Below are 507,620 nucleotides of genomic sequence, written 5' to 3'. Positions count from 1 at the left end.
TCAGGAAGCAAGTGAACATTTTGTCCTCAAAGTTGATGTGTTAGAAGCAGGAAAAATGGGCAAGCGTGAGGATTTGAGCGAGTTTGATAAGGACCAAATTGTGATGGCTAGACGACTGGGTCAGAGCATCTCCAAAACTGCAGCTCTTGTTGGTGGTCTGCAGTGGTCAGTATCTATCAAAAGTGCTCCAAGGAAGGAACAGTGGTGAACCGGCGACAGGGTCATGGGCAGCCGAGGCTCATTAAAGGCTGGCCCGTGTGGTCCGATCCAACAGACGAGCTCCTGTAGCTCAAATTGCTCAAGAAGTTAATGCTGGTTCTGATAGAAAGGTGTCAGAATACACAGTGCATCACAGTTTGTTGTGTATGGAGCTGCATAGCTGCAGACCAGTCAGGGTGCCAATGCTGACCCCTGTCCACCGCCGAAAGAGCCAACAGTGACACGTGAGCATCAGAACTGGACCACGGAGCAATGGAAGAAGGTGGTCTGGTCTGATGAATCACGTTTTCTTTTACATCACGTGGATGGCCGGGTGCGTGTGCGTCTCTTACCTGGGGAACACATGGCACCAGGATGCACTATGGGAAGAAGGCAAGCCGACGGAGACAGTGTGATGCTTTGGGCAATGTTCTGCTGGGAAACCTTGGGTCCTGCCATCCATGTGGATGTTACTTTGACACGTACCACCTACCTAAGCATTGTTGCAGACCATGTACAGCCTTTCATGGAAACGGTATTCCCTGGTGGCTGTGGCCTCTTTCAGCAGGATAATGCTCCTGACCACAAAGCAGAAAATGGTTCAGGAATGGTTTGAGGAGCACAACAACGAGTTTGAGGTGTTGACTTGGCCTCCAAATTCCCCAGATCTCAATCCAATCACGCATCTGTGGGATGTGCTGAACAAACAAGTCCGATCCATGGAGGATCCACCTCACATCTTACAGGACTTAAAGTATCTTCTGCTAACATCTTGGTGCAGATACCACAGCACACCTTCAGGGGTCTAGAGGAGTCCATGCCTCGACGGGTCAGGGCTGTTTTGGCAGCAAAAGGGGGAAGAACACAATATTAGGAAGGTGCTCATAATGTTATGCCTGATCGGTGTATGAATACTTCCATTGCAAAAGCCTCTAAAAGCCACCTCAGTCAAAAATTACATAACGATACAGAGTGAATGCTCTCCACACATAGTATACATTCAGAATTACAGGTAATTAGGTAGAAACCTATACATAGGAGCCTGATAAAAATGCTAATTATAAAGAAAAACATCAGACAGACTTAGAGGCTTTTGCATCTGAAGTCTTCATATATAAGATGCTTCAGTCCAATAAAAGTTAATCATGAAACATTAGCAATATAAAGTTTTCATATTTACTGTTTAACAGTCAGTAAAGTTTTCACAGCAAAAAGACCTAAAGGGGCATTTTTACAATTTGCTAAAAAACCTTTTTCTTGCTAAAAAGTATAAGGTATTTATCACAGGGCAGAAGCCATGCAGTAGATTGGTAACAACAGCTTTTCTGCCATGTTTTGATCATGTAAATAGTTTAGAGGCCTTACAAATTTGCATATATCAAATATGATACAGTATAGGCTTTATAGGGTTAATATGATCAAGAAATGTGGTGATCCTAACAAATGCTACATTGTGTAAAAAAAAAAAAAAAAAAAAAAGCCACAACATTAAAGATATATTAAGTATATTTAGTATATTTAACCATGGGCATGGGGCACTTTTTATCCATGTGTGCACCACACCCATCTGGTGGGTTTGCTGCCAAAAAGCTCTTTTTTTAGTTTCATCTGACCACAGAAGCTGGTCCTGTTTGAAGGTCCAGTCTTGACTGACAACTGAATATGCTGGAGATTGTTTGATGAGAGCAGAGGATTTTTCTTGAAACCCTCCTGAACATCTTGTGGGGATGTAGGTGCTGTTTGATCATTTTATAGGCTTTCTGAGACTCAAGACTCAACTAATCTCTGCAATTCTCCAGCTGTGATCCTTGGAGAGTCTTTGTCCACTCAAACTTTCCTCCTCACCGCGCATTAGGATGATTTAGACACTCGTCCTCTTCCAGGCAGATTTGTAACATCTTTAGTTGATTGGAACTTCTTAATTATTGCCCTGATGGTGGAAATGGGGATTTTCAATGTTTTAGCTATTTTCTTTCTATTTTGTGAAGCTCAACAATCATTTGCTGCACATCAGAACTATATTTTTTGGTTTTTCTCATTGTGATGAATGATTAAGGGAATTTGGCCTTTGTGTTTCCTCATGTTTATACTCCTGTGGAACAGGAAGTCATGGCTGGACAATTTCATGTTCATGATCACCCTGGTGTGCTAAAAAATGTAAATATGAATGGGAATATACTTCAGAGATATTTTACTCATAAAAAATTCTAGGGGTGTCAATAATTGTAGCCAACATGTATTGGAGAAAAACATTTATTTCATAATGTGATTTTCCCCCCATTTTTCAGTTATTTTCCTTCAAATAAAGGTTAGATTTTTGTGAATTTTTTTAATGAAAGATCAAAATGATAAACAATGCAGATTTATTTTCACAGCTGCCTTTGCTCATATTTACCAATAATTCTGGAGTTGACTGTATTTTAGAGTCAAAACATTTCATTTTGCTTAAAAATAACTAGAAATCCATTAAGACAAGACTATTGTAGACACTTACTCTTACAGTGCTATGCTGGTGGCAGTTTTAGCAGAGAACAGTAGCAAAGCATCAACAGCTGATGTTATTGAGGTCAAGGGAAAGCTCAATACACTTTTAATTGAAGATAAACACTCTCAGCTCAAGCCCATATAAGCTCATTCACTCCAAGCTTCTCAAGGCCTACTGAATCCTTCTCATTGCTAATGAACTCTTCATTCATTTATCTTGTACCTTCTGATAAATGCCTCAGCTGCTTTCTCCTCCAGATAATTGCTTTTGATTTGTGTTACAGTCAGTTTGGCAGTTGGCAGTATGAGAATAGCAGGGATCTATTAATGACCCGTGATGCCATTTTGAGGCATGTCCCATTTAGAGTGTGAAGCCCAGGGGAGAATGCTCGAGGAAAGAAGGAAGAGAATCCATGTAGACACACATGACCTACGTTCATTAAAGCTCTCAAGACACAGATTTCATTCATCATCAGGGTTTATTAATCATCAGATTGAAACAGCATAGTGGCTTCTATAAAATGCTTTTAATGAAATGCATTTAATAAGACATTTAAAATTAACTTGGAACAGTATTCACAAGACATTTTACTTCCAAAATAGGATACATTTGCTGTTTCTCATTCCTCTAAATTTGTTTAGTAGTAAAAAAAAAAAAATGTTTTTTATTTATTTGTTTTGGTTTGTATTGTTTAATTTTGTTCACAGCCACTATTTAGATGTATTGCTATTTGCTATCTATTTGTTATTACCCTACAATTGTGTAAATGTAAAGATTGTATTTTTGTTTGTTTGTTTGTTTGTTTGTTTGTTTGTTTTAGTTTGCATTGTTTAATTTTGTTCACAACGAATATTTAGATGTTTTGGTATTTGCTATCATTACTTTACATTCGTTCAGATGTAAATAATACTTTTCTGTTTGTTTGCTTGCTTGTTTGTTTGTTTTAGTTTGTATTGTTTCTCTTTGTTCACAATGAATGTTTAGATGCTTTGGTATTTGCTATCATTACTTTATATTCGTTCAAATGTAAATAATGTTTTTTTTTGTTTGTTTGTTTTGGTTTGTATTGTTTAATTTTGTTCACAGCCACTATTTAGATGTATTGCTATTTGCTATCTATTTGTTATTACCCTACAATTGTGTAAATGTAAAGATTGTATTTTTGTTTGTTTGTTTGTTTGTTTGTTTGTTTGTTTTAGTTTGCATTGTTTAATTTTGTTCACAACGAATATTTAGATGTTTTGGTATTTGCTATCATTACTTTACATTCGTTCAGATGTAAATAATACTTTTCTGTTTGTTTGCTTGCTTGTTTGTTTGTTTTAGTTTGTATTGTTTCTCTTTGTTCACAATGAATGTTTTAGATGCTTTGGTATTTGCTATCATTACTTTATATTCGTTCAAATGTAAATAATGTTTTTTTTGTTGTTGTTGTTGTTGTTTTAGTTTGTATTGTTTAATTTTGTTCACAGCCACTATTTAGATGTATTGCTATTTGCTATCTATTTGTTATTACCCTACAATTGTGTAAATGTAAAGATTGTATTTTGTTTGTTTGTTTGTTTGTTTGTTTGTTTGTTTGTTTAGTTTGCATTGTTTAATTTTGTTCACAACGAATATTTAGATGTTTTGGTATTTGCTATCATTACTTTACATTCGTTCAGATGTAAATAATACTTTTCTGTTTGTTTGCTTGCTTGTTTGTTTGTTTTAGTTTGTATTGTTTCTCTTTGTTCACAATGAATGTTTAGATGCTTTGGTATTTGCTATCATTACTTTATATTCGTTCAAATGTAAATAATGTTTTTTTTGTTGTTGTTGTTGTTGTTTTAGTTTGTATTGTTTAATTTTGTTCACAGCCACTATTTAGATGTATTGCTATTTGCTATCTATTTGTTATTACCCTACAATTGTGTAAATGTAAAGATTGTATTTTGTTTGTTTGTTTGTTTGTTTGTTTGTTTGTTTGTTTTTTGTTTGTTTGTTTGTTTGTTTGTTTGTTTTAGTTTGCATTGTTTAATTTTGTTCACACGAATATTTAGATGTTTTGGTATTTGCTATCATTACTTTACATTCGTTCAGATGTAAATAATACTTTTCTGTTTGTTTGCTTGCTTGTTTGTTTGTTTTAGTTTGTATTGTTTCTCTTTGTTCACAATGAATGTTTAGATGCTTTGGTATTTGCTATCATTACTTTATATTCGTTCAAATGTAAATAATGTTTTTTTTTGTTGTTGTTGTTGTTTTAGTTTGTATTGTTTAATTTTGTTCACAGCCACTATTTAGATGTATTGCTATTTGCTATCTATTTGTTATTACCCTACAATTGTGTAAATGTAAAGATTGTATTTTTGTTTGTTTGTTTGTTTGTTTGTTTGTTTTAGTTTGCATTGTTTAATTTTGTTCACAACGAATATTTAGATGTTTTGGTATTTGCTATCATTACTTTACATTCGTTCAGATGTAAATAATACTTTTCTGTTTGTTTGCTTGCTTGTTTGTTTGTTTTAGTTTGTATTGTTTCTCTTTGTTCACAATGAATGTTTAGATGCTTTGGTATTTGCTATCATTACTTTATATTCGTTCAAATGTAAATAATGTTTTTTGTTTGTTTGTTTGTTTTGGTTTGTATTGTTTAATTTTGTTCACAGCCACTATTTAGATGTATTGCTATTGCTATCAGTTATTCCTCTACAATTGTGTAAATGTAAAGGTTACCATTTTGTTTGACTGTATTGTTTCATTTTGTTCACAATGAATATTTAGATGCTTTGGTATTTGCTCTCTCATTACTTTACATTTAATCAAATGTAAATAATGTTTTTTTTGTTGTTGTTGTTGTTTTAGTTTGTATTGTTTAATTTTGTTCACAGCCACTATTTAGATGTATGCTATTTGCTATCTATTTGTTATTACTCTACAATTGTGTAAATGTAAAGATTGTATTTTTGTTTGTTTGTTTGTTTGTTTGTTTGTTTGTTTGTTTTAGTTTGCATTGTTTAATTTTGTTCACAACGAATATTTAGATGTATTGCTATTTGCTATCTATTTGTTATTACCCTACAATTGTGTAAATGTAAAGATTGTATTTTTGTTTGTTTGTTTGTTTGTTTGTTTGTTTGTTTGTTTGTTTTAGTTTGCATTGTTTAATTTTGTTCACAACGAATATTTAGATGTTTTGGTATTTGCTATCATTACTTTACATTCGTTCAGATGTAAATAATACTTTTCTGTTTGTTTGCTTGCTTGCTTGCTTGTTTTAGTTTGTATTGTTTCTCTTTGTTCACAATGAATGTTTAGATGCTTTGGTATTTGCTATCATTACTTTATATTCGTTCAAATGTAAATAATGGTTTTTTTTGTTTGTTTGTTTTGGTTTGTATTGTTTAATTTTGTTCACAGCCACTATTTAGATGTATTGCTATTGCTATCAGTTATTCCTCTACAATTGTGTAAATGTAAAGGTTACCATTTTGTTTGACTGTATTGTTTCATTTTGTTCACAATGAATATTTAGATGCTTTGGTATTTGCTCTCTCATTACTTTACATTTAATCAAATGTAAATAATGGTTTTTTTTTTGTTGTTGTTGTTTTAGTTTGTATTGTTTAATTTTGTTCACAGCCACTATTTAGATGTATTGCTATTTGCTATCTATTTGTTATTACTCTACAATTGTGTAAATGTAAAGATTGTATTTTTGTTTGTTTGTTTGTTTGTTTGTTTTAGTTTGTATTGTTTAATTTTGTTCACAACGAATATTTAGATGTTTTGGTATTTGCTATCATTACATACATTCGTTCAGATGTAAATAATACTTTTCTGTTTGTTTGTTTGTTTGTTTGTTCGCTTGCTGGTTTGCTTGCTTGCTTGCTTGCTTTTTTGTCTGTTTTAGTTTGTATTGTTTCTCTTTGTTCACAATTAATATTTAGATGCTTTGGTATTTGCTCTCTCATTACTTTACATTCGTTCAGATGTAAATAATGCTTTTCTGTTTGTTTGTTTGTTTGTTTGTTTGTTTGTTTGTTTGTTTGTTTGCTTGCTTGTTTGTTTTAGTTTGTATTGTTTCTCTTTGTTCACAATTAATATTTACATGCTTTGGTATTTGCTATCATTACTTTACATTCGTTCAGATGTAAATAATGCTTTTCTATTTGTTTGTTTGTTTGTTTGTTTGCTTGCTTGCTTGCTTGCTTGCTTGTTTGTTTTAGTTTGTATTGTTTCTCTTTGTTCACAATTAATATTTACATGCTTTGGTATTTGCTATCATTACTTTACATTCGTTCAGATGTAAATAATGGTTTTCTATTTGTTTGTTTGCTTGCTTGCTTGCTTGCTTGTTTGTTTGTTTTAGTTTGTATTGTTTCATTTTGTTCACAACGAATATTTACATGCTTTGGTATTCGCTATCATTACTTTACATTCGTTCAGATGTAAATAATGCTTTTCTGTTTTTGTTTGTTTGCTTGCTTGCTTGCTTGCTTGTTTGTTTGTTTTAGTTTGTATTGTTTAATTTTGTTCACAACGAATATTTACATGCTTTGGTATTTGCTATCATTACTTTACATTCGTTCAGATGTAAATAATGCTTTTCTGTTTTTGTTTGTTTGCTTGCTTGCTTGCTTGCTTGTTTGTTTGTTTTAGTTTGTATTGTTTCTCCTTGTTCACAATTAATATTTACATGTTTTGGTATTTGCTTTCATTACTTTACATTCGTTCAGATGTAAATAATGCTTTTCTGTTTGTTTGTTTGTTTGTTTGTTTGTTTGTTTGTTTGCTTGCTTGCTTGCTTGTTTGATTTAGTTTGTATTGTTTCTCTTTGTTCACAATTAATATTTACATGCTTTGGTATTTGCTATCACTACGTTCATTCAAATGTAAATGATGCTTTTCTGTTTTTGTTTGTTTGCTTGCTTGCTTGCTTGCTTGCTTGCTTGTTTGTTTGTTTTAGTTTGTATTGTTTCATTTTGTTCACAACGAATATTTACATGCTTTGGTATTTGCTATCATTACTTTACATTAATTCAGATGTAAATAATGCTTTTCTGTTTGTTTGTTTGTTTGTTTGTTTGTTTGTTTGTTTGCTTGCTTGCTTGCTTGCTTGCTTGCTTGTTTGTTTGTTTGTTTTAGTTTGTATTGTTTCTCTTTGTTCACAATTAATATTTACATGCTTTGGTATTTGCTATCATTACATTCGTTCAGATGTAAATAATGCTTTTCGTTTGTTTGTTTGTTTGTTTGTTTGTTTGTTTGTTTGTTTGTTTGTTTGTTTGTTTGCTTGCTTGTTTGTTTTAGTTTGTATTGTTTCTCTTTGTTCACAATTAATGTTTACATGCTATGGTATTTGCTATCATTACATTCGTTCAGATGTAAATAATGCTTTTCTATTTGTTTGTTTGTTTGTTTGTTTGTTTTAGTTTGTATTGTTTCATTTTGTTCAGTTTGTTACTTTACATTCGTTCAGATGTAAATAATGCTTTTCTGTTTGTTTGTTTGTTTGTTTGTTTGTTTGTTTGCTTGCTTGCTTGCTTGCTTGCTTGCTTGCTTGCTTGTTTGTTTTAGTTTGTATTGTTTCTCTTTGTTCACAATTAATGTTTACATGCTATGGTATTTGCTATCATTACATTCGTTCAGATGTAAAATAATGCTTTTCTATTTGTTGTTTGTTTGTTTGTTTGTTTTAGTTTGTATTGTTTCATTTTGTTCAGTTTGTTACTTTACATTCGTTCAGATGTAAATAATGCTTTTCTGTTTGTTTGTTTGTTTGTTTGTTTGTTTGTTTGTTTGCTTGCTTGTTTGTTTGCTTGTTTTAGTTTGTATTGTTTCTCTTTGTTCACAATTAATATTTACATGCTTTGGTATTTGCTATCATTACTTTACATTCGTTCAGATGTAAATAATGCTTTTCTGTTTGTTTGTTTGTTTGTTTGTTTGTTTGTTTGTTTGCTTGCTTGCTTGCTTGCTTGCTTGCTTGTTTGTTTTAGTTTGTATTGTTTCTCTTTGTTCACAATTAATGTTTACATGCTTTGGTATTTGCTATCATTACTTTACATTCGTTCAGATGTAAATAATGCTTTTCTGTTTGTTTGTTTGTTTGTTTGTTTGCTTGCTTGCTTGCTTGCTTGCTTGCTTGTTTGTTTGTTTTAGTTTGTATTGTTTCTCTTTGTTCACAATTAATGTTTACATGCTTTGGTATTTGCTATCATTACTTTACATTCGTTCAGATGTAAATAATGCTTTTCTGTTTGTTTGTTTGTTTGCTTGTTTGTTTGTTTGCTTGCTTGCTTGCTTGTTTGTTTGTTTTAGTTTGTATTGTTTCTCTTTGTTCACAATTAATATTTGCATGCTTTGGTATTTGCTTTCATTACTTTACATTCGTTCAAATGTAAATAATGTTTTTTTTTTGTTTGTTTGTTTGTTTTGGTTTGTATTGTTTCATTTTGTTCACAGCCACTATTTAGATGTATTGCTATTTGCTATCTATCTGTTCTTACTCTACAATTGTGCAAATGTAAAGATTGTATTTTTGTTTGATTGTTTGTTTGTTTTAGTTTGTATTGTTTCATTTTGTTCAAAACAAATATATAGAAGCTTTGGTATTTGCCATCTCTCATTACTTTACATTCGTTCAAATATAAATAATGTACTTTTTTGTTTGTTTGTTTGTTTGTTTGTTTTGGTGTGTATTGCTTAATTTTGTTTACAACTAATATTTAGATGCATTGCTACTTGCTGTCTCTCATTCCTCATTCCTAATTGTTCCACCTGGCTCATATTAACCGTAGACAGCTACCGTCTCTCTCTCTCTCTCTCTGTGTTCTCCAGCTGACTGGTGGGTATTTTCAGCCCTTAATGCAAGACAATGCACAGAAACCACAGCAACTTGTGCTCCAAACTGCTCCAATGGGATCTGGCTGCAGACATGCCCGTGTTTTTGTGTCTTTTTATAGAGGGGGTGATGTCATGTGTGAGTATAATATTTTTTACATTCCTTTCCAAATACGGCATAATATTTACGGCTCTAAATGTGTTACAAACACTTTCATTTTGAATTATTGCTACTATACAGTCACAGTGTAATGTAATGCTATTGTTTGAAATGATGTTTCTTGTGGCATTGTGCAGCTCACTTAAGTTGGATGATCCATGAGCAGTTCCTTGTTAATGTAATTTAGTCTGTGTGTTTTTGCTGCTTCAGTGTTTTCTGCAGTGTCTAAAAGTTTGTTTTGCTTATGCTTTAGTTAAATGAGTAACACAGACACCTGTCTCCTCAGAATATCTCTCAACTCTGAGAGAGAGAGAGAGAGAGAGAGAGAGAGAGAGAGAGGTGTAGAAAGAGAGAGGGTTTTGGAGAGTTTAGAGGAAATCCCCCCATTCAAAAACCAGAGGAGCATCTATAAGCAGCTTCAGACCTCTGATGAAATCATGCAAACAAACACAACCGATACGATCTGCACCAAATCGTGAGTACTCAGCATGCTTCTGGATATATTTTAGTGAAAAAACATTCACAAAAATATGAGCTCCTACTTTTGGGTTGTTGTTTTTGGGTCAGAGTTTCAGTCTGTGGCCTGTGGTAGCCATATAGTAAATCTCATCCAATTCTTCTATTTAAAAAAAAAAAAAATAACAAAGTTTAATGAGAGAGTTTGACTGCAGTTTATGAGTGTGAACCCTGGTCTTCAGGACATGGATACTGTACTGGCCAAGTGGTGCTGGCAGAAATGAATCCTTATATAACGAAAATGTCTGCTTTATATTTAGATGAGAGTTATGTAGTTTTATATAGTATGTGCTTTATATTAGCTGAGAGTTTCATATGATAGTTTCAATGTTATTTGGTCTATAGCAGTGGTTCTCAGACTGCAGATCATGTACTTTGATCATTTGAGAACATCAATCCTAATTGACTCTATTTTGAGTGATTTAAGCACTTGACATAATGACACATTTAGATTAATAACAAGATTTCTGAAGTTGAGGTAAATTATGCTACTTTCCCCTTCCACTGATTAAACCCATACATCACAATAATTAGGTTGCAAGCATCGAGGGTGCGAAGGCACCTATTGTATCCGTTGGCGTTCTTAATATTATTCTTCCGTTTCCACTCTGGATGTCTATGGCAGCCCATAGAACCGCTTGTGGGAAAGTTATGAAATTTGGCACACAGTTAGAGGACAGTCTAAACTGTCACTATAGCAAATTTGGAGTCTCTAACTCAATCCCTCTAGTGCCACCACCTGTCCAAATTTTCACTCACGTTTATGCTATTAACATTTGAACTGTAAGGGCTAGAAACAAAACCTACAAAAATGAAAAACCTACTTTTTTGAGCTCCTCCTAGGCCGTTACTCCAATTTTCATGAAAATTGAACCAGATCATCTTCTGTCAAAAAGTTATGGAATTCAAGACGATTTCTTGAAATGTTTTCAAAAATGCATGAACAAATTTTACCTTGTGTTTTTACCTTACACTTGTGAAAATAGACATAAGGCTGTATCTCCACAATACTTTATCATATTCAGACCAAACTTGGTACATGTCATCACATGCATGACCTGAGGTTATATGCAGCATTTCGACACAGTGCCACCTACTGGTCCGGAGATACAAAAAATGGCTATTTTTGCTTATTTTATATTTTTTGTCCAAAAATCATAAATGTAGTCTCGTTAGATTTGGGGCATCATACCGAGACAAATGATATCCAATTTTGGCCAAATGGCCAACGGCCATTTTGAATTTTGTACAAAAATGCTGTATCTTTATGAATGCATTAGCGTGTCATTACAAAACTTGGTTTGGGTCATCAGCACAATACCCTGAAGGAGTCTGAGAAGTTTCAGGACCAGCGCCACCTAGTGGAGAAAAAAATTATTTATATGCTTATAACTTTGGATGTGATTGACTTATTTTCACAGGAGTCTTATGCTGCGTCCCAATTCGCCTACTTATACTACGCCCTAAAAGTATGTACTCTTTCTGTGAACAAAAAGTACTTACTTTTGAGTGTGTAGCAAAAGAGTAGACAAGCTTTGGGACATACTAACACGTCATACAATCGCGTCTTTTCTCTCTGTCGCATCCTGTCACCGTAAACTGGCCTGTCAATCATCTTACATCCTCCACATTTCATTTACTTAATTTCCTACCGTATCGGAGAGAAATGCAGCATGTTGATATGCAGTTGCGAGTCTTTCATGTGGAGAACTCTCCTCATATTAATGCATAATGATGCATTTAAAAGTTAATGGCCATTCGGATCTTTATAAAAGTCCACATTGGTATTTGCAGATGAAAAATAACACGGATAACATGTATAACAACAATATATATTTTCTATCAGGTTAAACTGATTATTAGTCACTCAAATCTCTCAGCGTCGATCGCGCGTATCCGCCATGTTTTGTAGTTTTTTAACACTTTTCACTCGTGTTTGTAGTTCTGAACTGAATCCTCGTCCAACGCGCAATGGGTTGTGGGCAATATTAGCCTTTATAGTGTGCACGGATCCACACTTCGAAAATCTACCGGAAATAGTAGACCATCCGGGGACTTTTGGCATACTCTTTTCAACATACTATGCTTTGGGACACACTTATTTTAAACTCACATACTATTTAGGATGGATAGTATGGACATTGGAACGCAGGGATATTGTTAGACTCCTGAATCCTTGCCTACTCCAACGATACCAAAGTTGCAAGGTTTCGCCTTATGGTTTGTGCAACATGGTGATTTAGCGCTTAAAAAACTTTTGCGAATATATTCGAAACTGTTAGTCCGATCGAGACGAAACCGAAATTTACGAAAAATTAATTAAAATTAATTCAAAATTTAAGACCCAAATATCAAAATTTTGATAGGAAATTGTAAAGAAATCAAAACAAAGTCATCCATGGGTCATTTTTATGATCTCATACATATAAATGTCTATAACTCCAAAACAAAATAAGATATTTTCACTAAATTTGACACACATGTATGGGGTCACTCTGAGGACACATAAACAAATTGGTGGGATTGTGCCTCTTGGTGGCGCTATAATGGAACAAAACACGAAATTGCAATTAACTCCAATACAGGATTATGATAAAAATGCTATATTTTATAAATGCATTGGTGTACCATTGTCGAAAGTAATAAACCAGTAAATATTTATTATTGACTGTATTTATGATTTTTCAGCTATTTTGCCTAAAATGATCTTAATAGGTCTTTAATTCCTCCCCGTTGCAGTTGTACTGATGGTCAGAGCCATGTTGGCATGACTTGTGTGCCTTCTTTGTGCTTGGCCCCATAATTGCTGCTTGCAGCTATATTTATATTTAAATGAATGAATGAATGAATGAAAGTTGTTGTATGTGTTATATGCATATTTTGTAAATATTTTGTATTTTTGTAAACAACATATGTCATAAAAATAAATATATATTAAATTATATTATAAAAATGAGTACATATTGTCATTTGGAAAAGTGCTGTGTAGACTTAAATTATTTTTTCCGCTATCAGGCTGGTTGCATTATCTGTCCTGCTTAAAATCAGAAATTATAAATAAAATATGGAACAAATAAAAACATCAATTTAATAAAATGTTTATATTTTTATTAGTCTACACTTGAGGGAACTATCTGTTGTACAACTTGTAAAAGATTTTTAATGGGAAAAAAGTACTGAAGGTATTACCATGAGAACCATATTCATGCAGTGATATTACCAGGTTACTCCTTTGCATGTGTCGGTGAAGTTTCTTTCACTATCAGTCAAGCTAAAATTGAACCGTTTGTTTGACTGTGGGAATGTGTCCCTCACATTGCCCTCCATAATCTTGTGTGACATGAGTGACAGACAGAAAGTGGCATGATGTATTTTCAGGTCAGGGTTCAGATCCTGCTGTAAACTCCCACAGCAGCGGGTGTTGAGATCTAAATGCGGTGCTGGCTTATCTGACCCTTGGAGAGCCAAATGTGTCAGGATACTGGACATTTATGGTTATCTAAGAATACACCACAGGTTTAGTCTTTTGTATATGCTCCATTACATCATCAACCACTAAATTATTTAGACTCACAGGAAACTCAATATGTTTTCAAACACATTTGCCAAGATTTATGGCTCTCACTACTTTTGGCATCATATATTTGTGATTATGCATGTATGAATAGTCAGATGTCACTTTAAGATGATAATATATGTGTGTTGGGTTGTAATGCAGGTCTCAAGTTGTTATGGACTATAATCTGAAAACTCTAAGAAATTACGAACATCTTGAACCGAATTACATGGAGGAACATGAAGATCCAAGAGATTACTGCTACGGTGAGCCTCTTTAATTCCATAATAAAATGTCATTATTATTAGACAAGTTATGCAAGTACACATGTGAAATGAGATTAATCCATAACACCATGAACACTATTATGTGTTAGATGATTGACAGTAATGATAAGTCATCTCTCTATAGGTGGGTATCACCCAGTTGAGGTGGGAGTTGTGTTTAATAAGAGATACAAGGTTCTGTCAAAGCTGGGTTGGGGTTATTTCTCTACTGTATGGCTCTGCATTGACCTCAGGTACTGAAACGTTGTGTTCGCACCACAGTATCTATGTGTTTCAGTGTACTGAAGCATATGTCCATGTGTTTCTTAAGTGTTCATGTTCGTGGTTTTGCAGGTCAGGCAGGCATGTGGCAGTGAAGGTGTTAAAGAGCGGAGCGGGATTCACTCAGGCTGGCCAAGATGAACTGACATTACTGCGATGTGTGAGTGTCTCTCGCTCTTTCTCTCTCTGGTTGTCTTTTTTTCTTTCACTGTGTGTGTGTACACCTCTTCCCTCTCTCCAGGCCAGTGGTCCCACAGCCCGTAACCCTCTTAAAAGACGTATAGTGCAATTACTGGATGAGTTTAAAATAGCTGGTGTGAACGGGATCCGTATCCTTTCTTAAAATGATGTATGTGAAATGAAGCATCACCCCATCTAACTTAAAATGTTCTAAGAACGTTTCGCTAATGTTCTCATTAAGTTTCTGAATATTCTCTTAATGAAGTTATAGCCATTCAAATTCTGGCTCTATTCTGACTCAAAAAACAAAACGATTAAGTAAAAAAACACAGATTGAGTCTGATTTCCACCCCTCTGAGGTCAAACTCTGGTTATTTATAGGTCTCGAGGAGCCTGTCCAAACGTGACCGACCCCAACCCTATCGACTCGGGCCTATTTTGATTCGAAAGAGCCCCTCAAGATTTAATATTGACCTGAGTTTGAAGGTCCTAGTTCAGAAAAGTTCCTAGCTGTGTTAAAATATATATACAGTATATATTTTTTTGTTTTGTTTTGTTATGCAAACTTGAATGGAACATTCCAGCTTGCTGATTTTGTAAACATTATGGGAATGAAACTACATTTGAATGTCCTCGGAATGTCTAAAAATAAATACCGGACATTAAACACTATTCATCACATAATTTCTCCTTTTCCTACATTTTAGACACAATTTTGCCACTTTGTCTATTTCCGCTCTGAGTAAACCACTGGGTGTGTCAGAGGAACACGCAGTGTTGTTTCGTTCCTAAATGAATCAGTATGTTTGAACAAATCAGTTGAGTAAGTAAATGATTTGAATGAATCATTAAAGTGTTAATTCACCCCAAAATGAAAATTATTCCATGATTTAGTCACCCTCAAGCCATCCTCAGAGTATATGACTACAAATGCTTGTAGTTACACTATATTGCCAAAAGTTTTGGGACGCCTGCCTTTACGTGCACGTCAACTTTAATGACATCCCATTCTTAATCCGTAGGGTTTAATATGGAGTTGGCCCACCCTTTGCAGCCTATAACAGCCTCAATTCTTCTGGGAAGGCTTTCCACAAGGTTTAGGAGTGTGTTTATGGGAATTTTTGACCATTCTTCTAGAAGCGCATTTGTGAGGTCAGGCAGTGATGTTGGCGAGAAGGTCTGGCTCACAGTCTCCGCTCTAATTCATCCCAAAGGTGTTCTGTCGGGTTGAGGTCAGGACTCTGTGCAGGCCAGTCAAGTTCCTCCACACCAAACTCACTCATCCGTGTCTTTATGGACCTTGCTTTGTGCACTGGTGCGCAGTCATGTTTGAACAGGAAGGAGCCATCCCCAAACTGTTCCCACAAAGTTGGGAGCATGAAATTGTCCAAAATGTCTTGGTATGCTGAAACATTAAGAGTTCCTTTCACTGGAACTAAGGGTTCAAGCCCAACCCCTGAAAAACAACCCCACACCATAATCCCCCTCCACCAAACTTGGCACAATGCAGTCAGGCAAGTACCGTTCTCCTGGCAACCACCAAACCCAGACTCGTCCATCGGATTCCCAGACAGAGAAGCGTGATTGGTCACTCCAGAAAACACGTCTCCACTGCGTCTCCACTGCTCTAGAGTCCAGTGACGGCGTGCTTTACTTCACTGCATCCGACGCTTTGCATTGCACTTGGTGATGTAAGGCTTGGATGCAGCTCCTCGGCCATGGAAACCCATTCCATGAAGCTCTCTACGCACTGTTCTTCAGATAATCTGAAGGCCACACCAAGTTTGGAGGTCTGTAACTATTGACTCTGCAGAAAGTTGGAGACTTCTGCGCACTGTGTGCCTGACCCCGCTCTGTGATTTTCATGGCCTACCACTTCATGCCTAAGTTGCTGTTTTTCCAAATTACTTCCACTTTGTTATGATACCACTAAATTTCCTTAGTAGTGAGGAAATTTCACAAATTGACATATTGCACAGGTGGCAACCTATCACAGTACCACTCTTGAATTCACTGAGCTCCTGAGAGCGACCCATTCTTGTAGGGTTGTATAAATTTAGTTTTGTGGGAAAGTTGGGTATACTTCATCTTTATATAATACAGCAATACATAACGAGCGTTATTAGTTGATTCTTGACCACTATGTAGATATTTGTTTGGTGTTGGAGCTGCTGGGGCCGGACTTGCGCTGTTGGCAGGTGTGTTTTGGTAGTCCAGGTCTCTCTCTCACCTGTGTTAAACACGTCATCACTCAGGTGAGACAGTTATGTGTAGAATTTAATTCTATATAAAGACCATAAATAAATCAGCATAAGACCTGAAAACTGTATCTGTCGCAGGTGCTTGAAGGTCTGGAATATCTTCACCACCACTGTAAGATCATTCACACAGACATCAAGCCTGAGAACATACTGCTGTGTCTCACGCCGCAGTCCCCGCCTCATCCTCAAGGGGGCGCACTACAAATGCACACTTCAGCAATACTTAAAACCACAATACTCCAGGATCCTGGTAAAGAATCATTAAACATATATGTAAAGTAAATCCATCACTGTAATGAATGTAACATGTAGTTAGTTTAGTGAGAAGGCTGACATCCTCTTCTTCTTTCATGTAGGAGCAGCTGGAAAACCTGGAAACATGGATAATATAACGGTGAAGATTGCAGACCTCGGCAGCTCATGTTGGGTGGTGCGACACATTCAGTGAATTCATATAATGCTTTTCTAAAGCTATGCAGACTGAATCTTGTGAAAGGATATTCTTGATGCACTGAATCAATTAATTAGAGCAAATAACTTGATACTGATTACCTGATTAGATTACCTAACCTCTTTTGTTGTTATTTTAGTACAAACACTTCTGTCAAGAGATCCAGACCAGACAGTATCGCTCTCTGGAGGTTCTTCTAGGCTCTGAATATGGTCCTCCAGCTGACATCTGGAGCGTGGCCTGCTTGGTGAGTCTAGCTGGAGACAGAAATTTCTAGAAGAAAATTCCTTCTTGAAGAAAATCTGGCTATGTTCAAACTGCAAGACTCTGATTTAATGCTCAGATCCAAATTGTTTTGTTGTTTGTTTGCATGTTCCCATTATTTTTTTAAATGTTGATTTCACATGATATCGGAATCAGAATAAATCTGCCTTCATGTGCTATCGGAATAATCGTAAATATGAGTTTCCTAATTAAAGATCGGACATGAGCGCCCTTTTCAAGTCATGTTTACCACTGGGAGGCTCGGGGATCATTTTGATACTTAAGTTCCCGAGATGGACGGGCCAACATGGTGGAAGGGAGAGCGATTGCTGTTGTCACTGCTATTCTTTATTAGCTTTTTCTACAACGGCTACATCACCTTGTCTTGCCGTTAAAGCAGAGTATATTTATATACACGATCAGGCATAACATTATGAGCACTGACAGGTGACACTGATTATCTCTTCATCACGGCACCTGTTAGTGGGTGAGCTATATTAGATAATTTTGTCCTCAAAGTTTATGTGTTAGAAGTAGAAAAATGGGCAAGCGTAAGGATTTGAGCGAGTTTGAAAAGGACCAAATTGTGATGGCTAGACGACTGGGTCAGAGCATCTCCAAAACTGCAGCTCTTGTGGGGTGTTCCCGGTCTGCAGTGGTCAGTATCTATCAAAAGTGCTCCAAGGAAGGAACAGTGGTGAACCGGCGACAGGGTCATGGGCGACCAAGGTGGGGAGCGAAGGCTGGCCCGTGTGGTCCGATCCAACAGATGAGCTACTGTAGCTCATATTGCTCAAGAAGTTAATGCTGGTTCTGATAGAAAGGTGTCAGAATACACAGTGCATCACAGTTTGTTGCGTATGGAGCTGCATAGCTGCAGACCAGTCAGGGTGCCCATGCTGACCCCTGTCCACCGCCGAAAGAGCCAACAGTGACACGTGAGCATCAGAACTGGACCACGGAGCAATGGAAAAAGGTGGCCTGGTCTGATGAATCATGTTTTCTTTTACATCACATGGATGGCCGGGTCCGTGTGCATCTCTTACCTGGGGAACACATGGCACCAGGATGCACTATGGGAAGAAGGCAAGCCGGCGGAGGCAGTGTGATGCTTTGGGCAATGTTCTGCTGGGAAACCTTGGGTCCTGCCATCCATGTGGATGTTACTTTGACACGTACCTAAGCATTGTTGCAGACCATGTACACCCTTTCATGGAAACGGTATTCCCGGGGGGCTGTGGCCTCTTTCAGCAGGATAATGCTCCTGACACAAAGCAAAAATGGTTCAGGAGTGGTTTGAGGAGCACAACAACGAGTTTGAGGTGTTGACTTGGCCTCCAAATTCCCCAGATCTCAATCTAATCGAGCATCTGTGGGATGTGCTGAACAAACAAGTCCAATCCATGGAGGATCCACCTCACAACTTACAGGACTTAAAGGATCTTCTGCTAACATCTTGGTGCAGATACCACAGCACACCTTCAGGGGTCTAGAGGAGTCCATGCCTCGACGGGTCAGGGCTGTTTTGGCAGAAAAAGGGGGAAACAACACAATATTAGGAAGGTGCTCATAATGTTATGCCTGATCGGTGTATAAGAATAATCATTTGAAGCATATTGTATGTTTTATACACAGTGAAAATAGTCTGTATTTGACTGAAATTCCATAATTGGCAGCAAGCTGAATCTATATAGTGGGGTGAATGTTAATGTGGTTGTCAATGAATGGGACGCTAAATATCATTTTGACTTTCGGCATGAATAAACCTGGTGGCCTCAATGATTCCCGTCCTTTCCGACAACAAATGCAACAAGCTCATAATCATGACTTCAAAAGTGGGACGTAGGAAATATTCTGATAACACGTGAAGGTGGCATAACTTTGCTGCGACTGCCATATTCACTCAGTGACCAAACAACTATCGGTATTGAACTAACCCTTTAAAAATCTTTGGAATGACTCTCATTAGCACAAAATAGTGAGAAAAGTTGATCTACAGTGAGGTAAAAGTCGCATGAATTCTGATATGACAGTGGGTGACTGAGGTCGCATAGCAAAACACCTGACCACACATATGGAAGTGGCCCAAATCACAATCGAAAGGGTCAGGGCCTCATTTATCAAACGTGCTTATGCTGAGATTTGATAGAGTACGCGTATGCTAAAATCTACATCAACGTTCATATTTACAAAAAATGGACTTTGATGTGGAAAAGTGCGTATCACTTTAAACATTGCTAAATATCATCCAAAAGCTGTCATCATGTATTGATCATGTTTATTATTAATATTATTGTCTTTTGTAGTTTTATGCCATATTTAATGAAAATTGTGTTGATTACATTAAAAAAAGTGCTGCAGTTTTGCTGCATTAGAATGATAAAATATAAAAAATACTATATTTTAAATTTTAATATTATAACTCTATGATTAATCACTTATTTTGTATTTATTAATATTATTTTGCACCAGGCATTTGAGCTTGCCACCGGTGATTCCTTATTTGAACCCAAAGCAGGGCAGAATTTCTCCTTAGAGGAAGGTAAGCCATTTAAACGCCACCCTCAATATTTTTATTAGAAGAGTGTAGATTTTTGGTGTTGATCGTTTCTATTGTTTGTAGACCACCTGGCTCATATTATTGAGCTCCTGGGAAAGATCCCAGTGTCAGTGGCTCTGTCTGGGAAATATTCCTATGAGTATTTCAACCGCAAGGGTGAGTAGAACACTAGATTAGTCTTTCCCAAGTTATCTTAGTGGGATTTGTCAAATTCATCAGTTTAATGCAAGAGTGATTTGTATGTTTATTACCGAACTGTTCACTTGTGTTCGTTATTGCACAGGTGACCTGCTGCGAATTGCTGTCCTCCGTCCATGGGGGCTGTATGAAGTGCTGGTGGAGAAATACCACTTTCTCCTCAGAGAGGCGTCACTTTTCTCTGATTTCCTTTTGCAAATGTTGAACTTCCTGCCAGAGCGGAGGGCCACCGCAGCTCAGTGCCTCAAACATCCCTGGCTAAAACTCTGAGCCTTTCTGGCTTCTTATACTTGACACTCTATTGTGCACTAGGTCACCATAAGATTTTCTGTCCATGTTCATGCATGTTTTCTGTATGCCGAATGAAAAGGTCATGCTTTCATTTTTCCAAATGGGGCTTAAATGAATATTTCACGCAAAAATTACAATTCGGTCATCATTTATTCATTCTTATGCTGTTCCAAACCTGTATGACGTTCTTTCATACATAAATAAATGATGAAAGAATGTCATTTTTGTGTGTGTGTATTGTCTCTTTAAATAAGGATGGCTAGGTGTGTAACATATGTGACCCTGGACCACAAAACCAGTCACAGGGGGCAATTTTTTGAATAAATAGGCTTTCCATTGATGTGTGGTTTGTTAGGATAGGGCAATATTTGGCCGAGATACAACTATTTGAGAATCTGAGAGTGCAAAAATATAAAAATATTAAAGTTGTCCAAATGAAGTCCTTAGCAACGCATATCCACTCACAAAAATAACATTTTTGATATATTTACAGCAGGAAATTTACAAAATATCTTCATGGAACATGATCTTTACTTAATATCCTAATGACTTTGGCATGAAAGAAAATTTTGACCCATAAAATGTATTTTTGGCTATTGCTGCAAATATACCGTGCAACTTATGACTGGTTTTGTGGTCCAGGGTCACATATGTGAACAGCACAGCTTGCATAGCAGATGCATTTAAATCTGTGAAATATGTTTAAATGTCTGGTACATACATTCCACTCTTAAATAAGCGCTGTAGTGCTTCTGTATCGGAGACTAAAAAACTATGATGACCATGACTGATCAGTTCAGTTTCTTGAGTAATACTGGTGCTAGATGTTAGTGTGTTCTGAGTAGAGATGCTAAACAAGCCATTTGTTTTGGTAATCAACATGTAAAAAATTAACTGTGCTATGTGTTTGTGATGCCATATACTGTAGATAAATAAATGTTTTCATTTCTTGGGACATTTCACTATATAAATTTGTCAAGGTGAATGTCAGTTATAATAATGTACACTCATCATCTGTTTGTCCATCTGCATATTTTCAGACCAAAATTAAGGTCTTGAGTTTCATTGTTGTTATTGTTAAAGGGTTAGTTCACCCAAAAAATGACACTTCTGTCATTAATTACTCACCCGTAAGACTTTCGTTCATCTTCAAACACAAATTAAGATATTTTTGATGAAATCCGAGAGGTTTTTTATCCCCCATAGAAAGCTATGTAATTACCACATTCAAGGTCCAGAAAGCTACTAAAAACATATTAAAAATAGTTCATGTGACTACAGTGGTTCAACCTTAACATTATGAAGCGACGAGAATACTTTTTGCATGCAAAAACAAAACAAAAATAACAAAACGTATTCTCTTCGTGAGTAATTAATGGCAGAAATTTCATTTTTGGGTGAACTAACCCTTTAAAAATGTAAAGTATAAAAAAATATTTTTGATGAAAAATGTAAAATGTTGCCTTAGCAACTAACTGAAATAAAGTTAAAATACTAAAATTACTAAAACCAAACTTTTTCAACAAAAAAAAAAAAAAAAAAAATGAAATATTTAAAAAAAATGAAACAAAAAGCACACAAAAGATTTAAACTAAAATTAAGATGAAAACAAAATATAAATTAAAAGTTAATTAAAAATTAACTATATATTATTAATTTATCTATAAATTAACTATATATTAATAATACTATCTAGATAATATTAAAATAACACAATACAGTATATGAGCAGACACAGGTTTAGGCACAGCCCTACCTGTTTTATAATTTATTGATGTAATAATATAGAAAGAAAACTTTAAAAATAAAACAAAAGATCATAAATTACAAAAACATTAACAAAAACTTGTTTATAATAATGCAACTTTGAGAAATGCTTGATCCTGTGTGGTTGATAGCGACATTAGATAGATAGATAGATAGATAGATAGATAGATAGATAGATAGATAGATAGATAGATAGATAGTAGGGGTGTAACAATATATTGCAATACAAAAATGCAACATGTATTATATTTAGCTCACCCAAAATGAAAATTATGAGTGAGAAAAAATCCAAGTTTACAGAGTTTTAGTATCAGTACTACATTGAACTACTGTATATAATGTTGAATAAAATGTAAAATAATGCAATGGAGGAAATATTTGTGGGTCCTGATAATGCCAAATGTCTTGTGATACCAGTAAATAGTCAGTGACAGAGTGCAAACATATTCATCTAAAGCATTTCAGCGTTAGAATCATTATTATTTTTATTCTGGTGTCACCGTCATCCTCTGCATTGGGTTACCAGCACCAAGTCCAAGCCTATTCATTTTCACTCCCAATGTAATACCAAATTTAGTATTTTAATCAACAGTACATTTTTTGTTATCCTTTTACCATATGTCTTGGAGTATCGCAATAACATTGCATTGTGAGTTGTATCGAATGATATGTATCGAATCGTGACATGAGGGTATCGTTACACCCCTAATAGATATATAGATAGATAGAGAGACAGACAAGCAGGTTAGAGTTTCATTCTAACAAAAGTATTCAGGGCTCTTAGCAGGTTGAGTCCGCGGTTTTCTCCTCTGTGCTGAGTTTGACCTCTTCCTCATCGTCTTTGGCCTCCTCCATGGCAGCAAGCTCTTTGGCTGAGCCAATCTGTAGCTCTTCTACCTTTCTCTGTTTCTTTTCCTTTTCCAACCATCTGTAGTTGTAATAGTTCATGATGAGGAGGAAGATACCTCCAGCCAGCATCATCACACCACAAGCAAAGTACATGTATTTATAGTCCATGAAGATGTCAACCAGTAAACCTGAGGAAGAAACCTGTTAATATATAATATAACATGGAGAGATATAATAGTGAACACTTACCAGAGAGGGGTGGTCCCAACAGGACAGGCCCACACTCGATAATGGTAGCGAGCCCAACCGCACTGGAGAACCGTTGAGCTCCCACCAGATCCATGAGTACCTCGAAAAGAAGAGCACACACCATCCCAAAAGCCAGGCCAAAAAACACAGCGTACACCACCAGGCCTATGTAACCTGGTAAGAGCGGACACATCAGATGGCACAGGCCATTATATATCACAGCGAAGCTGAAGAAATACTGGATCTTGGGCCTGATCCATCTGGTGTTGGCTACCAGACCCGTTCCTGGACGTGCGAACATGTCCACTAGAGCAAATATGGAGAGCAGGAATGCTGCGGAGTACTCGTCTATCCCCTGATGCTTGGCATATGGAGCCAGGAAGACCACTGGGGCAAAAAATCCAAAAAACATGAGCACATTTCCCACCAGATAGATCAGGAAGCCTCTGTGCTTGAAGAGGGATACATCAATGAACTGGTTGACCTTTGCGGCACAGCCTGACTGCATGGACTTGTCTTGTCCAGCTATCTGAGGGTTGACGTCCAGCTCCGCTGTGTCTTTGTCATCAGTGGTTTGGCTCACTGGCGGTTTTATTTTTATCTTGATGGGTCGCATAAGTGCTCCAGCTACGCAGCAGTTGAGCAGCACTCCTCCGAGGATGAGGAAGCTTCCTCGCCATCCAAAATGATCAAAGAGAAATTGGTTGAGGGGTGCCAGGGTGGAAAGGAAGACTGGACTCCCCGCCATTGCCAAGCCATTTGCTATTGGCCTTTTCACAAGGAAGTATTTGCCGATTATCGTAAGAGCTGGTTGAAGGTTAAAAGCTAAGCCAAAGCCTGTAAAACAAAAGCTTTTTTTATGTGCATTGTCAATGAGTTAACATTTAACAAAGTATATAACCTGAAGACATATTACTCCAATAAAAGTAATCTACTTGAGTAGAAGTACTTACTTCTGTTAAGTATTTACTTAAGTATCATGCACTGAAAGGATTTGACATATTCCATAATGCTCTGAATGTGTAGTTTTATTCAGAAAGGCGGCATTAAATTGATTGAAAGTGACAGTAAAGACATTTATAATGTTATATAAGATTTCTGTTCCAAATAAATGAAATATCACGGTTTGCACAAAAATATTAAGCAGCACAATTGTTTTCAACATTGATGATAATAAGAAATGTTTCTTGAGCAGCAAATCATCATATTAGATCGATTTCTGAAGGATCATGTGACACTGAAGACTGGAGTAATGATGCTGAAAATATTTCACAATATTACTTAATTCTTTACTGTATTTTTTATTAAATAAATGCAGCCTTAGTGAGCATAAGAAACATTTTAAAAAATCATCACAACCCCAAACCTTTGAATGGTAGATATGATACTAAATAGTTAAGTGTCCAATCTAACATTATTATGAATTATTATTAGGAGTCAGCACACTGGAGCTTTGAGAATCATATTACTGCTAGTTTTTGGCTCATTTTGAGTCAGACAAGACAGATACAGTATCTCACAGAAGTGAGTACACCCTCACATTTTTGTAACTAATTTATTATATCTTTTCATGTGACAACACTGAAGAAATGACACTTTGCTACAATGTAAAGTAGTGAGTGTGCAGCTTGTATAACAGTGTAAATTTGCTGCCCCCTCAAAATAACTCAACACACAGTTATTAATGTCTAAATCGCTGGCCACAAAAGTGAGTACAGCCCTAAGTGTAAATGTCCAAATTGGGCCCAAAATGTGTCAATATTTTGTGTGGCCTGCATTATTTTCCAGCACTGCCTTAACCCTCTTGGGCATGGAGTTCACCAGAGCTTCACAGGTTGCCACTGGAGTCCTCTTCCACTCCTCCATGAGGACATCACGGAGCTGGTGGATGTTAGAGACCTTGCGCTCTTCCACCTTCAGTTTGAGGATGCCCCACAGATGCTCAATAGGGTTTAGGTCTGGAGACATGCTTGGCCAGTCCATCACCTTCACCCTCAGCTTCTTTAGCAAGGCAGTGGTCGTCCTGGAGATGTGTTTGGGGTCGTTATCATGTTGGAATCCAATATGTTGGATCATGCTCTGCTTCAGTATGTCACAGTACATGTTGGCATTCATGGCTCCTCAATGAACTGTAGCTCCCCAGTGCCGGCAGCACTCATGCAGCCCCAGACCATGACACTGCCACCACCATACTTGACTTATCTTTGTACTCCTCACCTGGTTGCCACCACACATACTTGACACCATCTGAACCAAATAAGTTTATCTTGGTCTCATCAGACCACAGGACATGGTTCCAGTAATCCATGCTCTTAGTCTGCTTGTCTTCAGGAAACTGTTTGCGGGCTTTCTTGAGCATCATCTTTAGAAGAGGCTTCCTTCTGGGATGACAGCAATGCAGATCAATTTGATGCAGTGTGCGGCATATGGTCTGAGCACTGACAGGCTGACCCCTTTAACCTGTTCAGCAATGCTGGCAGCACTCATACGTCTACTTCCCAAACACAACCTCTGGATATGATGCTGAGCACGTGCACTCAACTTCTTTGGTCGACCATGGCAAGGCCTGTTCTGAGTGGAACCTGTCCTGTTAAACCGCTGTATGGTCTTGGCCACCGTGCTGCAGCTCAGTTTCAGGCTCTTGGCAATCTTCTTATAGCCTACGCCATCTTTATGTAGAGCAACAACTCTCTTTTTCAGATCCTCAGAGGGTTCTTTGCCATGAGGTGCCATGTTGAACTTCCAGTGACCAGTATACAAGAGTGAGAGCGATAACACCAAATTTAACACACCTGCTCCCGATTCACACCTGAGACCTTGTAACACTAACGAGTCACATGACACCGGGGAGAGAAAATGGCTAATTGCGCCCAATTTGGACATTTACACTTAGGGGTGTACTCACTTTTGTGGCCAGCGGTTTAGACATTAATGGCTGTATGTTGAGTTATTTTGAAGGGACAGCAAATTTACACTGTTATACAAGCTGCACACTCACTACTTTACATTTTAGCAAAGTGTCATTTATTCAGTGTTGTCACATGAAAAGATATAATAAAATATTTACAAAAATGTGAGGGGTGTACTCACTCCTGTGAGATACTGTACACTGATTCGTTAAAGGGTTAGTTCATTCCCAAAAAATTAAATTTCTCTCATTAATTACTCACCCTCATGTCGTTCCACACCCGTAAGACCTTCATTCATCTTCAGAACACAGATTAAGATATTTTTGATGAAATCCGAGAGCTTTCTGACCCCTCATAGACGGCAATTTAATTATCACTTTCAAGGCCCAGAAATTTGATATTTTATTCAACAATTTATTTCTCCGACGCTGTTCACGTGAGCACCACGACACATGCGTGATGCTGACGAAGGAGCTGGTCAATACTGAGTCGTCATTCTGACGTCGAACCCGGAAGCGCTGCACTGTGTTTACAATGTGAACAGCATTGGAAACTGACATGGAAGAGAAGAAACTGATGAATAAAGTCTTCATAACATTAAGGTTGAACCACTGTAGTCACATGAACTGTTTTAACAATGTCTTTAGTACTTTTCTGGGTCTAGAAAATGGTAATTAAATTGCTGTCTATGGGACATCAGAAAGCTCTCAGATTTCATCAAAATATCTTAATTTGTGTCCTGAAGATGAACGAAGGTCTTACAAGTTTGGAACGACATGAAGGTGAGTAATTAATTTTAATTAATTACAGAATTTTCATTTTTTAACTAACCCTTTAAGACTCAATTTGAATGCATCATTGGATCAGTAAGTTTTTAACTGCTGCAATTGGAATGGTCAAATTCACTAATGAATTACAGAATGTGATCTGTTAAACAGTTGAATACGTTTCATTGAAAATAATCAATTCATTAGAATGATTCGCTCACAAATCGTACATTGCTATTGGGTCTCAGATCAGGTTTCAGTATCTCCACTTCAAAATAACAAGGAATGACATGTTTTTTCTGAATTGTAGTGAAGTAAAAAAGTCAGAGCTTCCATATAGAGATTGAATTTAAACCGCAATATTCATTTAAACATAGAGACCGAACAGAAAGCTTTGACCTTGATTTTTTAATCTTTGATCACACACATTCACATGCAGGGGAGGAACCCTACTGCACTGACACTGACCAATCAGAATGAAGCATGTTTTTACTAGCAGAAGAACAATGTCACAAGAAGGGGAGTGAATTATAATCCATCTGAATTACAATCTATATACTATGTCTATATGCATTATGGCCTAATTTCTAAGGATTTGGCTATTGCTGTGATAATCTTTAAAATACGTACCTCCAATAACTCCCACGCATAAATACAAATGCAAAATGGTAGTGCCAAAAGAAGCCGTTACCATAGCAAGCCCAACCATTAGCCCACCAGCAATCACCACTGGGCGGCTACCATAGCGATTGACCAAAATGCTGCTCACAGGTCCTGCAAGGTGAGAAAAAAAGATGATGCAATACTCATATTAGGTGTCATGAACTCAAAAGTAGTACTAAAACCTTGACCTCTAAATATAACCTACACAAAATAAGGCTAAAAATAGCTCTGGCTTATTGTGCAACCATGGGGACAAAGTAATCTTTGATTTGGGTGCCTCCTGTTATTTGGTTAGTTCTAGCACACATTGAACTGCTATGCCCATTTGTGGAAGTACATTAAATGCCAAGCAATGTCATCGTTTCCAAAAGTGATACACGTACATATCATGTGCTATCAAATCAATATGCAAATTTGAGTAATATGCTTTCTAACCTCCTGCATACATGGTAGCCAGCATGATGGAGGAGACCCAGGCTATCTCACTGTAGGAGATGGAGAAATACTCCTGGATTTCTTTGAAGTAGATGGTGAGAGACTTGGGAAAGGCATAAGAGAAGCCGATGGAGATGAAAGATCCGAACACCACGGCCCACCCCCAGCCTCCATCGGGAGGGGTGTAGCCCAGGTTTGTGCTAGCTGATGGGGGCATGATTTGCTTTTAATTCCTCTCTACAAGAAAAAAAAACATATGGTTTCATTAATACTCTTCATTGAAAGAACAGAACATGTCTCTTCATTCACTACAGAAATCATTTAGAAACTTTTCAGAAATTTTTGCACACATTTAATTCCCAATGCACTTGATTTAGCTACATTTCCACTAAATAAAAAGTTTCTCGGAAAAGGATATAAATGTCTGTGAAGTAAAAGACAAAAAAATTAATGACCTTACCTCTCTCCATGAGTACAATGAGCTTCCAGATGGCGATGTTCAACATGTCCTGCTTTCTATTTTTCTTATCAGGTCTCTTTCTTGTGGTTCTCCATATCACGTGAAATGCCTTGCCCCTTTTTTAAAGAGAGAGAGAGAGACTGAAAGTGTGATTATATTTCTGAAATCTGGCCAAACAGCAGCTCATAATTCCTGTTTGCATTATAGTTTACACACAGATATGTACAAACAGTTAAAAGTAAAACTAAATTTAAAAACAAAAAAATAAACAATTATGAATTATCAGATTAGTAGGACTTGCATAACTGTATTGTTTTAGCATTATTTCTATACTATTATATTAGGCTATTTACTAATATTTTGAATAAGTTTTTATTTTTAAATTTGAGTAATTTTGTAATGTGCTTTTGTAATTTTTTCTATTAGTGTTACAGTTTAGACACTAAAAGTGGCCCACTCATTGAAACCATTCACTCTTATATCTAATCTTCAGACAGACGGTGCGTCCGAAATCATGTACACAGCAAAATCCCCAGAGTTAAATTAACTCTGCTCAGATTACATATGGTCCCTCTCTATATAGTGTTAAAGTAACACTGAAGCAGAGTTTAAGTTAATGAGATAATTAGTGATTAAGTGATTTAAGTTATGATTGAACATTAGTGATGAACACCTGCTGTTAACAAGCAGAATCACTGAAGAGAAATACAATAACTACAAATGACTTCCAGCCACAGCCTTAGATGAAATCAACTGAAGATAAAAGACATTAAATCTCTCAAAATCTGATTAAACAACTCCACAAACAGCACATTATGTCATTAACTTTAACTCTGCTTCAGTGTTATTTTAACTTTATGTAGAGAGGGACCATATGTTCTCTGAGCAGAGTTAATTTAACTCTGGAGATTTTGCTGTGTACTGTCTGAGTAGGTGCTGCATTTGAATTTACTTTGTGACCATTAAAAAGTATGTTGAATATAGTATGAATATGGGTAGTATTAATGAAATTCAGACGTAAATGTATAACGGTCACATGGCCTACGTGGCATTGCTTCACTGCCATTCATAAATCCTCTCTTGTGGCCTCATGGGATAGTAAAGTCTCCACTGAATGCGCACTTCAGAATCTCGGCACAAATAGTAAGTCATCCGAGAACTTTTCACCTACAGTTTTTCAATCCTATGTTGTCATTAGTCAGTTTAGTTTCATTATCATGGACTTTTAGTTTGTTTTCATTCACATAATTTGCTCCTTTGTTCAGTTTTCCCGCTCATTTGTCTTCATGTGTCAGCTGTGTTTGATTAATCATCCTCGTTTGTGCTTTCTATTTAAGTTGTACCCTCACATTCATTCTCTGTCACGTTTATGTAAAGAGCGTATGTTGCTATCTATTCACCTATCATTTGGTTTATATTCATTAAACCTTCCTGTTGGAACTATAATCTTCGTCTGCCTCCCTGCACCCCACCATGACATATGACCGGACCACAAGGGTGGCACAAGAAAGCAGCGATTTTCTCACCTTCACTAATGGGTTTTTACGTCTCGCCGTCCACTGCCTGCTCAACAATGAGACCCTTAAGACCCTGTTCTGGATTGGGGTTAATTATCACAACCCCGTAACCCTCCCAGACACCACCAGACTGAACTGGAGAGAGGACGTGCTGATGTGTTTGGAGAGCATGTGGCCCTGATCCAGAACCCAGCCAGACCCTGAGCCTAGGTTTCCACCTCCGACCGTGGAAAATGCACAAGAGCCCCCCACAGAAGTTGAGGGACCATCCACTGCGACAACTGAGGACCAAAGGACAGAGTTCACCGAAGAGCCCCCGAGTGAGTCTGACCAGGGGTGTGAGCCCGTGACATCAGCGGACGAGGGATCGGGAACCGAGGACTGGCTGCTGGACGTCAGTGAGGAAGGAACGCCTCCCACCCAAACCCACCCAGTATTTGAACCTTCATCGCTGTTTAAAGACCGCAAAATGAGCAAAATGGACTGTGATGTGCTCGCTTCTGTGATGTGTGTGTAAATTACCCTACTCACCATCATTATGTCCAGTCTACTGTCCCCTCCATCATCCCAGAGCTCAGCCAGTCCTCCAGCCCCACCGCTGCTTGAAGTTTGCATGCCCTGCCAGGACATTGAGCCACAGATCAAGCAACCATCAGCAGTTTCTTTAATCGAGGTTCCTGCAGCTCTGCCTCCAGCCTCGAACGCACTAGTTCCATCTCGGCGCATCAACCTGTCGGTTCTGCCCTGGCTCTTCCCACCTTCGGCAACCCTTGTCCAAGTGACTCCACCGGGATCCCTCGCCCCACAGGCTCCGCCTTGGTGTCGCTCTGCCTACGCCATGGACATCCAGGTCGTCCGCAGTGCTCTGTCCCTTCTCCCCTACGGCTGCAGCAGTCTCCTTCCTCCCTTCTGGGTCGCCTCTGTCCTCGGTCTCACCAGCGTTGCCTCTATCCTCAGATTCTCTGGCTCCGCCTGTGATGCTCGTCGTCGAGACTTCACCTGGGTCTCCTTCACCAAAAATGTCTCTTGGCTCCTGCGGTCCACCAGGGGGGCGTTCTGTCACTAGTCTGTTCTGTTTAGTTTCATTATCATGAAACTAAACAGAACTGTTTAATTAATCATCCTCATTTCTTTCTATTTAAGTTGTACCCTCACATTCATTCTCTGTCACGTTTATGTAAAGAGTGTATGTTGCTATCTATTCACCTATCATTTGGTTTATATTCATTAAACTTTCGTGTTGGACCTATAATCTTCATCTGCCTCCCTGCAACGCACTGTGACACATGTATTCGGACATACTACACTTTTGGCATACTGTGTTTCGCATACAATAGGAAAATATTTGATTTTGGATGCAGCATTAGTGTTTCAAAAAGGATTACAAAATCTTTACCATTGTTTCTTTCTTGTAATTTCTAATAACTCGAATTTGACCGGTTTAGTCATCATTTTGGAGCATCCCTACTTGTCAGTGTAGTGAGGCCAATATGGCATCTGACCTTTGGTTCTATATATTATATATATACTATAGTATGGATCACATTTTCCAAACTGGCATATGTACCAAAATGCCTGACTTCCACAACAATCTATAACTTTCTTCATCTCTACCATCACCCTCACTGTTTCTATCCTCCTTGATCCTCAACTTCTTCCTTTCTTACTACGACCTCATTTCCTGATGCACTGCCATCACTATCAGCAACACTTTCTGGAAAAGTTACAGCTTTTCCTCTCTGTCTTCTATTAAGACTTACTAACATCAGTCTAAAACTATTATATATATACCGCTTGCCAGTAATGAACAATAGTGCCAGCTACACAGAAAATAAGTATCCCCTAAAAAGGACTTTGTTATGCATGACGCACAGATTTTTTGGTCTCTGAGGTATTGTGCATTAATGACCAAAATCTTAAGAAAGTACATTTGGATGTACATGGAATTTATATATATTTTCTAGTGTAAGTGACATCTAATAATGTATCCTTCACTTCCTTGTTGCCAAAAACGTCAATGGCAAATACATTTTAATATTATTGGCTGAAGGGGATATCATATGATATTATTATTATTATTTAACGTTATTATTGTATTTCAAAAGTATTTTTCTTGTCCCATAGAGGGTTAAAGAATGGCCACACCCCCACCTGGATCTGGGAGTGTTTAAAACACGGCAACAGTTCAGAAAGTAAACAGGTATCCACCGGGTCTCAGTTAAAATCAGAAAATACAAATTTTGTGATGCAATAAAATCATGAAGTATAAACGTTTTATGTCCCACTGACCTCACATTCAGAAGTGCAGGATGAGGTCAAAGAACTGAGTTTCAGTTCTGTCCGTTCACTCCTTCTCTGTGATTTTAACAACAGGCTGATCAGGATACACCTGCGAGAAACACCTCTGTAGAAGCGAATAGTAGTTTCTCCGGTCCTCGTGTGCATTCCTCTCATTCTTTGTCCTTTGTAGCACTTCTTTTTAAAAGGGGCAGAGTGACAATATAACTCCAGCAGTATACGGAAATCATCAGGTGTTTGGAAAGGGTGAAACTATGGCCACCGGGGATGTTTTGGCGATCCACAAAGTTAAATGAATGACCAAAAGTGTTGAACGATCATACCTCAACACAGATTGACCATCACAAGCACATTATCTGCTTTACTGTGATTTTGCAAAATGCTAAACACAGTTCAATACATCAGGCAATGATCATTTGAGAAACCCTTTAAATGCCTATATACCTACAGCCAGACAATGATCACGTGTGAAACACTTAGGCTCAAAACTCAATGTTTTGAGGAACAAATACAATTTTCACCTTTGCATTTCTGTTTTATTTGTATTTTTTCTGTTATAGTGCTTACTGTCTCAGATCAGCTTCACAAAATTCAGATTTTGCTGTAAGCAGCTCTAGCAGTGTCATTATACAGCTGAAGTCAGGTCAGTGTTGATTCAGTTCAGAGCTGTACAGTTCATCAGTTGTACATACATACATAGACAGTGTATTTGTGCACATATGTGTGAGAACTATGACAAACTCTACTGTGCACTGAACAAGAAAAAGACACAAGATCGTAGTGTTTTATATTTGTCACATCCGTGTGTAGTTTGGTGTGTATATGACAAATAATTTGATGGTTTGTGTCAACAGTTACTATTTAAAAACTAATTTTTTAGAAGTGTCAAAATAGTTTTAAATTAAGTGTTTGTATGGTGTTTTGCATGTTTTGTGTTTTTGTGTGGAGAGTTTAGAGAAAAGGAGCCAGTTTGAGAAATTGTGTGGATGCCATTTTAGAAAACTGCAATAGCATTTTTATATAGTGATTTTAGTACGCTCCGAAGCTTCATGAAGCAGTGTTTTGAAATCGGCCATCACTATATAAGTCGTTATTTTGTTTTTTTGGCGCACCAAAAATATTCTCGTCGCTTTATAATATTAATATTGAACCACTGTACTCACATGACCTGATTTAGATATGTTTTAGTACATTAATGGATCTTGAGAGAGGAAATGTCATTGCTGGCTATGCAGTATTGTTCTAGTATTGTTCATTTGGGGGTCACACTTGTGTTGTTCGTGGTCAAAAGTGACTGAACACCTGAAATGTACCTTTTTTTTAAATTTTCAGTAAAACCAATGTAATATATTTTTGTTCAATAATTTTTTTTCTTTTGTATTTTGAGAGAATTTCATGATACTATTTATGATCCAGTTTTTTTCCCATTGAAAATAATACATTTAAAAAAATAATAAAAATGTTATTACTTTTCTATGGAGCCCCGCACATGACATGCAGGAAAAAAATAGTAGGCTACGATTTACTAATTCGTTTCCTCGATTTACTAAAACGTGCACATGATTTAGTAAATTGAGGGAACGAATTAGTAAATCATGTGCACGATTTAATTTTTTTTTTCTTGCATGTCATGTGCGGGGCTCTTCAATTAAAGCAGTATTTCTTGTTAAAATAGACACAGTGCCTTTAAAATCCAGTTTTTGAAGGCAGATCAGTGTTATCTGCTGTGAGTAAAAGAAAATGATCTGTAATGCCATGGTGTAACCACTAGATTCCTGTATAGATCTATATAAAAGGCTTATAAATTCTTGAGTTGTTTTTAGACATAAATACTTATTTTTATAACGTTGTGGATTTGGATATATATTTAGACATTCTCAAAGACTTTTTTGTCAAGTTTAAGTTTTTTTTTTTTTTAAATGTTGGTTTGAAGTGTCAGTTTTTGCATTAATTTTACTACAGTCAAACCTGAACACAGACATTTTGTTACACATAACATCAAAATTCAACAAAAATGAACAGGAATGCTTTATCAGAGATTAATCAACCTGAGTTCAACCTCTAATTTGAGTCTTCTGGCTCAATTTTGCCATATTGTTAAAGCCACACCACACTAGTCATTTTTGTGTGTCTGTTTTGAACTCTCGATGTGTAAGACCTTCTTGGTGTCTGTGTTTTTACTGCATTGTGGCTGAATTATTGATTTGATTTTGGCATTGGCAAAACTTGCTTTATGTTACAGTCACCAATTGTGTTTTTGCGTATTTCCCATTCATTTCCAATGGCTAGCATTTCTGACCGCAAACAATACAAGTGAGACTATTTTTTACGACCATTGCTTTTTCGAAATCAAGCTAAGATTTTTTTTTTTTTTTTTTGTGGTCATTAACTGCCGTAAAAGTCTTCGAGTTTCGTACTAGTGATGTTCGGTTCTGGAACGAATCGTTCTTTTGAGCCGGTTCACTAATCGACCTGAATCGAACTTTAGTTCCGGGTTGATGACGCAAGACGCACAAGCCGAAGTAGCACGTCCGAGCCGGTTCAACCAACTGTCGAAGTTTGCCGAGGATTACCGAGGAGTCTGATGAGTGAGTTGACGATGGAAATATGCTTATTTTGATTATTTTATTAAAACCTGCAAAAAAACTTTTTGTCGAGAGATGTAAATAAATGTTACTATGGTTTATTACACATGCAGATTATAAGTTGAAAGTGAAATCAATAGTTTAAACTTTAGACATGTAGAACATATCTGCGTTTGTGCATAAATATGTGTTGTAGTAGTTGCGAATCTTTCCAAGATGTCCGACATAAAGGATCCGCGATCCAATGAAACTGTGACCACAAACCATTTTTATTTGAATGTTTCCATATGCGTTGACACAAATGAATTTATTTAAACTTTTTATTGATATAACATGACATTGAGTTGTTAGAAAAGAAATGCATAGCATGATGAACTTTCTGAATCGGCTTTCTGAATCGGTTCATTGAGCCGAACTGTCCGAAAAGAACCGGTTCGCGGAAATAAATTGGACCTCGCATCACTATTTCGTACCATTCTGAAGAAGTAGCGATTTTTAAAATTTTAAAACTTTTTTTTCTTGCTAAAATGATCAAACAACACCAGATCAAAACTTAAATGAAAACGGCGGCAAGCTTCGGCTCCTCCCCGTCTTTTAGTCAGTCAGAGCCGTTGGAAACACATATTTAACGGCTCCGGTCAGAGTATTCAGTCCAGAGAGACTCCGCAGCGCAGCGTCAGGACAAGGTGTGTGCATTTATCGATAGATTGTTATGACATCTGCTTCTGCAGTTCATTGTCATAAATGCAGTTTACATAATGTGATGCGGGAGCAACAGAAGTCGGTTTCCATCCACTGTAAGGTTTCGCTGCGTTCATTACACTACAGCTGTTTTCCTCCAGCGAAAACGGAACGTGAAGACATACTTAAAAAAAAATAATTTGATTTATTTATTTTTTTTTTTTTTTTTGCGTGGAAAAAAAAAAACGTAGGCTGTTGTTGTGGATGTGGCTAATAACATCAAGCACATAAATTATTAAAGACACAATCACGCTGTAGAAATGGTTTGTTAATTTAAAGGGTTAGTTCACTCTAAAATTAAATTCTGTCATTAATTACTCACCCTCATGTCGTTCCACACCCGTAAGACCTTAATTCATCTTCAGAACACAAATTAAGATATTTTTGATGAAATCTGAGAGCTTTCTGACCCCCCAGTTAGTACTTTCAAGGCCCAGAAAGGTAGTAAAGACATCGTTAAAATAGTCCACGTGACTACAGTGGTTCAACCTTAAAGTCTCCATGAAATCAAAATTGACAGTTCTTATTTTTTTTTTTATAGAATATTATAGTTTATTGCCTTTAATCAAAAACATTAATCTCCCCTCCTCCTCAAAACGACTCATCGTCTCTTCCTGTCACATGCTATGACTCGAGGCCGATCCAGTGACGTAAGGAAGCTGGTGCTTCACTTTATAGATTTTATTATAGATTTTTAAATCCCCGTATCCGCTTACAAATATATATATATAATCTATTTTTAATCTCTATAATAAAAATGTATAATTCAGATTTTGATCTCCATATCCATTTACATATATTATATATATCTTCCAAGGGGTTTTTTCCCTCCTAGGACTTTTTTCCCACGCTGGGTTTTCTCCTAGGGGGTTTTTTCCACCCCTGGGAGTCAGCCGACATTGGCTTAATGTAGCACCATCTTGTATATGTTACATATTACCACGCTTGTTTGTACAGCTTATTTTTAACCACTTCCCTTTTTTTCTGTGCTTCTAATATGTAAAGCTGCTTTGAAACAATTGCCAATTGTAAAAGCGCTATATAAATAAATTTGACTTGACTTGACTATAGAAATCAATGCATTAACCACAGCTGTTGCCAGTCTTCGGGGTGTACAGTACCCTTTTGAAAGGATATCACAAAAACATTACTCTGGAGATGGCAAACAATTTTTTTTCATGAATGATGTAACCTGATGGAGGACACGCGGGCTGCGTGTCCACTGGAGCGGAGCAGAGCAAGCGACACAAGCGTTTTTAAATTTATTCTTAAGGAAGTTGAGTGTCATGCTTAACTTGCGCCAGTTTTAAATATTGTATGTTAGCTGTTGCTTTGTTGTATTGTGTCTCGATTTGTTTTATGACTATTATTTTACTGTACGGTGTCCTTGAGTGTTTTGAAAGGCGCCTTTAAATAAAATGTATTATTATTATTATTATTATTATTATGCGTAAGTGTAAAGGTCTTTGCACACTGAGTCCGAAAATTCCGTATGCGTTTTTTCATATTCGTGATCCTAAAAATTTGTCACGCATAGAGACCTTGTACACTGAGTCTGATGCGTATTAATGAATCCGTTGCGAAAAAACTCGCAAAACAATACAAAATGGAGTCTTCAAGCAGTGAGGATGATTTAGTTGTCCACTCTTCTTAAAAAGAGGAAATATTGGAGAGAACACCCCCACAGCTGACTGCAAACGATCATTCAGATTGTCCTCCATTTTGTTAGCAATGCCCAACTTCCTACAATCCAATCAATTCCCAAAGGACAAAATCAAGTCCCACCCTCTCATTTCAGATGCTGTTTCTCTCGGATAGACGTCACAGTAGAGAACAAAAGACATGCTGACTTTAATGCTATGAAGCGATTTGAAACAGTTTCTTCTCTTCCCTGTCATTCTCCTATGCTGCTGACGTAGTGAATTAAGTGCAGTGCTTCCGTGTTCTACGTAGGAACGCCGGCTCATTATTGGCCGGCTCCTGCATCAGCTTCACATGCATACGTCGTGTTGCTCATGTGAACAGCGTCGGTCAATACTGAGCCGCCGTTCTGACACAGAACCTGGAAGCTGTCTACAGCGTAAACAGTGTAGGAGACTGACAGGGAAGAGAAGTAATTGTTGAATAAAGTCGTTATTTTTGTTTTGTTTTTGCGTACAAAAAGTATTCTCATCGCTTCATAACATTAAGGTTGAACCACTGTAGTCACATGAACTATTTTGATGATGTTTTTACTACCTTTTTAGACCTTGAAAGTGGTAATAACATTGCAGTCAATCAGAGGCCAAAAAGCTTACAGATTTCATCAAAAATATCTTAATTTGTGTTCAGAAGAGGAGGTTTTACGGGTGTGGAACGACATGAGGGTGAGTATTTAATGACAGAAATGTAATTTTTTGGGTGAACTAACCCTTTAAAGTAAGCAGCTTACTGGTTGCCTTAAGATTTTGAGTTTATTTAAACTAAAAATTTGAGTTGATACAAAGAAAGAGATGTATAAACTCAAAATACTGTTATCTGAACAACATTTGTGAAGCTGATTTGATAAAAGATTTGTGAAAAGTTTAGAAAACAAATCATGAAAATTTTTACAGTGCAGTGGCACAAGTCAATGCAATCATTTTAAAGGTTAGTTCACCCAAAAATGAAAATTCTGTCATTAATTACTCTCCCTCATGTCGTTCCACACCTGTAAGTCCTTCGTTAATCTTCAGAACACAAATTAAGATATTTTTGATGAAATCCGATGGCTCAGTGAGGCCTACATAGCCAGCAATGACATTTCCTTTCTCAAGATCCATTAATGTACTAAAAACATATTTAAATCAGTTCATGTGAGTACAGTGGTTCAATATTAATATTATAAAGCGGCGAGAATATTTTTGGTGCGCCAAAAAAAAACCCAAAATAACGACTTATATAGTGATGGCCGATTTCAAAACACTGCTTCAGGAAGCTTCGGAGCGTTATGAATCAGTGTATCGAATCAGCTGTTCGGCGTGCCAAAGTCACGTGATTTCAGCAGTTTGACACGCGATCCGAATCATGATTCGACACAAAAGATTCATAACGCTCCGAAACTTCATGAATCAGTGTTTTGAAATCGGCCATCAACAGAGTTATTTTGTTTTTTTGTTTGGCGCACCAAAAATATTCTTGTCGCTTTATAATATTAATATTGAACCACTGTACTCACATGAACTGATTTAAATATGTTTTTAGTACATTAATGGATCTTGAGAGAGGAAATGTCATTGCTCCCTATGGAGGCCTCACTGAGCCGTTTGATTTAATCAAAAATATCTTAATTTGTGTTCCAAAGATTAATGAAGGTCTTACGAGTATGAAACGACATGAGGGTGAGTAATGAATGACATTATTTTCATTTTTGGGTGAACTAACCCTTTAAACTGCTTAGACTAGAGTGAATGACAGAGAAACATCATGTTATTTCATCCTACTAAATAATGAGCAACTGATTGTGACATTTATAGCCTTAGAGTAAAGGGATTTGTGGTTTTTGATGTCACTTTGAAGTATAGAAAGTGGCAAATAGGTAGATTCATGTGCTATTTTTGTAAATAGAAAATAAAAAAGGAATGGGGCAGATTAAACATTCTGCCAATCTAGACAATTACAGTAATTTAAAGCTTGTCTATATTCTAAATGAATATTAATGAATATGGTTAGTTAAAATAATTTTAAATAAAATCAATATTCAGGGGTTGACTGTATAGAACCTACTCTATATATTGTTTCTACCTATACCCTAGTATTCAAACAATTTTTTTAATCATACCCCCTAATATTATCGATCATTGTTGTGTCATTTCAGTCCTGATGGGAGTCAGTTCCCTGTCTCTCCAGTGGATGTCAGTGTCGTGTAAGTATCGGAGAGCAGGCGGCGCTGTTGTTTGCGGCCTAGTGGAAGATTTTGCAGTGAGGGCCTAAACACATTCCTACTAATTCATCAAATATAGTCATCTTAAAATGCACCAGTGTCTTAATGCAGTACCGATTCAGAGAATTTAGTTTTAACACTCAGAATATTGAGGTGAATCTAAGTCATTTAGCTAGCTCCTCTGCTTTTGTGAATGTAAAAATATATTATTCTTTTTTTTTTTTTTTTTGCAAACTAGTTTCATTGAATGTAATTAAGTGCTTCAGGTTTTAGTTAATCTAATCTGATTTGTTACATGACTCATTATTTAACATCCAAGAGTATTGCATTTGTTTTTGCACTGATTATTACTTTGCATTTCTCATTTTAGAGTGCATATTATATCTGCTTTACATATCTGCTCATGAATCGTCTGCAGTTCAAGCACAGGAAGTTATGGTGGCTGCACTATTTTTTGCTGAGGGCTCATTTTCACTAAAGGAGTGTCTCCTGTTTCTCAACCGGCTCCGGTGGGGGGAGGGATTAAACAAAGGCCTACGGCTCCACACAGACCCGAGACAAACAAAAGAGCTTTAATGCGAAATCCCACAAAATTTGCTCCACGTCCACAGCTGACGGATATTTAGCTGCCGTTTCGCAGTGGGTCTGCGCAAACAAGCGTGTTTTTGGAGTGAGTGAGGCCTAGTTCTCTCTCTCCCTCTCCTCTGTGCTCTTTCCCGCACTCACTGCTGATCCTGCCAGTGCCGAACAAAGATAATTACTCAGGAAGCGCTTCGGCCAATCAGACGAGGCCTTACATCCTGCTAGTGGGAGGGCAGCCAGTCACGGCCCTGCTCTGATCAGACAGGCCTGAGCTCTGAGTGTGGAGAGGAGAGCCCTCCCTTGTCTAAAGGCTGAGGCTGTCCTCCATGTTTTATAAGTATTGACATTACACTGTTTCAGCCATGCATCCACAGAGGTAAGCCTGAGGTTTTATTACGTCTGTCCTTTCTTGTCATTGTACTGTTTTCATCCACTGCTAACACTGTGAATTGCAGATTTGATTCTCCAGTGACTGGGGAGGCCTAGCAAAGGCCTGAGTCTCAGAAAAACAGGGCAGAGGAGGAAGGAGGTGGGGGAGAGGGCCAGAAAAGGGGGGTCAGGCGTTCTCCCTCTCCCTCTGCTGAGCTTTGGCCTGTGTGCTGCTCGGTCACATGGTTACATGGCAAACGAAGTCAGCTATCACTCATTGCTGAACTGGCAAACAGCTCAGTGACAGTCATTTCTGTATATGCTGATCTGCCCCATGTAGGGGGTGGAGGATCAGGGGGGTGGGGTGCTTGGGGTGATGTACTTTTGTAAGCTGATTGCCTGTCCCATTGTCTGTTTGTGTCACAAGCCACGCCACAGAAAATGGAGGCATCTGTTAGGGCCCTACTAGAGAGCTGAGAGCCCCAGCTGTGGTCATTTTACACAGGGGCAGGATGGGTAATTCAGGACGTGATCTACCAATGAGGGCATCTCGCATTCGTGTTTGTTTTATATTTTTAGTTTCGGTCCCATGTCGTTTTGACTGCTCACAGCTATTTTCTGTGCTGTTTTTGAACACGTCCTTAAGAAAATAATAGGTCAGTGTCGACATTTGCATGATTTTTGCTGTCATTGTTTACTGTCAGTCCCATTGTGAGCGCTAGAATGAGTTTAAAAAGAGACACCATTTTGTCATGAGATTTTTCAAGCATTGATTATTCATGCAAAAGGAATTCATCAGCGTCATGCAAATCATGCAAAAAAAAGCCATTTTGTTCCTTAGGCCATTGATTAAAATGCATGTTTTTTGTGCAGGCAGACACAATGGCAAAAAAATCAGAATTATATTCTGCTTCTTTTTTGAGCAGACGTTTTTTTTGCATTGCTCTATTGCAAATGCACTATCATTACATTATGACAATTTGAATTTTTAAAGTTAAATTGTGTAAAAACGAAACTGATTCTTGTCACAGAGAAGGTTGTGACGCAAAACAGCACTTTTAAGAAGATCGTTTAGATGATATTTGCATATTATTCATCTCCTTTGAGTTTCTTTAGAGATTTATGGTGAAGTTAACAATAAAATAGCACCACCTCATACACACACAGCTGCTGCCAAAGACAAAACAAGCGAGTGCAAACCACACGGGACTAAAAGCCTCCTGCCGCATTCCCAACGGATCCTTGGCCTTTCTAATGATATTTATGGCTGCGTTTCAAAACCCCCACCTTCCAATACATATCATATTTCACCTGTTTATAAAACAACAAATGGTTCATGAGCTAGTTGTTGTAATTATAAGCAATTAATTTAATTGCATTCACCTATATTGTTATCCTAGCTTCTCTTTATGGTAAAACGGCTGGAGTGTTTTACAAACTCAAGTTTTGTGCGTTCCCAGGGAGATTATGCTACTGCAATTGGGATTCTTGTCAAGGAAAAGGATTTTGGTGCCGTTCGGAGGAAGTGGGTATTTTGCCTGTGCTATATCAGCAAAAGGCAACAGAAAAAGTCAAATCGTATCAACATCGACATCTGTGACAGGAAACAACTGTGCTCTTGTAAAGTCACTGCTTGCCCTTGAAATGATTTGCAAAGCAGCCATGAACCACAAAGTAGCGGCTCAAGAGCACAATCTGGGAGGAAGGTTTGCCTTGTCTGAAACGTTTGTTTGCATGTTGATACTCAGGTGCATTGCCGCTTGACTTGTTTTTCTCAGCTGTGGCTCTTGAGACTGACCTATATGCTGGGGTTTCTCTCGTTCTCCCTGTTTACTGTAAGCTCCCGTGCCATGGACGTGCCAGAGCCCGCGTCTCTGGCCTAGAGGGAGGGGGGAAGGGGAGCTCGAGCAGAGCGGTGGGGGAAGGGAGGCACTCTCATTTCCTGCGAAGAGAGAAAAAAAGACCTCGGCTCACTCTCTGACCAGTTATCTCCACATTCACAGCTGCCTTTCTCTTTATTTGGTCTGTTTGCGAGGACCTCTGATTGTGTCTCTGCTCAGATCGTTCAGGAAGATCCAGTTTTGGAGGCCGGTTTGGTTGCAGTGCGGTGGTTTTCTTTCTCTTCGTTCGATCAGGACTTCCTGTTTCTTTGATTTCAGTGTAGAGATCTGGATTTTCAGCCACAAAGTTGGCTTGACCTTTCTGAAGCGAGCAGGAAAAGAGAGGCCTGGTGGATGGGAGTTTCTGACGTGACGTGGCCCTAATGTGAAATAACAACATCCATGCGGCTCCTCACATTAAAGTCACAAATGGAGAGCCTTCAGGCCTATAGCTAAATGCTTAGACATTTCCCTTTTTAGACATCTCATGTCTAATTCAGGTTCGCTGAAACGGATGTTCGTTCTCCAGACTAATGTCATTACTCTTGCTTCTGACATACTTATGATTTTTCCACACAACCTGGAATATTTTCTTGTGAGAAAGGTGAGTTTTATTCATCACTATGGAAGATTATTTTCCACTTTGGATTTATTTGATGAATTTCCCTTTTTATTGTCCTGATGATGGAAATCTCTGAATATCTCATGGATTTATTTTCCCCGTCAGTGAGAATTAGTGAAAGACTAAGGCCTCATCGTGGCCTGATGATCAATCCTCTCATTCGTGCTCGTTCTCAACATTGATCCTAATCCTGACCTCATGTAATGGAGAACCGTTGCCAGCTTCTAATCTTTTCTGGTCTTTTCTTCTGCACAAAGACCAGGATCAAGGCCTCGTCGTTGTAGGATTGTGTTTGTGCCGTTGGCCTTGGTCCGCCTCTTCTCTTTCACCTGTCATTTGCATGGATCTGTTTGGTACCCGTCATTTCCATCCTTCCCTTGTGGTTGAGGAGGGTTTTTGATTGATTGACTTTCGTGGGTTTCCCCTTGAATAAGGCCTCATTGTGGTCAAGACACGTGTGCTTGAGTGTTAAGTGAAGTATTCACCTCTTTTTGTTATTGCTGTTGTTTATTTCTTAAGCTTCTCAGTTTATTTTCATTAACTGTTGTTAATTGTTAGATGTGTCTGAACAGATTGCATTATCGCTGGATGTATAACTTCCATTTGTTACCTCAGTTTGTTCTTATATGTTACATTTTGGTCATATAATATAAATGAGTATTGCATGATCAAATTTTAAGTTCAGTACAATAGATCTTTATTTACAAGTATTGGGCCATATTTAAGAAACTTGAGCAGAATGATTTATGCAAATATTTTTTTCACATTGATTTTGTAGGAGACACAACCTTCTGAATTGTCAGTGAAGCCAAAAATCCCTTGAAATTCATGAAATTGTTTGCTGTATTAAGGCAGGAACACACCAAGCTGAAGTTGGTCCGCGTCGGCTTTTTTCGGCCGATTCGATATGTTGAATCGGCATCAGAGCTCGTCGGGCCATCTGATCATTCTGATTGGCTGTTCAGCTACTGCCACCTGCTGGTTCGGAAAGGCATTTCATCTCACGCAGGCGCAGAACTGACGTGCTACTTGGCCGTTGGCTGTTTAGTGTCGGTTTGGTGTGTCAGGGCAACTTTGGACACAGACGCTGCCGACATGAGCCAAGTCTGCTTTCGTCGCCACTAGTTCGTCGGCGTCGGCTTGGTGTGTTCTGGCCATTAAACGTTAATTAAGTTGCTGCTACTAAAGGCCTTCACATGCCATGAGCAACGCAACATCGCAATGTGAAACACAAATTTTCCTCTTTCTGATGAGATTTTATTGTGGGCGGGGACCCAGGTGACCAACAAAGGCTATGTTCATACTGTCAGTCTGTCTGTCATATCCGATTGAAATCCGATCAGATTTAGCAAGTGTGACCTAATGCAAATGCAATTTACAAATCCGTTTCAAGCTACATGTGTGGTTTTAAATTCTATTCAAATTGCATTTCTGGAAATCCGTTTCAGTCTGACCGCTCTAAATGGATTTTGCATGACTTTCTCACGTCACATAAAGCCCGGAACACACCAAGCCGACGGCGACGAACTAGTGGCGTCAAAAGCAGACTGCGGGGTTGACTCACGTCGGCAGCGTTTGTGTCCAAAGTTGCCCTGACACACCAAACTAAAGCTCGACACCCGACGGCCAAGTTGCACGTCCGTTCTGCGCCTGCAGAAGATGAAATGCCTTTCCGTACCAGCAGGTGGCAGTAGCTGAACAGCCAATTAGAATGATCAGATGGCCCGACTGACTGACAAGCTCCAATGCTAATTCAACATGTCGAATCGGCCGAAAAAAAGCTGACGAGGACCAACTTCTGAGAAAACTAAGTCAGCCGTCGAACAAAAACTGCCTGACAGCCGACCATCAGCTTGGTGTGTTCAGGGCTTAAAACGTAAACGTCAGACTGTAAATAAGACAACATCTCTATTGCAAACCCGTCCATGTTGCAGTTGCTGTTGTTGTTTTTTGCCGTATACCTACCAACGCAATGCCACTGTCATAGAAACCAATGCAGATATTCCGGAAAACGAAACACCAGCATGGACACACAATTTGGATCTTAACAGTTGCGATACACCATGTGGACAGTCAAAAATCGGATTTGGACTGACAGTGTGAATGTAGCAAAAAATGTGCTGTTGCTCGTTGTAGTCATTTACACTGACTGCGATTAAATCGCTGGAGTTTTTTGAGTCTCTGAGCTTTGGTTTCTAGTAGACGTTCCAACTCTGCAGAAGTATTCAACAGTATCACGTGGCAAATTGCTTTCTGTGCTTCTGTTAGAAGTCGCTGCATTGCTGCACTGGTTATCTACGAGACGGACATTTTGACAATTTTGTGTGCATGTGTTCGTTCAAGCATAAAAAGATGTGAAAGACAGTGCTTCCCACAGGTTTGAAATATACTTGCGTTGGTAGCCGGGCGAAAAATCCTCCTATTACCCACGGCACAAAAATTGTCTACTACATGTGACAAACAAACAATGTGTGATTTTTAACAGTATTTTTATTTATTGAAATTAATTTTAATTAAATAAAATATTACATTTAATTACATACTAATATTATGCATTATTATGCATTGTAAATTATGCAAAATTACAGCATTTAAATGGTTCACATTTTCCTATGTTCTCCTTGCTGTCATATAGTGTCTCTCTCAGTGAATGGGACACAGATTTTACTAGTAAAATTTATAAAATGAATACTATATGTGTCAAATAATGTTCTTAGTGTTTTCTTCCTGTGGGGGAGACTACAATAATTTACTATGAATTAAATGGAAATCAAATTAAATACAATTTATAGTGTAACCAAAATACCAATAATGCCCAAAAGAAAAAGAAAAAACTTAGCGTGTGACCTTTAATTATAAACAAGCCCGAAATACACCGGGACTCTTATTTTGAAATGTATGTACTATTGCAGGCTGATCCTTCAGATTCTTACAATCGTCTAAAACATTTTATATAAAGGCCATAAAGTAGACATTGTAATAATTCATCAACTTGAGTTCATTAGCAATCGCTTGGCATAAATCTGCACTTTTCATTGATTGAGAATCACTTTGAAGCAGACTGAAGCGCTGTTGCGCGAGCTTGTAGAAGGCACAACAGCGCCCCCTTATGACTTTGCAAAATGCAGCGCCCGTTTGAATGTTAGCGGGAGTAAACAGTTCTGACGCACACGTAACGAGCAGGTATGAAACGACTAGTTAATCGATCGCGGATGGTTTCATTATCTTGCGTGGATATAAAAGTATAAGAGGATAAAAATAATAAAAGCAAAAACGTGTCTCCGAATATACTTGGGCGGCCGTTATTATATGTGGGCGGCCCGCCCAAGTAAAGTCTATGTGTGGGAAGCACTGAGAACTGAATTCAATGTTCGCATGCTGTCTGCACGGCACGAATTGAGTTCTCTTTCACGTTGCATGCTTTAAACTCACTTGAATGTTTAAACTGTCAGGACTTAATGATAAACATTCACTCTATGATGGTTAAACATTTTAAATTAATCTTCAAATCACATGTGATTTGACATCGCACGTCCTGCGACGTGACTATGCTCACATTGCGATGCCGATGCTGAAGCAATATATAGTACAGCCTTACCAGAACTTGAAAATAAAGCGAGAAAAGTCAGTTTTTTTTATTGCATCTCTTTAACCATTTACGATGCCCAGTCATTTTGTAACCTTTTATTGCATGCCACTTTATTGCTTAGTGATTGATAAGGGCAGGCTGTGTCAGTTTTGAGACCTACATCTATTTTTTTTTTTTCTAAAAAAACACCAAATATTAAAAAATATGTGAAAATATGTTTAGCAATGTTTCTTTTTAGCATCTTGTTGTTAATATAAGCCTTATTAGTTGTATAATTTAATTCGTTTTTGCTTAATTTTATGATGCAAACATACTGCCAAGAAATTAATGTCAGCTTGACAGCCAGTTTACATTTTATACAACGTCTGAACATGATGTAAATACTGATGCATTATTGGGCACATTTTAATTTTACCAAGTCAGTAGCTGATGGTATTTTAGTACCGATTATGCCTGAACTTGGACGAGGCCAAATCCTCTCAGACTACCAAGTCTGAATTAAAGACATTCTCCGGTGCTCAGCAGACGTCGCCGCCGTATTCCCCAGTGAGTGGACCTATTCACGGCGGTATTCCCCATGAACATGTTTGGTTCATCTGAGGGAGGTGCTGGTCTATTACTAGATACGGAGAGAGAGTTTATGCCTCGCACCGTCTCGATCAGACGTAAGGTTAATATCCTGTTGTAAATTCACTCTGCAGGCCGATAATAGGTTACAGCACAGTTCAGACAAAGCAATACTCATGCAAGGGTCTCCTTGCCCAAGTAAAAGTGGTTCAGATGTGGAATGGAGGACGATTGCTATGAACAACAACAACATAACTCTGGAGATTAGATTACATCATCCAAGTCTTTTATCTCAGGGGTAGACCACATGAGGTTTCAGTGTCTTATTCCAGCATTTTCTTTTGCTCTCCCTCTCTTTACTTCATTTAGTTTGGCTGTGGAGGAAATAAAGACGGAGTCCGATGCTGTTGATGGGATGGAGGTGTCCGTGCCACCCAAAGGTATTTTTTTTTTATATTCAAATTTTTAGATTACTTTGTTGTATAAATTGATTTAGTGCTTTAATCTTACATAATATACCCCAAATATAGATTTTGAGAGAATCTTGAATAAAAAGCAAGCAAGCACACTTTTAATCTGAACCACATCAAACATGACATGCAACCTAATTTCCTCTTTCATAATGGCTAAGTCGGATGTTTAATGCAACATCTTTTGTTTTAATCTTGAAGATGTGCAAGTCTCTTTGTGCATGAAGGTCGATGGCGGTTTGTGTCGTTGATGCTTTGAAAGGTCACAATCACAGGCCCAGCTGGGTGAGGTGTTGTATTATCAGTGTGGGCTTTGCATAATGAATCAGCTGTGGTTCTCTTGCCAGCTGTCCCTGATCTAGGATCAGCAGAGCAGGCGCTGACTGCGCAGAAGAGGAAAGCACCCAGTCCTCCACATTCCTCAAACGGACACTCTCCCTCTGACACGTCACCCAGTCCCACAAAGAAGAAGAAGAAACCAGGATTAATCAACAACAATAAAGACCAAGTATGTTCCCTCACTAGCTTCCCTTTCATCCTGACGTCCTTTTGTCTGATTTTAATTGGGTTGAGCAGATCATTTTTGTTCAAATGCTTAATTTTAAAAAAACATTTGTAAGATGTACTTTTACATTTTTTTTCTATTTGAATGGCCAAATGAATTAATCAGGATTGATTGTGGCTTGTAAATCTGTGTGACTGATTTTAATTTCATTCACTGTGCAGTTTTTAATGATAAAACGCTGGCCATTTGAAAGGGGCCGAATGCTTTAACTGATTTGCATGAACAAAGTCGACCCCTTGTGGGGATTTCCGTCCTGTAAGCCATAGGGTGGCCTCAAAAAGCATTTGGACACTACAGGCATATACTTAAAGGGATAGTTCACCCAAAAATGAAAATACTGTCATTTACTTATCCTCATGTGGTTCCAAATATTACCTTCTTTCTTTGGAACACAAAAGATGATATTTTGAAGAATGTTTCAGCTGCCTATACAGTGAAAGTCAAACATCATTGCACAAAATATGGACAAAAAACCCTTTTGCAAAATATATTCTTTTGTGTTGCACAGAAGAAAGAAAGTCATAGGGGTTTTGGAATGACATAAGGGTGAATAAATAATGATTTTCATTTTTTGTTGAATAATTCCTTTGATGGATTTATCATTGCATTAGACAGAGAATAAAATATCAAACCAATTTGGGCTCAATTAAAGAACATCCTGTTTTAAATGATAAAATAATAAATATACGGTTTATTATGAAGGCAAAATTTATTGATGCTTTCTGGTTATCACACTACTATTCAAAAAAAAAAAGTTTTATGTTTTTGAAAGTCTCTTATGCTCAGCAAGCGTTAATTTGATCAAAAATACAGTACAACAGTAGCATTGTGAAATAATATTATAATTTAATATAATATTATAATTTAAAATAGCTAATAGTTTTTTTTATATTTTAAAATGTAATTTATTTCTGTGATGTCAAAGCTGAATTTTCAGCATCATTACTCCAGACTTCAGTGTCACATGATCCTTCAGAAATCATTCTTAGATGCTGATTTAATGCTTAAAAAACATTTCTGATTATTATCAATGTTAAAAACAGTTTTACTGCTTAAAGGGTTAGTTCACCCAAAAATGAAATTTCTGTCATTAATTACTCACCCTCATGTCGTTCATGACCTTCGTTCATCTTCAGAACACAAATTAAGATATTTTTGATAAAATCTGAGAGGTTTTTTTTTTTAGCCCCCATAGAAAACAGGGCAATTACCGTCATTCAAGGTCCAGAAAAGTAGTAAAGACATCATTAAAATAGTCAAAGTGACTACAGTGGTTCAAACTTAATGTTATGAAGCGACGAGAATATTTTTTGTCTGCAAAAACAAAACAAAAATAACGACTTAATTTAACAATTTCTTCTCTTCCCTGTCAGACTTGTACGCAGTTGACGCAGTGAACGCAGCTCAGCGCTTCCTGGTTCTGACTCATTATTGGCCGGCTCCTGCGTCAGCATCACACGCATACATCGTGCAGCTCACGTGACCAGCGTCGGCCAATAATGACAGGGTACCCGCGGGGTCTTAAAAGCATTGAAAAAGTCTTAAATTTGATAATCTAAAATTAAGGCCTTAATAGCCTTGAATTTGGTATACAAAGTCTTGGATTTCGTTACAAAGGTCTTATTTTTATTTTTTTTATTTTTTAACTTTTCCTAGGATTAAGTTCATACCGTAACAAAATGAACTGTTACTAGTGTAGGCTAATTAAAAATTCATGCAGCGTAATGTTGAGTACACCTCGCGCTCCACGTCATAGCAGTAAGCGCGAAAGCTCGCGCACCCGTTACTATGGTTACTAGGCAAGTGAGGTAAATTACTAGAGATGAGCCGGATACTCGGCTGAAACGAGTATCCGGTACGGATAAAGCACTTCTGCCGAGTACGAGTATTATACGAGTAATACGAGTCAATATCTGTGCTCGGATTGAATGAAAATCATCATTGGGTAGCTGATTGTGTCAGCGTTCTGTGATAGTCTAGTCCAGTGGTCTCAAACTGCCGGCCCGCGGGCCATTTACGGCCCGCAACTGATCTCAAAAATAAAACATAATCCGGCCCGCTAAATTATTATTATTATTATAATTATTATTCTCTAGTACGCGTCACATACGCGGCCGCGCCGGCATTCTCCTTCTTTTCAATGCGCTTTCGCTCCCGTGGCGTCTGTCGTTGCTATGCAACCATGAGCCGCGCTCTCAACCGCGTCGCTTCTATTATGAGCGCGCTTGCCTAAATTACAGTAAAAGCACTCGACTTTAAGTCACGAGCGTCGTTTTAAATCACCGAAACGCGTCCGATGCTACCATGTCAAGAAACAGAAGAGTGTACAAATGTATTCAAGGGTTGTATTTGTTCTGTACAGTGTTGTTCAGTGCAAGATTTTAATTTTATTTAAGCTAGCATGAAGTAAAGGAAAACAGCCTACTTCCACTAAATGTTAAAAACTAATAACAATGAGAGATTTTTATTTTTTGGCAAAATAAAGTTGATATATATAGCTTCAGTTTTTTGTTTATTTCTGACCCCTCCATGGCATCTATGAGTGTTGCTGGTTTTGTTCCTAAATTACTAATTTTTTTATTCCATGCACCTTGTTGGATGTGAGAAGTTGCACCAGACTATTGCAATTAATAGTATTATATTAGTAGTATTATATTAGTATATTAGTAGTATTACATCAATTACATTAGTAGTATTACATCAATTACATCATAGTATTAGCCTATATAATTATATTACACTCTGTAACAATGAGAGAGACACTGCTGTTTACATTTAGTAGGCCTATGGTAAATAAAATATTTATAGTAGGTATAAAAATATATGCCGAATTAATTATTTTCTAGGGTTCAAAATTTATACAGATTTGACATTTTCCCCTCATACTTCTGTCAGAATGGGTATGAAGTTGGCATTGAATTTCATTTAAAATGGTATTAAAAAGGTCTTAAAAAGCCTTGAATTTCATTTGGAGGATCCTGGGGGTACCCTGAATGAGCCATCGTTCTGACGTAGAACCTGGAAGCGCTGCACTGAAAACAGCATAGGAGAATGACGGGAGAGACAAATTTGTTGAATAAAGTCGTTATTTTCGTACAAAAACTATTCTTGTTGCTTCATAACATTAAGTTTGAACCACTGTAGTCACTTTGACTATTTTAATGATGTCTTTACTACCTTTATGGACCTTGAATGAGTAATTATGTTGCTTTCTATGACGAATAAGAAAAACTTGTATTTCATCAAAAATATCTTAATTTGTGTTCTGAAGATGAACGAAGGTCTTATGGGTGTGGAACTATATGAGGTTGAGTAATAAATGACTGAGTTTTCATTTTTGGGTGAACTAACCATTTAATATTTTTGTTGAAAAGTGATAGTTTTTTTTCAGGATTATTTGATTAATAATCTTAATTTCCTTTTAAAAAAATCTTACTGAACCCAAACTAGTAGTGTACATGGTTAATGTGATGAACCGCACCTGTGGTTACCAGCTGGTTAAATGTCATTGCAAAAATAGCTCAAAGGGACGTTAGTTCTCAGAATAGCTTTCATTACCACTCATTTGTTTGCATACGACACTTTATTTTTTTTTTTAAATATTACATAAGTGTCCGAATGCTTCTTTTTGGGTGCGCGTTCACTTTATTACAGCTAATAATCAAGTGCTCTGATTTTATTGAATGCTGTGGTGTCTTTGTGGTGGAGTGTTGCCGTTCATACGAACAAAGAAAGATGCCAAATGTGGATTTGCTTATTGGCTTTATGTGAAAATATCAAGCAAATTTAAATTAATTAGTAACTTACAGGTATTGAACACTAATAATTAGCTGTCATTTATTATGATGTTACCACATGAATCAAAACTTTAAAGTCTAAAGTATCTGTCCCTTGATCCTGCTAATCTGTATTTGGCATCTGATGGTAATTTAGGATTTCATTCCAATCCTGGTGAAACACACTTGATCTCAGACACCACATGGTTCTCAGATCACTTATGAAAAATGTAGTCATGTAGTGTGTTTATGGAAATGTGAATTGAAATCCTACATAGTGTCTTCCCAATGTGCCGCTTTTGACCCAGTGGTCATGTGACTGCTTACCTGTCCATGCTTGATTTATTGCAATGCCTTGCTAAGTTTCCCCTGCGAGTGTTGTGGCTTGTGATTTGACCCCTTTGCCCTGTCTCTCTTGCCTGCATTTCAGTGTGAGCTTAGACATGGTCCCTTTTACTATGTCAAGCAGCCCGCACTCACCACAGACCCTGTTGATGTTGTACCGCAGGACGGGCGGAATGACTTCTACTGCTGGGTGTGTCACCGCGAGGGCCAGGTGCTCTGCTGTGAGCTCTGCCCGCGCGTCTACCACGCCAAGTGCCTCAAACTGGCCGCAGAGCCTGAGGGCGACTGGTTCTGTCCAGAATGCGAGGTACTGATGACTGTACTGTGTCTGGATTAGTTTCCACATTCAAATATGTTCAGAACATGAAAAGCTGCTTGTAAAGCGATAAATCATGTCCATAACCGGTCATATGGAAACCTGAGATCTGTTCCAAGACCTAGTGAGCTGTCTGCTTATTTTGAGGCGCAGGCACTTTTTGAAGGTTGTTTCACAACATTGGATAGTTCACCCAAAAATGAACGTTCTGTCATCGTTTACTCACCCTAATGTCGTAAAAGTGTTATTGTTAGCTAAAACTATTAAAAATCATTTTTGTTAATTGAAATTAAATATAAATATTAGATAATTTTTTTTTTTTTACTTTCCACTTATTTTATTTCAGTTTGTTGCCAAGGCAAAAAAATACTATCACGATTTTTTGATGAATATTGCGATTTCAATTTTCAATCAGCTTTGAAACAATATTTCCCTGTATAATATTTTGGAAGCTGGCTTTATTAATGATATTTACGGGTACCATATCTTTGCATAAATGATACAGTACAGTCCAAAAGTTTGGAACCACTAAGATTTTTAATGTTTTTAAAAGAAGTTTCGTCTGCTCACCAAGGCTACATTTATTTAATTAAAAATACAGTAAAAAACAGTAATATTGTGAAATATTATTACAATTTAAAATAACTGTGTACTATTTAAATATATTTGACAAAGTAATTTATTCCTGTGATGCAAAGCTGAATTTTCAGCATCGTTACTCCAGTCTTCAGTGTCACATGATCCTTCAGAAATCATTCTAATATGCTGATTTGCTGCTCAATAAACATTTATGATTATTTTCAATGTTGAAAACAGTTGTGTACTTTTTTTTTCAGGATTCCTTGATGAATAGAAAGTTCAAAAGAACAGCATTTATCTGAAATACAAAGCTTCTGTAGCATTATACACTACCGTTCAAAAGTTTGGGGTCAGTAAGAATTTTTATTTTTATTTTTTTGAAAAGAAATTAAAGAAATGAATACTTTTATTCAGCAAGGATGCATTAAATCAATCAAAAGTGGCAGTAAAGACATTTATAATGTTACAAAAGATTAGATTTCAGATAAACACTGTTCTTTTGAACTTTCTATTCATCAAATAATCCTGAAAAAAAATATTGTACACAAATATTTTGTACAATTGTACACATTAAATGTTTCTTGAGCAGCAGATCAGCATATTAGAATGATTTCTGAAGGATCATGTGACACTGAAGACTGGAGTAATGATAGTGAAAATTCAGCTTTGCATCACAGGAATAAATTACTTTGTCAAATATATTCAAATAAAAAACAGTTATTTTAAATTGTAATAATATTTCACAATATTACTGTTTTTTACTGTATTTTTAATTAAATAAATGTAGCCTTGGTGAGCAGACGAAACTTCTTTTAAAAACATTAAAAATCTTAGTGGTTCCAAACTTTTGGACTGTACTGTATGTAATGGCGTCGGTTATTTCTTTATGCTTTTTTGAACTCTTTTTGTATGTTGGTTTGCAAATGCCTGTATTATTATTTTTGTTCACCTGGTTCGGAATATGCCATTGTTTTTCTATGTAAACACATGCTAGACGGATGTCTTTAACTGTTGCTCTCGCATCTTTTGCATGTATCCATGACATGCCGTTTGTACACATCGTTCAAGGTAAAAGTTCAACTTTTAAAGGGGCTCTATGTAAGATTTTTACTTTAATAAAGCATAAAAATACCCTAATATGTTTGCAGATATTTCGGAAACATGCTAAGTTCACCTACTTGTTTCTCAGAAAAACAATGCTACAGCCAGATATTCCACTTTGAAAATGTGCGTTCCGTGTCGGAATGTCTGTTTTGTTTTGGTCTGTGCGAAACCATGTGCTGCAGTTTATCCAATAGTATTTCGACATCACAGGTTGCCAGTTGGCGGAAAACACCGCGTATTGTAGCCATGGAAACTAACAAACAAACTGGGTCAGAGAATCAGGCAATAACGTCAGCTGCGTGTTTTCGCTCTCTTCTCTGTCACGGTGAAGTGACACACACCCGCGCGGGCGCCTCCTCTCTCTCTCTCTCTCTCTCTCTCTGTCTCATTCGCTCCGGTTAAGTAGTGTTAGTATTGCACATAATTTTAGTCATTTCCGCAGGTTTCGCGCTCACACCGAAAGCGCGCGCACTACTGATCTATATAAGTGAAGCGTACAAGCCACGCTCAGTCTCAAACAGACTCACAAGTACCAAAATAAGCACCTTCCTGTGCTTAAACTGTCAAATACATACAAAAGTATGTCAAAACCAGCGGCGCAGGCAATCTTGGCGAGTACACAGATGAACACAGTCAGTTTTGAATCGTTAAATAGCTAAGAAAGTGAACCCATGTTGTGTGTAGCAGTATTGGTCCGTTGAACACCGTTAATAGACTCTTAAAGGGACAGCAGGCAAATATTCCTGCTGCTGTCTGTCATGTTAATCAAAGAACAAAAGACAAAGAAAATCACTTTCTGCTCTTGACTGACGTTTCATAACTTTAATGGTAAGAATTATTTGCAATAAAGACTACAGAAATTAAGGTAACCAATGCAAAATAACACTGAATGTTCTTACCTGAATAAAAACCCAGTTAACCCGAAAAACTTAGTCTGTGTCCGAAAACCTAGGTAGCTGTCTTGCTGCCTCGCTGTCTTATAAGAGAATGACTTGTACGGCAGCGTTTGTGCATGAAGGCACCTCACGAAACTGATTTCGGACAGACTTCTGAGGCAGCGTAACAGTTTAATGATCTACAGCAATATAGTGCAAGCTTTGGTGAGAACTAAACAAATATTTAATTACTACAGTAGTAATTTCTCGATAGAAATGATATCAAAATTGAAATATGTTGGTCAAAATCGTACATTTATACACAAACTGAGCAGCAAACGCAACTTTCGGACGCCATCTTTATTTTTCTAGCTCAACTGTCACAGAATGGAAAGCACAGGATTGTGGGATATCAAAGGCAACTAAGGATACATCCATGCTTCCTTCAAAAATCGATCTGAGGAAGGTATCTCATGAGACAGGAAGTGAAGCTAACATTGGATTCGGACATGCCTTGATGACTTACTACCTTGAAATGTGTCCTCAGAAGGCAGCATTTTCCAGTTTTCGGACGCAGCCTTAGTTTCATAGCTCTCTTTATTCTATTGCATTTATTTGAGTTGTTTATATTTTATTACTTTTACTTGTTTTTTTTTATGAAAATAAAACTCTGCATTGAAGAAAAGTAGATTTTTTTTGTATATGTTGTCAATTATAGTTCTTAGAAAGAAAATCGGAATCGGCAAAAATCGGTATCGGCCGATCACACTAACAAAAATCGGAAATCGGAATCGACCAAGAAAACTGCAATTGGTGCATCTCTACTAAAAAGCCTCTGAATCTATCTAAATATCTCTATGAACGACAGCATATCAAAACAGATAAATCAACTCATCAGCTCACAGTGTTTAAGTCTCCTCAGCTTTCATTGTCAATTGCGCTTCCTATTGTTGCTGGCAACCATATGCTGTAAAAGCTGGCAACCCGCGACTTTGAACGAGGGGGCGGGCCAAACAATATTTTGAATTTGGACTGCAGTACCTATTTTGAACACTGGGTGTCATCCCTACATAGAGCTCCTTTAAATAACATGTCTATAGACTTGCATCTTGGTTTTCAACCGCAGAAACACATTCTGTGTGAATGTTTTGCCGCAACGAGAGTTTAACAGTTCTTGCAAATTACCTGGCACTATGATATACCGTCTCTCCTGTGTCCAAAATACTCCAAAGCCACGGATGTTCATCTTCCCTGTTTTAGTGCTTTCTTCCAAACCCGCTCTGTTCTCGTGCTAGATGTAGGCGCACTGCATTCACATTGCATACTGATTAATCGCACAGCCAAAAGCCAAATCGCACAAAAATGACTAAAGCACATAAACTAAAAAAAAATAAAAATATTAAATATTCTATTTATATATTTATATTATGTTTTTTTTGTCCATACAATGCAAGTCATTGGGCTGGAATGTTGTCTTCTTGACATGACACACCTGTGAGGTGGATGGATTATCTCAGCAAAGGAGAAGTGCTCACTAACACAGATTTAGACAGATTTGTGAACAATATTTGAGAGAAATAGGCCTTTTGTGTACATAGCTCATGCAAAATGGGGGCAAAAGTGTCGCGTTTATAATTTTGTTCAGTGTATATAAAAATGTCAATACAATGTAAAGCAGTGGGGAAAAAAACGCTTATTCCAATATTCCCAACAACAATCCTTTTCGAACATTCTTCAAAATATCTTCTTTTGTGTTCCAAAGGGTAAACTATCCCTTTAAAAAAAAAAAAAACACATTTTGGCTGAAATCCAAGGCAACATTGCAGTATTCTTTTGCGGAGAATGTTTATATCCAAAATAGCGGATGAGTCACAATAATTGTTTATCATAAATAAACATATGTCAGTCAGTACTGAAAAGTGTTAAAAATTGTTCTGCAGTATAATTACATTTTTAAAGGGATAGTTCACACAAAAATGAAAATTCTGTCATTTACTCACACTCAAGTTCTTCCAAACCTGTATAAATGTATTTGTTCAGATCTCGTCCCCCATTGACTAACATTTTAGGAAAAATACATACTATATTAATCAATGGGGGGCGAGATCTGTTTGGTTACTGACGTTCTTCCAAATATCTTCCTTTGTGTTCAGCAGAACAAAGACATTTATACAGGTTTGGAGTAAATGACAGAATTTTCATTTTTGTGTGAACTATCCCTTTAAATGTGTGCTATGTATTATGCAGTATCAGTATCAGTCAATTATGAGGTTCCTTAATAGAGTGCATTAGATCCCGCCCACTTTTTCAGTGCCGTTGGTTCCACAAGTATTTAGTAAGACAGACTTGATTACAGGTGGAGCTAATAAGATCTTTTGGAGTGTTTTGCATGTTTCGGCTCTGGTTGGTGGAATTTTCTATACAGCATCATGGGTAATGTAGTTTTTCACCACAAATTATGCTGTTAAACATGATTATTTTAAAACTAAGCTGAAATAATGCGAGCTGACAGCTTCCACAGAAGCAAATACTATCGATTAACAACCTCGTAGCTCACAGATAAGATATCGTTAAAAATCAGTTTCCCTATATAGAAATTGAATGGAATTTTTACTTCCAGAACCCGACTGTTGCGGATGCTACGCTCCCTATGTAGACAGCAAGCTCACTAGGTTTTGGAACACTATATATGATGGACTCTTCTCCTTTCCTGAGTGTTCTATACTTTTTCTTGGACTAGGATGAACTAGACCATTCATAAAATAGTGAAACGAGTTGAAATTGTTTTGTAGAGGTGTAGATATTTCCTCTGACGACAATTTATTTGCTTGCAATTTTTTTTCATGCATCACGAAATCTGAAATTTGGTCACAAATCAATTTATTCTGGTATAATTTGTATGTTTACAACTTGAAATAGCTTCAAGTACTTTCTTACACTCCTAATTCGGAGCAGATGGCATTTAATAACATCAGGCTAAATGGACAGTAACTATGAATCGACAGATATTAACTTCTGCCTTTTGAAACTGGAAGTGTGAGAACGCTTGAGTGCATATGAATGATTATCAAATGTTGGTGAGTGATGTATGTATATAGTACAGTCATTTCACTCTCTGCTTCAGAAAATAACGGTGGCTGAATGCATAGAGACTCAGAGTAAAGCGATGACCATGCTGAACCTGGAGCAGCTGTCGTACCTGCTGAAGTTCGCGCTGCAGAAGATGAAACAGCCAGGGGTGAGTCAATTACAATTTATTTAATCACTCCGTATTTTCATTATGATGCTATTGGTTTTCATGTGACTGGGGTACATTAATTCAACCATTGCGGCATATCTTTATGAATGATTTATCTTGCAGACGGAGCCGTTTCAGAAGCCGGTGTCCCTGGAGCAGCACCCCGATTATGCCGAATATATATTTCACCCAATGGACCTGTGTACTCTAGAAAAGGTACATCAGGTTTTCTGTGTTACAAGTGTTCAGATATTGTTTTTGTCTTCATTTTGAAGAGTATATCTATTGTTTTATCATGTAAAACCTAATTAATTGCTTTTTAGGCACTATATGTGGTAAAAACAAATGCTGTAACTGAGAAATATATGTGTCTGTAGAATATCAAGAAGAAAATGTATGGTTGCACAGAAGCATTTTTGGCTGACGTGAAGTGGATTCTGCACAACTGTATCATTTATAATGGAGGTTAGTGCTGGATTGTGAAATCAGTGCGCTTGTTTCTTTACTCACATCTGTACATTCATGACGTCTAAACGGCTCTATTTCAGGGAACCACAAGCTAACAGCAACTGCTAAAGTTATTGTCAAGATCTGTGAACATGAAGTGAGTGGTCTAATATAATTTCAATACATGTTAATAAAAAGCTTTTGAAAGGAAGTGTATGTGTAATTGTACGTATTGTGTGGTCTTGGGAAGTATTACAGTATCTATTAATCATCCACAGATGAATGAAATTGAGGTTTGTCCAGAGTGCTACCTGTCCGCCTGTCAGAAGAGGGACAACTGGTTCTGTGAACCTTGTGTAAGAGGATGATTTTTTTAAGATATAATAGTACTGTTCATATGTGAACGCTGGCTGCTTCGTGGTTTGTAGTTAACCCTGTGAATTATGTCATGTATTTTTAAAAACCAGTCTGTCAATGATGTCTGGGCTGTATTTCAAATGCTCATGTTTATGTTTTCTTGTAGTCTCAGCCTCACCCTCTGGTGTGGGCCAAACTGAAAGGTTTTCCCTTCTGGCCCGCTAAAGCCCTGAGAGACAAGGACGGTCAGGTGGACGCACGGTTCTTTGGCCAGCATGACCGGTGAGCCTATTACTCTTGTATTTACTTAGGCATTCACTTATATTGAATATATTAAATATTTATGGTAACACTTTACAATAAGGTTCATTTGTTAACATTAGTTGATGTATTAACTAACATGAACTAACCTTGAGCAATACTGTATTTGTTAATCTTTGTTAATGTTAGTTAATAAAAATACAGCAGTTCATTGTTTGTTCATGTTACTTCACAGTGCATTAACTAACAAATACAACTCTTGATTTTAATAATGTATTAGTAAATGTTGAAATTAACATTAAAGGTGCCCTAGAATTAAAAATTGAATTTATCTTGGCATAGTTAAATAACAGGAGTTCAGTACATGGAAATGACATACAGTGAGTCTCAAACTCCATTGTTTCCTCCTTCTTATATAAATCTCATTTGTTTAAAAGACCTCAGAAGAACAGGCGAATCTCAACATAACATTGACTGTTACGTAACAGTCGGGATCATTAATATGTACGACCCCAATATTTGCATATGCCAGCCCATGTTCAAGGCATTAGACAAGGGCAGCCAGTATTAACGTCTGGATCTGTGCACAGCTGAATCATCAGACTAGGTAAGCAAGCAAGAACAACAGCGAAAAATGGCAGATGGAGCAATAATAACTGACATGATTCATGATATCATGATATTTTTAGTGATATTTGTAAATTGTCTTTCTAAATGTTTCGTTAGCATGTTGCTAATGTACTGTTAAATGTGGTTAAAGTTACCATCGTTTCTTACTGTATTCACGGAGACAAGAGCCGTCGCTATTTTCATTTTTAAACACTTGCAGTCTGTATAATTCATAAACACAACTTCATTCTTTATAAATCTCTCCAACAGTGTAGCATTAGCTGTTAGCCGCGGAGCACTATCAAACTCATTCAGAATCAAATGTAAACATCCAAATAAATACTATACTTACGCGATTAGACATGCTGCATGACGAAACACTTTGTAAAGATCCATTTTGAGGGTTATATTAGCTGTGTGAACTGTGTTTATGCTGTTAAAGGTAAGCGCGAGCTCCGGGGGCAGGGAGCGTGAGGAATTAAAGGGGCCGCAGCCTTAAATCGGCTCATATTTAATGATGCCCCAAAATATGCAGTTAAAAAAAAATCTATGGGGTATTTTGAGCTGAAACTTCACAGACACATTCAGGGGACACCTTAAACTTATATTACATCTTTTTTAAAAGACGTTCTACGGCACCTTTTAATAAACCTTATTGTAAAGTGTTACCAGTTTTACAATATTATTGCAATGATTTTGCTACCGATATAAAAAATTAAGCAACATCACTTAAATCAAAGCTTGAACATAATATTTGGCCCATTCCTAAAGACCATTACTAAAGTTTTGTGACCTGAGGGTGTTAAAACATATTTCAATAGCATTTCTGATTTAATCTTAACCTCTGATTTTAACTAGCAAATACATTTAGGAAATTTGATTCATTTCTGTGAATCAATTTTTTCCAACTATAACAATTTGGCAACCAATTCACTACAGTGTTTATAGAAGCTTGCATAATTTTATTTTTTTTATTTTATTTCTGATTTGCTGCTCAAAAAACATTTCTTATTATTATGAATGCTGAAAACAGTTGTGCTGCGAATATTTTTTTGTGGAAACCGTGATATGCTACCAATCAAAAGTTTGGGGTCAGTAAGATTTAAAGGGGTGGTTGATTATGATTTGACTTTTTTAACTTTAGTTAGTGTGTAATGTTGCTGTTTGAGCATAAACAACATCTGCAAAGTTACGACACTCAGAGTTCAATGCAAAGGGAGATATTTTCTTTTACAGAAATCACTGTTTAAGGACTACAACAAACGGCTGGTAGGGACTACAACTTGCTTCTTCCCGGGTTGGTGACATCACTAACCCTAAAATTTACATAAACCCGCCCCCGGGAACACACAACAAAAGTCTCTCCATCAGTGTCGACTCCGGTTTGAACAATGTAAGGCTGAACACCGTTACTGACAATCCTCATTTTGGCTGCGTGCGATTCTCCAGCTTTGTTGTTGTTGAGCTGTTAAAGCTCCGCCCTCTTCTGGAAAGGGGGGCGGGAGCAGCACCTCATTTGCATTTAAAGGGATGTTACAAAATGTTTCTATTTCAAGTAAATGCTGATAAATGCAAATAAATGTATCATGGTTTCCTCAAACGTATTAGGCATAAAAACGTATAACAAACATAATTAAACAAACAAATAATTCTTATTAAACATTTATAATAATCATAAATGTTTCTTGAGCATCAAATCATCATATTAGAATGATTTCTGAAGGATCATGTGACACTGAAGACTGGAGGAATGATGCTGATACGTTATTACTGTTTTTACTGTATTTTCGATCAAATAAATGCAGCCTTGGTGAGCATTTTGACAAGGTGACTTCTTTCAAAACATTAAAGGTCCCGTTTTTCGTGGTTTTTTGAAGCTTTGATTTTATTTATAACTTTTCATGTTTCGCGTGTAAAAAAACACAGTATTTTTCACATAATTTACTTATCTGTATACCGTGTTTCCACTGTCATAAAAAACGTACTTCCTTGTTCTATGAAGTCCCTCCTTCAAAATACAAGGTTCTGATTGTGCCAGCGGTTCCTGTGTTGTGACAGTGGATCTTGCCCAGAAAGGTCACGCCTACCATACTGGAGATGCCGCGCTCATATTGTAAACACATTTTACCCTATTTGAGCCGGAATAGACCCGGTTACTGCGGTAAATAACAGCGCTGACGACATGGCGACAAACACGCTTACAAACGCAACTCTTGTGTACCTTGGGCGGAGGTCAAAAAACTGAGCCTGGGTGAGGGATGTAGTCCCTGGCCGTTCGATAGGCGACTTCTGTTAAATAAAATATCTCGCTTGGCAACTGAGCTTAAAATTTTACAGATTTTATTTATACTCTAACAACAACATTACACACTAACTAAAGTTTGAAACATGGGATCATGAAGAACGGAACCTTTAAAACATTTTATTTATAACTTTTGAGCGGTAATGTACATCAACAAGGATCTTACAGTGGAGTTATACTGCCATACACATTTTTATTTGTATTAAAATATGTACTTTACCTTTCAGAGCCTGGGTGCCCATAAACAACTGTTACCTCATGTCTAAGGAGATCCCCTTCTCTGTGAAGAAGACCAAAAGCATCTTCAACAGCGCCATGCAAGAAATGGAGGTCTACGTGGAAAACGTGCGCAAGAAGTACGGTGTGTTCAACTACGCTCCGTTCCGGACGCCTTACACACCCAACAACCAGTTCCAAATGCTGCAGGACCCTAGTAACCCTAAAAAAGGCATGGTGAAGCCTGAGAAACAGGACAAGGTCAAGTTCAACTTCGATATGACCGCATCCCCCAAGATGCTCCTGGGGAAGACGGTGATGTCAGGAGGGGCGGGACGGCGGATCTCTGTGACGGACATGCCCAGATCGCCAATGAGCACCAACTCCTCAGTCCACACGGGGTCAGACCTGGAGCAGGACGAGCGAGGGGCGAGAGTGTCGTCGAGTCACTATAGTGCCGGTGAAGACTCAATGGATTATACAGGTGATTACCTAGACTTCAAATGGCCAATATTTTGTTTAACAAAAAATAGTGGGTGATTAAAGTTTAAAATCTGGCCCCCAGCATCCCCTGGGTCTCTGAAGACAAGCGGCAGCCCCAAGCCTCTCGTACCCACGCCGGTTAAACAGGAAAGGAGCTCGGCCACAGGAGGCATTCTCAACCTCAATCTTGGTGAGTTATCAAATCAAGCCGCTGTCCACTACACCATTTATCTCTGTGTTTATTGAATATTTGTGTTGGATGTGTTCCCTCAGATCGCATTAAAGCTGAAATGGACCTGAAGGAGTTGAGTGAGACTGTACAACAGCAGCAGCAGCAGCAGCAGCAAGGGACGTCAGTTCTCCTCACCTCTCCCAAAAAACCTACTAGGAGTTTGGATAAAACTATAGAGAGCTGCAAAGCCCAGCTGGGTAATGAACACACAGACACACTGAGATGATGACAGACCTCAACTATGACAAAACACTTTTTCAGCAACCTTGGTTTCGAAAATGTATTCACATTTATTTCCTCCATATGAATATCAGAACGTTCTTGAATCAGACCAACCTGCTTTGAGATCAATCACAACATTACAATATTTGATTTCAAGCAGCAAAAATAAAAATATTGTATTTAATACAGGGTTACAGAATTGAATTGAGAATGTCTTTTCAATTCCAATTCAAATGCCCAATTTGAATTGATGTAGCAAAAAGGAGCCAGAATTAAAAGTAATTTTTAACAAGAAGGGAAATTAAGAAAGGAAAATTTGTCAAGGCAGTTTTTGAGTGTTGTTTGAAAGTAAAAAAAAAAAAACATTTTTAAAAATCTAAACGTTTTTACAGGCCTTACAGATTTATAGAGCAATGTAAAAGAAATCTTCATTCATACCATTACTGACAAATTTCTTCCAAATATCCATTACTTAAATGTCTTTGAATTGCAATTCAGTCATATTTCTCTTCCTGCCATTCTTTTTCATATTCCAATTCAGCTTCCTGTTGTGACCAGTTCAGTTCAAATTCCAAGATACAAATTGAAAAGGAGCCCATTCTAAATTTTGCTTAACCTTAACATCTTTTTATGAGGCAATAAACTCCACTTACAACTCCCTTAAAGTATTGTAAATGATAATCTAATCAGTGTGGGGTTTTGTGTAGTTTCATTGTCTTATCAGAATCCAGCACTACTGTTTCTATGCTCAACCCGACAGTATTCTGTGTTCATTTAAAGGTGCGGTGTGTAAATTTTAGCGGCATCTAGAGGTGAGGTTGCAACCAAAAGCAGCTCACCCCTCCCTTTCAAAGCAAAAGCTACGGTGGCCATCTGGCCGACACAAGTGAAAGATGTCATCATCTGAGACAGCAGAGAGTACATTAGCCAGTCAAGCAATGAGGTTTCTTCTTTCTTCTAACAAAGAACGGTCTCTGCTTCTAATAAACCAGACGACTACTACTGCTTCTGCTGCTACCTCTTCATGCGTATTCAATGTAGTGATGATGCGAGCTGCCTCTAAAAACATGAACAAACATAGTGACTAAACGCGCTCTGTAGAGTGTTTGTCCGTTTAGGGCTGCTGTAGAAACATGACATGTAAGGGGACCTGCGGTGTATGTAGATAGAAATGGCTCATTCTAAGGTAATAAAAACATAATGGTTCATTATTCAGGTCTTTATGCACCACTGAAAACATAGTTATGTATCATATATTGCATTTCTGTCAATAGATCCTCCCAAATTTTACTTATTGCACCTTTAACATTTTGTTGGTAGATAGCAATTTAACTAGCCTATATATATAATACATACAGTTTGCATTAAAAAGTATGTGAACCACTTGCAGAATCTGTGAAAATGTGAATAATTTTAACAAAATAAGAGAGATCATACAAAATGCATGTTATTTTTTGTTTAGTACTGTCCTGAGTATTTTACATAAAAGATGTTTATATGTAATCCACAAGACAAAAAAATATATATACAGTACAGTCCAAAAGTTTGGAACCACTAAGATTTTTAATGTTTTTAAAAGAAGTTTCGTCTGCTCACCAAGGCTACATTTATTTAATTAAAAATACAGTAAAAAACAGTAATATTGTGAAATATTATTACAATTTAAAATAACTGTGTACTATTTAAATATATTTGACAAAGTAATTTATTCCTGTGATGCAAAGCTGAATTTTCAGCATCGTTACTCCAGTCTTCAGTGTCACATGATCCTTCAGAAATCATTCTAATATGCTGATTTGCTGCTCAATAAACATTTATGATTATTTTCAATGTTGAAAACAGTTGTGTACTTTTTTTTTCAGGATTCCTTGATGAATAGAAAGTTCAAAAGAACAGCATTTATCTGAAATACAAAGCTTCTGTAGCATTATACACTACCGTTCAAAAGTTTGGGGTCAGTAAGAATTTTTATTTTTATTTTTTTGAAAAGAAATTAAAGAAATGAATACTTTTATTCAGCAAGGATGCATTAAATCAATCAAAAGTGGCAGTAAAGACATTTATAATGTTACAAAAGATTAGATTTCAGATAAACACTGTTCTTTTGAACTTTCTATTCATCAAATAATCCTGAAAAAAAAATATTGTACACAAATATTTTGTACAATTGTACACATTAAATGTTTCTTGAGCAGCAGATCAGCATATTAGAATGATTTCTGAAGGATCATGTGACATTGAAGACTGGAGTAACGATGCTGAAAATTCAGCTTTGCATCACAGGAATAAATTACTTTGTGAAATATAGAAAAATAGAAAACAGTTATTTTAAATTGTAATAATATTTCACAATATTACTGTTTTTTACTGTATTTTTAATTAAATAAATGTAGCCTTGGTGAGCAGACGAAACTTCTTTTAAAAACATTAAAAATCTTAGTGGATCCAAACTTTTGGACTGTACTGTATGTGTGTATATATATATATATATATATATATATATATATATATATATATATATATATATATATATATATATATATATATGCCTCTGTAAAATGGTGCATTCAATTAATCAAAAATGACAGTACAAACATTACGAACATTTATTATAAACATTTATAATCTAAATTAATCAGTTTGTACTGATTAATTTATAATCAGTACAAACATTTATAATCTTAATTATAAATGCTGTTCTTTTGAAGTTTTTATTCAAAGAATCCTGGGGGAAAAAAATCATGGTTTTCACAAAAATAAAGCAGCACAACTGTTTTCAACATTGATAATAAATGTTTCTTGAGCAGCAAATCATCATATCAGAATGATTTCTGAAGGATCATGTGACACTGAAGACTGGAGTAATGATGCTGAAAATTTCTGATAAAATAATTGAAGCCTTGGTGAACATTAGAGACTTCTTTCAAAAACATTAAAAAAATCTACATCTAAACATGTACATCTAAAGCCCTACTTTTGAGCTCCATTATGTTCCCAGATATGCAGTCTGTAAAAATTATAACAGAAAAAAATGTCTCTCTGTCCACAGGAATCGATGAGATCTCAGATGATGTGTACCGTGGTGTTGAGCACAGTGATTCGGACGACTCGGACAAATCTGACTCCAGTGACAGCGAATACATGTCTGACGACGAACAGAAGCCCAAGAACACTAACCACAACAACAGTGTCCATAAAGACTCCAAAAAGAGACCCAGACCGCCATCTGCTCAAGGGCAAGACCCAGACGCTGCCCCATCAACCGCTGGAGCAACTACAGGTGGGGACAAGAAATCCTCAGATCCCCAGACCAAAGAGAAGATAAGTGGTGGCGTGGAGAAAGACTCTCAGGAGAACAACAAACCCCTTGCGCCGACCCAGAAGGAGCGGTCGCAGCCTGGGCAGGACGTTCGGCCCGCTGGACCAGAGCTGGATGTGGACTCGGACTCTGAACGGGAGCTGGTTATAGACCTCGGTGAAGAACCGGGTGGAAGGGAAAAGAAGAAAGCCAAGCGAGAGACTCCATCAGCCCCCGTCTCTACACCTAAAGATCAGGCGGGCATTAAAACAGATGGTAGATACCTAACATTTCAGATTTTGTTTCTCTAAAAAACATTTTTAATCTGAATCTAATCTAATTCTTCCCTCTGTTTAGGTAAAGCTCCCGCATCTACCAGCATATCAGCTTCTCCATCCACAGAAAACGCTTCATCTTCTTCCAATCCTGGTCCAAAAGATGCAGCTTCATCAGCCATCAAGCCTCCAGCTACCGTCACATCTGCATCTACCACTCAAGCCACCTCCACCTCGGCCATTCACCCCGTGTCTACCGTCCCTGCCGCATCCAATGTGGTGAAAAAACAGCGCCCTCTGCTGCCCAAGGAGAGCACACAGCCGGCCCAAAGGCCTGCGACGTGGAACCAGGCTGGTGGTAAATTCCAGACCTCGTCTCAGAAGTGGCACATGCAGAAGGTGCAGAGACAACAACAACAAGGAGAGATGGTTCCTCAAACAGCGGCACAGAGCCAAGCGCAGCCCCAGACCTCAGCCAACAACTCCAACACGCGCTACCAAACCAGACAGTCCGTCAAAGGTAATTACATCGATTCCCAGTGACTCCAGCACACGCTACCAAACCAGTCAGTGTGTCAAAGGTAAATACATTCCCAGTGCAGAAGTTTTATTACCATATATATATATATATATATATATATATATATATATATATATATATATATATATATATATTTTAGAATTTATTTTAGATTTTTTTTTTTTTTTTTTTTCTGACCTAGGGAAATAATCCATTCATAATGAATAATAATAATAATAATAATATATACACGCATATATAATTTAAAAATACATTTTAGATTTTTTTGTAATTTTATTTATTTTTTCTGACCTAGATGATTTAGAAAGAATTTAGAAGAATAATTTTATATAATATATATATATATATATATATATATATATAATTTTTTTCTGACTTAGATGAATAATAATTATTATTAATAATAATAATAATAATAATTATATATATATATAGTCATTTAAAAATAAATTTAATTTACTTTTTTACCTAGATGAGTAATTAATTATATATCCAGCATATATATATATATATATATATATATATATATATATATATATATATATATTTTAATAATAATATTTTTATTTAATTAACTAGAATTTGTGAGATAAACACAAAAAAATAAACACTGAAATAATCTGTTTAAATCTATTTTTAAATGTGCAATAATATGTTTAAAAAATATGTAAATGTATAATCTATTTTTATTTAATGACTAGAATTTGCATAAGATCTTTTATTATACCCATTTATTCCCATTTCAATGTATTTTTAGATTTAAAAACAGATTTAAATATAAAAAATCTGTATTAAAAAAATAGATTTTTGCTTTGACATAAATAATTAGCACACCATATAAAATAAATCATATAACTTTATTTGGACATCATGATTCATCAACTGGCCATTCTTGTGAGGCTAATGACGTTTTTTTAGAGGTCAAATAATCATCTTTCATGGAAAAAGAAAAGTGATTTCACAAATAAGCATGAGCTTCACATTTATCCAAAAAATATTTTTGCATTTAAAACAACAACAACTAAAGGATGAGGCAAAAAAAAAAAAAAATTCTGTGGTGATCAACCTTATGCAACTTAATTTGTTTTGAAGCCAGAACATTGGTTTAATTCGGCATTAATCCTTTCTCTTGTTTCACCAGCTGTTCAGCAGAAAGACACTTCACCTGTTAACACAGGGTCAGGTACGTCCACTTCCAGTCTGGCTGGAGACTTCCTCACCCCTCCTGCCTCTGCTGATGTCGCCGCTGACATCGCCAAGTACACCACTAAGGTGAGTCATATATTCACTTCAGAAATAAAAACTGCCAAACTGTTCACTTAAACAGCACATTAGTACAATAAACACCTTCAAAAAGCAATGCAACAATTCTTATTGGACATCTTTATATAGTATGTTTTCAAGCACAAATCTTTGATTGCAGGCCACAGCTAATTCAAGTGTGTTGTTATTCAGAAACCTTCAAAACCTTTTAATAAAAAAGAATAAATAAATGAAGAGTTTGGTTCCAAAACGCGATAAACGCCATTTTCAAAAAATTGAGTTTCCGCCAAATCAGTATTGTATCTGGTCGGTATTGAAAAGTCATTTATTAATTTTGCGCAAAATGCGATATCCGTCGTGTTATTCTGTCATGTTTTCTCCATTTCTTCCCAAAACGCGACAAACGCCAGTCTCCTTTTTCTGCAGAACGCGATATATCCGCTCTCCACCAGTCACAGCGCACCATTCCACACACTGTAAACATTAAAGGCTTTTTTAAAAGCCGTTTTTAATACCAATGTACTCGGCAAATGTGTTTATTTAACCGTGCGGTGGCGCCAGATACTCTTTAATCGGTAATGACAAATAATTCATAACATTAACAAGATGACCATTGGAGCGACGGCTGAATGTATTTTTAGTAAATTGGCTGAATATAAGATAAATATTGGCAAAGTTTAGACTCTGTCATACATGTGAATCAACTTACTTTGTTGTGTATTTTCAATTTGAAAAATAACTTTTATATTGATGGATTAATTGCATTTTGAAAAAAAAAGTGTCATGGATTTATTGCATTTTGGGGAAAAAATAATACGTTTTTATAATAAACTTTTTAAAATCAAAATGTAGATTTGAATTTTTTTATGTTTTTATATCCAAAAGATGCTATGTGAAAGTTTGAAACAGAAAATAGTGGTTTTCATCTTGCCAATGTTTTGGTAAAGAAAACACCTTTTTACTCAAAATAATCAAAATGGAGTTATTGCGTTTTGGAACCAAACTCTTCAAATATTATTCCAGTATGTACTTTCATTATATGAAATTAATTCTGATGCTTTTTGGATAATTAGTTTGAAATATATAATTGATCCATCTGTTGAACTACTATTATTCAAATGTGTCTAAATAATGTTCAAGTCGATGGTGAATGTGACTGTGGTCTTGTCTGTGTTATCTATCATAATGGCAGATGATGGACGTGATCAAGGGAACAATGACAGAGATATACAATGATCTCTCTAAGAGCACGACGGGGAACACCATTGCAGAGGTTTGTACTTTTTCTTTTTTCTTTTTTTCTTCATTCCATCATCCACACTCTTTGTCAATGTGCATTTTATGAAAAGTTAAGACACAAATAGGGTGTTGACAGACTGAATTCATATTATGCCAATATATTGATATGGTTCTCATGTGACATTCTCACACCATGAACAAACTTCATGAAATCAAGGAAGATGTTTTTATCTTTTTTTTTTTTAAAATCAATGGAACAAGATCTCAAATCTGTCATCATAGAAGAGAAGAGATGTCACTGCGAGATTTTGATTAGGTTACATGAATTAAAAAAATGATGATAAATCCTTTATAATAAATACTGCAATATTCTATAAAAGTAAAAATGGTCCATTTTGATTTCAAAAACAAACAAATTTGTGACTTTCTCTGTGGATTTTGTTGCAGATCCGGCGGTTGCGGATCGAGATCGAGAAACTCCAGTGGCTGCATCAGCAGGAGCTGTCAGAGATGAAACATAATCTGGGTAACTCTCCTTGATGACTTACAGTCGCACTGCAAACTGTGTTTCGGGATGCTATAGCAAATACTTTTGTTATCCAGTGCAATTTAGAGAGCATTGACTAAAGGCGCACTAAACTCCTACAAGATCTAGATGACCAAGCCAGAGCTTCAGTCACTGATATTTCACCATTGTGTGTTTGCGTGTAGAGCTGACCATGGCTGAGATGCGGCAGAGTCTGGAGCAGGAGAGGGAGCGGCTGGTGTCAGAGGTCAAGAAACAGATGGAGGTGGAGAAACAGCAGGCGGTGGACGAGACCAAGAAGAAGCAGTGGTGCGCCAACTGCAAGAAAGAGGCCATTTTCTACTGCTGCTGGAACACAAGTTACTGTGATTACCCATGCCAGCAGGCACACTGGCCCGAACACATGAAATCCTGCACACAGTCAGGTAACCATTTCTCTACCTTTTTCATTTTTCATGTTTTACCACTTTTACCAAAACTGTTGGGAATGGGAATGGGATTGGAAAATTTTGCAGGTCAGATTCGAACTTTTAGCACCCAAATGAGCACCAAAGCTCAGTTTAAATGCTAAGCCACTGCTCTGAATGGCTGTTCAGAATAACATACTACTTAAAGTGTATTAGTTCACCCAAAAATGAAGATCTGTGTATGTTCGCTGGTCAATGTTTATATGTGAATAAAAGCCGAGATCAAATCTGTTCATCAGATAAAGTGATGGAGTCTCTTCAGAAGACTCGAATCATATGGCTTACTTTTAAGATCTCTTTATGAACTTTTTGAAGAGTTTTGGGTGAATAGACCTTCAATAGAGGGACAGAAATCTTTCATATTTCATAAAAAAAAAAATCTTGAAGATTAACGAAAGTATTACAGGTTTGGAATGACATGAGAATAAATAATTGATAACAGAATTTTCTTTTTGGCTATTATACAGTACAGTCCAAAAGTTTGGAACCACTAAGATTTTTAATGTTTTTAAAAGAAGTTTCGTCTGCTCACCAAGGCTACATTTATTTAATTAAAAATACAGTAAAAAACAGTAATATTGTGAAATATTATTACAATTTAAAATAACTGTGTACTATTTAAATATATTTGACAAAGTAATTTATTCCTGTGATGCAAAGCTGAATTTTCAGCATCGTTACTCCAGTCTTCAGTGTCACATGATCCTTCAGTAAATCATTCTAATATGCTGATTTGCTGCTCAATAAACATTTATGATTATTTTCAATGTTGAAAACAGTTGTGTACTTTTTTTTTCAGGATTCCTTGATGAATAGAAAGTTCAAAAGAACAGCATTTATCTGAAATACAAAGCTTCTGTAGCATTATACACTACCGTTCAAAAGTTTGGGGTCAGTAAGAATTTTATTTTTATTTTTTTTTAAAAGAAATTAAAGAAATGAATACTTTTATTCAGCAAGGATGCATTAAATCAATCAAAAGTGGCAGTAAAGACATTTATAATGTTACAAAAGATTAGATTTCAGATAAACACTGTTCTTTTGAACTTTTTATTCATCAAATAATCCTGAAAAAAAATATTGTACACAAATATTTTGTACAATTGTACACATTAAATGTTTCTTGAGCAGCAGATCAGCATATTAGAATGATTTCTGAAGGATCATGTGACACTGAAGACTGGAGTAATGATGCTGAAAATACAGCTTTGCATCACAGGAATAAATTACTTTGTGAAATATATTCAAATAGAAAACAGTTATTTTAAATTGTAATAATATTTCACAATATTACTGTTTTTTACTGTATTTTTAATTAAATAAATGTAGTCTTGGTGAGCAGACGAAACTTCTTTTAAAAACATTAAAAATCTTAGTGGTTCCAAACTTTTGGACTGTACTGTATATTCTACCTACTGCAATTGACAAAAAGTGCCATATATAACAGAGCACACCGCACAGAATACTATGTCCCATAATGCAATGCACACAGCATGAATATTCATTTTCAGTGTAATGCAAAATTTGTCTATTTTCTTTTTCTTTTACTTTTACGGTGACCGGGAGGGGACATGTTCGGTTCACTTAGTTTTGTCGTGGCCACGAGATCGTTTTGTCGAGGTAATGACATCCTTATGTCGTGGCCACGCGATGTAAAGTCGTGGCCTCGAGATCATATATTGAGGGAACGACATCTATTTCTCATGGCCACGAGTTACATGTGTAAACAACGCTCGCTACCATAGCAACCTGGAATTAAGAATGATAAAATAAGGGTGGAATGTCTATATAGTCAACATCGCGCTCAATGTAATAAGCTATAAATAGCCTATTGCGCGCGATGTTGCCACTATAGCATTCAAATGAAGTTTGCTATTATTAATTTGATAACAAACTTCATTTAATGATAATGAACATTTATCCATCCCATCTCACAGCCTTTTAATCTGATCGTGTCATTATTATTATTAATATGCCTATTAAACCTAAATAAAATGAATAAAATGATGAACTTCATTCAAATGCTGTTACGGGCACGAGGGTCTACAAATGATAACAGACGCTCATTTATCCTATCTTCACGGCTACAATACAGTCATAAAGTCACATTTTATTGGCATGATCTGGCATTTAAAGTATTTACACAATAAGGATACACGAAATGAAGGGGAAAATAAAGCAAATAGGGCTACATAACAATGAATAAAAAACATTTAACCAATAATGAAAGCCTAATAATAATAATTAATAATGTAAAAATATGAAATAAAAAATTAACAGTCAGTGAACGGATTTAAAAGACTGTTGGATGTGATAAAAATATACACGGCATATTCTAATATTTATTGATAAACTTCATTCGAATGCTGCTGTAGGCATCGCACACAACACAATAGGCAACATGTTAATAATCACTTCTTAATTCCGCGCTTTTTCTTAATTAAAAATAAATATTATTATAATCTTATCTATTTCTGATAGTTCCAGGTTGTTACGTGTTGTTTACATGTAACTCGTGGCCATGAGAAATAATGTCGTTCCCTCAACATAATGAAGTCGTGGCCACAAGAAAAATATCTTGTTCCCTCACCATATGAACTCGAGGCCACGACTTTACATCGCGTGGCCACGAGTTCATTTTGTCGAGGTAACAACATCCTTATGTTCATATGGTGAGGGAACGACTTATTATCACGTTCCCATGAATTAATATCTTGGGGCCACAACATATTATTACGTTCCCACGAGTTTATATGTCGTGGCCACGACAAAACTAAGTGAACCGAACATGTCCCCTCCCGGTCACCGTAACTTTTTATAGTCGGATCAAATAATGTGATGTTAAGACAATAATGATAATAAAAAAAAAACCCTATTTTAATGCCAAGACAATAACAGAATGACACTCGCATAGTAGAATGTATACTATTTTTTTATTCATTATTTACTATAGACCCTTTTCACATTTCTGGGGTTCTCAGAAGCGTCAGTCATCATAGTTGTGTGAATTACAACAAATGTTATTTATGAGTTCCTACTTTGCTCCTTAGCAAAAGAAAAAATCCACAATAGTGTTTCTATGATTTTCCAAAAGAGGAAAAAAATATCGAGAGATTAATTACGTTGACCAGAAGAGAGAGAGAGAGATGTCAAATTTGCTTTTACTCCCTCATCCAGTTGCCTGTAATTTAATGCCGAAGTAATAAAACAAAAGTATACTCTAAAAAAAAAAGTTCTTTAAAGGGTTAGTTCACCCAAAAAATGAAAATTCAGTCATTAATTACTCACCCTCATGTCGTTCCACACCCGTAAGACCTTCGTTCATCTTCAGAACACAAATTAAGATATTTTTGATGAAATTCGATGGCTACTAAAGACACTTCATGTGACTACAGTGGTTCAACCTATGAAGCGACGAGAATACTTTTTATGTGCCAAAAAAACAAAATAACTTTATTCAACAATATCTAATGATGGGTGATTTCAAAACACTGCTTCATGAAGCTTTACGAATCTTTTGTTTCGAATCAGTGGTTCAGAGCGTGCATCAAGTCACATGATTTCAGTAAACGAGGCTTTGTCACGTCATAAGTGTTTCGCAATTTCACCACTGGGGGGCATGACTTTGGCAGTTTGATCTGAGGCCTCACTGAGCCATCGGATTTTATCAAAAATATCTTAATTTGTGTTCTGAAGATGAACGAAGGTCTTACAGGTGTAGAACGACTTGAGGTTGAGTAATAAACAACATTTTTGTGTGAACTAACCCTTTAAGGCCCGTTCACACCAAGGACGATAACTATAATGATAAAGATGTAGTTCTAAAAATTGTTAAGAAACCACAACTATAACGATAACGGCACAGAGAAATGATACCGTTGGAATCCCTTCCCGCTGATGAACGATAAAAACCCTGACAGCCAATCAGAATCCATTCTGCTGTAATAAGCTTGAGCATTTAAAGCAGCAGACAACAAAACAGAACGATATCGCCCGCTGGTGTGGATGCTAATATACTTCTCTTTTATAGTTATTGTTCTGAACAGGCCTTTACACATTAGTAACAGTTCTATTTAGAACCCTTTATATGCTGAAATGGTTCTTTGTGTCAGAGTTTAGGGTTCTTTATTCCCGCCTTTTTGTTCTTCAAATCTGTAACTCTCAAAGCCACATCATTACTGATTTTCTGGAGCTCAGCCATTCAATTACAGACTGTCATCACAATCTCAACAGGTAAATGATTTCTTTCTTAACATGATTATGATTTTTAACTTTCAGTTTGCAACTTGTTTCTTACCAATCATGTCTTTTTCCATTTTTTTTTTCCTCTGAGTTACACTGTAACTCAATTGTGTATTTCAGATGCTGTCCCCATCTGCAGAGAGAAACTGCCAATCAAAATACACACATAATGATGGACATAAATATTACATAGAGAATTGTGAAGATATTATCTGTATCACGTTCAATGCCCATTGATATTTATTAATGCATTCAGATAATAACTGTTATTCCTGCTATAATAATATATGTCAATACAAAATAAAAGTACCTTACTGACACATGCTGTTTTTGTTGTTGTTGTTGTTTATGTTATGTATAGAAGCTACATGATATTATAAGACCAGTCAGATAGAGGGGTAAAAAAAGATATTAATTAATAATATATTAATATTAATGAAAATATACTATATAAAAAGGTTATTTATAACACCATTAAGGTCTTCTATAGCACTTTCAAAGCATAAAAAAATGGTTCTGCTTCAAAAAATATTGCTGTATTTTCAAAAAAGGGTCTGTTTTTTCCTTGACTAGTAAACAGTACTGTGCAGTATGTGGTAAGCTGCATTCCCTTCAGATCTTAACCACTCTCTTTTTGCATATGGATTTATTATTCAAAAGCATATGTCTCAATTAATAATTCTCTCGTTTTTTAAATCTCCATAGCCACAGCATCTCAGCAGGAAACTGAAGCAGAAGCCAGTTCGGACGCAGCCGGAAAACCTGTAGGACAGTCCCCTAAAACCCAACCTTCATCTACAGGAGAAAGAACATCTCCGGCAAACCACGGACCCTCCCCTTCCACAGACAACACTAAAGGCAGCTCCTCCGTTGCCGTCTCATAACCCGAGGGCAAGACTTGTTTCATCATCAGAGCGGTGCCATTCAAAGAGAGTCAGACATTAACAACAAAAGACCTTGACTCGTTTCAAACAGACTGTTTATTGTTCAGTGTGGTCAGCACACTTCCTGTTCACTACATCAAACTCGACATTAGGATAACTCCTATAGAAGTTTGATTCATTTCTACTTACATTTCGTATTTGAATTTGTGACTTGTTTAGTACGAAGACAGAAACACCCTTTGATATAAAATATGCAACTGTAAAACTGTTGTGCTTTTTTTTTTTTTTTTTTTTTTTTTTTTTTACATATCAACTTTTGTAAACTTCAACAATTGTGTTTGATCGATATCATTTTTTTCTGTCAATGTGAAAGATGCACTTAGAAGTGCCTCTGGAAGAGTAAGTTCACTTTATACAGCGGTAAACGTAAACGAAGAGCGTGTTTGTACAGGTCAAAAACGTCCGGAATATGATTGTTAGTACTAATGGATTGTCACTACGTTTCTTGGAAAGATTCAGAGATTTATATCCGTCGCCCATGAAAGGCTTCTTGATAAATAAACAACAAAAAAGAGCAAAAATCTAGAGGAGCAAAGGAAAAGATTATACTTATTGAGGGCATGTTTCTTTTTTTCTCTTGTCTTGTGGACTCTCTTGTTTACATACTGTAAATACAAAAGAATAAGCAGAGATGATATCTGTAAAAATAAAGTCTTCATGAGACACACAACTCTGGTGTTATGCATTTGTACCAAGATTATCTATCGTTCTATATGTCTGTCAATCTATCTATCGTTCTATCTAATATTTCCTATCTATTGTTCTATCTATCTATCTGTCTATCTCTCTGTCAATCTATCTGTTGATCTATATCTATCTGTCATTCTATTTATCTATCTATCGCTCTATCATTCTATCTAATATTTCCTATCTATCTATCGTTCTATCTGTCGTTCAAATATTTCCTATCGTTCTATCTATCTATCTATCTATCTATCTATCTAATATTTCCTATCTATCTATCTATCTATCTAATCTATCTATCTATCTATCTATCTATCTATCTATCTATCTAATTTTCCTATCTATCTATCGTATCTATCTGTCGTTCTAATATTTCCTATCTATTGTTCTATCTATCTATCTATCTATCTAATATTTTCTATCTATCTATCTATCTATCTATCTATCTATCTATATTTCCTATCTGTCTGTCTATCTATCTATCTATCTATCTATCTATCTATCTATCTATATGTCTGTCATTTCCTATCTATATCGTTCTATCTAATATTTCCTATCTATCTATCTATCTGTGTAATATTTCCTATCTGTCTGCCTATCTGTCTGTCTATCTAATATTTCCTATCTATCTATCTATCTATCTATCTAATTTTCCTATCTGTCGTTCAAATATTTCCTATCTATTGTTCTATCTATCTGTCTATCTATCTATCTATCTATATCTATTTATCTATCTAATATTTCCTATCTATATCGTTCTATCTAATATTTCCTATCTATCTATCTATCTATCTATCTATCTAATATTTCCTATCTGTCTGTCTATCTATCTGTCTATCTATCTAATATTTCCTATCTATCTATTTATCTATCTAATACATCAACAATTTATTATTACAAAAAGTTAATATTTAGCTTACATCAATAAAATCGTATTTTTACTAACATAATTGCTTAAATTTACTAAAAAAAATAATAATAAAAGCAGCGAGACAGAAAGACTCTTATTTTGTCAAGCACAATATTTCCCTACGTATGTGTACGTAATGACGTAACACGCCCAAAGAACAAACCGACGCATGATCTGAGAGAAAGAGGCGCCGGCGAACAAGAGGTAAAACTCGGCTGAGACAGCTCAAATACCGTTAGATATTATTTCTTTTCTTTTATTTCATAAAATAAACACGCTGAGATATCGGTTATGTCGTGACAGCGCAGTTAAAGCGTTTATGCCCAATGGAGATTGTTTATATTTAACGAGTGCGCTGAAATGAGCGCCTAGCCCGGTCGCTAACGGAAGCTGATGCTGCTGTTTCTGATGTTTCATGGGACAAAGAATGTGCTGGGCTTGTCTTATATTTCGTCGCTCCTGAGGTCTATGAGGCCGTATTTGTTGTCTGACCAAATACTAGTGTTCATTTGCGCCTACTCGCTGTGATACGTGTCGGTAAATCCGCCTGTTTGGGGGTTATAGAGGGGAAGGCGAGGCCTGGATGAGATGAGCAGCTGAGGCGGTGTGTGAGTCAGGGCTGTGTCTCAAACCTCGCGAGCTGCCTATCGAGAAAACATTTGGGGCGTCAAAGGGACATGTATATCAAACGTGCTTATTATAGCCATAAATGACCTCGAACAAAATGCTATATAGGCAGGGTTTAGTAGGTTTTGAGAATGACTGACATTACTGCTCTGTCTTCTCAGCATCTGCTGGCTTTTTGCCATTACAATGTATTACAGCCAGATTACACTGTCTAGGTTTAGACACATTAGTATCTTCAGTATTAGTAGTGCTCATTCTGTTATCAATGCATTAGTTGACTAAAAAGAGTTAATTTCTGTGTGTTTGGTTGATGGATGAATCCTTTATTAAACATTCATGGTACACTCCCTGAGTCACCCATGTGATAAAATACATTCACTGCAGTGCTTGTGCTTCTTTATAGTCCATTAAGGAGGTTAATGCATGATATTTGAGCATCCTTAATAGTAAAATTGAGATTTTGACTGAATAAGGCTGTAATATCATGATATGTTAATTGATAATAACTAATATTATATGCTCTCATCATTTATCTGTAGGAAATGGCTGTGAACGTATATTCCACCTCGGTGACTAGCGACAATCTGAGTCGTCATGACATGCTCGCATGGATCAATGAGTCTCTACAGATGAACTTCACTAAGATCGAGCTTTTATGTTCAGGTGAGTGTTAAGGCCTGTTTTGTAGTACGATAACGGTTATGATTTGGGGTAATGGACGTGTTATGATTTTCCCTACAGGTGCAGCCTACTGCCAGTTCATGGACATGCTGTTCCCAGGCTGCATACCTCTGAAGAAAGTTAAATTTGGTGCAAAGTTAGAGCATGAATACATACACAATTTTAAGATATTACAGGCTGCTTTCAAGAGGATGGGAGTTGACAAAGTGAGTTGCTTAATTTCTTTTTCTCAGGCTTGTCTGTACAAGCAGTTTTTGTCAGCAAAACAGAAGTTTTTACTAGGAATGCTCCGATCGATCGGCATAGACTGATAATCACACTCAATTGGGATTCACTAAAATAGGATGTTTAATTACAGGCTCTTTAATAAGCCAGAGTATCCAAATATGGATAGTCTTTTGCATAAGCCCTGTTTTTAAAGGCCTGTTGATAGTTTTCACGTGACGTCACACCCTGAGGGGAACAAAACAATGCTTTCCTCCATTGGCCGCCAGTCATTTTTAACAGGTTTGTGGTAAGATGTAATGTAATAAGACAGTGATATTAAAAGACCAATTTCAGTTTACACCTTATTGACTATGCATACTTTGTACAGGCAAACAAATGAACACAGAATATTAATGCAACGCGAGGTTTCTTAAGCGTTTTTTTTCCTATTGAAAACCATTATAAAGAAAACGCGTTGCGTTCATATTCTGGGTTCATCTACTCGCCTGTATATAGTATGCATCATCAAAAAGGGTTAACCTGAATTTGATCTTTTAATATCACTGTTTTAGTACATTAAGGCACTTTAAGGGTGCGTTGCAGTAAGGATTCTTTAGCCTGGCATCGGTTCACCCTCCACTTATGCTGCTTGATCAGCCCTTTAATCAATTTTAACAGTCTTTCTACGTTAGCTAATGTGTGTTTAAAATTAAGTGGTGCAACACAATGCGATTTAAAATAAAATCCTTGATTAGTGTTAAACTTTGCTTAATTTAATCCTTATTGGTGCAATACACACCCTAGTGTTTTACACGTTAGCTTTTTTTAAAAATCGTCCTGCTGTTTTTAGTGATTGAAATCACTGCAGGTGCTGTATATGGATCATAAATGCCCAAAACTTGCATTTTGTTTACATATTTTTGCATTGAAGATGGAAAATTGACAGGATTGTGCTGCAGTTACATGGCTGTTTTGCCCGCCAGGGCTCCGCGACAATCACGTGACTGAAAACTGTGAATTAAAATGTTTTGTAAAAACTAATATTTGTTGTGAATTCTCAATTAAAATATCATTACTGTAAATAACATCTGTGGTATTACTTATATGCAGCAGAGCTTAATTATTACTTGTATAAAGCTTGAATAATCGGTGTCGGAAATCCTGATCGGAGCATCCCAAGTTTTAACAGATTTTTTTAGATTTAGCAACAAGCAACTAATGTTATAAAATTTCATCACAAGAATCATATTCACTAGACTCAGGAATTATTATCGGAGATGGGAGGCAATTAAATCTTGTTGACGAGTCTCAAACATTACAGCCATGCTGTGCTAAAGGATTTTGATTTGTGTCTGGCAGGGGCTGGTGTTGATTCAGCTAGTTTTACAATATTGGCCTACATCATTCGTTCAGTCATTTGGAATATAGGCATTAGGTGTGATTTCTGCCAACAGTGCTAAACATGCAGACGGCTTGTGACTTAATGGCATTCGTGGTTTCCATATGTTTTGAACAGTCCTGATTTTGCAGTTCTGTTTGGTGTTTTTAGTGGCGTAACTTCCTCAAATGTAGTTGTGTTTTTCATGTGCTTTTAATTTTTTTTGCTCACTTTCACCACTAAAACATCCCTGATAAATCTATGAAATAATATCCGGATGTGTTTTTCCCCCATCAGATTATCCCGGTTGACAAATTGGTGAAGGGCAAATTTCAAGACAATTTTGAATTTGTTCAGTGGTTTAAGAAGTTTTTTGATGCCAACTACGATGGAAAAGAGTATGACCCAGTGGAGGCTCGACAGGGTCAGGACACCATGCCTGCACCCAACCCCTCCATGCCTGCCCTCAGCAAGCCCAAGAAGATCATGAATGCAGGTTGGTCACCGATTGTTTGGGATTTTAGAATTAGAAATAATTATGCATATTGCATACATCTGCCCAAATACGCCAAATGTTCAGTGTAAAGGTGTTTGCGCACTGAGTCCGAAATTTTCGTATGCATTTTATCGTATTCGTCAACCTAATAATTCGTCACGCACAGAAACCTTGCACACTGAGTATGATGTGTATTAATTAAAAAAAATTGCTAAACAGTACAAAATGGTCTTCAAGCAGTGAGGATGATTTTGTTGTCCTCTCTCTTCTTAAAAAGAGAAAAGGAAAGAGGAAATATTGGGTCCATCCAATCCTGAGATTGCATAGAGAGGAAGGAGAGTTCTACTTCCTTATCAAGGAGCTGCGGGATTATACCGAAATAATCACTGTAGCTGTAGGACGGTAGTTTCCAAACTGAGGTGACAGAGGGGGTACGTGAACAAAATGCCAAATTTTTTCTTCCCCACCTTAAAATAACATTAAAACCAAGTAGGGCTGCAACGATTAATCGCGATTAATCATTTGCAAAATAAAAGTCTGTGTTTACGTAATATATATATGTGTGTGTTCTGTGTATAATAATTATGTATATATAAATACATACACATTCATGTATACATTTAAGAAAAATGTTATATTTATTTATAAAATATTTGTTTATATGTAATATAAAATATATATATATTTATAATAAATGCATATATTTCTAAACTTTATACCTGTATGTGTGTGTATTTATATATACATAATTATTATACACAGAACACACACATATATATTACGTAAACACAGACTTTTATTTTGCAAACGATTAATCGCGATTAATCGTTGCAGCCATAAAACCAAGCATGTATTTTCAAACCGGCACAATGCCGTAACAACATGACATCCAATCAAAATACCACATCTTTTGCGGTCAAATCTGACAGCGTCCATTTCCACATAAGCAGCGTTCATATTAGAGCCCGACCGATATGGATTTTTGGGGGCCGATGCCGATATTAACTCGAAAAGAGCCGATTTATAAGCCGATATTTTGATTTTGAAAATAAACTGGATATTAGACCCATTTCCTATAAACTACACTTACACAACATTCAATAGCAAAATATCTGCCTGTTCTATGTATGTGGGCTGTATAAACCATTTTCCAGAAGGGATTATGTTAAAAAAAGCCTTAGATTACAGTCTCAATGACTAAACAATTGCACATCAAAAGTATATATTTTTTAATGATCAAAAAACAGTCTGGTTTTAAACATTTAACAGTTTTACTTACTTCCAGTTGAAGCTGGTTTTAACAGTCTGTGTGTGTACTGTAAATAAATTATAATACTAAAGTTAAAGTAAAAGAGCTATACCAAACAAATTCAATATTCCACAAAACCATGTCAATGAATTGAAAATAAAATTAAAATAAGTTAAATGGGAAACACTGCAGATATATTTAGAATAAGTTAAACGCTAACGTTATAGTTTGACCTCTTATTAACGTTCGCGCTCTTCCACTGATAAACATGGTATTAGCTTTGTGGCTAATCTAATATAGCAATGCATTAGCGGCTGTAAGTGATGTTACAGAATATTTAGAAGTGATAATGATAGGACCGTTAGCTAGAACTACCACACTGTTTTTATATACAGTGTATGAACTAAATCTACAATCATTTCACATGACGAACGACAGACTCACCGTCAAAAGAGTACAACAATACTTTCTTCTGTAGTGGATTTCTGGCGCTGTTGTCAACTGGGGAGTTGCAGAGCTCCCTCTGGTGGGCAAACTATGCAACACTCATAACATGAGTGAAGCATGAGACTCTGTTTCTCATGTTTCATCGGCCGTTATAAACGCCGATGCCGATTTAAATGCAATTAGCTCATATCGGCCGATAATATCGGCCGGCCGATATATCGGTCGGGCTCTAGTTCATATGGGAGCATATATGTTGCATGAAGAACAAATAGCCTGGCACAGAAGGTGCATAAAGATCAATTTAAGATTCAAACTCTTGATACAAAACATACCTTTTGTGAGTTCTTGTTTTTATTGTTGATGATATTTTACGAGCAAGAGTGCAAATCCAAATATCCACATGATTGCAAATGTCACATTGATTGTATACAACAGTTGAAAAAACAAAAGGGTAATATTGTGTTTTTCACAGTATTGTCAGTATTTGCTCTATTGTGCAATGAAAGCCACAGCAGAATTACAACACTAGTTAATTAGTGAACGAATCGTCAGCTTTGAACGAATCGTTCATGAAAGTCATTGATTCAATGATTCATTCATAAATACAGCCACAAATGACTCGACTCACGCATTAAGACAGTGACTTACCGCCATCTACTGGCAGTTTTAGTATTTAAAATAATCACTTTTCATTTTTTTATCATTGCATAAGTCTCTATTGAACATTTTTTTTTAATTTAAAACATTATTAATGTTGTAAAGGTATTTATAAAGATAAAAAATGCACTGGAAAGTCTAAGCGGAAGAGAGGGGGTACGCAGAAGGATGGTAAACGCACTCTGAAAAAGTTTGAGAACCACTGCTGTAGGAAATACTGAAAATAAAAACCTTTTATGTTCCATCTCTTTGTATTCTGCACTTTGTTTGTCATGCAGTGCTTTGTGCTGCGAGACGAAGTGGATCAACTTGTCAGACGCCATTCTGGATTTTGGTGTTCACTTGTACAGTGGCTCTGAAATGCTTGCTATGGATGTGAAAAATGCAGAAAATTGAGCTGAATTTTTTTTTTTTTTTTTTGAAAAAAGAAAGTTTCGGAGGCAGTGTGTAAACGTGACTGACACAAAGTGAGGTCGTATTTATTTTTTAATGTGCAAAAATTTTGAACTCGGTGTGCAAAGACCTTAAGAACTACACTGTGATTCACATGTTTGGCTTTTTTTGGGTGGGAGAAATGAATACATTCTTTGGCATGGATGCATTAAATTGATCAAAAGTTACAGTTCAAGACTGGAGTAATGTTTCTGAAAATTCAGAAATAAAATATATATCAAAATATATTCAAATAGAAAATTGTTATTTTAAATTGCAATAATATTTCACAATGTTACTGTTTTTACTGTATTTTTAATTAAAATAAATGTAGCCTTGGTGAGCACGAGAGCAAAAACCAACCAACACTTTTAGTGTATGTTAGCATCATTTTATTAATATCCTGCAGTCCTTGTGTTGTGTTCATGCTCATTTACATGAATTCCTCAATAAGATATACATTTGGAGACCTGGGGTCTCATTTATAAAGCGTGCGTACGCACAAAACGGGGCTGGAAACGTGCGCACGCCAGTTCCCACGCAAAGGTTGTGATCTATAAAAATAAACTTGACGGGAGAATGCGCGCACCTTCAAGCAAACTTTGAGCCGTGCGTACGAACATTTTGGAGACAGCAGTTTGGCGACACCGATGGTGAGCTGAGGGACTGACGGCAGATGAAGGAAAACCACTTTAAATCCTCATTCTGAGTCATAATCATAAATACAGTTCATGCTCACAATAACAGTTTAAATAAATAAAAGAATTATTTAAACTCGCGTGGAAACACGTTTTCATTTGATAAACATTTACATTAATATTACACTTCACTATTGCCGATAAGCACTGAAATTACATTACGCAGAAGTTAAACAAAAGTGATATGAATTCAGATAGTAGATGTGCTACTTTCGATCACTTTTCCTGTGACACGCTGCTTTAATGACCGCGAGGAGCGCTGGGAGCACAATAATTCCTCTTTAAACTAAACTGCAGATGGTATGACAAAATATTTTAGCGAGATCAATGCACACTTAACTTCGATATTATGGAAGACACTGCTGGTCAAACGGTCCGTTGTCCAGTTTGAATAGGTCCAATAATAAGGTGTTAATGTCGTGTGAAGGATCTTCAAACAATTACCATTTGAAGGATATAATATGAGGAAAACGGTAAGATTTGCATGTTTTCTTTTTAAAATACTTTGTCAGTGACGCGCCGAGATCAGACGACTGCAATAAATAAGTAGGCCGATCTGTTTCCACTAAAAATAGCCTATAAACTTCCTAAAAGATGTGTTCACCTTATCAGCAAAACTGCATACATTTGATTTGAATTGTTTAAAACTATTAAAATACTATTTGGCCAGTGGAAATGAATGAATCAGCTCTATTCTAAAACCTTTATCTTAAGTATTTTATATAATTTTGTTTTTATCGATATTTTGATATATTTATTCTAAAACATAAAGAGGATATTGGATGATCTTTATCAATATAATGTGTGGCACAAATGGCATTTATAATCCATATCTAATATTTTACATTGTCTTGTACCTTTGATGGCGTGGTGTCACGTGGATGGGAATATGTATGGAAATTATGAGGTTATGCATAGTAAAACTAGGGCGTCGTAAGCTCCATATATGGTGATTTCGGGGAGGAGACAGGGTGGAGATGCACGTACGCACAATCTTCCGCTGACTGGGATTTATAAAAGGATTTGTGCGCAGGTTCTGGCGTACGCATGGTTTTATAAATCTGATTTTTTTTGTGCGTACGCAAAATCTAGCTTTTGCGCGTACGTACACTTTTAGGATGAAATCTACGCAAAGTTTTATAAATGAAACCCCTGCTCATTTTGTTCTTGCCATTGCTTTGACTCGCTAAAACATCTCTGTTCACTGCAGTGCATCAGTCTACTCCTGTTAAGACAGCCAAAGCAGCTGCTGTAATCGGTATGAAGCTGCGTCATTGGGCTTTTAAACATCTTCAGTGTCTGTAGGGGATAGTTTCTACACTTCTAGTTTCTTTATGGAACAGTTTCAGTCTAGTCCTGCTTCTGCTGAAACACCTCAGTCTCTACTGACTAGTGTCCAGACCTGCCTCTGGAGGGACTGTCCAGCAGAAACGCAAACTTCCCTCAACACACCTGCCTGGGAGTATGTCTAGTAAGACCTTGATTAGTTGGTTCAGGTGTGTTGCATTAAGGTTGAGGGCTTTGAGCTAAACTCTGCAGGACAGTGGCCTTCAGGAGCAGGATTGGACACTCCTGATAATGACAATGATTAAGTAAGAATTACACCTGTAATATGATGGCTGTTGCTGGAGAAGTTGTTGCAGCAGTTAAATTTCATGTAAATTGAATGTTTAAATTTTTTTTTTTTTTTTTAAGCCAAAACATGAAATCATTTTTAGTGTCAACTAACCCACCCACATGGAAACTGTTAGACTGAAACTTTTCCGAGAAGGGAATATGTGATGAGTCTGATGTGATTTTAGACTGTAAGTCATTTTAATATGCTCATGGACAGGCATAAAGTTAGCATGAAACAGTATTCACAACACACTTTAAGTAATCAAACATGTTTCAGAATTAAACTAGATATTTAAGAAGAAACAAATCAAAGACTTCAGGGCCTGTTTTGATTTCATGTTGACTTTATCACCAGCTTTCAACTTTCCCTTCATTCATTGCAATGAAATACTTTATTGTTACGGTCGTCTGTGTTTCAAACTCATTTGTCAGACTCTTACTACTTTTTGTGATTGCTTGTTCCCCACAGCACCACAGAGAGCAGCCGTTGCCAAGGTAACACCCAAGATGGCACCTAGCTCTGCGCGGAGAACCGGTGCTGGTGGCGATGAAGAAAGGGCAGAGCTTATTCAGGAGGTTTGTTGTACCCGGTACTCTCTCACATCATTGTGTTAGTCTGTCATAACACCCTCCATGACTGAAATGTTTGCTTACTTTCAGTTAAACATCTTGAAGTCTACAATCCAGGACATGGAGAAGGAGCGGGACTTTTACTTTGGCAAACTGAGGAACATTGAGCTGATCTGTCAAGAGAAGGAGGGTGAGGGAGACCCCACCCTGCAGAGGATTGTGGATATTCTCTATGCCACAGACGTGAGTACAACACAACTGCAATCTCACTAAAAACATGATTCTCAGACTTTTGTCTCTAATAAGACGCTTAATAGGGAAAAGTGATGTCATCGTGCTTATTGTCATCTCATGATACAATATAATCTCATGATATGGCTTTTGTAGGAATGTGCATTTAGTCGTCAGCCATGATTCATTTATTTCATGAAGGATTGTCCATTATCATGGGGTCACTGAGTTGCAGCAGAGGCGTTTCATCACAGTACCATCTGACCTTGATTCTTTAAAGGGTTAGTTCACCAAAAATGTCAGTTTCTCACCCTCATGTCGATCCAAACCCGTAAGTCATTCTTTCAACTTGGAAACACAAATGAAGATATTTTAATAAAAATCTGAGCGGTTTCTGTTCCTCTATTGACATTGCATGCAGCTACCACTTCAAAACGTCCATAAAGAGATTACAAAACTAATTCATATGAATTTTCTGAAGAGACACAATTGCTTTCTGATGAACAGATTTAATTTAGACTTTTATTCACACTTAAACAGCAAAATTAAACAGAAGCTCAACCATAAATGCTTGATGCGCGAGAGCAAACCATTGGCTCTTGCTGAAGATCAAACGTGCTGCGTAACACACGAGAATGAACCTCATTGGCACATCAAACAAACATGCTTGAGCTTCTGTTTACCATAACAGTTGTGTGAGTTGATGAATGTTTATATGTGAATAAAAGCCTAAATTAAATCTGTTCATCAAATAAAGCGATCGAGTCTCTTCAGAAAATTTTGACTGAACCGCTCAATTCATATAAATTAGTTTTGGGATCTCTTTTAGCAGTGTTAATTTTGACAGCAAATTTTGATTTAGTTTTATATATATGTATATATATATATATATATATATATATATATATATATATATATGTGTCATATTTTAGTCATCGGAAATTGTTTTAGTTTTAGTCTAGTTTTAGTTGACTAAATATCAAAAGATTTTAGTCGACTAAATCAACAGTAGATTTAGTCGACTAAAATCTAATTTAGTTAAATTGTAATGCATTAAGTAAGCATTTCTCTAACAATACACAGATCCAATACACTGATATACATCTGATATTCTCCAAACTGTTTCTGTTCACTTAAGACAACCAACTGTACTTTACTCGACATAGCAAGTTTAGTTAAAAGTTTGTCATTTTTGGTGTTTGTTTTTTAGTTTTTGCTTTTAAATGTCTATATAGTTTTTTTTGTTGTTGTTTTTTTTGTTATTTTTATTTTTGTTAGTTTAATACATGAGGTTAAGCTAAAGCTTGGGAAAATAAGTTTATATTTTTATATATATAGGCCATATTTTTTTATTTCAGTTAACGTTTATTTCAAGTAATGAAGATTTTTTTATGGTTTTAGTTAACTATAATAACCAGTATACTTTGAAAATATATTGAATAATGTTCTTAGTCTTTCCTTCCTATGACAGAAGATACAGTAGTTTACTATGAATTAAATAGAAATTAATTAAATACAGTTTATTATGAAAACAAAATAATAATGACCAGGAAAAAAAATAATTATAACCATACTGAAATACACCGTGACTTATTCTGAAATGTCTGCAGTCTGCCCTGAATCAGTCTGCTCATGAGGGAGATAAAATATGCATTCTTACCGTCTAAAAATACTATAATATAAACATTGTTTAGTAAACATTGTCATAATTCATCAACATTAGCTTATAAGCAATCGCTTGGCATAAACGTGCACTGTTCATTAATTGCGCAGCAGTCAGATGTGCTGCTGCGCGAGCCTGTAGAGGGTGCAACAGTGCCGCTTTTCCCGCGGTTAGATCAGCACGTTACAATTCAAATGTGCGCATCTTCCACACATCAGACCTGACTGGATATCTTCCCAAATCGTCCCTCTTTATCATTTTCGTCTAGTTTTTGTCTGTTGACGAAAATTAGAGTAGATTTTAGTCATAGTTTTAGTCATTCAAAATGCATTTTTATTTAGTCATCGTCTCGTTTTCGTCCGTGAAAAAATGTCGTTGACGAAAATTATGACACAAATTATTCGTCAACGAAATTAACACTGCTCTTTATGAACTTTTTGAAGCTCCAAAGTGGTAGTTGTGTGGACTGTCAGTGGAGGGAAACAAATCTATCAGATTTCATCAAAAATATCTTAATTTGTGTTCTGAAGATGAACGAAAGTCTTACGGTTGTGGAACGTGAGGGTGAGTAAATGATGACAAAATTTTCATTTTTGGGTGAACTAACCCCAATGATTTACTCACCCTCAAGCCATCCTAGGCGGATATGACCATCTTCTTTCAGACAAACACAATCTGAGATATATTTAAAAAAAATACTTAGTCCTGCAAGGTTTATAATGGTTGTGAATGGTAGGCCAAATTCTGAAGACAAAAAAAAAAAAAATGCATCCATCCATAAAAAAAAAAAAATGAATCCATGTGACTCAGGAGGGTTAATAAAGGCGAAGTGAAGGGTGAAGGGATGCGTTTTTGTAAGAAAAATATCCATATTTAAAACTTTATAAATTCAAATAACGAGCTTCCGGCGGACGACCTTACACGTACTGCGCACGTCAATTTGGGCGGAAGAGAAACCTTTGACCTGACGCAATGACGCACGCGGAGGCACAGAGGAGAGAGCAAAACAAAACACCGGTCTCGAATTAGAAGCTTAAAATGAGAAATTTTAAAGAGAAATGTATATAAGAGAAGAGGAGCTTGAGTTTGTTGCCCAGCCTTATTTGTTTGAACTGCGAGAGGCGTCTAATCTGCATCCTGCGTCATACATCGCGTCAGAGGATTACTCATTTGGCGCAAGTCGTCTTTCGACCGGTCTTTCGCCGGAAGCTCGTTATTTGAATTAAAAAAAAATTTAAATATTCATATTTTTCTTACAAAAACGCAACCCTCGGGAGTCGTATGGATTCATTTTTTTATGGATGGATGCATTTTTTCTGTCTTCAGAATTTGGCCTACCATTCACAACCATTATAAACCTTGCAGGACTAAGGATATTTTTAAATATATCTCTGATTGTGTTCGTCTGAAAGAAGATATTCATATACACCTAGGACGGCCTGAGGGTGAGTAAATCATGGGATCATTTTTTATTTTTGGGTGAACCATCCCTTTAAGCCAGCGATACCTCAAAACAGTCCTGCTGAGATCAGCTCCAACCCTGATGATAACTCAACTGCCTGTAGCTTTCTAGCAACCCTTCAGGCCTTGATTAGCTTGTTCAGGTGTTTGATTAGAGTTGGAGCTGAACTCTGCGGGACCGACGTTAGCCACGCCTGCACTACTATACGATTACAATTTGATCAGTTTCACGGACCTACAATCGATATTATACGTGCCTATTTTACACAATCGGTTTTATTTACTCACAAATGCAGCCAAAATATAACATGAATATTTAACTAAACTCTGAAAATTGCAAATACTGTATCCAGGGTTCCTACGCGGTTTGGAAAAGTATGGAATTTGATTTGAGTAATTTCCAGGTCTGGAAAAGTATGGAAAAAAGAAATCAGAGTATGGAAAAATATTTGTGTTTCCAGACTATTGTCTCTATTCAGTTTTCTAATTTATTATACCTGCAAACTAGACACTTTACAGCGAAATTAGCTCTTTTGAATCAAAATACATAATTTAAGTGAATCGTGTAGATCCGAAGAGGTTTTTTTCAGGGCGAGTGCGTGTCTCAGGATTCTCACAAGAATCGAAAATGGGCTACTTTCCCATAGACTGGAGTGAGTCGTGATCTTTCTTGGTGCTCTGTGGCATGATAGATCGCTGTAGCTCTCGTGAACCAACCATCTCTTCCGCTTTACTAGTTACAGCACAAAATAAACATGATTGAACATCCGAAGGTATGTTGAAAGATAAAGTACAACTTACTGAAATCTGTATCACATGCAATCGATCAATCATTGTTTCAACTGCAGAAAGGCATCAATAAAACAGCATGTAAAACTATCACATTTAGCCTACCTCAGAAAAGCCGTTCAATGGCCAAAAACTCATTCAGCTACAAAATTTTGCTAAATATATGCACTATAGGCTATTGCATATTCATTGTATTTGTACTTAACATGTGCTTCGATATTAAATGTAGTATAAATCTGTTTCATGACAGCCACCATTTAAGTGTTTAGGCCTAAAAAAAAAAAAGAGTAGAAAAATAATTGTCATTAAAAATTTATATAAACTTCCTTATGTGTAATTTAGCCTATATGAAAGTAGCTTGCAAATCAGTTTTAATCTAATATTATAATGATGTACCAGCTGTGGTTCCTTGTATAATTTACAGCATTAGTTGAGAGAATTTTTTTTTTTTCTTTGAGGAAATTTGCCATTTACCTGATAGGCCCCAAATGAATCAATATTGAATTGAAGGTAATCAAATCAAAATCAAATTTTCAAAATCAAATTTTTCAAAATCAAGCAAGCTTCTGAATCAAAATCGCATTCAATTGTGAAATTTGTGTCAATTCTCAGCCCTACTGTCAATAATTTATTTTTTTTATTATTTTTTTTACTTGAAGCAAATGTTGGTTTTCCCATTTATTTTCTTGTCAGAGTGCACCAGAATGCGTCATTTACATGTTAAAATCACAAAAATCTTCTCCTGGCGGAGGATGCCCCCAGACCCCCCTACACATCACCTTTTACACCTCTTTTTACTTTGCAGATGTTTATAAACGTATGAATTTCTAAAATATTACGGAAACTGATACTGCGCTTGCGTAGGCTACTCGTACTCGTAGGCTACTCTATAGAAATGTTTTGATAACAACAAATACTGACAACAGAACAGAATGGATAAATCAGAGAAGGATGTCTATGAAGTAAATGTGTCGAATTATTAGAATGTTAAACAAATTAAATATTTACGCCTATGTAGCGAGTTGTATGGTCAGAAAGGGAAACAAAGCCCACTACCCTTTTAAACAGGGAATATATTAGTACTTGTAGATTAATCCCCAACAGAAGTCACACAGGAACGTAGTTTTAAGAAGAGAAGGGCCTAGACATGAATACTAAATACAAAACTTTATTTCAGTAATCAAACACTGATTTAAAAATCACTAAAAGACTGTAAGACCCCTACTACAAACATGAAGCAGAGAAAACATAGAAAAGGAGACCGAGGCTTACCAATGGCAGAAAATCGTTTGGAAAGAAGTCTGGAAAAGTATGGAATTTTGAAATGGAAAATGTGTAGGAACCCTGTGTATCCTATACTCTTAAAAAAATAAATAAATAAAGGTTCCATAGAAGAACCATTTTGGGTTCCCCAAAGAACCTTTCCTCTATAAAGAATCCTTTGTGCAACATGGAACATCCACAACAAAAAAAAATAGACTTGATGAACGAATAATTTTTTTAGTACACGTTGCATCAACACACATCGTCATTTGATTGATGCATCGATCCATATTGATGTGTCATCTTCACATCTTCACCATACAACCGTTTTACCCCTAAAATGAGGAAAAACACATTCTTGGAACAGTCTTTAAATGGCTATACTTTTCTTATCAGATGACTCTCTCTCTCTGCCTCTTTCCTCCTTTCTTTCTCTCTCTCTCTCTCTCTCTCTCTCTCAGGAGGGATTTGTCATACCAGACGCTGAGTCAGAGGACCAGGAGGAGTTCTAATGCTCGTGACTTGTTGCAGTTTCACCCTCCTCTCACTCTCTCCATTCCCGTCCTCTCCACACAGTCACTCACCTCCCCCTGCCATCCACACATCCCGTTATGCATTTGGACTTTTACCGAACTAACTCCATATTGAATCCCATTGCATCTGCTAAAGCATGTTGAAAGAACTGTTTTAATGCCCTCAGACCTCTGGTTGCCACGATACTCCCGTTTCGCTCCGAGGAAGAGTGCGTTTCCTGTCTGTAAAATACAATCTAATATTGTTTTCCTCTTTCAGCAACTTCAGACACCTGCAAATGTATTTATCTCGTTTTAAATGTCTCTCAAACGTCTTGGACACATGGTCTGTAGTGTTTTATAGGTGACGTCTCCCCCTCACTGCTGTGATACATATCTGTGAACATGTCTTATTCAGAACCGTACCTTACTGACGCAAAACCAAGGGACGGAATGACAAAACGTGCGGTAGTTCATTGCAAAAACCCTCTCTCTTCCTAGTTTCCGCTCATGGTTTTGGTGCTTGCTTTAGCGTAAGGCAGATAGCAGTCACCAGCGCTCCAGTCTATCCTCAGTGACTGTGCCTTATACAGACTGTCTGGAGGGAGTGGACCCAGTCTGATGTTCGTCTTTTCTTTGTTTTATGGATGTAGTGAGGCGTCATTTTCGAGTTGACGTATGTACTAACACTCAGTCGTGCTCTTTGGTGTACAGGATGCTGCTGAACTGTAGCGCCACAGTTGCATAAGTAAAAATATTTTATTATAATTTTATTGCGTTCGTTTTAAAGAATTATCCTAGCCACTACATCGGTGGACTCGAGGCCAAAATTTGAGTTGACAAAACAAACACTGCCCGTTTTCTACCTGTTTTTACTGCCTTATATTTAATGCTTTTTTCTATCCTTTCATTCGCGCTCTCTCTCTTGGCAAATGTTTGTAATTCAAGTTTTCTTTTAATTGTTATTTGTAGGAATAGCAGCAGCAGCAGCAGCAGAATTTTAGACCCAAAACTTTAAAGTACAAAAGATTAAATCCTTTTGAGTTATTTTAAAAGATTGCACTCTTTCATTCCCTAAATAACTCTGTCAAGCTGATACAAACACTAAAAATATCAACTAAAGGAGCTTTTTAGATGAAAGCTTTCCGTTCATTTTCTAAAAACCAGCGATCTGAATTTGATCTGTATGAGTTTTTGGAGATTCATGACGATTATGACTTTGGATCACTGTGCCAACTGACTTTTTCTGATGTGTAGTTTCATTGTTTTCATGTGCACTGGTCATTCTCAATCGATATGAATTTTTCTCTGTGTGTAGTTCTCAATGTTGCATTTTACGTCAATAGCACACGCAAAGCCGGCAATCAGAGTTTTTATTGGTGCTATGAAATACCTTGACCCTTAAGAACTTGCCTGTTTGTGCTAGAAGAGCCTCTTTGCTGGTTGATTTGGTTTATTGGATTAGAAATGTTTGCTGCAGTTGGGTGGATGCAACAGCGCTGGATCTGTTCTAAATAGGAGACGATAGGAAAATAAGCGACACTCATTTTTGACAAATATCTCATTCAAATTTCACGTAATCCGAACTGTTAAATATTGGTGGATCCAAGTAAAAATGTGGAAGGAAGTTGTTTGGAAGCAGGTAATGTCTGTGAAACGCAGTGATTCACCCTTTCCCTCCTTTCTTTCAATGCTCTGTGGCCTTTAAGAACAATCTGTAGCGAAGGTACTCAGTACATTGTGGGGTCCGCACCACGACCAAGCTGTCTCTCTCCCTGTTTTTGTACTTGCAGGCTGTTAAGAGTTCCACATTTTTAACTGAAGTCCATTTCTTACAATAAAACAGTATTTACATGCTTTTCTGTTGTTGTCTTCATTTCTGGTGTATTTGTGTGGCATCTTGTTTTTGAGATTCAGACTTGTCTTTGTTCTTTATTTTTATGATTTTCCTTTTTTTGTACAATAGAAATTCATCCAACCTGTGAAATAAATGTGTCATGTAATGACCAAAAGTAATGACAAATCTCAGATTTTACCACTTTGTCTAGATTTTAGCTCCAAATACTGGATTTTCTCTCAACCACCAGTGAGGTGCATCCTGGGAAATCACATGTAGGACCCAATGTACTGTTATTAAACAGTTAGTTTACCCAAAAAATGAAAATTCTGTTATTTATTACTCATCTTCATGTCGTTTCACACCCGTAAGACCTTCATTCGTCTTCAGAACACAAATTAAGATATTTTTGATGAAATCTGATGGTTCAGTGAGGCCTGCATTGACTGTAAGATCATTAACACTTTCAATGCCCAAAAAGATACTAAAGACATATTTAAAACAGATCATGTGACTACAGTCAACCTTAATGTTATGAAGTGATGATAATACTTTTTGTGCACCAAAAAAACAAAATAACGACTTTATTCAACAAAATCTAGTGATGGGCGATTTCAAAACACTGCTTCATGAAGCTTCACAAATCTTTTGTTTTGAATCAGGGATTTGGAGCGCCAAAGTCACGTGATTTCAGTAAACTGATTCGAAACAAAAGATTCGTGAAGCTTCATGAAGCAGTGTTTTGAAATCGCCCATCACTAGATATTGAATAAAGTCATTATTTTGTTTTTTTGGCACACAAAAAGTATTCTCGTCGCTTCATAACATTAAAGGAACACTCTACTTTTTTTGAAAATAGGCTCATTTTCCAACTCCCCTAGAGTTAAACAGTTGAGTTTAGCATAGTTCATTGAATCTGATTAGACCGTTAGCATCTCGCTCAAAAATGACCAAAGAGTTTTGATATTTTTCCTATTTAAAACTTGACTATTTAAACCTGTGTAATATCATTGCGCCTGCTGCACTCATGGTACGCCAGCAAAGTTCCTTGATTATTACGCCGGAATGAGAGTATAGTTCCTAGCCATATCAGCCTAGAAAATCACAACTTTTAATTTTCCGTCGGTCTTAGTACATGATGTAACTACAGAAGAGTCGAGTTTTAAATAGGAAAAATATCGAAACTCTTTAGACCGTTAGCATCTTGCTAAAAAATAACCAATCGGATTCAATAAACTATGCTAAGCTATGCTAAAAGTTGTACTGCCAGACCCGAAGATCGGCTGAATGGATTCGAAAACGGTAAAACTCAACTGTTTAACTCTAGGGGAGTTGGAACATGAGCCTATTTTCAAAAAAAGTGGAGTGTTCCTGTAATGTTGAACCACTGTAGTCACATGAACTGTTTTATGTCTTTAGTAGCTTTCTGGGCGTTTGAAAGTCTAAATGATATTGCTGTCAATGCAGGCCTCACTGAGCCATCGGATTTCATCAAAAATATCTTAATTTGTGTTCTGAAGATGAACGAAGGTCTTACAGGTTTGGAACGACATGAGGGTGAGTAATTAATGACAGAATTTTCATTTTTGGGTGAACTAACCCTTTAAGGAGGTTTCTGTTTATTTTTTAGTTGTTTCATGGATATGTCTGTAAACTTAAAGGATAATGTCTTGGAAGAAAATTATCAGTACCTTTTCCATTTTTCTACTGATTTATGTTACATTGTAAATATTATTAGGTTGTGTATGGCTCTTAGTTGTTTTGATATTGGAATCATTGATTCACACACTCACTGGTGACTTAGGTACGCCTGTTCAACTGCCTGTTTACATATCAGCCAATCACATGGCAGCAACTCAATGCGTTTATACATGTAGATATGAAGACGATCTGCTGAAGGTCAAACTGAGCATCAGAATGGGGAAGAAAGGTGATTTAAAGGGTTAGTTCACCCAAAAATGAAAATTATGTCATTAATGACTCACCCTCATGTCGTTCCAACCCGTAAGACCTTCGTTCATCTTCAGAACACAGTTTAAGATACTTTAGATTTAGTCCGAGAGCTTTCTGTCCCTCCATTGAAAATGTTTGTACGGTATACTGTCCATGTCCAGAAAGGTAATAAAAACATCATCAAAGTAGTGCATGTGACATCAGTGGGTTAGTTAGAATTTGTTGAAGCATCGAAAATACATTTTGGACCAAAAAAACGAAAACTACGACTTTATTCAGCATTGTCTTCTCTTCCGGAATCCTTTCCATTGAATTGATTCCATTGAATCCTTTCCTCTGTCGGCGTTGGTAAGGCACTTTTATGTCGTTGTTTTTGGCGACATCTGCGACATGCACACTTACGCACCATTTTAAAAAATAAAGCAATACCAAAATACAAACAATGTAGAATAGCTTGAATACAGCGTGCGTCTCCCTCAGACTGTAAACGAAGCTCGGCCGCACTGGATAACACGTCAGCAGCGTCACTGCGGAGTCGTGAACCACACTCCGGAGCAGAAGGGGGCAGTAATGCACCAATAAGCTGGATGCCAACCGCCATAAAACAGGAAAGAAGAAGAAGAAGCGGAGTCGTGAACGCGGATTGACAACAGACCCAGAAGAGAAGACAATGCTGAATAAAGTCGTAGTTTTTGTTATTTTTGGACCAAAATGTATTTTCGATGCTTCAAAAACTTCTAACTAACCCTCTGATGTCACATGGACTACTTTGATGATGTTTTTATTACCTTTCTGGACATGGACAGTATACCGTACATACATTTTCAATGGAGGGACAGAAAGCTCTTGACTAAATCTAAAATATCTTAAACTGTGTTCTGAAGATGAACGGAGGTCTTACGGGTGTGGAACGACATGAGGGTGAGTCATTAATGACATTTTCATTTTTGGGTGAACTAACCCTTTAAGCAACTTTGATTGTGGCATGGTTGTTGGTACCAGAAAAACTGGTCTGAGTATTTCAGAAACCACACAAGGTGCCACTCCTGTCAGCTAAGAACAGAAAACTGAGGCTATAATTCACGCAGCTCACCAAAATTGGACAATAGAGGATTGAAAAAACTGATGAGTCTTGATTTCTGCTGCGACTTCTTTTAGATGGTAGGGTCAGAATTTGGTGTAAAGATGAAAGCATGGATCCATCCTGCCTTGTATCAGTGGTTCAGGCCGCTGGTGTAACGGTGTGGAGGATTTTTCTTATCACACTTTAGGCCATTAGTATAAAATGAGCATCGTTTAAATGCCACAGCCAAACTGAGTATTGCTGCTGACCATGTCCATCTCTTTATGAACAGTGAACCATCTTCTGATGGATACTTCAGCAGGAAACACACCATGTCACAAAGCTCAAATCATCTCACACTGGTTTCTTGAACATGAAAATGAGTTCACTAAACTCAACTGGTGAGTGTGTTTCTGTGCACTCCACAGTCAGAAGACATCACCACTAGATGGCGGTAAGGATCAACTAATCAACTGTTGGGCTGTAGGACTGAAAATCCTCAGAAATGAACATGCTTGTGCCTTTCAGAGGGTGTTTTCACTCGCTGTCTCTAGTTTTTCTACTGTGAGTATATGGTTGCTTTAAAGCAGTCATTACATGAGGAGTACGGCTCTCTGAGAGGAGAGTCCATTATTAAGGAGTGTGTGGGAGATTGCAGCTCTTCCTCTCTCAGTGTGGAACTGAATAACAGAGTAATAACTGAGTAGGACCAAACAGGTGTGCTGTGTTTCTCTGTCATCAGGCCTGGTGTCTGAGAACACGTTTGTGTGGGTGGAATGATGAAACTTAGCTGCTATGTTACAATACAATCCTGTCATAGAGGATAACGGTCATGGAAATACTTTTTACTTTTACTATTTATTACTTTTAGCTGCGGACAGTCTGTTGTTAATCAGAAAGAAAGTTATTTTCAAACACTCTGGGATTTTTACGTCACAAAATGCCTAGTACAGACGTCACAAAATGCCTGTGGCCTTTCCTCAAGAAGACAGAAAGATCTTAAACTTGCAATGATTTTCATAACTATTTATGGAGATACACAACATCCTGGTATGCAGTGAAGACACTGACAACTGGTCATTACATACTTTTTACATTTCTTTATCCACCTTATTCCTGACGAGCCTACTGTGTTTTGAATTATGGGTGGCACTTCCGGTTTGGGGAACTTCCATTCAAAAAGACTGAAACGAATCGTTTCAAATCATAAGGTTGCCCTACAAATAAAGCTGGTTTCTCAAAGACCCTTTCAGCAAACAATTCTTAAAAGAACCCTTCTTCTTTTTCTTTTCTTAGTGTGAAGAACATTTTAAAACATCTAAAGAAGATTTTTCCACTCTGAAGGAACTTTTGTGCAATGGAAAGGTCCATAGATGTTAAAGGTTCTTCATGGAACCAGATGGCAATGAAGAACCTTAAAGAAATTATATGCCTACAAACTACATAAGGTGTCCAGATATTTCATTGTTTGCACATGTGTGGTACAGATCATCAATGACTCCACTGCTGAAGGAGTGAACCCAACTAACAAAAAATATGTTCTGAGAACGTTTTGCTAATGTTTTCATTAAAGGTGCAATATATAAGATATTCTGTCCACTAGAGGCCTATTCAAAACAAAGGCGTAGCTTGATGACGGCAAGTTTGATGCGGAATCTTGGGACATGTGGTCTTCACCTCAACGGCGGTGGAAAATAATTGGGATTAGACTCGGGAAGAAATCATGTTCATGGATGCGATTATTAACGTTACTGTAGTATGAAGCAGAGCAGGAGCGAGTGTTGTGGAGCTGAACGAGGAGCTGGAGCGATTGATCAACACACGCCTCACGAGCAGCGGGACTTTTATTATGACACAGTCGCCGCTTCCGCTTTTCCGGTCATGAGTATGAGGTAACGCAGCTCTGTTTATCATATTAGATACATTTGAGAGTGTTGAAAATGATGTTATAACGTTACTCTGTGCGTTCGCTCTGCGGCTGCTGTGAGACACTGTTACACACTGCAGTAAGATAGATCGATTTTACAATATCATATTAAATGCTGGATGGGTTGTGTTGATAAATGGCATGCTATTCATTTTAAAGCGTATTGTATGATGGAGAAAATGATGTATTACTGTTAGTAAAAATAAAGCTGCATCTGATTATGCTATGTTAGCTACTTCACAAAATAGTGTTTTTCTCTGAGGCATGGTAAAGCATGGTACTCGCAAAAAATCAAGAAAATTAGATTTAAAGCAGAACTAAGTAACTTTTTTTACCTTCATAAATAGTTTTCTAAGTCCTTACGATGGTTAATTGACTTGTAGTGGTGTGTTTGAGGTGAGCACTAACCCCCTCTGGCACATCTATGCCAAAAAACAGCACTTGCAAGTTGAAACACAATCTCACCTCATGTTCACGTTCACGCGAGAGTGACACAATGCTTTACGGTAATTCAAAAACAATGTATATATTATGACTTTATAAGACAATTTCGAAAATTACCCACCTCCATCGAGATTTCTTGTACTGTATTTACAAAACTACTGCGCTGGTGAGTGTTGTAGTCGTTGTAGTCCAGAGCTGCGCTTGGAGTATTTACGACAGTGTGATTCACTGAAGGAACCTGTAGGGGGAGCTTCGCAAATCTTACTGAGTTCCGCTTTAAACAATAAGACTAAACGGGTTGAGCTATATAACAATAATTCGTTTTCTGTCTATAAATATATCAAAACAGTTGTTCCCTTGTCTATTAAAACATGTAAATATTAAAGCGTCTTTGGTGTTTCCATGGTTTCTACAAAATAAAACCGGAAACCGATGGGTAACGCGGGTATGACGCCATTGACAGGCGACTCCTCACACGTCCCGGGGCCTTGGGTAAAATTGCAATTTTCTCACGATTTACAAATAGTTGGAAACATTTGGGATATTGTAAGTACTCAAGTGAACAACATATATAACACTGACCTAGTGGCTTTTGGATATTTTACTGCAAAATTCATACATATTGAACCTTTAAGTAAACGCTATTTCTAAATGTTCACAGAACATTCAAAATGTTTTTGTTTTATTTTTTGTCTTGGTTATGTGAACGTTAGAAAAACATTTGAGGAAATGTTCGATATTATTATTTTGCAAACATTATGGGAAAGCAAAGACTATAGAATAACAGAAGATGTCACTCGTATTGTTTTGAATGGGAAAAAGTGTAACGTGCAATATGGCGGAATAAGTCCCGCCTTCAAAATAAGAGCCAATCGCCGACTGGTAAAAGCATCGCGTCACTGCAGCGGCCTTTAGAAGCACTGGTTTCTATAGAAACAGTCAGACGCGCGCCTCCGAAATGAGGCACAAGAGACGCGCATTTAGGTCTGCGCATGCGCATTAGCTTGATCCAGCCTAAAAAATACCGTTTTTTTTGTCATGATTCGAGCGTTTGGGAAAAAAAATATGAGACAGTTGTTGTCAGATTTCATTGGTGATTTCAAATATGAAATTTAATCGAAAGCTTGGCAAACAGCTTTGGAGAATTTGATGTTTCCCCATTCAAAGAGATTGCATGATGCCCAGGATGCCCGAGAGGCGTTTCAAAGATGGCCGCCGAGTGAAATGAGTTGTCTTAAAGGGACTTTGGGGAAAGTTACTTTTGAATGTTCTCTAAGCTATCCGTAACAAGTAGTAAGTATTTTAAAAAACATTAGAAGAATGCCCAACTAAACTTTGAACGAACATTCTATTAACATTACTGGAAGAACGTTTGTTCATAACTTCATAACCTTGCTAGAACGTTCTGAGAACATTCCCTGTTAGCTGGGAAATGTGTTAGTGTTTTCCCCCCAATTAATTGTTGTGTTATAACCCTGACAAAAGACTCTCATTTCTTCCTCCCAGACACCAAAGAGCCGCAACCGTTGTAGCCATAAAAATAGAGACCCTTCAACATTATAATTCATTATTATATTCTGTCTGAAAACAGCGATGCTAATCATGCTAATCTTTGTTTGGTGCGCTCATGCTGGTGAAAATGCACGTCTCGATCACATGTCTACTGCATGTCTGTTTGCATGTTCTTTGTGAGAGATATACTCTCATTTTAAAGGCTAGAGTGTATTCTGTCTGTCTGAAATGCTTCACCGCTCACTTAGCGAGACCTCCGGCCTTTTGTTCCTTATCCACAGTTAGCGCCCTGATTATCTCTTTTCATGCAGACTGAACTTCAAAGCATGTGAACTCAACAAAACTGAGGGAAGAGCAAGAGGAAGCAGTGTTTTGTTAAATAGGATGTTTAAGGGGGTGCGAAAAATGCTACAAACTTGTAGGTACTTGCCATCCAGTCAGACGTGGCGCTCACATGCTAACACAATCGCTGGGCATGATGCCAGTCCAATAAAACTAGATAAGAACTATGCCTGTAGGCTATATATACCTTTGATGATATTTGTTTGATTATGAACATCATTGGTGCCAGCTATTCGCTCTTTGCTAAAAATACGTATTTGTGGAATGGCTTAGGCTGCTGGAGAGACTTATCCAGTACCCATCATGCCTGTTTGACTCAGGGATTAGGACTTAAACACCATGTGTTTCAACTGGAACTAAGTTTGTTGTTGAAACTTTAATGCCGCACTCCTCACTCGTGTCTTTGCTAGGGGCAAAATAATCAGAGGTCCTGTCTTTCGCTATTTCCTTTAATAGGAGTTTGGTTTATGATAGGATTTTCTGCTTTTTATTGTTTGTGCAATGCAGGATGCTGGTGAATGTTTAGCGTGGGTTATCTGTCTTTTTCTCTGTGTTAATGCAGAATTAGAGGTGTTGAGCTGTAATTATTAATGTGTAGATTGAGGGGTCTGACACATAGAGCAGGTGTGTTTGTGTAGGGGGAGGGCAAATGCTGAGTTTGCTTTAGTCTCTTTCTCATGAACGTGCTCCTCACGATCTCAGTAATCTTTATTGGTGGTGTTTGTCTGAAAACACCTTTAAAAAATCTCATAGGTTTACTAAAAACAAGCAAAGCGTATGAACCAGGGTTGCCAGGTTGTCACAACAAAACCCGCCCAATAGCTGTTTTTGGCGGGGATCCCCTGGTAAAATTTGCATTCCAGGGGATAAATATCATGTTATTTGTATTTGCTTCAAGCTGCAGACATGAAAAGTATCCCAATTCCGCAGAAAACTGCAAACTTGGCAACACTGATATGACCTAGCTGTGGGCTTTTTTTTTTTTTTTTTTTTTTTAATAGAAGCCTGTTTACACCTTTGAGTAAAAAGAATAAAAATTATAGTTATAAATATATAATTGTTGTATTTATTATTTTAGTCATTGTTATAATTATAGTCAATTTTTATATTCATTGTTATAAATATAATTTGAATAAAATAGTATAAAAATACCATAATTAATAATATAACAAAATATAATGTACTAATACAATCTCACAATTATTGTGACTATTTCTCATATTTAAAGGTTCACTATGTAACTTTTGTCCCTCTAGTGGTTAAAGAACAAAAATGCATGTATTTTGCGGAAGAACATAATTTTGGCTGTGCTTCAGCTGTGTGAATGAAGATAAACCTTCAAAATAGATAATGCTGACAATGAACTCTGTTAGAGAGCTACATATGGCAATGTTTCTGTTCAATAAAATACTTTACTCACCTGCTGATTGATAAAAACACTGTCTCCATGTCATTTTTACAACATTTTAAATCCCTCAGTTCCAGAATCCCAGAAATGCCAATCCAATGTTGATTCTTGTTTTATTACGAGCTCTGTTGCATTCTCTTTTTGACAGCGGACTCTCCTCTGTTCACCATTTATTTTAAAACGGGTGATTCCCTGTGATCCCTGTCAACGTTTCTCAACTAACCCATGCCACTCCCACACCATACATGTGTCAAAGTAACCGGAGCAACTTTTCTCTATTTATGCATATGATGAGGGGAGAGAGGAGGAAAATAAAAAATCTTGGTCCAGTTCTCAAAACGCACTGCCATCTGGTCCTCCACCAGCTGGTTGAACTCCTCCGTGATGCCTGGCGGTGGCGCTGGATATCCATTAGTGGATGGCGCTCTAGCTCCTTCGACTCCTGGTGGACAGCAATGGATCCTCCATGTTCAGGCAGTCGGCAGCGAGTCCTCCATTCCCTGCTCTTCCCCATTATGGTGATTTCATCATGATTTCACTTTTTTAACTTTAGTTAGTGTATAATGTTGCGCATAAACAACATCTGCAAAGTTACGACACTCAAAGTTCAATGCAAAGGGAGATATTTTCTTTTACAGAAATCACTTGTTAAGGACTACAACAAACGGCTGGTAGGGACTACAACCAGCTTCTTCATGGCATGGTGACATCACAAACTCCAAAATTTAAGAACACACAACAAAGGGGGTGGGGCCGTGTTGGGCTGCTTTAGAGAAGAGGAAGAGTTGTAGTAGAGTGTTGTTGTCATGCCGTCATTTTACGCCGGACTGCTTCACAAACGAGGGTCAATTCAACACTAGATTTGCACAAAAGATGAACATGACGGCACATGCTAGTGGATGAGTTGAATCAACTCCACAGCAACTACATCAATTTATCCACTAACCATTCAGAAACATCCAGGTTCATTCTAAAAGTTGTAACTTCTTCCTGAGTCTCTCCATCAGTGTCGACTCCGGTTTGAACAATGTAAGGCTGAACACCGTTACTGACAATCCTCATTTTGGCTGCGTGAGATTCTCCAGCTTTGTTGTTGTTGAGCTGTTAAAGCTCCGCCCTCTTCTGGAAAGGGGGCGGGAGCAGCAGCTCATTTGCATTTAAAGGGACACACACAAAAACAGTGTCCCCCAAATAGGGGCAAATTTGACAAGCTATAATAAATGATCTCTGGGGTATTTTGAGCTGAAACTTCACAAACATCAGAAACTTATATTACATCTTGTGAAAGGGGCATTATAGATCCTCTTTAAGACTTTATATCTCACAATTGTGACTGTTTCTCATATTTAAGACGTCATATCTTAATTACTTTATTTTTCACAGTTGTGACTATTTCTCATAATTTTCATATCTCACAATTTTGTTTTCATATCTCATAATTGCAACTTTATGTCACATAATATTGACTCGTGACTTAATATTGAACAGTGCAACCACTCAACAATAAAGAGTTTTGCATGGGCATCACTCACGTTTTCTTGAGAAAATGTACAAATTTAGTTTTATTTTCACCCTCTCTCTCATGTGCACACAAACATTCAGTTTATCCTGAACAGTCCAGCCTGGACAGGGGAAAAGTGCTAAGAGCCGCATCACAGTTAAGATCAGGCCTGTCTGGTCACGTCTGTGCCACATCAAAACTGTGTTTGTGACAAGACAGTTTCCTCTGAACTTTATCAAACAATCTCTCAGAAGCTCAACAGATTGTCTCAATGGAAAAATATGACTGGAGCATATGCATCTTGTAAAAAATGTTAAGAACAGCCCTAGTTTAGTCGCTGACCTGTGCTGAGTCTCTAAGGGTGTAACGGGGCGTTTCCACATCGCTCTCACTCTTTAAAAGAAATCCCTGGCAACCAGGAGGTCACTACGGCCTCAATCAAGAGGCCTAGAGACTAATACACTGACTTAGCCACTTCAGACAAAAAGAAGCGAACCCCCCTTTCTTTCATCTCTTGTATTCTGAGTTGACTCTCTTGTCCATAAAGGAAGTATGTGACAGCTGGATGGCATCTTCTTCATCCTTCAGTTGTGAGATTTGTCTCTCTCTTCTTTCGTTTTTGTCTGCTGTGTGGAATGTGTTCTTGTTTGGAAGTGAATGAGAGTTCAGTTGCATTAGCAGGAGGACTCGAGACTTCCAAAGTCAAACAGCGATCTGACCCCTGCAGTTTTTGCGATACTCCTTTGAGAGCAAAGTTCAGAGGTCGACATGTGTAGGACAGATGAAAATATTAGTGTGTCAGCTTCATTCATTAAAAATGACACGAGTCAGCAGGGGAGTTAAAGTGATAGTTCATCCAAAAATGAAACCTCTCATAATTTAATCACCCTAATGTCATTCAAAAATTTCTTTCTTCTGTGGAACATGAAAAAGATTATTTGAAGAATATTGGACATCAAAACGTTTCGGTTGCCATTGACTTCCATTATATTTTTCGTCTGTACAATGGAAGTCAATGGGAACTAAAACTCTTTGATTATCATAAATTATCAAAATAATATTCATCTCCTCCTAGAGCTTTCAAGCTACAACCACCAAACTCGGGTCAGACCTTCAGACTGTTCTGCTATATCTTTTCTAACTGATCCCACTTATGATTTTTGATAAACATACAAACAAAATTGTGAAAAAGTCTCAGACTTTCAATGATGGTGTCAAATAATAACACAATGAGACTTGTAGAGTCTATCACTATAGCAAAGCTTTATGAATATCCTATCATATGTAAAACATTCTAGCAACATGCTAATTCATGCTAGCAATGTGGTAATAATGTTAACAACATGCTGAAACATGTTAGCAACCCTGCTGAAAAATCCAGCTAAAACCAGCCTAAGCTGGTTGGCTGGTCTTAGCTGGTTTAAGCTGGAAGTAGCTGGTTTTAGCTGGTCTCCAACTATGACCAGGCTGGGAGACCAGCTAAAACCAGTTTGACAGCTTAGGCTGGTTTTAGCTGTATTTTTCAGCAGGGAATGTGCTAAAACTTACTAACAACATGTGAAATCATGATAGAAACATACTAGTTATGTTAAAATGCTAACAATATGTTAAGTCATGCAGGAAACATGCTAGTAACATGTTAACAATGTGCTAATTCATGCTAGCATTGTGTTAAACATGATAACAACATGCAAATTCATGTTAGCAATGTGATAAAAATATGATAACATGTTAATTTATGTTAGTGACAATAATTCATGCTACCAATGAGTTAAAACATGTTAGCAAAATGCTAATTAATGCTAACAACATGTAAAAATGCTAGCAGCATGGTAAATAATGCTAACGACATGTTAAAACATGCTAGCAAACATGCTAAATCATGCTAGCAATGTGATAAAACATGATAACAATATGCAAATTCATGTTACCAATGTGTTGAAACATGCTAACAACATGCTAAAAATGCTAGCAATGTGTTAAAATGTTAATTCATGTTAACAACATGCTAAATCATGCTAGCAATGTGTTAAAACATTATAACAAAATGTTAATTCATGTTAGTGACATGCTAATTTATGCTACCAATGAGTTAAAACATGTTAGCAACATGCTAATTCATGCTAACAACATGTAAAAATGCTAGCAGCAGCGCTAATCATGCTAACAAAATGCTAAAACATGCTAGCAAAATGCTAATTCATGTTAGCAATGTGCTAAAACATGATAACAAAATGTTAATTCATGTTAGTGACATGTTAATTCATGCTACCAATGAGTCAAACATGCTAGCAAAATGCTAAATAATGCTAACAACATGTAAAAATGCTAGCGGCATGCTAAATCATACTAGTGACATGCTAAAACATGTTAGCAACACGGTAATTCTAGTAATGTGTTAAAATAGGTTAGGAATCATGCCATGTTAAAATGTTAAATCATGCTATCAATATGTTAATGCTAACAACATGGTAAAAGATGCTAGCAACATGTTAAATCATGCTAACAACATGTTAAGTCATGTTAGTAATGTGTTAAAACATGCTAGCAAAATGATCATTAATTTTAGGAAAATGTTAATTCATGCTAGCAATGTCTTTATTTCTTTTTCCACTTCACTAAATTGAAAGCTTATAAAACTTTCAAACTTTCATACGGCTTTGCCAAGCCAACATCAAAGTTTTTCCCAACGAACTTTACTCATATAATATTCTTATTCTGTTCTTCAAATGATCTTTATTTAAAGCAAATAAGTCATACAGGTTTGGAATGGCATCCTTTAGAGCATGTTTGTCTGTTTTTGTCAATGGAGAGACACCAAATGTCTTCTTCACACATCTGGCTGCCATCTTATCTTGACTGTTTGACAGCCACTAGTTTCATTCACTTTCATTGTACGGAAAAGGTCAGCGGGGACATCCTGCCTATCATCTCCTTTTATGTTCTACAGATAATAAAGAAAGATGAGTTCGAAACAACGTGAGGGTGAGTGAATGAATTTTCATTTTGACCAAAACATGACTCCAGACTTTTGACCTCAGCAGCTTATTATTCTGCAGCAAATAATGGACTGAATATGTGTGTGTGTGTGTGTGTGTGTGTGTGTGTGTGTGTGTTTTATGACAAGCAGTCAGAGGGGCGCCTCTTTGCTGGCTGCGTTTCAGGTGGTCAAAATGATGGGCGACGAAAACACCTGCTCCTCTCCTCCCTCTGTCCCCTCTCTCTCTCACTTTGTTCTCTGGAGCGCTGCCATTTAATTAAACCTCAGGTTCTGCAGACTGGAAAATGAAAGCCTGAGACGCTGTATGAGGTGTGGAGGAATGTGAACGAGCTCTGGTGGGAAATCTCACAGTGTTGGATAGTATAAAGTCTTGCTGCTTGCTATTACAAATCTCACATTTTCAGACAAGTTACTTGTCTGTTGTGAAAACATTTAATTTTTACTGCATTGATTTTTAAACTTTGCACCTCTTATTAAGTAGCCTATGATGTATTGTGTTGCAATAAAATATCGTTTTTAAAATAACAGAGGCTCTGAGATGTTTTTTAAAGCATAGAAATTGTTTAAGCCCAATAGGGTTTCACCTAGTACAACATGATCTTAAGTCCATGTCATGCCTTTAAGAACCCTCCAAAAACTTCAAATAATAGGCCTAATAATAATAATAATAATGAAAATAAATATAGCTGCGAGGAGCAATTATTGGGGTTCAAGCGCTTCAAGGCCTTTAAGCAAATGTGTGCAAAGGTATGTTTTAATTAGCAAGCCTGTAACCATCTCGATCATAGATGGAAAAGAGCAAATATACAGCAAATATAGGCAATTTATCAAAGGAAATATATAGTTTTTAAAGCTTTTTAACAGTTATCAAGGTTGTGCCAAAAACCTAGGACTAGTTTGTTTTTGAAATAATCTCCAATATTTACCGAACGATTCGATGGACAGTGGCGGTCTTAGTTTGACCCAGTTTCCCCATTCTGTTTTATTAGTCATTGCTTTCACCTGTGTCTAGTTACCTTGTTAAAGGTGCCCTAGATTATGTTTTTAAAAGATGTAATATAAGTCTAAGGTGTCTCCTGAATGTGTCTTTGAAGTTTCAGCTCAAAATAGCCCATAGATTTTTTTTAATTAATTTTTTTAACTGCCTATTTTGGGGCATCATTATAAACGCGCCGATTTTATGCTGCGGCCCCTTTAAATCCCACGCTCTCCGCCCACAGAGCTCGCGCTTGCCTTTAACAGTGCCTTAACAAAGTTTACACAGCTAATATAACCCTCAGAATGGGTCTTTACAAAGTGTTCGTCATGCATGCGGCATGCATGCGTCGGATTATGTGAGTATTGTATACTGTTATATTGTTTACTTCTGATTTTGAATGAGTTTGATAGTGCTCCGTGGCTAACGGCTAATGCTACACTGTTGGAGAGATTTATAAAGAATGAAGTTGTGTTTATGAATTATACAGACTGCAAGTATTTAAAAATGAAAATAGCGACGGCTCTCTTGTCTCCGTGAATACAGTAATAACCAATGGTAACTTTAACCACATTTAACAGTACATTAGCAACATGCTAACGAAACATTTAGAAAGACAGTTTACAAATATCACTAAAAATATCATGATATCATGGATCATGTAAGTTATTATTGCTCCATCTGCCATTTTTCGCTATTGTTCTTGCTTGCTTACCTAGTCTGATGATTCAGCTGTGCACATCTAGACGTTAATACTGGCTGCCCTTGTCTAATGCCTTTTATAATGTTGGGAACATGGGCTGGCATATGCAAATATTGGGGGCGTACACCCCGACTGTTGCGTAACAGTCGGTGTTATGTTGAGATTCGCCTGTTCTTCAGAGGTCTTTTAAACAAATGAGATTTATATAAGAAGGAGGAAACAATGGAGTTTGAGACTCACTGTATGTCATTTCCATGTACTGAACTCTTGTTATTTAACTATGCCAAGATAAATTCAATTTTTCATTCGAGGGCACCTTTAAGTTCCCTTTGTTTGTCACATGCATATATACCCTGTGTTTTCCTCCACTCCTGGTCCATTCTCGTTCATGTTGATGTGCTTCGTGTTATCCTATTTCATTAGAGTATTTTCATTTTTGGGTGAACTAACCCTTTAATCTTCTAACTCCTGACTGCTTTGTCGGACAAAACAGCGGATTCGGCGATATGATTGGTTAGATTCGCTTGTCAATCAAACTCCCGGCAAAGGGTTATTTGCGTCGCAGCACTTCATTATCAAACATTTGTAGAAACAATCTTAGTATTGAAGTGTCTGCTAAAATGTTTTAATTTTTGTTTATTAATTTTGGAGCAACTAATATCAAATATTTTTATTTTCCCTTTCAGAAAAGTACTCTAGACACAAAGATTCATAACGCTCCGAAGCTTCCTGAAGCAGTGTTTTGAAATCGACCATCACTAAATAAGTCATTATTTTGTTTTTTTGGAGAACCAAAAATATTCTCGTCGCTTTATAATATTAATATTGAACCACTGTACTCACATGAACAGATTTAAATATGTTTTTAGTACATTAATGGATCTTGAGAGAGGAAGTGTCATTGTTCCCTATGGAGGCCTCCATGTCTTACGGGTGTGGAACGGCATGAGGGTGAGTAATAAATGACTGAATTTTCATTTTTGGGTGAACTAACCCAAAAAGAGTCATTCACGAATCGGACATCACCTCTCATGAACGAGAGCGAGGAGGACGTATTTTCTTTAAACAAAGTTATCTAATATCTAAAAGAATTATATAACAAGCGCACGAGCTACTTTTATAATACTTTTATGGTGTTATTGCGTCAATCTTTCATTGCATGGAAAAGACATTGTTAAAAGCCATGCGCAACAAAATGAAGGGTGAGTATGACAGATTTTTCATATATCCTTTTATATTCACCATGTGAATGATAACACAAAAAACATGCGATTCAGGAATAGGGTCTCCAGCAATCACACACAGCCTGTCATCTATTCATTGGGTGTCTCAGAGTGAGTGAGAGAGAGAGACAGGACTGCACGCGCACCGCACTGACCTCAACTCAGACGCGCGCGCACACAGTGCACTGCCCTCTCAGAGCTGAACTCACAGAGGCAGAGCCCGAGAGAGAAGGTGCCCACCGAGCCGCTCTTCTGCCTGTTAGTATTGTCTATTACACACAGAAAGAACCCGCAACGACTTTCCGTATACTCTGTCTCTCCAAATGTCCGTGATTAACACCACAGGAAGCTCTCAGTGGACATTTTGACCAGTTTCTACAGTGTTGAGCGTGCGGCACAGGTGAAGATGGCGAGGGGAGCGTCGCGCGCACCGGTGTTTGTGTTTCTGTCGCTGCTGCTCCTCATTGAAGATTTAACGGCGCAGGAATTGCCCACCGGCGGCGTGAACGGATTCAGTTTGCACCCACCTTATTTTAATCTAGCGGAGGGAACGAAAATCACGGCCACGGCAACCTGCGGAGTGGACGAGAACGAGCAGCCGATTCAAGACCTGTACTGCAAACTGGTCGGGGGGCCCGTGTCAGGGGACCCGAGTCAGACTATTCAGGTAAAGATGTGCAAAATACTCACTTTTCTAAGGTTTGCATTACTTAAACATGGATAAAAGCACATTTTTGATGTTAGTTGTCACTATAGCTGGAGTAAATTTGACTTTGTGAAATGCACTTTTAATCGTTTTTGTATTTAAATATGTTAGATAGTACTATGGTTCTGAATAATTCCTATTTTCAAAGATGGAACTGACATGGTACATGTTACCATATTAGATTTATTACCATAGTACCCCGTCATCATTGTAATATTTTAGTTTTATTTATTTTTTGTTAATTTATATAATCAAGTCAGGACAGTGATTTTGGACTTGAGGATCCTTCCAAATCTTGATTTTTTGTTTTTTCTGAGAGCACCTGTTCAAGGTGAAAATAGACCCCTATAAAGTGCTATACCGGCTCATAGAGACCCCCGCTGAGGCTTCATTAGCAGGAGGCACGACTCAGCTTGTTGGCGGGTGCATGAAATGTTTAAACATTGTAAAGAGTAAAACGCAACCCCCGTGTAGCAGTGCTACTGGGATTTTCCCAGAGGAATGTGTGGCATTCCTGCAGGAGACCTTGAGGGAGACACACACACACACATAGATTTGCACCACACTTCAAAGACTATGTTAATAAAATGTTGCAACTTCATCGATTGCTGCAGGGACCTCCTGTCACAACATCACACATTTACACTAATTCAGACACTTTTAGCCAAAGCGACTTACAAATGGTGAATACAAATAAACTATTCATTCTTAAAGAGGCAATAAACACAAGGAGTGATAGCAATACAAACTTTCAAATATGACCACAAAACCAGTCATTAGGGTAATTTTTGTGAAATTGAGATTTATACTTCACCTGAAAGCTGAATAAATAAGCTTTCCATTGATGGATGGTTTGTTAGGACAGGACAATATTTGAAAATCTGGAATCTGAGGGTGCAAAAAAATTTAAATATTGAGAAAATCACCTTTAAAGTTGTCCAAATGAAGTCCTTAGCAATGCATATCCACTCACAAAAATAGATTTTTGATATATTTATGGTAGGAAATTTACAAAATATCTTCATAAAACATGATCTTTACTTAATATCCTAATGATTTTTGGCATAAAAGAAAAATCAATGATTTTGACCCATACAAAATTGGCTATTGCTACAAATATACCCGTGCGACTTAGGACTGGTTTTGTGCTCCAGGGTCACACATTATTCAGAAAAGTAGGCCTACCATAATGATTTAATTTTACAGCAACTATAGTAACTGGTATTTTGGGAGAAACTATAGTTGCTGTGGTTGAACCTTCTTATTACTAGTCAAAGGAAACTTATCTAATCAATCTCAGAAACCTTCATACATGGGTGGTCTCAACATAATTTGTGAATTTCTGATTGAGTCTGCTCATGTTAGTTCATTTATTCTGTTATAAATGAATTTATTTTCCTAGCCTAGTACACAAATAGCTCTAAATATTAAAAGAGGTTTGGGATGATGAAGGGAATGAATTCCTTGGTTTCTTCCAGTGTTTTCAGTGAAAATCCTGCACACTAAACCCCTACAAATCCTTAATGTTCACAAGCAACAAGTGTCTAAAACTATTTGCTGATCACAGCATTTCTGCATGTTATTTATTTATCAAAATTGAGTTTTACTTTGCCTAGTCTGTGCATCTTTTGTACAACTCAGCTTATCATGGAAAATTAATGTTGTCCTCCAGTCTATATTATCAGAACTAAACAGGTAAAAGGTGAAGAAAACAAAGGGAAAATGTTCCAAGAAGTAATTGCATTTGCTATTAGAGTTGTTTGCATGAACTTATGAATTATGCAAATCAGGTGGTGGAAAAACTCCCCAAAAAATTGGTGCTGAATTTCAGTTTGCACGCCACAATTCCTTTGCAGGTCACTTTGCATCTGAATCGGCTCTTTAAATGTCCAGTTATAACTCTTATTTTCATCAACATTTGATGAATTATTGCTGCCATTGATATAAAATTAACACCGCTCTTAAAGGGATAGTTCACCCGAAAATGAAAATTCTGTCATCATTTACTCACCCTCAAGTTGTTCTGTTGAACACAAAGGAAGATATTTTGAAGAATGTGTTAAACTGAACAGTTTTGGGGCACCATTGACTTCCACAGTAGTTTTTTTTTCCTACTATGGAAGTCAATGGTGCCCCAAAGTGGCCTGGTTACAAACTTTTTCAAAATATCTTCCTTTGAAGAAAATTATACAGATTTGGAACAACTTGAGGGTGAGTAAATGATGATAGAATTTTCATTTTTGGGTGAACTATCCCTTTAATTATGACAGGAAATTAATTTTTAATGCATTTAGCATCACAGCCACAGTTAGAGCACACTATAACATCTGGATAAACTGGATTGTGGATGGTTAGTGAAAAGTTTCTGTGCTGTAATACCGCTCACAGTAAGTGTGTAGTGAATTCACCCTGACAGACAGTGTGAATATTTAAACTTTTTGACCTTAGAGGGGTTAATTTGCTCTTTCAACTAGTCTGTTAGAAACCTAAGACTTCCTTTAGCAGAGTTTTATCTTGTGGCCGAAGCGTCTCAAGGCCAGGATTAAAGGAGAAGAGTAAAGCTTACAGGTCAACTTGAATGTTTTACAGATAAGTCATTGCCTGATCATGTGACATACTAAAGCATTTTGCATTCAAAGCTTCAAATCATTATTTATGTGACAGATTGATACATTAAACTGCTCAATCAACAGTTTTGTTTTGCAAAGTACTTAAGGTTTCACCCAAAAATTAAATTTCTGTCATTAATTATTCACCCTCAAGACTTTTGTTTGTCCTCAGAACACAAATTAAGATATTTTTGATGAAATCCAAGGGTATCTGATCCACACATAAGCAGCAATGATACTGCAACAAAACAAAATAACGACTTTTTCAACAATATCTAGTGATGGGCGATTTCAAAACACTGCTTCATGAAGCTTCAGAGCGAATCTTTTGTTTCGATTCAGTAGTTCGGAGCGCCAAAGTCACGTGATTTCAGTAAACGAGGCTTCGTTACATCATAAGTCTTTTGAAATTTCAGTGGTTCACGTGACTTTGGCAGTTTGATTCACGCTCTGAACCACTGATTCGAAACAAAAGATTCATTAAGCTTCATGAAGCAGTGTTTTGAAATCGCCCATCACTAGATATTTTTGAAAAAGTCGTTATTTTGTTTTGTTTTTGTGCACAAAAAGCCGGGGTTCGGATGTAAACATGCACTGTCTACAGTGTAAACAGCGTAGGAGACTGACGAAACTGTTGAATATAGTCGTTATTTTTGTTTGGTTTTTGTGCACAAAAAGTATTCACGTGGCTTCATAACATTAAGGTTGGACTATTTAAACGATGACTTTACTACCTTTCTGGCCATTGAAATGCATAATTAATGACATAATTTTCATTTTTGCGTGAACTAACCCTTTAAACAGAAACCTAAAAGCTAAACTTTGTGTCTTCCTGTATTAACAGGGCCAGTACTGTGACATCTGCACCTCAGAAGACACTAACAGAGCGCATCCCATCAGCAATGCCATAGATGGTACTGAAAGATGGTGGCAAAGCCCTCCTCTCTCCCGAAGTGTGAAATACAACGAGGTCAACGTCACTCTGGACCTGGGACAGGTATGTTGCCGGTGCATTCCTTACAATTTGTCTAACTCTCTATCACACCCGCACGCACATATCGTGTTCAGATTACTCAGCGTACAGTAGAGTCATCTGATACTCGGCTACAGCAGGCGCTTTTGTGGATGGCACATGAGTGTTGAATTTCAAGGGTGGATCCTAAGTCGAATATCATCCATTCATACTCAAGTCTGGAGTATCTGGAGGTGTTTTTTGTTGTTGCTCTGAACACTTCACGTATTGGTCCTGTGCATCGAGGGTTGTTATTTGTGAATGGCTGAACAGCCAGGGGCATTTACTTTTTAAACTGTAATTGTAAATAAACATTACATACACTCTCCCACACTTATTCTCCGCCTAACGTCCTCCGGCATTCCCAGTGGATTCTACATAAACAGTCTGCACTGCTTCATGTAGCTTCATGCTGCTCAAATTAGAAAGGGAGGAAGGGAAGTGAATTACTGTCAACAAAAGATTCACATTGACCTCCATTGAGTTTCAGACTCTTCTAGCCACTCAAAAGTTGACTGTCATGACTTAATGGGAGGCAATCAGTGATCAAGCTACAGGGCTTTAAGCTCGAGTCACATCTTGTTTTATGACTGTATTTAAAAAGACATTTTTGTAAGTGGTTTATTAGCAGGCTCACACAGAATCTGCACTCTGCAAAAAACAAATAAACAAACAGAAAGGACGTCATTCACACGGTTCTGCACGTTCCCTATTTGATATTTATTTATTAAACATTGTGCTAATTCTTTCAGCTACCAATGAATATGTACTCTCAGCTGTTTTTAACATTTTTTACCATGTTCACAGAAAATAAGCAATAATGAAGCATTCCAGAGAGATGTTTATTATTAACACATTAATTATTAAATTACGTTTTTGCAAGAAGTCTCTTCCGCTCATCAAGCCTGCATTTATTTGATCAAAAATACAGTAAAAACAGAAATATTGTGAAATATTTTTACCATTTAAAATAACGGTTTTCTATTTTAAAATATTTTAAAATATAATTTATTCCTGTGATCAAAGCTGAATTTTCAGCATCATTACTCCAGTCTTCAGTGTCACATGATCCTTCAGTAATCATTCTAATATGATGATTTGATGCTCAAGGAACATTTCTGATTATTATCAATGTTAAAAACAGTTGTGCTGCTTCATATTTTTTTGATAAATATAATGTTCAAAACAACAGCATTTATTTTAAAATCTTTACCATCACTTTTGATCAATTAAATGTGTCCTTTCTGAATAAAAGTGTTTGTTTCTTTAAAAAAAATCTTACTGACCCCAAACTTTTGAACAGTAGTGTATATTAATATATTACATATGTTCAATCTGTCTATTTTATATCACTCAGAGCTCTAATGCTGTATATTTGTGCAACGTGGCTGTCTAGTTTTGGTCTAATTCAGCTGAACACGGCTGTAATATGTGACAGCCTAAGCCCTGTACAACCTACTTTCCTTTCTTTTTCAATCTCTCCCTCCCTCCCCCTCTCTCTGTCTGAATGGAGGCAGAGAGAAGTGACTTGCTTTGTATTGAGTTCCTTTATGTGGCTGGCGTTTTTTCAGTGCCACTTAAACCAGCTTGTTAAAAAGCTATCAGAGAGAAATGTGCTATATATATTAATACCATTACATTTTTACATTTACATTTGTACAGAATTTGCCACCACAGTGGTGTTTTGAGTGGTTGCCAATGCATTGCTATATGGTTGCCAGTGTTCTCTGAATGGTTTTTAGCATGTTGCTGTGTGGTATATAAACAAGTGGTTGATAGGTGGTCCAATGCCCAAATCATTTTTTCACCCATTATAGTCTGTCATAACTTTAAAGGGGTGGTTCATTGCAATTTCACTTTTTTAACTTTAGTTAGTGTGTAATGTTGCTGTTTGATCATAAACAACATCTGCAAAGTTACGACGCTCAAAGTTCAATGCAAAGAGAGATATTTTCTTTTACAGAATTTTCTGTTTAAGGACTACAATAAACGGCAGGTAGGGACTACAACAAGCTTCTTCCTGGGTTGGTGACATCACTAACCCTAAAATTTACATAAACCCCGCCCCTGAGAACACAACAAAGGGTTTGAGGCCATGTTATTGCATTACAGTCCATAACTCAAAAGCAATAGCATGTCTTAAAAGCAAGATGACAATATGACAAGTTATAACCGTAATTAAACTAATCTACTGTTCTGTCTTCATGCAGCATATATCAGGCTCTGTAGGATCTTACAACCGTTCCAATGACTTTAAGTCTATAACTTTAAGATAGTTAACTCCACATCAGCTACATAAATTCATCAACTAACCATTCAGAAACGTCCTGTTGCCTTCTACATGTTGTCACTTCCTCTTGAGTCTCTCCATCATTGTCCAACTCTGGTTTGAACATAAAAGGCTGAACAGTTTCTGACATTTTCAGTGAGTCTGTGTGAGGTAATCGGCGCTGCTAACATGAGCTCCTGAAACTCCGCCCTCTTCTTGGGAGCAGCAGCTCATTTGCATTTAAAGGGACACACACAAAAACTGAGCATTTTTTCTCACCCTCAAAAAGTGACAAATTTAACATGCCATAAAAATGATCTGTGGGGTATTTTGAGCTCAAACTTCACATACACAGTCTGGGGACATCAGAGACTTATTTTACATCTTGTAAAAGTGGCATTAAATCAGTATTTCGATCTCTTAGAAGAGTACACCTCACCTCATCAATATGCGTGGTTTGAGGTTTTATTCATGTCAATAGCGCAATCAGTGCGGGATGAGTAACACACCAAAAGTTTAAAGACCCCCTGTGGTTAAAATCAAGTTTTTAATGTTGTTTATATGTCTATGTGGCGTTTTTAAGACAAACCATGTGCAAATTCATCAGTCAACACCATTGCCAAGTGTTTTCTCCTCAAAACGGCAGTGTATAAAAGAGTCTCTCCTACTGTCTCAAACTTGTAACAAATCCCATCAACGTTTTCTATCATTATGTCTAAGGATGCTGATTTTTAGAAGTCAGCTGTCTGACTCTGAAACGGCGAATGGGAACATGGTTAGTGTAACATTAGCAACACGTTATTAACTGTTTGATAATGTAGTCAAGTCAAAGGCTAATCATGTAAATTATCATTATGTGTCGACTTTTATCCAAATTCTGAATGGATTATATGTAGTCTAGAAAGCATGCAAAGACATTTAAAATCACTAATAAGCTGTCACTCATCTTAGTTTGCAATCTCACAAAGTTCTGTTATAATCAATAAAGTTGTCCACACTACACAATGAATCTCTTATTCACATTGTGTCTACACTTTGTTAATGAGAGGATACGCAAGCATATGCAAGCAACAAAAACACTGGTGAGTGGATTTTGACTAAATTGAACACCCCTGATTGGCTACTGCCTTCAAGAGATCAACAAACCAATCTGTGATTGGCTGCATTGCTCACCACTGATGTTCTCCAGAACACAAATGCAAATACGCACTGGATCGTTTACCAAATCTGTTTCATCAATATGATATATTATACATTATCAACCTAGGGCGTTCAGTTCTTCTGAATCAGTCTCTGGTTCAAACTAATATGATTGAGTTAAGCAAATATTTCCACTTGCCATTGTGTAGCATTTACTACAGTTGACTGAGTGGATCAGGTAGTCCGAGGTGTGATTGAGTGGAGGCGGGGACCAATTTGCATATTCATGGCTCCATGTATAAATGAAGCAAGATTAAAAAGTGTTTAAATATGTCATTGTGATTATCAAAGATGAGTTTAAAGGGATAAAATTATTAGTGACTGCAGGGGTACTTACACCATGACACCATGTACCCAGAGAGTTTTTGTCCTAACCACCATGACTGTCATACACTATAAGTGACAGAGGATTATATTTACATACAAAGTAAAAAATGGTGTATTTGATTATGTACTTGCTTATCCAATTGGTTATAAGTGTGAGTGCTCACACTTTTTGATTGATTTTGTCACATCTCGTAGTCGTGTTGGCCTGGTGTAGACAGACAAACATTGCTTGTTACTGGAATTTTATTGTATTGCATCTGGTTAGGTTTGTTCAGAGCCCTAACCATAGGAATGAGGAGCAATAATAGTGATGCAGGTATAAGGCATATTCTGACCCCTCAGAGCAAATGAATTGGATTGGAATGTTAGTTACTCAATATCTGCCTCAACCTGTTCAGGAACAAAATGACTCTCCCTGTCAAAGGTCATGTCTCTCTCCTCTCACTCACTCTCTTTCTCTAAATACATTAAAGGTGCCATCGAATGTTTTTTTACAAGATGTAATATAAGTCTAAGGTGTCCCCTGAATGTGTCTGTGAAGTTTCAGCTCAAAATACCCCATAGATTTGATTCAGCTGTGCACAGATCCAGATGTTAATACTGGCTGCCCTTGTGTAATGCCTTTCATAATGTTGGGAACATGGGCTGGCATATGCAAATATTGGGGCGTACACCCCGACTGTTACGTAACAGTCGGTGTTATGTTGAGATTCGCCTGTTCTTCAGAGGTCTTTTAAACAAATGAGATTTACATAAGAAGGAGGAAACAATGGAGTTTGAGACTCACTGTATGTCATTTCCATGTACTGAACTCTTGTTATTCAACTATGTCAAGGTAAATTTGGTAAAAAGGTATTTCTTTTCAAATCATCTGTCATTCTAGCAAGTTTACTTTAAAGGCACTAGTAATTCCCAAACAGTGGTGCAGTGGGTTTGGTGTCAATTAATCAAATGATTTGAACAAATACTTTTTTTCTCATAATGAGCTGTCATTTAGTGTATGATGCCCAGTTTTTCTCTGTAACCATTTTCAAAGTCAGCAAGTGTATGATGCCTAGTGTTTTAAAGGGGACCTATACCCCTTTTACGGGATGCAATATAAGTCTCTGGTGTCTGTGAAGTTTCAGCTCAAAATCCCCCACAGATCATTTATTATAGCTTGTCAAACACGCCGTTTTTGTGTGTGTCCCTTTAAATGCAAATGAGCTGCTGCTCCCCGCCCCCTTTCCAGAAGAGGGCGGAGCTTTAACAGCTCAACAAAAACAAAGCTGGAGAATCTCACGCAGCCAAAATGAGGATTGTCAGTAACGGTGTTCAGCCTTACATTGTTCAAACCGGAGTCGACACTGATGGAGAGACTCAGGAAGAAGTTACAACTTTTAGACGTTTCTGAATGGTTAGTGGATAAATTGATGTAGTTGCTGTGGAGTTGATTCAACTCATCCACTAGCATGTGCCGTCATGTTCATCTTTTGTGTTGAATTGACCCTCGTTTGTGAAGCAGTTCGGTGTAAAATGACGGCATGACAACAACACTCTACTACAACAACTCTTCCTCTTCTCTAAAGCAGCCCAACATGGCCCCGCCCCCTTTGTTATGTGTTCTCAGGGGCGGGTTTATGTAAATTTTAGGGTTTGTGATGTCACCAACCCGGGAAGAAGCTCGTTGTAGTCCCTACCAGCCGTTTGTTGTAGTCCTTAAAAAGTGATTTCTGTAAAAGAAAATATCTCCTTTGCATTGAACTTTGAGTGTCGTAACTTTGCAGATGTTGTTTATGCTCAAACAGCAACATTACACACTAACTACAGTTAAAAAAGTCAAATCATAATCAACCACTCCTTTAAAAGTTGTGTAGTGTACTTTCCAGCCTTTAAATGCAGATTATATTTAGGCTGTAAATGACTGAAAATGTAGTCATTGCTGCAACAAACTGAACTGACACAATTAATAATCGATAAACAGAGATTTGTGCTACATTTGGCTTTATTGGAACATTGGAGTCCCAGGATGTCAAGGACATAATGATGTAAAAGAATAGTTTGTTTTTAACCAGTATATTCTACTGAACTGTTCAAAAGAATAAAGTTTGTTCTTGAGTCAGACTTTAGTCATTACTAAGGCTCTGTATACAAGAAAGCTGCTTGCTCTTTTTTTCTGAAAACTTGGCCACTGAGTAAATTCTCTCTGCCTTTTGCGTATTCAGGTTTGCTAACATAGGTTTGGAGAAAAGGTGTGTGGTTGAATGCATGGCGGCAGTCTAAATCAGTCTAATGAAAAAAAAAAGCAAAAACTAAGCTAAAAACACTTACAGCACCTTTTAAGCTGAAAATTGTTTTCCATTTTACTGTCTGAGCTCTCCTAGCCAAATGCTGACTGTTAATATAACCTCATTTGTGTGTGTAATCCCTGGGGCACATTAATTTAATATCACTGAGAGTTTAGCTTTAGAGACAAATAAAAACTTGTCTTGCTGCTAACAGCACTTATGCACTTATCTAAGCTTATACTAAATGATTCATTACTAAAGCTCTTTTCTAAAGAATTCAGTCATCAACCTCTAATCTTTTGACGAAGATCATGGATGGATTTCATTCCATCAGGAAACAGATCTAAATTATACTCCACTGTTTCAAAACAATAATCAAGTCTGTCAGGGAGACTTTCATCACTCTGTTAAAGATTCAGGGTTGTTTATTTCTTATTTCTCCCTCTAATTCATTACTAATGTACAAGTTTGCACTTGCTAAAGTATATCACAAGTTTTCAATACCTAAAAATACTCTTCTTCCAACCCTTAGCAGAAATCCTGTGCCCTTTTCTGGGACTCTTTTGTTGCATATGAAACAATAGTTAAAAATAGACGATGTCTAATTCAGAGTTGCACCATACTTCGTGTGAGCGTGTTCGAGTGTATTTTGGGGGGGTGGAGTTGAGTGGGACTCAGTGGGGACTAAAGTGCCCCATTGTGTGCCATGCGCAGAGATGGGCATGATGCCAATCGTGAGAGCCGCACAGAACTGCAGTTTCCTCTCATTTAATAAGGACTGAGTTTATTCAATGTCAAGGCAGTCAAACTGGATGTATTGATCTCTCACTCATTTTTTCTTAAAGTCCCCCTGTAGTCAATAATTGTATCCTTTTAAACTTATCTTTGATTACCAAAATGACATTTAAATGTTTTTTTTCCTTGAAATAAATTCTTCATGCCTTAAAATAGCTTGAATATAACTCCACACCCTTGCCTCATTTAGTATACGTGGTTCAATTAATATGCTAATTAGCCCCGCCTCTACTCACTCACACCAGTTCAGAGATCCACTCGTTGATGATCACATGTTGGGGAAATGTTGGGAAATTTTTTAAATGTGAATAAAATGAAAACTAAAAGACTTTCAAATCACATGAGCCAATATTTTATTCACAATAGAACATAGATTAGGTAACAAATGTTTAAATTGAGAAATTTTAAAATTTTATGCACAAAATTAGCTAATTTCAAATTTGATGCCTGCTACAGGTCTCAAAATAGTTCGGACGGGGGCATGTTCACCATGGTGTAGCATCTCCTCTTCTTTTTTTTAAAAACAGTTTGAAGATGTCTGGGCATCGAAGTTATGAGTTTCTGGAGTTTTGGTGTTGGAATTTGGTCCCATTCTTGCCTGATATAGGTTTCCAGCTGCTGAAGAGTTCGTGGTCGTCTTTTGCTTAATGATGCGCGAAATGTTCTCTATAGGTGAAAGATCTGGACTGCAGGCAGGCTAATTCAGCACTCGGACTCTTCTACGACGAAGCCATGATGTTGTAATATCTGCAGTATGTAGTTTTGCATTGTCCTGCTGAAATACGCAAGGCATTCATTGCGTATGTTGGAAGCATATGTTGCTCTAAAACCTTTATATACCTTTCAGCATTCATAGTGCCTTCCAAAACATGTAAGCTGCCCATACCATATGCACTTATGCACCCCCATACCATCAGAGATGCTGGCTTTTGAACTGAATAAAACGCTGGAAGGTCTCCCTCCTCTTTAGCCCGGAGGACACGGCGTCCGTGATTTCCAACAAGAATGTCAAATTTGGACTCGTCTGACCATAGAACACTCACTTTGAAACAGTCCATTTTAAATGAGCCTTGGCCCACAGGACACGACGGCGCTTCTGGACCATGCTCACATATGGCTTCTTTTTTGCGTGATAGAGCTTTAGTTGGCATCTGCAGATGGCACGGCGGATTGTGTTTACCGACAGTGGTTTAGTTGGCATCTGCAGATGGCACGGCGGATTGTTTACCGACAGTGGTTTAGTTGGCATCTGCAGATGGCACGGCGGATTGTGTTTACTGACAGTGGTTTAGTTGGCATCTGCAGATGGCACGGCGGATTGTTTACCGACAGTGGTTTAGTTGGCATCTGCAGATGGCACGGCGGATTGTTTACCAACAGTGGTTTCTGGAAGTATTCCTCGGCGACATTTAGTGATGTCATTGACACAATCATGCGATGAGTGATGCAGTGTCGTCTGAGGGCCCGAAGACCACGGGCATCCAATAAAGGTCTTCAGGCCTTGTCCCTTACACACAGAGATTTCTCCAGTTTCTCTGAATCTTTTGATGATGTTATGCACTGTAGATTATGAGATTTGCAAAGCCTTTGCAATTTGACGTTGAGGAACATTGTTTTTAAAGTATTCAACAATCTTTTTACGCACTCTTTCACAGTTCTGCCCATCTTTTCTTCTGAGAGACTCTACCTCTCTAAGACATCCCTTTATAGCTAATCATAGTGGTGACTTTGTTTCTTCAGTAGAACACAAATAATGATTTTTAACTCCCAACCGTTGCGGTCCATCAGTCGTATAATGCGTGTCAATGGGAATTCCATCTATAAGAGTCAAAAAAACATGCACAGACAAATCCAAATTAAACCCTGCTGCTCATGACAACACATTGATGTCCTAAGACACGAAACGATTGGTTTGTGCGAAAAACCGAGCAGTATTTATATTATTTTTTACTTCTAATACACCATGTCCAACTGCCTTGAGCATCCGGTTGGTGAGGTCTGAAAACACGCTCTGATGTCGGAAATGATCTCTCGCGTGTACATGTCAATGAGTGTGAGCGATCACTTCTGGAATCAGAGTGCATTCAGACCTCACACACCTGCATCTTGGATCCCCTGGGGGTAATCAGATAAACATCAAATTTTCATTTTTGGGTGAACTATCCCTTTAAAAACTTGATTTTCACCACAGGAGGACTTTAAAACAGTCAATTGCGCTTCTTATCCTTGCATGATATTAGTTTTCCTGCCATTATGTAGAGATCATGTGATCAGAAGCAACCGTTCACCAAAAAATAACTCGCCCTCATTCTAAAACTGTATGACTGACTTTCTTCTGCAGAACACAAATGAAGATATATTGAAGGATGTTTCAAATGTTTGTTTTTTGTCCATATAATGGAAGTCAATGGGGTCCAAAACCGATTGTATGTATGGACAAAAACACTGAGACATCTTTTCAAAATATCTTCTTCTGTGCTTTTGTTCCTCTCTTGGGTGTCGCTTTGGTTAAAGGTGCCTGCGAGATGCATAGATGAAAATGTAAATGTTCAAAGAAGAAAGAAAATCATACAAGTTTGGAATGACATTTTTTTTTTACATACAATGACTGTAGTTTTCACTGAGAGTGTGCCATGCCTCAGGTACAAGATCTGCCATGTCAAAATATGTGCATGCGTTTTCCATATTCTCAGGTATGGGACGTCCCAGTGTGTGTGGCCTGCATACCTTGGCAAACAAAGTTCCCATTGTGCAGTTCTCATCATCTTCCTTTGCTTTTGCCTCACTTTTTCCATCGGAAAGGATGACACGCTTTCTATCTGTCAGACCTGTTGATCTATATTCAGAATGAGCTGATATGTTGAGTGATATGTTGAGCCTCTTCTACGATACTCTTGCTCTGTAAGCACGTCTCAACAATAAGGACTGCGCAATGGCCCAGGGCCAACATGAAAGATGCTCAGGACAGATGTCACAAAAGTCTTCCAATATGAACAATATGTCAATAATGTATTATTATTATAATATCCATGCATTAGACTTAAAGGCCACGTATACACTGTGAAGTTTCTGGAGTTACAACCGCATTTAAGTGTGGGAGTGAGTCTCCTAAATTATCCCAAAATTGCGATGATTGACCATGGTAACCATAGCAACGTTTTGGCGTCTCTTGTGTTTGGTAACCGCTATTCTGAACAGAGTAATATTACAGTGACAAAAGACTTGTTGTGTTCAGCAGTTTTAACTAGAGCACAACACAGTCAACGGAGACGTTGTGTTTTGTTTAAAGGCTGCTTGACAGAGCGTGCTCTTGCAGTGTTGCCATGTCCACTTATTCTAAGCATTTTGGGGTTGTTGTTTAAGCTTGGCTCATACAGTAAGTTTATGGAGTTATTAAAGTGAGCAGGTTGTGATATTTTGCCCTGATTTTCAGCATAAAGCGTTTCCATTTATTTAGTTTTTTTATGGGCTCGTTGATGTTCGCTGATTTGCTTGCACGAGTCAGGCTTGTACTGCTTTCCCTGTGATTACTTGCACCGCACATACAGACGTTAAAATACATATTTTAATATGCATCAGAGATGTATCTCTCATCTCTCATTTCTCTCATCGAACGTCATTAACAACTAGTTGTTCAGTTCGGTTTCGTACACACTGCGTAGAATTTTTGTAAATGCTGTTTGTCACTACCTGCAATTTCAAAAACTTGACTGAATAACTTTTGTAGCTTTAATAAGGATTAATCGATACTTAATTTATACAGTGAAGACTGCTAGTATTTTATTTTACATTATAAAACGGTTAGTTCCTGTCCTTGATTCTGTTTGGTCAATAGCTGTGTTTTATTCACGATAAAACACGACCGCTTCACCCAACGGCTCCATTCAACCACTCTTAGCAACGTAAACTGTTTGTTCTCATTTGATATTGTTCACTGAAGCTTCCTGTATTATGTAGAAGAGTATTGAGTATTGAGATCGAGTTTATTACTTGCATTCAGATTTAGCATTTTCCTTCAGGTCAGTCCTATGTTCATAATAAAAAATCTGTTGCGATGTATTATCTTGTCCTTTTAACAGTTAAGGGGTTTTCCCATGACTGACAGCGCTAGTCAAAGCATTTGTCAGTTGCGTCTTGTTCTGTGTTCACAACAATTCAGTCTTTTCAATGTAAAAGTCTTCGCTACTGACTGACACACTCATAAAGACACTCTTTGCTGCCATCTAATGGTGTAATAATGTAACTTCTGTTGCTGTTCACGGTCAGGGACTATTTTTTTCCGGCGGAAGGAAGGCTTTTAGTGAAACTTTACTTCATGAAAGTTGCATTGATACATATTTTTGGCTTTAATATTTGTATTGTGTGGTAACCGGTTTATAAAAGCAATAAGGTACTCGAGGCTAGTGCTGTATCGTGAATAAGTCATTCGCGTCGTGCCTAACAACGCCCTTCAGCCGTGACTTGTTCGCGATACAGCACAGCCTCTCGTACCTTATTGCTTACTTTGATTATTCAATTTCTGTAGTATTTCTTACCTGAATACTACTGTTAGACCTACCATCTTAAAGATCTATTGAATTTATTGCTTGTAATTTGTTTATTATTTCTTATTTTTTGACTGACTGTTTATTTGTCTTTAATAATGTTTGAACTTTATATTAGTTAGACTACTAGTTTTTGCTATGGAATCAAAATTGGAATTGAGAAATGTAAAATATCCCTGGTATCTAAAATGTTGGTGTCAAAAGAACCTTTTTTAAAGTTACATGGGTCAAAAACAATGAAAACAATAACGTTTTTATTGGCAGAGCCACTGAAAAAAATTTGGCAGGGCAAGTAAAACGCTGAAACACCAAGACCAGTAGAAAAAATCCTTAGCACTGAGCCCTGCTTCTGTCTCTTTCACTCTGTTTTATGTTTAAACTGAAGTTGTCTAATTCATATCAGTCCAGTAATACACACACACACTTTTTTTAATGGTGTTTACCGAGCATGGAAATGGGCCTGTTAATGGTAGAGAGAAGAACATACCCAATCTGAACATAATAGGAGGGAACCATGGAGACACTTTATATAATCCAATCTTTCCTGCATGGTAGAGCCTGAGATTAATATGAGCAGGATTGTACATAATGGACATCCATGAGAGTGTCTCGTGCATGTGTGTGAACCATCCTTCCTACTTGAGACGGCTGTTAATGGGGTAATTCAGAAACAGCAGGGATCTGAACTCCTGGCCTAAATTCTTCAGAGTCCTTTACCTCAACTTGAGCCATCGATCATGACAGAGGTTTTGTCTGCGGCTTTTCTGCAGCCCCATTCCCCCAGCATCCCTGTTGGCAACTGCCCCGTTTAAACCCCAGATGCATATATCTTCCCTGACACCGAACACTGCTGACCTCTGCTCACCTCCTATTATTTATTAAAGGGGGCCATATTCTACACTTTCGTAACATTTTATTTTTCCTCAAAAGTCCAAGTGCAATTTAGTGTTGTCAAAAATATAGATTTTTTGATACATATCCATACTGAAATATCTTAAACGCTTCCAATACTCATTTTCAGCAGAATAGATACACGATTCCAGCTGATCTTTCTCACTCTCTCATCTCTCTCCGACAGAGAGTCGACACACAAACCCTCCTCCCCTCACTCACATGTTTCATTTGCTCCTGATGAATATTGTTGCTGTTACAGGGCTTGAATTTCGGCATGGGATTGCGCAAAATTTTACTCATTCCCGCAGATTTTGTGTTCGCACCCAAAGTACGCACACATAAAGCAGCCTCTCAGTACTAAATTGAGTTCTTTTTCACTGCTTATTGCACTTAAATAGTCAAATACACACAAAATAATGTCAAAATGCTGGTTTTGACGAGTATTCACGTAAACAGTCAGTTATGTTTTAAGTGAACGTAAACAGTTGAGAAAGAAAATGCATGTGTAACAGTATAATGGATCCGTGCGTCAGGTCTTAAAGTGACAGCAGCCTAATATACCTGCTGCCAAATTATGAGATCATATTAAAAATATCTAAATGGACGTTTTTCCCCATGTTATCGATGTCAAAATTGTGACCAGTGAAAATGCTGAGTGGCTAGTGTCTTTGGATCACAGTGGCTGGTGAGCAAAAATGTTAATGTCAAGCCCTGGGGGTAAATCTGTAAACCATATGTCATATGTTAATGTGCATATGGTTGTGAAGTCATGGATTTCACTGGCCCCAAAAATTAATAAATAAATAAATGTTAGGTTTTCTTTACAAATAAACACTTAGCTGACAGGTTTAAACAGATCATCTGAACATCTTGGAGAACTTTGCACATCTCCCTGTGTGGCAGACGTATTTGATTTTGAGCCTGTGTTCACTTCATTTCTCCTGGATAAAGGTTCTCTGTAAAGTTGATCAACAAGATCTACAGATTAGACACTTCCAGACTGACTGTTGTTTACGTATCCTCTAGGCCTAATCTCCATTGCATTGGGAGGTGAGCATGTGTGCAAGTGTGTGTGTGTGTGTGTGTGTGTGCAGAGTCTTATAGAGTTTAGATGCCGTTTTACTGCCTGTTAGCATTTGCAACTGAGATCACAAATGATCTAGTATCAACTTCAGTATCCTTCCTTTAAAATCCAAAAAATGGCTGGTTTTGCTCTTCTTGGGATGGATGTTGTTTGCAAAGACTTTTGGGAGATCTGGAGGAGACTGCTGTAAGGATCAGCTGATATAAACTCCATATACATTCCTGCTTTGAACATTGTGGGTTTCTTATTGACATGTTCCGGTCATTCCTTTAGTTCAGTTCACTTTCTTCAGTCACGTGTTCTGGTTTGGCTCGTTATGTTTTAAGTGATCTACAGGTCACTACGGTCCACAGCCTTCATCTCACCATGCAACATGCATCTAGCAGCTTTGATTTTCCTTTTTTCTTTTTCTATCTCTGTCATTCCTGTTTTAAACAGGCTGGTCTTCTCTCATTATTGGCTGTAAGCCTCACAGGGCAGTTTCGTGCTTCCTCCACTCCCCTGTCAAATATTAGCCAAGCATTTCAACAGCATTTTTGAGACATTGAGGGTAAAAAGTGAGGATAAGGAATAGATAGTAATGAAGCAGTGAACTCTGAGGAGTTCAAGGAGAGGATTTTGATAAATAATTAGGTTAATGTGACAACAGTCAGGAATGGTGAAACCGAAAATAAGATTGGCTGATTTTTGTTTGAATTTCAGGGTTTGAAAATTTTTCACAGGGTTATAAATTGTGTGCATGATTTACTAATTTGTTCCCTCAATTTGCTAAATCGTGCATATGATTTAGCAAATAGAGGGAATGAAATAGTAAATCGTGCGCACAAATGATCAAATCGAGGGAACGAAATAGTAAATTGTGCGCACAAATAATCAAATCGAGGGAACGAAATAGTAAATTGTGCGCACAAATGATCAAATCGAGGGAACGAAATAGTAAATCGTGCACACGATTTATCAAATTAAGGGAACGAAATAGTAAATCGTGTGCACCATTTATCAAATCAAGGGAACGAAATAGTAAATCGTGCACATGATTTATCAAATTAAGGGAACGAAATAGTAAATCGTGTGCACCATTTATCAAATCAAGGGAACGAAATAGTAAATCGTGCACATGATTTATCAAATCGAGGGAACGAAATAGTAAATCGTGTGCACAAATGATCAAATCAGGGGAACGAAATAGTAAATCGTGCACATGATTTATCAAATCAAGGGAACGAAATAGTAAATCGTGTGCACAAATGATCAAATCGAGGGAATGAAATAGTAAATTGTGCACATGATTTATCAAATCGAGGGAACGAAATGGTAAATCGTGCGTATGATTTAGAAATAGATGGAACGAAATAGTAAATCGTGCACATGATTTATCAAATCGAGGGAATGAAATAGTAAATTGTGCACACGATTTATCAAATTAAGGGAACGAAATAGTAAATCGTGCACATGATTTATCAAATTAAGGGAACGAAATAGTAAATCATTTATCAAATCAAGGGAACGAAATAGTAAATCGTGCACATGATTTATCAAATTAAGGGAACGAAATAGTAAATCGTGTGCACAAATGATCAAATCGAGGTAAATCGACAAATGATCAAATCGAGGGAATGAAATAGTAAATTGTGCACATGATTTATCAAATCGAGGGAACGAAATGGTAAATCGTGCGTATGATTTAGAAATAGATGGAACGAAATAGTAAATCGTGCACATGATTTATCAAATCGAGGGAATGAAATAGTAAATTGTGCACACGATTTATCAAATTAAGGGAACGAAATAGTAAATCGTGTGCACAAATGATCAAATCGAGGGAATGAAATAGTAAATTGTGCACATGATTTAATCGAGGGAACGAAATAAATCGTGCACATGATTTAGAAATAGATGGAACGAAATAGTAAATCGAGCACATGATTTATCAAATCGAGGGAACAAATAGTAAATTGTGCAAATTTATCAAATTAAGGGAACGAAATAGTAATTGCACATGTTTATCAAATTAAGCACAAATGTGTGCAATTTATCAAATCGAGGGAACGAAATGGTAAATCGTGCGCATGATTTATCAAATCAAGGGAACGAAATAGTAAATCGTGTGCAAATGATCAAATCAGGGAACGAAATGTAAATCGTGCACATGATTTATCAAATCAAGGGAACGAAATAGTAAATCGTGTGCACAAATGATCAAATCGAGGGAATGAAATAGTAAATTGTGCACATGATTTATCAAACCGAGGGAACGAAATGGTAAATCGTGCGTATGATTTAGAAATAGATGGAACGAAATAGTAAATCGTGCACATGATTTATCAAATCGAGGGAACAAAATAGTAAATTGTGTGCACAAATGATCAAATCGAGGGAATGAAATAGTAAATTGTGTGCACAAATGATCAAATCGAGGGAACGAAATAGTAAATCGTGGACACGATTTATCAAATCGAGGGAACGAAATAGTAAATCGTGCACATGATTTATCAAATTGAGGGAACTAAATAGTAAATCGTGTGCACAAATGATCAAATCGAGGGAACGAAATAGTAAATCGTGCACATGATTTAGAAATAGATGGAACAAAATAGTAAATCGAGCACATGATTTATCAAATTAAGGGAACGAAATAGTAAATCGTGTGCACAAATGATCAAATCGAGGGAACGAAATAGTAAATCGTGGACACGATTTATCAAATCGAGGGAACGAAATAGTAAATCGTGGACACGATTTATCAAATCGAGGAACGAAATAGTAAATCGTGCACATGATTTAGAAATAGATGGAACAAAATAGTAAATCGAGCACATGATTTATCAAATTGAGGGAACGAAATAGTAAATCGTGTGCACAAATGATCAAATCGAGGGAACGAAATAGTAAATCGTGGACACGATTTATCAAATCGAGGGAACGAAATAGTAAATCGTGCACATGATTTAGAAATAGATGGAACAAAATAGTAAATCGTGCACATGATTTAGAAATAGATGGAACAAAATAGTAAATTGTGCACATGATTTATCAAATCGAGGGAACAAAATAGTAAATTGTGCACATGATTTAGAAATAGATGGAACAAAATAGTAAATTGTGCACATGATTTATCAAATCGAGGGAACAAAATAGTAAATTGTGTGCACAAATGATCAAATCGAGGGAATGAAATAGTAAATTGTGTGCACAAATGATCAAATCGAGGGAACGAAATAGTAAATCGTGGACACGATTTATCAAATCGAGGGAACGAAATAGTAAATCGTGCACATGATTTAGAAATAGATGGAACAAAATAGTAAATCGAGCACATGATTTATCAAATTGAGGGAACGAAATAGTAAATCGTGTGCACAAATGATCAAATCGAGGGAACGAAATAGTAAATCGTGCACATGATTTAGAAATAGATGGAACAAAATAGTAAATCGAGCACATGATTTATCAAATTAAGGGAACGAAATAGTAAATCGTGTGCACAAATGATCAAATCGAGGGAACGAAATAGTAAATCGTGGACACGATTTATCAAATCGAGGGAACGAAATAGTAAATCGTGGACACGATTTATCAAATCGAGGGAACGAAATAGTAAATCGTGCACATGATTTAGAAATAGATGGAACAAAATAGTAAATCGAGCACATGATTTATCAAATTGAGGGAACGAAATAGTAAATCGTGTGCACAAATGATCAAATCGAGGGAACGAAATAGTAAATCGTGGACACGATTTATCAAATCGAGGGAACGAAATAGTAAATCGTGGACACGATTTATCAAATTGAGGGAACGAAATAGTAAATCGTGGACACGATTTATCAAATCGAGGGAACGAAATAGTAAATCGTGGACACGATTTATCAAATCGAGGGAACGAAATAGTAAATCGTGCACACAATTTACTTTTATTTTCTTGCATGTCATGTGCGGGACTGTGTACAAGGTGCATGATTCATTTTGATCATTTATTTTAATCTCATTATTTTTAGTATTTAATCATATTAAATTAACAAGTTAATTTTACAGCCATTCCCAATACAATTCTTTAATAATTGTTGGTCATCGACTTAAAAGCATGCTTGTAAATCTGTTGGACATGAAAGCTGTTGAGCTACGTCACATAAGAATGAATGAGAACAATTCACACCTCCTCAGGGATCCTCACGTTCCCCAACCTTCTGGCAAGGAGGCAGACTTCAAGAAAAAATGTGAAATCCAAATGAACAATTGACCCCCAAAATGAGGCGGGAGAATTTGAGATGGCATGTGGGGGTTGTCGCAGTGGTTTTTAAACAAAAATGTGGCAGAGTTCAGCAACGCCCCCGATTCCTGTCGAAACTTGTTCCGTTATACATTAAAGTAAGAAACCCACCTCCATGTCTCCAAGGCCTCTCTCACGGCTGAGTCTGGGAGCTGAAACAAAAGGGTGAACCTGCAGCCTTTCAGTGGATAGGTACACGACCCTGCAGTGTGACTTTGCTTATCTGATAGATAGCTGTCTTTCACAGGCGACATGTCTACAGATTAGCCTTTAAGACCTGTCTGCTGATTAACTATCAGTGACAAACCAAAGTTGGCTGAAGGATCTGAACGGTCAACCAAGGGTGAAATAATATGTTAATCTAAAATGTGCCTTGGCTTCTTTGGTTTCCTAGAACCGCAGTTCAAGCTCATGAACATTATTTTTAATCAAATGATCTCATGGTCATTTTTTTGTGGATGCATGAAGTTATTTTCCTTCAGGTTCACACAGATGTCCCAGCAGAATAACCACTGGTGTAGTTCATTATTAATATATGAACATGTTCCACAAAGTCTGACATCCAGAAAGTGTCCAATACATTTTGTTTCATATTTTGAAGCCTAACACGCCTCAATTTGTGAAATGTTTTTATTGAAAAGTGTGCGGAAAACGACACAGAGGAATGTTATTGGTGGAATCATTTTCATAAAAAATTTTTTTCCAGCTGATGAATGATAAAAATATTGACAGCCAATCAGAATCCACCCAACTCGTTATAGTTATATTGTTAGTTATCAATATCTTTATAGTTATGTTTCTTGGTGTGTTACTGACCAACTTCAACCAATTAAAAACCATGTAAAACCACACCATGGTTTTATTTTCCAGTAGATTAAGTTGTTTTTTGTTTGTTTTTTGTGGTAAAACTGGATGACCAGGGGTGTAAACAAAAATCTTTCCCTTTTAGACTTTATATAGTGAGATTACAAGCATTTGATCCAGAATTTTATAAAAAATTTCCATATTTCATTTCTCAGCAGCTCTTAGTCATTTGAATGAACTGACATTATAAAATCAGGCTATTAATAGTCTAATGCTAATGTGATCGGTCAACGCACAAAAGTTTCTTTCTACATTTTGGGCACATTGGCATAAAGTTCAGACTGTGGTTTAGGCCCCGATGTCTCATATTCTTTCCTCTAACATGCTCTGATGAATAGATGCGAATTCACACTCGGCTGAACTGGCAGATTTACCCGGTAACAAGTTTGCAGTGATTCATTACATAGAAATAGAATTATTCCAGAATCGCCTGAATGCACTAAATTCACTCTTTCCCTTTCATCTCTCTCTCTCATTCTTTCCCTTTTGTTCTTTAAACCTCCCTCTCCACACTGATAGATGATTTTGTTTTTTTGGGGAGTTTAAAGTACATACTACTAAAAAGATGGGAAGGGATGGAGTGAATGCAAGGCCTTGTTAATGAGAGAGTAAATGTTTGTTTTTGCCGGGTCAACAAGAGCTGTTGTTGGAGTCTTTCATCCATTCAATGGCTCATTGGTTGGGTTGGGCCTGAGAGGGGAGGGGAAGTGTGTTTGTAGTGGAGAGGGGGTCACTTTGGTTAAGGGGGCAAATAAAGGGATATAAATACCTTTCCCCCTCCCTTTGCCCCGAAGGGGGCTGTTTTCACTGGCCATTCCTCTCCTTTAGGCCCCACTTTTAATCAAGACACTGGGCATCCAAGAAAATAGAAAAGGTTGCACTTACTATGTGACTATATTCTGTGTGTAGTCTGTACAGTATACAGCAGTTCTGATATACACTTGTAGGCTGTCTTTTAAAGAGATTTCTAAACTCTGCCCCCAAGCATGAGAACCCATGAGAGGAATGACAAAAAGAGTGATAAATCCATCCCTCCTCTCCATCTGAGATAAACACAGCAGATAAACAAGCCTAAAAAGACCTCCATTTGAAGGGCCATAAAAGGATGAATGAGAGAGGAGGGCTCCAAATACAGATGACGTGAAGCGACTATTCCTGAATTTGACTTGGGGGTACATGCTTGTAAAAACACATCACTCCTCAAACACTGTATTTTTACTTTAGTTTACACTGAAAGCACTGAGCTACATGTACTGAATGGACCATGAGTGCACGAGTATGCGTTTTTAACCATTCCTTGCCTGATAAGGTGGCAATTGCAAAGCAGTCTTATACAGGGAACGAAAAGAGAAATGTTTTTTTTTTCCCCCTGTATTTTAATCTAAAATATTGTGGCTGGGTCTCGAGATTATACCTCTCTAGGCCACCTTTTTAGCATGAAGTATATAAAAAATAACACCTTGCTAACTTTTAGTTTAGCATTCTTTAGGCTTATCAATTTCAGTCCATTACCAGGCTTATGGTAAGCTATACAAAAGAGTATGAACATGAATAAAACAAGACATGAGTTTGAGGTATACAGATAAAGAGAGAATATATTTTTGCTTTGGTGGTGGTAGCATAGTAGCTAAGAGCAGAATAAGGTTCCCAATACCAAAATTTCCTTAGTTGCTGCCATTGTAACAAAAGTTCTCTTTTAATGATTTTAAACCATTGCTATTTGCTCTCTTTTTCTGTACGCTCACAGTCACATCCGAAGCGCACAGACATAAAGCTTCCTCGCAAACAGCTTGTGAGTACCAAACTGACTTCTTTTTCGAGGCTTATAGCACTTAAACTGCCAAATACACACAAAAATTATGTCAAAATGCCCGTCTTAGTGAGTGTTCTCGTAAAGACAGTCGGTTATGTCTTAAGTGAACATAAAAAGTTGAGAAAGAAACATATAATGTATCAGTATATTGGATCCATGCATTCGGTCTTAAAGTGACAGCAGCTTAAAAAAACCTGCTGCTGTCTCTGTCATTAATGTTAAACAACAAAAGGACAAAGACAAAATCTCTCACTGTTCTTGATCAAATAACTTTTATTTTAAGGATTAAAGGGTTAGTTCACCCAAAAATGAAAATTCTGTCATTAATTACTCACCCTCATGTCGTTTCACACCCGTAAGACCTTCATTCATCTTCAGAACACAAATTAAGATATTTTTGATGAAATTCGATGGCTCAGTGAGGCCTGCATTGACAGCAAGATAATTTATACTTTCAGATGCCCAGCTACTAAAGACATATTTAAAACAGTTCATGTGACTACAGTGGTTCAACCTTAATATTATAAAGTGACAAGAATACTTTTTGTGCACCAAAAAAGAACAAAATAGTCACTTTATTCCCCAATATCTAGTGATGGGCGACTTCAAAACGATGCTTCATGAAGCCTTACGAACATTTGTTTCGAATCAGTGGTTCAGAGCACCAAAATCCCATGATTTCAGTAAACAAGGCTTTGTTACATCATAAGTGTTTTGAAACTTCAGTAGTTCATGTGGCAGTTTGATACATGCTCCAAATCACTGATTCGAAACAAAAGATTCGTAAAGCTTCAAAGCTTCATGAAGCAGTGTTTTGAAATCGCCCATCACTAGATATTGTTGAATAAAGCCACTATTTTGTTATTTTTGGTGCACAAAAAGTATTCTAGTTGAACCACTGTAGTCACATGAACTGTTTTAAATATGTTTTAGTAGCTTTCTGGGCATTGAAAAAGGGAGTGTCATTGCTGGCGATGCAGGCCTCACTGAGCCATCGGATTTCATCAAAAATATCTTAATTTGTGTTCTGAAGATGAACGAAGGTCTTACGGGTGTGGAACGACATGAGGGTGAGTAATTAATGACAGAAATTTCATTTTTGGGTGAACTAACCCTTTAGTCGGATTTTAATTTACAGTGAATTTACTGGTTTTAATTTACAGTAAAGACTATCCAGTGTTATTTCCCATTTGATTACTTTATTCAATTTCTGTACCTGAATACTACTGTTAGACCTACCTGAAATAACTTGTCACAAGATGCAACCCTAAAAAGGACAGAATGCTCAAGCATACCTTTTTTTTTGTCTCGTCATAGTCGTGATGTTACCCATCACAGTTCGGTACAAGCATCAGAACCACGTATCCTTGCAGTAGATTAGATAATATATTTAAACACAAATTGCTTGTCAACATACACAAATGAATTAGGTCATGAGGCCAAACACACACATTACCTTAAGCCGCGTGCACACTTAACGATTGTAAGGCCGATTATGAATGTAAATTGATACTTATGACTGATCGCGCTCAAACGCATCCAGTCATAGTCAGTTGCGTTCAGTCTGCGATTACAGTCGGTGTTCAAATTCCATGTGTAAGTATTTAAATCGGCTTCAGTCGCAGGAAACAATAGGCCTTTTTCACAAGAATCGGAAATCACGTGACGCAGGGTAAAGTTAGTTCCGCTATGCGTCTACGGCTATTAGATTGATATGCTCTTTTCTCAAATATCGCTTCTTACCTTTTCTGTTTTGTCTGTTTTCCAAGTCGCTTTTGTATAATCTACAAAGAAATTATTTTCTACTGGTTTGTAGCTTGTACGGCCGCTCAGACCGTTGCTCGAATTTACCGGCAGGTGGATTTATATTACCAGCTGTCATACAGTAAAGGCTACGCAGCTCATTCAGCAATTTCCCCGATCGTATTACATACGACGAACATTATTTATATAATTTATTCATAAAAAAATAAAAAATAAAAAAAACTCCCAATAGGCTATATACTTTAATGGGGATATAAAATCGAGATACATAATATTGTCGTGAGTTTAATATGTTTTAAAATATATAGCATGTTAATCTCATATGGCATCACATCCCACATTCAAGCATATGTTATAACTAATCCTGATCGATTAAAATGATTAAACTAAGACATAATTAATTTCCAACACCACACTGTACAACTATCAGTCTTTGCATTAATGTTGCAACAGCACAATAATACTGCGCATAATACACACTTTAAGATGATGACGACAGGAAAATGAGTGAGAGTGAAGTGTTTATATCCAGAAATATCAGGGTGCGAGCGGTCCTGTTTCATGAATCAGAGGATCTTGCATGATAAGGGAGCTTCCAGCTGATCATTTCCCCAGCACGTCGCTAAAAGCACTCTATATATCCCAATGTGCATACTATCCACCCTAAATAGCACTGAATATTACACATAGACTACTATTTAGGATGGATAGTATGCACGTTGAGATGCAGGCACTGTCTTTACAGCACATAGAGCGCGATAATGCACAGCCGCGCCAAACAGGCACGAAGAATATAACCAGTTTAACCGCCATCACTTCAAATTATTTATTAAATTTAGCTCTTAATGAGAGCTCTGTAGTCTCACCAATAATTCACCAAGAACGTTCAAACATTTTCATGACATTTAATTCGTAAAACAACTTTGATTCCCGAGCTGGTTCTGATCGAGGCTATCTATCACTGTAACCGGAAAAACTTTTACACTGCGTGGATCGTTCCGGAAGCCAAAAACCCGGAAGTGTGAAATTGGCCTATCGCGTGTATGTTGAGCACAGTCTTAGAATGTTTCAGCTAGTCGTTAAATGTGTGCCCGGCTTTACTGGATGACCCATTTGATTAATTAGAACATTCACAGCTGTACGGAATTTGTTGTTTTTTAAACCGTGTTCCACTGATGACATCACAGCAGCATTCTGAGCAGAAGCTATATATAGAACAGATGCTCCTCAGAGCCTCAGAGCAGCAGGAGTTGAGAAAGGATATCTGTATTCACTGACACCTACTGATGAAATTAGTAGATTAGTGTCCAGTTCAGATGGATCAAGGTGAACCTTTTGATGTCAACATCCCTGAAGATGAAATTCAGCTTGACGATTTCAATGAGTTAGTTATTTTTGAAATGTGGCCACAATATGTGATTAACGTAACAATTATAGATGAGAATATCCAGAGGACTCTTCCAGAAATACGCATACCGCGTCGTTTCACTGTTTTCCACCCAGGTTTTTATATTGATTTGGTTCGAAGATCTCTCAGTGAACTTACTCGGTATTCCCTGACTCCTGGTCCTGAACACAATCCATTGCTCTCCATGTTGGCCTGGAATGCAGATTACTGGTCCATCACTTTTAATGCATCGGGTGAGTTCTTGGAAATTGCGTTTTATCCAGTGTATTTTAATGGCCCATCTGCAGAACGTGTGGAGACATCTACGAGTGAGTCCAGCTCAGATGATGAACAGCCTGGACCATCTCACCAGGTCAACAACAGATCTGAAATCAGAACTGGAGGATCATCTATGAATAGGTCCAGCACTGATGATGAACAGCCTGGACCTTCTCACCGGGTCAACAACAGATCTGAGATCGGATCCAAAACACCTGCTGACCAATCCTCAGGCAGTCAAACTGAGATAACAGAGGGTGTTAAAAGAAAAAGAAAGACTTCTGGAAGGTCAAAGAGCAGAGAACAGAAAAATAATAGATCAAACCACCACTCTGATTCTGATTCTTCAAGTGATTCCCTCAGTGCAATGTTTTCTCCTCCATCTCTTGGAGAAACATCCAGAGATGATGACCAGCCTGGACCTTCTCACAGAGACAACAGTGAGGCCAGAGCATCTGCTGACCAGAGCAGCCGAGATGAGTTGAGAAGGGGAGGGAAAAGAAAGACATCTGAGCACCCAGACGCTCAGAGCAAAAGGAGGAGATCTGATCACTAGTCTGATTCAAGTGATTCCCTCATCTCTGGCTTTTATTCTGCGGCACTTGCAAAGAGACCTTTGATTGATCATCTGTTGACCAGAGCAACCAAGATGAGTTGACATGGAGGAAAAAGAAAAAGAACAATAAAGGGCTTTTCACACTTATATTAATTAACACTGGGTCATTCTAAGTGAAAAATGAAATTGCTCATAATTTACCTGGGGTTAAAAATTAATCCTGGGTATAAACTGATGTTGTACATTCCTAATCCCTGGGTTATCATCCTTATTTGCATATTTGCGGTGTCAGTGTCATCACTGATTGGACGAACACAGCATGCAACCTGTTAACATAAAGACTCTAGTAGTGTGCATCCTCATATTATATACTGCCGACTGTACTATCCAATTTATATTGAATGGACTTTTCTGACTTTTTCACTCCAGTTGTTGCAGTTTCTGTCACCATTTGAAAATTTCCCCCTCAAACGCTGGAACATAGCATGCTTTTTAAACAAACCGCTTTGTTTCTGTGACTACAAAGCATGTGAATATGAGGCTGTAACATTCTAGCGCTCCGTTTCACACTGTCCACGGTTGGCACTGCAATGCAGGGTTAACACGGCAAAAACAGGCAAAACCCTGGAGCAGGGTTTCATAACCCCAGGAAAAATGCAGTGCATAACGCCACTTCTAAAGTGTGAAACACTCCTCTACCTGGGGTTAAAAACAGGGTTTAGAACGACACTAACCTGGTGTGAAAAGCCATAAAGACTTTCAAGCACCCAGATGATCAAAGCAAAAGAAGGACATCAGACCACAATCTGACTGATTCTTTAAGAGTTTACAAAATAATAACTTGAATTCTAAAAATAAACAGATTTATTGGTTCTGTCTGTAATTATAGTATTTTTCACAAATGAAGAAATAGTTGTATTTGGGTTATTACATTTTTTTGTTACAACATTAAAAAAAAATCCTTTTCGATAACTCACCTCTGATTGGCAATTGCATTCATATGCTCAACAGGCATGTCTGTGATTGGCTAGAATACTCAACGCTTCGAAAACACATTGTAAATAGAAACCTCTGATGCTCTTCACAAAACATGCACACAAATACACACCCGAGCGCTTGAAAGCAGCGCCGGTCAGCCAGTACCGAACTGACCTGACCACTCTTATATATGATATACCATACATATATATATGATAAAAATAAAAAGTTTTATGAAATACTCTGAAATGAGGTTGTAATATCATATACTTATCTTCATGTCATTCCAAACCTGTTTGACTTGGAGCACAAGATAGTGTGAGGAATGTTTTTTTTTCGTCCATACAATGGAAGTATGTGCGCCCCCATGTTGCTTTGCTCTTAACATTCTGCAAAATATCTTGTATTTTTCCGCAGAAGAAAGAAAGTAAAATTTGGAACATAAGCGTGAGAAAATGATGACAGAAATTACATTGGTGTGTGTGGGCTATATCTTTAACCAGAGGACACAGGTTATCAGCATATGTCAGACAAACCCACAACAATCCAAAAACGATAACATCTCGTTACTCAATTTGAGATCTTGTCCTTGTATCAGTGGCCACAATTTAAAACTGGTCGCAGTTGAGAGCGAACCATGTCTAATGTAGCACTAGTGGTGATTCATGGTGCTGAATGAGAGGGCACCTGCCTTCACCACATCTAACCTCTCAGCGAGTTCCCAGAGGAGCACAAAAGGCTTTCCGACTGTGCTGGGCAGGAGGGCGCTGGCTCTTGTTTCCTGCTTCCTCTTTCAGGACTTTTCAATGGCAGAGGAGGTGGGGGTTTACCAATGATTCAAGACTCTTAATGCTTGATCAAGGCTATACACAGAGCCCATACATTCACTTTTATTTAAACACTTCACTGAACAGGGCAGAGAGGGAGACCTGAGATACGTTCATCAATCTCAGCTTGTCGTCTTTCTGTGTGCAAGTATGTTGCACTTAAGTATGACAGGCTCTTCATGGAGACTCACAATTCTGACTTTATAACTCGCATTTCTGACTTTACATCATGCAATTCTGACTATAACTCGCAATTCTGACTTTATAACTTGCAATTCTGACTTTACATCATGCAATTCTGACTTAACTCGCATTCTGACTTTATAACTCAATTCACTTTATTCTGACTTTATTCTGACTTTACTCGCAATTCTGACTTTATAACTTGTATCTGATTTACATCATGCAATTCTGACTATAACTCACAATTCTGACTTTATAACTTGCAATTCTGACTTTATAACTCACAATTCTGACTTTACATCATGCAATTCTGACTATAACTCGCAATTCTGACTTTATAACTTGCAATTCTGACTTTATAACTCGCAATTCTGACTTTATATCTCGCAATTCTGACTTTACACCATGCAATTCTTACTTTATAACTCACAATTCTGACTATAACTCACAATTCTGACTTTATAACTCGCAATTCTGACTTTATAACTCACAATTCTGACTATAACTCACAATTCTGACTTTATAACTCACAATTCTGACTTTATAACTCACAATTCTGACTTTACATCATGCAATTCTGACTATAACTCACAATTCTGACTATAACTCGCAATTCTGACTATAACTCGCAATTCTGACTTTATAACTCACAATTCTGACTATAACTCGCAATTCTGACTATAACTCACAATTCTGACTATAACTCGCAATTCTGACTTTATAACTCGCAATTCTGACTATAACTCGCAATTCTGACTATAACTCGCAATTCTGACTTTATAACTCACAATTCTGACTTTACATCATGCAATTCTGACTATAACTCACAATTCTGACTATAACTGAATTCACAATTCTGACTTTATATCTCACTCGCAATTCTGACTTAACTCACAATTCTGACTTTATAACTCAATTCTGACTTTATTCTCACAATTCTGACTTTATATCTCACTCACAATTCTGACTTTATAATTCTTACTTTATAGCTCACAATTCTGACTTTATAACTGAATTCACAATTCTGACTGACTTATATCATCATTTATATCATGCAATTCTGACTATAACTCACAATTCTGACTTTATAACTCGCAATTCTGACTATAACTCGCAATTCTGACTTTATAACTCACAATTCTGACTATAACTCGCAATTCTGACTATAACTCACAATTCTGACTATAACTCGCAATTCTGACTTTATAACTCGCAATTCTGACTATAACTCGCAATTCTGACTATAACTCGCAATTCTGACTTTATAACTCACAATTCTGACTATAACTCGCAATTCTGACTTTATAACTCGCAATTCTGACTTTATAACTCACAATTCTGACTTTACATCATGCAATTCTGACTTTTTATCACGCAATTCTGACTTTATAATTCAATTCTGACTTTACATCATGCAATTCTGACTATAACTCGCAATTCTGACTTTATAACTTGCAATTCTGACTATAACTCGCAATTCTGACTTTATAACTCGCAATTCTGACTTTATAACTCACAATTCTGACTTTACATCATGCAATTCTGACTTTACATCATGCATCACGCAATTCTGACTTTATAATTCAATTCTGACTTTACATCATGCAATTCTGACTATAACTCACAATTCTGACTTTATAACTGAATTCTGACATTATATCATGCAATTCTGACTTTATATCTCACAATTCTGACTTTATATCATGCAATTCTGACTATAACTCACAATTCTGACTTTATAACTCGCAATTCTGACTTTATATCTCACAATTCTGACTTTATATCTCACAATTCTGACTTTATATCATGCAATTCTGACTATAACTCGCAATTCTTACTTTATAACTGAATTCTGACATTATATCATGCAATTCTGACTTTATATCATGCAATTCTGACTTTATATCACACAATTCTGACTTTATATCATGCAATTCTGACTATAACTCACAATTCTGACTTTATAATTCAATTCTGACTTTACATCATGCAATTCTGACTATAACTCACAATTCTGACTTTATAACTGAATTCTGACATTATATCATGCAATTCTGACTTTATATCTCACAATTCTGACTTTATATCATGCAATTCTGACTATAACTCACAATTCTGACTTTATAACTCGCAATTCTGACTTTATATCTCACAATTCTGACTTTATATCATGCAATTCTGACTATAACTCGCAATTCTTACTTTATAGCTCACAATTCTGACTTTATAACTGAATTCTGACCTTATATCATGCAATTCTGACTTTATATCATGCAATTCTGACTTTATATCTCACAATTCTGACTTTATATCATGCAATTCTGACTTTGTAACTCGTAATTCTGATTTTATATCACGCAATTCTAACTTTATAACTTGCAATTATGAGAAAAAAATGTCAGAATTGTGAGATAAAAAGTCGCAGTTACCTTTTTTATTGTAATACGGAAACAAGCTTCCATAGCTTAGTGTACTGCAGAGAAGATCATTTTAAATTATGTTTTGAACAGTTTTGGTGTGTTATGTTTTTATACAAAAGTTAGTTCCAGTCCTTGGATTTGATTGGCTGATTGTCATCATAAGAGCGTTGATGCACAGTCCAACAGCACTGGAGTTTGTATTGCCTGTCTGTGTTTGTGCGTTCCAGAAGACTGTCAGTCTGTGTATTAGTCGAATTAGGGGATTTTTTTTTAATTCTGTAGGTTTCATCAATATGCCAGTAGGCTACATGGGCCTTTATAAATGAGTCATTGAATCATTAATTCTACTGATTTGTTCAAAAACAGATTAATTCTGGTAAGAAACAAGTGACTATCTTTGAGTGAGTCATTGAATGATTCACTCTAGTGATTTGTTCAAAAACACTGATCCATTCAGAAACAAAACACCACTACTTTTTGTTGCTTCAAGACACAACAGTCTCTCAGAATGTACAGCACTCCATGTCCCTCTTTCCTTTGTGATCTTCAAATATTAAACCTACTGTAAGTGAAAACACATGGAAGTACCTAAAAAACTGAAGTATGTTTCACTTTGTTTCATTTGTTCTGGAGAGCCATGAGAAATCCCTTTAAGTCCAGTGTGTGTGTGTTTTAGAGCAGATGGGAGAAACACAGATAAGACACTCTGGCTATACTCTGGGATATCTAATTAGAGTCTGGACAGCATCTGGGACACAGAAAACACCCTCCGCTCTTTCCCAGAGACTAGCAGGACCAGCCAAGAGCAGAACCAGCAGGTTGAACACTGAACTGCCAACAATTAGCCACTTGACCTCCCAGCTTAGGAAAGAAAAGCACAGATAGCCCACTCCCTCTGATCTTCCCATGTCATTCCAAAGGGGCTATAATTATAAAAATGCCTGGTCAGGAAAACATAGAGGATAATGATGCTGATGATGGAAGCTAGATAATAACTGAAGTAGGACAGAGCAAAAGCTTTCAGTGTTAAGTTAAATAGACACATGACGAGAAAGTCACGTTCTACCCTCCCTTACACCCTGCAGCAAGCATTCCCAAATCCAGTCATGGTCCTCAGAGGAAAACATAAGCAATATTCCTGCAATGCTCAAATTATCCCAAACTGATAGTAGTGCTTTTGCAGGAGGGGAGGATGGGATTGAGGCATGCAGAGCAGGTGTGAACAGATGACCACCCTTCAAACTCATCTAACCCCCTCTCTCGTATGCCTTAGGGCTGATCACACACACACACACACACACTGCCCATCCTGCATTCCCAGGAAATGAAGTGTGATTATACATGTCATCGGTGACATCCCTCTGTCTAGAAGCTGGGAAGTGATGAACAGCATGTCTTTCTCCATACGTTACTAAAGTCTACAGGAATGAAGTAAGCTCACATGAGTCCAAGAGCTCTCTTGTCCGTGAGGGCTTATGGCAGTATAGATGCCTTTCAGTGGCGTCGTGCTTTCCCGCACTGGGTCGATGAAGCACACCTGTTTGTGAATGTTGGTATTTTTTATGGGATGTTGGCACCTCTGGACACTTTTATAGCATGTGGTTTAACAGTTTAAATGCAGTATTTAGGAGCAGACTGTTACATTTGACTAAGTGTGCTTGTGGGCCAATTCAGTCACGGGTATGTATAGATACTCATGGATTAAAGCAGGATTTCAAACTTTAGGCTATACACAGAGCCCATACATTCACTTTTATTTAAACACTTCACTGAACAGGGCAGAGAGGGAGACCTGAGATACGTTCATCAATCTCAGCTTGTCGTCTTTCTGTGTGTAAGTATGTTGCACTTAAGTATGACAGGCTCTTCATGGAGACAATTCTGACATTTTTTCCACATAATTAGACATTATAACATGCAATTGCGAAGTTTATATCTCACAATTCTGACTTTATAACTCGCAATTCTGACTTTACATCATGCAATTCTGACTATAACTCGCAATTCTGACTTTATAACTCACAATTCTGACTTTATAACTCACAATTCTGACTTAACATCATGCAATTCTGACTATAACTTGCAATTCTGACTTTATAACTTGCAATTCTGACTTTATAACTTGCAATTCTGACTTTATAACTCACAATTCTGACTTTACATCATGCAATTCTGACTTTATAACTCACATTTCTGACTTTATAACTCGCAATTCTGACTTTATATCACACAATTCTGACTTTATATCTCACAATTCTGACTTTATAACTCGCAATTCTGACTTTACATCATGCAATTCTGACTATAACTCGCAATTCTGACTTTATAACTTGCAATTCTGACTTTATATCTCACAATTCTGACTTTATAACTCACAATTCTGACTTTACATCATGCAATTCTGACTTTATAACTCACAATTCTGACTTTATAACTCACAATTCTGACTTTACATCATGCAATTCTGACTATAACTTGCAATTCTGACTTTATATCTCGTAATTCTCACAATTCTGACTTTACATCATGCAATTCTGACTATAACTCGCAATTCTGGCTTTATAACTCACAATTCTGACTTTATAACTCGCAATTCTGACTTTACATCATGCAATTCTGACTTTATAACTCACAATTCTGACTTTATAACTCACAATTCTGACTATAACTTGCAATTCTGACTTTATAACTCGCAATTCTGACTATAACTTGCAATTCTGACTTTACATCATGCAATTCTGACTTTACATCATGCAATTCTGACTTTATAACTCACAATTCTGACTTTATAACTCACAATTCTGACTATAACTTGCAATTCTGACTTTATATCTCACAATTCTGACTTTATAACTCACAATTCTGACTTTACATCATGCAATTCTGACTTTATAACTCACAATTCTGACTTTATAACTTGCAATTCTGACTTTACATCATGCAATTCTGACTTTATAACTCACAATTCTGACTTTATAACTCACAATTCTGACTATAACTCGCAATTCTGACTTTACATCATGCAATTCTGACTTTATAACTCACAATTCTGACTTTATAACTCGCAATTCTGACTTTACATCATGCAATTCTGACTTTATAACTCACAATTCTGGCTTTATAACTCACAATTCTGACTTTATATCATGCAATTCTGACTATAACTTGCAATTCTGACTTTACATCATGCAATTCTGACTTTATAACTCGCAATTCTGACTTTACATCATGCAATTCTGACTTTATAACTCACAATTCTGGCTTTATAACTCACAATTCTGACTTTATATCATGCAATTCTGACTATAACTTGCAATTCTGACTTTACATCATGCAATTCTGACTTTATAACTCGCAATTCTGACTTTACATCATGCAATTCTGACTTTATAACTCACAATTCTGGCTTTATAACTCACAATTCTGACTTTATATCATGCAATTCTGACTATAACTTGCAATTCTGGCTTTACATCATGCAATTCTGACTTTATATCTCACAATTCTGACTTTATATCATGCAATTCTGACTATAACTTGCAATTCTGACTTTACATCATGCAATTCTGACTTTATAACTCGCAATTCTGACTTTACATCATGCAATTCTGACTTTATAACTCACAATTCTGGCTTTATAACTCACAATTCTGACTTTATATCATGCAATTCTGACTATAACTTGCAATTCTGGCTTTACATCATGCAATTCTGACTTTACATCATGCAATTCTGACTTTACATCATGCAATTCTGACTTTACATCATGCAATTCTGACTTTATAACTCACAATTCTGACTTTATAACTCGCAATTCTGACTTTACATCATGCAATTCTGACTTTATAACTCACAATTCTGGCTTTATAACTCACAATTCTGACTTTATATCATGCAATTCTGACTATAACTTGCAATTCTGGCTTTACATCATGCAATTCTGACTTTACATCATGCAATTCTGACTTTACATCATGCAATTCTGACTTTTTATCACGCAATTCTGACTATAACTCGCAATTCTTACTTTATAACTCAATTCTGACTTTATATCATGCAATTCTGACTTTATAACTCGCAATTCTGACTTTACATCATGCAATTCTGACTTTATAACTCACAATTCTGGCTTTATAACTCACAATTCTGACTTTATATCATGCAATTCTGACTATAACTTGCAATTCTGACTTTACATCATGCAATTCTGACTTTATAACTCGCAATTCTGACTTTACATCATGCAATTCTGACTTTATAACTCACAATTCTGGCTTTATAACTCACAATTCTGACTTTATATCATGCAATTCTGACTATAACTTGCAATTCTGGCTTTACATCATGCAATTCTGACTTTACATCATGCAATTCTGACTTTACATCATGCAATTCTGACTTTACATCATGCAATTCTGACTTTACATCATGCAATTCTGACTTTTTATCACGCAATTCTGACTTTACATCATGCAATTCTGACTTTACATCATGCAATTCTGACTTTACATCATGCAATTCTGACTTTACATCATGCAATTCTGACTTTTTATCACGCAATTCTGACTATAACTCGCAATTCTTACTTTATAACTCAATTCTGACTTTATAACTCAATTCTGACATTATATCTGACAATTCTGACTTTATATCTCACAATTCTGACTTTGTATCACGCAATTCTGCTTATGGGCCAATTCAGTCACGGGTATGTATAGATACTCATGGATTAAAGCAGGATTTCAAACTTTTAAATGGCACAGACCTCTTAAAATATAAAAGTGGCAGTATATTTTCATGTATAAAGAGCCATTTACACTACAGCATTTATTTGAAATAGAAATCTGTTGAAACAATATAAAAGTCTTTACTTTTCTTTGATCAAATTTTTGAAAGCTAGTGTATACTGTGTGCAGTAGTAAATGTGATATTATGAATACATGTTGTTTTCAATATGCTTTTTGGTCATGAATATAATATTGGAATATTGTGTGGAAAATATTTTCTTTGCATCAAGTGTATCTTCTTTCTGCCCAATGTTAGGTACCAGTTTAAAAACCTTTGGCCTACAGGAATAGTTCATCTTAAAATAAAATAAAGAGTTTTAACAACATAAAGGCTAATATAAAAAGACATAATTACATTTTTTGGGTTGAACTATTCCTTTAAACTCATTGAGCTGCAGTTATAAAACATTTGGGGTAACACTGTCCTCTTTTTTGGGCTGTCTGCAGAGTTTCAGCATGGCGGGAAGCTATGCAGGCCTTTTCTTCAGTGCTGTATGTTTTGTCATGGTGTGGTATTTGGAGTGCAGATTACCAGTGTCTGCTCATGTTCACACTTGCTCAGACGCTTACAGTAGCCAAAGTTCAGCTATGAATTAGAGTGTTCAACAGCAAAGTGTGTCAGGACACACATTAATGCTCTGTGCACATTAATCTTCAATAACCTGGCTTAGACACATATTTAGCTTTTGTTATTCTCTCTCTCTATTGCCTCGGTCTGCTCTGCATTTCTTGTCCTTTCAGTCTCTTATCTTAACTTACTATTGTGTCTTCTCTTACTGGCATCATTGCCTTGAGGAGCCAAAAAAGTGGTTTAAAAACCTTGTTGTTTTGTTGGGGTCTTCCATAGATAGATATATGATGTATGTTCACATATGAAGATATTTTTCCTGTGCATAATTAGTGGCTAAGGCCCCATTTACACTAGTTCGTTTTCGTTTTAAAACAGCATTTTCAGAAACGATCTTTCTTTACACTATACTACCGAAAACACGTCACATGACCGTTCATGCACACTGGGTATGCGTGTACAAGTGTAAACAGTTGCCTCTTCCGCATTTAGGCACCCCGTTTACACTAGTGCATTTTCGTTTTAAAACGCATACGTTTTGCTACAGTTACGCCTGTCGTTTAAACTACTTTAACTCAAAAGTCTGTTTTCTAAAACGCATTTTAGTTTAAAAACGCTGGGGTTGTGTTTCAGTGTAAATGGACCAAAGCATTTGAAAACGATGGCGTGGCTGCCCACATTCGCTCTGTGTATCCTTGACGACCATGTAAACAATAATGAGACTGAACTGCAATCTTTGCTGGCTTTCTTGTCATTTTTAACATGCGCAAGATGCAACTGTTTACACTTGTAGAGTGTATGTCCAGTGTGCATGAATGTTCATGTGACATGCGTTTTCGGTTATGTAGTGTAGACGGAGATGTTTCTGAATGTAGCCAGTGTAGACGAGGATCGTTTTAATTTTAAAACGGCGTTTTAAAACGAAAACGCACTAGTGTAAACGGGGCCTCAGTTTTGGTACGTTTATACTGAAACGCAACCCCGGTGTTTTCAAACTAAAACGGGCTCTGCAAAACGTAACCGTAGCAAAAGTTATGCATTTTAAAACGAAAACGCTCTAGTGTAAACGGGGCCTAAGTATCATTATTACAATTGCTCATACTTGGGGTTAGGAATTTTAAGAAAGTAAGATCAGATTTGCAATGTTTGTCTATGTTGGACTTCCAGAAAAAAATTCCCATAGATGTCCGTATCTACAGACTGGAATATTTTAGTATGAATATTAGGCTGTAGGTACTATAATATTCTATAATATATAATATAATGCTATAATATAATGTAAGGTACTATAATATACTATAATACTGTATGATAGTACCTTAAGCTGCAACAGCTAATCGATAAAATCGATTATTATCGATAATGACAAAAATTGACAACGATTTTGATTATCGTTTAGTCACGTCTGCGCGCTATGCCTGGGAAACTGAATAACCCATTTCTATGGACAAAACCATAGAGTGTAAAAAAAAAAAAATATATGGACATAGTGTCCATGATGTCACCTGTAGGTTTCTGAAGAGCATTTTGATTCCTAAAGCCAGCCGTTGCCATTTTGGCAGCGCGTCACGCCCGGATAACAGAAAATGGGCAAAGAGGTGGGACGCGGGCGGAGCTGAGGTGAGGTGGTGACAGCAGCGGCAATCCACCTGTCACTCAAGTAACCTCGCCCTTAATTATGCAGAACTTTAAGGCTTAATATAATTTAAACGGATGAGTTATAAAAAAATTCACCCACCTCACAGTTGTCATGACGGGCAAAATTAGCTATACAGACCAAAACCACAATTTGTACCAGCTGTAAACACGTTTTTTTCTGCTGTAAAGTTGGGCATTTTAACATGGGGCTCAATGAGATTCTGCTCTCTGTTGGAGCCTGTCCCTAGTGGCCAGTCGATGCATTGCAGTTTAAGTCACTTCCGTATTGGCTTCAAGAGAAACGGTGGGAGGTTGCCGCTTGGACAAAACACATACAAAAAATATTGGAGGACACAGAGGGAGCTGCTCCGGGAAAGGTACATGATCCAAGTTGTCCGACACATGAGAATGCTTTATATTTTTAAGTGCTTCAAACAAAAGCATAAGCGTTTACCTCTCGTGCTTTGACAGATGAGTTTGCTGTTTAATGCCTTTGACACGTTTTCCTGGACACATTTTACGGTTATATCCTTATCTGTAAATGTTAGAAAGTCCCGCAAGTATTTCCATTTTGCATATTCTGACAACAAGCGTCTTGTTAAACTTTCAGACGTAAATAAACGAGCCCTGGTGGGCGCTTGTGCGTCAAACAGTAGAATAGGAACTCGATAATTCTGACTAAGATACACATTTTGCTAAAATATTTTGTTGTTAGAAATTAAATGTAGGTTTAAAAATATACATAATAGCCTATTAATGTAATATAATCATGTTCAGACGAGTGAATGTGTGTTATTTATACCACTTGCAAGTTAACATTTTGTGCTTTTGTTTTTGTTTATTATCATTTTTAATTTATTTGTTTTAATTTCTGCTTTAAAATAGTAATCTATCAGTTGTTTTTAGGTTTAGTATATAATGTTTGTATTTTAACCTTTTTTTGCTTATAATGTACAGCATAGCCTACATTCACTATTTTTGTTTTCATAGGCTTTACATCGTCTGGAGGACAGCATTGGGCAATAATATTGTTTAAAATAATGGACTGAAATTAATTTTTAATTAAAAATACAATTTTTTAAAAAAAATTTCCATCGATTAATCGAAAAATAATGGACAGATTAATTGATTTTCGAAATAATCGTTAGTTGCAGCCCTAGACTTGAGCCAGTAAGCATCTCACCCTGGCAACAACTCAGAATACCTTAGCAACAAGAAATGCTCTTGTGGTTCATTTTTGTGTTTGGAAAGAGAGAAAGTATCCAGTGACACACAGTCCTGAGGTTACATGTACCGGTGTTGTAGTGTGTATATGCTTTGAGAGGTGATAGACAGTCTGCTGCTTTTTGTTTCTCTGTAGCTGTGAATGGATGGCAGTAAACGCAGCTCTCTCAGGCATGTCTGGAATGGACTGTAAGGGTGGGATCCGTTTGCCCCGATCAGATTCTGTCTCTGGGGGACAACAGCTGTGTTTGATCTTCGAACTCTGGAGTGACCCATCACAGTTTCATTTTACCAAACCATGTACATACCAGCTAACGATGTAACAGGATTTACGACATGTGCCGGGACTCCAGGTGTGAATGCACGCGTGCAGCTGTTACGGCATCCCCCGTTGCCATGGTAATCCCTCCTCCTCCTCCTGCTCTCCTCATAAGCAGGCCATTATTCTCAAGCCTGTCTGGCGTTTCTGAGTCGGACTGCTGAGGTTGTGAAACGTTCCACTCCTGCAGAGCAACACCGGTGTCTTACACAGACATCATGACAGGATGTGGTATAAAGATAAAAAATGTGATGGAAGGAAGAAGAGGATATGAAGAGGAAAGGGAGAGAGGGAACAAGTGAAGCCTATAGGGATCGAGTGGGTGTATAGTACTATAACAGGCTCTGTTAGGCTCATTCACACCAAGTCTGAGTTTCATGCATAAAAAAACATGGATAAAGTTCTATGAACTGTAAACTGATGATTGATTGGATCACACTTTATATCAGGTGTCTTTAACTGCTATGTAGTTACATCAAAAAATATGCACAATGTATTTATTGTGTTCATGATGTATTGCAAAACAGTTGTGCTGCTATTTCCATTTTTTTAGTTTAAATGTTTCAGGATTTTATATTTTATAGTTAAATATAAAAAACTATAATATTTTATAGTTTCCCCACCGATACTGATATCCGAATATTCAGAACGATATTTGCTGATACCGATAGTTTGGGGTTTCTGCCTTTTTTGCAGAACTGCTTCTTTTGAGTTAATGATAATTTCATCATTATAATTAATCATTATATTTTTCATTATTATATTTTGAAAGAAATGCAAACAAAAACTTTATTCTCTCCATTTCATCAGCTTGTTTCAGAATAAATGAATATTTCTTAACTTTCTGAATTTTATTAATTCATATAATTACTATTAATATTGAACATCAAACTAGTTTTTTAGCATTTTCTTTACACAAAGCACAAATTCAGTGCATTTTCCTGCTCTCTTTTGGTTGACACAAATATCGGCCCTGACTATCGGCTGTTTTTTAACTATCCGCAGATAGTGTAAAAAATTTGATTTTATCAGCCAATACTGATTACTGGCTGATATATATTGGTGAATCTCTAAAAATTATAATTCAGTTTTCATAAAAAAAAAAATTAGATCATTAAAAAGAGTTGATAAATTCATAAAACTTACTGCAACACCTATGTATATGTATATGTATTTTATTTTATTTTTTTTAAACATTGCTCTCATTCTCTTCTCGTCTGCATTTAATTTCTGCTCTAGCTTGTATACTAATCTTGTTTATACTTTAATCTTGGCATTGTGTACTATGAACATTGTTGGATCCTATGATAAATTGCTTGTGTTGCTTCTCACGTGTAAGTCCCTTTGTTTCTGCATATTATGCTAGGATATGAGAAAATAAATTACCAATTAACACTTTACTTAAAGCCTTTATATATAGCACGATCACTACACAACACCCTTAGCAACCACTTTAGCAACGTAAACTGTTTGTTCTCAGCTGATATTGTTCATTGAAGCTTACTGTATTATGTAGAAGAGTATTGTGAGAAAGAGATCGAGTGAGCGAGTTTATTACCTGCATTCAGATTTAGCATTTTCCTTCAGGTCAGTCCTATGTTCATAATAAAAATCTGTTGCGATGTATTATCTTGTCCTTTTAACAGTTAAGGGGTTTTCCCGTGACTGACAGCGCTAGTCAAAGCATTTGTCAGTTGCGTCTTGTTCCGTGTTCACAACAATTCAGTCTTTTCAATATAAAAGTCTTCACTACTGACTGACACACTCATAAAGACAGTCTTTGCTGCCATCTAATGGCATAATAATGTAACTTCTGTTGCTGTTCACGGTCAGGGACTATTTTTTCCGGCGGAAGGAAGGCTTTTACTTTACTTCATGAAAGTCATATTGATACATATTTTTGGCTTTAATATTTGTATTGTGTGGCAACCGTTTTATAAAAGCAATAAGGTACTCGAGGCTAGTGCTGTATCGTGAATAAGTCACGGCTGAAGGGGTTACTCGGCTTCGTGTTTTGCCTAACAACGCCCTTCAGCCGTGACTTATTCACGATACAGCACTAACCTTGAGTACCTTATTGCTTACTTATAATGCATTGTATGGTCTCATGAATAATTATAACCACAGTTATAATATCTATTTATTGAACACACCTTTGGAAAGTATAATGCATTAAAACACTTGACAAACATCCAATTTCAGATGCACAAGAAATCTACAAATATTATAAGGCATTTTAACTTTAGTTGCAAGTATTTATGAAGAGATATAATGCATTATACATAAAGGCTTTAAGTAAAGTGTTACCGAAAAAAATATATAGGTGAAGGAATGGAAAAGTGTACAGATGAGGGTGAGGGGGATGGAGTGAACATCTTCTGTCACTTTGAAGCATGCTCAGACATGCACAGATCGCCTCGCTGATGCTGTTCACTTATTCCTGCAACAGCCTTCTGGAGAGTGTTTAGAGAGAGTCAAAAAGAGTTACAATAAATGTTACTCAATATACCCCACATAACCTATTATAACAACTTATTCCAGAATGAAACAACTTAGACAACTGAATCAGCCATTTGGAAATATTAACCCAAGTTTAGTTTTTGTCTTTTGTTTAGCAACATTTCCATGACTTTTGCCCTGTTGACCAAGGTGTGGTGCCGGTTTCTCAGGTGCTTAATGATTGGCCAAGCATTCACAATCCCCATACCTGTGTTTCCACACTTATCACTGTGGCAACAAAGAAGGAATTTGTGCAATCATTAAGCCCAAGGGAGTCTGGACACAAGCAGACTTTTATTGAACATTTCATACACACTTACCTCACGCTGCAGCAAACCCAACCCAACCCAACCCAACCAAATAAAAGGCTTTCACAGCAAAAAATACCTTTTTCCAGTGAGTAACCACCTAGAAACTACTAGCAACTCCATAGAAACCATCCAGAAGACACTAGCACCAAATAGCAAGAACTAACAACCACTCAGAGCACCATAGAAGCATGTTGCATCTCTCATCATGGCCCTGGTAAATGTGAAATGCAGACACACAAAGTCTGAAGTTCAGGTTCATTCACACCCCTGTGACCAGCCGTCCGTCTGGCAGATGGAAGAAAGAGCATCTGATCCTCATTTCAAAGAGCCCACCTTTCCACCTCGCTACTCCCTTCAGATATTTCCACAGATGTGTTTTTGTTCTGCGTATCTGTGAAGAGGCTTGCGTTGACAAAAGCCCCTGATGTGGCTGAAGTGCTTCTTTGTAGCAGAGGGGCTTTGGGGTTGCGTTGCTTTGCATTGAGGGGTTGTGGAAGTTAGTATAGATGGTGGGGGATGGTTTTGTGTGTGTGTGTTGAAGGGGATACTGTGTTGTCAGAGCTGAGGGGCTTAGAGAGGAAGTAGATGCATGTTTAAGCATTAAGCCTTTGGCTTTCCTTAGGAAGACACATTTCCAGTAAGATTAGATGAAGAATGGCTAATATTTATAATAATGGATTACTCTTATAGTTTAATCCCATGGTTTCACTGGCAAAGCTTCAGCCTAGTCCCAGACTAAAATGCACGTTTGAGCTGTTTTAACTGAAAGCAACTTGCACTGATATATCTTATAAATATGTCACAGTCCCATCGTTTTGTCTCAAGATACATGACAGCAATGTTTTTTTTTCTAAGGTACGCTTATAAAAGCTACTTAAATACCCTAATTGAACTAAGGCCTAATCCTGGCTTAATCTAAGCCCTGTTTGTGAAATTTGTATTAAACTTATACTGTAGTTTAATAACAGATCAGCTGTCCCCGTGAGAATGTGGCATGGTGTTTTAAGAGTGGTAGAGATAGCAAAGAGAGCACAAATGAATGTCAGGTGGTTATCGCACAAGACTAAAATGGACCAAGGAGATTAGAGTTGATCAGTTGAGTTTTGGCTTCCATCAGAAATGAGTTATCTAACCCTTAAATGCATGACTGTTTCGCCAATCATTCTTACATATTCGGGTCTTTATCGACCCGGATCAATATCTAACACGGAAGGATCTCTACCTGTCGCGATAATATAAAACTCCTCTGATATTAGAGTAATAATTACAGAAGAATAAAATAAAGCATATTTTGTTACCTTTTGGAGCTTGAAAGGGCTCAGTTTGAGCAGATGTTTTATGCCATCATCACTGTCCTCATCAGAGCTCATTTCCCAGTAAATTCAGCAAATAATGGGCTAGTTTTATGTTTGAGGTCACGAATATGAGCCCATTCGTGATCTCAAATGTATTCTCAAAACTATAATTTTCAACATCTTCAAAATCAATATTTTGATCGCTAACAGCTTCACCAGCTTCATCTATCCAGTAACAGTTACAGTCATATTTGATTGCGTTCAGTACTTGCTCTGCAGTAAATCGCTGAGCCATTTCATGCTTTTCTTATTCTTTTGTTTTCTGTCTGAATGAGTCGTCACTTCAGCATTGTGTATCAGACATTGCCACCTTGTGGAATAAAGGTGAATTCCACTTATTTCGTCATCTAAGATTTAATTATTGTTGTGCAGAAAAAAGTATATGTACACTCATACACACCCTATACAATTTTTACAAAAAATGAATACAAAAATAGGCATTCTTTAATAATTTTATGATTTTTTTCCTTGTTATATTCTTTATAATGAATTGATTGAGGAATACCAAGAAGGTTGATGTCTAACTTTAAAAAATGAACGAGGAGGAGGGTAGTGAATGACGTCCCGGGTCACTAAAGACCCGAGGTATGCATTTAAGGGTTAACTGTTGAAAGAAATATTTCTATGATCCATGTTGTCCATGATGTTCTTCAGACAAGAATGATAAAGTTCTTATACATGTATTATGTGTCTGGTAATGTGTTCAGAAAGTACACCTTTTTTTGTCATTTCTGAATTAAAATGTTTGTGGGCCATACATCTTGGTGATGTAATTGTCTTTTTTTGTCTAAATTTTATAAACTAGTTTGACACAAAATTGTGTTATTATATACTTTAATTTTAGTTTTGTTATATTATTGATTTTTTTCAAACACCTTTAATCTGACAAATGTAAGTCAGTGTGGTAAAACCAACAAGCACAAAATAATTTTGCTGTTATGAGATAACCATAAAACAGGAAACTATTTCACAGACCGTGACTATATGCCCAGATTAGTATGTAAAAAATAAATAAATAACCAATTTAACTTCATTTGAAACTTCATTTTTTATGTTATACAAGATTCAACTAGGCAAGACTGAAAAATGAGTTAAAATGACTTACAGCCAACTGACCCTTTGCTGGGGGTTTGATTGACAGGTGATCTAACCAATCATAACGCAGAGTCTGCCATTTTGTCCGACAAAGCAGTCAGGGGAGTTAGCAGACTCGTCGGTGGACTTAACTTGAAAAATGGCGTGTACCGATATCTTCGGCAGTTGAAACAAAATTCCTTATGATGTTCATTAATGTTTATTTGATGCTATAAAGCAGTGGTTCTCAAACTTTTTAGCGTGGAGTACCCCCTGAAGGGATTCAATATTTGCCCCCTAAATTGATTTTCCAGTGCATATTTTTACATTTATGAATAACTTTATAAAATAAATAATGTTTTAAATAAAAAATGTTTAATATAGAACTATGCAATGATGGTAAAACGAAGTGATACTTTTAAATATTAAACTAAAACTGCCAGTAGGTGGCAGCAAGTCACTGTTTTTATGAGTGAATCATCGAGTCATTCATTCAGTAACGAAGCAAGTGGCTGTGAATGAATCATTGAATCACTGACTCTCACGATTCGTTCAAAGCCGCATTTGTGTGTTGTAGTTCTTTCATTAGAAATATTTTTTCGTTGCAAAATAGAGTAAATACTGACAGTACTGTGTTTAAAATGTACATTTTGTTTTTTGACCTGTTGTATAGGCTAATAATGCACGTTTGCAGTCATGTGGATATTTGGGTACAATTGCATTCTCCCTCGTTATCAACATTAAATACAAGAACTCACACAAGGTATGATTTTGAAGAAAGTTTGAGTCTTAAATTGATATAAATCCACTATCTGTGTCTATATTTGTTCTTCATGCAAGTTTTAAATCCCCACTTTTACAAAGGTGCATTGTCGAGAACGACAGTAATTAGCGCGATTTAAGGCAGCAGACGGCACGCAATCTATCATATGCATGCTGCTTGTGTGGATGCAGTCATTTTAGACTGCAAAACATGAGGTAATTTGATTAAATGTAATGGATTTACGGCATTTTGCCAGTTAGAAATACATGCTCGGTTTTAATATTATTTTAAGGTAAGGTAGAGTTAAATTAACTACTCACCATTTTGTTCGTGTACCCCCTTTTGTCACCTCACGTACCCCAGTTTGAGAAACACTGCTATAAACGAACTAGTATAGAGATGATCGGTTCATGAGCCGCTTGATCTGAGGCGCTACAGCGATCTGTCACGACACATTAAAGAGCCACAATACAGTATTTATTGTTTGAATTTCTTAAAAAATCACACAATTTGAAATTTGAGACTTTGTTTCATATCAAAAGTAACCTGCTCTGTCTTGTCTGTCGACGCATTGTCAGTGTCCTCTTTGCTCCGCGGTGTATTTTTCATGATGTGCGATGGCTTGTCTGACATAGCAACAGTAACTAAAGGGGGCTGTCAATTTGATTATACTTCCAAATGTAGTATTTGGTGTAAACTTACAGACTGTATTAATCTCAACATTAATTTAGCATTACATCATTTAATAGTCATGATGTCATTACTTCCACCTTTCGTTCTCTCTCTCTGGGGCAGAATGTCTGTGTGTTGATTGAGTGAGTTTAGGGAAAACAGTCCAGATATGTCCATGCCTTTGATTAAGTCACTGTGGGAGAACATCTGTGAACCTCAAAGTCAATCTATCAGTCATGTAAAAATGACATTACTCGACATTATATGAACTCACAGCCATAACTGCCTTAATTATATAGGGCCTCTCCCAACAGAAAGCCTGGGAGACAGGACTGATATTCACATGTGATGAATTTATGTGAAAAGGAAGTTTAAGATGGCGGTGATGTCATCGGCTCCACTGGATGCATGTATAACCAAGGTTAAGGTTAAACTAAAGTATTGTGCAGTGTAGGGTTGATTCATTGTCTTTAAAGGGATAGTTCACCCAAAAATGAAAATTTGATGTTTATCTGCTTACCCCCCAGCGCATCCAAGATGTAGGTGACTTTGTTTCTTCAGTAGAACACAAATGATGATTTTTAACGGCAAGACTTGATTTTTAAATGATGAACTTCATCTATAAGAGTAAATAAAACTTGCTTAGACAAATCCAAATTAAACCATGCGGCTCGTGACGACACATTAATGTCCTAAGACACGAAACGATCGGTTTGTGTGAGAAACTGAACAGTATTTATATCATTTTTTACCTCTAATACACCACTATGTCCAACTCCGTTCATGACTCCTTTAGTGATGTCTGATCGCGCTCTGACAACGGAAGTGATGTCTCGCGCATATACTTCAATGAGTGTCAGACATCACTAAAGGAGTCATGAACGGAGTTGGACATAGTGGTGTATTAGAGGTAAAAAATGATATAAATACTGTTCAGTTTCTCACACAAACCGATCGTTTCGTGTCTTAGGACATTAATGTGTCGTCACGAGCCGCATGGTTTAATTTGGATTTGTCTAAGCAAGTTTTATTTACTCTTATAGATGAAGTTCATCATTTAAAAATCAAGTCTTGCCGTTAAAAATCATCATTTGTGTTCTACTGAAGAAACAAAGTCACCTACATCTTGGATGCGCTGGGGGTAAGCAGATAAACATCAAATTTTCATTTTTGGGTGAACTATCCCTTTAAGGTGGGTAGGTTGTCACCAATATGGGTTTTTTATTGCCCATTCTTGATATACTGATGACTGATATACAGTAATGCATATATAAATGATACAGTTTAATGCAAATAAGACATTATTCAAATTGTGAACTTATATTGAAATTCTTTTTTATTCTTCCCAGCTTTTCCACGTTGCATACGTGCTCATCAAGTTTGCCAACTCGCCCCGGCCGGACCTGTGGGTTCTGGAGCGCTCCATTGACTTTGGGAAAACATACCAGCCATGGAAGTTCTTCGCCTGTGAGTAACTGAAATTAGCTTCTTATCACTGTCAAGCTTTATCCAGCTTCATGAACATTGTGTGGCCTTCCATAATTGAGAGGAATGCATTATGGGAATGAAAGTGTGGGAAATTGAGAAAGGTCAGTTCTTTCTGTTCTCTGGCTCTGTGGTTTGCAAACACCAATATTGTGTTGTCTTGTTTGTCACTGAAGGCCGTCAGTAGTGTAGGTGTAGGCCACAAGTCTGGCAACAGTAACTACACGCCTTGGTTGGCATTTGGAGGTTTGACATTATCAACAGAATGAAATGTAATTTTCAGTTGTTTTGCTAAACTCACAATCCATCAGCCCACAACTGCCTCCATGACTTCGTACTAAACAAAGACAGAACGCTGGAGAAAGATGGAGAAAAGAGAGAACATTTTGAGACAGATTGCTGTGTGTTGAATACTTTATAAATAGCATATTTTATATACTTTAATATTCAGTCTAGAGTCAGCTTTGCATTCAGAAGAACAAGAGCATGATAATAATTGTTTATTTTGTTAGGAAAAAATGGACATATGACTTCATATGATGTGCTATATTATGAGTAATATCCAGATTGAAATATAATATTGGTGTAACAAAAAAAAACAAAAAAAGCTGATGATGATTAGAGACTAACAATCAACAGCTATAGATTGAGAGCATTTTAACCAGTACTTCTAGTTAAGTTCAGATTTAAGAATGTTACAAATAATGTTATGAATGATTGGTTATATATAACTAATTATATTATGTTTAAATTAATTTACTAATTTATATTAAAGGTGCCCTAGAATTAAAAATTGAATTTATCTCGGCATAGTTGAATAACAAGAGTTCAGTACATGGAAATGACATACAGTGAGTCTCAAACTCCATTGCTTCCTCCTTCTTATGTAAATCTCATTTGTTTAAAAGACCTCTGAAGAACAGGCGAATCTCAACATAACACCGACTGTTACGTAACAGTCGGGATCATTAATATGTACAAGACTGACGTTATTTTAATTTTTTAAACACTTGCAGTCTGTATAATTCATAAACACAACTTCATTCTTTATAAATCTCTCCAACAGTGTGTAATGTTAGCTTTAGCCACGGAGCACTATCAAACTCATTCAGAATCAAATGTAAACATCCAAATAAATACTATACTTACGCGATTAGACATGCTGCATGACGAACACTTTGTAAAGAACAATTTTGAGGGTTATATTAGCTGTGTGAACTTTGTTTATGCTGTTAAAGGCAAGCGCGAGCTCCGGGGGCGGGGAGCAGGAGGAATTAAAGGGGCCGCAGCCTAAATCGGCTCATATTTAATGATGCCCCAAAATAAGCAGTTAAAAAAATTTATTAAAAAAAATCTATGGGGTATTTTGAGCTGAAACTTCACAGACACATTCAGGGGACACCTTAGACTTATATTACATCTTGTAAAAAAACGTTCTACGGCACCTTTAATTTTAATTATATTTATACCTAAATATTTATTTTTTGAAGTATATTTATATTATGTTTTGATATTGAAATAATTATTTTCTTTAGATAACAAGTTAAAATATTTTTTATCAATATTTTTTAAAATATTTTTTATGTTACTGTTTAAGTATGAGTATCATAATATTAAAGGGGTGGTTGATTATGATTTCACTTTTTTAACTTTAGTTAGTGTGTAATGTTGCTGTTTGATCATTTAACATCTGCAAAGTTACAACACTTAAAGTTCAATGCAAAGGGAGATATTTTATTTTACAGAAATCACTTGTTAAGGACTACAACAAACAGCTGGTAGGGACTACAACGAGCTTCTTCCTGGGTTGGTGACATCACTAACCCTAAAATTTGCATAAACAACAGCCATGTCGTGCTGCTTTAGAGAAGAGGAAGAGTTGTTGTAGTAGAGTGTTGTTGTCATGCCATCATTTTACGCCGGACTGCTTCACAAACGAGGGTCAATTCAACACAAAAGATGAACATGACGGCACATGCTAGTGGATGAGTTGAATCAACTCCACAGCAACTACATCAATTTATCCACTAACCATTCAGAAACGTCTAAAAGTTGTAACTTCTTCCTGAGTCTCTCCATCAGTGTCGACTCCGGTTTGAACAATGTAAGGCAGAACACCGTTACTGACAATCCTCATTTTGGCTGTGTGAGATTCTCCAGCTTTGTGGTTGTTGAGCTGTTAAAGCTCCGCCCTCTTCTGGAAAGGGGGCGGGAGCAGCAGCTCATTTGCATTTAAAGGGACACACACAAAAACGGCGTGTTTTTGCTCACACCCAAATAGGGGCAAATTTGACAAGTTATAATAAATGATCTGTGGGGGATTTTGAACTGAAACTTCACAGACACATTCTGGAGACACCAGAGACTTATATTACATCTTGTGAAAGGAGCATAATAGGTCCCCTTTAACAAAAACAATAATTGTCAGTTTTGATTTCATGGTGACTTTAAATAGATTGTCCTGACCAGTGTTCTTACGCTTTATTCATTGTCATTGTTTTTGCTCCAGCCTCTAAAAGAGACTGTATCGAGCGGTTTGGCCAGAGGTCTATCGAGCGGATCAACCATGATGACGATATCATCTGCACAACAGAGTACTCAAGGATTGTCCCTTTGGAGAATGGAGAGGTACGGACACGGACAAACTCTATCCCAACACTGGCTCTTGCCCACTGACTCTTTTATTCACTTATATACTTTCAGTACTTTTATAGACACTTTAAGTACCACTGTGAAGTCTGACTTTAAATCACTCTCACACACGTTCAGATTGTGGTGTCTCTGGTGAACGGACGACCGGGCGCCATGAACTTCTCCTACTCTCCTGTTCTGAGGGAGTTCACCAAGGCCACCAACATCCGCCTGCGCTTCCTCCGCACCAACACACTGCTGGGTCACCTGATGGGCAAAGCCCTGAGAGACCCCACGGTCACACGAAGAGTAAGATATATTGTTTTGAATGGGCAGCAATTACAAACACAGCTTTGTTACAAAATCATAAATTATTCCAACTATATCATATTCTCTGCATTTATTCTTCAGTATTACTACAGTATTAAAGACATCAGTATTGGAGGAAGATGTGTGTGTAATGGCCACGCCGAGGCCTGTAATGCTCAAGACCCCAATGACCCGTACAAGTAAGTGACCTTTAAGAATATTTTAATTTGTGTTATTTATAGGATTTAAATGTCACAAGTCAGATTCAAACTGTTTTCAACATGAATAATAATAAGAAATGTTTTTTGAGCACCAAATCAGCATATTAGAATGTTTTCTGAAGGATCATGTGACTCGTGTGCTGAAAATTCAGCTTTGATCACAGGAATAAATATACTTTAAAATATATGAAAATAGAAAACAATAAAAAGTGTAATAGTATTTCGTAATATTACTGTTTTACCCTATTTGATCAAATAAATGCAGTCTTGGTGAGCATAAGAGACTGCTTTCAAAAAATCTTACTGACTCTAAAGTTTTGAATTGTAGTGTAGTCAATCAGATTTATTTTGTCCTGTTTTTGCCAGCTCTATTGTGAATGTATTTTCCTGCCTTATCCATTAATTTATTTGACATTAACACCCGTTAACCCGCCAAATGCGGGTGGATTTCAGCAGAGGCGTGTAACGCAGTCACTCCAAATAGCCACCTTGGCGGGTTGAATTTTATATAGAAAATATATACATTTTTCAATTGTAGTCTTTTAAAAAGGCATCTGAAATAATAAAGTGCAATGTAGTGTTGTCAAAAATATCGAATTTTTCGATACATATCCATACTGAAACATCTTAAACGCTTCCAATACTCATTTTCCGCAGAATAGATACACGATACCAGCTGATCTTTCTCTCTCTCATCTCTCCGACACACAAACTCCCCTCACTCACTCGTTTCAATTTCTCCAGATGAATATTGTTGGTGTTTCAGGGCTTGAATTTCAGTTTAGGATTGCGCATAATTTTACTAATTCCCGCAGAATTTCTGCACGCACCCAAAGTATGTGCATATAAAGCCACTTCTCAGTACGAAAATGAGTTCCTTTTTGCTGCTTATTGCACTTAAACAGTCAAATACACACAAAATAATGTCAAAATGCCGGTCTTGAAGAGTATTCACGTAAACACATTCAAGTAAACAAACAAATGAGAAAGAAAACGCATGTGTAACAGTATAATGGATCCGTGCATCGGGTCTTAAAGTGACAGCAGCCTAATATACCTGCTGCCAAATTATGAGATCATATTAAAAATATCTATAAGGAAGTTTTTCCCATGGTATCGATGTCAAAATTGTGACCAGTGAAAATGCTGAGTGGATAGTAACTTTGGATCACAGTGGCTGGTGAGCAAAAAGTTCATGTCAAGCCCTGCATGCATTCCAATGATGTAATTTAAACAAACAAAAAAAAAAATTGGTAAGATGCAATTATACTGTCACCAACATGCAAATGTTGTTGCAACACTGTTGCAAATATGCAAATTTTCCACTGATTTGTCCATACACCTTCATATTTTCATGTCTATGAGCCGGGGGCCATTTCTTTTTATAAGTGTGTCATAGAAGGAGGCTTAAATCATACTTGTTCATAATCTGTTCTTTCCTGTTCCTGGAGGGGATAAATTTGCAGTGCACCTGCACTGCAGACCACTAGCACAGGCACATACATGCTGCCCTGACGCTTCGCTCTGAGAAGCCTTCACTTGCCTGATTCGAAACTTTCTGCACATATTTTCACCTCAGAATATTATTTATCCTCAAGCACAATGCTTTAGGTCTATTATGCAATCCAGAGTTTTAGAAAACAACCACAGGGCCATTAAAATCACAAAACACCAATGCTGGATCTGCTTTTTTTTTGTTAGAAGACTCAAAGTCAGAGCAGCTCGTCTCCTCTAAGGCTCGTGTCTCAGGACAGTGAGTGATGGTGGCTGGGGAGGGACATTCTTCAGTTCTGAGGCCCTGTAAGCGTCTGGATTTACTAGCTTGTCAGAAGATCTCTCTGGTCTTAACCTGATAATTGACCAATGCCTTGAAACGGATCGGTTCAGCATTGGCTCACTTGCAGTGGGATAAATGTCTAGGAAGAATTTCATTCACTCAGGTCATTGTAGAAATTTTTGTCGAACGTATGCATTTGTTTTATTACTTTAATCGTGTTCCAGAAGTTAAAAAGTAATGAAATCGCACAAACGTTTAAGCGACATCCTCAAAAATCTGTGTTGTATATGGTCCTTTAGTGTAGAAGACCGTTGGACATAAAGCAGATCACGCTGTTTATCCGACAAAGGTTTGTGTAATATTTCAGGAATCTTGAGAGATTTTCCTGGCTCTTTGTATGTCGCAATCGAGACATATCCGCCGGTCATAGTTTTGTCCCTGCTGATAAATTGTCTGTTATTGTATGCATTCATTCCACAGGTTCCTGCAGCGTTCAGTGCAGTCAAACAGGAATATGAACCACCTGGAAGGTGTCATATATATCAGAAAAAAACACTCTCCTGTGTGGAGGTTATCAAAACCCCAGAGGGTTAATTCAGATCATAGCAACAAGAAACATATGCTAACATTGCGTTTGGAGAGGAGGGAGAGTTTAACCATAACCTTCATGGATCTCTGTTAAATCTGCTGTTCTTTGTGATTTCCTCTTCATAGGAGATTTGTTTGGTTTTGTTTTTGTTTTTTTGGTGCATATGTAACTGATATTGCGGAGATCTGCTGATATACATGCAATGTGGATGTAGGAAACCAGATGTTTTCCTCTGAGACTGTCACACCTTTATATTTCAATATGCACCATGCATCTTTTCTAGGTGTGGATGATTTAATTGTGTCTTTCTGTGGTGATGTTTGATTATGGAAAGGGCAGAGTTAAAGAGCTGCTCATTAGTGGTTTGAAATTGAATACTAGCCTACAGCATATTACTGATTTTTAAAAAAAAAATAGTATGTGAAACGGTACACATTGCGCAATGGTAAACTTAGAGCTTTTAATGTGAATAGCAACGTTTGCGTTCAGTTAGAAAGACAAAAAAGCTACATTGTCAATCTCATACTTAAAATCAGATTTAGTTATTATCTCAGACTTAAAAACAATTGCATTTTGTGTAAAAATAAATAAATACATAATTCTTAAAGGGATAGTTCACCCAAAAATATAAATTCTGTCATCATTTTCATTTTTGAAAATTGTGGGTGTATTTTTTCTTGATTGTCCAGGCGTCAAGACAAACAATGTTACTTTCTGTTTTTCACCACACTAGCAATGGAAGTTCAAGTTGAGTGAAATGCATTATGGGATACAGTAGACTATACAGTATACACTGTTGTATAATGCATATTTTTAGCAAATTTACTGGATCATTTGAGTAACGTACATGTGCACTACTGTTCAAAACTTTGGGGTCAGTAAGATTTATTTATTTAAATGAATACATTTATTCAGCAAGGATGCATTGAATTGATCAGTTTAAGTGCTTGTCTTTTAAACTTTCTATTCATCAAAGAATATCTGAAAAAATGTATCACGGTTTCCACAAAAATATGAAGCAGCACAACTGTTTTCAACATTAATAATAATAATAATAATAATAATAAATGTTTCTTAAGCAGCAAATCATCATATTAGAATGATTTCTGAAGGATCATGTGACACTGAAGACTGGAGGAATGATGCTGAAAATTCTATTTTGATCACAGGAATTAATTACATTTGAACATACAGTATATTAAAATAGAAAAGTTATTTTACATTGTAATAATATTTCACAAGATTACTGTATTTTTTTGATCAAATAAATGCAGCCCTGGTGAGCACAAGACAATCTTACCGAACCCAAACTTTTCAATGAAAGTGTGTGTTCATATGCAGAAATAGAATTATGGTAAAATGTTATTCTGAATGAATACAGACAGTTAGTGAAGGGTGGAGGGTTTTGATTGACAGAGCTAAATGAGGATGACCCATGCAGAGAATGAAGGTCACAGGTCAATCGCTAAAGCGTGCTCCATCTATAAGCTTCCCAGATCCACCTGTTTGCCCCACAGGTATAAGGAGTTAAACAGATGTCAGTGTGCAGTTGATTCATGGGGAAATTTGGGTAGAGAGGTAACTTCTTCCATGCTGTAAGCTGAACCCGAAGCGTTAGACATTCAGGCATGTGTGTTAAAGTCTCAGAGGAGATCTGGAGGGCAGCTGAGGGTTAATAGACTCTGGATGGGGTGGGTTAGTATGGTTGGCTGTAGCTCATTTGAAGTAAGGCTCTGGAACACTTGCTCTGACTGCGGGTGGATGCTAATGAAGGATTAAACTGCTGCTCAAGCTGAACCTTCCAAACAGATTCAGGGAAAATAAAGTGCACACTTGAGTGCAAGTGTGCATCCGTCCATATGTGAGCACTCAGGAGCACTCAGATGAATGAAACTGAAAAGTCTGAGTGTTGGATGTGCATATGTGTCGAATCCCAATCTGTCTACTTATATACTATGCGCTAAAAGTATGTACTGTTTTTGTGAAGAGTGTGTAGCAGAAGAGTAGGCAAGCTTTGGTCGCTCTGTTGTTGTACATGTGTCCTTTCACCATTTAAACCGCCCTGTCAGTCGTCTTGTCACAGTTAAAATCCTCCACATTCAATTTAATTTAATTTCCTACCGTATCAGAGGGAAATGTAGTATAGCATACTGCCAGTCTGCCAGTTGTGGGTCTTTCATGTGGAGAACTCTCCTCATGTGTTTGAATAATGACACATTTAAAAGTTCAAGGTATCTTTACAATAGTTCACAATGTTGTTGCAGATGTACAGTACAGTCCAAAAGTTTGGAACCACTAAGATTTTTAATGTTTTTAAAAGAAGTTTCGTCTGCTCACCAAGGCTACATTTATTTAATTAAAAATACAGTAAAAAACAGTAATATTGTGAAATATTATTACAATTTAAAATAACTGTGTACTATTTAAATATATTTGACAAAGTAATTTATTCCTGTGATGCAAAGCTGAATTTTCAGCATCGTTACTCCAGTCTTCAGTGTCACATGATCCTTCAGAAATCATTCTAATATGCTGATCTGCTGCTCAATAAACATTTATGATTATTATCAATGTTGAAAACAGTTGTGAGCTTTTTTTTTCAGGATTCCTTGATGAATAGAAAGTTCAAAAGAACAGCATTTATCTGAAATACAAAGCTTCTGTAGCATTATACACTACCGTTCAAAAGTTTGGGGTCAGTAAGAATTTTTATTTTTATTTTTTTGAAAAGAAATTAAAGAAATTAATACTTTTATTCAGCAAGGATGCATTAAATCAATCAAAAGTGGCAGTAAAGACATTTATAATGTTACAAAAGATTAGATTTCAGATAAACACTGTTCTTTTGAACTTTCTATTCATCAAATAATCCTGAAAAAAAATATTTTACACAAATATTTTGTACAATTGTACACATTAAATGTTTCTTGAGCAGCAAATCAGCATATTAGAATGATTTCTGAAGGATCATGTGACACTGAAGACTGGAGTAATGATGCTGAAAATTCAGCTTTGCCATCACAGGAATAAATTACTTTGTGAAATATATTCAAATAGAAAACAGTTATTTTAAATTGTAATAATATTTCACAATATTACTGTTTTTTACTGTATTTTTAATTAAATAAATGTAGCCTTGGTGAGCAGACGAAACTTCTTTTAAAAACATTAAAAATCTTAGTGGTTCCAAACTTTTGGACTGTACTGTATGTGGATAACATTGATAACATTGTGGGAAATATTAGCTGCGTGGATCTGCACTTTGGATTCTAACCAGAAAAGGAAGGCAATCTGGGTATCTTTGGAATACTTATTTCGACATACTTTGATTTGGGACACTACAATTCTAATTCCGAGTACTATTTAGGATGCATAGTAAGGATGGATAGTATGCGAATGTAAAGTGTGATACATTTTCAAGACTTTTGATGGATGTTAAAGTCCATTAAAGAGTGTTCACACTAAGACAAATGTTTGGTGTGAAAATCCAGTGTGATAAAACTTTTAATTTGAATGAATGACTGTGAATGAGTCTGGTTAGACTGACACGAATATCTACGGACCATCATTTTTTTTTTACTGGGGTGTTCTAATCTAAGGTGTTATACTTTTTTTGTTACTGTTTGGAGGTCATTATTAATGTTTACCACATAAATAATGTATGAATAGGTGTGTAGCAGTTCCTTACTGTCAGCTGTGTAGCTTTATAATGATACGTGTGTAAATGCAGCCACCCGTGAGCAAAACTCTGAGTCTCAGTTAATTCGATCAGCTTTTCAGATGTCGTTGGAAAATTAAGCAAGCGTGAAGAATTTAACCCTTTCAGACTGTCAGGTTTTAAAGACTCTCTCGCTTTCCCTCTGTCTCCCTAATTCACTCTTTTTATGTATGCAGCAAGGTCAGCGAGAAGTTTAGACACTTGAATAAAAACACTGTAAGCTCTTATGTGGCTCATTGGATGCCAATCGACACAAAGTGCTTTAGTATTTGCATAAACTGGCCCCTCAAGATTGAGATAGAAAGAGAACAAGAGAGATTCTCATGAGAATAACCTTCAAACATGGCTGTGAGGATTTCTATAAAAAATCATTATGAAATTCTATGTCACAATGACACAGTTCTATATATATATATTTGTGTTATTTTTAAATAATTTTACTGTTAATTTTGCACCATAATATGTACTGATTCAAAATGCAGATATTTAAAGGTGCCATCGAACGTTTTTTTACAAGATGTAATATAAGTCTAAGGTGTCCCCTGAATGTGTCTGTGAAGTTTCAGCTCAAAATACCCCATATACTTTTTTTAATAAATTTTTTTAACTGCCTATTTTGGGGCATAATTAGAAATGTGCCGATTCATGTTGCGGCCCCTTTAAATCGCACGCTCCCTGCCCACGGAGCTCGCACTTGCCTTAAACAGTGCATAAACAAAGTTTACACAGTTAATATAACACTCAAATGGATCTTTACAAAGTGTTTGTCATGCATACTGCATGCATGCGTCAGATTATGTGAGTATTGTATTTATTTGGATGTTTACATTTGATTCTGAATGAGTTTGAGGCTATGCTCCGCGGCTAACGGCTAATGCTACACTGTTGGAGAGATTTATAAAGAATGAAGTTGTGTTTATGAATTATACAGATTGCAAGTGTTGAAAATGAAAATAACGACGGCTCTTGTCTCCATGAATACAGTAAGAAACTATTGTAACTTTAACCACATTTAACAGTACATTAGCAACATGCTAACGAAACATTTAGAAAGACAATTTACAAATATCACTAAAAATATCATGATATCATGGATCATGTCAGTTATTATTGCTCCATCTGCTATTTTTCGCTATTGTTCTTGCTTGCTTACCTAGTCTGATGATTCAGCTGTGCACAGATCCAGACGTTAATACTGGCTGCCCTTGTGTAATGCCTTGAACATGGGCTGGCATATGCAAATATTGGGGGCGTACATATTAATGATCCCGACTGTTACGTAACAGTCGGTGTTATGTTGAGATTCGCCTGTTTTTTGGAGGTCTTTTAAACAAATGAGATTTACATAAGAAGGAGGAAACAATGGAGTTTGAGACTCACTGTATGTAATTTCCATGTACTGAACTCTTGTTATTCAACTATGCCGAGGTAAATTCAGTTTATAGGAGTTTATACGTAAATAAATAATCTGTAAAATTATGGCATCTTTTTTACTTATAATTTTTTATGTTATTCTCGCAAAGCACCTAAAGCACAAGTAAAGAAATCAGTTTTTCATGAATGGATGAAACAGCTTTTGTTGTTTTAAGTTTTAAGGGATAACCTATGCTTTGTCTTTTATGTCTGTGTACCCCAGGCTTCAGTGTGACTGCCAGCACAACACTTGCGGCCCGTCATGTGATCGCTGTTGCCCCGGCTTCAACCAGTTTCCATGGAAACCAGCCACGACTTACAGTGCCAATGAATGTGAACGTGAGTTCTCCTCTCTCTGCGTCCAGCGAGGCAACAAAACAAAGATTTAGTACCTGTCGCCGCCTCCTTGACACATTGTTCACAAAACGTGATTTCTTTTTTTTGGGAGATTTTTTCTTCTTTACTTTCTTGATAGCGGAACAGCATTTCCTTTATTCTTCCCAACAGTACTCTTCTTTATGTATAAATGGACATGACATCTAAAGTATGAGTGTGACTTTTCAGGAATGTCCAAAGCTTAATATCTTCACTCAGAGAATCTTGAATGATTTCTGTCTGGTTTTGTGATTGATTTCTCTTTCTTCACTCATTCAAGTTTCTCTTCCTACATGCTACATGCATTTTTAACAAATGTAAAAGACTATAGAGGCTTTCGCACCGGGTAGTTATGGGAACTTAGTTATAGGAACGAGCCACCAGGGCAGTTCCCGGGAACTAAATGTTCCCCTAGAGCCATTTTCCTGGTTGCGTTCGCACCGCCAGTAGGAACTCTGAAGTGACAAAAGCCATGCTTGTTGTTGTGACGTTTCGAGTGTTTTCGGCCAATTAACATAAACTTACATCACTGGTAGTTCCTATTGTGCTGGGTTAGACCCTACTCTGAAGTAGGAGCTAATTTAATGGCGTTTCTTTCACCAATAGTTCTAGGAACTATAAAAAAGGTTCCTCTGGTGTGAAAGCCCCTTATGTGTCCATCAGCATGACCATACTCCACAATTTTGTGGTGTTATATATTTTTCCTGAAGTCCTAGTAAACTGTAATGAACTCTATTGGCAAATGGATGAAGAAAAGCCTTTTGCAAAAGGACAGATTAAAACAATTTAAAATTGGCTTTCAAAAATGATTAATTATTTTATTGTGTTATGTTCCTACATTTTAAACATATGTCTGTATTTCGTCAATTAAAAAAAATATTCATTTATTAGTTTACTGTTATTTAACTATGTTTTAAGACACAATTTAGTGTTAATTGAGTGATTTCTTATACATTTTTGTTTGAATTATTTGATAATTTACGCCTTTTTTTAAGTGGCACTCCTAGACCTCCAAGTAAAAATGGCTACCTGATACCTCTATAAATGTGAATACACATTAGCCTTTTTAGATCAAGGATCAGTTTTGTTATGAGAGGATTTTTAAAGGTTCGCTTTAGGATCAGCGTAGTCTCTGCTTTAGTAAGACATCAGAGACAGTGTGAATAAGAGCGGCTGGCAGTCTATGTGAACAGCCCCAGCCTGCTGTGAGCTCATACACACGCTAATCCAGTCTGGCTTCTCTCACACACTGTAAAAATAGTCCCACAATGCTTTTAAGAGGATCTCAGTCTCACTCTTTGGGTGTCTATCTGTGTATTGGGAGCCGTTTCAGTCTGGAAAACGTTTCCGCTGAGTATGTTGTTGGATATCCGCCGTTTCTCACCTAATCTAATCTCTGAATTCCCTAATATATAACCGCCCCTTTGTGTGGAGAGAGACCACACAATATAGCACATCTGTGAGCAGAGCTGGCTTGAGAGACGGTCCCATCTGACAGAACTGTTTCATCTCACGCCGGGTCACCCTGTCCTCACCCTGCCGTCAGTGGACTGGACCCTTAACAAAACACAGCCATTCCACACCGCATGTCCTGTCAAAGACTCCACTGTGCGACAGGAAAAACACACATTCAGTAGTTTTGAAAGCTTTTTAATGCCTGTTGGTGCATATTTTAAATAGTGAATTTGTCCTAACAGTGTTAGATTTTGCTAATCACAGCTGTTTTAATTTTCATTAATGAAAATTACTGATGCAATTCTTAGCTGCAGCCACAAATTCTGAACTCACTGGGCTGAAAGTCTATACTGAAATACTCATTTTAAATTAGCCTTAAAATGTGATCACAGTTACCACTGTTTTTTCATGGGCAAAATCCAGTCATTTCAGTAGGAATCCATGTAATCGTTTTTTTAAGAAAAATATCCATATTAACAAGTTATAAAGTAAAATAACTAGCTTCTGCCAGACTGCCTTCTGTAACGCCTCTCGCAGTTCAAAACGCTAACGCTACGTCCTACGCCTTCCGTATTCAACTTACGAAGAAAGTGTAACTCCTCTCACAGTTCAAAATGCTAATGCTACGTCCTACGCCTTCCGTATTCAACTTACGAAGAAAGTGTAACGCCTCTCGCAGTTCAAAACGCTAACGCTACGTCCTACGCCGTCCGTATTCAACTTACGAAGAAAGTGTAACTCCTCTCGCAGTTCAAAACGCTAACGCTACGTCCTACGCCTTCCGTATTCAACTTACGAAGAAAGTGTAACGCCTCTCGCAGTTCAAAATGCTAACGCTACGTCCTACGCCTTCCGTATTCAACTTACGAAGAAAGTGTAACGCCTCTCGCAGTTCAAAACGCTAACGCTACGTCCTACGCCTTCCGTATTCAACTTACGAAGAAAGTGTAACGCCTCTCGCAGTTCAAAACGCTAACGCTATGTCCTACGCCTTCCGTATTCAACTTACGAAGAAAGTGTAACGCCTCTTGCTGTTCAAAATGCTAACGCTACGTCCTACGCCGTCCGTATTCAACTTACGAAGAAAGTGTAACTCCTCTCGCAGTTCAAAACGCTAACGCTACGTCCTACGCCTTCCGTATTCAACTTACGAAGAAAGTGTAACGCCTCTCGCAGTTCAAAACGCTAACGCTATGTCCTACGCCTTCCGTATTCAACTTACGAAGAAAGTGTAACGCCTCTTGCTGTTCAAAATGCTAACGCTATGTCCTACGCCTTCCGTATTCAACTTACGAAGAAAGTGTAACGCTTCTCGCAGTTCAAAATGCTAACGCTATGTCCTACGCCTTCCGTATTCAACTTACGAAGAAAGTGTAACGCCTCTTGCAGTTCAAAATGCTAACGCTATGTCCTACGCCTTCCGTATTCAACTTACGAAGAAAGTGTAATGCTTCTCGCAGTTCAAAATGCTAACGCTATGTCCTACGCCTTCCCTATTCAACTTACGAAGAAAGTGTAATGCTTCTCGCAGTTCAAAATGCTAACGCTATGTCCTACGCCTTCCGTATTCAACTTACGAAGAAAGTGTAATGCTTCTCGCAGTTCAAAATGCTAACGCTATGTCCTACGCCTTCCGTATTCAACTTACGAAAAAAGTGTAACGCCTCTCGCAGTTCAAAACGCTAACGCTATGTCCTACGCCTTCCGTATTCAACTTACGAAGAAAGTGTAACGCCTCTTGCTGTTCAAAATGCTAACGCTATGTCCTACGCCTTCCGTATTCAACTTACGAAGAAAGTGTAACGCTTCTCGCAGTTCAAAATGCTAACGCTATGTCCTACGCCTTCCGTATTCAACTTACGAAGAAAGTGTAACGCCTCTCGCAGTTCAAAATGCTAACGCTATGTCCTACGCCTTCCGTATTCAACTTACGAAGAAAGTGTAATGCTTCTCGCAGTTCAAAATGCTAACGCTATGTCCTACGCCTTCCGTATTCAACTTACGAAGAAAGTGTAATGCTTCTCGCAGTTCAAAATGCTAACGCTATGTCCTACGCCTTCCGTATTCAACTTACGAAGAAAGTGTAACGCCTCTCGCAGTTCAAAACGCTAACGCTACGTCCTACGCCTGCTGTATTCAACTTACGAAGAAAGTGTAATGCTTCTCGCAGTTCAAAATGCTAACGCTATGTCCTACGCCTTCCGTATTCAACTTACGAAGAAAGTGTAATGCCTCTTGCTGTTCAAAATGCTAACGCTATGTCCTACGCCTTCCGTATTCAACTTACGAAGAAAGTGTAACGCTTCTCGCAGTTCAAAATGCTAACGCTATGTCCTACGCCTGCTGTATTCAACTTACGAAGAAAGTGTAACGCCTCTCGCAGTTCAAAACGCTAACGCTATGTCCTACGCCTGCTGTATTCAACTTACGAAGAAAGTATAACGCCTCTCGCAGTTCAAAACGCTAACGCTATGTCCTACGCCTTCCGTATTCAACTTACGAAGAAAGTATAACGCCTCTCGCAGTTCAAAGCACTTACGCTACGTCCTACACCTTCCGTATTCAACTTACGAAGAAAGTGTTACGCCTCTCGCTGTTCAAAATGCTAACGCTACGTCCTACGCCTTCCGTATTCAACTTACGAAGAAAGTGTTACGCCTCTCGCTGTTCAAAACGCTAACGCTACGTCCTACGCCTTCCGTATTCAACTTACGAAGAAAGTGTAACGCCTCTCGCAGTTCAAAACGCTAACGCTATGTCCTACGCCTTCCGTATTCAACTTACGAAGAAAGTGTAACGCCTCTCGCAGTTCAAAACGCTAACGCTATGTCCTACGCCTTCCGTATTCAACTTACGAAGAAAGTGTAACGCCTCTTGCTGTTCAAAATGCTAACGCTACGTCCTACGCCGTCCGTATTCAACTTACGAAGAAAGTGTAACTCCTCTCGCAGTTCAAAACGCTAACGCTACGTCCTACGCCTTCCGTATTCAACTTACGAAGAAAGTGTAACGCCTCTCGCAGTTCAAAACGCTAACGCTATGTCCTACGCCTTCCGTATTCAACTTACGAAGAAAGTATAACGCCTCTCGCAGTTCAAAGCACTTACGCTACGTCCTACACCTTCCGTATTCAACTTACGAAGAAAGTGTTACGCCTCTCGCTGTTCAAAATGCTAACGCTACGTCCTACACCTTCCGTATTCAACTTACGAAGAAAGTGTTACGCCTCTCGCTGTTCAAAATGCTAACGCTATGTCCTACGCCTTCCGTATTCAACTTACGAAGAAAGTGTAACTGACGTATGGGTTTCTCTGCGAGAGTTTGTCATGTGCTACATCTATTTAATCTAAAGTTACCAGTTTTTGTAAGGGTACACGCAGTTATTGAATTTTTTTTGTCAATATGTTTTAACTTGTTTTTCCAGCTAAAATCTGAAGATTCATTTATAATTTTCTCTCGTTTTTCTCCTTGCTAATGGCTGTTTCTTTTCTTTTCTCTTTCTTCTTCCCTTCTCTGCTGTCATTCATCTTTGGATGGTTCAGGTGGACATTGATGTGTGTGTCTGAGTATTTTATTCATGTCCTGCCCTGTTTGTATCTGTCCTGCTTGTATAGTGTTCTCTCTGCACTGGCAGATGAGTTATTAACCTCAGTGTGTTTCATCTTCAGGCTGATTATATGGTGATGTAACTGTGTTGTGTGTGTGTTTTCAGCATGTAACTGCCACAGACACTCATCAGAGTGCTACTATGATCCAGAGATCGACCAGCGGAGAGCCAGTCTCAACATGCAGGGAGAATACAGGGGCGGTGGAGTGTGTATCGAATGCCAGGTGGGCTCAGGTGTACAAACACACAATTATAAATCAAACTTAGTACAGCGGCATTGGCTGCAGCTCAAAACTTACCTAGACATTTATGGCATTTATGGTCAGTAGGTGCATACATCATTTTTTTGGCATCAAATACATGCTCACTACGTGTGGAAACACAGCTTTTGATGTTTTTGCAAATACATCCTATGATTTTTATTCTCTCACAGCATCACACCACAGGCAACAACTGTGAACGCTGCATTTCTGGCTACTATAGATCACCTGACCATCCTCTGGAGTCCACATCCGCCTGTTCAAGTGAGTCTCCAGTCATACACAGTGTTATTTTAGTATTAATTATATAATATTTATTAATATCTTTAATTAACTTTTATATTTTCAGTTTTCAAAATGTCTAATATTTATATTTTATTTTGTTTCAGCTTTATTTCAATTAATACATTATTTTAATAGTTTTAGTTTAATTAGCGATAACAACACTGGCCATACATGCATTTACATGAATATAAAACTGTAGATATAGTTAAAGCTTGTTCTGTTCTTTTGCTTGTTTTCTCTGATTCTCTCATGTGTTTTTCAGAGTGTCAGTGTGAGTCTGAGTTCACTGACGGCAATTGTGAGGACCTGACCGGACGCTGCTACTGTAAACCCAACTACACCGGCGAGAACTGTGACGCATGTGCAGAGGGATACGAACGCTTTCCTGACTGCTACCGTAAGTCTCTGTGTGTTTGTGTGTTTGTCTTTGAAGCTTTTATGAAGGTTTTAGGAATTATTAGGGGCCAAGCACCGAAGGTGCCTCAGCATCTATTGTATCCATTGGCGTTCTTCTTTTTCTTCTTCTTCACTCTGGAAGTCTATGGCAGAGGGAAAGTTATGAATTTTGGCACACAGATAGAGGCCAGTCTGATCTGTCACCATAGCAAATTTGAAGTCTCTAACTCAATCCCTCTAGCGCCACCAACTGTCCAAAATTGCACTTATATTTATGTTAATAACTTTTGAACCGTAATGGCTAGAAACCATTTCTTTCCTCTGATTCCAGAAAAACCTACTTGTTCAAACTCCTCCTAGGCTGTTGCTCAGATTTTCATGAAATTGAACCAGATCATCTTCAGACCAAGCCAACAAAAATTGTGGAATTCAAGTTGATTTATTAAACGATTTATTAATTTATCGTATTCAGACCAAACTTGGTCCATGTCATCACAAGCATGACCTGAGGTTACATGCTGCGTTTCGGCGCAGAGCCACCTTATGGTCCGGAGATACAAAAAATGGCTCTTTTTGCTTATAACTTCTTAATTTTCCCATATTAGCCATTTTGGGCGTCGGCCATATTGAATTTTGTAGTAAAATGCTGTATTTTATGAACGTATCATTACGAAATTCGGTATGGGTCATTGGCATGATGCCTTGAACGAGTCTGAGAACTATCAGACAAGCGCCACCTAGTGGTGAAAATATATTTACATGCTTATAACTTGTGGAAGGATGTGGTTGACTAATTTTCAGTGAATCCTTGATCCAAACATCAAACATGCAAGGTTTCGGCTTATGGTTAGTGCAACGTTGTGATTTAGCGTTTAAAAAACATTTGCAAATATCTTAGAAACTGTTAGTCCGATCGAGAGGAAACCACCATAGGAAAATCGAAAACAACTATACACTAATGGCCAAATGTCAAAATTTTGATAGTGAGTGGCAAAAAAATTTAATCAAATTCAGGTGTGGGTTTATGTTTTTTATATGTTAATACATATAAATGTCTATAATTCCTAAATGAAATTAGATATTTTCACCAAATTTGGCATGCTTATGTATAGGGGCACTCTGAGGATACACACGAAAAAGCGGTGGGACTACGCCACTTATTGGTGCTATAATTGAACAAAACATGAAATTGGCTCTAACTACAGTACTGTTGGTCCGATTGACTTCAATATTGGCATGCAGTGTCTTTGTCTCAGTTGCTATCATAATCCATCATGACATTGTTGGTCTGCTGCTAGCTTTCTTGTTTGCTTCACCCTGAATTGCTGCTTGCAGATATATTTTTTCAGTTAAATTTATCCAGTGCAGATGATCTCTAAACAATCATCAAACAAACATATGTAGGGGCTGGGCGATACAGCTAAAAAAATATATCACAATATAATGTTTCATATTGCTCAGTATCGATAATTTATTTATTTATTTTTAAAAAGGACAGTAGAAAAAAAAAGTTTGAATTTAACCAATGCATTTTTAATTAAGGCAAACAACAAATAATTTTAAATAATAAATAAAATGTAAACAAATCTTTCTTATAATTTATATGAAGATTAAATAAATCAGCGTTAAATGAACTTAGAGCTGCACAATTCAGGATAAATTGAGAAACTTTTTTGTTTGTCAAACTAAGATCACGATTCTGAATGACAACTTAACTAAATAACGTAATTTATTACTAGAGGTTCTGACGAAATATTAATTGCTGCAGTTTATTTTAAAATTTTTGTTTTATTTGAATTAATTATTTTTTTAAAAATCTGTTTAGATGTATGATTCAATGACACACTCTTGTTTCATTACTGGATGAATCAGTGTATTTGAAAGAATCTGTTGAATGAATGATTCAATGTCAAATGCATTTTTTAAGTCACTTGTCGCCACCTGGTGGTGAAACAGTGTAATCGAGAAATGCGTCGCTTTCAGCTACAAGTTTCTTTCAGAAGCTTATTTGCTCACTTTTGATCGATAACATAAACATAAGTGTTTATATCTGAACTATAAACTTTTATCTCAGTATTTATGTGATAATTTGAATATTTGTAACACAGAAATAAAGATACCGCGTGGTTGAAAACACTGTTTGTGCAGCTGTTAATATCTGCTCTCTCAAGACGAACTTTGAAGTAGATCAACTGTAAGACGTAAGGAAACCTAATTGTTTATTATAAAATTTGTTTCCTTGTGTTTATTCTTGTCAGAGGTTTACATCAGTGGAGAGGCCAGACCTGCAGGAGAAATCATCAGTAAGACACTGATTTGATTCAGTTTGACTAATTTTGATTTGATTCAATTCTTATTCACTGATTTCTCACCCGTTTTATTACATCCTTGTGTTTTCAGACTGTGAGTGCAGTGCTGCAGGCACGGAAGGGAACTCCTGTAGGCCGGACCCTCGCACCAATACATGTGTTTGTAAACCTGAATTCACTGGAGAGCACTGCGACACCTGTGCTCATGGACACTTCGGCCTCAACTGCCAACGTAAGGACGCACACACTCTGACCCTTTCATATGCTGTGTGGTGACATCACATGATTAGAAATGCTTTAAAATAAATAAACAAATTAAATAAACAGGTGCATGTGAGGTTTAGTTTTAAAGTTTACTTTACAGTCGTTAACAAACATAATAGACAGCTGAACAGATCAGTAGTTCAAATATTTAATATATTTACGTATATGAATCTAACATTTTCATAACATTTTGAACTTTATCTGAATGTACATTCAAAATTATTAAATTAAATGCTATGTGTGAGTTTTATAATTGTCACTGAGTTAATCACAGTGATATTTTAATGTAAGTACAGTACAGTCCAAAAGTTTGGAACCACTGAGATTTTTAATGTTTTTAAAAGAAGTTTCGTCTGCTCACCAAGGCTACATTTATTTAATTAAAAATACAGTAAAAAACAGTAATATTGTGAAATATTATTACAATTTAAAATAACTGTGTACTATTTAAATATATTTGACAAAGTAATTTATTCCTGTGATCAAAGCTGAATTTTCAGCATCATTACTCCAGTCTTCAGTGTCACATGATCCTTCAGAAATCATTCTAATATGCTGATCTGCTGCTCAAGAAACATTTAATGTGTACAATTGTACAAAATATTTGTGTACAATATTTTTTTTCAGGATTATTTGATGAATAGAAAGTTCAAAAGAACAGTGTTTATCTGAAATCTAATCTTTTGTAACATTATAAATGTCTTTACTGCCACTTTTGATTGATTTAATGCATCCTTGCTGAATAAAAGTATTAATTTCTTTAATTTCTTTTCAAAAAAATAAAAATAAAAATTCTTACTGACCCCAAACTTTTGAACGGTAGTGTATAATGCTACAGAAGCTTTGTATTTCAGATAAATGCTGTTCTTTTGAACTTTCTATTCATCAAGGAATCCTGAAAAAAAAAGTACACAACTGTTTTCAACATTGAAAATAATCATAAATGTTTATTGAGCAGCAAATCAGCATATTAGAATGATTTCTGAAGGATCATGTGACACTGAAGACTGGAGTAACGATGCTGAAAATTCAGCTTTGCATCACAGGAATAAATTACTTTGTCAAATATATTTAAATAGTACACAGTTATTTTAAATTGTAATAATATTTCACAATATTACTGTTTTTTACTGTATTTTTAATTAAATAAATGTAGCCTTGATGAGCAGACGAAACTTCTTTTAAAAACATTAAAAATCTTAGTGGTTCCAAACTTTTGGACTGTACTGTATATAACTTGTCAAGTCCCAGATCAAATCAGCTGTCCATTTTTGTCTTTTCTCTGTAAGCTGCAGCAGCAGGTGACATCTGAGCAAACACATGCAGATTGTCGCATCAGTGTCTGCTGAACTGCTGTTGATCTTGTGCATAGTTGGAGTGTTTGCGAGCACAGTATACCACCCAAACACAAAAGCAATGCAAACATGCACATATTCTCGCTCTCTTCCCCCCAGGCTGTCAGTGTTCAGGCCAGGGTTGCCTGGATGGGTCCTGTGATGCAGTAACGGGCCAGTGTGTTTGTCGGAGCGGGTTTCAGGGGTATTCATGCGAGCAGTGTGCGCCCGGCTACTTCAACTACCCATTATGCCAATGTGAGTGCTTGCCAACTCTAATCTCACTGAGCTCCAAAATCCCCTATGAGTACTGCCAAACCATGAACTTCACAATACAGCCACAAATAAACTGTTTCCTGTGAATTCTTTTACTGCTTAATTTGGCAAATATCACTTTTTTAAAAAGACCAAGCTTCTGCGCACATACACACTCAAACATGCAAAACTAAACACGTAAATGAATGGCAAGAATGCATTAAAGGTATTCGGGTTTCAGTAGGAAAGGTGTCATTTAAGCGGCCCCTAAAGTAATAATAAACAATTTTTACAACGGAAGCGATTCATTCAAAAACCTACTTTAGCTCGATAAGAATTTTCCTGTTGTCACTGTGAAGCTGCTTTGAGACAATATATATTGTGAAATGAGCTATATAATTGAAGATGACTTGACTTGACTAAAATTTGACCCTGTTTACATACTCAACACTCATTCTTGGTCTTATTGTGCATGATTCATCAGTGCACATTTTAAAATGTGAGCTAACTTTCTCCACCTTTCCTTTTTGGCTTTTGGTTTTTGGCTGATATTACTCATTTGATTGACTGAGTGCTGAAATAGCATTCCTGTAGCAATGGGACTTTTCACTGTTTATATCACACTGCTTGTCTAAATTTGCACATTCACAGACTGTTAGCTTGTTACTCTGTGTATTAGTGGTGGTTTTTCAGTGATTCTTCTGCAGTTTAAATCATTATTCCAGTCTTTTGAATCTTTCACTTAGCCAATTAATTCGAAACACTGATTCATTCTGAAACAAAACAAGTGACTGCCTTTATAAATGAGTCATTTGGATCATTCTTTCAACCAAGTAGATTAGTTCAAAAACATGGATTCATTCAAGAATGAAACAACTGACTGTCTTTATGAGTCACTTTACTCAACTGACTCTTTCAAAAACAGAATCATTCAGCAACAAAACAAGTGACTAGTTGTGTCCCAAATGACGCACTATACTCTGTGCATTTATACACTATTTAAAGGGTTAGTCCAAAAATGACTATTCACACTATTTATACAAAATAGCATTGAAATAGTGTGTAAGTACACAAATTGAGCCGTATATACTGTATTTAGTCACTGATTCTTTTGCTCAACTAATTTGTTCAAAGACACTGATTCATTCCGGAATAAAAGAAGAGTCTGTTTTAATAAGCGAGTCACTTGAATCATTCTCTCAACCAAATAGGTTTGTTCAAAGACATTAATTCATTCAGGAACAAAACAAGTGACTGTTTTATTAGTCATTTATTCTTGTACTCAACTGACTTGTTCAAAAACACTAAACCATTTAGGAACAAAACAAGTGACTATCTTGATAAGTGAGCCATTGAATCATTCACTCAACCAGGGGTGTGTTTCCCGTACAATGACGTAACTCGCTGCTTCACTGCCATAGTATGATGCATCGTTAATAGATCAACTAGCTAGTCATGACTCATTCTTACATTCTAGTGCACGTTTCAAAAATAGTGCTTTAAATCTCTTGACAAACTAAAATATGTAAATGACATTTGTATATATTCGAAATTAAAGATATACATTGTACTTAATGTCAGCTTGCTTATTTTGCTCAAGATAACGATTTATTAAGTCCACATGTCATAAAATCAGGAAACTATGGGCCCTATAATACACCCGGCGCAATGCGACGCAAGGCGCAGCGCAAGTGTGTTTGCTAGTTTGCGTCCGGCGCCGTTCGCGTTTTCCCGTTCAGCGCCACGTCCTTAAATTAGTAAATGCATTTGCGCCAGTTAGTGCACCCATGGGCGTGCTGGTCTAAAAAAGAGGTGTGTTCAGGCGCATTGCCGGCGCATTGCTATTTTAAGGAGCTGAAAATAGACTGCGCTATAGACCAACTCAAACCTGGTCTAAAGTCAGTGGCGCAATATTTTTTTGTTAGAGCCCGTTGGTAGAAACTGCGCCTCTGGGCGCGTCCACAGTGCGCGTTGACTTTGCTTATTACACACAGGGATGCGCATCACACAAACATGCCAAATATTAAAAACAAAAGGATTACAGTGTAAAAGAATATTATTGTGTAGGCTACATAAATATAAAAATGTAATGATGAATAGTCATTGCGTGTATTAGAATTAGGCTACCTATTTTCAATTCAGCCTATTACTACTTATAATGATGAACGAAATTGGCTAATTAATTGAACAATCGTGCCAATACACACACATACAGTACAGTCCAAAAGTTTGGAACCACAAAGATTTTTAATGTTTTTAAAAGAAGTTTCGTCTGCTCACCAAGGCTACATTTATTTAATTAAAAATACAGTAAAAAAACAGTAATATTGTGAAATATTATTACAATTTAAAATAACTGTGTACTATTTAAATATATTTGACAAAGTAATTTATTCCTGTGATGCAAAGCTGAATTTTCAGCATCGTTACTCCAGTCTTCAGTGTCACATGATCCTTCAGAAATCATTCTAATATGCTGATTTGCTGCTCAATAAACATTTATGATTATTTCAATGTTGAAAACAGTTGTGTACTTTTTTTTTCAGGATTCCTTGATGAATAGAAAGTTCAAAAGAACAGCATTTATCTGAAATACAAAGCTTCTGTAGCATTATACACTACCGTTCAAAAGTTTGGGGTCAGTAAGAATTTTTATTTTTATTTTTTTGAAAAGAAATTAAAGAAATGAATACTTTTATTCAGCAAGGATGCATTAAATCAATCAAAAGTGGCAGTAAAGACATTTATAATGTTACAAAAGATTAGATTTCAGATAAACACTGTTCTTTTGAACTTTCTATTCATCAAATAATCCTGAAAAAAAATATTGTACACAAATATTTTGTACAATTGTACACATTAAATGTTTCTTGAGCAGCAAATCAGCATATTAGAATGATTTCTGAAGGATCATGTGACACTGAAGACTGGAGTAACGATGCTGAAAATTCAGCTTTGCATCACAGGAATAAATTACTTTGTCAAATATATTCAAATAGAAAACAGTTATTTTAAATTGTAATAATATTTCACAATATTACTGTTTTTTACTGTATTTTTAATTAAATAAATGTAGCCATGTAAATAGCAATCCGCCATGGCGCGAGCGCATCCATAGATGACACTCTGATTGGTTTATTGAACGTTACGCCCATTACTCATTAAGAGAATAGGGACAACCCATTTCAAAAATGCGCCCCGGCGCACGGACCGTTTTTCCGTCGTTAAAATAGCAAAAGTGGATTTGGACACGCCCTGAGTGCACCTGCGCGTTTAGATCGTTAAAATAGGGTCCTATGATTCTAAGCACAGCTCGAGAGCTGTCGTTCCAACCACACAAGTTTGCGATGCAGTTTGCGAATGTTTGTTTGAAATATGGTTTCGGGAAACACCAAATCATTGAACTATGTAAGCAACGACGGAACTTGCGATGTTAGTTGGCTATCGATGCTTTTGGGAAACGCACCCCAGATCGTTTTCTTCACAAACATTGATTCACTTAGGTATGAGATTAGTGAGTCATTGAATCATTTACTCAACTGATTTGTTCAAAAACACTGAATCATTCAGGCAAAATTGTGTAAGTTAATCAGTCTTGACTATTAACTCAGTAGTAACTCCACTGTTGTCTGCAAACTCACACTCAGTTCTTGCTCCATTCTTGTATGGAATGCCCACTCACGAACCAGTCAAGTCACTTCCTACATTTGATCTCATTGAATATACTTTTCCACTCTGATAAATTTCACATATGTAAGATGGATTGCGAATGCATTTCATGTTGACTTAAAAATAAAGTTTGAATTTAATTTAATTTCTCTCTCTGTCTGTTTGTAGATTGTGGTTGCAGTGTTGTGGGCTCTTTGCCTGAGATGTGTGACGCGGTCGGTCAGTGTTTGTGCAGGCCGGAGTTCACTGGTCCTCGCTGTGAGGAGTGTCGCTCAGGGTTCCACTCGTATCCAAACTGCCAGGGTGAGACACACACAGTGAATATACATCAAGAATGGCTCTGTTTGTTTTATCTCAATTGTAACTTTATCCTTTTTCTCAGTGTGCACTTGTGACACTCGCACATCTTTGGACTCCAGCTGTAGTGTGTCAGGGTCAGTGTAACTGCAGACCCAACTACAGTGGCCCCAAATGTGACCAGTGTGCCCCCGGATACTACTCTTATCCCAGCTGCACACGTAAGTCACATGTCTCTTATCATGGTGGAAACAAGGGAAGGATTGTCTGCTGTAACAGGTGATTTTCTCTGTTTCAGCATGTCATTGTTCAGTGGAGGGCTCTCGCTTCAGTTCCTGTGATCCAGTGTCTGGACAGTGTGTGTGTCTGCCAAACATTGAGGGTCAGAGGTGTGATAGCTGCAGTTCTGGGTCATATGGCTTTCCCCTCTGCCAAGGTGATCTTGCATAGATGTTTGCTCAAACAAAATCCTGTTTATTAAATTCATTTACAATAGTTCTGATGTTGTTCTTTGTCTTTTTATGCTCTAGTCGGGACGTGTAACCCAGCAGGCTCTGTTCATAATGATGTCCTGCCCACTGTGGTGAGCTTTATTGATCTTTTTCAATATTAATTATAGCTACATCCAGAATGGATTACTAGGATACTGAATATATGCATACTGCATGCTGTTTTATATATCAAGTACAGTGGGTACGGAAAGTATTCAGACCCCCTTAAATTTTTCACTCTTTGTTATATTGCAGCCATTTGCTAAAATAATTTAAGTTCATTTTTTTTCCTCATTAATGTACACACAGCACCCCATATTGACAGAAAAACACAGAATTGTTGACATTTTTCCATATTTATTAAAAAAAAAAAAAAAAAAAAAAAACTGAAATATCACATGGTCCTAAGTATTCAGACCCTTTGCTCAGTATTTAGTAGAAGCACCCTTTTGATCTAATACAGCCATGAGTCTTTTTGGGAAAGATGCAACAAGTTTTTCACACCTGGATTTGGGGATCCTCTGCCATTCCTCCTTGCAGATCCTCTCCAGTTCTGTCAGTTGGATGGTAAACGTTGGTGGACAGCCATTTTTAGGTCTCTCCAGAGATGCTCAATTGGGTTTAAGTCAGGGCTCTGGCTGGGCCATTCAAGAACAGTCACGGAGTTGTTGTGAAGCCACTCCTTCGTTATTTTAGCTGTGTGCTTAGGGTCATTGTCTTGTTGGAAGGTAAACCTTCGGCCCAGTCTGAGGTCCTGAGCACTCTGGAGAAGGTTTTCGTCCAGGATATCCCTGTACTTGGCCGCATTCATCTTTCCCTCGATTGCAACCAGTCGTCCTGTCCCTGCAGCTGAAAAACACCCCCACAGCATGATGCTGCCACCACCATGCTTCACTGTTGGGACTGTATTGGACAGGTGATGAGCAGTGCCTGGTTTTCTCCACACGTACCGCTTAGAATTAAGGCCAAAAAGTTCTATCTTGGTCTCATCAGACCAGAGAATCTTATTTCTCACCATCTTGGCAAACTCCATGCGGGCTTTCATGTGTCTTGCACTGAGGAGAGGCTTCTGTCGGGCCACTCTGCCATAAAGCCCCGACTGGTGGAGGGCTGCAGTGATGGTTGACTTTCTACAACTTTCTCCCATCTCCCGACTGCATCTCTGGAGCTCAGCCACAGTGATCTTTGGGTTCTTCTTTACCTCTCTCACCAAGGCTCTTCTCCCCCAATAGCTCAGTTTGGCCGGACGGCCAGCTCTAGGAAGGGTTCTGGTCATCCCAAACATCTTCCATTTAAGGATTATGGAGGCCACTGTGCTCTTAGGAACCTTAAGTGCAGCAGAAATTTTTTTGTAACCTTGGTCAGATCTGTGCCTTGCCACAATTCTGTCTCTGAGCTCTTCAGGCAGTTCCTTTGACCTCATGATTCTCATTTGCTCTGACATGCACTGTGAGCTGTAAGGTCTTATATAGACAGGTGTGTGGCTTTCCTAATCAAGTCCAATCAGTATAATCAAACACAGCTGGACTCAAATGAAGGTGTAGAACCATCTCAAGGATGATCAGAAGAAATGGACAGCACCTGAGTTAAATATATGAGTGTCACAGCAAAGGGTCTGAATACTTAGGACCATGTGATATTTCAGTTTTTCTTTTTTAATAAATCTGCAAAAATGTCAACAATTCTGTGTTTGTCTGTCAATATGGGGTACAGCCATTTGCTAAATCTTAATCTTAAATGATCTTAAATGATTTTAGCAAATGGCTGCAATATAACAAAGAGTGAAAAATTTAAGGGGGTCTGAATACTTTCTGTACCCACTGTATATGTTATAAAATATTTTGTGAAGTATGCAGCAAAATTTCAGTAGTGGTATGGCACATTATCACGTGTGGTGTCCCATTTGTGTTGTATTTTTTAAAAAAAGAAATACTGTATTCAGTAAGGGCGCATTAAACTGTTAAAAATTTGCATAATGTTGCAGGAGATTTTTACAAAATAAATGCTGTTCTTTAAAACTTTCTATTCATCAAATAATCCTAAATAAAAGTATTGTGTTTTCCACAAAAATATCAAACAGCACTGTTTTCAACATTGATAATATAAGAAATGTTTCATCATATTAGAATGATTTCTGAAGGATCATGTGACACTGAAGACTGGAGTAATGATGCTGAAAATTCAGCTTTGATCACTGGATATAAATTACATTTTAAAATATATTCAAATAGAAAACTATTATTGTAAATTGTAATATTATTTCTCTATTTTTGATCTAAAAAAATCATATCTTTTACATAGTTACTTTTTAATTAATGCTGTTTTTGAGGATCTTGGCCTTTTACAAACATTTTTTCTTAGTCCCGACTCTCAATGCTTGTTTTTTTATACTTCAGGGCTCCTGCGAGTGTCTGCCGAATGTAGAAGGGGTGGCGTGTGATCGCTGTAAGCCTCTCTACTGGAATCTTTCTCCTGATACAGTCTATGGATGCTCAAGTAAGAGAAAAGTTTGGACACACAGCACAAAATGCTGTTTTAAGTGATTGGGGCTACATGCAGACAAACAACTGCCATTTTGTTAGCTATTCTGACCAATCAGACTCAGTATTTTTTTGAATCTGTAGCTTGTTAGTAAACTGCATATACAGTCAAACTAAAATTTATTCAAACACCTTGAACATTTCATTCATTATTACAGTTTTTTCACTATAGTTTAAAAAGTAGTAATAAAATATGACAAGATCTCAGAGTTAAACTGTCAGAAAAAAAAAAAACTTAATTATGTCAGATAACACTTTAGCAAAACATGGTCAGGTCAAAGTGTCTGAATAATTTTTGGTTCCAAATTTTTAGCAATTTTACTGTATGAAGAATTTTTGGGTATAATATGTCACAGTTTACTTTATTTTGCTATCCTCACTTACATAAATGAACTATAGTGTCCTGCACCCACTAGTAAACATGTATAAAATACGTCTGAATAATTTTTAGTTTTACTGTATAATAATAATAATAATAATGGATTATATATTTATGCTAATGTATATTCTGATTGATTCTGCAGCCTGTGACTGTAACACAGCAGGAACACTGAGCGAGGTTGCAGAGTGCACTCAGGTATGGAAATATTTCCAGTGATAGCTCCATCTTACAAATGCAATTCCAAGAGCAAAGTTAACAAACACCCATCTGTGTGTGAATCAGAGCACCGGCCAGTGTTTCTGTAAACCCAATGTGTGCAGTGGCACATGTAGCGTGTGCAAGGATGGATACTTCAGCCTTCAAAGTAACAACTACTTTGGGTGCCAAGGTACAAACTCAATCCCAAGCAGACATTATCAACACTTCAATGAAGAGATGGGTTAAACTCTCGTCCCTGTGTGCATGCAGGCTGTCAGTGTGACATTGGAGGCTCAGTTGGGCAGGCATGTGATCAGAGACAGGGGCGGTGTCGATGCAGACCCAATGTGGAGGGACCCAAATGCAATCAGTAAGTGATGAGGAAAAGCACACACAGATGTAGAAGTGTGCACTAATCACTTTTATGTGTGGGCGGCTGTCATCACTCTCATGTGCTTGTTTAGACCACGGCCGGATCATTACTTCCCAGACCTGCACCATATGAAGTTTGAGGTGGAGGACGGAACCACAATGGATGGACGTCCGGTGAGGTTTGGTTACAATCCTCTAGAGTTTGAGAGCTTCAGCTGGAGGGGGTACGCACAGATGTCCCTCATACAGGTGAGACACACACACTTATGAGACTTAATGTTTGGAAGCTTGAAATCATGTTTTTTTATTATTATTATAAATGGTAAATAGTAATATAATATAATATAATATAATATAATATAATATAATATAATATAATATAATATAATATAATATAATATAATATAATATAATATAATATAATATAATAATTGTTATTATTATTAATCTTTACTAATAATTGTATACATTAAAAAAAATTATAACAACATTACTGAATGGTAAATAATAATAGCAAATTGCTGTAATATTAATAAAATATATACTATTAATAAAACAAAATTACAATAGCATCAATAATAATAATATTACAATCTATTAGGGGTGTTACGGTACATGTATTCGCCCCGAACCGTCATGGTTTAGTGCATCCAGTCAGATGATGAATACAGTCAGTCTCACTCCAATCCAGAAGGGGGCGCACGGTAATGCAACGCTGTTTGCTAACCGCCACAACAGGAAAAAGTGCAGAAGAACAAGAACAGACAATCTATGCAAAGATATTTTATGTGTAATCTTTCAACCAGTGTTTCAACCGCGAAAAAAAATAAATAAAACAGCTTGAGAATAATATCCCATGTAGCATTACATTTACCTCAGGCAAGTCATTTAGTGTCCACAGCATGTTGGACATTTTTTTTTATCCTTAAGAAAATGCTAATTATAATTGAATTTATTTAAAGAGAAAGACACAATTTGTTTAATAAAGCACTGTTTAATAAAAAAAAGAAGCAATTTTATGTTTAGTTGTCTCCCCCTGCTGGACCGAACCATGACTTCAATACCGAGGTACGTACTGAACAGTCATGTTTGTGTACCGTTACACCCCTACAATCTGTTATTATTCCATATTGTGTATTATAGCGATTTGTGTAATTTTACTTTTTTGTAAAGCACATAAAGTCGACATTAAATCAAAATTTAATCATGAAACATTTGTAAATGTCTTTGTAATCTAAATGTAATCATCAAAATGTAACAACATTGCTGATGTCACCAAGCCCACTCATTTCAGTCCGTTCCCAACTTTTTAATTTGTACAATGGACAATTTTATTTTGTACAACATCAAATCCTAGTCTAGATTTTTTTTTCTTGTTGGGTATCTAGGAAGTATGTCACATTACAGAAGTAAAATATGTTACGAATGCTTAGATACTGTGATAATATTAAATATAATGTGAATAAATATGACTTATTTTAAATTTAAAATTAATTTAAAGCTGCAGTCTGTAACTTTTTTTCATTAAAAATGATCCAAAATCAATTTTTGAGCAAGTACATAACTAGCCAGTGTTCAAAACTATCTCCTTACCTTAGCCCGATTCACAACGGTAAGCTTGTAATAATAATTTAAAATAGAAAATCGGTACTGGTGGGTTTCCGCGGGAAATTCCAGCATGCAGCCGTTTGTCTTTGCGTCATTACATCACATCTGTAAACAGAAAGGAAGGAGTCCCAGCTCGGTTAGTATTGCCCTGCTAGGCTTTATGGCATGTGACGGATCATTTATAGCCTTTTCTACAGCAGCTGCAATAATTAAACTTCATTTTGATGGTGGATTGTAATCCAGAAAGATCCAAATGACAATCATCAGTGGCAACTGGAGATTCACCCGTAGCCAAAAGCAAAAGACTTCGGAAATTGAAATCTACAGCTAACGCTAATACACACTAAATACACAGTCACACAATGCTGATGTTGTTAACATTAACAATTTGAAAACAAAGTATAACAATAATAATAATTTATTAGTAATTATAAATTAACTAATTATATAATAAATATAATTAGTTTGACGTGATCCGAGCGATCATTAGATTAATCACCATTGACAGCTCGATTGTAATGCTTTTTTCTCAGTTAGTCAGAACAAAAGTGGCAGAAATGTTACTTACTTGTTCATTTTCCATTGAAAATTCCTACTTTGGTCATACTTCAAGACTACAATCTGTGATTCTGAAGTACAGTATCCACACCGGTGCGGTGACTGACAGCAAACATTAGATTCATCCGCTGAGGAGTCGAGCCGATGCACAACCCACGTAAAAAGAATAATTCTGCAAATTACTGCAATTTCAGGTTTCAAACAGAGGTGGCGACAAAGAGGCAAAACTTACGGACTGCAGCTTTAATACAAAGTGTTATTATTATTTTGTAAAGATGAAGATGTTCAAGTTCATGCATGTTTGTAAATTTGTGTAAAGTTTGTGCAAAATGTGACTGTGATGTGTCATTGAAATGTGCCGCGTCTTTGGCTTGGCTGAGGGCTTTGATCGAGGCTTTTGATTGGTGCTGCTTGCATACATTGGCTGCTGTGTTGGGCTGTAGTGCTGGTTGGTGGTGGTTTAAAGGAACAGCTTTGCAATTGTCTCTCTGTTGTGGGCCGTTCTTTCTCGCTCTCTAGCCTCGTGTTCTGGTTGAGGTGGTGGTTGGCTCTCCAGACCTGTTTCATGTGGTCTTGCACTATGTCAACCGCGGGGGCGTGGACGTGAGGGGGCGGGTCTCTGTGATTGAGGATGGCAGACACTTCCTCTGTGGGAACTGTAAGTCTTTGAGCACTCCTCTGTTTTAATTCTCCATCTTTCTAACTTCCTCACTTCTTTGCTCTCTGAGCTGGTGACTTTCTGTCCTCCTTCATCCTCTCTTTACAAACCCTCCTTCTCCCCATGTTCAAGACACACTCACAGCGCAGCCTGCATCTCAGGTCTATCACATGATCACACACAGAAAGCCACAGTTCAGGTCTTTAACACAGGCCTTATGTGCTGTACACCCTCCCCTCCTCTTTCCCTCTCTCTCCTCTTCTTGTCTTCCTTGTCCTCCATCTCAGAATACGGTTAAAATGATGGTACACGTGCGTGAAGCAGATGTGTATCTCACGCGCTTCATCCTCAGATATGTAAACACGCGGTCGGCCGTGTCGAACGGTAAAATCACAGCCTTTCAGAACAGCAGAAGAGGTACGTCTGACGGTTCAATGTGCCAGTCCTAGTTCTGAACTGTCATTGCTTTCTTTCTGTTAATTGAGGTTTGAACCTTTGACTATATTATTATTATTATTAATAATTACTCTGCTTTATCTATTTTAATCAAGTATTAAGGTTCACCCAAAAATGATTCTGTAATCATGCAAAACTGCACAACTTTCTTCTATTGAACCCAAAAGGAGAGTTTTAACAGCATGTCAAAGCTGCTCTTTTCCATACTATGAAAACTCTAAATATGACAAAAAGGCATTATAACATTACTATAAAAGTGGTCTATATGAAGCATCATGCCAGGTCATCAGTGATGTCAAATGCCATTGGTTCTTCAACATGAAAAATTAAGCTTAAAAAAATGAACCTAAGAAATCTAACCAACAAACAATCAATATGAATATTAAAATACACAAAAATATAAAAAAGCCTAAATAAACTATTAATGGTCACAAAATTGATTCTGTTTATTTATTTATTTATTTATTCTGTTTGTCTTTTATATTGGTATTGTATTGGTAAATTATTCCATCACTTCCTTAACTGAGAATGATGACTGCCCAAAACTAGTTTTACATCTTGGTATGCTAAAATGACTTGTTGCATTCCTTTCCTCTTGTTTTGTTATGAATGACATACATTTAGGAAAAACTTAATTGCACATTTAAAATTTAAAATTAAGAACTGCATAAAAAGTTTCAATTTTTTTTTTTTTTTTTTTTGTAAAAACACTACTGGTTTATTAGCTGGTTAAGAAGCCTGACTCCAAATAGTCACAAAATACGATAAATGTGTTAAAATTATCGCATACATATATAATTGGCTGCTTTAATAGGTGTATAAAGGCTAATCATACAGATTTAGATTTGTTCTAATAGTTTTAGGGGGCTTTTACACAACACTGTTTTCAACAAAAAATGGAAAATTTTTATGTGTTTTTGCGACAGTGGCGTGGGCCTGAAAATGCAAACTTTTAATAACGGGTTTCACAGTGAAAATGTGAAAAAGACAGAAACATGACTTTGTGAAAATGTGACGTAATGCGGATGGGTATTACTGTACATGTTCAGTCTATAGGCGCATGATGTTTCTTTACAAAGTGACATCGCCAACTACTGGTCTGGCAGCAGAATACAGTGTTTTTTCTCATGTGAACATGGATCGTTTTAACAACGTTGTCGACTGTACTCGAAAAACACAAAGTAAAAACTGTTCCGTTTTTAGTGCATCGTTGTCATGTAAACGTACCCTTACGTCATGTTTAAAGGTGCCCTAGAATCAAAAGTTGAATTTTCCTCGGCATAGTTGAATAACAAGAGTTCAGTACATGGAAATGACATACAGTGAGTCTCAAACACTGTTGTTTCCTCCTTCTTATATAAATCTCATTTGTTTAAAAGACCTCTGAAGAACAGGCGAATCTCAACATAACACCGACTGTTACGTAACAGTCGGGATCATTAATATGTACGCCCCAATATTTGCATAAGCCAGCTCATGTTCAAGGCATTAGACAAGGGCAGCCAGTATTAACGTCTGGATCTGTGCACAGCTGAATCATCAGACTAGGTAAGCAAGCAAGAACAACAGCGAAAAATGGCAGATGGAGCAATAATAACTGACATGATCCATGATATCATGATATTTTTAGTGATATTTGTAAATTGTCTTTCTAAATGTTTCGTTAGCATGTTGCTAATGTACTGTTAAATGTGGTTAAAGTTACCATCGTTTATTACTGTATTCACGGAGACAAGAGCCGTCGCTATTTTCATTTTAAACACTTGCAGTCTGTATAATTCATAAACACAACTTCATTCTTTATAAATCTCTCCAACAGTGTAGCATTAGCCGTTAGCCACAAACTCATTCAGAATCAAATGTAAACATCCAAATAAATACCATACTTACGCGATTAGACATGCTGCATGACGAACACTTTGTAAAGATCCATTTTGAGGGTTATATTAGCTCTGTGAACTTTGTTTATGCTGTTTAAGGCAAGCGCGAGCTCCGGGGGCGGGGAGCACGAGATTTAAAGGGGCCGCAACCTATATATCGGTGCATAGTTAATGATGCCCCAAAATAGGCAGTTAAAAAAATGATAAAAAAAAATCTATGGGGTATTTTGAGCTGAAACTTCACAGACACATTCAGGGGACACCTTAGACTTATATTACATCTTGTAAAAAAACGTTCGATGGCACCTTTAATGTTTTAATTTTGATTTTTGGAGTTTATTAGTATTCATTTTACTCTTGTACGTTTATTGTATGGCAAAGAGCAGCTGGGACATTCTGCTAAACATCTCCTTCTGTCTTTCACAGAAGAAAGAAAGTCTCCATGAGTAAATGATGACAGTTTTTTAATTTTAAATTAACTATTCTTTTAGTACAACAATTAATATCTTGATATTAATAATTAATAAAAAAAATATGTAACTTTGTAACAAAGTTTAGAGACATGCCATGTTTTATTGATTCATCAAATGCTCCATCTCCATAAACCAGATCTCCATTCTTCTCTTTGCAGGCTCTGAGCAGTCTAAACAGATCGTCTTTGCACCCAGTTCAGAACCCACATTTGTGAACGTGCCTCAGAATAGTTTTGTGGAGCCATTTGTCTTGAACCCGGGAACCTGGACTGTGATTATTGAGGCGGAGGGCATTCTGCTGGTAGGACCCCCTCTTAACATGCTCTCTACATTATTATGAACAAGCGCTGGATACACTGTCTGTCTCTTTCTTTCTTCAGGACTACCTGGTGCTTTTGCCCAGTGCCTATTATGAGGCTCCTATCCTGCAACTTCAAGTGACTGAACCCTGTTCATACAGCAACACACAGGCCGCAAGTCAAAAGTCAGTAGTCCAGTGTACATATGTCTTGTGTATACCTGTTAATGTGCAATGTGACTGTAGTAATCTGTCTTTTGTGTGTTTAGCTGTCTGCAGTACATGTATCTGTCTCTGGAGGAGTTCCCAACCATCTCCAGTAATGATGCCAGCTGCAGGTCTGATAATCACCTGCCCAGACCCTGCCACACTGAAAAGATCACCCCTCGCCATCCCAGCATGGCCATCTGCAGCGGCAATGATGTAAGCACATAGATTGAAACAATAGCTATGTTTCCATCCACAGTTGCAAATTTAATTTGAACACAAAAATGAAATTTTGCATAAAACATTTGCAAATAAAGCAGCGTTTCCATCCAATGAGTCTAAGAGAACAAAATTGTCACTTCCTGATAAACTGGCATTAAAAACCACTAAGAAAAATGGAATAGGCTGCAAAGTCACTTCATATAATAACTTTCATATAGCCTATAATAAATGAATTTTATTATAAAAAACACAAAACACTGTCATGCTATCTTGGTTTCGGTATCTTGTCGTGTAAGACAGTTCTGGGAGGTAATTATACCGAACCACTTCGACGACAGACTTTGTTCAGGCATTTCAGATGCTATGCAACGAGATCTGTCCACTGGTTGTCCCAGTTATGCCGTCCCATCGCAAAGTCACATGACTTGTTTGATGCGCATCGAGGAATTTATTCAGTAAATGTGTTTCCGTCGTAGTTTATTCTTATCGGATACAATTTTTTCCGATTCAGTTGAGTGCATATGTTTTTTATGCACATCCTGGCATTTCCATCCAGCATTTTTTTTATGCGATACCCAAAATGTGCATAAAAATAGGTGGATGGAAACATAGCTAATGTTGTCAAATTTAGACAGTGTAAGTAAGTTCTCACCAACACTACCATTCAAAACTTTGGACTCGTACATTTTTACGTTAATACTTCTCTTCAGCAATGATACATTAAATTGATCAAAATTGAAAGTAGAGGCATTTATAATGTTCCAAACTCTTTCAATTTCAAATAAATGGTGTACTTTTGAACTTTCTATTCATAAATGAATAATGAAAAAAATTTATCATGGTTTTCACAAAAATATTAAGCAGCGCAACTGTTTTTAACATTGATAAGAAATGTTTCTTGAGCATCAAATCATCATATTAGAATGATTTCTGAAGGATCATGTGACATTGAAGACTGGAGTAATGGTGCTGAAAATTCAGCTTTGATCACAGAAATAAATTACATTTTAAAATATATTCAAATAGAAAACAGTTATTATAAATTGCAATATATTTCACAATATTACTGTGTTTACTGTATTTTTGATCAAATAAATGCAGCCTTGGTGAGGATAAGAGACTTCTTTCACAAACATAAAAAACTTACCAAATCCAAACTTTTAAACATTAAAGAGGGGTCTCACACACAGTTTCTGCCAATCTCATGTTAATCTTGAGTACCTATAGAGTAGTAGTGCATCCTTCATATCTCTGAAAAGTCTTTAGTTTTATCATATTTATAAAAGATACATACGCTGTACCGAGTCTTTCCGAAAACAGCCGAGCGCCTGGAGGCGTGCCGTGTGAGCGGAGCTAAAGAGTAACGAGCACGCGCAGCTTTTGCATAGCGAAGCTATCAATGGTCAGCTAAAGAAATGTATGTTGAATCACTATAATGAATATAGTGTATAGTGAATGATGAATAATGAATTCACTACGTTCGTGTTGTTTACATTATATGCACTTATAGGTGCCTATTGCCAACAAAACAGACATTTGATGCAGTTTTACTCACTACCTGCGAATCTGACTCATGACCGGGATCATTATCGCTGTGACCGCTCCATCCTTTAGTTTCAAACGATCTGTAAATCCAGTGTAGAACTAGACCTTGTTTATGAAACCATAAGCGCCGATCCTGAGGGCTCGAGCAGCCACGGAAAAACACAAGATGTTCTCCTTTCGTTTTAACCAATAAAAAAGTGATTGCAACTTTCAGACTCGATTTTATCCTTATTTTGATTGGTTTCTGTGGTTATCTTAATGACAAATGTCGAGAGCGCATCAATGTAATGCGTGAGCACAAATCTCTCAGCTCCATTTAACGCTGGGTTCTTTGGGAAGCAAGGTTATCTTTCCCTCACAACCAAAAACACACTTCTTTGGTGACATTGTTGATTTCATGGTCTAAAAACAAAGTGACAAATCTTTCTCGAGCAAGTCCTGAGCAGCGCTGCCGATGGCTTCCATAACTCGAACAAAGCGTGTTGATGGACGTGCTCTTGCTCTCTCGCTCTGGTCGATGTGTGCGCATCCTTATCCGGGAGAAGTGCCCGTACAAGGAATTCCACACTTTATTACATAATAAAGGCCCATACTCGAAAAAAGGGCGAAGTTTGTGAGGAATCAGAAGAGTATACTCCTTTATACATCCAACTCGTGTGTTGAAACTTTGGCCATGTTTAGCATGAGAATCCAACTCTTTAACAGTGTAAATAAGTCAGAATGCATGAAATAGCATTACACCCCCCCTTTAATATATAAGTAAATGAAATCCTATTTGTGTGTTCAGATGAACGTTCAGCTGCGTGGCCGTGTTCCTGTCCCTGGAGAGTATGTGTTGGTGGTCGAGTACGCCAGTGAAGATCAAGCTCCTCAAACTCTCACAGTGTCTGTCAACTCACGGGGTGAACCCACTCACCAAGAGCAAATCACACTGCTCCACTGCAAATACAGGTCTGCCCTTTCTGTTCAACCTGCTCTTTTGTGCTTCAGGTTTTCTCACTCAACTTGCATTGGTCATATTCTGTAATTTTGCAGCATTTTAGGTTTTCACCCTGAGGTCCATTTCTAGTCAAGTTTTTTTTTTTTTTTTATCAAAACAGTGTTTAGTTTACATTAAAGGTGCCCAAGAATGCTTTTTCACAAGATGTAATATAAGTCTAAGGTGTCCCCTGAATGTGTCTGTGAAGTTTCAGCTCAAAATACCCCATAGATTTTTTTAAATAAAATTTTTTTTAACTGCCTATTTTGGGGCATCATTAACTATGCACTGATTTTTTCAGCGCGCCGCCCCTTTAATTCGCGTGCTCCCTGCCACACGAGCTCTCGATTATATTACAGCACATTTACAAAGTTCACACAAGCTAATATAACCCTCAAATGGATCTTTACAAGATGTTCGTCATGCATGCTGTATGCATGCTTCGAATTATGTGAGTAAAGTATTTATTTTGATGTTAATATTTGATTCTCTATGAGTTTGATAGTGCTCCGTGGCTAAAAGCTAATGCTACACTGTTGGAGAGATTTATAAAGAATGAAGTTGTGTTTATGAATTATACAGACTGCAAGTGTTTAAAAATGAAAATAGCGACGGCTCTTGTCTCTCGTGAATACAGTAAGAAACGATGGTAACTTTAACCACATTTAACAGTACATTAGACGAAACATTTAGAAAGACAGTTTACAAATATCACTAAAAATATCATGCTATCATGGATTATGTCAGTTATTATTGCTCCATCTGCCATTTTCGCTGTTGTTCTTGCTTACGTAGTCTGTTGATTCACCTGTACAGATCCAGACATTACTGGCTGCCCTTGTCTAATGCCTTTCATAATGTTGGGAACATGGGCTGGCATATGCAAATATTGGGGCGTACACCCCGACTGTTACGTAACAGTCTGTGTTATGTTGAGATCCGTGTGTTTTCCGGAAGTCTTTTAAACAAATGAGATTTACATAAGAAGGAGGAAGCAATGGAGTTTGAAACTCAGTGTTTGTCTTTTCCATGTACTGAACTCTTGTTATTCAACTATGCCAAGATAAATTCAATTTTTGAATCTAGGGCACCTTTAAATTAAACATGCTGTTTTTGATATCATACCTTTAAGACTTCTATATGACCTCTTTTAGCCACTTTGCATGTGAAATGAGTGATATTTATTGGTTTAATGTAACATCACTGCCTCAACAATTTTTAATGAGCTATTTTTACATATTCATCAAAAAATAAAGGAGATGACATATCCCATTTAATTGTCTTTTTCTGGTATTTTTTTCCACACTTGCTGATGGATTTCTGTGCGTGTGTGTGTCTCTGTGTGTGCGTGTGTAGTTTCCTGTGCCGTGCGGTGTCTATAGATGACATGAAGCGCGTGGCGGTCTTCAGTCTGTCCACAGAGGCTGATATCCAGCTTATTGCTGCTGACAGAAGAAGCAGTTTCTTCCTTGTGAGAAAGCTTTTCTGCTTGAATTCACCATAAAAGCTATTTGTGTCCAATGTAATCATGCCTTTTACAAGTGTGTGTTGGATTTCCCCTCCAGCACAAAGTGTTCCTCGTCCCTCGTGCTCAGTTCACCATGGAGTACCTGAAGCCCAGAGTTCACTGCATCAGCACGCATGGTCTCTTCTCTCCAGACAGGTGACTAACACAGACATCTTGTGAATCGTGAACAGCTTCAATCCCAACATTTTTGATTGTTGCATCATATGGCATCACACTTAAAAAACAACAACAAATGTTTTGAAGATTTTTCTTATTTTTTATTTTATCATAAATTTTTTGGTGCACAACTTTTCTAACTCTTTTACTAAAACACTTGTTTTGTACATAATTTTATTTTGAATTTTATTTTATTTTATTTAGGTGTGCAACTCTCTACACTCGCTTGTTTTTTGTTTTTGTTTTTTTTTAATAGATAATTTAATTTTGGATTTTTTTTGGATTTTTTTTATTTAATTTTTTTTAATTTTCAGATGTACAACTTTTCTACCCTCAAACACTTGTTTTGTAGATTTATTTTATTTTATTTTATTTTATTATTTTATTTAGGTGTGCAACTTTTTCTACTCTCAAGCAATTGTTTTGTAGATAATTTCATTATGGATTTTTTATTCTATTTTATCTTTAATTTTCGGGATTTTCTAACTTTTTCTACACTCAAACTAGTGGTGCAAGGGATCATAAAACTCACGGTATGAATCATATTATGCTTTTTGAATCACGAATCACGATCCATTTTTCGGATCAGCAAAAAAAATGTAAATAAAAAATTACACAACTAGAACTAAAACTTCACAAATTAGAAATTAGATTAATACAATTTAATAAAGTAAGGGACCACAAAACTCACGGTTCAGATCTTATGCTATTTTATTATGCTTTTTGAGTCATGGATCACGTCATTTTTCGGATCAGCAAAAAAAAAAAAAAATGAATAAAAAATTAAAGACAATTATAAAATAAATTAAAGTCAGTAATAAAATAATGGTACAGAATTTAGGTACAGAAATGTAATAATTAAATGTAAAAAAATGACAATGTATAGTGTTCACTATATGAATTAAATATAGATTAGTTTTTGTTAAAGCTGTGTGTTTTTTTGTTTTTTTTTGATTAACATTAATGACATAGACAGCAGCAGTTATTTATAGCAGGTATTATATAATTATTTTATAATGATACACATCCGATTTCAGTGCGAAAAAACACTTTATGAAAAGCCAAAATGTGCAAAATCTCAAAACACAGATTTGAGTTCTCTGTAGCATCTCCTTGTGCTTGAATGGTTTAAAATCACTTGAATGTTTAAATTGGCAAAACTTAGAAATGTGCAAATGATAAGCTTTCACACTATGATGGTTAAACTTTGCAGTTAATCTGAGAATCACATGCATTCCGAACCTTGGGGCCTGGTCCGAACGGATCACGGATCAACTACGATGTGTTACACCCCTAACTCAAACACTTGTTCAGTAGATTTTATTTTATTTTATTTTATTTTATTTTATTTTATTTTATTTTATTTTATTTTATTTTATTTTATTTTATTTTATTTTATTTTATTTTATTTTATTTTATTTTATTTTATTTTATTTTATTTTATTTTATTTTATTTTATTTTATTTTATTTTATTTTATTTTATTTTATTAAACTGCCTTGCAAGCACTGACCTTTCAGTAAATGCTGCCAATTTTAGACATATGACATATACCAGTTTCATGACATATGAATATGCTACATTACAGTTATAAGTACTAATACTACAATAGGGTTCCTCCTCCATAACGGTTCATGTTTTATATTCTCTGTTGTCCAGCGGCTCCTGCATCCCATCCCGTTTCCAGAATCCTCCTCAGTCTCTGGTCCTAAAAGAAGGTCAGGCTTCTTCTGTGCCGGAGTCAATTCTGGCTTCAGCCCCTGATCCCTCCCTTTATTCTGACAGACCAATGACCTCTAGGCCGCCAACCGCAGCTGATAACAGTGAACACGTGCTTCTGGACCCTAATCAGGTACCATTCAGGCCCATTACACTCTTATTGCTGTCCAACATCTGGTACTGTTTATTGCTTTAAATGAACCTCCATTTATCCATCCTGTGCCTCCTGTCATCTCTTTCTGATGCTTGAATGTTGATAAAAAGTCTTTTAATGGTCATTTGTCTGCATGATTTCCCAGAATGCTGTGGTGTATTCAACACGTGTACATGCACTGGGCCGTTATGTGTTCATCCTGCATTACCATCAGCCCCTGCATCCAACTTACAATGTCCAGGTCTATATCAACGGAGGACGCATATGGCAGGGTGAGCATTAAACAGATGCACACAGATTCGCTATTGAGTTTATGTTTAGCACTAAAATTAATGGTCACTCTTTGTTTTCCAGGCCACATCAATGCATCCTTTTGTCCACATGGTTACGGCTGTCGTAGTGTTGTTATGTCAGAGAACCAGATTATCCTGGATGTGACGGACCATGAGGTCATCCTGACCCTGCGTGTTCCTGACAGGAAGACACTGTGGCTGGTGAGTGTCAGTATGACATTTTCTAAAAGGTCATTTGAATTCAAGAATGACAATAATAATCGGACTTGTTTTTCTCTTGTGTTTGTGTATTAGGACTATGTGCTGGTGGTGCCAGAGAGCAGTTACAGCTCCAGCTTTTTGTCCGAGGAGCCTCTGGACAAATCCTACGACTTCATCAGCAACTGTGGACAAAACAGCTTTTATATCAAGTATGACACTACTAAATTTGGAAATGTGTAAGGATGCACCGATATAAAAGTTTCATGTTATGGCCTAAAATAGGAAAAAATGAATGAATGAATGTCAAATTGTCACCTTGGAGTTATAAGGTTCTATCTTCCATTTTTGTCAAAATTGAGTTATTCACATATTCTTATTCTGTGACAACTTTTTTACATTATGTGATTTTTTTTTAAAGACTTTTTTAGAAAACAAAAAGGTTCTATCTACAAAGGAGTGTGGAATGCAAGAACTTTGAAACTCAATATCTCAAAACTGCTCAGAATGCAGACAGAACCTTGTAATTCTAAGATGGATATTAAAATTAGATGCTATTTTTATAAATGGATGAAAAATATAAACATAAAAAAACAGTTACTTAAAAAATGAAAATGTTTACTTGGCAACTAACTGAAAAAAAATATGTTTAAGTACTAAAATTACTAACACTGAAATAAAAATAAATTAAAGATAGAGAGCAATATTAAGAAAAGCACAAAAAAAAACTAATAAAACTGACAAAAGCACATAACATAATGTCTAAACTTAAACTAAAATTAAAATAAAAACTAAAAATATGAAAATAAAAGCTAATTCACAATGTGAATAAATACTATAATAGTAAAATAGTATATAAATAATACTAAAATGAAGTGAATTTAGGCATCAAAACATATGCTAAAGACTATATTTAACAGTATTGTTTAAATATTAGTGTTTTTAGAGTTTTTTAAATTGATATAAATAATTTAAATGGAAAAACAGAGAAAATGACACAATTAAATATGCAAAAATGGTCGGCCAATAGCCTAGTGGGCAGCACGTTGACACGGCTACCCGGGTTCGAGTCCCGGTTCGTGGACCTTTCCCGATCTCTTCCCCTCTCTCTCTCCCAATTCTCTTCCTGTCAACTAACTGTCCTATCTCAATAAAAAAATTAATGTAAAAACGACTGGAAAAAAAAAAAAAAAAAAAAATATATATATATATATATATATATATATATATATATATATATATATATATATATAGAGAGAGAGAGAGAGATTTACTAAAGATTATATTAGTTATTATTTTATTATAAATTATATATTTTATTATTATATTGTATTATAAAACATTAGTATTTTTATAGTTTTAAATTTAGATAATTCATTCATTTTGAAAAAACAGAGAAAATGACACAAATATGTAAAAATGGTCTGCGGCAGTAGCCTTGTGGGCAGCGTGTCGATGCATAGTGCGGTTGCGTTTCAGGCGACCTGAGTTCGAGTCCCGGCTCTTGGACCTTTCATGATCCCTTCCCCTCTCTCTCCCAATTCGCTTCCTGTCAACTAACTGTCTTACCTAGGCAAACCCCCCCCCCCCCCAAAACAAAATGCACATATGTTCATGCACATAGTCTGCTATAACATTATTAGACTGCTCTCCATCCTAACATCCCTCTCTCTTCTCAGCCCTTCCACAGCCTCTCCGTTTTGCCGTAGCTCTGCCGTGTCTCTGTCTGCGTTCTTTAATAACGGTGCTGTGCCCTGCGGCTGTCACGAGGTGGGTGCGGAGAGCGACACCTGCGAGACCTTCGGTGGACAGTGCATGTGCAAACCCAACGTGATTGGCCGAGACTGTTCCCAGTGTGCCACGGGATACTACGGCTTCCCAAACTGCAAACGTGAGTATCATCTGCCACATGGTGGGACGATGGATTGACTGATTGATGGATTGATTGATGTTGTTTTCGTTTTCTCTCTAGCATGTAACTGCGGTACACGTCTGTGCGAGCCTGTCACAGGTGAGTGCATCTGTCCTCCACGGACCCTGCAGCCGGAATGTGTCACCTGTGAACCCCAGACGTTTGGCTGCCACCCTCTGGTGGGGTGTGAGATGTGCAACTGCTCCAGGCCTGGAGTGACTTCACTGGACATCAGCTGTGACACACACAACGGCCAGTGCAGGTACAGAACAGCAGGGCACACACACACACATATACTGCATGTTTTGGCCATGATACTCATGAGGTTGACCTTTTTTAAGGATCTGAACTTTTATGAATATGTGATTTGAAATTCAGTCTGCCTGAGGAATGTCGGTTTTGACATCCCTATAGACAGCAATGTCATAACCAATTTCAAGTCCCAGAAAGGTAGTAAAGACATCTTTAGTCCACGTGACTACAGTTAATGTTATGAAGCGATGAGAATACTTTTTGCATGCAAAAACAAAACAAGAATAACAACTTTATTCAACAATTTCTTCTCTTCCCTGTCAGTCTCCTATGCTATTGACATTGTAAACACAGTGCAGCGCTTCCGGGTTCTACGCCAGAATGCGTTTTTGCGTACAAAAACATGGTCTTTTCTACCTTTTCTGGGCCTTAAAATTGGGAATAACTTTGAGAGGCATCTGGGATTTCATCAAAAATATCTTAATTTTTATTCCGAAGTTGAACGAAGGTCTCACGGGTTTCATTTTTGTGTGAACTAACCCTTTAAGTTGAATCCCGTGCTCGTTCTCTTCATTTATAGGCAAAATGGCTAATTGTTTTATTTATATGAACTAGTAAATGAGTAAAATGAAAATTGGTGAAAATGTGCTTCATTTTATATATAGAAATAATTGTACAATTAAAGAAAATTAATGGTCCAATGAAAAAAGGACCATTGTAATTTGTTATTTTGTTCTTTTGATTTCGTGGTGAAATATGCCCTGGACAAGTTCATGATATTTGTGAGACTAAACGTGTCTGGTGTTTAAAGTCGATTCATTTGGATTGGAATTGAGTCAATGGATTGTTTACAACTGACCTTTTATGCCTGAGCCAAACTTTTTTTCTCTGAAGCGCTGCTTGAAGGACTGATATTATGAACCACTGTCTCTGGTTATAACAATACTGTCTATATAAGGATTAAGTGCAGGAATTCCAGAGGTATTTATTTTTAGGAGATTTTATTTCAGTGAATTAGCCGCACCGTCTCCTCATTAGGCAGTGTTTAAAATCCACAGGGATGCAGGATTTGATCTCCAGCGACTGTGAGCTGAAGAATTTCACCGGTCATCCCTGCACATAAATTATAACTGTTCATGCGTCATCCATTGAGGTCATGTTCATTAAATATAACTGGATAAATGAAAAATAACTATGGCAGTTTGGTTAGGTATAGTTGGAAAGAAAGTTTTAAGGCCACGACACACCAAGTCTACGTCAAAGAACTAGAGGTGACAGAAAGCTGTGCTCGAACAGACCCGCCCCCTTTAGTTACTGTTGCTATGTCCGACAAGCTGAACATCATAAGGAATGTTGTTTCAATCGTGGAAAGACGTCAGCACACACCATTTTTCAGGTTCAAGTCCACCTACATTGATCTGCTAACTCCCCTGACTGCTTTGTCAGACGAAATGGCGGATTCGGCATTATGATTGGTTAGATCGCCTGTCAATCAAACTCCTGGAGAAGGGTCGATTAGCATTAGGCGTTTTGCGCCTGCGTGTAAGGAAATATTTTCGTCATTCAAAAAGGGAAACCGAAACTAGGACTGCAGATATACAGTACAGTCCAAAAGTTTGGAACCACTAAGATTTTTAATGTTTTTAAAAGAAGTTTCGTCTGCTCACCAAGGCTACATTTATTTAATTAAAAATACAGTAAAAAACAGTAATATTGTGAAATATTATTACAATTTAAAATAACTGTTTTTATTTGAATATATTTGACAAAGTCATTTATTCCTGTGATGCAAAGCTGAATTTTCAGCATCGTTACTCCAGTCTTCAGTGTCACATGATCCTTCAGAAATCATTCTAATATGCTGATCTGCTGCTCAAGAAACATTGATTATGATTATTTTCAATGTTGAAAACAGTTGTGTACTTTTTTTTTCAGGATTCCTTGATGAATAGAAAGTTCAAAAGAACAGCATTTATCTGAAATACAAAGCTTCTGTAGCATTATACACTACCGTTCAAAAGTTTGGGGTCAGTAAGAATTTTTATTTTTATTTTTTTGAAAAGAAATTAAAGAAATGAATACTTTTATTCAGCAAGGATGCATTAAATCAATCAAAAGTGGCAGTAAAGACATTTATAATGTTACAAAAGATTAGATTTCAGATAAACACTGTTCTTTTGAACTTTCTATTCATCAAATAATCCTGAAAAAAAATATTGTACACAAATATTTTGTACAATTGTACACATTAAATGTTTGTTGAGCAGCAGATCAGCATATTAGAATGATTTCTGAAGGATCATGTGACACTGAAGACTGGAGTAATGATGCTGAAAATTCAGCTTTGCATCACAGGAATAAATTACTTTGTCAAATATATTCAAATAGAAAACAGTTATTTTAAATTGTAATAATATTTCACAATATTACTGTTTTTTACTGTATTTTTAATTAAATAAATGTAGCCTTGGTGAGCAGACGAAACTTCTTTTAAAAACATTAAAAATCTTAGTGGTTCCAAACTTTTGGACTGTAATGTACAAACCATAAACAAAGCACTGCTTACGTACCATTTTGAATATCAATCATGCTGATGACGGCAGCCAGACGCGAACTCCCGCCGATTAGAGCCTACATGTGGAACACACCACAAAAACTAGCCCAACAGATGCTCACCGTTGGCCGAAGGCCGACCGTCGACTTGGTGTGTCACTGCCATTAGAGAAAAGCCAAGAGCTTGTTATTTGGACTTGGTCTGGTTGAGTATAATGCCCATATTTTGGATCTTCACATGCTCACAATAAGTTTTGCAATTAGTTCTGTGGAATTCCACAGGACATTGTCACATTTCATACCAATGAGTAGGAACTACAGGCATCCCATCATCCTAGAGTGTTGGCTGGCACATACCTCTACATACTTCATGCTATTTGCACCATGCCAAAGCACATTACTCTCTCCACAGGTGCAAGAACAACATTGTTGGCCGTCAGTGTGACAAATGTGCCCCAGGTTTCTATGGATACCCCAACTGCAGACCATGTGACTGCAGCGAGGCAGGAACTGAGATAGATGTGTGTGACTCCTTCACCGGACGCTGTTTATGCAAGGTGGCTCTTCCTCATATTATTTGTGAATGAATTTATGTATCAGTTTTCTCTCGAAACATCCTCATCATCTCTGTTAAATCAATGATGTGTCGTCACTCTCAGGAAAATGTGGAAGGCTCTCGTTGTGACCAGTGCAAACTGGGAACGTTCCATTTGGACCCCACTAATGCTAAAGGCTGCACCAAGTGCTTCTGCTTTGGAGCCACTGACCGCTGCCACAGCTCTGACAAACGGAGGAGTGAGGTACTGACCCAAAGATAAAGACCTGTTGTTTAACAAATAATGAATTCAGTCAGCTTTAGGCATGCACATATACACCTCCGTTCACTACTGTTGAATCTCCAGCCACAGTATAGTGTCATAATAATCATATTTAACCATCTGTCTATTGAATTGCCGTCACTGGCTACATGCAAGGTTTGTGAAAATTAAATCTGACTGGTGTAAAACTTTACTTTATATTTTTGCTTTGATTCGCCCACTCCTACAGATCATGGACATGGCTGGCTGGGTCCTTTTGAGGAGTGACAGACAGGAAGTGCCCGTGTCCACGTATCTCGATCAAGATCTGGTGGAGGCCGATCTGAGTGATGTACCTGACGTCTTCTCAGGACCTCCACTGGCAAGCTCCTCGCACTTACCTCGGCGATAAAGTGAGTCCACAACAATTCGTGATATTCAGAGCAGGACAAATTCAGTCATGCATATCTGTGCTCGGATCTTCGATACCTAGACTTTAAAGGTGCTCTCATCACTATATTGTGACGTCATGGCAGCTGCTGTGACATATGTTTCAACCAAGCTTATGGGTTAGACAGTAAGGGGCCAGACAGACAGCTGAGTCTTCATCAGATAGCTCACATTAAAGCTACAGGAAACATGAGGGTCAGACAAACAATATAATCTGATAACTCATGCACACCTTGTTTGGTCTGGTGCTGAATGTTGATGCCAAGTTTCAGATTAAATGCAGGCTTAGTGCAGTCTTTTGTTGACTCAGGAATTCTTGTCTTAAGGAGGCCATATTATTCCCTTTTTCAAAGTCTTGATTTTGTTTTGGGGTCTACCAGAATAGGTCTTCATGCTTGAATGGCAAAAAACACATTATTTTTCGCACATCGATTGGACCAGTGTGTTGTGATTGGTCAACCGCTTTGTGCATATTGTGGATGTCGCACCCCCTTACCGTAACCGTGAATTTCAGCACACTACTAACTAATTCAACCAGGGCCCACCCCCTTTATTTTGCATATGCAAAATTATTTAAAGGTGTCATGAATTGAGAAATCAAATGAAGAGTTCCATTGCAAAAACCTCTAAGTCCATCTGACATCTTTTCTTTTAAATTAGCAATTTTTACCAGGCTCCTGCGTTTAGGTTCAGTAATTTCACTTTAACCCTCTGGAGTCTGAGGCTGATCTGGGGCTGGAGAAGTTTTGACATGCCCTGACATTTGTGCTTTTTTCAGTTGTTCATAAACATATAAATGACAAAAGTGTCATTACACTGTATTCAGCACAAACTAGGCTACCATAATATGTGAGGAACATGTATGTACATGTTTGTATTTTTGAAGGAATAATGTTTATGCGTGGTTATTGAAAAAACAAAAAACTAAGTCACTGAAATAAGGCCAAAAAAAGTATATTAAATCTGTGTTCACAAGACTTCTGGGTATTGGAGATTGTAGACTAGAGTTTTTGCTTCAGAATTATGTAAAAATTATGCTGCCTACTCCTTCATATAAAACAATATATTGATTTAGTTTTTGTAAGACACTTTTTGTCAAGAAACACAGTATGCGTGGAGGTGTGAATCATCATGAACAATGGGTCCATTCTCATCTGAGAAGACAAAAGAATCACATAATAATGACCTGAAATGACTTGCATAATGACTTGCATATGACGTAGCGTCGACAGTTCCCATGATAGGGAACTAGCTAGTCCATGTTTTTTTTTGTTTGTTTGTTTGTTTTTTGGGCAACAAGGCACAGTAAAATGTCTGTTTCTGTCAGTTTTACAGCAGCTAAAGGCACTTGCAAAATCCTGTCTTTGTAATGATAGACAAAACATGATAAAAAATTGCTGCTCTGCAATTGAAAGCCGCTCATATGCACACCGTCATTCATCTTGAAATCATATGATTCGATTTGCATCTTTCTATTGGTTCTTCTGTGGACTTTTGCTGACAAAAGGAAGTGGCGTTTAGCGGTTTCTGCCAGCGAACTGGTATTTCTGAATGGGCTGATGCTGGGATTTAGCGGATTTGAAGCGAAAATATTTGATGAATGTATACTATGTGCGGAGAGCATTCATCATTATCTCATTTTTGACAGAGGTGGCATTTAGCGGCTTTTGCATCTCAAAATCTTCAAATTTTCCTTGATCTTTTGACACTCAAGAGGTCATTGTACTATAAAACATCTTCTAAGTTTCAGAACTCAAACTTCCTTGTTTGTCCAAAAACAGCTATACATGAAACCAAGCTCTGAAAGTTACTCATTTTGGATTTTGTCACATTATGACGTAATAGTGCGACGCTAGACCCCCTCAACAGAAGAAAATCATCAACTGCTTCTACATCATTGCATATTTGGCTTTGGCCCCTCCTACTGGTGCGTTAGTGAGATGAGAAGGAGAGTAGAGAGATACAGGATCACTGGACTAATAATAACATTACCTTCCAAAGGATCCTAATGCTAGGAAAGTGGTTATTTATTTTCAACTATGTGAATGTCTCAGTAGGGCATTATTTTTTTGTTTGGTGCATTTCACTGTGGACTTTTACTGTAAGATATGGACTGGACAGTAATGCAACAACATGTAAGTAATGTGTTCACTCTAATGCCTGATCTGTGACCAGTGAATTCTGATATAATGATTCATGTACAGTAGGGATGAGTATTGACACAATTTTCACGACTCGATTACTATTCACATGCTTTCGATTTGATTACAATTACGATTTCGATTCGATATCGATTATTTTGGATGTAGTATTTCAGTTACAGTACATGGCAAATTTTCTAGAGGAAAAAAATCTCTCAACTAATGCCATAAACTATATGTAAGTCAGTTGGTACTACTATAATAATATTGAAGGTTAAATTAACTTATTTATATACAAACACTTAAATTACACTCAATGATGTTTTTATTATGAATCAAGTTTAGAATTACATAATCATATTTCTACTCCAATTCGTTTTTTGGAAATATAAACATTTAAATTGTGGCTGTCAAAACTGATTTATTCAAACATGTATTAAATATTGAAGAACATTAATGAATATGTAACAGTGCATAGCTATATTTATCAGAATGTTGCTTTCTAGAGTTCACTTTTCTAGCTGACTAATGAGTTTATGGTCACTGAATGTGTTTTTCGGAGGTGAATGTGACGTTACGTGACACTGTTTTATTGACATCTTTCCGAGGTTGAAACACTGATTGAGCGATTACACGAGACATGATACGATTTCAGTAAGTTGTACTGTATATTTTAACGTACCTTCAGATGTTCATGTTTATTTCGTGCTGTAACTGGTATTAAAGCGGAGGAGAGGATGATCACATGCTTCTCTTTAACTGAGGCGCTAAAGCGATCTGTCACGCCACATTAAACAGCGCCAAAACGGTATTTATTTTTTGAATCTCATAATAAGATGGACGTCATTTGAAATCTGAGACTTTGCTTCATATCAAAAGTAACAAAGCACAAAGATTATTGTGATTTATTGGACGGGAGGCGCTACATATTCCGCTCATTCATCAACTGAAAACAGACTAATCAATTCTTGGGATTTAAGAATCGATATCGGTTCGTAAAAATGAGAATCAATTAAAATCAAGAAATCAGTATTTTTTACCCAGCCCTAATGTACAGTCAGATTTTCTTTGTTTCAAAATCTTTATTTCTGTTTATGCGTCAGTAAATCAAACCAATGACTAAACAGTCAAATTAACATTGTTTCTCTTACAATCTGTTATTTAAATTGTGATTAAATTATATACAGAAAGCGATCAAAGAACGCTCCCTTTATAATTGCTGGAGCTGTCAATCAGTGACTGAGTTCTGGACTCTTGCCAAAACTCCCGTTATTATCAATGATGCATAATGAATCTCTTATGTACATCATGTTTGCACTGTTAGTCTTGATGAAAGCATTCGTGAGAGTGCAGAAATCGAGTTGCAATGACGAGATCACTGCATTCATGCAATCTACAGACATGTCTGTCATCGGCTAAAATGCTCATCACATAAATATAATATTATAATCGACACTTTTCACGATTAGTTAATATCGACAGCTGTAATAGTAAAAACATAGTAAAAGTTTTTGAGAGAGTTCCACATGTAATACTTATTTTATATGCAAGGATGTTAGCCAATCACAGCCAGTGGGCGTTTACACTGAAGTCTCACAGAAGACACGCCCCTTAAAACAGAGCGTTCAAATCAGAGGCTAAAATCAGGGTAGAAAATGGCCTTTTATTTCTAAATGATGACACAATTTTTTTTGTAAGAATCAAACTAACATTATAAGTGCATCTCAGGAAACATAAAATAATTTTTTTAAAAATGCAGTTCATGACCCCTTTAAATGAGGAATATTGTGACGTTTACTTTGTGCTTTTGCAGACCTTTTTACACAAAGAAAGTTGAAAATGTAAGAAAGCATAATAGGTTGATTTTGTGTTCTCTTTCCCATGTGTATGTGTAGGTGTCGGCCTACGGCGGCTATCTGCGCTACCGCTTGCACACCCAGACGATGCGAGGTGATGCTTTTCTGATGGTCGAGACCATACGACCGGACATTATACTCAAGGTACCAGCGTAGACTCTCCCTCTGTCAAGTTTATTTAGAATCTATACATAAAGTTGAAGTTCAGCCTTATTGAAAATCTTTGTGTGTGTATGTCTGTGTGTGTACAGGGGAATCAGATGACTCTGGTGTACATGGAAAGAGAGTATTCCTCTCCTGAAGACCCTCATGAGGGGATCGTCCACCTGGTGGAGGTGAGGAAATGAGTAACAAATACTACAAAAAAAAAGGAATATGGTCTTCAGACATGAACAAACTGAATTGTTTGTATGAGTGCACAAAATAATTCCTCAGCTGTTGTAGCTCAACTTTCCTCTTTCTCATTTAAAGGAGAGTTTCAGGCACGCTCAGACTGGGAACTCTGTGTCCCGTGAGGAGTTAATGATGGTGTTGGTGGCGCTGGAGTCCCTGCAGATCAGAGCGCTGCACTCTCAGTCCGCCCTGTCCGTGTCGCTGCGCGCTGCTGTGCTGGAGGTGGCGGAGAACCGGCCCTCTGGACGCCACGCCAACAATGTTGAAATTTGTCTGTGCCCAGGACACTATCTAGGAGACTCCTGTCAGGTAGTGTGCTTTAACAAACACATCTATTCTGTAACTTGATGCCTTTTAGAGGATCTGTGTGAATATTGCTTGATCTGAACCAGAGTTTGATTGCTCCTCTCTTCCCCTGTGTTCATATTAGTGTTGTCATGATACTGGAGTTTCTAACTTTGATACGATACCTTGAAAAATATCAATATTCAGTACTATTTTCGATACCACAGGAAAAACTGCCATACAGATATTTTTATTACATTTTTGATAATTTGAGTAATTCTGCTGCAATAGCTTTCACACAGCACATGGAGGCTTTATTTGAAAGTAAAATATACACAAAAAAGACCAGTAAACAGTCAGTAATAAAATATGAACAAATAAACAATTTGCAAACAATAGCAGAAGTAAATTAGATTAGAATAAAGAGAATAATTAAATAAATATTGCTTTAAGTTTTTCACGTGGGTCAAACAGTAGTGTTCAGTTAAGAAACGATACAGAATTTAAATAAAGTAAATATATGAAGAATTTGGTTCCATAACGTTATAAATCCATTTTGATTAATTTGAGTAAAAAGGTGTTTTCTTTATCAAGAAAGCGGCAAGATGAAAACCACTATTTTCTGTTTCAAACTTCCACATAGCATCTTTTGGTTATAAAAACATTACAAATTCAAATCTAGATTTTGATTTTCAAAGGTTTATTATAAAAAGGGATAATTTTTTCCCCAAAATGCAATAAATCCATGACACTTTTTTTCCAAAATGCAATTAATCCATGACACTTTTTTTCAAAATGCAATTAATCCATCAATATAAAAGTCATTTTTCATATTGAAAATGCACAACAAAGTAAGTTGATCCACGTATATGAAAGCCTCTGAACTTTGTCAATACTAATCTTATATTCAGGCATTTGACTAAAAATACATGCAGTCGTCGCTCCCAAAATGATTTCAACGAGTCATCTTGTTAATGTTATAAATTAATTATGTCTCCATTTGTCATTACAGATTAAAGAGTATCTGGCGCCACCGTACAGTTAAAATAAACACATTTACAGAGTACACTGGTATTAAAAACGGCTTTTAAAAACTGTCCATGATTCAGTTTTGGGGAGCGTGACAGAAGTTTGATGCTGTCGTGGAACAAGCAACAGCTTTATCGAGTGCCTCATCATCTGAATCTCCTCACGTAAATGACTTGCGTTTCATTGAACAGGTTCATCAATGCCGTCAAAATCATTCATTTTTATGTTTTTGTTGATCACAAAGTACAAAGCAGATGGGTGTATTCAGAGCGCCGCCTGTTTACAGTGTGTGGAATGGAGCGCTGTGATTGGTTGAGCGGATATATCGCATTCTGCAGAAAAAGGAGACTGGCGTTTTTCGCGTTTTGGAAAGAAAGGGAGAAAACATGACAGAATAACACGACGGATATCACATTATGTGCAAAATTAATAAATGACTTTTCAATACCGACCAGATACAATACTGATTTTGGTGGAAACTAATTATTATTTTTTTTTTTTAAATGGCTTTTATTGCATTTTGGAACCAAAATTTTTATTAGGTTTATTAGGCTGCTGTCACTTTAAGAGCTTATGCACAGATCCAATATACTGTTACACAACATGCGCTATCTTTCTCAACTACTTATTTTCCCAAACTGTCTGTATTTACCTGAATGCTAGCCAAGATGGACATTTTGACATATTAGTGTGTGTATTTGAGCATTTAAGAGTGAAATGACACGAAAAACAACTCAATTTGGTACTCGTGAGCTGTTTGAGATGTGGCTTTATGTGTGCGGCACTTCTATTGTGGTGCGCGTGAATTGGCGTGAATGTGAAAATTTGGCGCAACACAAGCACTACTAAAACCGGAACGACTGAGACGAGTGAGTTGATAGGAGATGGGTGTGTGTCAAACTCTAAATTCGTGTACCAATACTGCAGAAAAGGAGTATTGGAAGCGTTTCAGATATTTCAGTATCGATACATATTGAAATATCAATATTTTTGACAACTCTAGTTCACATATTATTATTTGGTCCGAACCGCGGTGCGTTTGCATCAGTGCCGGCACATAACAGTGCTTGTGTCTATCTGCTGTGAATGTGCAGCAAATGTTCAAAAGAATGCAGGAGTCAATTTCTGCTGAAGGCGAGCCGAAATGAGAAATGCATTCTCTCTGCTTGCAGTGCGTCAGTCAGGCTTGTTAGGAAAGGCGGACACAAACACGCGGTTTTGTCGAATCGTACGTCATCAATAGTGGTTCACTTCCACGATTCCCATCCCATCAGAAATACAGAGTAGCACAATACAAGTAATTATTAAAAAGAGAATATTGTGCAGTTGTTCAAACTGGGTATTGTTAACATGTCAATTTCTTCATCTCCTTCTCTCAGCAATGTGCTCCAGGCTACTACAGAGACACTAAAGGGCTGTTCCTCGGAAAATGCGTCCCCTGCAACTGTAACGGTCACTCTGATCAGTGTCTGGATGGCTCTGGGATATGCATGGTGAGTTCAGCCCCTAAGTCATATATAAATCACATTACAGACTTCAACATGGGCGATATATTGCTGTTGCACATTCCACTGGGTATAGTAAAATGTCAAACGTCATGGAAAACAAACTCGTAAATCCAAGAATGGAAAACTCAGAGGTTCAGTTAGGCATTTACTGAAAGTTTAAATCTTTATACACAGAACTGCCGGCACAATACTGCTGGAAACCACTGTGAGAAGTGCCAGGGCGGTTTTCACGGTAACAACACAGTGGATGGCCATGCGGTGTCCTGCTCCAGCTGCCCCTGCCCGCTGCAAGTTTCTTCAAACAAGTCAGTGCTCCATTTCATCATTTCAACAACTAATTTACTGTTTCCTGTTCTTCTCAAACTTAGTTTCCTTCAGTTTCCTGGGTTTTTTTTAGTTTTCAACCAGTGCTGGATATCCCAGCATGCCTCATTCTCAGAGTAAAGGATGTTGTCTGTTTGGTCTTGTTATCAGTTTTGCCATTCGCTGTGTGGAGAGGCCCAATCAAATGCAGTGTCTGTGTATGCCTGGCTATGCTGGATCCAAGTGTGAGAGGTACAGTTATGAAACATCCACTTATTTTATTTACAGCGCTCAGCGTAAATGAGTACACCCCCTTTGAAAAGTAACATTTTAAACAATATCTCAATGAACACAAAAACAATTTCCAAAATGTTGACAAGACTAAGTTTTATATAACATCTGTTTAACTTATAACATGAAAGTAAGGTTAATAAAATAACTTAGATTACACATTTTTCAGTTTTACTCAAATTAGGGTGATGCAAAAATGAGTACACCCCACAACAAAAACTACTACATCTTTGTATGGCCTCCATTATTTTTCATGACAGCACCAAGTCTTCTAGGTATGGAATGAACAAGTTGGCGACATTTTGCAACATCTATCTTTTTCCATTCTTCAAGAATGACCTCTTTTAGAGACTGGATGCTGGATGGAGAGTGATGCTCCCATAGGTGTTCGAATGGGTTCAGATCAGGAGCCACTGAATCACTTTCACCCTGTTCTTCTTCAGAAATCCAACAGTGGCCTTAGATGTGTGTTTAGGAACATTGTCATGTTGGAAAAGGGCACGGAATGATGGTAGCATCTTCTCTTTCAGTATAGAGCAGTACATCTGTGAATTCATGATGCCATCAATGAAATGCAGCTCCTGACACCAGCAGCACTCATGCAGCCCCACATAAGGACACTGACACCACCATGCTTCACTGTAGGCTCCATGCATTTTTCTTTGTGTTCCTCACCTTTGCGATGCCATACAGTTTTGAAGCCATCAGTTCCAAAAACATTTATCTTGGTCTCATCACTCCAGAGTATAGAGTCCCAGTAGTCTTCATCTTTGTCAGCATGGGCCCTGGCAAACTCTAGGCGGGCTTTTTTGTGCCTGGGCTTTAGGAGAGGCTTCTTTCGTGGTGAGAGGCTCCTCTGCAGTGTACGCTGTATTGTGTCACGGGAAATAGTCACTCCAGTTTGGCTTTCTACTTCTTTAGATAACTGCAGTTAACTTGCATGCCGATTTTCTTCAACCCTTCTCATCAGAAGACGCTCCTGTCGAGGTGTTAACTTCCGTGGACGACCTGGACGTCTCTGTGAGATGGTTGCAGTTCCATCTTTTTTAGATTTTTGTACCAATTTTGCTACAGTATTCTGACTAATAAGTAAAGATTTGCTGATCTTCACCTTTCTGGTGTAAAGAAATTATTTTCTTTCTCAGGTCTTGTGACATTTCTCTTCCATGTGGTGCCATTGCTGACAGCATGAAATGGGGTTTTAACACCCTTTTATAGTCAACTGTCTGCTGGACACCTGTGTAATGAATAATTAGACTCACCTGTGGTTGAATTCTTGTTAAATTAGACATTTGTAGTCTAAAATTTAGCTTTGCTCCAGAGACTTTCAGTGGGGTGTACCCATTTTTGCATCACCCTAATCTGAGTAAAACTGAAAATTTTGTTCTCTAAGTTATATTATTAATCTTACTTTCATGTTATAAGTTAAACAGATATTATATTAAACTTGGTCTTGTCAACATTTTGGAAATTGTTTTTGTGTTCATTGAGATATTGTTAAAAATGTTACTTTTCAAAGGGAGTGTACTCATTTACGCTGAGCACTGTATCAATATAAATAAAACAGGGTTGGCGATTTAACATGTTAATGTAATTATGTAGTTATGGAAAAAATAACACTTTAAAATGATTGACACACTTCATAAAGAGAGCCATTAACTTCATTCCTGAAATAATCAGCTGTTATCATGAATCAAATGAATTAATGACTCACCTGACCCACCTACTGGCAGTTATAGTTTCTTATTGAGAGTATCACTTCTTTAAAAAAAAAAAGTATTTAATATTTTCATAATAAAAATATAGGGATAGTTCACCTAAAAATGAAATTGTATTATATGCATTCATTCCACCTCTGAGTTGCAATAAACAGTCTGTAAATATGCCTACATGCCAATTCAAATTATGGTTAAAAAATTAGTTTATGCGTAATAAATTCCATGTTGAATCAAATAAAACATTTTTTTTCTAAAGCTACTTTTTATTATGCCTATTTCATACTTTTCTAATTTAACACAATAATGACTTTAAATGACTTTAAATTATCTTTTTACAGAAGAGGATTAGGGCCAAGCAATAATAAAAAAAAAAAACATCTCGAGATTAAAGTTGTTAAATTTCGAGAAAAAAGTTGAAATAAAATGTTGAGAATAAACTTGTTAAATTACGAGAAAAAAAAATAAATTTCAAGAAAAAAGTCGAGATAAAATGTTGAGAATAAAGTCATTAAATTACGAGAAAAAAAGTCGTTAAATTACGAGAACAAATTCGTTAAATTATGAGAAAAATATTGTTAAATTTCGAGAAAAAAGTCGAGATAAAATGTTGAGAACAAATTCGTTAAATTATGAGAAAAATATTGTTAAATTACGAGAAAAAAGTTGAGATAAAATGTTGAGGAGAAACTCATTAAATTATGAGAATAAATTCATTAAATTACGAGAAAAAAGTTGTTAAATTATGAGAACAAATTCGTAATTTAACGACTTTTTTCTCATAATTTAATGAGTTTATTCTCAACATTTTATCTCGACTTTTTTCTCGAAATTTAACAACTTTAATCTTGAGATGGTTTTATTTTTTTATTATTGCTTGGCCCTAATCCTCTTCCATATCTTTTTAATCACAGCACATCATGTAAAAAATTTGATTAAAAATTTGAATTGCTTGACAGTCCTAAAATAAAAATAAAAATGCAATAAAAACAATTAAATAATTTATACAATTATTATACATTATTATCATCGTTAATAAATAATTAATTATCAATTAGAAAATCATAAATGAAAATCACTAAATTATTTATTTTCTACATGTGAATGCAGGTGTGCACCAGGTTACTATGGAAACCCAATGGTGATTGGCAGCACATGTCAGCCGTGCAACTGCAATGGAAACTCAGACCCCAACATGCTGTTCAGCGACTGCCACCCTTTGACGGGCGAGTGTCAGAGCTGCATGCACAACTCCGCCGGGCCGCACTGTGAAATCTGTGCCCCTGGTTTCTACGGTGATGCCATCACGGCCAAGAACTGCACCCGTAAGGCAACTTTATATACTGTAAAGCACATCTGTCATCTGAAAGGTGTTTAAAGTGTTCTTATGACTGCGTTTTTCCCCCCAACTGCACTACCCAGGATGCAACTGTTCTCCCTGTGGCACTGCACATTGTGACCCTCACACCGGGCAGTGTCACTGTAAGTCTGGTGTGGTGGGATCCCACTGTGACCGCTGTGAGGTATGTCTGCATATCTTGTGTGTCTTTATTTATTGTTTTGTCTCAATAGTAATGTTTTTTGTTGTTGTTGTTGTTTAGAATGGGGCATTTGGCTTTGATTCCTGCACCGGTTGCCGTAAGTGTGATTGTGATGCAGCAGCTGCATTGGTTCAGCCGTGTGACCCTGTTAACGGCTCGTGTGCCTGTCGGCCTGGGGTCAGCGGACCGAACTGCCGCCAGTGTGCTCCGGGTTACTGGGGCTACAGCCCTAATGGCTGCAAGAGTGAGTCTAAAGCACACATACACAAAACAGGAGGAGATATTACACATTATCAGTTGTTTTAATGAGACGGGTGTGTGTGTGTGTGTGTGTGTGTGTGTGTGGTCTGTAGAGTGTGAGTGTAGGGGAGGTCGCTGTGACCCTCGCACAGGAGAGTGCCGCTGCACAACAGGTCTGACAGGGAAGCAGTGTGACACATGTCTTAGTCAACACAGTGTCCCAGTGCATCATGGAGCAGATTTGCGCTGTGAGGGTGAGTACTGCTTCACTGGTCAGAAATATTTGTTTTTAAGAAATGAAGAATTTTACTCAGCAAGGATGCTTGAAATTGATCAAAAATCACTGTAAAGGCATTTATTACCAGTAATGCATTACAATTTTAAAAGTAATGCATTACAGTATTGCGTTACACACCGCCCTTTCACACCAAAAGTGAAATGAATAAACTTCAGGCTGAAGGAAATGCAAATTCACGTCTGTACAGTAGAGGGTGCAGTTCAAACAAACAAACATCTCAGCTGTGCTGCAGTTCAGGGCTGGATTTCCAGATAAACATGTCTCTTAGCGCGCTGCGAAGACTCTAAAGGTATATAAGTTATACCTTTTCTAGGCGTGTTCCCTGAACTATACCTTAGGAGGTTGCTTAAGGTATTTCTTCTTAAAGGGATAGTTCACCCAAAAATGAAAATTTGATGTTTATCTGCTTACAAGCATCCAAGATGTAGGTGACTTTGTTTCTTCAGTAGAACACAAATGATGATTTTTTTACTCCAACCGTTGAAGTCTGTCAGTCGTATAATGCGTGTCAATGGGAACTCCATCTATAAGAGTTAAAAAAAAACATGCACAGACAAATCCAAATTAAACCCTGCGGCTCGTGACGACACATTGATGTCCTAAGACACGAAACGATCAGTTTGTGCGAGAAACCAAACAGTATTTATATCATTTTCATTATATCCATTTATTATATCATTGCAGCTTCCATAAACTTCTGTCTATGGAATATGACAAGCGTGGAGCACGTCTGTCTCTGGTTCAGCGCCAAAGCAGATTTGAATTTAGCAGTAAATCTTTGCATTTTATTCTTTGCCATTATCCTAATCGAACACTGGGTGTATTGAAACTTCAGAATTATATTCATATAGACTGTCAACAGTAATAAGGTATAGCTAAGAGTGCTCCAGATCAACCTTATGAATGAATGAATGACTTACAGAAGGTATATATAACTAATAACGTTTCAGGAAACATGCATTAACATTAAGGTACAGCTTAAGATATAATTTACGAGTTAAGAAGGATTTAGGAAATCCAGCCCTGGATCACAGAAGAATAGGACACAGGAGAAGAAAGTTCAGCACTTTTGCTTAAGCAGTAAAAACAAAGAAATGTGATGTTTATCTAAAGTCATTTTTGCTTATTAGTATTGTTGAATTGGATCACCAGAGATCAGAAGCAATGACATTGCTTAATAAAGTGAGATTAAATACAAAAAGTATATTTCTGTTATTTAACATTAATTATTGCCGGTTTGTGATATTCTTGATATTCTGAGTTTGCATTTCACTGTTTTTATTCATTTTAAGGAATACTGAATCTGTTTTTGTGCAAGTGATATGAGTAAATGTATGATCACATTTATTCTAGAGCTAGTCTTGAATAACCATCACGTTGATGCAGCGAACGCAGCGCTTAGCCTCGATTTATCTCAATGTGGGCCCAGGAGAGCTGTCAGTCAATGCATACATGGGAAGACAAAGTAACTTGAATTATTTATTCAAAAAATAAATCAGATATTTTAAAAATAATGCATTATTTTACTAGTTACTTGGAAAAAAAGTAATCTGATTACGTTGCTCTCGTTACTTGTAATGGGTTAACACTGTTTATAACATTACAAACATTACAGATTTAGGGTACATTTACACAACAACGATGTACTGAAACGGAAATGTTTTTTCTTTGTACAGATGACAACATTATCAAAACTATCCCCGTTCACACGGATCTGCAAAACTGACTAAAAACGCTGAATTATGCATGCAAGACAAGTAGTTGGTGATGCCACTTTGTAAAGAAAGACTATGCCAAACATGCATGCCTATTCATTATTTTCACAGTTTACTGCACTTCAGTATTCTTCTCCTTATTTCCCTATAGTGGCTAATAAATCGGAAGTCTCACACATTCACGGAAAACACCTTATCTTCGCGTTGAAAATAAGGCGGATAGACTGAACATGTAATACGCATGTGCATGCCGTCACCATTTTCACAGATTCGCGTTTTTGCAGTTTACATGGATGTGGCGGACGGTATCGATTTCAAAAACTTGCACTTTGAAACCCGTTTTCAAAAGTTTGCATTTCAGGCCTCCAGAACACCGATGTTGTGTAAATGAAGGCATAAAAACGCATAAAAAGTTTTCAGTTTTTAGTTGAAAATGGTGTCATGCCCCTTATATTTCAAATAATTGCTGTTCTTCTATCAAAGAATCCTGAAAAAAATTGTATCACAGTTTCCACAAAAATAGGAAGCATCACAACTGTTTTCAACATTGATAATAATATAATATGATTTCTGAAGGATCATGTGACACTGAAGAGTAATGATGCTGAAAATTCAGCTTTGATCACAGAAATAAATTACATTTTAAAATATATTAAAACAGAAATCAGTTGTTTTAAATTGTAATAATATTACTGTTTTTATTGTATTTTTGATGAAATACTTGCAGCGTTGTTGATTCATTAGAGACCTTTTATACACATTCAAAAATCTTACCAACCCCAAATTTTGAATGGTAGTGTATATACAACTGAGTCAATAATAAAATTGCTCACTCATTAATTAATTTACTCTGTCAATACAAAGGCAATTGTAAACAATATTTTTGCGGGTCTCAGTTCATTTCACTCATCAGACGGTGATTGTTTTGCATTATGTATTTAGTCTGTGACAGCTGTGTGATAGTGCTGCTGGAGGATCTGGACAAGATAAACCAGATGTATCAGTCCGTTGCCAATCAGCTGACCAGCCTCAATGCCAGCTCATTCGCCTGGGCTCAACTAAACCGCCTCAATGCATCTATACAGGAAATTGCAGTGAGTCTCTCTCTTTCAGACTCAAACACTCTCTCAGACTTTTACATTTTAGGATTTGCCCACATTAGTTATGTATGTATTATAATGATAACTAACTATAATTTGATGCCACAGAATGCCATTAGAAACTACAACAGCACTCTGGACGAGAGCAGGAACCGTGCTGATGTGCTGGAGGGAGAGCTGCAAATCATCAACTTGGATATTAAAGAGTTAGAGGAAAAGGTATGAGAACATACCACCAAATGAACTTATTCTGTGTCAAACCATCAATGTCTAAAAGGGACCATAAAACCATTTGATCATATTGACTAAGTGGTTTTGTGTCCGTGTATTAGGCCTCGGTCACACAGAAGAAAGGAGATGCTTTAGAGAACAACACTAACTCCACACACAGAAGAGCACAAGACCTGCTTGGGTTCATCAAAGGCATCATGGGAGATGTGGAAGGTGGGAGTGTGACAATCTAGAACAGACACTTGAAAATAGCCATGTCTTATTACATTTACCCTTTATACTTACATATCACAGCCATATTCAACTGACAACTTTTCTGCATCTGCCCAGATATTATACTGCGGTTGAACCGGACTGCACAGAATGAGACCAGTGTGACCAATGAGGATCTGGCTAGAAAGATAGCAGAGGTGGAGTCCATGCTCAGAGAGATGCGCTTCAGAGGCTTTGATTTCCAGATGAGACAAGCAGAAAATGAGCTGGAACAAGCCAAAAAGTGTGAGTGACAGGACAGACTGAGTCTATAAAAAATGTATATGAAATCACCAACCTCAGCTACTTTCATTTTATTGTGTAACATTTAACTGATCATTTTATAACATTTATAAGCTTATAACCCATTATAAGTACTTGATGTTGCATTGGAAAGATACACATTACACTTTACTTAAAGCCTTTATATACTCTTGATTGCCAAAAGTATTGGGACACCCCTCCAAATCATTGAATTCAGGTGTTTCAATCACTTCCATGGTCACAGGTGTATAAAGTCAAGCACCTAGGCATGCAGACTGATTCTACAAACATTTGTGAAAGAATGGGTAGCTCTCAGGAGCTCAGTGAATTCAAGCGTGGTACTGTGATTGTACAGGTTTCCACCTTCCACTGTGCAATAAGTCCATTCATGAAATTTCCACAGTCAACTGTTAGTGGTATCATAACAAAGTGGAAGCAATTGGGAACAACAGCAACTTAGGCATGAAGTGGTAGGCCAGGTAAAATCACAGAGCGGGGTCAGCGCATGCTGAGGTGCACAGTGCGCAGAAGACCTCCAGACGTCATGTGGCCTTCAGATTAGCTGAAGAACAGTGCGTAGAGAGCTTCATGGAATGGGTTTCCATGGCCGAGCAGCTGCATCCAAGCCTTACATCACCAAGTGCAATGCAAAGCGTTGGATGCAGTGGTGTAAAGCACGCCGCCACTGGACTCTAGAGCAGAGGAGACGTGTTTTCTGGAGTGACCAATCACGCTTCTCTGTCTGGCAATCCGATGGACAAGTCTGGGTTTGGAGGTTGCCAGGAGAACGGTACTTGCCTGACTGCATTGTGCCAAGTGTAAATTTGGTGGAGGGGGGTTATGGTGTGGGGTTGTTTTTCAGGGGTTGGGTTTGACCCTTAGTTCCAGTGAAAGGAACTCTTAAAGTAGATTTTGACACTGTTGGACATTGTTGATATTTGAAATCAACCCAAACAAACCCACCCCTCTGTTCATTGCTCCGCCTCCAAAACTCACACTCCAATACTAACCACCCTGCTCCGAGTCGGTCTCGAACCCCGGCCCGATCGCTGCTGGCATGCGAGATGAGTACACTGACAATGCTGCTAAACACCTCATTCTCTAGCGGTCATCAGTGTGCAGTGGTTTAACTGCAAAACTCTCACTATCTGGCCTCTGTTACACACGCAATGCGAGTGGATGTCTGTTTATCACAACTGACGCACAACAAAGTGCTTCACGAAAAATAAAGCGCAGTTGATGAACGAACGACAAGGAAGCGCAAAAAATGAACGTACAGTACTCAAGAGTAAATACAAAGTGTTTGTTGTTAGTGTCCAACAGCACAGCAGCTCCAGACAATCAAAACCCAGTGTTACTCACATGAGAAGCGGATCAAAGCAGCCTCCACATCTGTTTTCAGGTCTTCCCGCTTAGCTCTCTCCAGCGCTGGAAAGCTTTTCTAATATAAACGCGGTCCTAAAGCGCTTGCCCAGTCATAATCCTTCATTCCAGTGATATTCATTTAAGCTGTATTGTATCGTGTCCCATCTCTCCTTCTGCAGTTTTTTTTTTCTTATTTTCAAATCTTCCTCTTGCTCATTCTCTCTCCTCTACCATCATACACCCCCTAATGCTGATTGGTTAGACGTTTGTTGTTGGTGTCGCCCGGCTAACTTCCAAACAGTGTTTTTGAAATTCTACTGAGTCTACCTTTAATACTTCAGCATACCAAGTCATTTTGGACAATTTCATGCTTTTGGGGATGGCCCCAAACTGCTCCACCAGTGCTGAAAGCAAGGTCCATAAAGACATGGATGAGTGAGTTTGGCGTGGAGGAACTTGACTGGCCTGCACAGAGTCCTGACCTCAACCTGACAGAACACCTTTGGGATGAATTAGAGACTGTGAGCCAGGCCTTCTCGCCAACATCACTGCCTGACCTCACAAATGCACTTCTAGAAGAATGGTCAAAAATTCCCATAAACACCCTCCTAAACCTTGTGGAAAGCCTTCCCAGAAGAGTTGAAGCTGTTATAACTGCAAAGGGTGGGCCAACTCCATGTTAAACCCTACGGATTAAGAACGGGATGTCGTTTAAGTTCATGTGCACGTAAAGGCAGGCGTCCCAAAACTTTTGGCAATATAGTGTATAATGCATTATAAAAACAGTTTTAATGCACTAATTATGCCTTGTAATGTACCATGTAATGCATCTCATCAATAATTGTAATCACAGTTATAATGCATTATAATACTTATGTATTCACTGTTACACCTTTAGAAAGCATAATGCATTATAAACACATCACAAACAACCAGAATCTGCAAATATTATAATGCATGGTTACAGTTATTTATGAAGAAAATATCATGCATAACAGTGTACATTATGAATACTTTTACGATGCATTATACATAAAGGCTTCAAATAAAGTGTTACTGAAAAGTGAACATGTTTTTATTTTAAAAAAATAAAAAGCTGACACTTTTGTATCCACATTTATAAGTGTTGATGTTGTCTCTCTGTAGTGATAGATCGTGTGAAAAATGAGATTACAAACCGGACGTTAAATAATGAGGCTGTGGCAGAGAATGTCAAAAACAAACTGAACCAGTTCAATCAGCAGCTGATGGACCTGAGAGATGCCCTGAATGAGGCCGTCAACAACACCGCAAACGCCGTAGAAGCCAACAATGTTAACCAGAAACGCATGGAGGAGCTCCAGGTAATCATTCAAACACACTGACACAGTTTGAGCTGAATTGGCCACACATCATTCATTCATTCATCTGCATAGAGATTTTAATTGGAATCACAGGAAGAACTTTTTACTGAATTGCAATTCCATTCAAAAGCACATTATTGTGTTTTTCTAGAAAAGAATAAATGACCTGCGTGAGAAGCAGAAGGAGGTGGAGAACCAGCTGCAGATGGCAGAGGATGATGTGACCCAGGTCAACGATCTGCTCTCCATGCTCCAGGACTCCAAGGAGGTACAGAGAATCACAACATTTCTGTATTTACCGTAAATGAACCTCACTGAGCACATGCATGCTGTCTCTGGATGTTCATGTTATCAGGATTATGAGCGTCTGGCCGCTCAGTTGGATGGAGCAAGACAGCCCTTAGCTGAGAAGGTGCAGAAGTACGCTCCAGCCGCCAATAAAATTCCCCTGGTGGAGGCTGCAGAGAAACACGCTGAAATGCTGGACCAGCTCGCCAAGAATCTTTCCAGGTGTGTGTCTACATTGTAATGGTCAACTTAAATGGGGTTTTTAGGGTGTGTTTACACAGCAACGATGTACTAAAAATTGAAAGTTTTTCCTTTGCATTTATTGTGTACAGAAGACAACATTGTCAAAACAATCCTGCAAAAATGATTTAAAACTGCTGTATTGTTCATGCCAGGCCAGTAGTTGGCGATGTGTCACGTATTGGCACGGAGACAAGAAGGTAGATCCATATGCAGCTTTAATGGGGTAATCCAGAAACGTAATCCAAAACAGGCAAGGGTCAAAATCCACAGAAACAGTCCATACAAAAACCAGAAAAACACAAAGAAAACCAAAACGGAGAAACCAGAACCATACACGAAAACACCATAACAAAAGCAGAAACAAACCGGGTATAAATAGACAGACGCTAATGATGAAACACAAAAATGAAGGAATAATGAGTCCGGGAAGTGGTTATGGGAAATGAAGTCCAAAAGTGAAAACAAGAGTCCGGGTTGGAGTGCCCTCTAGTGGCTAAAGAAACACTACTAACCTATAGACTGACCCTGCGTTCCATTCGGAAGGGCCCTAATCCCTTGAAAGGGTTTACCCTCCGGAGTATATATATACTTTTTTTGGAACGCACTTCTGCGTCATCTTAACGAGACAATCAAGGAGGCGCCTTCATCTTTTTTCCCCTGGTGTACTCTCTGTATTAACACTTTACACAGACATTAAAACAAAGAAGACAGTAAAGACAATTTTAAAATAATTAAAGTAACATAAAAATAGCCATGATTAATTAAAAAAAAAATGCATTAAAGGCAGGGTAGGTAAGAAATTTTGTTCCAAATTTGTTTAAACTTTCTATATATATACATGCATAATTAAAATGTAAGAACTCTGATAAAAAGAGTATAAAAATCGAATGACTCTAGACCGTTTAATCTGTATTAAACACAGCTCATTATTTCCATCCGGGACGAAACATAGGATTGGCTTAGGCGGCTGTCACTCTCTCGCAACCATAGCAACCACCCTTTTGCCACACATGACCTGCCCACTTGCGCGCGCACGTTTGATTTGGGGAATTCAAGAGGCATGGATCCTAGGAATACCAAAACAATGGCAGAGAAACAGCAAGCAAAATTCACAGTACCGGCCTATGCAGTTAGTGAAGGCAAACCAGGCAAAAAAGGAAGACAGTAACAGTACAAGAAAAGGCAATGAACAAAAAGTCTTTGGATAAACAAAGAAATAAAACGCGAGTTAATATCGGCGTGGCTCTCCAGCGATGGCGAGAACTGAGGGAACTCAAGGGGCTGAAAAGTGACTCCTTGATGGCTTTATTTCTGCTGGACAGGTAAATCTTTCTTTTTGTATTTTGATCATACATATTTTTTTGTTTATTTTTTCATGAAGCATGTGTCATTAGCACACGTAGCTGCGTAATATAGCTAACATAACATTACTTAGCGAGCCGTAGTAGAGACGATAAATAATCTATAGGCCTAGCTCAAGATGATAGCTATAGTGTTGAATTGTGCATAATTTTGCTTTAGATAACTAAATACATGTTTAACAGATAGTAGGCCTAACGTTACTCCGCATCTAGGAACTTTCTTAGAACTATATTTACCCTCTGTCTAACTCTTTTACCATGTTCACCTGTAAGTTTACCTGCACGTTTATTTTCGCCTTTGTTTTGTTTTTATATTCTCTACCTATGTTTACTGATGTCTTTATCTTGTATCTGTGTGTGTCGTACACACTTTGTTGTATGTGTGTGTTATTATTTTGTGTCTGCAATGCAGTTGTGAGTTGATATTTGAGTGTATGTTACTCTGTTTATCTGTAGAACAACGTATATGTTATGAATCTTACACGAAATTCATCTTCATCACAGTGTAAATGATGGTAATGGAAAAACGTGTATCATGCAACCTGTTTTTAGCTTTGCCTTATAGATAACTAGCTCGTTAGCGAATCAAAAAATATATATTTTAAACTTTACCAATATCAATATGCTAGCTTGATAGTGAGTACTAAAATACATCTTGTTTGTTTATCTTCATAATTATAAAGTTATTTTTATTACATGTGATTCTGACATGATGTCACTACATGCACTGTGCTCCTTCCTCTCCGCTCGTCTCAGGTAAATAATGCGTCTTCCAGCTCAGTGGTCGGAGTCGCACGTTCATGCGTTTTGGGGGCGTGGCTTTGGAAGGAGCCCAGAAGGGAGGGGTGGAGTGAATGGAAATAATGAGCTGTCTTTAAAACAGTCGTGAGAGGTCTACAGACACTCGATTTTTATACTTTCTTTTTCAGAGTACTTACATTTTAAATATGTATTGATATATAAATAAAGTTTAAACAAATTTTGAAAAAAAAAGTTTTTTATACATTTTTTACCTACCCTGCCTTTAAAGGACATAAACTAAAAATAATAAAATTATTCAGTGCATTGACTAAACATTTAACACAGTGCTACTCAATAACAAAATTGAAATAAGAAAGCATTCATCATCAGTTGACAGGTAGATTTTGAGACAGACCTGAGGAAACCAAGAGAAACTGTCAAAGGCTGATGCAATAATCTCAAAATGCTTGAGTATTAGCAAAGTCCCTCAAAGGCAAATCATTTCGCTCGACGGCCATCTTTGAAATGGCTATTTCAGTCTGCAAGTACAGTCACTTTTCTCTTTGAATGGGGAAACATCAAATTCTCCAAAGCTGTTCACCAAACATACAATTAAATTTCATTTTCACCAATGAAATCTGACAACTGTCTCATGAATTTAGTTTTTTCTAAAACTTTTTTGCGTCTCTGAACACTGTCTGTTTCTATTGCAACCGGAGCTTCTAACTTTACCATTTGGCGATCGGCTCTATTTCTTTGAAGGCGGGACTTATTCACCATATTCCACCACTTTCTCTCGTTGATAGAAATATGAGTGCACCATCTTTCTATATCTAAAGTCTTTGGTATTTGTCGCTATGTCTGCTTGGACATATATTGTGCACACACTTGTATTCTCTAATGTGACCTCTTCTAATATGTTGCATGTGTTTTAACATTGCCCTGTGTTTGTTGATTTGCAGTCTGATATCTGGCACCAATCAAGATGGCTTCATACAGCGTGCTCTGAACGCGTCTCGCGCGTACACTAACATTATAAACAGTATTCTGGAAGCTGAGGCTGCTGCTAAGAAAGCCAATGAAGCTTCTACTGAGGCTCTGGAGGTACAGTCAACCACACACATCAATGCTCCTTTATTAATGCGTCTTCATTACTCTTTAAACATGAATGCATACACTAACAGTTCATTCATTTTTTTATATGATCTAGAGCATAAAGGACAAAGATCTTCCCCTACAAGCTGTTGAACTGAAGAATCAGAGTATTGAGCTGGTGAAGGAAGCAGAGAAACTGAATAACAGAAGTCAAAGTAAGAACATCAAACTTTTCTCAAGGTACATCTTTGTTCTTGTGAACCTCTTGTCTAATGTTGGCCTCTACTGTATCTTTGTCAGGTTTAAAGCAACGCTTGGACTCCATGCAGAAAAGTTTGCAGGATGCTGAAAAGAAGAAAGAGAAGATGCTTCAAGACCTAAAGAACATTCAGGATGGCCTCAATGTCAGCCGAGGTCAGAGGTCAAAGTCCTTAGTCTTCCAAGGTCCATTGTGACCTAACAATTAACAAGCTAAATAAATAGACTACCATTCATAATGTCGGGGTCGGTAAAATAGAAGCATTAATTCTTTAAAAAGAAAATCGTATTGACACCAACCTTTTGAACGCTAGTGTATATATTTAAGTCTGCAAGTTTAGCTTTATTAAATCAAAACCATGATTGTCATTGAAATGTGTTTGAAATGTTGCAGAAGACATAGCGAACGACATCAGAGCAGCTAAGAGTGCAGTGGAGGAGGCTAACAACACAGTGACTAATGTTAGCGATGCGCTGGCTCCGATTCAGAAGCAGCTGGAGGAATGGCAGAAGCAGTACGGAGACTCCAGCGCCACCAGCGACGATATCAACGAAGCCCTCGATGAAGCCAACAAGTCAGGTGCGTGTGAGTGAGCACTCGTGAGAGAGCATGTGTGATCTTGACCTGCCTTTCACGTACAGTCCAATGTGTTTCCATGTTCCTGCAGTGGTGGGACTGAGTGACACTCTTCCTAAGCTCATAAAGAAGTTGGATCGTCTGCAGAACACCTCATTTCAGCCGTCCAACATCTCCGACAGCATCCAGAGGATCCGCCAGCTCATTGAGAAGGCACGCAACGCTGCCAACAAGGTACAGCTTTTTTTAAGAGCTGCACGATTCTGGATAAATTGAGAATCACATTTGTTTAAAATAGAGATCACAGTAATAGACAATTGAACAAAATATCCAAGCGGGATTCGAACTGGCATAGGAGTCGGACATGCTAACAAGGACGCTGAAGACCTTAGTCTCTAGCCCGTCTCTTGAGGCCAGGGGAGTGAGGTTTAATCCAGATTATTTTTTTATTTTCTTTGAAAATTACTGTTTTAATGAGTGATTCAATGACTCACTCATAAAGAATTAACTTGTTTCATTACTGTATGAATCATTGTTTTTGATTCAATGGCAGATACATTTTTCTACCAGTCACTTGTTGCCAACTACTGGCGTGATGATGTAATCAATCTTGATTTGAAGTGTCGTTACTTTCAAAAGTTGATTTTAGGGCTGCAACTAAGGATTATTTTGATAATCGATTAGTTGGCCGATTATTTTTTTCGATTAATCGGATTAAAATCCTATTTTTATTTTATTGACAAAAACACAGTATTGCACATCCTGCCCGATGTACTTCAAACAAATGTGCCAACTGAATGCTATGAAAACATACAGTCATTTATTACACTTCCTGACATAATAAAGAGAGAACACAATTATTTTAGGAATCCATCAAAAACTTGTTTGAAAATAAAAATGGTATTGCCATTTATTAGGAAAATAACAAACTGAAACAACTAAATAGTTTCTAAATAATATTTACACATAATATCCAAAAAACTTTATTACAGTTCGTATTGACTGTAACTGGGCATCTGAAAAAAAAACAACAACTATGAAGTGTTTTACTTTTTTCTGCCTTTCTCGTAAAACAGTAAAATCAAAAATTCATGGATAACAACAATAAATATATTGTAGCTTTAGAAATACTGCTGTAACTAAATAACTTACACATACTGGTGGATTAAAGGTGCCCTCGAATGAAAAATTGATTTTTGGCAATTTATCTTGGCATAGTCAAATAACAAGAGTTCAGTACATGGAAATGACATACAGTGAGTCTCAATAAATCTCATTTGTTTAAAAGACCTCCGAAGAACAGGCGAATCTCAACATAACACTGACTTTAGTAACAGCGGGGTGTACCCCCAATATTTGATATGCCAGCCCATTTCCCAACATTATGAAAGGCATTAGACAAGGGCAGCCAGTATTAACGTCTGGATCTGCACAGGTGAATCAACACAGACTAGGTAAGCAAGCAAGGACAACAGCGAAAAATGGCAGATGGAGCAATAATAACTGACATGATCCATGATAACATGATATTTTTAGTGATATTTGTAAATTGTCTTTCTAAATGTTTCGTTAGCATGTTGCTAATGTACTGTTAAATGTGGTTAAAGTTACCATCGTTATTACTGAATTCACGGAGACAAGAGCCGTCGCTATTTTCATTTTTAAACATTTGCAGTCTGTATAATTCATAAACACAACTTCATTCTTTATAAATCTCTCCAACAGTGTAGCATTAGCCGTTAGCCACGGAGCACAGCCTCAAATTCATTCAGAATCAAATGTAAACAATATAACAGTATACAATACTCACATAATCCGACGCATGCATGCCGCATGCATGACGAACACTTTGTAAAGATCCATTTGATGGTTATATTAGCTGTGTAAACTTTGTTTATGCACTGTTCAAGGCAAGCGCGAGCTCCATGGGCGTGGAGCAGGAGAATTAAAGGGCCAGTAGCCCTGAATCGGCTCATTTATATGATGCCCCAAAATAGGCAGTTAAAAAAATGAATTAAAAAAAATCTATGGGGTATTTTGAGCTGAAACTTCACAGACACATTCAGGGGACACCTTAGACTTATATTACATCTTTTTTTTAAAAAAGTTCTAGGGCACCTTTAATCATTACAGAAACATGAAAAATGATTTTAGTAATAACCAATACTGATAGTTTAGGCTGCCCTGACCTTTGGCACAAACCTTACATTGGGTATCAGATGTCTAATAACTTTAGCACTGTATAGTGAATATAGTGTAAATCTCTACTCTACATTAAAAATGAAGATAGTAATAAAGATAATAAAGAAAAACACAAACTCAGTGTTAACCAACAGGCAAGATAAATGTTCTGCAGGTTCACTCTGGACACAATCACCTCTTACTGTCATTTATCCTGTAAATAGGCTATAAGAAACATCTTACATTTAAATTACATGTTGTTATCCCTTTACATTTACTACTATCATAAAATACTTGAATGACATGTTGCCTTTTAAATCTAAATTTAACTTTAAACAACAGATATTTCAGCAAAATGAATATTAATAGTCTCCCTCTCTAACGCATTCGTCTGTCTGACGCAGGTGCACGCGCCGGCGCTCATTCAGTAAAGTTTGAAGCTTAACGCAGACTGTCAGGACGAGCCATTATGCAAAATGGAAATGCTCGCATGAATTTGTAACATTTACAGAGAAGGATATAGCCGTAGAATGACGTTTTGCGTTGAGGACGCACATGCATCTGTCAAAGCGCCTGACAGGGCAAGCCATTACACTAATGCATTAGCTTGAAGCTTAAAATGAATAATTCTCATGTTTTGATCAGCTTTGATCTCGTACCTTTCCCGCAGCAGCTCACTATTTTTAGATGCATTTTGGTTCATAGAAATGCGTTATTCAGTGCTGTATTTTGACGCGACTGGCTGAAGTCCTCCGTGCACGGTGGGCGGAGCCAACTAATCGATAATGAGAATCGTTGTCGATGATTTTCAGTATCGATTATTATCGATTTTATCGAACAGTTGTTGCAGCCCTAGTTGATTTATGCTATTTTGATCACTACTGTAGACATCAGTGTTTATATCTGAGCTATAAACATTTATCCATGTACTTATGTAGTAATTTGAGTTATTGTAACACAGAAATATAAGATACTGTGTGGTTGAAAAGACTGTTTGTAAAGCTGTTTCATATCTTTACATGACAACTGCTCTCTCTGGCTCAGCGGCAGTGTCAACGCAGATCTGAATGTGAAAGGTGATTTAGGAATAAGATCATGTGGGTGTTTGATTCGAGATCCCAATCATTTAATGATTAATCGTGCAGCTCTACAGGATACAAAAGTATTTTCAGTATTCCAAAAAGTGGTGCTACAGGCAATGACTCGACTTTCTTTCCTACAGGTGACCGTGTCAATGCAGTTTAATGGTAACTCAGGAGTACAAGTGAGGAGGCCCAGTAACGTGGCCGACCTGGCAGCTTATTCATCACTACAACTGTACGTCAAGCTGCCACGTGACGCACGTAGACGACGACAAACTGAAACCACCAAACCCCAGTTTGTCTTCTACCTTGGAAACAAAGACGTAAGCCAACTTCCTCAGCCTAACAGTGATTATATATGTTGTGTAAATTGCGCTTTATGATATTTTGCATGTATTATTATATTATTATTTTTAAGCTGTATTAAGTCACACATGATTTTAGTTGTATATGTGTGAATATAAGCATGTGTCTGTGCTGTATATGTATCGTAGTCAAGTAAGGACTATATGGCAATGATGCTGGAAGGAAAAAAGCTGCGCTGGTACTTTAATGTGGGAAAAGATACAGCACAGGTGCTAATGAGTGAAGACGTGAGCAGTGATCACTTCAACAAACTCGTCCTGGAGAGGTGGGAAACTTGCACATCATCATTACCGACACACATCTGTTTGGCTTAGACTTCATTGACACTATTAATTACTTTATACTTCTACTGTATTTGTGTATTGTGTTTGTGCAGGACTCTACAGTATGGTCAGATGGCAATGTCCACAGATCCAGAGGGCTCAAAAATAGTTAAACAAAACCTGGAGGCAGGAGGAGAAAATGGCCTGCTCAACCTGCCAGCTGAGGAGACTGTGTTTTATGTCGGAGGTTATCCCAGCACTTTCACTGTGAGTAATGCTAAACGCTTATCTATGGCGCAGAATAGAATAGAGACTTGGGAGTGGCCACTTTTGACTTGAACCAATAAGCAAACTCCCTAGCAAGCCTTTAATGTCGGTTTAATGTTTCCAGTGTGAGCCATGATGTGAATAAAGGCTTTTGGACTGGAAGAAGTGCCTTGGATCTTTTTTCTAAGAATATATGTTTTGAAACCCAACCAAAAAACATCTATTTCACAAGGTCCTTCCAACAAGTAGTGTTCCAAGATGTTTTCCTTGATAGTGTTAATATTGCATAATGCAGCTATAAAGCATCTCTACAGTGTCGTCATCCAGCTCAAGTTTTGTGTCAGTGCAGTCAAATTGATAATATTACTGAATATTAATTCTTTTAAACCCCAAATGAGCAAGCCAAATGTGACAGTGGCAAGAAACCAAAACCCCATCAGCTGACAGTAATGGAGAAAGAAAACTTGAGAGAAACCAGGCTCAGTCAATAACACTGTTAAATCTGTAGTCAAGTTATATAGCGCTTTTTACAATGCAAATTGTGTCAAAGCAGCTTTACAGTAATAATTGGCAAATCATTTTGGCTGCAAATGAAAATAGTGTCATTGTCCATTTTAAGTAAATTCAGTATTGATTCATTCCATTGTAAAAGTCAATAGTTATTAATTTAGTTAATTTATCTATATCAGCACTGGAGAAAACATTGATGTAATCGTCCAGCCCAGTTCAGTTCGCATACAATGGTGTCAATGCAGGCAGATCAAAAACATTGTTGAATATCAACTAAGCAAGCCAAAGGCGACAGCGGCAAGGAACCCAAACTCAAAGAGGTGACATCAGGTGACCAACAGGTGATAAAAATGGAGAAAAAAACACCTTGGGAGAAACCAGGCTCAGTCGGGGGGCCAATTCTCCTCTTGCAAATCTCAAAATGAAAATCAATTTTTCAGACTGGACATTATAATATTGTGATGCCTAAATTCATTTTGTATTTATCCAGAGAATATAATATAGAATTTTTGGTAACACTTTCTATGAAGACCATGCTTATAATGATTTATAGGCCCATTTATACTTATTTATAAGTAAGTATTACTATTCTATAAATATGTTTATAAAGCCTCATTAAGACCTATACCGCATTATAAGGACAGTTATAGATAGATTTATATTATTTTTATAATTACCTATAAGCCATGCATTTGCTTTTTCAGTGTGCATGCTCATAATCCATTACACTGATTTATAAATGATCATATATAAAATGGTTCCAGACACATTTGTTTGCTGTACCAATTAGTTATTAATGTCTTTAATGACTAATGTTTGCATTAAAGTTCATGAATGGTAATTTTGATTTGTTAAAATCTATATCTCCTCAGCCATATGCATGGTATTGCTTATAGCAGTTTGGAATTATACTTTAAAAATATTGTTGCAGTGTTTTGCAAGTATGTAACATTAAAAAAGATACATTTTTCAAACTTTTTGTATTAATGATTTTTTTCCCCCATTATTTTATTTTATTAGTTACATTTACAAGGAAGCAACTTAAAATGTATAATGAGCACATCTTCATGATTTCTTAACATTTTCTTTAGGAAAATTGCATCCTGTGTTTTCACTTTACTTAAAGCCATCAGTGATGCATTTATAGAGATTAGTAACTGTATTATTACTCACAATATATAGCTATAAACAATATATTCACTAATTTGACAGAAATAAATGTGAATAAAATGTCATTGTAACTATAATATAATAACATTATAGCAGGTTGCATCTTTATAAATGCATTTATGGAACCATACAACGGACTAATTAATACTTATAAATCAGTGTATAATGGATTATGAGCATGAGCATTGAAAAAGCAAATGCATGACTTATAATTATTTATATAAATAATATAAATGTATCTATAACTGTTCTTATAATGCGGTATAGGTCTTAATAAATCTTTATAAATATGTTTATAAAATAGTAATACTTGCTTATAAATAAGTATAAATGGAGCTATAATTCATTATAAGCATGGTCTTCATAGAAAGTGTTACCGAATTTTTAAATTAGACAGAATTTTAATATTGGTGCATCTCTAGCAAGAAAAATCTCACAATCTCTCTGTTTCTTCCTCTCAAACGCACACAGCCTCCTGTGGATCTGAACGTGACATCTTCAAACTTCTTCAAGGGCTGCCTGGAGTTGCTTAGTCTAAATGAAGAACTAATCAGCCTCTATAACTTTGAACAAACCTTCCAAATGAACACCACAACTGACATCCCTTGCTCACGGTCAGAGGGGTTTTATTTATTTATAATCTGTGTTAACCTCTTTGTAAGTGTGCATTCCTCGTAAAATGGCTTTGTGTGTTAAAACAGGAGGAGGCCAGCAAATACACCTGAATGGGTAGTTGACGGAGTGTATTTTGATGGTTCGGGCTATGTTGAGGTTTTGTTCGAAACTCAGAAGGACGACCGTGTGTTTGAGCAGCATGTCAAACTCATCTCGCAAAACGGCATTCTGATGTCGTTTCAAAGAGGGGTGAGACACGTACAGCTTTTTTGTCTTTTGTATGATTATCGTGAATTTTAGACACAATGTTAATGTTATCTTTTCTCCATCGATTGTCTCTTCTCAGGATAAGTACGTGACCGTGGCTGTGCAAGGAGGCTTTCTGAAAGTCTTCTATAACATTGAGGGAACGTTGTTCAACCTTACCGACCCACAAGACTCACTAATAAAAATCGCCGATGCTCAGTCGAAATTTGTGAGCGAAAGCCTCTATTTATTCCAGTTATTCCTGAAAAAAATGTCAAGATTGTACCTTTAAGTTTTATTCATTTAAAATGTTTTCTGTGTTTTTTTTGTTTTCAGTTGGATGTTATCTTTCAACTTTCGAAAAATGAAATGCTAGTGAGAATAGGTCGTCAGAAGATGTACACGCTTTCCAGTAAAGAGCTCAACTTCACAGGAAAATACTTCCTGGGTGGAGTGCCAGAGGACGAGATGCCCGAGAGGTGACCATGCAGATATTTCCATTGAGAAGTCATATTTAGATCCATTGGACATTGTGTAATGAACTATCTGTGCATGTCATTGCAGTTTAAAGAGCGTGTTTCATAAGCGTGGCTCCATAAAGGGCTGCCTGAGGAGCATCAAGGCCTTGAGAAGCTTCGTTCAAATTAAGACCATGAGGAGTGTAGGGATCAGCCATGGATGTCCAGATGACCTGCTGGTGAGAGCCTCATTATATATGCCTCTTTAGGGTTGGGAATCCACGTTCAGTTCTGCTAATGGTTCTGGAATATCCGCACTCTTCTGCAATGAGGGAACGAACCTGTATTTGCTCAGTTAACTCACAATCTGGCATATGAAGTAACAAATGCTGCTATGGTTAGGGCTTAAAGCCCTGATATACCTTATGTAGTGAAAAATGAATATACCAAAATGTATTTGAAATATATTTATTTTATGCTAAGTATACTACAAATACATTTACATATGCATGTACTTAATACATATACTCTGCGAATGTACTTTTTATATACTAAATTGATACTTTTTATATAGTAATTTTATATACTAAATTGATATATTTAAAGTCTGCTAAATTGGAACTAATTTTGTACTTAATGCACTTTAGTTATCCAGAAATAGTGCTGAGGTCCAACATAGTATATTTTATTGCGTTAAAGTGAAACTATTGCAAGTATACTTTAGATACACATTTAAATATCTTGCATTTAAAGACTGATATTATACAGAGATCATTCTATCCTTACTAATAGTGACATTAAAACACATTTTAGGCTTAATATTAAGAAATGTGCATTGTGCAATAAAGAAGTACTCCAAATAAAGTTTAATTATAATATTTATATCAGTAAGTCTCAAGTGATATGTCAGTAAATATGTTAATGGATTTGTAGTATACTTAGTGTGAATTAAATTTATTTTAAATACATTTTGGTGTAGATTTTTTCACTAGGGGTCACAATGATGATCTGTCGCTATTTCCGTTAAATCACGACTATATAAACAAACTTGCATAATGGAATTTCGAACTAAATATGCCCAATACGAAGGTGTTTTAGAGTTTATTTCACACATTTTTAGGGAACTTCTTACCGGCTGTTAAAGACCTTCACCTTCAGTAAATTATTACTGTAAAAATGCTAAAATGTATGGAAGCTTGTTTCCGCCATTAAATAAAAAAAAAATAATTCTGACTTTTTATTACTCAATTCTGACTTTATAACATAATTGTGAGTTTATATCTGGCAATTATGACATTTTCTGCGAAATATAAATACAATTGCGTTTTTTGGTCAGAATTGCGAGTTATAAAGTCAGAATTGCGAGATATAAACACAATTGCGAGATATAAACACAATTGCGAGATATAAAGTCAGAATCGCGAGATATAAACACAATTGCGAGTTATAAAGTCAGAATCACGAGATATAAACACAATTGCGAGTTATAAAGTTAGAATCGCGAGATATAAACACAATTGCGAGATATAAAGTCAGAATTGCGAGATATAAACACAATTACGAGTTATAAAGTCAGAATCGCGAGATATAAACACAATTGCGAGATATAAAGTCAGAATCGCGAGATATAAACACAATTGCGAGTTATAAAGTCAATTGCGAGATATAAACACAATTACGAGTTATAAAGTCAGAATTGCGAGATATAAACACAATTGCGAGATATAAAGTCAGAATTGCGAGATATAAACACAATTGCGAGTTATAAAGTCAGAATTGCGAGATATAAACACAATTGCGAGTTATAAAGTCAGAATTGCGAGATATAAACACAATTGCGGGTTGTAAAGTCAGAATTGCGAGATATAAACACAATTGCGGGTTGTAAAGTCAGAATTGCGAGATATAAACACAATTGCGAGATATAAAGTCAGAATTGCGAGATATAAACACAATTACGAGTTATAAAGTCAGATTTGCGAGATATAAACACAATTGCGAGATATAAAGTCAGAATTGCGAGATATAAACACAATTGCGAGTTATAAAGTCAATTGCGAGATGTAAACACAATTACGAGTTATAAAGTCAGAATTGCGAGATATAAACACAATTGCGAGTTATAAAGTCAGAATTGCGAGATATGAACACAATTGCGAGTTATAAAGTCAGAATTGCGAGATATAAACACAATTGCGAGTTATAAAGTCAGAATTGCGAGATATGAACACAATTGCGAGTTATGAACACAATTGCGAGATATAAAGTCAGAATCGCGAGATATAAACACAATTGCGAGTTATAAAGTCAGAATTGCGAGATATAAACACAATTGCGGGTTATAAAGTCAGAATTGTGAGATATGAACACAATTGCGGGTTATAAAGTCAGAATTGTGAGATATAAACACAATTGCGGGTTATAAAGTCAGAATTGTGAGATATGAACACAATTGCGAGTTATAAAGTCAGAATTGCGAGATATGAACACAATTGCGAGTTATAAACACAATTGCGAGATATAAAGTCAGAATCGCGAGATATAAACACAATTGCGAGTTATAAAGTCAGAATTGCGAGATATAAACTCAATTGCGAGTTATAAAGTCAGAATTGTGAGATATAAACACAATTGCGGGTTATAAAGGCAGAATCGCGAGATATAAACACAATTGCGAGTTATAAAGTCAGAATTGTGAGATATAAACACAATTGCGAGATATAAAGTCAGAATCGCGAGATATAAACACAATTGCGAGTTATAAAGTCAGAATCGCGAGATATAAACACAATTGCGAGTTATAAAGTCAGAATCGCGAGATATAAACACAATTGCGAGTTATAAAGTCAAATCGCGAGATATAAACACAATTGCGAGTTATAAAGTCAGAATCGCGAGATATAAACACAATTGCGAGTTATAAAGTCAGAATTGTGAGATATAAACACAATTGCGGGTTATAAAGGCAGAATTGTGAGATATAAACACAATTGCGGGTTATAAAGTCAGAATTGCGAGATATAAACACAATTGCGAGATATAAAGTCAGAATCGCGAGATATAAACACAATTGCGAGTTATAAAGTCAGAATCACGAGATATAAACACAATTGCGAGTTATAAAGTCAATTGCGAGATATAAACACAATTGCGAGATATAAAGTCAGAATCACGAGATATAAACACAATTGCGAGTTATAAAGTCAGAATTGCGAGATATAAACACAATTGCGAGTTATAAAGTCAGAATCGCGAGATATAAACACAATTGCGAGATATAAAGTCAGAATCACGAGATATAAACACAATTGCGAGTTATAAAGTCAGAATCACGAGATATAAACACAATTGCGAGTTATAAAGTCAGAATCGCGAGATATAAACACAATTGCGAGATATAAAGTCAGAATCGCGAGATATAAACACAATTACGAGTTATAAAGTCAGAATCGCGAGATATAAACACAATTGCGAGATATAAAGTCAGAATCGCGAGATATAAACACAATTGCGAGTTATAAAGTCAATTGCGAGATATAAACACAATTACAAGTTATAAAGTCATAATCGCGAGATATAAACACAATTGCGAGATATAAAGTCAGAATTGCGAGATATAAACACAATTGCGAGTTATAAAGTCAGAATTGCGAGATATAAACACAATTGCGAGTTATAAAGTCAGAATTGCGAGATATAAACACAATTGCGAGTTATAAAGTCAGAATTGCAAGATATAAACACAATTGCGAGTTATAAAGTCAGAATTGCGAGATATAAACACAATTGCGAGTTATAAAGTCAGAATTGCGAGATATAAACACAATTGCGGGTTGTAAAGTCAGAATTGCGAGATATGAACACAATTACGAGTTATAAAGTCAGAATTGCGAAGATATAAACACAATTGCGAGATATAAAGTCAGAATTGCGAGATATAAACACAATTACGAGTTATAAAGTCAGATTTGCGAGATATAAACAATTGCGAGATATAAAGTCAGAATTGCGAGATATAAACACAATTGCGAGTTATAAAGTCAATTGCGAGATGTAAACACAATTACGAGTTATAAAGTCAGAATTGCGAGATATAAACACAATTGCGGGTTGTAAAGTCAGAATTGCGAGATATGAACACAATTACGAGTTATAAAGTCAGAATTGCGAGATATAAACACAATTGCGAGATATAAAGTCAGAATTGCGAGATATGAACACAATTACGAGTTATAAAGTCAGATTTGCGAGATATAAACACAATTGCGAGATATAAAGTCAGAATTGTGAGATATAAACACAATTGCGAGTTATAAAGTCAATTGCGAGATGTAAACACAATTACGAGTTATAAAGTCAGAATTGCGAGATATAAACACAATTGCGAGTTATAAAGTCAGAATTGTGAGATATAAACACAATTGCGGTTGTAAAGTCAGAATTGTGAGATATAAACACAATTACGAGTTATAAAGTCAGAATTGTGAGATATGAACACAATTGCGAGTTATAAAGTCAGAATTGCGAGATATAAACACAATTGCGGTTGTAAAGTCAGAATTGTGAGATATGAACACAATTGCGGGTTGTAAAGTCAGAATTGTGAGATATGAACACAATTACGAGTTATAAAGTCAGAATTGCGAGATATAAACACAATTGCGAGTTATAAAGTCAGAATTGCGAGATATAAACACAATTGCGAGTTATAAAGTCAGAATTGCGAGATATAAACACAATTGCGAGATATAAAGTCAGAATTGCGAGATATAAACACAATTACGAGTTATAAAGTCAGATTTGCGAGATATAAACACAATTGCGAGATATAAAGTCAGAATTGCGAGATATAAACACAATTGCGAGTTATAAAGTCAATTGCGAGATGTAAACACAATTACGAGTTATAAAGTCAGAATTGCGAGATATAAACACAATTGCGAGTTATAAAGTCAGAATTGTGAGATATAAACACAATTGCGGGTTGTAAAGTCAGAATTGTGAGATATGAACACAATTACGAGTTATAAAGTCAGAATTGTGAGATATGAACACAATTGCGAGTTATAAAGTCAGAATTGCGAGATATAAACACAATTGCGAGTTATAAAGTCAGAATTGCGAGATATAAACACAATTGCGGGTTGTAAAGTCAGAATTGTGAGATATGAACACAATTACGAGTTATAAAGTCAGAATTGTGAGATATGAACACAATTGCGAGTTATAAAGTCAGAATTGCGAGATATGAACACAATTGCGAGTTATAAAGTCAGAATTGCGAGATATAAACACAATTGCGAGTTATAAAGTCAGAATTGCGAGATATAAACACAATTACGAGTTATAAAGTCAGAATTGCGAGATATAAACACAATTGCGAGTTATAAAGTCAATTACGAGATATAAACACAATTACGAGTTATAAAGTCAGAATTGCGAGATAACTGATGATCTCATGATTTCCAACCCTACTGTTTTCACTGCACATGACCTCTGCTGTATTGAGACGTGTTTATGTGTGTGTTGTTGTTTTAGTTTACTCGTGAGGCTCATTTCACTGGTGATGGTTACCTGGGCTTAAAGATGGAGAATGTACTGGATCCTCCAGACTTCTATGCTGGCATCGGCTTCAGAACAGATCAGCAAAATGGACTCATGTTTTACCATCAAGGCCGGGTACAAATTACACTGATCACAGTTTTACATATCAAGTCATATTTTGAGTATATAAAACATACAATGTGTTTGTCCCTTCAGAATGTGTGTCAGGTGGTCTTAGACAGCGGCCATGTAGTAGTAAGTACTGGCGAAAATGGAGTCAGGTCTCAGAAGACATACAACGATGACAACAGTCACTATGTTGCATTTTACAGCAACCAAGATGGGTATGCCACTTTATGTTTCTTATAGATATATAATTACATTGTGTTACATTGTGTACAAGGTTAAGACCAATCCTGTCTTGTTTAGGTTGCGCGTTTATATAGATGATGTCCTTGAGAGTGGAGGAAAAACTGCCAGTGTAGCCACCAGCAGGGCGGCGCTGCAGCCTGCTATTACCTACATGGGCGGCACACCTGAGTCAAACGGCCTCACCAAACTGACCGGCTGCCTCAGTAATTTCTTCATGAAGAGGTGTGTGTGATGCAGAGAGTGAGCAATGCAGAGCATGTTAAGAGTGGATTAATGGAGGCAATGCGAAATGAATCATCAAATTAAATCCGATAAGCTGCATAAAAAGTTACAGTTTGATCTGGTGTTATAATTTCTGTATTGTGTTCTTAGAACTGATGTAAAAAGAGTTGAAGATCTGAAATCAGCTCAAGAGGGACAGAAATATACATTTGTTTGCCCCTCCGCTTCAGCCCCACTGGAGATACTGGATTCACCACGACGAAAGAATACAAAGGTACTGTTTTAAAAACTGAAGAATATTTTATTCTATTTTATATAAAAAATATCCTATTATTTTAATAAGGACACATAAACATTTTGTTTATTTTTAATATTATATTGTTTAACATTTTGCTAATTACTGAATCATATTTTTTTTAATAAAAACACAATTTATTTTATTAATATTATTGTTTTCTTAATGTTAAATAATGAAATAATCACTTTATTTTAATAAGAATTTTTTTTTATTTTAAATATATATTTTTATATTATTTTGCTAGTATGAAATCATCATATTTGAATAAGAATGCATAAAGAGTTTATTATTTATTTTGTATATTATTTTATTATATGATTATTAATATTAAATAATCATATTACTGTATGTCTGTTTGTGAAAATAAGCCTCATGGAAGTTCGAGAAGTGGATTGTTGCTCAAGTCCTGCCAGGGTGAGATGTCCGTCCAGGAGGTCGACGCCCACCATTTCAGTGGCTCCTCCCACAGCCACCTGAGATTCGATTCACTGCCTCAAGCGTTTAGAAAGGCGTGAGTGTTTCAAAAAACTGCTTTAAACCATATTAAGATGATAAATCTATAATTATTTACATGTTATGAATGATAACCAATAAATGGCTGATATTAAAGGTGCCCTAGAATGCTTCACAAGATGTAATATAAGTCTAAGGTTTTTATTAATTTTTGTAACTGCCTATTTTGGGGCATCATTAAATATGCGCCGATTTAGGATGCTTCCCCTTTAAATCCTCACGCTCCCCACCCCCCGAGCTCGCGACTCTAATACATTGCATAAACAAAGTTCACACAGCTAATATAACCCTCAAATGGATCTTTACAAAATGTTCGTCATGCATGCTGCATGTATACGTCGGATCATGTGAGTATAGTATTTATTTGGATGTTTACATTTGATTCTGAATGAGTTTGATAGTGCTCCGTGGCTAAAGCTAACATTACACACTGTTGGAGAGATTTATAAAGAATGAAGTTGTGTTTATGAATTATACAGACTGCAAGTGTTTAAAAATGAAAATAGCGACGGCTCTTGTCTCCGTGAATACAGTAAGAAACGATGGTAACTTTAACCACATTTAACAGTACATTAGCAACATGCTAACGAAACATTTAGAAAGTTTTAGTGAAATATCACTAAAAATATCATGATATCATGGATCATGTCAGTTATTATTGCTCCATCTGCCATTTTTCACTGTTGTTCTTGCTTGCTTACCTAGTCTGATGATTCAGCTGTGCACAGATCCAGACGTTAATACTGGCTGCCCTTGTCTAATGCCTTGAACATGGGCTGGCATATGCAAATATTGGGGTCATACATATTAATGATCCCGACAGTTAAGTAACAGTGGGTGTTATGTTGAGATTCACCTGTTCTTCGGAGGTCTTTTAAACAAATGAGATTTATATAAGAAGGAGGAAACAATGGAGTTTGAGACTCAATGTATGTCATTTCCATGTACTGAACTCTTGTTATTCAACTATGCCAAGGTAAATTCAAATTTCAATTCTATGGCACCTTTAAAGTTCTGTACTGTTTGTAATTAAAAACACACTAATAATAAAGTCAGTAGTTTTAAATTGCATTATCACAACATTTTAATGTACAGTTTGTAAAATGGATGAGATTACATGTAAAAGTGTTGTTTTTAATGATTAACTTTAAGTGAGCATTAGATGACAGCAAAGGTAATGGAAATGTAAAAATAAGGGAAATGAGTGTGCACAATTAAAAATCAGTAAAATATATCTAATACTGACTAAAAAAGTCACTAATATTGATCAAAAAGCAACGGCACCATATATATTTAACGCTTGGCCACTGTAAACTTCATTTGCAGGCCACACATCTCTCTCGGTGTGCGCATGAACTCTTCGAGTGGACTGATATTCCACGCGGCAGGAGAGAAGGGCCAGAGAACCATGATGCTCTCTGTGTTTGATGGCAATCTGATGCTGCTGGTCAATGGCGGAAAGAGGAAGACTAGCATACGCAGCAAAAAGAAATACAACGACGGCCTGTGGCACACGGTTCGTATGTGGATGAGGCATGTTTTTTAGACATAAATCTGAGATTTTTTTCCCAAATCTCTCATTTTGACAATGCAATCATGCAGGTGTTTGTGAAAGTGGAGGGTGACAGGGCCTCTCTGACGGTGGATGGCATCGACGCCCAGAACAAGAGGGTGACGGGTGGAGGGAAGGGTCAGTTTGGTGCTCCTCTCTACATCGGTGGACTTCCCTCAGACCACAGCGCAGCTATGGTAAACACTGGATTACGGACACTATATCTCCTGTCAGAGCCGGTGAACTGCCTTGTTGCCTGCTGCCTACATAGTCAGCATCTTCTGTCATGGAAGTGACTGAACTGAAACGCTCCACATGGACAGCAGCTCAACGGATCACACAAATATTGCAAAGCAAATGAGACTCAAAATTGATTTCAGCAGTGTTGCACACACAAATGATGGATAAGATATTAGATTTTCTTTTTAATTAAACTATTTTTATTTCCATTATTTATTTTAACTGAAATACAGGTCTCCATCCACCATTCTATTTTATATTTTAATTGAATTTATTTTATTTTTAATCAATCATAATAATCATATTATTTTATATTAATAAGAACATAAATATATTTAGTTTGATTATTATATTATATTATATTTTAGAATTATATTATATATTACTATTATATTATTATATTATATTATATTTTAATATTGTATTATTTTGTTAATATTAAATCATTATAGTTTATATTTATAAAAATATTTTTTTTATTAGTGTTAAATAATCATAATATTTTATTAAGAATTTGATGTTAGCAAGTTCCAAAGCTAACAAAAAAGTACTCTAAAATACTCTAATAAGTACACACAATGATTGGATAAAACTGTCCTTTAAGGATATCCGTTAAGAATATTTTTAATGCTGCCTTGTCTTCTGGGAAAACAAGATATCGTAGAAGCATAAGCATAATCCTGCCTATGTTTTGGAACAACCTTCAGATCACCCATGATTCAGTGCACCCATGATACCCTAAAAAGCTGTTTTGGTGGGCAGCTCACTTGAGTACAACAGTCGGATTCTGGAAGTAAAAACTCAACATTCATTTTCTCCATAGGGACATTTATTTTTAACAATAACTTATAAACCATTAAAGACAGCCTTACTGTGAGCTACGAGGTTGTTCATTGATAGTATTTGCTTCTGCTGAAACCATCAGCCCACATTATTTTAACTTAGTTTTTAAAATAATCATGTTTAACAGCAGAATTCGTGGTGAAAAACTACATTACCCATGATTCTGTGTAGAAAATTCCACCAATCAGACAGTCAAAACAAGCAAAACACCAAATAATCTCATTAGCTCCACCCAGTCCCATGAACAGTGATGGGAATAACGCGGTATAAATAAACGGCGTTACTAATGGCGTTACTTTTTTCAGTAATGAGTAATCAAGCTAATTACTTTTTCTCCCGTTATTTCTTTTCGTTTTGAATTATTTCTATTAAAAGTAGACATTTCAAGCTTTCTATAGATATATTTCTCATGTCTGTGAGGCAAGCAGCCGCTGAGTTTCGGTTCATTTAGCCTATAAGTCGCGCTCCAGTTCACTTGCAAGTGATCGCGCCGGCGTCTCCATGTCATGATTATATTTCCTGCTATATTTGCTTCTTATTTATTAAATCCAGGCAATTTGTTGATGAAACATTGATTAAAATTAAGATACAATTTTTACAACATGAAATTCACTTTAAAGAAAGGCTTTCCACAAAACAGAACTTAATGAAGTGTTTAAAATCATGTCTGACCCACTCCATGTCTCCCGATATATTGTGCATCTTATGATGCATCCTATCTTACTCATGCTGTTCACTTTTCATAATCAAACAGATGAATTTAAAACATAACATAGGCCTATTTAAACATAAATATGAAACTACGTTTTCTTTAATGGCTACAGCACGTAGTACAGTACAGAGAAATTTCATGTCGTGAGCAAGAGCGGATCATGAGTTACGAGTCGGATCAAGCATAATTTATTTTAGACTTATATTTAATATTGGGGGCATCCAAGTTATTTGACATTTTAATTTTTTCACAAATAGCATTTTCACAATAGTTACTTTCCCTGATAATTAGTTACTTTTCTAATGATGTTACTCCATTACTAACTCTGTTAATATTTGTGAGATGTAACTAGTAACTATAACTAATTACTTTTTAACCCTTATAGGGTCTTTGGGGTCTGCACAGACCCCAAACGACGTTTTCTCAAATAAAAAATGTTCTCTTTGTCCAAATGACATGAAACTTTGAACAGTTGTTAACACTTTCTAGATCTACAAAGAAAAAAAATGGAGTGATATCTTGTTTTTATGTTAGTGTAAAAAAAAGGGTCACACTCAGGGTCTTCGGGGTCGCCACAGACCCCAGGCAACAAAAATGTAATTTTGTAACAAAATAATTGTTTTTTAAAAAACAAATGTAATTTTACTCTGTTTATTAATGTTTTTACTTCATATTTGTGCAGTTTTTGGAGGATTTGTCTTATCTTTTAAATTTATATAAATAAATAAATGCAATTTTTTTTTATACAAAAACAGCTTATTATGTAAAATTCACTTTATAAAAGACCCACATTTCTAACTTTCATTCATGGGGATAACATGGATAATTTGACATGGTTTAGTGTGAGATTTTTGCCCACCTTTTGGAAAATGCAGTTTTAAAAGTAAAAAAAAAAATCACTTTTACCAGTAGATGGCAGCAGAACTCCAGTATTTGCTATGTGCTATTTGACTGACTGAAAGACATCTTTTCACAAGTATTTTTCAGTTGGATTTATATCTAAATATTATGAAATCACAATTATGACAATAAAAGACAATAAAATTACTTTTTGTCAAAGTTTAGCATTTTTTTGTACTGAAAAAAATAAGTTTTTCAAAAATGTTGATTTTGAGCATAAATTTTGCCCATTTTCTAAGTGGAGTCTCATCATAATATAACAATATAGAGAAACTGATTTTTTTTCATTACAAAAAACACTAAACTTTGACAAAAAGTAGCCTTTATTGATATAATTGTGATTTCAGAATATTTAGATATGAATCCAACTGAAGAATACTTGTGAAAAGATGTTTTTCAATCAGTCAAATAGCAAATAGTGGAGCTCTGTAGCCATATACTGGTAAAAATGTTTTTTTACTTTTATAACTGCATTTTCCAAAAGATGGGCAAAAATCTTACACTAAACCATGTCAAATTATCCATGTTATCCCCATGAATGAAATTTAGAAATGTGAGTCTTTTATAAAGTGAATTTTACATAAAAAGCTGTTTTTGTATAAAAACCTATTTTAAAAAATATTTTTTAATTTATTTATATAAATTTAAAAAATATGATAAATCCTCCAAAAACTGCACAAACATGGAGTAAAAACATTAATAAACAGAATAAAATTACATTTGTTAAAAAAAATTAAAAAAAAAGTATTTTGTTACAAAATTGCATTTTGTTGCCTGGGGTCTGTGGAGACCCCGAAGACCCTGAATGTACTTCCCAGGCGAAGACCGCACAAGGGTTAAAGTAACGTGCCCAACACTGCCCATGAAGCACCGCAAATGGCATAATCAAGTTTCCCTGCACTCTCAAAATACTTAAATATTTGAATATATATGCATATTTATGATGTAATTGAGTCACTCTCTCAAAATACTTAAATATATATGTATATTTGGCCATAAACTTAAAATATATTGTTTTTTGATATATAATCAACATTTTTAAATGAGTAGTTTTATTAATAATATATAACATTTTATCATCACTAAAGCCGTTAAGTGCCTTATTTTTTGTCCAATTTTCAGACACTTTTTTTTTTTTGCTTAAAATCAAAGTTTGCAATGTGATTGATTTTGTAGCTGGTTGCCTTGGTTCATGGCACTTTAACAAAGATTTGTTTGTAAATCCTATGGGAGAAATGAATGAAGCGCCGCTGAAAAAGTGGGCGGCACTAACGCACTCTTAGGTTTAGGAAAACAGATTGTACCGATCTGATTTGAAATTCACACCAAGTTGCTTTTGTGATGTTGACTTTTCTTTCTGTTTCTCTCTGTCAGGCTGGTTTGGTTGGCTGTGTGCGGGATCTGAAACTGAACGAGGTGCCGCCACAGAGCCCGTCTCACAGTGTGGGAGTGACACCCTGCTACCAGCAGCCCCTCCAGCCCGGGGTTTACTTCTCCAGTCAGGGCGGATATCTGACCATCGGTGAGCCTTCTCACTTCACATCGGTCCACCTGATGAATCAATCAAACGCGCTTCAGATTTAATCCATCTATTGCTCCTCTCCGTCTCTGCATGTTAGACGAATCGCTGATGTTGGGTCGGGACCTCGAGATCCAGTTGGAGGTCCGTTTGGTTTCAGACTCTGGGCTCCTGCTGCACACTGGAGCCAAGAAATCTCAGCAGCTGAGTCTCTATCTGAACCAGGGCCAGGTGACACAGCCATGCACTCAAACATACACAGACAAAACGTCATAAATGAGATTTACACTTTTATTTTTAGGTTTTATTTAGAGTCAATTCAAGTAAATTGGACCCCATTTTGACTGTAGCTGCATTTATATAGACCTAATAATCCAACTGTAATCGGACTAGTAGCACGGCCGGAATAAAAAAGTCAAGTAAGCACATCAAACAGAATTGTAAGAGGTGGTTTAAACCTGTTCTATTCCATTCGATTGGACATGTAAACATTCTGTATATTCATGCAATATGTCAAAAGATCAATTCCAGTTTGAAGCTTGAGACAAATGCGCCTGATCATTTTATTTAACGTTCATGTAAACACTATGTTCGCAATCCTTTTTAAACAAACGGTGTCCATGTAACCGCTGCTAATGATACGAGAGTTCAGAGAATATCAGACAAGTTGTTTAGGGTTGGTAATGGTCATTGGGACGGGTCCATGTACACCACTTTGAAGTGTCCATTCGTTCTGTGCAGGTGAATGTGTTGGTGAACAGCGGCAGTGGAGAGTTTTCAGTCAGTCTCACACCAGAGGAGTCGCTCTGTGACGGAGGATGGCACACTCTTACAAGTGAGTCACGCCCTTGAAAAACAATCACACTTCATTTAAAGGGTTCATTTACTCACCCTCATCTCGTTCCACACCCGTAAGACTTTTGTTCATCATCAGAACACAAATTAAGATATTTTTGATGAAATCTGAGCCATTTCTGTCCCTCCATTGACAGCTACGCAACTGACGCTTTGACTTAAAAAGTTCATTAAGAGATTGTAAAACTCTTAGTCTTAGTCTAAATTTTCTGAAGAAACACGATCGCTTTTTATGCTGAACAGATTTAATTTAGGCTTTTATTCACATATAAACATTCATGAACTCACATCAGTTGTGGTAAACAGAAGCTCAAGCATGTTTTCTTGATGTGTGACAACCAATGAGGTTCATTCTCGTGTGTTACGCAGCACGTTTCATTGTCCTGGATTATTTTTACGATCTCTTTATGAATTTTTTTAAGCGTCAAAGTGGTAGTTGCGTGGACTGAAAGCTCTCAGATTTCATCAAAAATATCTTAATTTGTGTTCTGAAGATGAATGAAGGTCTTACGGGTGTGGAACGACATGAGGGTGAGTAATTAATGACAGATTTAATCCTTGTAGTCTGTTTTAAATAAAAAATACATCTGTTATGTTCAGGTCAAAAATGAACCATTTAGACTTCAATGTAACTTTTGTACAATTGATTTTGAAAATAGGTGTATGCTTATCTAGATATAAAAATGGGTGTTTGATTATCTTATGCTTATGTAGAAGCATTTTACCTGGCTATATGTCAGTGGAGAGACATGTATACACTATATAACTGAAACTGAGAATACTTACAAACACTTCAGGTATAAACTCTTTTTATTTTCTGAAACACTTATAAAAATCTAATTTATTTGTATTAATTTTCTTTGAAAATCAAAGGCATTTTGAATTTAAGATTAGATTAGGCATGTGACGGTATCAAATTTTCATGTTGCGATTAATTGCTGAAGCTTTTATCACGGTATACGGTATTATCACGATATTGAAATAAGTTGCAAAAAAAGTGTTTTCATAGTATAACAGGTTTAAAAACTCTTTTTGTAATAACAAAAAGAACTCTGAATGTTTAAATACAATAATACAATACATCAAAAATATATAAAGTTAAATTTTCAAACAGATTAAAGTGCAAAAGAATTAGGCTATAAAGAACAACAGGAAACACTTTACAGTAAGGTCTCATTATTTAATGCATTAACTAAGATTGAGCAACAGCTACATTTGTTACAGAAAGTTTTATTTTTTTTAATGTTAGTTAAGAAACAACTGATCATTGTTAGTTTGATCTCAGGTCCATTAAATAAGTTCTTTTTGATTTTAGTAATGTTATTAAACAGTAACTAAGAATAATTAATGCTTTGTAAGTATTTTTCATTGTCAGTTTGGTAATAATGAATTAACATCTTAACAAATGAAGCGTATGTCTCAAAGTTTTACTGAACAATAACAAATAATCAGAACATTTATACTCATTAGGGCATGTTGTAGTCCAGACTAAAATATATATTTGAGGCATTTTAAAAACTTCATCAGCGCAGTTGCATTGTTTATGGGGTTTCCGGGGTAACCGCTGCATTTCTGCTGTTCCATCAGCGCCCTCTGCTGTCAGAGAGTGAACGTGAACTTTCATTCAGCGTGTTTCCTTCACTCGTTCGGCCATGTGCTTCTCATGATGCACGTTGGGCTTGTTTACATCTGAGCGCGTGTCCCTTTGACGCAGAATACAGCCGTGTTGTGCATTTTATACGGTTGATGGGGAAATATTCTTATATGCATTATAAAAATTGGTAATAAATTATTATTTACGGTATTTTGAAATGCCCACGATAACAATACCATGCATATTCATTATCGCGATATATCGCATTACCGAATATCGGCACAATTCTAGATTATATATATGTTTTCCAGTGGTGGAGGCCTACACAAAAAGTACAGATACCCTAATAAAATATTACTCCAGTAAAACTGTAAGTACTCATTTTCAGTTTTGGGTGAACATTTCTTAATCTCAGAATGAGATTATGGAAAAGTAAGTTTCCCAAAATAAAAATGCTCGTCATCCCTTCAAAACCCGACTCGAGCAGAATACAAGGGTTAAAATATGTAGATACTTCAAGAGTGATGTGTTTGCCATACAATTTTACACTTTAATATCTGTGATTTTAGTTGTGAAGAAGAGCAATGTCATCCAGCTCCACGTGGATGCGGCCAGTGAACATGGAGTGGGTCCCAAACTGAGCAGATCGAACGGGGGCAAAGAGACTGTTTACCTGGGCGGTGTTCCAGGTACGACACCCGAGTGCTTTCAGAGAACATGCAGTTTTGAAATTAAGAAACCCCCACCAGAATCTTGCATTGAAATGTGAAATAATGAGGTTAGAAGCTCAAGCCTTTTGTCCTCTCTTGTGCAGATACTATAGCTGTGCCAGGACTCCCGTCGAACGTCCTCTCTTTCCATGGATGTGTGAGGAAAGCCGTGCTGAACCACAGGCCTGTCATGCTGTCGAAACCCTTGTCGGTGTCTGGATCTGTGGGGACTCAGGGCTGCCCTGCCTTATAGACCTCAACCGCATTAACCCTAAATACTCCACATACACTGACACTATCAAATCAACAGGTGGTGGGTTTGCGTAGCCTTTAACTTAAACAGATATTTATGTTTACTTTCATGACACCTGTGCATGTAGTTTTATGAATAAGCACTGTAAGTGTTAAGACACCACTGATAAAGTATAATGTTCAGAACTGACGGGACCAGAGGAAAATAAGAAATGGGATTGGCACTGGATTTATTTTGTTCCAGGTTTAATTAGTACATTTCACTACTGATACAATCCTGACCAAACACCATTAAATGGGTTTAAGGGAATATTTAGCTGTATAAAAACACTGGAGGGAGGAGGACGACTTACTGTGGATATTCCCAAGCAGACTCATTGTGTATTATCTAAAATCACTGGAGTTAAACTCGAGAAATATTATTTTTTTTGTCACTTTTGATACTGTCAAATTCCCTGAAATAGCTGTATTTTTATTGGCAATAAACATTTGCTTTAAGTTTCTTGTCTCTTTGATCAACGTCACACACACGCATAAACTGGCATTACATAGTCAACTGTTTAATAGTGTAGCTTTGGACATACAAAACACACGTGAATCAATGAATGATTACAGGCAAACATCTCGGACTAGCATGAGACTAACACTTCAGAGAGACGGTTGTGTTCAGAAGGTCGTTCTAATCCAAGCTCATGTCCTCGTCGTCATCTTTCTTGTCTTTGGAATCGCCATCATCGGTCTTGGTATCGCTGCCCTCCATGGCCTTGGCAAACGCCTCCACGTCTAAACATCAGGACAGAGTGAATGAGTGCTTGGGGGTAGCTAACATGAAATAGTTAAAAATGGTGAAAACTGAAGCTAATTATGCACTTGTATATTTTTAATTAAAATATTGATGATTCAAGGACGTTACACAACTCGCCTCCTTTATTAGCTGCGTCCACTGCTTCAGAGGGCAGACCAAACTGGTTCATGAGAGGGCCGAGCTGACCGGAGGCCAGAGCGCTACTGAACATACTCATCGCCTGCACAGACAGACAAACGACATGTTTACATCACAGCAGAATACATGGAAAAGGCCAAGAAAAATTCAATTAAGAACGTGAACGACTGTTTCCTCTTTACTACTAGTTATAGCATGAAATAAATATGAACATCAGAAGGTATAAAACAGTACAGCTTACTGAAATGTATCATGTTGCATGTAAACGCTCAGTGTTTCCACCGTGGAAAGAAGTCATAAAATCGTTTGCAAACAATGTCATGAAACATTTACCTCAGAATTCATTCAATTATAGGGGTATGATGAGACAGTTAGCTCATGAGACGAGATGAGATTTTTACACAGTATTTTTAAAGGTTGCCCTAGAACCAGTTTTTACAAGATGTAATATAAGTCTAAGGTGTCCCCTGAATGTGTCTGAAGTTTCAGCTCAAAATACCCCATAGATTTTTTTTTAACTGCCTATTTTGCGGCATCATTAACTATGCAACGATTCAGCGCGCAGCCCCTTTAAATCACGCGCTCCCCAGTTGTGTTTATGAATTATACAGACTGCAAGTGTTTAAAAAATGAAAAAAACGACAGTCTTGTCTCCATGAATACAGTAAGAAACGATGGTAACTTTAACCACATTTAACAGTACATTAGCAACATGCTAATGAAACATTTAGAAAGACAATTTACAAATATCACTAAAAATATCATGTTATCATGGATCATGTCAGTTATTATTGCTCCATCTGCCATTTTTCGCTATTGTTCTTGCTTGCTTACCTAGTCTGATGATTCAGCTGTGCACAGATCCAGACGTTAATACTGGCTGCCCTTGTCTAATGCCTTGAACATGGGCTGGCATATGCAAATATTGGGGGCGTACATATTAATGATCCCGACTGTTACGTAACAGTAGGTGTTATGTTGAGATTCGCCTGTTCTTCGGAGGTCTTTTAAACAAATGAGATTTATATAAGAAAGAGGAAACAATGGAGTTTGAGACTCACTGTATGTCATTTCCATGTACTGAACTCTTGTTATTCAACTATGCCAAGATAAATTCAATTTTTGATTCTAGGGCACCTTTAAGAAATCCTTTATGAAATGCATGACTAGAAAAACAGTCTGCAGGTGCATTTGAATTGTTTTAACTAATCATCTTGTAATGAATGTAATTACAGTTCTTCTTTCAGAATATGAATTATCATATGCAGTAAGAGACAACAATACTCAAGGACAGTAAAAGGTTTTGCCACTAACTCAACTGACTGACTTCTCTCATGTATGATTTCATATGATTTCTCTTCATACCTTACTGTACACGAATTATGAGCTTCTACAACTTTTGACCTCCTAACTGAACTCCTTTCCACAAATTAATGATAGAAATTAAAAAAAAATTTAAAAAAAGTATAGAAAAATGAATAACAGTTTTCTCTTAGTCTTAAGTGCAAACAATAAGCACAACCATAAAGTACTCTCTCAATGTTCAAAGTGCAAATAGATACATTTTTCTTCAAGCATGAAACTGTGCAAAGAGATAGCTTAAGATAAGATTGCTTTCATACTGGGAGATATTTGCATGCCTCAAGGAGACGCTTTTTAAAAATGAGGGTTATTGAATTGCGCTTGAATGCGCTCTGTGAACAGGGAGCGGTGGTGCTGAGCGCGCATTATGCAAGATAAGACATTTTTCAGACGCTTAGGCAATGAATGAATCATCCGCCATCGTCTTGTCAGTCATCTCATCTCATCACTAACTCTCATCATGTGATCAGTTAATTCCTGCTGCACTGCCTTCAACTCTGCAGTTTCGTGTTGTTGGATGATCTGGATGGAATTGAAGTGACCGTAATCCAACTGAATTAAATGTTTTCTTATTTCTATAAAAAGCAAAATGCAAACGTAGCAGTGACATGTTTTATCCTAATTTCACCCGTCATGGCAATATTGAGAGACAGCTCTTCATCTTGTCACATTTTAATCTCGCGAGATGTCATAGCACAAGATCTCATCACACCCCTATTCAATTTACCACAGCTCAATAATCAGCAAGAAAAAAATAATCTGTCATGAAAACAATGTTTATAATGTTTATATTTCAACAATGAATTGGAGTAGAAACAACTATATAAGTTAAGTGTTGATTAAATACATTTAATTGATTAATAAACTATTTTTGTTTTTTGGGCTAAATGGAAATAATTCAATTTCAATTTTGGAGCAACACTGATTTATTGCAATGCAATGCAATGTTTAGCAAACCAAAATGATCACAGGTGTGTGTTTACATCTGTCATTTTATGACAGGCGGCATACAGCAATAAGGTGCTATACTTCCACCTATGTTGGATCACTCACAATATTATCATATATTTAGTATCAATACCACAGTTATCATCAATACATGAATAATTCAACACCCCTAATTTCAATGCATTAAGTGCATGACTGACCTGCTGGAACTGTGGAGAGGTCAGCGTGTTCTGGATCTCGTCAGCGCTCTGTGGGAGCGATTCTCCTGACGGCAGGTACGGCAGCAGTCTCTGCTGCACTTCAGGGTTAGCCAGAATAGGAGCCATGACATCAGGGGTCAACACACTCGCCAGGTCCACTACAGAGGGAGCGACGGGCAAGACTTTAGAGGAAAGTAAAAGAGGACGAAGGTCACATCAAACGGAACATCAGCCTCTCACCTCCTGGTCCCTCGGCGGCCATGGCGGGCACGTTCATGGTGGCCAGGATGCTCTGGAGGTCGCTCAGCTGGATGGGCTGTGTGCTGGAGGGGGGTCCTGCAGGTATGGAGGGAGTCTGGGCTGCAGGGGTGGTGGGGGTCACCGTGGGCGAGCCGGTGGAGGTAGCAGCAGGGGTTACGGGCGTGGTGGGTGCCTGGGTGGAGCTAAGGCGTGCGGTGGATCCAGAGGAGGGAGTGGCTGCTGCCGATTGGCTGCGGGAGCTGTGGATGAGGGATAACAAGCCATTAGATGTGAGAACACTCAGCAGCAAAAATAAGCATTGAGAAATCAGCTGACATACCTAGAGGTTGAGCTGCTGGTAGCAGGACCTCCACTGCCCAACAAACTGGCCAGACCTGGACCAGCTAGAGCGCCTTTCAAAGAAAAAACAAGATATTGAACGGTCTGCAGTGTGGCTCAGTGCTAATGCTGTTTACAATCATGAACATGGAATCTGGCTTTAAAAAAATAATAATTTTCACTCACCAAGTCCACCCAGTCCTGTTGGTCCAATCAGCTGCATGAGTTGGTTGTGGCTCATATTACCCAGGAGGCTCTGCAAGCCACCTTCTCCTTAAAGAAAAGGATATTTAAAAAAGGGAAATTCCCTTAGTACTCTTGTTGACAAAGAACCTGTCCCAGTACCTACACTTGACCACTTGTCTACTTACAATGTGCGTATAACTTCATTAACCTATGGGGCACAACATATTTACAAAGCTTTATTTACGAATTTTAATCTGCACTTTAAAATAAACTATCAGTTCAGTAGTCCCTATGTAACAAAGCAGTTGCAAACATTTGATAAAATACACATACTCATGTCTGCATCAATAAAATGCTCAACACTTTACATTTACTACCAAATTATTTGTAATATCTAATTAATTTAACTTGCACACTGATGAATGCAGTATTCGAGAGAGTGTGGATTTAGTGTGTGATGATGTCACTGAGCTCTGGCCTTTTTCAACCCTGAGGGTAGTTTTACACGACAGCGATGTACTAAAAACAGAAATGTTTTTCCTTTGTGTACAGACGACAACATTGCAAAATGATTCCAGCGCACGAGGATCCGCAAAAATGACTAAAAACTCTATTATTCATGCCAGGCCAGTAGTTGGCGATGTCACTTTGTAAAGAAACAGCCTGTAGACTGAACACGTAATACGCATTCACATTAAGGTTTTTGAGGAAAACAATACAGGCTTCTGCCTACGTCACACGTGACTAGGGCTGGTTATTGATACGATTTGAATCTCATAGTAAGATGGACGTCATTTGAAATCTGAGACTTTGCTTCATATCAAAAGTAACAAAGCACAAACATTATTGCGAATTATTGGATAGGAGGCGCTACATGTTCTGCTCACTCATCAACTGAAAACAGACTAGACTAATCGATTCTTGGGATTTAAGAATCGATATCGGTTCATAAAAATGAGAATCGATTAAAATTGAGAAATCATTATTTTTTAACCAGCCCTACGTGTGTGACCTTTCCAACATGATTACGTAATGCGTGGCACATCACAGAGCAATGCAAGACGAGCATTTGTGGTTAAAAAGTAAATAATGTTTATTATTTTTTTAGAAAATGTCCGATGGTTTCTCTAGATAAGACTCTTATTCCTCGTCTGGGATCATGTAGAGCTCTTTGAAGCTGCACTGAAACTGACATTTGGACCTTCAACCCATTGAACCCCAGTGAAGTCCACTATATGGAGAAAAATCCTGGAATGATTTCCTCAAAAACCTTAATTTCTTTTTGACTGAAGAAAGCAAGACATGAACATCTTGGATGACATGAGGGTGAGGAAATTATCAGGAAATTTTGATTTTGAAGTGAACTAATCCTTTAACAGGTTTCATCAAATCTAATTTAATGCTTTTTAATGCCAATTTTTAATTTTTTTTTATGCTAATATATATATATATATGTCGATAGATGACGACATACGGCAATTAGAAAATTCATCATGTCATTGTTGCATTCGCATTCTGCCAAGTGTCCCTTTACATTTGTTTGCTTCACTGCTGCTACCCTTTTGCTCACATAATATATTTTAATACAGCCAAATTCCCAATAAAATTGTTTAATCTATATATTTTTTCTGTTTTTGTTGTCATTCAATATGAAATGGTGACTGAAACCCAGCCCATTAAGATTACATACAGGGCTCGACATTAAGCCTTGTCATGTGGATGCATAAATCGGTCATTCACTTGTACGAGTAAAACAGCTGCTTGTCCGGAAAAAAATTGTTTTTGTTTTTTGTGGTGGCAATATAAATTTGATTTGAAGCAATATCCTTTCAGAATACTGCAGCTTATGTAAATCTGCATATTTTTGATTGATTACAAGTGCATTAAATAATGTTATGGGACTGTTTTAAATATTTTTTGAAAATACTGTTGGGGGGGAAATTATACTTTTAAAAATGAAACTAAACCACCTGTAGGTGGCGGCAAGTAACCGTCTTAATGAGTGGGTCATTCAAAACGCTGAATCATTCAGTAATGAAAACAAGGCTGAGTGTTGCGCTTTGGTTCTGCTGTGATCTTTGTTTGAAACTATTTTCGCTGCTAAAATAGAACAAAAACAGTCAATGTTCCTTCTAAAATGTAAGTGGATTAATATTAACTACTTGTTAAAGGTGCCCAAGAACGTTCTTTCACAAGATGTAATATAAGTCTAAGGTGTCTCCTGAATGTGTCTGTGAAGTTTCAGCTCAAAATACCCCAGAGATTTTTTTTAATAAATTTTTTTAACTGCCTATTTTGGGGCATCATTAACTATGCACTGATTTACACTCGGCGCCGCCCCCTTAAATTGCGTGCTCCCTGCCACACCAGCTGTCGACTATATTACAGCGCATTTACAAAGTTCACACAGCTAATATAACCCTCAAATGGATCTTTACAAGATGTTCGTCATGCATGCTGTATGCATGCTTCGAATTATGTGAGTAAAATATTTATTTGGATGTTAAAGTTTTATTCTGAGTGAATTTGAGGCTGTCCTCCGTGGCTAACGGCTAATGCTACACTGTTGGAGAGATTTATAAAGAATGAAGTTGTGTTTATGAATTATACAGACTGCAAGTGTTTAAAAATGAAAATAGCGACGGCTCTTGTCTCTGTGAATACAGTAAGAAACGATGGTAACTTTAACCACATTTAACAGTACATTAGCAACATGCTAACGAAACATTTAGAAAGATAATTTACAAATATCAGTAAAAATATCATGCTATCATGGATCATGTCAGTTATTATTGCTCCATCTGCCATTTTTCGCTGTTGTCCTTGCTTGCTTACCTAGTCTGATGATTCAGCTGTGCACATCCAGACGTTAATACTGGCTGTCATTGTCTAATGCCTTTTATAATGTTGGGAACATCATGGGCTGGCATTATGCAAATATTGGGGCGTACACCCCGACTGTTACGTAACAGTCGGTGTTATGTTGAGATTCGCCTGTTCTTCGGAGGTCTTTTAAACAAATGAGATTTATGTAAGAAGGAGGAAACAATGGAGTTTGAGACTCACTGTATGTCTTTTCCATGTACTGAACTCTTGTTATTTAACTATGCCAAGATAAATTAAATTTTTGAATCAAGGGCACCTTTAATTGAACCTTTGTATGAAATCACACGTTTTAATCGTGATGGTAGCCTATTTAGGAAAACAGCATTCTTGGTCATGTAGTTTTGCTTACTAGTATCAAGTTATAAAAACTCCACATTTTGAATTTTTACCGCAGTATGTTTAACTGAGTTTGTTTTTGTGTGCTTCGCTCATGTTTCCATTTCTCCTCCAGATGGTGCGCGAGCCTCAACAGCGCAACCTTGTTATCATCAGTTCATTATACAGCCTATTATTATCAGGTCCTGGTCCGGTCGGGAAAGTAAAGTTCAAGCCCTGACATGTTAAACCAGCACTAAAATCCTGATTTATAATCGAGACGTTGTCTGACAATATCGCCATACATATAAGATAAAGACACATGCAGTAAAGCCCGCCGCTGTCCAAACCGGCGTTATACCAAACTGGTTCCGTGTGCGTATCACACCAATGTACAGATTTTGTGACAGCAAATCAAAGTTATTAATTATTTAGGCTTTATTCAAAATAAACTGGTAGTATTATTTGTTCTTCAAAACTATCTAAACAAATGTAATGCCTGTAGAAATAAAATGTAATGCTTTTTAATGCCATTTAAGGCCTTAATTTTCGCAAAATCCATTTATTGACTTTTAATGCCCCGCGGATACCCTGTTTAAATAAGAGAGACAATCCATCTTCTATCACTCACCACCAAGTGCAGAGAGTTCATGACCGCCGCCTCCTCCGCTGCCCAGAGCACCTGGCATGGGCGGGTTGTTCAGGTACTCATTGACTTTGCGACAGTACTCCTCATCTTTATCTGTTTTGGGCTCCTTTAAACAATAGAGATGGGACAGCAAGAACAAATGTGACTGACAGCTGATCGGATATCAGAGTAATCCTATTGTGGTATTTTTCACTAATAAACTGTTAAAAATATCAATAAAAAGACACTGAAAAAACACTGTAGGCAACAGAAAACTCGTATGTTTGTGCACACTGGACTGGGAATCTAATTTTTTCAAATAAAGACAATATAGTGCCCAACTGGACACAGCGCAGCGTAGTTTGAAATCAAGAATTTAAAGTTTGTCGATCATGAATCTCCAGTGACAGATGAACTCTCCTGTCCACATCCGATTCACACAGACTGACAGATTCAAGTCCCCGTGAACCGGTAGTAAATAGGGTCAATTTTGATTTCATGCAGACTTTACCACATTTTTATGCAGTCTACACACCCACACTTCAAAGATTCACCAAGTTTGCAAGGTTGGTAAAATTACAAAAACTTTAAATGATGTAAATGCTTTTGCTGATATAAATTTGCTGAATGCTGACTGTAGATGAGAAAGTATTAGTGTTTACCTTTCTATTACTGATAACAGAAAAGCAAAGGATAGAAAACAGAAAGCTGCTAAAGACATATTTAAAACAGTCATGTGGTTCAACCTTAATTTTATAAAGCGACAAGAATACTTTTTGTGCAGCAAAAAACAAAACAAAAAAACGACTTTATTCAACAATATCTAGTGATTTCAAAACACTGCTTCATGAAGCTTTGAATCTTTTGTTTCGAATCAGTGGTTCAGAGCGTGTATCAAACTGCCAAAGTCATGTGATTTCAGAAAAACGAGGTTTTGTTACGTCATAAGTGTTTCGAAATGTTTTGAGTTCGAACAGTTTGAAATTTCAATGGTTCACCAGTAGAGGGCGATGATAAAGTGAAGCCATGAATCATGCAGATTCACTGAGAACAATTGAACAAGTGTCTTTGGGCTTTACCAGATCGCTGATCAGTTTTATACATTTGTAATGTTTTAATTAGACATTAGAATAATTAAAATGAATAATTGTAGTTATAAATCTATTATTGGCCTGTTTAGCTTGAGCATGGAACAAAGAAAACAAGCCCTGAAAACTGCTAAAAGAACATATTATACAGACAGTCTGTATTTAATCTCTTTAGATGATTAATTTATTGCATTTAATAGATGTTACTTTCAATAAAACATCTGCAATACATTTGTAAAAGGTATTTTTAATGCATGTTTGGCCTGAGTTTTGTTGCATTTACACTGCTCTGACCACTAGGGGTCACCGTGGAGACGGGTGTCAGATTGTTTCGAAGCACATTTGCTTCAACTGTTTCATTGTTTCACAAAGCCTCGACCTGCCCATCACTAATGAAGCAGTGTTTTGAAATCGCCCAGCACTAGATATTGTTGAATAAAGTCATTATTTTGGTTTTTTTGGTGCATAAAAAGTATTCTCGTCGCTTCATAACATTAAGGTTGAACCACTGTAGTCACATGATCTGTTTTAAATATGTTTTTAGTAGCTTTCTGGACATTGAAAGTGTTCATTATCTTACTGGCAACGGAGGACTCACTGAGCCATCGGATTTCATCAAAAATATCTTAATTTGTGTTCTGAAGATGAACGAAGGTCTTACGGGTGTGAAACGACATGAGGGTGAGTAATAAAGGACAAATTTCATTTTTGGGTGAACTAACCCTTTAACAGCTCTGTCCAATAGTTTATTAGACTGTTAAAGTTAAATTTGTGAAACATCAGTCGACCTCGACTCACCTGCATCCAGAAGAACAGCCTTTTAGAGCCGGCCTTGAACTTCAGCACATACACTCGTCCTGTAGTGCACTGACTGACCCTCTTGAACTCACAGTCATCCGGGAATATGATCAGATCCTGAAACACAAAATCAATCTCTGATATCGATATAAAGCACCATCGCTCCAGCACTAATGCTCAAGAGAGTCCTCACATCCTCCACATTCCCAGAGGTCCTGTCCTTCCAGCAGAAGTGGATGAGCGAGTCGTCAGTCTGCTGGATGTAGACGGAGCCCTTGCGCTTGTCCGGGGTCACGGTGCTGCCCTTCAGGGTCATCTTACCTGCCCTGAACTCCACCAGATACTTACTGGACGAGCTGCGGGAGCCGGACACCAGACTGGGGAACAGAGCTCCAGAGGACATCCTCACTGACGGACACACACAACACACACCATTACAGACGAGCAGAACAAACCAGCAGCACTTCTGAACCCGTATAAATAAGGTTTATTAAAGACATGTGTCTGATAAACATGAAGCTAACACAGTTACTCAGCAACATTAGCACTCGAGCTAGCGTCAAAACACATCAAATGGCTCATATTTGTACAAATATACACACACAAGCTATCTTAAGATATAATATAGCACCATCATTAACATAATGTCAACCTCAGGTTGAAGATTTGAGCTTGTTTTCATTATTTCTTCTGAAACATTTCTCTCAATTAGCATTAGCTGCTATGTCAACAACAGTGACTGCGCGTTTTGTTTCTGACGCGCATTTAAACTGAACACGTGACTACATGTCAGATAATAGCGTACTGTAATAAAAGCCCATCATACCTGTGGATAAGTTTAAGCTTTTGTAGATTCCTGCAGCAGATAAATGTCTTGAGAGGACGCTCGCTGAAGAGCTGCAGACGGACTAGAGAAAGTGGCAAGAGACTTCCGGTATCCGGTATCCTGGCAGCCGCGAGGCGGCATTTGATTGGCTGAATGACATGTCACTCTTGGCATGCAGCAAGTGCTGTGTCATTGAGAGCAGATTCTTTGCACACTCATCATATGAACAATCAATTCCGTTTAAATGCATCAATAACACACGGTTTTATGCCGTTTGAAGTTATATATGTGAATATAAACATGTGGGAGTGTAGCCTTCATCTCTGACCTTTAGGAAATAAAACAGATGTAGAACTCCAAATAAATCAATATGAACTTGGTATGCAACAAAATACAAAATTGAGGGTTATTACTGTTAACTAAAACTAATAAAAATGACAAAAATATAAACAAACAAAATTAGGCTGCTACTGTTTAAGGTCCAAGAAACGGAAATTGTTTAATTACAATTAAATAATTGTAGTAATTAAAAAAGATTCCATTAATTTTCTGCAAATTTGTTTAATGATTTTTACTTAAATCTCATTTAGCAGATTTTTTTTATTAGCCTATATAATAAAATAAAAATATCTGCAATTCATCTATAGTTTTACAACTTTAGACAGTCTAGGAAACATAATGAAATCCCCTTTTATAAACTTTAAAAATTATTGCATTAAAAACATTTAATTAATACCTTAATTCATGTCTCTGGCATCTCTTTTTTTCCAGACCCTCTGTGGGTCCCTGAACCGTAACCTGCTCTAATAGACATTTCTGTCCCCAACGATATTTATCGACAACCTGCTCATTTTATTTATACATATACAGACTGCATTGGCACCCTTGATAAATATGATCAAAGATGACTGTAAAAATAAATCTGCATTGTTTATCCTTTTGATCTTTAATGCATAAAATTTGCAAAAATCTAACCTTTCATTGAAGGAAAAGAATTGAAACATTATGAAATAAAAGTTTTTCTCCAAAACACGTTGGCAACAATTATTAGCACCTTTTTATTAAATACTTTTCGCACCCTCCTTTTGCCAAGATAACAGCTCTGAGTCTTCACCTATAATGCCTGATGAGTTTGGAGAACACCTGACAAGAGATCAGAGATCATTCCTTCATGCAGAATCTCTCCAGATCCTTCAGATTCCAGCTCCATGTTGGTGCTTCTTCTCTTCAGTTCACTTCACTCATTTTCTTTAGGGTTCAGGTCAGGGGACTGGGACAGCCATGGCAGAAGCTTCATTTTGGACTCATTGACACAAACTTATGTTTGTTTTGGATCATTGTCCTGATGGAAGATCTAACCACAGCCCATTATTGGATAACTAGCAGAAGCGGTCAGGTTTTGATTTTTTATCTGTTGGTATTTGATAGAATCCATGATACCATGTATATGAACAAGATGTCCAGGTCCTCCAGCAGAAAAATAGGCCCACAACATTAAAGATCCAGCAGTATATTTAACCGTGGGCATGGGGTACTTTTTATCCATGTGTGCGCCAAACCCATCTGGTGGGTTTGCTGCCAAAAAGCTCTTTTTTTAGTTTCATCTGACCACAGAAGCTGGTCCAGTTTGGAGTTCCAGTCGTGTCTGACAACTGAATATGCTGGAGATTGTTTCTGGATGAGAGCAGATGATTTTTCTTGAAACCCTCCCGAACATCTTGTGGGGATGTAGGTGCTGTTTGATAATTTTTTTAGGCTTTCTGAGACTCAAGACTCAACTAATCTCTGCAATTCTCCATCTGTGATCTTTGGAGAGTCTTTGTCCACTCAAACTTTCCTCCTCACCGCGCATTAGGATGATTTAGACACTCGTCCTCTTCCAGGCAGATTTGTAACATCTTTAGTTGATTGGAACTTCTTAATTATTGCCCTGATGGTGGAAATGGGGATTTTCAATGCTTTAGCTATTTTCTTACAGCCACTTTCTATTTTGTGAAGCTCAACAATCTTTTGCTGCACATCAGAACTATATTCTTTGGTTTTTCTCATTGTGATGAATGATTACAGGAATTTGGCCTTTGTGTTTCCTCATGTTTATACTCCTGCGGAACAGGAAGTCATGGCTGGACAATTTCATGTTCATGATCACCCTGGTGTGCTAAAAAATGTAAATATGAATGGGAATATACTTCAGAGATATTTTACTCATAAAAAATTCTAGGGGTGTCAATAATTGTAGCCAACATGTTTTGGAGAAAAACATTTATTTCATAATGTGATTTTCCCCCACTTTCAATTCTTTTCCTTCAATGAAAGGTTAGATTTTTGCTAATTTTATGAATTAAAGATCAAAAAGAATAAAAAATGCAGATTTATTTTTAGTCATCTTTGATCATATTTACCAAGAGTATCAACAATTTTGTCCATGTCTGTATATGTGCAATGAAACTCCTCATAAATTAGGGGGTTGTTACTAATTGAACAAGAGTTTAACTCAAACTCTGATTCTTCAGTCATCAGTTTAGAAGAAGCTCAGCTTTATTTCATTGTATTGAAGTGTATGAAGTATGAAATCTGCATTTGCTTGAGGTGTTGACATGATGTAAATGTCCTATCTAAAACACTAAAGAATGTCACCTCTGACCTGTTGGATTGTGCTTTTTTCTTTAAATATTTTGAGAATTAAGACTTTCTTTACAACTGTTGACAGAGAAAATATTCATATTGTAATGTAACATTTAGGCTATATACTGCACCGTATTGCCACACAATCTAGATCAGCGGTGTCCAACCCTGCTCCTGGAGAGCTACCATCCTGCAACCCCAATCAAACACACCTGAACCAGATGAGTCAAGGTATTCAGGGTTGCTTGATAATTACAGACAGGTGTGTTGGAGCAGGGTTGGACACACCTGATCTAGAGCATACATAAATTAATAGGTTTCCCTACCAAATGGAGTGCGTATAGGGACAGCTGCACACAGCAAAATCCCCAGAGTTAAAGGGTCATGAAACCCCCGTTTTACCCTGGTCATTCACACCTCTGAGTTTCAAAAAGTCTGTTAAAATGGGCGTGTAAAGCTCTGGAAAAGTGGGAGTGTAGAGGGGAGAGAACAACCAATGAAGCACAGACACAGAACACACTCATTATACAGAATAATGAATATTAATATATGAGCACGGAGAAAATGACAACAAACTCCCAAGCACAAGGGAGAAATGTGAAAGAATATTTAATAGGGCTAATAATAGGCTACTTTGATTACGTTTACGAGCACTGCACTCAAAATCAGTCTATTAGAATAATCGTGTCGTCGCGTTCAGATAGGCTACACCACTGTATCAGTGTCCAGTTTGCACATATAATTCATTTGAAGAAGACTTGATGAAATATGTGTGCAAAACTACACCGTGCTGGTTAATGTTTGGTGCAGGAGAATGTGTGAAATAAAAACTTTAAACACTGATACTTTATTCTGTATGAGCCACGTGGCTAGTGTTATTAAACTCATCGTGGAGCTCCGCACTGAAACCAATCATATGTGCGCTCCACGTCTATATCATAATAACAATCGTATTTTTCATGTGTTCGTATTCAAACTCCAGTTCTGACCGCATTGTGGGCAAAAAACAAAACAACACTCATGTGCTGCTGTGCTGAGGGAAACATACACACGGCTCGTGTGTTTGAACGCAGCTAGAGCAGGCAGAGGTGAATGAGCCGCACTTTTGTGACATTTGAATTCTCTGCTGTAATGCGATCTCATGTAAACATATTTTCCATTTGTGCTGGTAGATCACAGCAAAACAATCCACATGCACACAAACCTCTGCTCTGGTCGCGTCGCAGGAAAACTCATTGTGTTGTAGCACTGAGGAAACGAACACCAACGATATGTCTCTGAACGACAAGAGATCGAGGCGAGAGAAGTGATACTTCCTCATGCATAATACCGCAATTATAATCTTATGCATACTACAGCGCAGTGATTGGATTGAATGAGCTTTATGTCATGAATATATATGTCGAGAATCTACGTCAGCATGTTCGAAAGTACACAATGACGTCAGATTTTGTGACGTTGCTCCGACTCAGCTTTTCAAACAGGAAGACAGAAATCGCTCTGAAAAATGCAAAAATAACAATTTTTCATTTATGAATAACATTAATGAGTACCTTTAGTGTTTTCAATGATGTGCGGCCTATACATATCTGTTTACATCTCAAAAAAAGTGTTTTGGGGTTTCATGACCCTTTAAATCAACTCTGCTCAGAGAGCACATGGTCCCTCTCTACATAGAGTTAAAACAACACTGAGAGTTAAAGTTAATGAGATAATATGCTGTTTGTGGAGTTGTTCAATCAGATCTTGAGAGATTTAATGTCTTTTATCTTAAGTTGATTTCATCTGGCTGTGGCTGGAAGTCATTTGTAGTTCTTTTGTTTCTCTTCAGTGATTCTGCTTGTTAACAGCAGGTGTTCATCACTACTGCTCAATCATAACTTAATCACTTAAATATCTCATTAACTTTAACTCTGCTTCAGTGTTGCTTTAACACTATATAGAGAGGGACCATATGTACTCTGAGCAGAGTTGATTTAACTCTGGGGATTTTGCTGTGCAGCTAGAAAAGGCCCTCTAGAACAACATTAGTATTCACAAATGTGATACTGATTTTTTTTTATTTTATTTTTTTTTTATAACAGCTCAAAACAAGAAGTTAATATTGAGTTAGTTACATTTTGGACACAATATTGTCAACAATGAAAATAGTTCTAAACAAAGCTGGAGCAGAACTTCTAAACAAATCAACAATTTTGAATGAATCATTTAAATGAATGATTCAAGGAATCACTCATTAAGAGAGGGTTGGGCTGCCACCTCCTGGCAGTTTTAGACTGGGCCAAAACCAGCCAAAAACACAATCCGCAAAATATTGCCATCGAAAAATATATTGAAATTTTATTTTTTGTCACCCCTACTAAAAATGAATCGTTGAATCCATAAAACCTCAAATAGGGGCATGTGATTCATTCAGTCCGTGCCATCAATTTCTCACTCCAGACCGGTGTTGTGCCGAATTTTGACCCCCTGCCAAATTATTACCCCCCTCGTTGAAGATTGCCTAATCTTAACCCCACCCCTAATCCTAAACCTACCAATATTAGGGGGGTTATAATCTGGCAGGGGGTCGAAATTCGGCACAACACCTAAACCAAAGTTGACAATCCTGCCGTAGCAAAATATAGAATAATTGAAACAACAAAAACACAGCACTATATTAATGCCCAGGCAGTATTTCCAGCCTTCAAAAAGGAATGAAACAGAGAGATGTTTTATCAGTGTCATTTTATTATTCCAAAAGAATCAACATGTTCAAACTAAAATTTCAGTTAGTAGAATTTGTTCTCACCATAATGACATCCCCTTTATTTCTAAAGCAAACTGTTCAAAAATGAAGTATAAACCTCATCTCACAGTAAAATACCTTTTAACAAAAAATTAAATACTATAAAAATAAATCATTGCACAAAATAAGAGCTATGTTCTTACGATTGCTAGAAATCTATGTGCAACATCTCAGAACATACAGACATTCGTACATTGAAAATACGACATACAGTGAAGAGGAACGAACTCACACAAAGCCGCATAAAAATAAAATCTATACTTTAATTGTGGAATATTAGTTTCATAACGCTAGTTTTCAAAAGAAGATCAAATGTACATTTAATGAGGGAACAGATAACAATAAAGGATGCAAAACAAGTAGTGTACTGAATGTCACGTGTGTATCTAACTAATGGTGACTACCACATTTTGACATTCCTGTTGATGTATAGTACTTAGACGAGGGGAAAGGTGGTTAGAAAATCAAAACATAAATCTTAAAACACCCTCTAGTGGGAAACAAACAGCTCAAGGTTAAGATGTATTCAAAGTCAGGCACTGTGGGAAAGAAAACGTGTTTATGTACTTGAGAAGAGCAGCAACTGTTGCATCACTGTGCTTCAAACCCGCTCATCTGACTTCAGATCGTCTCTAAATGAAAGGAATCGCTTTTGTGGTCTGAGTATGATTAGATCGTAAAATACTTTCCATGGCATCCATAGACAGGAAATATCCTCTCAAATGAAATGCTTGTTATATTTACACTTACATAAGCTGCCATTCCATACGTTCATCAAGACTGAAATATTATGGGGTGTTTGAGCAGTTTGATGGGTTGCATAGATTTAGTCCGTTTCTCAAATACACAGTGTACATGTCTATGTTTGAGAGCTGCGATAACAGATGCAAATGCTGATGGATATAACAACCCATGACACCCTACTTTTCATAAAACAAATTCAACGGATAGTGCTTGAGGAACAATTTAGTGTGACAACGATACCTTATAAAAACTGTGGAATATGAAAATGTGCATTTACAATGTCAACAGAGCTTGTTTTAACTTATTAAACACATTTAAGTCAGTACAATCAGCCTATTTTACATCCCATGAGTCTCTGCAGGAACCACAAAGTGAAAAAAAAAAGAAAGAAAAAGAGCTTTAAAACGCTTCACCATAATGAGGATATTTTGCGTAAAGTTTAATCTGAAAACGAAAATATTGTACCAATTAAAAGAAAATCGATGGCTTTTTACATTAGCACAAGCGCGCACACACCCAAACGGAGCTCATTATTAACATTCATCATCATCATCATCATTCACTAAACATTATAACTGTCGTAATTTTTAATTAATGCTTGATGACGCTCTACATACAGCTGGATCAGAGGTCTTAGGTGGCTCAGTGCTAGCCCAACACAAAACATCTGGAATTAGTTTCATATGTTAAACGGCTACTGTACATGGAAAACGGCCAAAGCAACATTTTATCGGTGACCTCATGTGATATAACTACATCTACACTGAGCTCCAGCATCACTAGCCGGAGCTCTGATGAGAGGCTTGAACGTTCTCCTACCGCTGTTTCGACGCTCTCCTCCATTGATAAAACCTACAGGGTTGATGGGATGTGAGAGAAGATGCTTCCAAAGGGCAGTTCAATAAGCACGATCATAAACGTAAGTGCTGAAGATGGTGGCTGCACAATATTAATGAGAGCATAAGCGCTATTGTTTTCGGTTGGGTACAATATGGTGCATTGTGAGGAAGGAAACCTCTGCCCTTTGAACTTGCACCTCCTCATCAGTAGATATCAGGACAGTCTGTGTATTTCCTATCAAAGTAGCCGCCAGTGTACAGCCAGTCCTGTGATCCTGTGTACGGGTTTGCGCCTGACTGAAACCACCTAAAACAGTCAGAGAGGTTAAAATATGGCACGTGTAAATCACACACATATATATATATATATATATAAAAACCAGTGGTACTAACCTCGTGGACCACTCTTCACCATCTTTGGCCCGCTCCTTACGAGCTGCTCTCTGTTTCTCTTCCAGTCTCTCCTTTTCTATGCTGGCTTCATCTGCACAAACACATAAAAAAGCTTTATGTTGGTCTTTGAACAGCAGGGGGCGCTGTAGGGCTGTTTTGGAGAAAAAAAAAAAAAAAATGACTTCATTACCCATGTTGCCATTCTCCATGGCTCTGATATCAGGCCGTAGGCGGCAGTCTGTTGGTGCCAGCAGTCCTTCCATGCCAGGCTCCAACTCATTCAGCGCCATGGCGAAATTAGTGAAGTTATACATCTAGAAGTGAACAGAGGGGTTTAAAATCAAGTAAACCACCATTGAAATGGGACTATATTATTGTTTGAAAATTTGGGGTCCGTTTGTTTTGTTTTATTACAAAAAATTACTTTAATTCAGCATGGAAGCATTAATCAAAAGTGACAGTAAGACATTTATAATGTTACAAAAGTGTTACATTTTAAATAAATCCTGTTTTTAACTTTCTATTCATCAAAAAAAAAAACCTGAAAGAAGGTATCGTGTTTTCACACAAATATTAAGCAGTTTTCAACATTGATAATAGTAAGAAATGTTTCTTCAGCAGTCAAATCATCATATCAGAATGATTTCTGAAGGATCATGTGACACTGAAGACTGGAGTAATGATGCTGACAATTCAGCTTTGATCACAGGAATAAATACAAATTTTTAATAATTGTAATAATATTTTGCAATATTACTGTTTTTACTGTATTTTGATCAAATAAAGAACATTAAAAAAATCCTACAGACCCCAAACTTTAGAACAGTAGTGTAGTTCACCTTTAAGAAGTCATCAATTGGTGTTTTTTTTTGTTTTGTTTTGTTTTTTAAGTGTACCTTCATGGGCCCATTTCAGAAAGGAGGTTCAGTAAAAAAATCTGAGTATGATAACCCTGAAATGAGGGAAACTCTGGGTTTTCCATTTCAGAATGGGAGGAATTATCAAACATGAGAAAGAAGGCAAGTCAAGCCTGTTTCTGAAAGAGAGGTAACTTATACTCAGTGTCAGGTTACCATGGTAACTTACTCTGCGAACCTAACCTTTTCTTCGGTAAACCCAGAGTTTCTTTCGGTCTCCTGCCGCGTAAGCAATGTTTAAATACTTCATTCATTCATGCTACAAAAATGCTGAGTATTTTTGTCTTATTTCAAGTACAAATATCTAAAAATTCTTAAAATCAATATGCATTTAATTAAGTGCTTTTAACTTAAGTAAAATGATCTGCCAGTGTGGAAAATAAAAATAAAATATTGTTAGACGTATTCAGTGTGTTTATAATGGGTGTTTGTGTGTTGGATTTGGTTGTTTGCGTTTTCTATCTCTCCTTTTCTCTTTCTCTCTCGTTATGAGACAGGTGTTCCAATCAGATGGGTTCAATCCGGTTGTGGGTGACTGGATGTTGACGAGAAGGAGTGAGAATATAAGACGTGGTGGAATGGTGGAGAAGAGAGAGAGAGACTTCCTTTCACACTTCCTCCCGTGGCCCAGACTCACTTGTTGTTGTATTTCTTATATATTGTATACGAGTGAGTGAACTCAGTAGTACAACTCAGGTGTGCTCTTTAACAGACAGAGAATTGACGTTGTTTATTATTCTTTGATTTTTGTTTGTTTTACGTTGCCTGTGTTTGTTAACCGCTTATGTTCTTTTTGCTTTAAGGGAATGTAGGGGGAGGGTGCCATTTTTGTTTGAACTTCTATCTTTTTCTCTTGGTTATGGCCAGGTAGGGAGAGAGGGAAGTTTTATTTATTTTATTTGTGGGTTATCTTTGTCCAGGTAAGTTAGAAAATTATTGGGGTTAGTTAGTTTGGGTTTTGTTTGTTATGTTGGCCTAGCCCTCCCCTGAAGTTTTGTTCCCAATACCTTTGTTGACATTTTGAGGTCCTTTCAATTAAATGAAACCCTAATTTGAATTGGTGTTTGTGTTGATTCTGGGACGGGAGGTTGGATTGCCCTGGTTCTCTCTCCAAGACTTACTTTCTTAGTTATTTTTATTTATCATCTTATTTTGTTACTGGCTCCCCACCCCTAGATGGGTAGTTATGTAACAATATAATATAATTAATAATAATAATAATAATATATCTCATCACTTCGCTTCATTTCAGAAGGCATTTATTAACCCCCTGGAGCCATGTGGAGTACATATTTATGATGGATGGATACACTTTCTTCAGCTCATACTCACTGATCCCGTTCACTGCCATTATAAAGCTCGGATGCGTCAGGATATTTATTAATATTTCTCTGATTGTGTTCATCAGAAAGAATAAAGTCATATACACCTAGGATGGCTTGAGGGTGAGTAAAGCTTGGGCTAATTTTCATTTGAAACTGAACCAATCCTTTAATGCAAATAGAAAACAGGTTATTCGGAGTGTCTATTACTGAGTGCAAATCCACACTAACTCCGCCCACCAATGTCACACAAGGTTAAAAACGACACGTGTGATTCAACAGTTTCAGTCAGTTGTGTAGGCAGTAACATATAAGGCGTGTAGAACTAGCTTGTGACGTGACTGAACCCGGTTCGAATCCGCCTCTTACTGAGCTCACCCTTCTCACCTTTCCTATTACTTTCACACCAGAAAGGTATTTATTTTCAATAAAAATCAAGAAAATGTTCAAAAAGTGGAATTAAAGTGTTTAATAATGATAAAAGTATTTATAATTTTAATAAATATGATCATTTACACTCTGTTATTATTGCATCCTGTTAATGTACCACAATACTGAGCTGCAAATAGTATGTATCTGCCAGTATAAAGTATAAATAGCATCTAATTAAACTACTTTTACATGGTAAATAGAATATATCACTATTTTCAGTGTAAATAACACCTATAGCTATTTGCACTTACTGTAAATGGCATCTATCACTAAGACAGTAGGCTATTCCCACTTAGTGTAAATAACTGCTGCTGTACTTTTTACCCCAAAATAAGAAAATGCACTTAAATTATTATTATTATTTTGGCTTTTTTTTTCTGCCCGTGGGATACCATGAAAATGAATATTAGTTCAATAACTTACTGTTCTGTCAGCTGTCACCTATGATAACTCATTAAGTCAACTCAGAGTTGGTTGAACCTCCTTTCTGAAATGGCCCCTGGTGACTGTACATGAGCATAACAGCGTGTACCTCTGCTGAATGAGGCGGCCTAGATGATATTCGCCATAATAATGTGCTACCAGGAATCACTGCCACAGTCTCCTGTACATCAGGCATTTCATCGGCATCCTCGTTGACAGCCTCTGGCTCCTCCTGTAGGTGCAAACACATATTTTAATCCCTCAAACAATAACCTTCCCTAATAAGCTTTAATTTTTCACACTAATTCACCACAGACAGGAAATGCATAAACATACAGTGGACCCCAAAACTTTTTATTAAGACTTCATTGCATTAGACAAGATATCAAACCAAGCTGCATCTCCGGTATATCTATTGTTTTACCATTTAAAACAAGAGTTATTTTTGTGAAAGGGAACTTGGGCTTTCTTTCTTCACAATAAATGTCATTGGCTTCACATGTTGTTGTCTTTAAACATTATTAAACTCACCTTTTTCCAAACCTGTATGACTTACTTTCTTCTGCAGAACACAAAAGAAGATAGTTTGAAGAATGTTGTTAACCAAAGAGTGTTGGTGACCAGTGACTTCCATTGTATAGACAAAACAACAACAACAACAAAAACATGCATATCTCAAAATATTTTCTTTTGTGTTCCACAGAGTAGAGAAAGTCATACAAGTTTGGAACGAGATGAGGCTGATTGTGACGATTTTTATTTTTGGGTGAACTAACCCTTTAAGCCACACTGTATACATCCATTCAAAAGAAAAAAAAGACGTCTGTCAAATATAGCTGTAAACTAGGTGTGTCGTCATGTAATGGGACAAATGTTTAAATAAGCAAAAACCTGAACAGAGGCAAAGGTCTGAGGTATGATGAGTATTTTAACACACCTGCTCTTCTCTACACCTACACAGCTCTTCTGTACACACATTAGCACATGTTTAAACACACACACCAATGCAAACGGTTACCCTAAAACAACACTCCATTATTGTCTACATGTGCATGAATCACTACAGATACGGCTCCTCGCATAATTATGCACGTCTACCTCCTAATGACGCTAGTCTACATCTCTGTTACCTTGACATGAGCACAGAGGAGAGCTGCTTCCGTTTTAAAAAGACAGGATATGATAAAAGATAAGACAGCGATCAGGGGTTAAAGCAGCATGAGTGGTCAACTGTAAGCCTTGCTATTATCAAAGAGCTTAGAACCCAAGAGGCGACACTCTGATACTTTTTGGGTAACAGCCACTAGATGGCGCTCCGGTAGTGCGGCCGCCATTATGGGGTGAAAATACTAACTGGACCATTGAATCCTTCACATCTTATGCACCCAAAATAGGCGAATTTCACTGTGAAATCAGAAGCGCAATAGAAGAGTTTTTTAAATTAAGTCACCAGTAAATTGTATGATCCTACAGTAAATGTTGTATTGTCTTATATATGTTTTATTTTACCAGTTGTGGAATCCAACCATTCATCCATCTGAGGTAATGTAGTTAGCCTACTTTATTGAGCATTTACATTTTATGCAACTTTACACGTTTATTAATAGTAAATTAATAATTAATTAATTTAAGATCATCATGTTTGCAGCAAACAATATATTTCAGACCTAGTGGAGTAATAGTAATAATATCTAGGTCTGAATTTAAATATATATATTGTACGTTTTAATGGATCACGCTACAAACATAATGATCTTGTCTAAAACCTACTTTTGCAAACTAGTCCTAAGTTTTTCGCCCGATCGGAACCGAACCAGTGCAGAAATGTTCTCTGGAGTCTGAATATCAATAATTATCAAGTTGAAATTTTGATTCATGGTCACTAAGGGGCGCCAAACGTATGATGAGGAGCCACTTTTACTAAAATGGCTACAACTCGAGAATGAAATTAGATATTTGCACCAAACTCGGTACACGTGTAAAGATCTGTAAGAATTTTGAAAGAAAACGCCCACTAGTTGGCGCTAACAAGTTTTACGCCTCTGTAATCACGTGGTATTCCACAGATCCACCAATATGCATATCATTTGATAGATCTCCTCATTCTGAACAACTTTGCCTCAAGAACCAATGCTGTCAATCAAATCGTTCATTAATTATTCGCAAATACGTGAAAAACCTACTTTTGCGAACTAGTCCTAGGTTTTTCGCCCGAAGTTGCAATCAATGACACTCATGGGTCATTTTTTAGGCTCTCATAATTATAAGTATCTAAAACTTCAAAATGAAATGAGATATTTTCACCAAAATTAACACGCATATGTATGGGCACACTGAGGACACCAAAGAAAGTGGTGGAGACAGGTGGCGCTATAACTGTCAAAAAAAACTTTAAAAAAAACTACTAAATTGCCTGTATTGGCTGTAAATGGTCTTTTCCATCTATGATCTAAGTCCTAACATGCTTGCTAAATAAAATATAATACCTTTTTATGTGCTTAAAGGGCCTTAAATACTTGAACCCCGATAAATGCTGCTTGCAGCTTTAATTCGCATTTGTTTTTGTTTGTTTTTTCTGCAAACTTTGAAAAGTTCCGCTTCACATTTGGATGGAAACCCAGCTAATGACATCCACTATAAATGCTGTACAAATCATACATACAGAATACAGATTCTTATAATACATGATGCATTGCTGTGTCTGTTATCACATAATTCACACTTTTGGACACTTTTGCTTTAACGGACATTACACTGCAAAATTAAGCTGTTATATTCATATATTTATAGTCCAACATTCCCAATTTTTCAGATGCATGTCCTTAATTTAATTTCATATGTTGGTATTAATTCAGTGTTTATAAGCCTTTTAAAGAATTTGAACCCAAACTGACTGGGTTTCTAGAGAGCAAAGGTTTTGTGAAAAAAGAAGACTTAAACACAAAGTGTGTCAAATAAACTGTAAAAAGGATGTGATGATCACTAGTGATAGTATTTTATTCTGTGTTGTCATCATTCAGGTTGGATTTCAGCTTTAATGTACGTTATTGTATGATATTGCCATAGAAACTAGTGGACTGCGACTCGCTTTCACCCCAGAATGGTGGAAACGCAGGGCTGCTGCTGGGCATCGGTGTTTCAATGGAACGTTCTATTGAGTGTCGCTTCTTGTTAGTGTATATTCTTTGCTATTATCTTTCACACCTGTTTCTGTTGTTTTTTAGTGTCCGTCGTTCCTTTCTTCTCGAGCTTCCGATGGGCCTCGTACACCTGTGGGTCGACGCTCCACATGCACTCCGTCCATTTCCCGTAGATCACACAGCGCTTCTTCTTACTGCGAGCAAAGAACATGTGGAGGAGAAAACAGCAATCATTACCAATCTGAGGTACGTAGCACTGTGACCATAAAGCTGATCTTGACATTTCTTAAATCCATTGAGATGTTGGCATGATAGGTGTTAGCTTGTTTTGCAGGCTAAACATTGCACAAAGCCATTATGTAACATGTTACTAATATCTGTTCACTGGTAAGCAGACAGATCATCACTTTGTAAAGTTTTTAGATGTAAATGGAAGTGGGAATAAAGACTTCCTGTAGCTATTTTGAGTCAGATTCCCATTTTGATTCAGCTTTGTTTACTTTATTATTGATATACTTGTGGTCTAAAAGACAATGTTTTTTATTATAATGCCATAATGATGTATATTTATTGTTTATTAATAATAATCTCTGGTAATTTGAAGTTAGAATGAATACTGGCTAGGCTTTGAGGATCGTGACATACAGACAACAGTTATTTTTACCTTAGTTAAAGATGTGCTGAAGCAGATAATGGTTTACATCATGAGAAAAGTGCATTACATCTAGCAATGTTGTTGTCGTCCTTCTAAGTATCTCTGAATAGTTTTTCTGAGCAGCGCCATGACGGGTATGAAAGTGAGGCTGTGAGGGATAGACTTACTGTGTTTTCAATAGCTGTTTCCATCGCCCTGTTTTTGTGCGCATTTTGAAGTATTGCATCAGAAACAAGTGATGGAAATGCCTAAATTTTAATAAAAAAAAAATCCCTTAATTCGCAAAAAAGTTTTTACACTTGCTGATGGTGTTTTATTTACTGCTGGTTACTAGCTTACCAATACCACCATCATCCGCTCGAACAACTTGATGGAAACACACCTAATTAGGGGTTCAAGCATGTAGTGCTGAAACCCTATTGTAATTGTAAGGATTTTTATCATTTTTCTTCCCTAAAACTGATCGTGCAGCCCAAACTGTAAGGCCGAGAGACTTGAAACTTTGTCAGATGGTAGTAGTCTTGCTCGCTACTCAGATACCTGGACTTGTCCAAATCGGCCAATAGGTGGCACTACAGCGATCAAAAATGAATCAAGCGTCTCATATCATTGAAATCATTGGCTCAAGATGGACAAAACGTATATCTCCGATTTTAATTTCCGCTAGGAAAAATTTTCCAACATTTTAAATTTTGTCTAAAACCTATTTTTGTGAACTAGTCCTAGGTTTTTCGCCCGATCGGAACCAAACCAGTGCAGAAATGTTCTCTGGAGTCTGAATATCAATAATTAATTATCAAGTTGAAATTTTGATTCATGGTCACTAAGGGGCACCAAACGTATGATGAGGAGCCACTTTTACTAAAATGGCTACAACTCGAAAACAAAATTAGATATTTGCACCAAACTCGGTACACGTGTAAAAGTCTGTAAGAATTTTGAAACAAAACGGCCACTAGTTGGCGCTAACAAGTTTTACGCCTCTGTAATCACGTGGTATTCCACAGATCCACACAATATGCATATCATTTGATAGATCTCCTCATTCTGAACAACTTTGCCTCAAGAACCAATGCTGTCAATCAAATCGTTCATTAATTATTCGCGAATATGTGAAAAACCTACTTTTGCGAACTAGTCCTAGGTTTTTCGCCCGAAGTTGCAATCAATGACACTCATGGGTCATTTTTTAGGCTCTCATAATTATAAGTATCTAAAACTTCAAAACGAAATGAGATATTTTCACCAAAATTAACACGCATATGTATGGGCACACTCTGAGGACACCAAAGAAAGTGGTGGAGATAGGTGGCGCTATAACTGTCAAAAAAAAAAAAAAACATTTTTCATTACTAAATTGCCTGTATTGGCTGTAAATGGTCTTTTCCATCTATGATCTAAGTCCTAACATGCTTGCTAAATAAAATATAATACCTTTTTATGTGCTTAAAGGGCCTTAAATACTTGAACCCCGATAAATGCTGCTTGCAGCTTTAATTCGCATTTGTTTGTTTTGTTTGTTTTTTCTGCGAACTTTGAAAAGCTCCGCTTCACATTTGGATGGAAACCCAGCTAATGGCATCCACTATAAAATGCTGTACAAATCTCCTAGATCTCATTTTCCACATCTCATGTTGTCTAGAGTTCTTTGTCAACTGAAATTTCTTGGAAAGATATTTTTGCAGTGTTTTGTCAGCAGAACAATCCAAACAAACACACATTAAACAATAGTACAACCCACTGAAGAGATGTACAACCCACAGCCTCGCTCTCATTATTGTTAAAAATCAAAGATGACGCTGCTGTCAATAATGTCTATAGCAGCCATCTAAATGGCCATTCAATCATAGCAATTTCCATCAACAGGGAAAAAAGTAACACTTTTTAACCAGAAATGAATCATTTAACATTGGCGAGTTGAGGAGAACATTATGCAAATGAGCAGAGATGCAAAGAGATGACTACCAATGGGACAGTGATCCAATCATGTGATCAAGTTCTTGATACAGAGGAGTATAAACGCCTACACAACCAACAGTGACTAACAAACTCGATATTTAATCGAACCTTAATTATTAACTCACTGCCAAATGCTATGGGTATCAAAGGTGTCCAACTGCTTTTCATCTTAAAGGATCTTCATTTCTTATCTCATTGAAAACAATTTTACACTAAGAAATGGATAGTACTTATATGACTCCAGTCATGTCAGGAGCCTAATAAAATTGAACATGAAACGGGTCACCTCATTTGACCAGATGAATGGCATTTCAAAAGGGGCTTTCGCACCAGAGGAACGTTTTCATAGTTCCTATAACTACTGGTGGAAGTACCTGTTTGTGGCGTATTTGCACCGCAGGAACTGGGAATGATTTAAGTTATAGGAACACCCTTTGGGGGAACTAAATTAGTTGGGTCTAACCCAGCGCAATAGGAACTACCAGTGACGTAAGTGTTCGCTGATTGGCCGAACGTGTACCATGCAAAACACTGGGACCCGGAATTTTTAAAAAGGCACACAGTTTACATATATTTACTAATTCAACGAGCATGGAAAACAGCGATAAACAGCATCACCTTTGTCTTCTGCGTGTCTTTTCTCAGCTTTGATGATATGTGGCACTGCAAGTTGTCATAGCAGATCTCATCTCCTAGCCCTGCTTTTTGCTCTTTCAATCGCATAACTTATGTCTACATTCCATCTCTTTTATCACAAAACCCACGGCAAACAACAAAAACACAGCTCCGATCACAGCTGCTCTTAAATGATGACGTTTATGGCAGAGTTCCTACTGGCGGTGCAAACGCAACCAGGAAAATGGCCCTTGGGGAAAATTAAGATCTCGGCGGACCGCCCCTTAAGTATCCCCCCTCTCATTGGACAGTCTCACTCACAGAATAAATAAATATGTGTCTGATTGCACATTTCTATGGAATTGATAATTGAAAATGTTTGCACTTTTGTGTGATGCTTTATACATGCTGCTAGGTGTTGACTGAAATATTGGCTGAGTGCACATTTAAATCACAATAGCTACATTAGTTGGATGGGGTCTTTCTTAAAAACAGGGTTTACGTTATTTAAACAGTTCATGGTTATAGAAACAGTCCAATAAAATGTGAAAAGTTAGAGTCATGATCTCACCTCTTATCCTGGATGTAACCTTCAACTCTGTGCAGCTCCTTTCCAAACATCCCACAGGGTTTAAAGTTCAGCACGCACTTCTCTCCAGTACTAAGCAATCACACATCACACTAATCATTCAAACATATCCATGTGAATTCACAATAGAATAAATGTGCCATAAAAACTGAACAGTCTGGCTTTACCTGTGGTTGACGATTTCCACAGTGCCGTACTGTTCAATCCACAGTTTTCCGAGAATTACGTTATGTACACAGCAAAAAGGGTTCGTCCATGTGTATGCCTCTTTATGCCTGTGAGGATACACACACACACACACACACACACACACACACACACAAGCATGTGAGCAGGCTGTTACTGAGCAACCCCAGAACCCTTTGCTCTCAACTCAGACCAGGATGCCACTGACTCATCCAAGGAAAATCTCACTTACACAATCAATACACCTATTCATGAACTCAAAAGTAGCTGAAAAGCTTGCTGATGTACAGAAAAAAAAAAAAAAAAAAAAAAAAAACTTAATATGAAGAAATGTTTAAATAAATATATTTATTTAATTATATAATAAGTAAATAAATAAATAAATAAATAAATATATATATATATATATATATATATATATATATATATATATATATATATATATAAGTTCTTTTTTGTGTCTTATCACGCTTGAATGGTTTAATAGCACTTTAATGAATGATAGCGTGATCATACAATGTAAAGGCCTGTACACACCAGGACGAATATCGCACATGTTTATGGGCAGCATTTTTCGAGACGGTTTTTGTGTTCATACCCAAGCGATTTTCACTGGCAATGCGCAGAGTGAACGTGCAAATTCACATATTTCGGATATTAATAAAGTTAATATAGTTAATAAGATATTAATAATAGTTAATAAGATAAAATGGCATTATATATATATATATATATATATATATATATATATATATGAATAAAAAAAGAATGCAATGATGTGGAAGTTTCAAATTTCAATATTTTATTCAGAATACAACATAGATGACATATCAAATGTTTAAACTGAGAAAATGTATCATTTTAAGGGAAAAATAAGTTGATTTTTAATTGCATGGCATCAACACATCTCAAAAAAGTTGGGACAAGGCCATGTTTACCACTGTGTGGCATCCCCTCTTCTTTTTATAACAGTCTGCAAACGTCTGGGGACTGAGGAGACAAGTTGCTCAAGTTTAGGAATAGGAATGTTGTCCCATTCTTGTCTAATACAGGCTTCTAGTTGCTCAACTGTCTTAGGTCTTCTTTGTCGCATCTTCCTCTTTATGATGCGCCAAATGTTTTCTATGGGTGAAAGATCTGGACTGCAGGCTGGCCATTTCAGTACCCAGATCCTTCTTCTACGCAGCCATGATGTTGTAATTGATGCAGTATGTGGTCTGGCATTGTCATGTTGGAAAATGCAAGGTTTTCCCTGAAAGAGACGACGTCTGGATGGGAGCATATGTTGTTCTAGAACTTGGATATACCTTTCAGCATTGATGGTGCCTTTCCAGATGTGTAAGCTGCCCATGCCACACGCACTCATGCAACCCCATACCATCAGAGATGCAGGCTTCTGAACTGAGCGCTGATAACAACTTGGGTTGTCCTTGTCCTCTTTAGTCCGGATGACATGGCATCCCAGTTTTCCAAAAAGAACTTCAAATTTTGATTCGTCTGACCACAGAACAGTTTTCCACTTTGTCACAGTCCATTTTAAATGAGCCTTGGCCCAGAGAAAACGCCTGCGCTTCTGGATCATGTTTAGATATGGCTTCTTTTTTGACTTATAGAGTTTTAGCCGGCAACGGCGAATGGCACGGTGGATTGTGTTCACCGACAATGTTTTCTGGAAGTATTCCTGAGCCCATGTTGTGATTTCCATTATAGTAGCATTCCTGTATGTGATGCAGTGCCGTCTAAGGGCCCGAAGATCACGGGCATCCAGTATGGTTTTCCGGCCTTGACCCTTACGCACAGAGATTGTTCCAGATTCTCTGAATCTTTGGATGATATTATGCACTGTAGATGATGATAACTTCAAACTCTTTGCAATTTTTCTCTGAGAAACTCCTTTCTGATATTGCTCCACTATTTTTCGCCGCAGCATTGGGGGAATTGGTGATCCTCTGCCCATCTTGACTTCTGAGAGACGCTGCCACTCTGAGAGGCTCTTTTTATACCCAATCATGTTGAAAAAATTGACCTAATAAGTTGCAAATTGGTCCTCCAGCTGTTCCTTATATGTACATTTAACTTTTCCGGCCTCTTATTGCTACCTGTCCCAACTTTTTTGGAATGTGTAGCCCTCATGAAATCCAAAATGAGCCAATATTTGGCATGACATTTCAAAATGTCTCACTTTCAACATTTGATATGTTATCTATATTCTATTGTGAATATAGATGTCCCAACTTTTTTGGAATCAGGTTTGTATTATATATATATATATGAATGACATGTGAGAGATGGTAGTCAGAAATGGTAGTGCAAATAAGTCACAATGACAGTAGTCCAAGTGAACGGTAGTGCAAATAAACATTTATGAAATAGACATTCTCAACTATATTTTTGGAATGTAAAAAATACATGTAAAAAAGTTTTTCGCGTCAGTGCGCACACTCACGTTGGCGCCCTTTATTTAGTCACGAGGCGTTAAACGTCGGCAATAATCGCACGCGATATTCGTCCCAGTGTGTACAGGCCTTAATGCTAGCTAAAGGATGAAGGAAAAAAACGGATTAGCTATCAGGGTCTGTACATGTGCACATTACCATGGCACACTCACTTGTGAAGCTCTAGCGTGATGGTCCCTTTAGGTTCTGCCTCCACACTTTTGCCCCAGAACTTGAGTTTGGGGTAGATGGAGCCGTGGAACTCAAAGTCGCCCGTCAGACTCTCAGTGTGAAACGCACTGATGGGCGGATGGTGACTCACCTGCTCTGAGATTAGTCTGAAACCCTGATCCTCTCTGATTGAAAGAGAAGCCAACAAGAGTAGAGGAAGGAAGCGTTAAGGGGAAGAAGAAGCAGAGTTACATAAATGACAAAGACCAGTTTCCCTTTAGAGCAATCTTGATCTAACCAATGTTTAACAACATCCTCAAATCTTATCAGCATAGTTTGTTATTAAACGTTCTGCTCGTGTCTGTACCGTGTGAGTTCGTAGGTTTCTCCTAAAAGTGGGTTGAAAGGTTTTCCAGTTCTATCCCACTGAGAAGCGACTGCAGACACAGCGAAGGCAGCTACCGTCTTAGGAGCAAGACAGAAAAACCATGTCAAATTAAAGGCCGGATTGTAATATTACAAAACTGTGCTGTATATACTTGAGTTGCTTCCTATATGAGGCACTATACACTATGCACTCCATTGACAGCTATGCAACTACCACTTTGATGCTTCACAAAAGTTCATAAAGAGATCGTAAAACTAATCCATATGAATTGAGCAGTTTAGGCCCAATTTTCTAAAGAGACTCAATCACTTTATATGATCAACGGATTGAATTTAAGCTTATCTTAAAGTTAATCATTTGTGTTCCAAAGATTTAGAATGACATGAGGGTAATTAATGACAGAATTTACATTTTTGGTTGAACCAACCCTTTTTCTCTTTGGAATGTTCAGTGTGAACACACTACTCACAGTATTTATACTACAAAACAGCTTAGAATAGTGCATAAGTACACAAATTGGACTTTAGGACTAGGTATCGCTAACTACCTCACAATATACATTGCAATACATGACATGATTTAATTGCATGATTTAATTATAATCAAACCCTAGCATAAACTGTTATTATAAATGTATAAATTCTAAATCAGCAGTCAGTCTCGTGTGTGTCTCACCTGCATTCTCTCTATAGAGTCGGTCTGTGAGCAGGCTTTCTGGATGAGGTATGTGTGCTCCATGTACTCAGAGATTCTCTGTAGAAAGCTCAGGGGCTCATTGAACACAATGGGCATGGTGATCTTGGACAGCTCCTACAAAACAGCAACATAAAACAGGCTGAGTAGGACCAAACATCTGCAAAACTACACATTCTCAAACTAGTTGCAGTGTAAATGAATAGAGAAAAATGACGTGAGATATGTTTTTAAAGTTAAACTGTCATCTTAAACAGTGAGATGTGACTGCATACAGTATATATAAACCAACCCATCAAATATTTTTGTTTTAATAGTAATTTTCTTAATTTATTGCTGAAAGTGATGGATTTCTCAGTGAGGATTTGGATTATGGCTGTCACGATATTCACTACACGATTATTGTGGCCAAAAGATTTCACGATAACAATATATTGTGTATGTAACACGTGTAATAACAATATGCAGCGATATCTGGATGTCTTTGTCCATATTAGGGATTTCCTGGTTTTATTACTACTATGAGTCTCACTTTTAGACTTTCTGCACGATGGTGCCCTCCGATGTAGAGTATGAATGAAACATAAATTACATGTGAGAGTTTTGCACTGTATAATGCCCACATAGCATTGTTACATTGTTCCAAACCTGTATGAGTTTCTTTCTTCTGTTAAACACAAAAGATGATATTTTAAATATTACGGTTATCGCCAATATATTGTCACCCCTAATTAACACAATATTAACACGATAACGATATTTCATTTTTGAAATGTCATGATTATCATCAATACCGGTATATCACAACATCCCTAATTTGGATTTTAGTAGATTTTACCCTCTCTAAGAAGTTGTTTAACCCCTTTAAAGACAAATTAAAATTAAATATATTAAAAATAAAAATACTAAAGCTAAAAAATTATTTGAATTTGGCATGACATTTTCTTCTTCCCTACTGTGTGATGTATCTCAGAGTGAAAAAGCTTCTCAAATGAGAAAAACGGACATGGGACAGGGCTTGATTTTGCCCCTCGGGAAACAATTGCTGCCATCTCATGTGAGTGACAGGCGCTAGAGGCGAGGGATTATTATCGTCCCGCCCTCGCACCGGTGATGTGTTATCAGAGAAGAGATGGGAGGGGAAGATAATGTTTTTTGGATTAAAGATTAAGAGGGCACATGAATTAAAAAAAGACATGCACGGATCAATCAATTATAATAAACACTGCAATATTCCATTAAAAAATGAATTGTCAATTTTGGTACATGGGTACATAAGCTTACAAATAGACATTAATCAGCTAGTCAACCATCCTAACCCATTCTTAATGCATTCATAATAATATGCTAAACTTGCTGCTAAAATGATTAATTACTTATCCTTACCAGTCCAATACACTTCTTGAGAATGCTCCATACACTAAAATCATTTCTGGAGAACATAGGGGCAGGAAGAGACGACCTAAAAGGGCAGAAGAACACTTTCTTATTCATAAACATGCAGAGACACTGTCTTAAGTATAACAGTATGTTTGACTGTAGAACTATGCACAGATTTGCAGATTATAAATGAATGAGAATGACCTATGAACGTAAAATGAAAATAAGATTCTAAAGATAGAAAGACAAAAGACAGACAGAGAGAGAGTGAGTGAGAAAGATTAAAGACAGAGACAAAGAGCATAATAAAGGTTATATGGGTCACGGCGCTGGAATCTGGCTCTACCTGCGCTTCTTAATTCCGTTCTCCTGAGGAACTGCTCCATTGTTCTTCTGAGCACCATCATACACTACAGCGTCTTTAAAACTGGCTTCTGATGTGCCTTCACACGACTCATCTGAATCCAAGCCTGAGACACACAAGAACATTATTATTATTAATTATTAATTATTAATTATTATTATATACAAATCACAACTGGCTGATGCTAAAAAGCTGATAATTATTTTCATGATGATAAGTTTAACTCTCTTTTATACTCTCAAATTATATATATATATATATATATATATATATATATATATATATATATATATATATATATATATATATATATATATACACACACACACACACAGCCCTCCAAAAGTTTGGAAACGCCCTAGAAAAGTGGGGTTTTGGACAATATTTATAATTTGTGATAATTTTGCACTGATAAGGGACAACACAAACTACAAAAACATATTTTATTACATAAACAGTTTATACATAGAAAAAAAACTTTTCGATTCATCAAAATATCCAGCATTAGCAGCTATCTGACCTAAACTGGGTTCTGATTGGTTCCTTGTATTCTAAACTTAATTGGCAATCAATTGTTGAAGCTATTAAGGTGTGCTGACCCAAAAATCTTTACAAACCTGGGCCAAGTTTAACCAGTAACCAGCATCACAGCTGGCAAAGGGGCATGACTGACTTTGACATGTATATATTGCCATTATTATGTAATCAAAATGAAAATTATTATTGCTGGTCTTCAATGATAATGTCAAGTTACTATAATGTATTTGCACCAAAAAATGATAAGAATATCATCCAAAACCACACTTTGCCAGGGGTGTTTCCAAACTTTTGGAGGGCAGTGTATGTTATATATGATATATACAGCTATGGAAAAAATTAAGAGACCACTCCAAGTTCAGAAATCAATGTTAAGTGGTCTCTTAATTTTTTCCATAGCTGTATATATATGATTGGTTTCAATACTCTTATATACATACACTGCATGGCCCAAAAAAAGTTATGTTTGCCAATAGTTCTTCTAACCATAATTGATGTGTGTAGATTTTCATTTCTTAAACCACCATGTAGGAAGACACATTATGGCCAGTGCTTCCCACACAGACTTTACTTGGGCGCGCCGCCCACGTATAATAACGGCCGCCGAAGTATATTTGGAGACACATTTTTGCTTTTATTATTTTTATCCTCTTATACTTTTATATCCGCGCAAGATAGTGAAACCATCCGCAATCGATAAACTAGTCGTTTCATACCTGCTCGTTACGTGTGCGTCAGAACAGTTCACTCCCGTTGACATTCCCACAGGTGCTGCATTTTGCAAAGTCACAAGGGGGCGCTGTTGCGCGTTTTACAAGCTCGCGCAACAGCGCTTCAGTCTGCTTCAAAGTGATTCTCAATCAATGAAAAGGCCAGATTTATGCCAAGCGATTGCTAATGAACTCAAGTTGATGAATTATTACAATGTCTACTTCATGGCCTTTATATAAAATGCTTTAGACGATTGTAAGAATCTGAAGGATCAGCCTGCAATAGTACAGACATTTCAAAATAAGAGTCTCTGTGTATTTCGGGCTTGTTTATAATTAAAAGTCACACGCTAAGTTTTTTCTTTTTCTTTTGGGCATTATTCGTATTTTGGTTACACAATAATTTGTATTTAATTTGATTTCCATTTAATTCATAGTAAATTATTGTAGTCTCCCCCACAGGAAGAAAAGACTAAGAACATTATTTGACACATATAGTATTCATTTTATAAATTTTACTAGTAAAATCTGTGTCCCATTCACTGAGAGAGACACTATATTGACAGCAAGGAGAACATAGGAAAAGGTGAACCATTTAAATGCTGTAATTTTGCATAATTTACAATGCATAATAATGCATAATATTAGTATGTAATTAAATGTAATATGCTATGTAATTAAAATTAATTTCAATAAATAAAAATACTGTTAAAAATCACACATTATTTGTTTGTCACATGTAGTAGACAATTTTTGTGCCGTGGGTAATAGGAGGATTTTTCGCCTGGCTACCACCGCAAGTATATTTCAAACCTGTGGGAAGCACTGTTATGGACATATTGGTTTTATTGTCCTTTATGGCCATTATGGTTTAAATAAATGCTCAAAATATTTAAATTTTCAATATTAATACTAATAATTAAAAAAAAAGGTATTTATAAAACAGAATAATCAGTTGTAGCCAACATTGCCTTTAAAAATATCTCTCCACCAAATTTTGGCCATGCATATTAAATTCAAAAGACTTACAAATATCTTCTGTATGTCTGATATCAACATTCAGTTATTAACTATGGCACCATTTCATTAACATGGAATAAAATGTGGTTCCTTCATGTTTTGTACCACCTGATATGAGCGACTTGGTTGATATCAGGCTTCAGGTTTCAAGCACAATGACCCGCCAAAGTCCATATTGCCTTGTTTATTTATTCATTACGTTATTTTCATCTCATTTCATCTCTGCAATGACAGAAGCCATCAGACCATCTGAACGCAGCACTACATAATTGAAGTTATCAACAGATTGCGGTAAGTCGACACCAGACTGGTGCGGCGCACTGCGACCGCTCTGTCATAACAAACACACACGGTTGAGGGCCAAAGTCAACAGTGGCCAAAACACTGACAATAGGGGACAAATGAGATTATCCTCAGAAAACACAGCTGTTTAATACTGCTGTGTGTGAACTCAGACAGCGCTGAGAGAATGTCAATATTTTCATGACACGCGACAGCTCCGGACAGGCTTGTGTCACAGAGGTGTCGTTACACAGATAAAGTTGTTGAATTATTTCCGTTTAGGACTTCAAATTTTAGATGCATCTATTGGAAATACAATCATGTATGTGATTGGTTACAATGCAAAAGCCAGCAGGAGTAGATGTAAATGGACACTTTATTAAATTGTAACCGTACTACTGATTATTTTTTCTGATCAACTGTGCAGCCCTACCAACCTGTGCCATTTAAAAACGTCTCTCACCTGTGACGGCATCATAGAACTCGTCTTCATTGTTCATTGTAGAGAATGGGCAGACAGCACAAGGTCTCTAAAACATTGTCTCTCTTTTGCTTTCTTGTCTCTGGAAACAGGGACACCTGTGAAGAGACAAAATAGTCAATATCAAAACCACAACTCAACAACACACCTCAACAGTTTTAAGATGCCATATCGAGAGCCCATATGATGATTCCCATATACAAAAAACAAAAATCCCATCATTCACCTGTTCCTCCAATGATCTTAGAGCCTACATTCATTCATGCATCCATTCATCTGTCATGTTTGACTGAAACTAGCCGGCTGCTCTTGAAACAAGAGGTGGAGCCACTGCAGGTCTCCTCCCATGGGCTTGTATGCAGGAACATATTTGATATAGAAATGAACTTTGAACCATCTCCTTCCAAAGAGTGTAAGCTGACAGATCTGTACCGTGACGCACACAGGACAGCCTTATCTCAGTCTAGACAATACCCGAGGGAACGCTTCTAGCACGGTTAAAGTCTGTTATCCAGCTATGCAACTTTACGTAGCCATTGAGGAGTTAAAGAAAGCTTGCTGAACGTCTCTCACGGTCTGTTCTAGCAGACTGCCATTTAGTTTCAATGAGCACAAATTACTAGAGAGCAACTAACAGTTTTATTACAGCCCCAGGACAACTCCGAAGTCTTTACGTAACATGAAAAGCAAAGACAAATCAAGCCGTACCCATTTTGAATTCTTACGTTCATGTCTTTCTTCAACTATCATGACTTCTTTGCTATCTCAGAAAATGTTTTTACAAAACAAGAGCCACAGGAGACACCAAAAATCAATAAGCCGACTCGCTATTACATCAAGTATGCAAATCAAGGTGCCAAATAACAAGCAGGCTATGTTGCATAACATTTATTGCTTTTAAATAATAAACCTTAGACATTTTCGTTAGACAAGTGCCACGTATTTAGGAAATAACTTTCTTATTATGACAAATCACTCCACAAATTACCTTGACAATTCATGGTGTCTGCTAAGCCATGTCTCACTATTACTCCATAGCCCTAATGAGTAAACTTTGTATTGATTGTGTTACAGACTGATACTTAAAACTGTGCGCCTTTTGGGAAGAGATGTGCCATAGGCGGAGGCTTAGCCTTCCCCTTGCCACGGACTTGGGATTAGTGTGGAATTTTCTTAATTTAGGACCGATTGCTGCTGCTTCTGATTGCTTTTTAGATGGAAGAACTGCACAGATACCTGCTGGTCTAGGATCAGTTTTATCTGTATTAATAGCATATTGGCAAAAAAAAAAGATTTGGTGTTTGCGCTCTTGAGAGCGTCAAAGGTTTCTCTTTACAATGTGTTTTGCAGCATTGAGCAATGTAGCCAATCACAAACATATCAGTTGATTTCTTGAAGGCAATGCAGAGGCGATTAATGAGGCGTTTACACTACACCGTTTTCAACTAAAAACTGAAAAATTATGCGTTGTGGCCATTCATTTATGTGGCAACGGCGTTTTGGGGGTCTGAAAATGCAATGCATGCTCACAAATCCTCATTATATGTGCTTTTCTGTTCAAATTACAGAGGTTTGCGAACGTAGCTGCTTTAATAACAAATAATTTATCGGGAGCATTTATGCTGGAATTGAAAAAAAAAAAAAAAAAAAAAAAAAGTAGGGAGGGGATTTTTTTCCAATGCAGATGAATCGCCTTCGATAATGAACACGATATTGCGTAGCTTGTCAGTGATCTACGGCTCTGTCTATTAAATGCCGCTCCATTTGAAAGCAGGTGATGGCGATTTAGCGGTAATCAGGGAACCGGCTTTACTGACGAAATGCGCGTGAAAATCGCATGCGATATATCGCCCAGCCATAGTTCTATCCATCAGTTTTGACCCCACATAAAGTCTCAAGACGTTTTTAAAAGTTGAACTTCTTTTAACTTTACATGGCTTTCTAAACTTGCGGCTCTCTGTTGCGAGACGTGATTGCAATGGTCAAATATGTCCGTCTAGCACAATTTGACATAGAAAAAAATGTTTTGAATGAACAAAGTAAAAGTGCCGCACCTAGAGGGTTCAACTGGATAGGCTAACAAAAACTTTATAAAATAATAAAAAGATTTTAAATTTGACAAATATTTGAAAATTGAATTTTAATTTGACAGCCCTATTTCCTTGTACCTATAAATCAACCCATTGTTCACATTTCAAACAACTATTCAAAAGCATCTCAACCATTTTGCAAGGTCTAATTGGTTTCTGATGACCCAAACCATGTGATGCTTCGTTTCCATCAAGAAAGGTTATTTATGAGTTTTTAAAGGGCAAAAGGTCAAGGGTCAGGCCACACAGATGACTCATGTCATGAGTAAATCATAAGGAAATGATTCTAACTGCAGCATGGAGGACAACTTTCAGCTGTCTCCGTCACGGTCACACCAACTCTTAACATTAACTGTTTTTCAAAAAAATGCAGACAGTCGGTTTCAAAGCAGAAAAGGGATGTGAACATGTGGAATGTTATCTTAACCCTTTCATGCATAAATAATGTTATATTTCCTAGGTGTTTTTATTGCTCTCAGGGCATAAAAAAAAAAAACAAGTCCTGGGTCAGGATTCATCAAAATATTATTAAGAATATTCTTAAGACTAATTTAAAGAAGTTTGTAAGAATGTTCCTAATTGCAATTCATAAACAATTAAGAACTTCTAAAATATTTTCTAAGAACATCTTTTATTTTTTTCTTAAAAAGATAGGCTTTGGTGCTATTTGATTGAAAGGCGGGTATTGATGAAGACTCACTGAATGGAAAACACTTCAAAAGCCTGTCTGTTTGCACTGCCTACCTGCAGATTCCATAGTTATCATAATAAGAGCGCAGACCATTTTGGTCACGACAGGTTTGACAGGAGTTAATCAGTTAGTACTGTCATTTTCATGCACCGTGTCAAGTTAAAATAGTTATTTTAAAAGGGCCTGTCTCAAGATGCAGTTGTACTACTTGCTCTCTCTTGTTTATACAGTAGGTACAAGGAAATGGGGCTGTCAAATTAATATTCGAATTTCGAATACTTGTTAAATTTAAAATAAAAATCCAAATTCAAATGCATTCAAATTTTATGTTCCATTACAGAATCAGATTACTTTTTGATGTTACGAGTAACGCATTACAAGTAACATGCATTACGTAATCAGATTACTTTTTGATGTTACGAGTAACGCATTACAAGTAACATGCATTACAGAATCAGATTACTTTTTGATGTTACGAGTAACGCATTACAAGTAACATGCATTACAGAATCAGATTACTTTTTGATGTTACGAGTAACGCATTACAAGTAACATGCATTACAGAATCAGATTACTTTTTGATGTTACGAGTAACGCATTACAAGTAACATGCATTACGTAATCAGATTACTTTTTGATGCTACGATAACGCATACAAGTAACATGCATTACAGAATCAGATTACTTTTTGATGCTACGAGTAACGCATTACAAGTAACATGCATTACGTAATCAGATTACTTTTTGATGTTACGAGTAACGCATTACAAGTAACATGCATTACGTAATCAGATTACTTTTTGATGTTACGAGTAACGCATTACAAGTAACATGCATTACGTAGAATCAGATTACTTTTTGATGTAACAAGTAAAGCAACACATTATAAGTAATGCATTACATAATCATTACTCTTTGTAACATGCATTACGTAATCAGATTACTTTTTGATGTTACGAGTAACGCATTACAAGTAACATGCATTACGTAATCAGATTACTTTTTGATGTTACGAGTAACGCATTACAAGTAACATGCATTACAGAATCAATTACATGTTACGAGTAACGCATTACTTTTTGATGTTACGAGTAACGCATTACAAGTAACATGCATTACGTAATCAGATTACTTTTTGATGTTACGAGTAACGCATTACAAGTAACATGCATTACAGAATCAGATTACTTTTTGATACGAGTATTACAAACATGCATTACTAATCAGATTTTTTTGATGTTACGAGTAACGCATTACAAGTAACATGCATTACAGAATCAGATTACTTTACAAGTAACATCATAAGTAATGCAACAACACATCATAAGGATTACATTAAAGAAACTCATTACAAGTAACAAGCATTACGTAATCAGACTACTTTTTTGAACTGCAAATTATATTCTAATAACACAAATACATTTACAACAAAAGAACAACAGTCACAGTAATAGTATGAATTGTAGCTAAAATATAGCTAATGATGCATGATGTCGAATTTAGTGGACAGATGATTAATCAGAATTTCCTTCCCATCTAAAATCAATACTTGGAAAGTTTAACAATGATATGATTCCTTAGATGTAACAACTTCTTTTACCTGCAAGAGCCTCCTAAGATAGAAGGAATGGATGGATTTTCTGGAGCAATTTGGCATTTATGACTGGCCGTCGGCCATCTTGGTTTGGGGAAGAAACAAAATTCTACATACAACGGCTTGCCACTTGGTGGCAGTATATAGGGTGAAGCACTAGTGCCCGCTGTAGTAGTTAATGTGCAACTGTGCAATCAAAAACCCATGCATACGCAAGGAATGGCTTTTTGAATAGCTGTCCACTGTAGTGACCTCTATGTGCACAAGGGTTAAAGGAATAGTTTAAAAAAATAAAATTGTGTTATCATTGACATTTACTTACCCTCATGTCGTTCCAAATCTGTATGACTTTCTAACTTACATTGAACATAATAGCATTTTTAATATACGACCTTATTTGGTGACAGGCATTACAGAACATAAGAAAACAGAAAATAAAAGAAAAACAAATAAAAGACAGACAGTTCAAAGAGGTTCTCAGACGATATATTTATATAAAAAAAAAAAAAAAAAAAGTATTGTGCATTGGGATATAATTAATGGGCAAGAACAAAAAATATATATAGTATAAATAATATATTAATTAATTTAAATGTTATATTGTTGACTAACTATATAAGTAATATGACAGCTTTGAGTGAAAAACAGAGAATGTCTGAAAAAGGTATTATTCACTGATAATCGTCCCCTCCAAAGGGCTGTTAACCATGGTGACCGAATTATTGAGTTGTGATTGCTGAACGGAAATTAGATCAACCTTTAATGGAGACTTTTTCTCCATTAAAAAGAGGTTTTGAATGACATAAGAGCGAGCAAATAATGACAGAAATTAGATTTTTGGTTGAACTATCCCCTTAAACACACATTAGAGCCAATATCAAAATAAGCAAAGGGTCAACAGGAGACACCATCAGTCCCCTGAAATCAAACAAGACAGACAAAGCCAGAGAGAGACAGTATTGCTCAAGGTTTTCAACAGAATCTGATACATTATCTCTGATGCACTTTAACCTACATGGGAAAACAAGTGTTCTGCAATCAGTTGAAATGTTAAAATAACACAGACGTCTCAGCCGCCCCATGAGACACTGTGTTGTGCTGCAGTAATGATCTCTGATCTACGAACAGCGTTCCCGGGAGCGAGCAATACGGAATCAGAGGCGAATACTGGTGTCGTGGCAACTGATAACCAGGCACTAATATTTCTGCATGAAAAATAAAGACTCAGGTGCATGTGCGGCGTCTTAAAAGAACCAGCACACAATCAGGTCCTGCTGCATTTGAACAGAATCCTGATCGGCTGGACCAGAGGGTGGGAATGAAGAACCTGGCAAAAAATAACAGCAGATGGGACACACAAATACACACAAACCCAAAATACATAATGATTACGGTTTCGCCTTCTCCCTTGACAATTTTTTAAAAGAGATGCTGGCTCATTTCTGAGAACAATTTGGGAAAAGAAGAAAAGATATGTGGGGGCAAATCTGCAGAATTTATTGTGCATTTAATGTGTTTAATATATTTAAAGTCGAATGAAATAAAATTCCAGTGTTGGAGAAAGTTACTTTTAAAAGTAATGCATTACAATATTGGATTACTTCCTAAAAAAGTAACTAATTGCATTAATTAGTTCTTTTTTATGGAAAGAAATGCATTATGTTACTTTTGCATCACTTTTTCTCATCTGGGCTGGACTGTTTGTTCTTTTTTGTCAAATGTAAAGGCCCTTTCACACTAGAGTACAAAGTCGATACTAAAATTTTAAAAATGAGACGCTTTGAGTGCTGTTGAGTGGATTCATAAACACCTCTGATTGGCCATTGTGTTCACGAGCTCAACAGATACGTCTGTGATTGGCTTCAATGATCAACGCACGGGAGCGTTTGAAAAACACACGAAAGTGTTTGAATTTGAAAGTGTTTTGAAAGCAGTTGTCTATTAGTAGACTGGTCTGTGATAGACGCCTGCTTTCAAACGCTCCCGTGTGTATCTGTGTAAGCGCTCGATCATTAATGTCTATTTACATCATGTTTTTGAAGCGTTGATCGTTGAAGCCAATCAAATGAGGCCAACTAAACTACGTATGTGTTGAGTGCCTGTGTACACGTATAAGTATACCTTGGGCTCGAGCCTTAGGCTAAAGGAAATGCAAATCCACGTCTGTACAGTAGAGGGCACAGCTCCAAAAAACAAACCTCACAGCTGTACTACAATTGACTATATGCACGGTTACTTCCTGTTTGTCGTTAAGACAGCTTGGGCATTTTTGGTGAACTGTTCATTCTGTAGTCGCTGTACATCAACACAAAACCATCAGAGGTTGACTTTTTAATGTTGTATTCATATTTTAATGCAGTTATCACATTTACCTAATTTGCCAATAAACCAGTTTTATTGATTGCAATAAAGACGAAAGCTATTGGGACCGTTTAAAAACGCTGTGTCTGTAATTAGACACGCACATGCATTTTTTCTCCAGCACTTCAAATGTTATTTTTAATGTGAGGACCACAAACATTACTTGTTCATCCTTCTGAGAGTGTCCCCATTTGTAAAACCGAACATTTCAAAATGTAGGAAATTCAACATTTGATAGAAAACACTTATTTAAAAATAAAAAAGACAATAATTATCACTATAACCAGCAGGTGGCGGCAAAGTAGCATTTATTTGCGCAAATATCAGCCATTTCCTCAGTTTTTTTTTTTTTACTTAGTTTAGTTTTTGACTAAATATTAAACATTATAAAATCACAAGGTTTAAAAATAAATTGTGTCAATGTGAAGTATGGCGTACTCACAAAAAATCTTATAAAAAAACATCAACTTTTCTTGTGAACGAATGACACAGAAAGCGAGCACATTTTATTCAATAAATCTAACTAAAGTGCACAATAAATATTTAATTTTTGATGCTTTTTTCACACGAAAGTGTGAAAACTGATGGTCGAATTGAATTTAGCTGAGGAGGAACACTGAGGTACGTCTTTATTTATTTATTTTTTATGCCGTCTTACATTTGAATAACTAAATTAATGCTATGCCTGACTATTTAAGTGACTATATTTTATATACTGACTATATTCTGAGTTTGCATTTCACCGTTTTTATTAATTAAGGAATACTGAATCTGTTTGTGCATTGAGATGAGTATCAGTCAATAAAAGGGAAAACAAACTAACTTCAGTTACTTATTTGAAAAAGTAACTCAGATAAAATGTGTTGTAAATATAAAATTAATGCGTTACTTTACTAGTTGCTTGGAAAAAGTAATCTGATAACGTAACTCAAGTTACTTGTAATGCGTTATCCCAACACTGGTCTTTTCTTCTCTATTGTGCGTGACAAAGAGAAACGACTTCTCGAACAAGAAAAAAAAAAAAAGGGTGGGACTTGGTTTTGTCCATCAGGAATTGATTGGATGGCTGTGGTTCACTACTGCTGGGATGTCATGTGTGTGACAGGTTGTCCCGCCCTAGTGCCATTAAAAGTCATCAGAGAAGAGAAGAGGGGAAGTTACTTTGTATAAAGATTACAAGAGCACATGAATTATAATAATAACGTGCACGGATAAAACATTTAATAAATACTGCAATATTCCATGAATAAATAAGAATTGTCCATATTGATTTCATGGTGACTTTAATCCATTTAAAAGAAGAAGAAAGATTGCCAAAATTCTTAATAAAACCATATGCGAATGTATAGAATATAATGAATGATAGGCATTCAAAATCTGTGTAGATTTGTGAAGGTTTTCCACGTTAAATTGGTGCAGAAGGTTGAGGCAATACCCGAAAGGGCATGACTGCCTAATAAAGTGACTGTAGGTAAACACACAAACAGCCACAGGATTTCAGAAGCGAAATGAATCACAGACTCTTGCGTTACTCACAGTTTCATTGACACCTTTGGAATGTGGTCTGCTCGGGAGAGGTGCATGTCACTGTCAGGTATGTGCACTATGAGTTAGCAAGTCAAGGCAGTGTTGGGAATCTCCATGTGCAAGCGCATAAAACAAAGCAGCGACACCTCCTTTACTCTCTGGAATGTGGCCTGATACTCATCTACATCTGTCTGCAGTCCTGCCCCAAGCTACACACAACACAACACCTCAGGAACTGAAATCAAGCAATAACTGTTCAACAGTACATGTGGACAACCCCACTGTACATTACTGACCCTTTCACCCACTTTAAAGGATTAGTTCACTTTCAAATAAAATTTTCCTGATAATTTACTCACCCTCATGTCATCCAAGATGTTCATATCTTTCTTTCTTCAGTCGAAAAGAAATTAAATTTTTGATTAAAACATTCCAGGATTATTCTCCATATAGTGGACTTCAATGGGCACCAAACGGTTGAAGGTAGAGATGCACCGATCGATCGGCCAGGGATCAGAATTGGCTGATTTTCCCGCTCTCTTCTCACAACCGCGCCGGCGCCTCTCTCTCGCTCTCGTCTCATTCGCTCCGGTTAAATAATGCTTGTATTGCGCATAATTTTAGCCATTCGCGCATTCCACTGATCTATATGTGGAGCGAACAAGCCACGCTCAGTCTCAAACGGAGTCAGAAGTGCCAAAATGAGTGGCTTACTGCGCTTAAACTGTCAAATACATACAAAAGTATGTAAAAATGCCCGTCTTGGTGATTATTCAGATAAACACAGTCAGTTTTCGTTATAGTTTAGAAAGAGAACGGATGTCGTTAAACACCATTCATAAACTCTTAAAGGGACAGCAGTCCAATATTCCTGCTGCTGTCGTCAAAGAACAAAAGACAAAGAAAATCACTTTCTGCTCTTGACTGAATACGTTTTATAACTTTAATGGTAAGAATTAATCTGTATTTAACAATAAAGACTGCAGAAATTAAGGTAACATGTAAAATAACACTAGTATTTCTTACCTGAATAAAAACCTACTTAACCTGAAAAACTCTCTCTATTCTATTGCATTTATTAGTGCAGTTGTTTGCAATTTTTTTTTTTTATTTGCCCTTATTTTATTACTGATTTTTTACTTTTTTATGAAAATAAAACTTTGCATTGAAGAAAAATAGATTTTTGTATTATAGTTCTTAGAAAGAAAATCGTAATCGGCAAAAATCGGTATCGGCAGATCACGTTAACAAAAAAAAAAAAAAAAAAAAAAAAAAAAAAAAAAAAAAAAAAAAAAAATCGGAAATGGGCAAAAAAATTGCAATCGGTGCATCTCTAGTTGAAGGTCAAAATGTCAGTTTCAGTGCAGCTTCAAAGGACTTTAAACGATACCAGACGAGGAATAAGAGTCTTATCTAGAGAAACCATCGCTCATTTTCTGAAAAAAAAATACAAATGTAAATGCTTTATAAACACAAATGATCGCCTTTCACGTGCTTCCGCTTTCCGTATTCTTCAAAAAGCTTACGCTGTACGTCCTACACCTTCCCTATTCAACTTACGGAAAAAACTGAACTGGTGCCACGTTCGTTACGCAAGTAGAATAGTGAAGGCGTAGGACATGCAGCGTAAGCTTTTTGAAGAATACGAAAGTGTGGTTTTGGCGGAAGCACATGCAAGGCGATGATTTGTTTATATAAAGCATATACATTTACATTTTTCTCGAAAATGAGCGATGGTTTCTCTAGATAAGACTCTTATTCCTCGTCTGGTATCGTTTAAAGCTCTTTGAAGCTGCACTGAAACTGTCATTTTGACCTTCAACAGTTTGGTGCCCATTGAAGTCCACTATAAGGAGAATAATCCTGGAATGTTTTCATCAAAAACCTTCATTTCTTTTGGACTGAAGAAAGAAAGACATGAACATCTTGGAGGACATGGGGGTGAGTAAATTATCAGGATTTTTTTTTTTTTTAAAGTGAACTAATCCTTTAAACACTGGTATCGACCAGCACAATATTATAAATGCTTTATAGAAATGACATTTGTTTCTATCAGATTAAAAGCCGAGAAACCTACATGAGTCAACACGACAATGCAAATGAGTCAAACATTAAAACACACACTTCATTTGAAAATCCGCCTTATAATACAGTAAAGAAAGATAAATTAGTCAAGAAGATCTGTCTCAGACAGTCATGTATGGAGCAAGTTGTGTAACATGCTGGCATATAAAGCCCCAGAGAACAACACAAACTTGTTCATGTCACTTCAACAGATATCTGAAAAGCAAAACCTTTTACTTTTAATGAGGAAATATGCTGAGGAAATGACAGCTGAGCAGCTCCTCAAACTCAACACGACAGGCTTCACCCTCTAAAACACATACTCTACATCAAACCACAAGGCTTTTCTGAATGTGTTTGAGTTTGTCAACAGGGGAAATCCACAACAAAACCCAAAGATTCAGCAGCTGACACTCTCACAAATCAGGGCTGTGTCCTAAATCCTAGTGAGCTGCCTATCTAGACAGTATTTCGGAGGGTTTAGCTAGGTAAATCGCTGGGTTTTGCCAGTAATCGCTGTAAATGTTGAGTAGGTTATGCAGGAGTCTGTAAACAGATGCTAACAGGCTAAAGCTCCAGCAGCTAACTGACAAACTCACTTAGCAACGGCTCGAGAGCTTTACTTCCGCTGGAAAGCGTCGCTTTAAAACCTTAGTTACTGCTGAGAAAGAGTCCAGAGAGACAGTTTACAGAGGACAGGCGGGTACCTGTGATGGTGGCTGGACTCCGCTTCTCTCGGGCAGGGATGATGCTGCTGCTGCTGCTGCTGCTGGAAGGCTGACACACAGCCGGAAGAGACCGAGATGGGCGGTTTGATTGACGTGTCTCTCAGCCAATTATATCGCAGGAATTTCGTCGCCTGACGGGTTACGTCAGAGCAAGACCATTTGCACAATAATGTGTTTTATAATGCTTCATGCAAACCCACAGTTAATAATAATAATAATAATACAAAAAAATAAAAAAGTTTATTAATGTTTGTGGTGCTGGACTACAATGCTTTTACTATTAAACATTGTTTCGCATGCCATCCCAAAAAAATAAATAAATAAATAAAAAAAATGCAAACCCACAGTTTCCCTGTGCATTAAAGCTATTCCTCCTTCTCTTGTTCATCTTGATAAATGTCATATTCACTATAACTCTACAATATTGACAAAACCAAAATTAATTTTAAACAGTCTTGAACTGATTGATAAAAAAAAAAAAAAAAAAAATGCAAGAACAAACATATTTGTACTATTTTCCAAAAACAAAATAAAACAACACCTAGAGGAAAACTCTATTATTGATCATATTAATTGGAAGGCTTAATTGGAATATTATTAAGGAAATATTCCAATTCCTTAATTGGAATTGGAATATTTATATCAATAACAAAACTAAAGAAATACATTTAAAAATTTTGCATTCCATCTGCCCTGTTTTTAATCTAGTAAAGGATAAATACTGTTTTTCTTTAAAGGATATTATTGTGTACTATGAAAACAATGTTAACGTTAAATGTTAAAGGTCTTGAATACCTTAACTTGCTCAAAATGTTATATACATAAACCAAAAATGCTTAAATTCATCCCCAATGTTGAAGGTATTTTTAGTGGAATTTGATTGTTTTATATCTTCTCTGAAATTGTTAAAAAACAAAGTCATTAACATGCTTAAAATATTATGATTTTATTTTCGGATCCCCCGTTACTGATTAATGTCACACGTTGTATTGCACTGTCTTATGCTATGCTCTGTTTGTAAATTGTTCAATTTTCATTAAAAAAAAAAAAAAAAAAAAAAAAAATGTGTTTTATAATGCAGCTTTTGCTCTCTTAGACTCAACAACGCTTACTTTTAAATGACTAAATATGTAACACAATAAATAAATGTGCTACGTATATGCTATAATTATTTGGTTTAATGATTTAATTCATAAATTATCATGATAGTCATTTTGCTATGGTGTATTGTTACATATTCTCTGAGCAACACCCATAACTGCCTCTCATTCCAGTCATTTATTACACATTATCTTGACATCAAGTTATTGAACCGAACGACACAACCTTATCATATGTTTCAGTCTGTTCAGTGGCTACTCCTGTTTCATTTTAGCCTATAATATTCATGCCTAGTGAATACATATAACTCATTACCAGAGCGATTTAAATAGACCTGTTTGCATGTTGTGATTCTCAAATATTTCAATCTCTGTGAAAGCATGCAATTTATTGAGTGTAATGAAAAGCTTGTACATTATAAATATATAAATTTCCTCTTGTTTTATGGCTCTCATTAATAATGAAGACAGACGTCACTGATATACACCACTGTTCCCAGCAGCACAGCTGACCTGCACTGACCTTACTGCTTAATTGGACTTACTGAAGTGTGTGCGTGTGTGTGTGTGTGTGTGTGTGTGTGTGTGTGTGTGTGTGTGTGTGTGTGTGTGTGTGTGTGTGTGCAGGGCTGGGTAGGTTACTTTTAAAATGTATTTCACTACAGATTACAAAATACATGCTTTAAAATGTAATTTGTAACATATTTCGTTAGATTACTCAAGTTTTGTAACTTAATCTAAATACTTTAGAATTCTTTGGAATACTAATAAATATGTAACAAAAAAAGTTTTTCTCACAATTCTGACTTTTTTCTCGGAATTGCATGATATGAAGTGCCAACTGTGAGTTATAAAGTCAGAATTATGAGATATAAACTTGCAATTTCCCAGTAAAAAAGTCAGAATTGCGAGAAAAAGGTCAGAATTGCAAGTTTTTAATCATGCAATTCTGACTTTATAACTTGCATTCATGAGTTTATATCTCGCAATTCTGAGAAAAAAGTTCAGAACTGTAAGATGCAAACTCGCAATTGCAAGAAAAAAAGTCAGAATTGTGAGATAAAAAGTTGCAATTACCATTTTTTACAGTTAGGGACTCACAGACAACTATCACAATGGGGCAATTTTTATAAATTCAGTCATTTTGTCTTGTGGAATATATGTAAGCAATGTGAAATAGCTTATTCAGGACAATACTAAATAAAAATAACTTGCAATTTTTATGATCCCTCTTATTTGGTTCAAATGATTAAAATGTTGCATACTCTGCAAGGGGAATGAAACTTATGAGCCGAAATGTAGCTGATGCTTTTGCAGACTGTCAGAGTCGGAGAATAACCAATTGCTTTTTACATGAATTATCCGTCACAGTTTACATTAATGTTTAAATGAAATTCAAAGTAATCTCTTTGGTAATCTAAAATACTTTTCAAATGTAACTGTAATTTGATTGCCACCCATTTAAAATAATGTAACTGTAGTGAAATACAGCTACTCAAATATTATATTTTAAATACGTAACTAAGTTACATGTGTGTTGGAAACCACCTCTGATCCTCACAAAGAGGAAGAGCCCTGAAAGGTCAAAACTTTATGTCACTTTGACATATTGGCCTAAATACATTGTATGATGCAACAGTTATCCAGCGATGAGATAAATCTGTGCTTGTCTAGAGCCTAAAGCCACACATTCATCCATGAGCAGCCCGTCAGCTATCAGCAATAAAACACAGTGGTAGAGGCGCATTATAAACATTTCATCAAGAACCATCATGCCGTTTTGTCCGCCATCAGGGTACAATTATTCCTGCAGCGTTGTTCCAACAGATCTCAGAGGACTAAAGAATGGGGCTTGACTACAGTAAAAGAGACTCTTTCATCCAGCATTACACACGCCAATTACACCCACTGACCCTCCACAACATGGCTTTGTTTCTGCTTGCATAGAAAGAAGTGCCCTCTCATCACTGATGCATGAGTCTGACTCAGAGTGCGTCCAGCGCATCTTTATATCGTAACGTGGAGGCTGGAAGCAAATGTAAAACATGATCATTTATTCAGCACATTGTATGGTCATTTCTTTGTTAAGGTGTCTGTTTTTTATTATCCTCTGCCACTGCTTCAACATTCGAAGTGATAACTGTGTTGTGCTTGCTTAATGTGACCACGAGGTGGCGCTAGTGGCTAAATTAACACACAGCACATCTGTTGAATGATTTGCTTCATTCTGTGTACTGAGCTCATGTCTCTGACACAGATGTTGTAATATCCATCCTGGTCAAGATGTAATTTCTCTAGAAATAGCAAAGAAACTTTGTATTTATTAGAACCTATTTATATTTCCTTCATCCCACTGATCTATCACACAAATTCAAAGCTTCTGTGATAAAAACTGGGTATTAAATAGGGCCTAAAACTCCTATGAAAAGTATTTTAACAAACAGTCATGGAAATGAGATGCTTAACTTTTGGAAAATGCTGATTGACATCCTCATGAGGTAAAATTAATTATTATATGAGCTGTTTTTTCCCCATTGGTTTTATGAGGGTTGAAATTTCCAAACCCTGTTATCAAATATGGCACATTTAAATGAAGTTTAATAACTTATATCAATTGTTGAAGAACACACACACAAACAGGGTTGCAAATATCTTTCTTTAAAAGAAAAAGGTTTGTTTGATTACTTTATTATTTTACTAATGGGTTCATTTTATGTTAGATAATTGTTATTTAACATATGTAAAAATTATAACAAATAAAACATGGAAATGTGGTTTTTCGGCTTTATTTTATTTTATGTTTAATGGACACCAAATATTAAATTGGTGGTTGTAGATAATAGTTTATTTAACGTATGTAAGAATTATCATAAGCAAGAAAATATGGAAATGTGGTTTTTCGGCTTTCTTTCTTTTTCTTTTTCTTTTTTTTTATTTTTTTCTTTTCTTTTCTTTTCTTTTCTTTTCTTTTCTTTTCTTTTCTTTTCTTTTATTTTCTTTTATTTTATTTTATTTTATTTTATTTTTAAAGGACACCAAATATTAAATTGGTGGTTGTAGATAATAGTTTATCTAACATATAAAAGGATTATCATAACCAAGAAAACATAGAAATGTTTTTTTTGGCTTTTTTTATTTTATTTTATTTTATTTTATTTTATTTTATTTATTTTTTTCATTTTATTTTATTTTATTTTATTTTATTTTTAAAGGACACCAAATATTAAATTGGTGGCTGTAGATAATAGTTTATCTAACATATATAAGGATTATCATAACCAAGAAAACATAGAAATGTTTTTTTTGGCTTTTTTTCTTTTCTTTTCTTTTCTTTTCTTTTATTTTATTTTATTTTATTTTATTTTATTTTATTTTATTTTATTTTATTTTATTTTTGTATTTTTTTTTCATTTTATTTTATTTTATTTTATTTTTTTTTTTAAAGGACACCAAATATTAAATTGGTGGCTGTAGATAATAGTTTATTTAACATATATAAGGATTATCATAAACAAGAAAACATGGAAATGTATTTTTTGGCTTTTTTTATTTTATTTTATTTTATTTTATTTTTAAATTTTTTTTATTTTATTTTATTTTATTTTATTTTATTTTATTTTATTTTATTTTATTTTATTTTATTTTATTTTATTTTATTTTATTTTTTTATTTTATTTTATTTTATTTTATTTCATTTTATTTCATTTTGTTTTATTTTTAAAGACACCAAATATTAAATTGGTGGCTTGTAGATAATAGTTTATCTAACATATATAAAGGATTATCATAACCAAGAAAACATGGAAATGTATTTTTTTGTGGCTTTTTATTTTATTTTATTTTATTTTATTTTATTTTATTTTTTTATTTTTAAAGGACACCAAATATTAAATTGGTGGTTGTAGATAATAGTTTATCTAACATATAAAAGGATTATCATAACCAAGAAAACATGGAAATGTATTTTTTTGTGGCTTTTTATTATTTTATTTTATTTTATTTTATTTTATTTTATTTTATTTTATTTTATTTTATTTTATTTTATTTTATTTATTTTATTTCATTTTATTTTATTTTATTTTTAAAGGACACCAAATATTAAATTGGTGGTTGTAGATAATAGTTTATCTAACATATAAAAGGATTATCATAACCAAGAAAACATGGAAATGTATTTTTTTGTGGCTTTTTTTATTTTATTTTATTTTATTTTATTTTATTTTATTTTATTTTATTTTATTTTATTTTTTTTTATTTTATTTTATTTTATTATTTTATTTTATTTTATTTTATTTTATTTTTAAAGGACACCAAATATTAAATTGGTGGTTGTAATGATATGGGCTTGTTCTTGAATTTCTTGAATTGTTTTCTGCTATTTAAATATTTTTCTTAATATATTTTACTTATTTAGGTAAAATTTTAAATAAAAATAAAAATAAAGTAAAAAAAAATGTATTACTTTTATTTATTTATTTTAAATTTAAAAAAAAAAAAAAAAATTTAAGTATGTCTTAATGTGTATGTAGAGTCCACATGATGCATTTCTCATCAGACGAGACCAATAAGGATTTATGAATCCACTTTCGTCACTGTCGCCACCACAACCATTACATGGAGACGAGAGGACTGCGGGTCCCAGTCCTCACACACTCTCCCTCCTCAGAGACAGAGCAACAACAGCAGGCAATCCTGTTAGTATCATTATCACAGTTATGTAGGCCAAGTATATAGGACAGGGGACTAAAATACTGTTTAACATTAATTAAGCCCACCATGAAATAGAATATGTGATATCCAGCAGCACAGGGGATATTTTCTGTGTCTCCCTGTGGGTTTTACATTCCTCAGTCTAGTGTGGCAAGGCTGCTGACAGCCATTACAGTCATAACAGTAACAAAATCCCATAACGTCTCAAAACTGCACAGATAATTGCTGTCTAACAGGAAACAAGTGCAGTCCATTTTCTGAAAGTCTTTTTTATCAGTACTATAAATATGTTTTACAGCAGTTTTGTAGCAAATAATGCCATTGTGTGTATTGATGAGCATTGCCAGTTTTGTCCTAACAAATTTTACCATGTAATTTGCTCTATTTGATAAATAAAACTACAAAAGAACATAAAAAGAAAACACTGCATGTACACAGTAATGCACCATCCGTCAGTCAATCAATACAAGATTAAGTGAAGCCTCTTGGTCTCAAAGACTCTGGAGGATTGGGACAAATCCCCTTCTTTCATGTGGCATTGAGAACGCCTCAGTCAGCACAGATCCCAACCAGCTCCTCTGTCCTGTCTCCAGCAGGGCGTTCTTGTGGGTGAACCAATTAACTATGTGCTTATGTGAAGTTCAGGGAGCGCCACCTGTGTGAGGGTCCCAGAAGAGGCCCTTAATAAAGCTCTAGTGTTCAGCCAGAAGCACAGACTCTGAATAAAGAAATCATTACAGACTAATTATGGTGCATGTGACCTGTTCGCACATTCCTGCCTCATCATCCAGCCTCCCATTCCACTGCTAGACAGACAGTATTCAGCACAGAAGAAAAGATCAATGACAAGAGCTGTATCTCAGTAAATATAATATTTTGAACCAAAAAAACAAAACAAAAAAAACAATGCGATAAATGCTTGTTTTGAAACACTTATTAAAGTATAAATGCATTAAAACCCCACTGGGACACAACCAACATTATTACATTTACAGAAATCAGTCGTTCCCATTGAAACAACTTACCTAATATACTGGGGTCAAAAGGTCAGTGTGTTAAATGGGCTGGTAATGATGCTTTTCTCTTACACAGCCAAAGTTAAATCAACTCTGCTCAGAGAGCACATGGTCCCTCTCTACATAGAGTTAAAATAACACTGAGAGTTAAAGTTAATGAGATAATATGCAGATCTTGAGAGATTTAATGTCTTTTATCTTCAGTTGATTTCATCCAAGACTGTGGCTGGAAGTCATTTGTAGTTATTGTGTTTCTCTTCAGTGATTCTGCTTGTTAACAGCAGGCGTTCATCACTACTGCTCAATCATAACTTAATCACTTAATTATCTCATTAACTTGAACTCTGCTTCAGTGTTACTTTAACACTATATAGACAGGGACCATATGTAATCTGAGCAGAGTTGATTTAAATATTCACTGATGTTAAAAATATGACAGGTAATCCTGGTCTCTCCTGAATAAGCCAAGACAGTAGATAAATGGCTGAAATTGTAGAAATTGTAGAAAAGTGCGTTGTTAGGCACGATGCGAAGCAGAGTAACCCCTTCAACAGTGACTTATTCACGATACAGCACTAGCCTCGAGTACCTTACTGCTTTTATAAAACAGTTACCACACAATACAAATATTAAAGCCAAAAATATGCATGAATGCAACTTTCATGAAGTAAACTTTCACTAAAGCCTTCCTTCCGCTGGAAAAAATAGTCCCTGACTGTGAACAGCAACAGAAGTTACATTATTACGCCATTAGATGGCAGCAAAGACTGTCTTTATGAGTGTGTCAGTCAGTAGTGAAGACTTTTATATTGAAAAGACTGAATTGTTGTGAACACGGAACAAGACGCACCTGACAAATGCTTTGACTAGCGCTGTCAGTCACGGGAAAACCCCTTAACTGTTAAAAGGACAAGATAATACATCACAACAGATTTTTATTATGAACATAGGACTGACCTGAAGGAAAATGCTAAATCTGAAATGCAGGTAATAAACTCGCTCACTCGATCTCTTCTCACAATACTCTTCTACATAATACAGTAAGCTTCAATGAACAATATCAGCTGAAAACAAACAGTTTACGTTGCTAAGAGTGGTTGCTAAGGGTGTTGTGTAGTGATACACAGAATCGTTGGGTGAAGTGGCCATAGCCGTGTTTTATCGTGAATAAAACAAAGCTATTGACCAATCAGAATCAAGGACAGGAACTAACCGTGTTATAATTTACTTTATAACTTGTCTCTGATTGTGTTCATCAACACCTAGGATGGCTTGAGGGTGAGTAAAGCTTGAGCTAATTTTCATTTGAAAGTGAACTAATCCTTTAATTACTCATGTTGTTCTAAACCTGCTCCAAACCAGAGCTGGAGTTCTGATGTGGAACACGGAAGCGCTGCACTGTGTTTACTACGTCAACTGTATGTTGAACCACTGAAGTCACACTGACTATTTTAACGATGTCTTTACTACCTTTCTGGACCTTGAAAGTGGTTGTTGTGTTGCAGTCTATCAGAGGCCAGATAGCTCACAGATTTCATCAAAAATATCTTAATTTGTGTTCCGAGGATGAACGAAGGTCTTGGAGCAACATTAGGGTGAGAAATGACAGAATTTTCATTTTTGGGTGAACTAACCCTTTAATGATCCACTTAAAAGAGTCGACTCATAAGAGTTATTCGTTCAGGAATCGGAATACAGTATGTTTTGCCCTGCGCAAAGAACTATTATAATAGTTCACATTATTATAATTTAGGCTACTGGGAGCCTAGACTATTTTAGTACAGTGTTTCGAAAACACCCGTTCGAATCGTTAAAGGGATGAAGAGTTCATGTGTCGTGTCTTGGTGGCAGTAGTGCTCTGCGCGCGCGCATCTCCACTCCAGTGATCCGTTCGTCACGGTCAGAGCCGCTATCTGGGCGGGGAGAGAGAAACCTCACTAACACTCAGCAGAGCACAGGAGCAGCCGAAATTCACAGCTGAGGACGCGCACGGGAGAATATCTTGCAAACGTGGTGAATACAAGAAAATTTAAGCATCTCAATCCAAGCAATCACATTTTCTTTTGGATATCCAACGGGTTTGATGTCGGCTGATCTGGTGTGAAGCGTTACCAGTTCAACTTCTGTTTTTTTGTGGGGAGAGGAGGTACATTTCAGCTTCATTCGTGTCTTGTAAACGGAATGAATGACCAAGACAAAGGTTGACACCGGTTCCCCGACGCATTTTGTCTCGTCGAAGGAGAAGAGGCAAAAGCAGAAAATGGAGAGCAGCACCGGCGAACAAGAACAGCCGCCTGCGCAGCCGCCACAAGTTAACGAGAAAAAGAAAATACACCGGGCACCGTCTCCAGCAAGACCCAAAGATGTGCCCGGGTGGTCCCTCACTAAAATACGCGGAGGTATCGGCACACCGACGCTGAGCGTTAAACCGGGGGCTATATATTTAGGCGGCCGCGTGTCCAGACGCAGCCCGGTTACCGGGAAGGAAACAAAAACAGAGAAGAGTAAACCGACCGGCAAGCCTGCGCTATCCGCGGCCGGTGCTCAGAAGAGCAGCGCCAAGTCTAATAAAAGCGGTCGAAGAAAAGTTTCGGACGCCAGCATCGGATCGGATGATTTAAGCAAGGACTCCGGCTGCGCTCCGGGGAAACTCTCACCCACCGACAGCAGCTCCGAGCTCTCCGACTGCGTCTCCGAGGAGAATAAAGTCTCCACAGACGCGCTCAGCAGTGACACCGAGACCAGCAGCCGCGGGGGGATCGACGGCGATAAATCGGCAGCAGAACATGGACTATTGGACAAGAGTGGCCAAACCAAGACCAGCGTGGAGAAAGACCGACTCTCGCTGGGAGTGGAGACCGCGGAAGGGAGCGTCTCTCCCGGCGACGAGCGCTCCCTCACCTCGTTCGACAGCAGGATGCCCGCCAGCACATCCTTGGCGTTCTCGGACCTGACTGAGGAGTTGATGGACGGGATGCATGAGGAATTAATCAGGGAAATAGAGGAACTCAGGTCGGAAAATGATTATTTAAAGGTAAGATAATGATTATATTATGTTCTTATTGTAAAATTAAACATAAACATCAAAGCATTATAGCAGCATATGTCATAGTTTAACTCCCGGGTTAATGTTATTCTCTAGTCCTTTAAAAGAAACTGCTGTGCTGGTGCCAAAAACCAAAACACTGATCTCAAGAACATATAATGCAACATCAGAACCTCCAAATGAGAACCAAAATGGTACTTAATAATGCAAAAAGAGTTATTTTCTGATCATTAATATATATATATATATATATATATATATGGTAATACTTTAGTATAGGGAACACATATTTTGCCTCAATAATGTAGAATATGGTCATGCAGAATAAGGCATAAATATGTGCTTAATATGTACTAATAAATAGCCAATATTCTAGTAATATGCATGCTAATAAGTAGCTAGTTTAAAGACACTAAAACAAAATGTTTCTATATATATATATATATATATATATATATATATATAGTGTTGCCTACAGTTAGTGTTACAACAGTGAAACTGTAATGCAATATTAGTAAAAGTGGCTTTAACAAGATTTTTTTGTGCTCATGATGATGACTATAATAATGAAACCAACTCAAATTGAAAATGCTAATTACTGTATTATATATATTTTTTAAAAATCATGAAAAGTGGTAAATTAATTGCAAGATTAGGCCACTTAGAACTGAATTAGGCCCACTGAATCAAGAAAATCAAATTCAGAAATTAATAAAACTGAGTAGAAATGACAGAAATGGTTGTGAGATGATAAATGGCTGGAAACTCAGGTATTTTTATAAAGATAAAATATGTTTTACAGTGTAAGTTGTCACAATAACTGTAGTACCTGCAGTATTTTGGTGGAAACTAGTTGCAATTTTTGTAGGGTCACCAGTATAATACTGTATATATCTAAATGTCTATGTTTCTAAGCCAGACATGCCAGTGTCTGTGTTCCCCCTAAAACTGGAAATACTGTATTCATTCATGTTGCAAGACATATATTTAAGATCCCAGTTTACTATTGGATGGGTTTGTGTTTTCTCCAGTCATATATGTAAGAGTTAAACACTGATTCTTTTGTAATCTCGGTTTTCATAAACTATCAGAAGACCTTGACGAAACCAAATCGGTTTCATTTGTCATGCCTAATATAACAGCATTAAAAAAGCCTAGTGGTTATTTGCTCTTGCACTCGTGTTGTTTGAATAATGCAGCTGTTTGTACAGATGCTGCAGCAGTCCACTGCGCCCGCGCCCACTTTTCACTCCATTGTTTATCCGCGCGCTGAGCACGTGACGCGCGCTGCAGTAGTTGACCTATATTCACTGGAAATGTGTGACAGCACGCGGTGGCCCACCGCCTCTGAAAGCGGGATGCGTTTTTTACGCGTTTGAGGTATAAATAGTTTATGTGGGTTTGCTTTGTAAACATTGCACTATTATGCAAGTCTCGAGGAAAATCATAATGCAGCATAATGAATCTGATGCATATATTAGTTTTGATCATAGGTCAGGGGCATCATATTTATTTTTTTTAAGGGGAGCCAGTGGCATCCCAGACTTACCTGGGTAGATACTAGAAATTTTATCATCTAAATCTAAAATGTTTAATGCACACACAAAAAAATGCATAGTCATTTCTAAACTGATACATTGTTTGTTTGTGTGTACATCAGGATGAAATGGAGGAGCTTCGCTCTGAGATGCTGGAGATGAGGGACATGTACTTGGAGGAGGATGTTTATCAGCTCCAGGAGCTCAGACAGCAGTTGGATCAGGCCAACAAGACCTGCCGCATCCTGCAGTACCGCCTCAAGAAGGCAGAGAGACGCAGTATCCGCGTGGCCCAGACCGGACAAGTGGATGGGGAGCTTATCCGCACACTGGAGCAAGACGTCAAGGTTAGAGCGACACTGTGTGACTTAGTAATTACAGATGAAACCCTCCAAACATATTCTGTTAGATATATCCGGGCTGTAACTATCATAACCATTGAGGGGGACAAGTCCTCTGCCTAATATTTGATATTATTGATGCTGCTCTGCTGTACTCCATTATGCACCGCTCTGTTTATTATTAGGATGACAAAAAAGTTACATTTTTAGGTTGGTTTGACTCAGTGATATCTAACAGCGCACATCACTGTCTGAATGAGCCAATCAAATCAAAGAAGGCGGGGCTTACTGTTCATAGAAGATGAGTGCGAATTCCTTTCGTTTTAGCAGTGAAAAATATGTAAGTAGCTAAACATTTAATATTTGACGGCTGTTTAATGATTTAAATATTCAGCGACGACAGTAATATCCAGTGATGCAAACTACTCGATTTTTTTTTTTTTAAATGAAATTTTGCAGTTTTGAATAGAAAACATGCTATTATTTGATTAATATGATATGATTAATGTAATTCATTACTGAATGTGACGAGACAAGAAACGGTTTGCGTTTTTGACATATTAGGCATACAAATAAGAGTGAATATAATTGAAAAAAAATATTTGCATACAATTTGCAACAAGTTTCTTTTTCGTTATTCCCTTAAATCCCCTTTTTAATTATTTAGCTAATTATTTTAATATATTTTTTACCCAATTTTAGTTTACCCAAACTACCACTTGTGAAAAAAAGTGCACGTAATTGTATTCACTGTGTACTTGTAGTAAGTATATTTTAGTTTACCATAAATGCTTGTACATTCAGCAGTATACTTATGAAATTACACATAAAAATTTACTTACAGTAGGTACTTAAATTCAACTAATTGCATTTAACTTTAACTTTAATACATTTTCATTTAAATGTAAATAACATGCACTTAAGTGTCTGAAATCAATAGTCAGTTTGCATTTAAGCATATTCTTTTAAAGTATATTATTTCCATAATACGTTATTTTTCACGAGGGAATCCCATTGGTGAATCTCATAAAACATCCAGTGATGTAAACATCATGCTTTAGCCTGCATGTCATGCACCACGCAGGCAACTGTCTCACATGGCTGTGGACACAATACTTCCTTTCTCTGCTCTGTCAGAGGGAAGAGAAATAACCATGATGTCATTCCCGTCGGCACTGCCTTCGCTCTCTGTGCTCTTCTTTTACATGGCTGATTTGTATACAGTAACAGAGGGAAGGAAAAGGAGGGAGAGTGGTTTCCTCTGCCAAGCAAATGCTGTGGCTCTCTTTGTGCTACTGAGACTGACGATGGTGGACTTTAACAAGTAGCATTGTCACATGCTTAAGTTTTACCACTCAGGACACAGCTGGTACGGATCAAAAGCTGTAACACACAATCGATGAGGCGAGGCGAGGGGGATGGTGTCTGCAGGAAAACATCTCAGCCTCTGCTGAATTCTTTAACTGCTGACAGGAGTCTCCTAACACAGGGTCAATTGTCTCCCCACGCTACTGACACAGCCAGGTCAAATTACACTGATCTTCGCGGCTCTTGTGCATTCAACTGGTTGAAATACTCCATTGCCACCACTGTGACCGGACACGCTATGTTCAGCTTAGCACAGCAACAAAACACTGTGTAGCTCTAAGTGATATGAAGATAACTAGTGCAACAACCTGTACTTTGAAATATATTTTGAATGGTTGTGTAGCACATGCTAAAGTATTTAGTTAAGATTGTACAGTAGCTGATGGCCTATATAAAACCAATATACTCATGACCAGTGTTGTTATTCATTACAAGTTATGGAATCGGATTACTTTTTTCAAGTAACTAAAGTGACGCATTTCTTTGCAGTCCTAACGTGAGTAAGCACAGACGGGTTGTGTGTAAACTTGATGGTTTTTGTAGTTCTACACTATGCATTTACTCATCTCACTTGCACAAAAACAGAATCAGTATTCCTCAAACTGAATAAAAAAGGTGAAATGCAATCCTCAGAATATTGCACAAACCTGCAATAAATTAAATATATTAAATTAAACAAATACACTTTATGTATTTAATCTCACTTTATTAACCAACGTCTTTGTTTCTGATCTTCGATGATCCAATTCAACCATACCAATAAGCAAAAATGACTTTAGATAAACATCACGTTTGTGAGGCTTATTCATTTCACTTTTGGTGTGAGAGGACCTTTACATTTGCCAAAAATAGAACTTTTTTATTGTTATTAAAAAACAAACAAGCAAGCCCAGCCCAGGTGAGTAAAAAGTAACTAAGTAACGCAATTAGTTACTTTTTTAGGAAGTATCACAATATTTGTAATGCATTACTTTTAAAAGTAAGTTTCCCCAGCACTGCTCATGACTGATTGGTCAATCATGGCATTCAGCAGTCAGATATTTCCTAATATTCACCATCATCCATGGCAATGCTGTTTAGCAGGCCGCTCAGCTGACTTTCATGTCTCGTGTTTCACTTCAGTGCTCTCTCTCGTTTCATACAAACGCAACTGCTGCCATCTTTGTCTCAGTTATCGATTATAGTGAAAATGACCTCAGAGGATTTTTGTTTCTAGGCTGTTTGTTTTGTATATTGTTATGTACTACAAAACTAGCAGAAAGTAAAAAAAAGGTAAAGGTAAAACTAACTGAAAGGGACCATGATGTTGAGTTGAGCATGTCTCTCAGTCATGCTTTGTTTTGCGATAGATCAACACACTATACATTATCCTGCTTGATATCTGGCTCACTTACCAAATGCACTCTAAAAATGCTGGGATAAAAATGGACAAACCCAGCGGTTGGGTTAAATGTTTGCCCAGCCTGTTGCACTGAAAAAAATGATACTTTGGACCAACTTAAAAAAATTGCTGTAATTTGTTACAGCTAAATTTATTAGTTTTTCTCAAACTATATTTTTAATTTGGTTAAAGCTTTAAATTTTATTTTAATATCAATCAAAATAGTTCTTCAGCCCAAAGTAAAAAAATTACATGGAAACAAAGTTAAAATATTGTTTTTTATGGAGACCAAATCATTATTTTTACTTTAGTACCGCTTAAAATTTTTACTTTGGAAAAACTTACTTTTTACCATAACATCCAAGTATAATATTTACTTTGGACTAAACTAAAAAAATTGCTGTAATTTTGTTACAAGGAATTTTATTAAGTTTACTCAAGTTAAATTTCTGATTCAGTACAAACTAGATTTTTAATAAAACCTAAATCAATGTATTCTCTTTAGTCACAAGACAAAACGTTATGAGTTGTATACAATGTAGTTTTATTTAACTCAACTATTGTTTAAAAATTACTGTAATGCTTGCTTAAAATGAACCCAAAGTATGTTGGAAATGAACATTTATTAATATGTTTAATGAATAATAATTAAACAATAAACATTTATTAAATTGCATATTAATAAGTTCACTTTGTGATTTATTATTATTTCCTCTAGTAATTATGTGTCTGATTTTTAATTTCCAACATATTTTGGGTTCATTTTAAACCAGTCTTATAGTAATTTTTAAACAATAGTTGGATTAAATAAAACTGTCCAGCAAACATTTAACCCAACCGCTGGGTTAAAATAACCCAATTGTTGGGTTTGTCCATTTTCAACCTAACAATTTTTTTTAGAGTGCATAAATAATGGGACATAAAATACTATTTTGAGTTAAAAATATTGTATTATGTGAAATCCACTGCCCCAAAATGATGCCATTGTGGAGAGCCAGTAATTACCATACATGTATTTGTATGCATATAAAATACAATTTTATGATGACAACTGATATTTATTATCCATTGACAAGACTGTCAGTATATTTAGATCAACTGGTTGAGTTATCTGCCCATAATCTGAAAATGCCAAATTATTACTGGCCTCTACATTACTAATTATGTTCTCTATGTTAAGTAAAACCCTTGATGTTAACGCACATTACCCACTTATCGCTTGATGTTCGGTACTTTCCAAATGAATCAGCCTCATTCAGAGGTCAGTGATATTCTGACCAAGAGGCTGTGCAAGACAAATGGTTTTTTTTTTCCCCCTTGGACTTACTCTGTCATATAAGAGTTTCCCATGTTCACATTTTTCCCATCTTGCTCTGGTCTCTCGGGACCGAGGGGGAGGGGATGATGTCATGGTCAGGAGGGGGTAGGGGTGAAAAGGGTTGAAGGAAGATTTGAATGTTTGTAAGATCTCTGCACCATTTCCTGCTCTCTGAAGCACTGGCCTCATTTCTCATCCAATGAGAGCAACGTCTCCCAGATCTGTCAGGGGAAGGACGGAAAACAGCTCCACACCTTCTCATCAGCTGCTCTGGCTTATTAAATTGGGTTTGGAGCAACACTGTGGCTTCCTCTTTCCCTCTGTTACCCATCTGAGCTTCTCCAGTCATGTGCTCATGCAAAACAACAGCTGAGAAACAGAGACAATGATTACAGCTGTAGGAAACAAAAATCATGAATGCAATCTCTTTAGTTCCTTAAATTCAGATAATCTAGTGCATCGAAACTGTATTACTCCCTTTATAATCAACAATTAGCAGAGCCCGTGTTATACAGTTTGCAGGGGAAATAGATGTCATTATTTTCATTTCTGGTCAAAACCTCTGAGACAAAGTTAATGCTTTGAAAGCTAAATTCCAAAGGATACTTCAGTTTTGATGCAAATGCATAGTGTATGCATACAGCAAGACTAATAGCCTTTTAAAGGATACTCCAAATTTGAGCAATAAAAAAGTCACAAGTTCTTCAGGTACAATAGGTTTATTTAACATGTAGTTAGAATTAGTACAGAAATTTAATATAAACGCATGTAAAAATAAAATATTGCATAGTCTTCACTGTATTAATTAAATATAAACTTTTCTTATTAAAGCTAAAGAAAAGTTATTCAGTCAAGAGCAATAAATTATTTTCGCTTTTTGTTGGATTCACATTAGGTATATTAGGCTGCTGTCACTTTAAGACCAAATGCACAGATCCATTATACTGATACACATCTGGTTTACACACAACTGTTTACTTTCAGTTAAGACATAACTGTCTGTGTTTACATGAATTCTCCACACAGTGGGCGTTTTGACATATTTGCGTGTGTATTTAACCATTCAAGCACACTGAATTCACAATCGCATGCTGAGAGACACGGCTTTCTGTGTGCACGCTTACACTGTGTGTCCATCACCGCGTTCAATGCAGTAAGTTTTTTATGCTTATTGTGCTTAATAACAATTTTTTACATCGAGCACGTCCCAAATTCACAATCGCATATCAAGCATGTCCTGCTCTTTATATTCTCATCCATGCATTTCATCACCCTGGAGTGTCAATAGTGCTATATATTTACATTCCACGATATCGTCAAGTTATGTTTTTATTCTAATGAAATTTACGCCACATGCACTGTAGGTATATCCTAGTGTAACCTCTCCTGTTCGAACCGGGACTCGAACCCTGGTCCGCTGGCATGGGAGTCGGGTGCTCTAACAAGGAGGCTAAAGACTAGTATCTCTATTATCAGTCGCTAGAGCGCCTCTTGAGATCAGGGGAGTGAGCCTACATCCATTACACTCACCCCCTAAGCCTCACTCCCATCGGGGTCATGGCACCAATATGTAACCCCTCACCCAGGTCCACACTCTGTGTGGGCCGCGACCCGGGTCTCCGGCGTGGGAGTCTGAAATTCTAACAAGAAGGCATATGTATGAAAATTAAAGTATACTTTGAGCTTAATGAGACATGCAACGAGTGTCCTGAGCTATAAAATAGCAACATATGAGCAATAAAATTTCCCTCTGGGCAGAATGAGAATAATAAAGAGGAAGTAAGGGTGACAGATGCTGATAAGCAAAGAAAATACTGTTTGCCTGTTCAGATATCAGCTTAGCAGCAGCATCCTGGAGATAAGAAAAGAGAAAAAGGCACATAGTAATGAACATCTCCTTATTGTGTAGCCGGTTTGGTCCCCTCTCGGTCAAACCACTCTAGGGATTCCAGGAAAACTGACCCTGAAACCTCACTGCCTGCCTTCGCCCTTCATTATCATGTATGTGAGGAGTGCATATGCATAATCATCCATGTGCTGCATTCACACGTCAAAGTCAACTCAAACAGCCATGGAGCAAGACAAAGCCCCACTTACAGCCCAGATCCTAAGCTGGGAGGAAACTCTAGAGGAGGCACATTTGAGATTACTTGAGTCTCTTTTTTTCTAGAATAAAAATTGAAAAGCAGGAGACTAAGTCTCCATTTACTTGCCCTACATTTTATCTCACTGAATATCCCGTTTCACTCAGAAATGCATTGCATTATGTAAGTAAAATGATTTGCAAATGCTATTTTAGTTGCAAAGGCAGGATTTGTAAAATTAACTCGAGAGTGACATAAGCAGAAATGGACTGGCAGATGCATTTAAAGTGCCAATCCATTTAAAAATGTAGGAACCGTGTTAATGGGTTTCTTTCAACACGACCGTATTTGGTGCCCTTGGACTGTCTTCATATGGCTCATCTGAACTGCATGTGCTTATAGAGGTTAACCGAAGGGCAGCTTTGTTTTTTCTAAGCAGGGTAAGGTTGAGGTTACAGTGTGAATGTGCCCGGGCATCTGTCCCGCAGATGCAACCAGATACAGATCTAGAGGGAAGTCATTTAAAACGACCGTTTGCACAGCAGAGAGGCGGAGCATTCCTGAAAAGCAGGATCAGAGAGGAGCGACACACACACATAATCAAACCCAAAGACAAACAAATCCCACAGAGCCATTTACATATTTGTCCAAGTACTACTGATGAACAGTCTTGGGCTCATGCAAATATTCTTTGATGTCTCATTACGCTCCTTTGATTTCATGGTGCAGCAGATATGGCAGTTTGTTGTTCTGCATCAGGCTGTGGTGAGAGGGGCGGACAACACACACACACACACACACACACACACACACACACACACACACACAAACATGACATTGCTGTGCTTCACTACCCCTTTCCCTGTTGATCTATTGGTGTCCATCTTTTTTTGCATGTAAAAGCAACGACAGGCCGTGACATTGTCATTCAAAAGCAGGTGGGTGTCGTCCAGACAGAATGGAGGGAGGAGTGAATGCAAATAATCTAGGACCAACAGACACTTTTGGTACTCTGATAATTAAAACATTTGTATGACAATACAGACGCCCAATTACCATAAAACCCTAGGGTCTGTGGTTTAGAAACATACTCTACACTATCATGAATCATGGCATAGATTCATTCTTGCTTGGCTGTTTGTTCTTAGAAATATTGATATAATAAAATATATGAGCAATATCACACGAGTAGCCGTGCGATATGGCTGTATATCAGCACGGGTGTGATTAGGTAATCACAGCATGCTGATATACAGCCATATCGCACGGCTACGAGGGTGATATTGCGGTTATACAACAGTTCGACGGCACAAGTGTGTAAATAAATTAAAATAGTTAAGAGAATTTTGCTAAAACAGCGTCCTTTGTTTACAAATGTCCCTTTCAATTTAAAAGTCTCTTTCGACTCACTCATTCACTCGTAAAATTTTGCCGTCATCTAATGGCGTATTAATATAACTTTCACTCAATCAATATTACGCACTGATGGACCCTTTCTCAATAGCAATATATAAAATAATATTTATTGAACAACAATATTTAAATTAACAACAATAGCCATTATAAATGACAATAGGAAATAAACACAATTGTACAATTCAGTCAAATGTACAAAAGCAGTGCTCTACAGGATGTAAGTTAAATATAGCCTTAATATTAAATTATTAAATTTAACATAGCTCAATTTGATTTGCTCAGGAACAAGTAATAGATTAATAAGACCGAAGATTGCCTGTTTTATGTACCCAAAATGAAATATATCTAATGTTTAACCACTATAAGAGCCAGCGGCAAATCCCCGAAGCACTGGCCGAGATGAAGCTGTTCTCAGCGGGTACACGAGCTCCAAAAACATTTAAACAAATTGTAAAATAGGTGCTATAATTAAATATGGGTCTCATATTTCAGGTCTGAACAACTACATTATAGCCTAAAAAAACTCTTAAAACTACAGTTCATGGTACAACAAGTGTAGTTATTTGTAAAAAAACAAAACAAAAAACAAACGAAAAAAAAACGGTGGATCTGCTCGGCCACCATGACAAACACTTCCAGCGGAGTGATACAAACGGTGAAAAGATAGTACTGTTATCACTAGAATATCACACGCCTCTCAGCCAATCAGATTCGAGAACCAGAAAGAATTGTTGTATAAAATAATATAATAAAAATTCTTGTAGTTATATTTAAAAACTGAAAGCTTTGGTTGCATTAAAATATGTTTCAGGCATTAAAATATGGTGTTTTGATAACTTTATATTTTACAGTCAATAACTGTATGTATCTTTGATGTAATTTGCAAGTAAAGCCATATTGATATTTAAAAATGTAGTTATAACCACCATAATAATAACACACTCAAGTTATTCTGATGGGTATATATATATAGCCTATATATATTCTACATATAATTTTCACCATTTTTCACCTATATATGCTGTGCAAATTCAGTGATCTTTGTAGAATTTTTACAGTAAGACCAAAAGTGCTTAATATTGCATATCAATATAATGTGACATCAAAACAGCATTGTAATATTTACTCACACTATAGCACATTTTGGAAAAAAAATAGCTTATACTGGACAAGCTTCATTTGATTAAAAACAGCTACTGTAACATGACTGAAAATGTAGATAAGTTAGTAGTGTTGCTACTTTTAGTTGCTTCACATGAAGGAAAGATTGATGGAACAAGGCAGAGAGGCTGTTGGTGAGATAAAGAAAATGAAAAAATGAGAGATGGAGGGATCTGATATGAATTAGAGCGTGGTGTTGGTACAGAGGAGCATTGTGGGTACCCAGCTGCACCCTGGCTGTGGTTCAGACACAGAGAGAGAGGAGAACATGAAGCACAACTCACAAACGGGGACTGTGTTCCTCCTCCTACCCCCTCACAGTCCCCTTTTACCCCTTTCAGTGACTGCTGCCCTCTGTTTTCTTCATTCCTCTCACACAAACCTACATCCTTCCTTTATATGTGTCCTATAGAAACATACAAACATTGTCAGTAATGAAAAATGGGTTTGTGTTGCTAAAATGGTCCAAACACCATTATGTTTGTGTGTGTGTGGTAGAAGGGTTTTTGTTTGCTCAACAACACTGATAATTGCCTCCTTAAAAGTTAGTGCAGCTTTACAATCAACCACTTTTAATGAGCTTCCCACCACCTTCAGGACGACATAAATCATAAACGTATGAATCAGCCATCTTCAATACTTTTCACTGGCAAAGCTGTAATGATTCATTACTACAGCATGCAATATTTTTAATCAGTATTTAGCAGTACACCGCTTTACACATACAGTGGGTACGGAAAGTATTCAGACTCCCTTAAATTTTTCACTCTTTGTGAAAAATTAGCTCAGTTTGGCCGGATGGCCAGCTCTAGGAAGGGTTCTGGTCATCCCAAACGTCTTCCATTTAAGGATTATGGAGGCCACTGTGCTCTTAGGAACCTTAAGTGCAGCAGAAATTTTTTTGTAACCTTGGTCCAGATCTGTGCCTTGCCACAATTCTGTCTCTGAGCTCTTCAGGCAGTTCCTTTGACCTCATGATTCTCATTTGCTCTGACATGCACTGTGAGCTGTAAGGTCTTATATAGACAGGTGTGTGGCTTTCCTGAATCAAGTCCAATCAGTATAATCAAACACAGCTGGACTCAAATGAAGATGTAGATGGTGTAGAACCATCTCAAGGATGATCAGAAGAAATGGACAACACCTGAGTTAAATATATGAGTGTCACAGCAAAGGGTCTGAATACTTAGGACCATGTGATATTTCAGTTTTTCTTTTTTAATAAATCTTCAAAAATGTCAACAATTCTGTGTTTTCTGTCAATATGGGGTGCTGTGTGTACATTAATGAGGAAAAAAATGAACTTAAATGATTTTAGCAAATGGCTGCAATATAACAAAGAGTGAAAAATTTAAGGGGGTCTGAATACTTTCCGTACCCACTGTATTTATAATATTTAAATATATTTATATCAATATATTTCTTGCCTCACTTTCACCATCTTGATTTTTTTTTTTTTACTGAGATTGTCTCCGTAGTCAGCTTGCAGAGTTTTTGATTTTCATCTTAATTTCATCTCACCACATTTAAAAACTTTTGTTGTTGTTTAGGTGGCAAAGGACGTGTCCATCCGTCTCCACAATGAGCTGGACACTGTGGAGAAGAAAAGATCTCGTCTGGAGCAGGAGAACGAGGAGCTGAGGGTGAAACTACAGGATCTGGAGGTGGCCAAGCAGGTCCTGCAAGCTGAGATGGAGAAGGCCAGAGAGGTGAGAGACAACTGACCATTCTAGAAACGTTCAGGGTGTTGATTAGACACCCAGTGGGCTTTAAAATGAACTGTAGATATGCAATTATTACAAGTGTCAAATTTGTGGAAATTGCAATGAGTGGCTGTGCATTTTACTACAGGAAAAAAGTGTTGTTATGCAATATGAAACCAATGAAAGATACTGCTAGGGTGGTCTTGGTTTTTACCAGGGCATTGCTTTGTGGTTGCTAAAGTTAATCTGAGTGCTTGTTAAGAGTGTTGCTGTGTGGTATTGGGCATTGCTAGGTGGTTGCTATGTGGTTACCTACTGGTTCAAACAAAATGATCCCACTTCTAAATCAGTATAACATTCTGGTCGCTAGTTATGACTTAGGTCCTTCCTTTAATGGGTCACCAGGCAAATTGCGAGTTATAAAGTCAGAATTGTGATATAAAGTCAGAATTGTGAGTCATAAAGTCAGAATTGCGAGTCATAAAGTCAGAATTGTGATATAAAGTCAGAATTGCGAGTCATAAAGTCAGAATTGCGAGTCATAAAGTCAGAATTGCGAGATATAAAGTCAGAATTGTGAGTTATAAAGTCAGAATTGCAAGTTATAAAGTCAGAATTGTGATATAAAGTCAGAATTGCAAGATATAAAGTCAGAATTGTGAGTTATAAAGTCAGAATTGCAAGTTATAAAGTCAGAATTGTGATATAAAGTCCGAATTGCGAGTCATAAAGTCCGAATTGCGAGTTATAAAGTCCAAATTGCGAGATATAAAGTCAGAATTGTGAGTTATAAAGTCAGAATTGCGAGTTATAAAGTCAGAATTGTGAGTTATAAAGTCAGAATTGTGAGTTATAAAGTCAGAATTGCAAGATATAAAGTCAGAATTGCGAGATATAAAGTCAGAATTGCGAGATATAAAGTCAGAATTACGAGATATAAAGTCAGAATTACGAGATATAAAGTCAGAATTGAGAGTTATAAAGTCAGAATTGTGATATAAAGTCAGAATTGTGAGTTATAAAGTCAGAATTGTGATATAAAGTCAGAATTGCGAGTTATAAAGTCAGAATTGTGATATAAAGTCAGAATTGTGAGTTATAAAGTCAGAATTGCGAGTCATAAAGTCAGAATTGTGATATGAAGTCAGAATTGCGAGATATAAAGTCAGAATTGCGAGTCATAAAGTCAGAATTGCGAGATATAAAGTCAGAATTGTGAGTTATAAAGTCAGAATTGCAAGATATAAAGTCAGAATTGCGAGATATAAAGTCAGAATTGCGAGATATAAAGTCAGAATTGCGAGTTATAAAGTCAGAATTGTGATATGAAGTCAGAATTGCGAGATATAAAGTCAGAATTGCGAGATATAAAGTCAGAATTGCGAGTTATAAAGTCAGAATTGCAAGATATAAAGTCAGAATTGCAAGATATAAAGTCAGAATTGTGATATAAAGTCAGAATTGCAAGTCATAAAGTCAGAATTGCGAGTCATAAAGTCAGAATTGCGAGTTATAAAGTCAGAATTGTGTGTTATAAATTCAGAATCATGAGTTATAAAGTTTATATCTTGCAATTCTTAGAAAAAAAAGTCAGAATTGTGAGATAAAAAGACACAATTACCTTTTGTATTTTGTATTTAGTGGCGGAAACAAGCTTCCATAACAAACTACTGAATTTGATGTATCATCATAAAATCAATGATTCATGCCTTAGAACAACTAATAATAACCACAATAAACCATTTTTCTGCAAAATAATATAGTTCACAAGTCACATGTATGTGGCCACAGACGGCGGCCATTTGGAGTTGGAACAATCCATTTTTGGCCATTTTAGCTTCAGTAAGGGAATTTAGTGTCAGTTCTGTAGGAAGTTGCTAGTAATTGGGGAAAAATTGGATCATTAATTAGTTTCAGATTCTCAGAAAAGGCTTCATTAGGAGCTCCTGGGAAGCTTTTTGAAAGGGAAAGTATTTATGTTGTACTTGATTTGGTTTGGGGCAGAACTCTTAATGTTAACACATTCATTTAGCTTGAGGCGCAGCGCTCCGCTCTAGTCAAAGCTATGTGTGTTACGACAGGAGCTGAGAGCCCTTCGCTCGTACTGATCTGTTGACTTTCTCTGTGTAAATGTCAGCTCGGGTGGGTGGGATTGAGGGTGGAATGGGAGCACATGAATTTAGCATTAGATTTTCTCTACTGACAGTTTAACGAGGAGGAACATAAAGCATGCTTCTTGTGTTTGGTTAATTCTCTAGTTTGGCCTGAATTCTTTTGGTAATAAATGATTCTTTGTCTTCTGAGTAATAGATGGTTGGCTGGATGATCTACGTTGGCTCAATGGTTGGTCTGTGCTCTATTAGCTATGTCTGCTACATGATAGAAAGTGATGAAAGCATTATTGTTTTGAAGCAACTGTCATTACTGGTCGGTTTACTCTTTTCTTTGGGAGTCATTTTATGGGGTGTTGTGTACTGCTGTGATAGTCAGTGCCAGTGCTCCGATTTGCTCGGCTGCACCACTATGGTTCAACCCACAGGTCTGTTATGCATTCTTATTGGCTGAAAGCCCGGGGCAGGATGCGTGCCACTCTCTGTTGTTGAGGTCTGAATTCTTGGCATAGCGGGCACTTATGGTACACAGCGAGACTGAACTTCTAGAAAAGAGCCAGTAAAGACTTTCAGACAACAGATCTCTCAAAGAATAGGAAGAAATGATGGATCATCGCATATAAAAGAAGATGATCTGATTAATATATCTCAGTTAACAGCATGGGATGAAAGAGATGTATTAAGTTTGATTGGACAGCTCTCTGAAATACTTGATTCTGATTGATCAATTGTGGCATTTTGCAGTGAAATATTTTTGTTTAATGAAGGTTAAGATGTATAATGGATGATTTCCCACAAATATGTGCTAGTTTGATGTCTTCTTTATTTTTCTGAGTAAATAATTGATACACTTGCATCAAGGTCCTGATAACGATTGACTGTACATTAGCTTTTACTTTACATATTTCATCTGCTCTAGTGCTCCAAACATGGATCAACACCATTTAAGCACACAAATGTCCTCATGTCTTCTCCAAATTAGTATATTTATGAAAATAATGGCACACTCTTAAGAAACCTGTAAAAACACAACAGTAAAAACATGTTAACCTGAATAAGTTGGCAAAACTCAAAAAAATTGAGGCAATCAGTTGCCATTAACAGAAACGTCTAAATTAGCATAACAAAACATTAATCACTACTAAATCTCACACTTATCATTAATCTTGCACACAAAACATTATATCACATTTAATTTTAGCATTTACTCTCACTTTCGAGTGACATGGTCAAAGCATGCTGGGATTTCTATAATAGAAATCCCAGTTCAGTTTCAGTTAAACTCAAGTTAATCTAAATTAAAAGAAATTAGTTCATAAAACTCAAAACAATTAAACAGTTCACTTTACTTAAAATATTTCAGTTCTGTGAACTTGAAAGAAAAAGAAAGTGCTAAATACTCATAAAAGTTATACTAATTTGTTTAATTTAAGTTTGTCCTACTAAAAAACAATTAATTTAAACAATTTTTGAGCTTTAGGGTTTACTGTGAGCGATATACAGTAAAAAAATAGTGCCCTAGAATTAAAAATTGAATTTATCTTGGCATTGTTAAATAACAAGAGTTCAGTACATGGAAATGACATACAGTGAGTCTCAAACTCCATTGTTTCCTCTTTCTTATATAAATCTCATTTGTTTAAAAGACCTCCGAAGAACAGGCGAATCTCAACATAACACCGACTGTTACGTAACAGTCGGGATCATTAATATGTATGACCCCAATATTTGCATATGCCAGCCCATGTTCAAGGCATTACACAAGGGCAGCCAGTATTAACGTCTGGATCTGTGCACAGCTGAATCATCAGACTAGGTAAGCAAGCAAGAACAACAGCGAAAAATGGCAGATAGAGCAATAATAACTGACATGATCCATGATATCATGATATTTTTAGTGATATTTGTAAATTGTCTTTCTAAATGGTTCGTTAGCATGTTGCTAATGTACTGTTAAATGTGGTTAAAGTTACCATAATTTCATACTGTATTCACAGAGACAAGAGAGCCGTCATTATTTTCATTTTTAAACACTTGCAGTCTGTATAATTCATAAACACAACTTCATTCTTTATAAATCTCTCCAACAGTGTAGCATTAGCCGTTAGCACAGCCTCAAATTCATTCAGAATCAAATGTAAACAATATAACAGTATACAATACTCACATAATCCGACGCATGCATGCAGTATGCATGACGAACACTTTGTAAAGATCCATTTTGAGGGTTATATTAGCTGTGTAAACTTTGCTTATGCACCGTTTAAGGCAAGCGCGAGCTCCGGGGGCGAAGAGTGCGCGATTTAAAGGGGCCGCAACCTGAATCGGTGCATTTCTAATTATGCCCCAAAATAGGCAATTAAAAAAATGAATTTAAAAAAATCTATGGGGTATTTTGAGCTGAAACTTCACAGACACATTCAGGGGACACCTTAGACTTATATTACATCTTGTAAAAAAAACATTCGATGGCACCTTTAAATGTAAAATGCTGAAGTCTCTGCATGACACATCACATATGATTATATTTTATTTAATTAGTTTTGTTTCTTTCTTATTTTGTTATTTGTTAGGCTGTTTTGTGTTACATTTTCTGTTGTAACACCATGTTTTATGGACAGGCTGCTTATCAGCACATTTAAGGTAAAAAGCAGATTTTGGTAGTAGTAGAAGTGGATTGAAGTTTTTTTTTTTACTACCATAAATGTAAAGCCATGTCTGATCATGAACGTGCCATTACATTATTAAACTGAACAACTGACAATGGTGAAATACCATAAAATTCAAGGAAGAAGAAACTTGTGAAAATGTCTCATTTCTGACTTTTTGACAAGTGACTTTTGGGCTTTTTGCTTGAGAAAAGGCAAGTTTGCATGCGGGGCACGCTGATGTCATCAGATCAAAGACCTCCTTCCTAACACAAAAACAAACACTGACAAGTAAAGGCTTGCTGATTTGGGATTTTTTAACCTTTAACCTTAAAAAAATCCTATTTTTCCTTTCCTACAAACGCTTTTCATTCTTCTTTCATACTCTCCATCCCTCTTTCTCAAACTCTCTCTCAGTACTTCATTTAACACAGAACGAGTATCGATCGGCGCTGCAGCTGCCGTGAAGTCTCTCGGGTGATTAGGTTCACATGTCTCCTGCCGGCGGAGTGTAAGAGGGTGTGTTTGTGTGTTCATGGCCTTCTGATGGTGGTCTCGATGTGGAGGGCCTGTTTTATAGAGGCTGTTTAACAGGTGTTTAATAGGCTTCAGTACAGTAAAAGGAGGTTGGTTTGAGAGTGAAGTCTTATTAGAGTTTTTTTCTTTCGCAGCTCATGTGTTAGTTTATCATTCAGAGCCCAGTGTGTCTCACAAACAGCATGCATTAATTGTTAATTCAGAGCTCTTCACCCTTTCTAGACTGTGCTAGAGGAAACAGTCCTATGAGGATGACTGATTTTTTTATTTATATTTTTCAGGAAACTGGTATCTTTGTTTTGCTCTGAGGGGGAAGCCCTGAGAAAGGAAGGAAGTGCAGGGTCACTGGAGCTGCATTCATGAACTCACTGATGGAAACAAACACTAGATGAGGAACACTATCTTAGAGATGGACAGTGTCTATTTAAACTTTAAAACCCTTGCTTGCTGTGTAGGGAAAAGCATGGGAATATTTAAATAATGGTTTTCCAAGAACTTCCTGAAAGTTTGAGGGATGATGTGGGCCTTGTATTTCTGTTCTTTCAGAACTAGAGTAATGAAATGCTGACCTGCTGACTCGCAGGGTATTTGACGATTACGAGAACAGTCATAGGTCAGTAAAAACAGCGCTGTGAGCTTTTATAAGAAACTGTTTCCAGATAGATGAGCCTTGTCATTTCAAGACAAATCAATTTACTTTTCCCTTGATTTCCCTTACAGAAAAGAATTGTGGCGTTATGATCACTAGATTCATGCAGAATGGCATGCATTTACAAGGATTTTGAAGAATACTATGGTACATAAATGGTCCAATAACCCTGGTATGTACCATGATACTTTATTTAGTGTGGTTATAGTGTTGTATTTCCCTGCCATTTCTTTTCCATTACAATCCAATGAATTAGATTCATGAACACACAATACACAAAGTCATAATAAAGTGAATGTTCTCAAACTATTTTTGTAGACCAATGAAGATAAAAAATATTTACAATATCCAGTTTTCATTGTATCCGATATTTGCATTGCTCTAAATAACACAAAGTAAGGAGAGTTAAATGGAGGCACAATAGCTGGTATCTTGAGTCTGTCTGGCAGCTGTGTTTGCTGTGTTTCTCTGTATTGTCCTGTCTGACCTGTGCAGCATCAAAGCACATGGCATTAGAGCTTTTGACTAGATTTGGAACATGATGGGAACAATAGACAATAAAAGCAAGTGAGAAGCGTACACATATATATATATATATATATATATTCTCAAGCACACAAGTGGCATATATAGGTTTGTTTGTTTTCTCAAAAACCAAGTGGTACCTTGTTAAAAGAGTATTTTAAAAAGACTACTTATTATGGAAAAAATATACTTTCTAAAAATATACTGATTTAAATGTTTTCGGACACGTAATTGCAAATGCAAATGAATTAGAATGCATTGTAGTTTATATTTAGTGCAGTTATCTGAACTTTAGTGCACTTTTTTGACCCACCTACCTAAGTGTGACTTAAAGTAGACCTATAATTCCCCCTTTTACAAGATGTAATATAAGTCTCTGGTGTCTCCAGAATGTGTCTGTGAAGTTTCAGCTCAAAATACCCCACAGATCATTTATTATAGCTTGTCAGATTTACCCCTATTTGGGTGTGAGCAAAAACACGTCGTTTTTGTGTGTGTCCCTTTAAATGCAAATGAGCTGCTGCTCCCGCCCCCTTTCCAGAAGAGGGCGGAGCTTTAACAGCTCAACAACAACAAAGCTGGAGAATCTCACGCAGCCAAAATGAGGATTGTCAGTAACGATGTTCAGCTTTACATTGTTCATTTTGGGGAAGAAGCTTGTTAGTTAGTTAGTGTGTAATGTTGCTGTTTGATCATAAACAACATCTGCAAAGTTACGATGCTTAAAGTTCAAAGCAAATATTTTCTGTTAATAATCACTGTTTAAGAACTACAACAAACGGCTGGTAGGGACTACAACAAGCTTCTTCCTGGGTTGGTGACGTCACAAACCCCCCAAATTTACATAAACCCCGCCCCTGAGAATACATAACAAAGGGGGTGGGGCCATGTTATTGCATTACAGTCTGTAACACAAATGCAATAGCATGTCATAAAAGCAAGATGACAACATAAGTTATAACCGCAATTAAACTAATCTACTGTTCTGTCTTCATGCTGCATATATTCTCTGGCTCTGTAGGATCTTACAACAGTTCCCACAGGAGTGATTTATAGATTATCATGACAGAATATGCTAATCAACAACTTTAAGATAATTAACTCCACATCAGCTACATTAATTCATCAACTAACCGTTCAGAAACGTCCTGTTTCATTCTACATGTTGTCACTTCCTCTTGAGTCTCTCCACCATTGTCCGACTCTGGTTTGAACATAAAAGGCTGAACAGTTTCTGACATTTTCAGTGAGTCTGTGTGAGGTAATCGGCGCTGCTAACACAAGCTCTTGAAACTCCGCCCTCTTCTTGAGAGCAGCAGCTCATTTGCATTTAAAGGGACACACACACACAAAAAAAGTGACAAATTTAACATACTATAAAAATGATTTTGTGGGGTATTTTGAGCTAAAACTTCATATACACACTCTGTGGACATCAGAGACTTATTTTACATCTTGTAAAAGTGCAATTATATGACCCCTTTAATGCCATTTCTATTGAAACTTGTATGTTATGTATTTCAGTATATTTGTAATTGCAGATTTGTAATGATAAAGTGGCAATTTAAAATATATTAAAAAATATATCAACTTTAAATGTAATATTGAACACACTACAGTTAAAATTACTTTTCATGTGCTTTAGTATGTTAGTCAACACATCAATATAAGTATACAAAAGATTATTAAAGGTGCCCTAGAATCAGAATTTGAATTTACCTCGGCATAGTTAAATAACAAGAGTTCAGTACATGGAAAAGACATACATTGAGTTTCAAACCCCATTGTTTCCTCCTTCTTATGTAAATCTCATTTGTTTAAAAGACTTCCGGAAAACACTCGGATCTCGACATAACACTGACTGTTACGTAACAGTCGGAATCATTAATATGTACGACCCCAATATTTGCATAATGCCAGCCCATTCGACGCATTAGACAAGGAAAGGCAGTATTTGGATCTGGATCTGTGCACAGACTAGGTAAGCAAGCAAGAACAACAACAGCGAAAAATGGCAGATGGAGCAATAATAACTGACATGATCCATGATATCATGATATTTTTAGTGATATTTGTAAATTGTCTTTCTAAATGTTTCATTAGCATGTTGTTAATGTACTGTTAAATGTGGATAAAGTTACCATCGTTTCTTATTGTATTCACGGAGGCGAGAGAGCCGTCGCTATTTTCATTATTAAACACTTTCAGTCTGTATAATTCATAAACACAACTTCATTCTTTATAAATCTCTCCAACAGTGTGTAATGTTAGCGTTAGCCACAGAGCATAGCCTCAAACTCACACAGAATCAAACGTAACCATCTAAATAAATACTTTACTCACATAATTTGAAGCATGCATACAGCATGCATGACGAACATCTTGTAAAGATCCATTTGAGGGTTATATTAGCTGTGTGAACTTTGTTTATGCGATGTATATATAGTCGAGAGCTCGTGGGGCAGAGGAAGCGCATCTCTTAAAGGGGCGGCGCGCGGAAAAAATCAGTGCATAGTTAATGATGCCCCAAAATAGGTAGTTAAAAAAATAAATAAATAAAAATCTATGGGGTATTTTGAGCTGAAACTTCACAGACACATTCAGGGGACACCTTAGACTTATATTACATCTTGTAAAAAAACAATCTAGGGCACCTTTAAAACAATGATTTAAAATGTACTTCAAAATAAAACTAAATCTGCAAGTACATATACTTTCAAGAGTATACTACAAGTGCGCATTCAGTACAATTAAGTGCACTTCTTTTTCACAAGGTGTATCATTCATGTTCTTAACACAGATTTAGGGGTTTGTCCAAATTCCTAATAAAGGAGTATGAGCAATAGTAATATTGATTATCGCCTTAGCAAACACCAATATTACTTTTTTTTTTTTAATCTTCACTGTTGCTTCATTACAGGAAGTCAACCAACACCTGTTTTAATCTGACACACATCCAGATACATGTTCTTTCCTCAGGAAACGAGAGATGATTTCATGCTCTAGTAAAAGTCTGCATGAAAAATGAAACTTACTACACATGAACACGCACATTCAAGCACACAGGCCCAGACTGCACTATATAGGTTAGGCTGCATCCATATACACCATCTAAACAAACCAGCTAAAACAAGTTTTCAAATATTTGATGGCTGGACATACAAACTTCTACAGCTTTATGCCAACTAAATGCAAGAGCAGATGTGTGTCTGATATCTTTGTGTGCTTCTCATGTTCACACACAGGGTGGATTGACTGGTCTAACACACACCTCTGACTGTTGTTGTTTGTCATTCATCATATCTTCCTCTTTCTTTTTGAGCCGTTTAATGTATAAGAGCTATTTTTGAATATCATATCACCAGACCTAGCGGAACGTGTTGGTCAGGGGAAAAGGGGATTTCTAAAATGGTCAGGGATGTCAGTGCTTGCTTGATCTGACGTCTCAGTCACTGTTGTGGGATTCAAGTGTGCACTTTTAAATGAAAGGCCATTATCTGTCTTAAACCTAGGCTCTAATGTCACACAAACAGCTATTGGCTCTGTATGTGCGTGGATGTTTGTACACTTCAGACAGAGAGCTTGTAATCTCCAACTGCTTCCACTTGAGAATTACACGACTGAACAAATGGGACAGGCAAAACAAACAATAAGAGGATGTTGGTAGGGAGCGAGTTTGCGGCAAGCTCTTTTTTATTGAGCTCAGCAGTGCTAGAACTGACAAAGAAAGCGCAGAAAGGGAAATGTGTGTTTGATTGATGTCTGGACCTTTATGTCTGATACACACACACACACAGCAACTCATATAATGCTTTTGAGGCTGGAGGTTATTAGATTTGATAGTGACAATGCTGCAGTGCATGTAGGTCATTTATAAACCCATGCACACGCACAAAACACACATGCACACACCTTGTGTAAAGCAACTGGCTGTTCTGTTTCTGCTTTTAATGGCGGTCTAATAGTGTTGTCTCCTGGATACATCTCCACACAAACTGCATTAGGGAGCACCATGTCATGTACTAAGATTGTGACCGTGGAAACCAGCTGAGATCAGCTGTTTGAAAGAAGTTTAGCATGTCGGACAAGATTAGATCTGTCAGGTTTATGGACAACGCTTGTTCCCTGCTGTGTCAGTCTGTTTAACATAATCTACACAAGTACATACTAACTCCTTTGAATACTGTCATCATTTTAAGGTAAACTGAAATTGAATTTTGGCAGGTTGTAGTGAAGACCAAGTATATCTATGCTTAATAATGTGAAGTAGACGAACTTGCGTCATTCATTCACACAGACAGTCAGACACATGTAGAACATGCACACTTCATATTTAAGTAGCTTTTTGTGGTTTAATATTCCAGTCCAGTGCTTACCTGACTTAATAAAACAGGCTGTGTGACTACAAGGAATGATTACCTCAATGTATGTCCGTATACAAGTTTGAAGGACTTTATTTAAAGGATTATTTCACTTTCAAATAAAATTTCCCTGATAATTTACTCACCCCCATGTCATCCAAGACGTTCATGTCTTTCTTTCTTCAGTCGAAAAGAAATGAAGGTTTTTGATGAAAACATTCCAGGATTATTCTCCTTATAGTGGACTTCAATGGGCACCAAACTGTTGAAGGTCAAAATTACAGTTTCAGTGCAGCTTCAAAGAGATTTTAACGATGCCAGACGAGGAATAAGAGTCTTATCTAGCGAAACAATCGGTCATTTTTGAAAAAAATGTAAATGTATATGTTTAATATAAACAAATGATCGCCTTCCAAGTGCTTCCGCCAAAAACCGCACTTTCGTATTCTTCAAAAAGCTTGCGCTGTATGTCCTACACCTTCCCTATTCTACTTACGGAATGAACGCAGCGCCAGTTCCATTTTTTCCGTAAATGTTTTCATCAAAAACCTTAAACCTAAACATCTTTGATGACAAAGTGAACTAATCCTTTAAAGCTGCAGTCTGTAAGTTTTGCCTCTTTATCGCCATCTCTGTTTGAAACCTGCAACTGCAGTTATTTGTGGAATTATCATCTTTACGTGGTTGTGCATCGGCACGGCTCCTCAGCAGATGAAACTAATGTTTGCTGTCAGTGACCGCACCGGTATGGATACTGAACTTCAGAATCACAGATTGTAGTCTTGAAGTATGACCAAAATAAGAATTTTCAATGGAAAATGTCATCTGAACAAGTAACATGTCTGCCACTTTTGTTCTGACCAACTGAGAAAAAAAACATTACAGTAAATCGGTGATTAAATCTAACGATCGCTTAGCTTGGATCACATCAAACTATGCAAATTATTATTAGCATTGCGTGACTGTGTATTTAGTGTGTATTAGCGTTACCTGTAGATTTCAATTTCTGTACATTTCTGTCTAATCTCTAACGTTAATTTGTCAAACTATAAAATCTGCCATCCAAATGATAAGTTTAATTATTTCAGATGCTGTGAGAAAAGGCTATAAATCACCTGCAGTATCTTCACATGATATAGCCTACTAGCTGGGACTCGTTCTTTATGTTTACAGACGTGACGTAATGACGCAAAGACGAACGGCGGCATGCTCAAATTTCCCACGGATTATCCCATTATTACAACTATACCGTTGCGAATCGGGCTAAGATAAGGAGATTTTGAACAGTGTCTGGTTATGTAGTTGCTCAGAAATTGATTTTGCATCTTTTTTAACCAAAAAAAAGTTACGGACTGCAGCTTTAAATTAAATACACCTCTTTAGCTATTATCACATGCCAGTGATTATCCTTCCATGTTGGCGGAATAAATGAAAATGCATTATAGTTTAAATTTATGCATCCATTGCCAACCCCTGCACTAGTTCCATATCACGATTTATTAAGTGCACAGCTCTACTTTTTATGTATTCATCCAAATTTTGCCAAATTATGTGATGTTAAAGTAAATTCAAATTTTATGAGTGGATTTCAAATGTGCATTGCAGGAATCATGGAGACCTAAATATTTTTTTTGCATTTCAGTGATATTTCTGACAGTATTTTATGCCTACAAATAGCAGCTTTAAGAGTTTTATAATCAATTGAAAGTGTGTTTGTGACGCAGATATTTCTAACAATGGGGTGAGTGGGACTTTCACACAGAGTGCTTGTATTGATCCACAGTGCTATTTCAGTTGTGTCATGTATAGCTCCCATCCACTGGTGTTTCCCAGGACTGAGGTTAAATGAAATGTATTTGCATTGCCATTGATTATGCTTAAAAAAGAAGATGAGTTCTTAGTCTTACTAAGGCCTTTACATCATTACACACCACAACTAGTGCTTCCTGCCCTCTGATCGAATTCACAGGTCTCTTAGGTGAAGCTAATTGGTTAGATCTCAGATCTTCCGCTTTCTTCCTAATCAGATCAGTAAGCTATTGCTTTGATTTTGTGTATGAGATAGATCTTATATAAGACATGTCTCCTCACATCCAGGCTCTAGGGAACTTGTCCTGTGAACTTCATTTGGGTCAACCAGCAATCTTCCACTTTCATGACACACACACACACTGAGTGCTATAGAAAAGCATGCGTATGCACTCTGGTGCATTGATTTATATAGAGCATGGATAACAGTCTTCGCTTCATAGCCTTTGCACAAGACTAACTATCAGTATTCATCTGTGTCTGTCTATACACCTCACTGATCTGTTAAAGGGTTATTCACTATGGCTTGTCGGAAGCTGCAGACTCGTATTATTTAAAAATGGGAATGCTATGGTTGAAATAGAGATTTATAAGTCATCTTAAAATGTGATGGGTTCATTACAGAGGAAGCTCCTAAATTGGTTAAAGTGTGTGAAGTGTGATTGTAGTTAGGATCTTCTGTTTTAGATATAATGGCTTGAGAAGTGAGCTGGGATTGAGATTGATCACTTAATCACATCAGAATTACACTTTCAGCGATTCTCTTCAGCAAAATGGTTTTATTACTGCAGCCCACTGACCTGCCCACCTAATCAATGTAATATGTCTAGACCAATGACCTGAAGTAATATGGCCAGCGAAACTACAGCTCTATTTAGAAGAGAGTACTATCATAGTGCTTACTGCATACTGCACAGTATAGCCTACATTCAGAAATTAATAGGGGAAAAAACACTGAAAGTGACAAAAATGCTTCTGGAATTCAAAATGTTGGGGCAAAATATCTGCATTGATATTTTAACGTAGGCCTAGTTATACATATAAATCATATAAAATGTGTTGACCCAGATTTAATTTTACATGCAAAAGTCAGATTTACTTAGATTAAGAATTTATCGGAATGCATTCAATTAAATTCATTTATTTATTACATAGATCTGTGATGTACGTACTTTCTGTTTGATCGAAATGAACTTCATTGGCATCCTAATGAAGTGAGGCTGATTTGTTTATTAATATTAAGTAATATTAGATTATACTTTTTTTTGGCTTAATCAAACCAGATTATTGCTTAGATTAAAACGTATTTAAAAGACATTTACATTACTTGGCATTTTTTACAGTTCATAAAAGCATGGCAAACGTGTGTGTAGCAATATTTTGGGTAAAAATTTTAAAAATGTGAACCCAGAAGTGAGCTAAATTTGATAAAACCTTCTGTAAAAATGACATACTAATAAAGTAAAATTGTAAAAATGCAAAATGATGTGTTCGTTTATAGTACTAATAGTAAAAATGCCCCAGAAAATCTGCTCCAGGGTGTAAAAGCATTGTGCATTGCATTGTGGGAGGGATGTTCTCCTACACATACCGCATGCCTTCATTTACAATAGAACTCCTTATACAGCATGCATACTACTGAATCTATCTATCATACTGAATTTATACTACATTTAAGTCAAAGCAGTTCAGTGGTAATTGATAACAAATCCATTCAATACCAATTGAGGTGAAATGTGTTTATATTTATATCCTGCAGACCATTATCCTCATTAATAGAGAAAGGACATTGATTAACAAGCCATTAAATGCCCCACAAACTAATTACACAGCTCTTGGACAAATAATCTGGTTTATGTGTCTGTTGTCTATTAAAACAGATGCGCTCTAGATTATTGACTGTCGCTCTATAATGACCGTCTAAATGCTCGTCCATTATAATAATCTAAAAATGATTTTCAATAGCTTGCTAGAACATTATCTAAAATATTTCCTTCAGAGCATTATCTTCTACACCCATCACCCATGTGCATCTAATGGTCAATGACCTCTCTGCTTGTGCTTGATATAAGTTAGTGAACCACAGAACAACTGAATATATAAAGCATCTCCCCAAGGGGGTTGTTAAAATCGCCCTGTTTTCCCCTGCTGGACGATGCCATAACTACACCTTACATCTTTCTCTTTCTCCATTGATGACCATAATATTATTTCATTATAATATAGTAAAAGGTTTACCAGTTTTTGGACTGTGTGTTCTTGTGGTGCAAGCAGCCTTGTTAATAAAGGCCTTCTGAAGCAAAGTGATGCATTTATGTTAGAAAAATGCCCATATTTAAATCTTTATAAACTAAAATAACTAGCATCCGGCAGATGGCCATACGCACGTCGACACCTAAAGAGTAACCCCTTACGTGACGTAGGAGTAGCGTAAGCTTAGACGCCTCAAATAGGGCTATGCAACCTCCTCTTCTCTTCTCTTATAGTGAAATCCTCCAACATTTCTGTGTAAATCTTCTAGTATTAGACTTATAATTCGTGACCGGTGTTTTGTTTTGCTCTATCCTCTGTGCTTCCGCGTTTGTCAGTGCGTAATACGTCAGGTCAGAGTTCACTCTTTCGCCGTAAATCGATGCAAATGGCTGTCTGTCAGAAACTACTTATTTTAGTTTTAAATATGGATAATTTTCTTACATAAATGCATCCTTTATTAACCCTCCGGAGCCGTGTGGCTATCTTTTATGATGGATGGTTGCACTTTTTTGGGCTTCAAAATCTCATCCTCTCTTCATTATAAAGCTTGTGAGAGCCAGGACATTATTTAATATAACTCTGATCATATTCATCTGAAAGAAGAAAGTCATAAACACCTAGGATGGTTTGAGGGTGAGTAAATCATGGGGCAGTTTTCATTTTTGGGTGAACTATCCCTTTAATAGCTTAAAACAGCCTGGCTGCAAAATTGAGCGCTCATGAACAAAGATGGCCGATTTCAAACCAGGGCGTTCTTGCTCCAGCCAAGCAACTCCAACTATTGAGATGAATGGAAATGCTTATGGATAGCTTTCTCCGGTTATCCTCCCATGATATAGTGCTGTTGTGTGTTACCTGTCCATCATATTTTCTCCTGCTCAGTCTTTCTCTCACTCTCTCAGATTTGGCATATAGCCTCTTGGGATTTGAGAGGTTCTCCTGATATATTTTGCCACAAATTGAAAAGAATATTGAATCGAGTCTGTGATGTGTTCTAGCTCAGGAATAGTACCGGCTGTCTGAAAATGCAAAAGTGAAGAATAGACCATTCAGATGTCTACAAACCTACAAATTTTGCCATGTATTTCTATCCTTAGTTATGGATGTAAACTCAGGAATTTGACCTATTTTGGTCTTTTCCACAGATTCCAAAATCCTTCTCCAGATTCAGCCTCCGTCTCTGAATGCCAAATGTCGTTCTTAATACAAATGAGAGAACAAAGTGTGCAATGAGAGGAATGTTTGGAGTGTTTTCATGTGCCAGAGCGCATGCGGCCGGCAATCTGACACACTAATGAGCGTCAAGTGCTAGCTATTCTCTCTAACGAGCGCATGGGCTCCCTGATTGAATTCCTCTGAAAGGGGAGGACCAGATACAAAGACAAAGAGCAGTTTATGTTGCTGTGGGGAGCTGGATGTCTCCGGCACTATCTTTCATGCAGAAAACAAGGACAGATACTCTATCCAAAGCTTTTTGGTATCTAGGACAGGTTAAAGATGAAGGGGCTGATTCCTTTAGGCTGATTCTAAATGGGTTTATACTCAGTTCTTATTGATGTAAATATTGAAAATTGTCAAGATGTATGGAAAGGAATTTTCTCTTAGGCTACAGATAAAGAGATTTTCAGTTTTGTGGATATATTCCCAATGTAAGACAAACCGTGACTGCATTTGATTGCTGTGTCAGTGGTGTTAATGAGAAACAGGCTGCTATAGTTAGATTTGATTGGCCCACACCTGGGAGAAATTGCCTTATGCTCAGTACAGGTGTGATTCGACACCTTTTTCTTCCCTGTTTCTCAGACATTCATCTTTTGAACTTCACCAAATGGCACAAAACACACAGTTTAAGTGATGGCAGACTGTCAACATGAATTCACAGGTCTACACCCTGATATATTCATGGGATGACTGATCAAGTCAGCAGTGTTTCAATTAATGATTAGATTTTGAATGTTGAAAATGTTGATATTTTGAAATATGGAGACAGTGGTACTCAAGGAAGAAGGGATAAAAGAGAGAAAAAGGGAGGTGTCCTCTGCTGGGGTGGCGCCTAGGCTTTTTTTGTGAAGAGTTTGCACACAACAGAAGCTTAGAGATTAAACTCTCACAAGCCAAAGAGAAAAGAAAGAGGCAGAACGGACCTTTCATATGACATGGCCCCATTAATAATGTGTTCATGCTGAAGGTGTAACAGAAAGAGGTCGAGGACACAGTGTTTCTCAACCCAAATTACCTTTATGCCTTTGCTCTACAATGCATCTCCGGCAAATGCTGAATTTATTCTGCATTAAACTGATCAAAAGTGACATTAATGTTACAAAAGTTTTCTATTTCGAATAAATGCTGTTCTTTTGACCTTTTACATTCATCAAAGAATCCTGAAAAAAAAAAAAAATGTTGTATAGTTTCCACAAAAACATGAAGTGCAACCGTTTTCAACATTGGTAATAATAAGTGTTTCTTCAGCATATTATGCTGCGTTCACACCAAACGCGAATAGAGCGTAAAATTCGCGTCTACCGCGTCTAGTTTGCCGCTTGAACATTTTGAATGCATTCGCGCGTCTAGAGCGAAATAGACGCGCGTAAAAAACAAGCGTTTGAAGCGAAATTGACGCGCGTCCGAGGCGAAATCCGCTTCTTGTGGGAGGGGCAAGTGCTAGGCGGTTGTCTGTTTGCAAGATGGCTGATGTTGATCGTGCGTTCATCGAGAGAGCTACCGCTTTGTATTTGCTCTGGAGAGCAGAACAGCAGCGTAGAGGTCAGCGTCGCGGGAAGCCTGCGGGTCGATAAACGTGTACGTGACTCAAAAGTGAAATGTGTATTTACAACTTACGAGGTAGCCCAATCTCCTCACCGACACTCTTCCAAGCGAGGTCCTTTTTATTCCTGTCTGAAGTATGAACTTGTGTCATAAATCTCTGGGTGACTGCTCACTGATAATATCAGTCGTTCCTCCATTTTGAATGAGTGACTCCGGGCGGGCCTGCCGCCACAGCAGCCAGCAGGCTCCTGATTGGTTAACGCGGCGCGAATTTACGCCAAAGTTCAAATTTTTCAACTCGGGCGTCAGACGCGAATTCGCGTCAAATGCTAAATGCATAGAACTAGACGCGCGAATGAGGCGAATTCGCGTCTTCCGCGCCGCGCTAAACGCCTCATTTGCGCCGCGAGACCTCCAGATGCGCGTGAACGCGTCTTTACATTGACTGAACATTGAAATCATTCGCGCCAGACGCTCTATTCGCGTTTGGTGTGAACACAGCATTAGAATGATTTCCGAAGGATCGTGTTACACTGAAAACTGGAGTAATGGTGCTTTTCCATCACGGGAATGTTACATTTTAAATATATTAAAATTGAAATATTACAATTTAAACTTTTCTATCTGCCTATGCTGCAGAGCAAGTATGGACTTGCTACTGCTGATAGATACACAGACATGATGCTGTGAGCATGCAAGATATGCTGCTGCTGCATAAATAGACATTAATAAACCCTGTAGCATATCTAGGCAGGTGGAGCTGGGGAGGTGGAGGAACTCTATTGAACCAGACTATTTGAATGTTGAGCAAGAAATCTCATTGGCTGCAGGATCGGCCAATCAGCTCGTGTTATGCGGTAATGATGTGATTGATTGCAGATTGCATGTAAAGGACCATCAGCCTGCGCCCTCGGACTGAACTAGATATTTATTAGGTTTGTTCGACTTGAAGCAGTCGGTGTATGACATCAGTGCGGCATCCGTTCGCTCTGTATGTTTTCGAATCGCTCTCGCGGTACTTTGATGTCATACACAGATGGGTCTATGCACTGCCGCTTCAAGTCAAACTCCTTTTATGTCGGACAAAAAGTCAATCTAATTAAGATGATTATTTTTTTCACATTCTCGCTTTCTCTCCATTCTTACTGAAGTGTTTCCATCCATTTCTTCTCTGTTCTGGATCACACTCATATCTGCTTTTCCCTCATGGGCTTCATGTGTAATTATAAAAGCGATTCCCAGCTCTAATTAACACTCAAGCTTGACAAGTATGTAAAATAACCGTCCCGCTCACGGGTGGACAGAAACATATGTCATTCTTCTTGAGTGTGAGAAAGCTGGAGGCAAATGCTGCTATATGCCAAGATTTTACCCTGAATAAATACAAGCTCAGGATGAGCCCGATATGTGATATATTGTGTTCGCGTTGGTGAAATGGCATCAGAGATTTGCTGACAGATGCAAGCAGCAGTACCTGGCAGGCAGAGAAGCTGCTTGCACCTGTGTGTGTGTGTGTGTGTGTGTGTGTGTGTGTGTGTGTGTGTGTGTGTGTGTGTGTGCATGAGTGATTTAAGTGTATGTGCACCATTAGGACTCCATTACAGGAAACGTATCATAGAGACTCGTATTTTTCTTGCTGTTTTAAGAAATTTAAAAAAGGGTTGATGTTCACTGTATGTGTACTCTAATGTTCTGCATGCGCTGACGATGCACATAGAGGTTAGCCAATCATAACAGAGGTCATTTACATGCAGATGTCTTAAAGACACAGTACCAAAAACAGCCCGTTTAATTTGAAGCATGACAGAGAGATTGCAAAAATGGTCTTCATGAAATCTTACCTCGAGATACCTTGGCTAACATTATAAACAGTGTAAAAAAATAGCATGCTACAAAAGTGTGGCCGCTTTAGTACTTGCCATCATCTTAAATGCATGTGGGTATTGGGACGGACAGAAGTATGTGGACGTGGATGATGGTCTCGAGTTGCCTTAAATTCACGTGGACAGGAAAACAGTCCAGTATGGCTTTAGGATTTAGACTGAAAATGTTTTGGATTGATAGAGGTTTTGTCACAGTTCTTTGTGTAAGGCATAATGTTTATCACTGCCATCCTGCTGTTGTGAAGTAATAAACATTCTGCTGCCGTGGATCAAAGAGAATATCTCATTTCCTAATCATGTAATGTGTGTGGGAATCACGCAGCACCTGCAGGCTCTCTGTTGCTTTATGAAAAATGCTATCTGGCTTTTAGCTTCCTTGTGTTTTAGTGCAATTAGTAAGGGAGAAAGAGGGGAACGTGGTGGTTTTCTGCAGTTGTTTTGCTTGTTTGTGCAGGAGGAGAGGGGTCTGCTCATATCAAATGGATTTGAAAGGTTGTGATTTCCTGTTTCCCCTCTCCTAACTTCCTCCCCCCACTTATTCATCAATTTGTTCCATTGAACTCTACAGGGGAACTGCTCACAAAAGCCGTTGTCATGGGAACCCATTATAGTCTGGAGTGGTCGGGGACTCGTGTCTCTGCGGTCTGGGAATTGAGAAAAAGCAATGGATTTACCACAGCTTCTCTCTCTGGTTATGTCTAGCTTATGGAGCACTGCGCAGTGTACACTGCATGCAGCCTAATTTTTAATAAGTATGTGAAACAGAACGCATTTGCAACGATAAACATTTCACACAGTAGTATAAATACTTTGCATTTGCATGCTGCAATGCATTGTTGTCACATGACCTTTTGTTTGTTGTACTCTGCAAGTAGCGTCCAGTTGGAAATTAAAATTATTTTGCATTTTTAATCCAATTTTGTGTAAATGTCTGAATTTGATAGTCCATCAAAGTAGGTCAAGACAGAAGAATTGTTGCTGATATTATTTTCATTTTGTCACACTGGAAATAGAAGGTTAAGTGCATTGCATTGTGGGATATGGTAGTCTGTGTATTCCAAGCAATTGAAGAATCAAATTGTAAGTTTTTTGATTAAAAATTGTGTATTAGTAAAGTCATGATTTGAAAAGCCATATTGTGATTTCTGTTTAATTTTCATTAATTGTGCAGCATGGAAGCCCGTTTCCGCCACTGAATAAAAAAATTATTATATGACATTAATCTCAGAATTCTGACTTTTTTTCTTGCAATTGCAAGTTTATGTCTCAGAATTGTGACTATATCAGAATTGTGACTTTATATCAGAATTGTGACTTTATTCACGCAATTGCGAGTTTATATCTCAGAATTGTGACTTTATTTCATGCAACTGCGAGTTTATATCTCAGAATTGTGACTTTTCATGCAATTGCATTTATAGCTCAGAATTTTGACTTTATATCATGCAACTGCGAGTTTATATCTCAGAATTGTGACTATATCAGAATTGTGACTTTATATCAGAATTGTGACTTTATATCACAAAATTGTGTGTATATTTCGAATTGTTTATATCTCAGAATTGTGACTTTATTTCACGCAACTGCGAGTTTATATCTCAGAATTGTGACTTTATATCAGAATTGTGACTTTATATCATGCAATTGCGAGTTTATATCTCAGAATTGTGACTTTATATCATGAAAGTTTATATCTCAGAATTGTGACTTTATATCATGCAACTGCGAGTTTATATCTCAGAATTGTGACTTTATATCATGCAACTGCGATTTTATATCTCAGAATTGTGACTTTATATCATGCAACTGCGAGTTTATATCTCAGAATTGTGACTTTATTTCATGCAACTGCGAGTTTATATCTCAGAGTTGTGACTTTACATCAGAATTGTGACTTTATATGAGAATTGTGACTTTATATCATGCAACTGCGAGTTTATATCTCAGAATTGTGACTTTATATCATGCAACTTTATATCTCAGCGAGTTTATAGCTCAGAATTGTGACTTTATATCATGCAACTGCGAGTTTATAGCTCAGAATTGTGACTTTATATCATGCAACTGCGAGTTTATAGCTCAGAATTGTGACTTTATATCAGAATTGTGACTTTATATCATGCAACTTTATAGCGAGTTTATAGAATTGTGACTCAGAATTGTGACTTTATATCATGCAACTGCGAGTTTATAGCTCAGAATTGTGACTTTATATCATGCAACTTTATATCTCAGCTTTATATCATGAGTTTATATCTCAGAATTGTGACTTTATATCATGCAATTACTTTATATCTCAGAATTGTGACTTTATATCATGCAATTGAGTTTATATCTCAGAATTGTGACTTTAAGTAAAAATATAAAAATAAATAAAAAAAATAAAAACAGTAATTGCAACTTTTTATCTCACAATTCTGACATTTTTTCTCACAATTGTGAGTTATAAAGTCACAATTCTGAGATATAAACTCGCAATTGCGAGGTAAAAAGTCAGAATTCTGAGATAAAAAGTTGCAATTACTGTGTTTTTTTTTTTTTTATTTAGTGGTGGAAACGGGCATCCATAGTGCAGCCCTACTATATACTGCAGAAATAGTAACAGTACAGTCAATTGTTTGGGTCAAATACGGACAAACCCAACTGTTGGTTTAAAGTTTTAAATCAAATCTGAATCACTGTTCCTCAAAGCAGTGTCCACATGCTCCCTATATTGTCTTTTCTATATCTACTAATAGCTATAAATACTATGAATCATTTGAATTTGATTCATGTGCACATTCGTACCTGGCAGAAGAGGAAGATCCTGCTGTATTACAGGTGTTAGCTTTAGTCTGGACGATTCAAACAGTTAAAATCCTAATGATGTCCCCTGTCTAAACAGACAAAGAAAACTCTCTCAATGAAAACATTCATCTCTGTCCAGCCTCGTGTCTCAGAGTCTTACACAACAGGCCATGCTCATCACTGACAATGATTTTGAGGGACAAAGTGTGTGAAGTGGAGCGTGACTTACAGACCCTCTCAGTTTCACACACTCCATTAACTCAAGTCTTCATAATTCAGTCAAATGAGCAGGTGAAATAAGAGAGTCCATTGCTCCTTTAGGATAGATGGATTTTGTTTAACGCAGTGAGACTCGTTCTTCATCCCATTCCCAACTGTAACATAACATCATCTTATTCCTTACATCCTGTGTTAGAGGAAGAGTGTGTTTCATAAGAATAAGTCAAGCAGGCACAAGATCACGACACAGCTGAATAGACCTGTGTGTGTGTGTGTGTGTGTGTTTGTATTTGTTCTCATATTTCTGTACCTGCATTAGGTTTCACGGTGTTGAAATTCAGGAAGCTGATAAGCAATTCAGTGATCAGATGACAAACTACTTAGATTGTGAGTTTCAACGTGTGCTGGCAATGAAAAATTATGCAATGATGTACGAGAAGACATCTTTTGTCATGTTTCTTATTAAAGTCGGCATGAAATGAAAATTCACTCTATATTCTAAATGCATGTTATAAATATTATTTTGAACAATTCATCCATGCGTTTCATTTTTTCAATTTAATTTTTAATCAAAATGTCATAACTTGATCTTCCAGTGAAGATTCTCTCTGGTGGTTGTGTGCAGTACTTCACCAATCATTTAGTCCATTTAAACCATGCACGGTAAAAAAATATATATTTTCATGATTTGTTATCACAACATTTTTTCTTTTGTCAAATCAACTTAAATAATTAATGTGGTTCAGATAACATAATATTTTGAGTTTCTGTTGATTAAACCAATCACCTTCATTGTATTAACTCAAATTTTTAATTTCAATGAACTTTTAAGGCAATTTTAAGGCAACCAGGTAACTTACTATTTTAAGTTAAACCAACAATTCTTTTTTTTGTGCAAGCTCACATTCATCTGCCTCCACTTTTGAGTGCAATGCCCACATCTCGACCAGTGCCCTAATCCGTTACTCTCTGATGTATTTCACAATAGAGAAGAAAATATCTTTTTTCTGCAAAGCTGGGAAAGTTTACAGAATTTTCTTTTCTTATTTGGCATGAAATTGCCAGAACTCTTTTCCAATATTTTTGTTGAAAAATATATTTTGGTTCTTAGGACAAACACCAACGGTAATTTTGTCATTGCAAGCTGATCCAGTCTCTTCATTGAAGCTGCACGTATTGTGATTTTGTTCCCCATATTTTCATTTTGGTTGCTTTATGCAAGGAATTTTCCACATTCATGTTGCCACATGAGTTCTGAAAGGGAAAATATTTGCACACCCTTGATAAACTTCTGATGGTAAATCATCCGATGAAACATGAGTCATGAAAGGTTTTCTTTAGTAGACAGTTTGTATTGTCTTTGATTTGACTCAGTGAGCGTCAGACTACTGTTCATGAAGGTCCAATTTAAACTCTGTATTATGAGTTCCTAATAAAGTTATTGGCCAACTGACAAATACAAATTTCCTTGCAAATGCCAGTTTTTACCACTATGTGCTGTTTTGCACATATAAAATTGTGCAAGTATGAGTGACACAGTGAAAGAGACATTAGGCATTAGAAAGGCAGAATTGCATCAGTCTTGCAGAGTAGATGGAATTTTATCATATCAGTTTTGAGTGCCAGAGCAGAGTCTGAGTGAGTGTGTTTGTCAATGACAGAAGAAAAGCCCATCACATAGCATATATATACATACTGTACAGACTTTACGTGTTCAGCTTATGTGTACGGAGCCACTGTGAGTTAGCAGTGAGATAAATGACGTTGCTATAATCTCATTATGTTCAGACTTCTTTCCCACAGACTCAGCAAACTGTAATAAATTAAAAAAACAGTGGCACAAAAATGGTCGATACACTGCTAAGTCAATGCTTTCATTTTCTTTCAGCACAAATCTATTGATTTTAATGAAGTTCAGTGCCATTAAAAGCTGTGTTTCCATTAACCTGTGCCATTCTGTCAGCCCACATACGACAGGAAGTGAAAATTGGATTTTTCCCAGCAGTTTGTCTGTATTCACGCATTCCTGTTTTTTCTAAATGATGGTTGTAGTTACATGGTTTTGGAGAAAATGACACTTGAAGTGACCCTATTTGATTTTTATTTTACGAAAATATATGTACGAGAGGCTGTGTTATATTGTGAATGCGTATTTTATCATGTAATATATACCTGTAGTAACCAATCAGCATCTAGGATTGTAACTATTCGTTTAATAATGTGTCTGATAGTTCTATCTCCATTTCCTGCAGTGGAACAATTTTTTTTATTTGATTGAAACAATGCATTACCTCATGTTGTGATGTGTATCAGTTTAATTTCATGCTGGTTTCCTGCCAAATTATGATTTATTAGTGAAAATACCACAGAGGGGGAGATAAAAGTGATGGTGTGATATCAGAGTGGATGTACAGTGGCTTGGGAGGGGGATGATAAAAGTTATTCATGTTGTTACACATTTTAATTAATGTATCACTTTTTTCCCCTTTAGAACTCTTTGAAGAAGAGAGGTGCCAGACCAAACAACAAACCTGACAAAAAAGCATCGCCTCAGGTAATGCACACTAACACTGCAATGCATTTTATGAGTTAATTTGCTTCTATTGTGATATTACAATGATCTGAAAGAGGACTTGTAAAGTACAGCATTGATAGCAAGCTGTATTGTTAGAACAGGTGCTATCGATTCAAAGCTTTCATTGTTCTATTATTTCTTAAGACCATCAAGGTTGTGGTCTACATTCTTATTCAAGCTACTGAATCTCTCTTACTGCAACATAACTTGCCTCCAAAAAACATGAGGCATTACAGACTTTGTTGACATCTTTTTTGAGTTTTGAGAATGTTTAAACATCTAAAGTTCAGATGGATGAATAAAATAAGGTGTCTGGAGTAACTGGGCAACATGACAAACGTTTGTCGCAATTTTTTTGTGAGTAAGTCTAGCAAGATTGACTTGGCTCCTGGTTCAAGATCAGGAGGTTTAACAAGCTGGTGCAGAGCAAGATTTTGGCTTGGTCCACAGGCTCCGGCACCAACAATTTGGTGGTGGAAAAGGGGTATAAACGGACAGCGTATTGTTCAATATTGTAGCAGTTAAAAGTTGTTTGGTCTCTGCAAATGTTCCTCTCCAGCCTCCAGAGGACAGTTCAGACCTGAAGTGCCAGCTTCACTTCGCCAAGGAGGAATCGGCTCTCATGTGCAAGAAACTCACCAAGATGGTCAAAGACAATGAGGCCATGAGAGAGGAACTGGCAAAGTATCGCTCTGTGTACGGAGAGGTTGATGCCTCACTTACTGTCGAAGAGGTCGCTGATTCTCCTCACACCCGAGAAGCCGAGGTCAAAGTACACCTGAAACTTGTGGAGGAGGAGGCGAACCTTCTAAGTCGACGTATCGTAGAGTTGGAGGTGGAGAACCGGGGCCTTCGCGCCGAAATGGACGACATGAAGATCCAGGATACCCCGGGTGGAGTCGGCGTCATGGGTGGAGTCGGGAGTCACCTGCTGCTTTCCACGTCTGAGAATGTAATGGAGCTACAGCGCCATCTACAGTTTGTGGAAGAAGAGGCAGATCTGCTGCGGCGGTCTCTGATAGAAATGGAAGAGCAGAACAAGCTCTTGATGAACGAGATCAACCACTACAAGTCCGAGCTTCCCGCTGTCACTGAGATAGAGCCATCATCGTCCACAACCATCAGTTCACCCAAAATCATTCCTGGTGCTTCCGAAGAGGGAGAATCCGGTCTAAACGAAGCCACCCATAAAGAACTGCTTGCTGCCCGGCTGCAGATCGCAGAGCTGAATGGCAAAGTAAAGAAGCTCCAGTACGAGAACCGCGTGCTTCTGTCCAACCTTCAACGGTGTGACTTGGCCTCCAACCAGGGTTCCGCACGTCCAGCGCTGGAAACCGATGCTGAAGCAGGGGACTCGGCTGAGTGCGTCCCAAGCCAGGTGCACCGTGAAGGCCCGGTGGGCGATGAGCAGAACGATATTCTGGAGGAAAAGAATCCAAAAGTTTCAGTAACAAGTCACACTCCTACTGCTCAGGGCCTCAACATAAAAGACCTTCTCGCTATCCGCGACCAAGCGCAACTCATTACCTCAGCCATTCAGCTCCTGACTTCACCCGACCCCTCCAGTATCACACCAGACGCCGTCTATCGTAAGATTACAACAAATGAGTCTGCGGAACCGGTTCTGCTGGAGAAGAGCCAGACCCAGAGCTCCACGCTGCCCCTGGTGGAGGCCCTGCATGGCAGACTGCAGTCCCTCCAGGCTCAGCTACAGGCCCTCAGTGAGAGGGTGGATGCCCTGGGGCAGCCCCCAGAGAGGGAGCGTGTGGAAGGGATGTCCTTGATGCCCCTGCTGTCTGAAGCGGAAGACCCTGCAGCAAATTGCTCATGCCCTGCAGATGCTCAGTTCAACCAGAACATGGCCCAACAGAAGGTACACGCCCAATCTCTTAGTCAAATATTCCCTTGCATCTTTATTCTTTCCTTTTTGCTTGGAGTTTTGTCTTTTTTTTACCAGCAATTTTCTTTTTTTGCTTTGCTTGATTAGATTGAGTTGTATTTACACTGCCATTTCCCTTAGAAAGGTTTGTCGACCACTAGAGCTGCACGATTAATTGTTAAAAGATCACGATCTTGAATTCAGAAACCCATGCGATCTCATTTCAAAATGACAACGATTCGCCTGTAGCTATTAACAAACTGTAGCTTTACAAACAGTCTTTTCAACCACACAGTATCGTTTTTTTCTGTGTTACAAATATTCATATTTTCACAGAAGTACTGGGATAAAAGTTTATAGTTCGCATATAAACACTGATGTCTACAGAAGCTATCAAAATAGAGCATCACTTTTTGAAAGTGACAAGTGAATGTATTTGTCACTGAATCATTCATTCAAAAGATTCCTTGAAAAACGCTGATTCATCCAGTAATGAAACAAGTGAAGTATTTATGCAGGGGCGTAGGAGCCATTATACGTGGGGGGGACACGTCCCCCCCACATTTCAAAATCTAAGTTTTGTCCCCCTCACTATTTCCCAATGTCAGATTTTGTTTTGCATTGCCTGCCTATCTCTGCCGATTTCAGAGTCTCCAAATTAATCCATTCTGCAACTTTTAAATGCATAATTAAATTTTTAAAAACGAAATTATAGGCTTAAGTGCAGGTTCCGAAAGTTGGTCGTTTTTTGTCGCTATGGTTACACACACACGCACGCACCGTAAATTGCGCTCTTTTATATAGCAAAAGTGGGAGACAGAGAGCAAAATAAGTAGACTAGCACCAATTAAGTTTTCGTGCACTATATTCAAAGTCATCTGAAGCCATTCCATGGCTTCATGTGAGGGACAGAAGAAATATACATCGATAAGTTCACGGTCAGAAACTCGTCTTCCCTCCGCTACAGCTGTCAATCATGCAGCACTCACACAGCGCGTCGCGTTCGGTAACGACAGTCAGGTAAAACGGTAAAACTCTCCAATATGATATATTCCCATTATAATACTTGATATGTAGATAAAGGGCTGTGGATTTGCATAAAATGACTTTATCTTGCTGGAGTTTATTGCTGTTTCTGAACGATGTCAATCATCATACTGGCTACAGGATGTCTGTTAGATCGCACAACACAAGGACTATGAATTTGTGTCACACGCACAATAACTGGAATTTAAAAATGAAAGAAACATATGATTAATAAACTGTTAGATACAGTCAGATGTACACAGGGATTCTCTTTGTACCGTGAAGTTTTCAATGCGCAGCACAACTGCGCGCTCTGACTCAATATTGCTTCAAGCGCATCATTCTGCACCCGGGATGTGCATTAGCGGTTTTTTGCTGTTGTTTTGAAGCGTTTCATATTATCATGGTTTTGCACACTGAAAGATTATTAATAGCCTATTTTGTTCTGTCGTATCTATAGCTTGTTGCCCCATTAAAAAGCTGCACAATACATTTAAAATAAGCGTCTTTTAATGTTACATTAAATACATATAATTATTTACATATAAATCTAATTTCATAATACAAATAGTAATTTTAAACTTTTTATTAACATTTGGATTTATAAAATTACTGTGCAAAGTTTTTAGGCTAGAATATTTTTTGCTGCTGAATTATATACTCGCCTAGTTTACTTATTTATTTATTGGTCAGCTTATGAATATATTTTTATTCATTTGTTATTTTTCTCTATAATGAGATGTTGTGTTTAGTGCATTCTGGATTGGTTAACAAATCAAAGATACAGGCTCCCACTAATAAATTAATTCAACAAAGGTAACCTCTTTTGCTACATATTTTTAATGGTTTAAATGTGTACTCTACATGTTTGACCACTTATGAACTATCATTTAGCCTACTATATGTTGTGTACATGACTAATGTGCCCAACCATCACCAATAAATAAATTAGCCTACTTTTAGAGCACAAAATTGTTTACAAGAGAACAAATTTCTTTATTGATCTAGTCACATAATTTTGCTCTCAGAATACACCAGATTTATGCATTTAAATTTAAAATGTACAAAATTTTCCTTCGGGGGGCATGCCCCGGACCCCCCTAGAGGAACCGATGTCTACCCACCACAGTCTCACAAAATCCTGTGGGAAACACTGCAATCCGTTCCCAAAAGTCATTAGAAATTAGCATTTAAGTGCTTATATATATATATATATATATATATATATATATATATATATATATATATATATATATATATGATTATAATGTTATATATAATCATATATATATATATATATATATATATATATATATGAATGATTATAACGGGGAATTTCCCGGATCCCCCCCCCGGCATTTACTGTCCCCCCCAGGTTCAAAATCGCTCCTACGCCCCTGTTTATGAGTGAGTCATTGAATCATTCATTCAAACCGTTTTTTTTTTTTTTTAAATAATTCATTCAGATTAAATATTTTAAATCGACTGCAATTAACATTTTGTCAGAACCTCTAGTAAATTACATTGTTTAGGTGTCTATTCAGAATTGTGGGAGAATCGTTTGAAGCAAAAAAATCGTGACTTTCAATTTATCCAGAATCGTGCAGCTCTACTGACCACTATAACAATGCATGCTTGTTATGCATTATAAGGCTTCATAGTGGATAGCATTTAGGCCTCTAATGGAGTTAGATCATCATTAATTGTGATAAAGAAATGACCTATTGTGAAAGTTTTCATTTTTATTAAAGAATCCATTTTTTTTTTAAAGTATTTTATGTCTAGATTCAAATGAGACATAATAGTATAAGTTTGCTTGTTTTCTAGCATAACAATGTATGATAGAATTTGGACTTGGCTGTTTCCAATACATCTTTGACCTGACTATTCCCAGGGATGTCAACCTAGAGGGCCACTGTCTTGAAGAGTTTAGCTCCAACCCTAATTATACACATCTGAACCAGCTACTCAAGTCTTCAGGATTACTGGAAACTTCCAGGCAGGTGTTTTGGAGCTGGTTGGTGCTAAACTCTGCAGGACAGTGGCGGAGTTTGACATGTGATTTAAGCAATCACAATATATTGGCTAATCCATTCATGTTAGCAAAAATGTGTAAAATAATGATTTGATATTCATATATATTTGCAATGAAAGATAACAGCTTAGCCTCTTAAAGGAACAGTTCATCCAAAAATGAACATTCTGTCATCATTTACTCACTCTCATGTCGTTCCTAACCTGTTCGACTTTCTTTCTTCTGTGGAACATAGAAGAAGATATTTTTAACTGTTTTTGTCCATGCAATGGCCCTGTCCCAAATGGCACCCTAAACACTTGGGGCCTTCGTACAAGTCCGCACTTTCATGATGTAACGCCACTTTGACTGTCGGGAAGAGGTCTGCTGCGGAGACCACAAAGGGGACACTCGCGAGCACCCTTCTGAAACATAAAATGACAAATGGGACACCCTACGGTCTCATGGACTTAACGGACACGGCAGCCATTTGTAAGTCCACAAGACCGAAAGTGCATATGTGTCATTTGGGACAGGGCCAATGAAAGTCAGTGGGGTTCATTATAACACTTTTGTACTGGATAAAAAACATATATATATTTAGGCTCCATTAGAGGCCCAACTCTTGAGATCCAATCCAGACTCTTCCCTTCCTCTTTCTCTCCCTCTTTTTCCTCACTGCATGGGCACCATGACCTGTGGTCGCTGCTACATTTCTTTCTTTGTTTTCCTTCTCCCTCTCTTTATAATTCTTTTGTTTCCCTCTACCCCATTTGCTGTTTCCTCCTCCTCAAACCAAAGATGATGCTTTCACTCCTTGTTGTTTTGTTTCTTTTTGCCATTTTGTCTTATACCACAATGACCAAACTGTTTTTCCTATACATACTTTTCATTGTCTTGTGAGTTTTTATTTGCTGGTGATGTTTCATAGGTATCATTGTGCCATTTTCTCTTTTTCCCCCCGTGATTCATTTCTCACTTTAAATATGTCTGTTCCGTCCTTGCATCACTGTCTGTTCCTTCATCATGTTCTTCTTGATCTTGTCTGTCTTCTATCATGCTCGTCTTTTATTGTTGTTTTTTTTTTGTTTTCCTTCATTAACTTGCCCATGCATGCATGCAACAGCCTGACTCTAGAGACCAGCCGTGCAAGGCAGAGGAGGAGAGGAACAGCCACAAAGACAGCAACAAAGACGAGGAATCTGACTTAAAGGAAACAGACTCTGATCTGGTGAGGCACTAAAACGCACCAAAACATTTCAGTTCTGCTACTTGGACACACAAAGGCTCTGTTCCAAAACCTAAACTAACACTTTTGGACAAAAACAGCGACAACATGTTGTGCATCCTTCAAGGAAAGAAGGCCCATTCACACCAAGAATGATAACTATAAATATAACAATAACTATATTAGCATCCACACCAGCGGACGAGATATTGTTCTATTTATTCTAAGCGTGCTGCAGTTTTGTCTGCCGTTTTAAACATTTCAAACTCTTTAAAGCAGCATGGATTCTGATTGGCTGTCATTGTTTTTATCATTCATCAGGTGGAAAAGATGTCCTGGAAGTGATTCCAACAATATAGTTTCTATGTGCAATTATATCTGTGGTGTGGACTCTGCTGTTCTTATATCTTTATCGTTATAGTTATCGTCCTTTGGTGTGAACAGGCCTTAAGAAATTCCAGAATGCAGAATTACATCCAAAGAATGGTGCTCTCTCAGTTTCTCATTGGATGATTGGCAAACTTTAAAAGCTCAGAAGCTACAATGTAGGCTTAGGCAACTCAAATCTGAGGTTCATGGGGAATTGGGATATTAGCGGTTTAGGCGATGACAGCAAAGTCAATTAAATGGTACATTCGTAGACTCTAAAGAATGTTTATGAGGTTAAAATATAAAAATACCCTTGCGTCCATAAATAAAACAAGACTTGTGCACCCATGCAGAGATATAATTCTCTCTGCCAACGTGGTTTAGTTTTACCTAATCCCACTACGCTCTTACATTACGCTATATTTACCCCAGTAAAGGCCTACTTCTTTATCTTTTTCTGTTCAGTTTGTACAAGGCTTTATACAAACTACTGAGAAATATGCAGTCTTTAAGCTGAAGACAGTATAAAGTATCGACAAGGTGGTTAAAAATAGTCCATTATGCCGAGCTTTAAATCATGAATGCGTGCATTATGTGATTTGGCGTCCTGCACGCTGTGCCAAACGCCCTTGCAGCATTTCAGAGTAACCTCCAACCATCAACAGTTTCCACCCAAACAATTCATCACGCAGCATTTCCACTAACTGGTTTTCACAAAGAAAAAGAAACAACTGAGATTTTGTGATCAAGCTCTGGTCTCATGTTTTGAATTTTAGCGGAGGGCTCGTTCAATGTTGAACTGATGTTGCTAGAGTAGAAATGGATGCAAAAAAATTGTCAAAATTATTATTTATGTAAAAGGTCCTGTATATTTAGACTGGTTTTCTCACCTCTGCCAGATTGGATGTGTTTCTTAGAGGACTTTACATAAAAAATGTTCTTGAATTGAATGCAAGGTCCTTGAGTCTATTTTTAGCTTGACACAATTGTTTTGCAAGGGTTTAAAAAAAAACAGCCAAATGTGGGAACGACCTTGGGTATACATTACAGTCCAAAAGTTTGGAACCACTAAGATTTTTAATGTTTTTAAAAGAAGTTTCGTCTGCTCACCAAGGCTACATTTATTTAATTAAAAATACAGTAAAAAACAGTAATATTGTAAAATATTATTACAATTTAAAATAACTGTTTTCTATTTGAATATATTTCACAAAGTAATTTATTCCTGTGATCAAAGCTGAATTTTCAGCATCGTTACTCCAGTCTTCAGTGTCACATGATCCTTCAGAAATCATTCTAATATGCTGATCTGCTGCTCAAGAAACATTTAATGTGTACAATTGTACAAAATATTTGTGTACAATATTTTTTTTCAGGATTATTTGATGAATAGAAAGTTCAAAAGAACAGTGTTTATCTGAAATCTAATCTTTTGTAACATTATAAATGTCTTTACTGCCACTTTTGATTGATTTAATGCATCCTTGCTGAATAAAAGTATTCATTTCTTTAATTTCTTTTAAAAAAAATAAAAATAAAAATTCTTACTGACCCCAAACTTTTGAACGGTAGTGTATAATGCTACAGAAGCTTTGTATTTCAGATAAATGCTGTTCTTTTGAACTTTCTATTCATCAAGGAATCCTGAAAAAAAAAGTACACAACTGTTTTCAACATTGAAAATAATCATAAATGTTTCTTGAGCAGCAAATCAGCATATTAGAATGATTTCTGAAGGATCATGTGACACTGAAGACTGGAGTAACGATGCTGAAAATTCAGCTTTGCATCACAGGAATAAATTACTTTGTCAAATATATTTAAATAGTACACAGTTATTTTAAATTGTAATAATATTTCACAATATTACTGTATTTTTAATTAAATAAATGTAGCCTTGGTGAGCAGATGAAACTTCTTTTAAAAACATTAAAAATCTTAGTGGTTCCAAACTTTTGGACTGTACTGTATCTGTTGCTGACTTAAATACAGTCAAACCAAAAATTATTCAGACATTTTTGATATTTTTGGTATATTTTTACTAGTGGGTGCAGGACACTATAGTTCATTTCTGTAAGTGAGGATACAAAATAAGTAAACTGTGACATATTATACCCAAACATTCTTCATACAGTGCACTACCAGTAAAATTGGTGAACATTTGGGACCAAAGATTATTCAGACACTTTGACCTGACCATGTTTTGCTTAAGTGTTATTTGACATAATTAAGATTAATGTTTTCTGACACAGTTTAACTCAGAGATCTTGTCATATTTTATTACCATTTGTTTAAACTATAGTAAATAAACTGTATTAATGAATGAAATGTTCAAGGTGTTTGAATACATTTTGGTTTGACTGTAGTTGTGGTGCTTTAAATGGGATGAATTTCAACCACCACCACTAAAAATATCAAAACAATAAGAAAAATCCTAGTTAACTAGTCTAGGAACTTCTAATCCATTGTCTTGGAAAAAGACAAATAATACAGACTGTGTTCTCTGCACACTTGAAGTTATGATCAGACAGTTTCTAATTTGATCCAGTTATAAAGACTTCTTATTTTGGCATTGTACCACTGAATCATTTTGACATTTACACGGCAGCAAGTTTTGCCATTTGTTCCAGTCTATTTGTATTACATATACTGTGCACATACAGCATTTACCAATTATGTACAATCTCTCTCTTTCTTTCTGTTTGCATGTTGTTCTCCAGCTGACAGAGCAGGTTGGGGAGCTGCACGCTCTGTTGTCCGAGGCAAGAGAGAAGGCTCAGGGAGCGCAGGAAGCGTTGTCACAGGAGAGACAGGAGCGCCACAACGACACACATAAACTCTCTCAGGTGCAAACATGTTAATACGTGTTGGACTAATTTAGATTTTTCTCAAGCACTGAACATCCAAATAAAGCAAACCCTAACCCTAAAATCCGGACATTTTTCTCCTCAAGTCACTAATTGTCATGTCTCTCTCTAGCTTCAGGAAGAGCATCAGAAGGCCCTCCTCCGCCGAGACTTCCAGCTGCAGAGTCTGAGCCTCCAGACGCGTCTGCAGCAGAAGCTGTGGAGTCAGGAGAGAAACCTGCTGGTGCAGGAGTCCCAGCAGCTCAAAGAGAGCCTGCTCCTCATCGGCCTCAAGCTGCGCTGGCTCCTCAAACAGTGGAGACTCGGCAAGAAACTAGACACTGAGAGCAAGGATATCCTAGAGGTATGGAAATTCCTCTAAGAATGAATTGTGCCAAAAGCAGGTTTATTTACACACACTGTTTGCATCGATTTAGCACCTGATTCACTGAAGGAATTTAATGAAAGTTAGGGAACGATGCGAACATGAAAGTCTGAACGCGATAAGCACGGCACAATTGGAACAGGGTTAAACTGGATTGTGGGTGGTTAGTGAATTAGATGCACTCAAAAGTTGGTTTGATGGTCTTTTAGCTACACTTCTAATCAAATGTTTGGGGTCAGGAAGTTTTTTTTTTTTGTGGAAATACATTTGTACTTTATTCAGCAAGAATGCATTTAATTGATCAAAAGTGACAGTAAAGACATTTATAATGTTACAAAATAAATTCAAATTTATTTATAAAGCACTGAATAAAACAACAATGTTGACCATAGTGCAGTACAAACTGTAACACAATGAGCAGAAGAAAAGGAAAAGGAACACATCCATATAATTATATAAGTAATATAAAAAGAAACCTTAAAAAGACAGTCAAAATACATCTTAACTAAGACCAGAAGATGATACTAGCAACCTCTGCACTTATCTATGATCAAACGCTATCATAAAAAAATATGTTTTCAAGTGGCTTTTAAACTGACTGAGCGTCGGTACATGCCTAATATATAACGGTAGGTTGTTCCATAATTTAGGGGCAGCGACCGCAAATGCACGGTCCCCATTGGATAAGAAGTTTCTGTGATTGAGATCGTAGGGATCGTCTTATTGGCTTTTGTTCCTGAATTAGATCAGCAATATAAGATGGAGCTAAGCCATGTAGAGATTAAATACAAATAAGAAAATTTTAATCCTAAAAGAAACATCCAATGCAATGATTTTAACACCAGGATAACATGATCTAATTTATCAGTGCCTGTGAGCATTCTTGTAGCCGCATTTTGGACCATTTGCAGTCTGTCTAAGACTTTATTTTGAGCACCATAATAAAATAGCGAATTGCAGTAATCTAAAAAAATAAATGCTGTTCATTTGAACTTTCTATTCATCAAAAATCTTGAAAAAATGCATCCATAAAAATATTAAGCAGTTTTCAACATTGATAATAATCACAAATGTGTCTTGAGCAGCAAATCAGTGTATTAGAATGATTTCTGAAGGATCATGTGACACTGAAGACTGATTCACACAGAATGCGTCTTTGCATCCTAAAACGCGAGGAATGGTTTTTAAAAAACGCAGCGCTGAACGCGAGGGTCTTGAGACGCACTTTTGCGACGTGATGCAATAACGGAAATAACGAACAAAAAAAAGCCATGCCAGATTGCTACTGCAAAACAAAAGCTTGCAAAGCTTGCCCCGCCTCCGAGTTCTTCTGATTGGTCCACTGTTTTGGAACTGACATTGATGAGCGGCGCTGCGTGTAAAAGTTGAAATTCTTTTAACTTGACACGGCGTCTTAAAAACGCGGCACTCAAATGACGTGAGCGTAACATTCATACACGTCCTTCTAGTGCGTGTTTACATCGAAAAACAATGGAAAAGTAGCGCATTGAAATAGATAAAGGCGTTCTGTGTGAACGGCCCCTAATGATGCTGAAAATTCAGCTTTGAATCACAGAAATAAATTACATTTTAAAATATATTTGAATAGAAATTTTTTTTGTAAAATTGTAATAATATTTAACTTAATTTTAAATGCATGAGCATATTATTTTAAAAACATTTTAAAACATTTTACTGACCCCAGAAGTTTGAATATTTTGATAGTGTACTTTTCAAATATTGTTGAAATAAAGGCCGATATGTTTTTCCAGGTTAACAGTGTCAAAGATCTCCGTATCCTGCTTGAGGAAGATGGGTTGTCTTCCCACTATGGAGACAACAAGATGTCTGCTGCTGAGGAGCAACCACTCAACCCTACACCCAAAGAGCACAGCCTGGCAGAGAAAAGCTGCCCGCAGGTGGGTTAAAACATAAGATTGGCCAAACGCCTTACATCCGCAGGACACTAACATGATTTAGATTTGGATGTCCTTATAATCCAGTCTTCACGGCTATGTAAATGTAATTAATTTCCATCTCCCGTTGCCCTCAGCAGCCTAGCGGATTCGGCAGTACTCTGTCGGACCTGAAGGTGGCGCTACAAGATCTGAGCGCTGAGCTGCGCGAGGAGCGTCAGAGTTCACAGGAGTTAACGCAGCAGTTTGCCCGTGCCAAAGCATCATGGGAAGTGGAACGGATGGAACTCAAGAGCATTATCACTCAGGTGAGCAGCTGTGTCTGTGAAGAGCGATCCAGATAGATGGGGGCCACATTCGGCATTCGTCAGTCAGATGATTTAAACAAAAACTAGGCAAATTTTGTACCTCAGCCTCACTTGACTGAATTTATATACGTATTTTCCATAATTTACGTGCCAAGGTTTGTTTCAGCATCCTTATTTATGCCTGAAAATACAGTTTCCTTATGGCTTGAAACTTGAAGATCAATTTGTAATAAAAGCTTATAGAGACTTTTAAAGGTGCCCTCGAATGAAAAATTGAATTTATCTTGGCATAGTCGAATAACAAGAGTTCAGTACATGGAAATGACATACAGTGAGTCTCAAACTCCATTGTTTCCTCCTTTTTATATAAATCTCATTTGTTTAAAAGACCTCGAAGAACAGGCGAATCTCTGTTACGTAACAGTCAGGATCATTAATATTTACGCCCCCAATATTTGCATATGCCAGCCCATGTTCAAGGCATTAGACAAGGGCAGCCAGTATTAACGTCTGGATCTGTGCACAGCTGAATCATCAGACTAGGTAAGCAAGCAAGAACAATAGCGAAAAATGGCAGATGGAGCAATAATAACTGACATGATTCATGATATCATGATATTTTTAGTGATATTTGTAAATTGTCTTTCTAAATGTTTCGTTAGCATGTTGCTAATGTACTGTTAAATGTGGTTAAAGTTACCATCGTTTCTTACTGTATTCACGGAGACAAGAGCCGTCGCTATTTTCATTTTTTAAACACTTGCAGTCTGTATAATTCATAAACACAACTTCATTCTTTATAAATCTCTCCAACAGTGTAGCATTAGCCGTTAGCCACGGAGCACAGCCTCAAATTCATTCAGAATCAAATGTAAACAATATAACAGTATACAATACTCACATAATCCGACGCATGCATGACGAACACTTTGTAAAGATCCATTTGAGGGTTATATTAGCTGTGTGAACTTTGTTTATGCTGTTTAAGGCAAGCGCGAGCTCCGTGGGCGTGGAGCACGAGAATTAAAGGGCCAGTAGCCCTGAATCGGCTCATTTATAATGATGCCCCAAAATAGGCAGTTAAAAAAATTTATTAAAAAAAATCTATGGGGTATTTTGAGCTGAAACTTCACAGACACATTCAGGGGACACCTTAGACTTATATTACATCTTTTTAAAAAAAGTTCTAGGGCACCTTTAAATCAATATATTCCTGTAGCCAACAGTAAATGGCATGTGTAGATCAATCTATGCCTGCAGGATAGTGGACAATTGTTGAAAATTGATCTCAGCTGGAGTTTTCCCTTAAGGATTTAAACTATTATATAGCCAAAAATATAGTATTTGTAAATTATACAACTTTCAGATATCCTTCTTTGTAAGATTTACGGTAGTGGAATGAATCATTATGCATGCAGTCATTTTCTGTTACTTATTTTTTTTAATTACTTTTAATAAAAATGTCTGATTTATAGAGTACTTTGTCGAGTGGAACAGTTCTGTTAAATACATTGTGGTTTGTAACACAATAAAATCTAAAAGAGCCCACAGAGGTGAATCGTTTCATAGGTACTTTGCACTGTAGGTGTAAAGTAATTACTTTAGCATTGATCTTAGTGGGTAATTTTACTCCCGCACTCAGGGCCATTGATTTAACATACACAGATTACAGTAATTCCTCTTGGGAGATTCATTCTGAACACTGAAGCCAGAAATGTTTCTTGCGACCTGTCGAACAGGCTGAAGGATGCTGGATGTGACCTATAATTTTGTTATTTGATCTTCTGTTGGTTAGGACATGCACCAATAGTCTGGAAAGGGAGCTGTCTGAGCCATCTGCAGTGTGTCAGCGGCAATGTGGCATTTCAATGGGGGGCGAGAGCGAGTGTGTGTGTGTGATTACAGGCTTGTTGCTGGGCGTGATTGTGAAAGATGAGTTTAATATCTCTGCTCTGAGACGCATTCATGACTGCAGTCTTCTTAATGGCTTAATTAATGGGCTCGGGGAGGAACAGGAGTGGATCAGTCTGATAAACACAGAGGGCTGAAGATGAGGGATATAAAGTAATGATGCACCAAAAATGAATTTTGGGTTTTGCTGTAACAGTTTTGGAAGGCCGAAGTCACTGACTGAAATGGTGACTATTTAATTAGCGCTGTTTTGATGACACGTTTTGACTGTGTAAGGTGTCTGACTGACATTTACCTCAGGAAAGACATTCAGTGTCCTAGAATAAAGATGTTTTATGATTGGAAATCACTTATACAATTCTGCCTTAAAGGGATAGTTCACCCAAAAATAAAAAAATTGTCATCATTTCCTCATTCCAAACCTGTATGAGTTTCTTTCTTCTGTTGAACACCAAAGAAGATATTATGAAGAATGTTGGTTAACCGTTAACTGGTTGATAACCACCCTTATGGAAAGAAAATATATTTCCCTATGTATGATTGATCAATATATTACATGATTTAACAGTTTATTTGAAAATATACAGAAAAATATACTGCGTAAATATATTGAATAATACATATGGAATTGCAGCTTTTCATATTTTGGAAAATATATGATAATATATTTACTAATATATCATAATGTATGTAATATACTTCATAATATATAGAAATATATGTGATCAGATATGGTACTGCATGCATAATATATTGCAGATACTCATGCAATATAAACACATATATGGTAAAAATATATTATGTAACACATTTCTTATATTTTATAATAATTTACATTTTAAATGTTTCATATTTTCAAGTTAGTTAACAAAAGCACATCTGCAAAGTTTCTACCATAGAGACTATCTCTATGCAATAGCGTGCACAGCCGTTACTTTTTAAAAATAAAGTTATTATAGTCTTCATAAAGCCAATCATAAACCTAACCACAAACTCTACTCTTCAACACAATGGTAACCCCAAAAACTCACACATACCAGAAAACCTTTTAAATTGCAAAATAATACAACTTTAAACACTAACAGATCTCCCCCTATATCAATATTGAGCAAAACACATAAAATAGCACTTGATTTTAATATTTACTCTGCTTTAACAGTCAGAAGCAAAGCATGCTGGGAACTAGAAGTCTGTTGTAACCACTGATTGTAACTCATTCCATGAATAAGTAATGCTATTTTTGTCGTTATTTATAAATATTTTATATGTATCAATATATAGCCATTCATGGTCAATGCATATATTGCAATATATTGAAAAATAATAAGCACTAGTTTCCCATATATGGAATTGTATTATGTAATATATTTTGCTGTATATTTCCATATATTTTTGTCCGTAAGGGCAACTACCATTTTTTAAAATACCTTCTTTTCTGTTCAACAGAAGAAAGAAACTCATGCAGGTTTGAAACAACTTAAGGATGTATAATTGATGAGATTTTTGGGTGAACTATCCAAAAAAGCTGACGGTGCACAATCTTTCACTGATAAAATACAGACAGCAATGCAAATATTTAAAGAGCAGGTAATATGCCAATATAACGTGTAAATTGCAATTGTACACACAATGGCACAGTGGCACATGCGTTTTAGAATACTCAAAGAAAATGCAATAGGAGTAATGAGGAGTGTTCGGGAAACTTGTATGTATGGTCATTATTTTTGCCAATCCGTTTGGTGCTGCTAATGGAGCAGAAATTGCACTGCAGCTTTAAGTCAAGTGTGTTTACTCTGTAGATGTCTTAATCAGTGCTTAGAGAGCCTGGGCATGCAATCAGTTGTGTTTAGATTAGCTAAAATACTCTCTCCTCCCTTCATTGTTGTAAAGGTTACAGCAGAAAATAAATAAGTACACACACACACACACATCAGGTTGCACCTAAAGCAATAGCCCAATGCTTTCTAGAGAACCTAATGACACTAGACAGCCCTTTCTCCAGTACTGCTCTGATAGGTCGATACTCCCTGCCACTCCTCCTTTTTATCTGACTGCACCTCCTTTGTTTTTCTAAGACTGTGGTTGAGAGAATAAGCCAAGCGATAAAGGGAGGAATGGGAGCGGTGGGACTTGACGCTCTAGTATTAGCTGTGACCTCAGTGGCACTAATAACAACCTGTCACAGAAAATGATTTATCACTGTATTAACAAGACAGGTTATTGATACCAGTAATGCTGTTAGCATAATGCTATGAAGTCTTCTGTTGATGCTGCACATTGGCTATTATTAATTTATATAATGTGAGTCAAAGGTGAATAAAATAACAATCTGCAAACATGGCAGTCTGATGTAAAATAAAAGAATTTCTGGATAATTTTTCTTTCTCATAATCATTAGGGTTTATGAGGAGGTATCTGGGACAAATATCTTTCATCCTTTTTAATCAACCCATTAACCTTTTATTGCCATCCAAAGCAAAACTCATTAGGCATTATTACCGTGAGAAGCTAGTCATTCATTGTCTGATGAGTTCCCAGCAGGCTGTGTTTTAATAATCTGACTCGCATACGCTTATGAAATTTATGAGTTCTAAAGATTTGCGGCTCCAACCGAGAGAGCAGAAGGAATTCAAAAGAGGATAAGTGGGTGCCAGCTTCATAATTACTATTGCTGGAAACATAATACAAAATATAACCAAATATCATAACAGTCTAATTGGATGAGTCTCGTTTTGAGCAATTGTAAACTTGGAAATACAGTATATAGTGTTGATACAACTCATGTTGTTAACTGTAAACAACCTGCAGTTAATAAAATATATTACCTGGAAAAAGAATCGTCTATTTTAAATATTCTTAATAATAAATGTAAGTATTGCTTTTATTAAATTAAGCATCTTTAATTGCATTTTGATCTGATTATTTAATGGCAAACAATATCTATAAAATATCGTGATGTCTGGATGGCGCTGCTGTCAACATCTGACTGCAAATGCTTAGTGTGTATTATTGGGTTGTTTCTATGGTTACTGAAACATCAGGTATTCTCTTTTTATCTCAGTCTCTCATTTTGTGCTTTATCTTTGTCATCAGCTGGAGGGTAAGATGGGGAAGGCATCTGTGGCTGGGGGTGAAAAGGACTCTCCAGACCTCAAGGGGGCGCTAAAGAAGGAGCGAGAAGAGCATCAACACTTATTAGCGGACTCTTACGCTGCTGTGATGGACCTCACCAAACAACTGCAAATCAGTGAGAAGAACTGGAGCCGAGAGAGGCTGGAGCTTTTGGAGCACTTTAACCAGGAAAGAAGCCAATGGGAACAACGTATACGAGATGCCCAGAGCAAAGGCGCACAGGTCAGTGCCACGTGAGAGTTAAAGGATTTGTTCACTCCAAAATTAAACTTCTGTCATTGTTTTTTCACCTTAATTTTATTCCAAACCCGTATTACTTACTTTCTTCTGAGGAACACAAAAGGAGAAATTATGACTGTGCTGGTCACTTTCAAGTTTCAGAGGACACAAAAACACCCGATAAGACTCTTCTGTACATTTTTGAAGAAATACTGAAAGATTCTGCAGATTCTTCAGAATTTCTCCTTTTGTGCTCCACAGAAGAAACTTATTTGGGTTTGGAACAACATGAGGGTGAGGAAGGCGATGACAGAATTTTTATTTTTGGGTGAACAATAAACTTTATGGTCTAGTGACAAGTGAAAGGCCTATTTTTGTTTGTTCCCCTGCTTTCATGTTTTTCTGAGTCCTTTTAATCTGTTTTATTTGGTCTGTAAGCATGTCATTATGACATATTTTGCACATATTTCATCCCCACACTTCGTTCACTGACTCAGGGCTCCCCTCACATAATGGGCGGATATGACAATATCTCTAAACATTTCCACAGAGCGCCGGCAGGCAGACTCCCTGTGTGTTGCATCACTTATCTGGAATTGCTGGTTTTGCATGTCCATGTGGCTGTGCTTAGCTTGTGTTGTCCAGTTGGGAAGAAGCCTATAACAGTGTGGTCAGTGTGTCTGTACTAACCACACTGTAAGTAATGGGGCTGAAAAAGAGATGAGACTATATAGTCGTTCCCCTTTCTTTCTTTCTTTCACCCTCTGCCTCTTTGTGGCAATCAAGCTCTGTGGTTTAATTTCTTTGTTTCATATGAGATCCTGAATAAGAAAAGTCTAATAACATGCCTCATTGAGAGAAATTGGGTCATTTAAATAGACGTGATGAACCACACCACTATCATTACCCCTACAGAGGAAACTAGCTGTTTTGAATGACCTCATTTCCTAAAGAGAATATCGGCTGACTCAGTAATGCCACATAAATGAATGGGAGTACTGTGTCGGGGGGATGACATGCTGTAAAACTTCACTAAAATAGATCATTTCCTTTTCAGTCTCTTCATGATAAAATGTCTGAGAAGGAAACCTTAGCAGATGTAGCCACGAGCAGTTCAGCACTGCAAAGGTAAAATAACTTCCATAAGGTCTAAACTGCATTCCCATTTTAATCAGACCTGATTGTTTTATGATAATCTCCATTCTCTCCTTACAGGACCAAATCAGTTTCTGCCCTCTCTGAATTTAAGAGTCTGTTGGACACCAGTCTGTTCCTTCCTGGTCACATGATCAGTGGAGTAAAAGAGTGCAATGTTGTTCAACACCAATCTACCGCTCCTGCCTCCATTCTGGCTCGCACCGACTTAAGTGATCTCAACAAGAAGAATTGGAAGTACCTGACCAGTGATTCGGCAATATTGGAGAAGGGTGACCAATTTAAGACATGGGACTGCCCAAGCACCAACTCTAACAGCAGCTTCCCAGGACTGGAGCTGAGCAAGGAATACATCCAGAGAAGCTACACCGCTCCAGATAAGACGGGTATTCGTATCTATTACAGCCCTCCAACAGTGCGGAGAATGGAGAGTAGGCCAGTCAAAGAAAAGTCCCACCCGGATCCCCAGCAAGGACTATCATCTAGGGATGCAGCCATGATAGATCTATCAGGTCAGACTGCTGTATCTGCACCCTTATCCGCCACTTCTTCCTCCTCTTATGAGCAGTGGTTGAGCTCACTTTCACAGCAGCACAGAGACCTGCTTGAAGGACGGACAGGAGGTTCTGCACCATTCCATGGACTAGAAATTTCAGGCAACCTTAGCGATGACATGAAGGAGATGACAAACTGTGTACGACAGGCCATTCGTTCCAGTTCCCTGGAGAGGAAGTGCAGCAAAGATACTGGGAGCCAGACAGTTGGTGTTTCTAGTACAGGAACGCAGACAGCACAGTTTGTCAGCATTGGCCTACAAACTGATGGCCCTATTTCAACAACTAGAGGCCTTCCAGGGAAAGCATGGTCTCCTCGTCCATCCACCTCACTTGCATCCGCACGTTCCCGACAGATCTCTTCATCTCTGGAGAAAGTGCACAGTCGCATAGATAGACCCTGTTGCTCTCCAAAATATGGCTCACCTAAGCTCACCCGCAGGGTCTCCACCTCCTCCTCAAAACTTGAGACCTCCTCAACATCCTCGAGGGATCGCAGTGTCTGGAATCTGCATAACCGTAGTGGGTCCCAGAACGGTTCTGCCTGGGCACGTTCCACCACCACACGTGACAGCCCAGTGCTTAGTGGCCTAAATGATGGCTTGACCAGTCTCTTCAGTGTGGTGGAACACTCCGGAAGTGTTGAATCATTATGGAAAGCAGATCCGTGCCCAGAGAGACAAGCCGCTGGGAAACCTTCTTGTCCTAGCATAGGTATCGGTCTGGGAGAAGCGGGAGCTCAGAAGTACGGCATGGTCCAGGAGTTTCTTCGAAATGTTTGCGGCAGGACTGCACCAGCGGGCACAATGGACGAACCAAAGCCTGAATGCCTACCTGGAGCCTTGATCAGCACAGACAATATCACGAAGATCGTCAATAAGCGGTTTATGAAAACACAAAGGGATGAGTTGGTACCCACCGGAAAGGATGCAGTGAGCTCAAGCTCTAGTACCTTGGAGGTGAGTTTAATCGTGAACAACTAATTGTGTTAGACAAACTCCCTCTTTCTCCAAAGCATAAACCCTGAATCAAGTATTTATCTTTAAAACTTCTTTTTTTTTCTTCACAGGATTCAGTTTGTGACTGTAACTCACAAACCATCACGTCCTGTTTTGCCCGCCACTCCCGCTCCACCACACGACATACCCATGGCCAGTGCAAGCATCGAGTGCAAGAGTCATCCATGGGAACTGAAGAACGATTCGATACCAGTAATGAGTGAGGATGAGAGTGGCCTCTTCTGACGCTCCCAAAAACTATACAAAATAAACAACTGTCAACACTCACGCCACACAAACTGCCACACAAATCCACTGCCACATACGCCAATACACACAGACACACCCTTAAACAAACACATACCTTAAATACAAGACTTCAGGGTTACAACAATGGGACCTTGGAGAATTCCTGCATCTGGAGAGTTTCCAAACCAGACCTCAGTGTAACCAGCACAGTTTAATGCCAAGGAAGGAGAAAGATTAGACCTCTCCTTTAGGTCCACCATTCCACTGTCAAGATTTCACATTGTAAGTCCATCATTCCAGTGTAAACCAGTCAGTCCTGACTTTAAAGTCCACCATTCCACAGTCATTCAGTCAGACCTCTCCTTAAACTCAGCAATTCCTCTGTTCTTTATCCAGCCAACAGAACAGCTTAGCCAGCCATTTCGATCCCCATGGGAGAACTTGAGTAATCCAAACCCAAGTTGACACCAGGTCTTAATGAATTCATGTAGATATAAAGGGAACATACAGCATGCAGCTGAACTACACAAACCAAGAACCTCAACATTGCCTTCAGTAAGAGTAAAACTCACAACTGCCCAGTGGCATAGCATTGCTTGGAGTAGCTGTAAAATTTTCCCATACCAGCCATTGATTGATTCTACGAGTTCATGTACAACTTACCCTTTTCGAAAGTCTACAATGGAACACTTTTGACTTTGATGGGTTGATGCATCAAAGAAATAAAGTTCCTTCCTGGAAAGTGCTACCACCTAAAACCAACAAGGTCTCAATTTGGTTTTATGTTCATGATCTCCACAGACAATCATCAAACAACAAAGCTTGTTTCAACCACTGTATACACTCTGCTATGACTTCGGACCTTCTTCCATTTTCAAACCAGCCAAAATATGAAACTCAGAATATACCCCTGGATTTCTCTAAAAAAGGAGTGAATGATTGATCATATTACATTATGAATCTGTCCTTATTTAAAACTTGATATTCTTATTATGATGTCTGAAGATGTCTACGAAGAGCACGTTGGTAGTGGTAGAGTAAGAGGATAGCAGTTGTTTTGTTTGCTTTGGTACTTTGTACTGTATACGTGTTTGAACATTAGAGTACTAGCACGAAAATCTCCATTCCTTGGCTAGGATGTCCTCATGAATTTTAAAGTGTAATGGTCATTTTTATTATAATTTTTTATCATTGCCCCTGCTTCTACGGAAGACAAGTTGCTGGGTGTATCTTCTGCAATCCTCTTCTTTATTTTTACTATGTCTACCTCGCCATCCTCCATCATCATGCTGTAATGAACCTAATAGACCTTAGTTAGGGTAGACGCCAATTTTAATTTAATGTAAATGAAAACGAGACTGTATGGGATATAGTCAGTTTAATAGGTTGTACTTTTGGGTGTGTTGGAAAATCTGAACTGAGTTCTAAATATCATTCTAAGTCCTTGCGGTCCTCCTCTGATTCAAAAGCTTGGTGAACTAATGCTGCATAGACTGTTGGATAGTAGTCAGCATCAATGCAGGCTCAGCAAAAAGGTGCGTAGTGGCCTAAAGGGGGCATTTATGAGCACCCTTCCGAAACCTAAAATGACAAATGGGACATACTATACACCAGGGATGGGCAACGTTGGTCCTGGATTGCTGCTGTACTGCAGAGTTTAGCTCCAACCCTGATAAAAAAACTCACCTGCCTGTAGCTTTAGTAATCCTGAAGACATTGATTGGCTTTTTCAGGTGTGTTCGATTAGGGTTGGAGCTAAACTCTGCAGAACAGTGGTACTTCAGGACCGACGTTGCCCATCCCCGCTAGACACCCTAGTGTTTCACTTGGGACAGAGCCAGAGTGTACGTCAATCCCTCACAGCCTCAATCATGCCAAACTGAATGTCGTCTACCCTGATTAAAACCCATAATCCGATTTTACAGAACTCATTTGAAAGCCTCAAAAAATACTAATTATGAGATATCACATTTCTAAACAGATATGTTTAACACTGAAACACTGAATGCTAATTAATTGGCCATAGTGAGATTTTGAGATTAGTGAGATTTTATCAGATAATCCCAAAATATAATCCATAATCTGACCGTTTGTCCATGTAGCTATGCAGTTACTGTAATATGAGTGTGCCTCCCTGTAGTGGCTTGTAATGTTTTTCTCCAATATCCAGTTGGAGTGGTGCTGCGGAAACTGAAGTTTAGTCCTTTTTGCTGGTGCTTTTCTTAGCTTTGATGACAGAACATTAGAGGAAACAACATTTTTGTATGCATTTCACGAGCCATAAGGATTTGTTGATTCAGTTCTTTTATAAATTGATCTAAATTAGTGAAGTTTCAGAATAACACATTTCTCAATTGTTCAGTGTCTGGCCAAAAAAGAAGGTCAGATGTTATAAACCCAGCCTATTATATCCCAGAAAGTGTCACCTCTTTATCTGTCACAGCCTTGCCATATGTCCCACAGCTACCTCTTAACTCAAAACTGTATCTTATATTACATTTAACCCATTCATGTTTCATTTTGAAGGTCACTAGAGTGCCTTTTTCGAAATTAAAGCAGCAAGATATCTGTTAGAAGTAGGAAGGTTTCGAGGAACCAGCAATGAAATAATAGATGTTTTCAGAAGACTGCTGTTAGCTACTGAACCCCTCTGTTTCTTGAAAAGGACAAAAATGACTAAGTCTGTATTCATAAAGTTAAATGAAGTGCAAATTCAGTCTACAGTGTATATTGTAATTGATTTCAGAAGCCAAAATACAATTTGAGGACGAGTGAAATCTGCAAATGTAATCAGTCCGTCCTTTCTTTATAAGCCATTTTAACCTGTTTGTTTCCTGAATCGAGTCTGATGTTGTGGCTTTGCTCACTTATACATATCAGACAAACGGTGTACTGTCCCTTCAAGTGTCCCTTAACCGTTTAGTCTTGGTATTCACGCTTCTGAGTTTGGTCACATGATCTCTGAAAAAACGGGGGGAATGACCTTAGTTCAGGAGCTTTTCGTTTGAGTGCTCCCACAGCCAATTTATCAAATGCTGCAAGACTTACATCAAACCCCACTGATGGTTTGAAATTTCCCCAACTTTAGCAGAAGAATGTAAATGATGCCAATTAGACACTTTTATAGCTATTCTTAAACCACTGACAGAAGTTTAAAAGGTCATGTGGTTGGTGATTTTAGATTTAAAAGAGCTGTTTTCATGGGAGCAGCTCTCTAATTGTCCTTTCCATTCACAATATTGGTCTCCATCACTCTTGTGTCATCACATCACTCTGTTTTAATGCCTAGCAATATATAAAACACCTTGTCGCTTATCGTTGTCAATATCGATTGCTAAATTATTATAAAGAGAATGCGTGTATATTTTTTTTGTTTCCGTTTGAGATCTCTTTTGAATGGAAAAAGATGACGTCAGATGGACATTGAGGAAGATTTCTAAATGTTTTAACTTGAAATCAAATATACTGTAAATAAATACACAATTTTTACTCTTTCTATCCTCGTGTAGGAAACTTTGAATGTCTCTGCCAACTTTGAGCTTGAATTCTGTACCTTTCCTCACCTGAATTAAAAACATGAGAAGATTTTGTGTAAATAGAAACATTTTGAAAATAAAAGTGCTGAAAATTTCTTGTTAGACTTCCTTTTTTTAACATCTGGGTTTGGGATTGCAGTAGGTTGTTGCCACAAATATAATTTTATACTTGTCACAATTCACAAATTAACATTAGCTGATGAATAATGGGCATATTATAACTGTTCATATGTTATCTGAAATGTGAAATTGAAAGTTATGAAGAAAATAATTAGCATTGATTAGTTGTTTTCTACAACACCAGATGTCATTCAAATTAAATAGTCACTTTCTGTTTTAAGAGCATTTTTTTGTGATTCAGTTTTTTTCTCATCAAGCTATATAACTTCCACTCTTTAATCTCAGCACATTATTTTAACATGCATAAATGTGTTTAAGGTGGTGCAGCAGGAAATTACTATAGTCTCTTCCCTTTGTAGTAGAGAGTGACGGAGTGGTGTGTTAAATGTAGCTCTAGGTTGCAACGGTTCATGTCCAGCTGTGGGCTGTGAGTCTCAGTCCAGCTGGATTCCTTCTTCCCACACACACACACACACACACACACCAGCTGACAAAGAGACCGTGGAAGTCAAACTCAAGATCATTTGTGTGTTTTTGCATGCATGTGTGGTGTCGGGTTCACTAGAGAAGAACATCTGTGATATTCTTCATTTTCCTGTCTGCCAAGATTTTCCTTTTTTTGAAAATAAACCAGTTTACATTTGAATCTGAGTGCGGAGAGAGAGAGAGACAGATACAGGATGTGACCAAACAGTTGCATCATTCAAAAAAAGAGAGATTTCCTGTCGCAATGGGATGACACTGGCATTAGCATTCATAGTGTGATTCAATGCAGGAGGCAGAAAAGAAAAAGAAAAAAGAAACCATAAGGGAAAAGCTGTGGCTCTGAATGTCATATGAGGGTTTTTCCTTTCAAGCTGTGATGCACAGCAATAATACACTCCATTTCATTCTCCACTGAGCATAAACATGCACACACTCACACTTTTGAGTTATGGTGTACTTTGCGACCACTGCTGTCCTGCCCATTTAAATTGGTAGACAAACTCCACAGTACAACAAGCTAGTGAGTTTATATAAGTGATTATGTGTTTGTTCATTTTTACATTTTAGAATGTCTTTGCTTGCACTTAGACCCTTCCCACCAAGTTTTATTTTTATTTTTAATTTTAAATGCTATTTATTGAATATCATTCATTTTTTCCATTCACCATTCATCACATGAGTACTTTAATGTGTTCTCTTGATTCAAACCATGAATTCTGCTTAAATTATTTTGGTTACACTTTATTTTGATGGTTCACTTTAGACATTCTACTAACTATAATTAACTTTGCAACTACAAAAGGCTTTTCACACTTGAAATAGTTAACCCTGGGTCATATATACTAAACCCTGGGTAAATGGAATCCTGGGTTATCTTGCTTCACGTTTCAAACTCCTTATATTAATCCTGGGTATTTATAAGCTGCCATTTCACACTGTATATTCCTAAACCCCGCGTTAAAGTCCTTATTTGCATATTTGCGGTGCCAGTGTCACTGATTGGACGAATGCAGTACTGATGTTTACATAAAGGCATTAGCATTGGCATCCTCATATTGTATATTGCAGTATTTGCCGACTGATTGTAGTATCAAGTTAATCCTGAATTAACTTTTCAGACTATAAAGGTAAGAAAGAAGTTCTCTTTTTCAGTCCAGTTGTCGCGTTTTGTCGCCATTTGACATTTTTCCACACAAACGCTGAAAGTTATACAACATGCATTTTTTCCTTGCCTATCCAAAGCACGATAATACGAGGAACGCGATTGGTTGTCGGTTGCTAAGCATCTCTTAACATTCTAACACTGCTCCGTTTCACACTGCAAAAGCGGTACTAACCAGAGCAGGGTTTCATAACCCCGGGTAAAAAGCGGTGCTGAACCTGCTTCTAAATTACAAGTGTGAAATGGTGTTTTGAACAATGATAACCTGGGGTTAAGAGCAGTGTGAAAAGCCTGTGTCAACTAACTCTCAAGGTGATGATACATGGGGCAACTTTTTGAGCAATGTTGCCAAGCGATGTTGCTTGGACACTTTCCCATTGAGAATGGGCAACAAATTGAGAATGGGCAACAAATTTCTATCTGGATACTTAAGATCGAAATTTGTTGCCCATTCTCAATGGAAAGCACCCAAGCAACATTGCTCAGAAAGTTGCCCTGTGTATCATCGCATTAAAGCATAGTAAAATGTCTAAAGTGGACCATTCAAATACAAGTGTTATGGTTATTTTTATTGAAATGAAAAATATCACACATTCCCTATTTATTTTTCTAAAATACTTCATGCAGAATTTGTCTGTTCAACTTTATGCTGTGGCATTTGCTCCTTTAAAAATAATCGTTTAATAAACAAAATAATTGTTAGACTTTCATTTGTCCTTTTTTAACATCAAGGTTGGGACTAGGTTGCTGCCACAAATATACTTTTAGACTTAAAGGTGCCCTAGAACCCCTTTTCAAAAGATGTAATATAAGTCTAAGGTGTCCCCTGAACGTGTCTGTGAAGTTTCAGCTCAAAATACCCCATAGATTTTTTTTAATTAATTTTTTTAACTGCCTATTTTGAGCCATAATTACATATGCACCGATTAAGCGTGCGGCCCTTTAAATCTCGCGCTCCCCGCCCCCGAGCTCTCGACTATAATACAGTGCATTTACAAAGTACACACAGCTAATATAACCCTCAAAATGGATCTTTACAAAGTGTTCGTCATGCATACATCGATTCCTGTGAGTATAGTATTTATTTGGATGTTTACATTTGATTCTGAATGAGTTTGATAGTGCTCCGTGGCTAAAGCTAACATTACACACTGTTGGAGAGATTTATAAAGAATGAAGTTGTGTTTATGAATTATACAGACTGCAAGTGTTTAAAAATGAAAATAGCGACGCTTTTGTCTTCGTGAATACAGTAATAAACAATGGTAACTTTAACCACATTTAACAGTACATTAGCAACATGCTAACGAAACATTTAGAAAGTTTTAGTGAAATATCACTAAAAATATCATATCATGAATCATGTCAGTTATTATTGCTCCATCTGCCATTTTTCGCTATTGTTCTTGCTTGCTTACCTAGTCTGATGATTCAGCTGTGCACAGATCCAGACGTTAATACTGGCTGCCCTTGTGTAATGCCTTGAACATGGGCTGGCATATGCAAATATTGGGGGCGTACATATTAATGATCCCGACTGTTATGTAACAGTCGGTGTTATGTTGAGAGTCTTTTAAACAAATGAGATTTACATAAGAAGGAGGAAACAATGGAGTTTGAGACTCACTGTATGTCATTTCCATGTACTGAACTCTTGTTATTCAACTATGCCAAGATAAATTGAATTTTTCATTCGATGGCACCTTTAAAATAAGTTTTAAATTATTATTATTTAAAAATAATTTGTTTTTTTCTGACAATTTTAAGGGAGTGACATTAGCCTCAACAAGCTCAATAGTTCTATTCTGTTATGAGAAAAATCTTACTAATCAATTTTAATAGAAAAGTATTGTTCTCCGCACAAGATTGTGTGCTGTGGAGCAAAGATATCTGATAGCTAAGGCCACCATTGCATTAATCTTAAACCCTGGCCTTACACTATTTTGAATGTAGTGGTTGATACAAAACTCAAGATGATGCGAATTCCCGCACAAACCCGTCAATAGCACAGTCAAGCTCTTCACTGGCTCTGATGCTGAGTCAGATGTTCTGTAAGCTCATCCTGATTAGATGGAAATCAGTAGCTTGGCTGAGGCGGCCGCTGAAGCTTATGTAGGTCAAGTAAGAAGAGAGTGATACTGATATCTTGTAAACCCCTGCACTGGAATTTTCTCTCTCACAGAGTACAGATTGAACAGGTAGATATAATACACAGTCCCACATTTAAGTGGAAGAATATGTACTTTTGCTTTTTCTGAGATGGCCGATACTTATTAAAGCAGCTGTGGCTGCAGTTAATGTACCTTAAAGACCCTATGAAATCAAAACTGCTATCTCTGGCTTGTAGGGGTGTGAAGAGATCCCGTGCCACAAGATCTCGCAAGATTAAAATGTGACGAGATTTCTCGTTGAGGTGAAAAGCTGTCTCGTGATATTGCCATGACAGGAGTGTGAGGGTTAAATTAGAATAGAATTTGTCACCGCTGCATTTATATTACACCTCCACTGTCATTTTGCTTTTTATATAAATAAAAACCATTTAATGAGCTGCAGAGCCGTACGTAGTGCAGCAGGAATCAGAGTTCGCTGATCATGTGAGGAGATGACTGACGAGACCATAGCGGACGATTTGTTACACAACAGAGTCTAAAAGCGTGTGATAAATGTATTATCTTGTAGAATAAGTTCTCAGCATCGCCACTCCCTGTTCACAGAGTATGTGCGATCGCGAAATTGAAAGAAAACATGATCATGCATTCAAGCGCAATTTTACCCCTCATTTTAAAAAAAGCAGCTCCTTGATGCATGCAAATATCTCCCAGTATGAAAGCTATCTCAGGCTGGGCTGTGTAGTCGTAACCATCTCTCAGCTCAGTTTCATGCTTGAAGAAAAATTTGGTCTCTATTTGCACTTTGAATATTGAGAGTACTTTGATTATGGTTGCACTTATTGTTTGCACTTAATAAGACAAAGAGAAAACTGTTATTCATTCTATGATCAATTTGTGGGAAGGAGTTCAGTTTGGAGATCAAAAGTTGTAGAAGCTCATAAATCATGTACAGTAAGGTCTGAAATCAGGAGAGAAGCCAGTCAGTTAAGTTTGTGGCAAAACCTTTTACAGTGCTTGAGTATTGTTGTCTTTCACTTTCATGTATTTCATCATTGAGGATTTCTTAAAAATACTGTGTAAAAATCTCGTCTGGTCTCATGAATTCAATCTCGTGTCTTACTGTCTCATCACAACCCTACTGGCTTGTAGTCCATTTGTGTTTGCTCTGAGGTCATATGTTAGTGTACCACTACAAGTTTACACGATTAACTTCAGATATACATTTAAACATGAAAAAAAATTGATCTTTCATACAAATTTTTGTCCAATCAATGCGCTCTCCATAATGAGAACATCGTTTCTCTAATATCACCTGCAATTGCAAGTATAGAGTAGTAGCATTTGTAGTTTGTGTGTCATCGGTTGAGCTTCATTGTGCTAACATTCATCCTTCATTTCCTTTCCTAACAATCAATTGGTTGCAAAATAAGTGACCTCCGTACAAGCTGTCAAGTATGGTTTTGTCAGGCTGCGACTTAAACTAAAAGCTATTGGCAATTAATTGTTTATTTGTTCACTAAGAAAATAGCTGTGTCCTTGAACATGATGAGGAAAATGGAGGGTGAAACAGTTGGGATGGTGAGAAAAGGCCTAGTGATGTGAGAAACTAAGATTTTTGAAACTTTGAATCATTTTAAACTAATTGCTAATTGCAATATAAATGCAACAAAAAAAAAGTGCATAAAAACGCCTTTTACAAACCAATTGCAAATGTTTTATTTATTAAAAGCAACTCACAAATCATTTAATACCATTAAATATAAAGTATCTATATAATATGTGACCCTGGACCACAAAACCAGTCATAGGTCACATGGGTATATTTGTAGCAATAGCCATTGTATGGGTCAAAATTATTGATTTTTCTTCTAGGCCAAGAATCATTAGGATATTAAGTAAAGATCATGTTCCATGAAGATATTTTGTAAATTTCCTACCGTAAATATATCCAAAATGTATTTTTGTGAGTGGATATGCATTGCTGAGGACTTCATTTGGACAACTTTAAAGGCGATTTTCTCAGTATTTTGATTTTTTGCACCCTCAGATTCCAGATTTTCAAATAGTTGTATCTCGACCAAATATTGTCCTGTCCTAACAAACAGCTTTCAGATGATGTATAAATCTCAATTTCAAGAAATTGACCCTTATTTTTGTGGTCCAGGCTCACACATATGTGTTATTTTATTAAATTGTAGGGCTTGTTTTATGTTTTATTTGAGAGCTTGGTTAATCAAGCCAATAAGAGATTATTAACTACAACACTTCCATTTTATCATACTAATCTGTCAATAAAAATGTCTACAAATTTATAAAATGGATCCAAGATCAAGTAAAAACCATGGGTCATAGAGATTATAGCTGACCAAGCAGGTATGATGTAACGAAACTTGGTTTACTGAAATCATGTGACTTTTTTCAGGTTTTCAGCAGTTTTACACTCTGAATCACTGGTTTGAAACAAATGATTCACAAAGGTTTTGAAGCTTCACAAAGCAGTGTTTTGAAAGTGCCCATCACTATCGACACCACTGCAGTTGCCCACGCATTGTGGTGGCAGAAAAACAGTGGTAACAAATGTGAGATCTACAGAATAAGAGGAAAAAATGTTTTCTTGTGCCTTTGGAAAGATCTTAATTTTTATAGAATACCGTTGTTGAATACTGGATGGTTACCCTACTATTAAAGCATGAATTTGATGTAAACAATCAATCTACATAATATTCACATATACAGTTCTTAGAGGGCATAATGTATTGGCTCTACAATTACAACATGAAATAATAATTAAATTATAACATTTTAACATTTTTTATAACATAGATAACATTTAAACCTATAACATATGTTTTTTTCCTCACAATTGCGAGTTTATATCTCCGCCCATAAAACACGAGGAAAATGGCAAAATTAGTTTGCATCCATGATTATTTCTGTCGGTCATTTAACATGTCTATCGTAAAACAGCTGTCAAATATGAAATGTTTAGTTTAGCTACTTCCATCTTATCTCGCACTTTTATGAGCTGAAGTATTTGCATTGGATTTCACACTTAACAACTTCTGCAAACATAAATCCCGCCTACTTTGATTTGATTGGTCATCTCAAACATTTTGACATCGACGAGCACTATTTGACCATTGAGGCAGCTCAGATGAGAAGGTTGGTTATCTTGGCATTGTGTAATATCTTGCAGCACCACTGTAGAGTTAATATTAGGCAATTATTTCACAACCTTTACTAAATACCGAGGTCTGGACCTCAGGGACCTCAATTGTGGGTACATCCCTGCCAAAATGGTCTATAGAGGCCTACAGAATGAGTCACTCTAAGAGAAATGAACAAAGCGTGTAAAATATCTGTTGATCCCTCTTAATGATCATGTATTTTAGGCAGTAGTACAACCCACATTCCAGAAATGTTGGGACATTTTTAAATTTGAATAAAATGAAAACTAAAAGACTTTCAGATCACATGAGCCAATATTTTATTCACAATAGAACATAGATAACATAACAAATGTTTAAACTGAGAAATTTTACACTTTTATCCACAAAATGAGCTCATTTCAAATTTGATGCCTGCTACAGGTCTCAAAGAAGTTGACACGGGGGCAACAAATGGCTGAAAAACCAAGACATTTTGAAAAGATTCAGCTGGGAGAACATCTAGCAACTAATTAAGTTAATTGATATCAGGTCTGTAACATGATTAGCTATAAAAGGGGTGTGTCTTAGAGAGGCAGAGTCTCTCAGAAGTAAAGATGGGAAGAGCTGTGAAAGAGTGCGTAAAAAGATTGTGGAAAACAATGTTCCTCAATGTCAAATTGCAAAGGCTTTACAAATCTCATCATCTACAGTGCATAACATCATCAAAAGATTCAGAGAAACTGGAGAAATCTCTGTGCGTAAGGGACAAGGTTGAAGACCTTTATTGGATGCCTGTGGTCTTCGGCCCTCAGACGACACTGACGACATCACTCATTGGCATTATTGTGTCAATGACATCACTAAATGGGCCCAGGAATACTTCCAGAAACCACTGTCGGTAAACAATCCGCCGTGCCATCTGCAGATGCCAACTAAACCACTGTCGGTAAACAATCCGCCGTGCCATCTGCAGATGCCAACTAAACCACTGTCGGTAAACACAATCCGCCGTGCCATCTGCAGATGCCAACTAAACCACTGTCGGTAAACACAATCCGCTGTGCCATCTGCAGATGCCAACTAAACCACTGTCGGTAAACACAATCCGCCGTGCCATCTGCAGATGCCAACTAAACCACTGTCGGTAAACACAATCCGCCGTGCCATCTGCAGATGCCAACTAAACCACTGTCGGTAAACACAATCCGCTGTGCCATCTGCAGATGCCAACTAAACCACTGTCGGTAAACACAATCCGCCGTGCCATCTGCAGATGCCGACTAAAGCTCTATCATGCAAAAAGGAAGCCATATGTGAACATGGTCCAGAAGCGCCGTCGTGTCCTGTGGGCCAAGCCTCATTTAAAATGGACTGTTTCAAAGTGAGTGTTCTACAGTCAGACAAGTCCAAATTTGACATTCTTGTTGGAAATCACGGACGCCGTGTGCTCCGGGCTAAAGAGGAGGGAGACCTTCCAGCGTGTTATCAGCGTTCAGTTCAAAAGCCAGCATCCATACTCTGATGGTATGGGGGTGCATAAGTGCATACGGTATGGGCAGCTTGCATGTTTTGGAAGGCACTATGAATGCTGAAAGGTATATAAAGGATTTAGAACAACATGCTCCCCTCCAGATGACGTCTATTTCATTAAACCTCCCCTTAAGACCAAACCCAATTTTCAAGCTTAGATGCTATAGTGCTATCAGTGCTTTGACCTGCTTTGATCCCACAAGACTGAAACCCTCCACCCAAATCAATCATACTCCACACTAATGCAGAGGTCATTCTGGAGGAGGAAAGCTGGGAAATGAGAGCGTCCCTGTTGACTGCAGCAAATTTACTGGAAAAGAGCCAGCAGATATAGAGGCCCGTAGCATTTCTATGATTGGTAAATGGTTTCTTCTGCAGTCTGCTTTGCATCTGAGGTCTACATTATGTTTGCAAGCAAACAAATAATAACACAACAAGGAGCAAAAAAAATAATAGCAGGCATCAAATGAAGCCAGTGTGTTTTGTGTGTATGAAACAGTTCCTGTCGGCTGTAATTATTCTGCCAGATCACATAAGTCAGCCGTCACACCGATGGAAGGCGGATAAAATACAAACACAGGATGCAGGCAAACAGTCGCCGCAGATTATGAGTGAACCTGCTGGAAATATCGTTCTCTGTTCTCAGTCGCTCTGAGGGAAAGTGCGCCGAGATTGTACCGAGGTATGTTTTGGCCGCAGCGCTCTATGTGAAGGAAGGGTGTGCGTTTCCTAAGGGTGAAAGTGGGGAAAAACAAGCAGGTTGAGCAGACATAGTGAAAAACATGAAAGCGATAAATCAAACCTGCTCTAATTAAACATACGCTTCATAGCCACACGACCATTCTGTGACTGAAAACTGTTTTGATAGGCGAAAGTGTAAAAACAAATGCCCAGAGGCACAGCTCAAAAGAGTTAATGGAGTTCTCAGCTGGATTATTTCAACACAATCTCATGCCAATTCATAATTATTGGTGGCTAATTCTTATGAATTTGTATGATCTCATTTGTACATTTTCTGCTGACTCTCGACTTAAGGTTAAATTTAGGGGTGGAGCTTCATGCATACTTATATATATACAGTACAGTCCAAAAGTTTGGAACCACTAAGATTTTTAATGTTTTTAAAAGAAGTTTCGTCTGCTCACCAAGGCTACATTTATTTAATTAAAAATACAGTAAAAACAGTAATATTGCGAAATATTATTACAATTTAAAATAACTGTGTACTATTTAAATATATTTGACAAAAAAATTTATTCCTGTGATCAAAGCTGAATTTTCAGCATCATTACTCCAGTCTTCAGTGTCACATGATCCTTCAGAAATCATTCTAATATGCTGATCTGCTGCTCAATAAACATTTATGATTATTTTCAATGTTGAAAACAGTTGTGTACTTTTTTTTTTCAGGATTCCTTGATGAATAGAAAGTTCAAAAGAACAGCATTTATCTGAAATACAAAGCTTCTGTAGCATTATACACTACCGTTCAAAAGTTTGGGGTCAGTAAGAATTTTTATTTTTATTTTTTTGAAAAGAAATGAAAGAAATGAATACTTTTATTCAGCAAGGATGCATTAAATCAATCAAAAGTGGCAGTAAAGACATTTATAATGTTACAAAAGATTAGATTTCAGATAAACACTGTTCTTTTGAACTTTCTATTCATCAAATAATCCTGAAAAAAAATATTGTACACAAATATTTTGTACAATTGTACACATTAAATGTTTCTTGAGCAGCAGATCAGCATATTAGAATGATTTCTGAAGGATCATGTGACACTGAAGACTGGAGTAATGATGCTGAAAATTCAGCTTTGCATCACAGGAATAAATTACTTTGTGAAATATATTCAAATAGAAAACAGTTATTTTAAATTGTAATAATATTTCACAATATTACTGTTTTTTACTGTATTTTTAATTAAATAAATGTAGCCTTGGTGAGCAGACGAAACTTCTTTTAAAAACATTAAAAATCTTAGTGGTTCCAAACTTTTGGACTGTACTGTATATATATATCGTACATTTTTTTTGTATGAATCACATTGTACAAATTCATAAAAAATCGCCACCTTGTAAAATGCTTTCTAATGAGATTGGGTTGTTTATTTTAGGAATCACATCTGTGTCTCAGATATTTCTCTTAAAACTGTTTTATGACAATTTATAACAAACAAAATAATAAAAATAGCATAGTTCAAATTATTTAAATCTTGAAAGATTCTGATGGTTTGACAGAGTTATCGTTAACTAAAACTATTATTTTTAAAAATGTGTTAACTGAAAAATATGAAATAAAATATAAATATTATATGAAAAATTTAAACTAAACACAAATTAGAAATGTTGCTTAAAATGAGTTGAAGCACTAAAATGACTACCTTGAATTTAAATAAAAATGAAAACAGAACTAAAACGGAAATAAAAATAAGTTAAAGTATATATTACAGTAATATTTAAAAAAAAAAAAAAAAAAAAAAAATACAAAATTACTAAAAATCAAACAAATTGAAAATATAAAAATCAAAGGTAATTCAAATAGTATATAAATTATACTGTAATAACATTTGGCAAACCTGAGCCTTTTTTGAGACATTGTTGAGATTTCTTCTGAAGATTACTAGGGTATTTTATCACAGGAGATTAATCTTATTTGCTCTCCATTTAATGTCATTGTTGTGTAAAAGAAAGAATTGAGATATTAAAAAGATGTCATTTGTTACTTGTCTTTCCTGTGGGTCTGCGCCCTGTCACTAGTTAGGACTTCATCTGTAACAGAAGGTGAAAAAAACAGAAATTGAAAATCAGGTCAGATGAGTTAAAAGATAAGACAGAGGAAAGAATAAAACAAACACAGAGATCTGGAGAGTCCCAGACAGGAAAAGGACTCATTCCACCTCACAAGACCAAACGAATCATGCTAATTAACATCAACCCATAATTAGAGCTCATAGTGTGTGATTACAGTGCAGCAGATACATGACCAGTCCCTGCTCAGACGACACAACTACACTCCAGAGGTTAGGTACAACTTTAAAGCATATGTTAACCACATCAATTTTAGGGATTAAACTAGTTTGAACTCCACTCAACCTCTGTCGGGTGTTCATGTCCTCTGTCTCTCTCGCTCTCTCTGTATCTTGCCAAAATGCCATCATGCTGTGCCAGGAAATCTGGGTCAATGGCAGAAGTGGCAGAAGGAAAACAACAAGAACCAGAGAGAGACAGATCTTTCCCTCTCTCTAGGGGACTTTAAGAAATCTACATTTTCATGCAATTATCACATGGAGCAACACATTATATCTCACTCTCACATTGATCACAAGGAATGACTGCATTCGCTCTGTGTAATACATTAAATACTCAACACAGACAGAGTATTCTTGTTGCAAAATATGCATAAAGTGTATTATTACATGCCAAAATAATGTTAGAAATATTAATCTTCAATCGTGGATTCAAAATATTAAATATGATCCTCAAATACTGTCCAGAAGACACTATATAAGCAGTAGGAATTCTACTACATGTTTTAAAAAGTAGTACACTACATTACTGTCACATGACCTCATCATTACTCAGTTTAAAAAAAAACAAAAACTATTTACATTTTACTTATCCATCCCGCTGGAAATGAAAGATCAAGTGCATTGCATTGTGGGATGTAGTTTCACCATAATGGAAAACGGCTATTCTATGCATAAATTCACAATATCTAACTGTTGAAATAGTATGCGTACAATGCTGATGTGCTGTTTCAGTATCCTTGGTTCAGGTGCTCATCCTGATCTTGAAGCGCTGGTGGTCTGTACATTCGACCCTCATATATAATGCATTTAGCTGACAACACCTGTGCTCCATATAGTCACTGCAAAGACATTACGCAATAGAGAAACCGCACTGCTAAACATTTGATGAGCTCTGCCGGAATGAGAAGAATGTGTAGACATAATAAACATGTATATATGTATTTCTCATTAACAAGCACTTATCCTCACTTTCTTAATTCACTAGAAAGATTATTTTTCTTGCAACATTTCATAGTGAATATATCTCTCCATTTGTTCTCTCACAGGAAATTCTACTGCTTATTAAATTGGGGTTTCTTCTGCTCACCAAGGCTGCATTTATTTGATCAGAAATGCAGTAAAATAGTAAAATAGTGAGATATTATTACAATTTAAAATAACTGTTTTCTATTTGAATATATTTGACAAAGTAATTTATTCCTGTGATCAAAGCTGAATTTTCAGCATCATTACTCCAGTCTTCAGTGTCACATGATCCTTCAGAAATCATTCTAATATGCTGATCTGCTGCTCAAGAAACATTTAATGTGTACAATTGTACAAAATATTTGTGTACAATATTTTTTTTCAGGATTATTTGATGAATAGAAAGTTCAAAAGAACAGTGTTTATCTGAAATCTAATCTTTTGTAACATTATAAATGTCTTTACTGCCACTTTTGATTGATTTAATGCATCCTTGCTGAATAAAAGTATTCATTTCTTTCATTTCTTTTCAAAAAAATAAAAATAAAAATTCTTACTGACCCCAAACTTTTGAACGGTAGTGTATAATGCTACAGAAGCTTTGTATTTCAGATAAATGCTGTTCTTTTGAACTTTCTATCTGTTTTAAATATGTCTTTAGCAGCTTTCTGGGCATTGAAAGTGTTAATGATCTTGCTGTCAATGGAGGCCTCATTGAGCCATCGGATTTCATCAAAAATATCTTAATTTGTGTTCTGAAGATGAACGAAGGTCTTAGGGGTGTGAAACGACATGAGGGTGAGTAATTAATGACAGAATTTTCATTTTTGGGTGAACTAACCCTTTAATGTCACTTTTGATCAATTTAATGCATCCTTGCTGAATATGTTCATTTCTTTAAAAAAACAACAACTTTTGAACAGTAGTTATATATTTTTAGCACAGTTTCTGCATGTGATAGCGTGGGCTCTTCTGAGTCAGACTACAGTCTATAGAGAGATCTGCCAGGTGTTCCTCATAATTAATTCATCACAGGTTTGCTGCGGACATATTTAGACTGAAACTCAATAGAGAGACACAAAAGGGAATGGTCATGATGGTAATACTGACAGCATTTTAATGATTTCTAATATGTTTTCAGATGCTCGTCTCTATCTTTCTCTCTCTGAGCATGAACTTGAACAATGTTATTGATAAATGCATAATTCAAGTAAATGCAGGCATTTAAAGATCAAGGCTGTCCATGCATTAGGCATTCCTTGTCCCTAACACAGACACACACAGCTGCAATGTGCAAAAACAGAATTAGATATAACTACCATTTGTGCATGCAATTAAACTAAAGGCGAGAGGAAGTGCTAGATTTTGTGGACTATTTGAATTGCGCTGTATCACCGACCGCCACAAATACACACCTAACTGTTATTATCCACAATTCACACTGTCCTTTCATTTGAGTGAAGGTCATTTGCTGTAAAGCCCACTCAGTCAGAGACTAAATAAGAGTAGAGTGAAATACGAGACAGAAAAGAATGAGTGAGAAGAGTGAAAAGAGAAGCTGGTTATCCTGCTGAAGTGTCTTTGAATGCTTCAGTAGTGAACAGCAGCATGTGATGCTGTAGCTAAGAGAGGTGGCTGTGAAGAGCTTCATGAGTGCAAAGTGACTATCAAACCAGACAGGCATGAAGGACAAATTACATTATGACATGTCTAACCTATAACATTCACTTCATCACACAAGATTTGAAATTAAATAAAGCCAAATTCACATTGCAATCCTGCTTTTCAAAACGGTTCTGGCATTAAGCTTTGGATTCTTAACATTTGATATTCAACAGTGCTTTGATCTGCCTGCATTGACATTATTCTTTAAGAGCTTGTGTTCAGACAAACTAATGTACCAGTTATCACTGTAAAGCTGCTTTGACACAATCTGCATTGTAAAAAGCGCTATATAAATAAAGGTGACTTGACTTGACTTGGATTCAGATGGTGAATATCCCTTACAAGGTGAGATAAATAAGAGAGAGGTGAAGGTGATGGTGGGAGTTACATCCCATTGAAAAGATAAAGGAGATGTTTAATCTCCGCTCATCTATAGCCCCACGCTCGCTTCACCCACCCTTGACCCTAAAGACATACATCTCTCTTTCTGTCCATTCTGAATGTCACAAAACCACCTGGCGTGAAGCGGCTTGTGAGATAGATCCATCTCGCTGTCATTTCCAGGTTGTGCTGAACCACACCAGTCATTTATCATAACCTTAATCAGCCTTACACATTCAAACTAGGCATATGCCCTGGGTAACTATTAAATTTACAACAACAATCTATAATTAATCTAATAAATCATTTAGCATTTATAATAAATGAACAAAAAACAAACAAACAAAACTTAGAATGTATATTATTTACAGTATAAAAAATGAAATATTCCTAACTTTCATTTATAATGTAGAGTAAACAATGCTGTTCTTTAGGCTTTGGCCTTGTATATGCGTTTTGTTAGCATTGCTTATTAAATATTTTCATAAATCTAAAAAAAAAAAAAAGTTAAATATTATTGACATTTAACATTTAGATTAAAAGCTGTCTGTCATTAAAAAGTGTTTATTCTTTCTTCATCTGAATCTGCTTTTGATTAATAATTCAGGTTCACTGTTTGCCATAAATACAACTGAAACACAAGATGTTTGTGGGCCAACAAAGTAAGTTTTATTACAGAAGAGATGTATGGAAGCAAATGGCTAAAGATAATTCCCACTGGTTAGCACTGGTCCCACTTGCTCTCAACTTTCAATAATGAATTAAAAAGAAGAATCAAGTAATGCAAATGAGAAAAGATGGAGGATCTTTTTTCCTTCAAATATTAAAGCTGCAGTCTGTAAGTTTTGCCTCTTTGTCGCCATCTCTGTTTGAAACCTGCAACTGCAGTTATTTGTGGAATTATCATCTTTACGTGGGTTGTGCATCGGCACGACTCCTCAGCGGATGAATCTAATGTTTGCTGTCAGTCACCGCACCGGTGTGGATACTGAACTTCAGAATCACAGATTGTAGTCTTGAAGTATGACCAAAATAAGAATTTTCACTGGAAAATATCATCTGAACAAGTAACGTCTGCCACTTTTGCTCTGACCAACTGAGAAAAAAGCATTAGAATAAATTGCGCTGTCAATGGTGATTAAATCTAACGATCTCTTAACTCAGATCACATCAAACCATGCAAATTATTATCATTGTTATACTTTGTTCTCAAATTGTTAAAGCTGCAGTCCATAACATTTTTTGGTTAAAAATGATCCAATTTTTGAGAATGCAGCTGTTTGTTTTTGTGTCATTACGTCACCTCTGTTTACATAGAGAAGGAGTCCCAGCTAGTTGCTATATCATGTAAGGCAGATCATTTATAGCCTTGTCTACAGCAGCTGGAATAATTAAACTTATCATTCTCCACAGTCCGAAGTCTTTTGCCTTTGACTACGGGTGAATCTCCAGTTGTCAATGATGATTGTCATTTGGACCTTTCTGGATTACAATCCGCCATCAAAATGATCAGTTTAATTATTCCAGCTGCTGTAGAAAAGGCTATAAATGATCCGTCACCTGCAGCATCCTCACATGATAAAGCTCCTAGCTGGGACTCGTTCTTTATGTAAGCAGACGTGACATAATGACGCATAATGACAAGATGAACGGCTGCATGCTCAAGTTTCCCGCAGAAACCCACCAGTACCAGTTTTATTATAAAACATAATACTGTTGTGAATCAGGCTAAGGTAAGGAGATAGTTTTGAACACTGGCTGGTCATGTACTTGCTCAAAAATTGATTTGTTGATTGATAAAATGTTGAGAATAAAGTCATTAAATTACGAGAAAAAAGTCGTTAAATTTCAAGAAAAAAGTCAAGATAAAATGTTGAGAATAAACTCGTTAAATTAATGAGAAAAAAACTCGTTAAATTTCGAGAAAAAAGTCGAGATAAAATGTTGAGAATAAACTCATTAAATTACGAGAAAAAAACTCGTTAAATTTCGAGAAAAATGTCGAGATAAAACGTTGAGAATAAACTCGTTAAATTACGAGAAAAATGTCGAGATAAAACTTTGAGAATAAACTTGTTAAATTACGAGAAAAAAACTCGTTAAATTTCGAGAAAAAAGTCGAAATAAAATGTTGAGAATAAACTCGTTAAATTATGAGAAAAAACTCGTTAAATTTCGAGAAAAAGGTCGAGATAAAATGTTGAGAATAAACTTGTTAAATTTCGAGAAAAAAAGTCAAAATAAAATGTTGAGAATAAAGTCGCTAAATTACGAGAAAAAAACTCATTAAATTTCGAGAAAAAAGTCGAGATAAAACGTTGAGAATAAACTCGCTAAATTACGAGAAAAAAACTCGTTAAATTTCGAGAAAAAAGTCGAGATAAAACGTTGAGAATAAACTCGTTAAATTTCGAGAAAAAAGTCGAGATAAAACGTTGAGAATAAGCTTGTTAAATTACGAGAAAAAACTCGTTAAATTACGAGAAAAAACTCGTTAAATTTCAAGAAAAAAGTCGAGGTAAAATGTTGAGAATAAACTCATTAAATTACGAGAAAAAAACTTGTTAAATTTCGAGAAAAAAGTCGAGATAAAATGTTGAGAATAAACTCATTAAATTACGAGAAAAAAACTCGTTAAATTTCGAGAAAAAATGTCGAGATAAAACGTTGAGAATAAACTTGTTAAATTACGAGAAAAAAACTTGTTAAATTTCGAGAAAAAAAGTCGAAATAAAATGTTGAGAATAAACTCGTTAAATTTCGAGAAAAATGTCGAGATAAAACGTTGAGAATAAACTTGTTAAATTACGAGAAAAATGTCGAGATAAAACGTTGAGAATAAACTCGTTAAATTACGAGAAAAAAACTTGTTAAATTTCGAGAAAAAAAGTCGAAATAAAATGTTGAGAATAAACTCGTTAAATTTCGAGAAAAAATGTCGAGATAAAACGTTGAGAATAAACTCGTTAAATTACGAGAAAAAAACTCGTTAAATTACGAGAAAAAAGTCGAGATAAAATGTTGAGAATAAACTCATTAAATTACGAGAAAAAAACTCGTTAAATTTCGAGAAAAAAGTCGAGATAAAATGTTGAGAATAAACTCATTAAATTACGAGAAAAAAAACTCGTTAAATTTCGAGAAAAAAGTCGAGATAAAATGTTGAGAATAAACTCATTAAATTACGAGAAAAAAGTCATTAAATTATGAGAACAAATTCGTAATTAAACATTTTATCTCGACTTTTTTCTCTAAATTTAACAACTTTAATCTCGAGATGGTTTTATTTTTTATTATTGCTTGACCCTAATCCTCTTCCGTAAGGAAGTGCATAGTACACTGAAAAAAAAAAAAAATGGTGTAGGATGTACCTTGCCAATTGTTTGTAAAATTTAATAGCAATTTCTAAGTGGAAATTCTGAGAAGAAATGGCAAGTAACATTGACATTAAACATTTTTTCAAGTTTAAAGACAGAAATACTATTTTCTTGTGAAGTTAACATCAGTAATCTTTGATTTATTTACAAATCTTTTGAAATCAGAAAAAAACCCTGGAATAATCCATCTCAATTTACAATTCCATTTCTTCAACACATGCAAACACAAAACAAACAAATGAAAACCTAATATCAACATTCACCAGGCCTGCAGTTATCTCCTATGATTAATCACCTCTCTTCATTACAGAAATCTCATTTGCCAATGTCACGTCCATATAATATTGACAAAACGCAACATTCTGCCCTGACCTCGAGCAACGGAGAAGCCCGGTGCTGATAACAGAAAGACAGCAGGAGCGACAGCTACAGAACCGATAAAGTTGGACACTCTCATCCTCTGCAGAAGAGACAGGAGACTCTCCCATCCATCACACACACTCTTCACAGCTCATTACTGGGGAATACCCAGCATTCACTAACTAAAGCTTTTATACAATCCCTGTGAGTGTTTCATGCGGCACTGTGGTTTTTGGGGTGTTTTTCAGCACATTAATGTTTTGCAGGTGTTAATGTATTACATAAGAATCAAATTCAAGGAGAAAGGAGGAACTATAAGTAGCACTCGTAAGAAGAAATGCTTACAAACCTCTCTTTGTCATTTTACTTTTCATGGCAGCCATCATTTCAAGTTTCTCTCTCTCTCTGGCATTTTATTACTCTTCGCCTCATCGTCTTGCACCTTCAGTGTCATAAACAGGCAGGAAAATCCCACAGAGAGCCCTTTTAGCACAACACTTCAAAAAGAAAAGACTTATTTTTACATTTTTTGAAGAAAACTGTCACTGCAATGTCAGAGTGTTACTAAAATATACAGAGCAGTTTCTAGGGCATTTCTAGTGGTTGCTAGGGTGTTCTGGGTGCTTGGTGACTTCCAGCCCATAATATTCTGGTCTCTATTTATGATTGAAATCTTACATTAAACGTTATGTTCAGTTTAGTGCAAATTCAAGTTCAGTTTAGGCTCAGTTTGTCCATATAACCTTTAGCAAATTAACCTCATTTGACTTCACAGATAAAGTAATGATCAAACACTTCAGTCATTTTTTATGCCCTTTAAATTTATTGTTTGTGTTTGCACTAACAAGGGAGGCAGCAGATGTTTCAGGTGTTGGTGGTAAAGCAGAATTCACAGTGTCGACACTTTTATCACGAGCTCCTCGCTTACAGCAGGGATCATTCTGTGTTTGTGTGTGTTGTGTGGAAACCGAGCGGGAGGCGTCTTCATCTGCAGAGGTTTCATTCACACAGTGTTAATTAGTATGTGGGAACAAAATCCATGTGGAAACTAATTTTAGAGCAAAGAGACCATGTCCTTTCTTGTGCTCGTTCTCACACAGTGACGCAAACAAGAAGTCTTAGAAAAAATATAAAGCATTTTGTTACAAACATTTGTGATAAGGAAACATTTTGGGACGAAAATAATTCATGATTGAAGAAAAAGTTAAGCATCTTAACTTGAGCTCTTCAGCTAATAAAGAAATAAATAAGAATAAAGTATAATAATATAGAGTTCAACAGTTCCGGCACACTTTTTCAGAGGTGTTGAAGCATTTTTTCCATTCATTTTTTAAAAAAAAAGTCTTCAACTAGTTATAAGCCATGAACCAAGTCATCCAGCTATGAGGTAAATCACATTACCAACTTTGTCTTTTTGTCCAATTTTCAAAAACCTTTTTGCTTCAAATCAAAGACACAAGACTGCGTACTTAAAGGATTAGTTCACTTCAGAATTTACTCACCCCCATGTCATCCAAGATGTTCATGTCTTTCTTTCTTTTGAGATTTTTAAGGAAAACATTCCAGGATTTTTCTCCATAGTGGACTTCGCATGGGTTCAACGGGTTGAAGGTCCAAATTGGTTAAAGGTCCACAAATGCTCGTCTTACACTGCTCTGAGATGCTCCACGCATGACGTAATCACATTGGAAAGGTCACGCGTGACGTAGGCAAAAGTACCGATATACAGTGGCATGAAAAAGTATGTGAACCCCTTGCAGAATCTGTGAAAATGAGAATTATTTTAATAAAATAAGAGGAATAATAAAAAATGCATGTTATTTTTTGTTTAGTACTGTCCTGAGTAAGATATTTTACATAAAAGATGTTTGCATTTAGTCCACAAGACAAAACAATAGCTGAATTTATTAAAATAACCTCATTCATAAGTATGTGAAGCATTGATTCTTCATACTGTGTGTGGTTACCTGATGATCCACGACTGTTTGTGTGTTTTGTGATGGTTGTTCATGAGTCTCTTGTTTGTCCTGAGCAGTTAAACTGAGCTCTGTTCCTCTGTGAAAAATCCTCCAGCTCCTGCAGATTCTTCAGTTTTCCAGCATCTTCTGCATATTTGAACCCTTTCCAGCAGTGACTGAATGATTTTGAGATTCATTTTATCACACTGAGGACAATTGAGGGACTCAAACTCAACTATTAAAAAGGTTCAAACATTCACTGATGCTCCAGAAGGAAACCCGATGCATTAAGAGTCAGGGGGGTGAAAACTTTTGAATTCAAATATCAAGGTAAATTGTACTTAATTTTTCTGCCGGGAAACATGCAAGTATCTTCTGTTGGTTCCGAAGGGCAGTACTAAATGAAAAACAACAATATTTAAATAAAATAAGAAAAATTGTGACATCTTCATCCTGTTCAAAAGTTTTCACCCCCCTGACTCTTAATGCATCGTGTTTCCTTCTGGAGCATCAGTGAATGTTTGAACCTTTTTAATAGTTGTGTCTGAGTCCCTCAGTCGTCCTCAGTGTGATAAAATGGATCTGAAAATCATTCAGTCACTGCTGGAAAGGGTTCAAATATGCAAAAATGCTTGAAAACTGAAGAATCTGCAGGATCTGGAGGATTTTTCTGAAGAACAGAGCTCAGTTTAACTGCTCAGGACAAACAAGAGACTCATGAACAACCATCACAAAACATAAAACAGTCGTGGATCATCAGGTGACCACACACAGTATTAAGAACCAATGGTTCACATACTTTTGAATGGGGTTATTTTAATAAAATCAGCTATTGTTTTGTCTTGTGAACTAAATGCAAACATCTTTTATGTAAAATATCTTACTCAGGACAGTACTAAACAAAAAATAACATGCATTTTTTATTATCCCTCTTATTTTATTAAAATAATTCTCATTTTCACAGATTCTGCAAGGGGTTCACATACTTTTTCATGCCACTGTAGACCCTTTACAAAAAAAAAAGTAAAACAACAAGTCAGACGATTTTGATACTGGACAAGAAAATTAGTTTTTCGTCCTACCGCGGTACTTCCGTCTACGTCACGCGTGACCTTTCCAACATGATTACGTCATGCGTGGCACATCACAGAGCAGTGCAAATGAGCATTTGTGGTTAAAAAGTACATAATTTTTAATTTTTTTTTTTAGAAAATGAGCGATGGTTTCTCTAGATTAGACTCTTATTCCTCGTCTGGGATCATGTAGAGCTCTTTGAAGCTGCACTGAAACTAACATTTGGACCTTCAACCCGTTGAACCCCAGTGAAGTCCTCTATATGGAGAAAAATCCTGGAATGTTTTCCTCAAAAACCTTCATTTCTTTTCCACTGAAGAAAGAAAGACATGAACATCATGGATGACATGGAGGTGAGTAAATTAGGAAACAGGGAATTTTAATTTGAAAGTGAACTAATCCTTTAACGGCTTTAGTGATGGAAAGAACTACAATCCCATGAAGCATTGCACACAGTATAATGGAATAAAAAAAGATGGAGAAATATAAAACTACTCATTTACAAATGTTTATTATGAGTATAAAAAAATATATTTTACATTTTTTGCAAAATATGCATATACACCTATCTTGACTCGATATGTCATTCACAGTGCTTCATGGGAGTGGGCGGAGCTAAAGAGCAATTTTGGTGAAATGTTAGGTAATGCAGTTTTTCACCAGGAATTCTGCTGTTAAATATGATTATTTTAAAACTAAGCTGAAATAATATGGGCTGATGGCTTCAGCAGAAGCAAATACTATCGATGAACAACCTCATAGCTCACAGTATGGCTGTCTTTAAAGGGTTATCAGTTATCGTTAAAAATCAATTTCCCTATGCAGAAAATGAATGGAGCTTTTACTTCTGGAACTTGACTGTTGTACTCAATAATAATGAATTATTATGATAAATAATTATTGACCTGCTTCAGACACTATAGTTTATCATTATTACATCTTTTGGTTAAGAAAACCCAAAAGTGGCCACTTCACACAGTTCAATACTGCCGCCCATAGATCGCTTTCTCTCAAACTGAACATAAGCCCTACTCTCTCTCTCTCTCTCTTTATGCACCCCTCATCTATTTCTCTCCTGTGCCCTGTCCTTGTTTCCATGGAAACAGTTGTCAACGTGGAGGGAACAACGTGGCAGGATACAGCAGCAGATATTTCCCAGCATGCACTGGTGCTAATGGAGGAGAATCCCACGACGGGATTCATCTGTGCATGCGAGGCGTTCATTGGTGGTGTGAACGATATGATAAATAGCTGCATCACCTTAGCAATTGCCAGGTCACCTTCCACACTACTCTGTGGTCCTGATGTCCTTAAAAGCACCTACACATCAATTCCACAACACCTACATTGCTTTTAACAGAATAATGAGATATAATAAAATCTGACACTTTTAAAATCACTCTGGAAAGGCACAATATTCACTATACTCAAAATGCAAAATACAGCTGTACAGTAATTGTCATTTAAAATGCATTTATTTATTCCATCATCTTTCATTACTCAAACATTCAGTGATTTTAATTATGAATACATCACAGTGATTAATAACATCTGAAGTGCAGCAAACAGAAAACAACACAACTGAATAATGCATTGCATGAACTGAGATGCAAATTATTTTTCAGATTTTTTTTCACACACAACGACTGTCCTTATTATGTCCTTGCATTTTGTATTTAAATAAAAAAAACACTACTTAAGATATTCAAAATAATATTAAATAAACCTTGATTTTTATCTGTGTCCTGCTGATTTTTGAATGTCTTTGTTTCTCTTAATATAACCATTTTTATTCCTTATAATTTCTATGGAGCAAAGTCAAACAAGAGAATTTGATAGAAGTTAAAAACAGTACCATTCAAAAGTTTGGCGTCAGTTTTTGTTTTAAAGAAATTAATACTAAAAACGTGCATTAAATTGAGACATTTACATTGTTGCAAAATATTTCTATTTCAAATAAATGCTTTTCTTTTGAACTTTCTGTTCATCAAAGAATCCTGAAAAAAATGCATAATGGTTTCTACAAGAAAATTAAGCAGCACAACTGTTTTCAATGTTGATAATAATCAGAAATATTTCTTGAGCAGCAAATAATCAGAATAATTTCTGAAGGATCATGTGACACTGGAGTAACGACGCTGAAAATTCAGCTTTGACATCACAGGAATATATTAAAATATAAAATTATAGGTAACACTTTAGTTTAGGGTCCAATTCTCACTATTAACTAGTTGCTTATTATCATGCATATTACTATGATATTGTGTATTAGTACTTATAAAGCACATATTAATGCCTTATTCTGCATGACCTTATTCTACATCCATTAATCCTTCCCAATACCTGAACTTAATAACCATCTTACTAAGGAGTATAACCTAGTAAACAATAATTAGGATTTTATTGAGGCAGAAGTAACAGTAACTGTTAGTTAATAGTGAGAATTGGACCATAATCTAGTAATAAAGTGTGACCAAATGATAATATATAAAACTGAATAATATTTCACAATATTACAGTGTTGTATTTTTGATCAAATAAGAGACTTCTTTTAAAAACATTAAAAAAACGTACCAACCCCAATCTTTTGAACGGTTGTGAACATGTAAGGTGATCAGGATGAGGGGTTACCACATGTAAAGGGTTTATTTTGTGAGCCGAGTGTAGATAAAACAGAGAAAACATCAACTGGCAGACAGATCAATCAGGGTAACAGCCCTTACACAGACTCCAGTGCATCAAATCCACTAACTCATTAAAAATACAGACAGGTATCAGTCTAAATCTCCTGGATCTATCATGACTGATTAATGAGTGAACGTCAAGTTTAAGCTCTGAGACAAGAATGGCTCTGAAAATACCTGGAGGAGATTTGATATACAACAATCACTTCAATTACACAGCAAAGATGAGGTGGAGCTCTTTCACTGTTGGAAATGTGGGATGTGTGTGGGCCGCTCTCTTATTACGGTGAGTAAGAGCGGGAGAATTCTCCTAAAGAGTCTTGGTAATCAGGCACTTTCATATATCAAATAATCGCCCACACATGCTCGGCTCTGAAAGCCTTTTTAGCTCAAAGAAAAGGAAACTGGAAAAGGTGACAGGTGAATAAGAGAGGCTGAAGAAGAAAGAGAATCTGAGAGTGTGCATGATGGGAGGAAAGAGAGTTTGAGATGACAGATGAGCCTCTCCTGAAAACCTGCAGGGGGAGCGGGGAGTGATGTAACACTGGATGAGGTTTAAAGGCCTGGGTATACGTAACTTTCCGCTTTCCGCTCCGTCTCAACTGTGTGCGAGCCTTTCAAAGTATACTGCTTTAGACGAGAGTGCGGAAAGACACGTTCTGTGCATGCGCACTATCTAGTGAACTTTGTTTTCAATCGTCACTCACACAAAAATTGGGCTGTAAGCAGACAGTATCAGAACGCAGACGGCCAAAGTATACTTTGCCATCGGTTTAACCATTTAGAAATGAGCTACAGGGGTGAAATCGCCATCATACATGAGCACCGCCCTCATAAGGTGACAACACGTAAAAGTTAATAGTCTCTTTGATAAAATATAAAGTTTTTACTGGACAAATAACAATTTTGAGGTAAAAAAAAAAAAAAAAAAAAAAAAAAAAAATCATATATGGATTATAATTTGATTTGTGAATATGCTAAATAGCAGAACTGGTATTACACTCTAAATAATGCTGTGTTAAAAACTACCCAAGTTGGGTTAAATATGGACAAACCCAGCAAATGTGTTGTTTTAGCCCAGCAGTTGGGTTAAATGTTTGACCCAACCTGCTAGGTAGTTTTATTTAACTCAACTATTGTTTGAAAATGCTTAAAATGAACCCAAAGTATGTCGGAAATTAATGTTTATTAATATGTTTATAAGTGAACATTAATGATTAGTTTAATGAATAATAATTAAACAAAAACATTTATTAAATTGCTTATTAATAAATGTTCACCTTTTGATTATTATTGTTGCCTCTAGTAATTATGTGTCTGATTTTTAATTTCCAACCATTTTTGAGTTCATTTTAATCCAGCAATATAATCATTTTTAAACAATAGTTGGGTTAAATAAAATTGCCGAGCAAACATTACCCCAACCGCTGGGTTAAAACTACCCAATCGCTGGATTTGTCCATTTTCAACCCAACTTGGGTTGTTTTTAATCCAGCATTTTGAGTATATCATCAAGGTAAATATCATGACAACACAGAGAGGGACGGTTGTAAACTTTCTAATACTTCTACAAGACCAAAAAAAAAAAAATAAATAAATTAAAAGTAAATTTGATTATGACAATAAACTGCACAATTTACGACATCCATGTTTTGTATTCGTATACAATCCACTCTGGGTGTGAGTTTGTTCATTTATTTACACAGTTTAGGGTAATTTTACACCACTTTTCAAAAATTAGAGGTCAGTAAGATTTTTTTTTAAGAAATTAATACTTTTATTCAGTAAGAATGCATTACATTGAACAAAAGTGAAAATAAATGTACTTCTTTAGAGCTTTCTGTTCATGAAATAATCCTGGAAAAAATGTATCACGGTTTCCACAAAGCAGCGCAACTGTTTTCAACATTGATAATAATCATAAATGTTTCTTGAGCAGCAAATCAGCATATTAGAATGATTTCTGAAGGATCATGTGACACTGAAGACTGGAGTAATGATGCTGAAAATTCAGCTTTGCATCACAGGAATAAATTATATTTTAAAATATAATCAAATAGAAACCACTTATTTTAAATTGTAATAATATTTCACAATATGATACACTGTGTGCAGAATTATTAGGCAAGTTGATTTTCTGTTGATATTTTCTTTCCAAGCACATTTTACCATTTCCAAACCACATTAATTTAATCATTTATAAGTGATATATAATTGCTCATGAAAGCTGGAAATGAAAAACGTCTTCCATTAAGGTGCACATAATTATTAGGTACGTTTTCTTTTACAGGCAAAATGAGCCAAAAAAAAGATTTAACTCAGACTTAAGTGTCGAAAATGATCAAATGCTCATGAGAAGGACGCAATACTAATGCAATACTAGAAATTGCCAAAGTTAAGGCATGACTAATGGACAGTGAAATGCTCATTGGGTCAGCGGGGTCAGACAAAAACAGCTGGAGAAGAAAAGACAAAAACTTCTTTGGTTAGAATTCCTCTTCCAGAATCTGGCAGTAAGTTTTGGAAGATCATTTTTATTCCATATCTGCAAGACGAACTTTTCAGGACAGACTAAAAATGAACTCCCATACTTTACAGCCAGACTCTGGAAGATGAATTCTTCAAACAGCGGTACAAGAGGATGTGCTGCTGGTCCCTCAAGAGTCACTCTCAGTCTGTCTGTCAAACCCAGTCTTCATGTATTTCATAACACTTCAGCTTGTGATTCTTATTAAGAGCGGGTCATTTTTCAGGATTCTTTAGCTAACATAAGTCTCTGAGATCCTGACACCTTGCACTTCTGGAGACTCCAGGTAGGTTGCAGTTCTGGAAAATGGTGGCGCTGGAGACTAAAGGGTTCCTGATGGTTTCACACTTAATTCTTTTGCAGTTAATATGTGTCTTCTCTGCCTGTTTTTGTATGACCCCGCTGACCCAATGAGCATTTCACTGTCCAATGGTCACGTCTTAACTGCAATTTCTAGTATTGCATTAGTATTGCATCCTTCTCATGGGCATTTATTAATTTTTGACACTTAAGTCTGAGTTTTTTGGCTCATTTTGCATGTAAAAGAAAATAATTATGTGCATCTGAATACAAGGCGTTTTTTATTTCCAGCCTTCATGAACAATTATATATCACTTATAAATGATTAAATTCAAAATGAATAGTAGTTATTAAGATTGATGTGGTTTGGAATTGGTAAAATACACACGGTGTATTTTTGACTAAATAAATCAACTTAAGTAAACATAAGATACGTCTTTTTTTTTTTTTGCATCAAAACCAAACATTTGAATGGTATTTCTAAGCAACTTTGATTTGCACCAGACAAATATGTGAATATTTTATCAAGGTTCGAGACAAAAAGCGTGTTACCACACTCCCCAGTTGGTCTGTTCTCTTAGGAGTGTGTTTTGTTTGTGAAGTACTTGCATTAAAGTTCAAGATGCCACACCTTTTTTCGCAGAACATATTTTAGTCAGGACAGGAAGTGAAAATGTCAAGCACCCCCCAGGTCCTTCCCACAGCGTCCTCACCACCAGCTGGGCTGTGTTAACACACACACACACACACACACACACACACACACACACACACACACACACCTCTTTCTCTCACATTGCCTCAGCCAGCAGTGAAAAGCTCAAAATAAAAAGCTAAAATAAACCCAGCTGCTCTCTCATCCTCCTGTCATCTGCATGCACTGAAGAAACACGACCTCTCCTGACCTCACTACACCAGTGATGCTGTCAGATCAGAGCTCTGATTGGAGGACAGGACTGTGTGTGTGTCTGGTGGCCTGTCTGACAGTCACTGACCTTTTGATTGCGTGACTGTCCACTGGACATGAGAGACACGATCTTCAGTATTTAACATCAGCACTTCCTTATCTCTGGGGTGTGTTTGTGTGTGCTGGATAAAATATTGTATGTCTTCTGTGATGAAGCATTGATGGTGAGAAAGATAAGAGAAAAAGAGCACCGATTCTCTGTTCTTGAGTCACTGTTCTACAAAACCACCATCTAAAATGTCATATAGATCAAAGACTTCTTTTATGAATAGCATAGCACTCTAAACTTACAAACTCTACTTTACACGTCCTTACTAAAAGGACACGTACTGTAAATCTTAATTACTCTAATAGGATCAATGGACAGTGAACACAAATGGGTTTCAATGTCACTGTGACCTTCACCACTATTTGCACTTTGAATATTTATGATTTCAGTCATGCTTTTTAAAATGTCATTTAAACATTGTAGTCCGACTACACAAAAACCTGCTGTCACCTGATTACAACTGCATAAACATACTTAATGAATCTATTTGCAATTTTCAAATCTCAAGTGTAGCATTTAAAATCTTGTACAACCATCCAAAACAGGACAAACAACAAACAAAACAGCTGGACTGACATCTCTCAGCTGGGATTGTTCACATTTATTTCATCTGTCTGTCTTTCTCTGAACTCTTGGACAGCACTGCTCTAGTTTTTGCTGGCAATATTCAGTAGGGAATTTCTATGGAACAGAGACAGATGGTATATCAATATTCCTCTCACTCACTTTCTCTCTCTCTTTCTTTATATCTCTCCAATTAGCTGAGATCAGCTAATTGCATTGGTCAAGGTCAAGATTTTATTAGTGGCAATTTCTAAAGGAAAGCTTCAATATTACTATTAATTATTCTTAACCTTTAAATATTAAACTTCAGTGTGCACTGTAACTCATCAGACATGACTCTTTGTCTCGCAATTGCGAGTTTATCTCTCACAATTCTGACTTTTTTTCTTAGAATTGTGAGTTATAAAGTCAGAATTGTGAGTTATAAAGTTAGAATTGCAAGATATAGTCAGAATTTCGAGTTATAAAGACTGAATTGCGAGTTATAAAGTCAGAATTGCATGATATAAAGTCAGAATTGCAAGTTATAAAGTCAGAATTGTGAGTTATAAAGTCAGAATTGCAAGATATAGTCAGAATTACGAGTTATAAAGTCAGAATTGCGAGATATAAAGTCAGAATTGCGAGATATAAAGTCAGAATTGTGAGTTATAAAGTCAGAATTGCGAGATATAAAGTCAGAATTGCAAGATATAAAGTCAGAATTGCGAGATATAAAGTCAGAATTGCAAGTTATAAAGTCAGAATTGTGAGTTATAAAGTCAGAATTGCAAGATATAGTCAGAATTACGAGTTATAAAGTCAGAATTGCGAGATATAAAGTCAGAATTGCGAGATATAAGTCAGAATTGTGAGTTATAAAGTCAGAATTGCGAGATATAAAGTCAGAATTGCAAGATATAAAGTCAGAATTGCGAGATATAAAGTCAGAATTGCGAATTATAAAGTCAGAATTGCAAGATATAAAGTCAGAATTACGAGATATAAAGTCAGAATTGCGAGATATAAAGTCAGAATTACGAGTTATAAAGTCAGAATTGCGAGATATAAAGTCAGAATTGCAAGATATAGTCAGAATTACGAGATATAAAGTCAGAATTGCGAGTTATAAAGTCAGAATTGCAAGATATAAAGTCAGAATTGCAAGATATAAAGTCAGAATTGCGAATTATAAAGTCAGAATTGCAAGATATAAAGTCAGAATTGCGAGATATAAAGTCAGAATTGCGAATTATAAAGTCAGAATTGCAAGATATAAAGTCAGAATTACGAGATATAAAGTCAGAATTGCAAGATATAAAGTCAGAATTACGAGTTATAAAGTCAGAATTGCGAGATATAAAGTCAGAATTGCAAGATATAGTCAGAATTACGAGATATAAAGTCAGAATTGCAAGATATAAAGTCAGAATTGCGAGATATAAAGTCAGAATTGCGAATTATAAAGTCAGAATTGCGAGATATAAAGTCAGAATTACGAGATATAAAGTCAGAATTGTGAGATATAAAGTCAGAATTACGAGTTATAAAGTCAGAATTGCGAGATATAAAGTCAGAATTGCAAGATATAGTCAGAATTACGAGATATAAAGTCAGAATTGCGAGATATAAAGTCAGAATTGTGAGTTATAAAGTCAGAATTGCGAGATATAAAGTCAGAATTGCAAGATATAAAGTCAGAATTGCGAGATATAAAGTCAGAATTGCAAGTTATAAAGTCAGAATTGTGAGTTATAAAGTCAGAATTGCAAGATATAGTCAGAATTATGAGTTATAAAGTCAGAATTGCGAGATATAAAGTCAGAATTGCGAGATATAAAGTCAGAATTGTGAGTTATAAAGTCAGAATTGTGAGATATAAAGTCAGAATTGCATGATATAAAGTCAGAATTGCAAGATATAAAGTCAGAATTGCGAATTATAAAGTCAGAATTGCAAGATATAAAGTCAGAATTGCGAGATATAAAGTCAGAATTGCGAATTCTAAAGTCAGAATTGCAAGATATAAAGTCAGAATTACGAGATATAAAGTCAGAATTGCGAGTTATAAAGTCAGAATTGCAAGATATAAAGTCAGAATTGTGAGTTATAAAGTCAGAATTGTGAATTATAAAGTCAGAATTGTGAGATATAAAGTCAGAATTGCATGATATAAAGTCAGAATTGCAAGATATAGTCAGAATTACGAGATATAAAGTCAGAATTGCGAATTATAAAGTCAGAATTGTGAGATATAAAGTCAGAATTGCATGATATAAAGTCAGAATTGCAAGATATAGTCAGAATTACGAGATATAAAGTCAGAATTGCGAGTTATAAAGTCAGAATTGCGAGATATAAAGTCAGAATTGCAAGATATAGTCAGAATTACGAGATATAAAGTCAGAATTGCGAGATATAAAGTCAGAATTGCGAGTTATAAAGTCAGAATTGCAAGATATAAAGTCAGAATTGCAAGATATAGTCAGAATTACAAGATATAGTCAGAATTACGAGTTATAAAGTCAGAATTGTGAGATATAAAGTCAGAATTACGAGTTATAAAGTCAGAATTGCGAGATATAAAGTCAGAATTGCAAGATATAGTCAGAATTACGAGATATAAAGTCAGAATTGCGAGATATAAAGTCAGAATTGCGAGTTATAAAGTCAGAATTGCAAGATATAAAGTCAGAATTGTGAGTTATAAAGTCAGAATTACGAGTTATAAAGTCAGAATTGCGAGATATAAAGTCAGAATTGCAAGATATAGTCAGAATTACGAGATATAAAGTCAGAATTGCGAGATATAAAGTCAGAATTGCGAGTTATAAAGTCAGAATTGCAAGATATAAAGTCAGAATTGCAAGATATAGTCAGAATTACGAGATATAGTCAGAATTACGAGTTATAAAGTCAGAATTGCGAGATATAAAGTCAGAATTGCAAGATATAAAGTCAGAATTGCGAGATATAAAGTCAGAATTGTGAATTATAAAGTCAGAATTGCGAGATATAAAGTCAGAATTCTGAGATATAAAGTCAGAATTGCGAATTATAAAGTCAGAATTGCGAATTATAAAGTCAGAATTGTGAGATATAAAGTCAGAATTGCATGATATAAAGTCAGAATTGCAAGATATAGTCAGAATTACGAGATATAAAGTCAGAATTGCGAGTTATAAAGTCAGAATTGCGAGATATAAAGTCAGAATTGCAAGATATAGTCAGAATTACGAGATATAAAGTCAGAATTGCGAGATATAAAGTCAGAATTGCGAGTTATAAAGTCAGAATTGCAAGATATAAAGTCAGAATTGTGAGTTATAAAGTCAGAATTGCGAATTATAAAGTCAGAATTGTGAGATATAAAGTCAGAATTGCATGATATAAAGTCAGAATTGCAAGATATAGTCAGAATTACGAGATATAAAGTCAGAATTGCGAATTATAAAGTCAGAATTGTGAGATATAAAGTCAGAATTGCATGATATAAAGTCAGAATTGCAAGATATAGTCAGAATTACGAGATATAAAGTCAGAATTGCGAGTTATAAAGTCAGAATTGCGAGATATAAAGTCAGAATTGCAAGATATAGTCAGAATTACGAGATATAAAGTCAGAATTGCGAGATATAAAGTCAGAATTGCGAGTTATAAAGTCAGAATTGCAAGATATAAAGTCAGAATTGCAAGATATAGTCAGAATTACAAGATATAGTCAGAATTACGAGTTATAAAGTCAGAATTGTGAGATATAAAGTCAGAATTGTGAGATATAAAGTCAGAATTGCGAGATATAAAGTCAGAATTGCGAGATATAAAGTCAGAATTGTGAATTATAAAGTCAGAATTGTGAGATATAAAGTCAGAATTCCGAGTTATAAAGTCAGAATTCCGAGTTATAAAGTCAGAATTGCGAGATATAAAGTCAGAATTATGAGTTATAAAGTCAGAATTGTGAGTTATAAAGCCAGAAAATAATGCACCATATTTATAAGAGAAACACATAAACGCTCACATGTACTGTATGCCGCTAATGTACTGCAAAAGACAGGGACGGGTTAAATGGCACAAAGTGAGAGAGATCAAACATGCTGTAACAGGCTGTAAATCAAGCGATCTCTATAATACTGTAATCCTGAGAGATTTTTCACAGGGCGTAAAACCTCTTCCCCTCATTTCACCTTGTGCTTTAAACAACAGCGCGTCTGTAGTTCTGTATAGGATTACCAGGTAGAATCAATACTAGGTTTTTCATCACCGTTCAGAAAGGCGGCTAATCGACAGTAAATTTGACCCTTTCCTGGCTATTTATCCCGCACAGACATTAACAATGCCATCACTCAGCACAGCAGTCAATAGGAACTATAAGTCAGAGATATGTTACTGCTGGACTGCTCCACACATCTATCTTCCTCCATGCACCCTGCTCTGTAAGATCAGACAAAGTGCTGAAAACACACAGGCTGTTCGATACAGTCTTGTAACTCAGAGACGGACCTAATGACTGGAACTTCAGAGGCGTTTCTGGGAAATCGTGGTGTGCCCATTCATCCGAGAGACTGTCTTCACTACTGGGACTGATTAATTGATGCTATTTTGAGACTCCAATGGAACATTTTTATGAATTATCATACAGTAAATCTTTTCACAGTCATTGAATAAAGAAATTACACATTTATTCTTGATTGGTGCTTATGGTGTACTTTTATTGCACTGTACAGTGAACTAGAACTTTATATTTTCATAAGAAAGAGGGAGTGATACTGAGGTAGCTGCTACAGTAGGAGTTTACACATTTCTATAGGCTACATTTTAAAACACTCAAGCTTCTCTGTGTGTCAGAGGGAAATCTGAAAGAGCAGCTCTGTTGAAACACAGCAGATGATTCAGCTTTGGATTGCCCCTAAAAGCCGTCTTTAGTGTGTCAGTGAAAGATCTGAAATAAAAATGAAAGGAACAAGAGAACCAAAACTCAAGAACGGTGGAAAAATTACCTAAGAGATGAGAGAAGATTTAAATTCAGCATCAAGACTCTGAAATTACTGTAGTACAGAGGCATTCTTTTCAAATTATTTTTATTTTTATTTCTTGATGGAGTAGAGTGGGAGGCAGGGCTTGACATGAACTTTTTGCTCAAATGCCACTGTGTCTAGTGGTTTTCCAAAGTTACTATCCTCTCAGCATTTTCACTGGTCACAATTTTGACATCGATACCATGGGGAAAAACTTCCATATAGATATTTTTAATATGATCTCATAATTTGGCAGCAGGTATATTAGGCTGCTGTCACTTTAAGACCCGATGCACGGATCCATTATACTGTTACACGTGTGTTTTCTTTCTCAACTGTTTGTTTACTTGAATGTGTTTACGTGAATACTCTTCAAGACCGGCATTTTGACATTATTTTGTGTGTATTTGACTGTTTAAGTGCAATAAGCAGCAAAAAGGAACTCATTTTCGTACTGAGAAGTGGCTTTATATGCACATACTTTGGGTGCGTGCAGAAATTCTGCGGGATTTAATAAAATTATGCGCAATCCTAAACTGAAATTCAAGCCCGGAAACACCAACAATATTCATCTGGAGCAAATGAAACGAGTGAGTGAGGGGAGTTTGTGTGTCGGAGAGATGAGAGAGAGAAAGATCAGCTGGTATCGTGTATCTATTCTGCGGGAAATTAGTATTGGAAGCGTTTAAGATATTTCAGTATGGATTTGTATGGAAAAATCTATATTTTTGACAACACTACATTGCACTTTATTATTTCAGATGCCTTTTTAAAAGACTACAATTGAAAAATGTATATATTTTCTATATAACATTCAACCTGCCAAAGTGGCTAATTGGAGTGACTGCGTTACACGCCTCTGCTGAAATCCACCCGGGTTAACGGGTGTTAATGTCAAGCCCTGGTGGGAGCCATGAATAAATAAAAGAGATAAATGAGGCTACAAAAAAAAAAAAAAAAAAAAAAAATAAATCCCAAATTTGCAGCTAAACCTGAGAAAGATGTTAAAAATCTTCCTTGCATGGTGATAAAATGGATCTGTCCCAAACTAGATTCTTAAAAACACAATTTTCATTGGGCCTCAGACAACATCTGCCTTTCCGCCCATGAGCGGCAGGTGTGTCAACACAGACTAGCATATCCAACCGTCACAAAAGCGTATGTAAATGAGTATTGTGTAAATAATATCTTATGATTGGAGGCTGGCACAGCGGAAGTCAAACATAAAGTGATTTATGTGCAAACAGTCTGAAATGACGAGCCGTGACATCTAGAAGAGCGCAGCGTGAAGTAACTCAACGGCTCCAGTGCCTGGACGGTGCAGACTGACAGGTGAAATGTCATGGATTAAAGCCAGGCTTCAGTTTCAATCAGAGCTGGTCAGACGGTAAAGCATCACGATCAGGCCAGTTATAGCAGCAGACTGCTCTCTGATCAGCCAGAACACTATTAAATATTAAAAGCTCAGAGAGAAAGGCCAGAGACACAGACTGATCTACACCCATAACACTTAAAGATGCATTCAGATCCTGATGTTTGTGGGATTTATTTACTGGTATATCCTCTCTGAACTTTGTTCAGGTATTTATATCACTACTACTATTGCTCACACATAAACAAATCCACTAAATTTAACTATGAAAGTTCAGCATGTAATTTGTAATTCAAATCTTGAGGCCTGTTGTGTAGAGGGATGCTATTATCACAATTTTCACCTTGAAGATGATAAAAAAAACTTAAGGAAGAGACTTAAGACATATCTAAAAACCAGAATATCATAGAGACTTGGTGACTTCACTTGAAGGCCCCAATATAATCACGTGAAGTTCTTTTTCGTTCTTCACTTAGGGGTAAAAGGAAGTTCAAAATACGTGACCAGTGTACTGTTAGCGAACATCCAGACTCCACCCACACTGTTTAGATGGGCTTTTCTTTCAATAACAAAACAAACACATAGCAAAAAATAACAGCAGTGAGAAAATGGCAGTAAAAATCATAGTGGACGTCTGACCTCGATGGACTGAACAACTGTTTTCAATGGAAAGTAGCTAAAGCCTGCTCAAAAAATAGCTAAATGTCATTCGATGATGTAAAGCGCCAACTGTCGGCACTTTACATCTGTTTTTTCACCTAATCCGTAATCACATACTGTATACTATTTTAATACAATATAAAGCCGAATGTCGAATAAATTTGTTCTCATTTACATATTTTCAATGGAAACGGAAAGAGTATGATATAGCGACTGACTACATTAACCAGCAGTCCAAATAGTCACTAGATTTGTCACAAGTCGCTATTTTGAAAAAAGAAAAGTTGATAACGGGGTCTGAAAAGTCGCTAATCTGTCAAGTCGCTAAGTTGGCAACACTGATTTCCACATCAAAGAAGGCGGAGCCTCAGAGCCACACCTACCTATGATGAAACCGCCACAGACCAATGGTAGTTTGAAGGCGTTTAATTACCATCCAGGGTGAACTTTTCCAGAAAATTCGATTTGGCAAGCTGTTTTGAATTCCCGAAACAAACACCAAACGAACGTCATTTTGGTCTTCACATGTCACATCAGTTTGTTCTTTGATTTTGCAACCACTCTTAGCAACGTAAACTGTTTGTTCTCAGCTGATATTGTTCATTGAAGCTTACTATATTATGTAGAAGAGTGTTGTGAGAAAGCATTCAGATTTAGCATTTCCTTCAGGTCAGTCCTATGTTCATAATAAAAAATCTGTTTAAATGATGTATTATCTTGTCCTTTTAACAGTTAAGGGGTTTTCCCGTGACTGACAGCGCTAGTCAAAGCATTTGTCAGTTGCGTCTTTTTCCGTGTTCACAACAATTCAGTCTTTTCAATGTAAAAGTCTTCACTACTGACTGACACACTCATAAAGACAGTCTTTGTCGCCATCTAATGGCGTAATAATGTAACTTCTGTTGCTGTTCATGGTCAGGGACTATTTTTTCCGGCGGAAGGAAGGCTTTTAGTGAAACTTTACTTCATGAAAGTTGCATTGATACATATTTTTGGCTTTAATATTTGTATTGTGTTGTAACCGTTTTATAAAAGCAATAAGGTACTCGAGGCTAGTGCTGTATTGTGAATAAGTCACAGTTGAAGGGATTACTCTGCTTCACGTCATGCCTAACAACGCCCTTCAGCTGTGACTTATTCACGACACAGCACTAGCCTCGAGTACCTTATTGCTTACTTGAAGTATATCAGGGCCGTGAGTCAGTACACATCCACCTAGCAAATACACAGAACACATTAACAACCAGACTGCGTTGCACTGGTAAGTGCCATTGACATTTTCATTAGAAAACCTGTAGTTCTTCATATGTTCACTATTGCCTATAGTGTCTGTTGCCTTTTAGTACTGTATTGAATTGACAGAGATGAAGAGAGAGAGTGTGCGCGAGAGAAAAGCTCACATATTATTTGCTAAATTATCACAGTCAAACTATTTATGTTGTTTTGCATAAACAAGGAAATGTGCTTGTTCATACACACATCAAACAACCCATTAGCAAAAGTACAAAGCAAACATCAAAGCAGGTCAGAGAGATGGTGGTTTCAGCAGTAATGTGAGCTATCATCAGCCCCACTCATTTAAACAGCACTTACCAAAAACCCCAAACAAGCAATTCGGAGGCTCTGTGATGGTGGTTTTATGTGTGACTGATGCAGAAATCTTAAATGTATCATCACATCTACTGTATGAGCTGTATATAGATACACTAAAAGACTATTTTCAAGTCTTTCGTTCTCTTATACTTCTTATAATCTAATTCCACTTTTGTTTTGTTTCATTTTTTGTTTGTTTTTGGTGTTGTTTGTTTTCTTTTGTTTTTCTGTCTTGTTTTGTTATGGTCTTTTGTTTTGTGTCAAAAACTGTTTTTTTGCACTTTTGTTTTATTGTTTTGTTTTTGGTGTTTGTTTGTTTTCTTTTGTTTTTCTGCCTTGTTTTGTTATGGTCTTTTGTTTTGTGTCAAAAACATTTTTTGCACTTTTGTTTTATTGTTTTGTTTTTGCTGTTTGTTTTCTTTTGTTTTTCGTCTTGTTTTGGTTCGTTTTTTGTTTTCTTTTTCTGATTTTTTGTTTGCTTGTTTCAACAAACATTTTAGGTATTTGTTTTCTTTTGGTTTTCAGTCTTGTTTTTTGTTTTGTTTTCTTTTTCTGTTTTGGTTTGTTTGTTTTTTTGTTTGTTTAAACAAATGTTTTTGGTGGAATTTGTTTTCTTTTGGTTTTCTGTCTTGTTTTGTTATGAGTTTTCATTTTGTTCTTCTGTTTTGTTTTGTGCCAAAGACAAACAGGATATTTGGGAATTTGCAAATACTTGAAACTAGAGTGTAATTAGATCTATGACACAAAACATTTTATCTTACCACTAAAAGTTCTCCCAAATAGCAGTAAAAGTTCTTAGCGAAGAGTTTTCACTTAAAACCTATTCACAAAGCTGCTGAGACCAACTTTAAATAAGGAATAGACTGAAGTCTTAAGCTAAGAGTAAGGGCGGGGTTGACCTCGTTGCTATGGAGTAAACACACAGTGATTGGCTGATGGGGGAGGAGTCAGTGATTTAATCATAGAAATAATGTAGAATGAGGTGTCATGTTTCCATATTCAAATAAAGGTTTTAAAATACAAATGTTGCCCTATTCAAATAAATATTTTGGTCCCACTTTATATTAAGTGGCCTTAACTACTATGTACTTTTAAATTAATCATTTGATACAATGCACTTATTGTGTACATACAAGTTTTTACATTGTACTTATATTTTAAAAACTCCTGCATGTAATTACATCTGTAATTAATTTCTGTAATTACATTTATAATTACACTGTTGATCCATCCCTTACACCTTACCCCTACCCTTAAACCTACCCATACCACCAAACCTGTCCCTAAGCTTACCCGTATCCCACCTCAATAGCAGCAAAAGTGTTTTGCAATTCAATATGAACCCAATAAGTACATTGTACACTGTAAAAAAAATCCCAGTAAAATTTACAGTAAAAAACCGGCAGCTGTGGTTGCCAGAACTTTACCGTAAAAAATACAGTAGCAACGTAAAAAAACAAATCTGTTAAATTTACGGTAAAATAACGTATTTCATTAACTGATATAATGTTAATTTACCAACCTAATGAAGTACTAATATCTGTTTTGTACCTTTATAATACATTGACAGTCACCAAACACAGTGGTGATAAGAGTCACATGATGAATCAAAGTTCACCACAAGCAGATTTTCCACAAGCTGAGGAGGACAATACTAATATATAGAAGGTACACACAGTGTCATTCACACACACACTAAACACCATCATGGTAACATGCATGAAATTTTAAAAATGCAATAAACATTAATTTAACAACATTAGATGTAACATAAAACCCTAATGTACATAACTGATTAGAAAAAATGAGAAAAACTAAGAAGAAACAGAGTTATTTCAACGAAAATATATCAAAAGTGTCACGCAGGGAATTGTGGGAATGTCAGTTTATGGTTTTTCACTGTAAATTTTTACAATTAATTGTTATTTTTCACTTCCAAAAACTGTGAATTTAACGGTATTTTACCGTAAAATTACATTAAATGTACCGTTAGATCTATTACAGTTATTCACCGTATATATTACGGAAACTTTCTGTAAACCAATTGACAGTTTTTCACCGCAGCATTTTTACAGTATTTTACTGTTAAAATCACGGTCATTTAAGTGGGACCAATATTTTTAATAAAAATGTTGCCATATTCAAATAAAGGTTTTAAAATGTAGGCTAAGTGTCACTAATTAAACTAGTATATACAGTTAATTGTCCACCTCTTGGATGTCTGCATCTCAAGAGAATGCAAAATGCAAGTGACAAATTATGTTTTATAAACAAAGTTTGGGAAAAACACATTCAAACAATCTTTCTAATCAGCTCGAGAGGAGGAATATATACACAGATGAGAGCCGACTCGCCTATAGTTACTTCAACAATTTTCTGCATCCCTCCGCCACACCGCTCCTCACTCTCGGCTGGAGATACGGGGAGAACTTTGGGTTTGGGCAAAATTCCAAGCTCGGAGCCCTCGATCCCCTTGGACAGCACACCAAATACGCTTATTATATATATATATATATATATATGTTTTACTCTATTCAATCATTTGTACAGGTGAACTCATGAAAACCATTGCCACAGGTAATCAGACAATATTTATTTATTTGTTAAAGTTTTTTTTTTTTTGGCGTCTCATCGTAGATTCAAATCTATAAATCAAAATGTATTGCATTTATGAAGAAAAGGTTCAGCACCCAAGGCTCTATCGCTATTGCCTCAATGGTGTACAGTGTCTTTGGGTGGATTAGGACTGTTTGTGATTTGGTCTTAGTGATTTAGGAGTCCTCTTGACTACTCCTAACGTTTCACAGATTTAGGAGCTAGTTTTAGCGCTAAAATGCTTTGTGAAATACTCTTAGAGCAAAAATGTAGGACTTTTAGCCCATTATTTTTAAGAGTTTCTCCTAAATCAGCAAGTTAGGAGCTACTTTTAGCCTTAAGATGTTTTATGAATACAGCCACTGGTCTACATGCAGATTTCTTATAGTAAGTTCAAGTACAGTACAGCATCTGAGCCCTTGAATGTTTGTTTAAATAACCATTTCCTTTCCACAGATGCAACAATTAGAGGTACAGCAGCTTGTCACTGGCCCCCTTAAAGGGATATTTGTACCTTATTCACCCCTAAAATATTCATAGTTGTAGTTCTGGGCCCGTATCCCTAAAGAATTTTTGTGCAAAAAGTGGCTCCTAGCGGCCAAATTCTAAGAAAATTCTCAGAGTCATGACGTTTTCTTAGAATTTCCCCTAAAAGTGACACGAAAATCCCAGTTAATATAAAAGCTATTCCTCAAGATTCCTAGCGCTTAAAAGGGCTCCTAAGGCGAGATCTGCTAAGAGCAGGGAAGAGGACTTTTAGTGGCTTAGGAGTTCCCCTAAGCAGCTGCACAAAATGGCCAACAGAGGAGGCAGGAGAGATGTCCTGCAAACACTGGATGACAGGGAATTATTGAGACGCTACAGATTGGATTCTGTGTTTGTAGGATATTTGTTAACAAGCCTTCATAAATAGACCAGCCAGCAATCAAAGACATTGATAAAAGCTGAGCCGTGTTACCCTCGTTAAGACCACACTGAGTTGTAACGTTGTAATTTCTACTTCATTAAGGACAGCCCCTTGAGATAGGCCATCTTGTTTTCAATGGGGTCCATATGGGAGTGAAAGTACAAAATATGCCAGCTAGGATATTAATCTGAGCAAATAAGACAGGAATCATTATTTGAACAGGGTGTAATGAGCTTAAGTTTTCACATATTTTAGATTCTAATGTTAGGCTATAACCCCTACAGCTTACTATTCATTTTCCAGATATTTTCTTGAATGTGAAATATTATTTACAATTACAGTCTGCATAAGATTAGAGTGTATAATTATGTTTATTGATTTGAGGGTACATCCTTTGCTCATTATCACCAAAAGTTCATTTTCATCAAACTTGTAGGATCAACCAATCACGGCTTTTGAAATGATGACTCATACCTAGCAACGAGGTCAACCACACCTCCTCACTAAGATAGGATTTTAAGTTAAGTTGGGAGCTCTCTGAGAGGATTCTCAGAGATTCTCAGGGATACGGGCCCTGGTTGTAAAATGGGTACTGCCCCCAGTGACAAGCTGATGTATCCCTAAAGGCACAATTTTTGCACATTTGCAGAAAATGCAAGAAAAGTCTGCAGCTTCCATCTGGGTCTGCTGATGGGCAATGTCTGTCTTTATTTCCTGTCTTGCAAATAACATTGTGTCCTGCCCAGTGTGTGCTGGGCACTGACCTCAACAACCTCACCCCTGACATAGACAACAGAGCTGCTGTATTCAGTTACATAACAGAGCGTGTGGCAAAATCATGTCTATTCAGCAGCTGAAAGCATTGATTCTCCTCAAAAATCACACACAGTTGCGTTCAGACATAAACAAAACAAACGTGCTGCTCTGTTTTCATGTTCACTTGGGGAAGAGTTCAAAGTGTGATTCTCCATAAACAATACAAAGCTACTAGTGGCTGGAAGGCACCCAAAAACTTTCTTTCATCATGAATTGTTTTTGTAGGCATTCATATTTATAGTTGCTCCAGGTCTAAGGGACAGTTTGTGTGGATCCTACATTCCTAGAGAGATGGATGATGATGTTGTCAGAGAAGGACACTGCGTTTACATATCTAGGCCAGATGCAAGGGAGGATTCCTTAAATGGAAACATATAGAGGTAAACTTCTCCTCTACTATTGTGTAAAGAGAAAAAAACGAGTGTCTCAGTGACAGGCAGGGCTTGTGAGAAGAATTATACCACTGACTGTCTGGCCAGTTTCACACCACAGAATCCAGAGGAGTTCACAGAAGACATCATACATGCAGCAGCACAACAGATGGAAATGAAGCCTAATGAAGTAGATTAAAAAAAAAAAACCCTGACAATGTGCTTGAATATATAGTTAATTTGTTCTAAAATGGGTCCATATGGTCTCTGTATTAATACCCACACATGGATATGTTTGTGGATGTTTGATTAAGGTTCACTACGAGTCATTAATGAATTGCATTATTGGTCATGTGGGGGTAGTTTGCTTCACTTGTCCCCATAATCAAAGCAGCAGGAATAATTACTGAGTACAATGGTGGTAAATTATCAATGGACAGTGTATAAAATACTGCCTTTGGATGTAAAGCTAATAATATTCATCCAATTTTTCATTCATTTATGTAATAGTATGAAAAAGGATATATACTGCACATTTGTGGTCTGTTCTCCCGATATAATTTACAATATGTCCCATTAATAATTCACTGGAATGCATGAAGAATCTCTTGTTTTTCTCCTCAAAGCCTCACGTCTCTTTGTAGGTTTGTTTTCATAGGTAAATAAAATTTATTATCTGTAAAAATGATGGAAATAACTTTGAAATAGTATCACACAATACTGATGTTCATGAAAATTTTTTATTAAGGAACATATATATATATATACAAACCCAATTCCAAAAAGTTGGGACACTGTACAAATTGTGAATACAAAAAGAATGCAATAATTTACAAATCTCATAAACTTATATTTTATTCAGAATATAATATAGATAACATATCAAATGTTGAAAGTGAGACATTTTGAAATGTCATGCCAAATATTGGCTCATTTTGGATTTCATGAGAGCTACACATTTCAAAAAAGTTGGGACAGGTAGCAATAAGAGGCTGGAAAAGTTAAATGTACATATAAGGAACAGCTGGAGGACCAATTTGCAACTTATTAGGTCAATTGGCAACATGATTGGGTATAAAAAGAGCCTCTCAGAGTGGCAGTGTCTCTCAGAAGTCAAGATGGGCAGAGGATCACCAATTCCCCCAATGCTGCAGGCGAAAAATAGTGGAGCAATATCAGAAAGGAGTTTCTCAGAGAAAAATTGCAAAGAGTTTGAAGTTATCATCATCTACAGTGCATAATATCATCCAAAGATTCAGAGAATCTGGAACAATCTCTGTGCGTAAGGGTCAAGGCCGGAAAACCATACTGGATGCCTGTGATCTTCAGGCCCTTAGACGGCACTGCATCACATACAGGAATGCTACTGTAATGGAAATCACAACATGGGCTCAGAAATACTTCCAGAAAACATTGTCGGTGAACACAATCCACCGTGCCATTCGCCGTTGCCGGCTAAAACTCTATAGGTCAAAAAAGAAGCCATATCTAAACATGATCCAGAAGCGCAGGCGTTTTCTCTGGGCCAAGGCTCATTTAAAATGGACTGTGGCAAAGTGGAAAACTGTTCTGTGTTCAGACGAATCTAAAATTTGAAGTTCTTTTTGGAAAACTGGGACACCATGTCATCCGGACTAAAGAGGACAAGGACAACCCAAGTTGTTATCAGCGCTCAGTTCAGAAGCCTGCATCTCTGATGGTATGGGGTTGCATGAGTGCGTGTGGCATGGGCAGCTTACACATCTGGAAAGGCACCATCAATGCTGAAAGGTATATCCAAGTTCTAGAACAACATATGCTCCCATCCAGACGTCGTCTCTTTCAGGAAAGTCCTTGCATTTTCCAACATGACAATGCCAGACCACATACTGCATCAATTACAACATCATGGCTGCGTAGAAGAAGAATCCGGGTACTGAAATGGCCAGCCTGCAGTCCAGATCTTTCACCCATAGAAAACATTTGGCGCATCATAAAGAGGAAGATGCAACAAAGAAGACCTAAGACAGTTGAGCAACTAGAAGCCTGTATTAGACAAGAATGGGACAACATTCCTTTTCCTAAACTTGAGCAACTTGTCTCCTCAGTCCCCAGACGTTTGCAGACTGTTATAAAAAGAAGAGGGGATGCCACACAGTGGTAAACATGGCCTTGTCCCAACTTTTTTGAGATGTGTTGATGCCATGAAATTTAAAATCAATTTATTTTTCCCATAAAATGATACATTTTCTCAGTTTAAACATTTGATATGTCATCTATGTTGTATTCTGAATAAAATATTGAAAATTGAAACTTCCACATCATTGCATTCTTTTTTATTCACAATTTGCACAGTGTCCCAACTTTTTTGGAATCGGGTTTGTACATAATACAGATATATATCACTTCAGTTATATTTAACCCGTCTGTTGTTGCTGTGGAAAGAATCGTGCTTTTTCATGGTCTGTTGAAAATACCTTGTTGATTTTAAATGTCCTTTCAGTGTTCGTTGGTTGAAGGGTGAGTATAATAATGGCATCTCATTGTACATAGTTTTTTTTTAAAAACGCATTATTGCGTTCACAGAGCGAACCTTTCACTGACTGTTTACAGCTTAACGGAAGTTACACCCTTAATTCGCACAAAGCGTCATGGGGCGTAGGAATAAGGTGGATACTAACCACACGTCTGACTGTTTCTACATGAACCGGAGCTTCTAACGGTTGCTGCAGTGACGGCGTGACTTTACCAATCACTGATTGGCTCTTATTCAGAAGGCAGGACTTATTCCGCCATATTGCACGCTACGCTTTGTCCCATTCAAAACAACACGAGTGATGCATCTTGTGTTATTCTTATAGTCATATGCTGCGTCTCAATTCACCTACTTATACTACGCCCTAAAAGTATGTACTGTTTTTTGTGAAGAAAAAGTACATACTTTTGAGTGTGTAGCAGAAGAGTATGAGCTTCTTCACCAAGCTTTGGGACATTTTTCTTATAAACCATTTCAACACCTAAACTTAAATTTTAGTGGGCTTAATAGGTACGGTTACCCTACCACTTGCAGTAAGACACCTTTTCACAAATCATCCCTATATCGTAGTGCACATTTGAGTTTAAGATAGCTTTGGGCTGATGTTGGATGTGTTTTGTGACTTTCCCATGGTCCTGTGCAAAAAGCCTTCCAGGGCATGTTAAAACGTACAGCATCCCGAATTCTTCACAGCAGAAAGTCAAAGCTGTTTGAGACAGAAGAGAGAGGGCAAAACATTCAGCTATATTTTTGCTGAACTTGCACTATCTCACTCTAGGGAAGCTCACCAGACTAAAGGGAACACAAAAGGACAGCAAGAGGGAGGAGAAGACAGCATGACAGGCTGTAAGGCTCATGAAACTGTATTTAACTCTTGAATAATCCAGTTCCAGCAGCAGAACAATGAGACGATTATAAATCTCATTGCAACTCACTTTAGACTGTGAGACTGCCATAATTTCAATGACATCCCCAGTACAAGACAAAATAAAACTTCAAGCAAACATCTCATGAATGGCAATTCATACGGAAATAATAATTAGGTGACATGCTGAAAATGACAGACTGGGATCTGCCTCCTCCCCTCAACAAGCAGCATCTGAATAGCACAGACACTGTGACAAGTGACTTGAATAGGAACTAGCGAGTCTCATCCGCCTACATGAGATTGTTTGCACAGCCATATGGCTCAGCTGACGGCTGCAGACTGTTGTGATAAACAGAGCGGTTGGGAGGTTTTAAAAGCCCATATTCAGATCAAATCCATAATGCAACATCACAAATACAATGCAGAATGTTTGAAGGTGGTGATTTACCAGGGTTTGGTTGTCATAAGTCATAAATCTCTGTCAGACAGGTGGTGTCGTACATTAGTGATGCTCAGTGATGCTGTGAGTTTGCTCTCATCTCTGAGTTTTGCCCGTGGCCATTACGTGGCTCATTTGTACAGTCAGAGTTGACATGTTTTACCAAACACTCTCGCAGCACTGAGTTGACAGGGGATGAAATTGCATCAGCGTTTATTAAGGTTTATGATTTTCCCCACACTATAAGGACTAAATGTCACTCCAGTGTAAATGACACAGAGGCAGATCATGGAGGTGGTGGCGGCATGCAGCGTGGGGGAAATTATTTAAAGTAATGCATTACAATATTGCGTTACTGCCTAAAAAAGTAAATGCATTACGTTACTTTTGGGTTACTTTTTCTCATCTGGACTGGGCTGTTTGTTTGTTTTTGGCAAATGTTAAGGCCCTTTCACACCAAAAGTGAAATGAATAAACCTCAGGCTGAAGGAAATGCAAATTCACGCCTGTACAGTAGAGGGCGCAGCTGAAACAAACCTTTAAATGAGTAAGTAAATGAGTAAATGTATGCTCACATTTAGACTAGAACTACAAAAACCATCATGTTTACACACAGCGCACACAACACCTCTGCACTCCTGATTTCTCTCAATATGGGGACACAAGAGCTATCAAAGTAACTTGAGTTACTCATTTGAAAAAGTAACTTAAAGTAACGTAATCTGATTACGTAACTCACATTACTTGTAATGCATGTGATTCGTTTTATATGTTTTAGATGGAAGCTTGCGTATTATTGGAGTTAAATGCTTTAATAACTTTAAATGTGAACTGTTTATGTCAAGAATCTACACAGTTGGGTTCTTTGGGTAACATTATTTATTATTTCCTTTCTGTAACTGCCTTACTTAGGGTTTCTGCAAGCGGAAACTTTAGCAATGTTGTGTCCTTGAATTGCTGTCAGAGTTTTATCACAATGATTGTGTGTCCACACAAATCTGTTAGCCTATTTGGAATAACTTCATCTGCAATAAAGACAGCAAAGTTTGCAAGTGACTACAGGCAGCCGAAAATGTATGCTTCAGTATGTATTCAACTCCTCCTCCAACTCTCGCCGATCGGAAAGTTTGTTTGAGATCTGCCAAACATCTCGCCTTGAATTTATATGAAATTAGGCGACTACATTCATCCTCTAACCACATTTGTGGCATATGTACAACTATTGGGTGCACTTCATTCGAGCGGCGCTAGTATTCCACTATGCTGACGGAAGTGAGGATCCACTGCATCGAGTCCAAACGGAAGTTGTGTGACGTCATGTGAAAAGGATCTATAATCAATTCCAAAAATTTACTTTGACCTATTACCACAAAGATTTTCCATTATTAACATGTTTTGATGAAATTCAAGAGCTTTCTGACCCCCAGTTACTACTTTCAAGGCCCAGAAAGGTAAAGACATCGTTAAATGTGACTACAGTGGTAAAACCTGGTAGTGTTATGAAGCGACGAGAATACTTTTTGTGTGCAACAAACAAACAAACAAACAAACTCCTTCTCTTCCGTGTCAGTCTCTGACGCTTTTCACATTGTAAACACAGTGCAGCACTTCCGGGTTATACGTCAGAAAGCCGACTCATTATTTGCCGGCTCTTGCGTCAGCATCACACACGTGTGTCGTGCTGCTCACATGAACAGCGTCGGAGGTTTTGAAGTCTTACAGGTGTGGAATGACACAAAGGTGAGTAATTAATGACAGAATTTTCATTTTTGGGTGAACTAACCCTTTACATGTATGGTGTCATTTAATGTAAATGACGCCAAGATTGAGTGTGGAATCTTGGGACATGTGATCTTCATCTCAACAGACGGTGGAAAAATAATTGGGATAGGACACAGGAAGAAATCATGTTCATGGATGCGATTATTAACGTTACTGTAGTATGAAGCAGAGCAGGAGCGAGTGTTGTGGAGCTGAACGAGGAGCTGGAGCGATTGATCAACACACGCCTCACAAGCAGCGGGACTTTTATTATGACACAGTCGCCGGCGCCGCTTTTCCGGTCATGAGTGTGAGGTAACGCAGCTCTGTTTATCATATTAGATACATTTGAGAGTGTTGAAAATGATGTTATAACGTTACTCTGTGCGTTCGCTCGGCGGCTGCTGTGAGACACTGTTACACACTGCAGTAAGATAGATCGATTTTACAATATCATATTAAATGCTGGATGATTGTGTTGATAAATGACATGCAATTAATTTTAAACGTATTGTATGATGGAGAAAATGCTGTATTACTGTCACTAAAAATAAAGCTGCATCTGATTATGCTATGTTAGCTACTTCACAAAATAGTGTTTTTCTCTGAGGCATGGTAAAGCATGGTACTCGCAAAAAATCAAGAAAATTAGATTTAAACAATAAGACTAAATGTGTTGAGCTATATAACATTATTTAGTTTTCTGTCTATAATTATATCAAAACAGTTGTTCCCTTGTCTATTAAAACATGTAAATATTAAAGCGTCTTTGGTGTTTCCATGGTTTCTACTAAATCAAACCGGAAACCGAGGGTAACGCGGGTATGACGCCATTGACAGGCGACTCCTCACACGTCCCGCAGCCTTGGGTAAAACTGCAATTTTCTCACGATTTACAAATAGTTGGAAACATTTGGGATATTGTAAGTACTCAAGTGAACAAAATATATAACTCTGGCCTAGTGGTTTTTGGAGATTTTACTGCAAAATACTTACATATTGCACCTTTAACAAATGCACACATTATCCCCCGGTTTCACAAACAAGGCTTAAGCTAGTCCCAGACTAAAATGCATGTTTGAGCTGCTTTAACTGATAGCAACTTGTACTGACAGATCTTAAAATATGTCAGTCTCAAGATACACACCAGTAATGTTTTTCTCTAGGGTACATTTATAAAACCTACTTCAATATGCTAATTAAACTAAGGCCTAATCCTGTCTTTGTCTAAGTCCTGTCTGTGAAACCAGGCCTATGAGTTATCTACCAATCCATATAATTTACAATTTATTTGTACATATTTAAATGAGAGACAATGGGCAGAAGAGAATTATTATTGTAGACAATATTATATTTAATCCATATAATAGGGAAGCTCTCTGATGGTGTCCCATGACTCTATGGGTCTTCCTCTATGTGTTCTGCTATACAGTCTTGCTCTTTTTCTGTACTGCTGGGCTCAGCAGGGATGGAGGAGCTCGCAGCACAAACGTGTCCTGGTTGCCACGGCAACAGCCTGGCATTCTCTAGACAGGCAGGGCAAGCGATCTGATGCATTTGTGTGTGTGTGTGTGTGTGTGTGTGTGTGTGGAGCAGACAGTGAGGGAGAGAGAGATAGTGAGACAAAGATTTACATTGTCTCTGGCCAAAACAGAGTTCACATCACCTCCAGAATAATAAAACATCAACAGAAGAGCATAAACCCCATACATTCTAGCTGTCTGCGAGTGAGCAGAACAACCATGCTGCGTTTATAAGAGCCATGTAAGGACATGCTGCCATGGGTGAGCTCCTCTAATGGCAATCCATCACCAGCCCTGCCTTTTGTTTGACTGAGATAAATGCTGTTGTTTCTAAGAGACTCGTATGTGATATCAAGGATTACCCATAACACAATATCTGCGCACGTGAGTGCCGTTGGCACTGCTGCTGGGAATATCTGCTGCGAATGTGTTTTATGCAGACGCTGAGGGGGCCAAAAGATGAAAGATTGATCTGACCTGTGAGAAACGCTCTCGCTTCACACAGGAGGAGAGAAAGAGAGACAGAGAGAAGAAATGGAAATGCAGCATCTGTTATCAAGCAATTCTTCACAGTGTCAGCCCATAATTTTAAACATTGTTATTTCATCCAGTTGGCACCATTTAAGCTCCATTTCCCTCCCTCTCTCTTTTACCCTGAACCAAACACAAAAGAAAAATCATTCAAAGAAACGTAACTTCAGCGCTGCAGCACCCCCTATCTGTGCCACATAGTACGACAGCTCTGCTTTTGGAATATTATTGTTCTTTAGAAACAACTATAAAGGTTTTACAGATTGGTGAATAGAGAGAAAAAGAGACGGAGAATTAAACCCAGCACACAAGCCTTTGTGCGTAAATGAAAAGCCATTACCTCAGGACTCACATCTGTGCTACAGACACTCACAAAAACTACTAATTGCCCCAAAAAACCTGTTTTGCATCCAATAGTGGCAGATCAACCCTTCAGCTGCAGAATAATTTAGTTTCAGAGAGGGAATACAGGTAGGAGACGTGGCAGATATCATTAACAGTGTTGTGATCTCATCAAGGACAGCAATATGAAGAATGAGAAAGAAGTATAATTACTATTAAGCATGTGTTCTTGTGAGTATTTCAGGTTTTATGGCCTACTCTTCCACTTTTGACAGATTCTGATTTCACCAAGTGCAACATGTTTCTGGATCAACATCTTTGTTGAACAACATTCCCATCAACCAATCAGATTTGAAGGACACGTTTACAGTTTATGACAAGTTTAGGCTTACAATCAGGGTTAGGTTATTCCCTTATCATTTCCCTCTGATTTTGGGGATAAGTTATGGGTAGGGGTAGGGATAGGACTAAATTTTGGACAGGAAAGTTGTTCCAGGTTCAACAAAATATGTCTTACTGAGCTGTTTCATATTTTTGTGTAAACTGTGATATATTTATTTTTCAGGATTTTTTGATAAATAGAAAGTTTACCAAAAACAACATTTATTTGAAATTATGACTTGTAACATTATAAATGTCTTCACTGTCACTTTCGATCAATTTAATGTGTCCTTGCTGACATTAAGTATTAAATTCTAAAAAACAACAACTTTTGAACAGTCAAAACAACAGGTCGGTTCTTCTGACATGTTTTGGGAACCAGGATGTGAAGTTGTGTATTTCTGATTTTCTCACAGATGGAAAAACTAAAGACAAAACTAAAAAACTAAAACTTTTGAACTGAAGACAAAACATAAAACATAAAATAAAAAATAAAAAATAAAAAATAAAAAATATAATTACGGAAGAGGATTAGGGCCAAGCAATAATAAAAAAATAAAACCATCTCGAGATTAAAGTTGTTAAATTTCGAGAAAAAACTCGTTAAATTTTGAGAAAAAAGTCGAGATAAAATGTTGAGAATAAAGTCATTAAATTACCAGAATAAAGTCGTTAAATTACGAGAACAAATTTGTTAAATTATGAGAAAAATGTTACATTTTGAGAAAAAACTCATTAAATTTTGAGAAAAAAGTTTAAATAAAATGTTGAGAATAAACTCATTAAATTACGAGAAAAAACTCGTTAAATTTCGAGAAAAAAGTTGAGATAAAATGTTGAGAATAAACTCGTTAAATTACGAAAAAAACTCGTTAAATTTCGAGAAAAAAGTCAAGATAAAATGTTGAGAATAAAGTCATTAAATTACCAGAATAAAGTTGTTAAATTACGAGAACAAATTTGTTAAATTATGAGAAAAATGTCGTTAAATTTCGAGAATAAACTAATTAAATTTTGAGAAAAAAGTTGAAATAAAATGTTGAGAATAAACTCATTAAATTACGAGAAAAAACGCATTAAATTTTGAGAAAAAAGTCAAAATAAAATGTTGAGAATAAACTCATTAAATTACGAGAAAAAACTCATTAAATTTCAAGAAAACTGTCGAGATAAAATGTTCAGAATAAACTTGTTAAATTACAAGAAAAAACTTGTTAAATTTCGAGAAAAAAGTTGAGATAAAATGTTGAGAATAAACTTGTTAAATTACGAGAAAAAACTTGTTAAATTTCGAGAAAAAAGTCGAGATAAAATGTTGAGAATAAAGTCATTAAATTACGAGAATAAACTCATTAAATTACGAGAACAAATTCTTTAAATTATGAGAAAAATGTCGTTAAATTTCGAGAAAAAAGTTGTTAAATTACGAGAACAAATTCGTTAAATTATGAGAAAAATGTCGTTAAATTTCGAGAAAAAAGTCTAGATAAAATGTTGAGAATAAACTCGTTAAATTACGAGAAAAAACCCGTTAAATTTTGAGAAAAAAGTCGAGATAAAATGTTGAGAATAAAGTCATTAAATTACAAGAATAAACTCATTAAATTACGAGAACAAATTCTTTAAATTATGAGAAAAATGTCGTTAAATTTCGAGAAAAAAACTCATTAAATTTTGAGAAAAAAGTCAAAATAAAATGTTGAGAATAAACTCATTAAATTACAAGAAAAAACTCGTTAAATTTCAAGAAAAAACGTGTTAAATTTTGAGAAAAAAGTCGAGATAAAATGTTGAGAATAAAGTCATTAAATTACGAGAACAAATTCTTTAAATTATGAGAAAAATGTCGTTAAATTTTCAGAAAAAAGTTGTTAAATTACGAGAACAAATTCATTAAATTATGAGAAAAATGTCGTTAAATTTCGAGAAAAAAACTCATTAAATTTTGAGAAAAAAGTCTAAATAAAATGTTGAGAATAAACTAATTAAATTACGAGAAAAAACTCATTAAATTTCGAGAAAAAAGTCGTTAAATTATGAGAACAAATAATTAAACGAATTTGTTCTCGTAATTTAACAACTTTTTTCTCATAATTTAACAAGTTTATTCTCAACATTTTATTTCGACTTTTTTCTCGAAATTTAATGAGTTTTTCCTCGAAATTTTGATGGTTTTAGTTTTTTATTATTGCTTGGCCCTAATCCTCTTCCATATATAATAGAAAAATCAAAACATTGCATTTTTTTTTTTTTTAATTTTCAAAATGTATTTGGTTTGTCTCTCTTTTGCTTTAATGACAGCACTTGAGCACTTATGATCTTTATTTCCAGGTTTAAATTAGATCCTTGAATCTCAAATTCTCAACACGACCTATGTTTTTGTATTTAAACAGAATATCAGGTTAACAAGTTAAAACTCTAGTGGGTATTTGACATTCAGCAAGGCTTCATTCATGAGGTGTCTGTACACAAATGTTTCTTGAATGATCACAAATGTTCTCTAGACATTTCAGAGTTTCAATAGTTTATCACGAAAGCTAAACCAGATGAAATGTGAGGATTCTGAACATTCAATTAACTTCACTGACTTGTTTTATTTTGGTCAGACTGGAGAAGACTTGCAGGCCAAATCTGAAACAATCTGAATGTTTGTGAGAATATCTGCCTTCACCTTTTCTCTTGGCATCTAAATGAATAAGAGATGAAGCAGTCTGACCATTTAAACTACAACCCCTTGAGAACAATTGATGTCCCCATAAATTTAAAAGGACACATTTTAATAATTTATCAATATCTTTTGAACCATACTGAGCATTGTGATTCTGTACAAAACTATGAGCACTACAGTGGAGATTTCAGAGAAGTGCTTATCAAATAGGACCTTTTCATATCCATGATCCAAAAACTGTGTAAAAGTAGACTAATCTCAGTTGTGTGAACACATTCAATTCAGGTTTCTTGTCTCAGCACGATTATCAGAATGTGGCAGCATGACAAACTCAAACTGCAGGCAGATTTCCAAGTGAAGCTTGTTAATGACAGGAGAAATGAGTTGATGGGGATGAAATTGCTGTTTGAAAAGACACTGAGAGAGATACATAAAAAAGATAGACCCTGTGGGTAAAAAATTAAAGCATAATTGGTTCTTACTAATATTTCCACAGATTTAAAATGAGCAAATTTACAACAACAGTACTGTGCAAAACTCTTAGGCCACCACCAGCTTTGTTGTTTTAGCAATGGTACAATGACCATCCATAGTCTTTATTATGATACAAACAGAAAATACACATTTTTTTTTCTTTTTTTAATACTGCATACAAATTGCCTGTATTTTCTGGTTATATTCTCAAAAAGAGACTGAGAAACAATTATATATGATCATTGTACCATTGCTAAAACAACATCTAATTGTGGCCTAAGACTTTTGCACAGTACTGTATATCTCTCAAAACATGCACATTTTGATGTGTTGTAGTTGTTGATATGCAGACAGTCTACTTCACGCCAGATAAAATTCAGCACTCTTAGTTCTTCTCTTTCAGCAAGAACACCATCCATAATTCATCAACGCTGTTGAGCAGCTCGGCTCACCTGAGCCACAAAGACATCTTTAGTTCTGAATACTCTTTCCAGTCCATTGTCCAATCAAATCATCCTCTAGAGGAAAATACATGTAAATGTAGACGCCTACAGTCATAACATACACAAAGGCAGTTGTACGGGTGACATGAAGGCACTGTAATAATCTATTCTTAATTACTTCTGTCTCACAGGTCCTAAAGGGAACAAAGCCAAAGCCCCAAACTGCCTCTGGCCACCATCGTCTCCCATTCCTGAAATACAATGACCTTCACGGATGGTCACGCATGAGGCCTTGTGGAATTGGTGGGAACATCCTGAATATTTAAGATTATTGAAGCACAGAATACAATACAAATAAACACCAGCACAATTGCGTAGTATTGAATACTAAATGCTTCATAAAATCCTGAATTAAATATTTCAAGCTAAAGATGTAACATTACAGCAATCATGGGTGCATTATACATTTTTAATATATTGCTGTTATAAAGTATAAGCAATATCACACGAGCAGCCGTGCAATATCACTCTATATCAGAACAGCTGTGATTCGGCCATAGGTAATCACAGCTGTGCTGATATAGAGCCGTATCGCATGACTACTTGTGTAATATTGCGTTTATACAACAGTTCGACAGCACAAGTGTGTAAATAAATAAGAAACAACAATGGAGTGTCTTTAAAACCGTCTTTTGTGCAGAACAACTTTCTTCCGCCACAGATTGAAATCTCAAGTTGACAGTTTGACCAAGCCTCCGTTACTAAATCTAAAACGTCACTTTAGAATAGTAATGAAGGATCGCAGTGTCGCTTCATTGAAGTTTATTGTATTATGTAAAGTAGGGGTCAGTAAGTAAATTTGGCATCGGGCCAAAAACAATTTTCACCACTAGATGGCGGTCCAGAACATAGTCAAAGGATAATTCAAGAAATTAATTGATGAAAAATGCAACTAAATTTATTTATTTATTTATTTATTTATTTATTTATTTAAGGATAGCCCCTTGAGATGATCCATCTCTTTTTCGAGGGGGTCCTACAGAGTTTGCCAGTGACAGACTGTTACAGTGTCTTTTGTAACTGGTATTGAGCTGTTATTCTGTGTTAAATCCTGCATTCATTAACAAAAAGCCACATTTGTGTGGTGGTGTCCGGGTTTTACATTGGATAATTTAAAGGTGCTCTAAGCGATCCTGAGTGGAGTAACTTCTTGTTGACGTTCGAAGTGTTGTCAAACAAAACAGAGGCTAGCTAGACCCTCCCTCCTCCTCCTCCTTCCCCTCCCCTCCTCTCCGTGCTTCCTGAAACAGTCATGAACGCACATTTAAAATCATTCTTGTCGGCATGTTTATTATGATTTGTGGTCCAGGCTGCACCAGTTTGTTTTTGTTGCCGTTTTCGGAGCTTGTGGCGACTACAGAGACCGCATTTACAGTGTGTTCAGGGGACAGGCAGCTAGCGGATAGTGAGGAGATGTTTGCTGTATGTGACAAAAAAATGTTTTGGCCTAAAAACACGTGACATCGCTTAGAGGACCTTTAATAAAGCAGAGTAGTGACCTGGCAAGTGTCTTCATTCACCACCTTGCAAAACAGACCGCCTTGCTAAAACACACATTCACGAGTTCGTTTCCTCATAAAATCTTTAAGCTAATAAGGTTAAGCGTATTTGGCTTGCTGTCCGCTGTAGAGGGGCTCGAGGAAGCAGCTTCAACTCGAGCTTGGATATACCCCCCCAGGGACTACTAGAGATGCCTAAATTATGTGGTGGAGTTGGGGAGGTGGAGGGATATCGAAACAACTGATGCCAGAGCAGGGTGAGTAGCTGCTTATATGCTCTGGATGTAATTGACAGATTAGGGTTCCCTCCTCTTGAGATTATGTTTGATTTTCACTAATTGAAAGATTAGATGGGTTCACTCCTCCTGAAATTACGTTGTGAACTTCACTATGTGGGGAATGGATAAAAATAACTCAAAAAATAATAAAAATAAAAGAGGACTTGAATAAGCCCATTAATGGCATATTTGAATCATGCTCTTAATTAACTGTTTTATTTCCTCTTTCCATATTGTGAATAATAAATTTGCTTGTTACACAATGGAGCCTAACTTATTAATAATAATTATTTGACGTAGCCTGTATACTTTTACACTCAGAATTACTCCTTGGCATACTCACGTACTAAACTGCATTTTTTAAATTGTTTGCATGCTGGAGGTACACTATTACATCATGTTAACATTTAAGCTAGCTGGGGAGAGAAAATGGCACTATCAAAGAGTATAAAGAGGAAAGTTGACAGTGAAAATAGGGCATACAAAGAAGAATGGAAAGACAACTATGCGTTCATCCTACCTAGTTTTGTGAATGCAAAGCCACACCGTCTTATCTGCAATGAAGTTGTCGCTGTTTTCAAAGAATATGGCTGCGTCCGAAAACCTAGGTAGCTGTCTTGCTGCCTCGCTGTCTTATAAGAGAATGACTTGTACGGCAGCGTTTGTGCATGAAGGTACCTCACGAAATTGATTTCGGACAGACTTCTGAGGCAGCGTAACAGTTTAATGATCTACAGCAATATAGTGCAAACTTTGGTGAGAACTAAACAAATATTTAATTACTACAGTAGTAATTTCTCGATAGAAATGATATCAAAATTGAAATATGTTGATCAAAATCGTACATTTATACACAAACTGAGCAGCAAACGCAACTTTCGGACGCCATCTTTATTTTTCTAGCTCAACTGTCACAGAATGGAAAGCACAGGATTGTGGGATATCAAAGGCAACTAAGGATACATCTGTGCTTCCTTCAAAAATCGATCTGAGGAAGGTATCTCATGAGACAGGAAGTGAAGCTAACATTGGATTCGGACGTGCCTTGATACCTTACTACCTTGAAATGTGTCCTCAGAAGGCAGCATTTTCCAGTTTTCAGACGCAGCCTATAACACCGTGTCTACACTGGACGCAAGCGGTGCGACGCGTCTAAAGATAATAGAACCCATTATAATCAGTGATATTGTCTACACTGGACGCGACGTGGTGCGACACAAATTCCCGACAGTAAGCGGATCCCCCGTTCTATTTCTGACGTAGTCGAAGCGCTTTGCAACGGTTGGTTTGTGTTGGTCAGTGTAAACAGTCTCGTCTGGTGTAGACATGGTGATAATATTAGACGCCACCATGAGACAAAGATCTATTTCAGAACCAGCTGCTATCAAAATAATCTGGCTGCGGGCACGGGCCAGATATTATTGCTGGTGGGCCAGTTTTGGCCTGCGGGCCGCTTGTTGCCAACCACTGATGTAGAGTATAGAGTATTATGAGAGAGATAGATCGACTTAAAGCGAGCATATTACCTACATCTGATATTCCTCAGGTCAATCTTATATTTATAATCACAAAATCAGTTTGAATGTCCGCTGAGGAAAGCGATATCTTTGTCTTTGCCTTTTAATATTTAAGGGGATTTCCCATGACAGCGCTATCGATGCACAGTCAATGCATTTGTCAGTTGCATCTTGTAAGATGTTGCATAAAGTAAAAATAACATCCTTGTTTACAACCTAGTTTCAGTCCCATTCAATAGATTGAGCAGCGAGCTCATTGGCTACTGATACAGCAGGAACTAATCAGCTGTGCCCTATAGAGAATGATGTGATTGCAATCAGATTTGGCATGTTTCCCTCTCAGTGAATAGGTCATAATTGTTCATTTTAATTGGTTCATTGGTTGCAGAGATCATTACACAAACAGGGAAGATGAACTCAATGACCAGTGACCTCTGCTCAACTCTTTACACAAACAACACTGTTACAACAATATTAAGCAGCACAACTGTTTAAAAAATGACTAAATGTGATAATAAATAAATAAATAAATATGTTTAAATATGGTACACAGCCCTATTACAATGCTACACTAAAAGTTTGGAGGGAAACACAAAGGCACTATTTCTCTGTGCACTGCCTTCAAGCTGTCTGAAACAATTGCCTTGAAACACCAGTCTCCTAGCCAGGGAATGTCTTTCACAAGCATGGACAACTTCGTGGCTGACAGCCGGAGATGTTTCCCATGTGGTAATGAGCCAGGAAGTCCGAATGAAAGAAGACGGATAGGAAGAGACAAACCAAAGAGAGTAAACAAGAAAAGGATAGAAATAAAAGATGGATGGTGCAATAAAACAGAAGTTTTCTTTCTTGGAACGGTTTGTAAGAAATCCCTGATGAATATTAGTAGGGCAAGTCCTGACACAGCATCTGGTTTCCATGTCAGTCATATTTAGGCTTATTCTGGGTCTGTAACTCTGTATACAGTCACTAACTGGAAGTCATCCACAGTATCGGTGTTCAATACAGTAGATCAATAATCTGTTTCTATTGATCATCAGTAATGATGCTTTTAAGTGGTATTTGAAACAGATACAGTGATTCTCTTCAATAAGGACACCTTCTTGCTTTCTGACATTATAAATTTACATAAAGAAATAAATAGGCCTACAGCTCCGACATGCCACTTCCTATATGTTGTCAAATGCAAAAGCACAGATCGTCTTTGCTCGGGCATTTTATAAGATTTACAATTTCAACAGCTCCGATTTGAGTCTGTTGCTTTGCCATTGCTTTGTTCTTATTTAAAAGTTTTATTTTTCATTTAAGGAAGGGTATAGTACTTCATTGCATGTAATATTAATCGCAATAGATTATTAATCGTGTTTAAAACCTGAATTCCGGAATTCACGGCGTCCATGATTTCCAACAAGAATGTCAAATTTGGACTCGTCTGACCATAGAACACTTTTCCACTTTGAAACAGTCCATTTCAAATGAGGCTTGGCCCACAGGACATGACGGCGCTTCTGGACCATGTTCACATATGGCTTCCTTTTTGCATGATAGAGCTTTAGTTGGCATCTGCAGATGGCACGGCGGATTGTGGTTACCGACAGTGGTTTAGTTGGCATCTGCAGATGGCACGGCGGATTGTGGTTACCGACAGTGGTTTAGTTGGCATCTGCAGATGGCACGGCGGATTGTGGTTACCGACAGTGGTTTCTGGAAGTATTCCATTTCCGGAATTCGGGTTGTACATTAATCTTACAATGCAAGTCTACGGAGCAAAACAAGCAAGTTACCGGGTTTACTGCCTTAATATGTATGTGATAGGAGAAACATTAAATTTAACAGTGTGGTTATTAAGTGATTTTATCACATTTGTGTTAACATATAATATACTTAATATAATAAGCATTTAATGTTTATTCAGGTGCAATATTTTCCCTCATTGACTTCCACTGTAAATGCATTATTTTTACAAATATAGGGATGAGTTGAGAACCCACAACATTCCTTTAAGGACACAGAATGACAATTCAAGCGACATGACACAACAAAGCTTGAGTACTCCAATTATAATAAACAAAGCTGTCTGTAGTGACATCAGAGTTATAGATAATTAATTTAACATGAGGGCTACAGGAGTGAAGTAAATCATCTCTGTTTACATGTCTAAAAGCAGCTATTAAGCACCTGCAGTATCAGTTGAGTTTAGTGAGCTGGAAGGCCGTCAGTGATGGCAGACAGTGAAGTGAACAGTCTGTGCTGTGATTGGGGTTGCAGATATCCAGCTGAGATCACCAGCTGCTCTCATGTTCATGTGCTGCAGCATACGCACCCCCTCTCTCCTCTTTCTACCCTATTTCTCTATATCAGCCTAATTTTCAGTTTCAGTTCCCCTTAGACTCCAACAGAGGGAGAAAAGCAGAGAGTAAACTGAAAGACGTGATGTGTAATGGGGCTTTTTCCTCCTCATCTTTGAAACTGGGTGTTTATGGGAATATCATCACTCTTGTTGACACCATGTACTGGGGAAACGAATGGGAAACTCCACTGCAGATTTACTGGGGATTACCTGGATCCTGGAAAACAAATTTATCTCAGGCGATTCTATGATATCAACAGGAGAGCAAACAGAGACTTTTCCCATGAGAAAATCTGGGTTTTTCCATCACAATTTCATAAAACATGTCCTTTATAAATATCCATTCACAATTTATCAAAATTCAAATTTAGTCCACAAAGTCTGGTCATTGTATTTAAAAAATATTATTTCTATAATATTAAAAATATTATTATATTATATTTAGAAATTAATTGTTTTTTTCCTGTATATATAGGGCCCGAGCACTGATGGTGTGATGACCCTATTGTAATTGCTCAGTCAATTGTTCTTCTTCTCCGAAATGAATCGCATTTTTGAGGGCCTAAACGTGCTCGAAAACTCATGAAACTTTGCACACGCATCAGAAGTGGTGAAAATTTACATCTGATATGGGTTCCAGAATTAGGTGTGGCAAAATGGCTCGATAGCGCCACCTATACATTTCAATTAAGCACCCTTTGCACTACGTTTCACATGCAGGTATGAAATTCAGTAGACACATGTAACAGCCCAGTACCTACAAAAAAGCCCCTGCGCGCTCCCCGCCCCCCGAGCTCTTGACTATAATACAGTGCATAAACAAAGTTCACACAGCTAATATAACCCTCAAATGGATCTTTACAAGATGTTCGTCATGCATACTGCATGCATGCATCGGATCATGTGACTATAGTATTTATTTGGATGTTTACATTTGATTCTGAATGAGTTTGATAGTGCTCCGTGGCTAACGGCTAATGCTACACTGTTGGAGAGATTTATAAAGAATGAAGTTGTGTTTATGAATTACACAGACTGCAAGTTTTTAAAAATGAAAATAGCGACGGCTCTTGTCTCCATGAATACAGTAAGAAACGATGGTAACTTTAACCTCATTTAACAGTACATTAGCAACATGCTAACGAAACATTTAGAAAGACAATTTACAAATATCACTAAAAATATCATGATATCATGGATCATGTCAGTTATTATTGCTCCATCTGCCATTTTTCGCTATTGTTCTTGCTTGCTTACCTAGTCTGATGATTCAGCTGTGAACAGATCCAGACGTTAATACTGGCTGCCCTTGTCTAATGCCTTTTATAATGTTGGGAACATGGGCTGGCATATGCAAATATTGGGGGCGTACACCCCGACTGTTGCGTAACAGTCGGTGTTATGTTGAGATTCGCCTGTTCTTCAGAGGTCTTTTAAACAAATGAGATTCACATAAGAAGGAGGAAACAATGGGGTTGAAACTCAATGTATGTCTTCTCCATGTACTGAACTCTTGTTATTCAACTATGCCGAGGTAAATTCAATTTCTGATTCTAGGGCACCTTTAACAAACTCTTCTTAGAGATTTTATCATCATATGTTGTCAGCCTAATCTAAAGGCCTTAGCGATGTTAAATTGCGAAGATCTAGAGTTTTCGCTGAAGGGCGTGTCCATTACGGGCTGATGAAGTTTGATGTTTCGTCATGAAAGAGTAAGCTTTTGTACCTCAGGCATACAGTGTCCGATCTGCCCCAAACTTCACATGTGGGATAAGAGTCCTGGCCTGAAGACATCTACGTGGCAATATTCAGTTACAATCATAGCGTCACCTGCTGGCAACAGGAAATGGCGTGCTTTGCACTGTCATTCACTCACAGAAACACATTTAAATATGCCATGAAGTACCAAACATGCTAGAAACATGTTAAATCATGAAACACTTGGCTAAGTGCTAATGTATGCGATTAACACCACGAAACAGGAGGTTGTTGTAACTCAGGCATACAATGTCTGATCTGCTCCAAACTTGACATGTTTGACAATAGTCCTGGCCTGAACACATCTACATGGCAAAATATAATTAGTCATATCGCCACCAGCTGGCAGCAGGAAGGTTGGCAAAAACAAACGACTTTGATGTAGTTCTCCTATATGTACCTACTTAAATGCATATTACCCACTGTGCTCTGTTTTCCTAAAGCCAGTGGCACTTGTGCAAGGGCCCTTTCATTGCTGCTTGCAGCTTTAATTTTGTCATTGTTCTGCCCTTTTCTACTCCTTGTTTATCTACTCATAGATTTATCCTGTTCAAAATTAGTCCACAAAGTCGTCATTTTGTGTTAAAAATATCATTTTTTAATTTTTAATATATTAAAATAATATTATATTACATTGAAAAATTATTGTTTTTGTCTGGAACTATTGTTTTTGTCTGGAACCCCTCACATGATTTCAGCAGTTCGCAGGCGGTTTGACGCGTGATCCGAATCACTGATTTGACTCAAAATTTGTAATGCTCCGAAGCAGTGTTTTGAAATCGCCCATCACTAGATATTGTTAAAAAGTCATTATTTTGTCGCTTCATAATATTAATATTGAACCACTGTAAATCATCATGATTTATCCTGTTCAAAATTAGTCCACATAGTCGTCATTTTGTGTTAAAAATATCATTTTTTAATTTTTAATATATTAAAATAATATTATATTACATTGAAAAATTATAGTTTTTGTCTGGAACCCCCATTTTTATATCATTCTGCCAATTTTTCTCCAACATTCTAATCCATCTCCGTTATTCCTGCGTTTGAATGTATGTGTGTATATATGTATATATAAACACACATACATGTGTGTGTGCCTGTGTGTATAAATCTAATGATTTATCCAAAATTAGTCCACAAAGTCTGGTAATTTTACTATAAAAAGTATTATTTTTAAAATATTATATTAACAATTTTGTCCCCCTGAAAATCTCATATTCTCTGTTATTGCTGTATTCTTAGTATGTCTCTCGCATCCTTCATGACTCCTTTTGTTATCTGCTCTCTATCTTTTCAGCCCTTCCATTTTCCCACCTGTCCCAGGCCTGTCTGTATCCCAGAGTGTGACAAGTGTGTGTATAATGAAGGCCCATTAGGAGAAACAACGGCAGCAGCTCCGTGCCTCTGTGCTGCATATGTTCAGTGGTCAAATGTTGAAGACAGCTGGGCCAACACACACACACACACACACACACACACACACACACACACACACACACACACACACACACACACACACACACTAGAGACCTCCCTGGGTGTCCCACAGTCTGCTAGATGAAAAGATGCAGACAGCTTCAACAGGAGGCTCAACCTGAGGATATAACCGGGGTGTGGGGGTCGTCCATGACACTGACAATGGCACCATGACATTTTGTCAGGCTGAATCCACTGTGTGTGGGTAATAAACTAAACATAAATCATTAGTTTCACAGTATAAATCTTAATATCAGAGGCAGTTATTATGATTAATCCATTTCCAAGAATCTTGATGGATATTAAGTCGTAAGCATCTGCCTTCTTTGCCAATCGTAGATTTGTATGTTCCCGCCATGTGTCTCATATTAGTGTTGGAGTTAGAAAAGTGACCCATTTAATGGTATAAAACATGTAAAAGATAAATATGCATGTAAGAATCTATTTTGTAAAGACAAATTATGCTTTCTTTGTGTATTGATAGAACTACAGCTTCATTTGAAAACACCTGGAACAGTAAACCCATCACCAAAAGGCTGATTTACACATCTTTACAGCTCAGGTAAAAACTTTACGGAAGAATTTATCAATGTTCAAAAGTAAGATTTTGTTCTTATCTCTTATCCTCACCCAGACTGCATTTGTTTGATCAAAAATATTATTATAATTTAAAATAACTGTTTTCTACTGTATTATATCTTAAAATGTAATTTATTCCTGTGATCAAAGCTGAATTTTCAGCATCATTACTCCAGTCTTCAGTGTCACATGATCCTTCAGAAATCATTCTGACATGATTTGATGCTTAATAAACATTTATTATTATATCAATGTTGAAAACAGTTGTGTTGCTTATCACAATATTGCATTTTTGATCAAATAAATGCAGCCATGTTGAGCATAAGAGACTTTTGACAAACATTAAAAAAAATCTTACTGTCCCAAACATTTGAACGGAGTATTTTCTAGATTTCTGACCTTTCCCACCAATTTATTTACCAACCTAACCAATTATACAAAGAGCATTTCTCCACAATCCTCCAAAATTCACAAACCAATAGACTAAAAAGAGGCACACTTTTACAATTTACAGTTTGTAATCTTTATGTAAACTAACTATATTTACCACATGAAACACCAAACTGAAATGTGTTTGTTTATAATCGCTTATGACTGGCAAGTAAAATAAGAGGCTTTCTTTTTTTATTAAAATACTGTACCTCCAACACCAAAGAAACAGCCTCAAGTGAATCAAACTGCATGTTGTACTGTCTGTGCATTTTCACCTTCCTCTCGCTGCAGTAAATCCCAGTGCACACAAACACGAGACCTGACAGCCTTCAGCCATACAGACACAAAGACAAGGATGAACCGCGAAACCTCCTGGAGAATACTGAGCTATTATCTGACACAGGGCTTGTTGCCTCCCTGAAGTACCACAGAACAAACATCTATACTGCCTAAAGATGAAAGCAAGAAGAGACATGAATGGAAGCAGAAATGAGGAGATGCGAAGTGGTGGTAATAATAAAAAAAGAAGAAAATCTGTTGAAGAGGGTGAAAGTGTAAGCGTGTGTGAAAGAGTGTTAACATAATGTCGAAATGACCCGAATGTCGAAGAAAGGACAGAATTACACACAGTCTTGAAGTGTAATGAAGATCAATAACATCAACATGGGGTTTGTGAAGTGAGTAAGAGCAGCTGCACACAAATGTTGTATATTAAATATACCCTGACTGAATATGGAAAAAGAAACACTCAAGCACTCAATCTTGTTGTCGCCAAATGCATGGATTCATCTGTTCACACGCTTACTAAAATGATTATCAAACCACACGTTGCTCTGTGAATATCACTTCATCATCTCTTGTTGTGAGGAAAGTAAAAATAGTATCATTAACCCACTCCCTGGCCTTCAAATACACACAGACACACAAAGGAAAATAAGTGGACTGCCCTCTGCTCCTCACAGCAAACTGAGCAGTGTGGCATGAATTATTCAATCACTTTCACACGGCTTGAATAACAGATGGCCAGAGGGCTTTTCACCCAGGAAAAGAGCACCAAAACATGAACTTGTGGGTTAATTAACTGGACATGTGTGTAGTTCATGCAGAAAAGGGGTTTTATGTAATGGAAAATGACATTAAAAACCTGCTTTGGATGCTTAGTAGAGACAGGACCTCTTCTCTCTTTGTCTTCCTGACCTGAAGTGAAGACTTTGGAATCACTGCCATCTTGTGGAGGATTGTTGATCGTATGTGCAGTTGGCATATGGACATAAACAAAACAAAACAAAACAAAACACACACACATAAAGATAGAATTGTATGTATACACATATATCAAATATGCATATTACATGCAAATCTTTATTTACTCACCCTCATGTTGTTTCATTTTTAATGAAATCCGATGGCTCAGTGAGGCCTCCATAGCCAGCAATGACATTTCCTCTCTCAAGATCCATTAATGTACTAAAAACATATTTAAATCAGTTCATGTCAGTACAGTGGTTCAACTTTAATATTATAAAGTGACGATAATATTTTTGGTGCGCCAAAAAAAATAAAAAAAAATAACGACTTTTCAACAATATCTCGTGATGGCCGATTTCAAAACACTGATTCATGAAGCTTCGAAGCTTTGCAAATCGAATCAGTGGATCGGAGCACCAAAATCACGTGATTTCAGCAGTTTGATACGCGATCCGAATCATTAATTCGACTCAAAAGATTCGTAACGCTCCGAAGCAGTGTTTTGAAATCGCCCATCACTAGATATTGTTAAAAAGTCGTTATTTTGTCACTTCATAGTATTAATATTGAACCACTGTACTCACATTGAACTGATTAAAATATGTTTTTAGTACCTTTATGGATCTTGAGGGAGGAAGTAGGCTGCCATCTCTGGCAGGGTGTAGAACGACATGAGGGTTAGTAATAAATTATATTAATTTCATTTTTGGGTGAACTAACCCTTTAATCTCCATAAAAGCATTAAAAAAATGTACCATACGACTTGACGCTGTATTATGATAGATTTGTGTGAAGAACAGGCCGAAATTTAAGTCATTATTGATAACCTTTCTATCCAGAGATAAATTAACTTAAAGGTGCCCTCGAATGAAAAATTGAATTTATCTCGGCATAGTCAAATAACGAGTTCAGTACATGGAAATGACATACAGTGAGTCTCAAACTCCATTGTTTCCTCCTTCTTATGTAAATCTCATTTGTTTAAAAGACCTCCGAAGAACAGGCGAATCTCAACATAACACCGACTGTTACATAACAGTCAGGATCATTAATATTTACGCCCCCAATATTTGCATATGCCAGCCCATGTTCAAGGCATTAGACAAGGGCAGCCAGTATTAACGTCTGGATCTGTGCACAGCTGAATCATCAGACTAGGTAAGCAAGCAAGAACAATAGCGAATGGCAGATGGAGCAATAATAACTGACATGATCATGATATCATGATATTTTTAGTGATATTTGTAAATTGTCTATCTAAATGTTTTGTTAGCATGTTGCTAATGTACTGTTAAATGTGGTTAAAGTTACCATCGTTTCTTACTGTATTCACGGAGACAAGAGCCGTCGCTATTTTCATTTTTAAACACTTGCAGTCTGTATAATTCATAAACACAACTTCATTCTTTATAAATCTCTCCAACAGTGTAGCATTAGCCGTTAGCCACGGAGCACAGCCTCAAATTCATTCAGAATCAAATGTAAACAATATAACAGTAAACAATACTCACATGATCCGATGCATGCATGACGAACACTTTGTAAAGATCCATTTTGAGGGTTATATTAGCTGTGTAAACTTTGTTTATGCACTGTTTAAAGGTCCCGTTCTTCGTGATCCCATTTTTCAAACTTTAGTTAGTGTGTAATGTTGTTGTTAGAGTATAAATAAAATCTGTAAAATTTTAAAGCTCAAAGTTCAATGCCAAGCGAGATATTTTATTTAACAGAAGTCGCCTACATCGAACGGCCAGTTTGGACTACATCCCTCTACTTCCTTCTTTAATGACGTCACTAAAACAGTTTTTTGACTAACCTCCGCCCACAGGAATACACAAGAGTTGCGTTTGTAGAGTGTGTTTGTCGCCATGTCGTCGAAACGCTGTTATTTTCATCCCGCAGTCCAATCACCGGGTCTGATTCCGGCTCAAATTGATAGGGTAAAATTAAAGACATGTTTACAATAACACTGAGCGCGTGCATCTCCACGTTATGGTAAGAGGCGTGACCTTTCTGGGCAAGATGCGCTAAACTGCTGTCGAATCACAACACAGGAACCGCTGGAACAATCAGAACTCGTTACGTATTTCTGAAGGAGGGACTTCATAGAACAAGGAAGTCATCAGCCCGTTTTTATGACAGTGGAAACAGCGGTATACAGATAAGTAAATTATGTGAAAAATACTGTGTTTTTTTACACGCGAAACATGAACACATTTTATATTGCACACTATAAACACAACCAAAGCTTAAAAAAAACCACGAAAAACGGGACCTTTAAGGCAAGCGCGAGCTCCGTGGGCGTGGAGCACGAGAATTAAAGGGCCAGTAACCCTGAATCGGCTCATTTATAATTATGCCCCAAAATAGGCAGTTAAAAAAATGAATTAAAAAAAATCTATGGGGTATTTTGAGCTGAAACTTCACAGACACATTCAGGAGACACCTTAGACTTATATTACATCTTTTTAAAAAAAGTTCTAGGGCACCTTTAAAAAAAAGAAAAAAAGGGCAACCATACTGAATCAGTGAATTGAACTGTGAATGATTCGTTCAACCCAAATTATAATCTGGACCAAATCCGACTCAAAAGAATGATTCATTTACTGATTTGGCTAATGAGTTCAACCAAAGACTGCTGTGTTCAACTCAAGAATGCGGGTGTTGACAACAATACAGTCTTAAAGGTACAGCAGCAAAAACAGGCTGAATTGTCATGTAACAATATTGTTTTGGTGCACGAAATGTTGCATAATGTTAAAGAACTATAAATTGTGCCTCTTTTTACTGGTTTCTGAATTGTAGATTTAGGATTTAGGAGAAATGCTTTGTTTAGTTGGTTTTTGGTCAAAAAGGTCAGAAAAGGTCCAAATGTTTGAAGCAAAGTCCCTTTAAAAAAAAAAAAAAAAAAAAAAAAAAATATATATATATATATATATATATATATATATATATATATATAATATTAAAAATATATATATTATTTGATCAAAAATACAGTAAAAATTTTTTTGAAAGTTTTAAGTATTTTTGAACATTTTAATATGCTGATTTTGAGCTCAAAAAACATTTTTTATTATTATCAATATTTTAAACAGTCGTGCTGCTTAATATATTTGTGGAAACTGATACATTTTTTCAGGATTTTCTGATGAATAGACAAAAAGAAAAACAATGGTAAAGTCTTTACTGTCACTTTTGTTTAGTTTAATGCATCCTTGCTGAATAAAAGTAATAATTTTTACAGCTCCATCATAAAACAAAAGAAAAATTAAATTACCCTGCAGCACATGCACATGCAGAAAAAACACACAAGAAAGAGCACAAAAACGGTTTCAAAATTTCAGCACTTTATTTCACCCAGTTCTGTTTGTTGCTCTGCACAAATGAATTGATTACAAGGAAATTAATGAAAAGGAAAATAAAGGGTAACAAAACAAAAACAATCTAAAGTTCATAGATTCAGTCACTCATCATATAGGCTAGTGAGTGTTTAGAGGGTTGAGAAAAGCACAGACAGCTGATACTCATCCACATTAACAGCTATGAAAAACAAACTCGACCAACAAAACAAAAGCAATTAATGCCAAGCTGGAAGAAATCAATCTGACAACAGTAGAAATACAATCCAGTACTGGTGCATGAGAGCACCACACACTCATGAAACTGCACTTTTCTCCAGAAAATGTTTTATGAGAGGACACCTTCCCAATATAAAATATGCCATTTACTCCATGTGCGTATGTTTTCAAATGAACATACAGCCTTTATGCAGTCAACCAAAGCTCTTTCATATAACTTTCCTGGAGAAATATAATATCAGTTCACACACAAGCTTGCAAACTGTTCCAGGGTAAAACATACATAGTTTTAATATACTGAAACACCTGCATGATACCATGTTATTCTGGTAAATATTAATGCATGCTTTGGCTTGTACAGAAAGTTAAATGTTAAAAATGAAACTTTCGACCAAAGCAGAGATTTAACACACAATAAAACCGTGACATGTGCAGTCTTATTTACCATTTTAGTGGAGAAAAACACAAATGATAACCTGTTTTTAGGTTATGTTGGCACAGTGAAGTCATATAAAGATTAATGAATAAACTGAACATGGATAAAAGAGGAGGAAATGATAAACAAATTAAACAAATAAACTTTTGGGGTAAAACAATGATTTCTAATATACAAGCGAGTCCTGTAAAAAATGCAGTTAAAACTGTGCCGCTCCCAAACCTTGGGTTTTACTAGCGATTTCTTAAAGTCTTAAGTCTTTTTTGTTTTGATTTCATTCTGTCTGCCTGCTAGCATTATCCTAAACTTCATTCTAAGCTCAGACTCATCCTTTTCCTCCCAGAACTGAAGCTTGTATTGGGGCCAGACAGTGTTCGATGCCCCCGGTGGTCACACAGCAGCACAGCAGCGGTTGTCAAACAGCTGTTCAATGACGGAGCTGTCCGCTAATGTAGACACGTCACCTAAATCCCGCTCATTACACGCTATCTTCCGCAAGACACGACGCATGATCTTACCTTTGAAAAAATACACAGAAGCACATTTAAGTACCATCATAAATATTAAAGTTTTAATGAGAATTATAAATAAACCATCCAATATTAATACCTGATCTGGTTTTTGGAAGGCTGGGAGCATTCTGAATGTAGTCAGGTGTAGCTATGGCACCAATCTTCTCTCTCACTGTTTGAAAGAAAGAAATGAAAAGAAAGCCATTACTTGTAGTGTACGATTAAACAAAAATCTTTATTTAAGTCATTATTGTTTAAACAGCAGCTCGAAACACAAGGAATAGTTAATAAAATAAGAATATTAGAATTAAAATAAGAAAATTTGTGAGCTTTGGCAGATTACTAGAAGAGATCACCAGTAAGAAAACGAAATGAAACAAAAAAGACCGCAAATATGTCTTTTTTTAATGATAATTCTGTGATTTTTTCACTCGTATTATTAAAATAAACTTTTATAACTGCTGAATATATTTGTGGAAACTAATACTTTTTTTCAGGATTCTTTGATGAATAGAAACAACATTTATTTGAAATTTCTTTTTACAAAAAAAAAGTCTTTACTGTAACTTTTGGTCAGTTTAATGCATCTTTGCTGAATAAAAGTAATTATTTATTAAAATAAATTTTTTTTACAGACCTTAGAGACTTCATTAAGGAGAAGCTCCACCATAAAATAAAACAAAAATCAAATTACCCTGCAGTACAGGCACATAATAGAGTACATCAGGGATCACGTGTTTTTGAATTTAGCGGCGCACGGGTTCCCTCGATCGAAAGCCTATGCATTTTTCTCACAGACTTTTGGAAAAATTGCAAAAAAATAAGCTCTGTGTTTCACAAAAGAACCACTTTAAATCCTCATTATGAGTCCTAATCATAAATACAGTGCATGTTCACAATAACAGTTGAAATAAATAAAAGAATGATTTAAACTCACATGGAAACTCATGCTTTCATTTTGATATACACATTTACATTAATATTACACTTTCACTATTGCCGATAAGCACTGAAATTACATTATGCAGTCATTACGGAGAAGTTAAACAAAAATGATATTAATTTAGATAGTAGATGTGCTACTTTCGATCACTTTTCCTGTGACACGCTGCTTTAATGACAGCGAGGAGCACAATACTAAACTGCAGATGTTATGACAAAATATTTTAGCGAGAACGACGATCAGTGATGCACACTTAACTTCGATATTATGGCAGACACTGCTGGATTCGGTGGTCGAACGGACCGTTGTCCAGTTTGAATAGGTCCAATGATAATATCTTACTGTACAACCGCTGTCATGTGAAGGATCTTCAAACAATTATGAAAATACCACTGTATTTGAAGGATGTAATTTGAGGAAAACAGTAAGATTTGCACGTTTCCTTTTTAAAATATTTTGTCAGTGACGTGCCGAGTGAGACAATTGTATTTACACTGCAATAAATAAGTAGGCCGATCTGTTTCCACTAAAAATAGCCTATAAACTTCCTAAAAGAAATGTTCACCTTATCAGCAAAACTGCATAAATTTGACCTGAAGTATTTTATACAATTTTGTTTTTATGGAGATTTTGATATTATATTTTGATATTTGATTTATTCCAAAACATAAAGAGAATATTGGATGATATTTATCAGTGTAGTGTATTGCACAAATGACATTTATAGTCCATATCTAATATTTTCCAATGTCTCGTACCTTTGATGGTGTTAGGATTAGTCCACTTTTAAATAAACTTTTCCTGATAATTTACTCACCCCCATGTCATCCAAGATGTTCATGTCTTTCTTTCTTCAGTCGAAAAGAAATTAAAGTTTCTGATGAAAACATTCCGGGATTTTTCTCCTTATAGTAGACTTGAATGGGCACCAAACAGTTGAAGGTCAAAATTAGTTTCACTGCAGCTTCAAATTGTTCAACACAATCCCAGATGAGAAATAAGGGGCTTATCTAGTGAAACCATCGCTCATTTTCTGAAAAAAAAATTGGAAATTATATAAGTTTTAACCTTAAATGCTCATCTTGAACTAGCTCTCTTCTTCTTCTCCTCTATTAGAATTCCAGCAGTGTTGATGGTGCTAAGCGTAATACTGCCCTCCACAGGTCAAAGTTTGAACTAATTGATATATACTACTGAACTAGCATATTACATGTGAGAATCAGTTCAAACTTTGTCCTGTGGAGGGCAATAATACACTTAGCAGAGTCTACACTGCTGGAATTCTAATAGAGGAGAAGAAGCGAGCTAGTTCAAGATGAGCATTTAAGGTTAAAACCTTTATAATTTTCATTTTTTTTCAGAAAATGAGTTATTGTTTCTCTAGATAAGCCCCTTATTTCTCATCTGGGATCATGTAGAACAATTTGAAGCTGCACTGAAACTAATTTTGACCTTCAACCGTTTGGTGCCCATTGAAGTCCACTATAAGGAGAATAATCCTGGAATGTTTTCATCAAAAAATGTAATTTCTTTTCAACTGAAGAAAGAAAGACATGAACATCTTGGATGACATGGGGGTGAGTAAATCATCAGGAAGTGTTTATTTGAAAGTGGACCAATCCTTTAACATAGTGTCACGAGGATGGGAACGTGCATGGAAATGATATGCAAATGAGGTTATGCATAGTAAAACTGGGCGTCGTAAGCTCCATATATGGTGATTTCGGGGAGGAGACGGGGTTGAGATGCACGAACACACAATCTTCCTCTGACTGGGATTTATAAAGGGATTTGTGCGCAGGTTCTGGCGCACGCATGGTTTTATAAATCTGAAAACTTTTGTGCGTACGCAGAATCTAGCTTTTGCGCGTACGTACACTTTTAGGATGAAATCTACGGAGAGTTTTATAAATGAGACCCCAGAGCTTCTAACAGTGACACAATGATTGGCTCTTATTTAGTTATTCTGCCATATTGCGCGGTGCTCTTTCTCCCATTCATCATAATACGAGTGCACCATCTTTCTATATATACAGTCTTTGGAGATCACCAGTAAAAAAAAAAAATGAAACAAAACAAAAAACAATAAAACATAAAACTAAAAACTAAACAGCTGTATGACTTCCAAAGACTTGGAAGACTGCGAATAAGTTGGACAGATTGTTTTTTTAATGATAATTCTGTGCTTTTTGGGGCCCTTTTTTTAAGTTTGATGGTATAAAATCACTTTGTTGTATAGAAAAGAGCACTTCACATGGGGTCCGAATGACATGGGAGTGAATACATGATTTTTGCATGAACTATTCATTGAAGCAGGCATACCTTGCTTTTTAAGCTCCGCCTCCAGCTTTTGGTTGTAGTTGATTCCGTCATTGAGGGTGACAAAACAGTAGAGGCTCTCGCCTTTGACAGGGTGTGGCCTCCCCACCACCGCTGCCTCAGCCACGGCTTCATGCTCCACCAGAGCCGACTCCACCTCTGCAGTGCTCAGTAAGTGCCCTGAAAACAGATCCACCAGCAATGTAAGCCTTTGCTCTATTACAGGTCATTTATTATACTGGCACTGGCTACTTCAACGCTTTGTAAATCAGAGTCATTTCAGTAAAGAGACAGAAAACATGCAAGATGTGTGGCCTGAATTTCATCATCTTGTCTTCGAAACTCATTCATCTGCATTATTTCAACATCTGTAAGTCCAAGCCACACATTCTCTCTCTTCACACTAGGGGAAATTACACAACAGGAGAAGTTTTTTTCTTGATGGGTATTGTGCAAAACAATGAATGCACAAATGTCCTCATCCTCTACTCACCAGACACATTCAGCATGTCATCTATCCTTCCAGTGATCCAGTAGTACCCGTCCTTATCTCTACGACAACCTGGACAGACACGTGGCGCGTTTATCTAAAGCGCAAACTCTCACTTCACACAATTATACGAAGCACATTTACTGTAAAACTGAAAATGAATCACAGCACAAATTACCATCTCCAGTCACATAATATCCAGGAAATTTCTTGAAGTAGGTGGTCTCAAACCTCTGGTGGTTCCCATACACGGTTCTCATCACACCTGGCCAAGGCTGTTTAAACACCTGAGGAAGAGAGGAGTGAGTGAACACCACAGCTCTTGTGTTTCATGTGATTTATTAGTGTGAAGAATTTTAAAACTAACATGAAAATCAAATGAAATGAATGGTAATGAAATTAAATATTTTTTAACTAAGAATACAAAGCATGAGGGGGTGGAATTATACACAAAAAAAAAAAAGAGGAAAGAAGATCACTGTACCAGATAGCCTTCACTTGGTCCTTCAAGTTCCTCCCCTGACTCATTCAGAATAGCAGGTACAACCCCAAAAAAGGGAAACGTCTACACACATTAACCACCATACAGAAGTTAGTAAGCGATTCTACCACATAAATCTCAAATTAACATGTTTCTGTTTTTTAGAAACAGAAGTAATTATTTTTCTTCTTATTTTACATTATGCAACAAATGCTGTTAATGCAGATCAACTTGCATCCTTTGTTACTTTGTGCAAATATACGTTTGTAAACTTGTAAACTCTGCAATGAAAAACTCACAATTCTTGCTTTTTTTTCCCCTCTCAATTGAGAGTTTATATATTGCAATTCTGACTTTTTTTGTCGCAATCGAGTTTATATTTTGCAATTCTGGCTTTTTTGCAATTGTGAGTTATAAAGTCCAATTCTGACTGAAAAAAAGACAACCTCAGAATTGGAAGTTTATTCCCTGGTTTCACAGGGCTTAAAGGGTTAGTTCACCCAAAAATGAAAATTCTGTCATTAATTACTCACCCTCATGTCGTTCCACACCTGTAAGACCTTCATTCATCTTCAGAACACAAATTAAGATATTTTTGATGAAATCCGATGGCTCAGTGAGGCCTGCATAGCCAGCAATGACATTTCCTCTCTCAAGATCCATTAATGTACTAACATATTTAAATCAGTTCATGTGAGTACAGTGGTTCAATATTAATATTATAAAGCGACGAGAATATTTTTGGAGCGCCAAAAAAAACAAAATATCGACATATATAGTGATGGCCGATTTCAAAACACTGCTTCAGGAAGCTTCGGAGCGTTATGAATCAGCGTGTTGAATCAGCTGTTTGGAGCGCCAAAGTCACGTGATTTCAGCCGTTGGCAGTTTGACACGCGATCCGAATCATGATTCGACACAAAAGATTCATAATGCTCCGAATCTTTCTGAAGCAGTGTTTTGAAATCGGCCATCACTATACAAGTCGTTATTTTGGCTTTTTTGGCGCACCAAAAATATTCTCGTCGCTTTATAATATTAATATTGAACCACTGTACTCACATGAACTGATTTAAATGTGTTTTTAGTACATTAATGGATCTTGAGAGAGGAAATGTCCATTGCTGGCTATGCAGGCCTCACGGAGCCATCGGATTTCATCAAAAATATCTTAATCTGTGTTCTGAAGATGAACGAAGGTCTTACGGGTGTGGAACGACATGAGGGTGAGTAATTAATGACTGAATTTTCATTTTTGGGTGAATCTAAGCCCTGTCTGTGAAACCAGGCTTATATCTCACAATTGCCTGTTATAAAGTATAAAGATATACTAAATTTGCAATTCTGAGAAAAAAGTCAGAATTGCAAGTTTATATCTCGCAATTCTGACTATTTTAAAGATATGTCAGTGTAAGTTACTTTCAGTTAAAGCAGATAGAAAATAAATAAAGAAATTATTAAATTAATAAATAGAAAATATTTATTTTAAACTGCAATAATATTTCACAAATTACCATATTTTGGATCAAATAAATGCAACATGTGAGCACAAGGGACATCTTACAGGCCCCAAACCTTTGAACGATAGTCTATCTTTTTATTCATTGCTACATTTTTATTATTTATTATATTCATAGCACAATGTTCACTCACGGCAGAGCCAGGCTTCAAGGGCGTAGCGGCCGGCAGAGGGGTCATCACATGCCCACCCTGAGGAAGACACAAAAGAGACAAGTGACTTTACGGTAGACAGCTTCAAAGCAACATGGATGTTACTGCTCTGATCTGAGTGCTGTAATTCAGTGGATACCGTCTCAGTCTGCCAGAAGGTGTCCACCACCGGACATCTCTTCTCTCCCACAACGCTGTAGTACCACTGCCAGGCTTCTGGGTTTATGGGCTCCCCGACTGTCCCCAAAATCTTCAGGGAGGTCCGCTTATACCTGATGACACAAACCATTGCAAAGTTTTGTAAATGTTACTATTTTTGTAAAATGTGGAAAATAGTTCTATAAAAGACTGAGTAGATGCATCTGTTGGTACTGTATCAAGGTTGTGGTCAGAAAGTCGGCACATACTGGCACCAGTTGTTATGCAAAAGCACACAATGCACAGCCAATGGACTTATAAACGCTGCTCTGTTAGCAGACTTTGTAAGCAAACAGAGTGCAAGACTGAACACAGAGCAATCCCATAACACACAGAGATGAATACTATCAAGCATTACCATATCGTTTCATTATAGTAGTAATCATAAAGTTATATCATCAAGTTTTATCTGGAAATATGAGATCTAAGATCTCCGTTAATCATCTAAGTGTCTTATATACAACATAACCAAGCAATGGCAGTTATAAATAAACATTCATAATACTTATTCCTAAACACTATACTTTATACTGTAAACACTATATTGTATGTACTATATATACAAAGTGTGTCAATGAAAAATATTACTGGATAAGGATTTCACAAAAAAACTATTTCGAGGTATTTTGATAGCTGAACATAAATATTGGAAAAGAAAAAAAAAAATTAGGATCAGTAAGATTGTCAGTAAGAAGTCTCTTATGCTCATCAAGGCAGTATTTATTTGATCAAAAATAAACATTTTCAGCATCATTACTCCAGTCTTCAGTGTCACATGATCCTTCAGAAATCATTCTAATATGCTGATTTGCTGCTCAAGAAACGTATGATTATTATCAGAGTTGAAAACAGTTGCTGTGAGTTGTTCTTACATTTTTTTCAGGATTCTTTGTTGAATAGAATACTATGGAGTCAAATTAATGCCTTAAAGTTTTGCACAAAAATAAAGTTTTGCAAAACACAAAAAAGAATTGAGCAATAAAAAAATGTTTTGCAAACAAAAATAAAGAATTGCAAAGGAAAAATAAAGTATTGAGCAGAAAAAAAAAAAAGTTTTGCAAACAAAAATAATAAATTGCAAAATAAAATAAAATAGTGAAAAAATAAAAATATAATCAATTACAAAAATCATTGACAGCTGTAATCCTATTTTATCTTTGCCACATATTTTTCATGCTCAAACCTACTAAATCATTTGCAACGCTCATTTTATTCTGCGTTTCAGTCAAGCGTGCGCTCACGATACCGGTTTTCCTTTGCGCTGCACTTTTCTGCGCGGATCTCTTTATGGCACTGGTTTGACGTGGGGTTGGAGTCAAGAAACACGTCATCGGCAGGAGACGCAGATCGCAACAGAACAGATCAAGCATAGAGACAGAGCGCATTTATTATAATCTGAAAACCACGCCCACCGGGGGAAAAACAATCCAACCGTCTCCAGGCTGACTTGTCTTTTCTGACTCATTACAAAAAACAGAACAATGCCTAAAAGCTGCTGTGTGACAAGATGTACAGCTAACAAGCTAAAAAACCCAGAAATAAGTTTTTATAAGCTGTCGACCCCAAAAAACTAATGTTTAAGGACACAAAAGTGGACACAGGCAGTGAGACAGAGCGCAACGGGTCATATTACTATGAGAAATGCATTGGAGCGGGGCGTAATCGGCGACAACATATGAAAAACAAACCATTCATTATTTTTAACCACGTCAAAGAATTATTTCACCTGTCGCCGATTACGTTCCCCTCCAATGCATTTCGCGGAGGCGTGCCCCGTTTCTTGACTCCACCCCCACGTCAAACCAGTGCCATAAAGAGATCCGCGCAGAAAAGTGCAGCGCAAAGGAAAACCGGTATCGTGAGCGCACGCTTGACTGAAACGCAGAATAAAATGAGCGTTGCAAATGATTTAGTAGGTTTGAGCATGAAAAATATGTGGCAAAGATAAAATAGGATTACAGCTGTCAATGATTTTTGTAATTGATTATATTTTTATTTTTGCACTATTTTATTTTATTTTGCAATTTATTATTTTTGTTTGCAAAACTTATTTTTTCCCGCTCAATACTTTATTTTTCCTTTGCAATTCTTTATTTTTGTTTGCAAAACATTTTTTTATTGCTCAATTCTTTTTTGTGTTTTGCAAAACTTTATTTTTGTGCAAAACTTTAAGGCATTAATTTGACTCCATAGAATACATCATTGACTTATATTTATTTGTAACGTCATAAATTAAGGATGCACTGAAATTTCAGAGGGCCGAAATCAGTGAGCGAAACAGACGTTTAATCAGTGCTTTTTGACTGTGTTCAGCGTCTATTTCGTGACACAACCTGGATAAGCTACAACAGTTAAACATGTGAGCTGTGTGGACACTAGCAATATTAATTTCTCAAATTTAATCGGTAATGACATGGTTTATTAAATCTAAAATCTTTTAGTCTGTACCGTTTTCTGTTGAAGCGTGAAAAAACTTTTGTACATTAGTAGCGCACTGCCATTCAATAATCTCAAAAACGTTTGAACTTTGTTACTTTTAATATGAAGCAAAGTCTCAACTTTAAAATTCTGTCAATTTTATAAGGAAATTCAAACACTAAATGTTGTTTTGGTGCTCTTTAACACGGCGTGACAGATCGCTGTAACCGCCTACGTGAACGATCATCTCTTCCTCTTTACTACCAGTTACAGCAGGAAATAAACAAGGTATGTTAAAAGATATACTACAACTTACCGAAATGAATCCTCATGTAATCACTGTTTTAACCATGGAAAGTCATCAAATTAAACAGCTTGTAAGCTATACACTGTCACTTAACATTATATTTACCTCAAGAAAGCTATTCAATGTACATAAACTCATTAGTTAGCTAGGAAAAATAACTCTAGAGAAGAGGATTTTGCTAAATATATGCAATGGATTACATATTCATTATATTTTTACTTAAACTATTAGTAATGTCTTCAGTTTGTCATTTAAATGTTTACATTTCACCAACAAACTAGAGTAGAAATAATTCTGTTATCGAAAGTTAATATAAAAACTGTAATTTAAATGTTTGTACAACTCAGTTTTAGATATTTAAGTGTTGATTAAAATTTGATTAATTAATTGATTATTAATTTATTATTTATTTCCTGTTTCGGTTTTTGGCCAATTGCATTGTTTCGGCCCAGAATTTTTATTTCAGTGCATCCCTATTATAAATATCTTTACTGTCACTTTGAAGTATTACATTTCTTTTATATCTAAGAAATAATTTTCTTTAAAAAACTTGTATTGACCCCAAATCTTTGAACGGTAGCATATTTTTCCTATATCAATTTTTTAAAATTATTTTAATATTTGTGACCGTGGACCACAAGACCAGTCATAAGGGTAATTTTTTTTAAAATTGAGATTTATACATCATCTGAAAGCTGAATAAATAAACTTTCTATTGATATTGGTTAGGATAGGACAATATTTGGCCGAGATACAACTATTTGAAAATCTGAAATCTGAGGTTGCAAAAAGTCGTCCAAATGAAGTCCTTAGCAATGCATATCCACTCGCAAAAATACATTTTTGATATATTTACGGTTGGAAATTTACAAAATATCTTCATGGAACATGATATTTACTTAATATCCTAATGATTTTTGGCATAAAAGAAAAAAAAGATAATTTTGACCCATACAATGTATTGTTGGCTATTGCGACAAAAAAGGGTCACATTTGATTAATTTCCATGATTTTTCCAGGCTTGTAAATCACATTTTTAAAACGTTCTGATATTGCGAAAACGGTCTGAAATTTTCCACGACAACAGAAACCCTCTCTAGTGTACTACATCAGACACCAAACTCACTTCTGAACGGGCTCACTGCCGTACTTCATCAGGAGCCGGATGGCGGTGGGTGCTGTGTAGAACTTGGAGACTTGATATTTATCAACAATCTCCCACATTCGGCTCACATCCGGGTATGTGGGAAGACCCTCAAACTAGGAACAGAAGATTTAAAAATCACATTCATATTATACAACAATAAAAGCCTACGTAGAGGAGTCAATATGCTTAAAAAGTGACTTTCAAGGGCAAAATCGGACACAAAAAGTGTTTCTCAGGATGTTCCCCTCACCAACACACTGGTCGCACCATTGGCCAAGGGCCCGTATGTGATGTACGAGTGACCGGTGATCCAACCAATGTCCGCAGTGCACCAGTACACATCATCAGAGTGATAATCGAACACCATCTTAAAGGTGGCCGCAGTGTAGAGCATGTATCCACTCACTGTATGCAACACACCCTAGCGGAGTGGTAGAGCGGGAGAAAAAGAGGGACAAATAAGAGATATAGACGAACAGCAAATAACGCACCACAGGTAGATTGGGTTGTTTAGAGGATCTACCTTAGGTTTCCCAGTAGAGCCACTGGTGTAGAGGATGAAGAGCGGGTCCTCTGAATCACACCAGACAGGCTCGCACTCCTCTGACGCTCCACCAATCAGAGAGTGCCAACACAGATCCACCTCAGGATTCCACGGCACCTGCACCAATCACAGCACAGAGCGCGCTCATAGTTAACTCGTGTTGTCACGCTTCAGAGAACAAAACATTTTGGGAACCTGATGTTATCAAATCAATCTGTGAAGGCTATAAACTGCTGGATTGAACAGAACAAATGCTGCTTTCAGGTCATGGGAAGTTCCTTGTTATAATCGTAGTTATAACATAATGCATGTTCAAGTGATTTTGGTTGTTTGTAGAAGTAGTGCAACAAAATAATGATGCACATCAAGTGTGTAACTGATGCTTTATCTAGTGTGAGTACTTTAACATTCTCACACTGCCACACAGGATGATGGGAAACGTAGTTTGATAGTCCGTCGTTTCATAAACTGGCTAAATGACTGAGTAATATTTTTAAATCGTCACAACTCCAGTTACTTCCTCATTTACAAGCACCATTTGTACAGAGCAAACTCCACCAATTACATTTGTGACACTACCAGATCAGTGTTATGTATTATTTATATACTATTATGATTTTTTTTTTTTTTCCATTGTAATTTTATGTTAAGCTTTAGTAATTTTGTTATGTGCTTTTGTCATGCATTTTTATTAGTTTTTTCTTTTTATTAGTACTTCAGCTTTTTTATTTCTGATTTTCACCAAGTTTTTCGAAAAATATAATTCAACGCTTTTGCTTTCCCCCCAAAAAACTTTGCATTTGCAAACTGTGGCGTCAGACATTCATTCATTTCGTAAATACAACTATTTCAGAATGACTTGAAAGCAGCAAAAGATTAAATGAAAAGAGTGTTGTATGCAAATAACGCATATAATACGTTATTTAGGGGCTCATGTTGGTATTTATTTCAGTTCAGTCTAACCAAAGTGAATGCAGCACAGATGCCCGTCTGCTTTAGTCATTTTCAAAACTGAAAGAGAAAGCATCTGAAAAGATCAGGTTTAGTTAATAACACAAAAACACTAGACGGACAAACAAAAAGAGACGTGAACACAACAGAAAAGCCTAAAGATCTAGTTTTTCATGCAGCTCAGAGACTAAGGGAACACTATACGAGCACTTGAGTTCATTTAAGTGACAAGAGCATTTGCATGGAGCTCACAGGAGAGAGTTAGTGTTTGACTACACAGTGAGAACCGTCAAATCCATTAGACAGCCTGAGCGGAAAAGGTTTCAGCACATAAAGCTGCTAACAGAGTCTAGTCACTACAATGATATAAGAGCTTCCCAGATACATTTCTGATGTAATCGTGCACTAGTAGACCAATAAAGTTGAGGTGAGGAAAACATTTAGAACATGGACACAAAGACACACTATCATTTAACAGAGATGTGGCTATCAGTACTTTTACTAGGCACAGTAAAAGGTTTCAGTGCTAGCTCATGGATCAGAACTGGCGATCAAATCAAAAGGAAACACTTCATAATTCACAAAAGCATTAACAATAAGTATAATGCAGAACGGGTCAGTAGTTGACATTTCTAACTTTTTTTTACATCTCTGAATGTAATGAAGTATTAAGTAATTGTTTAATTTTTTACATCATAAATGTTTTTAATGTTAATGAAAGTTTTTATGAAGTGTTACTGAACAAACCAATATTAAAGCCAAAAACATGACAAACACTCCCATACAAAAGTTTATTATTATTATTATTATTATTATTATTATGCAAGGATGCATTCCATTGATTAAAAAGTGTCAGTAAAGACATTTATAATATTACACAAAACAATTTATACAAAACACTATTCTTTTGAACTTTCGATTAATTAAAAAAATAGAATATATATAAAAAAAAATAATACTTTTATTCAGCAAGGATGCATTAAAGGGCTAGTTCACCCAAAAATGGGGAAATTTTATATATATATATATATATATATATATATATATATATATATATATATATATATAGTGTGTGCATGTAAATTAAAAGTAAATATAATTTATATATAATATATATATACACACACACACACACACACATATATAAGTGTGCGTGTAAATTACAACTAAATACATTAAAGAATTATATATACACATTTTATGTGTGTATGTGTGTGTGTGTATATAATTTTTTAATGTATTTAGTTTTAATTTACACGCACACACATATGTGTGTGTGTGTGTGTGTGTGTGTGTGTGTGTGTGTGTGTGTATATATATATATATATATTTTTAATGTATTTCTTTTAATTTACACACACATATATACATATATAATATGCGTCTATTTACTTTTAATTTACACGCACACTATATATATATATATATATATATATATATATATATATATATATATATATAGAGAGATCATAAACATGAAATTGTCCAGCCATAACTTCCTGAATAAACATGAGGAAACACAGAGGCCAAATTTCCTTAATCATTCATCAAATGAAAATATATATATATTCATTTTTGGGTGAACTAGCCCTTTAATGCATTATTGCTGAATAAAAGAATAAAAATAAGATATATATAAAAAATTTAATTAAAGTTAAAAAAATTGTTTCGTGTAATATTATAAATGTCTTTACTTGACACTTTTTAAATCAATGGAATGCATCTGTGCGTCATAATAATAGGGGGAGTAAAAAATTTTAATTTTTGGTTGAACTATCCCCTTTAACCCTTTAAGAAGAACAAAAAGGAATATTAGAGGTTAATGTCAACTTAAATACCTCATCTATGGTCTGCTGTCAATTAAAAGAGTACATTATTTCTAGTAGTCAGTTTGTGTAAAAAACAAGTTCAAACAAATCAATTATCATAGGTAATGGACTGAATACTACACATGCCATGCATTAAAACATTAAGTTGCTAATAAGGCAGAATATGCCTTTATGGCCTTATGATTGAACGCCAAGTCTGATGAGTGTGTAAATGGTGAAATGCATTTGCAAAAGCAAACACACAGAGACACACACACACACACACACACACACACACACACACACACACACACACACACACACACACACACACACACACACACACACACACACACACACACACACACAGTGTTGTGTGAGGAGAGTGATAAAGGTCTCAAGCCATCCCTAAGAGTGAGAGAGCCGCCCATGAGCACACAAACAGGTGTTAAGACAGGAGGAGTTAAAAAAACAAAACGTTATGCACAAAGGAGACATGAAATACCTGTGGGGGAGGACGGACCTTCCTTACTCTTTCTTTCTGTTTCTCCTGCTAAAGGGGGTTAATGGAGAGATTACTCACATCGAAAGAGGAAAAGGACACAGACATGGACCCACATTGAGGGAGAAAAAAAAATGCCAAAGATCTTTTGCATGAAAGTAAAATCAACATTATTAGAATTACAGGTTTAAAAAGAGGTCAGCTTGCATCAGTAAACGCCACACACAAGACAACCGTTTCAAAGGTCTTCGGCACAATAGCTCCGAGAAATCATGCCAGACCTTTATGGATTTACAACCGTTACACAAAACCTTGGATAAATAACCAAGAGATATCTGTAACACACAGGACAATGCAAGACTCAAAACTCCACAGGAGATGTACAGGACAAGAGTTAACATTTGAGAGACCAGAACAAAGACTTTATGAAAGGGATACTGCAGTCATTTTTCATCTGAATATATTCCCCACTTACATGGACAGATCAGGTGTAATGATACATGAAGACCTGCTTGTTTTCATGAGCAAAATGTGTCGCTTCTTTTTAACCTCCATTAGAAGGTCAACTCATAGGGCTTTGATGTAAAAAACAAAAAAAACAAAACATAATTCGTTTAAACTCAAATCGAATAGCGCCAAAGCCATGGCCTGGTGGTTAGCGCATGTGCTCATCATGCTGGTCTGCATCTGTCCTGATTTCATTCCTTCCTCTCTGTTTACAGTTATATTCATGTATTATGGGTAATTATTGAGTAAAGAAGTGTTTCCAAGAAGTAATCTCAGCAATTTTATGTATACTCTCGTTCAAAAGTTTGGGGTCAGTAAGTTTTTTATTTTTATTATTATTTAAATGAATACTGTTAAGCAAGGATCTATTCAATTGATCAAAAGTGACAGCAAGACATTTATAATGTTACAAAACATTCTTTCCTTTTGTTACAAAGACTTCCTATCATGGTTTCCACATAAATAAGCAGCACACCTGTTTTCAACATTGACAATAATAATAATAAATGTTTCTCGAGCATCAAATCAGAATTTTAGAATGATTTCTGAAGGATCATGTGACACTGAAGACTGAAGTAATGATGCTGAAAAATAGAAGCTTTGATCACAGGAATAAATTATTATTATATTTAACAAATTAGTATTATAATTTAATTATTTATACTAAAATTAAAGTTTTTACAGTATTTTTTTCAAATTAATGCAGTCTTGTTGAGCATAAAAGACTTCGGTAACACTATAATAACTGCACACTATGAAGCATTAGTTAAGCATTAGTTAATAGTTATTTCATCACTTATAAAGCATTAATAGACATTAGTAAGTAGTTTATAAATACAGCTATAATTGCTTTATTCTTGATTTATAAGCATATCTATAATGTGTTTAATAATTGTATTTTCATACTTTATTAATGATCAATTTATCATTTCTAAATTAAGTATTACATATTTACAAACCAGTTATTTAGGAGTTGTCAGTAGTTCATTTAGTAAGTGTAAGTAAATGATTAATAAACTATTTAAACATTCATTTATACATCTTATTATTTAGACACATAGTAATAGTTACTTAGTGTGTTAGTAAATGTTTTATTAACACATATTCCTACTGTAATTCATGATTAATTCAGGTAATTATAAAACATTTAGAAGCAGTCAGTTAACTATTTTTTTACTATTTATGCTTTGTAAAGCTTTTATAAATGAGATTTAAAGGTTCAGTGATCTTCTGCACTGCTGTTCTCTAATGTTTTAAAGTTAGTACCGAGGTAGTTTTGACACTGGGAATATGTATTAATATAGCATTTATTAACACGCTAAGTAACTAATACTATATGTCTAAATAATAAGATGCATAAATGTACATTTAAATATTTTATTAATCATTTACTTACACTTCCTAAATGATCTTATGAACCACTGACAACTCCTAAATAACTGGTTTGTGAATAATGTAATACATAATTTAAAAATGATAAATTGATCATTAATAAAGTATGAAAATACAATTATTAAACTCATTATAGATATGCTTATAAATCAAGAACAAAGCATTTATAGCTGTATTTATGAACGGCTTACTAATGTCTATTAATGTTTTATAAATGATGAATTAACTATTTACTAATGCTTAACTAATGCTTCATAGCGTGAGTTATTCTAAAGTGTTACCAAGACTTCTTTCAGAAGCATTAAAACAATCTCACTGACCCCAAACTATTAAATGGTAGTGTCTATCTTTAATTTGGTCTCTATTGATATCGGCGATTGAAAACCCCATAATCCTTGCTTAAATATCTATTACCACTGACCTGACAAAATGCATATGTAACAGATATAATTAGTGTTGTCAAAAGTACCAACTTCGGTACTGAAATTTTAAAAATGTGACGATACCAGCATTTCCCCCTAGCATATTAAATAGTTGGCCATTGTGTTCACGAGCTCAACAGATATGTCTGTGATTGGCTGCAATGATCAACGCTTCAAAAACATGTTGTAAATAGACATCTTAATAGACACAGATACACAGGGGAGCGTTTGAAAGCAGGCTTCTCTCAGCGGATCCCTAATATATCCGCTAGTTGACAGATCCACTGATTGACGCCTGCTTTCAAATGCTCCCCTGTGCATCTGTGTCTATTAAAGGTGCCCAAGAATGCTTTTTCACAAGATGTAAAATAAGTCTAAGGTGTCTCCTGAATGTGTCTGTGAAGTTTCAGCTCAAAATACCCCATAGATTTTTTTTAATTCATTTTTTTAACTGCCTATTTTGGGGCATCATTAACTATGCACTGATTTTTTCAGAGCGCCGCCCCTTTAAATCGCGTGCTCCCTGCCACACAAGCTCTCGATTATATTACAGCGCATTTACAAAGTTTACACAGCTAATATAACCCTCAAATGGATCTTTACAAGATGTTCGTCATGCATGCTGTATGCATACATCGAATCATGTGAGTAAAGTATTTATTTTGATGTTTACATTTGATTCGCTATGAGTTTGAGGCTATGCTCTGTGGCTAACAGCTAATGCTACACTGTTGGAGAGATTTATAAAGAATGAAGTTGTGTTTATGAATTATACAGACTGCAAGTGTTTAAAAATGAAAATAGCGACGGCTCTTGTCTCCGTGAATACAGTAAGAAACGATGGTAACTTTAACCACATTTAACAGTACATTAGCAACATGCTAACGAAACATTTAGATAGACAATTTACAAATATCACTAAAAATATCATGATATCACGGATCATGTCAGTTATTATTGCTCCATCTGCCATTTTTCGCTATTGTTCTTGCTTGCTTACCTAGTCTGATGATTCAGCTGTGCACAGATCCAGACGTTAATACAGCCTTTCCTTGTCTAATGCCTTGAACATGGGCTGGCATATATGCAAATATTGGGGGCGTACATATTAATGATCCCGACTGTTACGTAACAGTCGGTGTTATGTTGAGATCCGCGTGTTTTCCGAAAGTCTTTTAAACAAATGAGATTTACATAAGAAAGAGGAAGCAATGGAGTTTGAAACTCAATGTATGTCTTTTCCATGTACTGAACTCTTGTTATTCAACTATGCCAAGATAAATTCAATTTTTCATTCGAGGGCACCTTTAAGATGTCTATTTACAACATGTTTTTGAAGCGTTGATCATTGTAGCCAATCACAGACGTATCTGTTGAGCTCGTGAACACAACGGCCATTCAGAGGTGTTTACGAATCCACTCAACAGTGCTCAAAATGATAGGGGGGAAATGCTGGTATTGTTTTAAATTTCAATACCGACTTGGTACTTTTGATAACCCTAGATATAATCTAAGGGAAAAAAAACAAAAAAAAACAAGAGTACGCTGGGACTATAGCAATGTGAAGATGTCCGTAAGAGTAAGAAACATATTCAGATGAAAAAACTATGATGCCTGTACGGCTGTGGTGCAGAAGTTTACCTGCAGGTCAGGACAGGCACGTTTCGCTGGGGGTGACAGCGAGCCCGGCGGTGAGGCCTCATCTTCCTTTGTGAGGTGTTTTAGCATTATACATTTCTCCACTGTGAAAGACCTGACAGTGTGAAAGACATTAGAGAATCAAGTGAACAGAAAACAGACACTCTGTTAAGCATGCACACAGCTACAGTGGCCACTTTATTAGGGGTCCACTATTTCTTCCTCAAACTCATTTTCAATACGAACACCACTTCCATTCTCCAAAACTGACTAAATAGTTTGGGGTCAGTACGTTTTTTTTTGGGGTTTTTTGGAAAGAAATTAATACTTTTATTCATTAAGGATGCATTTTTATTGATCAAAAGTGACCGTGGTAACACTTTACTTGAAGGGGTGTGCATAAGACTGACATGACACCTTCATAATCTTGACATGACACGTGTCATGAATATGAAGGAGGTTTTATGAATGTTTATGACAACTGTCATTAAGTGTCATTCGCTCAATTATGTCATTTTTAATGCAAAGATGACATTGTTTGAGATGTCTTTGTTATGACAACTTGACATAAACCAACACATCATAACCTGTCAGTGTCTTTGTCATGACAACTTGACATTAGCAAAACATCATAACCTGTCATAAACATGACATAGCAGATTAATTATCAAACTTAAAAAAACTACTTAGCTTTATGGGTTAACATTACATTACATTATTTTGGTAACACTTCAGTATAGGGAACACATATATAAACGATTAACTATGACTTTTCCCTCAATAAACTCTTAATTTACTGCTTATTATAGTTAATTGTTAAGTTTAGGTATTGGGTAGGATTAAGAATGTAGAATAAGATCATGCAGAAGGCATTAATATGTGCTTTATAAGTACTAATAAATAGCCAATATTTTAGCCATATGAATGCTAATATTAATAAGCAACTAGTTAAAAGACCCTAAAATAAAGTGTTACCATTATTTTATAACAGTGTCATCTTTTTTATGAAATTTGAAATTGTCTATTATCTGACCTTCTGTTGGAGGAAACTTAAAATAAATAAATAAATAAATAAATAAATAAACATGAAATGAAAAATAGTCATGACGCTGTTATAAAATTATTTGTCAGAGTATTGTCACTTAATGACATTTTAATGACAAGTTCAATTTGTACCACTGTACTTGAGCTCAAGATACATATTCATGACACTATTATAATGGCCTCATGTCAAAACCAACCACATGACAGTTTAATGTAATGTTAACCCATAAAGCTAAATGATGTCAAGTTGTCATGACAAAGACACTGACAGGTTATGATGTATTGGTTTATGTCAAGTTGTCATAACTCGGACATCTCAAACAATGTCATCTTTGCATTAAAAATGACATAACTGAGCGAATGACACTTAATTACAGTTGTCATAAACATTCATAAAACCTCCTTCATATTCATGACGTGTCATGTCAAGATTATGACGGTGTCATGTCAGTCTTATGCACACCCCTTCAAGTAAAGTGTTACCATGACCGTAAATACATTTATAATGTTGCAAAAGATTTATATTTCAAATGTTTTTATACATATAAAACATTTTTTTTTTAAAGACTGAAGACTAGAGTAATGATACTGAAAATTCAGCTTCGCCATTAGAGGAATAAATTACATTTATAATATATTCAAATAGAAAACAGATGTTAAATTGTAATAAAATTTTCTGATTTGTTATTATAGCTCTGTTGAAATCTAAAATGATCTCACTGTGTGACTAAAGGCTGTAAATGCAAGAATTACTGTCCAGTCCAGCATTTCTTCCTCAAAAATTCTTTTGAAGAAAAACTGAATCAGAGCCAAACATTTTTCCAGTCTCCTACTGCTTCTATTCCACATTTGACAAATTGAATCTAATAAAGTGGCCACTGTGTGTACGTGCACATTTGATGAAACGACTAGTTAACTAGAGTTTCTCATACTTGTCCCTGCATTTCTGTAGCGCTTCATCGGCTATAAGCTTCAGGCTGATCAGCTTATCACCACGGTAAAACCCATCTGGGGAGGGAAAGAAACACACAATAAAACAACTTTTATTTACTTGCATTTCACAGAAAATCCCAAAAAGACAAAGACAGTAAACTTTTATTAGGTGATAACAGATGTTGGTCTTATCGTGGCTGAGATGTTTATTTTATGGTTATAGTCCACTCTCATGCTCAAAGACTTTGACGCTACCTACACATCTAGTTTCAGTGAAACATCTTTTTACAATTACAATCAGGCACTGTAAATATCCTGAAATTTTGCCACAAGACTGATCGTTATAGTTTAGAATGAACCATAGGACTAGAGCTGCATGATTAATCGTATTTAAATTGCGATAACGATATCTGCTTCTTTCGATTATTTAAAAATTATCGTTGCGATATTGGCTTTCTGGTTATTTGTCTTAAAAAAACGTTTTGACAATTTGGACATTTCTGTTATCTTGCATTGGTAAAGAGCCTCCACTATCTGTCCTGCTTGGGGTTGCTGGATGTCAAGAGAATAAATCTCCCAACTGGAGCTTTTCTCTTAAAAGGATACATTTTCTGTCCTGTGTTTTACTTAACCATGCACACATGCGCCGATGATCTGACTACACCGACAATTATGTACCTGTGTTCACGAGGCCACATGCGCGAATTGCTGCTACTAAACCTGCGAGTAAACTTCTCTTTCACAAACTGTAATAAATACAAAAATGAATCTCGACCATATTGTTTGCGATCATGGTTGGTGAATAAATGCACTTACGCAACCTCTATGCTAGAACACAAAGTAAATTAATACTGGAATTAAGATTATTTGATGTGTGATGAATCTATCGTAGTTGGTTAAATGAACTCCATGCGCCACCTACAGGCATATTAGGTGAAGTGAAATGTTACAATCCCTTTTCAAAAGTGAAAGTGACATGTGAAGGCCAAGTGGTAACCCATACTTGGAATTTGTCTTCTGCATTTAATAGGGCTCAGACAATACATCGATTCTCGATTCATGATACAAAGTATCTGGAGCACTTCTGATATATTCTGATGTATCGCGATCCTCTCTCGAATCGATTCTGAGCTTAATTTTTAACAGCAGATGGCACTACATGCTTTAGAAACGCCTTCTCCTTTCTACAACCCGAATTCCGGAAATGTTGGGACGTTTTTTAAATTTGAATAAAATGAAAACTAAAAGATTTTCAAATCACATGAGCCAATATTTCATTCACAATAGAACATAGATAACAAATGTTTAAACTGAGAAATTTTACAATTTTACGCACAAAATGAGCTCATTTCAAATGTGATGCCTGCTACAGGTCTCAAAATAGTTGGGATGGGGGCATGTTTACCATGGTGTAGCATCTCCTGTTCTTTTCAAAACAGTTTGAAGACGTCTGGGCATTGAGGTTATGAGTTTCTGGGGTTTTGGTGTTGGAATTTGGTCCCATTCTTGCCTGATATAGGTTTCCAGCTGCTGAAGAGTTTGTGGTCGTCTTTGACGTATTTTTCTCTATAGGTGAAAGATCTGGACTGCAGACAGGCCAATTCAGCACTTGGACTCTTCTACGACGAAGCCATGCTGCTGTAATATCTGCAGTGTGTGGTTTAGCATTGTCCTGCTGAAATACGCAAGGCCTTCCCTGAAATAGACGTCATCTGGAGGGAAGCATATGTTGCTCTAAAACCTTTATATACCTTTCAGCATTCATAGTGCCTTCCAAAACATGCAAGCTGCCCATACCGTATGCACTTATGCACACCATACCATCAGAGATGCTGGCTTTTGAGCTGAACGCTGATAACACACTGGAAGGTCTCCGTCTTCTTTAGCCCGGAGCACACGGTGTCCGTGATTTCCAACAAGAATGTCAAATTTGGACTCGTCTGACCATAGAACACTCACTTTGAAACAGTCCATTTTAAATGAGGCTTGGCCCACAGGACACAACGGTGCTTCTGGACCATGTTCACATATGGCTTCCTTTTTGCATGATAGAGCTTTAGTCGGCATCTGCAGATGGCACGGCGGATTGTGTTTACCGACAGTGGTTTAGTTGGCATCTGCAGATGGCACGGCGGATTGTGTTTACCGACAGTGGTTTAGTTGGCATCTGCAGATGGCACGGCGGATTGTTTACCGACAGTGGTTTCTGGAAGTATTCCTGGGCCCATTTTGTAATGTCATTGACACAATCATGCGATGAGTGATGCAGTGTCGTCTGAAGGCCTGAAGACCATGGGCATCCAATAAAGGTCTTCGGCCTTGTCCCTTACGCACAGAGATTTCTCCAGTTTCTCTGACTCTTTTGATGATGTTATGCACTGTAGATGATGAGATTTGTAAAGCTTTTGCAATTTGACGTTGGTCTTCGGCCTTGTCCCTTAGGAACATCTTTTTATGCACTGTAGATGATGAGATTTGTAAAGCTTTCACAGCTCTGCCCATCTTTACTTCTGAGAGACTCTGCCTCTCTAAGCCCTTTTATAGCAAATCATGTTACAGACCTGATATCAATTAACTTAATTAGTTGCTAGATGTTCTCCCAGCTGAATCTTTTCAACATTTCTTGCTTTTTCAGCCATTTGTTGCCCCCGTGCCAACTATTTTGAGACCTGTAGCAGGCATCAAATTTGAAATGAGCTCATTTTGTGGATAAAAGTGTAAAATTTCTCAGTTTAAACATTTGTTATGTTATCTTTGTTCTACTGTGAATAAAATATTGGCTCATGTGATTTGAAAGTCTTTTAGTTTTCATTTTATTCAAATTTAAAAAACGTCCCAACTTTTCAGGAATTCAGGTTGTAAACATGGCAAACTCTTGCCATGGAGTTCCCTGTCACTACTCAAAAATCCCAGCCACAGGCTAAATAGCTTTTGATAGTAATACGATTACTGCCACGTTCAGTCTCAAGACTTGTGAACAATATGAAATGCAGCACTCTTTTGCAATAGATGGAAATTCAGCTGATTAACTTTGGGATTAGCAGAGATTATATACTTTGAGTAAATTAAGTCAGATTTTTTTCAGGCATGCTTTCCTTACCAGCTGTTATAAGAAGACAGCACTGAGAGTCCATGATCCTCTCACACAGCGACTCGGCGGAGAAACCAGCAAACTGGGTTGGGAACACAAAAATGTAAATAAATGTAAGTAAAATTTTTCTTTAATATTAAGTTTCTGGTACAGCGCCAGATCTTTTTGGCAAAAAGTCAAACTGTTGAAAAAAGAAGAAGAAAAAAAAAAAAAAAAAAAAAAAGTCTGATAAAGATCACACCTTGCAAAACATGTATAGGTACTTCGTTTTTACATGTTCTTTTTTTAAAAAGCTGATTGGGCAATGCCGTGCTCCAGCTAAATTCCAAGGGAAGACAGAGGAAATGAGTCGCAAATGACAAAGGACTGACCACAATAGAGTGAACCGCTCCAATCCGAGCACAGGCCAACATGGCCACCACCAGCTCCACCACCATGGGCATGTAAATTGACACACGGTCACCTTTCTTCACGCCTGCACAGTCAGAGAGAAAAAGAGAGCAAGGGACCGACAAGAGGACAGTGCCTTAATGACTACATCTGTGTCAAATCTTTAACCTGCTGCTGGTCACTATTATACCGTTCTTAACCATTTCTGTTTTACCTTGTGACTTGAGGACATTAGCAAACTTGCAGACTTGCTGGAGCAGTTCTCTGTAGGTCACCGTCTTCTCATCTCCAGGTTCATTACCCTCCCTGTACAAATTAATACCAGAAATATTACTATCATATACCGTTCAAAAGTACTTTTAATGCAAGGATGCATTAAATTGACAGTAAAGACTTTTACTATGTTATAAGTGTTCTTTTTTAGAAAGCAAGATTTCTATTTCAAATTAATGCTGTTCTTTTGAACTTTCTATTCATCAAATCTTGAAAAAAAAAAAAGAAAAAAAAAATCATGGTTTCCACAAATATTAAGCTTTCAACACTGGTATTAGCAAGAATCATCATTATTATATTGATCAATACTAATAATTGAGCACCAAATCAGAATATTAGAATGATTTCTGAAGGATCATGTGACAACGAAGACTGGAGTAATGATGCTGAAAATTCAACTTTGCATCACAGGAATAAATTACATTTTAAAATATATTCAAACAGAGAACAATTATTTCAAATTATAAAAATATTTCTGTTTTTATTGTATTGTTGATCAAATAATTACAGCCTTGGTGAGCATAAGAGACTTCTTTTAAAACTTTTGAACCGTGGCGTATTTCTTATAGACATATTTTCAAACTTAGTTCATTCAATCACAGTCATGACTCATAATCATGTATATTGATCCTTGAGTACTAGTTATGTTCAATGGCAAAGTATGAATTGAGACACAGAGCAAGTTGACAAAACAGATTTGTGCATCTCGTGTTCAATTCTATATTTTAACTCTCACTGTTTATTTCTGATATATTCCAATTACTGTAAACCTCTGATAACACTATTTTACCATGAGAAGTGCCCTCAAATGTCCCCTTCAGGTTAACGTGTAACTTTTTATTTTTTTTCTTTGGATGTCAGCAGACATTCTTAAAATAGAGCTGCATTTTGAGTCTGACACAGAAAGGAAAAGACCACAACTGCTGGAAAGATGCAACATTCAGTGTTTCAAACTGAATTCTGTAATGACTTATGTTGTAACAAGAAATGATTGAAAACTTTAAAATTGCTAAACTGGCATTGCAAAAGCAGAGAATCAGCAACTGCCCCAAGCAACATTCTGTACACGTGAAGTACTTGAAGGCTATTTCTGTACATCTGAATGCTAATCAACAATGACTGCCAAAAAAACGTCCTCATGAATTGCATTGACAGCATTCAGCACAGATAAACTGATCCACTGCAATGCACATGAACAAATGAAGCCTATGAAGATGCAACACTTCACTCTGGGTGGACTGCCATTGGCAGGACCTGGTTCAAGCTTACTAAAATAGCTCCAATGTGCCCCTGCCTGTCAGCAAGCCTATGTATTATATTATTATATGAATATAATAACAGCCCAGCAATACTACATCGACTAAAGTGGACTAAACAAGTGTAGGATAGTGGCTTAATATACAGGTCTTAACCTAAATACAAGTGTGGTTTAACCTAGTGGCTAAAGAATGGGGCTGGTTACTGAAAGGTGGTAGATTACAAATTCGGTAACGACCAAATCATCATAAACCAAATGTTGATTTAGAGGTATTAAAGTTGTGCTTTTTTGAATATTACCTTTCATGCAGTGTGTAAAAGCTGTTTGTTAATGTAAAATGTCTGCAAAGTTTTAAGGATCACAGTGCATGACAAGTTAATGTCTCCTAAAAGAAAGAATCGATTCTGAACTCCTCGTTTCAATTCGAGTCATCAGTAATTCCACTCTCACTTCCTATTACCTACCCTGCTACCTGTGTAACAATCTAACACATTTGCAAAATCCCTGCCTATGGTCTTCATTGGCTGCAAACGAACAAGGCATCTACTTTAACCCGCCCTCAAACACTGCAGTTGTAGCCGAGGCCTGGAAGAGTTTAGTTTATGTTGTCAACATGTCAAGAAGTCACGGTTTTCATTTCGTAGACCAATCACAACAGACTGGACCAGCTGACCAATCAGAGCAGAGTAGACCAATCACAACAGGGCTGCGTTCAGCCCCGACAAAACGTTGCAAAACGTTTTTTTAAACGGAAACGATGGTGCGTTGAACGCCCTGTACATATGACGCAAGAGCTGCAACTATGGCAGCTGAGAAGGCCATTCTTTGTGTTCTTTTTGAAGAATTTTCAGAGCCTGATGAAATCGGTATAAATATGTGTTTAATACTGCAAAATACGCTCGATGTTACAGTCACTGACCTTGCTGCCCAGAATAAAAGAGAACATCTTTAAGAAAGCATGTAAAGATGCAATATCTAATATTTTCTGATCCACTAGAGGTCGCTAGAGGTCTATTCAAAACAAAGGCGTAGCTTGATGACGGCAAGTTTGAGCGCAGAATCTTGGGACATGTGGTCTCCATCTCACAGCCGGTGGAAATAATCGGGATTGGACTCGGGAAGAAATCATGTTCATGGATGCAATTATTAACGTTACTGTAGTGTGAAGCAGAGCAGGAGCGAGTGTTGTGGAGCTGAACGAGGAGCTGGAGCGATTGATCAACACACGCCTCACGAGCAGCGGGACTTTTATTATGACACAGTCGCTGGTGCCGGCGCTTTTCCGGTCATGAGTATGAGGTAACGCAGCTCTGTTTATCATATTAGATACATTTGAGAGTGTTGAAAATGATGTTATAACGTTACTCTGAGCGTTCGCTCGGCGGCTGCTGTGAGACACTGTTACACACTGCAGTAAGATAGATCGATTTTACAATATCATATTAAATGCTGGATGGCTTGTGTTGATAAATGACATGCAAAAATTTTAAAACATATTGTATGATGGAGAAAATGCTGTATTACTGTTACTGAAAATAAAGCTGCATCTGATTATGCTATGTTAGCTACTTCACAAAATAGTGTTTTTCTCTGAGGCATGGTAAAGCATGGTACTCGCAAAAAATCAAGAAAATTAGATTTAAACAATAAGACTAAACGTGTTGAGCTATATAACAATAATTAGTTTTCTGTCTATAAATATATCAAAACAGTTGTTCCCTTGTCTATTAAAACATGTAAATATTAAAGCGTCTTTGGTGTTTCCATGGTTTCTACTAAATCAAACCGGAAACAGAGGGTAACGCGGGTATGACGCCATTGACAGGCGACTCCTCACACGTCCCGCAGCCTTGGGTAAAATTGCAATTTTCTCACGATTTACAAATAGTTGGAAACATTTGGGATATTGTAAGTACTCAAGTGAACAAAATATATAAGACTGGCCTAGTGGTTTCTGGATATTTTACTGCAAAATTCTTACATATTGCACCTTTAATTACCATTGTGTATGAAATTCGGTATATAAATACACTTGCCTTGCAATGAAGCTAAAAATATAAACAACTACATCATCATGTTGATATGCTATATTTTTACTAAACTCTTGCGACAAACGTCTTCTAATATCTTCAATTGTTGCGTATACCGAGCTGCACCAGACACATTTGTAAACAACTTTACTTGGATCCGTTGTGCGAGCTGCCTCTTTAATACCGTGTGGTTTATATGCGTGTTGCTGCTGATTGGGCAGACATTTCTGACACATCCACAAAACAAGAGAAAACGCATCTGAAACCCCGCTGCACACCGTTTCCAGGAAACGTGTCGTTAAACCAGGAAACTGTAGCAAAAAGTTGCGCACTGGGCCGTCTGACCAATCAGAGCAGAGAAGGCTGGTGGCAAGGAGGGGTTAAAGCCTGGAAAACACCAAGCCGATGGTCGGACGACTAAGTTCTCTTTATTTTAATATATATTTATGGGCTTTTTGTGTCTTTATTTGGAAAGGACAGTGGAGAGCAGACAGGAAAGCATTGGGCAGAATCGGCAAAGGACCTCGAGACGGGAATCGAACTCGGGTCGCCGTGAACGCATTTGCGCCATATGTCAGCGCACTAACCACTAGGCTATCGGTGCCGACGTTTTCTCAGTGTCAGCTGAAGTTGGTCCTCAGCCGTTTTTTTTCGGCCGATTCGACACGTTGAATCGGTGTCGGAGCTTGTCGGACGGGCCATCTGATCATTCTGATTGGCTGTTCAGCTACTGCCACCTGCTGGTACGTAAAGGCATTTTAGGTGTAGAGCGTCGGTTTGGTGTGTTCCAACTTTGGGCCCGGACACTGCTGACGTGAGCCAACCCCGCAGTCTGTTTTTGTCGCCACTAGTTCGTCGGCATCAGCTTGGTGTGTTCCGGCGAGAATATTTTTGGTGAGCCAAAAAAACCATTAAACCACCAAAAATATTCTTGTCACTTTATAATATTAATATTGAACCACTGTACTCACATGAACTGATTTAAATATGTTTTTAGTACATTAATGGATCTTGAGAGAGGAAGTGTCCATTGCTCCCTATGCAGGCCTCACTGAGCCATCGGATTTCATCAAAAATATCTTAATTTGTGTTCTGAAGATGAACGAACGTCTTACGGGTGTGAAACGACATGAGGGTGAGTAATAAATGACAGAATTTTCATTTTTGTGTGAACTAACCTTTAAAATAGCATATTAGGGGCACTTTAAGTGAACTGTATGTGGTTTTGTATAATAATATTGGCAAGGTAGATGAAAATCAAAACACTGACATCACCATTCCCAAAACACAAGACTTTTAACGTCACGTGCACAACTTCCGGGTAAACTGAAATATATAAACCACATGCTTCACAAATACTAACCAGTAAAAAGCCACTCTGTCACCCAGTTTCCTCTCATGGACGATGCGGTCCAAAACATTATAGCAGATGTTGGTCGTGGCTCCTTCCATGCATTTCATGTAAATCTCACCCTTGGTCACATCGAAATTGTAGTCCAGGAACTTCCCGGTGTATTTTGTCTTCCAGAAAAAATCTTTGGCGATATCTCCCCAGAACTCTGGACACAACAAACACTGATTGAGAACTTGTGCACTGAGAACCAGAGCAAAACCACACGCAAATGTACTATCTGTCAATGATGCTAGTAAAAACAGTGTATTAAAACAATACTTTATTATTATTATTATTATTTAAAACAATACAAAACAACAATATGAATACATTAATGATGCATTATAATTATTATTAAAAATAATTATGGTTTGTTTCTAGCATGGATTTTTTTTTTTTTAAATTATGCATTATTAAAAACTTGCACATTAAATATACATGAACAGCTATTATGAAGCTTAACTGGCTGGATCTAACATTAATAGATTCAAAGCAAAGATAAAGCACCTAACAGTAACTCAAATAGAGCATAGATGTGCAAACCCGGTGTCTACCAAGGGCACGAGACTTTGAGACACAGCCAAGTGAAGTTTTTTCTCTCTCTCCAAAATAACAGCTAATAACCTGCACAGAAGCATGAAACTCACCCTCAGGAGACTCGACAGACTGGATGTAGAGCTCCTTGTATTTCTCAAAACTGGGCACGTGCGCTTCTTTCTTCAGGTCCTCTGAAGCATGCACCACGTCCTCGCCAGGTGCCTTATCAGGGATCATCTTAATAACTGATTAAATGGACGCAACTAACGCAAAGACACTTAAAAAAGACACACAGTGGATCAATGGCCTAACGTGTGCAAGTCACTTCCGTGTGGGAGAGTTTCACTCCCATTCAGGCGCTGTGTGTGTCTCAGAGTTCAGGCTAGATTTCGATTCAGATCCAGATGTGAAGACGCTGCTATTGTTCTGATGAAGTAGCGACGATTCGGATTCAGTTCGCAAGGACGAGTTGTCCGAGACGCGTTAAAACAATTGCACTTTCAATATTTGTTACTATTTTAAACAAGCTCGAAATGTCGCTCCGACGACTGAAGACGGAATAAAAAAGTACGTTTGGATTTAGAAGAAGTCTCACACATGCAAAATATATATAAAAATGTAAGATGCACTTGAGAGCTGTCAAACAGACGGCAGGTCTCCTCTAGCTTGAGGTTATCTGGTGTGAGGCCGATTAAAGCTGGAAATAATTCCCGGCATTGGAGAGAAACGCAGCCTGTAACTGAATCAAGAGAGCCGAGCATGCAGTGCGAGATTAATCATTCTTCCACGCGTGGATTACTAATTCTCAGTGTGTCTGCAAGAGGACAGCCATTGAAGAGTAGAAATAATGTAAACGGACAGAATGGCTATTACAGTCAAACTGAAGATCTTAGATAGGCGGGGCTTAATGTACCGGGTGCTGTTTCTAATTGGCCCCTTCAGGATCTCCTCCTGGGACCCAAGAATAGACTTTTGTCCCCTGCAGTGGACATTATATTTTAGTGAATTTCTCTGACGTCATGTCACAGTTTTAAAGGGTTAGTTCACCCAAAAATGAAAATTCTGTCATTTATTATGTCGTTTTACACCCGTAAGACCTTCATTCATCTTCAGGAACACAAATTAAGATATTTTTGATGAAATCCGATGGCTCAGTGAGGCCTCCATTGACAGCAATGACATTATAACTCTCAAGATCCATTAATGTACTAAAAACATATTTAAATCAGTTCATCATGTGAGTACAGTGGTTCAATATTAATATTATAAAGCGACGAGAATATTTTTGGCGCGCCAAAAAACTAAATAACGACTTTATTCAACAAAATAGTGATGGGCGATTTCAAAACACTGCTTCATGAAGCTTTACGAATCGAATCAGTGATTCGGATCTCCAATGAAACGCTAAACTGCTGAAATCACGTGACTCTTGGTGCGAATCGAATCACTGATTTGATTCGTAAAGCTCTGAAGCAGTGTTTTGAAATCGGCCATCACTATTTTGTTGAATAAAATGGTTATTTCGTTTTTTGTCGCACAAAAAATATTCTCGTCGCTTTATAATATTATGATAGAACCATTGTACTCACATGAACTGATTTAAATATGTTTTTAGTAGTTTTCTGGATATTGAGAAGTTCAGTGGCATTGCTGTCAATGGAGGCCTCACTGAGCCATTGGATTTCATCAAAAATATCTTAATTTGTGTTCTGAAGATGAATGAAGGTCTTACGGGTGTGCAACGACATGAGGGTGAGTAATTAATGAAGTTATTTTCATTTTTGCGTGAACTAACCCTTGAAGTCTGGATGTCCTGTAAAGAGCACATTCAGCGTTTTGCAGTGTTTGGAAGTTTCACCTTGACAACAACTTCTCCTTGGTCTTTAAAAATGATTGACATTAATTTAGTGATCAAATTTAGCACTCTCATGGAAATATTTTGAAATTATCATTTAAATTATAAATCAACATCTCAGTAAAAAGTTTCTAATCAAAATATGACTTTCTGTTACGAAACAGGGCATTGATTTCACACACGACCTCTGTAGAGGACAACAGGACTTAAATCATGATTATCAGGCATTTTGGGAAATGCAACAAAATAAATTATATATCAATATTCCTATTAATTATTAGATATTATGAAAATGTTGTCAATTTTTATTCTCATTATTACACTTCTTTTTTCATTATATGTTGCTTCAAGAACACATTAATATGCAAATTAGATAGTGTATAGATGCATTGTATTGAATGGAAAAACCCATGTATGGTCATTTTATGCACATATTGCATAAAGTAAAATGTTGTATCGATTCATTCCATTCTATCTTTCATAACACAGTTGAGAATCATCTTTAAACAAAGTTAAAAAAAAATCCTGAAACCTAAAAATTGATTAGTGAATAATAATAATAAAATAAATCCATTGTTTTTGCCTGGTGTCCACTACAGAGGACATAGCATAAAATATGAATAAAATATAATTTTTTTTAAAAATGTTATTTTTCCATTTTTTTATGCTGTAAACAATGTAATGATGTGGGGGGTAAAATACTAAATTCAAAAACTTTTTTTTCGGGGTCACAGGAGGGTATATATATATATATATATATATAAAGTTGGATATATAAATGTCACAAAAATATTTTACAGGGCTAACATACAGTCTTGACAGCTTTTCCTTTCTATGACAGAATTCAATCATTAACACCACAAAGTTGGGAGTTTTATTAATGTAGATTTATGTATGTTAAATCTAATCAAAAGTATACAAATATTAATCCCATTTCAGACAATATATTTGGAGATTTTGCAATTCACAAGTCTTCCACTCGAAAGGGATTTCAAGTATGGGATAACGTCTCTAAAAAAACAAAACGCTGCTCTATGATGTTTGGAAATCAATTTGCAATTTCCAGTGTTTTGGTCTTATAAGACAAAAAAATGTTGTAAAATTTGAATGTGGCACAATGAAGCTTCACCTTTCTGGGCCACCAAGCGCCCCCTAGAGGAAGAACACTATTCAGCCCACAGAAGCAGTTAGAAATATTGCCGCCTAAAGGCAGCACAAGAGTGTGTTTGAGCTCACTATGACCTCTACTGGACGGAGGACAATCCTTATTTCTATTATCAGTGATGCCATATATTTTGTGCAAGCATTTTTGTTAAAAATAAAACAAAAATATTTACTTAAAAATAACATGCACTAAGGGGTTGTTCTTTTAGTGCATACCTTTATGCTTTATATGTTAAACTGATATCCATCTGGCTATTATTTCTATTGAAGTTAAAACTTATCAGAAAGCTTGCTTTGACTGTACCACCCGTAAATCATTTGCCTTTTCTAATGCTCATTCACAGACACACTGGGCAACAGTCAATGTTTAGATCCAATCATAATAAAAATTATGATTGTTATTAAATACACAACAAATATTCTCATAGCACCAACATTTTTTCCCTTTTCCCATGGTTAATTAAAATTCCCTAATCATAGTAATCCTCAAATACTTAATCATTTTAATCATTCACATCACTTAAGGAGTCATTAATATAACTAATGCACTCACACTATTAAAAACACAAACACAAGAGTCCAATTTTATTTTTTTATTTTACAAAGAAACTTCCAGAGCCCATCCTTACACTTAGATGTTCCTGTAAAGAGAGAACAATCATTATAACCAGCTCTAAGTTCCACATAAGCACATATTTGCCGTCACTCTTTAAGGGATGGTTCACACAAAAATGAAAATTGTCTTTGACGATTCAAAAAGTTCATAAAGAGATTGTAAAACTAATCCAAATGAATTGAGCAGTTTAGTCCAAATTTTCTGAAGAGACTCGATCACTTTATATGATGAACAGACTGAATTTAGGCTTTAATTCAACATTTGTCAATGCACAAATCAGTAAAAAGGTAAACACAGCACAAAAATTAACCCAAGCAGCACATTTGAGCTTCTGCAAGAACCAATGAAGTTTGTTCTCATGTGTTAAGGCCCAGATATACTTCGTTTTCCACGTTCCACTCCATCTCGTGCACAGTTGAGCGTGCAAGCCTTTCAAAGTATACATTTTTTTGTGGCAGTGAGCATGGAAAGAACCATTCGGCACGTGCACACCATCTAGTGGACTTTGTTTTTAAGCGCTCAAGTCACTCGCACATGTGCTGTTGTACGTCCGCGGGGATGCATGCGGACAGCGTGCACGGACGTCTGCGGACCCTCCCGAAGACAAAAATTACATCACATGGACAGTGCGCAGACCGCCACGGACGGTGAAGCATACTTTGAGCTTTACGCAGCACGTTGAGCTTCCGCAAGAACCAATGAAGTTTGCATGTTGAGCAAGCTTCTGTTTTTGTGAGTTGATGAATGTTTATATGTGAACAAAAGCCTAAATTCAGTTTGTTCATCATATAAATCGATCGAGTCTCTTCAGAAAATCTGGACTAAACCGCTCAATTCATAAGGATTAGTTTTACGATCTCTTTATGAACTGTCAAAAGAGAGACCGAAATCGAAAATGATCAAAAATACCTTAATGTGTGTTCTGAAGATGAACGAAAGTCTTACGGGTGTGAAACAACATGAGGGTGAGTAATTAATGACTGAATTTTCACTTTTTGGGTGAACTAACCCTTTAAAAAAAAAAAAAAAAAAAAAAAAAAAAAAAAAAAAAAGAGTTCACTGAAGCTGCTTAAAAGCACAAAACAAAAATGAGGTGCTGACTAGAAAAAATTTCTTACTATTAGGAATTTCACACAATCACAATGGAGCAACGCTTTAAACACTAGTTGTTTCAGAGAGCATTTACAACCCGACAGGAAATTCACAGAGGAGTAAAAAACAGCAGTAGCAGTCGTTCACTGACAGGAGCTTACTTTGCCACAATGCTGTCGTTCTTTGCGAGCCTCAGGAGGGAGTCATCAGCTTCACCCTGTAGATGACAACGCAAACGCCTTGAGACCACAACAGGAGTGACACCGTACATTTATATGAACACCTTCAACATCTCCCACAAACTTAGCATCCTACATAGGATGTAATGATGCAGCAGAACGGGCTTTAAGTGTGATTGAACATACCATTCTACGGATGGCGCCACAGATGGCGTAAGTCTTGAACTGTCCGTTGAACCTGCCTGTTGCCCTATCCACCTGTAACAAAGAGCGAAAGGCTCATTAATCATCACAACTTTGGTGGTTTTGGTGGTTTGATTATAACAGGCTTTTGGCATCTAACAAATCAGTCACAATATATACCAACAGTTGTCAAAGGAAATTGTCACATTGAGTAAATATTGTGTTAAAAAAAGATCATATTTGTGAAAATACTTCCTATAATTAAACTGCATTTTACTTGTATGTATTATTAACTTCACTTAAAGTTCACTTTGAAATGAAATACCCTCAAGCCATCCTAGGTGTATATGACACTTTTTTTCTTTCTGATGAACACAGTCCCAGAAATATTAATAAATATCCTGATGCATCTGAGCTTTATATTGGCAGTTGACGGGATCAACAAGTATGAGCTGAAGAAAGTGTCTCCATCCACATCTACTTAGATAAGATTTCTTGCAGCATGCGATTCAATTTTGAACGAAAGGCGGATTGCGGTCGGTAACTATAGTGTACTTTAGGCAGGAGCGGGCGGTCTGACAATTACCCGGTTGCTCCCAAGATGCTTTGACATCTGTGCTTGAACTTAAAGTGAACAAAACTTTCTGCAGTGGAGACGTTCTTGACAGTTCCCTGTAGTGTTGTCACGATACCAAAATTTTGACTTCGATACGATACCCAACTTAAATATCACGATACCGATACTTAAATGATACTATGGCAAAAACCTAAAACAGCAGGAAAAGTAAATAAATAAATGACAGAACTTCTTTCTTCGCCAGTGTGCAGGCTGATAATTCTGGATTTGAGCTTCATTGCCATGAAGTTAGAGTTAGATTTAATATTTATTATTTTCATGCTCAATAAAATTGTAAATTATTTGCTGTTATGCTTTTTTTTATACATTTAGGTGTTTTTGACAGTAAGATTGTAAAATTAATAATTTATAAAGTAATAAGTAATTTTTATTGTAAAAATTATATTACTGTAGATAATTAGAGCAATGTTATTAAAGCATAAATTGGTTTAAAATAACCGTATATACCCTTCACATATTTATGTATTTTTAAATTAATTTTATTTTTGCAACCAGATATCATTTATTAAACTTGGACTCAATAATACACCTCTTTGCAGAGTTCTGGTTGCACGAGTAAAATAAATAAATAACACTCATTTAATGTTTGAGAGCATAAACAATGCTGGTATCACATTCACTAACCTGCCGCTCTTTCAAGGTCCTGTTTTTCGTGGTTTTTTGAAGCTTTGGTTGTGTTTATAGTGTGCAACATAACATGTGTTCATGTTTCGCGTGTAAAAAAACACAGTATTTTTCACATAGTTTACTTATCTGTATAGACCAATTTGGTGTACCAAAACAGCGATGACGTTTTTTGTGGGCGGAGCCTAGCTGGTTGCAGAAAATGACAGTTGAGCAGTAAAAGTCTATGGAAGCCACGAAATAAAAGAATAAAAAAAGTTAATTTCGAGTTTATATCTCACAATTCTGACTTTTATTTCTCGCAAATCTGAGTTTACATCTCACATTTCTTACAAAGAAAAACAGAATTGTGAGATATACTCGTTATTCTGTCTTTTCTGAATTGCAATTTATCCCGCAATTCTGACTTTTTCCCCCTCAGAATTGTGAAATAAACTCACAATTGCGAGTTATAAAGTCCGAACTGGGAGTAATAAACACGCAAATGCAAGAAAAAAAAAGTCAGAATTGTGAAATAAAAAATTATGTTTAAAAGTTATCTATGTAAAATATTATAGGTTTAAATTATTTTAATTATAATTATTTCATGCTGTAACTGCTATGTATGTATGTCCTCTGAACTGCATATGTGAATATTATGTAGACTTACTGTTTACTTCAAATTCCTGCTTTAATAGTAGACTAATCCTTGCAGGTGTCGTCAGTCCAGTCTGTGAAACGTCTCCGTTTAGCTTCAAAGGACGTTTTCAACGATGGTTTTCTTTAAAAATGAAGACTATATTTTTTTTGCATTCTGATTCCAACATCCAGAGGCACAACAAAACATTTTTCTCTTATTCTGTGGATTTTGCACATTTTCCTTCAATTGCTACCGCTATTTTTCTGCAACCAGTATGCGCGCGCAGCTGCAAGTGACGTAGTTGTGACGTCTGCTCCAAAGTGGTCTATACCGCTGTTTCCACTGTCATAAAAACGGGCTGATGACTTCCTTGTTCTATGAAGTCCCTCCTTCAGAAATATGTAACGAGTTCTGATTGTGTCAGCGGTTCCTGTGTTGCGATTCGACAGCAGCTCTTAGCGAACCTTGCCCAGAAAGGTCACGCCTCTTACCATAACGTGGAGATGCACGCGCTCAGTGTTATTGTAAACATGTCTTTAATTTTACCCTATCAATTTGAGCCGGAATCAGACCCGGTGATTGGACTGCGGGATGAAAATAACAGCGTTTCGACGACATGGCGACAAACACGCTCTACAAACGCAACTCTTGTGTATTCCTGTGGGCGGAGGTTAGTCAAAAAACTGTTTTAGTGACGTCATTAAAGAAGGAAGTAGAGGGATGTAGTCCAAACTGGCCGTTCGATGTAGGCGACTTCTGTTAAATAAAATATCTCGCTTGGCATTGAACTTTGAGCTTTAAAATTTTACAGATTTTATTTATACTCTAACAACAACATTACACACTAACTAAAGTTTGAAACATGGGATCACGAAGAACGGGACCTTTAAATTCTTTGTACAAATCAGGATGTTTGACGCAAGATGCTTTTGACTCCCTTCGCTTGCGTTATTTTGTAACATCTTTTGCAGGCGGGCTTTGTGGTGTCCGTGGGCTTGCCCTGACTGTCGGCAATGTAAGCTAAATAATGCCATATTTCGCTTCGTGCATCTGCTTTCTCAACAATTTGTGGACGGTCTGCAAGAGCACCTGTATTTGCAACCATACCCGTCGTTTCGTCACCATAAACACGCACTCAATTTGCCTTAAAAGCAGCGCGCTGCACGCACACTGCCCCCTGCTGTCACACATTAGGAAATACAGCTGGCACTCAAAGTACCGGTACTAATAAAATGAAGAACCGGACCGTTTTTAAAAGCAGGGTATCGCCATACCTTTCTAGTACCGGTGTATCGTGCAACACTAGTTAAGATATGTTCTTTGCATTAGAGGTCTGCGCGAGTGCACCTTCAGAGGACATTCAACCTTTCTGATCGGATTTTGGAGGAGAGACGTTCTGAAACGGTCGTCAGTCAGCGTCATTCTGTTCTTGCGTGGATGTTAAAAAAGATTTCATTTTGCAGTATAGCTAGTAAGCCAACTGTTTTCGTCTATGTAATTTTGGCTTGGCCTATAGTTTTGAGGGACATGTTGTAGGCCGTTTAATTTAGCCTATTTTTCTCTGAGATATTTAGCCTATTATTCTTTGTGACATTTTTTAGGGTGTTGACAGCATCATAGACATAAATAAAAATCTTGTATATGCTATGCAACATTTTATAATTGTTTTCCCCAATCACTCACTTTCTTTAATAGAAGTTTAAATGCGAGATTCTGGAAACTATATGCGGATAGCATGTGAACACAAAGCGAATATTAGGCGGGAGCGGAATAGAACTATGCGGGAGCGGGATGGGAAAAAGTCCAGCACAGACCTCTACATCTATCCATCATAAACGTAATCCACACGACTCTGAAGGGTTAATTTATTTATTTATTCTTCTTTAATTTATTTTCTGAAGTGAACTGATGTGTTTACATAAAAAAAAACTCCACATTTAATGAAGTAAAATATCTAAGCCGCCTTACATATCAAAGTACACAGAAAGTGTAAAACTCTCACAGTTCACAAAGCTTATGCTACATCCTACACCTTGCCTATTCAACTTACAGAAAAAACAGACACAATCCCAGTTTACACTTTCTTCGTAACTTCAATACGCAAGGCGGTCTGAGAGAAGCAAGATATTTTACTTCATAACTTGTTTAAATATGGATTTTTGTTTTTACACAAACGCATCGCTTCTCTTCAGAAGGCCTTTATTAACCCCCTGGAGCCGTGTGGAGTATGTTTATGATGGATGGATGTGGATGGAGACACTTTCTTCAGCTCATACTCCTCGATCCTGTTCACTGCCATTATAAAGCTTGGATGCGTCAGGATATTTATTAATATTTCTCCAATTGTGTCCATCAGAAAGTCATATACACCTAGGATGGCTTGAGGGAGAGTAAAACTTGAGCTAATTTTCATTTGAAAGTAAACTAATCCTTTAAGTTACAATATACCAACCTTTTTGTCAATGGAAAAACATTGTTTTTAGCAAAATCTGGAGTAAATATGATTTAAAACAAGTTTCATGTGTGTATATTTTACTTGCTGTAATTAAAAAGCATTTTGCTTATATGTATTATTAAATTGCATTTATAAAGGTATACATCTAGTAGTTTTGTAATGTCAAACCTCAGCAATGTTGATCTGGATGGAGGCATGGTCCTTGGCACCAATGATCCTGTTGCTAGCAGAGCTGGAATAAATAAATAGTGTTTAATATTACTAAATTTGATTCGATTTGTGTGCTTATCGTATTTATCATTAATATTTAACTGCGCTTATGGGGCAAAGATAATCACAAACACAGCTAGAGTTGTGTACACTCACAATAGTATTAAAATAATACAGATTTTTGCTCAAAGATTGAATATTTCTCGAAGTTCATGTAATGTAATCTCACCATTTACGAGGGACGTACAGGTCCACGAATTCACCAGCGTCGTTCTGCATCTTTATCAGCTCAGTCTGCATCAAACAATGAAATCAAACATAAAACCTTATTTAAAAGTTGGAAGCAGAGTTTAGTGTTATATTTTTAGACATTTATTTCCATCGAGACAGTCAGCACGATGAGCGCTGCTCTCCACATGTGTCGCGCCTCAGCCCTGCTGCCGTTTATTCACGATTAAACGCGCAGAAAGCGCGAATATATGATACACATCGTGTAGAATAGTTCCGTACATAAATGATATAAGACAAAATGATGTAAAAGTTGTCTCAAAACAGTCAAAAATATAATAGTAAGATAGAGCTCATGGCGTTCTTACCGATTAACACAAATGGCCGACACGGAAAGGAAAGAGAAAGGGTCAGGAAGTGACGTAACAGGAAAGACAGAATAAGAGTGCATGCTCTTTATTCAACAGAAGAAATATTTATTCTCCCCAGTGCCGAAATGGAAACTTTACAATCACTTGTAAAAGGAAATGCCCGAATTGTGAGATATAATCCTGAAATTGCGAGAATAGATAAAAGATTTTTAAAGTTGCAATTACCTTTTAATTTTGTTTTATTCTGTGGCGGAAACAAGCTTACCCATCTTTGAGACTAGTAGAAATAAAAACATTCAAAACACCTTTGAGTGTTTATTGCAGTTTCATCTTTTCTCTTTTCTTTCTTTCTTTATTTTTTTATTTTATTTTATTTTTTTATAAATCTATTTATCTTTAAAGGCCATTTCTTAAAATAAAATTTCCCCTTCATGCATTGAGTCAGAAGTCAGAAAGTTGAAATCTCCACTTCAGGGGCACAGATTTATTCTTATCTAGCCTATAATCTAATGGTTTTTCTTTCTTTCTTTAACCCTTTCATGCATGGTGTCCAGTACAGTGGATACAGCTGCGGACACTGGGTATGCACAAAATTAATATTGGGTCATTACTGTATTTGCATTATTGTAAGGGTAGGGTATTGTAAGGTCAACAATCTTGATAAGTAGCAAATTTATTTACTGTTATTTTATTATGAAATTTTGCCTCACTTTCAGCCGTTGCTGTATCCCTTGTAGACATAACCCAGATATTTGGAAGCCATTTTGAACCATTTACGTTGTAGTACCATGTCCCAACCACAAAGTGGTGAATACCCAAAGCTTTGTCTACTATTCCAATTAATTAGTATCTTTGTATCTCTTTGATGTTTTGAGATATTACATCGTTTAATCACAAAGTCAGAGGGAAGAGGAGATGCATCACCTCAGGAATAAGATTTAAATCATTTTATTCTCAGAAAACCAGACAGATACAAGAAATATTTTGCAGCTCGGATGTAAGAAATACTTTTATCCAGATTTTAACAATATTTTTCTTGTACATTTTTTTTCTGTGACAGTCCACTCCAGTGGACGTCAAGCACCAAATGGTATTTTATGCCTATTGGGCCTATATATGGGTTCCTCCTTATTTGTATGTTTTAGTTAAAAATATGATATAATTTACACTTGAATAGTTTTATTAAACAGCATTTATATAATAAATTGTCTTCAATAATACATTTATTTCAATGCTTAGGCCTACAGTCTATTATACAAGGACAGGGATGTGTGTGCATGATTGCATTTGAGGGTGTGTGTGTATTTGTGCTCATGTGTGATACTGGTTTTAATTGTTTTAAATAAAAGTTGGCATTTTTAAATTAATAAAATGAGTTTTGAGACATAGATTATGTTTTTCAAATATCATCTCTATTGTTTTATTTAACGTACCAAGACTTCTGATGCAAAAGCCTCTAAATCTGTCAAAAATGAGGTGATGATATTGAGTGAATGTTCTCCGCATATACAATACGTTCATCAAATACTTTCACTTCAAACCCTCTGAATCCCAGCCTCATCCCATTCAGAAGTATTGGTACTTATATAGAAACCTATACATAGTATTCTGATAAAAATGTTAATTTCAAAGAAAATTGTCAGAGGCGTTTGCATCTTAAGTCTTCTTATTTGTATTCATACATTTGCTCTATAATGAATGTTCTAAAAACATGTTTGTTTGGGTTTTTTTTTTTTTTTTTTTTTTTTCTCAGACCAAGCATGAATTCTATTGAATCACTTTTTATGCTGTTGATGCATGGTGTCCACTACAGTGGACAGATATGTAATTCCCTCAAAATAAAATGTATTGTGAAAAAAGTTATTGGCATGATTTTTCACTTGTTTAAAAGTAAAAACAAACATAAAAAAAATAAAAAATAAAAAATAAATATATATATATATATATATATATATATATATATATATATATATATATATATATATATATGGTGATATCTAATAATTAATTTGGAAACTAGCACTGCCACAGGTTTATGCCCATGATCGTTTGAAGTAGTAGGCCTGTTTTTTGGCCTCCCTCAGAATATGATAACATAATATTCTTTGTACTCCCCTTACTTTACGGGTTAATGGTGTTTTTACTGAGTACATTGCCTGTTGGAATGTGTGGATAAAATTAAGCTCAGGTTGAATTAAACTAGTTAACCTCACTGGATAGTTTGGTTCTCAGATTTGGCTCCATTAGAGCTTACTCACTGCACTAGCTGACGCCCGTGTCATTTTGAAATCGAAGTGTGTACTCCTCCTGCTTAAAGAGTAAAAAGTGTTTTTACTGAGTACACTGCTTGTTGGAATGTGTTGAGATAGACTGTTATGTGGGCACTCTACAGTCTTATCTGCTAGTTAAACTCGGTTTCAATCAGAACGAGTTCCCATGTTTTGTGGGATCTTGCATTATCAGCAATTGAGTTGCTTTTAGGTGTGTGGCCTTCACAGGCTGCCCTGTAAGCGAATCCCCCACATATGGGTGTCTTTTAGCAGATTAAGCATGTAGTTTTCACATTGCTGGCCTTTGCTGGCTGTTGCAGGCTTTCTGGGAGCCTCCATGATTTTGTGCCAACAGTATGGTCTACCTGTTAGGCTGAGCCCATGCAGTACTCCCCTCATCTAGAGGGTTGTTCTACATAGTACTTAGCTCCCTAAGTCTGGTCAGTGGTTGAAGGCCTCTCTGAGGCCTCCTTGTTGAAGACTGTCCCCTAGGCTGGTTGTACTCCCCTTGTTTGTGTCCCTTTAGAGTGCACAGCCACCTCAGTGCAAATAATCAAGCCCTGAGTAGATCCGAGGATTGAGCAGAGTTTACTCCCCTCACTGGTAAGGGTAAAAAGCGCTAAGCTGCGTCCTGCTCTCCAGGATGCCCGTATCTACTATCTGGTCTGAGTTGGTTACTGCCTTTTTACAGTCCCTCTTACTGGATATCTTCTCTGAAGAATGTGAATTGAGACTCTGTGATCAGACAGGTTTCTGTAAAAGTAGACCAGGTCGGCCTCCTTGGTGGCAATCAGGTTCGAATATGTTCCCCTGACAAGTGACTGGCTATGGTTCCCTCGGACCCCCTGGCTACATTCCCTTAGACTAGAGTTACCCTCTTTTCTTTGAAAAGAAGCTTGGTTCCAGAAGCCTTTGAGGGGCCTTGGTAGGACTAGTTCTCTTTGAGGCTTATAGCTTGGGCTGTTGGCCATAGGGAATGCTGTCACTGACAGCCTATGTATGACCCGTAGGGGGAGTGGTTCTGGCATTTCAGTTGAAACTGCTAGTTCTGACGTTTGTCTAGCCATTTTTTTGGAGCAGTGAACAAGACCATGGAGGATCAGGGGGCCATGGAAGAGCCATGCCCATGGCATGGAACACAGAGAGTTCATGGACGGCCTCTGTGACCATAGCGTGGGGCAGAGAGAGTTCATGGACAGCCTCTGTAGAGTGTAGTGGACATCCAACCCCGCCCACGTCCAAGTGTGATGTCAGAAGCCAGGACCATGCTGCCCTGCAGCTGATTCTTAAGATTTTATTGGTCATGTCAATAACAGTACTGATTGCCTAAACCAGGGGTATTCAACTAAAATCTTAAAAGGTCCAGTTAGAGAAAATTTCTTGAAGTAAAAGTCCAGAAGATCATTATGTCTAACTATTTAGTGTCAAGTCAAGTCAAGTCACCTTTATTTATATAGCACTTTTTACAATGCAGATTGTGTCAAAGCAGCTTTACAGTGATAACTGGTATATAATTGTGGCTGCACAACAGCTCTCAAACAATGGTGTCAATGCAGGCAAACCAAAGCACTGTTGAATACCAAATGTCAAGTCAAATGTCAAGTGTCCCCAACTAAGCAAGCCAAAGGCAACAGCAGCAATGAACCCAAACTCCAACAGGTGACATCAGGTAGCAAACAGATGTCAAATAGGTGTTAAAATGGAGAAAAAAACCTTGGGAGAAACCAGGCTTAGTCAGGGGGTAGAGGGGCAGTTCTCCTCTGGCGAACAGTGCTTTGTTACGATTCAGGTAACTATCATAAGTCAGATAGGATCGCAACATTTAAAGTATTTATTCCAGTTGAGGATCATATTCATCACGCCAGTATGGAGGGTTGTTGAGGAGCTGTGCTACTGGCTGTCGTGTCAATGAGGCCTTCACAATGGATGATCTAGTTGACACAATCAGGTCAACTAGATACTTCAGGTCGTGTCAAGGCATAGGTCCTCGATCCCACCTGGATACGGCCCGGATCCGGCTGACTACAGTAAACCTCGGGATAAACAGAAAGACTAACATTAGCGTAGATGCCATTCTTCTTCTGATATAACGAGTATATCTGGTTGTGGCGACCAGGGCGGGCGAGAGCCGTGAGGGAATGGCGCGAGGCCGGTGACGCAAGTGATAACGAGCATCACCTGGGAGGCGCACCGGCCTTGAGTCTCTCACGGAGGAGCTCCGGGAGCATAAAAGGAGGAGCGACGACCGTGAAGGACGAGAGAGGACCAGGCCTGGACTTTATTTTATGTTTTATTATGTTTGTGTGGCCGGCAGACGTCCACGAGGGTCTGCCGGCATTACTTTCATTTTGTTCTTTGTTTATTTTGAATTAAAGTTTTGTTGAACGTTCGCTGGTTCCCACCTCCTTCTTCCCGTATTTACGAACTGTGTTACACTGGTGTTATAGGAAGTGTTACCGGTTCCGGCTGACCTAATTTATGCAGCCTAATAATCCTTTAACAGATCTGAAAATATAAATTGATAATGTGTTATGTGTATGCAAGGTAAAGAGATGCGTTTTTAGTCTAGATTTAAACTGACAGAGTGTGTCTGCTTCCCGAACAATGCTAGGAAGATTGTTCCAGAGTTTAGGTGCCAAATAGGAGAAGGATCTACTGCCTGCAGTTGATTGTGATATTCTAGGTATTATCAGCTGGCCTGAATTCTGAGATCGCAATAAACGTGAAGGACTATAATGCATTAAGAGCTCGCTCAGGAACTGGGGAGCTAAACCATTTAGTGCTTTGTAAGTAATTAGCAAGATTTTAAGATCTATACAATGTTTAACAGGAAGCCAATGCAGTGATGACAGAACTGGCCTAATATGGTCATACTTCCTAGTTCTAGTAAGAACTCTAGCTGCTGCATTTTGTACGAGCTGTAGTTTATTTATCAAGCGAGCAGAACAACCACCCAGTAGAGCGTTATAATAATCTAGCCTTGAGGTCATGAATGCATGAACTAACTGTTCTGCATTTTTCTTTGAGAGCATATGTCGTAGTTTAGATATATTTTTAAGATGGAAGAATGTGGTTTTACAGATGCTAGTAACATGGCCTTCAAATGAAATATTGGTATCAAAGAGCACACCCAGGTTCCTAACTGACGACGAAGACTTAACAGAGCAGCCATCAAGTGTTATACAGTATTCTAGGTTATTACGTGAAGTTAGTTTTTGGTCCAAAAATTAGAATCAGTTTTTTTCTGAATTTAGTAGTAGGAAAATACTGGTCATCCAATTTTTTATATCAGATATGCATTCCGTTCATTTTGTAAATTGGTTTGTAAGTTTCGTCAGGGCGCGAAGAAATATAGAGCTGAGTATCATCAGCGTAACAGTGAAAGCTAACGCCATGCTTCCTAATGATATCTCCCAAGGGTAGCATGTACAGAGTGAAAAGCAACAGTCCTAGTACTGAGCCTTGCGGTACTCCATATTGAACTTGTGATCGATATGACATCTCTTCGTTTACTACTACAAACTGATAACGGTCAGATAAGTATGATTTGAACTATGACAGTGCAATTCCACTAATGCCAACATAATTTTCGAGTCTATGTAAAAGAATATTGTGATCAATAGTGTCTAATGCAGCACTAAGATCCACTAACACTAATAGAGAGATACAACCATGATCTGATGATAAGAGCAAATCATTAGTAACTCTAATGAGAGCAGTCTCAGTACTATCGTATGGTCTAAATCCTGACTGGAAATCCTCACAGATACCATTTCTTTCTAAAAAGGAACATAGTTGTGATGATACTGCCTTTTCTAGTATTTTTGACAGAAAAGTGAGATTTGAGATTGGCCTGTAATTGACTAATTCTCTAGGATCAAGTTGTGGTTTTTTAGTAAGAGGTTTAATAATAGCCAGCTTAAAGCCAGCGATAAAGATGAATTAACAATATTAAGAAGAGGATCTATGACCTCTGGAAACACCTCTTTCAATAGCTTAGTCATTATAGGATCTAACATACATGTTGTTGATTTTGATGATTTAACAAGTTTAGACAATTCTTCTCCTAAAGCAGTAAATGATTTGAATTTTTTTTCTCTTCAGGGACACTACAATGCACTGTCTGTCGCGATACTGTAGTAGACGGTTGCATGGTTATAATTTTCTCTCTAATATTGTCAATCTTGCAAGTAAAGAACTTCATAAAGTCATTACTGCTGTGCTCTTTGGAAACATCAGAAGCTGAATCTTTATTTCTTGTTAATTTAGCCACTGTATCAAATAGATACCTAGGGTTGTGCTTATTTTCTTCTAAAAGTTTAGAAAAATAGGCTGATCTAGCAGTTTTTAGGGTCTTTCTTTACTCAATCATTCTCTCTCTCCACGAAATGCGAAAAACTTCTAGATCTGTTTTCTTCCAGCTGCGCTCCATTTTTCTGGCTGCTACCTTTAGGGCCAGAGTGTGCTCATTGTACCACGGCGTTGGATTAATTTTAATCTTTTTTAAATGCAAAGGAGCAACTGAGTCTAATGTGCTGGAAAAGACAGGCAATAGTTTCTGTTGCAACATCGAGGTCTTCTAAGCTGTCTGCTATGCTAAGGCGATGAAACTCATCAGGAAGATTATTTATAAAGCGATCTGTTGACAGTATAACTATCAGGACAACAGTGATGTGTGATTTGGAAACAATGCAGTGTATTACAGTGAAGTTATTAAATCTATTTGTCATACAAGTCAAGTTTTTCATAATAAAAAAATAATAAAAATTATGCAAAAATATATATTTTTTCAAAATAAGAGTTGTAATATAACCAGCAGGATAGCAGTGATGTGTGAACTGAATTTGGTGACACTACAGTGTCTAACATTGACTGTTTTTGTAGTAATGCTTTTCGGGTTTTGCACTTTGCAGACGGTCTCTTTGAATCTGTCTCTCAGCCATCTTCGCAGAGATCAATGTATTTTTTCTACTGCGGAGGAAAGATTGTTTTGAGGGAAATTAGGTTGTAGCTGCTTGTCTACATTACTATGATTGAAAAGAGGTGTTATTTTTGTAGTAACAGCGTTTAGATCACTAGTTATTGATCCGGGAAATTCAAATCTGTGAATATGCGGCCAACTTTACTAAAGTCTGTTATTCTCCCTTTTTCCGTCTGTTTTGACTGTAGGTCCGGGTCCATATGGGACAGCTTCTGGGACCCGGACAGTGGTCCACCTGTTAGTAACCTATGGCCTACACCAAACACTGATCCCTAAACCTACTCTTGACTGTAACCAATGAAATTACCTGCAGGGCAGGATTTCTGATGAAGTGGTGTGGGAGTACTCCCTGGTGGGAGTTACGAGGTGATGTATTGGCCACTCCAGGAAGCACCTTAGACAGAGGAATGATCCCAGGAACCACTGGATCAGTACTTGGGACCACTGGCCTGCAACGTGGCATTACAGGATATGATTTGTCGCTTGCACTGACCTCATTTGTGGATTCATCACACAAACAGTCAGTCCCGTCCTCCACAAGACTGATCCGGTGGCTGGGGAGATCCTGTTTGGACCAAGCTCTGCATCTGCAAAGTATGTTCTATATAGTATGAATGTGTGTAGAATTAATGTAATCCGGACATTCGCCATGTTGTCATCATCATGTGACCTACCAGCATTAGTTGTGTCGCTTCACTGCCATTCACAAATCCTCTGCCGTGTCCTCATGGGATAGTAGAGTGTCCTTCATATGAATACTTCAGAATCTCGCTGGAAGTAGTAGGTCAACCGAGTAATTTTTGCCTATACTCTTTTATGAGAGCTGTGAATTCAGATTTACTTCTTTTGTTTTTTGCCTACTATATAGTAGGAAAGTAAGCAATTTCAGATGCGGCCAAGAACTCATGAGGGGCAAGAAATCACAAAATAAAAGACATGAAAACATGAACTTAAAACAAAACCACAGAACAGACACAAAACCATCACTTTCATGAAGATGTTAGAGGTTTGATGGTCGATTGGACAGATTTTCTTTTTGAATTGTATTTAAAACACATTCACTCATAAATAAATAAATACTCATTTTATTTTTGACATATTGTATTGAGTTGTTCATTAATAAAAAATATGGATTCAAATTTGAATGAGCGAGATTTTGGGTGAGATTTTGTACAGTTATATTTGCATGTGGTTTAGTCGCTTTGTTTTTCTAAGGCAAATTATGCAAAGCAGGGCTTGATTTTCCTCTGACCGTATTTACTTCAGATGGTTCATTCCACTGCCTGAATAATCTTCTATTTATTGCAATAACAAGCTGGTGGGATTTCCTTCTTTGTGGAATCTAATTATCACACAAAGTATACAATTTCAATTATTAGTTACGATGAACGTAAACCAAAAATCTTTAAATATTCATCCCCAGTTAGATATTTCATCATGGTTTTGACTGTTATTTTTCTACAAGGAAGGCACCTTTAAAATGTCAGTATTATCTGACATTTGTCATTTATCTGTTTTATCTATCTGATTATTACATAAACAGTCATGGCTTTGCGTATAATGTCTTATGGGAAACGGAATAATCAAAAAGACATAGCAACATCATAATATTGATGGGTCTGTGGGAGGATAAACAGAAATGTTGTCCACGACTGACCTTTCTCATTTACCCCATGTCTATTAACACAATGAGTGAACGCCTGAAACCGATGACATAGTTTACTTATTTTATGCTTTTTTGTTTATGATTGTGATTGTCACGCTCACATTGCCTTGGGCCAGTATAGCAGAATGAATATGAGAGGCAGCTCTCTAAATCCATTGTGGAAACTAGAAAGCAGGGAATCCATCCACTGGAGCCTGTAATATATGCAAATTTGTTTGGGAAACACGTCAGTGGATCACGTCATCCGTTGATGGGTTTGCTCACGGTGAATGTAAATGCAGCTCAGGAACCAAAATAGATTAATCATCTAATTACTGGACTGTGGGAAGAAATGAAAGCTCATCTCATAATGATGTCTATTTTGCTAGGGAGTTACATGACATTTTTTCCTTGATTCACTAGATTTATCAACACTTTTGTGTCTTTCTGGCTTGAAAAAAAAACTTTTAAAGTATAAAATAACATGTTCTAAATGTAACTTTGTACAGAACTTAGTTTTAAGTGAACAAAGACATTATTACTTAGGTTGGGTATTTATATGAACTATATTGATAGGGAACATTATTTCCTAAAGTATAGACAAGAAGTTGAACTACATTTATTTACATGTTTATTTATAAATTCATAACCATTTTTAAAATACTTTTTATTTTATTTTATATAGATGTACATTCATTCCCATTGTATATTTTTATTATGCACTGTCTATATCACATCATTGTCAAATATTGGAGGTCTTTTATACTCATAAACACAACTTGTATATTAATTGCATTAGCATTTTCAAATATTCTTTTTCTGCTTTGGTTTCTAGTTGATGCAACTGCACAGCAAAAAATAAAAATCTCAAAATCCCCATTTTAAATTATGATATCAGCAAAATATCTCTGTCTCCATGGACATATAAATAAGTAGAGTTCCCTTTCATTGTCCTTCTATCAATGCATGGATTGAAATGTGTGTATCTGATGAATTGTCTTCTTTTCCAGCACTATGGATATGGATAGGATTCCTAAGATCATTTGTAATGCTGTATGTGATAAATCGTGCTTTAGGCTAAAAGTGCCTGCAAGAGCAACCGGAATCAAAGTCCAAATAAACACTTTTAAAAGGCACTTACAGATTCTCTAAAGAGCATTATACATTGATTGTTGGGTGCACATGTATTAATTAATAATTTTGATTTATATATATATCAAAGAAGTGTGAAGCATGACAACAACTTCCTTTATGTGTGAACTGCATTATATAGCATTATACCTATGCCTATATCACATATATAGTGACATTTAACAAATACAGATATATCTTAACTGTGCATGTACAGAGCAACTGAAATTTGTAAATATAAAAGACACTAAATAAATTGTAATTAAACTATTTTTCTTGAATTTTCAATTTTCTACTGGTGGCCCTCCAACAATGATCTAACAAGATGAATGTGTTACAGATCCCTTGTTCCCCTGGACTCTAATTCCCATGATCCTCCTGTTTCGTCACCTGCACTCACTTCCCTCGTCATCTCCCCATCATCACAGATCACCTGCACCTGGACTCCATTATCAGCACTCCCTTTATATTGCACTCACTCCTTTCACTCCTTGTCTGTTCTGAATGTTGTATAGTGTGTATGTTTGGTGCTCCTTGCCTTTTGTTTATTAAATATACTTGCTTGATTGTGGAAATCCGTATCTGCCTCATCTCTACACCAGCATACCATAACAGAAGAACGGACCGTAAACCGACCGGATTTCCACAGAAAGAAATATGGATGCTCCCTTCGTCTCCCGGGCTCCAGCTTCTCCCATGCCTTCCACGATCTTGACGGCCGGCGATCGCCTCATCGGGCTTCTTCAGGTTGGTCGTTCACTGGAGAGGTATGTGGAGGAGTTCGTTGAGCTGGCTTATCTGACTGACTGGCCCGATGCTAATTTAATCACCCTGTTTTTGGACGGTCTGGATGACAACACTCTCCGTTTCCATGAACCAGATTATCGTTTCTCCTTAAGCGAAACAATCAATTTTATTTTGTTTTTGAATAATTCCAAATTCTATGTGGACAAGGTTCAGGATGAGTGTTGGTCTCCAGTCTGTCCAGAAACATGGTCGGCCGGGCCAGTTAGTCAGCCTCCGTATTCCTCCGCTTACCCCTCCGGTGAACTTCCTTCCTGTCCCACGCTGGGCCCACACTCTCCCGTTGGGTCCAGAAGGCGGAGGAGGAGGAAAAAACCTGCCGTTGAGCCCTCTCCAGCCTCCACCGACCCAGCTCCCGTTCCAACGGGAATTTTTATTATATTTGAGGGAATGAACTCCGAGCCCGCTCCAGCCCTCTCCGAGCCCGCTCCAGCCCTCTCCGAGCCCGCTCCAGCCCTCTCCGAGCCCGCTCCAGCCCTCTCCGAGCCCGCTCCAGCCCTCTCCGAGCCCGCTCCAGCCCTCTCCGAGCCCGCTCCAGCCCTCTCCGAGCCCGCTCCAGCGGCAGAAGGGATTCTGGTGGAGTATGAGGGGATGAACGAGCCCTCAGCTCCAGCCGCCGCCGAGCCCTCAGCTCAAAATATTCTGCTTGAATGATAAAATTTAGTGAAAATAAGATAATTCAAATGGGAAAACCTGTGTTACACTATAAAAAAAGAAATAACATTTATTTTGAAACATATAAACTCTTCAGTTGTTAAAAACAATTATATTCTTCACAATACACTGAAATTATTTAAATATTCATTTGAAAGGGATTTCAGAGATGGTCATATTGATAATATGTACATTACTGAGGTGTTATTTTTATTTTTAGTGTACTTTTAAAAGGATCACTGAACAAGAGACTGTAAAAAAGTATATAATTTAAATAAGCAAATATTTAATGCCATTTTTACAAGACCCCATTGATTTTGTGCAACAATCACCCTCCTCCCATAAATTTGCATATGTTTTTTTTTATCTCTCCCATAATATCACCATATAACATGTGCTTTCTTTTTCTCCATGTGCAACGAGTGACATTTACACATAAAGCAGAAGGAAAACAAAGAGTAAATACAATGCTGTGCTGAAAGTTATGATGCTCCAGGGCAGCTGAGTTCAAGTGTGCTCTATTAAGACATTATCATTTAAGGTATATAAAGTCAGTGTGAAATGGTGACATTTAAAGCTGCATACACAGGAATAACTGAGAGGAATTCCCTTTCTCTCATTGTACTGTAGCGCCGATGGTCTGTCAGTGCCCACAAGCATCTTCCACAGACTCTCATAATGGTATTTTGCCGCAAGCCGGCATCTATTGTTTAGCATATGGCGCATGAGAAAAAACAAGAAAACAGAGCAGGTGCGAAATTGTTATTTTAATGTATTCCTCCAATAAAGAAGGGGGTTGTATCCGTGGGATTGCGCAGTGTTTTGTGTTGAAGTTAAATTCCATTGAATTTTTTGTTAAAGTTTATAGAATGTAGGCTGCATTTCAACTAATGAACAGCTTGTCTGCACATGACCTGCAATAAACTCTGGTATAAAATGATGAAACATATTATTCTATCTTTAATATCTTTAATATCTTAATGCTTCCCCCCACACTTTGAGATGCCCGTATTTACTTCTTTTCAGTTTAAAGGGTCAGTTCACCCAAAAATGAAAATTATGTCATTAATTACTCACCCTCATCTCGTTCCACACCCGTCGTCACAGTCACCAGCTCAGTCACTGTAGCCGTTTCTCAATATGCGTTCTTGTCTGTACTTCGTCATCAGTCGCTGCTGGACTGAAAAGTACTGTTCCAATTCAAAGTTCACTTATAGCAAAGTACAGTTCAAATCGCCGGATGTGTTCTTGATCCGCCCCTTTTATCGAGGATGCATCGAGAGGTGACTTGTGCAGACTTGAGACAGCCAGGTATCCCAGAATGCATCTCACACTAACTAGCAAGCATCAATAGTAAAGGAGAAAACCCGCGTAATTTAAACATATCACTGTTATTATGACGTGATATATAGTTTTAAGACTTTTTCAGGTGGGAATGTACTGGTTTAAAGCTCAGATTTGTGGTTTATTGATAAAGATAGCGCCTTTCTGCCATCATGACAGAATATTCATTTTTGGGTGAACTTTAAAAAGTGTATAAATCACTTGTTTTTCTAATGTAATATTGTCCAACAGCGACACCTGCAGGTAAACTTACAGCGAGACGCCACATCTCATGCCTCCCCTGAGCCCATTGACTTTTAACAGACCCCCTAAAGCATGCAGTGGGTTTAGTGGGGGGTAATTAAGAATGAATGGGGGAAAGACACATGAGAGGAGGTAATGCCTCCATCACACTATGATTGGATATGATCGGTTAGGGTTGTATATGATTGGTTTGTGTGATAAATCCAGCCTCTTGTTTTCGTGTGCATTCGCAAATCAGTCTGCATGAAGAAACTGATGGCACTTTCAACAGCATTTCTCAGAAATTGTTTACTGCACTATTAATGGGAAGACTAATTAAAAAGTAAACAACTCAGTCACTTAGATATCACCGCTTTACATCATGCCAAAATTAAACTTGACAAAATGATGAATGCGGGTTTTTAGTGTGCAATCAGCTTGGTAAAATTAAAGGTACATCGTGTCTTTGACCAATGTTTACCGGCTTGATGACTGATGAAAATAATTTGACTATTAAAAAGAACAGCTGAACATCAGTTCCCAAATAAAATATATTGTTTAAATTGTTACTGCAGTTAGTTATTATTTTGGAATAAATTTAAAAATGCTTTAAAATGTGATGAGATTTATACTTGGTTTTCATAGTGTAGTAGTTAATAAATACAAAATATAAGTGTATTTGGTTCCTTATTTCTTTTTTTCATGATGTAATGTTTATTTAACCAGGAAAATGTGACCACATTAAGAGTAACTGGGACATGAATTTACAAAAAAAAAAAAAAAAAGTGTGAGGTCTTTGCCTCCACATTTCAGAACAGCACTGATATATGGACGAAAGTGGACCATTGGCTGGATGGAGTCCACGCTTCTGTTCTGTTCTAGAATAAACTCAATGTTTATATATGAAACTGACACATTACTTCACAGTAATACTGTACTAATCAGCTGTCTGACTGTAAATAAACAAATAGTCTTAACCTCTGTTTTAAGTTTGCATAGGCAAAACAATAGATACTGTTTGTCTGATACCAAACCATGACAGTCATTATTCCTGGAAGTAAGAGTTTCATAATGGGGATTCCTTTGTGTGGGATATCCTCACCACAATGATTAATAGAGATAAACAAAGAGGATCTCCTTTACCCTGAACACAGAGGAATCCCTCATATTATGTGTCAAGTTTGAACAGAAGAAAATTAGACTTAAGATGAATAATAACTATAATGTGACTATAGTGTGGCATCTGAATGAGCTGCTACTCAAATGTACAGATTTTGCTGATCATGCACAAAAATAAAGAAAATCAGTCTATTTTATTTGATCAAGATTTATTCACTTCTATAAGAAGAACAAATGAGCAAACAAATAACATTGTCATTTTTCAGATATGCATAGCATGTATATTATAAAACACAATCACTTCAATGAATGATTTGACTTTGAGGAACATTTCAGAAATTGTTTTCACATTTATGCATTACTGAAATGTAAAATCATTTAGAACATTTTGCTTTAAATAAATTGCAGTTCAGAGATATGATCAAAATTGCATGCAGGCATAATTCACATGTTATTCAGCTGAGTTTCTCAAGAGGTTTATTTTCTATGCCTAAATTTAACACATGTACAGCCTAATGTGACTTGTTTTACTTCTAATACGAGTTTGGATTCATTAGGGTTCGAGCAATTCTGTCTGGAAAACATAATGACATCTTGTTTAATCGGCTGTGCCACCTCATATTTATCTTTGCACTTTCCACAGTGGGCTTCCTGGTATGTACGAGGTGTCCTGTCTGTCTCATATTTTGTTGCTCTGTGAAAAGAAAGAGTCATTAGTGATGGAGCATTGTCACAGATCATATTTCTTTATCACCATCATAGATAAACTGGTGTCAGTCCCAACCAAAAAGCTCTTAATGTGTTATTTATTTTTGTCCAAACATTTGAAACAAAGATCAAAGTATCTTTTTTTGAGTTCCACAGAAGAAAGAAAGGAAGAAAGAAAGAAAGAAAGAAAGAAAGAAAGAAAGAAAGAAAGAAAGAAAGAAAGAAAGAAAGAAAGAAAGATTTGAGGGTGAATAAATGATGAACTGTTCCTTTAATACCCAACATCCTTTCATCTAACATTACTTCACACAAGAAAGAGAAATCAATTTAATGCATTGTTTGAATACTTACTTGCATTTCCAAGAAGGATTTGCGTTGTTTGAAATGTTGTTATACTTTGTGCAGAATGTCCATGAAATCTTCATGCGCTCGGTGATGTTATGTTCAACTTCACGCAGGCGATGCGGAGAGCATGGATTACTGCAGTCGGTGCAGGGAACCTCCATATATCCATAAGCTGCCATGACAGCAAAACCAAACACCTGTTTTAGACACAAGCACAAGTTAGTGGACACTCATACACCAGATATACTGTATATATCGATTAATCACCATACAATATTATTATTACAATATATTATATATTATACAATATTATTATTGCGACACTTAAAGACAAAATATGGTAAAAGGTTAACAAGAAATTAACTGCTGATTAAAATGCTAAATTTGGTATTATATTTAAGTGGAAATGAATAGGCTTGGACTTGGTGCTGGTAACCCAATGCACAGGACAATGGTGACACCACAATAAAAATATTTTGATTCTGAACCTAAAAATACAGAAAAAATATGAATATGCCTGAACCCTGTCACTGACTATAGATCAAGTTTTCAACTCTGTAAACTTAAATATTTTCCTCACACAGTAATTTTCATTTTGGGTGAACTATACACAATACATATAGTCACTATATATTCTGATCGCTGAACAGTTGCTATTCATACCATATTTTGCACAGAAAAACAGAAAAATTCTAGGTTAGATTTACTTACCAACAGAGCAGAGATATTCATTCTTCAATCTCTCAGTGTCACTCAAACTGCAGAGCAAGGTAGGAATATTGCTATAGATGCTTCAGAGTCACTTTTATACCTTGAACTTGATGATTACGACTGACGTAATCCACCAACCTCTTTCCTACATGACAAATTTGCATGGAACAAATAGCGGCGGCGCTTGTGCCTGCTCTGTTTTTCCATAATGATACAGTGACCTGCGGCTGTTCAGGTGAGGGAATGGACCTTTTTCTCCCTCTGGGGTGAGTTTGATATAGTCTCAGACACAAAGCCCACCGAAGAACAAAGCGCAAATACAATGCTGTGCTGACAGTCATGATGCTCCGGGCGAAATGAGCTGAAGTGTACTCTATATAAACAGCATTGCATATTATTTTTTTTTTTACCAACGCTGGTGCCTTAGAAATGCATTAGAAAGGGGTGTAAAGAATTTTTCTTGCATTGCATTGCATTTTGTATTTTTGTTTTGTACATTATGCACAAACGATTGCACAAAATATAAATATTTAAATAAGAGGTTTATAAAAGTTTTGCCTTAAAACAACAAAACACACATTTTCCTTTTGATGAACATACAGATTAAAGAACATGACAAATGTTTCAGGAGGACAAAATCTTATCAAGTGCTCTAAATATTTACTGTACTAAGACATGTAGGGTGTTTGTGAAAAAATGAATAAATACATGAAATTTTCCAAACCAACATACATAAATAAATTATTGGGTCACACTTTAGTTTAGGGTCCAATTCTCTCTAACTCTGACTTTTGACTCAATAAACTCCTAATTTACTGCTTATTAATAGTTAGTATGATAGTTGTTAAGTTTAGATATTGGGTAAGATTAAGGGATATAGAATATGGTCATGCAGAATAAGACATTAATATGTGCTTAATAAGTACTAATAAACAGCCAATATTCGATATGCGTGTTAATAAGCAACTAGTTAAAAGACCCTAAAATAAAGTGTTTCCAAAATGGATGTTACAGTAATGATAATGTATATTATGAAATATAGTAATAATAATAATAATAATAATAATAATAATAATAATAATACAATTATCATTTTATCATTTAAAATGTTTTGTTTCTCTTTTGATAATTGTTTTTATAGTTTTTATTTTCAGTTTCACTCTTTTTATTAGTTTCATTTATCATCATTCATTCATTTATGATCATATGGATGATAACAATGATCTTCAACAGAAATGAAAGTTTCAGCCATCGTAGCCCACACTTCAACCTACACGTCTTCTCCACAACAGAAGACTGCTGCTGTGTAAATACCACCGCTAGAACTGCATTGTGTTTGCTTGTTTTTTTATGATTTGTTTATACTAGTATGGAAAGGTCACGTTCAGTGTGAAAGTGTTTGTCATCAAGTAAAAATCACCTTCTCTTTGAATCATAGAGAAAAGCATGTGCATATCTGTAATAGTCTGAAATTACTGTAAATTGGCTCCTGACAGTAAATTTAGGTAGGTGGGCAGATTCTGGGTTTTAATCACAGTTTATTGACCGAAAATTTTATTTGAAAGTGAACTAATCCTTTAATTTGATAATGCTACTCTACATAAGAGGAACAGCCATGCCAACTTTACCGTAAAAAATACAGTAGCAACGTAAAAAAAAATCTGTTAAATTTACAGTAAAATAACGTATTTCATTAACTGATATAATGTTAATTTACCAACCTAATGAAGTACTAATATCTGTTTTGTACCTTTATAATACACTGACAGTCACCAAACACAGTGGTGATAAGAGTCACATGATGAATCAAAGTTCATTACAAGCTTGAAAAGGACAATACTAACATATAGAAGGTACACACAGTGTCATTCACACACACACTAAACACCATCATGGTAACATGCATGACATTTTAAAAATGCAATAAACATTAATTTAACAACATTAGATGTAACATAAAACCCTAATGTACATAACTGATTAGAAAAAAATTAGAAAAACTAAGAAGAAACAGAGTTATTTCAACGAAAATATATCAAATGTGAAGTGTCACGCAGGGAATTGTGGGAATGTCAATTTACGGTTTTTCACTGTAAATTTTACAATGAATTGTTATTTTTCACTTCCAAAAACTGTGAATTTAACGGTATTTTACTGTGAAATTACATTAAATGTACCGTTAGATCTATTACAGTTATTGACCGTATATAGTACGGAAACTTTCTGTAAACCAATTGACAGTTTTTCACCGCAGCATTTTTACAGTCTTTTACTGTTAAAATCACGATCATTTTTTACAGTGTACTGATGCAGACTAATATACACATTGTTTTTTGAGAACTAAACAATAGTGTTCTAGAATGTTACAGGGAGGTTATTTTTGAATATCCTAAAAATAACTTATACAGAACATTCCCTAATGGTTATTTTTAGGTTATTAATTTGCAACCATAAAATAATACTTTGCAGGATAGTTATTTTTACCGAAAGTTCCCTAATGGTTCACTCTAAACAAAAACGGTGCTAAATAGCACTAAAAGTGGTTCATTGGCTTGTAATCACAGGGGAACCACTTTAAGTGCTATATAGCACTGTCAAATTGTGTTATGTAGAACTATAAGAGTTGATTGAAAACTTTACTTCAATCACAAAACATCAAGATATAGCCTAATTATTTGTCTACATAACACAAAGCAGTTGCATTATTATTATTATTATTATTATTATTATTATTATAGTTAATATATGAATATAGCCATGTATTTATTGAAGTTTGTAACATAATTTTTATATAACTGACTTCACAAACACCTCCTACTGTCGAGCCTCTTATCAGTTTACATTCTTTCACAGACTACAGCCAATCACCATGTCTTAGCTTTTTCTCATCCTTCAATTGTATTCTTCCTTTCAAATAATTTAAACTTCAACTGACAGCCCTCAGTATTGTATCTTGTTGCATCCCACCACCACCCCATTCTCCTCCTTAGATCTTAGATATGTTACTCCAATCTCACATGTTTGCTATGAATGGGAATTTACTACAATGGCAAAAGCTGTTTTGAATCACATTTATGCTTTTCTGAGGTCAAAAAGCCTCATGTGAGGGCCCTGGAATATTTCCTTATGGGGGACCTTGGTGGCAAAAAGGTTGAGAACCACGTTATCTTCAGGAAATACATTGTATTTTACTGCCATTTTTTAATCCTTTCCCCAACTAAACTAAGAGAGTTAGAGAACCTTTAAAGAACTATATAGGGGCTTAACAGGTTCTTATATGGCAGTGGTGCTATAGCACCTCAACCACCCCAAAGAACCGCTAAAAAAACACATTTTTTGTGTGTGTTATTTTTAGGTTATTTTTTTGCAACCATAAATACATTGCAGGGAGGCTATTTTTAAATAACCTAAAAATAACTTACAGAGAATGTTCCCTAATGGTTATTTTTAGGTTATTATTTTGCAACTATAATATTTTGTTGGAGGTAGTTATTTTTAAAAAACCTAAAAATAACTTATACATATAGTTCCCTAATAGTTATTTTTAGGTTATTTAAAAATAACTACCTGCAACATTAAGGACAATTGAGTGACTCAAACACAACTATTACAAAAGGTGAAAACATTTACTGATGCTCATGAAGGAAACAATGCATTAAGAGCAGGGGTGTAAACTTTGAACAGGATGATGATGTGTAAATTTTGTTTAAAATTTTGTTTAAAGATCATTTTATATAAAGATCAACTAATTTTCAACAGGTTTTATTTAGCAGAGATGTGAGCAGAACGGAAATGCAGCACAGTTGAGTCTGTATTAAGCAAATAGTCAGATGGTGACTTAGCTGGTGGATAATACTAGTTTCTTGTGTGCAGGTAAAGGATGGGCGTCGATGGTTGGTGAGCAGGGAGATGAATGGTCAGGGCAGAAGATGGAGAATGGATGGCAGCAGACAGGTAGTGGATGGAGGATACTGAATCATCTATGTCTGTATTGTGGGAAAGAAGGTCAATTACCATTCAACTTCCTCCTAAGATTGTTTTAGCGCAAGCCCTCATCAACTCAACAGGGAATTTAATTCCTCACCAACTCCTTCAGAGGCTCAACATCAAGAGGAAACATTGTTCCCATGATCTAGAAGTGCATACTATACTGGGAAAACCGCTGTGCCGTGGTTGCATCCACCACTTCTCCCCCACCATGATGCTCTGCATTAGCTGCCTGCATATGGAGAACATCTTGTTCATGGTGCTGGAAAGATCCACCTCTGATGTCATCCTGGGTCTCCTGTGGATGTCACAACATGAGCCTACGATCAACTGGAACTCTGGTGAGATACTTCAATGGCATGAAGCATGCTTCCACGACTGCCTGTCTCCGGTTAACAAGGTCCCTCATCATCATCCAAATTCAGCTTTGGCAGTTTGCCACCCGTGGTCACCCTGAACTCCACCACCATGAAAAGTCCTGGAACCAAGAGCAAAGTAGAAATTACTCCAGAGTACCAGGCATTTCAAGATGTGTTCAGCAAGTGGTTGGCTACTCAGTTACTACCTCATTGGCCAAGAGACTGTGCAATAGACCTGCTACCTGGGGCTACTCTGCCCAAAGGCAGAGTTTACCCATTGTCCATCCCGGAGCAAAAGGTCATGGAGGAGTACATCCAAGAGGAACTCCAAAAACAGTTCATTCGACCTTCCACATACCCTGCTGCTTCAAGCTTCTTCTTTGTTGCCAAAAGCAATGGAGGATTGAGGCCATGTATTGATTACCGCGCCCTCAACTCCCAGACAGTGAAGTACAGTTATCCTCTTCCTCTGGACCCAGCATGCATTAGAATAGCTGCGTGAGGATCATATCTTCTCCAAGCTGGACCTGCAGTGCGCCTACAATCTTATTCGTATTTGCAAGGAAGATGAATGGAAGACTGCCTTTGTGACACCATCAGGTCACAATGAATATCAGGTGATGCCTTATTCAAATTCACCCTCAATCTTCTAGGGGTACACGAATGAGGAGTTCCGGTGTTCCGGTAATTCTCAACGCCTACATCCATGTGCCTTCTACTCCAAAAAAGCTGTCCCTGGCACAGCAGAACTACGACATCGACAATCGAGAGCTCCTTGCCATCAAGCTCACCCTCGAGGAGTAGAGACATTGGCTGGAGGAAGTCAAAGTCATTACTAACTATCGAATCTGAAATACCTGTGAGAGGCTAAACGACTTAATCCCCGTCAAGCTAGATGGGCACTCTTCTACACAAGATTCGACTTTGTCAACACATACTGACCTGGCCATAAGAACTGCAAGGCAGATACCTTGATCAACTACAACATCCAGATCCTGAGTCTAGTTCTCCAGAGCCCATTCTCCCTCCAGTCATGATAATCAGTCCCATCCAGTGGTCCAACGACGATCAGATCCTCCAAGCCACACGCTCTAAACCTGCTCCATCAGGAGGTCCTGAGGGAAGCATCTATTACCATCCGCTTGCCGCCTGTCCCTCATGGACTCAGCTCATACTTTACTGGGCTCTGGACACCAGGTAGCTAGAGAAACCCTCTTGCTCCTCCATCACCACTACTGCTGGCCCACGATGACCCAGGATATCTCCTGATACGTCAAGGGATGCTCAGTCTATGCCATCACCAACACCCCATGTAAACTCCCAGAGGGAAAGCTGGTACTACTACCCATTTCTCAACATCCCTGGTCACACGTGGGCATTGACTTGACCAATCTACCGCCCTCAGATTCTCATACCTGTATTTGTCATTGTCGACCGCTTCTCAAAGGCATGTAAACTTATCACACTGAAGAGCCTACCCACACTGAAGGCCGAGATTCTTTTCCAACTCATATTTCATCACTTCGGCCTACCTGAAGCCATCGTATCTGATCACAGTCCCCAGTTCATCTCTTGTGTCTGGCAGGGGTTTTTCAAGCTTCAGGGAGTTTCCGTCAGCCTATCCCTCTGGTTAGCACCCTCAGACCAATGGCCAGACTGAGCGGAAGATCCAGGAGATTGGGAGGTACCTGCAGTCCTACTGCCACCAGAACCAGAATGGCTGGAGCACTTTCTTCACCTGTATGCCCAGAATTCCCTCTGTCAATCCACCACCAGGCTTACTCCATTCCAGTGCATCGTAGTGTACCAACCTCCTTTGTCCCCATGGTCTGGTGAGCCATCAGAAGTTCCAGCTGTTAATCACAGAGCGAGAGGGTGTGGGACTCAGTGCATGTGCATCTTTAACAGGCAGACACAAGACACAAGAGACAGGCTGACACCCACAGATCTTCTACCCCTCGTTATTAGGCTGAGAAGGTTTTGGCTTTCCATCCGTGACATCTGTCTTTGTCTGCCCTGCCATACGATGAGCCCCCACTATATAAGTCCTTTCACTGTACAGAGGCAGGTAAATAAGTCACCTACGGACTCAACCTACCCTCACACTACATACCCTCAAACCTACACCATAATTTCATGTCTCACTCCTCAAACCCCACACTGAACATTTGTCATCTACAGGGTCCATTCCATCCACGATTTGTGACGGCTGAAGTACCTCATCGACTGGGAGGGGTATGGTCCAGAAGAGCGTTCCTGGGTTGCTTATAACGACGTGCTAGATCCATTCCTACCTACCCAGTTCCACAATGAACATCCAGATCGCCTTGCTCCCAGAGGTCGAGGTCGTCCCCATCGTTGTATCATCCAGCTGTCCACACTCCGCCCACTCATTCACAATTGCCTGAGTCCTAATTCCCTGCACCTGCACCCCCTTATCAACGCACACTATATCAACCGTCTGTCCCTTCATTTCAGTGTCTGGACTCGTCATTGACAAACTCTTCAGACTCCTGAATACTCACCTGAGTGCTTACCTGCGATTCCTAAAATCCTGTCTTCTGTCATTCATCATCTGTCTGCTGCCATCATTCTCTGACTTCTGCCCTGACCATCTGTCTCCCTGTTCACCAGCTATCTACGCACCTGCACCTAGGAAACCAGTATTACCCTCCAGCTAAGTCACTATCTGACTATCTGCTTTATACAGACTCACCTGTGCTGTATTCCCATTCTGCTCACATCTCTGCTAAATAAAACCTGTTGAAAAGTACTAACCTGTCTGTCCTCTCTGAGTGTGACAACGTCCCCAACTGTTCTTACTCCATCTCCTTTTCCTATACCATCTATTCCTTTCCCTTTCTCATCTCTTTCTACCTCTTCCATTGTTCCTCTCCCTCTCAATATTACCCTTCCTCATATCCTCCAAAACCCCTCACTCTTACACCTCTTCCTTTTCCCATTCTACTTTTTTTTTTTTTTTTTTTTTTTTTTTTCCCTTTTTGTAGTTGTTGTAATCGAGAAATGTTGTAAATTTGCATTTCCTGTGTTGTGTGTATTACTAACCCTGCAAACAAGCCTACTTTACGGGCCCATTTAGGGCTAGCCTAAGGGCCCCTGCACTGGCAAACGCAAGCCCACACTGGACCTTTATAGGTTTGGTGTGGGCTGGCCCTAGCCCACTGTGCCCCAGCATGGGCCCCACAGGGGGCATGTTTGCAGGTGTCACAGACACGCCAGGCTCCAGTGTTTTGAAAAAAAGATTTAAATTTTAATTAGCAAATTAAGTAAAATTTACAACCTGTTTAGGACAATTTCACAGTGTCAATGTGTTAACTGTTTTCAGAACAGTGAACTGAATTTGGAGAAATGTGTCAAAATGATTGAGAAAAACTGTAATAGGGATACTTGTTAATTATTATGATTTGATGACAATTTTCTGTTAGTCAAACAATAGCTTACACCTGTACCAATTTGAATTGTACTTCAGAAAGACTGGTATCACTATATTGTTTAAAAGAATTTTGTAATGACTTTGTACCAATTTAAATACCGGTAGGCTATTTTGACTTACTATATAGTGATGAAGTGGTGTCGATTTAAAGATGCACCACTTGATGGTCTCTTGCTACAGATTCTCACTGAGGGCTAAGCCCCCCGATGATCATAAAACCACTCCTGGTTTGCATGTGTCACGAATCCTGTCAGTTCCGGACTACGCTTCCCATCATCCTCCCTGCCAGTCACATGCACACTCCACACCAATCACCCATTGCCACATACAGCTTAGCACTTTATCTGGACTATTTAAGACTCACTCACACACCACCTCTTTGCGAAGTCTTGTTTTACCCTGTGTAGCATTTCTGAGCGTTTATTATCTTGTCTGCCTGTCCATTCCCGTTCCTGCCTGTTACCCATTATCGACCTGTTGCTGCCTGCCTTTGATCCTTGCCTGGTATTCTGTCCTGTGCATGATATCTTCCTGTCCTGACCATTGACCGTATCCTGACTACGATTCTGCCTGTCCCTTGCTGTTCTGGTTTGTTCCCGTTTGACCCTGCCTGTACGACCACGCTCACTTTTAATAAAAGCTTTGCAATTGGATCCCTGCCTGAGTCCAGTCTCGTTACAGCATGGTACTGATTACAGGAGTCCATATACATCTATCTTTCATACTGCTTATAATATACTGTATCATGGGTGTGCTGGATGATTACTGACGTACAACGTGGTAATGATATGGGAGTAAAGAGGTTAGGGGAACGTTCTGGGAACCTTAGAATAATGTTAAACTAATGTTAGAATAACATTCGACAAACCAAAAACTAAAGATTTATATCCATTAAAGTGCCCTTATTATGCCTTTTTTAAATGTTCCTAATATTGTTTTGGGAGTCTCCTACAACAGGTTTACATGCATGCAAGTTCAAAAAAACACTTTCATTTTCTCATAATATACATTTAATTACAACTCAGTTGTCACGAATCCTGTCAGTTCCGGACTACATTTCCCATCATCCCCCCCTGTCAATCACATGCACTCACTCCACCTATCACCTGTTGCCACATCCACCCTAGCACACCACACTGATCACCACACCCAGCTGCAGCTCATTATCAGAACTATAAAGGACTCACACTCACACCACCAGTTTGCGAAGTCTTGATTACCTTGTGTGTCATTTCCGAGCGTTTATATCCTGTCTGCCTGTTGTTACTGTTCCTGTCTGTTACCCGTTCTTGACCCGTTGCTGCCTGTCCTGACCCTTGCCTGTTATACTGTTCTGTGAGTGATATCTGCCTAGCCTGACCATTGCCTGTTTCCTGACTACGATTCTGCCTGTCCCTTGCTGTTCCTGTTTGCTCCTGATTGACCCTGCCTGTACGACTATGCTCACTGTAAATAAATGCTGCACTTGGATCTCTGCCTGAGTCCCCCTACGTAACAGAAGACTTCGCCACACCAAGATCCAGCAGCTTTTGTGAGTTTTTCTGTCACATCCAGCATCAGCATGGACCCAGCTATACGTCTCATCCGCCTTCGTCAAGGTAATAGTACTCTGGAGGACCACATTCAGAAGTTTCTGGATATTGCCTATTATGCAGACTGGCCTGACTGTGCACTTATAGACTTTTTCTGTGATGGCATTAATCAACCCCTTCAGAATAAACTTAGACAAGAGGGACCGCGTTCATCACTTACTTGCTTTCTGGATTATGCGTTATTGACTGTTGGCTCTCCGTTTACTGTGGGTGTCGCGGAGAAATGCGACACTTCACTGAATCACATAATGGCCGCGGCGCCAATGGACACTCACAAAATGGCGGCTACCATCACAACAACACCAGTCTATGTCCCAGCTGATCTCCATGAGCAACGTCACGTCTCCGCTGATCGCCCAGAGCAACGTCACGTTTCCGCTGATCGCCCAGAGCAACGTCACGCCTTCGCTGATCGCCCAGAGCAACGTCACGCCTTCGCTGATCGCCCAGAGCAACGTCACGCCTTCGCTGATCGCCCAGAGCAACGTCACGCCTTCGCTGATCGCCCAGAGCAACGTCACGCCTTCGCTGATCGCCCAGAGCAACGTCACGCCTTCGCTGATCGCCCAGAGCAACGTCACGCCTTCG

At 36.8% G+C, this 507,620-nt stretch overlaps 11 protein-coding genes across 23 annotated transcripts; 6 read left to right on the top strand and 5 right to left on the bottom strand.

Moving 5' to 3' along the window:
* The first annotated feature begins 9,910 nt into the window (after window positions 1–9,910).
* On the top strand, window positions 9,911–20,890 carry si:ch211-220i18.4 (SRSF protein kinase 3). Of its 2 annotated transcripts, XM_048179149.1 has the most exons (12): window positions 9,914–10,146; window positions 13,906–14,009; window positions 14,155–14,263; window positions 14,364–14,451; window positions 14,533–14,620; window positions 16,620–16,726; window positions 16,811–16,982; window positions 17,089–17,162; window positions 17,323–17,430; window positions 19,920–19,989; window positions 20,071–20,163; window positions 20,291–20,890. In XM_048179149.1, exons 1-12 carry the CDS (start codon window positions 9,929–9,931, stop codon window positions 20,473–20,475), a joined length of 1,416 nt encoding a protein of 471 aa, XP_048035106.1. In that variant the 5' UTR covers window positions 9,914–9,928; the 3' UTR covers window positions 20,476–20,890. The 2 variants fall into 2 exon arrangements, with proteins under 2 accessions (XP_048035105.1, XP_048035106.1); XM_048179148.1 differs by having other exon boundaries at window positions 9,911–10,146; window positions 14,364–14,620.
* A 1,329-nt stretch (window positions 20,891–22,219) lies between these two features.
* On the bottom strand, window positions 22,220–32,544 carry slc16a7 (solute carrier family 16 member 7). Its single transcript, XM_048178939.1, has 6 exons — window positions 32,402–32,544; window positions 28,596–28,711; window positions 28,136–28,372; window positions 27,668–27,811; window positions 23,362–24,198; window positions 22,220–23,300 (listed from the first exon to the last, which is right to left on the bottom strand). Exons 3-6 carry the CDS (start codon window positions 28,350–28,352, stop codon window positions 23,044–23,046), a joined length of 1,455 nt encoding a protein of 484 aa, XP_048034896.1. The 5' UTR covers window positions 28,353–28,372; window positions 28,596–28,711; window positions 32,402–32,544; the 3' UTR covers window positions 22,220–23,043.
* A 3,007-nt stretch (window positions 32,545–35,551) lies between these two features.
* Window positions 35,552–77,108, top strand: prkcbp1l (protein kinase C binding protein 1, like). Of its 6 annotated transcripts, none has more exons than XM_048177566.1 (20): window positions 35,552–35,681; window positions 47,616–47,686; window positions 48,064–48,224; window positions 52,488–52,709; window positions 58,401–58,514; window positions 58,638–58,730; window positions 58,892–58,979; window positions 59,063–59,118; window positions 59,240–59,317; window positions 59,485–59,600; window positions 62,718–63,190; window positions 63,272–63,379; window positions 63,463–63,618; window positions 66,693–67,217; window positions 67,299–67,736; window positions 68,899–69,029; window positions 70,213–70,293; window positions 70,707–70,785; window positions 70,971–71,210; window positions 76,200–77,108. In XM_048177566.1, the coding sequence occupies exons 2-20, from the start codon at window positions 47,662–47,664 to the stop codon at window positions 76,376–76,378; spliced, it is 3,363 nt and encodes a 1,120-aa protein (XP_048033523.1). In that variant the 5' UTR covers window positions 35,552–35,681; window positions 47,616–47,661; the 3' UTR covers window positions 76,379–77,108. The 6 variants fall into 6 exon arrangements, with proteins under 6 accessions (XP_048033523.1, XP_048033526.1, XP_048033524.1 ...); XM_048177569.1 differs by lacking the exons at window positions 35,552–35,681; window positions 76,200–77,108 and adding exons at window positions 40,162–40,595; window positions 75,615–75,814; XM_048177567.1 differs by lacking the exon at window positions 35,552–35,681 and adding an exon at window positions 40,165–40,595 and having other exon boundaries at window positions 52,566–52,709.
* Window positions 77,109–78,123: 1,015 nt separating this feature from the next.
* Window positions 78,124–94,867, top strand: mapre1b (microtubule-associated protein, RP/EB family, member 1b). Of its 3 annotated transcripts, none has more exons than XM_048177631.1 (8): window positions 78,124–78,236; window positions 79,199–79,322; window positions 79,401–79,546; window positions 81,223–81,421; window positions 86,115–86,162; window positions 86,991–87,097; window positions 87,182–87,334; window positions 92,960–94,867. In XM_048177631.1, exons 2-8 carry the CDS (start codon window positions 79,202–79,204, stop codon window positions 93,008–93,010), a joined length of 825 nt encoding a protein of 274 aa, XP_048033588.1. In that variant the 5' UTR covers window positions 78,124–78,236; window positions 79,199–79,201; the 3' UTR covers window positions 93,011–94,867. The 3 variants fall into 3 exon arrangements, with proteins under 3 accessions (XP_048033588.1, XP_048033590.1, XP_048033589.1); XM_048177632.1 differs by lacking the exon at window positions 78,124–78,236 and adding an exon at window positions 78,472–78,496; XM_048177633.1 differs by lacking the exon at window positions 86,115–86,162.
* A 16,195-nt stretch (window positions 94,868–111,062) lies between these two features.
* lama5 (laminin, alpha 5) lies at window positions 111,063–254,900 on the top strand. Its single transcript, XM_048177262.1, is given in 82 exon segments — window positions 111,063–111,567; window positions 115,060–115,212; window positions 160,508–160,625; window positions 163,153–163,271; window positions 163,413–163,583; window positions 163,686–163,783; window positions 171,525–171,640; window positions 176,844–176,962; window positions 177,172–177,262; window positions 177,546–177,680; window positions 179,938–179,982; window positions 180,080–180,220; window positions 181,707–181,844; window positions 185,679–185,813; window positions 185,893–185,939; window positions 185,941–186,028; window positions 186,106–186,243; window positions 186,338–186,390; window positions 188,695–188,794; window positions 189,363–189,415; window positions 189,503–189,608; window positions 189,689–189,788; window positions 189,883–190,039; window positions 192,476–192,614; window positions 195,582–195,724; window positions 195,804–195,907; window positions 195,991–196,144; window positions 198,483–198,646; window positions 200,031–200,145; window positions 200,240–200,337; window positions 202,017–202,209; window positions 202,376–202,502; window positions 202,585–202,724; window positions 202,818–202,933; window positions 204,401–204,612; window positions 204,694–204,895; window positions 207,851–207,995; window positions 208,098–208,238; window positions 208,486–208,599; window positions 208,601–208,648; window positions 212,722–212,826; window positions 212,934–213,017; window positions 213,154–213,384; window positions 215,769–215,882; window positions 216,072–216,202; window positions 216,372–216,452; window positions 219,317–219,531; window positions 219,629–219,729; window positions 219,808–219,991; window positions 220,101–220,241; window positions 222,943–223,094; window positions 223,209–223,319; window positions 223,433–223,544; window positions 223,662–223,829; window positions 226,359–226,555; window positions 226,707–226,823; window positions 226,911–227,065; window positions 230,151–230,292; window positions 230,399–230,498; window positions 230,584–230,697; window positions 230,936–231,121; window positions 231,210–231,352; window positions 234,522–234,704; window positions 234,876–235,012; window positions 235,124–235,277; window positions 237,429–237,571; window positions 237,659–237,821; window positions 237,919–238,047; window positions 238,155–238,297; window positions 238,383–238,515; window positions 243,815–243,955; window positions 244,037–244,164; window positions 244,250–244,414; window positions 244,565–244,688; window positions 245,081–245,223; window positions 246,552–246,741; window positions 246,828–246,974; window positions 250,847–250,994; window positions 251,092–251,222; window positions 251,733–251,826; window positions 254,010–254,129; window positions 254,255–254,900. Coding segments are annotated over 82 exon segments (10,986 nt in total). The 5' UTR covers window positions 111,063–111,306; the 3' UTR covers window positions 254,404–254,900.
* Window positions 138,546–139,687, top strand: LOC125259565 (protein starmaker-like). The gene is made up of 2 exons (XM_048177266.1): window positions 138,546–138,702; window positions 138,822–139,687. Exons 1-2 carry the CDS (start codon window positions 138,657–138,659, stop codon window positions 139,538–139,540), a joined length of 765 nt encoding a protein of 254 aa, XP_048033223.1. The 5' UTR covers window positions 138,546–138,656; the 3' UTR covers window positions 139,541–139,687.
* A 41-nt stretch (window positions 254,901–254,941) lies between the features above and the next one.
* Window positions 254,942–265,318, bottom strand: adrm1 (ADRM1 26S proteasome ubiquitin receptor). Of its 2 annotated transcripts, none has more exons than XM_048177264.1 (10): window positions 265,162–265,318; window positions 264,529–264,743; window positions 264,336–264,452; window positions 262,453–262,576; window positions 258,621–258,707; window positions 258,436–258,508; window positions 258,096–258,355; window positions 257,856–258,013; window positions 255,325–255,427; window positions 254,942–255,185 (listed from the first exon to the last, which is right to left on the bottom strand). In XM_048177264.1, exons 2-10 carry the CDS (start codon window positions 264,736–264,738, stop codon window positions 255,082–255,084), a joined length of 1,236 nt encoding a protein of 411 aa, XP_048033221.1. In that variant the 5' UTR covers window positions 264,739–264,743; window positions 265,162–265,318; the 3' UTR covers window positions 254,942–255,081. The 2 variants fall into 2 exon arrangements, with proteins under 2 accessions (XP_048033221.1, XP_048033222.1); XM_048177265.1 differs by having other exon boundaries at window positions 258,621–258,704.
* Window positions 265,319–270,496: 5,178 nt separating this feature from the next.
* On the bottom strand, window positions 270,497–302,431 carry osbpl2b (oxysterol binding protein-like 2b). 2 transcript variants are annotated; one of them, XM_048177634.1, is made up of 14 exons: window positions 302,284–302,431; window positions 291,232–291,347; window positions 288,202–288,325; window positions 287,862–287,937; window positions 286,458–286,592; window positions 285,762–285,859; window positions 285,397–285,579; window positions 282,770–282,877; window positions 282,585–282,674; window positions 278,849–278,978; window positions 275,754–275,876; window positions 272,741–272,864; window positions 272,551–272,641; window positions 270,497–272,464 (listed from the first exon to the last, which is right to left on the bottom strand). In XM_048177634.1, exons 2-14 carry the CDS (start codon window positions 291,266–291,268, stop codon window positions 272,362–272,364), a joined length of 1,422 nt encoding a protein of 473 aa, XP_048033591.1. In that variant the 5' UTR covers window positions 291,269–291,347; window positions 302,284–302,431; the 3' UTR covers window positions 270,497–272,361. The 2 variants fall into 2 exon arrangements, with proteins under 2 accessions (XP_048033591.1, XP_048033592.1); XM_048177635.1 differs by lacking the exon at window positions 302,284–302,431 and adding an exon at window positions 291,476–291,596.
* Window positions 302,432–311,004: 8,573 nt separating this feature from the next.
* On the top strand, window positions 311,005–373,429 carry soga1 (suppressor of glucose, autophagy associated 1). 2 transcript variants are annotated; one of them, XM_048177196.1, is made up of 14 exons: window positions 311,005–312,164; window positions 313,837–314,061; window positions 324,334–324,492; window positions 349,526–349,588; window positions 350,169–351,482; window positions 355,655–355,759; window positions 358,846–358,971; window positions 359,105–359,335; window positions 361,129–361,275; window positions 361,413–361,580; window positions 366,585–366,845; window positions 367,900–367,970; window positions 368,058–369,510; window positions 369,621–373,429. In XM_048177196.1, the coding sequence occupies exons 1-14, from the start codon at window positions 311,316–311,318 to the stop codon at window positions 369,771–369,773; spliced, it is 5,325 nt and encodes a 1,774-aa protein (XP_048033153.1). In that variant the 5' UTR covers window positions 311,005–311,315; the 3' UTR covers window positions 369,774–373,429. The 2 variants fall into 2 exon arrangements, with proteins under 2 accessions (XP_048033153.1, XP_048033152.1); XM_048177195.1 differs by having other exon boundaries at window positions 361,410–361,580.
* Window positions 373,430–441,590: 68,161 nt separating this feature from the next.
* acss2 (acyl-CoA synthetase short chain family member 2) lies at window positions 441,591–472,332 on the bottom strand. Of its 2 annotated transcripts, XM_048177898.1 has the most exons (19): window positions 471,584–472,332; window positions 470,907–471,102; window positions 466,197–466,288; window positions 465,964–466,067; window positions 465,602–465,674; window positions 462,501–462,576; window positions 460,528–460,639; window positions 456,569–456,616; window positions 453,284–453,421; window positions 453,011–453,181; window positions 452,740–452,873; window positions 448,830–448,962; window positions 448,673–448,729; window positions 447,023–447,103; window positions 446,717–446,825; window positions 446,542–446,610; window positions 446,052–446,228; window positions 442,884–442,958; window positions 441,591–442,792 (listed from the first exon to the last, which is right to left on the bottom strand). In XM_048177898.1, exons 1-19 carry the CDS (start codon window positions 471,708–471,710, stop codon window positions 442,665–442,667), a joined length of 2,100 nt encoding a protein of 699 aa, XP_048033855.1. In that variant the 5' UTR covers window positions 471,711–472,332; the 3' UTR covers window positions 441,591–442,664. The 2 variants fall into 2 exon arrangements, with proteins under 2 accessions (XP_048033855.1, XP_048033856.1); XM_048177899.1 differs by lacking the exon at window positions 456,569–456,616.
* A 2,738-nt stretch (window positions 472,333–475,070) lies between these two features.
* Window positions 475,071–481,820, bottom strand: rps21 (ribosomal protein S21). Its single transcript, XM_048178706.1, has 6 exons — window positions 481,704–481,820; window positions 481,337–481,401; window positions 481,066–481,129; window positions 476,566–476,637; window positions 476,362–476,417; window positions 475,071–475,133 (listed from the first exon to the last, which is right to left on the bottom strand). The coding sequence occupies exons 2-6, from the start codon at window positions 481,384–481,386 to the stop codon at window positions 475,124–475,126; spliced, it is 252 nt and encodes an 83-aa protein (XP_048034663.1). The 5' UTR covers window positions 481,387–481,401; window positions 481,704–481,820; the 3' UTR covers window positions 475,071–475,123.
* Window positions 481,821–507,620: the final 25,800 nt, after the last annotated feature.

This window comes from Megalobrama amblycephala, linkage group LG24 (genome assembly GCF_018812025.1).
Source record: "Megalobrama amblycephala isolate DHTTF-2021 linkage group LG24, ASM1881202v1, whole genome shotgun sequence".
In the NCBI taxonomy this organism is placed as follows: Eukaryota; Metazoa; Chordata; class Actinopteri; order Cypriniformes; family Xenocyprididae; genus Megalobrama; species Megalobrama amblycephala.
Note: the sequence above shows the minus strand (reverse complement) of the source record. Positions and strands in the feature narration are given on the sequence as shown.

Coding starts and splice junctions, on each gene's coding strand:
- soga1 (XM_048177195.1), top strand. CDS start 311,316: ATGACCAAGACAAAGGTTGACACCGGTTCCCCGACGCATTTTGTCTCG. Junction 349,589..350,168: donor ACAAAAAAGCATCGCCTCAG/GTAATGCACACT, acceptor GTTCCTCTCCAG/CCTCCAGAGGACAGTTCAGA. Junction 355,760..358,845: donor AGGAAACAGACTCTGATCTG/GTGAGGCACTAA, acceptor GTTGTTCTCCAG/CTGACAGAGCAGGTTGGGGA.
- osbpl2b (XM_048177634.1), bottom strand. CDS start 291,268: ATGAACAATGAAGACGAGTTCTATGATGCCGTCACAG. Junction 287,938..288,201: donor AACGGAATTAAGAAGCGCAG/GTAGAGCCAGAT, acceptor CTGCCCTTTTAG/GTCGTCTCTTCCTGCCCCTA. Junction 285,860..286,457: donor ACTCTATAGAGAGAATGCAG/GTGAGACACACA, acceptor CTTGCTCCTAAG/ACGGTAGCTGCCTTCGCTGT.
- mapre1b (XM_048177631.1), top strand. CDS start 79,202: ATGGCTGTGAACGTATATTCCACCTCGGTGACTAGCGACAATCTGAGT. Junction 79,547..81,222: donor AGAGGATGGGAGTTGACAAA/GTGAGTTGCTTA, acceptor TTCCCCCATCAG/ATTATCCCGGTTGACAAATT. Junction 87,335..92,959: donor ATATTCTCTATGCCACAGAC/GTGAGTACAACA, acceptor TCTCTCTCTCAG/GAGGGATTTGTCATACCAGA.
- si:ch211-220i18.4 (XM_048179148.1), top strand. CDS start 9,929: ATGAGTAACACAGACACCTGTCTCCTCAGAATATCTCTCAACTCTGAG. Junction 14,010..14,154: donor TCCAAGAGATTACTGCTACG/GTGAGCCTCTTT, acceptor ATCTCTCTATAG/GTGGGTATCACCCAGTTGAG. Junction 20,164..20,290: donor TGAGTATTTCAACCGCAAGG/GTGAGTAGAACA, acceptor GTTATTGCACAG/GTGACCTGCTGCGAATTGCT.
- adrm1 (XM_048177264.1), bottom strand. CDS start 264,738: ATGTCCTCTGGAGCTCTGTTCCCCAGTCTGGTGTCCGGCTCCCGCAGC. Junction 258,509..258,620: donor AACAGGACTGGGTGGACTTG/GTGAGTGAAAAT, acceptor TTTCTTTGAAAG/GCGCTCTAGCTGGTCCAGGT. Junction 258,014..258,095: donor GGCCGCCGAGGGACCAGGAG/GTGAGAGGCTGA, acceptor CTCCCTCTGTAG/TGGACCTGGCGAGTGTGTTG.
- LOC125259565 (XM_048177266.1), top strand. CDS start 138,657: ATGTCAACATCCCTGAAGATGAAATTCAGCTTGACGATTTCAATGA. Junction 138,703..138,821: donor CAGCTTGACGATTTCAATGA/GTTAGTTATTTT, acceptor TTTTCCACCCAG/GTTTTTATATTGATTTGGTT.
- slc16a7 (XM_048178939.1), bottom strand. CDS start 28,352: ATGCCCCCATCAGCTAGCACAAACCTGGGCTACACCCCTCCCGATGGA. Junction 27,812..28,135: donor GGCTACCATGTATGCAGGAG/GTTAGAAAGCAT, acceptor CTCACCTTGCAG/GACCTGTGAGCAGCATTTTG. Junction 23,301..23,361: donor GTTGGGACCACCCCTCTCTG/GTAAGTGTTCAC, acceptor TTTCTTCCTCAG/GTTTACTGGTTGACATCTTC.
- acss2 (XM_048177898.1), bottom strand. CDS start 471,710: ATGATCCCTGATAAGGCACCTGGCGAGGACGTGGTGCATGCTTCAGAG. Junction 471,103..471,583: donor GTCTGTCGAGTCTCCTGAGG/GTGAGTTTCATG, acceptor TGTTGTGTCCAG/AGTTCTGGGGAGATATCGCC. Junction 452,874..453,010: donor ATGGTGCGACCAGTGTGTTG/GTGAGGGGAACA, acceptor TTCTGTTCCTAG/TTTGAGGGTCTTCCCACATA.
- prkcbp1l (XM_048177564.1), top strand. Junction 48,225..52,487: donor TCAACAACAATAAAGACCAA/GTATGTTCCCTC, acceptor CCTGCATTTCAG/TGTGAGCTTAGACATGGTCC. Junction 67,737..68,898: donor AACCAGACAGTCCGTCAAAG/GTAATTACATCG, acceptor TTGTTTCACCAG/CTGTTCAGCAGAAAGACACT.
- rps21 (XM_048178706.1), bottom strand. CDS start 481,386: ATGCAGAACGACGCTGGTGAATTCGTGGACCTGTACGTCCCTCGTAAA. Junction 481,130..481,336: donor CTGTACGTCCCTCGTAAATG/GTGAGATTACAT, acceptor TATTTATTCCAG/CTCTGCTAGCAACAGGATCA. Junction 476,418..476,565: donor GTGGCGCCATCCGTAGAATG/GTATGTTCAATC, acceptor TGTCATCTACAG/GGTGAAGCTGATGACTCCCT.